The following is a 557,106-nucleotide window of genomic DNA, read 5'->3' on the forward strand; positions in this document are numbered from 1 at the left end:
AGTCTCAAAAGAAAAGATTTCTGACAACACCCTTTGAGCCCCTGGACTGAACCACACCTGAAGGCCCTTTTCGCCTTCACTTAGGTCTCTCGGTGCCGGATTTCTTGGAACCCCATGAGCCTTGACAGATGCGCTGTCTGTTCAGTGCAGTCAGGCACCCTCTGGTCTGGCCTGGATGGCCGAACTGGCCTCCTCACTGCACTTCCGGTCTCTAGGATTTCCCCTCTGGTACACCAGAATCAAGTTCAAACTCCTTGGTTTGGCATTCAACGCCTTTCACCATCTTGTTCCAACCCACTTCTCTCTGTGCCAACCTCGCTGAGCTTTCCATTTCCTTCAGCAGCAAGACTATGTTCAGACTTGCTCAGATGCTCCTTGACTTACAATGCGGTTAAGTCCTGACAAACCCATTGAAGTTGAAAATATAATTGGAAATTAAGTCAAAATTACACTTTTTTTTTTTTTTTTTTTTTTGAGACAGGGTCTCACTCTGTCACCCAGGCTGGACTGCAGTGGTGAGATCACTCGCTCCACCTCCTGGGCTCAAGCAATCCTCCTGCCTCAGCCTCCCAAGTAGCTGAGCCCACAGGCATCTGCCATCATGCCTGGCTAATTTTTGTATTTTTTTTTTTTGTAGAGTTGGGGTTTTGCCATGTTGCCCAGGCTGGTCTCAAATTCCTGGGCTCAAGCGATCCACCCACCTTGGCCTGCCAATGTGCTAGGATTAGAGGTGTAGGCCACTGTACCCAGCGTATTCCAGCAGTGGGCTTACCTGGGCATAACCCCTTGGTAGTCAAGGAGTATACTGAATGCATGTCACATTGGCACCATTGCAAAGTTAAAAAATTGTGAGTTGAACCCGCAGTAAGTTGGAGATCATCTGTATATGCTGTTCCCCTCTGTCACTGGGACTGACCTTCCCCACCAGTTCTCTTCCTGAAAAACTCCTACTCATCATTCAAGGCCTCATCTGATTGTCGCTCCATCTGCCATGCTTCCCTTGATCCCTAGGCGGGGTAAGACGTCTGTTCTCTCCTGGCATCTCAAGCTCCCCGGCTGGTCTCTTTCAGGCAGTGACCACCTGATGTGGTTATTCTCTTCCCTGACAAGGAGCTGCTCAAAGACAGGGTCATACCTTGTTCATTTTTCATTTCCCAAAGGGCCTATTAATAAACAGTTGTCACTGGGTATGGTGGCTCACGCCTATAATCCCAGTACTTTGGGAGGCCAAGGCAGGTGGATTGCCTGAGGTCAGGAATTTGAGACCAGCCTGGCTAACATGGTGAAACCCCGTCTCTACTAAAAATAGAAAATTAGCCAGGCATGGTGGCGCATAATTGTAATCCCAGGTACTCGGGAGGCTGAGGCAGCAGAATCACTTGAAGCCGGGAGGTGGAGGTTGCAGTGAGTCGAAATCACACCCTTGCACTCCAGCTTTGGCAACAAGAGTGAAACTCTGTCTCAAACAAAAACAAACAAACAAACAAAAGGCCAGGCGCCGTGCTCAAGCCTACACAGCACTTTGGGAGGCTGATGTGAGCAGATCACTTGAGGGCAGGAGTTTGAGACCAGACTGGCCAGCATGGTGAAAACCCGTCTTCTACTAAAAATACAATAATAAACCAGACATGGTGGTGGGCATCTGTAATCCCAGCCACTTGGGAGGCTGAGGCAGGAGAATCGCTTGAACCCGGGAGGCAGAGGTTGCAGTGAGCCGAGAGTCACTGTACTCCAGCCTGGGCAACAGAGCGAGATTCTCTCAAAAAAGAAAAAAAAAAAAAAAAAAAAAAAAAAGGCACTTAGCACAGTGCCCAGTACATAGTAGGCCCCCAATAAATCGCCACCAGCATCTCTATAACCTTAGATTTCTCAGGAGATACCAGACGCACTGAGCCTTGACATCTTTGGAGAGCTGTGGTTCTCACTGGAGAAAGATGCCAATTAAATACTAGGTCCAGGTTGGGCTGACCTCCCACATGGGGCCTGCTCCTCTGGAGGCCCAGATGTTGGGCCCTCGTCTCCCTGATTTGGAAATAAAGGTGGTTTTTATTTAGAGGAATGTTCCCCCCATTTTCATATTGGCTCTATAAACTGGATTTTGTTGAGTGATTTCTGACAAGCAAGTCTTATGGGCATGTATGTGGAGGAGACGCAAGGCTGCCTTTAGCCATGGGGGTGGGTCTGAGGCCTTGAGCTCTGCCAGCTGCTGGCTGTGAGCTGAGCCCCTGGGCAGCTGTATCCAAGGGAGAGTGTGTGTCCTTGGGGTGATCCAGAAGGGCTTCTCCCCTGGGAAACTCTTCTAGAGGTTTCCCAGAACCATCCCTCAGAGGAAAGGCTCAATGGCAAATGGCCTGCCACCTTCCCCACCCCACCCCAGCAAACTCACACCCTGGGTTCAGATTTGTGCTGTTGTGGTAGACAAAGTGCCCAAGTCTCCTACCCTCAGCTCAGCCCCCTTCAAGATGGATAGTTAGGAGGCCAGGCTTGGTGGCTCACACCTGTAATCCCAGCACTTTGGGAGGCTGAGGTGGGCAGATCACCTGAGGTCGGGAGTTCAAGACCAGCCTGGCCAACAGGGAGAAATCTCCTCCCTACTAAAAATACAAAATTAGCCAGGCCTGGTGGTGCATGCCTGTAATCCCAGCTTTCAGGAGGCTGAGCCATAAGAATCACTTGAACCCAAGAGGCGGAGGTTGTGGTGAGCTGAGACTGTGCCATTGCACTCCAGACTAGGTAACAAGAGTGAAACTATGTTTCAAAAAAAAAAAAAAAATAAAGATGGATAGTCAGGAACCATGAGGTGGAAAACAGAGCTTCTCTGTATCTTCAGCAAGCCAAACAAGAAGCTAACATATGGGCCGGGCGCAGTGGCTCAAGCCTGTAATCCCAGCACTTTGGGAGGCTGAGGCGGGTGGATCACAAGGTCAAGAGATCGAGACCATCCTGGTCAACATGGTGAAACCCCGTCTCTACTAAAAATACAAAAAATTAGCTGGGCATGGTGGCGCATGCCTGTAATCCCAGCTACTCAGGAGGCTGAGGCAGGAGAATTGCCTGAGCCCGGGAGGCGGAGGTTGCGGTGAGCCGAGATCGCGCCATTGCACTCCAGCCTGAGTAACAAGAGCGAAACTCCGTCTCAAAAAAAAAAAAAAAAAAAGAAGCTAACGTATGAAAGCAAGAGAGATTTCAGTTAGACAGCAGGAGGGACTTCTGCCCTGCCAGATGACTAAAACCTGAGCTGTGCTGGGCCTAGGAAAGAGCACTAAGCTAGGAGTCCAGGCAGCTTTGACAGTCCCATGGGACTTTGGGTCACTGCCTCATTTTCTCCCTCCCTCGGCTTGCTTGTCCACAAAATGGGGATTATAATTCCTATTTGCCACAGAGCATTTCAAAGGCAACAGTGGGGTGAGGCCTTGAGGTCAGTGTCCAGGGGCTGTATCGGAGCACTTCTGGAGGTCCCCTTTCCTCTTTTTGGGAGGAATTCCTAAGGCTGAGGCCTTGGTCTCAGGCCCAGGGGCCCCGTGGTGAAGCGTGTGTGCGCAGATGCACGCAGCCCTCCAGTCACGCTGCAGGTGCTAAGTCGGGTCGGTTTTCTCACCCTCTTCTCAGGCCACTCCCCAGATGCAAAAAGTGGGCTGGGCAGAAGTTAGGAAGCCTGGGTCCTAGCCTTGCATCCGCCCCTGACTTTCTCTGACTTTGGCCATGTCCCTGACCCAACTGAGCCTCGGTTTCCCCATCTGTGCCATGAAGAGTTTGGATGGTTTTGAGATTCTTCTCTCTTGGTTCTGTAAAACCCACAACTGGCCCAGTGAGGTCTGACCTCTGCTCACCTCCCTGGCCATCACTGGGCAGTTCAGATATACTGATCTTCATTTGCTTCCTGGAATTTTCCAGCTCCCTCCCACCCCAGGACCTTTGCAGAAGCCCTTCCCCCACCTGCCAAAAATTGACCTAATTTTTTTTTTTTTTTTTTTTTAGGAGTCTCACTCTGATGCCCAGGCTAGAGTGCAGTGGTGTAATCTTGGCTTACAGCAACCTCTGCTCTGTCTCCTGGGTTCAAGCGATTCTCCTGTCTCAGCTTTCTGGATAGCTGGGACTACAGGTGCATACCACCCCGCCTGCCTAATTTTTGTATTTTCAGTAGAGTCGGGGTTTCACATGTTGGCCAGGCTGGTCTTGAACTCCTGACCTCAAGTGATCCGCCCACTTCAGCCTCCCAAAATGCTGGGATTTGGCCACTGCACCTGGCCAAATCCACTTGATCGACTCCAACTCATCCTTATACACTCGGCTCCATCATCACCTCCAGACCGCCCCACCAGACCCCTGCCCCAGGACTCACTCTCACCGAGTCCTAGGCCCCTCCTTTGGAATACTTAACTACCCCTGCAGTTTACATTTATGTCATTTCTCAATTGATAACTGTCTACCACACCCCTAGCTGGGAATTCTAGGAGGTCAGGGACTGGCTCTGTCTTGGTCCCCGCTGTGTCCCTGACACCCAGCACAGGGCCTGGCACACAGGAGACGCTCAGCTGTTGAATGGATGAGCAGATGACCTCCCCATTCCTTTGGGTCAGTAGAGGGCCGCCTCTGCTCACAAAAGCTCCTCCCTCCAGGCACCCATGCAGAACAGACCTGGTGGTGAGGAAGAGGGGAGACCGCTGAGGATCTGAGGGGCTCCACCCTTCCCTGGGAGCTGAGGTGGTGACAGGCCCTGCCTTCAGAAGGAGGGCTGGGAGATGCGGGGAGCCCCGAGGGGTGTGCGCTGTTTGCAGGGCACACCCACGTCTGTGCCCTCTCAGGGGCTCTCCCCGCCAGCTGAGGGCTTGACATGGGCGTGTAGTGTCAGCTCCATTTGCCAGACAAGGAGGGCAGCCCCAGGGGCATGCTGGCTGGAGGAAGGCTCACATGGCAGGCATGGGACAGGGCTGAGGTAGGATCCCAGGGGTGACGTAGCTGGAAGGGCTTTCTGCTCTCCATCTGACAAAGGTAGGAACATGCACAGAGGGCAGGGATTGGCCGAGGGTGTTCTCAGCCGGTCAGCATCAAGGTGGGGACAACAGGAATCAGTAATTCTTTTTTTTTTTTTTTTTCCGAGACAGAGTCTCACTCTGTCACCCAGGCTGAAGGGCAATGATGTAATCTTAGCTCACTGCAACCTTCGCCTCCCAAATTCAAGCAACTCTCCTGCCTCAGCCTCCCAAGTAGCTGGGATTATAGGTTCGTGCCACCAGGCCCAGCTAATTTTTTGTATTTTTAGTAGAGACTGGGTTTCACCATATTGGCCAGGCTGGTCTCGAACTCCTGACCGCATGATCACCTGTCTTGGCATCCCAAAGTGCTGGGATTACAGGCGTGAGCCATCTCGGCCAGCTGTAATTCTTTTTTTCTTTTTTAATTGCTGGTTTCGCACTCTGTCCCCAGGCTGGAATGCAGTGGTGTGATCATAGCTCACTGCTACCTCCAGCTTCCAGGTTCAAGCGATCCTCCTGCCTCAGCCTCCCAGGTAGCTGGGACCATAGGCATGCCCCAACATGCCTGGCTAAGTTTTTGAATTTTTTTGTAGCAACAGGGTCTTGCTATGTTGCCCAGGCTGGTCTTGAACTCCTGAGCTCAAACGATCCTTCCACCTTGGCCTGCCGAGTAGCTGCAATCACAGGCAGGAACCACTGTGCTTAGCTGGGAATCTGTTCTTGAACTCTGATACATTGCTCCTGCTAGGCTGAGGCAGAGGATTCCTGGCCTTGACCCTGGATGTCCCTGAGGCTTCAGATGGCGGATGACACCACAGGGCAACCGTGGGGGTGGACAATGTTGGCGGAAGCGCTCTAAGGGTTTGGGTGGCCGGATAGTGCCAGGCAGCCTGGGTCAGAACCCCAGCTCTGCCACTCACTAGTTATTTGACCTTGCTTGGGTGCTTTTAACCTCTCTGTGCCTCAGTTTCCTCATCTGTGAAATGGGGAAATTCTGGGTTAACTAGTCAATGTAGCAAAGCACCCAGAGCAGGGAAGGTCTGAGACAGTTTCTAATAAACGTGAACTCTAGAGCTGACCTGGCCAGGAACACAGGGAGTGTTGAGTTCTTTCGTCAGAATTATCAGCTTTGTGTCCTCAGGGCCATGGAGAAAATGCCTGAGAAGGGCTTCAAAGATCACAGTGACTGTTCTTTGAGCCCCTGCTACTTCACAACCCACTGAATCCTCAGAAATGACCTATCAAAAGCAGGCTCAAGGCCAGGCACGGTGGCTCAAGCCTGTAATCCCAGCACTTTGAGAGGCCAAGGCAGGCAGATCACTTGAGGTCAGGAGTTCAAGACCAGTTTGGCCAATGTGGAGAAGCCCCGTCTCCACTAAAAATACAAAAATTAGGCCAGGTGCAGTGGCTCACACCTGTAATCCCAGGACTTTGGGAGGCCGAGGCAGGTGGATCACCTGAAGTCAGGAGTTTGAGACCAGCCTGACTGATATGGTGAAACCCCATCTCTAATAAAAGTAAAAAATTAGCCAGGCGTGATGGTGGATGCCTGTAGTCCCAGCTGCTCGGGAGGTTGAGACAGGAGGACTGCTTGAACCCGAGAGGCGGAGGTTGTAGTGAGCCGAGATGGCACGACTGCACTCCAGCCTGGGCAATACAGCGAGTCTCCATCTCATTAAAAAAAAAAAAAAAAAAAAAAAAAGAGCAGGTTCTATTATTCTCCCATTTTACAAGTATGAAAACCAAGGCCTTGGCCAGTGCCTTGTCTAAGTCCCACAGTCTGTGACTTGCAGAAGCAGGACTCATGCCCAGAGCCTGCTCTTGGGGTCACTTGCTCTGAAGGGTCCAGGAACCAAAGAGTGAGGAGAGATTGAGTTGGCCCTGAGGAGTAGAGTCCTGGAGGGAGGTCCCGGGCTGGGGCCGGTGGACTGGGGAGCTTGGGCAGCAGGTGCTGGTGGAAGTGGAGGTACAGCCCTGTCTCCCGGGAAACCAGGCCCGAGGTGTGCCCTGCTGGTCACTCACACCATTTGCCTGGTGCCTGTGGGGCCCAGCTACCTGAGGGCAAGGCTAAATCTTTCATGCCAATTATATGCGACACCCAGCCCCTAGAGCTGCTCAGGGGGTGCTTGCTGAATGACTGAGTGGACCCGGCGTCCTACTCTGTTGTCACTAGACTGCTCAGCAATCATGAGCACCATGCTACAGGTGGGGAAACTGAGGCTCAGGGTGGGGAAGGGAACGGTCCTCCCATTCCCGCCCAGGTCTGTCTGAATCTTCTTTTTTTTTTTTTTTTGAGACAAAGTTTCACTCTCGTTGCCCAGGCTGGAATACAATGGCACAATCTTAGCTCACGGCAACCTCCACCTCCTGGGTTCAAGTGATTCTCCTGTTTCCGACTCTCAATTAGCTGGGACTATAGGCATGCATTACCACATCTGTCTAATTGTTTCGTATTAGGTAGAGGTGGGGTTTCACCATGTTGGCCAGGCTGGTGTTGAACTCCTGACTTCAGGTGATCCCCCTGCCTCGGCCTCCCGAGGAGCTGGGGTTGCAGGTGTGAGCCACTGCGCCCCAGCCTGTCTGAATCTTTACTCCCCTCCAGGAACGTGATCTCAGGAGCACATCTCTCCTCTTCCAGCCAGAAGTACCTGAGAGAGACCCCAGAAGGTGGCTAAGACTGCAGAGAGTAGGGAGCATGAAGCACCTTGCCCGAGGTCTTGCTGGGCAGGAGAAGGGCAGCTTCTCCACAGACTGCAAATCCCCAAAGTGTGCAAACCTAAGGACTCTCTTTAGGGCTCAAGGGATCTAAACTTACCCTTTTACCTATAGAGAAACTGAGGGCCCCCCAAAAGATGAGTCATATCCAGGGCCACTGAGTGTGTGAGAAACAGGCTGGAACCCCACATAGCAGATCCAAAGGTCCTGAGGCCGGCACACAGTATGAGCTGAGGGCTTAAGAGCCAGACGCGGCTGTGGAGGTGGGAGGGGGCCAGGCCAAGCAAGGAGCGTGCACCCTAGACCACAGCCATGGGGAGCCATTGGAACGGAAAGGTCTAGACACCATCTGGCTTGGGTCCTCGAGAGACCCCTCTGGCTACTGGGGACTGACTGGCCTGCAGGAGCGTGGGATGGGAATTGAGAGACTTCTGAGGCCCAGGCCGAAAGCCCTGGAGTCATCCCTGCCCCTGGCCCTTTTCTCTCACCCCTTTTGGCTTCACCTTCGAAATATAACCAGAATCTGACCATGTCTCACCGCCCCATTGCTGAAACCCCCAGCAGCCTCTCCCTGCACCTGACCTCCAGCCTGGCCCTGCCACCCCTCCGTAACGCAGCCAGAGGTAGACGGATGAAACGAGGATCAGACTGTACCCCTCCCCTCCTCCAGAGCCCCTGGGGCTCCCCACCTCACTCGGCAGAAAATTCTGAGCCTGGCCCTTGAGGGCCTCATGCTCTGGCCTCCCTGCCCATCTGGCCGTGTGTCCCTTCAAGGCTCTCGCCCAACCCCTTGGCATTCCTGCCTCCGGGCGTCTGCTCCTGCAGTGACCCTGCCTCAAGTGCCCTTCCCCAGATGCCTGCAGGGCCAGCTCCATCCTCTCCCTCCTGTTGTCAGATGCCACCTTCCCAGGAGGCCTCCCAAACCACCCCGTTTAACATGGCCTCCCCCCTCCTCCCGTCACACACACATCCTGTCTCAGCTCCATTTTCTCCAAAATGTGCGTCACTTTCTAACGTGCTGTTTAATGAACTTATTCATAGTGTTTATTCCCAGCTCTCTTCCCCGCTAGGATTTCAGCCTCCCGAGGACAAGGCTCTTTGAGTGGCCCATGCCCACAACGGGCCTGGAACATGGTAGACGCTGGGAATGGTGTGCTGTTGAACCTGAGTGGTTTTCCTGACAGTTCTAGGTGGGAGGTCGCCTTCGTCTCCTGTCACAGAGAAGGAAACTGAGGCTCACAGAGGAAAACAATTTGCTCGAGGTCACAAGGCCAGGACGCCGTGGGGCTGGGGTTTGGACCCCGGTCCAAGCCTCCTGCTCTGTCCGGCTCAGACGGGGCATAGGCTGGGAACAGGCGTGGGGCAGGGACCCTGCCAGGCCGCCTGCAGTCAGTCCCGTCCCCGAGGGGCCACAGTGGGCCGGGCCAGGAGAAGGCGGTGGCAGCCCCGGCAGTTCCACCCGCTGCAGGGTGGTGTAAGAGCGGGTTGGGAAAGGCCCCGGGGCACCAGATCCATCCTTCGGTTGCCCAGTCCTCGGAGCCTGAGCAGCCACAGCTGAGAAAGGAAGTCAGCAGGGTCCAAAATAGGCCTGTGTTTCGGGAAGTGAAAGTGGGTGTCGCGGACACCAGGCCGGAGGGAGACCTGGGCCTCCTGGTTGAGGCTGTGGAGGGGTGGTCTTTCCTTGCCTCCTCAGCCTGGGACCGCAGGTCTTGGGACTGAGCCCTGCCAGGGCCTTGAGAACGGGCTCAGGCCCCTCTCACAAGCCATGTGACCCTGGACACGTTGCTTCAGCTCGCTGATCCTGTCTTCTCACCCGGAAAGTGGGACAAAGGGTAGGACTTGGCTCACCGGGAAGGCGACACTGACCGTGTCTCACGGCCCCGTTGCTGAAACCCCCGCAGCCTCTCCTGCACCTGACCTCCAACTGGAAGCCCACGATGCTCACAGTCACTCTCGGCATTGCAGAGCCATCGTGGATGCTCCTCCTCCAGGAAGCCCCCCCAGATCCTTAGGGCACTCCCTCCCAGTGTCCCTAGCCCCTCGCAACTTCTTTTTCTTTCTTTTTTCTTTCTTTCTTTCTTCTTTCCAGGGTTTCTGCCCCAAGCCCTTCTCAACTTCTCTTTTCTTTCCTTCCTTTCCTTTCCTTTTTGCTTTCCTTCCTTTTTTTTGAGACGGAGTTTCGCTCTTGTTACCCAGGCTGGGGTGCAATGGCACGATCTCGGCTCACCGCAACCTCCGCCTCCTGGGTTCAAGCAAGTCTCCTGCCTCAGCCTCCTGAGTAGCTGGGATTACAGGCACGCGCCACCATGCCCAGCTACTTTTTTGTATTTTTAGTAGAGACGGGGTTTCACCATGTTGACCAGGATGGTCTCGATCTCTTGACCTCGTGATCCACCCGCCTCGGCCTCCCAAAGTGCTGGGATTACAGGCGTGAGCCACGGCGCCCGGCCCCTTTCCTTCCTTTTTAATCTTCTTCTTCTTCTTCTTCTTTTTCTTCTTTCTTCTTTCTTCTTTCTTCTTTCTTCTTTCTTCTTTCTTCTTCTTCTTCTTCCTCCTCTTCCTCTTCCTCTTCTTCCTCTTCCTCCTCCTCCTCCTCCTCCTCCTCCTCCTCCTCCTCCTCCTCCTCCTCCTCCTCCTCTTCTTCTTCTTCTTCTTCTTCTCCTTCTCCTTCTCCTTCTTCTTCTTCTTCTTCTTTTCTCTCTCTCTCTCTCTCTCTCTCTCTCTCTCTCTCTCTCTCTCTCTTGGGTTTCACCCTGTTGCTGAGACTGGAGTGCAGTGGTATAATCACAGCTCACAGCAGCCCTGGCCTCCCAGGCTCACGAAATCCTCCCACCTCAGCCTCCTGAGTAGCTGGGACTACAGGCATGGCATGTGCCACCACGCCCAGCTAAATTTTTTTGGTGTATTTTGTAGAAATGGGTTTTGCCATGTTTCCCTGGCTGGTCTCAAACTCCTGGGCTCAAGCCATCTGCCTGCCTTGGACTCCCCAAATCCTGGGATTCCAGAGGTGAGCCACGGCATCTAGCCCCCTCTTGATTTGTTTTGGTTTCTGTTCACATGTGTCTTCACTACTAGAGGAGGCCCAGAGTCCGCCCGAGTCTTCTTGGTGTCCCCAGTGCCCAGGATAGAGCCTGGCAGATGGGAGGTGCCCCCCACGGGCTGAATGAATGAGCGAAGGAGCCAGGGTCAGAAGCTGGTGGATGCCCTTGAGGGTCTGATGCCTGCCTCCTGACCGCCAGCTCCTCAGGGGTGGCCTGGAGTTGTGGCGAGAGGAGGGCTCTGAGGGCAGGTGACTCATGTTTCCTCTGAACCTCAGTTTGCTCATCTGTAAAATGGACACGTGGAAATGGACCCACAGCTTCTCTGTCCCAGATCAGTGAGGCATAGATCATCCAAAATGCCACTCGAGAATCTCAGAGTGTGCCTGGGGCAGGGCTGCCCCAAAGTGGACCCTTCAGGCTCAGGCTCTGCATTCTACTTTCCCCAGCCCCTCTCCTGCCCTGGCAAGAAGCAGGCCTTTGTAGCAGAAAAACTCGGTATAGCAGGCAGGAAAGGTGTTAGCCCTAATAAAATCAGGAAGCTCCAAGTAACGATGAAGTGCGTGCTCGGCAGGGGCCTTGCACCAACCAGGCGTTACAGCTCAGTCCCAGAGAGGTGAGGCTACTTGTCCAAGTTCACACAGCAAATTAGGGCAGAGCAGGGAGGGTGCCCAGCCCCCCTGACGTTCAGTCCCAGGGGTCATTCAAGCCGTCTGCCCTGAGTGATTGTTGGGCGTTTCTGAGTGCATTGCACAGTCGCCACATCTCCACAACCTCACGCTTTGTTTTTTGGTTTTTCTTTTAGATGGAGTCTTGCTCTGTCACCCAGGCTGGAGTGCAGTGGCACCATCTCGGCTCACTGCAACCTCTGCCTCCCAGGTTCAAGTGATTCTCCTGCCTCAGCCTCCCAAGTAGCTGGGATTACAGGCACACGCCACTATGCCCGGCTAAGTTTTGTATTTTTAGTAGAGACGGGGGTTTCACCATATTGGCCTGGCTGGTCTCGAACTCCTGACCTCGTGATGCACCCGCCTCAGCCTCCCAAAGTGCTGGGATTACAGGCAAGAGCTACCGCATGGAGCCTGACCTCAGGCTTTGAAAAGGGAAGTCTCTCCCAGGACCTTCCTTATCCACCTGAGGCCCCACCCGTGGACCTTCTTAAGGGCTCCTGAAGGTCCCCTGAAGGCTGGGCCTCCACACCCAGGACTAAACTCAGAGCTGTGTGGCTCCTCCAGGAAGGACCCCCGAAGGGTCCATGTAATCCTGAACTTCCCATCCTGCCCATCTCACCCAGGAGCCAGCTGCTTGTGCACACGGGTGCCGGGAAGTCCCACGGTGTACCCAGCTAGCTAGACTCAGACATGAGAACAAACGTGCCACCCCAGGCATTTGCTGTGTGCTGGGACTGACTGGAGTCTCACAGTGTCTCTGAGGTCAGCTCTGTGATCAGCCTCATCTCACGGACGGGAAATCTCACGCACACCCGTGACTGAGCTGAGCTCTGAAAACCTGTTCCTCTCTCCGTTCCCAGCCCGGAGCACGGCGGAGCACCAGGATTCCCTCCGGATTCCTCCCGCAGCCTCTCCCCGCACAGCCTGTTAAATCCACCTCCTTAACTCAGCCGCTAACCTGCTCTGTGAACTGAGACTGGTAACCAGCAATCTGTCAAACGGGATAACAGCCCAGGCCCGGGCGGAGTTGCAGGCACTCGCCACCACTGCCCGGTTGTAGGACCTTAGGCTGGAGATCCCCCCCTCGCTGGGCTGAGGTTTCCCTGTCTATAAAGTGGGCATGATAACGTTGCTGACCGTCCAGGGTCGTGGGAAGGACACGGTGACCCCCTCCCTCTTGTCATCCCTAAGACTTTGCTCCAGAAACTCTCCCCACACAAGGTGCTAGTTTTTCTCGGATTTTAAAAGAACCCTTTTCTGAGCCTCCCTCCTTTCTCTGCTGTTCTGTTTTTCTCCAGCCCTTTGCTGGACTGTCCTGAAAACGCCCCTATGCTTGCTGTCTCCAGTCGCTCCCCTCTTCTCCCTGCAGTCCACTCCCCACGGGGTCTCTCTCACCTCCTCCTCCCAAGGAAACGAAGGCCCTTCACATGGCTAAACCTGCCTGATGCCGCCGCAGCCCTCCGGGTCTGGACCGTCAGGGCCTCAGACGCAGCCACACCTGCTGCTCCTTCCGACGCTGCCCTCCCCTGGCCGCCAGAACACCCCCACCACGGACCGGTGCCCCTCCTCAGTCCATCTTCTGCCTCTTTGCCCATCTCTCCCCCACCTCTCGGGCAGGGGCCGTGGGCTCAATCCCTGGGCTGCTGTCCCTTTCCAGCTGCCCTCCTCCCTGGTGGGCTTTAAAGACCCTTTCTCTGCTGCGCCCCACACTGATATCAACAACCTGGACATTGCTCCTGAGCCCCAAAGCCGCACATCCGCTCCCTCCCGCACAGCTCCTTGGGCTTCTCCAGGACCTCCTGACATCTGCACGTGGACTGGTTTCACCCTCAACCCTCCTCATCCAGAGAATGGCGCTGCCTTCTTCCCCTGGCCCAGGCCGGACACAGGCTGCCATCTTCAACCCTCTTGCCCTGTCCATCTCTAGCCCTCTCTCATCTGTCTCTGATTCTCTCTCTGAGTTTCTGTCTCTCTGTGCCTCTCTGTCTGTCTCTGTCTCTCTCCCTCTGATTCCATCACTCTCTCTGACTCTACCTCTCTCTTATCTCTGTCTCTGACTCTGACTCTCTGTCTCTGACTCGTCTCTCTCTCTCTCTCTGTCTCTGACTCTTGGTGTCTCTGTCTTCCCCCCAACATCACTGTATCCACGAATCCCATGGACTGTGACCCCAAACACACCTCAGACCCAGAGCTGCTCGCCTCCCCTCGGGCTCCCCTGGGCCAGCCTCCACCGTCTCACCTTCATCCCACCCTGCTGCCTGCCTGTTCCGGGGGCTTCTGCCCCTGCCACCTGCAGTCTACTCTCCACCCCGTCCCTCTCCGCTCAGGCCCCACAGTGGCTCCTGCGTCGCTAGGCGCAGCCCAGTCCTCATAGAGATCTTCTCTGAGCCCCAACACCCCTGGCCACGGACTCTCCCGTCCAGTCTCCCTCTCCTGACAGGCTGACCCCACTCCAGCTCCTGTCAAGGGTCTTCCCCTTCTGGAAAGTTCTGCCCCCAGCAGCAGCAGCAGCCATGGAATCTTCCTCCCTTCTTTCAGGGCTTGGCGTAGGCGTCTCCTGGGGAGGCCCAGCCCACGCCCTGCCCGCTGTCCTGACCTGACGTCCGCCTGGCCTTTCCCATCCAGCCCCCTCCTCTCTTCTGTGCCCTCCTCACACACCACCCATTTCATCTGTTTACCATGTTTCTGGTGGGTTCTCCCAGGAGGCCAGGGCTTTGGGCCTGTGTTTGTGCCACCTCTCCCGGGGCCTAGAACAGGGCCTGGACTGCAGCCGGGAGCCGGGCTGCCCTTGGCAAAGGAGTGCCCAGGAGGGGCATGGTGCGGGCGTGCAAGGTGAGAGCTCGAGTGACCTAGGTGTGGCTGTGGCAGTGCAGCCTATGCCTGCCAGTCCCTTGGCGTGGCCTGTGGCCTCCTGCCGTCACTGCCGTCTGCAGCTGTCACTGGCCCTGCCTCCCTCCGGCCTGTGGCTCCGCTCAGACCCACCCCGTTCCCCGCAACAGATGCCAGAAGGGCCTTTAAAAACCTGGACCTGGCCAGGTGCCGTGGCTCACGCCTGTAATCCCAGCGCTTTGGGAGGCCGAGGCAGGCGGATCATGAGGTCAGGAGTTTGAGACCAGCCTGGCCACCATGGTGAAACCCTGACTCTACTAAAAATACAAAAATTCGCCACGCATGGTGGCGGGCACCTGTAATCCCAGCTACTCAGGAGGCTGAGGCGGGAGAATCACTTGAACCCAGGAGGAAGAGTTTGCAGTGACCGACAGAGCCAGACACTGTCTAAAAAAAAGAAAGAAAAAAACAGCCGGGCGCGGTGGCTCAAGCCTGTAATCCCAGCACTTTGGGAGGCCGAGGCGGGTGGATCACGAGGTCGAGAGATTGAGACCATCCTGGTCAACATCATGAAACCCCGTCTCTACTAAAAATACAAAAAATTAGCTGGGCATGGTGGCGCGTGCCTGTAGTCCCAGCTACTCAGGAGGCTGAGGCAGGAGAATTGCCTGAACCCAGGAGGCGGAGGTTGCGGTGAGCCGAGATTGTGCCATTGCACTCCAGCCTGGGTAACAAGAGCGACACTCTGTCTCCAAAAAAAAAAAAGAGAAAAAACAAACAAACCTGGACCTGATTTTGTGATCCCCTCCCCTGAGCCCTGCAGTGGCTCTGGTCGTCCTCAGGATAATGTCCAGAGTCCCTGCAAGGCATAGAGGCCCCTGGAGGCCTGGCCCAGCCCCCTCCCCCGCCTCCTCCTCCCCTGCGGAGCTGCTCTGTCTCCCCGGAGGCGGCCTGTTCTCCCAGATGCCCTCACACCCAGCCTGGCAGGCTCTCCTCCTGGTGCTGGGCTTCCCAGGGTCGCCTTATGCAGGCTTCGTGTGAGGAGGGCTCCAGGCCATGCGTAGTCCTCCAAGGGTCCACAGGGACAGCAGTGACATCTGTGTTATGAAGCACCAACTGTGTGCTAGGCACCAAGAACAGAACAAGAAGGCACGCCTTGCCCTCATCCCTGGAGGCAGCTTCCAGCCAGCGAGGCAAATACCTCCTCTGGGCTTCCACAGAGCCCCACACTCCGCCTCTCCTTCAGCTCCCTGCTCACATGTCACCGGTTCTGCGCAGCCTGCCCACCACCAGGTCTAAAATGCCCACAGCCCCTAGTTCCCCACCCCTCTCGCTGCTTTGTCTATCTCATCCATGAGGACATGCCCTCTGGGAAGGGCAGGCAGAGGCTGGCGATTCTGCTCCTTGCTCTGTCCCCAGGACTGAGGACAGTGCCAGGCATGGAGGAAATCATCATTGAATGAAGAAATAAAATCTGTAAATTCTACCAGTACATGAAGCATGGCTCAGACACATGGAGTGAGGGTGGCTCCATCTGACTGCGGTGGTCCCGGGGGTCTCTCTGAGGAGCTGGTATTGAGCTGAGGCTCAGTGATGTGAAGGGCTGAGCTCGTGGAATAATGTTCCAGGTGGAGGAAGCAGTAAATGTCAAAGGTCCCAGGACGGGGCTGAGCTCGAGGTGTTCTGAAAACAGCAAGTGAGGTCCGAGGTGAGTGAATCGGGGGAGAGAGGGGTGGGTGGGGCTGGGCTGGGGAGAAGCTTCACTAAGCCCTTTTCCAGGAGAGTAAACTGAGGCTCGGGGAAGCTAAGTGCTAAGTCCAAGGCCACAAAACAAGGAGTGGCAGAGGCAGGCTAGACCTGTGCCTGCTGGTCTGTGGGGCCCGAGACCAGGGGTGGGGGCCCTGTCTGTGTGCCCTGGGTCTCACCCACACTGTGCTCATTAATAGCTAACCCAGGTGGGGCCCTGCCGGGTCAGGAACCCCCAATATAGGCTCAGCCCAGTGGCTTCCGGGGCAAAGCCCAGTGAGTGAGTCAGTGAATGGGGCCAGCTGGGGTGCAGCTGGAGCCCTGGTCCCCCTAGAGCTGGGCCATCAGCATCAGGGCAAGGCCTCATTTGCTGGAGTCCGGGCTGACTGGCTGGGTCATTACCTGCCAGGGGCCTAGAGCCCACGGGGAAGTTGGCCAGGTTGCCCCTGTGAGAACCTTCTCAGAGTCTGGAGCAGGCGGCCGTGATGCCCTGCCCTCTGCGGCTGGGACTCCAGCTTCTCCTGTCCCCTCCCCCACTCACTGCCTATGGGTCACTCCCGCTGCTCCCAGATGGCCACGCTCATTCCCTCCCTCCACAGGCCTTTTGCCCTGGCTGGTCCCTCTGCCAGAGACTCTTCCCCTAACCCTTGTGCGCTGGCTTCCACTCCGCCTCACACCCTGACTCAAGAGTGACCTCCTGAGAGGCCCCCACCTGTCTCGAGCAGCCCTGCCCCCACCCCCTCTCCCTCGCCATCTGAGGGCCCTTTTTTTTTTTTTTTTTTTTTTTTTTATGAGACGGAGTTTCGCTCTTGTTACCCAGGCTGGAGTGCAATGGCGCGATCTCGGCTCACCGCAACCTCCGCCTCCTGGGTTCAGGCAATTCTCCTGCCTCAGCCTCCTGAGTAGCTGGGATTACAGGCACGTGCCACCATGCCCAGCTAATTTTTTGTATTTTTAGTAGAGACGGGGTTTCACTATGTTGACCGGGATGGTCTCGATCTCTCGACCTCGTGATCCACCCGCCTCGGCCTCCCAAAGTGCTGGGATTACAGGCTTGAGCCACCGCGCCCGGCCCATCTGAGGGCCCTTTAAGGTCTTTCATGGCATTTAACAAACATGCCAGGCATCCCATGTGCTGTGGACCTGCCTATTGTCAATGCTCGGTCTCTTCACTGGGCTGAAGTGCCCCATGGATTTTCTTCCCTGAAGTCTTCACAGGGCCTAGCATGGGGCCTGATACTCAGTGGCTGATTAACAGATATTTGTGGAATAAGAACACGAGCGTCTACGCTCCTCATTGCACAAAATCAGTAGTCGAGGTTCAGAGAGGGTGAGTCACCTGCCCAAGGTCACACAGCAAACCAGAGGCAGAACCACAGCAGGAGCCTGGCTCAGCTCACTTGACTCAGTGTCCAGTGCTCTTCAGCTTATATCATAACTAGCATTCAGGGCTCAACCAGCCTCTCCCCAGCCTTTCAGATACAACCACTACCCCTTATTCCCATCCTTTGGTCCTGGGGAGAAAGAAAATGTAGGTGGAAGAGGTGGAAGCAGGGATAGTGAGTATCAGAGGTGAATGGGTGCTCAGGGTTCCTGTAGTCCCATGTAACAGAGTCCAGCAAGGTTGGATGTCTTGCCTGGGGCCGCGTGGCCTCTGGGCCCACGTTCCAGTCTTGTCCTTGCCTGCTTGAGCTGGAAAGGGTTAAATTTTGTGCTTGGCTCCTGCCTTGCTGTGGACCGTGGCTGGGACAGAACATCTGTCTGTTGCTATGGTTGCCATACACTTGAAGGGGATGGCTGGAGAATTACAGCAAATGCCGCCGAGCCAGTGAGCGGGTGCCCGGAAGGGGCTCGGGACCCTTGCCCGCCCAGGGCAGTGGCAGGCTGCGGGCCCCTTACCCACCAGCTCGCTGAGAGGCCCTGGCCCTGGCCTCGAGCTCCTGAACCGGCAGAGGAGTCAGCTGGGGCCGCTTTGGGCTTTGCGTCATGAATGAGCCTGGCCACGGAGCCCCCGGGAATCCTGGGGCAGGGCAGACACCAGCAGCATTGGGCAGCAGAGCCTGCGGGCTGTCGGCCTGCTGGCACGCGTGGTGGGCTCAGACAATGCCCGGTGCCACTGTGTCCTCCCCGGGGGAAGAAGCCCTGTCATCTCTCCCTGGCCCATGAATGCCCTGGAGCCCAGGAGGCAGCAGGCGGAGACTGACTGCCCACGTCCCGCCCTCTCGGCTCTGCCTGCTCGCGGGGATGCTTCAGCTTCCTCGTCTGCTCACAGAGGATGAGAGGGCCTCCCTGGCAGAGCTGAAGGTCTGTGTGGATAGGGCCCAGGGAAGAGGTGGCTCTGGACAGGAAGTGGTTGCCCCAACCTTGCTCAACAGGGGTGGGAAACCTTAAGCTGCCTGGATTTAGAGTGTGGTCCTGCAGAAGGGCTGGCAATTGCTTGGCACAGCCATCAGCTGTGTAGTTTGTGCTGGGATCCAACACCTGCCCAGCCAAGCTGTGGACAGGCAGAGGGGCTTGCACCAGGGAGGGTCATCTCTCTCTACCTCCACCTCCTCCACTCCTGCCATGGTAGGGAGCCGAGCTTCCTGCAGACCCACAGGCTGGCAGACCCCAGAAGCCCAAGAGATGCTGGCTTCCAACTCCTTCTGTAACCACCAGTGAGACAGAGGCCGGGCACCCTCCCCAAGTCCACCCTTACAGGTTCCTGGCTCTTCTTCATGCTGCTGCCCACCCCACCCCTGGCAACTTCCCTCCTTCCATCTGCCTCCCTCACATAACAATTGCAGTAACGATAACTGACCCCATGCCGGCCACTGAGCTGTGTGCTCACTCCTTTCACTACCTATAGGGAGGGTGCCATTTGTAATACTGTTTTCACAGGGAGATGATTGAGGCACGCAGCAGTAAAGAGAGCTTCCCACGTTCTCCTGGCTGGGCAGTAGCACAGCCCAGGAGCTCCAAACAGGGCCACTTTGGACGCTGACTCCTTTTCTGTCCCCCTCCCACTAAAGGTGACCCCTTTGAGAGCCAAGATGGTCTGTTCTTCTGTCTCTCCAGCTCTGTGCCCAGAGGAGGCACGGATGCACGTTTCACTTTCCCAGCATGTGTTCACTCAGCATGCACTGAGCACCTCTAATGTGCCAGGGCCTGTGCTGGGTGAATCAATGAACCCTCTTCCCCACGTAGGGCTATCCAGAGGCTCAAAAGACATCTGTCCCCTGGCATGGAGATTCAAACGAGGGATGGTTACTCTGGCAGCCATTCCCTCCCAGCACTCTCCCACTGGCCTGAGAGGCAGGGCAGTGGCCATGCCTTCATGTTACAGAGACACTAGGAGCCCTGCCCAAGGTCACACAGATATGTCTCAAGTGGGACGGCCCCTGGAATCCAGGAATTCTGCACCCCATAGAGCTCAGTCAGCAGAGAAGGCTGCCTGCCCAGGCATGGGGGTGGCTTTGGTCTTGATGGAATCCCAGTTTGCCTGGGACCATCACATTTTATAGCCCTCAGTCTCAGACAAGCTGGACAGCTGGTCATCCCAACTCAGAACCTCCCAAGCGCCACAAGCCCAGGCTTCGGAGTTCCACTGCCTGGTCTGGGATCCAGTTTCTCTCGCTTTCAAGGACCTTAGATAAGGGAGGGCTCCTCCGAGCCCCAGGCTGCCTTAACAAGTTGAAGTCAATAGGTCTAGGCCAGGGGAGCCACCGGGCCTGCCCAGTTCCTCAGAGAATGGTGGCTGATCAAGGAGGCCCAAGGCCTCCTTAAAGAGACAGGTTATAGCCAAGCTCTGCATATTTAACAGGCAGCTCCTGTGAGCCATGAATCAGCAACCCAGGGCTCATTCGGGCAGCACAGAAACATTTTCCCAGCCAGGTCTCTGTTGCAGCTGTTGGGGTGAGGGTATGGGTGGAACAAGGAGGTCTGCAAGAAGGGGCCCGGGTGCAGGAAGGCTGCTCCCCGCCCAGCTGCAGGGCTTCCCTGGAGATCTACAGGAACCAAGACACATGGAGAAAGGGCTGCGGTGGGAGGTAGTAGGCCCCTCTGTTCCAGGCCTGATCCTAGATGAGCCCCTGAGCTTCCCCAGGCCTCAGTGTTCCTGGAACCATGGCATCTGGCCCCTGCCACCTCTGAGGCCCCCTCCAGCCTTGTTAAGATCCGCTGACTGAAACTGGACTTCCAGATTCCCAGTGACAGCTGGCTGAATCCTAGGCCTTTTAGGCCCCTGGGTCTCAACACTCAGCGCGTTAGAGTAGATGCTGAGGAATGCACAGTAGAAAGGTGGATGGGTGGATGAACGGGAGGGTGGTTGGGAGGATGGAGGGATAGACGAATGAATGGGTAGCTGGATGAGAGGCTAGATGGATAGATGAATGGATGGGTGGGTGGATAATTCAATGAATAGATGACTCAGTGGATGGATGGATGGAGAGGAGGATGGATGGATGAATGGATGGATGGACAGGAGGCTGGCTGATGGATGGATGGACGGACAGGAGGCTGGCTGATGGATGGAGGATGGATGGGAGGATAGATGGATGGATGGGTGAATGGATGAATGGATGGATGGGAGGATGGATGTATAGATGGACGGATGGATGGATGGGAGGCTGGCTGGATGGACAAATAAACTGATAGATGGAGGATGGATGGATGGATGGATGGATGAATGGATGGATGAATGGATGGATGGATGAATGGATGGATGAATGGATGAATGAATGGATGAATGGATGGATGGACAGGAGGCTGGCTGATGGAGGATGGATGGGAGGATAGATGGATGGATGGGTGGATGGATGAATGGGTGGATGGATAAACGGACAAATGAATGGATGGGAGGCTAGATGGATGAATGGATGAATGGGTGAATGGCTGGATGAATGGAGAAATGGATGGATGAGAGGCTGACAGGCTGGTCAGCTGGCTGGCTGAAAGGACAGGAGGCTGGTTGGGAGGGTGGATGGGTGAATGGAGGGATGGGAGGCTGGATGGGAGGGTGGTTGGGTGAATGGCTGGATAGGAGGCTGGCTGGGAGGGTGGATGGGAGGGTAGATGGGTGAATGGATGGATAGGAGGCTGGTTGGGAGGATGGCTGGGTGAATGGAGGGATGGGAGGCTGGTTGGGAGGGTGGCTGGGTGAATGGAGGGATGGGAGGCTGGTTGGGAGGGTGGCTGGGTGAATGGAGGGATGGGAGGCTGGTTGGGAGGCTGGCTGGGAGGGTGGCTGGGTGAATGGATGGATAGGAGGCTGGTTGGTTGGGAGGTTGGTTGGGTGAATGGTGGGATGCAGAGAAGGGCCCCTGAACTGGTAGACTCCTCAGTGCCCAGCATGGGCTCTGCCTGGTTCCACTTGGGTAAAGGGCAATTTAATGGGAAATGAGCTCTTCACTCCTCCTTTGCCCTCAGTTCTCATGTCCACTCTATTCCCAGGGCCCATCTCTTTTACCTCTAACTCTCCAACTCCCCGACCACCTCCCGACTAAGGCCACTACCCCCACTAGCCTGGACACCATGACACCCATCTCACTAGGCTCGCTGCTGCCTTTCAGACCCTACTTCAGATCATTCTCTGAGGGAAGTAGGAGGAGTTATGATGTAAATTAGCCCCCGCTTCCCACTGCCTCAAATCTCCCACTGGCTTTCCTGGAGCTCCTTACTGGGACTGAGCTACCTCCAGACCTCCTCTTCCGCTGCCCTCACCCAATCCCTGATCCCTCCACGCTCTGCCACTGACTGGTCTTGCTGCCCCCAAAAGGCACCCACTCCAAGGCTTAGAACACTCCTCCACCACCCGTCCTCAGCCTCAGAGCGAACACACCCACACTTCACCCACTTACCTCCTACTCCCCCTCAGATCCCAAGTCAGCAGCCACTTCCACAAAGAGGCCCTGCTTGACCCCCAGCCTGGACTTTCATTTTATAGCTCTTCTTACAGCTGCAGGCATGTGCTTGCATGATTAGTAACACCTGTCCCCCAGTACACGAACCGGCATGGGCCCAGGGCTCATTCCCCCTAGGCCCCTGTACCTAGCACAGCATCTGGCACTAAGTCAAGCTCATTTAGTATTGGTTTGTTTGTTTGTTTGTTTGTTTGTTTATTTATTTATTTATTTATTTATTTATTTATTTATTTTGAGACGGAGTTTCGCTCTTGTTACCCAGGCCGGAGTGCAATGGCGCGATCTCGGCTCACTGCAACCTCCGCCTCCTGGGTTCAAGCAATTCTCCTGCCTCAGCCTCCTGACTAGCTGGGATTACAGGCAAGCGCCACCATGCCCAGCTACTTTTTGTGTTTTTTTTAGTAGAGATGGGGTTTCACCATGTTGACCAGGATGGTCTTGATCTCTCGACCTCGTGATCCACCCGCCTCAGCCTCCCAAAGTGCTGGGATTACAGGCTTGAGCCACTGCGCCCGGCCGGTTTATTTATTTTTAATTATTTTAGAGACAGGGTCTCCTTCTGCCCCTCAGGCTGGAGTGCAATAGTGTGATCACAGCTCACTGTAGCCTCAAACTTCTGGACTCAAGACATTCTCCTGCCTCAGCCCCACTAAAAGGCTGGGACTATTGGCATGTGCCGTCTTGCCTGGCTAATTTTTTACTTTTTTTTTTTTTTTTTTTTTTTTTTTGTAGAGATAGGGTCTTACTATGTTGCTCAGACTGGTCTTGAATTCCTGGGCTCAAGAGATCCTCCCTCAGCTGAGCACAGTAGCTCACACCTGTAATCCCAACACTTTGGGAGGCCAAGGTGGGCCGATAACCTGAGGTCAGGGGTTCCAAACCAGCCTGGCCAACATGATGAAACCCCATCTCTACTAAAAATACAAAAAAAAACTTAGCTGGGTGTGGTGGCACATGCCTGTAGTCCCAACTACTCAGGAGGCTGAGGCAGGAGAACTTCTTGAACCCAGGAGGCAGAGATTGCAGTGAACTGAGATCACGCCACTGCACTACAGCCTGGGCGACAGTGCAAGACTCTGTCGAAAGAAAGAAAAGAAAGAAAAAAGAAAGAGTTTCTTCCAAAGTGCTGGGATTACAGGTGAGAGCAACTGTGCCTGGCCTCATTGACTATTTGTTGAGTGAACAAGTGAATGAATGAACAAATGAATAGATGGAAAGCCGGATGAATGGGAGGGTGAAGGATGGATGGCGAGAACCAGAGTAGGAGCCAGAAGAGAGAGGGTGATGGAAAGGCTGTTTCCACAAGGTGGCTGTGGGTGGAGGAGACATTCCCAAAGGAGGTGACATCCGAGAAGAATCAGGGGCCATGGGCTATGGCTTACACTGTAATCCCAGCACTTTGGGAGGCTGAGGGAGGAGGATTGCCAAAGGACAAGAGTTCAAGACCAGCTGGACAACATAGCGAAACCCTATCTCTACAAAATATGAAAAAACCAGTTGTGGTGATGCATACCTGTAGTCCCAGATACTCAGGAGGCTGAGGCAGGAAGATCACTTGAGCCCAGGAGTTCAAGGCTGCAGTGAACCATGATTATACAGCTGCACCCCAGCCTGGGCCACAGAGCAATATCCTGTCCCAGAGAGAGAGAGACTGAGAGTAAGAGAGAAACAGAGAGTGAGAGTGAGAGAGAGAAGAATCAGGAGGCGAGGAGGGAGGGAACTTGTGAGTGCTGGGGCAGAGGACGCTGCATTGCATGGACCTGCCCCACCCAGGGCCAGCACACACCTGGCACGCCCAGAGGACACAGGAAGGAGTGAGGAGGAGCAGGGACTGGAGAGGCCAGTAAGGGGTCAGCAGAGCCCGTGCCAGAGGCGATGGGAGGAGCCATTTGCAGTCCTGAGACAGAGCAAGGCTTTGTCTTTCTCCCCTGAGTAGAACATAAGGTGTCCTGTTTGTGGCTGTGTATGCAGCACCTAGTGCTGAGTTGAGTGAGTGGCAGAGTGGATTCTACATGGGCATCTGAGGGCACATCTGCCACCCCTGCTCCCCGATACAGCCCCTGCCTGCCCAGCAGTCTCAGGGGTTCTTCTAAAACAGATGGTATCTTTCCTCTGCTTTGAGCCCTCCCATGGCTTCTGGATCACTCAGTGGGAAGGCCCAAGGCCTTGGGATGGCTCACAGGCCCTGCCACAGGCTTGCCCAGCCCCAGCACTAGTGACACTTGGGCTGATGACTCTGTTGTACAGGCTGCCCTGGGCATTGCAGGACGTTTAGCAGCATCCCTGGCCTCTACCTACTAGATGCCAGTAGCACCCACCCCCAGTGGTGACACCAAAATCTTTAGATATTGCCAAAGATCTCCTGGGGGACAACATCTTCCCTCTTGCAGGGAGAGGAGGGACGGAGACCTCCTAGACCCCTACTGAAAATAGCATCCCCAACACTTCCCACCCTGGCTCCCAGCTTTATTTTCTCCATAGCTCCTAACAGCTTCTGCCATTTCTTTGGTTTATTTGTATGTTCAGCTGGTCTGAGCCTCAACCTCGAATGAGCTCCCTGAGGGCAAGACCCGGCTTGGATCTCCCCTGGGACAGCATGAGGTATCTGTCTCTGTTTGCAGAGAGGATGCCTGAATCTCCTGAATTTGGATCCCATCTCTTTGAATTCTGATCGTCACTCCCTGTTTGATAGAAGAAAAAACTGAGTAAGAAAAAAAGCAGAGGCTGGGGCGGTGGCTCACACCTGTAATTACAGCACTGTGGGAGGCCAAAGCGGGCGGATAGCCTGAGGTCAGGAGTTCGAGACCAGCCTGACCAACGTGGAGAAACCCCATCTCTACTAAAATTACAAAATTAGCCCAGCATAGTAGCGAATGCCTGTAATCCCAGCTACTTGGGAGGCTGAGGGAGAATTGCTTGAACAGGGAGGCAGAGGTTGCAGCGAGCCAAGATGATGCCATTGCCTTCCAGCCTGGGTGACACAGCGAGACTCCAACTCAAAACAATGGAATCAGAGAGGTTTGATGACTTAACACAAGGATGATCGGCTTAACCTGTGATACTGACAAGACTGAAACCTAGGGCCTCTGCCTCTAAATCTCAGTTCATTTGACTCTGTGTCCCCGACAGGCCTCAGCCTGGGACAGGGTAGGCAATGCAGAGGCCAGAGCACCTGGGCCCCAGGAAATGAGCATTCCACTGGGGCTAAAATCCAGGACCACCTAGATAGGAAGCAGACATGAGATCTCCCCACCAGCCATGAGAGTGTGGGGTTATTGCTGGGGATGCAGGTGAAACTCTTCCAGTGATTAATTCATCCCAATTGACAAGGTTCTATCGAATTTCTTAAAAGCCCCAGGCTGCGCGTTTTGGAAAACATGGCACTGGGAAATGTCCTCTGATATCAGGCAGGACAGCAGACACTCTTTAAAGGTAAAAGTTGGGCCGGGCACAGTAGCTTAAGCCTGTAATCCCAGCACATTGGGAGGCTGAGGCAGGAGGATCACTTAAGCCCAGGAGTTCAAGACAAGCCTGAGCAACATAGCGAGACTTCATCTCTAAAAAAAAATATAATTAAATAAACCAGCCAGGTGTGGTGGCACATTCTTGTAGTCCCAGCTACCTGGGAAGCTGAGGCAGGAGGATCGCTTGAACCCAGGAGGTTGTACCTGCAGTGAACTGTGATTATGCCACTGCACTCCAGCCTCGGCAATGGAGCGAGACCTTGTCCCTTAAAAAAAAAAAAAAAAAAAAGTAGATAAAAGTTTGTAGAATTTACCCAGTAAACATTCCAGTTGGGGTGGGATGCTCAGGAGAATGGGGTGCGATTTCCTGAAGAGAATGAGCTTTTCATAAATTATCAGGAGGAAAATAGTGCATGTCAGAATAAACTCTGTCAAGAAATATAGCAGGGCTGCCGGATAGTTAATAATTCAGAGCTGTTCCCCAGCATGCCTTAGGAGTTAAAAAATATTTCCTTGGGATTGTTGCTTTAAAATACTGTTAATGGCCGGGAACCTTCTCATTGCGTTCGATGGTCATTAATGGGCCAGCCCAGTGGGGCTGCCGGTGGTCCCCCAGGAAAGCACCAGGGACACCCACCTCATTTTCCTCACAGTCCCCACGATGGGTGGTGAGGACTGGTGGGCTCAGAGTGGGCAAAAGGCCAGCCCCAGACCACACACCTAGGAAATGGAGGCTGGAGCCCCAATGGGAACCCAGGCTGGGCTGGTTGACTTTCAGTGACTCCGCCCTGACTCTGGGCAAGGGAGTCCCTTCTCTGCACTTCCAGTTTTCTCATCTATAAAATGGGGGCCCATGTATTAGCTCAGAGAACAAATATTTACGGAGTACTTAGGGGGTGGTTTGTTTTTTGAGACAAAGTCTCTCTCTGTCGCCCCGGCTGGAGTGCAGTGGTGCAATCTCAGCTCACTGCAACCTCCACCTCCCAGGTTCAAGCAATTCTCCTGCCTCAGCCTCCCAAGTAGCTGCGATTACAGGCATGCGCCACCACGCCCAGCTAATTTTTGTATTTTTTAGTAGAGACGGGTTTCTCCATGTTGTCCAGGCTGGTCTTGAACTCCTGACCTCAGGTGATCCGCCCGCCTCGGCCTCCCAAAGTGCTGGGAATACAGGCGTGAGCCACCGCACCTGGCTGGAGTCCTTGTCAAAATCCAGGTGTTAGGATGGACGGTGATCCAACCAGACCCAGTGCTCACTTCACGGAGCTCAGTCTGGTGGAAGAGTCAGTGACCAAATACACCTCCTCACAATGGTGATCAGTATATCAAGAAAACAAAGGAGCGTTACTGGGGGCGGGGAGCAGATTTCAGTTAGGATAATCAAGGAGAGCCTCCATGGGCGGATGGCAAATGATGACAGACCCGAGAAGGCGGAGAGGGAGCTGAGAGGCTTTCCAAGGAAGAGGGCAGGGGGAGGTGCAAGCGCAGGGCCCTGGGAAGGGCTTCCTCTGCAGTATCAGAGGAACAGAGCGAGGCCGGCATGGCTGGGGCACAGTGAGCTAGCGGGAGAGGTGGGAGCTGGGATCAGCGATGATAGTGGCAACCAGCTCCTGCGAGACCCTGTAGATCAGGCGTCCCCAAACTATGGCCCACGGGCCGCATTCGGCCCCCTGAGGCCATTTATCCAGCCCCCCGGCCGCACTTCAGGAAGGGGCACCTCTTTCACGGGTGGTCAGTGAGAGGAGCACAGTATGTGGCGGCCCTCCAAGGGTCTGAGGGACAGTGAACTGGCCCCCTGTGTAAAAAGTTTGGGGACGTCTGCTGTAGATGTTTGAATTTTATTGAGAATGATGAAGATCCGCCACGGGGCTGGTTTGCAGGGGACAGACTGGTTATCTATTGTATTGGTTTATCTATTTATTGGCTTGATTATTTATTGTATTGGTTTATCTATTTATTAGATTGGTTATCTATTTTAAAAAGATCCCCTGAAGGCCAGCCACAGTGGCTTGTGCCTGTAATCCTAGAACTTTGAGAGGCTGAGATGGGAGGATCACTTGAGGGTAAGAGTTTTAGACCAATGTGGACATCATAGCAAGACCCTCTCTCTATATATATTTTTTAATTAAGGCTGGCTGCAGTGGCTCACCCATGTAATCCCAGCACTGTGGGAGGCCAAGGCGAGTGGATCACCTGAGGTCAGGAGTTCAAAACCAGCCTGGCCAACATGGTGAAACCCCGTCTCTACTAAAAATACAAAAATTAGCCAGGCATGGTGGTGGGCACCTGTAATCCCAGCTACTCGGGAGGCTGAGGCAGGAGAATTGCATGAACCTGGGAGGCAGAGGTTGCAGTGAACCAAGATCACACCTTTGCACTCCAGCCTGGCAACAGAGGGAGACTGACAAAAAAAAAAAAAAAAAAAATTAGCTATGTGTCACAGTGCACACCTGTAGTCCCAGCTATTCAAGAGGCTGAGTGGGAAAGACCACGTGAGCCCAGGAGGTGGAGGCTGCAGTGAACTATGATCACACCACTGCACTCCAGCCTGGACGACAGAGCAAGACCCTGTCTCTACAAAAAAAAATAAAAAAATAAAAGACCCTCTGAAAAGTCTCCAGATTAAATTGTCAAATGAAAAATGAACAGGACAGAACCACATGCACAGTATGCTTCTGTCGGCTTAAAAAAAAAATAGAAAAAGGAGATAGAGGTATGCATTGTATATGCATAAAATTATCTCTGGCATGATAAATGAAAACAGGAGCAGCTCCCTGCCTGTGAGGAGTCGTCCTGGCTGGCTGGACTGGGTGGGAGGGATCGTTTCTGCATTTTTTCTTGCACCTTTTGAATTTTGAGCCATGCAAATGTGTTACCTAGTAAAAAATAAATAAATATATACTTTTTGGAAGTAAAGAAAAAAAGAAGAGAGAAAATGAAAAAGAAAGGCCGCTCTGGCTGCCATGTGGATAATGGGTTATAGATTCACCAGGGAGGCTGGGGTGAGTTGGTGGGGTAGAGGCTAGGGGTGGGATGGTGGGGAGGAGGCTGGGGTGGGGAGAAGGAGGCTGGTACGGGGAGAAGGCTGGGGTGGGATAGTGGGGAGGAGGCTGGGATGGTGGGGAGGCTGGGTGGGATGATGAGGAGGAGGCTGGGATAGGGAAGACGCTGGGGTGGGGGTGGGGAGAAGGCTGGTGTGGGGAGGAGGCTGGGGTGAGGAGGAGGCTGGGGCAGGGAGGAGGCTGTGGTGGGAAGGTGGGGAGAAGGCTGGGGTGGGGAAGAGGCTGAGGAGGGGAGGAGGCTGGGGTGGGGAGGAAGCTGGGGTGGGGGTGGGGGTGGGGAGGAGGCTGAGGTGGGATGATGGGAAGGAGGCTGGGTGGGGAGGAGGCTGTGGGTGAGATGGTGGGAAGGAGGCTGGGTGGGGAGGAGGCTGTGGGTGGGGAAGGGGCTGGAGTGGGGTGGTGGCGAGGTATTTTCAGTTCTACTTTATAGATGAGGACTGTGAGGCTCACACAGGCCAAACGTCAAGCCTCAGACCACTCAGCTGATAAATGGCGGATGGGCTGGGATGAGAACCCAGGCCTGTCAGGCTCCTCACTGCCTTCCTTCTGTCCTCTGCCCTGTGTCCCCTTGAGGTCCCTTCATAAGGAATTTGGTTCCCTGGGCCTATGCCGACAGCAATATCTTGACTACAATAGGTGCTCACAGATGTTTGCTGAGTGATGAATTTGTTCGTTTGTTCACTCATTCAACAAAGGTATCAAGTGACTCCTCTGTGGCAGGCATGGTGCTAGGCCCTGGGATTCAGCCTTGAACAAGAGATAGCTCCCACCTTTTTGGAGCTCACATTCTCAGGGGGCAGGGGTGTGAGAGGCAATCGAGGTAAGTATAATATGCGCACTAAGAAGAAGACAGGAGACTTGAACTCCACGTGAGAGGGGAGGTGCCTTCAGATGGTCAGGGAGGGCTGGGAGGAGGAAGGGAGGTGAGAGCAGAGACCTGAAGAAGTGTGTGTCGGGTGCCTGTAATCCCAGCACTTTGAGAGGTTGAGCGGGGAGGATCTGTTGAGGCCAGGAGTTCAAGACCAACCTGGGCAACATAGAGAGACTCTGTCTCTACCAAAAATCCAGGCATGGTGGTATATGCTGTGACCCCAGCTACTCTGGAGGCTGAGGTGGGAGGATCGCTTGAGTTCAGGAAGGTCGAGGCTGCAGCAAGCCAGGGTTGTGCCACTGCACTTCAGCCTGGGCCACAGCATGAGGTCCTGTCTCAATAAAAAAGAAAACAAAGCAGGGTGAAGTTTGCCCTGGGGACGTTGGGGGAAGGGCATCGTGGGCAGCGGGAACAGCAAGTTACAAAGGCATGAGGTGGGCTTGTGCTTGAAACTTCTGAGCGACAGCAAAGAGGAGCAGCAGAGAGAGCCGGGGGACAGGCAGCCAGGCCGGGCCATGCCTCGTGGGTGCTGGATTCCTACACGGACGGACGCCAGAAGCCTATGGAGGGCTCTGAGCAGAGGCTTAACGTGCTCCGAAGGAGGTTTACAGTGAATGAGTCTGCGCCCTGTACCGCCTGCGGGGTGGGAACGGTGGCGGCCTAAGCTGCACAGGCTACCTTGCAACAGATTCTGGGAGGAGAAAAGCCCAGAGTGCCAAGGCCAGAGGGACTGCCCCACCCTGCCCCACCTCGGGTGTTCTGGAGAGGACCTGACAGTGCAGACAGGCTGGGGTTTGTGCCCTGTCTGCTCCTGGGACCTCCGCTGTCTGCCTTGTCACGGGGGGACAGGGTCAGGGATGGAGGATGGCTCTCCTAAAGGCTGGCAATGCTCAGCGTCCCGCAGTGCAACTGCCAGAGGCAAAGCCCGACCCGGGCAGCTGAGGCCCACCAGGAGGAAGCAACAGCCTGAAGGCCGAGGGCCGTGGCCACCTCCACTGCCCATCGCTGCAGTGCTGGCTCTGGCTCCCGAGGCCTCGCTGTGGCCTCCTGTGCTCTCACCATCTGTGCACTGTGCTGGCCAGGCATGCCCTGCTCTGGGGTGCCCATCTGGACGCCAAGCTGATAGCACATCCAGCTCGAGCAGGGTCTTCCGCACCATCGTCAGACCTGTCAGGCTTCCAGCAATTCTGTTTGGTTTTGGTTTGGCCCCAATCCTCTCCTAGGGAAAGCAGAGGAGAAAGGAGCTTGAGCTTCCTGTTACTCTGGGCTGGCCGACACTCACGGTCTCATTTCATCTTCTACCAGCCCCCATTGACAGGTGGGGAAACTGAGGCTGAAAATTGTGACTGTCCAAGGCCACTTGAGGGTGAAGTAGCAAAGCCAAAAGTTAAATCCAGGACTACTGGATTCCAGACTTCCTCCCCGATCCCAGTTCCCACTGGCACCTGACCTCCGCGAAAGGGCTTGGGTGTGGGTGGGGTTGGAGAAAACAGCATCCTCCTCCCAGATTCTGGGCCAGGAAGGCTCTGGGCTGTGGTTCCCCTGTGGCTGTGGGACGAAGGCTGGCAGGCAGGCTGTGCTGTGAGCCTGGCTCCCTCCTCCCTGTGCAGCGGCCGTGACCCCGGCTCAGGTGACACAGCACCTGCAGCTCAAGCTGCCACCTGTCTGGCCTGCCGGCGACAATATTCCCAGAGCAGCGGCAGGCCAGGAAGCCGCGGTTCACCAGCTCAGCCTCGGGAAGCCCAGAGAGTAAGAGGTCAAGTGTGCTGCTGCCAGGCTTCCAGAAGCTTCTCCAATTTCTGCAGCCCTAGCGACTTCTGGAACGGACTCAGGGCAGCCTGACCCCTGCCGGACCCCTCACAAATGCCAGCTCCCATATGCATACTTGAGGGCTGCTGCCACCACGAGCAAGGCCTCCTGCCCTCGGTCTGTTGGGGACTTTGGAGACTCTGGAGAAAACCCCCAGTGGCACCACTAAGCCCAAGAGCCACCAGCAGCCAGCACCATTGTTGTCACTGTGCGTTAAGAATTGCAGAATTAGAGGCCGGGCGCGGTGGCTCAAGCCTGTAATCCCAGCACTTTGGGAGGCCGAGGCGGGTGGATCACGAGGTCGAGAGATCGAGACCAACCTGGTCAACATGGTGAAACCTCGTCTCTACTAAAAATACAAAAAAAAATTAGCTGGGCATGGTGGCACGTGCCTGTAATCCCAGCTACTTAGGAGGCTGAGGCAGGAGAATTGCCTGAGCCCAGGAGGCGGAGGTTGCGGTGAGCCGAGATCGCGCCATTGCACTCCAGCCTGGGTAACAAGAGCGAAACTCCGTCTCAAAAAAAAAAAAAAAAAAAAAAAAAGAATTGCAGAATTGCCAGGCATGGTGGCTCACGCCTGTAATCCTAGCACTTTGGGAGGCCGAGGTGGGTGGATCACCTGAGGTCAGGAGTTCAAGACCAGCCTGGCCGTCACGGAGAAACCCCATCTTTAAAAAGAAAAAAAAAAAAAAAAAAGAATTGCAGAATTGCATTCTCCCACCTACCTTTTTTGTTTTTTTCTTTTTCTTTTTAAGATGGAGTCTTGCTCTTGCTGCCCAGGCTGGAGTGCAGTGGCACAACCTCGGCTCAACGCAACCTCCGTCTCCCAGGTTCAAGTGATTCTCCTGCCTCGGCCTCCCAAGTAGCTGGGATTACAGGTGTGCACCACCGTGCCAGGCTAATTTTTATATTTTTAGTAGAGACAGGGTTTCACTATGTTGGCCAGGCTGGTCTTGAACTCCTGACATGGTGATCCGCCCGCCCTGGCCCCACTAAAGAGCTGGGATTACAGGTGTGAGCCACTGTACCCGACCCCACCTACCTTTTTAAAAAATGCCCACAGTTTTACTCGGGAGAAAATGTGAAGCCTTTTTTTTTTAAGACCAAGCCTCACTCTTACCCCCAGGCTGGAGGGCAGTTACGTGATCTTGGCTCACTACAATCTCTGCCTCCCGGGTTCAAACGATTCTCCTGCCTCAGCCTCCCAGGTAGCGGGGATTACAGGCACCCCCCACTGTACTTGGCCAGAAAATGTGAAGTCTTTTACGTATCCGGGAAAGAATAACCGGCTGGAAGGCAGAAAAGAGCATCTCCTGTGAGACTCATGGGACCTGAACTCTGCTCTCCGTCTACACTTCGCCCTGGCCTCAGCCCGCCCCCCTGGCCTTACACTTGTCTGTCCCCCCTTCCTCCCTTCCTCCCCTTTCCCAGGCATGTCCCCTGGGGTCAGTCCTCGCCTGGATGATTGCAGTAGCCTCCAGGGTGGTCTCAGCTACCCTGTCCACCCTCCACAGAGGACACAGAGTCTTTATGTCAGACACAGGCCAGACCTCTTGCCCTCACTCCAAACACTACCATGGGCCTCTGGTGGCCCCAGGATTAGGTCTTGACACCTCGTCTGGCCTTCAGGATCCTTCCTAGTCCAACCTGGCCTGTCTCTCCCACCCAGCCCTTACCACTCCCTGGGTTAGTAAGAGCATGGACTTTGTGGTTGCTGTGTGATCTTGGGCAAGATCATCCGTCAAAGTGAAATGGGTCTCTGCCACAAAGGGAGCAGGGTTTCAATTGTGCGATTCCAATAAGCGCATGTGTGAAGCACTAGGCTGCATATACAGTCGGTGCTCAATATATGTAGCTATCTTTATTTGTCACTACGCCATGAAACGACTACAAATCTCCTGCAGCATACTGTGCTGAGCCTATGCAGATGCTGCGTCCTCACCTCGGCAGCCTGGTGAACTCCTATTAATCCTTCAACACCCCTCTCAGGCAATGCCCTGACTGGCCCAGTGTCCGCTGTCCTTCCTCAGAACACTGGCCAGATCGCTGCACGAGAATTCTTCCCTTTACCTGTGCATCCTCCACCATGTAACTGTGGGTCCCTGGGGCAGTGGCTATAAATGATGAAGCTGAGCCAGCCAGGGAGGGCTGGGGTGATGAGGGAGGGGGTGTGAGACAGGAAGGAGGGTAAGGTGGAGGGAGAGAGGCTCTGTGGTTGGCCAAGGCAAAATAAAGCTTTCATTCATTCAATCATTTGTTCATTCACCGATTCATTCAACATACACATACAGACCTCCTCTATTTAAAGGCCGTTGCTAGCTTTCCCCAGCTTCTAGACTCACTCCAAAAACTCTCGGCCAGGTGCAGCCGAGCACTTTGGGAGGCCGCAGGAGGAGGACAGCCTGAGCTCAGGGATTCGAGACCAGCCTGAGCAACACAGTGAAACCCCATCTCTACAAAAAATACAAAAAAAATGAGCCAGGTGTGGTGGCGCACACCTGCTACCTGAGAGGCTGAGGCGGGAGGATCAGTTGAGCCCAGAAAGTTGAGGTGGCAATGAGCCGAGGTTGTGCCACTGCACTGTAGCCTAAGTGACAGAGCAAGACTCCATCTCAAAAAGACAACCCTCTCCTCCCTGGTGACCCGCCAAGGCCCAGGAATCCAGCCCTCCCGAACGGATCTCTCCAACCTCCGTCTCCCTGTCCCTCTCTGTCCCTCTGTGCTCCAGGACTCTGGCCTCCCTTCGGTTCCTCAAGCAAGGCCACCCTCTAGAACGCCCTTCTCCTGACCTTTCTAGGCTGACCCCCAGGAGAGGCCCCCGTCACTCTGTAGAAACAGTGTCTCATCCCCCCACCCCCGGCTCGGGTTCTGCCTCGGCCCTGTGTCTCCTCCTTCACTCTCACCCCGCCCACACCCAGACGCACTTGCGGGATCAGGGGATTAACACCCACCTTCTCAGCAGACTGCCAGCTCCCCACTTCCCAGCACGCCTGTGGTGACTGGCGCCCACCCGGAGCGCCCCAGGAGACCAGAGCCAAAAGGGGCCTTGGTGAGCATTGAGGTTCACCCCCGCATGTTGTAACAACAATAAAAAATAATAATCCCAACAGCAACAGCAGCTAACACTGCCCACGTGCCAGGCGCTTCGCGTTCCATGCAATTTCCTTGAATCCCCGCAACAACCCCGCATACAGAGAGGTCCAATTCCATCCCTATTTTACGGAGGAGAAAACTGAAGCTGGCCGGGGTTGGTCAGGCCCCTAGGTCACAGGCCCTGCACTCCCGGGTCACCACCAGGCTGTGCTGCCGGGCGACTGTGGTGGCAACACTGGATGGAGCTGGGGCTCCACACACTTTAGCTCTGTGATCCCAGACAAGTCATACACCTTTCTGGCCTCAGCCTCCCCATCTGAAAAATGGAGCTAACCATAGTCTCTTCATCAGATGGAATGTTCATGGGAGGGAGGGGCTGTCAGGGCTTCCTAGTACAGAGTGGGGGGGATGGGTGCCATGAAGGCAGGATTATAGGGGTCCCCAGGGCACCCTCACAGGTAAAGCCCCACCCAAAGCCAGTCCTGCCAAAGGCCTGCTCCAAGAGGACCCCTGCAAGGCAGGGTGAGTGGAGTCCTTCCCAGGGAGTGCCCAGTGCCCACACCCTCCCTTCTAGAGAAAGAAGCCAGCACTGTGGGCAATGAGACCCAGGGGTCCTGGGGTGTGTGGCGGGCAGCCAGGTGGGGCACAGCACGCCCTCCACTGAACCCTGAGCCATGGGGACCCTGGGCGCTCCCAGCCTTCCTGACACCTGCTCCCCCTTGCCACATGGGCCCTGGCAGTGGGAATGGGTTGTCTGCCGAAGCCTCCCCTGGGCTGTGCCAACCTCCCTATGCCCAGACAAAGCCCCCATCCCCCGGCCTCTGGGGAGGGGGCAGGCTGGTGAGGGAGCTGACAAAGGGAGCCAGTGGGGCTGTGCCTGGGGCTCGTGCCACCCCACTCCCCAACCTGCCCACAGCGCCCACATCCCCCTCCTGCCACTTGGCCGGCTGGGGCGCCCGGCGCCGTTGCTATGGCGGCAGCTCTGGGGAAGCTGCAGCTGGGTAATTATTGCGAACATCCATCCTGCCTCCAGCCCGCCCCAAGAGCCGGGCAGTGAGCAGCGGGGCCAGGGCAGCCCCTCCTCACCCGCCGGGCAGCCGCACCCTGGCCTGGCATGGCGCCCACCCGAGGTATGGAGGGGAGGACAGCCATGCAGGCTGCTGCAGCAGACAGAAGCCGGCCCAGGGGCTGGCCCCGCTTTTGCCCTGGCCCCCCACCCTTGGGCCACCCTTGGAGCTGACCCACCGGCCCAGAACTTATTTTTTCCAGCAATAACACACACAGCAAACCAGCCAGAGAGACTCCTTTGTTCAAACAGAAACCTTCCTCTGCTGTTTTGCGGGCAGTGGAAGCCAAAGCAACCGGAACGGGCTCTGGCCTCTCACCCAGGGACGGTCCCCTCGATGAGGCAGTTCCCCTGGGGCCCCACCGTGGGCCCCGCCATCTCCTCAGCCTCAGAAGCTCGTCCTGGCCCTGGTGTCTAAATATAGCTCCGCTGGGCTGAGCGGGAGGTCTCACACTCCCAACTGCCCCGGGTGGCCGGCGGAGGGCATTCATTCAGGCTTCCAGAGAGCATTTCAGGAGCCATTTGGGGTCGGGCTCAGAGCCACCCCCCCTACTGTGACGCGGGTGTGCCTCTGCCTGTGGGACTCACGGACCCCCTAAGGAGACACACAGATACGACTCGAGGAGCTGACTCCATCGAGAGAACACAGACCAGGGCTCCCCTCACCCAGCTTGGAGACAGGCTGCGTCAGGGCAGAGGACAAGGAAGGTGTCTGGGCCGGGGAGGGGTGAGGGAGGAGGCGTGGTCCGCCCCGGAACTGATTTGTGTGGTAGGAATGTGGGGTGCGCCCCAGCAGGACACGGGCTCGGGAGCAGGGCCAGGGGTCAGCAGGGTGCAGAGCCCAAGGACACTGTCTCCTCTCCTTTTGGCCCCACTGCCCTCCGGGGCCTGCACGGCTGGCACTGGGCAGGAGAGGCTGCTCAGATCTTATTTTCCAAAGAATCCTGAGGTCGGGCGCGGCAGCTGACACCTGTCATCCCAGCGCTTTGGGAGGCCGAGGTGGGTGGATTGCTTGAGGTCAGGAGTTCGAGATCAGCCTGGCCAACATGGCGAAACCCCGTCTCTACTAAACTACAAAAATTAGTGGCGTGCATCTGTAATCCCAGCTCTTCGGGAGGCTGAGGCAGGAGAATCATTTGAACCCCGGAGGTGGAGGTTACAGTGAGCTGGGACTGCACCACTACACTCCAGCCTGGGCCACAAGAGTGAAACTCCATCTCAAAGAAAAAAAAAAAGAAAAAGAAAAAAGAAACAAAACAAAACAAAAACTGCAAAGAATCCTGGTGGCCAGAGTGGAAGTCGAGGGAGGACGAGGGAGGGGGACAAGGTGTCAGGGGCAGTGAGGGGCCACAGGCGAGGCAAGGGTGACAGAGGAAAATGCAGGAGAATCCACAGGACACGGGAGGGGAGAGGAAGGGGGAGCCTCAGGCTGCCCGTGCCCCTCCCAGGTCTTGGTGCTCGAGCTGCGGCCAGGGCCCTGCTTGGGGAACAGGCCCTCTAAAATAAAAGGGGAAATGCCTGTTGAAAGAGTGCCCGGCCCCTGCTCCCCACCAGACGTGAGGGCCTCGGGGAGAAGGCCTTCTGCTCAACCAGCTCCAGTGGAGGAGAGCAGCCTGGTCCCCGGCACAGCCTTCTGGGTGGGGACCGTCTGGACCGCGATAGCCTTTGGACCTCCCACTTTCCCAGCAATAAATTTCCCCAACAGGCCAGGTTTTCTACCTGCAAAGCTCTTTCCATCGAGCATCTTCTGCTAACTTCAAACAGCCCTGGCACTGGGCCAGGCAGGGAGGCACGGCCATTCCAGAGGCGAGGAAACTGAGGCTCAGAGAAGTGAGGGGATCTGCCCTGGCAGGGAAAGGTGGGGGGACCATGACTAAGCACCCACTAAGTTTTTTTTTTTCTTTCTTTCTTTCCTTTTGTTTTGAGATGGAGTTTCGCTCTTGTTACCCAGGCTGGAGTGCAATGGTGCGATCTTGGCTCACCGCAACCTCCGCCTCCTGGGTTCAGGCAATTCTCCTGCCTCAGCCTCCTGAGTAGCTGGGATTACAGGCACGCGCCACCATGCCCAGCTAATTTTTTGTATTTTTAGTAGAGATGGGGTTTCACCATGTTGACCAGGATGGTCTCGATCTCTTGACCTTGTGATCCACCCACCTCAGCCTCCCAAAGTGCTGGGATTACAAGCGTGAGCCACCGCGCCCGGCGCACCCACGAAGTTACCGGGGCCTTTGCACACGTCATGTGGGGCTGCAGCCAGAAGGCGTCAGGAGTAGAACTTGCACTTCTGATTCCCTGGTCCTGGGGTCCCCTGCCCTCCTGAGACAGTGGCCTGAGCTGAGGCTGGTCCACTCCCTTTCAAAGCATGTTTTCTGAGAATATAAGCTGGAGAGGGTGGGGCAGGGGGCCTGAGACAAACAAAAATGCGCTTTGGAATTATCCAGTCTGACTGCAACCACCTCTATCTTACAAGTGGGGAAACTGAGGCTCCAGCCTGGCCCAGGCCCAAAGAACCCACTGTTTCCTAGATCCTGGAGTGGCTGAGACTGGGTCAGTCAGTCCCACTGAGCCCAGTGCTCTGTTGGATCCAGCTGTCCACACAATGCCTGGTGTTTTCAGGGGGAATATTGGGAAAAGATTCTGGATGGAAATTTGGGAGAGTGAGCTCTGGGCCAGCCCGGCAGCTAACGTCAGCCACGGGTACTCGTAGGCCACTGGGTTAGAGTGCCATGGATCAGGAGCGATACAGAGGGGCGTGTGAGAGCCAGCGCCAGCCACTGGTAGGACTCGAATTAGTGCACGTGACGGCGATGGTGTGTGCCACGCGCCGTAAGGAGAAGATGCTGCGGGGGGGCCTCCAAAGAGTACCTGGCACGTGGCGAGGCTTCCGGACGTCGCACCCCGACTTTTACTGTTCTCTCCCCTCTGCACCAGGTCTCTGTCCTGGCTGTTTTTCATTTGTCTCCAGAATGACACTGTGAGGGAGGCTCTACTATTATCTCCATTTTCAGGTTGGGAGGCATTTAGATGGAAGAGAAATTTGGAGACTAGGAGAGTTCCTCCCCTTCTCCCTGAAATTGCCCCAGGCTGGGGACCCCATCTCCCACTCACCAGCAGCGTAAGCCAAGATGGTTGAAAAGCTATCCTTGGCCCAGCTTTAAAAGCCAACCCAGGCCGGGTGCGGTGGCTCACGCCTGTAATCCCAGCACTGTGGGAGGCCCAGGTGGGTGGATCATGAGGTCAGGAGATCGAGACCATCCTGGCCAACACGGTGAAACCCCCGTCTCTACTAAAAATACAAAAATTAGCCAGGCATGGTGGCATGTGCTTGTAATCCCAGCTACTCAGGAGGCTGAGCAGGAGAATCTTTTGAACCAGGGAGTCGGAGGTTGCAGTCAGCCAAGATTGCGCCACTGCACTCCAGCCTGGCAGCAGAGTGAGACTCCGTCTCAAAAAGAAAGAAAAAAAAGCCAACCCAACAGAGTGATTGGAGCTCCAAGAGTAAGGAGAGCCTAGCTTGGACTTACCAGACAGCAATTTTTCTATTCTAATACCGATCACAAATCTGGTACCTGTCTTCTTTAGTAGTGCCAGGGATTCAGCTAGGTACCTCCCCTGGAGAGACTGCCGGAGTGCACAGCGACAGCCGCTCAGGGCCGCGTGTGGGAATGAGATGATGGACATGTCCATTAATAGGCCAGGGGCAAATAAAGAGCGGACCAGCTCACATACAGAGTACCACACAGAGGAGGAGGCAGGTCTGTGTGCACTGACTCAGAAATGTCTGCGACCTGTTGTTCAGTAAAAAATAAGGTATCGGGCCGGGCGTGGTGGCTCATGCCTGTAATCCCAGCTCTTTGGGAGGCCAAAGTGGGCGGATCACTTGAGCCCAAGAGTTTGAGACCAGCCTGGGCAACATGGTGAGACCCCTGTCCCTACAAAAAAAAAAAAAAAAAATATATATATATATATATATATATACATATATACACATACATACATACACACTAGTCCCAGCTACCTGGAGGCTGAGGTGGGAAGATCGCTTGGGCCAGGGAAGTCAAGGGTGCAGTGAGCCGAGATCGCACCACAGCACTCCAGCCTGGGCAACAGAGTGAGACCCTGTCTGGGGGTAAAAAAAAAAAAAAAAAAAAAAGAAAGAAAGAAAAAGAAAGAAAGAAAGAAAAAGAAAAACAGGCCGGTGCAGTGGCTCACACCTGTAATCCCAGCACTTTGGGAGGCTGAGGCGGGTGGATCACTTGAGGTCAGGATCACTTAAGCAGCCTGGCCAACATGGGGAGGAAGCCTTGCCTCTACTAAAATATCAAAATTAGCAGGGTGTGGCATTATGTACCTGTAATCCAAGCTACTCAGGAGGCTGAGGAATGAGAAACTCTTGAACCTGGGAGGCGGAGGTTGCAGTGAGCCGAGATAAAAAAGCCACTGTACTCCAACCTGGGTGATAGAATGAGTCTCTGTCTCAAAAAAAAAAAAAAAAAAAGCAAAGAAAAATAAAGCATCTTGCAGAATAAAACATACAGAATGTTACGACTCGTGAGAGAAGCACACCTAAACGCAATATGCACAGCTAAACAGATACAGACATGGATGGCCGGCGTCGGTACAGGCACAGGTATCGGCACAGGTATAGGGATATACACTGAGCAACTGACAACAACGGTTTCAACAGAATGCGGCTCAGGAGGTACGGGGGAATTACTCGGCCTCTTATTCACTACATTTTATTAATGTTTGAGATTTTACAGGGAAAATATTTTCCTATTTGTGTGATGCTAAAAGTTAAAGAAAAGCGGCTGGCCATGTGGCTGGGAGCTGGAGGCAGGGCTGAGTCTGGGTGCTCACGAGAGGCAAGGTCTGTGGGGGTCAGGCCTGCTTGGGAGTCTCAGGCTGCGTCTGGAGCCTCTTCCTAAATCAACTGTGGCTCCCTCTCTCCAAGGCCAGAGCCAGAGAGAACTGGTTTCTGCAGCAGCAGCAGCAGCAGCAGCACACAGGTCCCTACAGTCTGGAGGTATGTGGAGCCTGGACATTTACCCTGTGCACTGGGCCCACCTCTGCCACCTCTGCTCCTCGAGACAGGACCTCAGAGCTGGCCAGAGGGTGGCCTGAAAAGGAAGCCAGTGACCTCTGGGACCCCCAGGGAGTAGGCAGGGTGCCATGTGGAGCCCAGAGCAGTTATCCCCGGCCTGGGTTTGCATTTGAGCCTCACTAATACCACACTGGGGGAGGCAACAGCCTGTCTGTGCCCTGCACTCCCAGCAGTCAGCAAGGTCAGGAGTGGGAGAGGGGAGAAGGCCTTTCACAGAGCACTCCTTAGATGCTGGGCCCTGAGCTAGCACAGTTCCCACTCCATAACTTTGGCCTTTTAATCTTGTTCAGTGAGTTCTTTTTGACACATGGAAGCTTGGGAGATTTTTCGGCCACTATCGAAAACAAAGGGTTAAAATAATTCAAACAAAGCACAAGGATGTATAGTGAAAAGCAAGTCTTTCCTCCCCAGCCACCAGTCCCCTCCCTGGGGAACCCGTGTGCCCCGGAGCACGTGCGTGTGTATTCCTGCCCCTCCTTGGTACTAACTGGAGCACTCCCCACAAAGTGCACTGTATCTGACCTTTTTCGCACACACAGAAAAACATGTATCTCAGAGCCTCTTCCACAGCAGTACACGGAACCGCCTCGTTCTTTTTTCATGCCTGGAATTCCATGGCATGCAAAAGTCTTTAGCATTCATGTAACCAGATCTAGAACTCCGGCTCCATGGTTTCCTGCCTTTTTTGTAGGCTTATTTCTACTCTGCACAACAGCCCTGGGAGGCAGGTGGTCCCTGTGTTAGAGATGAGGAAACCAGGTGATGGGATGAGTCCGTTCTCACGCTGCTATGAAGAAACACCCGAGACTGGGTAATTTATAGAGAAGAAGTTTAACTGACTCACAGTTCCGCATGGCTGGGGAAGTCCTCAGGAAACTTACAATCACGGTGGAAAACACTGCTCCACAGGGTGGCAGGAGAGAGTGTGAACGCTGAGCGAAGTCCCTTATAAAACCATCAGATCTCGTGAGAACTCACTCACTGAAACGAGAACAGCATGGGGAAACTGCCCCATCGTTCAATTATCTCCACCTGGTCCCGCTCTTGACACGTGGGGATTATTACAATTCCAGGTGAGGTTTGGTGGGGAAACAGAGCCAAACTATGTCACTGACCCACCGTCCCAGTTTGCCTGGGACTGTGCCAGGAAAACCCTGTCTTGGGCAAACCAAGATGGTTGGTCACCCTGAAGGTAAACTGAGGCTTAGAGGGGAAAGGACATTCTCCAAGATCTTGTGATTGGTCCGTGGAGGCCTGGGTTGGCCACTCAAGTCCACCTGATGTGATGATACTCTAGGAGGACGACGATCGTGTGTGTCTTGTCTGCTCCTTCTTCCGCCCTCATGACAGCCCCAAGAGGCAGACAAAGGGGCACAAATATAACTTGTGACAAGCAAACCCGGGTCAGATCTCAGCTGCTCAGCTTGGCTGTATGACCACAGTGGTCAGCTCCCTCTCAGCCTCCTGTCCTGGGCCCACAGCAGACATACAACAAATGTTTGTCAAGAGGAAAAAAATAAATGGATGAATGAATGAATGGATGCTTACATGAATAAAGTATTATTATCCTCATTTTACAGGAAAAACTAAGGCACAAAGAAGCTGTCCTTGGCACAGAGTCACAATTTGAACCTGCACAGGGACTCCAGAGGCCATGACACACTTCCCTCTTGTAGGATGTCCTTGTCCGTAACCCAGCGGTCCCTCCTGCCTCTGACTCCTTGGGCCAGTCCCCCGCCAGCCCCCTTCCCTCACCACATTGCACTACCTGTCTCCCCTGCCACCGCCTCCAGCCTCTTTGCGTTCCCACTCCTGACTTGAGGGCCCTGCTCTGAACCCCTCCACCCCGTCCATGTGGACTGGATGCTTCTCCGGAGCCCAGTGCCTGAGCATCAGCTTCCCCACTCCAGACTATTTCATTTGTTCATTCATTTGTCCAACTCTTCACTCCTTTGCTCAACAAACATTGACTGAAATTGAAATGAGCCAGTTCTACCCCTGGTACTGGGAATTCCGAGATGAATCCAGCCTGAGCTGTGTCCTTGGGGGACACAGAAAACAACAAAGAAATGGCATTTGTTACCCAGAGACCCAGAGAGACGCAGCTCTGGTGGAGACAGAAAGGCACAGGCTGCAGGGGCTTGAGCTCAGGGGTTGGGGGAAGGCTCCTGGCCTGGGGGCTTGGGAAAAGCTTCCTGGAGAAGGTTATGCTGGAGTCTGGAAACACATGAAAGAATGAGTAAGACAGGCATTGAGAAGGGAGGCAAAGGGAGGCAAAGGGTACTGTGACATCAGGGACAAAGTGGTGGAAGACAGCGTGAGACACTGAGGAAGTGCACGCTGTTCCTTGCAGCTGGGTCCAGGCTGTCCTCAGGTGCGGACACGTGGCTCTGGAAACCCAACACCCTCCCCTGACTACCTAGCCAGCTCTGGGCCCAGCAGGACTTCCAAGAATTTCATGTCTAGAAATTTATCAGAAAAAAAACAAAACAAAACAATCAACAACGTGGACATGGAGTCATACAGGACAGAGGATGTTTACCGCGGTGTTATTTATTACAGAAGACGAATGGAAGCAGCCTCTGTGCCCAGCCATGAGAAATGGCCGCACTTGCCAAGGGACCACCACCAGCTGGAGTCATTTAAAAGGCTGAGAAGTCGGGTTTCAGAGACTACTTAAAGGCACTCAACAATGCATCTGACGTAACTGTAGGTAAAAGACAGCAAAAGGCAAACTAGTTTTATTAGGAGGTCTACATATGCATATAGAAGAAACGTGTCAAATGCCTCACAGTGGTTACCTCTGGTGATGGACTAACCTGGGGCTGTATTTCCTTTTTAAAAATAATTTCGCTGGGCGCGGTGGCTCACGCCTGTAATCCCAGCACTTTGGGAGGCCGAGGCGGGTGGATCATGAGGTCAAGAGATCGAGACCATCCTGGTCAACATAGTGAAACCCCGTCTCTACTAAAAATACAAAAAAATTAGCTGGGCATGGTGGCGCGTTCCTGTAATCCCAGCTACTCGGGAGGCTGAGGCAGGAGAATCGCCTGAATCCAGGAGGCGGAGGTTGCGGTGAGCCGAGATCGCGCCATTGCACTCCAGCCTGGGTAACAAGAGAGAAACTCCGTCTCAAAAAAAAAAAATAAGAAAAAAAAAATAATTTCAGCCGGACCAGGTGGCTCAAGCTTGTAATCCCAACACTTTGGGAGGCCAAGGCAGACGGAACTTGAGGCCTGGAGTTCAAGATGAGTCAGCCCACATGGCAAAACTTTGTCCCCATTAAAAATACAAAAATGGGCCGGGCGCGGTGGCTCCCAGCACTTTGGGAGGCCGGGGCGGGTGGATCACAAGGTCAAGAGATCGAGACCATCCTGGTCAACATGGTGAAACCCCGTCTCTACTAAAGATACAAAAAATTAGCTGGGCATGGTGGCGCGTGCCTGTAATCCCAGCTACTCAGGAGGCTGAGGCAGGAGAATTGCTTGAACCCGGGAGGCGGAGGTTGCGGTGAGCCGAGATTGCGCCATTGCACTCCAGCCTGCGTAACAAGAGTGAAACTCCGTCTCAAAAAAAAAAAAAAATACAAAAAATACAAAAATGAGCTCGGTGTGGTGGTGTGCGCCTGTAAGCCCAACTACTCAGGAGGCTGAGGCAGGAGAATCACCTCGGAGGCAGAGGTTGCGGTAAGACAAGATTGCGCCACGGCACTCCAGTCTAGGCAACAGAGTAAGATCCTGTCTCAAAAAAATTTTAAAGGGCCAGACACTGTGGCTGACACCTGTAATCCAGCACTTAGGAAGGCCAAGGCAGGCGGATCATGAGGTCAGAAATTTGAGACCAACCTGACCAACATGATGAAACCTCATCTCTACTAAAAATACAAAAATTAGCTGGGCATGGTGGCACACACCTGTAATCCCACATACTCGGGAGGCTGAGGCAGAATTACTTGAATCTGGGAGGTGGAGGTTACAGTGAGCCAAGACCGTGCTACTGCACTCCAGCCTGAGTGACAGAGTGAGACTCCATCTCAGAAAGAAAATAATTATTATATATAATAATTTTTATATATAATATATAATAAGAATTATTATTAATTCTTTGGTTGGACACCATGGCTCATGCCTATAATCCCAGCACTTTGGGAGGCTGAGATGTGTGGATTGCTTGAGCCCAGGAGTTCAAGACCAGCCTGGACAACATGGGGATAGCTTGTCTCTACAAAAATACAAAAATTAGTTGGGCACGGTGGCATGTGCCTGTAGATCCAGCGATTCGGGAGGCTGAGATGGGAGGATTGCTTGCCTAGGTGACAGAGCAAGACCCTGTCTACAGGAACCATTCCTGTGTTCTCTGATTTTATAACGGTGGGCCAGTCTCACGTTTTCATTTTCAGAGATGGATTCTAGGAGACAACTCCATGAGGCCACAACTTGTCTTTCCAGCCTCCTCCCAAGCCGCGCCTCCCAGCCCGGCAAAAACCCCCAGGGAGCCACCCAAACCAACCAGTGGCCCTCACATCTCATAAACAGTGATCCCACATGTGTTGACGCCTGCTGTTCCTCTGAATGCCCTCTGCTTTCTCTCTCCATCTGGCACAGTTCCCCGGCCTCCAGGCCTGCCTCAGGTCCTTCCGCTGGGGAGGTCACGCACCCTGAGCACCCTTGCCACCGAACATTGTGGATGCCCAGACACCTGCCTGGATGCTGAGCTGCTGGGGAAGGACCTGCCTTACCTCTTTCTTCCCCAGGGGCTTCGTGGGGCCCAGGATTTAGTTCTATTGGTTTCTGGCCTCCAATGTCTTATTTTGAAAACGTCCAAAGCAGACAATAGTACAATGAACGCCCTTCACTTAGATGTGCCACAATTTGCCTTTTCTCTCTCTGTCTTGCTGAACTAGTGCACACATCTGAACACTTGGCCAGGGCTGGGGATTTGGAAGGTGCTGAATGCCTGCTGGAATGAACAAAAGGAAGAGCAAGGACACGGCGCTGCTCCCCTCTGCCTTCGGACCCAGTGGGTAACCTTGCACAGCAGAGCGCTGGCCTTTCTAAAACGCTAACACAGAGGAGCTGCCCACCTACTTGGAGGCTGGCTGCCAACAGTCAGCACAGCCCCTCTGCAGACACGAGAGGTCCCATCGTCCCTTCCTGCCTCATCACTCTGAGCCCTGGAAGACAGCCTCACAGCCACGTGCGCCCCATCATGTGCTGCTGGACTTGGGCTGTGGAACCTCTGTCTCCCCGCTCACCCAGGGAGGGCACACGTCCCTGCCGTGTCCCTTGCAAATGTCACATCCTCAGAGAAGTGGAGGGCTCCCCTGATGTTTCTTCTGCCCCTTGGCACTAAGGGCAGCCTCTGTGGGGGTACCCACTCATCCTGGTCTGCCAGGGACTGCCCAGTTTGAGCACTGGAAGTCCAGTGTCCTGGAACCCCTCAGGCCTGGGTAAACCAAGAGGACTGGTCACCCTGGCTTCTGCTGACTCTCACCAGGTGGGCAGGCTGTGTTCACATGGCCACTGCCAGGAGACAGCAGCCCGGGAGCCACCCGGGGCAGGGGCTGGGCTGCTATCTCTACCTCCCCAACCCTGCCAAGGCCAGGCCGCAGAACAGGCCCAAGGATAGGCTTGCTGATGCTGGCTGACTGCCTGGAGGAGAGAAGAAATGAACGAGTGGGCAGGGCCAGGCGCGGCAGCTCACGCCTGTAATCCCAGCACTTTGGGAGGAGGCCGAGGCAAGTGGATCATCTGAGGCCAGGAGTTTGAAACCTGACCAACATGGTGAAACCCGTCTCTACTAAAAACACAAAAATTAGCTGGTGTGGTGGAGGGCACATATAGTCCCAGTTACTCAGGAGGCTGAGGCAGGAGAATCGCTTGAACCCGGGAGGAGGAGATAGCCGTCAGCCAAGATCACACCGCTGCTGCACTCCAGCCTGGGCAACAGAGTGAGACTCTGTCTCCAGATACAAAAAAAAAAAGAAAGAAAAAGAGATGAACGAGTAGACAAACAAACAGTAACCTTGCCTCATTCAAATCTGCTCATGTCTCCTCCTCCATGAGGCCTTCCCTGACTGCCACCTCAGCTGAGAGCCTCTCCACTACCTGTCCCCACTTTCCAGGCTTCCCTAGCATATATCACTAGTGACATTCTCCATGTCATTTGCCCACTTTCACTAGGGGCCGTTTCTTCGTCTAGAGCGTCACTTCCACATGGGGAGGGTGTTTTTTTTTTTTTTTTTTTTTTTTTTTTTTTTTTTTCTGAGATGGAGTTTCGCTCTTGTTACCCAGGCTGGAGTGCAATGGCACGATCTCGGCTCACCGCAACCTCCGCCCCCTGGGTTCAGGCAATTCTCCTGCCTCAGCCTCCCGAGTAGCTGGGATTACAGGCACGCGCCACCATGCCCAGCTAACTTTTGTATTTTTAGTAGAGACGGGGTTTCACCATGTTGACCAGGATGGTCTCGATCTCTTGACCTCGTGATCCGCCCGCCTCGGCCTCCCAAAGTGCTAGGATTACAGGCTTGAGCCACCGCGCCCGGCTGGGCAGGGGTTTTTAATCTGTTTTGCTCACTGAGGTATTTCTAGTGCTTGGAATAATAGCTGTTCGGTAAGAATTTGTTGAATGAATGAATGAATCCTTGCTTTCCTGCAAAAGGTGGAGTCTCCTGGCCTGCTTCTCACACATTTGGTCTTTTGTTTAATTTGTTCAACAGACATCAGTGCCAGAGCTCAGCATCACTGTGTGTGCCTGTGTTTGTGTGTGTGTGTGTATGTGTGTGTGTGTGTACAAAGCAGAGTGCAAACTCTGATGGCAGGAGGGGCAGAGTACAGGGTAAGGACTCAAAGAGCCATCATGCCTGGTTGTATGTAAAGCCAAGGACCTGGCATTTGGGGACAGAGTCTCTGGGGCAGGACCCTGACCTCTTTGCAACAGCCCTAAAAGAAAGCCTGGATTGGCTGGGCACGGTGGCTCACGCCTGTAATACAAGCACTTTGGGAGGCCAAGACGGGTGGATCATCTGAGTTTGGGAATTTGAGACCACCCTGACCAACATAGAGAAATCCTGTCTCTACTAAAAATATAAAATTAGCCAGCTGTGGTGGCACATGCCTGTAATCCCAGCTACTCGGGAGGCTGAGGCAGGAGAATTGCTTGAACCTGGGAGGCGGAGGTTGCGGTGAGCCGAGATCACACTATTGCACTCCAGCCTGGGCAACAAGAGCCAAAACTCTGTCTCAAAAAAAGAAAAAAGGAAGGGGCCGGGCGCGGTGGCTCAAGCCTGTAATCCCAGCACTTTGGGAGGCCGAGGCGGGTGGATCACGAGGTCGAGAGATTGAGACCATCCTGGTCAACATGGTGAAACCCCGTCTCTACTAAAAATACAAAAAAATTAGCTGGGCATGGTGGCGCGTGCCTGTAATCCCAGCTACTCGGGAGGCTGAGGCAGGAGAATTGCCTGAACCCAGGAGGCGGAGGTTGCGGTGAGCCAAGATCGCGCCATTGCACTCCAGCCTGGATAACAAGAGCGAAACTCCGTCTCGAAAAAAAAAAAAGAAAAAAGGAAAAGAAAAGAAAGCCTGAATCGTAATAACCGTGGCCAACATACACTGAAAACTTGCTGCGTCCCAGGCACTGCTCTGTGTGCTTTACACATATTTTCTCAGTGAATTCTCATATCTCTGATGTGTAATTGTCTCCATTCTGCGGATGGGGCTGGGGAGTCTGAGTGACTTTCTTAGGGGACCACAGCAAGAAAGTGGGAGTCACAGACTCTGGAGGCTGCTGTTAACCCTGGTGCTGGAGACTCCGTTTGCAAAGGAGGAAGGAGGATCAGAGAGGTGAAGTCACTTGCCCAGGGTCACAGAGGTGGTCAGAGGCAGGGCTGAGATTCACTGCAGTTCCAGAACACCAGAGGAAGCTGAGGTCCCATTCGGTGGCCACCCTGGAAGAGGTGACAATGGTAACTGAAGGGAGGAGGACAGAGACACAGGGCCAGGCAGGAGCTGTGCTTGAATGCAAAACAGCTGCCCAGAACTAGGGACAAAAGGGACCAGGTCTGGCTGGGGAGATAGGAGCCAACTTCTCAGCAAAGCTGCCCTTGCTTCCTCTTCTCTCCTGATAAATGGCCGCAGAAGCCGTGGACCACCCGTCTCCAGGCCTCCACGTGGGCTGGCCACCATGCTCTGGCCCTGCAGAGGAGCCGAAATTGGGGGCGGGCAGCGCGCCCTGTCCTGGGCCCCTCCTCCCATGCTCCCAGCAATGTCGGCCTGACTCACCTGGTGATACCAAGTGCGTATTCTGTGTCAGGAGCTGCGCTGTGCAACTCAAGACGCTCTGACTTCCTTCTTACACCCAACAAGTTCAGACAGGGAAACAGAGATCAGGCAGTGAAGCTGCCACCCAAGCCACCAGCAGAGGGAGGATACCAGCCCCGACAATCTGGCTCCAGAGCCTGTGCCTCTACCCCCCACCCAGGATGCAGGGCCCTGGCTCCCCTGGCTCCCGGCCAAGATCCTGTGCAGTCCCTCACAGCGGACACCACCCATGGCGTTCAGCAGCCCAGCAGAGGGCTCGGTACAGGCAGGCTCAGCTGAAAACAATCCTTGCTCTTGTTAATATGGGAACAGCAATTTCTTCCTTTGGCTGTTTCTCCCTCTACACAAGTCTGGACCCCCTACCCATTAGCAGTCATTCCCCATTTTCCAGAACCCCTATCTACAACCGTAGGCAACCACATTCTGTCTCTATGATAGATTTGCCTGTTCTAGACATTTCACACAAATGGATTCACACAATCTGTGGTCTTTGTGACAGGCTCCTTTCACTTACCATAACGTTCTCAAGGTTCATCCACCTTGTAGCATGGATCACTATTTTATTCCTTTTTATGGCCAATAATATCCATATTATTGCTGTCATCACACTGAAAGACATTCAGGCCAGGTGTGATGGCTTACGCCTGCAATCCCAATCCTTTGGGAGGCCGAGGTGGTTGGATTGCTTGAGACTAGGAGTTTGAGACCAGCCTGGGACACATAGTGGGACCCTGTCTCTACAAAACACAAAATGAAAAATATTAGTTAGGTGTTGTGATACATGTGTGGAGTAGCCTTTAGTCCTAGCTAGTATGGAGGCTGAGCTGGAAGCATCACTTGAGCCTGAGGGTTCAAGGCTGCAGTGAGCCGTGATTGCTACTGCACTCCAGCCTGGGTGACAGAGCAAAAACACTCACACAAAGAAAAGGAAGAAAGAAAAGAAGACATTCAGGACTATCAGGCTGTTTTCGAGCTTTGGCTATTAGGAATATTGCTGCTGTTGACATTTGTATAAGTCTATGCGTAGACATATGTTTTTAATTCTCTCAATTATATATCCAGGAGTGGAATTTCTAGGTCAAATGAGAATACTGTATTTAAACTTTTGAGAAGATGCCAGATTGTTTTCCACCATCTTCCATTCCCACCAGCAGTGCACGGGGGTTGCAGTTTCTCTGTATTCTCACCGACACCTGTTCTTATTTGTCTTTTTAATTTTAGCCATCCTGTGAATGTGAAGTGGTATCTCATGGTGGTTTTGATCTGTTATCTCTCTGATAGCCAATGATATTAAGCACCCTTCATTTGCTGATTGGCTACTTATACATCTTTTTTTGGAGAAACATATGTTTAGATCCTATTGCCATTTTTAAAATTTAGTTACCGGGCGCAGTGGTTCACGCCTGTAATCCCAGCACTTCGAGAGGCTGAGGTGGGCAGATCACAAGGTCAGGAGATTGAGACCATTCTGGCCAACATGGTGAAACTCCATCTCTACTAAAAGTACAAAAATTAGCCGGGCGTGGTGGCATGCACCTGTAATCCCAGCTGCTTGGGAGGCTGAGGCACAAGAATCGCTTGAACCCAGGAGGCAAAGGTTGCAGTGAGCCGAGATAGTGCCACTGCACTCCTGCCTGGCGACCTTGGCAACAGAGCAAGACTCTGTATTAAAAAAAAAAAAAAAAAAAAAAAAAAAGGCCGGGCGCGGTGGCTCAAGCCTGTAATCCCAGCACTTTGGGAGGCCGAGGCGGGTGGATCACGAGGTCGAGAGATCGAGACCATCCTGGTCAACATGGTGAAACCCTGTCTCTACTAAAAATACAAAAAATTAGTTGGGCATGGTGGCACGTGCCTGTAATCCCAGCTACTCAGGAGGCTGAGGCAGGAGAATTGCCTGAACCCAGGAGGCGGAGGTTGCGGTGAGCCGAGATCGTGCCATTGCACTCCAGCCTGGGTAACAAGAGCGAAACTCTGTCTCAAAAAAAAAAAAAAAAAAAAAAAATTAGATTTTTTTTTTTTTTGAGATAGTGTCTCACTGTGTTGTCCAGGCAGGAGTGCAGTGGTAGTATCTCGGCTCAGTGCAACCTCCACTTCCCAGGCTCAAGTGATCCTCCCACCCAAGCCTCCTGAGTAGCTGAAACTATAGGCACCAGGCAAACATCACCACGCCCGGCTAATTTTTGTATTTTTTTGTAGAGACAGGGTCTCTCCATGTTGCTCAGGCTGGTCTCAAACTCCTGGACTCAGGCAATCCTCCTGCCTCAGCCTCCCAAAGTGCTGGGATTACAGGTGTGAGCCACTGTGCCCAACCAAAGCTGGATTGTGTCTTTATTATTAAGCTGTTGGAAGTAGGATTTGGAGCCAGATCTGGCCCCTGCTTTACTGTCAGACGGTGGACCCTGCACATACCCCCATGGCATGCGCCCTGCCTCCAGGGACATCATGAAGCCCCTGCAGACTTGGCCCTGCTCTGGGCAGGTAGAAGAGCAAGTCCTGCTAGGGCCTGGCTGACAAGAAGTGCCCAGTGAACGTCTACGGATGGACAGCAGACAGCTGTATCTCCAGGAACGGGTTAGCTAAAGGGGAAGCGAAAACACACAGACCAAGAAGTCTGTGCCCCAGGAGGAGGAAACTGCTGAGGCCCGGCTCCAGGAGGCAGAGATAAGCTCTTGGCTCGGCGAGAGGCCACCAGGCAACTGCCTCTCGCGTCCTTGGTGGCAGCAATCTATCTGGCCTGTTTTTACGTGACTGACTATTGGCCTGTCTGAGGCTGGGAAGGAGAGGCCAGGGAGATTAGCAGGGAACCCGTGAGCCTATCTAAGGGGTTGGAAGGAAGGCATCTGGTCAGAGGTGGGCAGGGACCTGGTGGGGTATGTCCCTGCCCGCCTCTGGCCCCAGAAACTCACTGCTTCATCACCAAGAGCACCTGCCTCTTGAACACCCAGCGCTGACCACCTGGGTTCGATCCCAGTCCTATCATCTCCTTACTGTGTGACCATGAATAAGTTACTCCTCATCTCTGAGCCTCGGTTCACTCACAGCCTCACCTGTAGAATGGAGACAACCAGAGTGAGGATGAAATGAGACCCTAAGCCTGTGTCTTGGTGAGGCCAGACTGTCGGTGGGAGGCTACAGACAGGTGGGCTCACCCACAGGGCATCCCCAGACCCTATCCCCTGTGACTCTCCTGAGAATGCCTGAGACCAGCCACTGCAGGAAGGAGTACCTCAGCCCGGCGCTGTGAGAGTGTGGCTGCTGGTGGAGGCAGCTCCAAGAGCCTGCGTGGCAAAGACAGGCTAGAGGGTGGCAGGGAGTGCCAGGGCAGCCTCTGATTCAGGCAGCCTGGGATTAGTGCCCCACGCTATCCTTTACTAGCTGTGAAGCTTGGGCAAGCACTTGGCCTCTCTGTGCCTCAGTTGCCCTTTGGAAGATGGAGATGACAGTCGTGATTACTTTATGGGGTGGCTGTGAAGATTAAAGGGGTTAATAGAGGTAAAATGTCAGTTAAAATCTCAGCCTTAAAATAAAGCCCAGAGCACCTTCTGAATCTGTTTAACTTCTCTGGACTCCAGATTTTCCCATGTTCCCCCAGATTCTTCCAGCCGGGCTATGTGGAGGACGGGGAGGTGTTCGACTATCCTGGCATTTTCCACAGTGGATTCCATAGACTTCTAACTCACAGGATGCTCTAGGAAAATAAAAAAGGGCACCACTGTCACACGGGCCTGGGTGCTGAGGTAGACCCAGCCACTTCCTGGAAGTGCACACGCATGCGCACGCGCGCACACACACACCACACACACACCCACACACCACACCCACACACACCACACCCACATACACCACACACACACACCACACACACATACACCACACACACACCACACCCACACACACACCACACTCACACCACACCCACACACACACACCACACACACACCACACACCCACACACCACACACACACACACCACACCCACATACACCACACGCACACCACACCCACACACACACCACACACACACACCACACACACACACCACACTCACACCACACCCACACACACACACACCACACACACACCACACACACACACCACACACACACACCACACTCACACCACACCCACACACACACACCACACACACACCACACACCCACACCCACACACCACACCCACACACACCACACCCACATACACCACACACACACACCACACACACACCACACACACACACCACACTCACACCACACCCACACACACACACCACACACACACCACACACACACACCACACTCACACACACCACACCCACATACACCACACACACACCACACACACACCACACACCACACACACCCACACACCACACACACACACACCACCCACACCACCCACACACCCACACACCACACACACACACCACACACACACACACACACACACACACACACACACACACACCTGCGCGTACATACACATGAAAAGTTCTCAAAACCCTTCAGAGGAGACCCTGTGGATGTTTGCATTGTTATTTCTCAAATTCATTTGACGACAAACACTCTTTTCTGCCCAAGGTCAGTTTAACATCCTCCTGGAAAACACTGATGGTCAAGGTCATTTCTATCTTGCAGCTTCCGTGAATCACAGAAAAGACGGGAAATTTTGCTAAAAATCATCTTCCTCACCTAGGAGAAGCACCCTTCTGTTTTTAAAACCCTCTCACACTCACCACCGTGAAGGCCTCATGGCTCTGGGGGTTGCTGTCAGCCCTGCACAGGGATCAGAGAGGGTCGGGGTGGGAAGGACACTCCACGTCCATGGCTGCCCTGCCAGGACTGGCCCAGGTCTCTTTCTGCCCTGTGCAGCTGCCCCTGGCTCTCCCAGACCAGACAGGACACCCAGAAGGTTGTTGGGACAGAAGGTGGTATCTTCGAGGAGCCTTCTAGAAAAAGGAGTTGCCAAAAAGAATCCCAGCCCCACCTCAGGCAAAGGAAATGTCAGAGGATCCGGAGTCCCCTGGGGGCAACTGCAGTGGCGGCCCTGTGACCCTGAGCCTAATTAATTGAGAAAGTTCCCCATTCAAGTAGCCCCTCACATCTCCCTGTAAACATCTCAGCAAATCTAACATCCAGCAACCAGATTACATCTCCCAGACAGTGGCCTCTTGAACACAGGACAAGGGCCAGAATTCTTCCTTATGCCCTGTGAGGTTTGGAAAATGAGGTGGATCAGCCAGTCGACGGAGGAGAGTGACATTTATGGAGCACCAATGCTACGCCATGCATTGTGTAAGAAGCTCCGTCTGCATGGCGAGATCTCAATTAATTCTGATAAAAATCCCACTTCACAGATGGGAGAAACTGAGGTTCTTGGTGGTAGATTCACATGTCCAGGGAGGCGGCAGGGCTGGAATTCAAGCTCCAAGATTGGGTTTAGCTCCCCAGCCTCAGTGCTCCCGGTTCCACTGGCTGAGGTCTCCACCACACACCCCAAGGCCCGTGCCATACCTCACCCTAATCCAGGCCCCTTCCCATTCCTAAGCCAGGTTCTCAGGGCCTCAGATATGAGGGGAATTGGATGGGGGCACTAATGTGGTCTTGTCACTCGATGTCCTGGAGAATCCAGCTGTTTCAGCCACTAGTATTCTGATCGTCTGTTCAGGGGAGGCAGGAGAGAAATCGTTTTCTGGGTATGCTAAGCCACAGGCCATGCCTAAGTCTTTGTCCGAAGGCTGTGGTCATTTGCGGCTGCCCTCAGGTACAGCCTCCTGCCCAGCTCACTGACCTTCCAGGATCCTAGCACTCAGGCTGGGAACCCACCATACAAACCTCTGCAAAACCCCCACTCCTCTCCTTGATGACCTGCCCCCGGGGATGTTCTCCCAAACTGAGACTTCCCAGAATTTCTGGGTCAGCAAACCGAGTGGTTGAGTGGCTGAGGGTGGGGGCCCAGCCCCCCCGCCCCGTCCTCTCCTGGGAGACCCCTCCCCTGCGCTGCTGCACGTCCTCCTGCCCAGCCTCAGAAGCAGACGCTGAAGAGGAGAGCGAGCCACGTGCCAGCACCAAGCTTTCCCACCACATCGCCCATCCAGCTGTCTGAGAGGCAGGCTTTCTTTCCTCCATCCCTGGCAGCGGATCCAGGTCACAGAGAGGGCCAGCTACTTGCCCAAGGCCACACAGAGAGACAGTGGTGGGCATTGCTCAGGATGAGGGATTGCTCAGGTTCAGGCACAGAGCCTGGGGTGCAGGAAAGTTGGTTCCAGCTCCTCCCCCCCCAGCCCCCCACCCCCAGCCCCACCACACACGGCAGGGGGCATCGCCTTCCCCACCCTTCCGGGTTCAGAGGCACCAGGCCCCTTGTGGTATATCCCCAATCCCTTGATGGCACCTACAGCGCCCTAGGTAAGCTAACCCGCGCCCACTTCTCCCACCCTCTTTGCCCTCTGAGGAGCAGGATTTCTTCCTCCATCCCTGGCAGCAGATCCAGGTCACAGAGAGGGGCAGCTACTTGCACAAGGCCACACAGCGAGGCAGCAGTGGCCATCACACCTGGCTCTGGCTGGCTCCGGAGTTGGGGTTCCTTCTCCCAGTGCAGTGGCCGGGGGTGTGGGATCTGGAGCCTGAGCTCCCCCGGTTCCCCACAGCCCAAGCCCATCCCGCCTCCAGGCTTTTGCACTCGCCAGTCCCTCCTCCTGCCCTGCCCCGCCCTTCCCATCACTCAGGTTCTGCTCAGCTTTGCCTCCTCAGAGGCTCTCCCCAACTACCCCTCCTGAAATGCCCCTGCTCCCTATTCTGTCTCTTGCCCCTGATTCTTTGCTTCAGGGCATTAACCACTGCCTGAAATTGTTGTGTGTTTTAACAATAAACTTTCTTCAGGGAATAATTTTAGAAATTATTTTGCAACAGAAAAATTACAAAGATCATACAGGGAGTTCCTGTCGGCCCTTCACCCAGTTTTTTCTTCTGTCAGCCTATTACCTAACCATGGTAAGTGGTCGAAACCAAGAAAGTGACGTTGGTACATTACCATGATGAGCCGCAGGCTGTACTCCGATGAAACAGCGTTCTTCCTTACTCAATTGTTCTCAGCTGCCTCCCCCACGAGGCGGCAAACTCGGAAAGGCAGGGAGGTTGCCTCTTCCACTGCCATCAAGTTCCTCACACCTGGCAAGGAGTGCTGATTGGATAAAGGAGGCAAAAGAACGGGAAAAACAGCCAATGACTCTCAAGGACTCCTGCCAGACACTGTTCCTAAGTGCTTTAAACATTGTCAAGTCCCAGCCTGGGCAACATAGTGAGACCCCATGTCTAAAAAAAATTTCAAATAAGCCAGGCATGGGGGCACATTCCTGTAGTCCCAGCTACCAGGGAGGCTGAGATGGGAGGACTGCTTGAGCCTGGGAGGTCAAGGCTGCTGTGAGCTGTAATCACACCATTGCACTCCAGCCTGAGCAACAGAGAACTCATCTCAAAAAAAAAAACAAACACACACACACCAAAATCCAAACACATTGTAAGCTTTTTAATCCCCACAACAGCCCATGAAGCAGCTACGAATCATGGGGAAACTCAGGCATGGTATGGTTTGATGCCATCCCAAGGCCACAGGGATGGCAGTACCAGAGTGGGTGGGCTCCAGCGACCACTCCTGCCCAGCACAACACACTGACGGCCCCACACGGTAACACAGCAAATGCCGGTCCCTCCACGTTCTCAGTCCAGGGCACAGTGGAAGGGCCGCACCTCCTACAGCTCAGCAGGAGCACAGGCTTGGAGCCTAATTCTGGCTTCTGCCCACAGTGACTAGTGGCCACCCTGGCCCTACCCAGAAGGACACAGGGGGCTCTGTTCCGAGGGCGCTCAGCCTCACCTTTCTTCAGGGAAACAGAAGGGGACTGGTTCTGCCCCAGACCATGGGCTCCCGCCTGTGCTCCTGATTCCCCAGACCCTGCAGGCACAAAGCAGGCCTGAGACCTCCCCCCACCCTCCCTTGGCCCACAGCTTAGACTGAGCCTCTAGGATCTGGCTGCTGGGGGCCGCGTGCAGAGGATGGGCCCCTCTCCTGAGGTCCAGCATTCTCAGAGGAGCTTTCTGCGCTCTGGAACAGGGAGGAAGAGGAAGCTATGGCGTCCCTTTCCGGCTGTGGAGGAGTGACACAGGAGGACTGCAGCCTTTTCCCAGCACCCAGGGACCAGGCCAGAGAGATGGCTCAGCGCCTCCCCAGGGAAAGCCATTCTCCAGCAGCTGGCCAGGACCAGAGCCGGCCCTGCACGTCCGGCCGGGGCTCTACCCAGAGCCAGCCTGGCGCAGCCTCGGTCCCTAATCACGTTGCTGGATGTCTTGCATATAAGCACCAGTGCCCAGAAGCTCCTTGAGGTTTCAGCTGGGCGTGCCGGGCCCATCCCCCATTCTGGGGAGCAGAGTACGTATGGGGGGTGGTGACAGGGGACACCATGAGGTGGTGGCAGCCTTGGTGAGACAGGCAGGCAGAGCTGGGGGTGGGGGCGCCCTGGGCTCGGCTAATTAAACAGCGACCGGTGATGAATCGGGAGAGGCTGCTGCTCGCTAATTAAAGGTGCAGGCAACTTGCCTGGCAAGGATGGGAGGCAGAAGTCCGGGAACCGTGTCGAGGGCCAAGCCGGCAAGGACAGAGCTTGGTCAAAGCCCCCACCGTGCCCATTCTAGGCATCCCTCCCACGGCCCTCCCCCGGCCGGCAGAGCCGCCCCGCAGCCCCCTCCCCACTTCCCTATCTCTCCGGCCCACCTTGCCGAGCCTGGGGCCTCCGACTTCCCCCCACCCCTCCCCACCAACCCAAATCCTTTCCTGATAAGGGCCCGGGTGCCGCGGAGGAGGAGGAGGAGGCTGACGCTGGCGGCTGGGCTGGGGCCGACTCGCTCGCTGAGCCTCTGAGGTCCCCCCTCCCTCCCGCCCCACCGCCAAGGTCCCAGAGGTGGGCGGTGAGTCCGGCCAAGACTGGCATGGCCTGTTGGGAACATGGCCCCCAAGAATCATAGAATCTTAATACCTGAGACTCACAAGGGGCTTTAGTTCTTCCCTAATTTCTCCACAGTCCCCAGTGTCGTGCCCGGTGTGAAAGAAGAGACAGAACAGCAACAGCGCTTTTTTCCCAGCTCAGCCTTCCAGTCTTTGTTAAGGGAAAACTGGCCAGGCGAGGTGGCTCATGCCTGTAATCCAGCACCTTCGGAGGCTGAGGCAGGAGAATCACTTGAGCCTGGGAGTTCAAGACAAGCCTAGGAAACATAGAAGACCCTGTTTCTACAAAAGAAAACAAAATAAACAAATAAACTTAGCCGCCAGGTGTGCTGGCTTGTGCCTGTGGTCCCAGCTACTCAAGGGGTTGAGGTGGGAGGATGACTTCAGCCCAGAAGGTTGAGGCTGCAGTGAGCCATGACTGCCCCACTACACTCCCAAGTGAGCCACAGAGTGAAACCCCGTTAAAAAAAAAAAGAAAGAAAGAAAGAAAGAAAAGATACCGGGCGCAGTGGCTCACACCTGTAATCCCAGTACTTTGGGAGGTTGAGGTGGGCAGATCACCTGAGGTTGGGAGTTTAAGACCAGCCTGACCAACATGGAGAAACCCCATCTCTACTAAAAATACAAAATTAGCCAGGCATGATGGCGGGCGCCTGTAATCCCAGCTACTCGGGAGGCTGAGGCAGGAGAATCACTTGAAACCAGGAGGCGGAGGCTGCGGTGAGCTGAGATCATGCCACTGCACTCCAGCCTGGGCAACAAGACCAAAACTCAACCTCAAGAAAAGAAAAGAGAAAATTGGAGCAAATGATCTCTGAGCTTTGGAGATTCTTATAGGGTGAACAGGAGCTGTCCATCCCTGCTCATGCCTGCCCCGAGTCGGTTCAAAGCAGGGCTGTAGGTTCAGACACCTTTGCCAACCAGCGTGATCTCAGTCAAGGGAGCTCATTGTGACATGCCTGGGTGTCCCCCCTGGCAAGGCCGGAGATGGCAATGCCACCTACTCAAACTGTCCCTGAGAAGACTGGGGAAGGTAATAAGGCTGAAGTGTCCAGCTCAGCATCTGAGTAGCCAGCCACTGCCATCTGAAAGGTCTGGAGAGCTAGGGGGTGGCCTGGCACCAAGCCTGTCTTGAGTCTTACCTCTGCATGTGGCAGCTGCAGTCTGGCACTCTGAGAAGGAGGATTAGAGAGTTTAAGTGACTTCCCCAAAGCCACATAGCTGTGGAAGAGGCGAGGCAGCCCTGGATCCCTCGAGTGAGGAGAAGATGGGCTCTGGATTCCTATGTTGACATTTATTGGGCATCTACTGGATTCAGGGTCCTGAAAGAGACCCCGGGAAGGGACTAAGATTAATCTGAGATTCACTCTGCCTTCAAGGGGACCCCAGTCTGGAAGGGGAGAGAAAACACACATACAAATAACTAGAACGCAAAGCAAATGTGGCCGGGCGCGGTGGCTCACACCTGTAATCCCAGCACGTTGGGAGGCCAAGGCAGGCAGATCACGAGGTCAAGGGATTGAGACCATCCTGGTCAACATGGTAAAACCCCATCTCTAATAAAAATACAAGAATTAGCCAGGCCTGGTGGCATGTGCCTGTAATCCCAGCCACTTGGGAGGCTGAGGCAGGAGAGTCGCTTGAACCTGAGAGGCGGAGGTTGCAGTGAGCCAAGATCAAGCCACTGCACTCCAGCCTGGCAAGAGTGAGACTCTGTCTCAAAAAAAAAAAAAAAAAAAAAAAAAGCAAAAAAGCAAATATGCCTGGCATTGGAGGGGGCCCAGCAGCCCTCCACGAAAGGGGCTGGGGTGAGGCTCTTGGGATGGTAGGGAGATGCTGCTGTGTCTTGGAGCTCAATTTTCAAAGCAAAGGTTTTGATTTTATTTGAAGGGTAAAATCTGCACGAGTCGGGGTGGGGGTCATGGGGGTGCCAATGGAGCCTCCTCCGGTGTTTTGGGAAGTTCTGGGTGGTCCCTGACGTCCGTGAGGCCTGCTTCTATGGTTCTGGGATCTTTCCAGGAGGTATCTAGGAGTCCCAGATGCTGTGGTTTTGGAGACTACACTGTCCAGGCCCCCAGCATGAATGCATTCACGTCCACAAAGGGCAGTGGGGTTCCCCTTCCAGGTGGCCAGGCACCCACCAGTTTGGGCAGTTTGGTGGAGACAGGATGCAGCACCAGTGAGAAGCCCACTCAGAGATAACGGAAGCCTCCCAAGGCTGAGCGACACAAGGCTGCTGGCGCTACTGCTACGAACCCTGAGACTCAGGCGGCAACCCAAAGCGGGCAGGGTGAGCGCTAGGTCACTGGCCTTGGGGATGGTGCCTCCATCACTCCCTTCGTGGAGATCAGAGCCCAGCCAGAGGAGCGGGCAGCTCTGGCCACAGGAAGTCTATGCAAGTACAGCTAGCAGCTCCTGGAAAAGAGGCCCTGTTCTCAGCCCCCCCAGGGCACCCTGCACCCAAGCTGGGCCAAATGCTGGTCTGGAACGCCCTCTGGTGGCTGCTCTGGGCAGTGGTGGATGCTGAAGCCACTGTGAATTTAAGGGTGGGTGGGGCAGAGATCGTCAGAGATGGAAGGTTTCAAGGTGGACCACTCTTTCCATTACACAGATGGGAAAACCAAGGCCCAGGGGGAAGTGACTTGCCTACAGCCGCACAGCCAGTCAGTGATTGAGACAAGAATAGAACCCAGAAGTTCCTCTGTACCAATGCTTTTTTTAGGGGGATCTCAAGTCATCCCACCCCAGGGAAGAGAAGGCTGAATGTCCAGGGCTCACTCCCAGTGCATGTGGACAGCTGGGCTGTAGGTCGCTGTCTGTGTGACATGGCACACAGCACTTCCCTCCCAGGCTTGGGTTCTTCGCCTCTAAAGCCTGGGGTCATTGTGCTGGCGAGGGACCGGGGACTAGGCCTCTTGCTGGTACACTGCTGGAACTGAGGATGTAAATCAGCCAATCTTTCAGGAGGTTCTAAGAAGAGTGTTCCTACAGCTGGTATCATACTTCATGGTGAGAGACTGGGTGCTTTCCCCAAGACCAGGAACCAGACAAGGATGTCCAATCTCACCACTTACATTCAACATTGTACTGGATACAACAGCAAGAAAATAAAACCATCCAGGTTGCAAAGGAAGAAGTAAATAGTTTTATCCGTATTTGCAGATGACATGATCTTACACGTAGGAGATCCTGGTTGGGCACAGCGGCTCATGCCTATGATCTCAACACTTTGGGAGGCAAAGGCAGGTGAATCACTTAAGGTCAGGAGTTCAAGACCAGCCTGGCCAACATGGCAAAAACTTGTCTCTACTAAAAATACAAAAATTAGCCAGGTGTGATGGTACGTGCCTGTAACCCCAGCTACTTGGGAGGCTGAGGCACAAGCATTGCTTGAACCCAGGAGGCAGAGGTTGCAGTGAGCCAAGATTGGGTCACTGCACTCAGCCTGGGTGATGGAGTGAGACTCTGTCTCAAAAAGTAAATAAATAAATAAATCCTAAAGGATCAACTAAAAAAATGTTGTAACTAATAAATGGGTTTGTCAAAGTTGCAGGATACAAGATCAATGTACAAAAATCAATTGCGTTTCTACACATTTGCAATGAACACTTCAAAAATGTCATTATGTTAAATGAAAGTTGCCAGGAATTTTAAAAAATGTAATTACAAAAATAATTCAACGTATACTAGCATCAAAGAGAATAAAAGGCTTGGGAACAAAAGAAGTACAAAACCTATACTCTGAAAATTACCAAAAATTGTTGAAAGAAATTAAAGATAAATAAATGGAAAAATTCTAATGTTCATAGATCTAAAGACCTAATACTGTTAAGATGGCAAGACTCCCCACATTGATCTTCAAATTCAACACAACCTCCATCAAAATTCCAACTTGGTTCTTTACAGAAATCGACAAGCTGATCCTAAAATTCATATGGAAATTTAAGGGACTCAGAAAAGCCAAAACGGTCTTGAAAAATAATAACAATGGGCCAGGCATGTGGTAGGCTGGGTATGTGGTAGCTCACACCTGTAATCCTAGCACTTTGGGAGGTGGATGTGGGAAGATCACTTGAGTCCAGGAGTTTGACACCAGCCTGGGCGATATGGTGAAACCTCATCTCTACAAAATTACAAAAAATTAGCCAGGCATGATGGCATGCGCCTGTAGTCCCAGCTACTCATGAAGCTGAGGTGGGAAGATCACTTGAACCTGGGAGGTGGGGATTACAGTGAACCAAGAACAAGCCATTTCACTCCAGCCTGTTGACACAGCAAGACCCTTCCTCAAAAAGAAAAAAAAAAATAAAAAGAGCAGTGTTGGAGTGACACTTCCAATTTCAAAAACTACTACAAAGCTACAGTAATCAGGACAGTGTGGCACTGGCATAAGGTCATAGAGATGAATGAAATATAAGTAAGAGTCCTGAGAGTCCAGAAATAAACCCTCACATTTGTGTTCACCTGCAAGATCTGAATATATTTAATGGCGGAGTTGAATGGGGAAAACACAGTCATGCAAAACAAAGAGTTCAGACCCCTGCCTCACACCATACACAAAAATTAACTCAAAATGGATGAAAAATCTAAATGTTGGAGCTAAAACTATAAAATTCTTAAGAACATAGACATAAATCTTCATGACCTTGGATTAGGCAATAGTTTCGTAAATATGATACCAAAAGCACAAGCAACAAAAGAAACAATAGACTGGGCTTCATCAGAATTTAAAATTTTGGGTCAGGCATAGTATAGCTCACACCTGAAATCCCAGCACTTTGGGAGGCTGAGGCAGGAGGATCACTTGAGTCTAGGAGGGCAAGGTGGCAATGAGTCAAGATGGCATCATGGCACCCCAGCCTGGGCAACAGAGTAAGACTGTCTCCAAAAAAAAAAAAGGCATTTCAAAGAACACTATCAAAAAAGTGAAAAGACAATCCAGAGGATGGAATGGGAGAAAATAGCTGACAATCATATGTCTGATAACGAATTCTAACTGGCATAGATAAAGAACCCTTACAACTCAATAATAAAAGACAAATAGCCCAGTTTAAAAATGGGCTGAGGCCAGGCACAGTGGTTCACACCTGTAATCCCAGCATTTTGGGAGGCTGAGGTGGGCAGATCACTTGAGGTCAGGAGTTCAAGACCAGTTCAAGACTATCCTGGCCAACATGGTGAAACCCCATGTCTAATAAAATACAAAAATTAGCTGGGTGTGGTGGCATGCGCCTATAATCCCAGCTACTTGGGAGGCTGAGGCAGGAGAATTGCTTGAACCCAGGAGGCGGAGGTTGTAGTGAGCCAAGATTGCGCCACTGCATTCCAGCCTGGTGACAGAGTGAGACTCCATCTCAAAAAAAAAAAAAAAAAAAGGAAGGCTGAGCCAGGCGTGGTGGCTCACTCCTATAATCCCAGAACTTTGGGAGGCTAAGGAGGGCAGATCACCTGAGGTCAGGAGTTCAAGATCAGCCTGGCCAACATGGCAAAACCTCATCTCTACTAAAAATACAAAAATTAGCGGGGTGTGACGGTGTGCACCTGTAATTCCAGCTACTTGGGAGGCTGAGGCAGGAGAATTGCTTGAACCCAGGAGGGGATATTGCAGTGAGCCAAGATCGTGCCACCTCACTCCAGCCTGGGCAACATAGCAAGACTCCGTCTCAAAATCTAAAAAATAAAAATTTTTAAAAAGGGCTGATAGGGCTGGGATGTTTGTCTCCTCCAAATCTCATGTTGAAATCCAGCGCTGGAGGTTGGGCCTGCTGGATGATGTTGGGTCGTGGGGGTGACTCTCATGAATGGCTTGGTGCCCTCCTTGCAGTAATGAAGAAGTTCTTGCTCTGTTAGTTCACACGAGAGTTGGTTGTCTGAAGGATGCTGCCACCTCCCACTCCCTCTCTTGCTCATGCTGGCCCCCCTTTCCCTTCTGCCATGATCGGAAGCTTCCTGAGGCCTGCTCCAAGAGCAGGTGCTGGCGCCATGCTTCCTGTACAGCCTGCAGAACTATGAGCCAAATAAACCTCTTTTCCTTATAAATTACTCAGTCTCAGCTATTCCTTCATAGCAATACAAACAGAATAATGCATGGGCATAGGATGTAAACAGACATTTCTCCAGAGAAGATATACAAATGGCCAGTAAGTACATGAAAGATACTCAACATCATTAGTCATTAGGAAAATGCAAATCAAAACCACAAATGGATACCACTTTGTACCCACTAGGTTAGTTATAATAAAAAAGATAATAACAACTGTTGACAAGAATGTGGAGAAATCAGAACCCTCATACACTGCTGGTAAGAATGGAAAACGTTCTGGAAAATAGCCTGGCAGATCAAAAGTTTATACATGGAGTTATCATATGATCCAGCAATTCTGCACCTGGACAGTACATACCCAAGAGAAATGAAAACATGTATTCACATAAAAACTTACATGAGGCTGGGCACGGTGGCTCACGCCTGTAATCCTGTACTTTGGGAGGCCAAGGTGGGTGGATTACCTGAGGTCAGTAGTTCAAGACCACCCAGGGCAACATGGTGAAACCCTGTCTTTACTAAAAATAGAAAAAAAGTAGCCAGGTGTGATGGCATGTGCCTGTATTCCCAGCTACTTGGGAGGCTGAGGCAGGAGAATCACTAGAGCCCCAGAGGTGGAGGTTGCAGTGAGCCGAGATTGTGCCACTGCACTCCTGCTTGGGCTACAGAGTGAGACTTCGTCTCAAAAAAAAAAAAAAAAAATGACTAGTCATAGCAGCATTAGTCCCCCAAAATAGAAACAACTCAAATGTCCATCAGCTGATGCATGGATAAATGAAAGGTGGCATACAATGGAATACTATTCAGCAAGAAAAAGGAGGACTCAAGTGCTGTCACGTGTTGTAACATAGATAAACCTTAAAAACATCATGCTGAGGCCAGACACAGTGGCTCACACCTATAATCCCAGCACTTTGGGAGGCTGAGGCAGGTGGAACAGTTGAGGCCAGAAGTTTGGGACCAGCTTGGCCAACATGGTGAAACCCCATCTCTACTAAAAATAACAAAAATTAGCAGGGCATGGTAACAGGCATCTGTAATCCCAGCTACTCGGGAGGCTGAGGCAGGAGAATTGCTTGAACCTGGGATGTGGAGGCTACAGTCAGCTGAGATCACATTACCACACTCCAGCCAGGGCCACAGAGCTAGATTCCATCTCAAAAAAAAAAAAAAAAAAAAAAAGGAGCTTGAGACTAGCAAAACTCTGTATCTATTAAAAATACAAAAATTAGCAGGGTATGGTGGCGGGTACCTGTAGTCCCAGCTACTCAGGAGGCTAAGGCACGAGAATTACTTGAACCCAGGAGGCAGAGGTTGCAGTGAGCCGAGGTCGTGCCACTGAACTCTAGCCTGAGCAACAGAGTGAAACTCTGTCTCAAAATATGATAAATAAATGAGCTGAGCATGGCAGCATGCACCTGTGGTCCTAGCTACTCAGGAGGCTGAAGTGAGAGGATCGCCTGAATCCAAGAGTTGGAGGTTGCACTGAGCTATGATGGTGCCACTGTACTTTAGCCTGAACAAGAGAGCAAGACTGTCTTTGAAAGAAAAAAAAAAAAAAAACCTTTGACTTTTTCATTTATATGAAATGTCTGGGATAGGCAAATCCATAGCGACAGAAAACAGAAAGCAGATTAGCGGCTGCCTAGGGCTGGGGAAGAGGGTTGTGGAGAAACGGGTATCGGGTTATTTGGAGAGTGATGAAAATTTTCTAAAATTGATTGTGGTGATGGTTGCAGTAAAAACCTTGAATTGTAAATTATATGGTATATGAATGATATCTCAATAAAGCTGTTATTTTTTAAATGCCTGCCCTTTGGAGCCATGACTCTATTTCTAGAGATTTCTTCTAGAAATCATTCAAGAGCATAAGGACATATGTATAAAGATTTTCATCCATACATGGTGGCTCGCACCTGTAATCCCAGCACTCTGAAAGGCCAAGGCAGGCAGATCTCTTGAGCCCAGGAGTTCGAGATCAGCCTAGACAACATAGCAAGACCCCATGTCTTAGAAAAAGAATAAAAAATTAGCCAGGCGTGGTAGCACACATCTGTAGTTCCAGCTACTTGGGAGACAGAAGTGGGAGGATTGCTTGAGCCCAGGAGTTCCGAAGCTACAGTGAGTCATGGTCATGCCACTGCACTCCAGCCAGGGCAACACAGTGACACCTTGTCTCAAAAATAAAAATTAAAAGAAAAAATGGTTTCAGCCCGGCGCAGTGGCTCATGGCTGTTATCCCAGCACTTTGGGAGGGCGAACTGGGTGGATCACGAGGTCAGGAGTTTGAGACCAGCCTGGCCAAGATGGTGAAACCCCGCCTCTACTAAAAATATATATTTTTAATTAGCTGGTTGCGATGGCAGGCGCCTGTCATCCCAGCCACTCAAGAGGCTGAGGCAGGAGAATCGCTTGAACCCGGGGGCGCAGAGGTTGCAGTGAGTCAAGATCACAGCACTGCACTCTAGCCTGGGCGACAGAGCGAGACTCCGTCTCAAAAAAAAAAAACCAAAAAAAAAAAAACAACAAAAAAAAAGGTTTTCGTTACAGTATTGGTTGTAACAGCAAAACTGTGAAAGCAACCTACGTGTCCATCAGCAGAGGACAGGTCAGTTATGTCCATCCCTGCGATGGAACAATGGAATCATCATTAAAAATGATAGACAAACTTATAGCCCCAGGTACTTAGGAGGCCAGGGTGGGAGGATTGCTTGAGCCCAGAAGTTTGAGACCAGCCTGGGCAACACAGTGGGACCTCATCTCTAAAACAAAATTTAAAAAATAAATAAATAAAAGTCACATTTACTAACATGGATGAGGTCCGAGATACACTGCTAAGTCAAAAAAAAAAAAAAAAAAAAAAGGGCAGGTTAAAAAATAAGCCTGTAGGCCGGGTGCAGTGGCTCACGCCTGTAATCCCAGCCCTTTGGGAGGCCGAGGCGGGTGGATCACGAGGTCAAGGGATCGAGACCATCCTGGTCAACATGGTGAAACCCCGTCTCTATTAAAAACACAAAAAAATTAGCTGGGCATGGTGGTGCGTACCTGTGATCCCAGCTACTGTGGAGGCTGAGGCAGGAGAACCCAGGAGATGGAGGTTGCAGTGACCTGAGATCATGCCACTGCACTCCAGCCTGGGCGACAAAGTGAGACTCCATCTAAAAAAAATTAATAAACAAATATATATTAAATTTTTGCAATCACCCTGATGGTAAACTGAGGGGCTCTTCTCAGTGTGAATGGCGGACAGGATATCCCAGAACTGCCCCATCTCAGCAGTCAGGAAGGAACAGCTTGTCCAACCATGGTGGCTCATGCCTATAACCCCAACACTTTGGGAAGAGGAGGCATGAGGATCACTTGAGCCCAGGAGTTCAAGGTTGCAGGGAGCTATGATTGCACCACTGCACTTTAGCCTGGGTGACAGGTGAGACTCTGTCTCTTAAAAAAAAAAAAAATCTCTCTCTCTCTCTCTCTCTCTCTCTCTCTCTCTCTCTATATATATATATATATATATATATATATATATATATACACACACACACACATATATATATTCCCCTACCAAGGGAATTTCATAGTTTTTAAAATTCCACATAAAAATATAAATCTAGCTGGCTGCAGTGGCTCACACCTGTAATCCCAGCACTTTCAGAGGCCGAGGCAGGTGGATCACAAGGTCAGGAGTTAGATACCAGTTTGGCCAACATGGTGAAACCCTGTCTCTACTAAAAATACAAAATATTAGCCGGGTGTGGTGTATATATGTATATATATGTACATATATATATGAGATGGAGTCTCTGTCACCCAGGCTGGAGCGCAGTGATGCGATCTCAGCTACTGCAACTTCTACCTCCTGGATTCAAGTGATTCTCGTGCCTCAACCTCCCAAGTAGCTGGGATTGCAGGTGCCTGCCACCACACCTAGCTAATATTTTGTATTTTTATTTTTTATTTTTATTTTTTTTGAGACGGAGTTTCGCTCTTGTTACCCAGGCTGGAGTGCAATGGCACTGCAACCTCCGCCTCCTGGGTTCAGGCAATTCTCCTGCCTCAGCCTCCTGAGTAGCTGGGATTACAGGCACGTGCCACCATGCCCAGCTAATTTTTTGTATTTTTAGTAGAGACGGGGTTTCACCATGTTGACCAGGATGGTCTTGATCTCTTGACCTTGTGATCCGCCCGCCTCGGCCTTCCAAAGTGCTGGGATTACAGGTTGAGCCACCGCACCCGGCTATTTTGTATTTTTTTTTTTTTTTTTTTTTGAGACGGAGGTTCGCTCTTGTTACCCAGGCTGGAGTGCAATGGCGCGATCTCGGCTCACCGCAACCTCCGCCTCCTGGGTTCAGGCAATTCTCCTGCCTCAGCCTCCTGAGTAGCTGGGATTACAGGCACACGCCACCATGCCCAGCTAATTTTTTGTATTTTTAGTAGAGATGGGGTTTCACCATGTTCACCAGGATGGTCTCGATCTCTTGACCTCGTGATCCACCCACCTCAGCCTCCCATAGTGCTGGGATTACAGGCTTGAGCCACCGCGCCCGGCTATTTTGTATTTTTAGTAGAGACAGGGTTTCACCATGTTGGCCAAGCTGGTATCTAACTCCTGACCTTGTGATCCACCTGCCTCGGCCTCTGAAAGTGATGGGATTACAGGTGTGAGCCACTGCGGCCAGCTAGATTTATATTTTTATGTGGAATTTTAAAAACTACGAAATTCCCTTGGTAGAAATAAGAGTCAAAATAAGAGAATGAAAAAAAAACGGCTAAATAAATTATTAATAGAATATTTTATAGTCATTAAATAACTTTAAAGAAAATGTTAATGCTATGAGACAATGTTCACAGGGTGATGTCGGGGGAAAGCCAGCTAGAGAGTATGAGCACAATTACAATGCACACATACATACATGCATGTATGATCTATGCAGAAAAGCAGGCCTGGAGAGAAACCTAACAGAACAGCACCAGAGTTATCTCCAGGCAGTGGGAAGACAAATGATTTTCATTTTCTCCTTTTCACCTTTTTGTAGCTTCCAAATTTTACAATGAGTACAATTGCATTTATAATTAGACATAAACAAAAAAAGCATAAGTTGGGGCTGGGGCTGAATGGCAGGGTAGGGACTGCACCAGCCCAGGTTTCCCCCCTCCACAGCAGGTTCCCCCCCTCCACAGCAGGTTCCCCCCCTCCACAGCAGGTTCCCCGCCTTCCACAGCCCAGGTTCCCCCCTCCGCAGCCCAGGTTCCCCCCTCCGCAGCCCAGGTTCCCCCCCTCCACAGCAGGTTCCCCCCTCTGCAGCCCAGGTTCCCCCCCTCCGCGGCCCAGGTTCCCCCACTCCACGGCCCAGGTTCCCCCCTCCACGGCCCAGGTTCCCCCACTCTGCGGCCCAGGTTCCCCCCCTCCGCGGCCCAGGTTCCCCCCTCCACGGCCCAGGTTCCCCCCTCCGCGGCCCAGGTTCGCCCCCTCCGCGGCCCAGGTTCCCCGCTCCACAGTCAGGATGGAGCTGCTTGGGCTCTGGACTCTGTCCTCACCCACCGGCCCAGCCAGGCCACAGGAGGCCTAGGACAGCCTGCACAGAGGTTGTGCATTGCTGTCCCCGGAGGCACCAGCCATGGGACACTGCCCTGCAGGAATCCAAACCCTTCCCCAGGCCTCTGTCGGGTCACTTGTAGGCCTTAAATGTTCTAGCTGGGGACACTGGGAAATGAACTGCTCAGGGCTGAGAATTACAACATTCATTATCTCCTGTAGGAGAGAAGCCATATTCTTTGTTCTTTGTCTTTCTTCAGGACTGCTGAGTGCAGCAGGTGGGCTGGGGAGAGCTGGCCTTTGTTGCCCTCCCACTGCGGCCCTGCAGGCTCTCAGCGTCCCCATGTGGGAGTGGAGCACCCAGCGGGTTTGGTCTCCCTGGCCTCTCCGACCCCAGTGCTCTGGGTTTCTTCTGACCTGGAAGGTGAGAGCCCTGGGTGCTGACCTGCGTCTTCGGGAAGCCAGCTGCGTTCACTCAAAAGCAGTGTTGGAAAGGCACTGTGAGATCCAGGCTGGCCTCCTGCCAGGGAGTCCTCAAGCCCCCACCTCTTTCTCAGCCCAGGGTGAGAAGCTCGTGGTCTCCAGCCTGAACCCCGGCACAGGTTTCCAGGGAAGGGGCTCCCTGCTCGCCAGAGCCAGCCGTAGAGTTGGGCAAGTTCAAGAATGCTGCCTTCATGTCCTTCCAGCCCCAGCCCTGCCCGCCCCCACCTTGGGGTCCTGGAAGCTCCTGCCCTCCTCCTGGGCTGTTTTAGCAATCAGGTCACCCGCTGGCTTACTGTGAGCTTGAGGTCGATGGAAACCCACAGGCCTTTTTCACTGAACTGGTGGTATCTCCCCCTCCTCCAGATGCAGCCACAGGTGAAGAGAGGGCCTCAGTGTGAGAGGAGAGGGCCAGGCAGTGGCATGGCAGTCCCCCACAGTGTGGGGCCCCTCCTTGCTCAGGACCTGAGGCCACATGCTGCCACTCACCCCGTCCCTGCAGATGTGGCTGATAGCAGGGAGGAGTGCCTGAGCCCCCACGCATCCCCACACCGTGTCCCATGGGCGCTGCACACAGGGCCCTCAATACGGTCTCCACCGGTCCCAGGCAGTGAGTCGATCCTCATTTAGAGCAGAGCTGAGTGTCTAGCCAAGGTCACCGTGCTAGTGTGCAGCTGGGCAGAGATAGACTCTGGAGCGGCTCCAACAAAACCCAAGTCCATTCTGGCTGCGCTGGTGTTTACCCAAGGCCCTGCCCTTGGTGGCCACTGGGTGTCTGGTCCCTGATCCAAGCTGTCAAATAAGTTCTGATGGAGCTTGGGGGAGGCTTTGCACCCTGGTTCTACCCACACAGCAGGGTCCCAGGTTCCTAGGACCCCACACAAGGCTGCAAGCCCCTCTCTGATGGCCCATGGGTTCTGCTCAGAGGATTCTGATTGCCTGCCCCTGCTTGGGCTAAATAAACCCTAAGCAGCTCCAGCTGCAGAGTGCGGGCCAGTTCCCATCCGCCCTCCTCCAGGCACCTGACGGAGCAGGTGGCCTTTTTGGCCAGCCACAGCCAGGTGCCAGACCAAGAGTAGAGAGCCGGGGCTCAGGAGCATCCTCTCCATCCAGGGAAGAAAGACATAAGCATGCACGGGAAAGGGCTCTTGGAGACAGTGCGGGGGAGGCCCAGTGAAGGGGCCAGAAACACTGCAGGAGATGGGAGGGAGACACGGTGCAGGTCCAGGAGCCAGACAGAAGCTAATGTGACTAGAACAGTGCTGCGCAGTAGAAACAGAATGTAAACCACAGTGTGAGCCATATACGGAATTTAAATTTTTACAGGAGCCACGACGAAAAAGGTTTTTTTAAAGATGAAATGAAATTAGACGGACGTGCTGGCGCATGCCTGTAGTCCTACCTACTCAGGAGGCTGAGGCAGGAGGATCACTTAAGCCCAGGAGGCAGAGGTTGTAGTGAGCTGAGATCATACCACTGCACTCCAGCCTGGGCAACAGAGTGAGACTCTGTCTCAATTCAATAAATTAATAAAAATTTAAAAATGAAAGTAGTTGGGTGTGGTGGCTCACGTCTATAATTCCAGCACTTTGGGAGGCCAAAGCAGAAGGATTTCTTGAGCTTAGGAGTTTAAGACCAGCCTGAGCAATGTGGTAAAACCCCATCTCTACAAAAAATACAAAAATTGCCGGGCACGGTGGCTCAAGCTTGTAATCCCAGCACTTTCGGAGGCCGAGGCGGGTGGATCACGAGGTCGAGAGATCGAGACCATCCTGGTCAACATGGTGAAACCCCATCTCTACTAAAAATACAAAAAATTAGCTGGGCATGGTGGCACGTGCCTGTAATCCCAGCTACTCAGGAGGCTGAGGCAGGAGAATTGCCTGAACCCAGGAGGCGGAGGTTGCGGTGAGCCGAGATCGCGCCATTGCACTCCAGCCTGGGTAACAAGAGCGAAACTCCGTCTAAAAAAAAAAAAAAAAAAATACAAAAATTAACTAGGCATGGTGCCACATGCCTATAGTCTCCCCTACTCAGGAGGCTAAGGTGGGAGGATCACATGAGCCCAGGAAACTGAGGCTACAGTGAGCCAAGATCATGCCACTGTATTCCAGCTTGGGTGACAAAGTGAGACCCTGTCTCAAAAAAAAAAAAAAAAAAAAAATATATATATATATATATATATATATATACACACAGAGAGAGAGAGAGAGCGTGCTTTGTTTTGTTTTTTAGAGATAGGGTCTTCCTTTGTTGCCCAAACTCCTGGCCTCAAGAAATCCTCCTCCCACCTCAGCCTCCCAAAGTGCTGGGATTACAGGCATGAACCACCACACCCAATCGATAGATTTTATGTAATCCAATGTAATTAAAATATTATCATTTTAATATAATCAATATAAAAATGAATGAAATGATTTACATCCTTGTTTTGCTTATCTGGCTTTGAGATCTGGTGTGTGTTTTATAGACTTGCCACATTTCAAGTGCTCAGCAGCACAGAAGGTCAGTGGCCTCTGGCTGGGGCTGCGCTGGAGCAGAGCACAGTGAGTGAAGGGAGGGGATACGAGGCCAGGTCAAAGCAGGGCGCAAGGGTCACCTGGGACTTTATTCCTAGAGCTTGGAGAAGCCATGGGAGGGCGTTAAGCAGGGGCATCATGTGATCGGACTGCTCTCTTTGGAAGCTGACCCTGGATGCTGCCTGGAGGGGTTCAGAGCAGGTGAGATTGGCTGCTCAGCGAGATGCCCAGGTGGGGCTGAAGGTGGCCTAGAGCTGCGTCGATGACAGCCACAGAAGAGCTTCAGGGAATACTGACAAGGCCGTGGACAGGCAGTGAGACAGGGAGACAGGCCTGACCGTCTGCTTTTCCTCTCCCTCTCTTTGACCAAAATTCCATGCATGTAACCCTGTCCCTATAGCTGCCTTCCTTCCAGGAAGAGTTCTGCGCAGTTGCTATTTAACAAAGCCTAGAAGAACCCAACCAGAAAAATTTTGCCAAGGGCTAGAATTAAAATATCTGCCACCTTCTGTAACTCATAGAATCACTGTATTTCTGAGCAAGAAATCTTTTTTTTCTTTTTGAGACAGTCTCGCTCGCTCTGTCACCCAGGCTGGAGTACAGTGGCACGATCTCGGCTCACTGCAGCCTCCGCCTCCCAGGTTCAAGCAATTCTCCTGCCTCAGCCTCCCAAGTAGCTAGGACTACAGGTGTGTGCCATCACGCCCGGCTAATTTTTTTTTTTTTTTCGTAGAGACAGGGTTTCACTGTGTTAGCCAGGGTGGTTTCGATCTCCTGACCTCATGATCCACCCGCCTCAGCCTCCCAAAGTGCTGGGATTACAGGTGTGAGACACCATGCCTGGCCTAGAAATCTGCTAGTCACTCAGTATCATATGATGAGATGGTCTCTGGGGCTAGCCTGCCTGGTGTGAATCCCTGCTGCCCCTTTAGCTGTGTGACCTTGGACAAAATACTTCATTCTTCTGGGCTTCCATGTCTTCATCTAGACACCAGAGCATTAATCATCTGTATCTCTTAGGGTGACTGAGAGGGGTAAATGGGTCTGTAAGAGTGGTTACACCAAAGGCACTCCTGTTATCTCTTGTTTCATGTTGCTACTGTTATTAACTGATGAGTTGCTGCTATTGTTAACCAACAAGAACACTGAGGCCTAGGGATAGGAAGGGACCTGTCTAATGTCACACAGCAAACCTGAAGCAGAACAGGAAGCAGAATCTAAATTTGTAACTTCTGAGGCAGGGCACGGTGGCTCACATCTGTAATCCCAGCACTTTGGGAGGCTGAAGTGGGCAGATCATTTGATGTCAGGAGCTTGAGACCAGCCGGGCCAACATGGTGAAACTCTGTTTCTACGAAAAATACAAAAGTTAGCTGGGCGTGGTAGCACACACCTGTAATCCGAGCTACTAGGGAGGCTGAGGTAGGAGAATTGCTTGAACCCAGGAGGTTGCAGTGAGCCAAGACGGGGCCACTGCAGTCAAGCCTGGGTGATTTTCAATTCTGGCTCTTATGCGGGACAGCCTCTCAACTGAATTTGCTTGTTGTCTCTTCATCCAGACATTGACCATGTTCTCGCCATGTGCCAGCAGCACGTCCACAGCTTGGGGAGACACTAAGACAGCACAAGTCTCGTCTCTACAAAATTGAGGTTTTCCAGTTCAGAAGGAAAAGCTCTTTCTCAAGCACTCACGGCCACAGTGGGAGGAAGCCTCAGTGCATGGAGAGAATCACGTGCTGCTAAGTGCACAATTAAAACAGTGCTGGCTGGAAAACCAGGAGACCCTGGGGTGCACCAGCCTCGGCACAACTTGCTCTGTGATGTAGGCAAGGGGCTTGGCCTCGCTGGGGCTCAGTGCCCTCGTGTGCGCTGAACTTGTGTTAACTGGGGCTGACTCTAGGCCCAGCCCCTGACTCCAAAGTGCACACAGCTTTCAGGCAGGCTGGGAGGGGTAGCTAGAACTCTAGGCATATGCCTCCAAGAACACAGACCCTATGGCCCAAATTTTCCTGGAACAGTTCTGGCTCACCTGCTCCCTTCGTAAGAGCCATGTGTGTACTCGATCACATATCCTGGGTTTTTTTGTTTTGTTTTGTTTTGTTTTTTGGGACAGAGTTTCGCTCTTGTTACCCAGGCTGGAGTGCAATGGCGCGATCTTGGCTCACCACAACCTCCACCTCCTGGGTTCAGGCAATTCTCCTGCCTCAGCCTCCTGAGTAGCTGGGATTACAGGCACATGCCACCATGCCCAGCTAATTTTTTGTATTTTTAATAGAGACGGGGTTTCACCATGTTGACCAGGATGGTCTTGATCTCTTGACCTCGTGATCCACCCGCCTCGGCCTCCCAAAGTGCTGGGATTACAGGCATGAGCCACCGCGCCCGGCCTTATCCTGGGTTTTAAAACATAATTTGTCACTATAATAAGGTCATGAGAGTCCAGTTCATCCATTTCACAGACCAGTAACATTTCCAAAGAAACTCTGGAACACCTGGAAAGGACTGAAAAGTTGTTATCCTGCCAAGAAGGCCCTCACAACCAAACAACAAATGGTGCTGGAAAAACTGGATGTCCACATGCGAAAGAATGAAACTGGACCCTTTTCCTACACACAAAAATCAACTCAAAATAGATTGAAGACTTACACTTAAGACCTGAAACTATAAAACTCACAGAAGAAAATATAGGGAAAAAGCTTCATATAGCATTGGTCTTAGTAATAATTTCTTGAATATGGCACCAAAAGCACAGGCAAGAAAACAAAAATAGACAAGAGGTACTAACTACCTCAACCTAAAAAGCTTCTGCCCAGCAAAGCAAACAACCAGAAGAGTGAAGGCAATGTACTGAATGGGAGAAAATATTTGCAAATCATATATGTAATAAGAAGTTAATATCGGGCCGGGCATGGTGGCTCAAGCCTGTAATCCCAGCACTTTGGGAGGCTGAGGCGGGTGGATCACGAGGTCAAGAGATCGAGACCATACTGATCAACATGGTGAAACCCCCATCTCTACTTAAAATACAAAAAATTAGCTGGGCATGGTGGCGCGTGCCTGTAATCCCAGCTACTCAGGAGGCTGAGGCAGGAGAATTGCCTGAACCCAGGAGGCGGAGGTTGCGGTGAGCCAAGATCGCGCCATTGCACTCCAGCCTGGGTAACAAGAGTGAAACTCTATCTCAAAAAAAAAAAAAAAAAAAAAAAAAAAAGAAGTTAATATCTGGGCCGGGTGCGATGGCTCACGCCTGTAATCCCAGCACTTTGGGAAGCTGAGGCAGGCAGATCATGAGGTCAAGAGATCGAGACCATCCTAGTCAACATGGTGAAACCCCATCTCTATTAAAAATACAAAAAATTAGCCGGGCGTGGTGGCACACACCTTTAGTCCCAGATACTCAGGAGGTTGAGGCAGAGGAATTGCTCGAACTCAGGAGACGGAGGTTGCAGTGAGCCAAGATCATGCTACTGCACTTCAGCCTGGCGACAGAGTGAGCCTTGGTCTCAAGAAAAAAAAAATTGAAAAAAAGAAGTTAATATCCAAAATACATAAGGATTTTCTATAACTCAATAGAAAAAAAATCCCAATTAAAAAACTGGCAAAAGGCGCCGGGCGCGGTGGCTCAAGCCTGTAATCCCAGCACTTTGGGAGGCCGAGGCGGGCGGATCACAAGGTCAAGAGATCGAGACCATCCTGGTCAACATGGTGAAACCCCGTCTCTACTAAAAATACAAAAAGTTAGCTGGGCATGGTGGCGCATGCCTGTAATCCCAGCTACTCAGGAGGCTGAGGCAGGAGAATTGCCTGAACCCAGGGGGCGGAGGTTGCGGTGAGCCGAGATCGCGCCATTGCACTCCAGCCTGGGTAACAAGAGCGAAACTCCGTCTCACAAAAAAAAAAAAAAAAAAAAAAAAAAATACTGGCAAAAGGCTGGGTATGGTGGCTCATGTCTGTAATCCCAGCACTTTGGGAGGCTGAGGTGGGCAGATAATCTGAGGTCAGGAGTTCGAAACCAGCCTGGCCAACATGGTGAAACCCACATCTACTAAAAATACAAAAAATAAGCTGGGCGTGGCACCAGGTGCTTATAATCCCAGCTACTTGGGAGGCTGAGGCAGGAGCATTGCTTCAACCTGGGAGGCAGGGGTTATGGTGAGCTGAGATCATGCCATTTCACTCCAGCCTGGACAATAGAGTAAGACTCCATCTCAAAAAAAAAAAAAAAAAAAAAATAGGCAACAGACTTGAATAGCCATGCCTCCGAAGATGACATACAAGTGGCCAAGAAGAACATGAAACAGTGCTCAATATCACTGATCACAGGAGAAACGCAAATCAAAACCACAGTGAGGCATCACCTTACACCTGCTAGGATGGTCATTATGAAAAAAAAAAGACAACCGCATACAGCAAGTGTTGAACCCTTGTGCATGGTTAGTGGGAATGTTAGATGGTGCAGCTGCTATGGAAAACAGTATGGAGGTTTCTTAAAAAACGAAAAATAGAATTACCATATGATCCAGGAATCCCACTTCCAGGTATTTTTCCGAAAGAATTGAAATCAGGATCTCCAAGAGATATGTGAATTCTCATATTGACTGCATCATTATTCACAATAGCCAAGAGGTAGAAACAACCTAATGTCCATCCACAGATGAATGGCTAAACAGCATGTGGTGTGTACACACAATGGAATATTATTCAGCCATCAAAAGAGAGGAATCCTGTCAGGCGAGGTGGCTCACGCTTGTAATCCCAGCACTTTGGGAGGCCAAGGCAGGTGGATCAAGAGGTCAGGAGTTCAAGACCAGGCTGGCCAACATGCTGAAACCCTGTCTCTACTAAGAATACAAAAATTGCCGAGCGCGGTGGCTCAAGCCTGTAATCCCAGCACTTTGGGAGGCCAAGGCGGGTGGATCACGAGGTCGAGAGATTGAGACCATCCTGGTCATCATGGTGAAACCCCGTCTCTACTAAAAATACAAAAAATTAGCTGGGCGGCCGGGCGCGGTGGCTCAAGCCTGTAATCCCAGCACTTTGGGAGGCCGAGGCGGGTGGATCACGAGGTCAAGAGATCAAGACCATCCTGGTCAGCAAGGTGAAACCCCGTCTCTACTAAAAATACAAAAAGTTAGCTGGGCATGGTGGTGCGTGCCTGTAATCCCAGCTACTCAGGAGGCTGAGGCAGGAGAATTGCCTGAACCCAGGAGGCGGAGGTTGCGGTGAGCCGAGATCGCGCCATTGCACTCCAGCCTGGGTAACAAGAGCGAAACTCCGCCTCAAAAAAAAAAAAAAAAAAAAAAAAATTAGCTGGGCATTGTGGCGCGTGCCTGTAATCCCAGCTACTCAGGAGGCTGAGGCAGGAGAATTGCTTGAACCCAGGAGGCGGGGTTGCAGTGAGCCGAGATCGTGCCATTGCACTCCAGCCTGGGTAACAAGAGCGAAACTCCGTCTCAAAAAAAAAAAAAAAAAAAAAAAATTAGCCGGGTACAGTAGCAGGTGCCTCTAATCCCAGCTACTCAGGAGGCTGAGGCAGGAGCATCGCTTGAAACGTGGGGGCGGAGTTTGCAGTGAGCAGAAACCATGCCACTGTACTCCAGCCTGGGCAACAGAGCGAGACTCTGTTTCAAAAAAAAAATTTAAGAGGAAGCTGAGCACAGTGGCTCATGCCTGTAATCCCAGCACCTGGGAGGCCGAGGTGGGCAGATCATGAGATCAGGAGTTTGAGACCAGCCTGGACAACGTAGTGAAAACTGTCTCTACTAAAAATACAAAAAATTAGCCAGGTGTGGTGACGAGTACCCAGCTACTCAGGAAGCTAAGGCAGGAGAATCAATTGAACCCAGGAGGTGGAGGTTGCAGTCAGCCGAGATCGAACCATTACACTCCAGCCTGGGTGATAAAGTGAGACTCCGTCTCAAAAAAAAAAAAAAAAAAAAAAAAAATTCTTCAGGCTGGGCACAGTGGCTCACACCTGTAATCCCAGCATTTTGGGAGGCCCTGGTGGACAGATTGCTTGAGCCAAAGAGTTTGAGTCCAGCCTGGTCAACATAGTGAGGCCCTAACTCTAAAAGGTAAAACTTAAAAATTAGCCTGGTGTGGTGGCAAGCGCCTGTGATCCCAGCTACTTGAAAGGTTGAGGTGGGAGGATCACTTGAGCCCAGGAGGTGGAGGTTGTAGTGAGCTGAGATCTCACCACTGTGCTCCAGCCTGGGCAACAGAGTGAGACCCTGTCTCAAAAAAAAAAAAAAAAAAAAGAAGTCTTCAATTTAAATAGCTTTAGTTTTGTGAGGAAAACCATGAACCGCCGTGTGCCTGTCTCTATTTCTAGCTCTCCTTCCCTTTTATTCCCTCCCAGAATTTCTCACCATACCCGGCCTCTGTGTTCTTGGACTCTTCCTCCCCCGCCCTCCCCACTCCCTCCCCTGCCTCCCTCGAGCCCACAGCACTTGACACAGTTCCAGAAAAGTGCTTATCTCCCTGACTGCCGCCTGGCCCTGCTGTCTTCTCATGGGGCTTTGGGCTCCAGCAGCAGAAACCTTTTCCCACCCCCTGCGCCCCTGCATCTAAACAGACCGCGCACAGGCGCGGGGCTGGTGAAGACGGCTGGTGGGCCGGCACTGGACTTGGACTTGGAGAGCCAGAAGGCCTCGGGGAGTGAAGAATATGGAACCAACCGGATCTAGGGGCTGCAATGAGTGGCCATAAAGGAAGGCCCCTCAAGCCCCAAGACCCCTTGGTAGTAAGGGCTGGGCAACTCTGTGTCCCACCTCACAGCCTGGGGCGGGTGGGGACAGGAAGTGGGGAGGAGGTGGGGGGAGGACAAGCCACAAGCCTGCCCTCCTGAGGAGCCCCAAGCTCAGACAAACGGCAGGAAGAGACTGAGCTGGGCCCTCAGAGCCACAGAGGCAGGAGGGAGTGAAGAGGCCCTGTGGCCGTGGGGACAGTCCAGCAGCCTCCTCAAGACTGGTCCGAGGTGTCTCAGCCCCCGCAGCCAACCGCAGGGAGAACACAGGGCGGAAGTGGCTGGCGCCTCAGCCATTGCTGCCGGAGACGGGCTCAACGGCCACATGGTCCCCACGTCCGGGGAGCCTCACCGCAGCCCCGTGGGCACAGAGACCCAGGTGGAGCTCCAAGGGACTCGTGAGGCACAGGAAGACTAGGACGGAGGCTTCAAAAACCACACTCTGGTCTTTCTGCCGGCTTTCGTTCCGACACCATCCCCCGCTTAAAAGCCCCAGGGTCACCCTTCACCCTCAGCACAGAGACAGACTGCAGCCCGTCCACCTGCAGGCTGCTCTGCCTGGCACTCATTTGTGCCACCTGCCCCTCCCTGGCCATTTGGCTCTGATTGCAATGACATGTTTGTCTGCGAGATTCTTCAAGGGCGCCGAGAACGTATCTGTCTTTGCTCACCGGGGCGGCCCCAGTGCCAAGCCGAGAGCCCGGCCAGGGTAGCCACTCAGAGCTAAGTGGTGGTGGAATGAGTGAAAAGGCCGCAGCTGGAAGGGCTGGGGGGCGGGGGGCAGAGTGGGGGGCGGGGGGCAGAGTGGGGGCAGCCAAGGGTTTTGGGGATCAGACAGGCTTGGGAAGAAAAGCCGGCTCAGACCCACTGCTGGCTATCTGACGGGGTCCTGCAGGCCCAGCTGTAAAGAGGTCTAACCCTGCCCACCTCAAGGGGCTGTGAGAGCAGAACAGGGGAGACGCTGTTCGGAAAAGACTGGGTCCCTCAAACTGTCATTGTTTCATCCAGCCATTTTTTAAAAAATTGTTTAAGAGACAGGGGTCTCCCTATGTTCCCCAGGTCTTGAACTCCTGGGCTCAAGCAATCTTCCCACTTTAGCCTCCCATAGTGCTGGGATTACAGGCGTGAGCCACCATGAACTTGGCCCCAGCTCTTTCATTTACAGACAGGATGCTTCAGGGGAGGGATCCACCCAGTCTCACTGTGGTGTTTAATATTTAAATGCACCACAAAGGGAGTGCAAATTGGTGCAAACTTTTTTGGAAAGAAACTTTGATGTAATCTGCCTAAAAGTAAAATACTGGGTGAAGGATATGATCAGCCCTTCAGTTTCTAGGAATTTTGTTCTGCAGGAAAAAAAAAAAACAAAGGCCATTTGATTTGTATTTTTCAGAATTTTCAGTGTTTTCAGAACTACCCACCAGGAGGCGCTTTTGGGTCAGGGGCCTCGTCAGGTTAGCCCAGAGCACCTGGACTTAAGTGGCAAAGACAAATGACAATCTCCAGCCCAATGTCTGAAAGAACATTCCAGTCTTTTACTTCAGCTCGCCCATGAAACATTTTTTTTAAATTTTTTGAGACAGAGTCCCACTCTGTCACCAAGGCTGGAGTGCAGTGGCGCAATCACAGCTCACTGCAGCCTTGACCTCCCAGGCTCAAGCCATCTTCCCACCTCAGCCTCCTAGGTAGCTGGGACTAGAGGTGCACAGCACCATGCCTGGCTAATTTTTGTTTGTTTTTGTAGAGATAGGGGTCTTGCCATGTTGCCCGGGCTGGTCTTGAACTCCTGGGCTCAGGCATCCTCCCACCTCGACCTCCCAGTGCTGGGACTACAGGAGTGAGCCACTGTGCCTGGCCATGATCAAAACTTTTATTACAGACAATATCTACTTGTTTGGTGTCCTCTCTGCCCTTCCTCCTAAAGAATCCCCCTTAAAGAAAAAAGGTCATTCCCATTTGAGAGAGACTGGGGTCTGGAGTAAGGTAAATGAAATCAAACCTGGACCGTGGGCTTCAGGTCTGTTCTCACCCCGCTCCCTCCCGGCCTGCTGCCTCTGTGGCTCGGCCCTTTCGCTTACCTCCACGTCTCTAAACCTGGCCGTTCTTCCTTCTCCCTTGGGTCTCTGTGTCTTCTGTCTGCCCCAAGTGTCCCTCCACACACCTGCCTGGGGATGGGCAACCACCCAGTTCTCCTCCCTGCACGTTCCGTCTCGTGAGGGCCGGGTTGTGCCCAGGTGAGGACACTCCTCACCTCCACTTTTGCCATCACACTAGCGTGTGGAGCACTCACCCCACCCCACCTGGGACATGGAGGGACGCTCCTTGCCCGGCAGGGCCTCTCCCTGGGCCTCAGTTTTCCAGTCCAGGGGACCCCCACGCTCCTCTCAGCTCAGGGGTGCTGTACTTTACCCCATGTCAGCAGTTGTCATTAAGTTAGTCTTTCAAGGAGGCAAAAACAATAATAAAGAATCTTTCTTTGTTCTGGCCTCCGGTCTGTTTACAATGACGGTTCATGAGGAACTGGGTTCTGAGCGAAAACAAACAACACGCCTCCATTTTGGAGGGGGTGAGGTCTGGGGGGGAAGGAGGGAGATAGGAAAGAGCCTGTGGTGGCCTGTCCTCTCCCTGAGACAGGAAGGCCTTCAAACAACACAACTCTGATTGTGCTGCTGCTACTTCATTTCAAATCCTTCTGCCTTCCCCACCCTCCAGAAGCAGCGCCTGGCATGGCGGGCAAGGCCCCATCAGCTCTGGCCTGCAGGACCTGCACTTCAGCTTTGGCTTCCCGATGCAGTCCTGGGATCCCCGGGATCCCTGAGCCTAGAATATGCCACGCCCATCGCCACCCTCCCCACCTGCCTAATTCCCCTTCCAGCTGGCCAGACAGGTTGGGGGTCACATCTTCCGAGAAAGCCTCCCTGCCAAACCCAACCAACGCAGCTGGCTTCAAGGTCAGGCTCCAGGTTTCCCCCACGCCCACCCCACCACACACACACGCACACACACACACACACACACGCACACACACACAGCCACCTGGGAGTCCCAGGGAGGCACGGATGCAAGGGCAGCAAGGACCACAACAATGCTAATAGTGGCTGTTAGAACAGCCCCTATAGAACAGGAAGGCAGCCGGGCGCGGTGGCTCACACCTGTAATCCCAGCACTTTGGGAGGCCGAGGCGGGTGGATCACGAGGTCGAGAGATCGAGACCATCCTGGTCAACATGGTGAAACCCCGTCTCTACTAAAAATACAAAAAATTAGCTGGGCATGGTGGTGCGTGCCTGTAATCCCAGCTACTCAGGAGGCTGAGGCAGGAGAATTGCCTGAACCCAGGAGGCGGAGGTTGCGGTGAGCCGAGATCGCGCCATTGCACTCCAGCCTGGGTAACAAGAGCGAAACTCCGTCTCAAAAAAAAAAAAAAGAAAATGCAAGAGTGAGGCCGGGCGCCGTGGCTCAAGCCTGTAATCCCAGCACTTTGGGAGGCCGAGGCGGGTGGATCACGAGGTCGAGAGATCGAGACCATCCTGGTCAACATGGTGAAACCCCGTCTCTACTAAAAATACAAAAAATTAGCTGGGCATGGTGGTGCGTGCCTGTAATCCCAGCTACTCAGGAGGCTGAGGCAGGAGAATTGCCTGAACCCAGGAGGCGGAGGTTGCGGTGAGCCGAGATCGCGCCATTGCACTCCAGCCTGGGTAACAAGAGCGAAACTCCGTCTCAAAAAAAAAAAAAAAGAACAAGAAGGCCTGTTCTCTCTGGGTGGGTGGCCCAAGGCAGTGGTGCTCCCAGGCAGCCTCCCAAAGCCCAGAGGAAGCCAGTTTCTGTGTGGGATTCCCTGACTCTGGCTCATGGGCTTAGGAACACATTGTGTCCTCCCCCACCCCAGGGCACTGAGTCCCAGCTGTGGGGTCATCTGAGTCCCACAGCACACCTGCTCGTTTGTTCATTCATTAGTTCATTCATTCATTCAACAAATATTTATTCAGTGCCAGGCTTTGGGCCAAGAAGAGACGGTCACTAAAAAGGGCAACAGATAAATGGCTGTTGTACATGATGTCAAGTGTCATAAGGCGTGGTGGGGTGTGAGAGGCTGCAGAGCCAGGTGGCCCGGGAAGGCCTGGAGCTGATGCTCGAGCTGAGACATGACTAACGAGGAGGAGTTAGTCTGGGAGGCCACTGGAGGCTGCAGCAGCAGAGGGAGTGCAGGCATGGAGATGGTGGCCAGACATGAGGCAAGAGGAGAAACAGAGGCTGCCTCACGCAGGACTGCATGACAGGTGGGAAACTGACGCATGCAACCAGGTGACTCGCACATGGCCCTGAAGCTAGTTAGATGCTCACTTTCAGCCGGGCGCGGTGGCTCAAACCTGTAATCCCAGCACTTTGGGAGGCCAAGGAGGGTGGATCACCTGAGGTCAGGAGTTCAAGACCAGCCTGACCAACATGGAGAAACCCCATCTCTACTAATAATACAAAAAAAAAAAAAAAAATAGCCAGATGTGGTGGTGCACGCCTGAAATCCCAGCTGCTTGGGAGGCTGAGGCAGGAGAATCGTTTGAAGCAGGGAGGCAGAGGTTGTGGTGAGCCGAGATAGCATCATTGCACCAGAGCCTGGGCAACAAGAGTAAAACCCTGTCTCAAAAAAGAAAAGAACGAGAAAGAGAGAGAAGTGGCCAGGCACAGTGGCTCACGCCTGTAGTCCCACCACTTTGGGAGGCTGAGATGGGCAAATCACCTGAGTCAGGAGTTTGAGACCGGCCTGGATAACAAGGTAAAACCCCATTTCTTTTTTTTTTTTTTGAGACGGAGTTTCGCTCTTGTTACCCAGGCTGGAGTGCAATGGCGCAATCTCGGCTCACTGCAACCTCCGCCTCCTGGGTTCACGCAATTCTCCAGCCTCAGCCTCCTGAGTAGCTGGGATTACAGGCACGTGCCACCATGCCCAGCTAATTTTTTGTATTTTTAGTAGAGACGGGGTTTCACCATGTTGACCAGGATGGTCTCGATCTCTCGACCTCATGATCCACCCGCCTCGGCCTCCCAAAGTGCTGGGATTACAGGCTTGAGCCACTGCGCCCGGCGGTAAAACCCCATTTCTACTAAAAATACAAAAATTAGCCAGGCATGGTGGCAGGCACCTGTAATCCCAGCTAAGGCGGGAGAATCGCTTGAACCCAGTTGGCGGAGGTTGCAGTGGGCCAAGATCACACCACTGCACTGCAGCCTGGGGGATAAGGCAAGACCCTGTGTACAAAAAAAAAGAGAGAGAAAGAAAGAAGTGCAGGGCAGGCATCTGGTGCTCAGATGGGAAGGCCCATCAGGGCACTCTGTCGGGGACAGAAATGGTTGCCTCCATCCTGGAACAGTGTCCAACATGGTGCAAGAAATGGCCTGGGTGAGGCATCATGCCAGCGATGATAGCAGCCACTCCCAGTGGTGCTGACAGACTGGTGGCTCACTGTGGGTGCCAAACACACATTTACTCCTTGGCTGCATTTACTCCTCTAGTCCCAGAATTGCCATTGCTCCCATTTCAGAGATGGGGAAATCAAGGCAGAGAGGCAACAACTTGCCCATGGACCCCCAGGCAATAAGAATAGGGCTGGAGGGAGGAACCTGGCAGGCTGGTTCCACAGACCTCCCTCTGAGGTATCACAGAGAGGGGCTTCCGGGCACTCTGCTGAACTCGCTGAGCTGTTCAACCTCATTTCCAGCATCACCAGCCACCTTGCTGCTCCTTCCCCCTCTGGGCTTGTAGGGTAGGGGCTCTTCTCAGAGACAAAGACCAGGATGCCGGAGCAGGCATGGCTTGGCCTGCAGACAAAACTGGTAGGAGGAGAAGACCTGGACCCAGTTGCTCCAAACCTAGCAGAAAGGTTTTCTAGGCCCTCCCGAGGCTGCCTCCTCCCCTCCCCTCTCATTGCCTGCAGCCACCTGCAAATCCCTTGGAAGTGTTGATCATTAACAGCAGGCCCAATCTCATCAACACCTGAGAGAGAAGAAACTGGAGGGTCCTCCTTCCATAAGCTTATCCCAGAGCCCACTAACATCCATCGTCTCCCCGAACCCCTAGGATGGAGGCAGGATGTGGTCATGGTCCCCGTTCTCTGAGCAGGCCAGTGACTTGCCCAAGGTCATGCAGGCAATAATGGGATTGGGGCTCAGCTTTTCCTGCTCAGCTCAGCACCCACCAATTACCAGCAGTGCTTTTCCTTTTCCTAGCTGAGCAAGCCTCAGCGGGCGAGTGAAAGAGGAGCCACTGGAAGGTGCCCTGGCAGGTCAGATTGTTCACGCATGCCGGTGTCCAGCCCCCTGCGGAACTCTGGGCCTTGGTGAGGTCATTTCAGAAGGAAAGAACATTGGCACTGACAGGGATCTTAAAAGTACCCAGTGTAGGCCAGGCATGGTGGCTCATGCCTGTAATCCCAGCACTCTGGGAGGCTCAGGTCGGGAGTTCAAGACCAGCCTGGCCAACATAGTGAAACCCTGTGTCTACTAAAAATAAAAATCAGCCTTAGCCAGGTGTGGTGGTGAGGGCCTGCAATCTCAGCTACTCCAGAGGCTGAGGCAGGAGAATCACTTGAACCTGGGAGGCAAAGGTTGCAAGGAGCCAAGATGGTACCACTGCATTCCAGCCTGGGCAATAGAGTGAGACTCCATCTCAAAAAAAAAAAAAAAAAAAAAAGCACCCAGTATAAGCCTTTGTGTTTAGATGAAGTCATAGAGGAGCAGAAGATGAAGGGAGTCTGCCCAAGTTTGTTAGCAGGTTAGACCCAAGCCCCTGACTCCCCATCCCCTACTTATCTTCTGGTGCCTGACAAGAGAGTAGCTTCCTACACACTCATCTTCTTCACGGGCTTTGCCTCCAAGAGGCAGGGAAGTGTAGAACAGCTTTGGGGCTGGGCAGACTTGATTTGGAGCGACATTCCCCTGCTTGGTTGCTGTGTAACTTTGGGCAAACGAATTTCCTCTCTGGGCCTGTTTCCTAATCTGTAAAATGGGGAAAATAATAACTGCTTCTCAATGTCAGAATTCAATGGACTAAGGCGTCCACAGGATAGAGAGCTCTGCAAAGGCCCCGCTGCCCGGGCAGGCAAGGGATGAAGACAGGCGTTACTGAAGCCTAAGAGGTGGTCAGACATTCCAGAAATTCCCCTCCCTCCTTCCCACTCTGATGCCAAATACACCCAAGCTCAGAGACACATCTTCTTCCTGGGCTTTGAGACAGGCCTGAAAACCCTCCCACGCTGGCCACCAAGCACAGAAGAGCTTCTCTCTGGAATGATTTCTCTGACCTGGACGAGTTGCCAGAGCCAGCACTAAGAATCTCTGGGCAGAGTGCTCCAGGAGCTGGTATATGGGTGGAAAGGTGGAATTCCGCCGCCACCCCAGGAGCCTCCTGGCTTCCAGCACTGGCTGCAGAGACCTGCTGGGTGGAGGGGTTTTCTCAGGGAGGCTTCACCCCCTCCCACAGACACATCTGCTGGAGGCAGTGCAGGCAGGCATGAGGCGTGAGGCGGGCAGTGGAGCTGAAAGCGGCTGACAGCAGGCCTGAGCAGGGAGGGGGAGAAGGGGGGGAAGAGGGAGGGGGAAACTGGGTGGGTCCTACTCCCTCCCCCACGGCCCATCCCGACAAGCTAAGAAAAGCTCTGAGGGGAGAAAAGCTGCCAAGATGCGCAGTTGCCCTCCCCGCTGCGGGAGGCCCTTCCTTCCCCGGAGCCAGCTGCCCCAGGCAGATTAGCACTGGGCTCCGGAAAAGCAGGCCCGCACCAGCCCACAGGAGGCCGCTGGCTGAGTCAGCTCCTCTACCTGGCAGGAAATCATTCATAAAAAATGACACCTGCCCAGAGCCCAGCGCCCGGCCTCACCAGCCAGTCTCCAGCCACATAGCCACGCTGCCTCCTGCCGCCTCCCTCCCACCTCCTCCCAGCTGCAGACCTCTTTCTCTTTCTCCTGGGAAGAAGAATGAGACCGAAGTGAAATAAGGCCAGATCGGCCTCTGTCAATCAGTATTTACTGGTCACCTGTCCCGGGGCCAACAGCAGAGTCAAGAAGAGCAACCACTTCACTCCATGATGGACAAACTGCGACACAGCTTCCAGAGGCTCTCACTGTCCCAGCCACGTGCACCGCGGACACTCTTTACATTCAGTTTAAGTGTGGATAGCCGGAGGCTCCTTAGACGCAGCTAGACACAGATACCTGGGCCAATCCTCCCACAAAGAGGGTCGCAGAGCACAGGTGACTTACACAGGTCACACATGAGGTCAAACTTTAAGTCCATGTACCTAAAATGCAGATGATATTCCATCTTGTTCTCTTTTTTTCTTTTCAAAGACAGGGTTTTGCCCTGTCACCCAGGCTGGAGTGCAGTGGTGCCATCACAGCTCACTGCAGCCTCAACCTCCTGGGCTCAAGCAGTCCTCCCGCCTCAGCCTCCCAAGTAGCTGGGATTACAAGAATAAGCTGCCACAGCTGGCCCATATTGTCGTTCTTACTTCCCTTCTTTCAAAAACCCTGATGCACTCTCTTATCTGGGCGATAAAATGCAGGCTGCTCTCCTGCCAAAGCAGTTAAATCCTAATCACAGCCCTGCAAGTCCAGGCCTGCAAACCTCGACCCTCATATCGCTCCCCCTAGATCTCCTTCACCTGCTGCTCTGTCCTTCTTGTTTCTCAAACTCACAAAACATGCTGTCGCCTCAGGGCCTTTGCACGTGCCTTCCCTTCTGGCTTCCATCATTACATGTCAGGCTTCTTTGCATCCTGCAGGACTAGGTCACCTGCTAGCTCCTCGGAGACTTTACCTGACCACTTTAAGAATCCGCCTACCCCAACACACACACACACACACACACACACACGCACACACACACACACCCTCTCACTCTCTCTCTCTCTCTCTCTCTCTCTCTCCCTCCCTCCCTCTCTATCCCTTCTTTTTTTTTTTTTTTTTTGAGACGGAGTTTCGCTCTTGTTACCCAGGCTGGAGTGCAATGGCGCGATCTTGGCTCACCGCAACCTCCGCCTCCTGGGTTCAGGCAATTCTCCTGCCTCAGCCTCCTGAGTAGCTGGGATTACAGGCACGCGCCACCATGCCCAGCTAGTTTTTTGTATTTTTAGTCGAGACGGGGTTTCACCATGTTGACCAGGATGGTCTCGATCTCTCGACCTCGTGATCCACCCGCCTCGGCCTCCCAAAGTGCTGGGATTACAGGCTTGAGCCACCGCGCCCGGCTCTATCCCTTCTTGAAGACAGTTCCCACCCTAACTCACAGAATAAGTTCGTTATGGACTTCTTTACCCAGCTACTGTCGGTTCCCCCAGGCAGAGTCAACCCACAAGGTTAGTTTTGCTCACCCTGGTGTCCCCAAGGCCTGGTACAAAGTAGACCCTCAGAAAATATTTGTTAAATGAATAATTAAATGTCTTCTCACTGTAAGCAATCGGCACCACTTAGGCTGGCACTCTATCCTTTGACCATACCACAAAGTTAACCAGTTACACGATCAGAACACTTCTTTTTCATTTGTTCCTGATTATGACGTTCAGCAGAGAGAGGCTCAGAAGATCGCTGCAGGTTGAGGGTGGAGCTAGGAGTTTGGAGCACAGGTGCAGGGCTGTCATACCCCACCACCCAGGTAAACTCCCTGAGGGCTGGGCCCTGTTGATAGTGGATGAGAATATTCAGTAAAACATTCTGCCAACTGCCTGCTTTCTTTCTTTTTTTTTTTTTTTTTAGGCAGAGTCTTGCTCTGTCGCCCAGGCTGGAGTGCAGTGGTGCGATCTCGGCTCACTGCAGCCTCTGCCTCCGGGGTTCCACCCATTCTCCTGCCTCAGCCTGCCAAGTAGCTGAGATTATAGGCGTGCACCACCACACCTGGCTAATTTTTGTATTTCCAATAGAGATGGGGTTTTGCCAACTTGGCCAGGCTGGCCTCAAACTCCTGACCCCAAGTGATCCGCCCACCTCAGCCTCCCAAAGTGCTGGGATTACAGGAGTGAGCCACCGTGCCCAACCCTGCCATTCATTTATATTCTCCTCTGTGACCCCAAGAGTGGCACAAGTCCTCAAACACTTGCTGCTTCCTAAGGAGGGTCTCGCCCTTCTTACCAATCTCTAATCAGCATTTACTAAGCACCCACCAGGACCCAGGCCTCCATTAGAAGCCCAGGCAAGGGGCTGGGTGCAGTGGCTCACTCCTGTAATCCCAGCACTTTGGGAGACCAAGGTGGGTGGATCACAAGGTCAGGCATTTGAGACCAGCCTGGCCAACATAGTGAAACCTATCTCTACTAAAAATAAAAAAAATTAGCCAGGTGTGGTGGCAGGTACCTGTAATCCCAGCTACTCAGGAGGCTGAGACAGGAAAACCGCTTGAACCTGGGAAATGGAGGCCGCAGTGAGCCAAGAGCGTGCCATTGCGCTCCAGCCCAGGCAACAGTGCAACACGCTGTCTCCAAAAAAAAAAGAAGCCCAGGCAAATATAACCAAAGTGTATGATCTAGGATTTTTTTTTTTTTTTTTTTTGGAGACGGAGTTTCACTCTTGTTACCCAGGCTGGAGTGCAATGGCGCGATCTCGGCTCACCGCAACCTCTGCCTCCTGGGTTCAGGCAATTCTCCTGCCTCAGCCTCCCGAGTAGCTGGGATTACAGGCACGTGCCACCATGCCCAGCTAATGTTTTGTATTTTTAGTAGAGACGGGGTTTCACCTTGTTGACCAGGATGGTCTCGATCTCTCGACCTCGTGATCCACCCGCCTCAGCCTCCCAAAGTGCTGGGATTACAGGCTTGAGCCACCGCGCCCGGCTGATCTAGGATTCTTAAGATGTACATGCACATCAGAGTCACCTGGGGATCCTGTTAAAAGCACCGATGTCCTAATTACTATTCATCCCATCCTATTTTGATTTCACAGGTCCAAGCTGGGGCAAAGAGAGCTCCCAGGGGATTCTAATAAACCCCGGGCCTAAGTCAGTGATTCCAGCCCCTGGCCATGCGGAACTCCTGCAAACACGGAGGCCAGGCCTCCGTGCTATCAGAGATCCTCATCTTAAAGAGCCTGGGCTGGGGACCTAAAAGTAAAAAGGTTTAAGCATTCCCCCAGGTGCTATTGTGCAGCCAGGGCGAAAACCAACTGGCCCAGATGCTTGCTTTCTCGACTATTCTGGCTGACCCAATCAGCAGATCTGGGTCATCTCATGACAGGTGGATGTTAGAGTCAAGACCACCCAACCACGTCACCAGTGAACCCTCACAACGCACTTACATTCAATCCCTGCTCTGCCCTTCGGGCCTTCACTCCCCACGACCTGGGAGCAGGAGGGCAGAACCAGGACACAGGGACGGCATGGACGCTCCTGCCACTACCCTGCTGCACAGCTGGCCAGGACTCCCTTTAGGACCGAGGCCTAAGGATTGCCTGGTAGGCTCTGGCCCCTGACTGTCTCCCTGGCTTCCTCTTCTCTTGGCCAACACCACCCCCAGCCTCTGGGCCATCCTCCTCCTCACTCCCTGCAGAGGTGAAGGCGTCCTGCTCAGCCACGCCATATGTCCTCCCCCACTGTGCCTGCCTGTCTCACCCCTGCCGGTGCCTCATGATCCATTTGTGCCTCACCCCAATCTGGGTCAGAGGGAGTGGGCACCTGTCACACAGCGCTGCAGTCACTGTCCACCTTCCTGAGAGCAGGCTCTGTACACCCAGCATCTAACACAGAGCTTGGCATGCAGGCTGGGGAGTCGGGGTGAGCAAGGCCAAGTTGTGTTTCCAGAAGATGACTTTGGATTTTGTTGTTTTTTGAGATGGAGTTTCGCTCTGCCACGCAGGCTGGAGTGCATTGGCACAATCTCTGCTCACAGTGGTGCAATCTCTGCTCATTGTGGCCTCTGCCCCCTGGGGTTCAATCGATTCCAGATTACTTTGAGTTAGAAAAATTTTGTAGTAGATTCAGGCAGGGCTGAGAGGAGACTATTTAATACCAGCCTAGACACTAGAAGGAGGAGAAATCTAAGAGTTGACCATTGGAAATCACGAGGAGATCTTTACCACTTGGTTGAAATTTAGACTCTACCATGTACCAGCTGTGGGCCTTTGGGCACACTAGCCTTCCTGAGCCTGTTTCCTCATCTATACAATGAAAATAATTATAGTTCTAATTCAGGGTTGGTAAAAGCAGCAAAAATAAGCTAATGTATATAAAGCATTTAATGCAGTGCCTAAGCCAAGAAATCACTCAGTAAATGTTGGCAATTATTCTTTTTATTAGTACTCATGGAACACCAGTGCTGAAAAGGCTTTTAGAGATTATCTAAATCAATTCCTGAATTTTGGCCAGGCATGGTGGCTCATGCCTGTAATCCCAGAACTTTGGGAGGCTGAGGCGGGCGGATCATCTGAGGTCAGCAGTTCGAGACCAGCCTGGCCGACATGATGAAACCATGTCTCTACTGAAAATACAAAAATTAGCTGGGCATAGTGGCAGGCTCCTGTAATCCCAGCTACTCAGGAGGCTGAGCGAGGAGAATCACTGGAACACAGGAGGCAGAGGCTGCAGTGGGCCGAGATCGCGCCATTGCACTCCAGCCTGGGCAACAGAATGAGACTCTGTCTTAAAAAATAAAACAAAAAAACTAAACAAACAAACAAAAATCCAAATCCTACATTTTATCATCAGGAAATTGATGCAGGCAAAAGAAAGATCTTGCCAGCACCTTCTATTCAGGCCTTGCAAACCCAGAGTGGCCCAGTCAGTGGGGTCTCCTTCAGGCCTCCCGAGGCAAGCTGGCGAGCTGCTGGAAATCAGCTGACGTGCTGGCAGAACTCCAGCACCGAGTTTCTCATGACTTGCAGCCTGACATACATCTCAGCTCATTTCAGGCAAAATCGTGGAGCATATTTTAGGATCAGCAAAAACCCACAATGCCTTTGGCTGAGTACTTTCCCTCTTCTTGTTGAAGCCCAGGGGTATTTTCTAGGAAATTGAGTCCATCTGTTTTTGATTCATTTGTACTTAACTCATCACCAGGCTATTTTGTAAGAGTCCTTTGATGTGAAAGCCGCCTTATTCCATAAGCCTCTCTAAGCCTTTATTTAGTCAACAGTAGGTAAACGGTCTCTCCGAAGAGGCCAGAGGCAGCGTCTTGATCTCCTGCTACACAAAGGCCATATGAAGGGGAAGTGTGGCCCAAACGCCTACCCGGAGGCACTGAGACTCCCCCTCTTTGGACCTAGCAGGGAAAAGCAGACCACTCCCTAGCCCTAACCCAGCCCTGTGGAGGGTCGTCCTCTGGCAACTCATTACCTCTCCCCCCAAGACACTGTAACCCAGCATCCTCCTCCATAACTCACAGCCTTGCTACATAGATTTATGATTTCCTGTATGTTGCCCAGTTTTGTTTTGTTTTTGAGACAGGGTCTTGCTCTGTCACCCAGGCTGGAGTGCAGTGGTGTGATCATGACTCACTGCAGCCCTGACCTCCCAGGCTCAAGCAGTCCTCCCTTCAGCTTCCCACATAGCTGGACTACAGGTGTGTGCCGCCACACCTGGCTAATTTTTGTATTTTTTTGTAGAGACAGGGTCTCGCTATGTTGCTCAGACTGGTCTTGAACTCCTAGGCTCAATCGATCTGCCCACCTCAGTCTCCCAAAGTACTGGAATTACAGGCATGAACCACTGTGCCCAGTCCCAAGTATTTTGTTTTTGTTTTTGTTGAGACGGTGTTAAAGTGATTCTCCGGCCTCAGCCTCCTGAGGAGCTGGGATTAGAGGCATGTGCCAGCATGCCTAGCCAATTTTTGTATTATTAGTAGAGATGACGTTTCACCATGTTGGCCAGGCTGGTCTCGAACTCCTGATCTCAGGTGATCCACCCATTTCGGCCTCCCAAAATGTGGGGATTACAGGTATGAGCCACCGAGGTCAGCCAAAAAAAAAAAAAAAATTTTTTTTTTTTTTTTTGAGATGGAGTCTTGCTCTGTAGCCCAGGCTGGAGTGCAGTGGCGTGATCTCGGCTCACTGCAACCTCCACCTCCCAAGTTCGAGCAATTCTCCTGCCTCAGCCTCCCAGGTAGCTGGGACTACAGGCGCACACCACCACGCCCAGCTAATTTTTTTTACGTTTTTGGTAGAGACGGGGGTTTCACCATGTTGGCCAGGATGGTCTTGATCTCTTGACCTCGTGATCCACCTGCCTCGGCCTCCCAAAGTGCTGGGATTACAGGCTTGGGCCACTGCACCCAGCTAAAAAAATGTTTTTAAAGAGAACCATTGGTCTAGCCATTCATTTAGTCCTTGGGTAGAAACTGCAGGGGGTTGGGGTAGCTATCTACCACCAGTAAATTTGCTTGGTTTATCATTTTCTCCAAAAGTATGCAGTACTGTGGCTTAGTACTAAGCACCCAAAGATAAGTAATGGAGGTGATGATGTACAACTCTGAAGCAGGTACTGCATTCAATCCTCAGAATCACCTTCGGAAGAGTCACTATCTCCATTTTACAGATGAACCTCAAAGTTATGGAGAGGTATTATAGGCCACACTGAGCACAGGAGCTGGTGCAGAGTGGGCAGCTAACATATTCTCACTCAACTGGTGCATCCATGAATATAAACAATAAGAGGTGGATTTAGGTCCAGCATGGGGTGGCTCATGCCTGTCATCCCAACAGTTTGGGAGGCTGAGGCAGGAGGATTGCTTGAGCCCAGAGTTTGAGACCAGCCTGGGCAACATAGTGAGACCTCATCTTTGCAAAAAATTTAAAAATTACCAAGGCATGGTGGTGTGCACCTGTAGTCCTAGCTACTCTGGTGGCTGAGGTGGGAGGAGTCTCTTGAGTCCAGGAGTTCAAGACTGCAGTGAACTATGATTGTGCCACTGCACTCCAGCCTCAGTGACAGAGTAAGACCCTGTCTCTAAAGAAAAGCAATAATAATAATAATAATAATAATAATAATAAAGCTGGGTGCAGTGGCTCATGCCTGTAATCCCAGCACTTTGGGATGCCGAGGTAGGTGGATCATGAGGTCAGAAGTCCAAGATCAGCCTGGCCAAGATGTCGAAACCCCGTCTCTGCTAAAAATACAAAAATTAGCCAGGCACGGTGGCAGGCACCTATAATGCCAGCTACTCAGGAGGCTGAGGCAGGAGAACTGCTTGAACCCAGGCAGCAGAGGTTGCAGTGAGCCGAGATGGCACCACTGCACTCCAGCCTGGCGACAGAGTGAGACTCCATCGAAAATAAAAATAATAATAATGATTCAAAGGAGGTGGGCTGGGCACGGTGGCTCACGCCTGTAATCCCAGAACTTGGGGAGGCTGAGGCAGGCAGATCACCTGAGGTCAGGAATTCAAGACCAGCCTGGCCAACATGGTGAAACTCCATCTCTACTAAAAATACCAAAAATATTAGCCAAACGTGGTGGCACGTGTCTATAGTCCCAGATACTTGGGAGGCTAAGGCATGAGAATTACTTGAACCCAGGCACCGAGATTGCAGTAAGCCAAAATTGCACCACTGCACTCCAGCGTGGGTGACAGAGTAAGATTCTGTTTCAATTAAAAAAAAAAAAAAAGGTGAATTTAAACCCAAGTCTTAGGCCCAGTACGGTGGCTCACGCCTGTAATCCCAGCACTTTGGGAGGCTAAGGCAGATGGATCACCTGAGTTCAGGAGTTCCAGACCAGCCTGGTCAACATGGTGAAACCCTGTCTCTACTAAAAATACAACAATTAACTGGGTGTGGTAGCATGCACCTGTAATCCCAGCTACTTGGGAGGCTGTGGCAGAATTGTTTGAACCTGGGAGGTGGAGGTCACAGTGAGCTGAGATCATGCCACTGCACTCCAGCCTGACAGCAAGAGTGAAATTCCATCTCAAAAAAAATAAATAAAAATAGGCCTGGTGCCGTGGCTCACGCCTGTAATCCCATCACTTTGGGTAGGCTGAGGCGGTAGGATCACGAGGTCAGGAGTTTGAGACCAGCCTGGCCAACATGGTGAAACCCCATCTCTACTAAAATACAAAAAATTAGCCGGGCACGGTGGTGCCCACCTGTAGTCCCAGGTACTTAGGAGGCTGAGGCACAGGAACTGCTTGAACTGGGAGGTAGAGGTTGCAGTGAGCTGAGATTGTGCCACTGCACTCCAGCCTGGTGACAGAGCAAGACTCTGTCTCAAAAAAATAAATGAATAAACCCAAGTCTCACTCCAAAGTCAAATGCACTCTACCACATTAGCAGAAAGTATTAAATGAGGTAGTGCAAACTGTGGGAGAGAAAGAATGCCCTCTCTTCTTCTCACTTTCCCTCTCATTTGAGTTTAAGAAAGCAGTGATGTGGCGCCGGGCGCGGTGGCTCAAGCCAGCACTTTCGGAGGCTGAGACGGGTGGATCACGAGGTCAAGAGATCAAGACCAACCTGGTCAACATGGTGAAACCCCGTCTCAACTAAAAATACAAAAAATTAGCTGGGCATGGTGGCGCGTGCCTGTAATCCCAGCTACTCAGGAGGCTGAGGCAGGAAAATTGCCTGAACCCAGGAGGCGGAGGTTGCGGTGAGCCGAGATCGCGCCATTGCACTCCAGCCTGGGTAACAAGAGCGAAACTCAGTCTCAAAAAAAAAAAAAAAAAAAAGAAAGAAAGCAGTGATGCAACCAAAGCTTTTCTGAATCTAACATACCCTCAAGATGGGCAGGGCCTAACTTAGGGAGCAGTGATGAACAGCGATGGTAAGGAACTGGTTCCACAGAGGTCATGACATGGGGAACCACCTGCTAGAGGAACTGCAGATGACTCAGGCCACGAGCCCAGATCAGGCCAGGGAATCAGCGCAGTCTGGGCAGCGACAAGGCATCTAGAAGTAATTGAGGTGGGCCGGGCACGGTGGCGCAAGCCTGTAATCCCAGCACTTTGGGAGGCCGAGGCGGGCGGATCACAAAGTCAAGAGATTGAGACCATCCTGGCCAACATAGTGAAACCCTGTCTCTACTAAAAATACAAAAATTAGCTGGGTGTGGTGGCGTGCGACTGTAGTCCCAGATACTCGGGAGACTGAGGCAGGAAAACTGCTTGAACCTGGTAGGTGGAGGTTGCAGTGAGCCGAGATTGTGCCACTGCGCTCCAGCCTGGCGCCTGGCAACAGAGTGAGACTGTGTCAAAAAAAAAAAAAAAAAAAAAAAGCTGGGCACGGTGGCTCAAGCCTGTAATCCCAGCACTTTGGGAGGCCGAGGCGGGTGGATCACAAGGTCGAGAGATCGAGACCATCCTGGTCAACATGGTGAAACCCTGTCTCTACTAAAAATACAAAAAAATGCCGGGCGCGGTGGCTCACGCCAGTAATCCCAGCACTTTGGGAGGCCGAGGCGGGTGGATCACACGGTCAAGAGATCAAGACCATCCTGGTCAACATGGTGAAACCCCATCTCTACTAAAAATACAAAAAATTAGTTGGGCATGGTGGCACGTGCCTGTAGTCCCAGCTACTCAGGAGGCTGAGGCAGGAGAATTGCCTGAACCCAGGAGGCAGAGGTTGTGGTGAGCCGAGATCGCACCATTGCACTCCAGCCTGGGTAACAAGAGTGAAACTCCGTCTCAAAAAAATACAAAAAAATTAGCTGGGCATGGTGGCACGTTGCCTGTAATCCCAGCTACTCAGGAGGTTGAGGCAGGAGAATTGCCTGAACCCAGGAGGCGGAGGTTGCGGTGAGCCGAGATTGTGCCACTGCGCTCCAGCCTGGTGCCTGGCAACAGAGTGAGACTCTGTGTCAAAAAAAAAAAAGAAAAGAAAAAGGCCGGGCGCGGTGGCTCAAGCCTGTAATCCCAGCACTTTGGGAGGCCAAGGCGGGTGGATCACGAGGTCAAGAGATCGAGACCATCCTAGTCAACATGGTGAAACCCCGTCTCTACTAAAAATACAAAAAATTAGCTGGGCATGGTGGCGTGTGCCTGTAATCCCAGCTACTTAGGAGGCTGAGGCAGGAGAATTGCCTGAACCCAGGAGGTGGAGGTTGCGGTGAGCCGAGATAACGCCATTGCACTCCAGCCTGGGTAACAAGAGCGAAAACTCCGTCTCAAAAAAAAAAAAAGAAAGAAAGAAAGAAAAAATAATTGAGGTGGTCAGTGGGAAGGAAGGTCAGTTGTTTTAACTGGGAAAAAAAATATTTTTGGCCAGGCGCGGTGGCTCATGTCTGTAATCCCAGCACTTTGGGAGGTTGAGGTGGGCGGATCACGAGGTCAAGAGATCAAGACCATCCTGGTCAACATGGTGAAACCCCGTCTCTACTAAAAATACAAAAATTAGCTGGGCATGGTGGCACGTGCCTGTAATCCCAGCTACTCGGGTGGCTGAGGCAGGAGAATTGCCTGAACCCAGGAGGCGGAGGTTGCAGTGAGCCGAGATCGCGCCATTGCACTCCAGCCTGGGTAACAAGAGCAAAACTCCGTCTCAAAAAAAAAAAAAAAATATATATATATATATATATATATATTTTTGTTGTTGTTGTTGTTGTTGTTGTTTTTGAGACGGAGGCTCTCTGTCATCTAGGCTGGAGACAGGGGACTGATCTCGGCTCACTGCAACCTTCACCTCCTGGGTTCAAGCAATTCTCCCACCTCAGCCTCTCAAATAGCTGGGAGTACAAGCACACACTACTACACATGGATAATTTTTGTATTTTTAGTAGAGACAGGGTTTCACCATGTTGCCCAGGCTGGTCTTGAACTCCTGAGCTCTGGCAATCTGCCCACCTTGGCCTTCCAAAGTGCTGGGATTATAGGAATGAGCCACAGCACCAGGCCTATTTTTATTTATTTTTTTTTTGAGATGGAGTTTCACTCGTTGCCAGGCTGGAATGCAGTGGCACGATCTCAGCTCCCCACTTGAAAAAAAAGATTTTAAAATAACGTTCTCAGTATCCATGTTCTTAGCAACTAAGATGATGGATCTTAGTTATAAAACTCATAACTAATAAAATCAGGAGGTAGGGACTACAGATCATACACCAAAAAATAGAAGCTATAATGATTTTGTATACGGTAAGAATCTAAAATAGAAACTATGGACAGTGGCTACCTCTGGGGAATAGGTTGTTTTTATATTTCATCTTTTCAGTTCTATAACATTTCAATTTTTAATTATGTATATTTCATGTATTGTCTCTATAAATATAGCACATAATTTATATTTAACTTGAAAATTTTGGAAACTATAGATGAGCAAAAGAAAAAGCCTATAATTCCACTGCCCAAAAATAACCACTGATAACATTTTTGTTTATATCCATTTTATCCACTTAGTTTGACTCTTTTTTTCCTTTTTTTTTTTTTGAGATGGAGTTTTACTCTTCTTGCCCAGGCTGGAGTGCAATGGCACCATCTCAGCTCACTGCAACCTCCACCTCCCAGGTTAAAGCAATTCTCCTGCCTCAGCCTCCCAAGTAGTTAGGATTACAGGCATGCACCATCACACCAGGCTAATTTTTTGTATTTTTAGTAGAGATGGGGTTTCTCCATGTTGGTCAGGCTGGTCTTGAACTCCCGACCTCAGGCGATCTGCCCGCCTCAGCCTCCCAAAGTGCTGGGATTACAGAAGTAAGCCACCACACCCAGCCCACTTAGTTTGTTTCTATGTAACTTTTTTTTTTTTGAGACAGAGTTTTGCTCTTGTCGCCCACTGGACAAGAGTGCAATGGTGCAATCTCCGCTAACCGCAACCTCTGCCTCCTGGTTTCAAGCGATTCTCCTGCCTCAGCCTTCTGAGTAGCTGGGATTACAAGCATGTGCCACCATGCCTGGCTAATTTTGTATTTTTAGTAGAGATGGAGTTTCCCCATGTTGGTCAGGCTGGTCTCAAACTCCTGACCTCAGGCGATCTGCCCACCTTGGCCTCCCAAAGTGCTGGGATTACAGGTGTGAGCCACCACCCCTGGCCTTTTAATTTAAATGTTTATATTCCTGTATTTTAAAAAAAAAAGTATATAAACTTTTTTTTTTTTTTTTTTTTTTGAGACGGAATTTCACTCTTGTTACCCAGGCTGGAGTGCAATGGCATGATCTCGGCTCACTGCAACCTCCACCTCCTGGGTTCAGGCAATTCTCCTGCCTCAGCCTCCTGAGTAGTTGGGATTACAGACACCCAGCACCATGCCCAGCTAATTTTTGTATTTTTAGTAGAGATGAGGTTTCACTGTGTTGATCAGGCTGGTCTCCAGCTCCTGATCTTAGGTGATCCACCCGCCTCAGCCTCCCAAAGTGCTGGGATTACAGGCATGAGCCACCAATGCCTGGCCTATGTTTTTATTTTATTTTATTTTTTTTTTTTTTTTGAGACAGAGTGTCGCTCTTGTTACCCAGGCTGGAGTGCAATGGCATGATCTCGGCTCACCGCGACCTCCGCCTCCTGGGTTCAAGCAATTCTCCTGCCTCAGCCTCCTGAGTAGCTGGGACTACAGGCATGCGCCACCATGCCCAGCTAATTTTTTGTATTTTTAGTAGAGACCGGGTTTCACCACGTTGACCAGGATGGTCTCGATCTCTCGACCTCGTGATCCACCCGCCTCAGCCTCCCAAAGTGCTGGGATTACAGGCTTGAGCCACCGCGCCCGGCCTATTTTATTTTTTGAGATGGAGTCTGGTTCTGCAGGCCATAGTGCAGTGGCGCAATCTTGGCTCACTGCAACCTCTACCTCCTGGGTTCAAGCAATTCTCCTGCCTCGGCCTCCTGGGAGTCTAGGTGCCCACCACCACGCCCAGCTATTTTTTTTTTTTTTTGTATAGTAGAGTCAGGGTTTCACCATCTTGCCCAGGATAGTCTTGAACTCCTGACCTGGTGATCCACCTGCCTTGGTCTCTCAAAGTGCTGGGATTACAGGCATGAGCCACTGCACCTGGCCTATTTTAAATTTTGTTATATATATGACAGGGTCTCACTGTGTTGCCTGGGCTGGTCTCCAACTCCTGGGCTCAAGCAATCCTCCCACCTGGGCCTCCCAAAGTGCTAGGATTACAAGTATGAGCTACTGTGCCTGGCCTTCACCTAAACTGTCTTATAACCTCAACCTGATTTTTGTGTCTACACATGATGACCTTCTCTTCGTAATACTCTCTTCAATGTTAGTTGTTCTCATACTAAAACAGGCCATTTACACTGGTAAACATTTTAATAACTGGGATGTATCCATGTTATGGAATGCAACGCTAGCACAGTGACTCATGCCTGTAAACCAGTACTGGGAGGCTGAGGTGGGAGGATTGCTTGAATCCTGGAGTTCGAGACCAGCCTGAGCAACATAGTGAGAACCTGTCTCTACAAAAAATACGAAAAAATTTAGGTGAGCATGGCAACCAGTAAAAGGCAAAACAGTAAGGAGCTGCCAGGACTGTGCTGACAGGAGGGCTAAGCATGGTGGGACATGCCTGTAATCCCAGCTGCTGGGAAGGCTGAGGCAGGAGAATCACCCAAGACCAGGAGCTCCCAACCAGCCTGGGCAACATGGCAAAATGCCACCTCTACTAAAAAATATAGAAATTAGCCACACATGGGCCACAGGCCTTTTAGGCTTGGCCGGGCTCAGGTGGCTCCGTGGTGCTTCCAACGAAAATTTAAAAAAGAAAAAAAATTTAGCCAGGCATGGTGGCACGTGTCTGTATTCCCAGCTACTCAGGAGGCTGAGGCAGGAGAATCTCTTGAGCCCGGGAGGGGGAGGTTGCAGTGAGCCGTGATAGTGCAATCCAGCCTCAGTGACAGAGTGAGACCCTGTCTCAAAAACAAAACAAAAACAAACCAAAAAAAACAAGCCAGCCATAAAAATGCAAGAACCACGGATGTACTAGTAACACAGAGGAATCTCCAAAACATTATGCTAAGTGGGAGAAGTGGGGCACAAAAGGCTACATAGTGGGCCAGGCGCCGTGGCTCATGCCTGTAGTCCCAGCACTTTGGAGACCGAGGCAGGTGGATTACTTGAGGTCAGGAGTTCAAGACTGGCCTGGCCAATATGGAGAAACCCCATCTCTACTAAAAATACAAAAATTAGCCAGGCATGGTGTTCTGACCACCATACACTTGTGGTCCCAGCTACTCAGGAGGCTGAGGCAGAATTGCTTGAACCCAGGAGGCGGAGGTTGCAGTGAGCAAAGATCACACCATTGTACTCTAGCCTGGGCAACAAGAGCGAGACTCTCTCTCTAAAAAAAAAAAAAAAAAAAAAGGCTACATAATGAATGATGCAATTTATATGACATTCCAGAAAAGGCAAAACAGTAGGGACAGAAACCAGGTCAGTGGCTGTCAGGACTGTGACACATGAAGGAAGCTGACTCTACCACACATGAAGGGCACTTTGTGGGGTAATGAAAACAGTCCATTCTTGACTGCAGTAGTGATTACACTACCATTATTTATTTATCAAAACTCACTGAACTGCATACTCAAGAAGGGTAAATTTCACTATATTTAAGTTACTTGACCCCACACAAAAATGCAAACTAAAATGCTGTCTAAATATAAAGTATCATTAGACATTATCTACAGCACTTTTCAGAGATTCTGAAACACCTTTGTGAAATGTGACAGATGCTAAAAAACAAAAACAAACAAACAAAAACCAGCCAGGTGTGGTAGCTCATGCCTGTTAATCCCAACATTTGAGGGGACCAAGGCAGGAAGATCCCTTGAGCCCAGGAGTGTGAGACCAGCCCTGGCAACAGAGTGAGAACCTATCTCTACAAAAAATACAAAAAAAGGAAAAAAAAATTAGCTGGGCATAGCGGCACGTGCCTGTAAATCCAGCTATCTGGGAGGCTGAGGGGGAGGATCACCTGAGCCCAGGAGGTCAAGGCTGCAGTGAGCTGTGGTCACACCACTGCACTCCAGCCCAGGCAATAGAGTGAGACCCTGGCCGGGCGTGGTGGCTCACACCTGTAATCTAAACACTTTGGAGGCCAAGGCGGGTGGATCACCTGAGATCGGGAGTTCAAGACCAGCGCGACCAACATGGTGAAACCCTGTCTTAAAAAAAAAAAGGAAAAGGAAAAAAGAAAAAAAGAGTGATACCCTGTCTCAAAAAGTTAAAAAAATAATAAAAACTTGAAAACACCAGTATCCTTCAGAAAAATATTTGTTGTTGAGTGTTCTGTCTTTCAGAAAGGCCATGTGTGAGGTTGCTAGTCCCACAAGGGAGCAGTTGACCACTTGGGCTATTTGAGAACTATCCACAACATCATTGGCTTTTTTGTTTTTATTTTGTAAAACAGGGTCTTTCAAAAGAAAACTCCAAGCAGTCTGACTTCAGAGCTTATACTCCTAAGCCCCGAAGCAGAGGAATGAAGGGCCCAAGGGGTTGCTCAGACTGGAGTACACTGGCAGGGATCACGCCTCACTGCAGCCTCTAACTCCCGAGATCAAGCAATCCTCCCACCTCAGCCTCCAGAGCGGCTGGGACTACAGTCACGTGCCACCACACTTGGCTAATTTTTTACTTTTTTGTAGAGACAGGGTTTTGCTATGTTGCCCAGGCAGGTCTGGAACTCCTGGCCTCACATAGTCCTCCTGCCTTGGCTTCCTAAAGGGCTGAAATTACAGACATGATCCATTGTGCCAGGCCCAGCTACAGTGGTGTGATCTCGGCTCACTGCAACCACCAACTCCTGGGTTCAAGTGATTCTTCTGCCTCAGCCTCCCAAGTAGCTGGGACTACAGGCAAGAGCCACCAGACCCAGATGATTTTTGTTTTTTTTTAGTAGAAACAGGGTTTCCCCATAGTGGACAGGCTGGTCTTGAACTCCTGACCTCATGATCTGCCCGCCTGGGCCTCCCAAAGTGCTGGGATTACAAGCATGAACCACCTCACCTGGCCCCAACTTCTTTTTTTTAATGCCACTATAGTAAAATTAACAATAGTGTCAGAACCGAACATGATAGGAAACAGGCATAATAGGCCAAAAAGTGAAAAATGAAAAAAAAAGGAACTGAATAGTCAACGTACCCTCCCCCACGTGATTCTCCCATCCCAGCCAAGCCAGTCCTCCTTCCTCCAGGGAAAGAATACAGGTATTTCTGGCTCATCTCCTCTTGGGCCAGACCATTACCATCCTAATGAACACTACACTCCACAAGCAAATAAAATAAACTGCAGCCAAAAGTGAGATTACCAGACAGCAGATTTCGAAACAGAATCCGAACAAGAGTGAATTGATGCAAAGATGCAGTGCTAACAGTAAGAAAAATCCTACCAAAATCCCCAGCACTGCGGCAAAATCCCCCGACAGTCTGCAGAGCCTGATCAATGCCCCTTATTCAACAGAGTATATTCCTGACAAAATCCCAATCCAACAAAGGGACTGGGGTAGCTCTGGAGTTCATAATGGGCTCTGAACAACTGTAAATGGGATCGAGGATATAATCTACTCTTTTTTTTTTTTTTTTTTTTTTTTTTTGAGACGGAGTTTCGCTCTTGTTACCCAGGCTGGAGTGCAATGGCACGATCTCGGCTCACCGCAACCTCCGCCTCCTGGGTTCAGGCAATTCTTCTGCCTCAGCCTCCTGAGTAGCTGGGATTACAGGCACGCACCACCATGCCCAGCTAATTTTTTGTATTTTTAGTAAGAGACGGGGTTTCATCATGTTGACCAGGATGGTCTTGATCTCTTGACCTCGTGATCCACCCGCCTCGGCCTCCCAAAGTGCTGGGATTACAGGCTTGAGCCACCACGCCCGGCCACTAATCTACTCTTATATAGAAAAAACAACTTGTCAGTTACCTGCGTTCAGGGCTTACCACTCCCTCTCACGCTGGCTTCACAGTCGCATTGGCGAGGAAGAGCCCTTACCCACAGGAGGCACTCTAAGAATGTTGGTGGAGTAAGGGAGCCAAATAGTCAACTGCTCTGGGAAGACGGCCCCCTTTCACTGCAGAGCTATCGATGATCTATGGTAAAACTGACCCATAATCAAAAATCAAAACAACTTCCCTGGACTTCTTTTTTTTTTTTTTTTTTTTTGAGACAGAGTCTCACTCTGTCACCCAGGCTGGAGTGCAGTGGCGTGATCTTGGTTCAGTGCAACCTCCGCCTCCCGGGTTCAAGCGATTCTCGTGTCTCAGCCTCCCGAGTAGCTGGGACTACAGGCATGCAACTCCATGCCTGGCTAATTTTTTTTGTATTTTTAGTCCGGGGGTGTTTCATCATGTTGGCCAGGCTGGTCTCAAACTCCTGACCTCAGGTGGTCCGCCCCCCTCGGCTTCCCAAAGTGTTGGGATTACAGGCATGAGCCACGATGCCCAGCCTGGATTTCCTCTTCTAAAACCAGGGAGGTTTGTCAACACTGCTGCCACGGAGGCTCTACACTCAGCCACATTTCATTTCAACAAAGGGCAGGACCTGTTACAAGGCTGGACTGGGGAGGGGAGGAGTTGGGTGGAATGATGCTGAGTGTAGGGGTGATTCAGTTGAAAAGTAAGTCTCCGGGCCAGGCGCGGTGGCTCAAGCCTGTAATCCCAGCACTTTGGGAGGCCGAGGCGGGTGGATCACAAGGTCGAGAGATCAAGACCATCCTGGTCAACACGGTGAAACCCCGTCTCTACTAAAAATACAAAAAATCAGCTGGGCATGGTGGCGCGTGCCTGTAATCCCAGCTACTCAGGAGGCTGAGGCAGGAGAATTGCCTGAACCCAGGAGGCGGAGGTTGCGGTGAGCCGAGATCGCGCCATTGCACTCCAGCCTGGGTAACAAGAGCGAAACTCCGTCTCAAAAAAAAAAAAAAACGAAAAGAAAAGTAAGTCTCCTATCAAGAAGCTCATGGAATTACACCTGTAATTCCAGCACTTTGGGAGGCCAAGGCAGGGAGATTGCTTGAGCACAGGAGTTTGAGACCAGCCTGGCCAACATGGCAAAACCCTTCTCTACTAAAAATACAAAACTTAGCTGGGTGTGCTGGGGCAGGGGTACCTGTAATCCCAGCTACTTAGGTGGCTGAGGCACGAGAATCGCTTGAACCTCAGGGATGGGCCTTGCAGTGAGCCAATATCGTCCGACTGCACTCTAGCCTGGGGAACAGAGCAAGACTGTCTCAAAAACAAAACAAAATAAAACAAAACACATACACATACACACAAAACAAAAAACCAAAAGGCAGCTCAGGGGCTAGTGGAAAAGAGAATCCTGGGAGCAAATAACCGCAATGATTTGATAGTAAGTAGTTCACTGGTTAGTTAAGCAGGCTTTGTGAGAAGTGATCTACCCCAATTACTTTGTGAGGTGAGAATTACAACCCTTTTAAAAACTGGGAAACTAAGGTTATCAGATGTTAAGGAGTTTGCCCAAGGTCGCACAGTTAATAAGCAGAAAGGCCAGAATTGAAACCCAAGCAGGGCTAGGAGTGGTGGCTCACATCTATAATCCTGGCATTTTGGGAGGCCCCAGGCGGGAGAATCACTGAGTCCAGGAGTTCAAGACCACCCTGGGCAACAGTGAGAGTCCCCTCTCTACAAAGGAAAAAAAAAAGAAACCCCACGTAGTTTGACTTCAGAGCTTGCACTCCTAATCCCTGAGCAGAGGAATGAAAGCCCAAGGGGTGTTTATTATGGCCAAGAACTATCCGGAGAGGACTTTAGAAATGAGCAGCATTGCAAGCCCAAGGGGAGAAGAGGCAGGTGGCATCGTGGCTCAGTGGCTGCAAGCAGCCTGGTAGTCTAGACGCTCCAGTAGGATGCCTGCCAGGAGGCAGCAGAGATGGCGCATTGGAGGAGGCCAGCAGGGCCAGGTGTGCTAAGGAGTTCAGACTTTGATCTGGACACTCTGCAGAACCCTGAGCAGTGGATCTGTTGGCTGACACGAGACTTGTGCTTAAGAATGGTCACACAGGCCGGGCGCGGTGGCTCACGCCTGTAATCCCAGCACTTTGGGAGGCCGAGGCGGGTGGATCACGAGGTCAAGAGATCAAGACCATCCTGGTCAACATGGTGAAACCCCGTCTCTACCAAAATTACAAAAAATTAGCTGGGCATGGTGGTGCGTGCCTGTAATCCCAGCTACTCAGGAGGCTGAGGCAGGAGAATTGCCTGAACCCAGGAGGCGGAGGTTGCGGTGAGCCGAGATCGCGCCATTGCACTCCAGCCTGGGTAACAAGAGCGAAACTCCGTCTCAAAAAAAACAAAACAAAACAAAACAAAAAGAATGGTCACACAGTAAACGGGCTAGACTGTGGAAGCTGTGTGACTAGACTCCAGTGGGGCCATCAGGAAACCAATCTTGTGATCCAGGTGGGGCAGCAGAGGCTGAATTGGGCAGGGCAAGAAGCTCCCTGATCAGAATCTGTCCAGTGGCCAGCTGGGTACAACTCTTACACAGCACCCAGACTTGCACCTGCACCAGCTTAGCATGCTCAGAAGCCCATTTCTGAATCAAGCAGAACCCCATGGATCACAGGACAGCACTGCCTGACCCCTGGCCAGTCACCACAGTTTCAGTCCCCAGGCCTCAGTTTCCCCATCTGTAATAGTGAATTTAAATAGATTGTATTGGCTGGGCACGGTGGCTCATGTGTGTAATCCCAGCACTTTGGGAGGCCAAGGCGGGTGGATTACCAGAGGTCAGAAGTTCAAGACCAGCCTGGCCAACATAGGGAAACCCCATCTCTACTAAAAATACAAATCTAGTCAGGAGTGGTGGTGGGCACCTGTAGTCCCAGTTACTTGGGAGGCTGAGGAAGGAGAATCGCTTGAACCTGGGAGGCAGAGGTTGCAGTAAGCCAAGATCATACCACTGCACTCCAGCCTGGGTGACAGAGCGAGACTCCATCTCGACAAATAATTATAATAAATAGATTGTATTTTAGGTACCTTCCTGTTCTGTGAATGTTTTTTTTTTTTTCTAATTTTTTATTTTTACTTTTTTGAATTCTTTTTATTAATACATTAGGTTCTCATGGTCTCAAGCACATGAGGGTCTCTGAAACCTCATGAATACATCTGGACACTGTTCAAAGGCCCTCATCTGTTCTTCTTTGGAACTGCTGGACAATAAACTTGTTGGTGGAAGCAGAAATTGAAAGAATGTAGGCTGGGCGCGGTGGCTCAGCCTGTAATCCCAGCACTTTGGGAGGCCGAGGCGGGTGGATCACCAGGTCGAGAGATCGAGACCATCCTGGTCAACATAGTGAAACCCCGTCTCTACTAAAAATACAAAAAACTAGCTGGGCGTGGTGGCGCGTGCCTGTAATCCCAGCTACTCAGGAGGCTGAGGCAGGAGAATTGCCTGAACCCAGGAGGCGGAGGTTGCGGTGAGCCGAGATCGCGCCATTGCACTCCAGCCTGGGTAACAAGAGCGAAACTCCGTCTCAAAAAAAAAAAAAAAAAGAAAAAAGAAAGAATGTAGAAGTCAGTTTGGCACTGTAAGGATTAATTTTGTCTCAACTTGGCTGGACCACAGTACTTAGAGAGCTGGTCCAACACTATTCTAGACATTTCTGGGAAGGTGTTTATGGATGACAGTAACATTTACATCAGTGGACCTTTAAGTACAGCAGCCCCTCCTTATCCATAAGACAAATGTTCCAAGTCCCCTAGCAGATTCCTAAAACCATGGATAGTCCCGAGCCCTATACGTATGTTTCTCTCTATTTGACAGTGCCTGCTACTAAGTGATTAACAGCATATGTAGCATGGGTACTTGGACAAAGGAGTGATTCCTGTCCCAGAACATGCATTCTTGTCCAGGATGAAGTGGGCCAGCATGAGATTTCATCAAGCTACTCAGGATGGTATGCAATTTAAAGCTTATAAATTATTTCTGGAATTTTCCACTTAATATTTTCAGACTGTGAGTAAATGAAACCAGGGAAAATGAAAACATGGATATGGGGGGATCTATATAGTATAGCAAATTCCTCTCCATAATGTGGGTGGGCCTCATCCAATCAGTTAAAGCCTTAATGAAATAAGCCTGGTATCCTATCCCACTCCCCCCAGCAATGAATTCTGACAGCAGCCAGCCTTTGTTTTCTTTCTTTCTCTCTCTTACTTTCTCTTTCTTTTCTTTCTTTCTAAGACAAGGTCTCATGCCATTGCTCAGACTGGTCTTGGTCTTGAACTCCTGGGCTCAACTGATCCTCATGCCTTTGACTCCCAACAAGTTGGGACTACAGGTGTGCGCCACAGTGCCCAGGTGGCAGAGACTCTTTGAACTGCAACTCTTCCTGCATCTTCAGCCTGCTGGTCTATTTTGAAGACTGACCACGCCACTGTAATCATGTGAGCCAATCTTTTTTTTTCTTTTTTTTTGAGGAAAAAAGAGGGAGTCTCGATCTGTCACCCAGGCTAGTAGAGTGCAACGGCATGATCTCAGCTCACTGCAACCTCCACCTTCTAGGTTCAGGCGATTCTCCTGCCTCAGCCTCCCTAGAAGCTGGGACTACAAGCACCACTGTGCTCAGCTAATTTTTGTATTCTTAGTAGAGATGTGGTTTCACCATATTGGCCAGGCTGGACTTGAACTCTTGACCTCATGATCCACCTGCCTCGGCCTCCCAAAGTGCTGGGATTGGCATGAGCCACTGTGCCTGGCCGACAGTCTTTTAAAATAAAAAATAAATCTCTCTCTCCACATAAATACATATATACATATAGATAGGTACACACGTATCCTGTTGATTCTGTTCTCCAAGAACTGTAATTAACACTGGCACAATTTATTAAAACTGCTCATGCTGGACCGGGTGCAGTGGCTCATCCCTGTAATCCCAGAACTTTGGGAGGCCAACGCAGGTGGATCACCTGAAGTCGGGAGTTCAAGACCAACATGGTGAAACATTGGTCAGTTTCTGACCAACATGGCAAAACCCCATCTGTACTAAAAATCAAAAATTAGCCAGGCATCATGGCACATGCCTGTAATCCCAGCTACTGGGAAGGCTGAGCCAGAAGAACTGCCTGAAACCAGTAGGCAGAGGTTGCAGTGAACCAAGATGGCACCACTGTACTCCAGCCTCGGCAACAGAGCGAGACTCTATCTCAAAAAAAACGACAGCAACAACAACAACAAAAAAAAAAACCAAAAAGAAAACTGCTCATGCTGGTTATAATCCATCCACACAACAGAATATGTTACAGCCACAGGGAGAGATGCAGACTCTTTATGTAATGATATGGAAAAGTCTCTAAGATGTATTTAACAAAAGTATGTAGAATGTGAAATTATCTGTGTAAACAAAAAAGAGTGTAAAAATAAACATTCCCATTGTTTATTTTTTAATTTTTTGAGACAGGGTCTCACTCTGTTGCCCAGGCTAGAGTGCAGTGGTGTGACTGATCACAGCTGACTGCAGCCTCTAACTTCTAGGTTCAAGTAATCCTCCCGCCCCAGCCTCTCAAGTGGCTGGGACAATAAACATATGCCACCACATTCAGTGAATTTTTTTTTTCAAGACAGGGTCTGGCTTTATCACCCAGGCTGGAGTGCAGTGGCAAAATCTCAGCTCACTGCAACCTCTACCTCCCAGGTTCAAGCAATTCTCCCGACTCAGTCTCCTGAGTAGCTGGGATTACAGGCGCCTGCCACCACGCCTGGCTAATTTTTGTATTTTTAGTAGAGACGTGTTTTCATCATGTTGGCCAGGCTGGTCTTGAACTACTGCCTCAACCTCCCAAAGTGCTGGGATTACAGCCATGAGCCACCATACCCGGCCATGTTCAGCAAATTTTTAAATTTTTTGTAGAGACAGAGTCTCCCCATATTGCCCAGGCTGGTCTCAAACTCCTGGCCTCTAGCAATCCTCCTGTCTCAGCCTCCCAAAATGTTGGGATTACAGACTTAGAAATGTGAGCCACTGTGAATGGCCCTATTGTTTCTATGTTTGGGGGAACCTCTGGAAGGGTACCTAAGAAACTAACAAAAGAGGTAACCTATTGGAACAGGCCAGGGGTGGAATTAAGTAAATGGGAGACAAGGGAGAAGAGACTTTTTGTTTTACTCTTTTTTGTATTCTTTGATAAATGCACCTATTCTGTGACCCAGCAGTTCCATACATATGTAATTACCTTATAAATATGTATTTACCATATGTGCAAAATGACATATATACAAGGATATTCTGTTGTAGCATTATTTGTAAAAGAATGGAAACAACCTATACACCCATCAGCAGGAAACTGGTTAAATAAATCATCCATTTGAAGAAACAGGGTGCGTTTGTTACAAAGAACGACGCAGTTCTCTATGTTCTGATACGGAATGATTTCCAAGTCGAATAGAAAAAAGCAAGGTGCAGGATGATGTGTATAAAATGCTACCATTTGTGTGGGAAGAAAAGTGAAACTATATGCATATCCGTTTGCAAATGCAGGAAATGTCTCCAGAACACAGAATTATAACAGCGGCTGCCCCTGGGGAGAATTGGGTAACTGGGAAATACGGTGGTAGGGAGGGATTATTACCTCACCCTGGGCATTTTTTTTTTTTTTTTTTTTGAGATGGAGTCTCACTCTGTTGCCCAGGCTAGAGTGCAGTGGCACAATCTTGGCTCACTGCAACCTCTGCCCCCCCAGGTTCAAGTGATTCTCCTGCCTCAGCCTCCTAAGTAGCTAGGACTACAGGCACATGCCACCATGACCAGATAATTTTTGTATTTTTAGGAGAGACAGGGTTTCACTATGTTAGCCAGGATGGTCTCCATCTCTCGACCTTGTGAATCACCCACCTTGGCTTCTCAAAGTGCTGGGATTACAGGCGTGAGCCATCGGGCCCAGTCATGGGCATGTTTTATCTATTCAAAAGTGTGTAAAATTTCTGAGGAGGGGTGTTTGAGGAGGAAGAGCAGAAAAAGTCACATGCTAGGGTGAGGGCTAAAGCCATCTGTACACAAAGCACTTCACATATTACACTTTTTCCTGAGGCTTTTTTTTTTTTTTTTTGAGACGGAGTTTCGCTCTCGTTACCCGGGCTGAAGTGCAATGGCGCGATCTCGGCTCACCGCAACCTCCGCCTCCCAGGCTCAGGCAATTCTCCTGCCTCAGCCTCCTGAGTAGCTGGAATTACAGGCACGCACCACCACGCCCAGCTAGTTTTTTGTATTTTCAGTAGAGACGGGGTTTCACCATGTTGACCAGGATGGTCTCGATCTCTCGACCTCGTGATCCACCCGCCTCGGCCTCCCAAAGTGCTGGGATTACAGGCTTGAGCCACCGCGCCCGGCTTTCCTGAGGCTTTTAACCTGGATTTCCCTTGAATTGCTCTCATACATTCCAACTTTGGAACATACCCAATTTCACTGGAGACCCAGGATCTTCACAAAACCAGGAAGATAATTTTTGAAGACAAGAGCAAGCACTGGCTCTCTGCAAGGAACACGACTCTTTAATCCATGCAGAAATACAACTGGATCCAGACCTTTACTTCAAAACCGTTTTTATTCATCATCTAATCAACAGACGTAGCTGGCTTGAACCCAAACTAAAATGACTCAAAAGGCCTGCCTTGTTATAACACAACAGGGCGAAACCAGAAGTGAGGAGAGTTTAGCCTTGGTTCTTTATTTTTATTTTTATTTTTTTTATTAAGACGGAGTTTCGCTCTTGTTACCCAGGCTGGAGTGCAATGGCGCGATCTCGGCTCACCGCAATCTCTGCCTCCTGGGTTCAGGCAATTCTCCTGCCTCAGCCTCCTGAGTAGCTGGGATTATAGGCACGCGCCACCATGCCCAGCTAATTTTTTGTATTTTTAGTAGAGACAGGGTTTCACCATGTTGACCAGGTTGGTCTCGATCTCTCGACCTCGTGATCCACCCGCCTCGGCCTCCCAAAGTGCTGGGATTACAGGCTTGAGCCACCGCGCCCGGCTAGCCTTGGTTCTTTGCAGAGAAGACCAAGCATGTATTTATACACAGGTGCCTCATTAAAAACTGATTGGCAGTGTTCCACCAGCACAGACCCAGAGTGTACAGAAATCCGTGAGGGCTCTGCACATGTGCTGTTCAGACAATCAGCTTCTTCCTCAGCCATAAACAAGCTCTTGCTTTTTGGGAGGAGGGTGATCAGCATGTTAGCTTGAATGATGGCACTGTTTACTCTGGAACTTTGAAGGGGAGGTGACAACTTATTTTCTCCCATGAATCTGAGATGCAGTGGCCTTTGAGAGTATCTAAAATGTGTTCTGGAAGACAGACAGGTGGTTGTGGTTGCCATAACAGAGAGTTTACCCCAGAGTTTATAGGGTAATTGTGTTGGGCTCTTTAAGTAATTAATCCTATTGTTTTTCAGAAACCCTTTTCACTGGGCTCCCAAGAAACCGGCAGGGCCCCATGGAGTGCCCCACAGACCTGTAAGTGAGGTGCCTCTCAGAGCAGTCACCCAGGGAAGGGACGAGGGCAGGGAATGGGGTCAGTGGAGATGCAGGGACAGAAATCAGCAGAAACACTCCATGCTGGTTCTGACTCGCTCCATCTCATGCAGGAAGCTGTAGAACTGAGGCAAGGTTAATTCTGGGGAGAGAAAATTCAGCTTCAGATAAATGTTTCCAACTCCCCAGAATCATCCAAGAAAATTAATTTCCACCCAGAGTTTTTTTTTTTTTTTTTAATCTTTTGGCTTGGTACATCTAAGCAGCTCTTGATGGGTAATTGATCGTAATAAAGAACTGAGAGACTTGAATGCAGAAGGTTCTCAGCTCCATAGGAAAAAAGGGGAGTGAGTGTTCAAATGGCACAGCTCCACGGCACAAAGAGATGAAAGGGCATCGTTCGGGATGTTCAATGTGACTTCTACAGCAAGAGCTTCTTGCTCGTCAACCTTCTTCTTCAATCCCAGCCATTCCTTTCCCTCCCTTTCCCTTTGTCAAAAAGGCTCTTCAACTGCGGGGGCTCCAGTCTGCCAATGGCTCACTAACACTCCTTGTGCCATCATGAGAGGAAACACAGTGGAATGGCTACTCTACAGCTGGCAATGACTGTTTTTATAAAAGACATGATTTGCAGTAAACGTCACCAGCCTCTGACGGCAGAGAACACGTAAAAGGTGAAAAGGCTCAAATGGGAATTCAGACTCACCTATATACACATTTTCGGTTTGATTTCCTTTTTTAACCACCAACTTTAGCTGATTAAAGAAAAAGAAATAATTTAAATTAAAATGATGACGACTGGGCAAAGAAATTCTTAAAACCTTTGCACTTAAGTAAGCTTCCAACCTGAGAGTCATACGGGAGCAGTCTGGAGAATCCACCACTGAAAATTCTAACAATTCCCACGATTACAGAACAATTACACTTTAATGAACAATACTAGGATTTGGCCATTTGAATATAGGCATGTTAGTGACCACATCTTTAGCTGGCTACACTGCTCTGAGATATATAAGGTACTTCAGTAAAACACCCATTTAAATGGATATTTTAAGAAACCCAGTGTAGATTTGATAATTTTTAACTGAGTCAAAAATCTACCCATTTTCAAGGATCAGGGGAAGACTTACTTGTAAAAATATACTTCCCACTTTCTCCAGTTCGCTGCTCCCAGATGTCACTGTGACATTAAAAAAAAAAAAAAAAAAAAAAAGGGAGAGAGAGAGAGAGAGAAAAGTAACAAGTGACTGATTGAGGACTTATCCTGAAGACCCCAATTTTGTAGCAGTCTAGCAGAAGCCATGTGGGGCCCAGTATGAGGGCAGCAAGTTGTGCTCTTTGGAAAGTCAACTTATCCAGAGCCATGAATGAAAATAGCTACTGACTGTGGACAGAATACAAAGCAGCTGCTGCTGCCCCAACAGTGCTGGGGACTAGACATGACTTCTTCCCCATAGTGGCTGTGTCACAGCCTCTGCAAGCCACCCCATACCACCCAAATAACCCAGGACTGCATGTAACTAGTTACCTCCAAATTTCCACTCCATATCAATGAGCTGGTTAATCATGAGAGTCTGACCTATGGCCCACTGAGCAAGGGTGGGGGCATTCTGCTTCCACTGGAACAAAAGCAAAAGCCAAAGTCAGTAACAATAGGAAGAATCTCCTCCTCTCCATCCTGCCCCAAACACTGCAATATTTAATAGCATTTACACAGATGGTGGGGAGGGTGCAGAACCAAGGGCTCAGCCTGTATGCACATACCTAGTGAAGGACGGGTACAAAGTGGCAGACCACAACATAAATGTTTTATTTTTCATTCCAAGATTTGTACCATCTTGGAATAAAAATGGTGCTGCCCTCATACTGGCGCCTGCATGGCTTCTACTGGCCAATGGCAAAACTGGGGTCTTCATGGTAAGTTCTCAATCAGTCATTTTTTTTTTGTCACAGTGACATCTGAGAGCAGCAAATTGGAGAAAGTAGGAGTATTTTTACAAGTAAGTCTTCTCCTGATCCGTGAAAATGGGTAGATTTGTGACTGGGTCAAACCAGGAGAAATGATTAGAGATGCACTGAACACTGCTGGTTAAAGCTGTGTGTATGACACTCACTTGAAGCCAAATGAAAACCTTAGGCTGGGGAGGTCAGGCATGGTGGCTTACGAGGTCAAGAGATTGAGACCATCCTGGCCAACATAGTGAAACCCTGTCTCTACTAAAATACAAAAATTAACTGGGCAAGGCCGGGCGCAGTGGCTCAAGCCTGTAATCCCAGCACTTTGGGAGGCCGAGGCGGGTGGATCACGAGGTCGAGAGATCGAGACCATCCTGGTCAACATGGTGAAACCCCGTCTCTACTAAAAATACAAAAAACTAGCTGGGCGTGGTGGCGCGTGCCTGTAATCCCAGCTACTCAGGAGGCTGAGGCAGGAGAACTGCCTGAACCCAGGAGGCGGAGGTTGCGGTGAGCCGAGATCGCGCCATTGCACTCCAGCCTGGGTAACAAGAGCGAAACTCCATCTCAAAAAAAAAAAAAAAAAAAAAAATTAACTGGGCATGGTAGCACAAGCCTGTAGTCCCAGCCACTCCGGAGGATGAGGCAAGAGAATTGCTTGAACCCGGGAGGGGAGGTTGCAGTGAGCTGTGATCGCGATCGTGCCACTGCACTCCAGCCTGGTGCCTGGTGACAGAATGAGACTCTGTTTCAAAAAAAAAAAAAAAAAAAAAGAAAAGAAAACCTTAGGCTGGGGAAATGATGATACTGATGGATGGTATGGCCATACTCGGCATTTCCCATTGTTTTCCCATTGTTTTCTCTCTTCATGAAATAAAAGCAAGGGGCCGGGAGCGGTGGCTCACGCTTGTAATCCCAGCACTTTGGGAGGCCGAGGTGGGTGGATCACCTGAGGTCAGGAGTTCGAGACCAACCTGACCAACATGGTGAAACCTCTCTATTAAAAATATGTAGGTGAATTCAGACTAACCTATATACACATTTTCTATTTCTTTTTTTTTGAGGCAGAGTTTCACTGTTGTTACCCAGGTTGGAGTGCAATGGCACGATCTTGGCTCACCACAACCTCCGCCTCCTGGGTTCAAGCAATTCTCCTGCCTCAGCCTCCCGAGTAGCTGGGATTACAGGCGTACACCACCATGCCCGGCTAATTTTTGTATTTTTAGTAGAGACGGGGTTTCACCTTGCTGACCAAGATGGTCTCAATCTCTCGACCTCGTGATCCACCCGCCTCGGCCTCCCAAAGTGCTGGGATTACAGGCGTGAGCCACCGCGCCCGGCTGATTTCCTTTTTATAAAAATAGCCAGGCATGGAGGCACATGCCTGTAATACCAGCTACTTAAGAGGCTAGGGCAGGAGAACTGCTTGAACCTGGGAGGTGGAGGCTGCAGTGAGCCGAGGTCATGCCATTGCACTCCAGCCTGGGCAACAAGAGTGAAACTTGGTCTCAAAAATAAATAAATAAACAAATAAATAGCAAAGGATCTTAATTAACCTTAATTAAGAGGAATTATACCTTTTCAGCAAAGTAAGTGGCTTTTTCCTCACTAAGACCTATAAGAGAACAGAAGGAGACATTACAATAATCAAAAGCCTCAGAAGCCTGTCACCCTGAGCAACCTTGGCCAATGACCTACCCAGAGTTATGAAGTCCGCCTGGACCTGCTTGGCTGTGAGACTCTTCTTCAAAGCACCTGGGAGTCAAGGGAGAAGTCAGTCAGAAAGGCAGACCAGTGAATTAGTTGGCAATAAATATTTAATGGCCACAATCTACATGACCTAAGAGACAAAAGGAACACCCAAAGACTGGCCAGCTCCATGAAGATCTCAATCTAGCCATGGGGAAAGAGCATCCGAAATGACCGGAAAACAAGAAAGACAGTTCATTTTAAAATTTATTTATTTTGGCCGGGCGCTGAGGCTCATTCCTATAATCCCAGCACTTTGGGAGGCCAAGGCAGGCGGATCACTTGAGGTCAAGAGTTCAAGACCAGCCTGGCCAACATAGTGAAACCGCACCTCTACTAAAAATACAAAAAAAAAAAATTAGCCAGGCATGGTTGTAGGCACCTGTAGTCCCAGCTACTTGAGAGGCTGAGGCAGGAGAACTGCTTAAACCCAGGAGGTGTAGGTTGCAATGAGCCAAGATCACATCACTACACTCCTGGTGACACGGCGAGACTTGATCTCAAAAAAAAAAAAAATTATTTATTTATTTATTTATTTATTTATTTTAAAGATGGGGTTTCACCATGTTGGTCAGGCTGGTCTTGAACTCCCAACCTCAGGTGATCCGCCCACCTTGGCCTCCAAAGTGCTTGGATTACAGGCATGAGCCACCACGCCTGGCCCTTATTTATTTCTTTTCTACAGCTCTGAAAATTTATTTTTTATTTTTTTATTTTTTTGAGATGGAGTCTTGCTCTGTCACTCAGGGTGGAGGGCAATGGTGTGATCTTGGCTCATTGCAACCTACACCTCCCAAGTTCAAGTGATTTTCAGCCTCCTGAACAGCTGGGACTACAGGCATGTGCCACCACACCCAACTAATTTTTGTGTTTTTAGTAGAGATGGGGTTTTACCATGTTGGCCAGGCTGGTCTCGAACTACTGACCTCAAGTGATCCACTCACCCTGGCCTTCCAAAGTGCTAGGATACAGGGAGGAGAGCCACCATGCCCATCTCATGTTTTTTCAGTTATACAACACAATTATTGATCCCTCCAGCAAGTGTGAGAGAAGTCAGAGACAGCAGAAGAGATTTTACAGACTTGGGGATGGGGCAACTGGTCTGAGGAATGAGTAAGGCTATGGATTCCTGGAGCAAGAGGCAGGGGAGCGCAATGTCAGGCTGAGCACAGGGGCAACCACCAAGAGCCCCACAGTGCATTATATAGCCACTACTGCATGTGGTTATGCAAAAAAATTTTTTTTTCTTGAAACGGAGTCTCCTGCTGCTGCCAGGCTAGAGTGCAGTGGTGCGATCTCAGCTCACTGAAACCTCCAACTCCCTGGTTCAAGTGATTCTCCTGCCTCAGCCTCCCGAGTAGCTGGGATTACAGATATGCGATACCACACCCGGCTAATTTTTGTATTTTTAGTAGGGACGGGGTTTCACCGTGTTGGCCAGGATGGTCTCGATCTCCTGACCTCGTGATACACCTGCCTCACCCTCCAAAGTGCTGGAATTACAGGCACGAAGCACTGCACCCGGCCTAGTTTTTTTTTATTTTTTTGTTTTGTTTTAAGATGGAGTTTCACTCTAGCTGCCCAGGCTGGAGTGCAATGGTACAATTTTGGCTCACTGCAATCGACACCTCCTGGGTTCAAGGGATTCTCCTGCCTCAGCCTCCTGAGTGGCTGGGATTATAGGCATGCACCACCACACCCAGCTAATTTTTTTGTATTTAGTAGAGATGGGGTTTCACTATGTCGGTCAGGCTGGTCTCAAACTCCTGATCTCAGGTGATCCACCTGCCTTGGCCTCCCAAGTTGCTGGGATTACCGGTGTGAGCCACGGTGCCCTGGCCGGTTATGTAAATTTTAATTAAACAAAATTTGAAATTCCATTCCTCAGTCTCACCACCTATTTCCTGTGTCAAACAGTCACACAAGGCCAGGGACGATTGTAACGAACACTGAAAATTACAGACCGTTTACATTTGCAGAGAAAGTTCTATTGGGTGGTGCTGTCCTAGGAAGTAAGCTTCCACGAGGTACACCAAGCTGGATTAAACAGACTAACCTCTACAACTTACAAGTCACTTCCAGAGGGGCCGTGAAAACTTCTCAGAAGCCCTAGGAACACTCCCGTGTGGTGGCCACCTTGTTTTGCTAGGCTCCAATTCCTGAAAACAAAGCCAGCAATCGGGGCTTCTCAACGTTTAACCTGCAGGCTACATCCCCATAGTCACAATTTGGCAACCACTCTCAAATTTTCCACTTCTTAGTTTGCCAGAAAATGACTAATTAAAGGATAGGAAGATGCCCACCACCATCAAGGGAAAGCCCTGACTGAACCTATACTCTACACCCAAGTCCCCACCCCTACCCCCACCTAACTCCAGAAAAACAATCCTAAAGTCTGTTGTAGCAGTAAAATCAACCACGTAAACAAAGGGAGGAAATCTTTTATCTCCAAAATCAGACTGAGCAAGGAAGCCACATGGAATAGAAACGGCAAGACCCCAGGAAACCTTCGCCATAAAGGCCCTCCGAGAAGGTGGCTACTTCCCAGGCAATCCAATTAACTCATAACTACCACCAATACAGCTCCTTAGTTTATATTCAGTTCAAATCAAGTATTTCACAATGCCAAAATGCTGTGAAGTGGGCTTCATTATTGTAACTTTTTTTTTTTTTTTTTTGAGACGGTGAGACAGGGCTTCACTCTGTCGCCCAGGCTGGAGTGCAGTTGGGCAATCTCAGCTCACCTTCCCCCACCTGGGGGACTCAAGCAATTCTCCCACCTCAGCCTCCAGCATGGCTGGGACTACAGGCGTGTGCCACCACACCCAGTCAATTTTTTGAATTTTTATAGGAACAGAGTCTTGCCACATTGCCTAGGCTGGTCTCAAACTCCTGGACTCAAGCAATCCACCTGGCTTGGCCTCCCAAAGTGCTGGGATTACAGCTGTGAACCACCATGCCCAGCTATTACTGTAACTTAATTTACCAGTAAAAATTGAGCATTTTGAGGAGAAATCTGGCAAATCCATGTAGTCAAGAATTGCACTGCCAAGAATTTACCCAACCAAGATACACCCAAAAAGCACACTGAAATATACAGGGGAAGCTCTTTAGCAATGTGGATAGTAGGGATGAAAGGTCATGGAGAGACCAGGCACGATGGGTCACACCTATAATCTCAGCATTTTGGGAGGCCTAGGTGGGCGAATCACTTGAGCCCTGTTCTAAACCAGCCTGAGCAACATGGCAAGACCCCGTCTCTACAAAAAATACAAAACTTAGCCAGGCGTGGTGGCATGCCTGTGGTCCCAGCTACTTGAAAGCTGAGGTGGGAGGATCCCTTGAGCCACGGAGGTGAAGGCTGCAGTGAGCCAAGATGGTTGACACTGTACTCCAGCCTGGTCAACAGTTGAGATCCTGTCTCAAAAAACAAACAATCAAACAAATAAACAAACGTCATGGAGAGCATGCTGGTTACATTCACACAGTAGCCTGGGTGCCAAGATGACTTTAAAACTTACATCAGGATGGGTGCGGTGGCTCATTCCTATAGTACCAGCACTTTGGGAGGCAGAGGTGGAAGGACTGATTGAGCCCAGGAGTTTGAGACCAGCCTAGTCAACATGGTGAAACCCCATCTCCACTAAAAATACAAAAATTAGCCGGGTGTGCTGGCACATGCCTATGGTCCCACCTACTTGGGAGGCTGAGGCAGAATCACTTGAACCCGGGAGGCGGAGGTTTCAGTGAGCTGAGATTGCACCACTGCACTCCAGCCTGGGTGACAGAGTGAGACTCTGTCTTAAAAAAAAAAAAAAAAAAAAAAAAAGGCCGGGCTCGGTGGCTCAAGCCTGTAATCCCAGCACTTTGGGAGGCCGAGGCGGGTGGATCACCAGGTCAAGAGATCGAGACCATCCTGGTCAACATGGTGAAACCTCGTCTCTACTAAAAATACAAAAAATTAGCTGGGCATGGTGGCGCGTGCCTGTAATCCCAGCTACTCAGGAGGCTGAGGCAGGAGAACTGCCTGAACCCAGGAGGCGGAGGTTGCGGTGAGCCGAGATCGCGCCATTGCACTCCAGCCTGGGTAACAAGAGCGAAACTCTGTCTCAAAAAAAAAGAGATCGAGACCATCCTGGTCAACACGGTGAAACCCCGTCTCTACTAAAAATACAAAAAATCAGCTGGGCATGGTGGCGCGTGCCTGTAATCCCAGCTACTCAAGAGGCTGAGGCAGGAGAACTGCCTGAACCCAGGAGGCGGAGGTTGCGGTGAGCTGAGATCGGGCCATTACACTCCAGCCTGGGTAACAAGAGCGAAACTCCGTCTCAAAAAAAGAGGGAAACAGTTTAAGGAACAAGGCCACAACAGTCAGCAAACAACGAAGCCAAGTGGTTTATAGGCCAGAGGGTCCCCAACACCAAGTTCTTTCTACCCCAGGTAGTTCTCAGAGGCCACCTTGGTGCTGCAGTACCAGGCAATGCCTCAACAGGTGCTGACCATGAAGGCAACGAAGCTGCAGGGACTGAAGAGCAAGCTCTCCATCCTGAAGTTAGCTTGGGAGGGCAAAGGCCGACCTGAAACATGGAATGGCACCATGCTAGGCCTCAAGCTCTTAACTTCTTTTTCAGCTTTTCCCTGTGGTGATTCCTTTGTCCTAGGCAAATGCCAGCACAAGAGAGACTTGCAACCTTTGACTCTATGTCAGATAGAATGAAAACTGTGTTGGGGCCTCTTGGAGGATGGGATTGAGGAGGGACAGTATTAGGAAAAATAATAAATGCATGCTGAGCTTAATACTTAGGTGATGGTTTGACAGGTACAGCAAACCATCATGGCACACTGTGTTAACAAACCTGCACACCCTGCACATGTACCCCAGAACTTATAAAAAAGAAGGAAAATTATGTAAACTCCAACAGCTGCAGTCAGCAGAACATGTTACATGGAGAGATTTAAGAACTTCCTTCTTTGGCCGGGCGCGGTGGCTCAAGCCTGTAATCCCAGCACTTTGGGAGGTCGAGGCGGGTGGATCACGAGGTCGAGAGATCGAGACCATCCTGGTCAACATGGTGAAACCTCGTCTCTACTAAAAATACAAAAAAATTGGCCGGGCACGGTGGCTCAAGCCTATAATCCCAGCACTTTGGGAGGCCGAGGCGGGTGGATCACAAGGTCGAGAGATCAAGACCATCCTGGTCAACATGGTGAAACCCCGTCTCTACTAAAGATACAAAAAATTAGCTGGGCATGGTGGCGCGTGCCTGTAATCCCAGCTACTCAGGAGGCTGAGGCAGGAGAATTGCCTGAACCCAGGAGGCGGAGGTTGCGGTGAGCCGAGATCGCGCCAGTGCACTCCAGCCTGGGTAACAAGAGCGAAACTCCGTCTCAAAAAAAAAAAAAAAAAAAGTCCACAGGCACCAATTTTCTTTTCTTTCTTTTTTGAGAAAGAGTTTCATTCTTGTTGCTGGAGTGCCATGGCACGATCTTGGCTCACTGCAACCTCCGCCTCCCAGGTACAAGTGATTCTCCTGTCTCAGCCTCCCAAGTACCTCGGATTACAGGCATGCACCACCATGCTTGGCTATTTTTTTTTTTATTCAGTAGAGACAGGGTTTCATCATGTTAGTCAGGCTGGTCTCAAACTCCTGACGGCAGGTTATCCAGCCGTCTCGGCCTTCCAAAGTGCTGGGATTACAGGCGTGCAGCACCAACGCGCCCAGCAACAGGCACCAATTTTCACCAGAACAGTTGCCTTAGACAAACCCTCAAAGCTGTCAAACAATATGAAGGGCAAAACAAAGGGAAGTGAGGCTGAGGATTTCAGTTTTGCCAAGAGGGTTGGAAAAACAGCAAATATTCTTCTTATTCAGTGTAAAAAGGGGAGCCCCAGAAATGGACACAGGCTTGGTGAAAACTCCTGGAGGAGGAAGCAGATGGGAAAAGATGGTCAGCTGCTTTCATCCAGTCATTACTGACCCCGAAGGCTAACCAGCTGAAGCCACCCTATGAGGCTCACAGAGAACAGAGGTCGCAGTCATACACGCACATTTACTAGGCACTGCCATGTCCCTGCACTGTGCTAGATGTTGGGAAACATCAAGGAACTGAACAGACAACAATCTCTGTCCTTATGAGGCTTCCATTCTACTGGCAGGAGAAAGATCACAGCAATAATGTAACACACAAGCCATAATAAAGGGTATAAGAAGGGACAAAGTGCCATGGAGAAAAACAGTGTGGTGGCATGAGGCAGGCAGTCTCGGGAAACTAGTTCAATGTTTGATTAAATACCACTTGTGACTATACTTCATTGCTGATTATTCTTTTGTGTGTTGTGTGTTGCTGGAAAGAACTCATTGGGGAGTGGGAAAGGGAGGTATCTCTTGTTCATCAAGTAAAATAAAATAAAATAAAATAAAATCAGCTACTGATCACCCACAGGGTCCAGATAGCTTGTTAAGGATTAAAATAAAAATAGGGCTGGGCATGGTGGCTGTAATTCCAGCACTTTGAGAAGCCAAGGCAGGCGGATCACCTGAAGGTCAGGAGTTTAAGACCAGCCTGGCCAACATGGTGAAACTCTGCCTCTACTAATAAGGCAAAAAACTGAGGCTGGGCGTGGCGACTCACACCTATAATCCCAGCACTTTGGGAGACCAAGGCAGTTCAATCATGAGGTCAGGAGATTGAAATCATCCTGGCCAACATGGTGAAATCGAGTCTCTACTAAAAATAGAAAAATTAGCCGGGCATGGTGGCATGCACCTGTAGTACCAGCTACTCAGGTGGCTGAGGCAGGAAAATCACTTGAATCCAGAAGGCAGAGTTTACAGTGAGGCAAGATCTAGACGCTGTACTCCAGCCTAGGTGACAGAGCAAGACTCCATCTCAAAAAAGTAAAAAATAGCCGGGCACATAAAATAGTGGTTTATGCCTGTAATCCCAGCACTTTGGGAGGCCGAGGCAGGCAGATCACATCAGGAGTTCAAGACCACCCTGAGCAACATGGTGAAACCCCAGCTCTACTAAAATTAGAAAAATTAGCCAGGTGTGATGGCGCACACCTGTAATCCTAGCTGCTCAGGAGGCTGAGGCAGGAGAATTGCTTGAACCCAGGAGGCAGAGGTTGCAGTGAGCCAAGATTGTGCCACTGCACTCCAGCCTGGGTGACAGAGCAAGACTCCATCTCAAAATAAATAAATAAATAAATTTTTAAATAGGCCAATTGTGGTGGCTCACTCCTGTAATCCCAGCACTTTGGGAGGCCGAGGTAGGCAGATCACAAGGTCAGAAATTTGAGACCAGCCTGGCCAACATGGTGAAACCCTGTCTTTACTAAAACTACAAAAATTACCTGGGTGTGGTGGCTATGCCTGTAATCCCAGCTACTCAGGAGGCTGAGGCAGGTCACTTGAACCCAGGAGGCAGAGGTTGCCTTTAGCCGAGATCATGCCACTGCACTGCAGCCTGGGCTCAGAGCGAAACTCCGTCTCAAAAAATAAAAATAAGTGGGCCGGGCGCGGTGGCTCAAGCCTGTAATCCCAGCACTTTGGGAGGCCGAGGCGGGTGGATCACGAGGTCAAGAGATCGAGACCATCCCGGTCAACATGGTGAAACCCCGTCTCTACTAAAAATACAAAAAAATTAGCTGGGCATGGTGGCGCGTGCCTGTAATCCCAGCTACTCAGGAGGCTGAGGCAGGAGAATTGCCTGAACCCAGGAGGCGGAGGTTGCGGTGAGCCGAGATCGCGCCATTGCACTCCAGCCTGGGTAACAAGAGCGAAACTCCGTCTCAAAAAAATAAATAAATAAATAAATATAAATAAATAAACAAATCGGCCTGGCGCAGTGGCTTACGCCTGTAACCCCGGCACTTTGAGAGGCCAAGGCGGGCAAATGATGAGGTCAGGAAATCAAGACCATCCTGGCCAACATGGTGAAACCCCGTCTCTACTAAAATACAAAAAATTAGCCAGGCGTTGTGGCGCTCGCGCCTGTAGTCCCTGCTATTCAGGAGGCTGAGGCAGGGGAATCTCTTGAACCCAGGAGGCGGAGGTTGCAGTGAACCGAGGTTATGCCACTGCACTCCAGCCCCGCAACAGAGCAAGACTCCTCTCAAAAAATTATAACAGAGCTGTGCCACGTGTGCTGCTCCGTGAGCGGCGGCGGAGGCGTCCCAGTTGGTGTACGCCCTCTTGGCGCTCCCCATGGCCGGCGGGGAGCCTGTAAGTCTAAGCTCCCTGCGGGGCAAGGCGCTGCTTATCAAGAATGTGGCGTCCTTCTGAGGCACCACGGTCCGGGACTACACCCAGATGAACGAGCTGCAGCGGCGCCTTGGGCCCAGTGACCTGGTGGTGCTCGGCTTCCCGTGCAACCAGTTTGGGCATCAGGAGAACGCCAAGAATGAAGAGATTCTGAATTCCCTGAAGTATGTCTGACCTGGTGGTGGGTTCGAGCTCAACTTCTCGCTCTTCGGGAAGCGCGAGGTCAACGGTGCAAGGTTGCACCCTCTTTTCGCCTTCCTGCGGAGGCCCTGCCAACGCCCAGCAACGACTCCACGGCACTCATGACCGACCTGGTCTCCAGTGTCTCTGGTGTGTCACAACAATGTTGCCTGGAACGTCAAGAAGTTCCTGGATGGCCCTACCGGTGCCCCCGTGCACAGGTACAGCTGGGCTTCCAGACCATTGACATCGAGGCTGACATTCAAGCCCTGTTGTCCCAACAGTCCAGCCATGCTTAGGGTGCCCCTCCTACCCCAACTGCCTGGCAGTTGTAGCGCTGCTCTCCGGGGGGTTTTCATCTATGAGGGTGTTTCCTCTAAACCTACAAGGAGGAACACCTGATCCTCCAGAACATAACCCCTCGAGATGAGCGCTAGTCCTGTCCATCCCAGTCTCTCTGCTAGAACAAGGCAAGTTTCCCCACTAATAAAAGTACTGGGTGTCAGCCAAAAAAATGATAAAAATAATTTTTAAATTAATTAATCAAAAATAAATAAGTTAATTAAAAACAGGCTTAAATAGGGGCCCCACTGCTAAGTTATCTATAATCTCGGCTAGGGAATAACACATAACAATAATGACAATCATAATAGCGGCAGCGGTGCACCATGACTTAGTGAAGTGAGCATCTTATTACACTTATTATCTTTATCCTTATAACAAAAGTATGAGTCTACTATTAGTTCTCAGGTACCATTAGGTCTCAGAGCTGAACAGGCACAGGAGAGCCACACAGAAGCCACGTGCTGGACTGGAGTCCTATCTAAATCCTGATGGAACCCACCCAAACAAAATGCAGGAGACAATGGAAAATAACTACTGACTTTGTCTTTTCCTTTTAGATACGATAATAGCATCATAGTTTGATAACGGGGAAATTCCTTTTATCTTTTGGAGATAGATAACTAGATATTCAGGAATAAAATAATACATCTTATACTGCCTTTAACATAATCCAGTTTGCACTGGACATGTTGCCCATACCTGTAATTCCAGCTACTCAGGAGCCTGAGGCAGGAGGACTGCTTGAGGCCAGGAGTCAGAGACCAGCCCAAGCAACACAGCAAGATCCCCACATCTCTAAAACTAAACTATACTACAGTCATCCAGTTCAGAGAGCAGTGAGGAGCCATGAGTGGGGTACACATGAATCAATCTGGCCATGGGTTAGTAACTTTTGAAGGGTTTTCTTTGGTTTGTTTTCAGAGACAAGGTCTTGCTCTGTTGTGCAAACTGGAGTCCAGTGGTGCAATCATGGCTCACTGCAGCCTGGACTCCTGGGCTCAAGGGAACTTCTTGCCTCAGCCTCTGAAGTAGTTGAGACGACAGGTAAGTAGTTGGGACTACAGGTGTGCACCACCATGCTGTTAAATTTATTTATTTATTTAGAGACAGACAGAGTCTCACTCTGTTGCCCTGGCTGGAGTGCAGTGATGTAATCTTGGCTCACTGCAACCTCTGCCTCCCATGTTCAAGCGATTTTCATGCCTCATCCTCCCAAGCAACTGGGATTACAGGCGTGTGCCACCATACCTGGCTAATTTTTGTAATTTTTTTTTTTTTTTGAGATAGAGTTTCTCTCTTGTTCCCCAGGCAGGAGTGCAATGGCACGATCTCGGCTCACCGCAACCTCTGCCTCCTGGGTTCAGGCAATTCTCCTGCCTCAGCCTCCTGAGTAGCTGGGATTACAGGCACGCGCCACCATGCCCAGCTAATTTTTTGTATTTTTAGTAGAGACGGGGTTTCACCATGTTGGCCAGGATGGTCTCGATCTCTTGACCTCATAATCCACCCATCTCGGCCTCCCAAAGTGCTGGGATTACAAGTTTGAGCCACCGCACCCGGCTAATTTTTGTATTTTTAGTAGAGACAGGGTTTTGTCATGTTGGCCAGGCTGGTCTCAAACTCCTGGCCTCAAGTGATCCACCTGCCTTGGCCTTCCAAGGTGCTGAGATTACAGGCGTGAGCCACCATACTAGCCAATTTTTTTTATTTTTTATAGAGGTAGAGGTTATGTTGCCCAGGCTGTTCTTAAACTCCTGGCCTTAAGAGATTCTCCCTCTTTCACCTCCCTAAGTGCTGGGATTACAGGCATGAGTCATCGTGTCTGGCTGAAGTCAGGTGTTTTAAAGAATTATATACTAAATAGTACAAGAAAAAAAAATATTTAGGCTGGTTCAAAGGTAGTGAGTTATCTCAATTGATTGTTCATAGTCAGTTACAGATCGAACTCCTTCTTCTACTCTTTCCCCCTTCTCACTTCTGCACTTGACTAGTCTTACAAAAAAAAAATTTTTTTTTGGCCAGGTGCGGTGGCTCAAGCCTGTAATCCCAGTACTTTGGGAGGCCGAGGCAGGTGGATCATGAGGTCGAGAGATCGAGACCATCCTGGTCAACACGGTGAAACCCCGTCTCTACTAAAAATACAAAAAATTAGCTGGGCATGATGGCACATGCCTGTAATCCCAGCTACTCAGGAGGCTGAGGCAGGAGAATCGCTTGAACCCAGGAGGCGGAGGTTGCGGTGAGCCAAGATCGCGCCATTGCACTCCAGCCTGGGTAACAAGAGCAAAACTCCGTCTCAAAAAAAAAAAAAGAAAATGTATTCCTCTATTAAAAAGACTTTGGCCAGGCTCGGTGGCTCACACCTGTAATCCCAACACTTTGGGAGGCTGAGGCAGGCAGATCACAAGGTCAGGAGTTTGACACCAGCCTGGCCAACATGATAAAACCTTGTCTCTACTAAAAATACAAAAATTAGCCAAGCATGGTGGTGGGTTCCTATAGTCCCAGCTACTAAGGAGGCTGAGGCAGGAGAATCACTTGACCCCAGGAGGCAGAGGTTGCAGTGAGCCAGGATTGCACCACTGCACCCAGTGGTGCAGGGTGGGTGCAGTGGCCCATGCCTGTAATCCCAGCACTTTGGGAGGCTGAGGTGGTTGGATCACCTAAGGTCGGGAGATTGAGAGCAGCCTGATCAACACAGTGAAACCTCATCCCAGCCAGGCGCAGTGGCTCATGCCTGTAATCCAAGCACTTTGGAGTCCAAGGCGGGCAGATCACCTGAGGTCGGGAGTTCAAGACCAGCCTGACCAACATGGTGAAAACCAGTCATAAAAAAAAAAAGAAAGAAAGAAAAAAAAGAAACCTCATCTCTACTAACAATACAAAAGTTAACTGGGCATGGTGGTGGGCGCCTGTAATCCCAGCTACCTGGGAGGCTGAGGCAGGAGAATCACTTGAATGCAGGAGAGGAAGGTTGCGGAGAGCTAAGATCACACCATTGCACTTCAGCCTGGGCAACAAGAGTGAAACTCCAACTAAAAAAAAAAAAAAGACTTCAAATTCTTATCGAGCCATGAGAGCAAAGGTGGCAAGAATTACAAAAAAAGAGGATCAGAAAATTTCAAAGTTGAAAAATCTCTAGAATGTTCTTGTTTAAGCCCCCAGAACCTCAGGAGCACAATACAGGACAAAAGGAAGAAATTTCACTAAGATACAGGAAAGTACCAAACAGGAGCAAACAAATTAAGGCCTCAACTTCTAATACACTTGAAGTGAAGCTGGGCATTGTGGCTTATACCTGTAATCCCAACACTTTGGGAGGCCAAGTCAGGGGGACAGCTTGAGCTAGAAGTTTTAGACCAGCCTGGGTAACAGAGAGACTCTGTCTCTACACACAAAAAGCATTAGCCAGGCAGGGTGGTGCATACCTGTGGTACCAGCTACTTGGGGAGTTGAGGCAGGAAGATCACCTGAGCCTAGGAGTCTGAGGCTGAAGTGAGCTATGATTGCACCACTGTATTCCAGCTTGGGCAACACAGCAAGATCCTGTCTCAAAAAAAAAAAAAAGGCTGGGCGCGGTGGCTCAGCCTGTAATCCCAGCACTTTGGGAGGCTGAGGCGGGTGGATCACGAGGTCGAGAGATCGAGACCATCCTGGTCAACATAGTGAAACCCCGTCTCTACTAAAAATACAAAAAACTAACTGGGCGTGGTGGCGCGTGCCTGTAATCCCAGCTACTCAGGAGGCTGAGGCAGGAGAATTGCCTGAGCCCAGGAGGCAGAGGTTGCAGTGAGCCGAGATCGCACCCTTGCATTCCAGCCTGGGTAACAAGAGCGAAACTCCGTCTCAAAAAAAAAAAAAAAAAGAAAAGAAATTGAGAATAAGCATTTGGAACCTTTTATAGCAATTTCACAATGTTCTTTGAATCTCATAATTTTTTAAAATGAAGCTTTTTTTTTTTTTTTTTTTTTTTTTTGAGATGGAGTTTCGCTCTCGTTACCCAGGCTGGAATGCAAGGGCGCGATCTCGGCTCACCGCAACCTCCGCCTCCTGGGTTCAGGCAATTCTCCTGCCTCAGCCTCCTGAGTAGCTGGGATTACAGGCACGTGCCACCATGCCCAGCTAATTTTTTGTATTTTTAGTAGAGACGGGGTTTCACCATGTTGACCGGGATGGTCTCGATCTCTCGACCTCATGATCCACCCGCCTCAGCCTCCCAAAGTGCTGGGATTACAGGCTTAAGCCACTGCGCCCGGCTTCTTTTTTTTTTTTTTTTTTTGAGATGGAGTTTCACTCTTGTTACCCAGGCTGGAGTGCAATGGCGCGATCTCGGCTCACCGCAACCTCCGCCTCCTGGGTTCAGGCAATTCTCCTGCCTCAGCCTCCTGAGTAGCTGGGATTACAGGCATGTGCCACCATGCCCAGCTAATTTTTCGTATTTTTAGTAGAGACGGGGTTTCACCATGTTGACCAGGATGGTCTCGATCTCTTGACCTCGTGATCCACCCGCCTCGGCCTCCCAAAGTGCTGGGATTACAGGCTTGAGCCACCGCGCCCGGCCCCTTATTCTCAATTTCTATACTTATTGTAGAAAGGACCAGAGGACACTCTGGGGACAGAACCGAGGAAGCAGACTGAACTTTTGAGGCATGCTGTGCCACAGGGCATTTGCTATTCCACTATACTCTGTTAACCTGTTACCTGGGCTCCTCCTGAGACAGAGTCCCACCCATATCTGGCTCATTACCAAATGCTCTGGCTCCATCCCAGGAGCATGCTTCAAAGACTCCATAGACTAAAGGAATGTTCAAGGTAGTATCTCTGGCCACAGCTGATAAGAGAGGTTACTCACCATTTGGAACCAGGAGGAGGCTTTTCATGATGCTTCTGAGCGAGCCAAGACTGATCTGATTGGTGGTGGCAAATTCAGAGAGCTGAGCCAGAAACCTTTCCACCTGCAGAGGGGGAACAGTGAAAAACCCAGGCCTTCACTTTCTAAACATCTCAGGGAACATGGGCCCACTCTCCCTAACATAAAATGCTTTATTTACCTCTTTTGGCTCAGTTAGGAAGTGGAAAAGCACTTCTGTTAGGGCTGAGAACTGCTGTGAAGAAAATAACACAGAACATCAGTACAATTTCTACTCCTAGGTCAGCATGCCCCACCCCAGGCAACTGTAGAGCCTTGAGAGGGAAGAATAGTAACAGCCAGGTGTTATGCCTGCTCTGATGATTTTACAGCTACAAACGTTCACAAGACCCACCACCAGTGTCAATATACCTGTGTCACTACATCGTCTGAAAAACATGTTTATTGGGATACTTGGGAAACATCTATTGAGAGATTGTGGGCCGGGCGCGGTGGCTCAAGCCTGTAATCCCAGCACTTTGGGAGGCCGAGGCGGGTGGATCACGAGGTCAAGAGATCGAGACCATCCTGGTCAACATGGTGAAACCCCGTCTCTACTAAAAATACAAAAAATTAGCTGGGCATGGTGGCGCGTGCCTGTAATCCCAGCTACTCAGGAGGCTGAGGCAGGAGAATTGCCTGAACCCAGGAGGCAGAGGTTGCGGTGAGCCGAGATCGCGCCATTGCAATCCAGCCTGGGTAACAAGAGCGAAACTCCGCCTCAAAAAAAAAAAAAAAAAAAAAGAGAGAGATTGTGAGCATATGCACCCAGGTACACATATATATCTCTAGGACACAGACACAGACACACACATGCACAAAGGGGAAATCACCAGAAAATTAAAAGCGGTTACCACTTTGGATTATTTTAATTTTCTTCCGTTTTGCCTAGCCGTATTTTCTTTCTTTCTTTCCTTTTTTTTTCTCAGACAGAGTCTTTCTGTTGCCCAGGCTGTAGTGCAGTGATGCAATGTCGGCTCACTGCAATCTCTGCCTCCTGGGTTCAAGCGATTCTCCTGCCTCAGCCTCCCAAGTAGTTGGCATTACAGGTGCCCGCCACCACACCTGGCTAATTTTTGTATTTTTAGTAGAGATAGGGTTTCACCATGTTGGCCAGGCTGCTCTTGAGCTCCTGACCTCAAGTGATCTGCCTGCCTCGGCCTCCCAAAGTGCTGGGATTACAGGCATGAGCTACTGGCCTCTTCCTCTTCTTATAAGGGCCCTAGGCCAGGCGAGGTGGCTCAGGCCTATAATCCAAGCTACTCAAGAAGCTGAGGCAAAAAAATTGTTTGAACCCAGAAGGCACAGGTTGCAGTGAGCCAAGGTTGTGCCACTGTACTCCAGCCTGGGCGACAGAGCGAGACTCCATTTCAAAAATAATAACTGTAAAAAAACCCAGTGTGTATGGCATAGTGGGAAAAACCAGGATGCCAGAGTTTAAAAGACCCAGATGAATCAGTGCTCTACCATTGACTACTCTTGTAAATTTAATCAAGTCATTTAGCCTCTGTCCCAGTCCCTACAAGGAAAACAAAGGTGATAATATAAGACCTACCTTCCAGTACTAACAGTGACACATGCAGAGCCTCTAGTACAGCACCAGGCTGGAAGCTAAACAAATGCTAGCTACAATTAAGAGCCATAATTACAGTCACTATGAAATTTGATCCACCTTCTAGAAGCAATACATAAAAAAAAATATATAGGCAGATACTTCTGCTTGAAACCCACAAACCTGCATGTGTCATATGTTAAATGCACCCATCCCTTCTGCTGTGACACATTAAATTCTACACATCTGTCAGGACTCTGTATTACTTTATTCTAAAATGTATTCTATTTTATTTTATTTATTTATTTTTTTTGAGACGGAGTTTCGCTCTTGTTACCCAGGCTGGAGTGCAATGGCGCGATCTCGGCTCACCGCAACCTCCGCCTCCTGGGTTCAGGCAATTCTCCTGCCTCAGCCTCCTGAGTAGCTGGGATTATAGGCACGTACCACCATGCCCAGCTAATTTTTTTTTTGTATTTTTAGTAGAGACGGGGTTTCACCATATTGACCAGGTTGGTCTCGATCTCTCGACCTTGTGATCCACCCGCCTCGGCCTCCCAAAGTGCTGGGATTACAGGCTTGAGCCACCGCGCCCGGCCAGATGTATTCTATTTTAAAATATAAAACCAAACTGGGTGCGGTGGCTCATGCCTGTAATCCCAGCACTCTGGGAGCCCAAGGTAAGAGGATTGCTTGAGGCCACGAGTTTCAGACCAGCTTGGGCAATATAGTGAGAACCTGTCTGTGCAAAACAATTCAAAAATTAGCCAGGCTGCGCTGGGCGCGGTGGCTCAAGCCTGTAATCCCAGCACTTTGGGAGGCCGAGGCAGGTGGATCACGAGGTCAAGAGATCGAGACCATCCTGGTCAACATGGTGAAACCCCGTCTCTACTAAAAGTGCAAAAAATTAGCTGGGCATGGTGGCACGTGCCTGTAATCCCAGCTACTCAGGAGGCTGAGGCAGGAGAATTGCCTGAGCCCAGGAGGCGGAGGTTGCGGTGAGCTGAGATCGCGCCATTGCACTTCAGCCTGGGTAACAAGGGCAAAACTCCGTCTCAAAAAAAAAAAAAAAAAAAAAAAAATTAGCCAGGCAAAGTGGCATGCTCCTGTAGTCCTAGCTACTCAGGAGGCTGAGGCAGGAGGATTGCTTGAGCCCAGGAGTTCTAAGCTAGTGAGTTATGATCATGCCACTGATCTCCAGCCTGGGTGAGAGAACGAGATCCTACCTCAAAAAAATGAAATTAAAAAATAAAAAAATGAGACAGATGTGGTGGTATGCACCTGTAGTTCTAACTACTGAGGCTAAGGTAGGAGGATTGCTTGAGCCCAGGAGCTCAAGGCTGCAGACAACTTATGACTACACCACTGCAATCCAGCCTGAACAACAATGCAAGAATGTGTTATTGATCTCTCATCCCTATCTCTGCCTTCCCTCATCCCTATCTCAGCCTCCTTATCCTCCAAAGCCCTGCCAAGAAATGCTGATACGCCCAACAAGATCAGGATCAACACCCAGATCCTCAACTTCTGAGGCTCCCCTCTGAAAACTCGCCTGAGGCCACCTAGAATTTTCAACCCTGATAAGGAACACAAGCATCTCTTAGAAGGTTTCTTGTATGGTGTTGCAGCTTCACAGCAACTTAAATATTGTAAGTGCACAGTAAGGATTTGTTGAATAAATCTTTCCTAAATAACCCCTCACCATGCGTTGCCTTTGCAATTTGCATAGGTGCCTCCCCCTGGAATGCTCACCCACCCATGACTATTTATGCATTCATCTCAAAATCTTAATGATTCTCCCCAGTAAACATAGGAAGAGATGCACAGGGTCATTCCAGCCTGGAGTAATGCAAATCAGTAAAACCAGAAGATACTATTTTTCACGTATCAGATCTGCAAACACAAAAGTTTGACTAGGACATCAGTGCTGGTGAAAATACAAGGAAGCAGACAGGCTTCTGTATGACTGATGAGAGGATACACTGGGGTGACCTTTCTAGAGGGCAGTTTCACAATGTGCATCTAATTTTTATTTTTCTGAGGCAGATTCTGGCTCTGTCACCCAGACTGGAGTACAGTGGCGCAATCCTGGCTTACTGGAGCCTCCAACCTCTTGAGCTCAAAGCAATACTCCTGCCTCAGTCCCTTGAGTAGCTGGGATTACAGGCATATGCCACTACATCCACAACTGGGCTAATTTTTAAAAATATTTTGTACAGATAGGGTCTCACCATGTTGCCCCAGCTCGTCTGGAACTCCAGGGCTCAAGCAATCCTCCTGCCTCAGCCTCCCTAAGAGCTGGGATTACAGGCATGAGCCACCACATGCAGCCAGCATCTAATGTTTAAATGATTATATCCCTCAACCTAGTAATTCCATTCCATGAAGTATATCCTTCAGGTATGTTCCAAAAAGTAAACATCTTGGCAAGTTACAGTGGCTCATGCCTGTAATGCCAGCACTCTGGGAGGCTGAGGCAGGCGGATCGCTTGAGCCCAGAAGACCAGCATTATGTTCAGGCTGTTAACATGGTGAGAGCCTATCTCTACAATTCATAATACATTTAAATTTAAAAAGAAAAAAGAAGGTCGGATGCATGGCTCACACCTGTAATCCCAGCACTTTGGGAGGCTGAAGTGGGTGGATCATCTGAGGTCAGGAGTTTGAGACCAGCCTGGCCAACATGGCAAAACCTCGCCTCTACTAAAAATACAAAAATTATCTTTAGGCCGGGCGCGGTGGCTCAAGCCTGTAATCCCAGCACTTTGGGAGGCCGAGGCGGGTGGATCACGAAGTCAAGAGATCGAGACCATCCTGGTCAACATAGTGAAACCCCGTCTCTATTAAAAATACCAAAAATTAGGCCGGGCGCGGTGGCTCAAGCCTGTAATCCCAGCACTTTGGGAGGCCGAGGCGGGTGGATCACGAGGTCGAGAGATCGAGACCATCCTGGTCAACATGGTGAAACCCCGTCTCTACTAAAGGTGCAAAAAATTAGCTGGGCATGGTGGCGTGTGCCTGTAATCCCAGCTACTTAGGAGGCTGAGGCAGGAGAATTGCCTGAGCCCAGGAGGCGGAGGTTGCGGTGAGCCGAGATCGCGCCATTGCACTCCAGCCTGGGTAACAAGAGCGAAACTCCGTCTCAAAAAAAAAAAAAAAAAAAAAAATACCAAAAATTAGCTGGGCGTGGTGGCACGTGCCTGTAAACCCAGCTACTCAGGAGGCTGAGGCAGGAGAATTGCTTGAACCCAGGAGGCCAGAGGCTGCGGTGAGCCGAGATCGCACCATTGCACTCCAGCCTGGGTAACAAGAGCGAAACTCCATCTCAAAAATAAATAAATAAATAAATAAATAAAATTATCTTTGTGTCAGGACGCCCCTGCGAGGGGAGCCGCCGTCATGTCTGCGAATCTGCAATGTATCGTCGTGCCGAACTGCTCCAGTTTCCTGATCAAGAGGGACAAGCAGACAGACCTACAGTGCCGAGCCCAATCACTTGAAGGCCCACTCCTACAAGGGGCTGATTCACCGCAAGACTGTGGGCATGGAGACGGCAACTGACTACAAAGGTGTCGTGGTGGTCAAGAAGCGGAGATCCAGCCAGCAGAAGCCTGCCGCCTCCAACGTGCAGACCACCATCAACAAGAATGCTTGCACCATGCTCAGCAGCATCAGATACATGATCTGCAAGAACAAGTACTGCCCCGACTTGCGCATGGCAGCGGTCCACAGGGTCAGCGCCATCTTGCGCAGCCAGAAGCCTGTGATGGTGAAGACAAAGTGGACTCGCCCCACCAAGAGCTCCTGAGCCCCCTGACCCCAAGCAATGAAGAGTCAGCTGGCTTTCTCACCCAAAAATAAATACATTAACTTAAATAAAATAAAATAAATTAGCTGGACATGGTGGCGGGCACCTGAAATCCCAGGAGAATCGCTTGAACTCGGGAGGCAGAGGTGGCAGTGAGCTGAGACTGTACCACTGCACCCTAGTTTGGGATACTAAGACTCCATCTCAAAAAAAAAAAAAAAAAAAGCTGGGTGTAGTAGTTCACGCCTGTAATCCCAACATTTTAGGAGGCTCGAGACCATCCTGGCCAACATGGTGAAACCCAGTCTCTACCAAATATACAAAAATTAGCTGGGCGTGGCAGCACACAGGTAGTAGTCCCAGCTACTGTGGAGGCTGAGGCAGGAGAATCACTTGAACCTGGGAGGTGGAGGTTGGAGGTTGCAGTGAGCCAAGATGGAACCGTTGCGCTCCAGCCTAGCAACAAAGTGAGACTAGGTCTCAAAAAAAAAAAAAAAAAAGCAATAGATCTGTTTGTATTGAACGGCGAAAATAGCCAGAATACCTTGTTCTTTTTTTGAGACGGAGTTTCGCTCTTGTTGCCCAGGTTGGAGTGCAATGGTGCAATCTCGGCTCACCGCAACCTCCGCCTTCTGGGTTCAAGCAATTCTCCTGCCTCAGCCTCCCGAGTAGCTGGGATTACAGGCGTACGCCACCATGCCCAGCTAATTTTTGTATTTTTAGTAGAGACGGGGTTTCACCATGTTGACCAGGATGGTCTTGATCTCTTGACCTCGTGATTCACCCGCTTCGGCCTCCCAAAGTGCTGGGATTACAGGCGTGAGCCACCACGCCGGCGTTCATTTTTTTTTTAAGCAAAATGAACATAAAGTACATACAGAATGATCTTTTTCTATATATATATATATGTATATATATATGTGTATATATATATATGTATGTGTATATATATATGTGTATATATATGTGTATATATATATACACACACATATATATATATACATACATATATATATATATATATACATACATATATATATATATATATAAAATTCAAAGCCGGAAATGGGAGAATCACTTGAGCCCAGGTATTCAAACTCACCGTGGACAACATAGTGAGACCTCATCTCTAAAATATAAAAACAAGGCTGGGCATGGCAGCTCATGCCTGTGATCCCAGTACTTTTGGAGGCCGAGGAGGGCAGATCACCTGATGTCAAGAGTTCGAGACAAGCCTGGCCAATGTAGTGAAACTCTGTTTCTACTAAAAATAAACAATTAGCTGGGTGTGGTAGCATGTGCCTGTAGTTCCAGCTACTCGAGAGGCTGAGGCAGGAGAATTGCTTGAACCCGGGAGTCAGAGGTTGCAATGAGACAAGATCATATCACTGCAGTTCAGCCTGGGCAACCTAGTGACACTCCATCTCAAAAAAATAATAATAATAAAAATAAGAAAACATGGCCAGGTATAGTGGATTACACCTGTAATCCCAGCACTCTGGGAGGCGAGGAAGGTGGATCACCTGAGGTCAGGAGTTCAAGACCAGCCTGGCCAACATGGCGAAACCTCATTCTACTAAAAATACAAAAAATTAGCCAGGCATGGTGGTGGGTGCCTGTCATCCCAGCCACTTGGGAGGCTGAGGCAGGAGAATTGCTTGCTTAATCCCAAGAGGCAGAGGTTGCAGTGAGCTGAGATTATGTTATTGGACTCCAGCCTAGGCAACACAGCAAGACTCTGTCTCAAAAAAAAAAAGAAAGAAAAAAGAAAAAAAGGAAACATTAAAAAATTTAAAGGATACCCACATATGTGCTGGCAAATAGCCTTTTTCTCTATAAAAATAAGTTAGAACCTATTTTTTGTTTGTTTTTTGGAACAGAGTCTCCCTGTGTCACCCAGGCTGGAATACGGCTCCACGACTCATTGCAATCACGGCTCACTGCAACCTCTGTCTCATGGATTCAAGTGATTTTCATGCCTCAGCCTCCTGAGTAGCTGGGATTACAAGCATGTACTACCATGCCTGGCTAATTTCTGTATTTTTAGTGGAGACAGGGTTTCACTATATTGGCCAGGCTGGTCTTAAGACTCTTGGCTTCAAGTGATCCACCTGCCTCAGCTTCCAAAAAGTAAATGTTTTGGCAAGTCACAGTGGCTCATGCCTGTTGGATTACAGGTGTGAGCCACCAAGCTCACCGTAAAAAAACTATTAAAATGATTTCGAGAGATAAGAAAAATAAACATTTTTTTTTTTTTTTTTTTTTTTGAGATGGAGTTTCGCTCTTGTTACCCAGGCTGGAGTGCAATGGCGCGATCTCGGCTCACCTCAACCTCCGCCTCCTGGGTTCAGGCAATTCTCTTGTCTCAGCCTCCTGAGTAGCTGTGATTACAGGCACGCGCCACCATGCCCAGCTAATTTTTTGTACTTTTAGTAGAGACAGGGTTTCACCATGTTGACCAGGATGGTCTCGATCTCTTGACCTCGTGATCCACCCGCCTCGGCCTCCCAAAGTGCTGGGATTACAGGCGTGAGCCACCGTGCCCGGCCAAACATTTTATTTTTAAGAGATGGGGTCAGGCCGGGCGTGGTGGCTCAAGCCTGTAATCCCAGCACTTTGGGAGGCCGAGGCGGGTGGATCACGAGGTCATGAGATCGAGACCATCCTGGTCAACATGGTGAAACCCTGTCTCTACTAAAAATACAAAAAATTAGCTGGGCATGGTGGCGCGTGCCTGTAATCCCAGCTACTCAGGAGGCTGAGACAGGAGAATTGCCTGAACCCAGGAGGCGGAGGTTGCGGTGAGCCGAGATTGCGCCATTGCACTCCAGCCTGGGTAACAAGAGCGAAACTCTGTCTCAAAAAAAAAAAAAAAAAAGAGACGGGGTCTCACTCTGACTCAGGCTGGAGTACAGTGAGGTGATCTACATAGTTCAATGCATCTTCCAACTCCTGGGTTCCTGCCTCAGCCTCCTGGGTTGCTCTGGAATTAGACATGCTGCACCATACCCAGCTTATTTCACTTCGATATCTTTGTATACTATTTGAATTTCCTGTCTGTTACTTTTATTTCCAGCTAGGTGAGAGGACTGTGGATTACTTGCTTGTCTTCTCCTTTGTATTTTTCTGAGTTTACTCTAATTCTATAATATTCACTTTAAATCCTGCCTATTCTCAGACTTCACATTACCTAGGACTGGCCATGGGCATCAGAGGGCACATCTATGGGCAATTTGGTGCTGTCTGCTTCTTCATTTTATGACCTGCTGTAGAAGATCACAACTTCCCCAGGACAAAAGGCCATGACCATCAAATCTTCCTTAGCCCCACCAAGTTTAGTGGCTATTTGGTTTATGGTAGGCATTCAGGTAAATACCCACTGAATGAGCAATAAATGGTAATGCCAACATTCACACAATGATTCATTTATTCCTTGAGGCCTACACTTCAGACTACAAAATAAATTTAGCTAATCGAGTGGGTACTTGGAGAAGTCTGCTTATCCAACAAAAGACAGGAAAATGGCCCAAATGACGCATAAGTTGCTTATCAAGAGAAAGGTTTCTGTATTAACAATAAAGGTTAAAAAAAAAAAAAACAATAAAGGTAATGGTTTAGAATATGTTCCAAGGTTAGAAAATGAGTCAATTCTGGGGCCCATCGCTCATATCTATAATCCCAGCACTTTGGGAAGCCACGGTGGGTGGATCACTTGAGCCCGTAAGTTCTAGACCAGCCTGAACAACATGGCAAAACCCTATCTCTTCAAAAAACACAAAAATTAGCCAGAGGTGGGTGCCATGGCTCATGCCTGTAATCCTAACAGTTTAGGAGGCCGAGGCTGGTGGATCATCTAAGGTCAGGAGTTCAAGACCAGCCTAACCAATATGGTGAAACCCCGTCTCTACTAAAAATACAAAAAAATTAGCCGGGCCTGGGGGCGGCACCTATAATACCAGCTACTCAAGAGGCTGAGACAGGAGAATCGCTTGAACCTGGGAGATGGAGGCTGCAGTGAGCCGAGACGGTGCCATTGCACTTGGGCCTGGGCAACACAGCAAGACTGTCTCAAAAAAAAAAAAAATTAAGCTAGGCATAGTGGCACATGCCTATAGTCCCAGCTTCTAAAAAGGCTGAGGTAGGAGGATCAGTTGAGCCTGGGAGGTCGAGGCTGTGCTCCAGCCTCAGTGACAGAGCAAGACCCTGTCTCAAATTAAAAAATAAAAATAAAAGAAATAAAAGAAGTAAATTCTGGGTGCAATGGCTCACACTTGTAGTCCCAGCACTTTGGGAGGCTGAGGTGGAGGGATCCCTTGAGGCCAAGAGCACCAGACCAACCTAGGCAACATACAGAGACACCCGTTACTATAAAAAAATTTTTCAAAATAGGCCAGGCTGGGTGGATCACACCTACAATCCCAGCACTTTGGAAGGCTGAGGTTGGGGGATCACTTGAGGTGAGGAATTCAAGACCATCCTGGCCAACATGGTGAAACCCTGTCTTTAAAATTAATTAATTAATTAAAAATAAAATATTAGCCTGGTGTGGTAGCATGTGTTTGTGGTTCTAGCTACTCAGAAGGCTGAGGCAGGAGAACTGCTTGAGCCCTGGAGTTCAAGACTGCAGAGCCATTATTGTGCCACTGCTCTCCAGCCTTGGTGACAGAGTGAGATCTTGTCTCATAAAAAAAAAGAAAAAGAGCCGGGCGCGGTGGCTCAAGCCTGTAATCCCAGCACTTTGGGAGGCCGAGGCGGGTGGATCACGAGGTCGAGAGATCGAGACCATCCTGGTCAACATGGTGAAACCCCGTCTCTACTAAAAATACAAAAATTAGCTGGGCATGGTGGCGTGTGCCTGTAATCCCAGCTACTCAGGAGGCTGAGGCAGGAGAATTGCCTGAACCCAGGAGGCGGAGGTTGCGGTGAGCCGAGATCGTGCCATTGCACTCCAGCTTGGGTAACAAGAGTGAAACTCCATCTCAAAAAAAAAAAAAGAAAAAGAGCCGGGCGCAGTGGCTCAAGCCTGTAATCCCAGCACTTTGGGAGGCCGAGGCGGGTGGATCACAAGGTCAAGAGATCGAGACCATCCTGGTCAACATGGTGAAACCCCATCTCTACTAAAAATACAAAAAAGTAGCTGGGCATGGTGGCATATGCTTGTAATCCAAGCTACTCAGGAGGCTGAGGCAGGAGAATTGCCTGAACCCAGGAGGCGGAGGTTGCGGTGAGCCGAGATCGCGCCATTGCACTCCAGCCTGGGTAACAAGAGTGAAACTCTGTCTCAAAAAAAAAAAAAAAAAAGAAGAAGAAGAAGAAAGAAAGAAAAGAAAATGAGTCAAGTGCTGCCCTCAAAGGAAGTGGTTTGTATTTTCTACGAATACCAAGCTGTAGGTAATTTTATAGATCATACAATCCGGTATCTTAAAAAACAAACAAAAAAAACCCAACTTTGTTAGTAGCAGAATCTGTTTTTATTCTCCAAATGGATATCTTCCAGAGGACACTGATACATTAACAAGTAAAAGATAAGCTACCTCCACAGGCTTTGAGGCCAAATACTCAATCCTAAATTCCTGGTTCTTCCACTTCCTGGCTGCCTGACCTTATTTATTTATTTTATTGAGATAGGGTCTCATTTTCTCACCCAGGCTAGAGTGCAAAGCCAAGGTCATAGCTCACTGCAGCCTCAAACTTCTAGGCTTAAGGGATTTTCCTGCCTCAGCCACTTAAGTAGCTAGAACTACAGGCACACACAACCGCTCTCAGCTAATTTTTTTTTTTTTTTTTTTTGAGACAGTTTCACTCTTGTTACCCAGGCTGGAGTGCAATGGCGCGATCTCGGCTCACCGCAACCTCCGCCTCCTGGGTTCAGGCAATTCTCCTGCCTCAGCCTCCTGAGTAGCTGGGATTACAGGCACGTGCTACCATGCCCAGCTAATTTTTTTTGTATTTTTAGTAGAGACGGGGCTTCACCATGTTGACCAGGACGGTCTCAATCTCCTGACCTCGTGATCCACCTGCCTCAGCCTCCCAAAGTGCTGGGATTACAGGCTTGAGCCACCGTGCCCGGCCTTTTTTTTTTTGAGACAGAGTCTCACTCTGTCATCACACTGGAGTGCAGTGGCGCAATCTCGGCTCACTGCAACCTCTGCCTCCTGGGTTCAGGCAATTCTCCTGCCTGGGCCTCCCAAGTAGCTGAGATTACAGGCAACTAATTTTTGTATTTTTAGTAGAGACAGGGTTTCACCATCTTGGCCAGACTGGTCTTAAACTCCTGACCTCGTGATCCACCCACCTCAGCCTCCCAAAGCTGTGGGATTACAGGGGTTTGCCACTGTGCCCAGCCTCAGCTAATTTTAAAAAATGTTTTTTTAGAGATGGAGTCTTGCTATGTTGCCCAGGCTAGTCTTGAACTCCTGGCCTCAAGTGATCCCTACCACCTCTGCCTCCCAAAGTGCAGTGATTATAGGCATGGGCCACCTTGCCTGGTCTTCTACCTAATTTTATTGATTTGACTGATTTGAGACAGAGTCTTGGTCTGTTCCCTGGGCTGGAATGCAGTGGTGTAATCAAACCTCACTGCAGCCTCCAATTTCTAACTCAAGTGATCCTCCAACCTAAGCCGCTCGAGTAGCTGAGACTAAGGGTATGTGCCACAATGCCTCGATAATTTTTTGTCTTATTGTAGACATGGAGTCTTGCTTTGTTGCCTAGGCTGGTCTTGAACTCCTGTCTGCATGACTTTATACAGGTCAATGTATTACCGTGACCCATCTTTCTTACCCGTAAAATGGGAATAATAATGGCGCCTCCCTTTCAGGGTTGTATGCATAAAACATTTAAAATGGGCCGGGCGCAGTGGCTCAAGCCTGTAATCCCAGCACTTTGGGAGGCCGAGGTGGGTAGATCACGAGGTCAAGAGATCGAGACCATCCTGGTCAACATGGTGAAACCCTGTCTCTATTAAAAATACAAAAAAGTAGCTGGGTGTGGTGGCACATGCCTGTAATCCGAGCTACTCAGGAGGCTGAGGCAGGAGAATTGCCTGAACCCAGGAGGCGGAGGTTGCTGTGAGCTGAGATCGCGCCATTGCACTCCAGCCTGGGTAACAAGAGTGAAACTCCATCTCAAAAAAAAAAAAACCAAAAAACAAAACAAAACAAAAAAAAAAACATTTAAAATGGTGCCTGGCCACATGGTGCATGCTCAGTATATTAATATCATATAACAGCTATGTTTATTTAACTGCTCTGTGATTCAGTTTCTTCATCTGTAAAATGTGAATAATAATAATAAGTGACCGGGCGTGGTGGCTCACACCTGTAATCCCAGCACTTTGGGAGGCCGAGGCGGGTGGATCACGAGGTCAAGAGATCGAGACCATCCTGGTCAACAAGGTGAAACCCTGTCTCTACTAAAAATACAAAAAATTAGCTGGGCATGGTTGTGCGTGCCTGTAATCCCAGCTACTCAGGAGGCTGAGGCAGGAGAATTGCCTGAACCCAGGAGGCGGAGGTTGCGGTGAGCCGAGATCGCGCCATTGCACTCCAGCCTGGGTAACAAGAGTGAAACTCCATCTCAAAAAAATAAATAAATAAATAAATAAATAAATAAATAAAATAATAATAATAATAATAATAATAGCCGGGTGCGGTGGCTCAAGCCTGAAATCCCAGCACTTTGGGAGGCCGAGGCGGGTGGATCACGAGGTCGAGAGATCGAGACCATCCTGGTCAACATGGTGAAACCCCGTCTCTACTAAAAATACAAAAAATAAGCTGGACATGGTGGCGCATGCCTGTAATCCCAGCTACTCAGGAGGCTGAGGCAGAAGAATTGCTTGAACCCAGGAGGCGGAGGTTGCGGTGAGCCAAGATCGCGCCATTGCACTCCAGTCTGGGTAACAAGAGTGAAACTCCGTCTCAAAAAATAATAATAATAATAATAATAATAATAAGTGGCAGCCAGGCACAATGGCTCACACCTGTAATCCCAGCACTTTAGAAGGCCAAGGTGGGTAGATCACGAGGTCGGGAGCTCGAGACCAGCCTGGCCAGCATGGTAAAACCCCGTCTCTATTAATACAAAAATAGCCGGGCGCGGTGGCTCAAGCCTGTAATCCCAGCACTTTGGGAGGCCGAGGCGGGTGGATCACGAGGTCAAGAGATCGAGACCATCCTGGTCAACATGGTGAAACCCCGTCTCTACTAAAAGTGCAAAAAATTAGCTGGGCATGGTGGCACGTGCCTGTAATCCCAGCTACTCAGGAGGCTGAGGCAGGAGACTCGCCTGAACCTTGGAGGCGGAGGTTGCAATGAGCGAGCTGAGGTCTCACCATTGCACTCCGGCCTGGGCAACAGAGGGAGACTCCATCTCAAAAAAATAATAATAATAATTAAAAATAATAATAAGGGCCGGGCATGGTGGCTCAAGCCTGTAATTCCAGCACTTTGGGAGGCCGAGACGGGTGGATCACGAGGTCAAGAGATCGAGACCATCCTGGTCAACATGGTGAAACCCCGTCTCTACTAAAAATACAAAAAAATTAGCTGGACATGGTGGCGTGTGCCTGTAATCCCAGCTACTCAGGAGGCTGAGGCAGGAGAATTGCCTGAACCCAGGAGGCGGAGGTTGCGGTGAGCCGAGATCCCGCCATTGCACTCCAGCCTGGGTAACAAGAGCGAAACTCCGTCTCAAAAAAAAAAAAAAATAAATAATAATAATAATAATAATAAGTGGCTGGACGCGGTGGCTCATGCCTGTAATTCCATCACTTTGGGAGGCCAAGGTAGATTACCAGAGACCATGAATTCAAGACAAGCCTGGACAACAGAGGGAGACCCCGTCACTACTAAAAATACAAAAAAATTAGCCGGGCCTGGTGGTGGCCGCCTGTAATTCCAGTTACTCGGGAAGCTAAGGCAGGAGAGTCACTTGAAACTGGGAGGCAGAGGTTACAGTGAGCTGAGATCGTGCCACTGTACACCAGCCCGGGCAACAGTACGAGACTCCATCTCAAAAAATAAAAATAAAAAGGTTTAGCACATAGAGTGATGTCTAGTACATAATATTTGATAATGATAATAAATGACTATGTTACTAATTTATATATTTACTATACTTATCATTAGTTTAGAATACATCCCTACTTTATTTTTAAAAAAAAACAAACTGTAAAATAGCCTCAGGCATGTCCTTTGGGAGGTATTCCAGAAGAAGGCATTGCTATCATAGGTGATGACAGCTCCAAGTGTGTTACTGCCCCTGAAGACTTTCCAGTGGGACAAGACATAGAGGTAGAAGACAGTGACACTGATGATCCTGACCCTGTATAGGCCTAGACTACCATGTATGTCAGCTAGGCATGATGGCGCGTGCCTGTAGTCCCAGCTCGGGAGGCTGAGGCAGGAGAATTGCCTGAACCCAGGAGGCGGAGGTTGCGGTGAGCCGAGATCACGCCATTGCACTCCAGCCTGGGTAACAAGAGCGAAACTCCGTCTCAAAAAAAAAAAGTACTCTAGGTGTATTATTTTTCATCTTTTATAGTGTATTTGTACTGTACCTTTTCTGTTTAGATTTGTCTAAACACACAAATATTGGTGGGGCCCAGTGGCTCATGCCTGTAATCCCTGTACTTTGGGAGGCTGATGGATAACCTGAGGTCTGGAGTTCGAGACCAGCCTGACCAATATGGTGAAACCCCATCTCTAATAAAAATACAAAAATTAGCCGGGTATGGTGGCATGTGCCTGTAATCCCAGTTACTAGGGAGGGTGAGACAGAGAATTGCTTGAACCCAGGAGGTAGAGGTTGCAGTGAGCTGAGATTGAGCCACTACACTCCAGCCTGGGTGACAGAAAGAGACTCCGTCTCAAAAAAAAAAAAAAAAAAAAAAAAAAAAAAAATTAATTTCCATTTCTGTTTAATTTTGTTTTGTTTTGTTTTGTTTTTGTTTTTTGAGATGGAGTTTCGCTCTTGTTACCCAGGCTGGAGTGCAATGGCGCGATCTCGGCTCACCGCAACCTCCGCCTCCTGGGTTCAGGCAATTCTCCTGCCTCAGCCTCCTGAGTAGCTGGGATTACAGGCACGCACCACCATGCCCAGCTAATTTTTTGTATTTTTAGTAGAGACGGGGTTTCACCATGTTGACCAGGATGGTCTCGATCTCATGACCTCGTTATCCACCCGTCTCGGCCTCCGAAAGTGCTGGGATTACAGGCTTGAGCCACCGTGCCCGGCCTTCTGTTTGATTTTTAAATGTGGCTACTACAAAATGGAAAGTTAGAAATGTGGCTTGCAATTTTTTTCTATTGCATAGCTCAAGCTTAGAGCCTTCCTGTCATTATAAGTGATAAGTTTGGTTTTCATCCTGCAGACAGCACTACTGTGTGGGAAGTTGTGGGGGGTTCGGAGATGAAAGAGACGGCCCCTACCTCCTGAGAAGTGACAACCTAGTGGGGGAAATAGATCTATCTTCCCAGTAGGGGTGAGAAGTGTCATTTTCACCTATTTATTTCAGCTGCCTTGGCGGTATGAAAGGGGCATCCCAACCAGCACAGAAGCAGGACGCCTCCAAGGCTGCCTTGGCAGGCACCTGCAGCCTGAATCGGAAGAAAAAGGCTTTGCCAGCTCCCCCACCATCAAGGATGGGGACCCCCACTGTGCATAGTGTATCCGGTTTCTTTCCATGTGAATCCCAGGGACTCCCCTTAACTGAGGGGGTGGAGGGTGTCATCAGCCTTGCCCCAGACCCAGTCCCTCAGGCCCACAGGGCCCGATCGGGAACTGGCTATTACTGACACTCAACGTCACACTGAGCTGTAAGACAGCAGCCCAGGCCGGGCTTCCCTGGGCCCCCTCGAATTCTCGAGCCTTCCCGCTACCCTCAGGCTTCCTCGGCTTCCCTGCCAAACATGTATCTCCCTTTGGAACCCACCGCGCCCCCAAACTCCCCAAGCCCTTAGTCTGTTCCTTCAGTTCCTCAAACTCCTTCAACGTCATCTCGACTCCCCTCCGTCCCTCTTCTACCACCCCAAAAGCTCTCCTCGGCCCCAGATCCCCGCAGAAGTCCCGTAGTTCCATCTCTGGGACCCCACAAACCCCTTCGGAACCATCAGCTGGCACTTAGGCCTCCGGAGATCCCTTGGCTCTCGAGTTATCACCATCACTCACCTCAGACCCCAGCTCCCCTTAGCCTCGCCCCGAACCCACCTCACACACCCAAAACGACTAGACGCCGCTCGGTCTAGTCTCCCCCAACTCCCACCACCCCAAGACGCCCTGGGCCCCCCAGGCCCCGCTCCCGGAATCCCCTGGGCCCAGCGCCCCACACCCGGCCGCCGGGCCCACCTGCGCGTCCAGCTGGTTCAGCTGCTGCATGTCGCCGCCCACGGCCTCGGGCACTGGGTCCTGCGTGCAGTGCAGGCGACCCATGGCCTGCTCCCGGCCCCGCCAGCCCCGCCGCTGCCGCCGCCGCCGCCGCCGCCCTGCTCAGCTTCCTCCGCAGCCGCCGGAGGAGGAAGTGCATCCGCAACCGCACTTTCGCCACGGCCGCCGCCGCCGCCGCCGCCGCGCTCCTCCCCCTGCCGCCCTGGGCCGCGCGGGGCGGGGTCACAGGCACACTCGCGCGGCGGCGGACACGCGAGACCGCCGGGCTCCGAGGAGAACCGAGGGGTTTCCTGCCAGTTCTCCCGCTGAGGGACCCCTGGGCACGGCGCTTGGCCCCTCTGACCAAGTATTATTATTCTGACCAAGTATTAATATTTCACAGATTCGCCATCTCTGAAAATGATGGCTGGGGTGGCTCCTTAAATGAATTAAGCCTCCAGGAAAGTTTAACGCAGAGCCAGGCACACAGGAGGTCCTCAATCAACGGCTAGCTGCTGTCATCACCGTTATTATGCACTCGGCAGATATTTATGGCACGCCTACTCGATGCCAGGCATTGGGGACAGGGATGGGAACCTAGCAGGCCAGAGTGTCGCTCGGAGAGCTGGCATGGGAGCAGAGCAGTAGTTCTCAACCTCGGATGGGCATCAGCAGCACCTCGTGTTGCCGGGCCCCGCCCCCGGAGGATCTGACACCAACGGGCAGGGTGGAGCCTGAGAATTTGCACTTCCAAAATGCACCCAGGGACCACACTTTGAGACCCTCTGCAGTGGAAGAAACGGACTCACCAAAATTTACTCAAAATAGTGCGAGGGCTTTGACTGTGCGGGGCAGGGAAGGTGGTGGTCAGGTGGGTGAGGGAAGGTTATTGAGACCGTGATGTCACTGCAGCCCCTCAAACACTTTAATCCCCCATGCCCTCTCTTTCCAGGGACTCCTCAGTTCTCAGGTGAGTATTACCCTGATCCCATTGGAAACATGAGAAAATAGAGACATGCTATCCAGAATTTAGGAACTGAACGCCAAGCCTAAGGGCTTCACCTAGCCCCTAAGTCCAGCCTTGAGGGTAAGCGGGGAATGCCGAGAAACCTGGGGCAGGGAAATATGGGAGGTTTGGCGCACCTTCCTCACCAGCCCTCCTCCTCTCCCCTACCCTTTCCTGAAAATCCCTTCTGGAAAGGTATAAACAAAATGTCTGCTATCCAAAGGCCAAGCCCATCCCCTTCAGTCATTATTTCATTCATGCATTCATTCAACAAATATTGAGTGGCACACGCCTGTAATCCCAGCTACTCGGAGGCGAGGCTGAGGCAAGAGGATTGCTTGAGAGTTCAGGAGGTCGAGGCTGCAGTGAGCCCAGATGGTGCCACTGCTCTCCAGCCTGGGCGAAAGAGCAAGACCACATCTCCAAAAAAAGGAGGTCAGTTGTGAGGTAGATATGATAGGCAGTGGGGATCCCACAGTGACACAACCAGATGAACCAGATGCAGTGCCTGGCCTCTGAGAAGTCAGAACTTACCCAGGGGAGCAGACGCTTGTGTGTGTAAAAGTATTAAGGAATTCCAAGAAGTAGGAGGTGCCTGGAGAATAAACCTTTGGGTTACAAACAGACAGGGACTGAACCCAGAGGCCCTACTCACCGTGCAAGAATTTTGTTGTTGTTTTTTGTGACAGATTCTGGCTCTGTCACCCAGTCTAGAGTGCGGTGTCACAATCTCTGCTCACTGTAACCTCTGCTTCCTGGGTTCTAGTGATTCTCCTGCCTTAGCCTCCTGAATAGCTGGGAATACAGGTGGCCACCACCATGCCCAACTAATTTTTGTATTTTTACTAGAGATGAGTGTTCACCACGCTGGCCAAGCTGGTCTCAAAACTCCTGACCTCAAATGATCCACTTGCCTCAGCCTCTCAAAGTGCTGAATTTACAGATATGAGCCACTGTGCCTGGCCCAGAATATTTTTAATTTTTATTTATTTATTTATTTATTTATTTAGAGATGAAGTCTTGCTCTGTCACCCAGGCTGGAGTGCAATGGTGCGATCTCAGCTCACGGCAAACACCACCCTCTGCTATTTTTAAATATGTTTAACTTTGTTAAAAAAGAAGATCCGGGCTGGGTGCTGTGGCTCACAGCTGTAATCCTAGCACTTTGGGAGGCAAAGGCGGGTAGATTACCTGAGGTCAGGAATTCAAGACCAGCCTGGCCAACATGGTGAAACCCTGTCTCTACTACAAACACAAAAATTAGCAGGGCATGGTGTTGCATGCCTGTAATCCCAGCTACTTGGGAGGCTGAGGCAGGAAAATTGCTTGAACTCAGTACGCAAAGGTTTCAGTAAGCCAAAATCGAGCCACTGCTCTCCAGCCTGAGTGATAGAGCAAGACTCAGTCTCAGAAGTAAATAAATAAATAGTTTGAAAAAAAAAAAAAAGAGCTGGGCGTGGTGGCTCAAGCCTGTAATCCCAGCACTTTGGGAGGCTGAGGCGGGTGGATCACGAGGTCAAGAGATCGAGACCATCCTGGTCAACATGGTGAAACCCCGTCTCTACTAAAAATACAAAAAATTAGCTGGGCATGGTGGCGTGTGCCTGGAATCCCAGCTACTCAGGAGGCTGAGGCAGGAGAATTGCCTGAACCCAGGAGGCGGAGGTTGCGGTGAGCCGAGGTCGCGCCATTGCACTCCAGCCTGGGTAACAAGAGAGAAACTCCGTCTCAAAAAAAAAAAAAAAAAAAAGAAAAGAAAAGAAAAAAAAGAGAAAAAAAAAAGATCCTTGTCAGAGCATTACATTTCTTCGTATCTTAAGTGTTAACTCTGTTTAGGTATAACTTAGGTACAGTAAAATAAAATGAACTTGTTTTAAGTTTTGTTTTGTTTTTAACATTCTGGAGAAAACCACTGGATTTCTTTCCCTTCTGCTCCCACGGCGACTGATGTTGAGTCACTCCGTAAATACTGTATTTGTGGAATGGAATTAGCCCATGTGACAGAAAATACAGAAAAGGCAAGAAATTAACTTGAAACTGCCAGCCAGGCCGGACACGGTGGCTCACACCTGTAATCCAAGCAATTTGGAGGCCAAGGCGGGTGGATCACCTGAGGTCGGGAGTTCAAGACCAGCCTGACCAACATGGTGAGACCCTATCTTTAAAAAAAAAAAGAAGAAGAAGAAGAAAAGAAAAGAAAAGAAAAAAGAAACTGCCAGCCAATACTATAGGAACAGGGTGACGATATTCTTTTCCAGTCTTTCTCCACATCCACAGGTCACTGGGATTCTGTGATTTGTTTTCCGTTTCACGTACACAGGACTCTCCCATTTCACCAAGTTATTTAATAATCCCTTATACTCCAAGTGTGGTCCTTGGATCAGCAGTGCTAGTGTCACTTGGAAGCTTGTTAGAAATGCCAGTCTCATTCCAGCACTTTGGGAGGCTGAGGCAGGCAGATCACCTGAGGTCGGGAGATCAAGACCAGCCTGGCCAACATGGAGAAATCCTATCTCTATTAAAAATACAAAAATTGCCAGGTGAGGTGGCTCACGCCTGTAATCCTTGCACTTTGGGAGGCCGAGGTGGGTGGATCACCTGAGGTCAGGAGTTCAAGACCAGCCTGGCCATCATGGTGAAACCCCATCTTAAAAAAATAGAAAGAGTTTAGCCGGGCGCGGTGGCTCAAGCCTGTAATCCCAGCACTTTGGGAGGCTGAGGCAGGTGGATCACGAGGTCAAGAGATCGAGACCATCCTGGTCAACATGGTGAAACCCCGTCTCTACTAAAAATACAAAAAATTGGCCGGGCGCGGTGGCTCAAGCCTGTAATCCCAGCACTTTGGGAGGCCGAGGCGGGCGGATCACGAGGTCAAGAGATCGAGACCATCCTGGTCAACATGGCGAAACCCCGTCTCTACTAAAAATACAAAAAATTAGCTGGGCATGGTGGCGCGTGCCTGTAATCCCAGCTACTCAGGAGGCTGAGGCAGGAGAATTGCCTGAACCCAGGAGGCGGAGGTTGCGGTGAGCCGAGATCGCGCCATTGCACTCCAGCCTGGGTAACAAGAGCAAAACTCCGTCTCAGAAAAAAAAAAAAAAAAAAAAAAAATACAAAAAATTAGCTGGGCATCGTGGCGCATGCCTGTAATCCCAGCTACTCAGGAGGCTGAGGCAGGAGAATTGCCTGAACCCAGTAGGCGGAGGTTGCGGTGAGCCGAGATCGCGCCATTGCACTCCAGCCTGGGTAACAAGAGCGAAACTCCGTCTCACCAAAAAAACAAAACAAAACAAAACAAAAACAAAAACAAAAAAACAGAAAGAAAGAAAGAAGGCCGGGCATGGTAGCTCACGCCTGTAATCCCAGGACTTTGGGAGGCCGAGGCGGGTGGATCACAAGGTCAAGAGATCGAGACCATCCTGGTCAATATAGTGAAACCCTGTCTCTACTAAAAATACAAAAAATTAGCCAGGCGTGGTGGCGCGTGCCTGTAATCCCAGCTACTCAGGAGGCTGAGGCAGGAGAATTGCCTGAACCCAGGAGGCAGAGGTTGCAGTGAGCCGAGATTGCACCATTGCCCTCCAGCCTGGGTAACAAGAGCGAAACTCTGTCTCAAAAAATAAATAAATAAATAAAGTAAATAAATAGAAAGAAAAGTAAAAATAAAAAAATTAGCTGGACATAATGGTACATGCCTGTAATCCCAGTTACTTGGGAGGGTGAGGCAGGAGAATCGCTTTAGGTGGCAGTCAGCTGACATTGCTCCACTGCCCTTAAAGCTGGGTGACAGAGTGAGACTCCATCTCAAAAAAAAAGAAAAGAAAAGAAAAGAAATGCTGAATCTCAGGTCTTTTTTTTTTTTTTTTTTTTTTTGAGGAGGAGGAGTTTCGCTCTTGTTACCCAGGCTGGAGTGCAATGGTGCGATCTCGGCTCACCGCAACCTCCACCTCCTGGGTTCAGGCAATTCTCCTGCCTCAGCCTCCTGAGTAGCTGGGATTACAGGCACCCACCACGCCCAGCTAATTTTTTGTATTTTTAGTAGAGACGGGGTTTCACCATGTTGACCAGGATGGTCTCGATCTCTCGACCTTGTGATCCACCCGCCTCGGCCTCCCAAAGTGCTGGGATTACAGGCTTGAGCCACCGCGCCCAGCTGAATCTCAGGTCTACTAGACCTGCTGATTAAGGATCAGAATTTTAACAAGATCCCCAGGTGATTCCTGGGCACATTAAAGTTTGAGGTGCAAATACTAACAACCATTTTACATGCTCGCTTTGTACAGTGCTTTATTTTAAGTGCCTGAACACACACCGTGCATAATGATAATAATACTTTGTAGCCTACTGATTGTCGCTCGTATTATTTTTTCTTTTTTGTGTGTGCCAAAAACCAGGAATGAACCATTATTTCTATTTTAATGTTTACCACAATGTGTCATTGCTGTCATTTACACATCTGTCTCCCCCACTTACTAATTATTTTGTCTCAGGCAAATTGCTTACTTTTCAGTGCTTCTATTTCTTTTTTTATTTATAAAATGGAGACAATAATATAACCTTCTTGAAAAGATGAAACAAGACTGCTTATGAAGCATTTAGCACAGCAACTGGCCCATGGTAAGAGCTCAATAGTTAGTTGGTATTATTATTATTTCAATTTTTCAATCTTATAAAAAGAACATGGAAGCCGGGCGCGGTGGCTCAAGCCTGTAATCCCAGCACTTTGGGAGGCCGAGGCGGGTGGATCACGAGGTCGAGAGATCGAGACCAACCTGGTCAACATGGTGAAACCCCGTCTCTACTAAAAATACAAAAAAGTAGCTGGGCGTGGTGGCGCGTGCCTGTAATCCCAGCTACTCAGGAGGCTGAGGCAGGAGAATTGCCTGAACCCAGGAGGCGGAGGTTGCGGTGAGCCGAGATCGTGCCATTGCACTCCAGCCTGGTAACAAGGGCGAAACTCTGTCTCAAAAAAAAGAACATGGAAATAAACATTCCTGTACACCATCCTTTTCCGCATCTGATTATTTCTTTAGGAAAAATTTCTAGGAAGGCAAGTGATATTATGTTCAGTATTTCCAGATTCTAAATATCATGGGGGTGGGGCAGAGGTAGGGATGTCTAACAGGTACCACAAAAAATAGTTATGAATAAGGCTGGGCATGGTGGCTCATACCTGTAATCCCAGCACTTTGGGAAGCCAAGGCAGGCAGATCACCTGAGGTCGAGAGTTCGAGACCAGACTGACCAACATGGAGAAACCCTGTCTCTACTAAAAATAAAAAAAAAAAATTAGCCAGGCATGGCGGTGCATGCCTATAATCCCAGCTACTCAGGAAGCTGAAATAGGAGAATCACTAGAATCCAGGAGGCGAAGGCGGAGGTTACGGTGAGCCGAGATCATGCCATTGCAAGTGTAATCCAGCACTACTGTGGGAGGCTGAGGTGGGAGGATCATCTGAGGTCAGGAGTTCAAAATCAGCCTCACCAACATGGAGAAACCCCATCTCTACTATAAACTACAAAATTAGCTGGGTGTGGTGGTGCATGCCTGTAATCCCAGCTACTTGGGAGGCTGAGACAGGAAAATAGCTTGAACCTGGGAGGCTAGTGGTTGCAGTGAGCCAAGATTCTGCCATTTCGCTTCAGCCTGGGCAACAAGAGCAAATCTCCATCTCAAAAAAAAAAAAAAAAAAAAAAAAAAAAAAAAAACTCATGTACCCTATATATATATTCACCTACTATGTAGTCACTAAAATTAAAACAATTAAAAAATATTTTTTTATGACAGAGTCTCACACGGTTGCCCAGGTTGAAGTGCAATGGCATAATCTCGGCTCACTGCAACCTCCGCTTCCGGCGTTCAAGCAATTCTCCTGCCTCAGCTTTCTGAGTAACTGGGACTACAGGCATGCATAATCACACCTGGTTAATTTTTTGTATTTTTAGTAGAGATGGGTTTTCGCCATGTTGGCAAGGCTGGTCTCAAACTCCTGACCTCAAGTGTTCTGCCTGCCTCAGCCTCGCAAAGTGCTGAGATTACAGGCATAAGCCACCGCATCTGACCACACGCAAAAAATTAATAAATAGAAAAATATAAAAACAAGCTTTGCAGGGGCAGGTGTGGGTGGATCACTGCCTGCTCCTCCGCCTTCCTTTCTCCCTCCCCCTTCAAAAAGAAAAAAAAAAATAAGCTTTTGCGAAGTGGCAGTATCGTAGCCAATGAGGTTTATCTGAGGCGCGATTATTGCTCATTGAAAACTTTTCCCAATACCCCGCCATGACGACTTGAAATATAGTCGGCATTGGCAATTTTTGACTGTCTCTATGGAGACTGAATTATAAAAAAAAAAATAAGTATCCTGGGGAGAAGGGATGAAGAAAGACTAGTTAATGGATATAAACATAAAGTTAGATAGAATAAGTTATTATTATTATTATTATTATTTTTTTTGAGACGGAGTTTCACTCTTGTTACCCAGGCTGGAGTGCAATGGCGCGATCTCGGCTCACCACAACCTCCGCCTCCTGGGTTCAGGCAATTCTCTTGCCTTAGCCTCCTGAGTAGCTGGGATTACAGGCATGCGCCATCATGCCCAGCTAATTTTTTGTATTTTTAGTAGAGACGGGGTTTCACCATGTTGACCAGGATGGTCTCGATCTCTTGACCTCGTGATCCACCCGCCTCGGCCTCCCAAAGTGCTGAGATCACAGGCTTGAGCCACCGTGCCCGGCCAGTATAAGTTATTATTATTATTTTATTTTATTTTATTTTATTTTATTTTTTTTTTTTTTGAGACGGAGTTTCGCTCTTGTTACCCAGGCTGGAGTGCAATGGCGCGATCTCGGCTCACCGCAACCTCCACCTCCTGGGTTCAGGCAATTCTCCTGCCTCAGCCTCCCGAGTAGCTGGGATTACAGGTACGTGCCACCATGCCCAGCTAATTTTTTGTATTTTTAGTAGAGACGGGGTTTCACCATGTTGACCAGGACGGTCTTGATCTCTCGACCTCGTGATCCACCCGCCTCGGCCTCCCAAAGTGCTGGGATTACAGGCTTGAGCCACCGCGCCCGGCTATTTTTTTTTATTTTATAAAGACGGGGTTTCACTATGTTGATCAGGCTGGTCTTGAACTCCTGACCTCAGGTGATCTGCCCACCTTGGCCTCCAAGGTGCTTGGATTACAGGCGTGAGCCACCAGGACTGGCCTGATAGAATAAGTTATAATGTTCCATAGCAGAGTAGGGTGGCTACAGTTAACAAGAATCCAGTGTATATTTCAAAATTACTAGAAGTAGCTGGGTGCAGTGGCTCACATCTGTAATCCTGGTACTTTAGGTGGCCGAGCCAGGTGGATTGCTTGAACCCAGGAGTCAAAACCAGCCCAGGCAACATGGTGAAAACCTGTTTCTACAAAAAACACAAAAATTAGCCACTCATTGTGGTGGGCGCCTGTGATCCTAGCTGCTTGAGAAGCTGAGGCTGGAGGATCACTTGAGCCCAGGAAGTAGAGGTACACTGGGCTGAGATCGCGCCACCCCACTTTGGCCAGGGTGGACAGAGTGAGACCCCTGTCTCCAATAAATTAATTAAATTAAAGAAAACAAAACAAAATACTTGAAGAGAGAATGTTCCCAACACATAGAAATGTTAATTACCACAGGGCTCAGTGACTCACACCTGTAATCCCACACTTTGGGAGACTGAGGCGGGGGGATCAGGTCAGGAGATCAAGACCAGCCTAACAGGTTGAAACCCCATCTTTTTTTTTTTTTTTTTTTTTTTTGAGACAGAGTTTCACTCTTGTTACCCAGGCTGGAGTGCAATGGCGCGATCTCGGCTCACTGCAACCTCCGCCTCCTGGGTTCAGGCAATTCTCCTGCCTCAGCCTCCTGAGTAGCTGGGATTACAGGCACAGGCCACCATGCCCAGCTAATTTTTTGTATTTTTAGTAGAGACAGGGAAACCCCATCTTGACAAATATATTAGCCAGGTGTGGTGGCGAATGCCTATAATCCCAGCTACTCAGGAGGATGAGGCAGGAGAATTGATCGTACCCGGGAGGCGGAGGTTGCAGTGAGCTGAGATTGTGCCACTGCACTCCAGCCTGACTGACAGAGCGAGACTCCTTCTCAAAAAAAAGAAATGATAACTACTTCAAGTGATGGATACTCTAAATACCCTGACTTGATTATTACACATTCTATGAAAGTAGCAAAATACCACATGTACCCCATAACTATATACAAATATTATGAATCAATTTTTTCTAATATCACAAGGACAGATGAATTTTCAAGGTGAGCAGAAACTAAACCATTACCTATGAACCATCTCTCTGAAAACACCCAAAAATGAGCATTTCAGCCAGAACAGGCACCTGGTGTAGTTCTCTGATGAGGTTCCAGGTCTGGGCCCTGCCCACCTTCTAAGCCACATCCTCTACCTCCTAAGTAGGAGACATCCAAGTCCTCTAAAAGCAGCCTCCAAATCTCAAATCTCATTTTTGGCTTCAATAAAATTCTTCCTAAACACCGTTCTAAAATGCTGCATGACATTCCACAGAGCAGCCGGGTGCAGTTTCTCGCGCCTGTAATCCCAGCACTGAGAGGCCAAGGCGGAGGCAGGTGGATCACGAGGTCAGGAGTTGGAGAACAGCCAGACCAACATGGTGAAACCCCGTCTCTACTAAAAATACCAAAAAAAATTAGCCGGTGTGGTGGCATGCACTGTAATCCCAGCTACTCAGGAGGCTGAGGCAGAAGAATTGCTTAAACCTGGGAGGCGGAGGTTACAATAAAATGAGATTGTGCCACTGCACTCCAGCCTGGGTGAAACAGCAAGACTCCTGAAAAAACAAAAACAACAACAAAAAACATTCTAAGGAGCTACAATAAAATGCCCATAACTAACGCCTGTGATTGCCTATTTAGATCTTTCTGATTTTTCTTTCTCATTAAGAACCTTGTAACTAAAAAAAAGAAAAAAGAACTTTGTAACTAACAAAGGCAGTAGATTTTTTAAAAAAAGTCTCTCCAATGTTCTCCTTCACAATCCACTCTCAGAGGAAGGAAGGAGCGGTGATTACTGTTAATGCGATAACTTTGTAGCAGGAAATGCAGGCCGGAGCCAGGCTTCTCTTCTAGAAAACCTCCCGCCCCCATTTCAGCCTTAATGAGGGACCCTGCTCCCTTCATTCACTTTAAAATGTCCCTGTGGAGGGCAACGAAGTCCTCACTCCCTCACCCCTCCCCCTGCCACTGCAAGTGAAAGGAGTTCATTAAGAAGTAGTTTCCCAGGCAGGGAGGATTCCTGCTGGGAATTTCCCCAGGGGGCCAGGTTTTCCCTAGGAGAAAGGTCTGACCCTTCACACTCTGAAATGCCAAAGGACATTTTTTTTAAAATTAAACTTTTAATTTTGAGATCATTGTAGATTCACATACAGTTTTAAGAAATAATACAGAGACATTCCTTGTGCCCGTTACCCAGTTTCCCTTGATGCACAGATCCAACAGTGTCACAACCAAGATATTGACATTGATACAGTCAAGATGCCGAACATTTCCATGGCAGCAAGGATCTCCCATGTTGCCCAGGGGCATTTGACAGAAGAGACAAGCTCCAGATCCTCTTTCTACCAAAACCCAGAAGAAAATTCTAGGTACATTCTCAGGTAAAAAACAAAAAAACAGCCGGGCACGGTGGCTCAAGCCTGTAATCCCAGCACTTTGGGAGGCCGAGGCGGGTGGTTCACGAGGTTGAGAGATCGAGACCATCCTGGTCAACATGGTGAAACCCCGTCTCTACTAAAAATACAAAAAACTAGCTGGGCATGGTGGCGGGTGCCTGTAATCCCAGCTACTCAGGAGGCTGAGGCGGGAGAATTGCCTGAACCCAGGAGGCGGAGGTTGCAGTGAGCTGAGATCGTGCCATTGCACTCCAGCCTGGGTAACAAGAGCGACACTCTGTCTCAAAACAAAACAAAACAAAACAAAACAAAACAGTATCCTTATCAAGATCTTCAACATTAGTTCCTTTATTATAAAAGCACATAACAAAAATGTAAAAATACGGTTGACCTAGCCTCTTGACATCTATGTCATGAAAGTCACTGACAAAGGAGGGCTGGAGAGTTGCTCTAGACAGAAAAAAATTAGCTGGGCACGGTGGTGCACACATGTAGTCCCAGCTACTTGGGAGGCTGAGGCAGGAGAATCTCTTGAACTTAGGAGGAGGAGGTTGTGGTGAGCCAAGATCACGCCTGGTAACAAAGTGAAAAAAAAAAAAAAAAGAAAAAGAAAAAGAAAAAAAAAAAGCAATCCAATGAGTGATTCTAGATGGAGGTAAACAATTGCTGTAAAAGATATCATTGGCACAATATAAATGTACTTAACACTACTGAACGCTGCACTTAGAAATAGTTAAGATGGGCTGAGCGCGGTGGCTCACACCTGTAATTCCAGCACTTCAGGAGGCCGAGGAGGGCGAATCACGAGGTCAAGAGATCGAGACCATCCTGGCCAAGATGGCGAAACCCTGTCTCTACTAAAAATACAAAAATTAGCTGGGCATGGTGGTTTATGCTTGTAGTCCAGCTACTGGGGAGGCTGAGGCAGGAGAATCGCTTGAACCCGGGAGGGGGAGGTTGCAGTGAGCCAAGATCGCACCACTGCATTCCAGCCTGGTGACAGAGCAACATACATTCTCAAAAAAAAAAAAAAAAAAATGGGAGGTAGTGTAGTCCTAGCTATTGGATAGGCTGAGGCAGGAGGATCCCTTGAGCCTAGGAGCTCCAGGCCTTGGCAACATAGTGAGATCTTGTCTTCAAAGAAATAAGAAGAAATAGTTAAAATCATAAATTTTATGTGCTTTTTAAAAAAGCCACAATACAAAAAAATAAATATTGTGACAATTGAAATCGGAACACCCACTGTAGATTAGACAATAATATTATATCAATGTTCAATTTTCTGAACTTGATAAATGTAATTTGGTTATGGGAGAATGTCTTTGTTCTTAAGAAATATATGCTCAAAGTACTTAAGGTAAAAGTAGATAAAATGGTTCAGGAAAAAAAATGAGCCAACACATGTGGTAATGTAGAGATTATTGATTAATTTAGAAATTAATGGCTCTGAGCATGCTGGAAGCCAGAGGGAGATGAGTCGATTTCACCTCTAGTTTTTCGTCCTTACACAGGTAAATTAATGTAGATAAATTTCTCTTGTTGGACCTACAGTACAGTTCCAGCTCTCCAATTTCTATCTAGGACATGGTGATGAATCTGTTTACCTGTTCAAAAATCTTCCTTCAAATGGCAGGATTTTTTTGTTAGGTTAAATTTTAGAAGCAGAATTCCTGGGGTAAGGTTTAAGCCTTTTTAAGATCTTCTGGCCTAAGCTCCAATAGACATTTAAGCTGTCCCCTCTAGAAATTTGCTTTTTAAAGGACCCTTTGGCAGTTCCTACTTTGAGGGTGTGGGTGATAATGTCTCTACCTTTTGGGACTCTCACCCCTCATTTCAAATTCATGCTAGGAATCACTTTGCCTGAGAAAATGAGGCCTGGATCTCCATTGTCTGCTTTGTTTTTCTTTGCAGAATCATTATAAAGTGAATGCCTGGCCTGCCATGCTTTAGGCCAGTAATGCATATCACTGCTGGGTGCTGTGAACACAACTCGGGGTGTAACGGGTGTAACCAGGGGGAACTACCTCTGGAACTTTCTTTTCTGGACTGTTTTCATCATCTGAAAGATGGAGGAGTCCATTCATTTATTTCAGTAGTAGGCATTTATTGAGAACCTACTGTGTGCCAGGCCCTGTGTTCAGTGTCAGGGACAAAGCAGTGAATAATACAGATGACTGGTCTGCCTTTATGCTGCTCAAAATCTTTTTTTTTTTTTTTTTTTTTTTTTTTGAGACGGAGTTTCGCTCTTGTTACCCAGGCTGGAGTGCAATGGCGCGATCTCGGCTCACCGCAACCTCCGCCTCCTGGGCTCAGGCAATTCTCCTGCCTCAGCCTCCTGAGTAGCTGGGATTACAGGCACGCACCACCATGCCCAGCTGATTTTTTGCACTTTTAGTAGAGACGGGGTTTCACCATGTTGACCAGGATGGTCTCGATCTCTCGACCTCGTGATCCACCCGCCTCGGCCTCCCAAACTGCTGGGATTACAGGCTTGAGCCACCGCGCCCGGCTATGCTGCTCAAAATCTAATGAGGAAGACACACCTTATATGAAGAGTCACTGAAAGACATTGCAAAGGAGATAAATGCTAGGAAGGAGAGTAGGAGGCAGGCTGTCAGCAGGTCTAATGGGGGGCAACCCGTCTGGTGGAGGGAAGGTTAAGCACACTGAGTAGTTAGCCTGTGTTGGGCCCTGGGAGAAGAATGATTTCAGGGGAAGCCCTGGGGTCTTGGGCATGTCACCCCTACCTTCTCCCCTACTCTGCAGGTCAGCATAACGAAGCCAGGGTTATCAGCAGGCTGTGTAGATGGACTTCATGAAGCTTGGAGGGTCAGAGTCCTGAAAAGAGGAGATAAGAACAGGTTTGGACAAGAAGAATCCATCCCCTCTATGTTTATCTCGGAATGGTAGAGTAGCATGAGTCTGGGCCCAGAGCAAATCCAGGAAGAACCCAGGAAGCAGAGAGATGAGTCAAGAATGACACTAAGGCCGGGTGCGGTGGCTCAAGCCTGTAATCCCAGCACTTTGGGAGGCCGAGGCAGGTGGATCACAAGGTCGAGAGATCGAGACCATCCTGGTCAACATGGTGAAACCCCGTCTCTACTAAAAATACAAAACATTAGCTGGGCATGGTGGCGCGTGCCTGTAATCCCAGCTACTCAGAAGGCTGAGGCAGGAGAATTGCCTGAACCCAGGAGGCGGAGGTCGCGGTGAGCCGAGATCGCGCCATTGCACTCCAGCCTGGGTAACAAGAGCGAAACTCCGTCTCAAAAAAAAAAAAAAAAAAAAAAAAAGAATGACACTAAGGTTTTGGGCTTCATTCCATGTTGTATTATCTGCCCTATTTGACAGTGAAGGAAGCAGATGCCCAGAGAAGGGAAGACACCTGTCCGAGGTCACACAGCAGGTTACTAGGAAAATGAGAATAGAACCCAGACTGCTGACCTTTTCCTCTTAACCATCTCATCTTCCTCAGAAGTCAAGCCTGAGCTTCCAAAAATAAAGGAACCCAGGACCAGGAAAACTAGCTGTTTTGTCTGAGGGTGAGGGATAAGATCATGATGAGTTAGGGTTTCAGGGAAACAAACATTTACTGATTACTTAATGTGGGAGTAGATGTGGTCCCTACTGTCAGGAAGCTCAAAGTGTGAATGAATTAAAGTCAATGTGACTAGGCACTGTGGCTCATGCCTGTAATCCCAGCACTTTGGGAGGCCAAGGCAGGTGGATCACCTGAGGTCAGGAAGTCAAGACCAGCCTGGCCAACAGGGTGAAACCCCTTCTCTACTAAAAATACAAAAATTAGCCAGGCGTGGTAGTGCGTGTCTGTAATCCCAGCAACTCTGGAGGCTGAGGCAGGAGAATCGCTTGACCCTGGAAGGTGAGATCCTGCCACTACACTCCAGCCCGGGTGACAGCGTGAGACTCCAACTCAAAAATAAATAAATAAATAAATAAAGCAGAACAACAGCAACAAAATAAAGTCAACATTATTTACGTCATTCTATGAACAACATCAAATGTCAAATTTGGAGGGAGCCATGGGATATTCTCCAGGGAGCAAAAACAGGGGATGTCTAACAGAGTGAGGCATGGCATCTCTTTCAAGGGCCAGGATGGAGAAATAAATCAGTGGGGTCAGGTCTGGACCCCAATTCAAAAGCCATAAAGACAAATCACAGACTTCGATTTGCAAAGGAGCCTCTTCTCATGAGGGCCACTATACGGCATCCAATAGTAATAACCCTACTATTATGATAAAAACAAGCATTCATTCATTTGATGTCTTGTCTGGAGAAATGGGGATACAACATTATCCACAGACATAGAGACCATTGCAGCATGAAGGGAGGGCTTTCCTGTTTGTTTGTTTGTTTTCTGATGGGTGTCACTATGTTGCTCAGGCTGGTCTTGAACTTCTGGGCTCAAATGATATTCCTGCCTCGGCTTCTAAAATTTCTAGGATTACACAGGCATGAACCACCATGCCTGGCATCCTGTCTTCTATTAACTACCATTGTGCGAGGCATAGTATAGTGTACTTACTCCGACTTGATCATGTCACTGAAAACCCTGCAAAGGCTCCAATTGCTGAAGGTATGTATGTTCTTTTTTTTTTTTTTTTTTTTTTTTTTTTTTTTTGAGACGGAGTTTTGCTCTTGTTACCCAGGCTGGAGTGCAATGGCGCGCGATCTCGGCTCACCACAACCTCTGCCTCCTGGGTTCAGGCAATTCTCCTGCCTCAGCCTCCTGAGTAGCTGGGATTACAGGCACGTGCCACCATGCCCAGCTAATTTTTTGTATTTTTAGTAGAGACGGGGTTTCACCATGTTGACCAGGATGGTCTCGATCTCTCGACCTCGTGATCCACCCGCCTCGGCCTCCCAAAGTGCTGGGATTACAGGCTTGAGCCACCGTGCCCGGTCGTTTTTTTTTTTTTTTTTTTTTTTTGAGACAGAGTCTTGCTTTGTCACCCAGGCTGGAGTGCAGTGGCAGGATCTCAAATCACTGCAACCTCCACCTCCTGGATTCAAGTGATTCTCCTGCCTCAGCCTCCCGAGTAGCTGGGATTACAAGAGCACGAGCATGCCACCACGTCCAGGTAATTTTTTTTTTTTTTTTGAGGCGGAGTCTCCTCGCTCTTGTTGCCCAGGCTGGAGTGCAGTGGCGTGATCTCGGCTCACTGCAGCCTCCACCTCCCAGGTTCAAGTGATTGTCCTGACTTAGACTCCTGAATAGCTGGGATTACAGGTGTGAGCCACCACGTGTAGCTAATTTTTGTATTTTTAGTAGACACTGGGTTTCTCCATGTTGGTGAGGCTGGTCTCAAATTCCTCACATCAGATGATCTGCCCACCTTAGCCTCCCAAAGTGCTGGAATTACAGGCATGAGCCATAGCACCTGGCCTTTTTTTCCTTTTTTTGATACGGAGTCTTGCTCTGTCTCCCAGGCTGTAATGCAGTGGTTCGATCTTGGCTCACTGCAAGCTCTGCCTCCCAGATTTAAACAATTCTCTCGCCTCAGCCTCCAGAGTAGTTGGGATTACAGGCATCGGCTATCATCCCTGGCTAATTTTTGTATTTTTATGAAGATAGAGTTTTACCATGTTTGCCAGGCTGGTCTTGAACTCCGACCTGAAGTGATCTGTCTGCGTAGGCCTCCCAAAACGTGATCATTACTTCTTCAGGAAACATTTATCAGGTTCCATGACCTAATTAATCTTCCTTTTATAATACTCTGTCCTGGTCATAGCATTTAATACAATTGTAGGCCTGGCACTGTGGCTCATGCCTGTAATCCCGGCACTTTGGGAGGCTGAGACAGGTGGATCACGAGGTCAGGCATTCTAGACCAGCCTGACCAACACTAAAAATACAAAATTAGCTGTTTGTGGTGGTTTGCACTTGTAATCCCAGCTACTCGGGAGGCTAAGGCAGGAGAATGGCTTGAATTTGGGAGGCAGAGGTTGCAGTGAGCAGAGATCATGCGATAGCACTCCAGCCTGGGCAGCAATAGCAAAACTCAGTCTCAAAAAAAAAAAAAATTGTGGCCGGGCGCGGTGGCTCAAGCCTGTAATCCCAGCACTTTGGGAGGCCGAGGCGGGTGGATCACAAGGTCAAGAGATCGAGACCATCCTGGTCAACATGGTGAAACCCCGTCTCTACTAAAAAAATACAAAAAATTAGCTGGGCATGGTGGCGCGTGCCTGTAATCCCAGCTACTCAGGAGGCTGAGGCAGGAGAATTGCTTGAACCCACGAGGCGGAGGTTGCGGTGAGCCGAGATCGCGCCATTGCACTCCAGCCCGGGTAACAAGAGCGAAATTCCGTCTCAAAAAAAAAATAAAAAATAATAATAATAAAAAAAATTGTGGGCCGGGCGCGGTGGCTCAAGCCTGTAATCCCAGCACTTTGGGAGGCCGAGGCGGGTGGATCACGAGGTCGAGAGATCGAGACCATCCTGGCCAACATGGTGAAACCCCGTCTCTACTAAAAAAGTGCAAAAAATTAGCTGGGCATGGTGGCACGTGCCTGTAATCCCAGCTACTCAGGAGGCTGAGGCAGGAGAATTGCCTGAACCCAGGAGGCGGAGGTTGCGGTGAGCCGAGATCGCGCCATTGCACTCCAGCCTGGGTAACAAGAGCGAAACTCCGTCTCAAAAAAAAAAAAAAAAAATTGTGATTTCACAACTATTTGTGAGATAAATTTGATGAATGTCTACTCAGTTGTAAGCTCTGAGGGCAGGACAAGGACTCCGTGTTTTTGTTCTCAGCTTTATTCCTTACCACAGTGCCAACAATTCAATAAATACGCACACCCCTCCTTTACCAAAGACTGAAACGGGAAGGACCCTCCATGCTAGTTCTGCAAGGGATAGAGAGAGACAGGATGACCTCCCTCCATCTGAATCCCTCTCTATGCCCCAGGGCACCTCTTTCTTTAAAAGGAGGAAAAAGGCCTGGCAAGGCGGCTCACACCTGTAATCCCAGCACTTTGGGAGGCTGAGGTGGGCGGATCACGAGGTCAAGAGATGGAGACCATCCTGGTCAACATGGTGAAACCCCATCTCTACTAAAAATACAAAAATTAGCTAGGCGTGGTGGTGCATGACTGCAGTCTCAGCTACTTGGGAGGCTGAGGCAGGAGAATTGCTTGAAGCTAGGAGGCAGATGTTGCAGTGAGCCAAGATCACACCACTGCACTCCAGCCTGGTGTCTGGTGACAGAGTTAGACTGTCTCAAAAAAAAAAAAAAAAAAAGCCGGGCGCGGTGGCTCAAGCCTGTAATCCCAGCACTTTGGGAGGCCGAGGCGGGTGGATCACGAGGTCGAGAGATCAAGACCATCCTGGTCAACATGGTGAAACCCCGTCTCTACTAAAAGTGCAAAAAATTAGCTGGGCATGGTGGCACGTGCCTGTAATCCCAGCTACTCAGGAGGCTGAGGCAGGAGAATTGCTTGAACCCAGGAGGCGGAGGTTGCGGTGAGCCGAGATCGCGCCATTGCACTCCAGCCTGGGTAACAAGGGCGAAACTCCGTCTCCAAAAAAAAAAAAAAAAAAAAAAAAAAAAGGAAGGAAAGAAGAGAGGGAGACGGCAGAGGCAGAGCCTCAGGATAGAGTTTCCTTGGCTTAGAAAATGGGGGCCAGGACTGGGTGTGGTGGCTCAGGCCTGTAATCCCAGCACTTTGGGAGGCTGAGGTAGGCAGATTACATGATGTCAGGAGTTTGAGACCAGCCTGACCAACATGGTGAAACCACACAAAAATTAGCCGGGTGCGGTGGCTCACGCCTGTAATCCGAGCATTTTGGGAGGCTGAGGCGGGTGGATCACGAGGTCAAAAGATCGAGACCATCCTGGTGAACATGGTGAAACCCTGTCTCTACTAAAAATACAAAAAATTAGCCGGGCGCGGTGGCTCAAGCCTGTAATCCCAGCACTTTGGGAGGCCGAGGCGGGTGGATCACGAGGTCGAGAGATCTAGACCATCCTGGTCAACATGGTGAAACCCCGTCTGTACTAAAAATACAAAAAAGTAGCTGGGCATGGTGGCGCGTGCCTGTAGTCCCAGCTATTCAAGAGGGTGAGGCAGGAGAATTGCTTGAACCCAGGAGGCGGAGGTTGCGGTGAGCCGAGATCACGCCATTGCACTCCAGCCAGGGTAACAAGAGCGAAACTCGGTCTCAAAAAAAAAAAAATAATAAATTTAAAAAATAAATAAAAATACAAAAATTACCTGGGCATGATGGCGCATGCCTGTAATCCCAGCTACCTGGTAGGCTGAGGCAGGAGAGTTGCTTGAACCCAGGAGGCGGAGGTTGCAGTGAGCAGAGGTCATGCCATTGTACTCCAGCCTGGTTAACAAGAGCAAAACTCTCAAAAAAAGAAAGAAAAAAAAAGATAAGATCAAGAGTTCGAGACCAGCCTGACCAACATGGTGGAACCCCATCTCCACTAAAAATACAATTAGCCAGGCGTGGTGGCACATGCCTGTAATTCCAGATACTCAGGAGGCTGAGGCAGGAGAATCTCTTATACCTAGGAGGTGGAGGTTGCGGTGAGCTGAGATTATGCCACTGCATTCCAGCCTGGGTGACAGTGAGACACCATGCCAAAAAAATAAAAAGAAAAAGAGAAATTAGGCAGAACTTAGGATCCATCCTCCGGCCCATGGGTGACTTTCTGTGTGAATTCAGGCAAGTTGCTGTTCCTTTCTGTTTTTTTGGATTTTTGTTTCAGGCTAGTTAAGTGAAGCAGCAGGAGCGGAGAAGGAAGAAAGGAATCTGTCACTGGTTTTGATCAATGAGTTGTAAACAGCACTGCACTCAGACCTGCCCTGCACCTTTCTGGGCCTCAGTTTTCTCATCTGCAAAATGAGGCGAATTGTACCTACCTTGTGTGAAATACTGCACATACAGTGCCTCATAGTGAAAATTATAATACTAACAGTAGCTAACATTGAATGAACACCTGTCAGGCACCATGCTAAGTCTTTTACAGCGGCAGAATAGTTAAGACCACAGGTTGGGATTGAATCTGGACTCCCAGGCTCCTTCCTCTCAGTATGACTTTTGGACAATTACTCTGCTTCTTTGAGTTTTGTTTTTCCTGTGTGTGAAATGCAGATTGGACTCCTTCCTACTTCATAAGGGTGCTGTGAGAGTCAAAGTGTAATACACATAAAATGGCCGGGCGCGGTGGCTCAAGTCTGTAATCCCAGCACTTTGGGAGGCCGAGGCGGGTGGATCACAAGGTCGAGAGATCGAGACCATCCTGGTCAACATAGTGAAACCCCGTCTCTACTAAAAATACAAAAAATTAGCTGGGCATGGTGGCACGTGCCTGTAATCCCAGCTACTCAGGAGGCTGAGGCAGGAGAATTGCCTGAACCCAGGAGGCGGAGGTTGCAGTGAGCCGAGATCGCGCCATTGCACTCCAGCCTGGGTAACAAGAGCGAAACTCCATCTCAAAAAAAAAAAAAAAAAAAAAAAAAATACACATAAAATGTTCAGCTCAAGTGCCTGGGCACATGGTAGGCTCTCAGTAGCTATTATGAAATTGCTTTTTTAATAATAACTAATGAATGGCTGGGTGTGGTGGCTCATGCCTGTGATCCCAGCACTTTGGGAGGCCGAGGCACGTGGATCTAGCTGAACCAACATGGTGAAATCTCGTGTCTACTAAATATACAGAACTTATCCAGGCATGGTGGTGGGCATCTGTAGTCCCACCTACTCCGGAGGCTGAGGCAGGAGAATCACTTGAACCTGGGAGGTCGAGGTTGCAGTGAGCTGAGATCACGCCACTGCACTCCAGCCTGGGAGACAGAAGCAAGACTACGTGAAAATAATAATACCAATTAATATGACCTGCCCAGGCTCTGTGTACTTGTCTATCCAGGTACATTTAAGAAAAATATTTCAATGACCTGTTTTGGGGTTGAAAAAAGGAGAAAAGGAGTCTGGGTGTTCTTGCTGCAAATGAAAGGTGAGGAACCCACTTTGCAAATGAACGTGGCCTCTAATGGCACTACCATGAGGACTGAATACCTTACAATGGGGTTCTTTCCACATACATGGGCTCTGCAAATTCCCACAGTCATTTTGGGAAGTAGGCATGGCCATTATTGTTATTATTCCAATTAGGCAAGGGAGTTGCTGGAGCCCCAAACTCCTTAGCATAGCACACACAGTGGGAGTGACCGGGAGATGGGGTCGAGTGGGCATCTAGTCCCAGCTCTGCCAGCTGTGGCTCTCAGGCAAACCGCTTCATTTTTGCGAACCTCATTTTCTTTGCCTGTAAGGAGGAGCACTAGATACTAGATGCTAGAGGTGGACTGGGTTTGCCTAAGTGGCTGGGATTTGGCAGACACTGAGGATGGAAGGAGAACATTCATTTCTGCACCTGCCAAGAGCTGAGGCAGCCAGGAAAGCAGTGCAGCATATACTTGTTAACAGTAATAATATATATTTCTTTTTTTTTTTTTTTTTTTTTTTTGAGACGGAGTTTCCCTCTTGTTACCCAGGCTGGAGTGCAATGGCGAGATCTCGGCTCACCGCAACCTCTGCCTCCTGGGTTCAGGCAATTCTCCTGCCTCAGCCTCCTGAGTAGCTGGGATTACAGGCACCTGCCACCATGCCCAGCTAATTTTTTTGTATCTTTAGTAGAGACGGGGTTTCACCATGTTGACCAGGATGGTCTCGATCTCTTGACCTCGTGATCCACCCGCCTCAGCCTCTCAAAGTGCTGGGATTACAGGCTTGAGCCACCTCGCCCAGCTCTTTTTTTTTTAGAGATGGGGTTTCTCCATGTTGGCCAGGCTGATCTCAAACTCCTGACCTGAGGTGATCCGCCCACCTAGGCCTCCCAAAGTGCTGGGATTAGAGGCATGAGCCACTGCACCCGGCCAATAATGTATATTTCATTTAACAAGCATTTTTGTTTGTTTGTTTGTTTTTGAGACGGAGTCTCACTCTGTCACCCAGATTGGAGTGCAGTGGCACGATCTTGATTCACTGCAACCTCCACCTCCCAGGTTGAAGCCATTCTTCTGCCTCAGCTCCCTGAATAGCTGAGATTACAGGTACCTGCCACCACACCTGGCTAATTTTTGTATTTTTAATAGAGACAGGATTTCACCATGTTGTCCAGGCTGGTCTCAAACTCCTGATGTCAGGTGATTCACCCACTTCAACCTCCCAAAGTGCTGGGATGAGAGGCATCAGCCACTATACCCGGCCTTAACAAGCATTTTTATGATATTTTCCGTGTTAGATACTGTTCAAAATGCCTTACACATATTAACTCATAATTCTCAGGACAACCCTAGGAAGTAGATAAAATTATCTCCATTTCAAAGATGCACTTTTGTAGTCTGAGGCAGGTGGATCACTTCAAGTCGGCAATTTGAGACCAACCTGGCCAACATGGCAAAACCCCATCTTCACTAAAAAGATGAAAAATAAGCTGGGCGTGGTGGCCCGTGCCTGTAATTCCAGCTACATGGGAAGCTGAGGCAGAAGAATCACTTGAACCTGGGAGGCAGAGGTTGCAGTGAGCCAAGATCGCACCACTGCACTCCAGTCTGAGCAACAGAGAGAGACTCTGTCTTAAAAAAAAAATAGGCCGGGCGCGGTGGCTCAAGCCTGTAATCTCAGCACTTTGGGAGGCCGAGGCGGGTGGATCACGAGGTCAAGAGATCGAGACCATCCTGGTCAACATGGTGAAACCCCATCTCTACTAAAAATACTAAAAATTAGCTGGGCATGGTGGCGTGTGCCTGTAATCCCAGCCACTCAGGAGGCTGAGGCAGGAGAATTGCCTGAACCCAGGAGGCGGAGGTTGCGGTGAGCCGAGATCGCGCCATTGCACTCCAGCCTGGGTAACAAGAGCGAAACTCCGTCTCAAAAAAAAAAAAAAAAAAAAAAACAAGGCCAGGCATGGTGGCTCACACCTGTAATCCCAGTACTTTGGGAGGCTGAGGTGGGTAGATTGCCTGAGGTCAGGAGTTTGAGACTAGCCTGACCAACACAGTGAAACCCATCTCTACTAAAAATATAAAAATTAGCTGGATGTGGTGGCGGGCACCTGTAATCCCAGCTACTCGGGAGGCTGAGGCAAGAGAATCACTTGAACCTGGAAGGGTTTGCAGTAAGCTGAGATCGCACCATTGCACTCCAGCCTGGGCAACAAGACCAAGACTCCATCTCCAACAACAACAACAAAAAAACCCAAAAAACCATAAACCACACATTAAGTGTATATTATGCAGCAGGAACTGTGCTAAGCCCTTTACATTTGTTATTACAAATCTGTAGCTGCTCTACGAGCTGAAAGGTGGTCATGTAATTTAACAGAAATGTAAGTTAACTACAACATGGGTGTCAGCCCATCAGTGTGTTGATTTATTAGCGTGAGCGGCTAGGATGTATATATGTGTATGTACACATGTACATATACATATATGTTATTTTATTTTATTTTAGAGATGCAGTCACACTGTGTTGCCCAGGCTGGTCTCAAACTCTTGGGCTAAAGTGATACTTCCATCTTGGCCTTTCAAAGTGCTGTGATTCCAGGCAGGAGTCACCGTGACTTGCCCTTAATTTTCTGAAGAATAAATTTTTATTTAATAGAATCTCTAATTTATAGAAGAGTTGTAAGACTAGTTAAAGGAACTCCTGATGTCTTTGTTTGTTTGTTTTTTTAGGTGGAGTGTTGCTCTGTTGCGCAGGCCAGAGTGCAGTGGGGCGATCTCGGCTCACCACAACCTTCACCTCCTGGGTTCAAGGGATTTCTCCTCCCTCAGCCTCCCGAGTAGCTAGAACAGGCATCCCCAAACTACGGTCCGCGGGCCGCATGCGGCCCCCTGAGGCTATTTATCAGGCCCCCCACCGCACTTCAGATAGGGGCACCTCTTTCGTGGGTGGTCAGTGAGAGGAGCACAGTATGTGGCGGCCCTCCAACGGTCTGAGGGACAGTGAACTGGCCCCCTGTGTAAAAAATTTGGGGACGCTTGAGCTAGAACTACAGTTTCATGCCACCATACTGGGCTAATTTTTGTATTTTTAGTAGAGATGGGGTTTCACCATGTTGGCCAGGATGGTCTTGAACTCCTGATGTCAGGTGATTCACCTACTTCAGCCTCCCAAAGTGCTGGGATCACAGGCATGTGCCACTGTGTCCCCTTTCCCTTTTTCTTTTTTTTTTTTTTTTTTTTTTTTTTTGAGACGGAGTTTCGCTCTTGTTACCCAGGCTGGAGTGCAATGGCGCGATCTCGGCTCACCGCAATCTCCGCCTCCTGGGCTCAGGCAATTCTCCTGCCTCAGCCTCCTGAGTAGCTGGGATTACAGGCACGCGCCACCACGCCCAGCTAGTTTTTTGTATTTTTAGTAGAGACGGAGTTTCACCATGTTGACCAGGATGGTCTTGATCTCTCGACCTCGTGATCCACCCGCCTCGGCCTCCCAAAGTGCTGGGATTACAGGCTTGAGCCACCGCGCCCGGCTCCCTTTCCCTTTTTCTTCCTGGGTTTAGGTGGTCCCAGAAAACCCAGCTCTTTGGCATCTGAACTAGGCCTCCCAGGAGTTCCTAGTGGTGGCACCTCTGGCATCCTCTGCCAGATTTCAGGACACAGAGTTTAGCTGTGTGTTCCTAGCTTAGGGTTCAGACACAGAGGCCCAGAAGCCCTCCCCATAGACCTGTTTATAGATGTTGTTTTCTTTTCCATAAAGATATGCCCCAGATGGTGGAGGCAAGCTACAGGCCCTCTCCAGAGAACCCCTTCTTTCTGCACCAATGGACTGGAGCCCAATTTGTATGTTTGTGCCAGAAACCCAAGGAGTTCCTGCTGTTCATTCACAAGTCACCATGCTGGGTGCCAGGCAGGACGCTGAGCTGAGCTATTTCTCACTGGTATCTCTTTAGTCTCTCCCCAAGCTCTTAGGCAGAATTAGATCCAGTAAGTTTACACGCTTTTGCAGCATCCAAAGAATTAGCCATTTACTCATTTACTCACCTGGTAAGAGATACAGGGAGAGGCTGGGCGCAGTGGCTCAAGCCTGTAATCCCAGCACTTTGCGAGGCCGAGGCGGGTGGATCACAAGGTCAAGAGATCGAGACCATCCTGGTCAACATGGTGAAACCCCGTCTCTACTAAAAATACAAAAAAAAAGTAGCTGGGCATGGTGGCACATGCCTGTAATCCCAGCTACTCAGGAGGCTGAGGCAGGAGAATTGCCTGAACTCGGGAGGTGGAGGTTGCGGTGAGCTGAGATCGCGCCATTGCACTCCAACCTGGGTAACAAGAGCAAAAATCCGTCTCAAAAAAAAAAAAAAAAAAAAAGAGATACAGGGAGAAAGCTGTGGAGTAACTCAGGGAGCCGGAGCCCAGAAGGCAGGAAACCCATGCCCATTCATTCAACAAACTTGTATTGAGCTTCTTTTTATTTTTTAATTTTTTTTTTTTTTTTTTTTTTTTTTTTGAGACGGAGTTTCGCTCTTGTTACCCAGGCTGGAGTACAATGGCGCGATCTCGGCTCACCACTACCTCCGCCTCCTGGGTTCAGGCAATTCTCCTGCCTCAGCCTCCTGAGTAGCTGGGATTACAGGCACGCGCCACCACGCCCAGTTAGTTTTTTGTATTTTTAGTAGAGACGGGGTTTCACTATGTTGACCAGGATGGTCTCGATCTCTCGACCTCGTGATCCACCTGCGTCGGCCTCCCAAAGTGCTGGGATTACAGGCTTGAGCCACCGCGCCCGGCCATTTTTTTTTTTTTTTTTTTTTTAAAGACGGGGTTTTACCATGTTGGTCAGGCTGGTTTTGAACTCCCGACCTCAGGTGATCTGCCTGCCTTGGCCTCCAAAGGGCTTGGATTACAGGCGTGAACCACCAAACCTGGCCTTGTATTGAGCTTCTTTTTGATGCATCCCCCACCTATTGTAAGCACTTGGAGACACACACAGATGTGGTTTCTGCTCCCCTAGTGTATGTGGGGTGTGTGTGTGTGTGTGTGTGTGTGTGTGTGTGTATGTATGTGTGTAGGGGGATGTAAACAGAAAAACAAGAGATACACAAAACAATTTTAGATTGCTATAAATGCTAGGAACAGCATGAAATAGGAGTGATGGACAGGGGAGACTTCAAGTGGGGTAATCAGGAAAAGCCTCTCTAGAAAGCAACCGTTTGGGAGAAAACTGAGGGGTAAGAAGCTGGTCCTGTGAAGATCTGGGCAAAGAATCTCCAGATACAGGCAGGAAACAGTGAGGTCAAAGTCACCATCATAAGGAAATGCTTGGTCTATTGAGGAGCAGCAGAGAAGCTGGAGCGAAGTCAGAGAGGGGCTAAGATAGGAGATACCTGGAAAGGTAGGCAGGGCAGGCTCCTATAGGGGCTTGTAGGCGACAAATCATTCATTTGTTCATTCATTCATTCAACTCATATTTATTGAACATCTACTGAGATGATGTCCTTAGTTTACTGCATGGAGATAGACCATAAGCAGGTTTACAAGCATATATGTAAGTCCCAGGTCAGATACATTTTAGGCAGTATTGTTTTCCAGTGGTTCAATGGTCATCTCAGGATAGAGGTGGGGAGACCTGCTGAGTGCAGCTTCTCCTTCAGCCTGTCCATGCCTGCAGAGCCTGGAACCCAGGTAGCCAGAGAGACCCGCTGGTCTTCTTTCCCCTCCCCTGGCCTCCCCTCCCTTCAAGATGGCTGACAAAGGCCGGGCTGGGTGGAAGGAAGGGAGGGAGGGCGAGGCAGAGGGTCCAAAGCAGGATGACAGACAGGGGCTCCACGGCGCCCCGGTGGCACCGCGGCTGGAGGTTGGGGTTAAAGAGGAGATTCCGGTGCTGTGTGACTCCAGTGGGGGCCCTGCCCTCTCTGAGCACCCACCTCCAGGCCTGTGTGTTTCCGGGAAGGTTGAAGGGGCCCTGAGAAAAGAAGCCCCAGAAACAGTCTGGTTTAGGATGCCTTACTCCCCTGCCGCTTAGGGCTTCCGATCCCCCAGATTGATATAACTGGCCCAAGGTTCGGGGGGCAGGAGGCCAGGGGGCGGAGCCCGCGGAGAGGGGCGGAGGGGAGGCTCCGAGCGATTTCAAATTTCCCTCGTCCCGGGCCCCCCCAACCCCCGCGCCCGTGCTGGGATCTGAGTGGCTGCGGCGGGGGCGCCCCCGGGCGGGGGCGGGGCGAGGGCCGGGCCGGGGCTACAAGGGGAGTCGGCACCGCCCCCGCCCCACCCACTCCCGCTGCCCAGTCTGGCCCGCACCGCTCGCTCCCAGCAGCCGCTCCCGGCTCCGCGGCCGCAGCCCGCGTGGACGCTCCGAGCGCCCCCCGACGGACGGGACCGGCTCCCTGGCGGGCCGGCGAGCGGGCGGCCGCGCCCGGACGGCAGCGCTGGGGTTAAGCGGCCCAAGTAAACCTAGTTCGGCGATCGGCGCCGGAGATTCGCGAGCCCAGCGCCCCGCGCGGCCGCCCGCCGGCCTCCCGCCAGCCCGCCCCAACCCGCGGCTCCGCCGCCCCGCCGCGCCCGAGCCAGCCCCGCGGCAGGTGAGCGCCCCGCGGCCCCGGGGAGGCTCGGCAGCCGGCGGCTCCGAGGGCTGCTGGGGGAGGGGACGGCGGGGGGCTCCCCCACTGCCGGGGACTGACCCGCTCTAGGGACCTCTCGAGGAGGGGCTCCCGCCAGGCTGGAGACCGGGCTGGGTTGGGGGGGAGGTGAGGAAACGTCCCGGACCCTGCTTGGGATGGACGGGGGCCGCGGGTGGGAAGCGGGGACATACCTCTGAGCGGGACCGGGGATACGAGAGGCAGGGACGCTTCTGCCTCCAGGAGCCCAAAGAGGAGAGAAGCTCGCCCTCAGGCAGGGGGACGCGCTGGCCTCTCGGGGCCCAGACTCGAGGGGGAGAAGGCGTCCCACGGGAGCAGGAGCCGGGGCTTTGGTCATGGGCAGGGAGTATGCTCACCTGGCCTCCGCCTTGGGAAAGGTTAAGGGGCGGAAGAGGTGAGGAGGGGTTTCTGCCATGCAGGCGGGCGTCCGCCCCTTGCGACTAGGATGCGGGGGCTTCAGGCGAGGCGCTGTCCGTTTCCCCAACCTTAGCTTTAGGAAAGAGCCCGTGGGTGTGGGCTTACAGTGGCGCGGATTGGGGTGTGCGCGCGTGTCTGGGTGGAGCCAGAGGGCGACCTCCCGGGGTGGTCCTGAGCTGAACCACCAAGCGCGGGGCGCAGCGGGGCTGCCCCCTCCCTGTGCACACCTGGCCCAGGAGGAGGCGGCCGGAGGGGCGGCGCCTCCCTACCCCGGCCACGCCGCCTACCCTGGGAACTTACTTTTCATTCTTAGCCTAACTCCTTGGTGCGGCTGGTCCCACTTCCCAGACTTGCACGCTGAGGCCGCAAAACCTCGACCGCCAGCTCCTGGAAGATAAGCTTCCCGGCTCGTGGTTGTATGGGGAGGGGTTATTGAGCCCCACGTTATCCGGGAGAAAGTGGAAGCGGAGAAGGACCGAACAAATTGTAAGACGAGGTTGCCCTTGGGCCCAAGCTCCCCGCTGGAAGGTCTCACCTGTGGCTGGAGTTCTGAGCCTAGACCCTGCTCTAGGAGAGAGGCTCTCTTGGGCCCCCGTGTTTCCACCCGCCCCCGAAGCTGGGAAGTGTTTGACTTAAAGGGAATTAAGGACAGTATGAACTTGGAGCTGCCTCCTGAGTTCTGGATGCGGTGGGTTTTGGCGGACGGGTGGCAGTTTTTGGGAGACAGCTCTTATCTCCTCTACCAGCCCTGCTGGGGCTTCTTGTTCACCCATTTTGGGAACGCCAGTGCGTTTTTTCCAGAGTTGAGATGATGGTACTTACGTTTATAGTGTTGGTATACAGTAAGTAATCAATACATGTTTACCGTTGTTGGACTCACTAGCTAGCACGTGGGCTACGCAAGCTTCCTTCCTTAGGGTAGCATAATTCGTAATTCTTCAGCATGTATTTAAACCCTGTTTCGCCAAGTTCATTGCCCTCCGTGCCTTAATTATTACGTCTGTGAATTAGCAACAGTCCTACTAATAGGACTGTGTAGGGATGAAACCAGTTTTATGCGCGAATTAACCTCAGCCCTTGATCTTTCTCAGATGTTGAGGTGTGATAGGCTCTACCACACTGGGCCTGGGTAAAGGCGCACCGGGATAGTGCCTGTGTAGGATCAGCATAGGATGAGTGTTGATGTCTGTGCTTAATAACTAATAGCCCCTCATTTTAGGGTGGCCATTCCTGAGATTTGAGGATGGAGGGAATCACCCCTGCCATCTTCTCCTTTTCCTGCCTTCACGAAGGTAGTCAATTCTTTTCTCAGCTCTGAAGGCTTTTCCCAATCATTGTCCATGATTAGGGTGTTGCCAGGAAGAATCGCCTTTGTTCCGTTTCCAACGGAGTCTTGGTTCTGTTTTATGGGTTGGGGCCATTTTTAAAGCCCTCCCAGCCAAGCTTGGAGCCTACTGCAAAGGTGTAATTGAGCTAAGTGAGATCCTTTACCTTTTTCCTTTGGGGTGGGCAGTGCTGAGACAAAGGGGCCAGGGCTGGGGCCAGTGGCATCCAGCTCTTATAGACAGAACACCCACCCCTTGCAAAGGATGGGGGAGGGGAAGGCGGTATCTGGGAGCTGCAGGGGGCTAAGGGAGGAGCAAGGGAGGTGGGGTTGGGGAGGCTGCTTCCTTCCCTTCCTCCAGCCACGTGGTGCCTGTGATCCAGAGGCGCCTGTCGCCCCTCATTATTGCAGCCCCATGGGCCTGCTTCCAGTGGGGACTTGGGCAAGTTCTCCTTCAGGGAAAACTTACCTTGGGATTCCTTTTCCTAGACCAGCTCTCATGCCGGCTGCCTCACCTCCAGGCTCAGACGCCTTTTCCAGTTTCATCTGAAATAGTCCTTGCTAAATGTGAAGCTTTTCAGAGGTAGGAGGTAGCGTTCTCTAACCGCCCCCCCCGCACCACCCCCCCCACGCACCACCCCCCCCCGCACCCCCCCCCACCCCCGCCACACACACGCTCAGCCCAGGCACATACTGCTAATTGAGTGGAGTTTTTTCTTTTAAATCATGAATTTTCAGGATGATTTCCAGTTTCATGGTGGACTAGGACTGGAAAAGTGTGGAATTCGTTCCATGTACAGGCTACTGTCTTTGTAAAAAAGACTGAGCAGAAATGTTTCCCCTTTTGTTGGGGGACTTATGTTCTCACTGGGACCCTTTTACGGGTGATAGAACTGAGGCTCTGGAAGATACAGGTACTATTAAACCTTGGTGGTGAGCATTTTCTTTCTTTCTTTTTATTAATTTATTTTTTGAGACAGTCTCATTTTGTCACCCAGCCTGGATTGCAGTGGTGCGACCTCAGCTTACTGCAACTTCAGCCTCCTGGGTTCAAGCAATTCTCTTGTCTCAACCTCCTGAGTAGCTGGGATTACAGGCACCTGCCACTACGCCTGGCTACTTTTTGTATTTTTAGTTGAGACGGAGTTTCATCATGTTGACCAGGCCGGTCTCAAACTCCTGACCTCAAGTGATCCACCTGCCTTGGCCTCCCAAAATGTTGGGATTACAGGCATGAGCCATTGCACCGGCCACTTTTTTTTTTTTTTTTTTTTTTGAGACGGAGTTTCGCTCTTGTTACCCAGGCTGGAGTGCAATGGCGCGATCTCGGCTCACCACAACCTCCGCCTCCTGGGCTGAGGCAATTCTCCTACCTCAGCCTCCTAAGTAGCTGGGATTACAGGCATGCACCACCACGCCCAGCTAGTTTTTTTTTTTGTATTTTTAGTAGAGACGGGGTTTCACCATGTTGACCAGGATGGTCTCGATCTTTCGACCTCGTGATCCACCCGCCTCGGCCTCCCAAAGTGCTGGGATTACAGGCTTGAGCCACCGCGCCCGGCTGCACCGGCCACTTTTTAAATGTATATATATATTTAGGCTGGGTGTGGTGGCTCACATCCATAATCCCAGCACACTGGGAGACTGAGGCTGGTGGATCACTTGAGGCCAGGTGTTCAAGACCAGCCTGGCCAACATGGTGAAACCCTGACACTACAAAAATACAAAAATTAGCCAGGCATGATTGTGAATGCCTGTCATCCGTGCTACTCAGAGGCTGAGGCAAAAGATTTGCTTGAACCCTGGAGGCCGAGGTTGCAGTGAATCTGCCACTGTTCTCCAGCCTTGGTGACAGAGAGAGACCCTGTTTAAAAAAGAAAAAAACCAAAAAACAAAACTATGTTTATATCTATATATCTATATATAGAAATAGATATGTTTAATTTTTTTTTTTTGAGACAGTTTTTGCTCTTGTCACCCAGGCTGGAGTGTAGTGGCATGATCTCGGCTCACGGCAACCTCCGCCTCCCAGGTTCGAGCGATTCTCCTGCTTCAGCTCCTATGTAGCTGGGATTACAGGTGCATACCACCTCACCTGACTAATTTTTGGATTTTTAGTAGAGATGGGGTTTCACCATTTGGTCAGGCTGGTCTCGAACTCCTGAATTTGTGATATGCCTGCCTTGACCTTCCAAAGTGCTGGGATTATGGGTGTGAGCCACTGCACCTGGCTAAATTTTTTTTATAAGGGCGAGGTCTCAAAATGTTGCAATTGCTATTCTTGAAATCCTGGGCTCAATGATCCTTTTGCCTCAGCCTTCCAAAAAGATTGGGATTACAGGCATGAGCTACCATCACACATGGCTTCTAAGACACTTTCACTCAGATTTTTTTCATTGATTCAAATAAAATAGTATAAGCATGACGTCTGCTCTTAAGTCTCTGCTTTCTCTCTCCCTGCTTTTTAATTTTGCCAATCAAAGACCAACCTTTGCATAAAATGATCTTTTCTTTTCTGAGATGGAATTTTGCTCTTGTTACCCAGGCTGGAGTGCAATGGCGTGATCTCGGCTCACCGCAACCTCCGCCTCCTGGGTTCAGGCAATTCTCCTGCCTCAGCCTCCTGAGTAGCTGGGATTACAGGCACGTGCCACCATGCCCAGCTAATTTTTTGTATTTTTAGTAGAGATGGAATTTTACCTTGTTGACCAGGATGGTCTTGATCTCTTGACCTCGTGATCCACCTGCCTCAACCTCCTAAAATGCTGGGATTACAGGCGTGAGCCACCATGCCCCGCCCATGAAATGATCTTTTAAAACCTTTGAAACTTGGAGGAAAGTGGTAGCCATTGAAAGATTGTAAGCAGGAAATTAGAAAGACATTTTCCAGAAAGTAGAGAGAGATATAGAGATAGAGAGAGAGAGAGAGAGAGATAGAGATAGAGATAAAGAGAGAGAGAGAGAGAGAGAGAGAGAGAGAGAGAGAGAGAGAAACAGGTCAGTGGGAAAAGGTTCTTAGCCAATAAATTTCCTTTCTGGGAGAGGTGAGAGGTTGATATTGACCAGGTGTGCGTGGGGCGCAGTGCAGAGAAAAGAGTGAGAAGTGGTTGGGAGCTCCCATCCTAAGTTTGAGGGAATAAATTCCTTAGATAATCACATTGTGATTTTCCTGTTTTCAATCTGTAACTCTTATTAGATGTTGAGTGTTCTGGCCTGATGGAATTTTCTTTGAACTTTTGTCCTTATATTTTTCATTCTAAGCAATAGTTCTCAGCTTCTAAATCCTCTAAATGAATCTTTTTTTTTTTTTTTGGAGACAGAGTCTTACTCTGTCACCCAGGCTGGAGTGCAGTGGCACCATCCCAATTCACTGCAAGTTTTCCACCTCCTGGGTTCAAGCGATTCTCCTGCCTCAGCCTCCCCAGTAGCTGGGATTACAGGCGCCTGCCACCATGCACAGCTTATTCTGTATATTTAGTGGAGACAGGGTTTCACCATGTTGGCCAGGCTGATCTCAAACTCTGGCTTCAGGTGATCCACCCGCCTTGGTCTCCCAAAGTTCTGGGATTATAGGCATGAGCCACAGTACCTGGCTGGCCCTTTTTTTTTTTTTTTTTTGAGAAGAGTCTCTGTTGCTCAGGCTGGAGTACAGTGGCACAATCTTGACTGACTGAAACCTCCACCTCTCGGGTTCCGGTGATTCTAGTACCTCAGCATCATGAGTAGCTGGAATTACAGGCAGAAACTATAACACCCAGCTAATTTTTATATTTTTTCTGGAAATGAGGTTTCACCATGTGGCCCAGGCTTGTCTCAAACTCCTAACTAACTTCAAGTGATCTGCTTGCCTTGGCCTCCCAAAGTGCTAGGATTACAGGCATGAGCCCCTCTCCACAGTCTATATGAACTTTTAACTTTTCTCTTGAAGAGTTCTTGTCCTATATGTTTAACTTTTCTCTTTCTTTCTTTCTTTCTTTCTTTTTTTTTTTTTTTTTTTTGAGACTGGGTCTCTGCTGTCACCCAGGCTGAAGGGCAGGAGTGTAATGTTGTGCAGCCTGACTGCCACCTCTGACTTCTGGGCTCAGGCAATCCTCCCACTTCAGCCTCCCCAGTAGCTGGGACTTCAGGCAGGCATCACCATGCTCGGCTAATTTTTGTATGTTTTGTAAAGATAGGGTTTCCCCTCATTCCTTAAGCTGGTCTCAAACTCTTGGACTCAAGCAATTTATCCTCCTCAACCTCCCAAAGTGCTGGGATTATAGGCATGAGCCAACACACCCAAATTCAATTTTTAATGGGGTCCTTGTCTTGTTTTATGAATATAACATCATTATCTGCCTGAGAATATTCTAGGGTTTATTGTTCCCTCCAATATTAAGGGATACTCAATTTTCCAGTGCCTTGCCCTGGGAAGTACAGATCTGGTTACAGGGTCAGGGGACTGGCGAGGTCTCAGTTTGGCATCCGTTCCTCCCCTTGTCCCAGTATGTAACCTCTTGTGTTCTTTTTTTAAAAATTATTTCTTTTGAGACAAGTCTCTCATTGTCACCCAGGCTGGAGTGCAGGGGTGCGATCATAGCTGACTGCAGCCTTGAACTCCTGGGCTCATTCCAGGATCCTCCCACCTTAGACTCCGGAGTAGCTAGGACCCTAGCAGGTGTCACCATGCCCATCTAATTTTATTTTATTTCGTTTTTTTCTTCTTTTTAGCTCAAATCCTGAAGTCTGCTGATTGCCCATCTAATTTTACAAATGTTTTGTGGCGACAAAGTCTCACAATGTTGTCCCAGCTGGTCTCAAACTCCTAGGCTGAAGCAGTCCTCCTGCCTCAGTCTCCCAAAATGCTGGGACTATAGGTGTGAGCTGCTATGCTCAGCTGTCTCATGTTCTTGTCCAGAGCCTCAGCCTGGGTGGCTGAAGAAGAGTGGTTGTCTCCAGAGCAGGAGGCTGAGAGAGGGGATTGAGAGTCGAGGGTCTAACTCTTCCTTTGGAAAAAGGCCTCTTTAGGCTTTTCTGGAGTCCAGCAGCATTTGGGTGTTGTTGTATGTGTGTGTGCTGGGGCCAGAGCTGGGGCTGCAACCCAGGCTGCCACTGGGACCCTAACTCCTGCAGAAGTGCTGATGCCTTTGTAGTGGGTGTTCCCTGCAGCCAGTACAGCACTGGGCCCTGGTAGCATGGCAACATAGCTCACTCTGTTGCCCAGGCTGGGGTGCAGTGGTACAATCATGGTTCACTGCAGCCTTGAACTCCTGTGATCAAGTGATTCCTCCAACCTCAGCTGCCTCCTGAGTAGCTAGGACTGTAGATGAAAGCCACCAGGCTTGGGAAATTTTAAAATTTTTTATAGAGATTGGCTCTTGCTATATTGCCCAGGCTGGTCTCAAACTCCTGGGCTCAAGTATAATCCCAAAGTGCTGGGATTACAGGTATAAGCCACCGTACCTGGTCCTTTGCCTGCCTTTGATTCCTAATTCCTATCATGGTTTCTGAAGCCTGGGATAACTCATACCTGAATGGATTTTAAGTGATCCCAGCCAACATGTTGAAACCCCATCTCTACTAAAAACACAAAAAAATTAGCTGAGTGTGGTGGTAGGCACCTGTAATTCCAGCTACTTGGGAGGCTGAGGCAGGAGAATTGCTTGAACCTGGGAGGCAGAGGTTGCAGTGAGTTGCGCCATTGCACTCCAGCCTGGGCGATGGGCGAAACGTCATCTCAACCAAAAAAAAAAATGTACTGTGTCTTTATCTTGAGGTAGAACTAAGCTCCCTTAAAGAAATCTAGAGACCAGAAAAGAACAGGAAATGAGAGACCACAAACTAAAGGGAGAAAATGAACTTTTCAATAAGGCTAGCAGGCTTGCTCTAGCAGTTTGTAATGATTAAAAGTAGTGACAATGGGCCGGGTGTGGTGGCTCATGCCTGTAATCCCAGCACATTGAGAGGCTGAGGCAGGCAGATCAGGAGATCAAGAGATTGAGACCATCCTGGCCAACATGGTGAAACCCTGTCTCTACTAAAACAACACAAAAATGAGGGCCAGGCATGGTGGCTCAGGCCTATAATCCCAGCCCTTTGGGAGGCCAAGGCGGGTGGATCACGAGGTCGAGAGATCGAGACCATCCTGGTCAACATGGTGAAACCCCGTCTCTACTAAAAATACAAAAAATTAGCTGGGCATGGTGGCGCGTGCCTGTAGTCCCAGCTACTCAGGAGGCTGAGGCAGGAGAATTGCTTGAACCCAGGAGGCGGAGGTTGCGGTGAGCCGAGATGGCGCCATTGCACTCCAGCCTGGGTCACAAGAGCGACACTCTGTCTCAAAAAAAAACAAAACAAAACAAAACAAATTTGCTGAGGTGGTGGCACTGGCCTGTAGTCCCAGCTACTGGGGAGGCTGAGGCAGGAGAATTGCCTGAACCCAGGAGGCGGAGGTTGCGGTGAGCCGAGATCGCGCCATTGCACTCCAGCCTGGGTCACAAGAGCGAAACTCCATCTCAAAAAAAAAAAAAAAAGTGGTCACAATGAGGCTGGTCATGGTGGCTCACACCTGTAATCCCAGCACTTTGGGAGGCTGATGTGGATGGATTGCCTGAGGTCAGGAGTTTGAGATCAACCTGACCAACATGGAAAAACTCCATCTCTACTAAAAATAGAAAATTAGCAGGGCATCGTGGCTGCATGCCTGTAATCCCAGCTACTCGAGAGGCTGAGACAGGAGAATCACTTGAACCTGGGAGGCAGAGGTTGCTGTGAGCCGAGTTGACACCATTGTACTCCAGCCTGGTCAGCATGGTGAAACCCTGCCTCAACTAAAAATACAAAAATTAGCCAGGCGTGATGGTGGTGCCAGCTACTTGAGAAGCTGAGGCGGAGTGAGCTGACATTGCACCATTGTACTCCAGCCTGGATGACAGAATGCGACTGCGTCAAAGAAAAAAAGCCAAAAAATGGTAAGGTGAGACTCTGTCTCAAAAAAATAAAATAAAATAAAAAATAAAAGTAGTGGCAAAGGATAAATACCAAACAGAAAAGTGAGCCTCAAAACATCCTACATATATATGGGAAGTTCATATAAGAGGTAGGGTTGAGATGTATTCATAGGTGTCTGGCTTTCCTTGTTGGGGAAAATATTAAGTCCCTAACTCATACCATATACAAGTGATTAATTATGTTGATTAAACCTGAATGGCCTAATTCAAATGTTTCTCGGACAGGCAAGTTATGTCCATTTTCTGATTGTAAAAGTGACATGTGGCCGGGCGCGGTGGCTCAAGCCTGTAATCCCAGCACTTTGGGAGGCTGAGGCGGGTGGATCACGAGGTCAAGAGATCGAGACCATCCTGGTCAACATGGTGAAACCCCATCTCTACTAAAAATGCTAAAAATTAGCTGGGCATGGTGGCGTGTGCCTGTAATCCCAGCTACTCAGGAGGCTGAGGCAGGAGAATTGCCTGAACCCAGGAGGCGGAGGTTGCAGTGAGCCGAGATCGCGCCATTGCACTCCAGCCTGGGCAACAAGAGCGAAACTCCACCTCAAAAAAAAAAAAAAAAAAAAAAAGTGACATGTATTTTTTTTTTTTTTTGAGATGGAGTTTCACTCTTGTTACCCAGGCTGGAGTGCAATGGCACGATCTCCGTTCACCGCAACATCCGCCTCCTGGGTTCAGGCAATTCTCCTGCCTCAGCCTCCTGAGTAGCTGGGATTACAGGCACGCACCACCATGCCCAGCTAATTTTTTGTATTTTTAGTAGAGACGGGGTTTCACCATATTGAACAGGATGGTCTCGATCTCTTGACCTCGTGATCCACCTGCCTCGGCCTCCCAAAGTGCTGGGATTACAGGCTTGAGCCACCGTGCCCGGCGTGACATGATCTTTAAGTTAGTTAGCTCCGAAACCTCCCTTCTGACCACAAATTTTTATAGCTAGGGAAGAAATGCTGAAGAGAAATGGCTTGAACCTTAATAATTGACATTGTATTATGTAGGTTTCTTGTTTTCACTTTACGTAACTTTGTCTAACAATAGGTACTGTACTCTTTGCCCCCTATTGTGGAGCCCGGGTTGTTTAGTTAACCTGTCCTTTTGACCGTGATTTGATTGCAGTGTTTGCTATGACAAACGGGACTGCAGTGACCTTCTTGCACAGAAGACTTGGCGAGAGCTTTGAGCTGAGTGGTTTCTGAGCAGTCGAATCCTGTGTAACAGGATACAGACATTAGGCATTTTAGATGACACTGTCAAGATTACCATCTCAAAGGCTGAACCAGTGTCGATGCTGTGTAGGTATTTAGACTTAAGATTGTTGGGCCGGATGCGGTGGCTCAAGCCTGTAATCCCAGCACTTTGGGAGGCCGAGGCGGGTGGATCACAAGGTCAAGAGATCGAGACCATCCTGGTCAACATGGTGAAACCCCGTCTCTACTAAAAATACAAAACATTAGCTGGGCATGGTGGCGCGTGCCTGTAATCCCAGCTACTCAGGAGGCTGAGGCAGGAGAATTGGCTGAACCCAGGAGGCGGAGGTCGCGGTGAGCCGAGATCGCGCCATTGCACTCCAGCCTGGGTAACAAGAGCGAAACTCCGCCTCAAAAAAAAAAAAAAAAAAAAAAAGATTGCTAAATACAGTGTAGATATTTAGACTTGAGATTTAAGGCATTCTTATCGAAGCCACAGGTGTAGCCCACTGTGAGGGAGGGGCCAAGGTGAGGGGATCTGTTTCCAGAACATTAACCTCCTTTTCCCCCTTGGGAGGTGACGGAGGGCTTTGGACTCTGGTTTTGTCAAGGGGTAGGTGGCCACAGGAAGTGGGTATGGCAGTGTCTAGTATTCTGCTTTTTTTTTTTTTCCAGATGGAGTCTTGCTCTGTTGCCCAGGCTGGAGTGCAGTAGCGTGATGTCTGCTCACTGCAACCTCCGCCTCCCAGGTTCAAGCAATTCTGCTGCCTCAGCCTTCTGAGTAGCTGGGACTACAGGTGCAAGTCAATACACCCGGTTAATTTCTGTATTTTTAGTAGACTGGGTTTCACCATGTTGGCCAGGCTAGTCTTGAACTCCTGACCTTGTGATCTGCCCTCCTTGGCCTCCCAAAGTGCTGGGATTACAGGCAGGAGCCACCAAGCCCTGTCTAGGATTCTGCTTCTATGCTGCCCCTCATTCTCTGAGTTATCACTGACCACTCACTGGGGCTGCCACACCCTTCAGGTGATTCTCAAAGTGGATGCAGGGGAAGGGGCTGGGTGCTTGTATTATCTGGATAAAGGGCAAAAAGTTCAGACTCTACAGTTATTGTCATAGCTTTTCAGATCTTTATGCTCCTAGGTTTTTTTTTTTTCCTGTTGCTTATCTAAAAGGTAATGATATAGGCTTTTATTCCAATGCACTGACAAACATCTGACTGTATTTCGATGTCATGAACAGCCCTCCAAGGGGGATGCTCATAGCCATTTGTCTGCTTTCTCCCTGCTTGGACACATTTCTTTCTTTCTTTTTTTCTTGCACTGAGCAATTTGCTAAACACATTCTGAATTGTGGAGGGTGACAGGGTGGATGCTTCTTGATTGGCCTTGTGGGTTGGTGTTGGCAGGTAGCAAGATGGCGCATGAGAATAAGTGACTTCAGGTGTCATGGCTGTGTCATCTGTATAGGGGTTCTTGGCACCAACTTCCCAGTGAATCAGGTGGGTTGCTTTATTTCACAGATAACAAAATTGGGGTTTGAGAAAAATAATGGGAGGTTTTTTTTTTTGAGACAGGGTCTTGGGCTGTCGCTGGGCCTAGAGTGCGGTGGGGTGACCATAGCTTACTTCAGCCTCAAACTCCCAGGCTCAGGTGGTCGTTCCCCATCAGCCTCTGAGGAGCTGGGACTACAGGCACATGCCAATACAGTCAGCTAATTTTAACAAATATTATAATAGAGAAGAGGTCTTGCTGTGTTGCCAGACTGGCTTTGAACTCCTGAGCCCAAGCTCAAGCCTCGGCCTTCCAACGTGGTGGGATTACAGGTGTGACTGCTGTGCCTGGCAACCTTTTTTTTTTTTTTTGAGATGGAGTTTCACTCTTGTTACCCAGGCTGGAGTGCAATGGCGCGATCTCAGCTTACCGCAACCTCCACCTCCTGGGTTCAGGCAATTCTCCTACCTCAGCCTCCTGAGTAGCTGGGATTAAAGGCATGCGCCACCGTGCCCAGCTAATTTTTTGTATTTTTTTAGTAGAGACGGGGTTTCACCATGTTGACCAGGATGGTCTGAATCTCTTGACCTTGTGATCCACCCACCTCGGCCTCCCAAAGTGCTGGGATTACAGGCTTGAGCCACCGTGCCCGGCTAGCCTTTTTTTTTTTTTTTTTTTTTTAAACTGCTTTCCTGTAAATCTGACGTTTTCTGGAATTGAGGGTAAGTTCCTTATCAGACAGAAGCATAGAACTGAGGCCTTGTGTTCCGTCACGAGTTCTGCCACCGGCGGTATAGACAGCCTGCCTCTGGCCCCCTTTCCTTTGGATGTGCTGCCCTGCTGCCTGGATCCTTCCTTCTCCCAACTTCACCTAGGTTTGGTCTCCCTCCTGGGCTTAAATTTTACAGCTACTTACTCCATTGTTTTGTGGTGCCTTTTTCAAGGAGTACATGTGCTTGTGTGTTGCATGGGTATATTACTGGTGGGGACTGGGCTTCTGATGTACTCATTACAAACAGTGACCCTTGTACCTGATAGGTAATTTGTCAATCCTTGCTCCTTCTCATCGTCCCCTCTTTTTGGAGTCTCCAGTGTCGATTATTACTTTTCTCTCTTTTTTGGTTTTCGTTTTTGTTTTCAAGATGGAGTTTTGCTCTTGTCTCCTAGTCTGGAGTGCCTTGGCACCATCTCGGCCTCACTGCAACCTCTGCCTCCTGGGTTCAAGCAATTCTCCTGCCTCACCCTCCCGAGTAGCTGGGACTACAGGCATGCACCACCACACCCAGCTAATTTTTGTATTTTTAGTAGGGATGGGGTTTCACCATGTTGGCCAGGATGGTCTCGATCTCTTGACCTTGTGATCTACCCACCTCAGCCTCCCAAAGTGCTAGGATCTCTTGACCTTGTGATCAGCCCATCTCAGCCTCCCAAAGTGCTGGGATTTACAGGCATGAGCCACTGTGTCCGGCCACTAATTTTATTTTTATTTTTATTTTTATTTTTAGTAGAGATCGGGTTTTGCCATGTTGGCCAGGCTGGTCTCCAACTCTTGGCCTCAAGTGATCTGCCCACCTGTGCCTCCCAAAGTGCTGGGATTACACTTGTGAGCCCGGCCTAATTTTTGTATTTTTAGTAGAGACAAGGTTTTGCCATGTTGGCCAGGCCAGTTTTGAACTCCTGACCTCAGGTGATCCACCTGCCTCTACCTCCGAAAGTGCTGGGCTTACAGGCTAGAGCCACTGTACCTGGCTCTAGATTTCTCTAACTTAGCTGTGGAGATGGAATTTTTATTTGTTTTTTCTTTAAATTAATACTCTCCACTGAATGTAGAATTTTAATTTTTAATTTTTACTGTACCCGGGGGTCGGGCAGATACCAAAGTGACCCCCCTTCCTGCATTGTGAGGTTTAATTAATGCAATTAAGATTTATGAAGTGCTGTGAAACAGCTCTGCTGCTAGTGTCAGCCTGGAGGAAATGAGTGACATCAGTTCTCAGCGTTATTGCTGGGTTGGGGTGAGTCCCTGAGCCTCCTCTGAGGCTAATTGGGGGTGCCACCTACCCCTCTGTCTGCCACATTGCATTTGAGCACATCTGACCTGGTTCAGTCAGGGCACAGGCACCCTGTACTAATGAGGAAGGCCCCTGGGGGAGAACCTTGCGGGTGGGCCCACCCAGGGCTGCTGCTCACCCCTGAATCACACGCTGTACCCTAGCCTCTGGGAAAGGGTCAGAGTTCACCTCTCATCACAAGGTTAGGCAGCTACCTTCTGTGAAGGGAAATGCTTAGCTGATGTATCATGCCTCAGCCACGAAGCCCCCTTCATCCTTGGGATGGGTGATGCATTGTTTGTAACTCAGGTAATTCTTGTCTGTGTCTCCGTTACGGCAGTTCCAGGCACGTGCCCTGGACTGTCTAGGCATGAGATTTGGCACTGCCACTTTGCTGGGTGACTTAACTCATCTGAGCCTGTTGAAGGCAGGGAGATAAGACCTGCCCCAAGATGGGTGGGGGTTAAAAGAGGTGGTAGACAGGCCAGGTGAGGTGGCTCACATGTATAATCCCAGCATTTTGAGAGGCCGAGGCGGACCGATCACCTGAGGTTAGATGAATCATGAAGTCAGTAAGGTACATAGAAGGAAGTGGGGGAGGCTGGGCGTGGTGGCTCATCCCTGTAATCCCAGCAGTTTGGGAGGCTGAGGTGGGTGGATCATGAGGTCAGAAGATTGAGACCATCCTGGCTAATACCGTGAAACCCCATCTCTACTAAAAATACAAAAAAAAATTAACCGGGCGGGGTGGCTCGTGCCTGTAGTTTCAGCTCCTTGGGAGGCTGAGGCAGGAGAATCGCTTGAACCTCGGAGGCAGAGGTTATCGTGAGCTGAGATTGCACCACTGCACTCCTGCCTGGGCAACAGAGCCAGACTCTGTCTCAAGAAGAAAAAAAAAGCTGGGGAGATTTGTATCTGCCATTACACATCTGATGTTCATTCCTCTTGTTCTGATTCTAAGAACCTGCAGTTACCTTTGTGTGTTATGTAGCTTCCATATATATATATATATATAAAAATTTTTTTTTTTTTTGAGACGGAGTTTCGCTCTTGTTACCCAGGCTGGAGTGCAATGGCGCGATCTCGGCTCACCGCAACCTCCGCCTCCTGGGTTCAGGCAATTCTCCTGCCTCAGCCTCCTGCGTAGCTGGGATTACAGGCACGCGCCACCATGCCCAGCTAATTTTTTTGTATTTTTTTTTAGTAGAGACGGAGTTTCACCATGTTGACCAGGATGGTCTCAATCTCTTGACCTCGTGATCCACCCACCTCGGCCTCCCAAAGTGCTGGGATTACAGGCTTGAGCCACCGCGCCCAGCAAAATAGTTTCTTCTTTTTTTTTTCTTAATTTAAGACGGGGTTTCACCACGTTGGTCAGGCTGGTCTTGAACTCCCGACCTCAGGTGATCAGCCCGCCTTGGCCTCCAAAGTGCTTGGATTACAGATGTGAGCCACCACGCCCAGCCTCGCTTCCCTATATATTAATCAAGGAGGTATGTCAATCTCTGTCTCGGCTTCTCCATCTGCAAAATAGGAATAATAGTACCTACAATATTGAAAGATTAAATGAGCTCAGACAGGTAAAGCAGAAAACAGTGCCTGGCACATACTAAGCACTGAAAAACATACGACCTTATTATTAGGGGGGCATTCATATATTTACATATATAGGAGGAAGGGCCTAGGAGAAAAGCTTTTATTCCTGGATTTGGAGCTGTGGGTTTTGAAGTCTGAGATAGGAAGCAGGACGTATGGGGAGTTGGGAAGGGCTTCCAGGCTGAGAGAACACAGCAGCACATGCCTCAAGGCTAGATTGGCTTGGCCTTCGTGTAGACTGCAGGCGGGTAGTGGAGGAATTGATCTGGGCATCATTCAGTCACGGGTCTATACAGCTGTCTATACAGCTGTGGCTGTAAGGCATTGAGGGTAGTTAATTTCACTACAAATACAGGGTCATGATAAAAACAATGAATTTTATTTTTATTTTTATTTTTATTTTTATTTTATTTTTTTTATTTTTTATTTTTTTTTTTTTGAGACGGAGTTTCGCTCTTGTTACCCAGGCTGGAGTGCAATGGCGCGATCTCGGCTCACCGCAACCTCCGCCTCCTGGGCTCAGGCAATTCTCCTGCCTCAGCCTCCTGAGTAGCTGGGATTACAGGCACGTGCCACCATGCCCAGCTAATTTTTTGTATTTTTAGTAGAGACGGGGTTTCACCATGTTGACCAGGATGGTCTCGATCTCTCGACCTTGTGATCCACCCGCCTCGGCCTCCCAAAGTGCTGGGATTACAGGCTTGAGCCACCGCGCCCGGCCTTTATTTTTATTTTTATTTATTTATTTTTTTTTTTGAGGCAGAGTTTCACTCTTGTTATCCAGGCTGGAGTGCAATGGCACAATCTCGGCTCACCGCAACCTCCGCCTCCTGGGTTCAGGCAATTCTCCTGCCTCAGCCTCCTGAGTAGCTGGGATTACAGGCATGCGCCACCATGCCCAGCTAATTTTTTTTTTTGTATTTTTAGTAGAGACGGGGTTTCACCATGTTGACCAGGATGGTCTCGATCTCTCGACCTTGTGATCCACCCGCCTCGGCCTCCCAAAGTGCTGGGATTACAGGCTTGAGCCACCACGCCTGGCCCCAAAACAATGAATTTTAAATAAAATCACATTAAATTATGCAATGGGAAGGAAGTGTATTTAAGTGCTCAGCTCGCTCCTCGGGGGCACCCAGGTAGCTGATGCCATTTATAGTGGTTTTTTTCCTGGACTCTTTATTCAGTACCCACAGGTCTTGTTCTAGGTGCTTAAGCCTTTTCCCGAATGTTGAGATGGGTTTTGGAGGGTGCACTGCCCACAAGTCGGGTAGGCTGGTGGCCAGTTGGCGCTGCTGAGGCCCTGGGGGTAGGCCCAAGGTGGTTAATAATTGTCAGCCTGGGTCTGTCTAGGAGGCGAGACTCCTGTCTGGCTTCTTGTTGACCCAGTTAGGGGCTGTCTGGGGACTGGGGTTCAGTGCTGCCTGAGAAACCCAGCATACATTAGAGCCCTGGACTCCGGATGAAGGCTGAGAAGGTCACATCCTTCAGTCCAGTCCTCTGGTCTGCCACCATCTCCTGACGGCAAACAAACCCTGTGACCCCTCCCTCGTCCCCCCAGAGCACTTTGGGGTGGTAGACCCTCCTGGAGATGCACACCAAGTAGCCCTGCCTCCCAGTCTATGCTGGGCCCCCTAGGTTACTTAGATCACTGATTTGGCCTGAGGTAAAACGCTTGAAATTAATGATTATTCTGAACCGACACTCCAGCAGCTTTCCTGGGATTCTGGCCGCTAGGTCTCATAGGAACTGGCCATAGGTCAGACAGCCTCTTCTTCCGGGTCAGGGCTTGGGAGAAAAGGGTCTGAGAAGCAGCTGATTGGTCTGACTCAGGCATGTCCCTTGTCCTTGTGGGGTGGGGGAAATTCCTTAACATGTGCTGACACACACCCCGGATCATGTGAGGCGCAGAAAGCTTATGCTGTGTATCAGCGCGTATGTTTATAATCTGAACAATGCCGCTTTAATGTGTACATTAATTACCCAGGCATGACTTGTGTTAAAATGTCTTGTGAAAATCCTGCTTCAGGCCGGGCGCGATGGCTTAACGTCTGTAATCCCAGCACCTTGGGAGGCCGAGGCGGGTGGATCACGAAGTCAAGAGATCGAGACTGCCCTGGCAAACATGGTGAAACCCTATCTCTACTAAACATGCAAAAAATTAGCCAGGCATTGTGGCACGTGCCTGTAGTTCCAGCTACTAAGGAGGCTGAGGCAGGAGAATTGCCTGAATTTGGGATGGGGAGGTCTTAGAGAGCTGGGATTGCCTCAGTGCACTCCAGCCTGCCAACAGAGTTACTCCATCTCAAAAAAAAAAAAATCCTTTTTCAAGACCTCTAGCCTGGTGCCTGAGATTTCTCCAACCAGCTCCCAGTTCTAGCAGTTCTTCCAACCAGCTCCCAAGTGATGATATTGTAGCTGGCGCTGTAGACAGGGTGCTGACCCCTGGGCCACTCGGGGAGTAGCGGCAGAGGTCTAGTTGCCTCATGGAATGGGCAGGTGCAGGGCATGGAATTGGGGGCTGCCATCACCTCTGCCTGGTGGCTCCACTGGGCTCATCACACTGAGTTCCACAGCGCCCCCTGGTGGGTGGTGCAGGTGGCGCCAGTGCAGCTCCCAGCTAGCGATAGGAGGAGGTGTGGCTTCTAGAAGGTATGCTGGTTTTTGGGGCTGAGTTGGGAGAATCCCTTGAGGCCAGGAGTTTAAGGCCAGCCTGGACAACGTAGCCAGGCTCTGTCTCTACAAAAAATTAGCCGGGCATGGTGGCGCACACTTGTGGCACTAGCGGGAGTATCACTCAAGCCCCGGGAGGTCAAGCCTGCAAGGAGCCATGACCACACCACAGCACTCCAGCCTGGGTGACAGAGTGAGACCCTGTCTCTAAGATGGATGGATGGAATGAATGAATGGATAGGTGGATGGATGAGTGGAACATAAACTATGAGGCTAGCATGGGTTGTTTAGCAGATGCTAGTGGGTCTCCAACATGGGGCCCAGAGGCAGGGAGGCCTGGTGGATATGGGCAGCGGCTTATTGAGGAAGCTTTTCTCAGGCAGGGTTCCAGGCAAGAGGATATGGTGTGAGTGGCCTGGAGGTGTTTGGGGCTCAGGGATGGGGGCCTGTGGGTTTCACATTGTGCCAAGGCTTTTTTTTTCTTTTTCCCCCCCGAGACGGAGTTTCGCTCTTGTTACCCAGGCTGGAGTGCAATGGCGCGATCTCGGCTCACCGCAACCTCCGCCTCCTGGGTTCAGGCAATTCTCCAGCCTCAGCCTCCTGAGTAGCTGGGATTACAGGCACGTGCCACCATGCCCAGCTAATTTTTTGTATTTTTAGTAGAGACGGGGTTTCACCATGTTGACCAGGATGGTCTCGATCTCTTGACCTCGTGATCCACCCGCCTCGGCCTCCCAAAGTGCTGGGATTACAGGCTTGAGCCACCGCGCCCGGCCTATGCCAAGGCTTTTATAATATTTTTGCCAACCAAAGATGGAACAAAAAGCAAAGGCAAGTGACTATTGGAAAACTCAGTTTGAGCTGGCATTTGTGCCCTGGAATTTTTTTTTTTTTTGAGACGGAGTTTCGCTCTTGTTACCCAGGCTGGAGTGCAATGGCGCGATCTCGGCTCACTGCAACCTCCGCCTCCTGGGTTCAGGCAATTGTCCTCCCTCAGCCTCCTGAGTAGCTGGGATTACAGGCACCCGCCACCATGCCCAGCTACTTTTTTGTATTTTTAGTAGAGACAGGGTTTCACCATGTTGACCAGGATGGTGTCGACTCTCGACCTCTTGATCCACCCGCCTCGGCCTCCCAAAGTGCTGGGATTACAGGCTTGAGGCTCTGCACCCGGCCGGAGTTTTTTACTCATTCTCTGTAATCCTGGCCCCATGTCTCAAATGGGATATTTGGCCATGGAGAATAACCTGGTCTGCATGTCAGTTTTCTTTTTCTATAAGGTCAGCTCCCCAGTCTCCATAGCGGGAGGCGCAGGTTCTTGCATCCACCAAAATCTGTGTGCCTACAGTGCTGCAGGCAGTGGGACGGCGCAGACGTCACACAGCCTGCCAAGCCATCAGTGTGGCCCTGGCCCTGTGTCTTAGCTGATTTACCTGACCAGGAGGGGCAGCAGTGGGGAGGCCAAGTTCCAGACTGGAGGGTGAGGCTGCAGTGATCTGGGGAGTGTCCCTCTGGTCAACTGCCCCTACCCTTTCTGCCAGTGCCTCCTTCATCCTTCCCTTCTTGGGAACTTGGGACTGTGAGCCCCAGCTGGTGAGGGAGGAGGGGAGTGATCGACAGGCCAGCAGACCAATGGGCCCTGGAGGATGGGGTGAGGCGGGGTTTGTGCTGCCATGGAGAGGAGAGAAGCGGTTCTGTGGGGGAGGAGGGGATGGGTGGGAAGAGGACCTGGAGATTGAGGGGAAGGGAGAGAGCAAACAAAGGGGTCAGGAGGGAAAATAATGCACTGGCTTCCTGAGCCCCTGCAGAGGCTGAGCAGGGAGAAGGGGCCAGGGCCAGAGGGGACAGAGGCTGGCGGCAGACAGGCCGGGGCAGGCAGATCCTAAATGGCATTGTTTGAAGGGGCCGGCTAGTTGCACAGAGCAGTCTGAGCCTGAGACCCTAGCCCTAGCCCCTCCTCTGTCCTGGGTGCTGGTGTCTGAGCCTTCGGGATAGACTGTCCACATGGAACCAAGTCCTGAGCCTCCGAGCTTGGTGAGAGGAAGGCTATGGGGGGGGCAGCCTGGGTGGGGTACTTGGGCAAGAGCATCACCCTGCGAATGCGTCCTGGGGCCTGAGGGCATAGAGCCCATGGTGGGGCATCTTGGGGCACACTGCCCATCTCGTGCCCCTGCTTCCCTTCCACCTCACCCATTCTGGCTTATCCCACAGGAAAGCATGAAGGGAGACACCAGGCATCTCAATGGAGAGGAGGACGCCGGCGGGAGGGAAGACTCGATCCTCGTCAATGGGGCCTGCAGTGACCAGTCCTCCGACTCGCCCCCAATCCTGGAGGCCATCCGCACCCCCGAGATCAGAGGTGGCTGGGCTGTGGGGACTGGGGTGGGGTCAGGCGCTGACACAGTGAGCAGTCACTGCAGACCACTGGAGGCTTTGGGGAGAGTCTCTGACAACCTCCACAGTCCTCCAGGAGAGAAGAGAGCAAGGCGGGAAGCAGGGCCGAGCCCATCACGCCTGCCTGCAGCCCATGGCCTCTCCTGTGGGACTTTCATCTCAGCTGGGACTCTGCGAGGAACCCAAGGGTGATAGTTCCCTGTCCTCTGCCAGTCATGACAGGGGTGGTCTTCTGCAGACCGTCTCCCCCGATAGAGCAGGGCTAGGGTTCGGAGCGGGAGGTCCTTTTCCACCCTGTCCTGAGCAGCTCCCAGCTAGCTCACTTGGGATCCCGCCCCAGCTGGGTTGGAAAGCCCTGCATTGTCCTCTCAGCGGTGCCATCCCATGGAACTTCCTGCGAGCGTGAAAGGGTTCTGTTTCTGCATTGTTCCCCACAATAGCCACACTCTACGAGTGAGCACTTGACATGCGGCTGACATGGCAGGCAGTGAATTGTTCCTGGAAACGTAGTTAGTGGTCCCTGGATGGGCAGCACCTTGCTGGCGGAACTGGAGGGCTCCCCTTCCTGGTAACTTCAGTGTTGTTTTGGGCCGAGGGCTCTGTGGCCTTATGAATAAAATCAGTGCAGAGGATGAGCGATACCGGAGGGCTGAGAGCAAACCCTTGTGGCTGACAATAGTGTTGGGGAGATCGCAGGCCACAGAGAACAGCCGCCGTCAGCTTCCCCTGGCTGGTGCCTGTCCCCTCAAAACAGACTCTGGCTGTTTCCTTCACAGGCCGAAGATCAAGCTTGAGACTCTCCAAGAGGGAGGTGTCCAGTCTGCTAAGCTATACGCAGGTACGGTCTGTGCTCTCCCTTTTTCAGGCTCAGGGATGTTGTCTTTTGCTTTCAGCACATGGGCAACCTGAGGCCCATTGGAAGTAGCATCTGAAATGTATGGAGGGTTGCCAAGGTAGACACTTTCTGCATGTATTTGGAATTATTTTTTTAATCTGGACAATCAGTTACATTGATAAATCTTTAATATAGCAGTCCCCTCTTATCTGTCATTTTGCTTTCCATGATTTCAGTTGCTGGCGGTCAACTGCAATCTGTATGAAATGGGAAATATTAAATGGTAAATCTCAGAAATAAACAATGTACATGCATTTTAAATTGAGTGCCATTCAGGTAGCATGATGGAACCTCACCCTTCCTGCTCCATCCTGCCCAGGATCAGAGTCCTGCCCTCTTCCAGCATCTCTGCGCTTAGGTGCTATCGGCCATCTCCGTGATCTGATCAGTTGCAGTATCACAGTGCCTCTATTCAAGTAATGCTCCTTGTAGTTAATAACGGCCCCAAAGTACAGGAGTGATGATGCTGGCAATTCAGTTATGCCAAAGATAAGCCATGAAGTGTTTCCTTTAAGTGAAAAAGTTGAAGTTCTTAATAAGGAAAGAAAAAATCTTTTTTTTTTGAGACGGAGTTTCGCTCTTGTTACCCAGACTGGAGTGCAATGGCGCGATCTCGGCTCACCGCAACCTCCGCCTCCTGGGTTCAGGCAATTCTCCTGCCTCAGCCTCCCGAGTAGCTGGGATTACAGGCACGCGCCACCATGCCCAGCTAGTTTTTAGTATTTTTAGTAGAGACGGGGTTTCACCATCCCAAAGTGCTGGGATTACAGGCTTGAGCCACCGCGCCCGGCTGAAAAAATCTTTTTAAAGACGGGGTTTCACCATGTTGGTCAGGCTAGTCTTGAACTCCCAACCTCAGGTGATCCGCCCGCCTTGGCCTCCAAAGTGTTTGGATTACAGGCGTGAGCCACCACGCCCGGCCGGGAAAGAAAAAATCTTATGCTGAAGTTGCTAGATCCATGGTAAGAAGAAATCTTCCAGCCATGTAATGGTGAAGAAGGAAAAAAATTCATGCTAGTTTTGCTGTTGTGCCTCAGACTGCAAAAGTTATAGCAATATTGCGTGATAAGTTTGTAGTTAAGGTGGGAAAGGCATGAAATGCATAGGTGCAAGACATGAACAGAAATGTGTTCTGATTGACAGCAGTGTGTTGCACCAGAAAGCATTGAGCCTAAAGCAAGGGATCCCCTGACACCAAACCATTTGCTTCAAGTAAGGGATGGTTACACAGATTCAAGAATAGGTTTCGACTGTAAAAATTACTAGAGAGGCTGCATTTGCCAATGAAAAAGCTGTTTTGCTTATAGCCATTACTGGAGATAGTGAAAAAAAAAATAAAAAGATAAAAAGAAAAAGCTGTTGCTACGTTTTCAGAAGAGTTGAAGTTGATTAAGGAGAAAGGAAATCATCCAAAACAAGACGGCAGTGAAACCAGACTCCTCCAGAAAAGGATGCCTGATAGAACCTACATTCATAAAAGTGCAAAGGAGGAAGGCACCAGGTCATATGCCACAGAAGGACAGATGAACACTGAATAGAGTACAATAAGATATTTTGAGAGAGAAGCTGAATTCACATGGCTTTTATTAACAGTATATTGGGCTGGGTGTGGTGGCTCATGCCTGTAATCCAAGCACTTTGGAGGCCAAGGCGGGTGGATCACCTGAGGTTGGGAGTTCATTAACAGCCTGACCAACATGGTGAAACCCCATCTTCAAAACAAAACAAAGCAAAACAAACAGTATATTGTAGTTGTCCTATTTTAATATTAGCTGTTAATCTGTGCCTAGTTTATAAATTAAACTTTATAGGTATGTAGATATAGTTATAAATGCAGCACATATAGGGCTCCATGCTCTGAGGTATCAGGCAGTCATAGGGAGGCTTGGAATGTATCTCCACTGGCTAAGGGAGGGACTACCGGATAGCAAGCTATCTTTTTATTCCTGCAATGAGTCCTACTTGGTCATGGTGCATTATGAAGTTGATTTTATTCATGTATTCATGAATGAAATGGGAGTATGATTTTATTTGTTTATTTGTTTATTTATTTTTGAAACAGTCTGTTGCCCAGGCTGGAGTGCAGTGGCACGATCTTGGCTCACTGCAACCTCTTGCCTCCTGGGCTCAAGCGATTCCCCTGCCTCAGCCTCCTGAGAAGCTGGGATTACAGGTGATGTGTCACCACACCTGGGCAATTTTTTTCATATTTTTAGTAGAGATGGGGTTTTACCATGTGTTGGCCAGACTGGTCTCGAACTCTTGGCCTCAAGTAATCCGCCTGTCCCAGCCTCCCAACGTGCTGGGATTACAAGTGTGCGCCACTGTGCCTGGCCGATTTTATTTCTTTAAATATATCTGCGATTTTGATGTCAGGATTATATGGGCTCAAGGAATTTTTTTACAAGCTGGAATAAACTTGTCTAAGCTTATTTTAAGGAATTTCAAACAATTATTATATCATTGAAGACTTGCTACATTATCAAGGTTTCTACTTCATCATTTACTTTTCCAAAGCTGGATTTTTTCCCATCATGTTTTGTGTTCCTTCCTTTAATGCTCCCTTCTGTTTCGTAATTACTCTTCCTAGAGTTGGTCAGTTGGGTTGCTTTTGCTGAGAGCCAGCGTCAGTCAAAACAGTCCTGAGTAGTGAAAACTCACCCTCAGCTTCCATTCTCTTCGTGGTGGGCAACCTACTGGGGGCACTCAGACAGTGAGGCACACGAGCCCTGGGAGGAATTAGGGAGCTGCAGGATCAGAGGCTCAGCACTGCTATTTTGTTTCTTTTTTTTTTTTCTTTTTTTTTCTTTTTTTTTTGAGATGGAGTTTCGCCCTTGTTACCCAGGCTGGAGTGCAATGGCGCGATCTCGGCTCACCGCAACCTCCACCTCCTGGGTTCAGGCAATTCTCCTGCCTCAGCCTCCTGAGTAGCTGGGATTACAGGCACGTGCCACCATGCCCAGCTAATTTTTTGCACTTTTAGTAGAGACGGGGTTTCACCATGTTGACCAGGATGGTCTCGATCTCTCGACCTCGTGATCCACCTGCCTCGCCCTCCCAAAGTGCTGGGATTATAGGCTTGAGCCACCGCGCCCAGCCTATTTTGTTTCTGATCGCTAGTTACCCGCAACAGTAGTGAAATATCTTGCCCAAATATTTGTTTTCTTTTGGTTTGTTCATTTTGTTTTTAGACAGAGACTTGTCTGTTACCCAGGCTGGAGTGCAGTGGCGTGATCTCACTGCAACCTCTACCTCCCAGGTTCAAGTGATTCTCCTGCCTCAGCCTTCCTGAGCAGCTGGGATTACAGGTGCCTGCCACCATGCCCAGCTACATTTTGTATTTTTAGTAGAGATGAGGTTTCGCCATATTGGTGAGGCTGGTCATGAACTCCTGACTGCCTGCCTTGGCCTCCCAAAGTGTTGGGATTGCACTCCCAGCCTAATTTTTATATTTTTAGTAGAGACAGGGTGTCACCGTGTTGGCCAGGCTGGTCTCAAACTTGTGACCTCAGGTAACCTCAGTCTGCCTCGGCCTCTCAAAGTGCTGAGATTACAGGTGTCAGCCACCACACCCAGCACATTATTGGATTCTTGATGTAACCCTGTTGTGTTACGAGAGAAGTACTGTTCCTGCAGTTTTGTTTTTTTTTTTTTTTTGAGACGGAGTTTCGCTCTTGTTACCCGGGCTGGAGTGCAATGGCGCGATCTCGGCTCACCGCAACCTCCGCCTCCTGGGTTCAGGCAATTCCCCTGCCTCAGCCTCCTGAGTAGCTGGGATTACAGTCACGTGCCACCATGCCCAGCTAATTTTTTGTATTTTTAGTAGAGACGGGGTTTCACCATGTTGACCAGGATGGTCTCGATCTCTTGACCTCGTGATCCACCTGCCTCGGCCTCCCAAAGTGCTGGGATTACAGGCTTGAGCCACCGGCGCCCGGCCTTGTTCCTGCAGTTTTAAAGTGAGGGAAGTGGATTGAAGGCCACACGGTTGCTGAGTGAAGGCAAGTGCCCAACACTCTAGCCAGACCCAGCTGCTCACTGCCTCAGTCTTTGCGTTTGGCTTACGTTGGGGTTTAGTGAGAGGTATGAAGCCTGCACGCGGAGGCCTTTATGACATGGGGCAGGTTTCATGGCATTGCTTCCTGGGCAGCTCTTGTGGTTGGCCTTTGTCTGTGCTCATGTGCGGTGTGTTGCGGTAAGTGACCCGGTATCCCTGCCAGGCACAGGCGAGCAGTCTTCCATATTGCAGTTGCCTCGTTTCTTTTATCTTTCAGTCCTGTGTTGAATTTGTAGAAACTTTGTCCCCAGAATCTGGGGACAAAATAAGGCAGTTGAAAATGTTTTTTGGTCTCTTGAGTTAGTAATATGATTGTAGTTTCAATACGATGACTGATTTTTTTACTTTTACATTGTTTTGCTTGTGTGACTTCTTACCGATATTGAAAAGTTCATCGTGTTTCCTTATAAAGGACTTGACAGGCAATGGTGATGGGGAAGATGGGGATGGCTCTGACACCCCAGTGATGCCGAAGCTCTTCCGGGAAACCAGGACTCGGTCAGAAAGCCCAGCTGTAAGTAGCCGCACCCTGAGCCAAAGCACTTTTAGCCACCATGCTACATAGCATAGTAAACATGTCTTAGATCTCCCTAGGGGAGCTTTTAAGAGAGAGAAAGAGACAAACAAATTTTTTTTTTTTTTTTTTTTGAGACGGAGTTTCGTTCTTGTTACCCAGGCTGGAGTGCAATGGCGCGATCTCAGCTCACCGCAACCTCCGTCTCCTGGGTTCAGGCAATTCTCCTGCCTCAGCCTCCTGAGTAGCTGGGATTACAGGCACGCGCCACCATGCCCAGCTAATTTTTTGTATTTTTAATAGAGACGGGGTTTCACCATGTTGACCAGGATGGTCTAGATCTCTTGACCTCGTGATCCACCCGCCTCGGCCTCCCAAAGTGCTGGGATTACAGGCTTGAGCCACCGCGCCCGGCACAAATGTTTTGACTCTAGAAAATATAAGCGGCCGGGCGCGGTGGCTCAAGCCTGTAATCCCAGCACTTTGGGAGGCCGAGGCGGGTGGATCACAAGGTCGAGAGATCGAGACCAACCTGGTCAACATGGTGAAACCCCGTCTCTACTCAAAATACAAAAAAAAAATTAGCTGGGCATGGTGGCGCGTGCCTATAATCCCAGCTACTCAGGAGGCTGAGGCAGGAGAATTGCCTGAACCCAGGAGGCGGAGGTTGCGGTGAGCCGAGATCGCGCCATTATACTCCAGCCTGGGTAACAAGAGCGAAACTCCGTCTCAAAAAAAAAAAAAAAAAGAAAATATAAGCAAGTCTACTGGAAGGTTTTCGTTTTTTTGAGATGGAGTTTCACTCTTGTTGTCCAGACTTGAGTGCAATAGTGCGATCTCAGCTCCCTGCAATTTCTGCCTCCCAGGTTCCAGCAATTCTCCTACCTCAGCCTCCCCAGTAGCTGGAATTATAGGCATGTGCCACCATGCCCAGATCATTTTTTATATTTTTAGTAGAGACTGGGTTTCACCATGTTGGTCAGACTGGTCTCGAATTCCTGACCTCAAGTGATCCACGTGCCCTGGCCTCCCAAAGTACTGGGATTACAGGCATGAGCCACTGCACTCGGCCTCCTGGAAGGTGTTCTTTCTTTTATTTTTTTTTAGATGGAGTCTTGTTCTGTTGCCCAGGCTGGAGTGCAATGGTATGATCTTGGCTCACTGCAACCTCTGCCTCCTGGTTTCAAGCAGTTCTCCTGCCTAAGCCTCTCCCAAGTAGCTGGAATTATAGGCACCCACCACCATGCCTGGCTAATTTTTGGATTTTTAGTAGAGGCGGGGTTTCACCATGTTGTCCAGGCTGGTGTCGAACTCCTGACCTTGTGATCTGCCTGCTTTGGCCTCCTGAAGTGCTGGGATTATAGGCGTGAGCCACTGTGCCCAGCTGGTATATGCCATTTCTTTCTGGTGGTTTTTCAGTTCTTGTATAGTCTTGGAGGTGCCCAAGGGTGATACAAATTGCAGGATGGATGGCTCAGCTGCTAATTACCTAGCAAGTCCACCACTTCTGTGGGTGGATTTTATGGATCAGAGTTTTTAGGTCTGGCAATGGGAAGGCAGTTATGCTTATGGTCACCCAGCCCTTTAGAAACCAGACTGACACTCAGTTCCTATCCCAGGTGTGGGTGACAGGATGTGGTCTGATCATCCCCCTTGTGGAGATGAGAGATTCCAGCAGCTTACCCAGGTTAAACGGGAACTCTTCTATGTGGAATTTGTTTTTTTTTTTTTTTTTGAGACGGAGTTTCGCCCTTGTTACCCAGGCTGGAGTGCAATGGCGCGATCTCGGCTCACCGCAACCTCCGCCTCCTGGGCTCAGGCAATTCTCCTGCCTCAGCCTCCTGAGTAGCTGGGATTACAGGCACGTGCCACCATGCCCACCTAATTTTTTGCACTTTTAGAAGAGACGGGGTTTCACCATGTTGACCAGGATGGTCTCGATCTCTCGACCTCGTGATCCACCCGCCTCGGCCTCCCAAAGTGCTGGGATTACAGGCTTGAGCCACCGCGCCCAGCTCTATGTGGAATTTGAACTCAGGTTCTGCAGCAACAAGTTCATGCCGTTTTTGACAATGAACATAGAGCCTCAGGGATTCTCCTCCAGCTTGATGATCGGGTGCCTTTCTGAACCCAGTCATTGGCCTCCTTAATTCTTTGGCATAAAAGTTTGGTTTAGAGTGAACATGAATTTTTCTTTCTGTTTTTTTTTTTTTTTTTTTTTTTTTTTCATGACACTCTCACTCTGTTGCCCAGGCTGGAGGGCAGTGGCCTGACCTCAGCTCCCTGCAACCTCTGCCTCCCTGGTCCAAGGGATTCTCCTACTTCAGCCTCCTGAGTAGCTGTGACTATAGGCACCCACCACCACACCCAAGTAATTTTTGTATTTTTAGTAGAGATGGGGTTTCACTATGTTATCCAGGATGGTCCTGAATTTCTGACCTCAAATGATCTGCCTGCCGTGGCCTCCCAAAGTGCTGGGATTACAGGCATGAGCCACTGCTCTTGGCCAGATTTTTCTTTTTCTTTTCTTTTTTTTTTTTTTTTTTTTTTTTTTTGAGGCGGAGTTTCACTCTTGTTACCCAGGCTGGAGTGCAGTGGCGCGATCTCGGCTCACCGCAACCTCCGCCTCCTGGGCTCAGGCAATTCTCCTGCCTCAGCCTCCTAAGTAGCTGGGATTACAGGCACACGCCACCACGCCCAGCTAGTTTTTTGTATTTTTAGTAGAGACGGGGTTTCACTATGTTGACCAGGATAGTCTCGATCTCTCGACCTCGTGATCCACCCGCCTCGGCCTCCCAAAGTGCTGGGATTACAGGCTTGAGCCACCGCGCCCGGCGATTTTTATTTTTCAATCCCAGTTGGCACGTGCCATTTCAGCTGGTCATGTCTGTCTGCTGTGACAGGCATGTCTGTTTGCTGGGAATTGTGGGGCCGCCTAGCTGGCCACCCTGCCACCTCTATTCTAAGAGCTAGGGAATTCTTGCTGCTCTCAGTCCAGAGCCCCCATCTGCCTCATCACCTGTTCCCTTCCAGTTGTCCTGAAGCTGGCCACCTCCTGGCCCCGCCAGACCCTAGGCCTCCAGTCACCTCAGGCCCAGTGCGTGTCCTCTCTTGCTTCCAGGTCCGAACCCGAAATAACAACAGTGCCTCCAGCAGGGAGAGGCACAGGCCTTCCCCACGTTCCACCCGAGGCCGGCAGGGCCGCAGCCATGTGGAGGAGTCCCCCGTGGAATTCCCGGCTACCAGGGTTGGTTCCCCAGTTGCCCAGACCCCTGCCCCAAGTCTCTAACTGGGAGACGTGCCTCCCTCACTGCACTCCTGGCTGTGGCTGGTGGATAATCTGTGTCCTTTTTTCACACTGCTTTTCAGGTGCTTGCTTTTTCTTTTCCCTCGTGGGTAAGCTTCCCTTAAGCCTGTTGGCTTCTCTCCCGGTCTGATCTCAGATGGCACTCTGTTGGGAATGGAAGCTTTCCTTGTTGACTTGGTTTTTGCTCGACCTTGGAGACAAGGTAGAAACCACTAACTTTCAGACTGTCTTCTCACTAATGTCTTTTCACCTGTCTCGAGGCAACACTTCACTGTCGCTGCAAGAATGGTTGCATGCACAGTAAGCGCTTAAAGAAGCCAGTGACCTGCTCCAGGCTTGGAGTCCCTTGTCATTACCCATCATTTGTGCTTTCGTCCTCTTTCTGTCTCTGTTGCTGGGACAGTTACAATGACTTTCTCCCACCGCTAGGGAGACATGCTCCTGGAGAACCTTCTCTAGCGGTTTCTCTTCTCTTTAACTTTGGTCTTTCCTCTTTCTTTTTGCCTAGGAGGCATTTGGGGGTGCCGTTGGTCTCTGGTCACCGACATTCTTTGCTGTGGCCCAAACTATGTCCTTCTGTCCACAGTCCCTGAGACGGCGGGCGACAGCATCGACAGGCACGCCATGGTCGTCCCCTCCCAGCCCTTACCTCACCATCGACCTCACAGACGATACAGAGGACACAGATGTGCTGCCCCAGAGCAGCAGTACCCCCTATGCCCGCCTAGCCCAGGACAGCCAGCAGGAGAGCATGGAGTCCCCGCAGGTGGAGGCAGACAGTAGAGATGGAGACAGTTCAGAGTATCAGGTACCGTCGAGAGGGACTCTTGCCCGGGGTGACTGAGGACCCTGAATAAGGGGCCCAGCCAGTTACCTGCTGCTGCCAGTAAACATGGAGTGACCAACAGCTGTTAGAATTTTTGTAATTGTAACAATTGAAATATTTGAATTTTAAAGATCTTCTATATGCACCACGGTCCTTTCTTTACCTTAATCCTCTCCCAGACATAAGTCAAATGCCACTATTAATCACCTGAATACTGTGATTTTTCTGAACGTGGCATTTCTATAAGGACTCCAGCTGCAAATGTAATACATACTGTGATTCTGTTCATCAGAGTGCACATACTGTATGTATTGTACGCAGGATACCTTTGTAGCCTGGCTTTTTTTTTCTTTTGCCCGTTAAGAACTAGAGTTGCCTGAAGTTCATGTCTGCATAATGAATCCAGTGGTCTGGATCATAGCTTAATTAACCAGTTGAGGTTGTTTATGTTTTGACTCAAGCATTGCTGCATGAAGACTCCTTACACATGTATGTATTTATGTGTCGTTAGGATCCCTTTTTTCTATGTCCATTACTACATTTTACTTCGTATGCAAGGGGTCTTGCTATACGAAGAGGTGAAGAGTTGGAGACAAGCCTGGCCAAACAGGCTTATCGTTTTAGGCCAGTCTCAGACTCCCGGCCTAAAACGATCCTCCTATCTCAGCCTCCGTAGTAGCTGAGACTACAGGCATGCACCACCATACCCAGCTAATTTTTAAATTCTGTTGTGGAAATGGAGTCTTGCTATATGGCCTGGACTGGTCTTCAGCTCCTGGCCTCAAGTGATCCTCGTACCTTGGTCTCTCAAAGTACTGAGAATTACAGGCATGAGCCATAGCATCTGGCTACATGTGACATTTTGAGCAAGCTTTTTGTTGCCCTCAGGGTCAGTGATGTGGATGGGACTTGGCCCCGGGTGCCTCTCCTCACTGGGATTTCTTTATGTGGTTTCTCTTCCAGGATGGGAAGGAGTTTGGAATAGGGGACCTCGTGTGGGGGAAGATCAAGGGCTTCTCCTGGTGGCCCGCCATGGTGGTATCTTGGAAGGCCACCTCCAAGCGACAGGCCATGTCGGGCATGCGGTGGGTCCAGTGGTTTGGAGATGGCAAGTTCTCCGAGGTGAGTCTCGGGGAAGGGAAAGGGGTGTGCAGGCTTGAGGCTGTGTCTTCTTCCTTCTGCACTTGCCTTTGGAGATGGAGCCCTGCGATTGCGTTCTGCAGATGGGCGAGCCTATGCCTTCACACTGCCCGGGAGGAAGGACAAAACTTACCTTGTTAACCAGCGACAGCAGATTCTTAGAGTCTTAAGGGTCTACTCGTAGAGGGGACAAAAGTGCTAGAAAGTTCTGGATCCATGGCCACTTGGATTTTATGTTATTCTTAGATTTATTTTCTGGGGGCCAAATCACCAGTGTGGACTGGCCAGAAGTGGCCACGTGAGCAGGCACCCAAAGGTGTTCAGTGGAGAAGCCTGGAAGAGACCAGAAGCATGGCCGCGGCCTCTTGTCATTTAGCCCTGGGGGGAAAGGAGACAGGCACAAGTGCATGCTTAGGTGGCCTGCAGTTGGATTTAGGGTTACCTGATATCAGTTATGAAAAGGGTTTTAGTAGAATTGGTTATTTCAGAGTCTCTTGATGATTGACATTAGCCATTTAAAATCTTTCTTGACAATGAAATTTACCTGGGAAGGAGCTGTGTTGGGCATAACTAGGCTGTTTTGATTTTTTTTTCTTTTTGAGATGGAGTCTTGCTCTGTTGCTCAGGCTGGAGTACAGTGGTGCAATCTTGGCTCACTGCAACCTCCACCTCTTGGGTTCAAGTGATTCTCCTGCCTCAGCCTCCTGAGTAGCTGTGATTACAGGCACCCACCACTACTCCCGACTAATTTTTGTATTTTTAGTAGAGACAGGGTTTCAGCCTGTTTGGCCAGGCTTGTCTCCAACTCTTCACCTCAGATGATCCACCAGCCTCAGCCTCCCAAAGTGCTCAGATAACAGGCATGAACCACCGCACCTAGCCTCAAGAAAGATTTTGATCAGACAGACCTTTCCTGTGATAGTCTCTTAGAAGTAGATATTATTCCCACCCTCAGCGTCCTAAGAGAAAGGCTAAGTTAGCCTCAGAGAGAGGCTAAATGAGGTTGGAGTTGCAGCAGCAGCAAGCCAGGGCTGTACATTCCTGAGATTCAGCCTCAAGCAGAGATTCTGTTTTTCCCATGAATTGAGCTACTAAGCGGCTGTTTGCCATGAACCCACTGAAGTTCCCCAAGGGCTAAAATAATAGGGTGTGGAGTCACCCTGGTAGGAGAGACCGTGTGCAGATGGCTGCTGTGACCAGCAGAGGGAGCAGAAGGACAAGTCCTGGGCCCATGCTGGCCGTGAGGCCGCTATGCCGGGGCTGAGAGAGTGGTAACTTCTGTGAAGGAAGATGGATTGTTTGCAATTGCTTTGCCCCATCGAGACATAAAATGCACTTTGCAAGACAGAATCTGAGGCTAACACAATGCAGTGTGTTGCTGTCAGCATCAGGGGATGATATGACCGTATGGGACCGGGCTCTGGCCTGGGAAAGTGCCTGCCTGGCATCTGTGTGCTGTTCGGATTGTGTTGGATACACTGAGCACTGGAACCAGCACTTGTGTTTGCGCGTTTTTTCCCCTACCGGTGCCCCAGTATTTTCTCACCAGTGGTGGTCACCCCCAACACAGGCAGTCAGGCTGTCCAGTATAAAACGGAGGTTAGTGTATGCGTGTGAGCACACTATGGAGAGTAGAACATTCCCTGCGTCTTGCAGTTTGTTTTTTAGAGCTGAAGTCCTCCAGGCTGGAGTGGTGCAGTGGTGCTGTCGTGGCTCACTGCAGCCTCAATAACCTGGGCTCAAGCAATCCTTCTGCTTGAACAGAGTACCTAAGACTTCAGGTGCACACCACTGTGCTTGGCTCAATCTTAAAATCTTCTGTAAAGATGTTTTTTTTTTTTTTTTGAGACGGAGTTTCGCTCTTGTTACCCAGGCTGGAGTGCAATGGCGCGATCTCGGCTCACCGCAACCTCCGCCTCCTGGGCTCAGGCAATTCTCTTGCCTCAGCCTCCTGAGTAGCTGGGATTACAGGCACGAGCCACCATGCCCAGCTAATTTTTTGTATTTTTTTTAGTAGAGACGGGGTTTCATCATGTCGACCAGGATGGTCTCGATCTCTCGACCTCGTGATCCACCCGCCTCGGCCTCCCAAAGTGCTGGGATTACAGGCTTGAGCCACCACGCCCAGCCCCTAAGATGGGTTTTTCTTTTAATTGTGCTTTAGGTTCTGGGGAAGATGGGGTCTTGCTATGTTGTCCAGGCTAGTCGAACTCTTGGGCTCAAGCAGTCCTCCCAAATCCCACTCCCAAAGTGCTGAGAATCTAGTCCTGAGCCACTGTGTCTGGCCTTGTCTTTCGATTCTGATTAGCATTCCTGAACGTCCATTTTCTCTCTCACTGGCCACTAGTCAGTTCATGCTTGCTCTGGGGACTTGGGACATCAGGAGACTTGTAGAATATGGATTAAATCACAAGAACTAAAGGTAAATAATCACAGTAAGTGGACGGTGCTTACTGTGTCAAGCATTGTTTCCTAAACACATTCATTAGGGGGACTTGTTTTATTTTTTCATTTTATTTGTGAGACAGAATTTTGCTCTTGTTGCCCAGACTGGAGTGCAAGGGCATGATCTTGGCTCACTGCCCCCTCCACCTCTCACTTCAAGTGTTTCTCCTGCCTTAGCTTCCCGAGTAGCTGGGATTATAGACACCTGACACCACGCCCGGCTAATTTTTTGTATTTTTGGCTGGGAGCGGTGGCTCATGCCTTTGGGAGGCCTATGCGGGTGGATCATGAGGTCGGGAGTTTGAGACTAGCCTGACTAACACGGTGAAAGCCCATCTCTAATACAAATATAAAATTTAGGTGGGCATGGTGGTACATGCCTGTAAGCTCAGATACTCAGGAGACTGAGGCAGGAGAATCGCTTGAACCTGGGAGGCAGAAGTTGCAGTGAGCCAAGATTGTGCCACTGAACTCCAGCCTGGACAACAGGGCAAGACTCCGTCTCAGAAATAAAAAAGAAAGAAAGAAAGAAAGAAACGGGGATTTCATCATGTTGGCTAGGCTGGTTTTGAAATCCTAACCTCAAGTGATCCACCTGCCTTAGCCTTCCAATGTGTTGGTATTAGGCGTAAGCCGCCATGTAAGCCTGAAATAGTTTTATTTTTTTTTTTGAGACGGAGTTTCGCTCTTGTTACCCAGGCTGGAGTGCAATGGCATGATCTCGGCTCACCGCAACCTCCGCCTCCTGGGTTCAAGCAATTCTCCTGCCTCAGCCTCCTGAGTAGCTGGGATTACAGGCACGTGCCACCATGCCTAGCTAATTTTTTGTATTTTTTAGTAGAGACGGGGTTTCACCATGTTGACCAGGATGGTCTCGATCTCTCGACCTTGTGATCCACCCGCCTCGGCCTCCCAAAGTGCTGGGATTACAGGCTTGAGCCACCGCGCCCGGCCTGAAATAGTTTTAATAAAAGGGTAAAAGGTGAAGAGTTATCGTGCTTAGGAAAGAAGAAGGAATATGTGCAAACCCCCAATGCTGGAGCATCCACAGAGAATTTTAGGACTGAGACTCAGAGGTCACAAACACAGGGTTCTACTAATTGCATTCATTCCAAGTATCATTCTTTATCACCATTACAATGTCATGTCTAACAAGGTTCTGGATATCTGTGTTGAGACTTTGTGTCATTTCTATTTTCCGCTTTTTTCTTTCCTTCCTTTTGCGTAGATATCTGTGGACTTGATCCCCAGGAATAGGCTCTTGGTTAAAGTGTATGAAAATCTTCTGCATCTGATGAACAACCTTGTGAGAGACATGGCACCCGGGACACACCTGTAGGTGGATGTTGATGATGTCTTTCTCTTCTAGGTCTCTGCAGACAAACTGGTGGCACTGGGGCTGTTCAGCCAGCACTTTAATTTGGCCACCTTCAATAAGCTCGTCTCCTATCGAAAAGCCATGTACCATGCTCTGGAGGTAACATGGGATGAGGGAACAAGGGCCAGGCCCTGAGAGCAGGGATGACACAGGAGACCCACAGAAACCTAGCTCAGTGTTGCCAGGGGTGGTTTGGAGGGAACAGGGTGACCAGGGAGGAGGTAAATGCCAACAATATGATGGCCACCAGATCAGCCTTCCTGCAAAGGGGTTTGAGCCATCCCAGCTGCCTCTTGTTGGGACCACTAACTGAATCAGAAGGAAAGGGCACAGGCAGTTAGAGGTACAATATTCATGTCAGGGAATATGCTTTTCCAGAGACCTCAGAGCCTCCTTTTGAGGGGTGGAGTTCATGGCTAAGACAGCAGTGGAGGCCAGCTGCCTTCTATCTGTGGGCCATGTTAACCCCGATGAACCATGACACCTTGTCCCTCCCTTGACCTTGATTTTTTTTTTTCCCCACCTTTGTTCAGCATTTAAGAGCCAGCCTCTTCTAGTTGCCATAGGCTTCATTAGACACTGAAATCCTCATGGTGCTTTATGTAGGACACATGTTAATGTCCCCATCTTAGGGAGATAAAACAAGAAATCGAGGGCCTTCTTATATAAGATACAGAGGAGATGAACTAGTTTTGGCTGGGGCTTCTGTATCTTAAAGTGGTATAGCTAATTCTGATGTATCTGCCTTTTGAGAGGGAAGTGACTATTCACATTCCTAGGGGGAAGAGATCCTATTGGGTGCTTGCATGGAAAGATTCAACCACAATCCCCCTTCCGAGGCCTCTTCCTGCACAGGCTCCTCCTTCCCTGACACATACCACAGCCCAGGACAGCTGTCTGGCTATGAAAGGGCCCAGTGTGAAGGGGAATGTAGGCCCTGGCTGGGGGAATCCCTGGGTGTGGCCTGTCGAGCACCTCCTCCCCACCCCCCATTCATCACAGACTCTGCCTTTGCAGAAAGCTAGGGTGCGAGCTGGCAAGACCTTCCCCAGCAGCCCTGGAGACTCATTGGAGGACCAGCTGAAGCCCATGCTGGAGTGGGCCCACGGGGGCTTCAAGCCCACTGGGATCGAGGGCCTCAAACCCAGCAACACGCAACCAGGTGGGAATGAGCCCCCATAGCAGCACCCGCTGTCTCTGCTGGTGGGACAACTTCTTGGGAGAGTCAGCCACCCCTGCTGCCTGTCACCCCACCCAGCTTTCTAGCAGCTGGTCTCAACTTTGAATGTCAGAAAAAATACGACCAGGCATATGAAGGCTGTGCCAGCCCTATCTGGCTTCCCTGGCCACTTTCTTGCTAATGGTCATGTATGTAGAATTTGTTTGAATCTGATAATCTGTCTTGATGTCAAGATGCAATGTTTTTATTAAAGGGAAAAAATAGTTAAACTATGTTCATTCAAGAAAATTGGGGGCCGGGCGCGGTGGCTCAAGCCTGTAATCCCAGCACTTTGGGAGGCCGAGGCGGGTGGATCACAAGGTCGAGAGATCGAGACCATCCTGGTCAATATGGTGAAACCCCGTCTCTACTAAAAGTGCAAAAAATTAGCTGGGCATGGTGGCACGTGCCTGTAATCCCAGCTACTCAGGAGGCTGAGGCAGGGGAATTGCCTGAACCCAGGAGGCGGAGGTTGCGGTGAGCCGACATCGAGCCATTGCACTCCAGCCTGGGTAACAAGAGCGAAACTCCGTCTCAAAAAAAAAAAAAAAAAAAAGCCAGGCGCGGTGGCTCAAGCCTGTAATCCCAGCACTTTGGGAGGCTGAGGCGGGTGGATCATGAGGTCGAGAGATCGAGACCATCCTGGTCAACATGGTGAAACCCCGTCTCTACTAAAAATATAAAAAACTAGCTGGGTGTGGTGGCGCATGCCTGTAATCCCAGCTACTCAGGAGGCTGAGGGAGGAGAATTGCCTGAACCCAGGAGGCGGAGGTTGCGGTGAGCCGAGTTCGCGCCATTGCACTCCAGCCTGGGTAACAAGAGCGAAACTCCGTCTCAAAAAAAAAAAAAAAAGAAAAAAAGAAAATTGGGAAGTATTGAAGAACAGTATGCCACCTGCTAACGTTTTGACCAGTACCATATATTTCCCGTTAGAAGATAACTGGTTCCTTGAAATCCAGGAGGACTTGGCTTACAATCCATACGTTTAAAGGCCAGGCACAGTGGCTCGCACTTGTAATCTCAGCAGTTTGGGAGGCTAAGGCGGGCGGATCGCTTGAGGCAAGTAGATCAAGACCAGCCTGGACAACATGGTGAAAAATACAAAAACTAGTCTGTTGTAGTTGGCATGTGCCTGTGGTCCCAGCTACTTGGGAGGCTGAGGTGGGAGAATTGGCTTGAGCCCAGGAGGCAGAGGTTGCAGTGCACCAAGATCACACCACTGCATTCAAGCCTGGGCCACAGAACAAGACCTTACCTCAGAAAAGAAAGGAGTCCATACGTTTAATGTAATTTTTTTCTGTTTTGTTTTGTTTCCCCCTCAAAAGTGGTTAATAAGTCGAAGGTGCGTCGTGCAGGCAGTAGGAAATTAGAATCAAAGAAATACGGTATTTCCTTCCCGTCTTTTGACTGTACACTGTTTCCTCTGCACTTTTTCTGATTTCTTTGCATATAAAATGGTCACTGGAAAAGAATCAAATTTCTTGAAAAGTCAATCTGAACTCCCTCCCCATTCTCCCTTCACATCCCACCCTCACAAATACCTTCCAGGTTAACATTGGGGTGCACATACTTCCAGATTTTTCTGTACACTAGTTGGATGCCTGCTTTCTCCTTTATTTCTCGATATTAATACTGTAAGCACTGTCCACTGTCATTTTGTCACTAAAGGGTCCTTATGATTTTTAATGGCTGTATAATTTTTTTTCCCAGGGTCAGAGTCAAATTTTACTGTGTCCATTAAGATTTTCTGCATAGATGGACTAGAAATACAAATGAATTTTACAAAATCTCACTTATAGAATGGGAGCCATGTTATGTAATTAAAATTTTTTCCAGCGGTCTCACTGAAAATGAGTTTGGTGGCTCACGCCTGTAATTCCAGCACTTTGGGATGCAAATAACCATATCTTGGATTTCCCAGCCTTGTGGGACGCTGAGGTGGGCAGATTGCTTGAGACCAGCCTGAGCAACATGGTGAAACCCTGTTTCTACAAAAAATACAAAGTTAGCTGGGCAAGATGGTGTGTGCCTGTGGAGGCTACGGTGGGAGGATCGCTTGAGCCCAGGCGGTTGAGGCTGCAGTTTGCTGAAATCATGCCACTGCACTCCAGCCTGGGTGACACAATGAGAACCTATCTCAAAACAAAACAAAACAAAACAAAACAAAACAAAACAAAAACAGAACATTTAAAAAGTAAAAAGGAGACCAGATGCGGTGGCTTATGCCTGTAATCCCAATACTTTGAGAGACTGAGGCAGGCAGATCCCTTAGCCTGGCCAACGTGGTGAAACCCAGTCTCTTGGCCGGGCGCGGTGGCTCAAGCCTGTAATTCCAGCACTTTGGGAGGCCGAGGCGGGTGGATCACGAGGTCGAGAGATCGAGACCATCCTGGTTAACATGGTGAAACCCCGTCTCTACTAAAAATACAAAAAATTAGCTGGGCATGGTGGCGCGTGCCTGTAATCCCAGCTACTCAGGAGGCTGAGGCAGGAGAATTGCCTGAGCCCAGGAGGCGGAGGTTGCGGTGAGCCGAGATCACGCCATTGCACTCCAGCCTGGGTAACAAGAGCGAAACTCTGTCTCAAAAAAAAAAAAAAAAAAAAAAAAAAAGAAACCCAGTCTCTACTAAAATACAAAAATTAGCCAGGTGTGCTGGTGCATGCCTATAATCCCAGCTACTCGGGAGGCTGAGGCAGGAGAATCACTTGAACCCAGGAGGTGGAGGTTGCAGTGAGCCAAGATTGTGCCATTGCACTCCAGACTGGGCAACAAGAAAGAGTGGAACTCCATCTCAAAACAGAAGTAAAAAGAAACAGGTGAAATTAATACAAATCGTGATTTTTTAGTCAGGTTTCCAAAATGTTAGCATTTCAATATCCAGCTAATATAAAAATTGAGATAGTGTGGCTGGGTGTGGTGCCTCACCCCTGTAATCCAAGCACTTTGGAGGCCAAGGCGGGCGGATCACCTGAGGTTGGGAGTTCAAGACCAGCCTGACCAACATGGTGAAACCCCGTCTTTAAAAAAAAAAAAAAAATTTGAGTTAGTTTACATTTATGGTGCTGTTTTCAAATTTTCACTTATGTATTTTATAGATTAAATTTTGATGCTAAATTTGCGATGAAAATAATTGATCTGTATTAAGTAAATACAGATTATTAACTAACTACAGATGTAGTTGATTAAACAGAAAAAACTAAATTCATAAAATATGCATTTGAAAAAGTAGACTCATATGTCTAGGTTAGTTGTAATAAGCCAGTTACTCGACCCATTTGTCAGTGTTTTAATTAACATTGAATCTAGAATTCATTTCCTCCCTCACCAGTTTCAGGTTCTCAGTAGCCACCCCCAACGGCTATTGCCCAGCATGTCAGATATCAGATATCACAGACATAGGTATGTCAGGCTTTTAGCTTTGAATCGAGCTTTCTCTCTGAGCTGAGTCACCTTTACATCCTAGCCATTTAAAACCTTGTAAACATGGTTACGGATCCTGGGTGCAAGGGGTTTTGAAAGAGCTCCTGTTGTGAACTACCCATCAATGGGCCATATACATTCAGTGTGGCCCCCTGTCATGCCCCAATTGCAGCTGGTACCCAGGTATAGCATGGTCTTGTCCTGGGCCCGCATTCTCTCTGGACCCTCCTACCAAGCCACGGCTGCAGTCTAATTACCTTTCACAGAGAACAAGACTCGAAGACGCACAGCTGACGACTCCGCCGCCTCCGACTCCTGCCCCCCACCCAAGCGCCTCAAGACAAATTGCTATAACAACGGCAAAGATCGAGGGGATGAAGATCAGACCCGAGGTGATTGCTGGGGACCCGAGATGGGAGGAAGACTCCGCAGATCGGGAACTGGCCCATACCTGGCTCCCTAACCTCGGTCTCATGCCTTCTCCCTCTTTTTTCAATAGAACAAATGGCTTCCGATGTTGCCAACAACAAGAGCAGCCTGGAAGGTAACGTTCTCTCCCTCCCAGTCCTTCTCTTTCACACCCTGGCTGGGGCTCTAGGCCTTCCTTATCCCAGCTCATCCACCCTGCCGGGGTTGAACCCACAGCTCTGTGGTCCTATTCCTGGTCCCTGCATCTTAGTTGCTACAGTTTGTGGAATGAATCACCCAATTGTGCCCCTTAAGAGAAAGGGACAGGAAGGGTGTGGTGCGGAAGAAGGGAAGATTGGCCTCTTTGGCTGGGAGAACCATAACCTAAAACCAAGATTACTGGTATCATAAGCCTTCCTAAAGATCTGCACCTAACTAGCTTTTAGACACGTGGCCACTGTCAGGCTAAATAGTCTGCTTGCACTAGCTGGGGATTTCCACTGATTGGATACTCTGGCCAGAATATACCTCGTGGAATACAGAATGTGTGAGGATGAAGTCTCCCTTGCTTCCCTAACCCCCAGTTACTCAATGCTGAATAGGAAAATGCCACATCTCTGACCCAGAGAACCCCGGGAAGAGCTTCAGTTTAGAAATCCTATTACCCAAGACTCACTCACGCTTCTGGTTAGGTAGGGATGCTTGGTCATGGACTTCATAAAGGTCCTATCTACCTAGCCAGGGATGTAACTCCATGCTAACCTGGTGATACGAAAGGAAGGCAGGGTTGCCTACTGGTTAAAGGACCTGGATTCTGAAATGACAGCCGTTTGCTGTTTATAGGACATGGGCATGGGCAAGTCATCATGAGACAACAAGCCAATTGGAGTCACTGCAAAATCCTTAGTGTCGCAGTACCTAAGGCTTCTCAAGGATTGTCACCCTAGGCCCTCAAAGCCTGTTTCTGTTGGAGGGCCCCGTGCTCAGCGTTCTGCCTGACATCATCCAACTAGGGCAGCCCCCAGCCTGTCTTGACGTTCCCCATCTGTGAAGCAGCGATGGCACCTTGAAAGCACTGTGGAAAGGCAGAGGCCATGAGGCCTGACCTGAGGCGCGAAGAGTCCTAGGCAAGGTGCTGGCCTGGAGGAAAATCTCAAGAACTGAGAGACCCCCGGCATCAGCAGCTGGTGTCAGGGCCTCCATTGCCACAAGCCGCAACCCTGTTTTCCTTACAGATGGCTGTTTGTCTTGTGGCAGGAAAAATCCCGTGTCCTTCCACCCTCTCTTTGAGGGGGGCCTCTGTCAGACATGCCGGGTAAGTCCTCCCGCCCTTGCCCTGGACCTTCCTCCCCCTGCCTCCCCACTCTTCCCTGTCCTTCCCAACAGCACCTGCGTGGAGCGTCAGTGAAGCTCACTCATCCCAGGTACGTTGCACGCTGCTGCCGGGGCAGGGTTGGGGAGAGCTGTCATAGAGGCCGGAGGCACACACATCACAGCCAGTTGTCCTTTTAAAGGATACCAAGCCACCAGCAGTGTGTTTTGTGGCTGTGTCCTAGGACCTCCACCTGCAAGCTGGCAGGGCCCGGCTTCTCTGCTCTCCGATTTCACTGGTGTTTCTCTCTCGCTGGCAGGATCGGTTCCTCGAGCTGTTTTACATGTATGATGACGATGGCTATCAGTCTTACTGCACCGTGTGCTGCGAGGGCCGAGAGCTGCTGCTTTGCAGCAACACGAGCTGCTGCCGGTGAGCGCTGGGCCCTGTGGGGTGGATGTGGGTGGGCCCCCATGGCTCCTCGGTTCCTGCAGTCTGCAGACAGCTGTCTGTTTAATGGAATCCCAGGCATGGGAACAGGGAGCTAAACTGTCCTGGAAGCAGCACACGAGGATGATACTTACGGTGGCTGTGGTTGTAGCATACTTGGAGTAGAACTCACATATAGGGAAGGGCTGTCTTTTCTGAGAGAGGGTCTCGCTCTGTTGCCCAGGGTGGAGTACAGTGACATGATGATAGTTTACTGCAGCCTCCCATTCCTATGCTCAAGCAATCCTCCCACCTCAGCCTCCTGAGTAGCTTGATTACAGGCACACACCACCACATCCAGCTATTTTTGTTTATTTATTTGAGGTGGAGTCTTGCTCTTTTTTTTCTTTTAAAGCAGAGTCCTGCTGTGACACCCAGCCTGGAGTGCAGTGGCACGATCTCGGATCACTGCAACCTCCACCCCCAGGATACAAGCAGTTCCCATACCTCAGCCTCCCGAGTAGCTGGAATTATAAGTGTGCACCACCACGCCCATCTAATTTTTGTGTTTTTAGTAGAGGCAGGGTTTCACCATGTTGGCCAGGCTGCTCTCAAACTCCTGCCCTCAGGTGATCTGCCTGCCTCAGCCTCCCAAATCCCTGCACTCCCAAAGTGCTGGCATTACAGGCATGATCCACCGCACCTAGCCTATTTTTTGGTTATAAATTAAAAGTATAAATGTTCCCTAGGCTCTTCTCAAATCCCTGGGCTCAAGCGGTTCTCCTACCTCAGCCTGCCAAAGCCCTGGGGTGACAGGTATGAGCCACTGCACCCAGCTAGATGTGCTCTTAATAGTCTAAGAGCATGAGGGAAGGGGATGACTCGGCTGTCAGGAAGGTTAACTCCCTGAATTGCCAGTTGGCCTGTAATCCAAAGTGTCCATGGAGTGAAGTAGGTTGTTGGGAGAGCATTTTTGATCAGAGAGCCTGTGGAATAAGTGGGATGGGGTAATCCAGAAAGACCTCAGTGAACCCAATACCAGCGGATCGATCCTTGGTAAGCTTTTAGGAGGGGGTTGCTATTTCCCTGTGGAAAGTGGCAAGGGGGTGTCACAGGAGACCAGCTGGATGACAAAGGCATCACTTCTCCCTGCCGCTGGGTACAGGTGCTTCTGTGTGGAGTGCTTGGAGGTGCTGGTAGGCACAGGCACAGCGGCCGAGGCCAAGCTGCAGGAGCCCTGGAGCTGCTACATGTGTCTCCCGCAGCGCTGTCACGGCATCCTGCGGCGCCGGAAGGACTGGAACGTGCGCCTACAGGCCTTCTTCACCAGTGACACGGGACTGGAATACGTAAGCCACAGGCTCCTGCCTCCACCACCGCAGACCCCAGGGGCACAGGGTGTTGGAAGGCTCTGGAATTCTCAGAGAAAGAGTAGTAGAAGTAAAGATGCGTTGTACAAGTGGAAACTCTTGGAGCCTCAACAGCTGAGAGACCTGTCGAATTGACAGCTCCTGGGCACCGTCTTCAGCCTTGCCAGGGTTCACTCCCTCCTTGCCGGTTTCTCAGCATATAAAGAAATGGTTGTAGTCTTCTGAGTTAGCACAGCTGAGAGGGAAGGAAATCGTAGAAATGAATTTGCTAGTTCTTGGAGGGAGGCCCGCCCTAAGTCGTTCCCACCTGGGGTGATAACCTTTTCATGTGTGCATCTATGCATGCATATCTGGCTCGTGTCCGAGGACAAATTGGCCATTCCTGGCCAAATGCAGGCTTGCGTGGTACACAGTCCCCATCGAGGCTTCAGTGGGCTTTTTGCAGTGGCTGCAGCAGGGTTTGAAGCCTTCAGAGCAGGGTCAGCCTGCCCTTCCCTCAGAGCTGGAGTCTTTCCCCTGCACTTTCACCACCACGACCTCCTTCCTTACCTGGCAGGAAGCCCCCAAGCTGTACCCTGCCATTCCCGCAGCCCGAAGGCGGCCCATTCGAGTCCTGTCTCTGTTTGATGGAATCGCAACAGGTGAGTTTGGCATACACTGGGGAATGCTCTGCTGCTGCATCGCACGAGGGTAGCCAAGGCGTCAGAAGGCATGGTTAGGGTGTCTCATCTGGGCCAGAAACCCTGGGGGATTACCTTCTCTGAAGAAAACTCTCCACCTTCTCAACCACCTGGCAGTCTTGGTCATTGTATTTTATTTGTTAGTGCAATGGCGCGATCTCTGCTCACTGTGGTGTCTGCCTCCCGGGTTCAAGCGATTCTCCTGTCTCAGCCTCTCGAGTAGCTAGGATTACAGGTGCTCGCCACCATCCCTGGCTAATTTTTGTATTTTTAGTAGAGATACAGTTTCTCCTTGTTGGTTATGCTGGTCTCGACCTCCTGACCTCAGGTGATCTGCCCACCTTGGCCTCCCAAAGTGCTAGGATAAGAGGCATGAGTCACCGTGCCCGGGCAGTCTTGGTCATTTTAAGGGAGGTTACATCTTAGCTGTTACACTTTTTTTTTTTTTTTGAGACAGAGTTTCGCTCTTGTTACCCAGGTTGGAGTGCAATGGCGCGATCTCGGCTCACCGCAACCTCCGCCGCCTGGGTTCAGGCAATTCTCCTGCCTCAGCCTCCTGAGTAGCTGGGATTACAGGCATGCGCCACCATGCCCAGCTAATTTTTGTATTTTTAATAGAGACGGGGTTTCACCATGTTGACCAGGATGGTCTCGATCTCTTGACCTTGTGATCCACCCGCTTCGGCCTCCCAAAGTGCTGGGATTACAGGCTTGAGCCACCGCACCCGGCTGTTTTTTGTTAAGTGCAGATATCTTGCAACCAATTTTCATTCCACATGCATAAGTATAATTGGAGATAAATTAGCAACAACTACTGCTCTCTGTGGTTATCGTATCCTCCTTTTCCCCCATACGGAGTTCACACAGCTAGTATGTGAGGTGCCTGTACAGCCTTTCCTGGATTTAACGCATGTGATGCAGTCATGAGGAATTCTGCATTTTACTATAGCAGGGAGTGGAGGAGATGAGCTGCTGTGTGCTCAGCATCATTCATGCTTCTGTGTCTCCCTGGCACCCCCCAGGCTACCTAGTCCTCAAAGAGTTGGGCATAAAGGTGGGAAAGTACGTTGCCTCCGAAGTGTGTGAGGAGTCCATCGCTGTTGGAACCGTGAAGCACGAGGGGAATATCAAATATGTGAACGACGTGAGGAACATCACAAAGAAAAATGTGAGGGCAGTCTGTACCCTGTGGGCCTCGTCTCTCCCTGTGCTCACCAGTCTTCCACACCCTGAAACCTGCATGTAGGCCCCATCCCTGAGACCCCGGGGCACTGTGGTAGAAGAGAATCTGTGGTTATCCTGGTGTGATGGCTCACACCTGTAATCTCAGCACTTTGGAAGGAGAATCATGTGAGCTCAGGAGTTTTAGTCTCAGTAATATAGTGAGACCTTGTGTCTATTTAAAAAAAAGAAAAAAATGATTGAAAGCTTGAGGAATCTTAAACATGAGGTTTTCTAGGGTCAGAAGTGGAGTTGGTGACCATGCAAGGTTCTACTTTTTTTTTCTTTTGAGACAGAGCCTTACTCTGGAGTGTAATGGTGCAATTTCAGCTCACTACAACCTCCACCTCCTGGGTTTAAGCAATTCTTCTTATGCTGAAGGGATTACATGCATGTGCCACCACACCGGGCTAATTTTTATATTTCTAGTAGATATGGGATTTCTCCATGTTGGCCAGGCTGGTCTCAAACTCCTGACCTCAGATGAACTGCCCCCGTCAGCCTCCTAAAGTGCTGTGATTACGGGCATGAGCCATCTCACCTGGCCCCAAGGAGGATTCTAGAAGTGGGTCCAACTCTCTTTCCCCCGGTTCACACCCTCATCCTGACTCTCTCTCTCAGATTGAAGAATGGGGCCCATTTGACTTGGTGATTGGTGGAAGCCCATGCAACGATCTCTCAAATGTGAATCCAGCCAGGAAAGGCCTATATGGTGAGCATCCTTCTCTCTGGGAGTCCCTGGAGTGCCTGTGTCACCCGATCACTGATCCAGGTTGAGCAGCCTGAGAAGGAGCCACTTGCTTCCCACCAAGTTACTGGTAGCCTCAGGGGTCTGTTGGTGCTGCCTACTCTCCATAGTAAATCCTCAGCCCACCAGGGAAATACCCTACCTAGTAAATAGTGCCCTGCTGCCTCTGTCCCTGCTGCCATTCAGGTGGATGTGGACGGTAGGCATCGGCCTTAGTGTCAGGAGGCCACTGGGAACCTGTTGGTCTCAGGGAATACAGTGGGTTGGGCTGGAGGTTTCAAATGAGCCCTGCTCTGTCATCTTCTTTTCTGAGCACAGAGGGCACAGGCCGGCTCTTCTTCGAATTTTACCACCTGCTGAATTACTCACGCCCCAAGGAGGGTGATGACCGGCCGTTCTTCTGGATGTTTGAGAATGTTGTAGCCATGAAGGTTGGCGACAAGAGGGACATCTCGCGGTTCCTGGAGGTGAGAGAATCTGGGGACCTGATTGTCACAGTCAGCCTGGGCAGGGAAAGCCCTGCTGGCAGTGATGCTTGGTGGGTGTTGCCAATGTTGAGAATTATTTTCCCATTCTTGGTCTGGCAAGATCCAAGAGACAGTCTTGTTCTGTCTCCCAGGCTGAAGGACAGTGGCATGATCTGCAGCCTTGAACAGCTGGGCTCAGGCAATCCTCCTGCCTCAGCGTCCTGAGTAGCTGGGACTACAGGGGCATGCCACCATGTATTTTTGGTAGAGATGGGGTCTTGGTATGTTGCCCAGCCTAGTCGTGAACTCCTGGGCTCAAGTGATCCGCCCACCTCCCAGTATGTTAGGATGAGAGAGGTGAGCCACTGTGCCCTGCCAGTACAAGGAAAATAAGTAATCTCATCCCAAGTCTTTGAAGTCAGAAATGATGAAACCATCATCTGTTGTTAAGGGCTCATGAGATTTGACTCAATTTTTTACTCTAGAGAGTTTTCTCATTTTTGATATGAAAACTGCTTTAGACCAGGCACAGTGGCTCATGTCTGCAGTGCCAGCATTTTGCGAGGCTGAGGTTGGAGAATCTCTTGAGCCCACTGTGTATCATATATTGTAATATCTGGCATGTTCCAGGGGATACTTTCTCAGAATCTGCAGGTTTCACCTTATCTCTACCCACTGTTAGCATAGTATGAGGGCATTTATCATGTCCTCTAGGCAGCCTCCTGATGGCAGTTGGTCTTTTCTCTGTCTTGGAGGATTCATGCTGCTTTCATAGTCAGGGTATAGCCCTATCACCTGCAAAGCTCAAAGGTCAGACTTCGTTCCGGTTGACACCAGAACTCTAATAATGGGCTCCTAACAGCAATCTTCTTTCTCCCTGCAGTGTAATCCAGTGATGATTGATGCCATCAAAGTTTCTGCTGCTCACAGGGCCCGATATTTCTGGGGCAACCTTCCTGGGATGAACAGGTAACAAGGGGCTCTGAGTGGGTCAGGTAACAGCCAAGTTAAATATGTGATATGTGATACCAGCTCTGACATTCATGCCTTTTGAGACAGAGCTGGTTCTGCAGAGAAATGGCTATACCCTGGGTTTCAGACCACCTGTGGTCTTGTGGGTTAATCCCTGTTAAGATGTTCAGCAAGTCCCTGAGAATCTCTGTAGGAGTTGTACTGTTACCTGCTGCAAGCTGCTGACGGACCTGATCTTAAAAGTCCCAGGTGGCTGGGCGCGGTGGCTCACGCCTGTAATCCCAGCACTTTGGGAGGCCGAGACTGGAGGATCGCTTGAGCCCAGGAGTTCTAGACCAGCCTGGGCAACAACGTGAGACCCCCGTCTCTATAAAAAATTAAGAAAAATACAAGTCTCATGTGCTGTAGCCAGACTCTGTACCTCTTTCCTGCCAGGGATCTCTCAATACTTGAGCTTGTTGATGCTCCTGTCCTTCACCTCTCCTCCCCGTTGCCATAGGGACAGCGTCTGGAAATGGAAGTAGATTGTTGTTAGTGGTGCCTTTCCTCCTGCCCCAGAGATGAAGTGATCTTGGCCAGGCTCGTGTTGACCAACCAGGTGGCAGAGCTGCTATGGCAAGCAATAGCCCGAAGACAATCTCCCTCAGATTCTCATCACCAGGAGCATTTATCATATACTGAAGACAGTTCAGTCTTTAGACCCGGTGAAAGCCAGAAAGCAGGCAGCTTTACTGAGGATTATCTCCTCTATATGTGGTTTCAAGGAGAAGAACTTGCTAATTAAGATGTAAAATGTGATGGTAATGTGACATCCCAGACTTGCAAATGAGTTAAGCTTAAAACATTCTCCTGTAGAGTGAGGTGTGGAAACACAATAACCTTCCGCCACTTAGTGAGGTGTGGACAGAGGTGAGGGTCCTGAGGTAGCCTGGAGGATTTTTGTTGGCTGCCTTGCCCGAGTACTTGGCTAAGCAGCCAGTCTTAGGGTACGATGCCAGTGTCTGGAATTAAATGGGTTAATTCCTTCAACATTTGAGCTCCCAGTCTGTCAGGCAGTGTCACGCTGTTGCCATTTTTGAGGTTAAACACATCATGTCTATCTTGGCTTTCATGATAGTGAGATGCTTGTTGGAGAGGGGAGAGAAGATAGTGATTTGGGGTTTATTGCTGGCGGATGGGCATTGCATGGTTGATGGGAGGGCTTCTCATTCTAGCCAGAGTCATCGGTGAAGGAATGGAGCCATGCAGTTATTAGAGTACTCCAGATGGAAGGAAGAGGGTCTGGGATGATGGGAAACATCCCCATACCAGCTCAGAGCACCCTAGGTAGGGTGGCTGGGAAAGAAGGGCCAAGTAACATGGGCCTTAATGTGGTACCACTGAGATCGCTTTGGCGTGGGAAGTTACAGATAAGATGAATTGTGTCCTACATTCATGGCAGCTTCTGGGTGGATCACAGACAACAGCAGGATGTAGGCAGGACTGGGGATACGTGAGGTGACTAGATGGCTCAAAGAAGGAGAGATGACTGATGATGATGTGGTGCCCCAGGAGGTGCCATCCCCAGAGAACACAGTGTGAGTGGTGGCCCCTGGGGTTTGCAGCACAGCAATCCTGTGACTTAGCAAGGAGGGGTCAGATTCAGGATATTTGGAGAGTCGGACATTTGCTGAGGCGTTGAATGTGTAGGCTAGGAGGTGGAAGGATCAGTGAGACCTGATGCAGATCTGATGCTGTGACTAAGCTATGCAGGCTTATAGGATGGGTGTGTCAAGCATGATACAGGGGACAGGCCCAAGTCATCTGGCTTGTTTAGATCTTAATCCTACAATCAGCACAAGGTGGGGCTATGCAATGTCCTTTTCTTCTGGTCTCTCAGCTCCCTTGGGTCCATGGCGGTGGTAGGAATGGTGGTAGAGGTGGCATTTGAAGCCTGGCAGGTAAGGTCAAGGAAATGTATCAGTCTAGGGACCTATGTTTTGTGATTTCCCTAGCCTCTCTGTGGGCACGGTTCTCGTTCTCATGTCTGAGTTTTTTGGCCTTGACGTCCCTAACATGGGTTACTGTGGTTGTCCTGAATTCTGTACTCTTGCTCTGGTTTCTGTTCTGGAGCTGCTCAGCTACTTGCAGTTCTATCCCTTGCCCTTCTTAGTCATCTGTTTGCCTCTCTGCATTTGCAAAATAGTTTTCAAGGGTGAAAGTTAAAAGGGTGCTTGGTCCTTTTGTGAACCACCTACTGTCCACTGTAATGAAAATGCCATCCACTGCTTTTTTCTGTTTTTGTTTTTGCCTTAAGATACTGGGTCTGTCTCCCAGGCTGGAGAGCAGAGTTATAATCATAACTCACTGCAGCCTCTAACTCCTAGGCTTAAGCGATCCTCCTGCCTTGAACTCCCAAAGTGCTGGGATTATTGGTAGGAACCGCTGCAGCCAGTTGCCATTAACTTTTAAAGCCTCCGGAGGCAGCATCCCCAGCAGCGAGCCACCAAACCGTGGGTGTGAGGTAGTGATTCTATCAGGTAGACCCATAAAAATCTAAACAAAATCACTTTAAAATAGACGGAAGCTCAAAGGGGTAGTGTGATTTGCCCAAGCTCACTCAGACAGTGAGCAGTAGAGCGAGGACCTGAGGTTTCTCCTGTCCCGCCCCTGTATAGTGTTCTTGCTCAGTGGGAACCTGACTTCGAAGTCCTGGCAGGGGAGCATTACCTCCTGGATGCTGGGTGTCCCGTCTTGGGGCTAGCCCATCCCTGGCTTTGGCACACATGCTTGTGCTCCTGCCAGAATCAGTTTCATCATTGAATGCAGCAAGTTCACTGCCAGGGTACATCTCTGCAACACAGGCCCTCACTCCTACCTTGTGCCTAGCAGAGGACCCTCTACAGCTAGTAAAAAGTAATGGGTTTTGGCTGTTCCCAGGCCCGTGATAGCATCAAAGAATGATAAACTCGAGCTGCAGGACTGCTTGGAATACAATAGGATAGCCAAGGTAAGATGAGCTGTGGCCCTCTGGAAAAATGCACTTGGTGTCCTCCAAGTGGGGACTTGGGAGATGACCTTGGTGTCTGATTGGTCCCTACTCCTCTCCTCGACGTGACTTCCTGGTGTTGGGCTGCTTTCTCCCACACATGGTTCTGTCCCATCCTCAAATACAGAGACCAGGAGACATTCCTGATAAGTAATCACTATGAGAAAAGGCAACGAGTCTTTCTAATTTTAATACTGGATACATAAAGACACAGAATTTCAGCTGGCCCTCCCAGGGAGAAAGGAATAATTAATCCTTTTGCCAAAAAATTAATTTTATGAAGACCTCCATAAACCTCAATCTCCATGTTTGCATAAAGCAAAGATCCATTTATCTAAACTCCGGTTGAGCATTCTCTGTATCTGGGTGGTTTTTACTTAATCTTGCTTGATCAGGAACTCTGGTGTCCTCTTGGTCCCCCCATGTGATCTCATTCATGGTCACTTTTTTAATCTCATTTTTTCTGAGGCTGGTCCTTCCTGTTAACTTCTTGGCATTTGTGGGAAGCACAAAACGTTCTCGTTCCTTCAACTCCCAGCCCTGCCACTCCTCTGCCGCGCCTGCGCTCTCCCCTCCATCTTTCCCAGGCACTTTTCTCTCCCAGCCCTGCCACTCCTCTGCCGCGCCTGCGCCCTCCCCTCCATACCAGGTGCTTTTGAGCCTTGCCTCTACCCAGATCCCTTCATTCTGCGCTCACTCCATGTCGTTTTGTTCTCCAGTTAAAGAAAGTACAGACAATAACCACCAAGTCGAACTCAATCAAACAGGGGAAAAACCAACTTTTCCCTGTTGTCATGAATGGCAAAGAAGATGTTTTGTGGTGCACTGAGCTCGAAAGGTGAGCAAGGCTGCACTTGGCGAGGGAAACCGTGCAGGTAGAAACAGAAACGGGCAGACATGGGCAGGTGTTTATCTTAACTCTTGATGGTCTCACTGCCCTTCAATGTTAGCGGGGCTAGGAGTAATAATACCTTGTCATAGTTCGCCCTTATTTCCTGACAAAAATGGAGGAGGGGGTGTGGTGGTGGTGAGGAATCTGTGATCGGAGGTCATTAGGCTGCAGCATCTGTCTGTTGGCTGCACTGCCCTGATAATCTGCCTGTCCCAGCACGCTGGGACACTAGGATGCATGAGAAGTCGGTGAAAGAAAACCCCACAGACACACCATTCTTGAAGACTTTGCTCATTCTATGAATGATTCCTTCTGAGCCCAGTGTGTCCTCTCCTTCCCTTTCTTTGGCTATTTTGATGCAAATAACCCTCTCTTGGATTTGAGGTCTGTTCTGTCCCTTTTCTGTCCCTACTCTGTTTGTTCCTTTTGCTTATACTATTTTTAAAAAATCATTACTTGGTATGGTAATGTAATTAAGGCTCTGAACATTCTTCCTTACATTTATTCTGTGTTGGGAAGGCTTTGATACAGATTATTTTCATTCCAGATATTTCACTTCTACAACGGGTTTAATTTCTTCTTTGACTTTTCTGGATATAAAAGTAACTTCTGAAGAGTATTTATGCTGTAGATTATTGTGTATGGAAACCTAAAATGGTTGGTGCAGATGGCTGTCACTGTGTAGACGCTAAGGCAAAGCAAGATGCAGGCCTGAGGTATTACATACACCTTTGACATGCTTCTGAGTCCCCACGCAGTCAGTGGCCTGCTGGGATGACTCGTTGGTATTGGACTGTATACCTGAGCAACCCTGAGGTTCAGCCTCTGAAGCCTCTTTATAGGTAGAACCCAAAGAGGAAGCTTTTAATATATTCGATGGCATCTGCCTGAAGTTGTCCAGCTTGGTCCTTCATTCAGCATTTGGGCTTGAAGAAGGAAGGAAAATTCTGATGGCCTGAGACTGTGAGGATTGAAAATCTAGGCTGTTAGCCGGGCGCGGTGGCTCAAGCCTGTAATCCCAGCACTTTGGGAGGCTGAGGCGGGTGGATCACGAGGTCAAGAGATCAAGACCATCATGGTCAACATGGTGAAACCCCGTCTCTACTAAAAATACAAAAAAGTAGCTGGGCATGGTGGTGCGTGCCTATAATCCCAGCTACTCAGGAGGCTGAGGCAGGAGAATTGCCTGAACCCAGGAGGCGGAGGTTGCGGTGAGCCGAGATCGTGCCATTGCACTCCAGCCTGGGTAACAAGAGCGAAACTCCGTCTCAAAAAAAAAAAAAAAAAGAAAAAAAGAAAATCTAGGCTGTTTTTGAGTGACCTTGTTCCTTACTAAGGAAATTGCTGAACTTCTCCTATCGTAGGAGTTTGAAGACATATTGCTGGCTGGCTGATTTGGTATGCACACATTTATTCAAGGAAGGTCTTCTGAGCACCAACTCTGTGCCAACAGTATGGTGCTAGGCCTACACAAAATGGGGGATTTTTATTTATGAGCCATTCGTGAGCAAGTGTTCTGAGTTAAGGGCTCTGAATTTAGGTCCCAGGGACCTAACCGATGGGACTGAGGGATGGCGAGGGCAGAAAGAGTGGGACCTGGCTGGTTGAGGCGAGGGTTCCCCAGAGGCTGTCAGCATGCGAGGGGCACTTCTGACTCGCTGTCTTTTCACCCTGGTACCCTCAGGATCTTTGGCTTTCCTGTGCACTACACAGACGTTTCCAACATGGGCCGTGGCGCCCGCCAGAAGCTGCTGGGAAGGTCCTGGAGCGTGCCTGTCATCCGACACCTCTTCGCCCCTCTGAAGGACTACTTTGCATGTGAATAGTTCCAGCCAGGCCCCAAAGCCACTGGGTATGTGGCAGAGCCAGGACCCAGGAGGTGTGATTCCTGAAGGCATTCCCAGGCCCTGCTCTTCCTCAGCTCTGTGGGCCTTACCATGGACCTCAGTTCCCTCCTCCTCAGCGGGGGCAGAGCCACCTGACTCCCTTGCAGGGGGAGCCCGAGGTGCCGCCTCCTGGTGCACAATTCAGACTTGGCTGCTTGGAGCAGCCAGACACGGTGCTCATTTTTTCCTTCTCTTAAAACTTTAAAACTTGAAGTAGGTAGCAGCGTGGCTTTTTCTTTCCTTCCTGGGTCTACCACTCAGAGAAACGATGGCTAAGATACCAAAACCACAGTGCCGACAGCTCTCCAATACTCAGGTTAATGCTGAAAAATCACCCAAGACAGTTATTGCAAGACTTTAATTTCCGAAAACTGGCTGCTACTCTGTTGCCAGATGTGTGCAGTTGTAGGCATGTAACTACAGGACATTTTTAAGGGTCCAGGATGTTTTTTTTTCAGGGCAAGCAGAAGAGGAAATGTTGTATATGTCTTTTACCCGGCACATTCCCCTTGCCTAAATACAAGGTGTGGAGTCTGCACGGGACCCATTAGAGTATTTTCCATAATGATGATGATTTCAGCAGGGATGACATCATCATCATCACATTCAGGGCTATTTTTTCCCCCCACGAACCCAAGGGCAGGGGCCACTCTTAGCTAAATCCCTCCCAGTGACTGCAATAGAACCGTCTGGGGAGCTCAGGAAGGGGTGTGCTGAGTTCTATAATATAAGCTGCCACATATTACGTAGACAACTATGGCTCCTCCATACCTCTCTCTTCCCTAGGAGAGGAGTGTGAAGGAAGGAGGTAGATAAGATAAGACACTCCCTCAAACCCATCCCCTCTCCAAGAGACCTACCCTCCACTGGCATAAGTCCCCAGATGAGAAGTCTGCTACCTTCATTCCTCATCTTTTTACTAAACTCAGATGCAGTGACAGCAGTCAGGGACAGAAGCACACTCTCACACCTTTCCCTCATCTAAGAGATGACAGGGAAAATGGCAATAAGAGCTCGGTTCTCCCTCCGGAGATTTAAAAATTGTTTTTTATTCCACGATAAGTCGTTTTTAGGGGGAATGGGAGTTCAGACAAGCTGCATTTCAGAAATGCTGTCGTAATGGTTTTTAACACCTTTTACTCTTCTTACTGGTGCTATTTTGTAGGTTAAGGAACAACGTTGACAACTTTTGTGGGGCTTTTTATACACTTTTTTTAAAATCTCAAACTTCTATTTTTATGTTTAACATTTGCATTAAAATTTTTTTTTTTTGTAACTGGAGCCACAACGTAACAAATATGGGGAAAAAACTGTGCCTTGTTTCAACAGTTTTTGCTAATTTTTAGGCTGAAAGATGACGGATACCTAGAGTTTACCTTATGTTTAATTAAAATCAGTATTTCTCTATAACTGTCTGATGTCCCTTTTCTTCCTGCAGGTCAGATGGATGGGGGATCCGCGGGAGGGCCTAGCTAACACGTAAGGATGGGGCCCAGCGCGTCTGCATCTCCTGGAGGGCTTGTCAGGGCCGTGATTGCTGGCCCAACCTCCAGAGTTGCTGACTCAGAGTTTAGGGTGGATCCCAGGAAAGGAATTTTCAGTTGCACAGTGGCACAATTACTGCTCACTGCAGCCTGGACCTCCTGGGCTCAAGTGATCCTCCTCTGTCAGCCTCCAAGTAGCTGCGACCACAGGTGTGTGCCACCACGCCCAGCCTGACCCTAGGAATTTGATGCTGTCTATCAAGGGATCCCACCAGACTAGTGAATGGGCATCCAAGTCAGGGTTCCCAACTGTGGCTTGAGTGGCTGAATTCATTTAGAAGCACCACGTGTGGGACATCTGTTTCCAGATATACAGATCTCGGGGAACCGATCGAGGTGATAATCACACCTCAAGCAAAAGAGCCTAATGATGATTCTTACAGTTCGTCATGCTTCTGTGGAATTCTATACCTTACCTTATTCCACAGCTCCCAAGTTGTCATGTTGCATTGCAGGTCAACTACCTTCTGCAAGGGGACTAATTGGAAGTGGCCCTGGGGTCCCAGTCTACCCTGTGTCTAATGTGATTCTTAGTGTGCTCCCAACTGAAATCCTGGCCTTCAGTGAGCACTCATGATACCGGTTGCCCTTCTCAGCCTAATACTGCGCCTCCAGTAATCCCATTTTTCTTTACCTGGGGTTGCCCAGGCAGGAGTCCCAAGCCCAGAGCCCATCAGGCTACTCATCTCCAGCCTTTGGTCAGGGAGAAGGGGGTTAATGCTGGTTAGTTAGCGTTTGTAGAGGGGATAGGGTGATGCATTTGGGGTTCATCCACTGTGCCCCAGTCGGACCTAGCCCCTCTGGGCCTCCCAGGTCATGTGTGAGTTGGGCTATAATCATGGCCATCTCTTCAATAAGGTCAGGTTTCTAAGGGGCCTAGTCCATGGTTTGGGGAGGGAAGAAGCTTCCAGAATGGAAGGATGAACTTGTTAAAACATCTTGTAGATCTTTCCATATTACATCCCTCCCAGTGGCTGTAGCATATATATATATATATATATATATATATATGGTTTTTTTTTTTTTTTTTTTGAGACAGAGTTTCACTCTTGTTACCCAGGCTGGAGTGCAATGGCGCGCTCTTGGCTCACCGCAACCTCCGCCTCCTGGGTTCAGGCAATTCTCCTGCCTCAGCCTCCTGAGTAGCTGGGATTACAGGCACACGCCACCATACCCAGCTAATTTTTTTTTTTTTTTTTGTATTTTTAGTAGAGACGGGGTTTCACCATGTTGACCAGGATGGTCTCGATCTCTTGACCGTGTGATCCACCCATCTCGGCCTCCCAAAGTGCTGGGATTACAGGCTTGAGCCACCGCGCCCGGCGCATATATATATATTTTAACTGAGATGAAGTCTTGCTCCGTCACCAGGCTGGAGTGCAGTGGCACAGTCTCAGCTCACTGCAACCTCCACCTCCCAGGTTTAGGCAATTCTGCCTCAGCCTTCTGAGTACCTGGGCTCACCACCACACCCAGCTAATTTTTTTTTTTTTTTGAAATGGAGTTTCACTTGCTCAGGCTGGAGTGCAGTGGCACAATCTTGGCTCACTGCAACCTCTGCCCCCCAGGTTCAAGCGATTCTCCTCTCTCAGCCTCCCAAGTAGCTGAGATTACAGGCATCTGCCACCACGCCCAGCTAATTTTGTATTTTTAGTAGAGACGGGGTTTCACCATCTTGGCCAGGCTGGTCTTGAACTCCTGACCTCATGATCTACCTGTCTTGGACTTCGAAAGTGCTGGGATTACAGGCATGAGCCACTGCACCTGGCCAGGATGAATGTGTTATTAGGTGCTTCAGGACTAGAACAGCCCACGTGCCAGTTGCCATGGTGAGATAGCTGGCAATTAGCAAGCTAGGCTCACACAACCTCTTCACACTTCCCCAGGTGTTGAGACCCCAGGGACCTGGGCCACCCAATTAAGCCATCTTGTATACAGTGCTGTACCAAATGCCAGGACAGAATGAAGCCAAATAAACAGCCCCAGCCTCAAAACCCCAAGAGAAATGGATGAGCCCTCCAGGTGAGGGGGCCTCGGTGTCCTGGCCTACTTGTGGGGTGGGGGTCCTCAGAGGGGGTTATGGGATAATTTTTGTGTTTTCTCAGGTTAGGCTGAGATCTGAGTGATCTATGTTCTGAGGCCAGGGGAGAATGCAGTGAATGCTCTGATCTGGGGAAAGAGGCTGGAGCAGAGGCCTTTGCTGAAGCAGTCTGTGTTTGCTTGGATTTGTGTCTGGGGTCTGGTGTGTTACCGTGTCACTTGGAGCAAGCAAACGACTTAACCTCTTGGGGATCTTCATCTCTCATCTAAAAGATACCAGCCTGGTCAACATGGGGAAACCCCATGTCTACTAAAAAAGACAAAAATTAGCCAGGCGTGGTGGCACATACCTGTAGTCCCAGCTACTCGGTGAGGCTGAGGTGGGATAATCACTTGAACTTGGGAAATGGAGGTTGCTGTGAGCTGAGATTGCACCATTGCACTCCAGCTTGGATGACAAAGGAGACCCTTCCTAAAAAAATAAAAAAAAAAAAAAGGAAATAATAAATCCTACCTACTTCATAAGGTTCCTGAAGTTCAAAGGCAATAGGGAAAGTCCTTTGCCTTACACCTGTCAGGCAATAAACTCTACAAAGTCTACAAAGAGACATTTTTGTAAAAAATCAGAACCATTAATGTGTTGATGACAAGGAGGACTGGATGCAGGTATCGACAGTAACATCCAATGCTTATCAGTAATAATAGCCTTGGGCCAGGCACAGTGGCTCACCCCTGTAATCCCAGGACTTTGGGAGGCTGAGGTAGACAGATCACTTGAGTTCAGGATTTGAGACCAGCCTGGGCAGCATGGGGTATGAAACCACCTCTCTACAAAAAAATTTAAAAATGAGTGAGGTATGGTGGTGCACCCCTGTGGTCCCAGCTACTCGGGAGGCTGAGGTGGGAGGATGATATGACCTCAGGAGGTAGAGGTTGCAGTGAACCGAGGTTGCTCCACTGCACTCCAGCCTGGGCAACAGTGAGACCCTGCCTCAAATAATAATAACAAACCTTTTTAAAAAGGTAGGGTAATATTTCCCCAGATGTTGTCAGCAGCCAGACTGACTGGTGTCAACGGTAGCAACAGTGGCATCGGGTGTGGAACTTGTGCCTTTCCCCGCCCCCCACATCCTGTGGGGATCACAATGCTACTTGCTAGGGTTCCCATCTTGTCTTTACTTCCCTGCCAATTTGTGATCTTGGGGGTGCTCCACAGACTCCTTGTGCCTCAGTTTACCCAAGTATAAAATAGGGATAATATCAACCTCACAGAGCTGATGTGTGGATCAAATAATTCAGTGTATATGAGGCCCATGGGAGAAGTTGGTGGGGACTGAATGCTGAGTAAATGACAGTGACAAATGACCCCCAAAATGCTTTCTTATTACTGTTAGAGAATTCTGGCAACCCTATGAGGCCTGATTACCATGATTATGAGTAAAAGAACTGATTCCAAAGAGGTCTCATCACATACCCAAGGTCACCCAGCATCTGTAGCAAAAGGAGTTGCGCATTGGAATCTGCTCTAGGAAGCCAGTCTCCTTTTTCTCCTCGGTCTCACTGCATCTTTGTTGTCCTTGTTTGTTGTTTTTTGTTTTCCTGGAGCTGGAAAGTACCTGCCGACCTTTGTAGTGTTCAATTTGCCTTCCTTCCTACCTTCCTTCCCTTCCTACTTTTTTTTTTTTTTTGAGACGGGGTTTCGCTCTTGCTGCCCAGGCTGGAGTGCAGAGGTGCAATTCAGCTCACTGCAACCTCCACCTCCTGGGTTCAAGCAATTCTCCTGCATCAGCCTCCCAAGTAGCTGGGATTACAGGCACGTGCTACCACACCCGGCTAACACACACACACACACACACACACACACACACAGACATATAGATATATATATATAATTTTTTTTTTTTTTTTTTGAGACGGAGTTTCGCTCTTGTTACCCAGGCTGGAGTGCAATGGCGCGATCTCGGCTCACCGCAACCTCCGCCTCCTGGGTTCAGGCAATTCTCCTGCCTCAGCCTCCTGAGTAACTGGGATTACAGGCACGCGCCACCATGCCCAGCTAATTTTTTGTATTTTTAGTAGAGACGGGGTTTCACCATGTTGACCAGGATGGTCTCGATCTCTTGACCTTGTGATCCACCCGCCTTGGCCTCCCAAAGTGCTGGGATTACAGGCTTGAGTCACTGTGCCCGGCCCAATTTTTATATTTTTTTAGTAGAGATGGTTATCTCCATGTTGGTCCTCTCCATGTTGGTCAGGCTGGCCTCAAACTCCTGACCTCAGCCTCCCAAAGTGCTGGGATTACAGGTGTGAACCACCGCGCCCGGCCCAGAACGTTGACTTCTTAGCCTTTCCCTAAAGTGTCTATCAAGTATCTTTATTATTCAATAACCTATTCTTACAGAAATTCATTGTAAGACTGGGTGCGGTGGCTCACGCCTGTAATCTCAGCGTTTTGGGAGGCTAAGGCGGGAGGATCTCTTGAGGTCAAGAGTTCGAGACCACTCTGGGCAACACAGCGAGACTTCCATCTGTCTCTAAAGAAAAAATTCATTGTGAAAGCAATTGTTTTTTCGCTACCGCGGTGGGGATTTTGTAACTGGAGAAGTCACACCGGACCGGGGCGGGACCTCATTGGCTGCGGCCGACCACGTGCCGCAGTCGCTCCGGCGGTCGGGGCCCCGCCCCCCAGCTCCCCTTCGGTCGATCAGGGGCTGAGCTCCGCCCTCCGCGCGCGGCTGGGTCCCTCTCTATAAAAGGAGCCGGCGGGCGATGACGAGCCTTTACGTCGGCGCGTAACGGGGGGGGTGCGTGTGAGGTCATCGCGCGGGCGAGCGGGCGGGGTCTGGCGGTTTGAACGAGAAGAAGACGGAACCGGAGCCGGGTGCGAGCAGTGGACGCGGTTCCGCAGAGAGCCGGTGAGCCGGCCGGGGCCCGGGGAGGGGCGGCTGTGGGGGCGGTCGCGTGGGCCAAGGCCGGGCGTGCGCAGGCAGGCTCTGCGGGCGACGCCAGGGCCGCTCCACACGGCGGTGCGGTTCGAGCCGGGTGGGGGAAGGGCGGGGCCGTGACCCGGCGCGCGCGGGCTGGGCCGGGGGGCGCGCGCTCCGCTCTGCTCCGGGGGGCGGGGTCTCGGGCCGGAAGTGGGGGCTGCTGCTCCGAGGTGTGGGGGCTTCTGGGCCGCCGCTGAGGTGTGGACCCTGCGCTAACGCGGCGGGAGGTCCCAGGGTTCTTAGGCCCCGGGAGGGTGTGGGCAAGGTGGGCCGTGCTGGGAGCTCTGGGGACCCATTTTGTAGGAGGCCATGTCGCCTGAGGGCCGAGAGATCCGGTTGTGGATTCAGACCTGGGTTGGGTTCCGTGCTGTGTGACCTTGGACAGGTGCTTTCACCGCTCTGGACCTCGGCTTCCTCATCTGTAAAACGGGGACAATAATAGTAGCTACATTAAAGTCTTAGCGTGGTGCATGGCAGAAAGTAAGCCAATTCTTGGGACTGCCTCCTTTCATCAGTGTGTCTATCGAGTGCCCACTAGGTGTTGGGCACCGTGCTGAGCGCGGGCTGTTCGCCCGGGAGCAAAGATTTTCTCTCTAGGAATCCAGGTTGTGATGAGCAGGACGGCAGTATAACAGGATGGTATCAACAGTGCTACTCCAACCCCTGCTTCACAGCTGCCTTCGGATGCTGCAGCGCAGAGATTGACCTCAGCCCCATTTTGGGGATGAGGATCCTGAGACCCATTGAGGGGAGGTTATGGTAGGCGGGGCATCCACTTCTTTGATGGCACGTCTCTAACAGTAGTAATAATAATAGCAGCTCTTTGTTAGTTGGATACTTGTGTGTCAGGCACTGTGTTAAGTGCTCCATGTGGCATTGTATACTTTTAACACATACACTGTCTTTAAGAGAGATTATCTTCTTTTTTTTTTTTTTTTTTTTTTTTGAGACAGAGTTTCATTCTGTTGCCCAGGTGTTCAGTGGTGTGCGTGATCTCGGCTCACTGCAACCTGTGCCTCCCGGGTTCAAGCGATTCTCGTGCCTCAGCCTCCCTAGTAGTTGGGACTACGGGCGCACACCACCACGACCTGCTAGTTTTTGTATTTTTAGTAGAGACGAAGTTTCGCCACGTTGGCCAGGCTGTTCTCGACCTCCTGACCTCTAGTGATCCACCTGTCTCAGCCTCCAAAGTGCTGGCATTACAGGCGTGAGCCACCAGGCCCGGCCTCTTAACCTCTTTATTACACTTATCCCTGAGGTCCAGAGCTACAGGTTCAGATGTGCCCTTTACGGTGGTGTGTCAAAGTGCCTAGCACAGTTTTTGGCACATAGGGAAGCCTGGCATATGATGTGCCTTTTGTTAAGTGTTTCATGTAGATTCTCGTTTAACCCTCACCACCACTTTGTGCAGAAGGTACTGTTTTACCCATTTTACAGGATGAGCCATTTGCGATTCAGGAAGATAAGGTGACTTACCCAGGATCACGGAGCACCTTTCTGATGGCACCTTCCTCCCCTTCTTTGCATAGCGCTCAATAGGGTGCCTTGAAAGGAATGAGTGCTTTTCAGCCAGCAATGAATTAGTATAGATTTGGGAGCTTGCTAGGAGAGCTGCTGAAGGAAGAGAGATTCTCGTGCAGGTTTGAGGGAGCTTTTTCATGGTGGTGGAAACCTGGATCAAGAAGTCTTGTAGGGTGAGATTTGTGTGGTAATCATGGGTCTTCTATTGCTGCCAGTGATGGAGTTGTGAAGGAAGGTGAGCTGAAGCTGGAGGTCTGAGAACCAGGCTCTGTTTTTACTGTTAGGAGGAGCCAATTAATTGGTTGAGTGGGTGGATGTTTATTGCACATCCACAGGGTGCCTAATCCATGTATTTAGTGGCCGCAGCATTTGTGGAGCATGTGGGACCAGGTATTAATGTACTGCTAATGAAAGTTTTAAATTATGATGATGAAAGGCCATTAACATTTTCTGAGCTGGGGTGTGGTCAGGAGACACACATGGCTTTACCAGCTGCTTAGATTTTATGGCAGCATGGTGCACACAATACATTATATATAGGAATGTTGCCATAATAGATTACAAGTGTTCAGCTGGGACCGTGTGTTTTTTGTTTGAATGTCTCTGCTTGGTACCTGATTTTGCACACAGTATTTTGTTCATTCAGGGATTTTAAACAGGGGAGACGCTTGCTCTGATTTGTGATTCAGAAAATTCTCTCTGGTTTGCTGTGTAAGAACAGATTGACACAGACAAATATGGGGACTGTTGCAGTGCATGTCCATGCAAGATGGTGCCGGCAGGTCTCGGGCACACTGTTTTTGGCACTGGATACAGGAGGATGAGTGAGACACGGTCCCTGCCCTATTATACCTTGTTTGTTTAATACTTCTTTTTTTCTTTTTTTTTTTTTTTTTGAGATGCAGTCTCGTTCTGTAGCCCAGGCTGGAGTGCAGTGGTGTGATCTCAGCTCACCGCAACCTCCACCTCCCAGGTCCTGGTTCAAGCAGTTCTCCCACCTCAGCCTCCCAAGTAGCTGGGATTACAGACACGAGCCACCATGACCAGCTAATTTTTGTATTTTTTAGTAGAGACAGGGTTTCACTATGTTGGCCAATCTGGTCTTGAACTCCTGACCTCGTGATCCGCCTGCCTCTGCCTCCCAAAGTGCTGGGATTACAGGCATGAGCCATCGTGCCCAGCCTGTTTAATACCTATTAAATTTGATGCCATGCCAGATATTTTATGTACCTTATCTAATATAAACCCTACTAAGACCCTTTTCAGATAGGTGGCTTTAACTTGTAAGGTAACTGAGGTACACTGAGTTGTAAGTAGCCTGCCTAAGATTGCACAATTAATGAATGACTGCCTCACATTCAAACCCATGTTCTCTTGGCTTGAAATCCTCAGCTATTTGTATTGAGTGGATTGCCTCCTGGCCCAAATCTGATTCCAGAATGGTTCAGAAATAACGAGATAATGACAATTCAGTGTGGTAATTCCTATCATAAAGGTTTCAATGAATTGCTCTGGAAACACAGGGATTAATTTCCCAGTGGAATCAGTAACTAAATTGTGTTGGTGTCTTGCATAACATGGTTTTTATCAGCTGATTTGGGGAGTGTAAGAGTGTTGATGATTTGCTTTCTAATAAGTTTATATAGATATATTTTTCTCTCCTTGACACTTGTTTTGCCAACCTGAATACAGCCTGCATCCTCTTGCATCCCCCAGGCCCCTCCCAACGTCTGTGTGCAAGAGACGCTGTGAGGGGCCTGGGGGAAGTGAGGAGATGCAGAACTGGCTAGTCATTGACCTCTACAGACCCCAGTCACCCCATAAAAAGGGGATCTGCCTCCTCTGGCTGTCATGTTCTGCAGCTTGGTGACTCAGGAGGTTTGCAGCAGCTTAATGCAGGAGATGGGTGTGGAAAGACCAACTCTGTACTAGTCACCAGGTGGAGGGAACGAAGTGCCAGAAGATAGCAAAGGGCTGGGATCTCAGGATTGTTCCAGATTGCTCTGCATCCTTCCCCTGCCTCTCCCCACTGGTACAGTTGCTGTCTCATGAAATGAAGAAAATTGTAAGTGTCAAGGTCACAATGAAATCTCTCTGGTATTTTATATTGTGTCCTCATGGTGACTGCTCAGGGATTTGATTTAGATCTGGATTAGCCTGCCTTTATCTTCAGTCTTCCCTCCCTGCTGTCTGTTCTCTACCAGCAGTCAATGTGATTTTTTTTTTTTTTTTTTTTTGAGACAGAGTTTCGCTCTTGTTACCCAGGCTGGAGTGCAATGGCACGATCTCGGCTCACCGCAACCTCCGCCTCCTGGGTTCAGGCAATTCTCCTGCCTCAGCCTCCCGAGTAGCTGGGATTCCAGGCACGTGCCACCATGCCCAGCTAATTTTTTGTATTTTTAGTAGAGACGGGGTTTCACCATGTTGACCAGGATGGTCTCGATCTCTTGACCTTGTGATCCACCCGCCTCAGCCTCCCAAAGTGCTGGGATTACAGGCTTGAGCCACCGCGCCCGGCAATGTGATCTTTTTCAAACTGTAATTAGAGCAAGATTCTATCCCACTTAACACCTGAAAGTGTCTGGGCGTAGTGGTTCATGCCTGCAATCCTGGCACCTGGGGAGGCTGAGGTGGAGGATTGTTTGAGCCTGGGCCACAAAGCGAGACCTGGTCTCTACAAAAAAACTAAAAAATTACTTGGGCTTGGTGGTGAGCACCTGTAGTCCAGCTATTTGGGAAGCTGAGTCAAGAGGATGGATTGAGCCTGGGAAGTAAGGGCTGCGGTGAGCTGTGATTGTTCCACTGCACTCCAGTCTGGGTGACAGAGGGAGACCCTGCGTCAGAACACAAAACAACTCGACGGTGGATTTCTTTTTTTTTTTTTTTTTTTTTTTTTTTTTTTGAGACAGAGTTTCGCTCTTGTTACCCAGGCTGGAGTGCAATGGCGCGATCTCGGCTCACCGCAACCTCTGCCTCCTGGGTTCAGGCAATTCTCCTGCCTCAGCCTCCTGAGTAGCTGGGATTACAGGCACACACCACCATGCCCAGCTAATTTTTTGTATTTTTAGTAGAGTCGGGGTTTCACCATGTTGACCAGGATGGTCTCGATCTCTCGACCTCGTGATCCACCCGCTTCTGCCTCCCAAAGTGCTGGGATTACAGGCGTGAGCCACCGCGCCCAGCCAACGGTGGATTTCTTAACAGAATAAAACCCTACCTCCTCCCCATAGTCTGCAGAGCCTGTTCACAGTCTGGCCTCTTGAATTCTGTTCCCACCTCAGGTTCTGCTCTCCCCTTGGCTTACTGGGCTGGAGCGACCTATCTGTAGAGCTTCCTGTGGCTGCTTTCTTCTGATCCTTAAGCTCAGCTATCACCTCAGAGAGGCTTCCTCTGACCGCATTCCCTAAACCTCATTGCATAAGTGGTTGGTGTGAAGTGATGTTTTTGGTGGATTGGGTCAGTGTCAGACTTCGCACCGCTAGGATGTGAACTCCCAGTGGACGGGCACCTTGTCTCCTGCTTCTCTGTTTCCTGGTCCCTAGAACAGGAACTAGCATGTGGTAGATGTAGTAAATACTTGTAGAATGAGTGAGAGTTGACTAAACTGGTGCTCATAGACAATAACACCCACATTTACTAGCATTTGAAAATTAAACTCATTGCTGCCGTGTTTATTTTGAATTTGAAAGCCTAGCAGAAAGGGGAGGGAAGAGAATGGGGAGGTTGGGTGGGGTGCGGGGGGCAGGCTTATCTGTCTACCCTGAGGGCCTCTCTTCCTCACCTGTAAAACGAGGGACACGAAATGAACCATGCAGAGGGCTGTCAGGGTTTAACTACAAGGGTCTGTGAAGCATCTGGCAATTAGGCCCTCAGATCCCCTGCTATCCCCAGGTAGCTCTGCGGAGAATTTGCTACAGGGATTCTTCACTTGTAAGATCATTTGATAGTGCCTTTTTAGTAACTGTGTATTGAAAAGCTGGTTTACTTTTTCAGTTATGAACGTATTTATCGTTTTTTTGTTTTGTTTTGTTTTGTTTTGGGAGCTGGCGGGGTAGGGGATTGGGGGGTGTCTCACTGTGTTGCCCAGGCTGCAGTGCAGTGGTGTGAACATGGCTCACTTCAGCCTCAGCCTCTTGGACTCAGGTGATCCTCCCACCTCAGCCTCCCAAAGTGCTGGGATTACAGGCATGTGTCAGTATGGCTCGCCTAGATACAGTCTTTAAGGAAAAATTGGGAAATAGTGAAAACTACAAATAGGAATTAATAAAAACCCAACCCAAAATTTGAACATTTTGGTATCTTAATGTATACACTTGGACTGATGTTTTCTAAACAGAAAACATTCTCGTTTGTGCATCTGCCTCCCGTCGTAAAGCACTTACTCATCCCTTTATTTAATGCCTCTGGTAGTTTAGAATTGTATATTAACCACATTAAAATGGGGCCTTAACTTTAGGCTGGCTAGTGTTGGGCAGTTCATTTCTGGTCATGATTGTATGTGGAAATTCAGGTTCTGGGCTGTAATCCTAGTGTCTCATTTGGCCTCTTGGGGAAGAAGGTGAGGCTTAACAATGGAGTGTTCCTAGGCCGGATGCCGTAGCTCACGCCTTTAATCCCAGAACTTTGTGAGGCTGAGGTGAGTGCATCAGCTGAGGCCAGGAGTTCAAGACCAGCCTGGCCAATATGGTGAAACCCTTTCTCTACTAAAAATACAAAAATTAGCCATGTGTGGTGGTGCACACCTGTAGTCCCAGCTACTCAGGAGGCTGAGGCAGGAGAATCGCATGAACCCAGGAGATTGCAGTGAGCCGAGGTCGAACCACGGCACTCCAGCCTGGGCAACAGAGTGAGACTCGGTCTCAAAAAAAAAAGAAAAGAAGTGTTCCTGCAGGTTTTTGCTGCTGTGGGTGACTCTCTAGGAAAAACTTGCCCATACTTGCATGCCTACTATAACATGGGCTCTTCTCTTTACCTCCCATGCTTTAGAAGATGGCAGTGAACGTATACTCAACGTCAGTGACCAGTGATAATCTAAGTCGACATGACATGCTGGCCTGGATCAATGAGTCTCTGCAGTTGAATCTGACAAAGATTGAACAGTTGTGCTCAGGTAAGAGAAATCTGCTACATAATTTTTCTAGGAAAGCCTGTAGGTTTTTCAGGAACGTGAAGACCTGTATCTGACCGCAAAGCCATACGGAGAGGTTCAGGGTGCTTGTTAGGGCCTCCTCCTTTCTTCCTCTCAGCCCTGCCTTGGCTTTTGCTTCAAAAAGGAGCTCTGGTTGGGGTTTGTTGTTTTTTTTTTTTGGGATGAAGTCTCGTACTGTCACCCAGGCTGTAGTGCAGTGGCGCGATCTCTGCTCACTGCAGTCTCCGCTGACTGCAGTCTCCGCCTCCTGGATGCAAGCAGTTCTCCTGCCTGAGCCTCCCAGTAGCTGGGACTATAGACGTGCGCCACCATGCCCAGCTAATTTTTTTGTTTTTAGTAGAGGCAGGGTTTCACCATATTGGCTAGGATAGTCTGGATCTCTTGATCCTCCCGCCTCTGCCTGGGATTACAGGTATGAGCTACTGTGCCCGGCCAGTGTGTGGGGATTTTTTTGAGATGAAGTCTTGGTCTGTCGCCCAGATTGTAGTGCCGTGGTGCAATCTTGACTCGCTGCAGCCTCTACCTCCTGGTTTCAAGCAGTTCTCCTGCCTCAGCCTCCTGAGTACCTGGGACTACAGGCATGCGCCACCATACATGGCTAATTTTTTTTGTATTTTTAGTAGAGATGGGGTTTCACCATGAGGTTGAACTCCTCACCTCAAATGATCTGCCCGTCTCTGCCTTCCAAAGTGCTGGGATTACAGGCGTGAGCCACCAAACCCGGCCAGAACTATACTTAAAAAAAGAGCATACTCTGGCCTGTGCGTCCATCATCTTCTGCTCTAGGGACTGCATTCTGAGGCCTGGAGCTCAGCCCCAACTTCTTGGTCTCTATCATTGTGCATACAGATTTCATGTTTCATTTGAGGACAGTAATTGTACTAGTGTTCTAGTTTTATGTCCATCAGCGGCATTTCTTATTTCCAAGAATCACAAGATCCAAGTCAAGCAAATGTCATTTCAGCCACAATTTTATGGAACTACTGTTTAACCACAATTTGGCGAAGAAGTAATGATTTAAAGGCTGTGTTTGGTGGCTCACGTCTGTAATCCCAGCACTTTGGGAGGCTAAGGTGGGCATATCACCTGAGGTCAGGAGTTCGAGACTAGCCTGGCCAACATGGTGAAACCCCATCTCTTCTAAAACTAAAAAAGTTACCTGGGGGTGGTGGCAGGTGCCTGTATTCCCAGCTACTTGGGAGGTTGAGGCAGGGGAATCGCTTGAACCCAGGAGGCGGAGGTTGCAGTGAGCCGAGATCGTGCCATTGCACTCCAGCCTGGGTGACAAGAGCAAGTCTCCATTTCTTTTTTTTTGTTTTTGGTTTTGGGTTTTTTTTTTTTTTTTTTTTTTTTTGAGACAGTTTCATTCTTGTTACCCAGACTGGAGTGCAATGGCACGATTTCAGCTCACTGCAACCTCTGCTTCCTGGGTTCAGGCAATTCTCCTGCCTCAACTTCCTGAGTAGCTGGGATTACAGGCACATGCCACCATGCCCAGCTAATGTTTTGTATTTTTAGTAGAGATGGGGTTTCACCATGTTGACCAGGATGGTCTCGATCTCTTGACCTTGTGATCCACCCGTCTTGGCCCCCGAAGTGCTGGGATTACAGGCTTGAGCCACCGCTCCCGGCCTGCAAGTCTCCATTTCAAAAAAAAAAAAAAAGATTTAAAATAACAAAACATGGTCTCTTTCTATATATGTTAATGGTATGACATGGGAAACTAGAAAGAAGAAAATAAAAAATGCCTTATAATTGAACTACTCAAGCCAGCTACTGTTCACTCACTATTCATGAGCCACTGTACCTGGCCTGGATTGATCTTAAATTATTGCCATTGCTTATGGGATTCTTTTTTTTTTTAGTTCAGCTTCTGCCCTTCCTTATTTTATAGCTGCGGCCTAGTCTTGGCCTTAGTTTCATTGGCTTGTCTTATTTCCCTGGTGAGGTGTATTTAATCTCGGTTTTACAGATGGTCGGAAGCGGTGGGGAGGGCTACGTGTGAAGCTGTACGGTAACACAGTGGTGCCCAAGCGTTGTGTTTAGTAAGCATTAATTACTTTGTTGATCATAAACAACAGGTTGTTAGCCTTAGATCTGTGCTCTGCTCCGCCATTTTCTGTTAGTTTCCTCATTATTCATTTCCCTATCCCCATTTTGTGTGAGGGTTTTAAATCGCTTGCTTGCCCTGTGGTCTGTGACTAATGTGGGGATGAGGTCATCCTGGTTTTCATTGGAGCCAGCTTTTTCACCAGCGATTCTCCCTAAAATTTACCTCTTTCTGTAAGTATACTCCAAAGTGTGTTGCACTTAGTTAATTGGAAAATGTGATCTTTAACGTTTAGATAAGTGGTATATGTGCTGATCGGGCTCTGGGTTTATCTCATTCAGGCAGGAGCTGTTGCAGACAGGACCGGACATAAAGAGGCTTCAGTCTGCTCTGAGCCATGTGACTTTTGACGAGACCCTTAATATCTCAGTTCTTCATCTGTGAACTGGGGCAGTGACACCTGGCTTACCTGTTGGCCAGTGTGAGAATCACCTATAATAATAGCTCTCAGGTATTGTGTGCCAGACTCCAGAAATGAGTACAGGTCATTTGAGGGGTGCACATCTTCCTTTTGTAGATGGGGAGACTGGTCTGCCCCTGGGGCGCAGGTTATGTATTACAGAGCCTGGTTTTTTTTTTTGTTTGTTTTTGAGATGGAATTTCACTCTTGTTACCCAGGCTGGAGTGCAATGGCGCGATCTCGGCTCACCTCAACCTCCGCCTCCTGGGTTCAGGCAATTCTCCTGCCTCAGCCTCCTGAGTAGCTGGGATTACAGGCACGCGCCACCATGCCCAGCTAATTTTTTTTGTATTTTTAGTAGAGATGGGGTTTCACCATGTTGACCAGGATGGTCTCGATCTCTTGACCTCGTGATCCACCCGCCTCGGCCTCCCAAAGTGCTGGGATTACAGGCTTGAGCCACTGCGCCCAGCCCAGAGCCTGGTTTTGAATCCAGATCTTTCTGAGCACATAGCTCACATGCATCCTGCTGCATACATGTTATATATACCTTTCATAGAAACATTTGGAGGGGATTAAGCAAATATAAATTACATATAGTGAATTACAGTGATGTTGTTTCACTGTAAAATCTGTCAGGTATGTCAGGTTTTTTTTTTTTTTTTTTTTTTTTTTTTGAGACGGAGTTTCCCTCTTGTTGCCCAGGCTGGAGTGCAATGGCGCGATCTCGGCTCACCGCAACCTCCGCCTCCTGGGTTCAGGTAATTCTCCTGCCTCAGCCTCCTGAGTAGCTGGGATTACAGGCACGCACCATCATGCCCAGCTAATTTTTTTTGTATTTTTATTAGAGACGGGGTTTCACCATGTTGACCAGGATGGTCTCGATCTCTTGACCTCGTGATCCACCCGCCTCGGCCTCCCAAAGTGCTGGGATTACAGGCTTGAGCCACTGCGCCCAGCCCAGAGCCTGGTTTTGAATCCAGATCTTTCTGAGCACATAGCTCACATGCATCCTGCTGCATACATGTTATATATACCTTTCATAGAAACATTTGGAGGGGATTAAGCAAATGTAAATTACATATAGTGAATTACAGTGATGTTGTTTCACTGTAAAATCTGTCAGGTATGTCAGGTTTTTTTTTTTTTGAGATGGAGTCTGTTGCTAGGCTGGAGTGCAGTGGCATGATCTCAGCTCACTGCAAACTCCACCTTCTGGGTTCAAGTGATTCTCTTGCCTCAAGCCTCCCAAGTAGCTGGGATTATAGGCATGTGCCACCACACCCAGCTAATTTTTGTATTTTTGATAGAGACAGGGTTTCACTACTGTCTGGCCAGGTGAAATTCACATTGGCCAGGATGATCTCAATCTCCTGACCTCACAATCCACCTGCCTCAGCCTCGTAAAGTGCTGTGATTACAGGCGTGAGCCACCGTGCCCAGCCAGTATGTCAGTTTTGTCTGATGTCTGCTACTGTTCCTGGATAAAGTGCTTTTTCCCAGTAGAAAAGGGTGAGTGTGGGGCACTTAACTGATTCGTAAACAGACTTGTTCATTCATAACTAGTTCTCTTGAAAGCCATATAGGATGTCTCTTGGAGTATGTAGATGGTTGCATTGTATTTTACATTGGTGTTTAGAAAGTGAGGTCTTGCTTCTAGTATGAGAGCAGACAGGATAAGGCACAGACACTGTGTCCCTGAAGAAGGCCCACTGCCAGGGGGTTGGAGTCGGAGAAAATGAGGCTCCTCAACTCCTTGTGCTAAGGCCCAGGGAAAATTCCGGGAGCTTTTGACGCTGGTGCCAGATCCCTCCTAACCTCGCCTTTGTTGAGCAGAGGATCTGGCAGACCAGAATTCTCCACCAAACACAGCTTTACAAAGTAGGAATTCTCCCTTGAGAGGGCAGAGTGCTGAGGGCTGCCTGTGAAGTGGCCAAATTTTGTCAGCCGTGGGCTCCCTTTACCTCCAGCAGTGAGCTGAGCCTTTGCTTGGCTCTGGTAGGGGGAGTTTAGGTCAGGATAACTTTCAGTGAACGAGTTGGCAGGTCGTTTCAAGACTCATTAATATATTCTGTAGTCTTTGTAGTTTGGAGAACTAGGCATCAAGTATTTTGGAAAGATAGCCATCATGAGGAAAAAAATGTGGTCAAAGAGATTGATTTTTATGAGAGATTGCTTTGGTCAGAAAGGGAGTACCGGTTGCTTTTGTGAATCGATCCTGCGTTGCATTCCATATTGAGGCCCCCCTGCATTTTCTCAAGGGCCCAGCTTGGTCCTCTGCACGTGTAGAGAGGTCTCACTGAATGTATTCGGCTCTTCCCTTCTCCTCTGTGCCTTCTCCCTCCAGCCTGGCCTCCTTTCTGGGTTCCTCTGCAGCAAAGGTGTTGATGTTCCCAGGCAAATAGTAGGTTCCTTTCTCCTCAGCTTAATGGGGGGCCCTGACAGCCCTTGAGTTAATGTAAGACAGCTTGTCGATCTTGCTCCTGCTGCACTGCGAATGACCTGGTCCTCATGCTTTGAGTGTGTTATCACACCCCCAACCAGGCCTTCCCCAATGCAGATCTGGTCTGATATTTCTGTTTATGGGATACTTTTGCCCTACCTGTCATTACTTAAAATCCCAGGTTTGTTTTCTCCTCAGGCTAGCTCCCTTTTCCAGGTACTCTACTTGCAGCTATGATTCCACCTTTTTTCCAGGGTCCCAGGCCTGAGAAGCATCTTTTGAGGCGAATTCACAGTTTTATTTGCCTTCTGAAGGATCTTCTAGATCCAGCCCCTTCTCAGATTGCTCCGTGCTGCTGCAGAGGCCTCCGACTACACAGAGTTCCCTCTAAGTTCCCAGCCCCCATCTTCCCTTTTGTTACATTTCGTAAGTCTGCAGCCTTGCTCAGGGGCTAGTTTTATCTAGTCATGCTTCCAATCAAGGAAATATCTCTTCAAATATTTTTGCCTAAGTTTTTAAGCACCACCTTGATTTTTTTCCCTTGCTTTACTTAAAGCACAGCAAAACAGAAGATAGGAAGCTCATTTTCTTCTGATTATGAATAGTTAGGTCTTCATTGAAAAAACATTAAAGGCTGGGTATGGTAGCCCATACCTGTAATCCAGCACTTTGGGAGGCGGAAGGGAGAGGATCATCTGAGCCCGGGAGTTGGAGACCAGCCTGGACAACATGGCAAAATCCTGTCTCTAAAAAAGATAAAAGAAACCTGAAGGAAACCATAATCTGCTGTAATGTCACAAATTAGTGATAATCATTGTTATCTTTTATCTGTATTTTTTTTTTCTAATTATGGCTTTATTGAATGCTTTCCATAGGCTAAGCACTTTGTTTTGTTTGTTGTTTTTTGAGATGTCTTACTCTGTTGTCCAGGCTGGAGTGCAGTGGCTTGATCTTGGCTCATAGCAACTCCTGCCTCTCGGGTTCAAGCAGTTCTTGTACCTCAGTCCCCAAAGTAACTGGGATACAGGCGTGCGCCACCACTCCCGGCTATTTTTTGTGTTTTTAGTAGAGGCAGGGTTTTACCATGTTGGCCAGGCTAGTCTTGAACTCCTGATCTTGGGTGATCTGCCTGCCTTGACCTCTCAAAGTGCTAGGATTACAGGCATGAGCTACCATGCCTGGCCATGCTAAGTACTTTCCAAAATGTGTGTGGTGGTGTTTTTTTTTTTTTTTTTTGAGGCGGAGTCTCGCCGTGTTGCCCAGGCTGGAGTGCAGTGGCGTTACCTCAGCTCACTGCAACCTTTACCTCTCCCGGGTTCAAGCAATTCTCTTGCCTCAGCCTTGTGAGTAACTGGGACTACAGGCACACACCACTGTGCCTTGCTAATTTTTTAGTAGAGACCAGGTTTCACCGTGTTGCTCAGACTGCTCGCGAACTCCTGAGCTCAGGCAATCCGCCCGCCTTGGCTTCCCAAAGTGCTCCCGAAGGCAGGAGCCACCGCACCCGGCCCCAGGGTGTTTTACATGTGTGATTTGGAGGGTAAGGACGCTCATCTGCCTTTTACAGATAGGAAAACTGAGACACAGAGTTAGACAACTTACCTAGGGTTACTCATAATTGACATACTGTATATACAGGGTTTTTTTTTTTTGAAACAGGGTCTTCCTTTGTCACCCAGCCTGGAGTACAGCGGTGTGATCTCGGCTCACTGTAGCCTCAACCTCCTGGGCTCCCCAAGTAGTGGGGACTATAGGTGTGTGCCACCATGCCCAGCTAATTGTTTTGGTTTTCGTTTTTTGAGACAGAGTTTCACTCTTTTTGCCTAAGCTGGAGTGCAATGGCGCTGTCTCGGCTCACTGCACTCTCCGCCTCCCAGGTTCAAGCAGTTCTCCTGCCTCAGCCTCCTGAGAAGCTGGCCCGACAGCATGCTCCACTAATGTTTTGTATTTTTAGAAGAGATGCAGTTTTACCGTGTTGGCCAGGCTGTACTTAAACTCGACCTCAAGTGATCCACCAGTTTCTTCCTCCCAAAGTGTTAGGATTGCAGGAGTGAGCCACCGTGTCTGGCCAAATTAGGATTTTAAAAATCTCTTTTAAAATATAACAGTTTCCTTGGCTGGGCACAGTGACTTCAAGCCTGTAATTCCAGCAGTTTCGGAGGCTGAGGTGGGTGGATCACGAGGTCAGGAGTTCAAGACCAGCCTGGTCAACATGGCGTAACCCCGTCTCTACTAAAAAAATACAATAATTAGCTGGGCATGGTGGTGCGAGCCTGTAATGCCACCTACTCAGGAGGCTGAGGGAGGATACTTGCTTGAATCCAGGAGGCAGAGGTTACAATGAGCTGAGATCCCACCACTGCACTCTAGCCTGGATGACAAAGTATGATTCTGTGTCTAAAAATAAAATAAAATAAAATAAAATATAGCAGTTTCCCCTCTTCATACAATTTGTTGAAGAAACTGGGACATTTGCCTTTAGAATTTACAAAGCTATTAAAGTGTTCTATTTTTTATTTTTTATTTTTTTATTTGAGATGGAGTTTCGCCCTTGTTACCCAGGTTGGAGTGCAATGGCGCGATCTCGGCTCACCGCAACCTCCGCCTCCTGGGCTCAGGCAATTCTCCTGCCTCAGCCTCCTGAGTAGCTGGGATTACAGGCACGCGCCACCATGCCCAGCTAATTTTTTGCACTTTTTTTTTTAGAGATGGGGTTTCACCATGTTGACCAGGATGGTCTCGATCTCTCGACCTCGTGATCCACCCGCCTCGGCCTCCCAAAGTGCTGGGATTACAGGCTTGAGCCACCGCGCCCGGCTGTTTTTAAAATATAAATACTTCTGCTGGGCCTGGCGTAAAATAGAACTATTTCTAATTGAATGCTTGGCACTTAGAATGCCCTCATTGTGCCTGGTGCAGTGGCTCATGCCTGTAATCTCAGCACTTTGGGAAGCTGAGGTGGGTGGATCACCTGAGGTCGAGAGTTCAAGACCAGTGACCAACATGGAAAAACCCCATCCCTACTAAAAATACAAAAATTACTTATCGTCAGACCGGGCGCGGTGGCTCATGCCTGTAATCCCAGCACTTTGGGAGGCCGAGGTGGGTGGATCACGAGGTCAAGAGATCGAGACCATCCTGGTCAACATGGTGAAACCCCGTCTCTACTAAAAATACAAAAATTAGCTGGGCATGGTGGCACGCGCCTGTAATCCCAGCTACTCAGGAGGCTGAGGCAGGAGAATTGCCTGAACCCAGGAGGCGGACGTTGCGGTGAGCTGAGATCGCGCCATTGCACTCCAGTCTGGGTAACAAGAGTGAAACTCCGTCTCAAAAAAAAAAAAAAAAAAAAATTACTTAGTCATGATGGCGCATTGCTGTGTTCCAGCTATTCTGGAGGCTGAGGCAGGAGAATCACTTGAACCTTGGAGGCAGAGGTTGTGGTGAGGCGAGATTGTGCCATTGCACTCCAGCCTGGGCAACAAGAGGGAAACTCCATCTCAAAAAAAGAATGCCCTCAGTGTATTTTTGTTGGATCAGTAAATAAATCAGTCACCTCAAAATCAAGGCTTTAGGCGGGGTGCAGTAACTCACGCCTGTAATTCCAGCACTTTGGGAGGCCGAGGTAGGCGGATCACAAGGTCAGGAGTTCAAGACCAGTCTGGCCAAGATGGTGAAACCCCATCTCTACTAAAACAAAACAATTAGCTGGGCATGGTGGCACATGCCTGTAATCCTAGCTACCCGGGAGACTGAGGCAGGAGAATTGCTTGAACCAGGGAGGTGGAGGTTGTAGTGAGCCAAGATTACACCACTGTATTCCAGTCTGGCAACAGAGTTGAGACTCTGTCTCAGAAAAAATAATAAAAAATAAAGACTTTAACCTTCTGAAGATCTTTCTACTAAGAATGTCACTTTGGTCACTGAAGTGAGCCCTAGGGCAGTAAGTATACAGTGAGGCCTGCTCTGAATTGGGAGAGTTCAGTTTGTTGACTATTAGAGAAATATTTTACCGAGAAAGTTTAAGCATTAATAAAACTGTTTTTGGAAAAAATGGGCAAGTGGGGGAAGGAATGAAATTGGGGTGAAAGGGGTAAAAATATTGCAATAATTTATTATAGTCTCTTTTTTTTTTTTTTTTTTTTTTTGAGATGAGGTCTCTCTCTGTCCCCCAGACTGGAGTGCAGTGATGTGATCATGGCTCACTGAGGTCTCTTATCTCCTGGCTCAAGCGATCCTCCCACCTCAGCCTCCTGAGTAGCTGGGACCACAAGTGCATGCCAACATGCCTCGCTGATTTTGGTATTTTTTTGTAGAGACAGAGTTTCGCCATGTTGCCCAAGCTGGTCTTGAACTCCTGGACTCAAGTGATCTGCCTGCTTCCCATAGTGCTGAGATTATAGACCTGAGCTACTGGGCCTGGACTTACAGTAATTTTTTAAAAAAATTTAATAGAGGAGCACAAAAAAGTCTTCGATTCAACCTTGTTAATTAAATGATAAGTTGGCCAGATGCTCTACAAAAATTAAAAAAAAAACGTAGGCATGGTAGCACGTGCCTATAGTCCCAGCTACTCCAGAGGCTGAGGTGGGAGGATCACTTGAACCTGGGAGGTGGGTTGCAGTGAGTTGAGATTGCGCTACTGCACTCCAGCCTGGGCACCAGTGAGACCCTGTTTCAAAAAAAAAAAGAAAAAGAAAAAGAAAAGAAATGATACATTAAATGTATTTAGAGATTTAAAAAGCCCAGGGAGACAGTCATCTTAGGGAAAAAATGTTTTTTAATCTAGATCAAGGATGGATCTTAGAAATACTCCCATGAAGAGGAGGATATATCTTTGTGAAAAATCAGAAAATGTTACTTCTGTTTTCTTTTCTGTATTTTGGGCATTCATTTTTCTTTTTTTTTCTTTCTTTTTTTTTTGAGAGAGTCCCAAGCTGGAGTGCAGTGGTGTGTTCTCGGCTCACTGCAACCTCCGACTCCTGGGTTTAAGCAATTCTCTTGCCTCAGCCTCCCGAGTAGCTGGGATTACAGGCAACCGCCATAAAGCCTGGCTAATTTTTTTGTATTGTTTTTTCTTTTTTCCTTTTTTTATTCCTATTAGCCAATGGAATTCTCAATTTTTTTTTTGTATTTTAATAGAGATGGGGTTTCTCCATGTTGGCAAGACTGGTCTTGAAGTCTGGACCTCAGGTGATCTGGTCGCCTTGGCCTCATTTTTCTTTCTAGTGGTCATTTTATTGTCATGATGATTACCAATAAAGAACAGGAGATTTGAAATTTAGTAGAAACATTCCTTTTCTCCTTATGATAGGCATCTGGCTTGCAAGTATGTTGTAGAATATGTAGGGTAAAACCACAGTCTTGTTACAGATTTTAAAAATTGACTTCACGTGTAGTCAGTAAAGCTTTTTGGCTTTTGTAGGTCTACTTCACAACATTTAAAATTATATTTGGTTTAAATGGGTCTGGGAAAAAGTTCACCATGCTGCTTTAATTGTATTTTTCTGTTATTCTTCATTCAGGGGCTGCCTATTGTCAGTTTATGGACATGCTGTTTCCTGGCTCCATTGCCTTGAAGAAAGTGAAATTCCAAGCTAAGCTAGAACACGAGTACATCCAGAACTTCAAAATACTACAAGCGGGTTTTAAGAGGATGGGTGTTGACAAAGTAAGTAAATGTTATTGTTTTATTGAGGTTAATATTTCTTGACTAATGATATAAGGATATATATGCTAGTGTGTTTTTTTTTTTTTTTTTTTGAGACGGAATCTCACTTTGTCACCAGGCTGGAGTGCAGTGACTTCACCTTGGCTCACAGCAGCCTATGCCTCCCGGGTTCAAGTGATTCTTCTACCTCAGCCTCTCCAGTAGCTGGGATTACAGGTGTGCACCACCATGCCCAGTTAAGTTTTGAATTTTAAGTAGAGACAGGGTTTCACCATGTTGGCCAGGATGGTCTTGATCTCCTGACCTCGTGATCCGCCTGCCTTGGCCTTCCAAAGTACTGGGATTACAGGTGTGAGCCACTGAGCCTGGCCGATGCTTGCTTATTTTTTTTGCTAGCTTTGGACATTTTCTTTTCCCCCAGTTTATCTAGTTAACACCGACTTGACTGGGAGCAGTTTCCCTCTACCTTCTTACCCCTATTCCTTTTGCTGTCGTTCTTCATCATCGGTGAAGTTAGTAACTGTTTAGAAGAGTCAACCTGTACATTTATACAGTGATTCTTATTTTTATTTTATTTTATTTTATTGTTATGGTTTTCTTTTTGAGATGGAATTTTGCTCTTGTTGCCCAAGGTGGAGAGCAGTGGCACCATCTTGTCTCACTGCAGCCTCCTCTCATGTTCAAGTGATTCTCCTGCCTCAGCCTCCCAAATAGCTGGGGTTACAGGCATGTACCGCCACCCCCGGCTAATTTTATATTTTTGGTAGAGACGGGGTTTCTCCATGTTGGTCAGGCTGGTCTCGAACTCCTAACCTTAGATGATTTGCCTGACTCAGCCTCCCAAAGTTCTGGGATTACAAGCATGGGCCACTGCACCTGGCTACACAGTAATTTTTTAAAAATAAAAATCACTGGCCGCCAAGGTGGGTGGATCATGAGGTCAGGAAATCGAGACCATCCTAGTGAACATGGTGAAACCCCATCTCTACTAAAAATATTTAAAAAATTGACCGGGCGCAGTGGCTCAGGCCTGTAATCCCAGCACTTTGGGAGGCCAAGGCGGGTGGATCACAAGGTCAAGAGATCGAGACCATCCTGGTCAACATGGTGAAACCTCGTCTCTACTAAAAATACAGAAAATTAGCTGGGCATGGTGGCGCGTGCCTGTAATCCCAGCTACTCGGGAGGCTGAGGCAGAATTGCCAGAACCCAGGAGGCAGAGGTTGCGGTGAGCTGAGATCGCGCCACTGCACTCCAGCCTGGGTAATGAGCGAAACTCCATCTCAAAAAAAAAAAAAAAAAAATTTGTATTTGAGTGTGGTGGCACAGGCTTGTAGTCCCAACTACGCGGGAGGCTGAGGCAGGAGAATTGCTTGAACCTGGGATGCAAGTTGCAGTGAGCTGAGATCGCCCACTGCACTCCAGCCTGGGTAACAGATCTAGTAGTCTGGGATCTAAGTCTCTTAATCTGGATTTACTTCTGTAAAAGCATATTTTATGTAGCATAGTTCAATAGAGAAGATTCTAGGCCAGGCATGATGGCTCACACCTGTAATCCCAGCACTTTGGAAGCTGAGGTGGAGAAGATTCTAGAAATACTTGCTTTTTATAGAAAGATACAAGGAGGCTCCCTGGTGGGTGCTAGAAAACTCCTTCCTGCACCCAAAGTTTTTTGAAGGTAACAGAAACATGGTCCACCAGACATGGTTTAGCACAAACACCTCTGTTTTAGCAGATAATAGATTAAGTAGTTTGTCCCTTCCCCCACCCTTAGAAGGGTTTATCCTTTTTTTTTTGAAGATGGACTCTTGCTCTGTTGCCAGGCTGGAGTGCAATGGCATGGTCTCGGCTCATGTAACTTCCACGTCCCAGGTTCAAGTGATTCCCCTTCCTCAGCCTCCCTAATAGCTGGGACTACAGGCATGGGCCACCACGCCCAGCTAATTTTTTGTATTTTAGTAGAGACGGGGTTTCACCATGCTGGCCACGGGTGGTCTGGATCTCCTGACCTCGTGATCTGCCTGCCTCAACCTCCCAAAGTGCTGGGATTACAGGCAGGTGTGAGCCACTGCGCCTGGCTGGATTTATCCTTTTAAGCCATTTTTTGGGGGAAGTTTTTTTTTTTTTTTTTTTTTGGCAAAAGTAACACCCCCAATTATCTTGCTGGTGTGTCTGGTTTTTATTTATTTTGAAATCAGCCTTATTTTTTATTTTAGTTTTGTTTCTATTCAATATATAAAATAGGTGTTTATAGAATAAGAATGTCACTTAGTTTCCAGGCATAGTTTAAATAGGTATAGCTTATATACAGTAATTTTGCATTCATTATCATGGAATTATATTTTATTTTTTGGATATGGAAAATATAAAGTATACAAAAGTAATAATAGTATATAAATAATAAATAGTAAATAAATAGTGTAATGATCCTCCATGTACCTCAATGGTTAGCATGGCCAATTTTGATTTATATCTAATTCTGTCCCATCCTATGTATTCCTGGGTTATTGAAGTGAGTACAGAGATAATATATGTGAATATTTCAGTATTACACAAAGTAATTTTAAAAAATTATGTTTGTCAGAGGGGTGTATATACTTAGATTATTACATGTATTCTTTTTATAATAAATAAATTGCATCTGGAATTGTTGGAGAATAAAAGATAGTTAAAAGACAGAATGGTGGCTCATGCTGTAGCTACTCTGGAGGCTGAAGCAGGAGGATCACTTGAGCTTAGGAGTTTGAGGCAGCAGTGACCTACGATTGGACCACTATAGACTCCAGCCTGGGCAACAGAGCAAGATCCCATCTCTTAAAAATAAAAAATTAAAAAGTTAAGTTCTGGCCAACACTTTAGTGATTTGAATACTTGAAAACACAGTATTCTTGTATAATAAAAATAAAAGGTCCTTATGTATATTTGTTGTTACTGTTGTTTGTGGGTTGTTTTTGGTGTATTTTTTTGTTTTTTGAGTTGAGGTCTTGTTACTGTTGTTTGTGTTTTTTCAGTTTTTTTTTTGTTTGTTTTTTGTTTTTTGTTTTTTGTTTTGAGATGAAGTCTTGCTGTGTTGCCGGTGCTGGTTGAAATTCCTGGGCTCAGGCAGTCTTCATGAATAGCTAGGATTGCAGATGCGCACAGCACTGCACCCAGCAAGTATGTTTTAATAGGATTTGGAATTACTTGAAAAACATGTCATTTTGTAGAAATCTATCCTGAGACTGATTCTGCATCTTGATCTATTTTCAGGTCAGAATTTTTTTTTTTTTTTTTTTGAGACAGAGTCTTGCTCTGTTGCCTAGGCCGGGAGCACAGTGGTGTAATCTCAGCTCACTGCAACCTCTACCTCCTGAATTCAAGCAGTTCTCATGCCTCAGCCTTCTGAGTAGCTGGGATTACAGGCACCTACCACCACACCCGGCTAATTTTTGTATTTTTAGTAGAGATGGGGTTTCACCATGTTGGCCAGGCTGGTCTTGAACTCCTGACCTCAAGTAATCCACCCACCTTGGCCTCCCAAAGTGCTGTGATTACAGGTGTGAGCCACCACACTCAGCCCAGAATTTTTTTGAACACAGTTCATTGTAGATGCCCAGGCTGGTCTCAAGCTCCTGACCTGAGGCAATTTTTCTGCCCGCTTTGGCCTCCCAAAGTGCTGGGATTATAGGTGTAAGCCACCGTGCCTGGCCTGTGCAGTGGATTTCATGCTTTGTGACAGGCACTGTGGCCATGCAAGTTATATGGGAGACTTACTCTTTATTGCATGACACTTGGGTCATGACTTAGGACATGCTTGGATGTGTGTATGTGTCTTATATGATAATTGTTCCTTTTTTGTTTCTGATTCCTTTTCATAAATTTGAAAGAGGGGGGAGGGGTTGGTAAGTGTAGGTACTCTTAAAGGCATACTGAATGAAACTTGCTTTATAAATTTAGGGGCTTAGCCCTAAGGTCTTTAAAATGTTTTTTTTTTCTCTTTTTGGCAGAGCTTTATAATGATTTGATGCATGGACTCGTTTGATGCTTGTCAAAAGCCTCTTGCTTTGGGCTAAACAGTTGTTTTTCTCTGCAGATAATTCCTGTGGACAAATTAGTAAAAGGAAAATTTCAGGACAATTTTGAATTTGTTCAGTGGTTCAAGAAGTTTTTTGATGCAAACTATGATGGAAAAGACTATGACCCTGTGGCTGCCAGACAAGGTCAGGAAACGACAGTGGCTCCCTCCCTCGTTGCTCCAGCTCTGAATAAACCGAAGAAACCTCTCAGCTCTGGTAGTGCAGGTAAAAAAACAACCCCCAAAATGTTTCCAAACAGTAGTGTTCCAGATAATCATTTAGCATTCGACTAGCATTTTTTTCAGTAGCCATAGGCTTAGGGAGCTTAAGAAATACGATCCCAGGCATGTGGCCAGAGCATGGATTCTGGCATCAGGCAGGTAGCTTTTTGTCCTTAGGTATCTGTAGCCCTGTGTAAGCTACTTCATCTCTGCCCCAGTTTCCTGCTCCATAAAATGGGCATTTTAATACTAGACCCAGAGGGTTTTTGAAACTTGAACAAGTTACTGTGCATAGTTTTGCCCAAGCTCTAGAAATCTATAAGGCTAGCTCACATAAGAGAGCTTCAGTTAGTTCCAGAACAAGGGTGTTTTTACAGAGCCCTAGGATGGGAAGTTATACCAGAGCTGAACTCCTTGAAGGAGCTGTGTAGGTCTCTCAGACTGCTTTTGGCTGTCTTTGTCATTCTGTCTGTAGACCAGCTTTCTACATGTGCTCACAGCCCCCCTACCTCCCCTAGAACTTTAGCTGCTAGGTGACTTTGGCTTGCCATGGTGTTAGCAGAGTCGGGGGGGTAGGGAGAGGCTGATTTTACAGACCTTCTCAAAAGGGTATGGGCTTGATAGCTTTCCCAAGATGTGTTTACAGTAATACAGAATGTGTATATTTTGGGGCAGGGTAGATATTCTACAGATGCTAATTGCTTCTTTTCCAGGAGATGGCAAGAATATTAGTTAAGGTTTCATAATACCTTGAGAGAGCCTGGTTCAACTGATAGAGAGGGTAGGTTGAGTGCTTTCCAAATGGCTTTATGGAGAGATAATTTGCATGCCATGTAAGTATGCTTTTCTAATTAAAGTATACAATTAAGTGGTTTTTAATATATCCAAAGAGTTGTGCATCTATCACCACCATCAGTTTTAGAACATTTTCATCACTCCAAAAAGAAACCTTGTGTAATCCCAGCTCTTTGGGAGGCTAAGGCAGGCAGATCACTTGAGGTCAGGAATTCAACCAGCCTGGCCAACATGGTGAAATCGTGTCTCTACTAAAAATACAAAACAGCATGGTGGTGCATGCCTGTAATCCCAGCTACTCGGGAGGCCGAGGCAGGATAATCTCTTGAAACCGGGAGGTGGAGGTTGCAGTGAGCAAAGTAGCGCCACTACACTGTAGCCTGGGCGAGAGAGCACGACTCTGTCTCAAGAGGAAAAAAAAAAAGAAACCCTGTGTATAGTTAATAGTTGTCACTTCCCACTTTCCCCAGCTTTTCCTCCTCCCTCCAGCCCTAAGCAATCACTAGTCTGCTTTCTGTCTCTGGATTTGCCAATTCTGAACTTTTCCTATACATGGAATCATAGATAGGTGGTCTTTTGTGTCTGGCTTCCTTTATTCTGCCTACTGTTTTCAAGGTTCCTTCATGCTCTAGCATGTATCAGTCCTTCATTCTTTTTATTGTAGAATCATATTCAATCACATGGCTATACCTCATTTTATTAATCAGTTCATGGTTATTTGCATTGTTTCCCACTTGTTGGCAGATGTGAATAATGCTGCTATGAATGTTCATATACAGCTTCTGTGTGGACTGTGTTTTGGTTTCTCGCAGTTACAGACCCAAGAGTAAATACTCTGGAAGCAGAATTGCTGGGCCACGTGTTAGCTTTGTGTTTAACCTTTGGCAGAACTACCTGTTTTCCAAAGTGGCTGAGCCATTTACATTCTCATCAGCAGTATGTGAGGGTTCCTGTTTCTCTAGATATTGAGTACTTTTTCTTCTTTGGCTGTTTAGAATGGGAAACTGTGTAGATAACCCTGTGCATTTCATATTTCAGATGCTGATACCAGTTGAGTGGAGACGTGCATTAAGCATTTAGTCTTTGGGATAAATGTGCTAGAGAGAGCCATCCAGAGGAAATACCTCTTACAGTGGGTGAAAGGCTTTGTGATTATAGTTTGGGGTATTAGGAAGATTAGGTATTTCCAAACCTGGCATGTAATATACAAACTTTACAACATAATTGCTAAGTAAGTGAATCGTTAATGATCCATATACCTTGAGGTTTAGCCCATTCTTGATTATTTTTACTTGTAGATAGGTTGCCTCCTTTACTCCTTTGTTTTTATCTTTGCTTTTGGCTGTAAATAGTGAGAGACATCTATAAGTACTAGAATACTAGTCAGTGTGATGCTTTTCTCCTTTTCTCTCACTCTTCTGAACACTTTTTTTTTTTTTTTTTTTTTTGAGACTGAGTTTCACTCATTACCCAGGCTGGAGTGCAATGGCGCGATCTCGGCTCACCGCAACCTCCGCCTCCTGGGTTCAGGCAATTCTCCTGCCTCAGCCTCCTGAGTAGCTGGGATTACAGGCACGTGCCACCATGCCCAGCTGATTTTTTGTATTTTTAGTAGAGACGGGGTTTCACCATGTTGACCGGGATGGTCTCGATCTCTTGCTGGTGATCCACCCGCCACGGCCTCCCAAAGTGCTGGGATTATAGGCGTGAATCACTGCGCCCGGCCCTGAACACTTTCTGAAAGGTACACAAAGATAAAGATTTTAAAGCAATTCATGGAAAGAGCAGGCTCTCCTGTTCTTACGGATTCCTTCCCTCTTCCAGCCCAAGGAGTCTGAGGTAAGGAGTTAGGAGGGACCTAACTTTCCATATGGGGAGCAGTGGGCACCTGGCAACAGCCTGGACCGTGCGCTCATACCTGGCGTGAGGTCTGCCTTTGCTTCGCAAAGCTGGATTTGGTTTGTAGATGTGTTAACTAAATCTTAGCTGTGGTAGTTACCAACATGAAAAAACCTGTTTGTGGATTTGGTCAGAGCTGGGTTAAGGTGGATCATCTCTGTGTACTAGAACGACTCTACCCCTTTCAGACGATAGTCCTGTTCACCGCAGCGGAGAAGAGACCTCACTGAAGGACTTACTCCCAGCATGAAACATCATGGCTGAAATTGGCACATAACTCTGCTGCCAGGATAGAAACCACTAGTAGGCAAATGTGGAGGTGTTGTCTTGCATGCTGGGGCTCTCTAGCATTGGTTTCCTTCACTGAACACCTTTTGGAAGGCAGTTGGTCATAGCTTCTCCGTGTTGTCTTGTGGATTTTTAAAAATTTGATCTGAAATTACTCCTTTCAAAAACCTGTGCTCTGTTTTTCAGCTCCCCAGAGGCCCATCTCAACACAGAGAACTGCTGCGGCTCCTAAGGCTGGCCCTGGTGTGGTGCGAAAGAACCCTGGTGTGGGCAATGGGGATGACGAGGCAGCTGAGTTGATGCAGCAGGTGGGCACCCCTGTGTTTAGGATGTGTGTCACCTTGAGGGACAGGATACTTGGGGTGGCTGGGGTGCCTTGTCTGTGTTCCTAGACGAAGATCTGCCTTGTTTGCTTGCCAGAGCATGTGATGTGTGAGTCTGAGGTGCTGGGCAGGGAGCATGAGTGTAGAGGTGAGTGGGGAGGGATCAGGCGTGTCTGGACTCTATCTTAATGTGACAGATGCCTTGTCTGCTTGGAAGCCAGCCATTAGAATAGAATCCTATTGAATGTTTTTGGAATACTACCAGGGACCTGGGATTCGGAGAATGAAAGATAAAGGAGGTCTCCTTTCCGAATAATGTTTTTTCTTTTTGAGACCGAGTTTCACTCTTGTTGCCCAGGCTGGAGGGCAATGGTGCCATCTCGGCTCACTGCAACCTCAGTCTCCCGAGTAGCTAGGATTACAGGCATGTGCCACCATGCCTGACTAATTTTGTGTTTTTAGTAGAAACGGGGTTTCTCCATGTTGGTCAGGTTGGTCTTGAACTCTTTTTTTTTTTTTTGAGACAGAGTTTCACTCTTGTTACCCAGGCTGGAGTGCAATGGCGCGATCTCGGCTCACCGCAACCTCCGCCTTCCGGGTTCAGGCAATTCTCCTGCCTCAGCCTCCTGAGTAGCTGGGATTACGGGCACGCAGCACCATGCCCAGCTAATTTTTTTGTATTTTTAGTAGAGACGGGGTTTCACCGTGTTGACCAGGATGGTCTCGATCTCTTGACCTCGTGATCCACCCGCCTCGGCCTCCCAAAGTGCTGGGATTACAGGCTTGAGCCACCACGCCTGGCCTGGTCTTGAACTCTTGACCTCACGTGATCCGCCTGTCTTGGCCTTTCAAAATGCTGGGATTACAGGCATGAGCCACCACACCCAACTTTTTTTTAGATGTAATTTTGCTCTTGTCGCCCAGGCTGGTGTGCAGTGGTATGATCCTGGCTTACTAGAACCTCCACCTCCTGGGTTCAAGTGATTTTCCTGCCTCAACCTCCCAAGTAGCTGGGATTTACAGGTGCCTGCCATCACACCCTAATTTTTGAATGTTTAGTGGAGACGGGGTTTCACCATGTTGGTCAGGCTAGTCTTGAACTCCTGACCTCAAGTGATCTGCCTGCCTCAGCCTCCCAAAGTGTTAGGATTACAGGTGTGAGCCACTGGGCCCAGCCCTGAATAATTTTATAAAAAGGATTCTGCAGTCTTTCTGCTGAGTTTTGGACTGAGGTCACTGGAGATTGAAATTAAAGAGTAGAACTGGTATGAAAAGCCTGTTGCTCTTTCGGTTCTGTTCTTAGTAATTTGGTGATTTGAAATGTCTTCTTCAGGAGTAAATGTCCTTAAGATACTTGTCAGAGGTCTGTGTCAGTCAAAACAAGTTTTAGACATTTTCTCACTAATCCTTGTAGTTGGTTTGTTTGCTTTCTTTCAGATGATTTTTTGTTAATTCCATTAACAATTTTTGTTTTATTTTTTTGAGACGGAGTCTTGCTCTATTGCCCAGTCTGGTACAGTGGCGTGATCTTGGCTCACTGCAGCCTTCACCTCCGGGGTTCAAGCTATTCTCCTGCATCAGCCTCCTGAGTAGCTGAGATTACAGGTGCATGCCACCATGCCAGACTAATTTTTGTATTTTTAGTAGAGACGGGTTTCACCGTGTTGGTCAGGCTGGTCTCAAACTCCTGACCTCGTGATTCACATGCCTGGACCTCCCAGAGTGCTGGGATTATAGGTGACAGCCACTGCGTCTGGCCTTACCACTGCATCTGGCCTTAAATTTTATTAAAAAAAATTTTTTTTTTACAAACTAAAAATAGGGTCTCACTATGTTGCTAGGACTGGTCTCCAATTCCTGGGCTCGAGTGATCCTCCTGCCTCAGCCTCTTAATGTGCTAGAATTAACAGGTGTGAGTCACCATGCCTGGCTCCATTGACAAATTCTGGGATGCTCTGTGGTTCTAGTGAGTTTGGGATTGAATACTTTTACTTTTCTAAAAGCCAAGTCCTAAAACTTGAGGGAACTGATCTCTAATGCCGAACCTCTCATGACCCACGCTCATACTCCTAAGAAATCAGGACAGTGAGAACCTGCCCAGAGATAACATTTTACTTATTTATTTATTTATTTATTTTGAGGCGGTGTCTCGTACCATTGCCCAGACTGTAGTGCAGTGGTGCAATCTCAGCTCACTGTAATCTCCGCCTCCTGGTTCGAGCCATTCTCTTGCCTCAGCCTCCTGAGTAGCTGGGACTACAGGCATGTGCCACCACACCACCTGATTTTTGTATTTTTAGTGGAGATGGATTTCACCGTGTTGGCCAGGATAGTCGTGATCTCTTGACCTCATGATCTGCCCACTTCAGCCTCCCAAAGTGATGGGATTGCAGGTGTGAGGCACCGTACCCGGCCAGCATTCCTTTTTATAAGCTCTTTTGACTTCCTTTTCTCCTTGGTCATTAATACCACCAGGCATGTGGTTAGAAGGCTCCTTTCGTGCCTCTTGGATGGTGGAGCTAAAGCTCCGAGGCCATTTCCTGCTGGAGTTGGTCAACTCTGGATCTGTGTAACCCCTGCTCTTTGGGGCTACTGGTTTCAGGAAAGGTCACAAACTACAGCAAAAGCAGAGGTGGGGAGAATGAGGGAAAATGGATGATTTAGCTTTGCCAGACACCAGGCAGTAACCGTACTTTATGAACGAATGAGGGAGACAGGGTCTTGCTGTGTCACACAGACTAGAGTGCAGTGGCCCATTCATAGCTCACTGCAGCCTTGAACTCCTGGGCTCAAACGATTTTCCTGCCTCAACCGCTTAAGTAGCTGGTACTATAGGCATACACCACCCTACCTGACTAATTTTTAGATTTTTTGTAGAGACAGTTTTTGCTGTGTTGCCCAGGCTGGTCTCGAGTTCCTAGCCTCAAGTGATCCACTCACCTTGACCTCCCAAAGCTTTGGGATTACAGGTGTGAGCCACCACACCTGGCCCCTTTAGTACTTTATTGAAACTTTCAATTATTTTTGATTTCTGTGGTTGGCAAAGGAAAAGTGATAGACTGTCTAGAACTGTGATTCTGATTTGGCCTGACAAGACTTTGATGATGCACTTCGAAGTCAGCTTTGATAAAATTGTCCTGGTGGTGTTGCCAGCTCCTCATCTCTGGATGCTTTTTTTTTGAGACAGAGTTTCACTCTTGTTACCCAGGTTGGAGTGCAATGGCGCAATCTCGGCTCACCGCAACCTCCGCCTCCTGGGTTCAGGCAGTTCTCCTGCCTCAGCCTCCTGAGTAGCTGGGATTACAGGCACGCGCCACCATGCCCAGCTGATTTTTTGTATTTTTAGTAGAGATGGGGTTTCACCATGTTGACCAGGATGGTCTCGATCTCTCGACCTCGTGATCCACCTGCCTCGGCCTCCCAAAGTGCTGGAATGACAGGCTTGAGCAACCGCGCCCGGCTCTGGATGCTTTTTGAATGCAGGTTATAAAGAGGGTCCTTTCTTCCTGGGATGAGACTTGATCTCTTCTGTTGTGTTTAGCATCTTCATCAGGCTGTGAGGAAGCTAGATAAGCTGTTTGTTTTTGTTTTTAAATTTTTATTATTTATTTTTTAAAAAGACAGAGTCTTGTGCTGGGTGCGGTGGCTCAAGCCTGTAATCCCAGCACTTCGGGAGGCCGAGGCAGGTGGATCACGAGGTCAAGAGATGGAGACCATCCTGGTCAACACGGTGAAACCCCGTCTCTACTAAAAATACAAAAACTTAGCTGGGCATGGTGGTGTGTGCCTGTAGTCCCAGCTACCCAGGAGGCTGAGGCAGGAGAATTGCCTGAGCCTAGGAGGTGGAGGTTGTGGTGAGCCGAGATCGTGCCATTGCACTCCAGCCTGGGTAACAAGAGTGAAACTCTCCGTCTCAAAAAAAAAAAAAAAAAAGACAGAGTCTTGCTATGTTGTTATGACTGGCTTTTTTTTTTTTTAAATGGAGTCTTGCTCTGTTGCCCAGACTGGAGTGCAGTGGTGCAATCTTGGCTCACTACAACATTTGCCTCCCAGTTCAAGCAGTTCTCTGCTTCAGCCTCCCGAATAGCTGGATTACAGTTGCCTGCCACCACGCCCAGCTAATTTTTTTGTATTTTTAGTAGAGCTGGGGTTTCACCATCTTGGCCAGGCTGGTCTTGAATTCCTGACCTCGTGATCCACCCGCTTTGGCCTCCCAAAGTGCTGGGATTACAGGCGTGAGCCACCATGCCTGGCCGCGACTGGCTTTTAACTCTTGGGCTTAAGTGATTCTCCCAATTCAGCCTCCAGAGTAGCTGAAACTAGGTGTGCACCACTGCACACCTGACATGCTTCTGTTTTTGTGGCTGTAAGTTCAGAAGGCTGGACTAGTTGACTTCTCTGGTCCCTTCTGACTTGTAGCATTCCCTTCTGCCGAGGTTGTTCTCAGTGGCTGTACCTTGAATTTTCTTGCTTGATTTTCCATGCTGCTCTATGGCCCTGGCCTGTAAATACAGGTTTTTATGAGGGTTTTATGCTGTAGGATATGCCAAGAAACATGCATTCAGTGAGAGTTAAATTGAATTCATTTGTCATAGATGTGAATACAGTACACTGGAATGAGGATGCACCATGGCTAGTACACATAGGACTGTGAGTGTTACAACATTAATTGCTCTTGGCTAGATAGAGTCCTGGCCTAAGCACTGAGACTGATTTCTTTATAGCCTCTAAGGGGAATCAGAGCCCCTCAGTGGGGCTCACGGAGGGTCAGCGCACTTTCCATTGGGCTTCCAAAGTGCTCTGTTGAGCCCTTTCCAGGGTCCTGTCTGTTGACCCCGTCACGCAATCAGACCTGGACTCGACTGACCAGTCCCTTGGTGAGGACTCAATTTATGATTGTCAGCTACCTTACTGGGCTGTAATTGTCTCAGGCTTCCCTAGTTTTTTCTCCTTAATCCTTTTTCAGTCTCTGAGAAGCGCCTGCATGTTTCAAGGTGTAGTCTGCCCTTTCTGGGAGCTGTTATTGTCAAGGTTGCCAGGAACAAGTCTATGTTGTTTATCTGAGGCTGAAGAAAATTGACATTAAACTGAAGTGGTTTTTGTCTGTTGGGGTTTGATCAAAGACCACATCTCCTTTTGGGTTAGAAGTCTGTCTGATATTTTATTGCCATACTAATGCCAGGCATCTCGCTCTTTTTAACGTCTTGTGCAGGTCAACGTATTGAAACTTACTGTTGAAGACTTGGAGAAAGAGAGGGACTTCTACTTTGGAAAGCTACGGAACATTGAATTGATTTGCCAGGAGAATGAAGGGGAAAACGACCCTGTATTGCAGAGGATTGTAGACATTCTGTATGCCACAGATGTATGTGTTGATATGAGGATATTTTCTTTCCATTTTACATAGTTGTGTTGCCAAGCTGTGTGCTGTTGCTTGTTGTATTCCAGTGTTGTGTTCATCAAAAGACTTCATCTTTGACCCCTCAAAGTTGGGCAGAGGGCAGCTCTGCCCAGCTTTAGCTTCTGCCTGAGGTCTCTAAGCTTTTGAAGAAGGAATAGGACAAGGTGTCTGGCTTGCCCAGTGTCTGTAGTGTGTGCCACAAACTGCTCTTAGCCAGGAGCAACTCCTACCCCACCCCACCCTACCCCACTTCTTATAGCTTGGATCCTTCAGCTTCAGGTGCTGCCTCTGTTTTATCAGGGCCCGAGGCATGCCCAGAGAAGCAGGCACATGTTCCGTTTTTCACAATGTGCCCCCAAATCACGTCATCTCTGGGCGTGCGTTTTTCCTCCTTCCTAGGAATTTGCTCGCTTCCAACTCCCTCACAGTACTCTGTGATCAGGTTTCTTTGGATTCATCTTTATTGCACAGCCAATCTGCTGATATTAATTATGATATGTTAATTGATCAGGGAAGATTCATTCTTTTCTAGATTTAGGATTTGGTATTTGGCTGTGTCCACTGTTTAATGGTCATGTTTGTAATTCAGCATGCCTAGTAAAGTCTACAAATAGTAGGCTCAAACTACAAGCAATTTATAGTCTGTGTAGCACTATGCAAATATAAGGTGGTAATAGTGCTGTTATTTTCACTGTCCTTGAGACGTGTCTTGTAAATTTCAGGGTATTAAGACAGATGACTGAAAAGTTAATAATCTGTTGAATAAATCTTTATTTAGAGCTTGCTGTTTACTATATAATGAAAAAAAGGCAACGAAGAGATAGGGGTCCTTGGTTTAGTCTTGAGTATTATTTTAGTGGAGCCACATCTCAAGTTCAGCTATAGAGAGTTAATAAAAATAAGATGGTGGTTGAAGTAGAAGCCTAATTTTTACAGCAGAATAGTATAGCAATTTCCTGCTCTGAGTCCATGCCAGAATGCCCTGGGATGAGAATGAGGTAGGAGCCATTGAATCTGCTCTTCCTTGTGTGCTCAATTTTTTTTGCCACTGATGTTGGGTCAGGCTTGCTGTTGTGAATATTTTGGGTCAAGCATGGCTCATAAGTATAACAAAAGGAAGGTGTAAAAGAAAATCTGGCTGCATAGACAGTTTATTGCGAGAAGATGTTAGAGCAATAAACTTCTCAGGGGACTTCAGGGATTTTTGAGAGTAAAATTTTCTTTTTTCTTTTAGAGATGGGGTCTCACGTTGTTGCCTAGGCTGGCATGCCTGATGGTGTGATCATGGCTCACTGCAGCTTCTGCCTTAGCCTCCTGAGAAGCTGGGAGTATAGACATGTGTCATCAGACCTGGCTAGTTTTTTGTTGTTGTTGTTTTAAGATAATGTCTCACTTTGTTGCCCAGGCTGGTCCGGAACTCCTGGGCTTAAGCCTTGCCTTCCAAAGTGCTGGGATTACAGGTGTGAGCCATCACACCTGGCCTTCTTTTTATTTTTTACAAGTATAACTGACATAATACACTGCACATATTTAAATTGTATGTTTGATGGCATGGGTGAAATTACTACCATAATGAAGACAGTGTACAGATCCATCACTTTCACAAGTCTGAGAGTAAATTTGATTGTGCTCAGTTTTTGTCTTTGGTCAGATCCATTTCTACAACCAAAGAAATAAAATAGCAGTCACCTGGCCTGTGTGATTAAATGCCAGGTGTGTGGTGGAGCTGGGACGAACCATTGTCTTTGAGAGGCTTTAAGTATGAGGAACGTGAACTCAAAGTAGAAATGGATCTTCAGTGGCTTTCCCTCTCATTTTCCCATTTCAGGAAGGCTTTGTGATACCTGATGAAGGGGGTCCACAGGAGGAGCAAGAAGAGTATTAACAGCCTGGACCAGCAGAGCAACATCCGAATTCTTCACTCCAAATCATGTGCTTAACTGTAAAATACTCCCTTTTATTATCCTTAGAGGACTCACTGGTTTCTTTTCATAAGCAAAAAGTACCTCTTCTTAAAGTGCACTTTGCAGACGTTTCACTCCTTTTCCAATAAGTTTGAGTTAGGAGCTTTTACCTTGTAGCAGAGCAGTATTAACATCGAGTTGGTTCACCTGGGAAACAGAGAGGCTGACCGTGGGGCTCAGTGTGCAGATGCGGGTCACACTGAGTGCTGGAGGAGGTGGCGACCTCAGTGGAGTAATGTAAAGACTGAATTGAATTTTAAGCTAATGTGAAATCAGAGAATGTTGTAATAAATAAATGCCTTAAGAGTATTTAAAATATGTTTCCATATTTCAAAATATAAAATGTACATGACAGGAGATTTTGCATTTGACATTGTGTCTGGGAAGGAAGGGTCAGACCTTGGACCCTTTGGAACCTGCTGTCACAGGTCTTACAGGGCTGTTTGAATCCTCACAGGCCCAGGCTTTGGTCTAAAAGGAACATTCAAAAAGTTGCTTTGTAAAGCCATTTGGTGTCATTGACCCGTTGCATCCTTGCTAAAAGGCAAGAGGCATCGTTGCCTGAATAATAGAGGATGTGGTTCAGCCCTGAGATGTTCGAGTTGAAGAGCTCGGTTTTCATTGAGCATTTCTCTATTTTTCCAGTTGTCCCCGAAATTTCTATGTATTATGTTTTTGGGGAAGTGAGGTGTGCCCAGTTTTTTAATCTAACAACTACTTTTTGGGACTTGCCCACATCTCTGGGATTTCAGTGGCGATTGTATCCCATTTTGTTGTCTTTTGGGTTTACATTTACCATGTTTCTCTTCTCTGCTCCCCTTGCCCATTGGGGACTCCTCTTTGGCTCCTTGAAGTTTGCTGCTTAGAGTTGGAAATGCAGCAGGCAGGTGATCATGCTGCAAGTTCTTTCTGGACCTCTGGCAAAGGGAGTGGTTAGTGAAGGCCATCGTTACCTTGGGATCTGCAAGGCTGGGGTGTTTTCGGTATCTGCTGTCCACAGCTCTCCACTGTAATCCGAATACTTTGCCAGTGCACTAATCTCTTTGGAGATAAAATTCATTAGTGTGTTACTAAATGTTAATTTTCTTTTGCAGAAAATACAGTACCGTGTCTGAATTAATTATTAATATTTAAAATATTTCATTCCTTAACTCTCCCTCCTTTGCTTTGCCCACAGCCTATTCAGTTCCTTTTTTGGCAGGATTCTGCAAAATGTGTCTCACCCACTACTGAGATTGTTCAGCCCCTGATGTATTTGTATTGATTTGTTTCTGGTGGTAGCTTGTCCTAAAATGTGTGTAGAAAGCAGGTGTTTTATGATAAAATTGTGTAGTGCATGCTTTGTGTGGAATTCAGAGGAAAACCCAGATTCAGTGATTAACAATGCCAAAAAATGCAAGTAACCAGCCATTGTTCAAATGACAGTGGTGCTATTTCTCTTTTGTGGCCTTTTAGACTTTTGTTGCCCTAAAATTCCATTTTATTGGGAACCCATTTTCCACCTGGTCTTTCTTGACAGGGTTTTTTTCTACTTTAAACAGTTTCTAAATAAAATTCTGTATTTCAAGAGTATCATGTCTTCTGAACTTTGTCTTACCCTGGGTGTATGCTGTTAGGTTCAAGTGATGAGAAACCAGTGCTTGTCTTTCTTTAATGAGGACTGATCTTTTCTAATCCTTTACTGTTTTTTCAGATGTGCTTCTTTCTTTTTTTTTCTTTTTGAGACAAAGTTTTGCTGTTTCATCCAGGCTGGAGTACAGTGGTACGATCTCAGCTCACTGCAACCTCCCTGGTTCAAGCAGTTCTCTGCCTCAGCCTCCTGAGTAGCTGGGATTACAGGCATGTGCCACCACACCCAACTAATTTTTTTTTTGTATTTTTAGTCGAGATGGGGTGTCACCATCTTGGCCAGACTAGTCTTGAACTCCTGACCTCCTGATCCGCCTGCCTTGGCTTCCGAAAGTGCTGGGATTACAGGCATGAGCCACTGCGCCCGGCAAGATGTGCTTATTTCTAAGCCGACTTCGTTTTCTCTTCATTCACATTACATTTAACAGCCTCTTGCTTTTTAAAATTCTCATTGCTGTAAGAGATTCTTTCTCTTGGAAGTCTAAGGCCTGGCCTGTCTGCTTGTGAAGCCTTTTCAGGGCATTTCCTCCTGAGAAATACAGCAGGACAGTGCTTGGCAGATGACCATGGGAGGTTGTTTTTTTCTCCTGAAAGTGTGGTTCTTGCTTCCTTTCTTCTTTTTTGAGATAGGGTCTCCCTCTGTTGCCCAGTCTGGAGTGCAGTGGCATGATCTTGGCTCAGTGCAGCCTTGACCTCTTGAGTTGAAGCGATCCTCCCACCTCAGCCTCATGAGTAGCGGGGACTGTAGGCACGCACCACCACGCCCGGCTAATCTTTGTATTTTTTGTACACAGGGTCCCCTTATGTTGCCCAGGCTGGTCTTGAACTCCTGGGCTCAAGTGATCCGCCTTGGCCTTCTAAAGTGTTGGGATTACAGGCGTGAGCCACTGCACCCAGCCCTGAAAGTATGTTTCAAAGGCAGTTAACATCTCAATCTATAAAATAATCTAAAATTGTCGCCGTTTTTTTCTCCCTTAAAAAATTATATGCCATTAAAAATGAGTCAAAAGGAGACTTGCTATTTTCAGTTGGAAACAGTGTTAAACGAGCAGAAGGTAGTTTTTTGTAGGATATGTAGAGTCATGGTGATAGATGCTCTGTAAACCTAACCTGATGATTTGACAAGGGTTGCACCCCTACTTAATGGTGCGATACCTCCCTTGAAATTTAAATTACCTTTAGAAGGAATTCGACACCATATGTATTGATCATCTACAAGAAGATACCTTCCAGGAGTAGAAGGAGTTTGTGAAGATACTCTTGGCTGCTGTCAACTGAGAAGGTACCTTGGTAAGGAGAGAAGCCGATACTCTGGGTATCTTTGACCAAGTGCATTGACCTGCCTCTTGAATTTGAAGCACATACAGTCTTTGCTGCTTGGTTTGCTTGGCAAGTTCTGTATTGCGTGAAGGACAGGTAAACAAGTGGGTTATCTGGCTTGATTTGGATTTAAGATTCATTATTTGTGCTGGTGATCCTCAGACTGATGGGCTTCAGAATCACATGGGGAACTTGCTTGACATACTGTGTTTGTAATAAAGTTCATCACCAGAGTTTTCTGAGTTGGGAGGCTGAAAATCTGCATTTTGACTTGGGTCTTATCTGTATGTCTGCAATTTTAAATCATCATTCTGGCAAGGGGAACATCAGACGTGAATCCTCTTGCAGGTCTGTCCTGCTTTGTGAATTGTGAGCGATTTGACCTCTTCTGTTTTACCTGCAAAACAGATGATGATTTTGGCGAAGTGCCTCTCTCACTGGGTATTTGTTGGGATTAGAAGGGGCAATGGACCAAAAAAAAAAAAAAAAAAAAAAACCACAAAGCTAAAAAGCTCTGTACAGATGAGGCATTATTTATGGCACGAGTTCTTTAGATGCGGTCTGAAATTCTGTTTATAGATTAGAAAAAGCTTAGGACAGACAGGGCTTTTGTGTCCTGAGAATTTGGGAGGGCATTCCTTCAGATAGGGTTTGGGTATTTTGTAACATAAGTGACATGCTCTTTTAATATTTTTCAGCATGGTAGTATGGACGAGTAGAACTCCCTTCTGTCTTCAGGCTATTGCTCTTACCCTGTTTTTGTTTTCTTTTAAATGAAGATTCAGTGTCTCGAATTCATTGATTTAAAAATTGACTTAAAAACCCATTTTTCTTTAAGGTTTACTCTCTAGAATGTAAAGCGTTTTGAAAAGCAAGTAGTTTTCTTTTGCTCTAGCCAAGGTGATGTTCTGTAGTTTTTAAGGATTGCTTTAGAAGATTGAATATAAAGGAGTCCTTTTGTGATGTTGACCAGAGTTTATTGCAAAGTCCTCAAACAAAATGCAAGCTTTAGTCCGATCAACCTAATCAGATTAGCCTGCTAGCATGTGGGTGACCCAAATCTGACTGTTCACAACAGAGAACTTTGCTTTGAAACAAGCTGAACCTCAGTCTGTGATCAGTGTTGTGAGGCACCCACACATTTTTCTGGTCTGGCACTGTTGGAATATGTCTTTTTTTTTTTTTTGAGACAGAGTCTTGCTCTGTCACCCAGGCTGGAGTGCAGTGGTGCCATCTTGGCTCACTGCAAACTCTACCTCCCAAGCTGAAGCAATTCTTTTGCCTTAGCCTCCTGAGTAGCTGGGATTACAGGTGTGTGCCACCATGCTTGGCTAATTTTTGTATTTTTAGTAGAGATGGGGTTTTGCCATGTTGGCCAAGCTAGTCTCGAACTCCTATCCTCAAGTGATCCACCTGCCTTGGCTTCCCAAAATGCTGGGATTACAGGTGTGAGCCACCACACCTGGCTCTATATCATACCTTTCAGTTCACACATTCAGTTTGTAAAATTTTAAAACCAGATGAGTTCATATTCATTTCTGTATCTTCATGACGCTTCTTTTTTTCTTTTCTTTTTTTTTTTTTTTTTTGAGACGGAGTTTCGCTCTTGTTACCCAGGCTGGAGTGCAATGGGGCGCGATCTCGGCTCACCGCAACCTCCGCCTCCTGGGTTCAGGCAATTCTCCTGCCTCAGCCTCCTGAGTAGCTGGGATTACAGGCACGTGCCACCATGCCCAGCTAATTTTTTTTTGTATTTTTAGTAGAGACGGGGTTTCACCATGTTGACCAGGATGGTCTCGATCTCTCGACCTCGTGATCCACCCGCCTCGGCCTCCCAAAGTGCTGGGATTACAGGCTTGAGCCACCGCGCCCGGCCCGACGCTTCTTTTTTTCTCTTTGTTTTCACATGTGACGGTATAACTGAGTGTTCAGAGTTCTTCTCTGAAAGCCTGAAGGGGAGGTCAAGAGATCAAGACCATCCTAGCCAACATGGTGAAACCCCGTTTCTACTAAAAATACGAAAATTAGTTGGGCATGGTGGCATGTGCTTGTAGCCCCAGTTACTAGGTAGGCTGAGGCAGGAGAACTGAACCCAGGAGGCAGAGGTTGCAGTGAGCCAAGATGACTCCACTGCACTCTAGCCTGGTGACAGAGGGAGACTCCATTAAAAAAAAAAAAAAAAAAGCCGGGTGCGGTGGCTCAAGCCTGTAATCCCAGCACTTTGGGAGGCCGAGGCGGGTGGATCACGAGGTCGAGAGATCGAGACCATCCTGGTCAACATGGTGAAACCCCGTCTCCACTAAAAATATAAAAAATTAGCTGGGCATGGTGGCGCGTGCCTGTAATCCCAGCTACTCAGGAGGCTGAGGCAGGAGAATTGCCTGAACCCAGGAGGCGGAGGTTGCGGTGAGCCGAGATCGCACCATTGCACTCCAGCCTGGGTAACAAGAGCGAAACACCGTCTCAAAAAAAAAAAAAGCCTGAAGGGATTCTGTACTCTTACATTAAACTTGACTATAGTTAGAACCATTAACCTAGATGACTTCAGCCAAATTATGTCTCGTTTTTGTTTTTGTTTTGTCAGAGGGTCTCCTGCAACTCAGGCTGGAGTACAGTGGCGCAGTCATGGCTCATGGCAGTCTCAACTTCCTGGGCTCAAGCTGTCCATCCCGGCTTAGCCTCCCTAGTGGCTGGGACTGTAGGTACACACCACCCTGCCTGGCTGGCTGATTTTTTTGTATTTTTTGTAGAGACGGGATTTGCTATATTGCAGGCTGGTCTTAAGCCCCTGAGCTCAAACAGTTCACCCGTCTCTGCTTCCCAAAATGCTAGAATTACAGGTGTGAGCCACTGTGCCTAGCCCAAATTGTTATATAGCTGTAAATTGTGATGGTCTATCTGTTTCCCCTTTGGCTTAATCTGATTTGGAAAGTAATGTTACCTTAGTCCTTGTACTACAGAAGCTTTCTCTGTACTCTATTGAGTGTATCGAGTAGCTTCATTAATTTGGTTATCTAGGTGAGCAAGTCTAGCCTTAGAGTCAAATTTCTAGGCTCCTCAATCTAGAACCTTAAATCTTGAGGGGTGTGTGTGTGTGTGTGTGTGTGTGTGTGTGTGTGTCAAAATTTAACTCTTGTTTCCTCAGTATTGGAGGCTCTCAGGTTCTGGAATGTGAAATGGAAATAGCCTTCATAGACCTGTTTCTGAGTGTGAGGAGAGGAAGTTCTTTGTCCTGTGACCATTTGAGAACAAACCAGATGACCCATCAAATGCCTAGAACGGGCGTCCCCAAACTACGTCCCATGGGCCGCGTTCGGCCCCCGAGGCCATTTATCCGCCCCCCCCACCCCGCCCCCGCCGCACTTCAGGAAGGAAGTACTCAACTAATTTTTTAATTTGTGTAGAGACATAATCTAGCTGTGTTGCCTAGGCTGATCTCAAACTCCCGGGCTTAAGCAGTCCTCTTCACTTGGCCTTCCACAGTGCTAGGATCACAGGCATGAGCTACCATTCCTGGCCAATAAGTGCTTTTGTTTTGTTTGTTTGTTTGTTTTTAAAGTAGCTGCTGAACACATGAGAATCTGCCTTTTTCTTGAATCGTGGTTTTTTGAAATCATTGGCATCTGAACCTGTAGCTCGCTCTGGCAGTGTTGTGTGGTTTTAAATGTCATGTGAGCTGAGTCACTGACTTCAACCTACTGCCAGCTCAAGGGTGTGATCCAGCCATACCAGTCTTGAGGGTCCCTGCTAATTCTAGCAGTCAGTGACTTCTTTCTATTTTTTGAAAAAGAAAAGGCTCACTTTTTGGCTATGGAGTTGCATCTTGAAATTTTTGAGAAATTACATAGAGCTGAAGCAGGATACAAGTTTGACATCTTAAAATCACAGTGTTGCGGCTTGAAAGGACAGTATTGGCACTGCAGCTAAGTGGGAGTGCGAGGAAGTGCCTTCTCTAGGGCGGGAAATTGCTTCTGTTCATGTGAGTTGCTCCCTTCCAGTCAGAATTTCCTCAGCATTAGCAAGTGATGCCTGAATCAGTCTCAGGTAGGACTTCTAACTCTGCAAGAATTATTTTTGTGCAGAAGTTTAGGAGATTTTTTCTTCTGAATGCCCTTCTTCTCACTTGTTTTATTGTTACGTTTTTTTTTTTTTTCTTTTTACTTTTTTTTTTTTTTTTTTTTTTTTTTTTTTAAATAGAGACAGGGTCTCACTGTGTTGCTCAGGCAGGTCTCAAACTTTTGAGCTCAAGGATCCTCCTGCCTCAGCCTCCCAAAGTGCTGGGATTATAGGTGTGAACCATTGTGCCTGGCCCTGTTACTGTTTTTTAACCTGAGTTACTTTTGATCATATTTTCATTCTTTTTTTAAAAGGTGGGAGTTTTCTGAATTTTTCCTTAATTAAAAAGTGGAATACATCTTAATATTTTCCTTTTTTTACTCATGTTTCTTTCCAGGGAGGGAAAAATTATTTATTATGACAGAATTTAACATATTTTAGGCCATGTTAAAATATTGATAAATGTATTAATCAGTGAAGATAGTTTATAGTGAAAAATATATACCATTTGATTAATAAATGTGTGTTATTGGAGAAATGAAGGAATTGCTGTAAGAATTGCTAACGCTGTATTGGAAAATGAACGTACTAAGCTAAGAAACAGTGGAAAACTCATATTTAGGGCTATCAACCTTTTTTTTTTAAATTTCTTCTAATTTATTAATATCTAGTCTAGTAAACTCTGATTTGTAGGACTTCTGTACCTTTTTTGACTTTTTATTCATCCACTCTTAATATTGTACACTGACAAAATCCTTTGTCTCCCTTATTGATGAAATGGAAGCTTTTTTTATTTTTGTATGTTGGTATTCTCAGAGTGGTGAAGGCCCAGGGAGAATGTTTTGTTTGGTGGTCACTTAGCATTTGAAAACATCCACTTCCATGTGAAATGTGATTTAGCTGGGTGTCTTATAAAATCTGGAATCCAGGTGGGGCGTGGTGGCTCACACCTGTAATCCCAGCACTTTGGGAGGCTGAGGCAGGTGGATCACAAGGTCAGGAGATCGAGACTAGCCTGGTCAACACGGTGAAACTCTGTCTCTACTAAAAATACAAAAATTAGCTTGGATGTGATGGTGGGTGCCTGTATGTAATCCCAGCTACTTGGGAGGCTGAGGCAGGAGAATTGCTTGAACCCAGGAGGCGGAGGATTCAATGAGCTGAGATCACACCACTGTACTTCAGCCTGGGCGAGAGAGCAAAACTCCCATCTCATTTAAAAAAAAAAAAAAAATCTGGAATCCACTTTCTTGATTGAAATCTCCATACACTTGCCTTTCACCAACTTGTCTGCCAAATTGCGCCGCGGACCAAGATTGCAGTGGCTGTATCAAGTCTAGGCCTGCCCTGAAGTCTGGATTTATAAGTCTCCCATCTCACATCTCTTGTCTCCTTCCTATTTTCAAAGAATTGGAGCTTATGCAGAGGGCAGAGGGGTCGTGCTTTCGCTGTCCTGGAGCCAGCTGGCCTTTTGGTTTTGGTGAAGCCTGCTTTTTAGAAGAGGACTCCGTGGTGTCTTCCAGCTTCCCTCTTGTTTTATGTATGATTTTGTACCTGTGCTTGTCCTGGCTGTTTGTGCTTGTAGCTCCTTTCCCTGTCTGCTGTGTAAGTTCAACCTCTTCAATAAAAGAAATGTTTCAAATTGGATGAAAAGTGATTGTGTGCTTATGGTTTGGGGGATGGGTTCTGATGCTTCATTTTTGTTCTTCATACGGAATTCTATCTCATTTCCCTGCTTCTAAATGTGACCAGCAGACCCAGAGTTCCATCTTGACTTCATAAAGGAGCTGTCTTGGACTGGGAGCAGCTGCCAATGTCTTTGTAGAGATGGAAGTTGGAAAGTGATAGCACTTTGCCAGCAAGATAACTGGGGAGATCAAATTCAGTCAGGGTAAGTGAGGGTTTTGGGTAAAAGTTGCCCTCCAAAAGATTGTATAACTTTGCTGAACACCTCTGCCTGAGCTCCAAGGCCGCTTGGGAACCTGGAGAACAGCTCTTACCCATGTCCTGGCTGACTTTCAATGCAAGTATCCCTGAATCTTCTGCCTCTACAAATTCCTACAACCCTATCATTCTTCTCTCATCCCTAGCATGTTCCCCTAGTGGCTGCTCTGAGTTCCTATCCCCGTTCAAGATTGTTCTCTCCCCACCTGCCTTGCCTTGCCCTGTCCCTCTTCTGTCAGCTCCAGACAGGTCAACTTTAGGGAACAGATTGAGGCAGATGGGTGTGACTTCTGATCTGATCTTTCTCTAATTCTAAATATAAAGAGTTCTACATCTCAGCCTTCTCTTCCTTCCCTTCACTGTTGGAGGAATGGTCTTTCTTCTGCCCTTTTCTTTGGGGTTGTCTCTTGCCAGCAAGCAGTATTTTTTTCCATGTGGCGCTTTGCCTCTTTTCATGAACATACATGGAACCTCTTTCTCCTGGTGAAAGCCATTTCTTTTACAAAACGTTTAGTTTTAAATAAGAATGTGTAAATAGTTGTAAGACTAGTACAAAGAACGTCCTTTTGTGCAGATAATTGTGAACATTTTGCTACGTTTGTGTTATTAAACATGTATTTGTTAAACCATTGGAGAATTAGATCATGTCCTTTTAAGTTTACATTTCCTAAGAACAAGGACATTCTCTTATAATCACAATACAGTTATCAAAAGCAGAAAACATTAATAAAATGTCTAATAATGTAGAGTCCACGTTCAAATTTTACATAATTTCGCTGAATAGCAGCGCTTGCAGCATATTTGTTTTGTCCCAGTCTGGGATTCAATTCAGAGTCGTGCATGGCCTTTAGTTGTTGGGTCTCTTGAGTCACATCAAGAGTTCCTTAGCTAAGGAACAGTTCTCTAAGAGTCCTTCGCCTTTCTTTGATTTACATGGCATTTTATTTTGGCCAGGTACGGTGACTCATGCCTGTCATCCCGGCACTTTGGGAAGCCAAGGTGAGCAGGAATCGCTTGAGTCCAGGAGTTCGAGACCAGCCTGGCCAACATGGTGAAACCCCAAGTCTACTAAAAACACAAGTTAGCTGGGCATGGTGACATGCACCTATAAATTCCCAGCTACTGAGGAGGCTGAGGCATGAGAATCATCAGAACCTGTCAGGTGGAAGTTGCAGTGAGCTGAGATTGAGCCACTGCACTCCAGCCTGTGTAACAGAGTGAGACTCTATCTCAAAAAAAAAAAAAAACAATTGTTTTGTAGAATATCGTGTAATTTGGGTTTGTCTGTTTTCTTATAATTAGATTCAGATTATGTGTATTTTTGGCAGGAATACTACTGAAGCAATGTGCCCTGAGCGTATTGGATCAGGAGGTGCGTCATGGATGTCATTTTGTTCCTCTGATGGTGGTAACTTTTTATTTTTTGAGATAGAGTCTCACTCTGTTGGCTAGGCTGGAGTGCAGTGGCATGACATTGGTTCACTGCAGCCTCCACTTCCTGGGTTCAAGTGATTCTTGTGCTTTAGCCTCCTGAGTAGCTGGGATTTCGGCTGTGAGCCACTGTGCCCAGCCTATTTTTCATTCTTTTACAAAAATTGGCATCATACTGTGCACCCTTTTCTGTGTCTTGGGGTTTTTGTTTTGTTTTGAGACAAGATCTCATTCTGTCACCCAGGCCCCAGAGTGTGGTGGTGTGGTGTGATTACAGCTCACTGCAGCCTTAAACTCCTGGTTGCTGGTGATTCTCCCACCCCACCTTGAGTAGCTGGGACTGTAGGTGAGTGCCACCACACCTGGCTAATTTTTTGTAATGCTTTGTACAGATGGGTTTTCACCATGTTGCCCAGGCTGGTCTCAAACTTCTGGGCTCAAGTGATCTTCCCTGCTTGGCCTCCCAAAGTGTTGGGATTACAGGTGTGAGCCACCGCGCCAAGCCTGCAATTTGCTTTTCTTATTAGTACTTCATGGAAATCTGTCTTAGCTGCTGAAAGTCAGATTCATCTTTCTGCATGTTTGGGTGATGTCCTAGGTACAGGCGTACTGATTTATTCACCATTTCTTGATCTAGAATGGTTCACTTTTGGTTTTTGCTCCTATGAACGATGCTGCAGCAATCACTTGTCAACAGTGGCCTTTCACAAAGGAGTCATTTAAATTACCACCTTCCTACCCACTCCACTAAAACACATTGTAAAGATTGCCATGAGCCTGGTGTGGTGGCATGAACCTGTTGTCCCAGCTACTTGGGAGGCTGAGGTGTGAGGATCACCTGAGTCCAGGAGTTCAAGACCAGCCTGGACAACACAGCAAGACCTCATGTCAGAAGATTGCCATGAACCCTTTTTGAATTAAAATACAAATCAGAAAATTGGCATGATTTAGACTATAAAAATCTTCTGGGCCAGGTGCAGTGACTCAGGCCTGTAATCCCAGCACTTTGGGAGGCTGAGGCGGGCAGATCACCTGAGGTCAGGAGCTGGAGACCAGCCTGACCAACATGGAGAAGAAACCCTCTTCTCTACTAAAAGTACAAAATTAGCCACGTGTGGTGGCACACGCCTGTAATCTCAGCTACTTGGGAGGCTGAGACATGAGAATGGCTTGAACCCAGGAGGCAGAGGTTGCAGTGAGCTGAGATCATGCCACTGCACTCCAGCTGGGTGACAGAATGAGACTGTCAAAAAAAAAAACCAACCCTGCAGTTCACAAATGAGACTGAGGTAGGAGATCACTTGAACCTGGGAGTGGAGATTGTGGTGAGCCAAGATCACGTCATTGCACTCCAGTCTGGGCAACAAGAGCAAAGTCTGTCTAGAAAAAAAATCTTCCATAATCTCACCTGCTGGAGATAACTGCCATTAATTTTGGAGTATATGTTTCCAGGCTTCTTTGTATGCATGTGACAGCATGTATATGCATATATGCTTAACAGAAATGGACTTAACATTTTATATACAGCTTCTGTAGCTTTTTCCACTGGTAACTTCTTAATTGCCTTTTTCAGTGGCCGTTTCTTTCCCTTATCCCCTTGGCTTACTTTGTAGCATCCCATCTTCCTAGCTGTCTTGTGTGTTTTTCGTTCCTTCTATCCCCTAAATGTAGCTACTCCTCAAGTGTCAGTCCCCAGATTTCCAGGTATTTTTTTTGTGTGTGTGTGTGTGTGTGTGTTTGTTTTTTTGAGACAGGGTTTTGCTCTTGTTGCCCAGGCTGGAGTGCAGTGGTGTGATCTCAGCTCACTGCAACCTCTGCCTCCTGGGTTCAAGCAATTCTGCTGCCTCCGTCTCCTCAGTAGCTGGGATTATAGGTGCCACCACGCCCAGTATTTTTAGTAGAGACTGGATTTCACCATGTTGGCCAGGCTGGTCTTGAACTCCTGACCTCAGGTGATCTACCCACCTCAGCCTCCCAAAGTGCTGTGATTATAGGTGTGAGCCACCGCACCTGGCCCCAGGTATTCGTTTTTTTATTTCTTTCCTTTCCTTTCTTTTTTTTTTTTTTTTTTTTTTTTGAGACACTCTTTCATCTAGGCTAGAGTGCCGTGGTACGACCTCAGCTCTCTGCAGTCTCAATCTCCTGGGCTCAAGCACTTCTCTCACCTCAGCCTCCGGAGTAGCTGGGACTACAGGTGTGTGGCACCACAGCTGGTTAATTTTGGATTTTTTGTAGAGATGTCTCTCAGTGTTGCCCAGGCTGGTCTCCAACTCCTGGATGCAAGTGATCCTCCTGCCTCGGCCTGTGTTTTAATATCTAGTTGGACAGCCCAGTATCACATACATTAAACCACTTTCCCTCTTTGCTCTTTTTTCTGGAAATGGTTCTGGCATTTCTGTTAGCTTGGTTCTTGGCTTCCAAATCTCCTTTCCTTAGGCTGTTCTCTCTTCTTTGGTGCTTAGGTGTGAGCTGTTGCCAAGAGGCTGCTAGGCTAAGGCACTCTTGACTAGCATTCAGTCTTCTCCCTCCAGCTTGTGCTGATGAATTTTATTTTTATTTTTATTTCCATTTTATTTATTTTTTTAAAGACGGGGTTTCATCATGTTGGTCGGGCTGGTCTTGAACTCCCAACCTCAGGTGATCCGCCCACCTTGGCCTCCAAATTGCTTGGATTACAGGCGTGAGCCACTGCGCCCAGCCTATTTTTATTTTTTTGAGATAAAGTCTTGCTCTGTCACCCAGATTGGAGTGTAATGGCGTGATACCTGCTCACTGCAACTTCCGCCTCCCAGGTTCAAGCAATCCTGCCTCAGCCTCCTGAGTAACTGGGATTACAGGAGCCTGCCACCATGCCTGGCTAATTTTTTTGTATTTTTAGTAGAGAGAGAGTTTTACCATGCTGGCCAGGCTGGTCTCAAACTCCTGACCTCAGGTGATCCACCTGCCTTGGTATCCCAAAGTGCTGGGATTACAGGTGTGAGCCACTGTGCCTGACTGCTCATGAATTTTTATAGTTGCCCTTCATTTTGTTGAGACTGTCTGGTCGGGTATTCAAGATTCTACTTTTTGCTGCCAATTTTTTTTCTTCTCTCCCATGATTCCTCCCACCCCTCTGTCCCTAGGACTCTTCAAGTCAAGCCAAGCTGGCTCACTTGATCCATCCCCTGTGCCTGTCTTGGGCTTAACTATTTCTTGGCTGTCCCCCTGCCATCCTAGAGTGCCCTCTGGACTCTTGCCTAGTGGGACTTGCTGATGAGGTGGATTGGCTTTCCAATTACCCTAACAAAACACTCTCATCCTTCTCATATGGTGGCCTTGCTGACCCAATAGAAACGATCCCTTTGTGTTCCCAGAGCAGAGCTCTGTTCTGTCAGCTCTCCCGAAGTCCTGACTTGCAAGGGCACTGGAAAGCGGGTGTGGGGGGGTGGTGTATGCAGCAGAAAGTCAGGGGCCCTCATTTTTCTAATCTGTTTATTGTACTTGGACCACCACATGGCCTCCTAAGACGCTTCTACTTCTGTAGAAAGTGTGATCCCCATTAGAAAGCCTCTGGCATTAAGTCAGGAGTAAAGAGACTTGTGAAACCCCATGGCTTCTGCAGGACAACTCCTCTCTATCAGGGGAAGAAAGGCTCAGGTGCAAGCCTGGCAAAAGCTTTTTGCTGCAGAAATCTCTGGGAAAAGGGATGCTCATCAAATGCTTGCTGGGAGTGTCCATGGCCAAGGGGCAGCCACCCTCTCCCTTGACCTTGACTTCTGTCTTTCTGTGACCTGGTTAGGTCAGCCTTCCACATGGTCCTTAGTATGAAGTAGTTAAGTTGACTATGATTCTTTATTCTAGGTCAAGACTAATGTCTTCTGAAGACTTAGGAGAGATCCCTCAACTCCAAAAGGTGAGACAATTATTTGAGCTAATAAAGGGTGGGGCATTCCAGAGTCACCCAAAACATCACTTACCAGCATGGAACTACAGTGATTTCTGCATCAGGGGTTGCATACTCAGATATTTACTGGGCAAGTAACTTTTTTTTTTTTTTTTTTTTCCCCAAGATGTAGTTTTGCTCTTGTTGTCCAGGCTGGAATGCAATGGCGTGATTTCAGCTCGCTACAACCTCCACCTCCTGGATTCAATTGTTTCTCCTGCCTCAGCCTGCCTAGTAGCTGGGATTGCAGGCATGCATCACCATGCCTGGCTAATTTTGTATTTTTAGTAGAGATGGGGTTTCTCCGTGTCAGGCTGATCTTGAACTCGATTCAGGTGATCCACCTGTCTTGGCCTCCCAAAGTGCTGGGATTACAGGTGTGAGCCTCTGCGCCTGGCTGCAAGTAACTTAAATGTACTTTTTTCCTTTTTTTTGAGACTGTGTTTTGCTCTTGCTCCCCAGGTTGGAGTGCAATGGCATGATTTTGGCTCACCGAAACCTCTGCTTCCTGGGTTCAAACGATTCTTCTGCTTCAGCCTCCTGAGTAGCTTGGATTACAGGCGTGCGCCACCATGCCTGGCTTATTTTGTGTTTTTTAGTAGAGATAGGGTTTCTCCATATTGGTCAGGCTGGTTTTGAACTCATGACCTCAGGTGATCTGCCCACCTCGGCCTTCCAAAGTGCTAGGATTATAGGTGTGAGCCACTGTGCCCGGCCACTTTTTTTTTTTTTTTTTTTTTTTTTGAGACAAAGGAAGTCTCGTTTTGCTGCCCAGGCTGGAATGCAGTGGCTCCATCTCGGCTCACTGCAACCTCCGCCCTCCAAGTTCAAGCAATTCTCCTGAGTAGCTAGAATTACAGGTGTAGCACCACCACGCCAGGCTAATTTTTGTATTTTGTATTTTTAGAAGAGCTGGGGTTTCACCATGTTGGCCAGGCTGATCTTGAACTCCAGACTTTGTGATCTATCTAACGCAGTCTCCCAAAGTGTCGGGGTTACAGATGTGAGCCACCATGCCTGGCCTAAGTGTACTTTTAAAGGGCTGCCTGAGGCTGGGTATGGTGGCTCATCACTGCACTTAGCCTGGGCCACAGAGTGAGACCCTGTCTCTAAAAAAAAACAACAAAAAAGCTACATGAGCCAAATGCAACATACCTGAGCCCCATGATGTGTGGTCTGTACATGGACTCCACTTTTCCACTTAATTTTAATTTTGTCCACCAGGTTGTGATGGTGGGATGGGCTGTAGGAGTTTTTTTTTGAGTTGGAGTCTCACTCTGTCACCCAGGCTGGAGTGCAGTGGCGTGATCTTGGCTCACTGCAACCTCTGCCTCCCAGGTTTAAGTGATTCTCCTGCTCCAGCCTCCCAAATAGCTAGGACTACAGACATGTGCCGCCACGCCTGCCTAATTTTTGTATTTTAGTAGAGACGGGGTTTCACCATATTGGCCAGGCTAGTCTTGGTCTTCTGACCTTGTGATCCGCCCACCTTTGCCTCCCAAAGTGCTGGGATTACAGGTATGAGCCACAGCGCCTGGCCAGGCTACAGGAGTTTTTATCAAGCATATTGTCTGTTATATGCTTGGGGCTGGGGAATCTAGAGATAATTAATACAAATTAGATTGTTAAGATTAATTAAATATGCCCTCGCTTTTGAAGAGCTCACTATGAGACGAGGAGTAGTAACAAGAGCTGTCATTTATTGTATAATTACAGTTTACTGGGGCTTCACATGTATTCAGGTGTCATTAGGTCTCAACCACAACCCTGCAGGTAGGGACTGTAGCTCTCTGTTTTGCAGATGAAGAAACATGTGGTTCAGAGAAGTGATGTGATATGTCTAAGTTAAAATAGCCTGGGCTGGGCGCAGTGGCTCATGCCTGTTATCCCAGCACTTTTGGAGGCTGAGGCGGGTGGATCACGAGGTCAGGAGTTCGAGACCACTCTGGCCAACATGGCGAAATTCTATCTCTACGAAAAATACAAAAATTAGCTGGGGGTGGTAGTGGGCACCTGTAATCCCAGCTACTTGGAAGGCTGAGGCAGGAGCCTGGGAGGCAGAGGTTGCAGCGAGCTGTGATCAAGCCACTGCATGCCAACCTGGGTGGCAGAGCAAGACTCCATCTCAGAAAAATAAATAAATACATTAGAAAATAAAATAAAGGCCGGGTGCGGTGGCTCAAGCCTGTAATCCCAGCACTTTGGGAGGCCGAGGCGGGTGGATCACGAGGTCAAGAGATCGAGACCATCCTGGTCAACATGGTGAAACCCCGTCTCTACTAAAAATACAAAAAATTAGCTGGGCATGGTGGCACGTGCCTGTAATCCCAGCTACTCAGGAGGCTGAGGCAGGAGAATTGCCTGAACCCAGGAGGCGGAGGTTGCGGCGAGCCGAGATCGCGCCATTGCCTGGGTAGCGAGCAAAACTCTGCCAAAAAAAAAAAAAAAAAAAAAATAAAATAAAATAGCCTGTAAGTGGGGGAGCCAGGCAGAATTCCATCCCAGAGCTCTGGGGCTCTGTAGCCATGTGCTTCCCCTCACGCCTTGCTGTCTACATGTATGGACAGACATACACACTTACTGTGCCATGAGGGGCAGATATGAACAAAGACCCGGGAATATGGAGGTGGCAGTGATGACTGTCATGTGAAAGTTATGGAAGAGCTTCTTGGGGAAGGTTCCATCTGATCAAGAGTCTGAAGAGTGGGTAGGCTTACCTCCGGGGAGATGGGCTGCAATGTGTATGGAAGACAATGTGAGCAAGCACAGAACCCTTGCTGGGCCTGGGGATGGTGGGGCAGGAGGTGTGTCTGGAACGTGGTGCATGCTTGAAACTAGACAGGTCAGAACTGGTTAGGACGTGCTTCGAATGCCGCACACTCAGGAGCTGGGGGTGAAGAGTGTGAGAGTCAGGGTAAAGTCATCCATCAGATTTGTGGCCTAGAAGCCAGGCGTGGTGGCTCACACCTGTAATCCCAGCACTTTGGGAGGCCAAGGTGGGAGGATCACCTGAGGTCAGGAGTTCAAACCAGCCTGACCAACATGGTGAAACCCTGTCTCTACTGAAAATACAAACAATTAGCCGGGTGTGGTGGCTCATGCCTGTAGTCTTAGCTACTTGAGAGGCTGAGACATGAGAATCACTTGAACCCAGAAGGCGGAGGTTACAGTGAGCGAAGATCCCACCACTGCATTCCAGCTGGGTGACAGAATGAGACTCTGTCTCAAAAAAAAAAAAAAAAAAAAAAAAAAAGATTTGCTACCTAGAAAGATGATTGGTGCCAGAGTTGGGAGGTGGATGGGAAGAGAAGGCCAAACTTTGGTCTCAGTTAGGGGTGGTCATTGTGCTTGTCCCAGCTAAAGACTAGAGTTCTGGCTGAGCAGGGCATAGGAGAGGGGAGCGTGTATGTAGATGAATTCAGGAAGAATTAACAAGAGGGATGGTAGAATGCATAGGAGGAAGAGGGAAGAGCTGAAGATGGTGCCGAGATTCCTAATTTGAGGCCTGGGTGGGCGGGGAGAGCCTCCACGTGCTCCTCTATTGGGCTTCATGGAGGCAGGGACCCTCACTATGTTCACAGTGCTGTATCCACAGTGCGGCATCTACAGTGCCTGGCACTCAGTCAGTGTGTGTAGACCCTGGGCGAATGAATGAAAGGCCACAGGAAGACGAGCACGTTTGCTTTTTAGTTGGGGCTAAGGTGGGGAGAGTGAGCAATTCAATCCCTTGTCCTTAGACTTTGTGAACTAAATTCTCTCCATCTTCCCAAGGCCCAAAGCAGTGTGTCTCAGTGAGCAGCACTGCCTGCCTGCCACTCAGGTCATCTAGTTGTCCAGGTTTGGAATCTTTTAGGGAAGGCAGCCTTTGATGGCGTGAGCTTTGGTGACCTGAAACGTTATGCTTAGTGTCCGTATGAGTCCCCATGGAGGGGTGAGGAGAGGAAGCATCGTGAGGCCTGGAGGGGTGGGGAAGGCTGGGAAGGATGAGTAGAAGGAGGAGGTGAGGGAGAACCCCTAGTGGCAGGTCTGTGTGAGCATTGGTGTGTTGGCAGAGGCCAGGCCTGGGGCAGGTGAGCTGATCTGACTCAGATGGGACATCTGGGCTGGTCAGGACAAGATCGAATTAGGGAAGATGGAGCTGGATTCCCTGGGGTCTGTGTTTTTGAGAAGGAGTCTTGCTCTGTCACCCAGGCTGGACTGCAGTGGCATGATCTCGGTTCACCGCAACCTCCACCTCCTGGGTTCAAGCCATTCTCCTGCCTCAGCCTCCTGAGTAGCTGAGATTATAGGCACCTGCCATCATGACCAGCTAATGTTTTTGTATTTTTAGTAGAGATGGGTTTCCACCATGTTGGTCAGGCTGGTCTAGAACTCCTGACCTGAAATGATCTGCCTTCCTCGGTCTCCCAAAGTGCTGGGATTACAGGCGTGAGCCACCTTGCCTAGCCCCCTAGGGTCTTAAAATCTGACCACTGAAGATTTGAAATGATATAGTTACTGAACTGACGTCCCTTATAAATGAACACCCCATTATGAGTAAGGTAGAGCTTGGCTGTGTCCTCCCTGAGCAACCCTGGGCCTCACCTGCGGCATCTATAAAAGGGAACAATGGTTTACTCTCCAAAGTCAGGGGAGTTTAGACTTTTCTTCATCTTCTTAGGTCTAAAAATGGTAAGAATTGTATGTTTCTCTCCGTTGGTAACATTATAACACTACTTACCTCATTCTTTCTCAAAGAGTCTCTTTAAATCATGTGCTGAGAATGTTTGGCTCAGGAAATCAAAACGCTCAGGCCTGGTTCTTGGTATATTCTTTCCAGCTGTCCATCCCACATGGCTTCCAGAACAAGGAGGCTGTTAGCTCCCCGACACCATCCGTCACCCGTAGCCAGCTGCTGGACCTTCAGCATGGGTCCCAACTGTTTACTGAGGCACACCTGGCCGAGATAGAGAAGATGTTTGAGGAAGACATCGGCGCGACTGGAGGTGAGGCTGCTCTGTAGACTTGTGTTTTGTGAGTTCTGCAACAGGGCAGGATCCAGCACCTGGGGTGTGTGGAGGGTTCAGACGTGATAAGCAATTTTTTTTTTTTTTTTTTTTTGAGACAGGATATTGCTCTGTTGCCCAGGCTGGAATACAGTGTGTGATCACCACTGCAGCCTCAACCTCCCATGCTCAAGTGATCCTCCTGCCTCAGCCCCCAGAGTAGCTGGGACTACAGGTGCATGCCACCACTCCTGGCTAATTAAAAAAAAATTTTTTTTATAGGCTGGGTGTGGTGGTTCACACCTGTAATCCCAGCACTTTGGGGGGCTGAGGTGGGTGGATCATGAGGTCAGGAGATGGAGACTATCCTGGCCAACATGGTGAAACTCCGTCTCTACTAAAAATAAAAAAATTAGCTGGGCATGGTGGCGCGTGCCTGTAGTCCCAGCTACTCAGGAGGCTGAGGCAGGAGAATCACTTGAATGCAGGAGGCAGAAGCTGCAGTGAGCTGAGATCGTGCGACTGCACTCCATCCTGGGCAACAGAGTGGGACTCTGTTACCCCAAAAAAAGAGAAAAATTTGTAGAAACACAAGCAGTTTTTGCTATTAAAAGTAATGGCAGAAATCACAATTGCTTTTGTATCAACTTAATATGTTGCCCAGGCTCATCTGGGATTACTGGACTCAAGCGATCCTCCTGCCTCGGCCCCTGGAGTAGCTGAAACTATAGGCACACGCCACCATGCCTGGTGAATGGGGCAAAAAATTGTAGAGTCAAGGTCTTGCTGTGTTGCTTAGGCTGGTCTCAAACTCCTGGGTTCAAGCAATGGCTCCTGCCTCGGCATCCCAAAGCGCTGGGATTACAGGTGTGAGCCACTGTGCCATGCCTGACCTCTCCTTTAAAACTTTCAAACATTACATAGGTATTGTAAACATTTTGGGGGCTATTTGGGATCTAGAAAATTTTTAAAAATACCCCTAGTCCAAATACCCAAATGTAACCATTGTTAGCATTTGGGTGTGTTTTCTTTCAGTTTCATATGTATGGTTTATTATCTATTGCTGTGTGATAGAACCACAGTCTTAGTGGCTTAAACCAATGCACCTCACAGTTTTGGTGGGCAGGAGTCTGGGCATGGCTTAGCTGCTTCTCTGTTCAGGCTCTCACGAGGCTGCAATCAAGTTGTTGGCTGGGGCCGGGGGCATGGCTCACGCCTCTAATCCCAGCACTTTGACAGGCCAAGGTGGGCAGATTACCTAAGGTCAGGAGTTTGGGACCATCCTGGCCAACATGGTGAAACCCCATCTTTACTAAAAATACAAAAATTAGCCAGGCGTGGTGGCATGGGCCTCTAATTCCAGCTACTTGGGAGGCTGAGGCAGAAGAATTGCATGAACCTGGGAGGCAGAGGCTGCAGTGAGCCAATATTGCAGCACTGTACTCCAGCCTAGACCACAGAGTGAGTCTCATCTCTAAAAAAATAAATAAATAAATAAAAAGTTGTTGGCTGGGGTTGTGGAATGATCTTGGACTTGACTGGGGAAGGACCCACTTCCAAGCTCACTCAGGTTGTTCCCAGAATTCAGTTCGCTGCCGCTGTATGACTGAGGGCCTCTGTTTCTTCCTGACTGTTGATGGAGGCTACCTTCAGCTTCTAGAGGCTGCTCATCGTCCATGCGGGATTCACCAGCATAGCTGCCTGCAAGGCTCAAGCCAATAAGGGGGAGAAAAACTCCAGCAAGATGGGTGTCATAATCTTTTTTATTGTTTTTATTTTTATTCATTTATTCTGTCAACCAGGCTGGGGTGCAATGGTGTGATCTTGGCTCACTGCAACCTCCTCCTGCGATTCTCCTGCCTTAGCCTCCTGAGCAGCTGGGACTACAGGTGCATGCCACCATGACTGGCTAATTTTTTGCATTTTTCGTAGAGATGGGGTTTCACTGTGTTAGCCAGGATGGTCTTGAACTCTTTTTTTTTTTTTTTTGAGACGGAGTTTCGCTCTTGTTACCCAGGCTGGAGTGCAATGGCGCGATTTCGGCTCACCACAACCTCCACCTCCTGGGTTCAGGCAATTCTCCTGCCTCAGCCTCCTGAGCAGCTGGGATTATAGGCACACGCCACCATGCCCAGCTAATTTTTTTTGTATTTTTAGTAGAGACGGGGTTTCACCATGTTGACCAGGTTGGTCTCGATCTCTCGACCTTGTGATCCACTCGCCTCGGCCTCCCAAAGTGCTGAGATTACAGGCTTGAGCCACCGCGCCCGGCCGGTCTTGAACTCCTGACCTTATGATCCATCTGTGTTGGCCTCCCAAAGTGCTGGTATTACAGCCATGAGCTACTGTGCCTGGCCTCAAGTGTTGTAATGTTATATAACAAATCATGTAATCACATGTACATCCTGTCACTTGTGCCATATTCTGTTGGTTAGTCCAGCTAATTTTTGTATTTTTAGTAGAGACAGGGTTTCACCATATTGGCCAGGCTGGTCTCGAACTCCTCACCTTGTGATTTGCCTGCCTTGGACTCCCAAAGTGCTGGGATTACAGGCATGAGCAATAAAACAAGACTCCAAGAAAAAAGTGCTTCTGGTCAGGTGCAGTGGCTCATGCCTATAATCCCAGCACTTTGGGAGGCCAAGGTTAGAGAGTTGCTTGAGCCCAGGACATCAAGAGCCTGGGCAGTTCATCCCAAAGTACTGGGATTATAGGTGTGAACCATTGCGTCCAGGCTTTATTTCATTTATTTTTTAGAGACAGGTTCTGTCTCCATCACTGAGGCTGGAGTGCAGTGGCGAGATCATGGCCAACTACAGCCTCCACTTCCCGGGTTCAGGTGATCCTCCCACCTCAGTCTCCCGACCAGTAGGCACTATTGGCTCACACCACCACACTTGGCTAATTTTACAATTTTATGTAGACTGGGTCTCCCTATGTTTCCCAACCTGCTCTCAAACTCTTAATCTCAAGTGATCCACCGCATGAGCCACGGCGCCCAGCCGTACATGTGATCTTCTGTGTGTCCCCCTCGGCACCCACACTGGAGAACACGTGGCAGTGATGGGCCACGGGACTTGTGAGGAAGGGGATCATGTTCTGTCTTCTCTCTTTGAAGCCCTGGGCATGGACGCCTTCATCAAGGCCATGAAGAAGGTTCTGAGCAGTGCGTCGGATGACGAGCTAAAGGAGCTGTTTTTGAAGGTGGACTCGGACTGTGAAGGCTTCGTCACCTGGGTGAGGAGGGTGCCCCTGCTCCCTCAGGTGCTGGAGGGAGGCTGGAGGGCCCAGTCCTTGACCAGTTGGTGGGGCTGAAGATGGGAGGCCATCACGATGTGGGAAAGCCTCCCTGTGGATTCCAGCCCCAGGCGAGGGGCTTGTGGGGTGGAAAGGTCCCTCCCGAGACCTTTGTGAGCTGAGTTCCTGGTAGCTCATTCCCCAGGGACAAGTGTCATTGGCTCCTGTGTGAGACCTACTGAGTGTGCAGTGGTGAGCACAAAGGACTTCCCACCTGCCATGTGCCTGCCCTGCCCACCAGCCCCCCATTTGGCTTGGGGGATTTAAGCTGATACCATGACCATCTCATGGCCCTTCACCATCACTCAGGAATAGGCCAATTTGGCCAACTTGGCCTATTCCTGAGTGGTGGTGAAGGGCCATGCGAAGGCACGGTGGCTCACGCCTGTAATCCCAGCACTTTGGGAGGCCAAGGCGGGCAGATCACAAGGTCAGGAGTTCCAGACCAGCCTGGGCAACATGGTAAAATCCTGTCTCTACAAAAGAAATGCCAAATATTAGCCGGGTGTGGTGGTGCATGCCTGTAGTCCCAGCTACTTGGAAAGCTGAGCTGGGAGGATTGTTTGAACCCAGGAGGTTAAGGCTGCAGTGAGCTAAGATTGTACCACTTTACTCCAGCCTGGATGACAAAGTGAGACCATGTCTCAGAAACGAAACAAAACAAAACAAAAAACTTACCTCCATTTGACAGATTGGGAAACTGAGGCATGGGGAAGTTAGGAAAATTTGCCCAGGGCTTCAGCCTCATTAGCACTGGAGCCAGGATTCAAACCTAGGGAGCGTGCCTTGAGAGTCCCTGTGGTAACTGCAATCTCGTAGCTCTCCTCAGCAAAGGCACACACTCCTCAGCAAAGGCACACACTTCATTCTTCTTAGTTTTCTTGTTTTTATTTCTCTTAATGTTCTGTAATAAGCATTTCCTTTAGAACAATGAGGCCAACTAAAAGAAAAAGAATAAAAAATAATTTAAACCGGCTGGGCGTAGTGGCTCACGCCTGAAATCCCAGCACTTTGGGAGCCCCAGGCGGGTGATTACCTAAGGTCAGGAGTTTGAGACCAGCCTGGCCAGTATAGTGAAACCCCATCTCTATTAAAAATACAAAAATTAGCTGGGCGTGGTGGTGCATGCCTGTAGTCCCAGCTACTCGGGAGGCTGAGGCAGAAGAATCACTTGAACCCGGGAGGTGGAGGTGCAGTGAGCTGAGATTGCACGGCTGTACTCCAGCCTGGGTGACAGAGCGAGACTCCGTCTTAAAAAAAGTAACCCCCCTGCATTCCCAGCGTTCTCAGTGCTTTACAAAGTGGTCCTTCTCCACAACCCCCGATTTCGCATTATAGCTTTGTATGGTGGCTGCTTTGGGCCTCTGCTGTGTTTTCCAGCAGCTGGGCAGCAGGATGGAGTCTGGAGTTGCCCCAGTGGCCCTGGTTGTGGGTGCTCCCTGCTGTTAACCTGAAGTTTGAACATGGGCGTATCACACATCCTTATAGGGTCCTCAGTCTTATTATCCTTAGAGTGAATAAAGAGCTCCCAGGGCAGTGCCTGTTGTGGGGGTGATCTGAGGATGCACTTAGCACTTCAGGACGGCTAGGGAGGCGCTGCTGTGCTCTTCAGTGAGTGCTGCGAGTAGCCCCTTCCCATACTCAGGATTCGAGAACAGGTCTGCTGTCCAGGTGTGGTGGCTCACACCTTTAATCCCAGAACTCTGGCAGACCACTTGAGTCCAGGAGTTCAAGACCAGCCTGGGCAATATGGAGAAACCCTGTCTCTACAAAAAATGCAAAAACCAGCTGGGTATTGTGGCATGCCATCTGTGGTCCCAGCTACTCAGGAGGCCGAGGTGGGATGATCACTGGAACCTGGAACACTGAGGCTGCAGTAAGCCGTGATCACACCATTGTGCTCCAGCTTGGGAGACAGAGCGAGACCCTGTCCCAAAGGAAAAAAAAGAAAAGGCTAGGTGTGGTGGCTCATGCTTATAATCCCAGCACCTTGGGAGGCTGAGCAGTCAACTGTGATCACACCACTGCACTCCAGCATGAGTGAGAAACAAAGAGAAGGTCTGTTGCTTGAAGACTTGCCTTGGCCAGTACTTGGGAAGCAGCCACCAGAGCCCCTTGGAAGAGCCTAGGAGAGATGGAGGGGTGGGGGGCTGGGAATCAGGTTTGCATTCTTGACACCAAAGTCCGAGACCGTTTTGCCTCCCTTGTGTTTTCTTTCCGAGGCAGCAAAAGTATGTGGATTACATGATGCGAGAGTTCCAGGGAAAGGAGGACATGCAAAAGAGCCAGTACCGCCTGCACTTCCACCTCCCCATGAGGGTCGTTCCCCTGTAAGGAGCCTCTGCCTGGGCCTTGGCGGGTGGGGGTGACTGGACAAGTGCTGGGGCCAGCCTGCAGCGGGCCCCTCCCTCAATCCATGACCTCACTGGTGCTGATTGGGGGCTGGCGTCAGCCTGCTGCCTGATATCCTTTGGCTCATTTCAACCTCACAGCCCCGTAAGTGTTAGGATTAAGGTAGGTGATTTGTCCCCATTTTATAGATGAGGCCACTGAGGCCTGGAGAGGTCGAATGGCTGGCCCCAGGCCAAGAGGTAGAAAATGGCGGGGCTGCTCTTTTTGGCCCTCTCAGCCCCCATTCCCCAGTCAATATACAGCATTGCTTCTCCTGCTTCCTGCGCTGGTTGGTGCGGAGTAGTCCGGCAGTTTCATCACAGGGGTCCAGGTGGCCCAGGTGGCAGGCACAGGCAGGGATATGGGTTTCCTCCCAGGCAACAGGGAAGCAGCCCCCAGAGGGGACTACTGAAGCCCGTCTGGGGCATGGGGCCCTGGTTCCCCACTGCCCCTTGTCCTCTTTGATCTCATCCTTGGGTTCTGTTCCCCCCTCTACCCCAGAGCCCTAGAGCAGTTGCTAGAAAGTGCTGTTTCTCAGTTTCCAGCCTTAGGCTCCACTCTGCTCACCCTCCGTGGGTGGTTTTTCCTATGAAAGAAGCTTTGTGAGCGCCTCTGTTCTGTCTCCTCTGTCCCACCATGTCACGAGGAGGCTGGCTGGCTCCTTCGCAGGATAAGCTTGCTGCCTCTCGCTTCTGGAGCCCCGCCTCATACCAGCTTCTGGGGCCCTTTCTTTTTTGGCCACTGTTGATGATCCAGCAGAAACCCGCTTGGAGGAGGGGGCAGAGCCCCGCAGCTCACGTAGCCGGCTATGGTTTCCTGGCGTGCGCCCACGAATGCCTGTGCGTGACGCTCTGCTGGCTTTTGTCCTTCCTTCTCGGTGGTTCTCTGTTCTGCCGCAGGTGCCCCCTCCCTGAGCTGTTTTTGCCTGAGCTCTTCTCTCTCATCATATTCCACAGGAACCATGGCTGTGAGGTGGTGAAGGTGGCGTTTTTAATCCAGCGGTTCAAGAAGATCGGGTGTTTCCTGACTGTCACCAAAGATGGGATCCTGCAGGTCTGGTCTGAGTCCTTCTCGCTGATCAGCTCCTTTAGGGTGAGTGGGGCCCGTGCGCATGGTGCACATATGGGTCATCAGAGGGCCTCTGCCTTAGCACCCTGATGGTGAAGGTGACCGGGACCCAGGCAGATGCATGGTCTGAGCAGCCTGGACTCGCAGTCACAGCACCTGAGTCCTGACTTGGCTTCCCTGTGGGAGCCGTGCATTTCCCTTCCGCTAAGCAGGATTCCACCTGGATGCCTGTCCCCTGCAGGCGTCTCACAGAACCCCTCAAACCCAAACAGCATGTCCCTTCAGCTGTCCCTGCCCACTGGGTTTCCTTCTCTTGCGTCCCCATCTCAGTAAATGGTATCGTCTTCCCCAAGACTCCTGTGCTAGGGTCAGCCACTCCCATGCTGTCCCCAAGTCCTGCTGATTCGGGCTTTTTGCTCGATCCAGGCAGGAAGTCATAGTGGTTGTGAGCATGAGCTCTAGAACCCAACAGCCAGGGTTAGAATCCTGACTGTACCACCTGCCAGCTCTGTGACCTGGACAAGGTACTTACTATATACTCTCTGTGCCTCAGTTTCTTCATCTGTTAAATGGGGCTAGCTGTAGTGTTTCTTCACAGTGTGGTTGGGAACACTTGATGGTGCAATACATGTGTGGTGCTTGGGGCAGGGCAGGGCACGCAGCAAGTCCCCACTGGATTTAAGCTGACATCACTGTTGTCTTTGTGCTGCCAGCTCTTGGCTGAGAGTAATAAGTGAAAAGACGCTCAGGAGAACTGCTTTGTACCTGGTCTCTAGGCCAGTCCAGAATCTTCCAGCAGATGAGAAAAGCACTGATCTCCAGGGCTCTACAGAAAGGCTTATTGAGAATGCAGCCCCCAGAGGAAGGGCTTTCTAAGCCTGTGTAACTGCAGAGTGATTCACAGTTACATCAGAGCTCAGCCTTTGGGGAAGAAGAGGCCTGGGTGGAACTAGGGTGCATGGAGGTCCCATGGCCCTCCTGGGTGCACCAAGAAGGAGCTACAATTGCTGTCCTGAGGCTGTTGCTTCCATAGCCCTCTGTTGGTGTCATCCCATGTTGGGCGGCGCTGTCAGGGTCACCACCTGCAGGGGTCTGTCCTGCAGACCCCAACTCAGCCGTGGATGAATAAAGTATGCTGACACACAGATATTATGCTTTGCCAGTTCAGCTGAGGGTTCATGGTCACTTACAGACTCCCTGGAGAGTACGGTAAACAGTTGTGACCACCAGCCCCCACCAGCCAGTGAGACTTGCATTTATTCATAAAATTTAATTGACAAAGGCTTGAGTCAACACCACTAGAGGCTGGAGTTTAAAGCACAGGTTCTGATGCCCAAAACAAACACCATTAGAGGGTAATATCCCTGGTTGACCTCCCCCTGAGAGGACCATCTGGCTCAAAGGTTATTTTTAAGACCACATGAGTAAACAAGCTAGCTAGATAAACTACGTACATTCCTTTGTATTTGCACCCTAATGTCTCTGGCTCCTGCAAAGAGACTCTGGCTGCTTTCAGCCAAGAACTATAGAAAAAACCGTTAGGCCTTCCAAAAGGGTTTGAGACTATATTCTATAACTTTCTCTAATATTTTTCCCTTAATATTTTTGCTACTATGCTGGGTGAATTCCCATAGCCGTCCATCTTGCTTTTCTGTGTTTGGACTGGGGCAGGGTGTGTTGCAGCCAGAGCCCCTGCTTGTGGCTGCTACATGGTCACTGAAGCACCTCCAAAGGCTGAAGGGAACAGAGGAAGGCTCACTGGGAAGGCCCACCTGGAGGGGTTGCTTTAGCAGGAGTTGGCGTCCTAGGACCACACACCCACTGTCATGCAGATGGAAAGACCTCAGGTTTGAGTTGGGGGAGGGGGCGCTGAGCTCCACTCAAGAACTAGGTGATCTTGGGTACAAGTCACTGAAACTCTCTAGGGCTCTTTGAACATCATCTGAACAGTGTGGGTGGTGGGAGTTACCAAAGCTACCAGTGTATATGGGTTAGACTCTAGCCCTCGGCAGAAGAGAGGGACTCGGGGTTTCTGGCCCAGTCTTCATCACCAGAACATCTGTGGAGTCCAAGAGCACAGTCCTCTCTTCTCTTGGTGCCCTGAGTTCTGATGGAACAGGCTCCTCTCTGCCCCTGCCTTCCTTACTCCTTCTGAATACCCATCTCGAGGAATTGGTTTATGTTCTTCTCTGCTCCTTCCTCCCAGCTTTTCAGATCATACTTCTTTCTGCTTTCTTCAGTTGAGAGCCTGTGGTGTCATTCAGAGAGTGAAATACAGGGCCAGGCACGGGGGCTCATGCCTGTAGTCCCAGCAGTTTGGGAGATCATGGCAGGTGGATCACTTGAGGTCAGGAGTTTGAGACCAGCCTGGCCAACATGGTGAAACCCTGTCTCTACTAAAAATACAAAAATTAGCCAGATGTGATGGTGCATATCTGTAATCCCAGCTACTTGGGAAGCTGAGGCACGAGAATCACTTGAACCCAGGAGGCAGAAGTTCCAGTGAGCTAAGATCACACCACTGCACTCTAGCCTGGGCAACAGAGTAAGACTCAGTCTCAAAAAAAAGAGAGTAAAATACAGATTCCTTAGGTGGCCACACCCATCGCATCTCTGATTCCTCTTCAACTCTAAGCCAAGTGGGCTGGCCTCCCCTCTTCCCTAGGACACAGCAGCTCACTTCTGCTGACCTGGCTTTGCTCGTGGCTTCCCTTGTGTGGAGTGCCAGCCCGAATTCTGTCCGTGTGCATGTTACGTGAGTGCAGGAGGCACCGGTGCTGGGCTCCTACTGAGTGCTGGGCACTACCCTCAATGCTTTAACTTTCTTGTTTTTATTTTTGAGACAGAGTCTTGCTCTGTTGCCCAGGCTGGAGTGCAGTGGCATGATCTCGGCTCACTGCAACCTCTGCCTGCCAGGTTCAAACAATTCTCTTGCCTCGGCTTCTCAAGTAGCCGGGACTACAAGCGTGCGCCACCGCATCCAGCTAATTTTTTTGTATTTTTAATAAGACAGGGTTTCACCATGTTGGCCAGGATGGTTTTGATCTCTTAACCTAATGATCCCCCCACCTTGGCCTCCCAAAGTGCTGGGATTACAGGCGTGAGCCACTGTGCATGGCCACTTTAACTTTCCTTATTCCATTAATTCCTCGCGACTTTGCAGAACAAATTGTTAGTAAGCCACTTTGACCAGGTGATACCTGCAGATGGAAAACAGGAGGGGCAGATAGTGGAAGTCAGTCTTCCTTCCCCCAGTTCCTACTTTCTCTCCCTGAAGGCAACTGCTGTGGCCAGTTTCGGGGTGGTCTTCCATGGCTATCCTCTCTACATACCCCTCTCCTTTTCTTTTCTTTCTTTCTCTCTCTTTCCTTCCTTTCCTTTCACTTCTTTCTTTCTTTCTTTTTTCTTTTCTTTCTCTTTCCCTCCCCACCCCCTGCTTTCTTTTCTTTTCTCTTTCTTTTGGTCTTGCTCTGTCACCCAGGCTGGAGTGCAGTGGTGCAATGACAGCTCACGGCAGCCTCAACGTCCTGGACTCAAGGGGTCCTCCCACCTCAGCCTCCCAAGTAGCTGGGACTGTAGGCCTGTGCCACCATGCCCAGCTAATTAAAAAATAATTCTGTAGAGATGGGGTCTCCCTATGCTGCCCAGGCTGGTTTCAAACTCCTGGGCTCAAGTGATCCTCCTGTCTTGGCCTCCGAAAGTGATGAGATTACAGGTATGAGCCACTGTGCCCTTTTCTTTTTAAATGTGCGACTGGAAGCATATTGTAATGCTGCTTTTTACCTTGGTTTGTCACTCATATCTCTTGGCAACTCTTCTTTATTGGCACGTGCACAGCTCCCTTGTTCTTAGCGTCTGGGTGGTGTTGGTGTCGGTGGTGTGGGTTGAGATCAGCTGTGCTTTCCAGGTGGCTTCTGGCCTGTTGCTCTAACAGCAGCTGCCCCGTCCCCTTTGAGTACATGCAGACACCCCCATAGAAATGTCTTGGAAACAGATCCCTGGATCATGAGCTATGCATATTCAAGACTTTGGTTTTTTTTTTTTTTTTTTTTTCTTGAGACAGGGTCTCACTCTTGCCCAGGCTTGAGTGCAGTGGTGTGTTCACAGCTCATTGCAGCCAAGACTTTGATAGAGCTGTGAGACTGCTCCAGAAGGGGATTGTAAAGAAGGTGTTCTTTTTTTTTTGAGACAGAGTTTCACTCTTGTTGCCCAGGCTGGAGTGCAGTGGATGTCAGCTTACCACAACCTTCACCTCCCGGGTTCAAGTAATTCTCCCGCCTCAGCCTCCAGAGTAGCTGGGATTACAGGCATGCACCACCATGCCTGGCTAATTTTTTTGTATATATATATTTTTAGTGGAGATGGGGTTTCTCCATGTTGGTCAGTCAGGCTGTCTTGAACTCTCAACCTCAGGTGATCTGTCCACCTCGGCGTCCCAAAGTGTTGGTATTACAGGTGTGAGCCACTGTGCCCGGCCCCAAGAAGGTGTTTTTTAAGCCCATTTTACAGATGGGGAAACAGACTCAGGGAGGCTGGGGAGTTTATCCAGGGCCCCCACTGCTAGTCTTAGTGGTAGTGCTGGGCTCCATGCTAGGTCTATGGTGGCTCCAGGGCCTCACGTGGCAGGAGGGGTTCACAGGGAGCTGTGCTGGCCTGGGCATGCTTCCCAGCCCATCTCCTCTGCTCTTCCTCTGGCAGCTTAACCAGACCCAGCAGCTCCACAACCAGCCGATGTGGGTCATCGACATGGTATGTCTGCACAATATGAACCTCGTTGCCATTGCATCTACGAAGCAAAAGATAGGTGAGTCCCTGGGGCTCCCCAGCCTTGCTCTCAGCCGCTGGGGGCCCTGTATTGGTGCCTGGGAGAGGTCTGTTGGCTGAGCAACTGTGAACATGGATCAGAGCCCCTGGGAGGATGGCCAGGTGGCGAGGCCTTAGTGCTGAGTAGGCAGGGAATGGTCAGTGAATGCTCGTGTGACACAGTGATGTTGAACAGACCCACATTTACAAGCCAGAGCCCATAACCAGTCTATCTCCGGTCCCAATTCTACTTCCTGCCTCTTGCCACTCCTAGTCCGGGCCACTTTCACTCTCACTGAAATAGCTTCTCCTGCATGCCAGGCTTCCCCTCACGCCCCCAAAGGCAGGATGTGCATTTACAGTGCCCTTCTGCAGAAAGCCTTCACCCTACCCTAGTGCTCTTAGGATGAAAGTGGGATCCTCAGTGTGGTCTATGAGGCCTTCAGAGGTCTGACCCCTGCTGCCTCCAGTAGTCCCCACCTGTCCCCTCCCTGTAGTGCTGAGGCCACTGTGGCCTCCTCTCGCCTCCTCTGACAGGTGCTGTGGCCTCGGTCTCTGCTCTGCCGTCCCTCCTGCCCCTCTCTGCCCCCACAGTCCCTGCTTTTCCTTTGGCTCTCATCTCAGAAATCACTTCCTCCAGGAAACCCTCCCTGACCCTCTAGTCCAAGATCCTCTGTTAGTAAGACCCCGTGAGATTGTCCGTCTTCCCTTCAAGGTCCCCCTTTCAGTGTCATCTCACGTGCATTAGTGTGCTTCTGTTCAGCACGTCTCTCCTCCTCCAGACTGGAAGCTCCATGAGGTCAGGGACTGCATCTGTTCTGCTCAGCTCAGTGTCTTGGTGCCTGGCACCTCCTGGATGCTTGATGACTGTTGAATGGATGGGTGATGAATGAGCCTCTGACTGAGCACACCTGTAAGGATGTCAGGAAGAGGAAATTCATACCTGAAACTACAGCTGGCAATTCGAGGCTGAATGCGGGGAGAGAGAGCAGCTGTTCTGGAACAAGCAGGGACTTTGGAATCAAAAGGACCTGGGTTCAGACGCTGGGCCCACTGCTCTGTAGGTGTCTGCCTTTGAGCAATGACTTAACCTCCCAGTACCTCGCTTTACCCAGAGGTAAAATGGGGCCAATGATAGATGGCTCCAGGGTGAGTGTGGCTTAGTGGTTAGGTGTGTGAAGCTCCTGGTGTGGTGCCTGGCACAGAGTGGGCTCTTAATCAACACTGACATCATTATGAGGCTAAATTGTGTGATACACAGAAAGCGGTCAGCCATCAAGCAAGGGCTAGAGCAATCTCTCTGTGATTCACACCTGGCTTTCCATTGCAACACCTGTTTCCTGGGGATCGGGTGCTGTCCCCGGCATTCTGGCCCTTCATCCTCAGACAGACCTAAGAATTTGGCATTAGAACCCCATTTTTTTTTTTTTTTGAGACAGAGTCTCACTCTGTCGCCTAGGCTGCAGTGCAGTGGTGCAATCTCGGCTCACTGCAGCCTCTGCCTCCTGGGTTCAAGTGATTCTCCTGTTTCAACCTACTGAGTAGCTGGACTAGGGATTCATTTATTTTTGTTGAAAAAAAAAGTATTGAATTCTGGTTCAGTGATGGGCTGGACCTGGTCTTTTGGGCCCGTGTTTGTCAGCTCATCAGGCATCTGGGTGTACAGGCACGCGCCACCAGGCCTGGCTAATTTTTGTATTTTTAGGAGAGATGGGATTTCACCATGTTGGCCAGGCTGGTCTCCATCTCCTGACCTCAGGTGATTCACTTGCCTCAGCCTCCCACAGTACTGGCATTACAGGTGTGAGCCACTATACCCAGCCCACAACCCCATTTTAGAGATCATTATGTCATCACTGCTGTCCTGATGTAGCAGCTGTCACCTGCTCGGAGGCACTCAGTCCAGGCCAGAAGCAGGCGTAGAAGTGGCACCAGAGTGACCCCTGGCCTTTGTGGCCCCAGCCCAGCCAGGTCTCCTCTTGTGACCCACAGCGCTTTGGGGTGGCTGGCCATGCAGACAGGCAGAGGAAGGCAAGAGACTGCCGTTCAGATGTGGAGACAGCCTGGCGACAAGGCTGTTGCTCATCAGAGTCTGGAAGTGGGGGCTGGATCTGTTGGAAGGAGTCAGATTTTTTTTTAATTGAGGGTCTTGCTCTGTCACCTGGGCTGTAGGGCAGTGCTACAGTCACTGCTCACCGCAGCCTCAAACTCCTGGGCTCAAGCAATCCTTTTCCCTTGGCCTCCCTAAGTGCTGGGATCACAGGCGTGAGCCACCACATCCAGCCTGGGGTTTTATTCCAGCTGGAGTGGGAAGCCGTTGGGGGTTTTCAGTGGGGTTCCCTGTTGGGGGGGTTTACTCTGTGAACAGCTGCTTATAATTGCTCTGAGGGTGAAGGGCTGAAGGGCTGAAGGGGCAGAGTCCTTGGGAGAGCCATGAGGCTGCTCACTGTGCCTGAAGATCTCCCAGGCATGGCTTGGGCTCCATGTGGCTTCTGTCTCTCCCCCAGAGTTCTTTGATATTAGTGATCACATGTGTGTCCGGGCCTTCACCTTCATTGATCTGGACAGCTGTGCCCTGGTCATGGACTACTGGTGAGTCTCCCCCAGGTGCTTGGGGTCTCGGCAGCAGCCGCATCACTGGCTAGGGTTGGGGCCCCCAGAAAGCCTCCCTGGAAACAGCCCTGGAAAGATCTCCCCACTGGCTCCGAGGCCCCTGTGCCCTCCTCTCCCAGGGTCACTCAGAGCTTGGAGTCATTGTCACTCCCTTACCCAAGACGGCTGTCAAATCCCAGCAGAGGCTTGTCTGGCTGTGGCTAAGGATTTTGGGGACGTCGCAGTCTATTGGGAGGGGTGACTTGACAAAGGGCAGCTGGAGGACTAGGGATTCATTTATTTGGTTGAAAAAAAAATTGAATCCTGGTTCAGTGATTGGCAGGACCTGGTCTGCTGGGCCCGTGTTTGTTGGCTCATCAGGTTTCTGGGCAAGGTTGGAAAGTCTTGTTGGAACTGCCCTTGCTTCCAAGAAGGATGGAGGCCACTAGGGGTCCAGAGAGGAAGTAAAGGCTCCACAACCTCTTTAATTTCTTCTTCTTTTATTGAGATGGAGTCCCACTCTTGTCTCCCAGGCTGGAGTGCAGTGCCACCGTCTCGGCTCACTGCAGCCTCCTCCTCACAGGTTCAAGTGTTATTCTCCTGCCTCAGCCTCCTGAGTAGCTGGGATTACAGGTGCCCATCACCACACCCAGCTAATTTTTGTATTTTTAGTAGAGGTGGGGTTTCACCATGTTGGCCAGGCTGGTCTCGAACTCCTGACCTCAGGTGATTCACCTGCCTTGACCTTTCAAAGTGCTGGGATTACAGGGGTGAGCCACCATGCTCGGCCTACACAGCCTCTTCTGTCCCCATCTTTCCCCAGGTCTGACTATCATCGAGGTGTGTTCTGCTACGGGGACGCCAAGGGCAACGTCATCGTCTTCACCTCCGAAAATGTGGCCAGTGGGCTGTTCAACCCCCGTATCCTCCCCAGGGCCTCCAAGTGGGGTAGCTAAGATGCTGGGGAAGGGGGCGGAGGCCTGGGCATGGCCTAGATGTGGGTGCTGAGCCCATCCTGATCCCCATGACCCCTACTCCCTGCCTCTGCTTGGGAGCCTCTGGGAAGATGTCTGTTTCTGAGTGCAGGGTGTGTGCCGCTCAGCTCAGAGTGCAGAGGGAGAGGTGATGGGCAGCAGAAGACCAGGAGGGCTGGGGAGAGGGCAGCCTCTCTGAGGATGGGTGCAGCCGAGGGGTGCTGGATGCTCCTCACCCCAGGATGATGCCAGTGGGGGGACCCTGGGGAAGTCCCTCATCCACTCTGATACTGGGTGAGAGCACTGATGCTAACTTCCTCGAATGGTGGTGAGGAGGCTTCTGCTCTCCTTGGCTCTGGTGTTGCCTTTGGGTGGGCAGGGGCTGTCCCAGAGGCGGGCTCTGTGGGGCCTGGGCATGGCCTGGCCGGCATGGGTGAGTGGGCGCACTGACGTCTGAGCACCCCCTGCTGGGCCTAGTGTCAGGAGGGAGGAGCTGTGGCTGCAGCCCAGAATAAGAGGCAGAGAGTGGTGAGGTCAGCTACACACGCCCCTGCTGGGTGAGCAGGGCCTAGGATCTGAACTCAGGCTTCCTGCCCTGGAGTCTGTGCTGTTAGCTTTTTGTGGGCTGCATCCCACATTGACTAACCACAGGAGGAAGTCACCAGAGCTGTTCTGCCCAGGTCGCTAGATCCCCAGAGGATATGGCTCGGGGCCACCTAGGGAACCCATCTGAACTGGAACCTCTCCAGAATCCAGCCTTGCGCACACATCCACCAGGAGGCCCAGGCCACCAGGGGGCCTACATAGGGACATCGACCCCTCTTCCAGCCAGAGATACTAAGCAGTACACTCCAGGGCTTCCCAGGCCTTGGTGGCAGCCCCCTGGCAGGCTTGTTGGGGCAGCATTCTGTGCTGGCAGGGCAGGGACAGATCCTGTCCTGGACATAGCAGTGGGCTGGCACCTGCTTGCCTCATTGGCCTTGGGTGCTTGCCCTGCCCTGAGCTGCCCACTCAGCTGCTTGGGCCTCGTTGCTCTGTGCCACCCTGGGAACTGGCATGGGAGGTTGCGGTGGTGAATGGGTTATTGAGGGAGGCAGATGACACTGGAATGTTGGGCAGGAGTCCTTCCATGTCACCTGCTGATTGAAGGCTAGGGACAAACATGAAGATGAGGCGGGCCCAGTGTGTGGATTTGGGAGGAGATGGACAGACCCACGTACGCACCCCAGCTCTGTGTGACCTGGAGCCAGTTGCTTAACCTCTTTGTGCCTCAGTTCCCTTATTCAAATGGGTATGGGCCTACTTCATTGATGACTTTGGTATAAGACATGTGGGACCAGGCAAGGTGGCTCATGCCTGTAATCCCAGCACTTTGGGAGGCCGAGGTGGGCGGATCAGGAGCCTTAAACTCTCAGGAGTTTGAGACCAGTATGGCCAACATAGCGAAACCCCATCTCTACTAATAATACAAAAAAATTAGCCAAGTATGGTGGTGTGCACCTGTAGTCCCAGCTACTCAGGAGGCTGAGGCAGGAGAATCACGTGAACCTGGGAGGCGGAGGTTGCGGTGGTGAGATTGCGCCACTGCACTCCAGCCTGGGTGACAGTGCGAGACTCCATCTAAAAAAAAAGATCTGTGGAACGTTAGGCACCTAGTAAGTGCACAGTGACTATGACTTCCTCCCTGCCCTCCCTGGGACCTGACAGCCTAGTGGGAGAGACAGGCAGGTAAACTGACAGCTAAACCACAATGCATTATAAAGCTGACTCCTGCCTGTGCCCGGGTGCGACCAGCCCCACTTTGGCAGTCTTGGGCAACTTTCCACCCCTCCCTGGGACTTCCTTTGCAAGCTTCCTCCTTCCCTTGCAGGATAGGGCTGGTGACTTTGCAGCAGTGAAATGCTTGGCCTGAGCCCCCAGATCGGTGCTTGTGGCCTCTTCCCACCTCGAGCCCTGGGAGGAAACCTGAGCCTAGAGTGCCCCGGCACTTCTGACCTGCCTCCTTAAACTGCCCTGACACAGGACCCACATTCATCCCTGACAGTGCTCACTCCACTCATCTGTGTCTGATTGGCTTTGCTTTCCCTGAAGATTCATCAGCTGCTGGCCTTGAATGGTTTTGGCGGCCGGGAGACTCCAAGCCCCATGAGGGCAGCACCTGGCATGTCTGAATTCCTCCAGATGTGCTTGTTTTATTTATTTTAAAGTATTTTTAAAATGGATTTTTATTTACTTATTTATTTATTTTAAAAAATTTGAGACAAGGTCATGCTCTGTTGCCCAGGCTGGAGTGTAGTAGTGCGATCATGCCTCACTACAACTTTGATCTCCTGGACTCAGGTGATCCTCCCACCTCAGCTTCCTGAGTAGCTGGGACCACAGGCACACCACCACTATTTCTGGCTAATGTTTTATTTTTTTGATTTTTTGTAGAAATGGCTTCTCACTGTGTTGTCCAGGCTGGTATCTTTTTTTTTTTTTTTTTTTTCCAGATGGAGTTTCGCTCTGTCACCCAGGCTGGAGTGCAGTGGCGCAGTCTTGGCTCACTGTAACCTCCGCCTCCCGGGTTCAAGCGATACTTCTGCCTCAGCCTCCTGGGTGGCTGAGATTATGGGCACACACCACCATGCCTGACTAGTATTTGTATTTTTCTGGAGACGGGGTTTTGCTAGCTGGCTAGGTTGTTTTTGAACTCCTGACCTCAGGTGATCCACCCTCCTTGGCCTCGCAAAGTGCTGGGATTACAGGCGTGAGCCACCACGCCCGGCCCAGACTGGTCTCTTAACTTCTGGCCTCAAGTGATCTTCCTACCTTGGCCTCCTAAAGTGCTGGGATTACAGGCGTGAGCCACTGTGCCTGGCCCAGACATGCTTGTTTTATGATGCATGCCAGGAACTTCTGCTTCTTGGAACCTGTGCTTTCTGGACAAGGAGCGCATGTAGTTTGAGGCATGATGGCAAACTCCCAAGTGATTACTTGTCAGAATAAAAAGAGCCTGGAGTCTCAATTCCTTCTCCACTCCAGCAAAGCTGGAGCTCCCTAATGAAGAATCAGCTTGTTTAGATTGCAGCACCAAGCAAGAGTGAGGAGCCCTGAAATCTGGTTCCGGTTCTGCCGAGCACTGGTTGGGGCCCTCTGGGAGGCAGCTTTGATCTGCCTGAGTCTTTTTCCTGGGGTAGAGCACTCCACTGAGCTCACCAGGACACGGTGAGCTGCCAGTCAGGTTTGGGTGGAAAAGCCTTTTGAGAAGCACAGGAGTTTCAAATCAACATCTTCTGAGGCTTTGCTTGCCAGTAAAGGGAGAAAGCGGCTGATGTGGACTTTGTTTTTTTCCCCTATCAGATCACTGGATCAAAGTTTCCATACAGACACTCTTAAATGAGAAGTCTGCTTTGTACAGAAGTTACCGGCTGAAGGTGAGTTGTTTCTTTCCTTGGTCTGTTATGATGGTAATTATCTGTACATGTGTTCCACTCAAAGTAAATGCAAAAGGTGAATTTACTCCCTGGGTTCAGTCTTAGCCCTTGGGGTTTGGTCTCTGGAAACAGGTCGAGGCAGCTGTTGGATCCGGTCAGCTCCCTCTGCAGACCACATCTCAGTGTGGTCCTGCTCCTCTCACTACCGCCATTGCTAAGCCCTGGTCCTGGCCAACAGCGCCTCGCTCCTGGATGGCTGCAGTGGCTTCTGGCTGGGTTCCCCACTTCCTTTCTTCATGCAACACTGTCTCCATTCAGGGCCAGAGAAGTGATGAGTTAGAAATACAGTTGAGTTGGCCGGGCGTGCTGGCTCACGCCTCTAATCCCAGCACTTTGGGAGGCTGAGGTAGGCGGATCACAAGGTCAGGAGATCGAGACCATCCTGGCTAACGTGGTAAAATCCTGTCTCTACTAAAAATATAAAAAATAGTGGGGCGTGTTGGTGCGCGCCTGTAGTCCCAGCTACTTGGGAGGCTGAGGCAGGAGAATTGCTTGAACCTGAGAGGTGAAGGTTTCAGTAAGCTGAGACCGCACCATTGCACTCCAGCCTGGGTGACAGAGCGAGTCTCTGTCTCAAAAAAATGAAAAAAAAGAAATACGGTTGAGTCACCCCAGTAGCTTCTCATCACATTTGGCAAAAAAATCTCAAGTCCTTACCACGGCCATGAGGACCTGAGGTGACCTGTCCCCTGCTTGCAAGCTCTGGGCTTGTTTCCAACCTTCCTCCTCCCCATGAGCTCTCCTGCAGAGCACAGCCTCCTTTGCTGTTCCCCGAATGCGAGAATGCACTCAGCCCCTTCCTGCCTCTGGGCCTCCGCATGTGCTATGCCTTCAGGCTGCGGGGCTCTCCCGGAAGGGCCCCGGATTCCCCCTGTGTACTTCCTTTGGTCCCAACCAGCCATCCTAGGACAGCGCTGCGCCCACCCACCTCTGCCTTCCTCCCTTCGCCCTTGGCGTGTACCAGCCTCCAGCTTTGTATGGTTCGTCCACTGATTCCTCAGGCTGTCATGTTCACGAGATCCACAGCTACTCGAGGGCAGGGACTTCATGCCCTCGGTTCTGTCTCCAGTGCCTAAAACACTACCCCCCGCTTGGTGGGCTCCCAGTACATTTGCTGCACAAATGAGTGAATGAACGACACACTCAGGGCGGGTCTGGGTGGTCCAACAGGCCTGCACTAACTCTCCCTTTTTTGGTGGGTGGGGGCGGTTAGGGTCTTACTCTATTGCCCCAGCTGGCATGCAGTGGTGTGATCATGGCTCACTGCAGCCTTGACCTCCTGGGCTTAGGTGATTCTCCCACCTCAGCCCCTGGAGTAGCTGGGAATACAAGCACCGCACCCAGCTATTTTTTTGATTTGAGACGGGGCCTCACTATGTTGCCCAGGCTGGTCTACTTACCTTGGCCTCCCAAGGTGCTGGGTTTATAGGTGTGAGCCGCCATGCCTGCTCTTCTGTCTTCTGGGGGCAGCTCCTCTTGGGCTCGGGTTTCCCTCCACACTGCTCAGCATCTCAGGTCTTACTCAGCGTCTTGGATTCGGTGCCTGCATTGTGACAGGTGCCTGGTGAACATGTGTAAAACCTGGCTCAGGGCCTTGCATGTGGAAAGTACTGAACAAGTATTTGATGAGCCAGTCTCTCCAACCCACCATTTCCATTCTTGTCTTGGAGAGGAAAATCTCCAGATTGGGAGACCAAGCACTGGTCCGGGTCACAGAGGAGGAGCCAGAGAATTCAGAGCCCAGCCAGCCCTCTCGGCTGCGTGCCGTCCTTTTGTGGCTCAAGTTGCAGCAAAGTGTGCATGCTCATGGCCTCCGTGTCTCCCTGAGCACTCCATGTTCTGACAGACACGGAGGGTGGCAGTGGGCCAGGAGCAAAGCCCATCACAGTGGGGGCTCCCTGTGGATACCCAGACTCTGGACTGGGCAGACTCCAATTCATCCTTTCTCCTCTCTCAGGAGATTATTAGTATGGGCCTGACCTTCCCCATCCTCTAACTTACAGGATTTCAAATGAAAGTAGGCTTGTGTTTTGTTTTTTTTTTTTTTTTTGAGACGGAGTTTCGCTCTTGTTACCCAGGCTGGAGTGCAATGGCGCGATCTCGGCTCACCGCAACCTCCGCCTCCTGGGTTCCAGCAATTCTCCTGCCTCAGCCTCCTGAGTAGCTGGGATTACAGGCACGCGCCACCATGCCCAGCTAATTTTTTGTATTTTTAGTAGAGACGGGGTTTCACCATGTTGACCAGGATGGTCTCGATCTCTTGACCTCGTGATCTATCCGCCTCGGCCTCCCAAAGTGCTGGGATTACAGGCTTGAGCCACCGTGCCCGGCGGCTTGTGTGCTTTTAAGCATTTTCAGTGACAAGTGGTGGTCAGTGCTGTCACAGGAACTGGGTGAGGACTGTGGGGCCACATCACTTTGTGATCACCAGGAGAAAGGCATTAGACTCCATGACCTCTGGGTGCCTCCAGCCCCAACACCTGGTCATGTTCTGGGGGCTGGGCCTGGAAAGTGGTCCTTGGGTGGAGTCTCCTGCCATTGCCACTGTCTTCCCAGGCTATCCATTCCAACTGGTGTCAGCAGGTCAAGTTCATCCCCCAGATGAACCTGGTGGTCTCCTGTTCGGCCGTCGAGAAGTCCTCTGTGGTGCTGACAATATTGCCAGCTAAAGCCTCTGAGAAACCCAAGTAAGAAGCACTTCTCTCCTGGCTAAGACGGTGCGGTTGAAAGGGAGGGGGGTGGTGAGTGGACCATGGTGAGGGTCTGGTTTCCCTTCAGCCACATGTGGACATCCCTGCCAAGAGGGGACCCACCTCTGCATTAGTGGTATCTCCACTGGGCAGACCAGTGGCCTGCAGATTGCACTAGGTTCCAGGAAGCAGGACCTGTCCTCTGGGCTGACAGTGGGGACTGGTGGTTGGAGTGTGGACTCTGGAGTCTAGTTTCTCTGGCATTGCCACCAGCAGCACGGTGAGAACACAGTAGCCTCTTCTATCTCCCAGTTTATATGCAAAACTCAGCATGGAGGCCAGCACAGAGTGGCAGTCAGGGAAACGTTCTCTTAATGAAGGGCTGACTATGAGTTACCTTCTCATCTGTGACCCTCAGTTTCCTCCTCTGTGAAAGGATGTGAAAGCACGTACTTCTAGCTGGGCACGGTGGCTCATGCCTGTAATCCCAGCACTTTGGGAGGCCGAGGCGGGTGGATCATCAGAGGTCAGGAGTTCGACACCAGCCTGGCCAACATGGTAAAACCCCATCTCTACTAAAAATACAAAAACTTAGCCGGGTGTGATGGCTCGTGCTTGTCATCCCAGCTACTTGGGAGACTGAGGCAAAATTGCTTGAACCTGGGAGGTGGAGGTTGCAGTGAGCCGAGTTTGTGCCACTATACTCCAGTCTGGGTGATAGAGTGAGACTCTGTCAAAAAAAAAAAAAAAGAAAAAAGAAAAGAAAAGAAAGCAAGCACACCCGTCACTTCCTCCAGTGTTACGTGAGTGAATCCTCCATGGTATGTTCAGTGACTGGTAGCATTGGTTCTTTGCAGATGGCTCCAATCTGTTTCCTTGGCTCTAGATTCCTCTACCCCCGAGTGAATTTTTTCTTTTCTTTTGAAAAAAGAGTTAATCACACAAGAATGTATTAAATGCATTGTCCGTTTGAAAGATGAAAGCATTATAAAGAAGGCTGGACTCCTGACAGACCCCCTCCTCATTCAGTTCCCATTCCCTGACCCAGTTATGAAAAGCCACCACTGCTATTCTTCTGCTGTGTAGCTTCTACCGTGCAGTTTCTGGTGGGTACACCGGAGGTCTGTTCTCTCGCAGAGTCTTCCGCTGGGTTTCTCTTGCCCCTGCAGTTTTCCTCCTGCCCCGAGTCGTTCCCTTGAGCCTCTGGGGCTGTAACATTTTGCTCCTGCACAGGCTGAAGAATGAGCCCCAGGAGAGGCTTTTTGGGGGAACAGCATGGGCAGAGAGAGAGAGACTAGGTGAGGCCAGGGTGGGGTTGGGGCAGAGACCGAGGGCCATTTGGACCCGTGTCTGTCCCTATCTGTCCCAGTTGTTTTTCTTTTTTTTTTTTTTTTTTTTTTTGAGACGGAGTTTCGCTCTTGTTACCCAGGCTGGAGTGCAATGGCGCGATCTCGGCTCACCGCAACCTCCGCCTCCTGGGTTCAGGCAATTCTCCTGCCTCAGCCTCCTGAGTAGCTGGGATTACAGGCACGCGCCACCATGCCCAGCTAATTTTTTTTGTATTTTTAGTAGAGACGGGGTTTCACCATGTTGACCAGGATGGTCTCGATCTCTTGACCTCGTGATCCACCCGCCTCGGCCTCCCAAAGTGCTGGGATTACAGGCTTGAGCCACCGCGCCCGGCCTTGTCCCAGTTGTTTTTCAGAGGAAAATTTAATCCTGAGATGAGAAGGCTAACTCAGTTGAAATCCTCATTTTACAGATGGGAAACCTGAAGCTCAGGGAGGGGAAGTGACTGTCTTAGAACAGACACTTGAGCTGGAGTTTTATCTTGGGCCTCATTATATGTCCAGTGCCTTTTCTTTCTTTCTTTCTTTCTTTCTTTTTTTTTTTTTTTGAGACTGAGTCTCGCTTTGTTGCCAGGCTGGAGTGCAGTGGCGCAATCTTGGCTCACTGCAACCTCCACCTCCCGGGTTCAAGCGATTCTCCTGCCTCAGCCTCCTGAGTAGCTGAGACTACAGGCATGCACCACCATGCCCGGCTAATTTCTTGTATGTTTAGTAGAGACGGGGTTTCACCGTGTTGGCCAGGATGGTCTCAATCTCTTGACTTCGTGATCTGCCCACCTTGGCTTCCCAAAGTGCAGGGGTTATAGGTGTGATCCACTGCGCCTGGCTGTCCAGCGCATTTTAAATCAAACAGTGCACTGTGTGCATTCCTAGACAAGTCCTGGAGCTCCCTGCAGGCCAGGAAGGGGCCTCTGGGAATGTCTGATGTGTAGGGGAGATTTCAGTCTCGGATTCAGTGCTTTGAATGGGGCTGTGTGGCGGGAGTTTGCGTGGAGCTGTTTCTGAGGCTGTCTGCATGGGTGCTGGTGTCATGGTATCGCTTTGTGTCTGTCAGGGGTGTTCAATCTTTTGGTTTCCCTGGGTCACATTGGAAGAAGAATTGTCTTGGGTCACACGTAAAATACACTAACATTAACAATAGCTGATGAGCTGAATAAAAATTACATTAAAATCTCATAATGAGCCGGGCGCGGTGGCTCAAGCCTGTAATCCCAGCACTTTGGGAGGCCGAGGTGGGTGGATCACGAGGTCAAGAGATCGAGACCATCTTGGTCAACCTGGTGAAACCCCGTCTCTACTAAAAATACCAAAAATTAACTGGGCATGGTGGCGCTTGCCTGTAATCCCAGCTACTCAGGAGGCTGAGGCAGGAGAATTGCCTGAACCCAGGAGGTGGAGGTTGCAGTGAGCCGAGATCGCGCCATTGCACTCCAGCCTGGGTAATGAGCGAAATTCCGTCTCAAAAAAAAAAAAAAAAAAAAAAATCTCATAATGTTATGAGAAAGTTTATGAATGTCTGTTGGGCCACATTCAGAGCTGTCCTGGGCTGCATGAGGCCCATGGGCCGTGAGGTGGACAAGCTTGATGTATACGGTAAGTGTTTCATTCAGATCTTGTTTTATTGAGCCCCGATGGCAGGAGGATATCAGGGGTCACCTCACCAGGGCCAGGAGGGCCTCTGTGGGCCGGCCCTGCTGCCTTCCTGACCTCACCACTTCCACCTTCCCACTCAGCCCTGCTGGCCTCCTTCAGGCTCAGGTGTGCTCCTGCCCCAGGGCCTTTGCACAGCTCTGCTGCCCTTGGTATGCTCTTATTTTTTAAATTAATTAACTTTAAGTTAATGTTTTTATTATAAAAAGTTTTAAATGCACAAAAAATAGATAAAATCATAGAATTCTTTCCTATCCCCTAGTAGCTAGTCCATGTTACCGTTTCCCCAAGTGCCTCAGAGTATCTTCTTACAATATTTGGAAGTAGATAGAAGCACGGTTCTGGGATGACTTTGAGCAGAGAACTGGTGTGGTCTGACTTATGTGTTGCAGGTGGAGTGTCTGTGGGGAGGGGTGGCGATGGGAACGCCAGTGAGGAAGTCATTGCAATAGTTGAGGCTGCATATGATGGTGGCCTAGAGCTGGCTTGTGTTGTGGGATGGAGGGATTGGAAGTGTATTTTTGGTATAGGGTAGAGAATATATTTATACACACAAACACAGAGACACATACTCCCTTCCTTCAGTCTGGGTGACAGAGCAAGACCCTGTCTTCAAAAAAAAGAAAGACTCCATTTAGGCCAGACACGGTGGCCCACACCTGTAATCCCAGCACTTTGACAGGCCAAGGCAAGAGGATCCCTTGACGCCAGGAGTACAAGACCAGCCTGGGCAACACAGCAAGATCCCAACTATACAAATAATTTAAAAATTAGCTGGGTGTGGTGGGTGCACCCCATGCTTTCTTGTTTGCATGCAGTACAAAGTAGTAGCCAGCAGGTGGCATCATTGACCACTTGCTGGTCTCCCATTTTGGCAATGCCATTAGGGCAAAGCCTCTGTGGGTGGAGCTGGCATTGCCACCCCAACCTCTGCCTCTGGAGTCAGCCTCAGCCTCCAAGGCAGCGTGGGCCTGAGGGTCTGGCTTCCCGGCAGCCAGCCTCCCCTGAGTTCTCAGATGGTTCAAGCCAGGAGTAAATCTGATGGAGCCAGTGTGGTGACAGGAGCCTGTGCTGTGTGGACTGACCCCCAGCATCTCCCCCAATGCTCCCTCTTTCTTCACCCCTGCCACCACCACCTAGTCAAAGCCCCTATCATCTCCCATCTGAACTGCTTGCCCTGGCCCTTTTTTTTTTTTTTTTTTTTTTTGAGACAGAGTCTTACTCTGTCATCCAGGCTGGAGTGCAGTGGCTCAATCTCAGCTCACTGCAATCTCCGCTTCCCGGGTTCAAGCAATTCTTCTGCCTTAACCTCCCAAGTAGCTGGGATTACAGGCACATGCCACCATGCTTGGCTAATTTTTGTATTTTTAGTAGAGATGGGGTTTCACCATGTTGGCCAGGCTGGTCTCAAACTCCTGACCTCAGGTGATCCACCCGCCTTGGCTTCCCAAAGTGCTAGAATTATAGGCATGAGCTACTGTGCCCAGCCAGAATGGAGTTTTGGAGAGAGGGTATAGTAGAAGGAGCTGGCAGGGCAGGATGTTGAGGATGAGAGGCACCGGCATAGGCACAGAGCATCTGGGACTCAGGCCTGTGAGGCTGCGGGGCCCTGGCCTTCCTGGAACTCCTGTCTCGGCCTCTCTGGCCCTCCAAGCCTCTCCTCTCCTGGATTGCTGCCACCTCCTGCCATGTCTACCCTTGGTCTGATTTCTGACCCCTGTGTGGGAGGAGTCATTTTTTCTTCATCCATTGCAAGGTTTATGGCTGAGACACTGATAACAAAAGGCAGACTAACAGGAGAAAAGCATGCACATTTGAGTTTCATGTGACAGTGGAGCCTTCAGAAAAAAAAGCAAAGAAACAGAGACGCCTGTGTTTTTGTTTTTTGTTTTTTTTTCTTTTGAGATAGAGTCTCACTCTTGTTTCCCAGGCTGGAGTGCAGTTGCACAATCTCAGCTCACTGCAACCTCCACCTTCTGGGTTCAAGTGATTCTCCTGCCTCAGCCTCCCGAGTAGCTGGGATTACAGGCATGCGCTACCACGTCCAGCTAATTTTGTATTTTTAGTAGAGACGGGGTTTCTCCATGTTGGTCAGGCTGGTCTCTAACTTCCGACCTCAGGTGATCCACCCTCCTCAGCTTCCCAAAGTGCTGGGATTACAGGCCTGAGCCACTGCGCCTGGCCTCCTGTGTATTTTTACACGAAGTTTGATGAGGAATGGATAGTCATGCTGGACGATGGGACTAGTTCCATCTGATGGTAATGAACTGAGATGGGAGCCCGACACAGAGCTCCTCTGTGTCCCTGTGTCTTCAGAAATACGGACATTCTGGCCGGGTGCCGTTCGGGAGGTCAGGAGTTTGCGATCAGCCTGACCAACATGGAGAAACCCCGTCTCTTCTAAAAATACAAAAATTAGTTGGGCCTGGTGGCACACACCTGTAATCCCAGCTATACTGCACTCCAGCCTGGGCAACAGAGTGAGCCTCTGTCTAACAAAAAAAGGAAAAGAAAAGAAAAGAAAAGAAATAAGAGCATTCCTTTCCCCAGGTATAGGGTGGGCCCCTATGGAATGAGTGTTCTGTGATCTGCTTCAGGGAGAAGGCTAGAGAAAGGCGAGTGTGGCCCTCCTGCTGCTTCTGCTGTTGTCTGAAATGCCAAGGTGCCAGGTTTTGGTGTAGCATGTCCTACACCCCGTAGTTCCCATCGTTTGTGACCTGTGTGACCTCGGGCAAGCTCTTTGACTTTTCCTTTTGGTGCCTCTGTCCCTAGCACAGGGCAGTTCCATCTTGGGCATTGTGTGCGGTGTCCAGGTGACGCAGGAGACAGCACCCTGCATGGGGCCCACACATAGCCAGGGCAGGGCACCTGGGAGCTTCCTTCCGTCCCTCCCTTGGAGCCCATCGCCCCCATCCCCTTTTTTCTTGATTTGTATCATGGATGGGAAGATGCCTGTCCCAGTACAGTTGTGAAAATCAAGTTTGTCCTTGGAGTGAGGCCAAATGCTTTGCAAATGTCAGGAGCTGTCTCTACCTGGAAGGTGCCATCTACCCCATGGGTTGCTGGTTTGGGGCCGAGACTGGGCTACTTCTTTGGCTGTGGTGCTGAGCCCGGACTTGGCTACAGGGTGAGCCCTGGGTGGTCTCCGGGACTGCTCCTTTCCTAGGGTAGAGAGATAGTGACTCCTCCCCAGGCCTCCTGGGAGGCCCTGCCTCCAGCTCCCCCCACCCCAGGCTTAGTCTCAGAGGCTCCTTTGAGGCCACTGCTCCCAGCCCTGTAACCCTCTCTCCTTTGATATTGTAGGTTGTCAGCACTGCATTTAAGGAAAGGGATTCTTTGCTTCGATTACTGCCCAGATAGAAACTTCCTGGGTAAGTCGTCTTCAGGTCACCCAGAAGCTGCTGGGGGGAGGGCTGCTGGGGACAGGCACTACCTGAGCTGAGGAGATGGCTGCAAAGCTCTGGCCTCTGTCTTGCTTCCTCTCCTGCTGCTCCCTTCCCCACTTCTGGGCATCAGGGCTGTGTGATGACAGGCCACCTGGGAGGGGGCTGGAGGGGCTGGAGCAGGACGGGTAGAGTCATGAGGGACCTGGCAAGCCTGCTGGGGGCCAAGGACCTGGCCCTGGATGAAGGTCCCCAGTGGAGGCCCCTGGGACTGACACCCATATATTGACCCCCATGTCTTGACCCCAGTGGTTGGTGGCTACGATGCCTTCATCCGCCTGTGGAACCCCTTTGTCTCAAAGAGGACTGTGTGGCTGCTGAAGGGACACCAGACCTCGGTGACGCACGTCCTCGTGGACAGCAGGAATAGCAGCATTCTCATCAGTGTCTCCAAGGACAAGGTCTGCCCCCACCATCCGCCTGACTCCTTCTGTTCCTCAGGGAAACACACTGGCCAGAGGCATGGCGTGACTTCCCTGCCCACGGCCCCACATCTGGCCGGAGGCCTAGTGGAAGGGGACCCGGGTGGAAGGAAGGTGAGGGTGGCCATGGGCCTCTGGGCGTGTCCCCAGAGCTGGATTCCCAGGTAACCCAGCCTGGCTTCTGACTTTGTGACCCTGGTAAGTCCTTCCCTTTTCTGAGCCTCAGTTTTCCCATCCATGGAACGGGCTGTCGAGTGGTTTAGAGAACCAGCAGCAAAACAGCAGTGCAGCGTCTGGCGCAGGGTAGTGGTGTGCTGCGTGACAGCCGTTCCCCCGTGCTGCTCCTGCCCTGGTCTTTACCTCTAAGTGGCTCTCGTGACCCCTCCTTGGCTGCCTGGCCATCAGGGCTGGGCCTGGCCTTTCCCACATTCTAGCGCTCCCACTCAGGACCCGCCACTGTGCTCCTCTGCAGCTGCTGGCTCAGGATACTGCCCCGTCTGCTGGGCTGTGGGCCAGCGGTGCTGCGGGCCCTCCTTCAGGGGACAGGTTACATTTTCTGGAACTCTGGAGATGGAGAATTGTCAGGGCCCTCAGGGTCACCTGGGTCACCATCTCCAACACATCCATACACCCTCCTGTCAGGCATCTTCCCAGAAGCCCTGGGAGCTGGAATCATCGCCTCCGATGAAGGGTCTGAGTCTGGGGGTATGGGGACATGGACGGGCTCACCGAGGCCCCCAGTCAGCCACGGGCAGAGGATGCCTCCAAGAAGTGAGGGTCTTGGAAGGACTTCTGTGGGCCCTCTATTGAAAGTTCCTTTGCCTGGGATGAGTGGGAGGGGCTCCTCTGGGGATGGGCAGGCCATTGTGGCAACTGTGTTGGTAACCACTTTCGGACTGTGTCCCAGACTGGAGTGGCAGCAAGGGAGGGCCCGGGGCCAGCACGTGCTGCCTGGCTTGGGTTTTGTGCCCAGCCAACTAATTCAGATGCTCTGGCAGGGCAGAGGCCTAGGGGCAGGCTGGTGGCGGGGGGGTGTATGTGGGGGCGGAGCTATGCCTGGCCCTCGCTCACTGTGTACCTGCGTCATCAGAGCACAAGAGTGGCCTCTCTGCTGCTGGGTGTCATGGTGCCAGCACCATGCGTGTGTGTTGGAAGTGCTTGCACGACGTGCCTGGCCTTGGTCGCTGGACGCACCCCCAAGGCTTCAGAAGCGGCTGTATCCCTAGCACCCACCCTCAGCCTCTTGCCTGTTTCCCACCCCACAGAACATTCGCGTGTGGGACATGCTAGACTACATATGCCTCCAGTCCTTCTGCGGGAAGTTTTTTGCCCTGGGAAACTGCCCCATCACCAGTGCCTACTTCTTCGAGAAGGACAATACCCTCGTCTGCAGCACCTACTCGGTGAGTGCTGCCCCAGGAGGAAGTAGGGTCGAGGCCGCAGGGAGAGGGCCAGGGTCGGGGTCTCCCGTCCCATGGGACACCCGTCTCTCCTGCTGAGGCTGTGAGACTCTGTGGCCTGGCCTGCGAGGGGCCGTGTCTTGGGATTTCCTGAAACCTAGGCCCCGGCCTGTCACCCTCTCTGTAGCCACTGCTGCTGTCTGCACTGTCCCCACTCAGGCGTCCTCGGCCTCTCCCTCTGGAAGCCACCCTGAACCTCAGGCTGGTGAGGAGCCCTTTCTCCATGCTTCCTCGGCCCCGTTCCTTCCCTCAGCTGAGACCCTCGTAACTGCCCTGTTGCTACCACGTGACTGTTTTTCCTGCTAAGTCATGAACTACAGGAAACAGGCCATCTGTGACTCAGGACCCAGTGGGGACCCCTGTGAGGTCTGTCCTGACCCTGGAGGACAGGAAAGATGGGGACAGGCAGGAGGGGCTTCCTGTGGAGGTTGGGGGCAAGGGGATCTGCAGTCAGATGGAGGCTGGGGGAGCTGCAAGTCTGAACGGCAGCCCGTAGATGGGAGCAGAAGCCCGGAAAGGAGGCGCGGGGGCCACTCACAGCTGAGCTCCACCGAGGCCTCCCACGCTCCGTGGGCTGGGCCATCCTGGTCAGCGACATGTGTGTCATCCTTATGCACTTGGCTGGCTCTCCCCTAGAAGGCAGATTTCTTTCTTTCTTTCCTTTTTTTTTTTTTTGAAATGGAGTTTTGCTCTTGTCACCCAGGCTGGAGTGCGATGGCGTGGTCTTGGCTCACTGCAACCTTTGCATCCTGGGTTCAAGTGATTCTCCTGCCTCAGCCTCCTGAGTAGCTGAGATTACAGGTGCCTGCCACCATGCCCAGCTAATTTTTGTATTTTGAGTAGAGATGGGGTTTTGCCATCTTGGCCAGGATGGTCTTGAACTTCTGACCTCATGATCCACCCACCTCAGCCTCCCAAAATGCTGAGATTACAGGCATGAGCCACTGTGCCCAGCCTTTAGCTTCTCAGAGGTTATAAGGTGACTTTAGCGTCTCAGAAGTTATAAGGTGGGTTTCTTGAGAAGCAAAGTCATGGGTTCCTTTGTCTCCTTGCTGAGTGCCAGACATTTGTTGAGGTCAGCATTTGTTGAATTAAATAGGCCTTTGAAGTCCATTTGAGATCACCAAACCTTACCAACCCCCTGTCTTTTGTCAGGAACTGAGAATATATGACAAAGACACTGTCCCATTTCTCTAGGAACCTACAGGGTAGAAGAAAAACAGATAATTTCAGCAGAAAGTGTTATGTGTTATGGTAGAGTTTGTGCTTGGTGCTTTTCAGAGCATAGAGAAATCCTTAGCCTCTCCTGGGACAAGAGGGAGGCAGCGGGGGCTTCCCAGAGGGAACACCTGATTGAGCCTTTAGCTTCTCAGAAGTTATAAGGTGAAAGAGACGCTGGACTTGGAATTTGGGGTTCTAGGAACACTAGGGTTTGGGAGGCTGAGTCCTGGGGGGCAGGGCCATGGAGTAGGGTCGAGCTATCTGCAGGCCTGCTGGGGGCCTGGAGTCTTGTTGGAATCAGGCCTGCATGTGCTCAGATGTCTTAATGTCGTGGTTTATTAGAAGTTTCTCCTGGTGACCTGCCACGGTGGGCAGAGCCCTTCTCACAGACCAGCTCTCTGTCCCTTTCCTCACCTCCAGATCGGGATCCTGAAAGGGTACTTAAAGGCCCAGGGGCCTTCCAAAGCAGGGAGGATGACAACTCACTCCTCACCCCTGTGCGCCGTCCTCTACAGCAAGATCTTCAAGCAGGTGAGTGGCCAGCCCTGGCCTCGGAGCGGGCAGGAGCGCCAGGTGCCACGGGGCAGGACCAGACGTCCCTGCGTGCCTGGGTCCGTAGTCGCCTCCCATGGCACACTGGGAACGCTTATGGCTTTGATGGCGGTGCTGGGGCAGTGGGAGAGGAACAGAAAGAGGCTCTGCGGATGGGCTGGCGGGATCAGCTCTGAGCTCCATCCGTCGGCCACAGGATCGCCTCACTGCTCTGAGCCTCATGCCCTCGGCTGAGCGCCTCGGGTCAGCTGTGGAGTGGGCCTTCTTCACGTGGAGTGTGGGACGGAGAACTAGTTACGGGGCGCTCTCCTGGGTTCGCAGAGCGGGTGCTGTTCTTGGGCATCGCTTTCCAGGGAAGCTGTACCTTCGCTTTGTTCATTGCAGGAAGGGAGGGAGGCTCAGGCAGCAGGCCGCGCCTTGGTCCTGCGTGGAGTTTCTGGGCTGGGCAGGGCAGCTGGGCATGCAGAGTTGCTTCTGAGGAGTGAGGACAGGAGGGGCTGCTGCCCAAGGCCCTCTGCCCTCTCCCCTGCACTGAGACCTCTTGTCTGGCGCGGGCTCTAAACAGGGCACTGCGTCGGCTGCAGAGGTGGCCTCAGGCTGTGCAAGGCTGGAGCTCACCACTCTGGGCTTCTCTCCCATCCCGGCTCCCGCCACCAGCATCTCTCAACTGCCTTAGTGCTCTTCAGTGCCTTAAAAAGTTTTTTTAAAATAAAAAAAAATTCTCAGCTTTTCTACATGTTCTCATTAGTGGGGGTTAGTCTGAAACAACCTCTTGGCTACTTTTTGTTTGTTTGTTTTTGTTTTTTAAACAGGGTCTTGCTCTGTTGCCCAGGCTGGAGTACAGTGGTGCAGTCTCGGCTCACTACAAACTCTGCCTCCTGGGTTCAGGTGATTCTCCTGCCTCAGCCTCCCGAGTAGCTTGGATTATAGGCATGCAACACCATGCCCAGCTAAATTTTGTATTTTTTTGTATTTTTTTTTTTTTTGGAGATGGAGCTTCGCTCTTGTTGCCCAGGCTGGAGTGCAAGGGCACGATCTTGGCTCACCCCAACCTCTGCCTCCTGGGTTCAGGCAATTCTCTTGCCTCAGCCTCCTGAGTAGCTGGGACTACAGGCACACACCACCATGCCCAGCTGATTTTTGTATTTTTAGTAGTGACGGGGTTTCACCTTGTTGACCAGGATGGTCTCGATCTCTTGACCTCGTGATCCACCCGCCTCAGCCTCCCAAAGTGCTGGGATTACAGGCGTGAGCCACCGCGTCCGGCCTAATTTTTGTATTTTTAGTAGAGACAGGGTTTCAGTGTGTTGGCCAGGGTGGTCTCGAACTCCTGACCTCAAATGATCTGCCTGCCTCAGCCTCCCAAAGTGTTGGGATGGATTACAGGCGTGAGCCACCATGCCCGGCCTCACCTGCTACTCTTTCATTATAACAGTGGTCATGCCGGCAAAATATTTCATCGAGTGACATAGCCATCCTTACTCGCAACATTTCCCTACTTAGGGGGCAGTTAGTTTATTTTTTATTTTTTAATTTTTATTTATTTATTTTTTTGAGATGGAGTTTCACTCTTGTTACCCAGGCTGGAGTGCAATGGCACAATCTTGGCTCACCACAACCTCCGCCTCCTGGGTTCAGGCAATTCTCCTGCCTCAGCCTCTCAAGTAGCTGAGATTACAGGCACGTGCCACCATGCCCAGCTAATTTTTTGTATTTTTAGTAGAGACGGGGTTTCACCATGTTGACCAGGATGGTCTCCATCTCTTGACCTTGTGATCCACCCACCTCAGCCTCCCAAAGTGCTGGGATTACAGGCTTGAGCCACTGCGCCCGGCCTATTTCTTATTTTTTTTGAGCGGGTGGTCATGATTAATGTTGCTTCAGTAATGTTTTTCCAGATAGGGATTATTTTCTTTGGCTAGATCTTGATAAGTGCCATTTCTGAGTTAACAGTTCTTCACCAAATGTTCCAGTTTGAACTGCCCTGTGATGCTGGGCAGAGGAGGTCCTGTTTTCAAGAGTGGCTTACGCTGTAGCAGGGGGCCCTGAACTTCTGTTTCTCAGTGCGTGGAGGGAAGGGACCATGGCAGACTGGAGGCCACCTTTGAGAGTGGAGGCCCCGGCCTCTCCAGCAGCCCTCAGCCGTGTGCTCCCCACAGGTGGTGAGCGGCTGCCTGCACGGCATAGTGAGTGTGTGGGAGGTCGTGACCGGCAGGAAGACGATGGAGTTCTCTGTGTCTGAGGGCCAGCACATGGAGCTCACCGCCATGGCCCTGGACGAGTCCGAGCGCTGCCTGATCACAGGCTTGCGGGACGGCACGATCAAAATGTGGAACTACAACGTCGGCAAATGCCTGCTGACCTTCCCCAGTTCGGACCAGCTGGAGGTCAGTCTGGCTTGTCAGCTAGAGCCAGGGAGGGCCTCTTGGGAGGCAAAGCCCAGCTCCTGTGACCCTGGGATGCATTATGCTTTGTACCGCCCTGAAAGGGTGTTGATAATAGTCAGGTGGCCTGGCTTCAAACCTCCCAGAGCCTCTGTGTTCTCACGCGTGCAATGAAGACAGGTGACGGTGCCTGGCCCCGCACGTTTCCACCAAGGTTAGCTGCTGCTGCGTTTTGAATTTGCCAGCACGTCTCAGTCCACATACTGGAGCTTTGGATTGCGTTTCTAGCAGTGGGGTCAGTTCATTCACAGCCGCCCATGGTCACCCCTACTTGGGAAATGTCTGATGGAATCATAGGGCCAGTCCATGGGAGTAGCGTAGTGCAAAGCCAGCACCTCCACCCTAACTTCTGTGACACTGTCCTTTAACCAACTCAGAAAGTGTTCTTAGCCAGCTGGGTGGTAATCCCAGCACTTTGGGAGGCTGAGGCGGGTGGATCACCTGAGGCCAGGAGTTCGAGACCAGCTTGGCCAATGTGGTGAAACCCCTATCTCTATTAAAACTGCAAAAAAAATTTAGTCAGATGTGGTGGAGGGCACCTGTAATCCCAGCTACTCAGGAAGCTGAAGCAGGAGAATCTGAGAGGCAGAGGCTGCAGTGAGCCGAGATCATGCTGTTGCACTCCAGCTTGGGCAGCAAGAGCGAAACTCTGTCTCAAAAAGAAAAAGAAAAAAAAAGAAAACAACAACAAAAAAGAAAGCGTACCTAGCCAGGAAGCCAGGGGCTTGAGTACTGCTCCAGATCCTGTCCCTCGTAGTGATTTGACCTTAGCCACGTCACTTGCCCGTTTCCCAGCTACCCCTGTGTAAAATGGATATGGATACCCCCCTATCTGCCTGCCCCAAGTCCATCCAGTGAGAGAACAGGATGTGAGAGCATGATGAAAAAGACGCTGGTATCAACTGCAGGCAACTCTCATCATCATTGAGAGGTCTGACTTCTTGCTTGGCACCTTTAGGAAGACATTTAGGGCCCAGAGACATTTTCGCTGAGAAGTTTTCTAGTTCTATTTTCTTTCCTCTTCAACAGATTAGCGGGATTATCCATATGAACAAAGTGTTCTATGTGACAGGATGGAATAAGAGAATCACTCATTTCCTGTGAGTAGAAAGTGTGCACGGTGAGTAGGTCACAGTAGCTGTGTGTTCTCTCTCCAGATGGGTTCCTCCATTCCTAGCTTTCCTGGTGGTTGGAACACCAAGCAGGAAGTTAGCAGTGGTCAATGACTATTGCTTCATCTACATATTCATCCATCCGTCCATCCTTTCATCGTTCATGAGGCTAATATACTGTTGGCCTTTTGCTAGGTGCCTGGGATGGGTATAAACAAGAGCATTGGAGTCTTTATCCTCCTTGAGCGTCTAGTTCAGTGGGGGAATATCTTAGTCCATTTGGGCTGCTGTAACAGAATATCATAGACTGAGTTGCTCATAAACGACAGAAATTTATTTATCAGAGTTCTAGAGATGGGGAAGTTCAAGATCAAGGTGCCGGCAGATTTGGTGCCTGGTGAGGGCTCACTTCCTGATTCATGGACAGCTTCCCTGCATGAGCCCCCTGGCCCTGTGGGGCTGGAATTCCAAGGCTGTGGCTCTGCTGGGAGGCCTTGTCCTTTGAAATCTAGGTGGTGGGAGCAGCCATGTCCCCTCAGCTCTGCTGAGTGCAGTCCGTGCCGTACCAGCGTCCACAGAAGCCACATGTGACTGGTCAAGGAGCATGGAGGATGGAGCCTGTGAAGTTAGGTGTTGATCTTACATGGTAGAGAGGAGAAGGGATCTCTCTGGGCCTCTAATTTTTGTATTTTTTAAGGGACAGGATCTTGCTCTATTGCCCAGGCTGGAGTGCAGTGGCATAATTACAGCTCACTGCAGCCTTGAACTCCTGGGCTCAAGTGATCCTCCTGCCTCAACCTCCTGAATAGCTAGGACTATAAGTGTGTGTCACTATGCCTGGCTCATTAAAAAAAAATTTTTTTTTTTGTAGAGATGTGGTCGTGCTCTGTTGCCCAGGCTGGTCTTGAACTCCTGGCCTCAAACGATTCTCCTTCCTTGGCCCCTCAAAGTGTTGGCATTATAGGCATGAGCCTCCATGCCTAGCCTAGGACCTCTTTTATAAAGACACTGATTCCCTTTATGAGAGTTCTACCCTTCTGTCCTAATAACTTCCCAAAGGCCACATCTCAGAATACCCTCACATTGAGGATTAGGTTTTAACATAAATTTTTGGAGAATATGAATGTTCCGTCTACATCAAGAAGGCAGATACTAATCAAATGCTAATACTTTCAGTTATAATTATAAAGTATATTAAGTGCCATGAAAAAAAAGTAGAAGTTTTTATGCGGGTTGAGTGGGTGGAAACCTGATTTCTTTTTGGGGGCGGTGGTCAGGAAAGGCTCAGTGAGGGTGTTGTGTGGGTGGAGTGCAATCTGAAGCATGTGAAGGGTCTCAGTGAACTCGATTTAGAGTAGAATGGGCTTTCCAGGCACAAGAACGCTATGTTCAAGGTCTCTGTTTTTAGGGGACCGCAGTAAGGCCACAATTTCCCCTCCTTTAAACCTTACCTGGGTGTCTGACTGGGGGAGTATTACAGATTTGTTGTCCATAAGATTAGTTTGTGTGAAGCCCCTCTGACAAGGCCTCTGTAGAAGGCACGCAGTAAGCACTTAGTAAACGAGGTTAACGGGGCATGGCTTCAACCCAGCTCCGACGCCGGAGAGTATCCTCCTCTGAGTTGGCTCCCAGAACGCTCCCAGCTCCAGCGCTTCCCCAATGGATGGAGCAATAAAGGCTGAGCTCTCAGCCCTCCTGTCTCTGGCATGTGCACAGGTTCCACAAGACCAAGCCGGTGCTCATGTGCTACCACTGGCAGACCTACCACGTGCAGGACATCCTGAGCATGGCCAAGTACCAGAACCAGTTCCTTGGGACCTCCTCCTACAGTGGGGACATCCTCTTCTGGAACACCAGCACACTCAAGCCCATCTTCGGCTTCAATGCCTCTATAAGCCCCTTGCCCTTGCAGCCCAAGAGGGTATGTTAACAGGAGCACACTCTCTTCCCACCCTTCTCTCAGCTGAGAGCCAGAATCCTGTGGGGCAGGGAGGCTGGGGAGCACCCTGGGCAGCAGGAGGGATGATGGTGACTTGTTCTGGAGAGGGTGGGGAGCTTGGTTAGGTAGGTGGTAGTTTCTGTAATTTTCCTCATTGGACAAATGAGATGAGAAAGTGGAGGCACAGAGAGGTTAAGCACCTTGCCTAAGGTCACACAGCCAAGAAGTCGATCCAAACCCAGGCATTCTGACTCCAAAGGCTGGCAGTGCTGGTCCTGCCATCTGTAGGTTACTCACTCCTTCCCATTGCCACTACACATTACCCCTCTGGGCTCACCAGTAGGGACTAAGGCAACCCATTCAGTCTCCAAATTTCCATATCTCAGCAGATCAAAGCAGGAAGGGACCTTAGGGGCCACCTCATCCAGTGGTTTTTTTCAAATGTGTTGGGGAGAGATGCTTGGAAGCTTCTGCAGGGGGGCTCTGGTAGCTGGGGCTTCCCCCAGAATGGCTCAGCTTTTTATCGATTTTATGCTTCGGAGCCTCCCTTGAGATTAAAGGTAACCCCAAAAATATTTGGAAACCACTGTCCATTTGACAGATGAGGAGACTGAGTTCCTCATGGGAGCAGTGTCCTGCCTGTTGGGACTCCAGGCACTGCAGCTGGCCAGGAATGGGTTAGAAGCTCTGGGCTGATGTCTTCAAGGGGGCTAGGTTTCTGGGAAGCAAGCCCTGGGTGGCTGGAGGGCCCCGTGGTTTTGGCATTGATCTGGGGCAGCCCAGAATTTACCTCTAGGACATTGCAATGCCTTAGGGGCTGCTTTCTCCTTGGCACAGGCACGAGATGTGAACTACTGCCTGGCTGAAAGCCAGGGGCCCAGCGGACCCTGTGTGGAACGGAAGAAGTGGGCATACAAGACCCGCAAGAAGCTCTCCAGTCTCCGCCCCAAGTCTGGGGCCAGTACCAACCTGAGGCAGAGCCTGGTGTCGGCTCCCCCAGTGATGAGGTGCCCGAGAGACAGCGAGTCAGACAGACCTGTGCCCCAGCAGGTGGGAGCGAGAGCCCAGCCAGAAGCGACCCTCATTCTCCAGCCACCAGCATTCACACACCTGCTGTGTGTGTGTTTTCTTACTAGGATGCACTTTTTTTCCCGAGTGCCTTTAGGTCCTTTAACTCACTTGTTTTCCCCATTGTGGGCCTGGGTAGGGCACCCTCCAGTTTTAGTCCCACTGGACTAAAATCCAACTGAAATCTAACCTGGAGCTGGGGCTTGGTCCCTTTCCAGGGCATGGCTAATACCAGGCCTCAAAGTCTGAAAGCTGAAAGGCAGGACCCAAAGAGAACACAGCCCCGAAAACCTAAAATTGGATGTTAGATCCTGGGCTGCATTCTCAGTCCTCAAGCGCAGGTCACCTGACCTTGGCCCCGGTGCAGAGGTGAGCCATGGGGACCTCAGCCGCTTGGAGGCCAGGCCGCAAGAGTCTGAGACCCAGACCCAGACAAACCACTCTCTTCCTCCTCTGAGCCTCGTTTCTGCTCCAGGACTAGCCTTTCCAAGAATGGCTGGCAGTGTTATTTTACAGGGAGTCTGGAGAAAGAGCAGGAGGAGTTACTTTTCCTACTTGCAGGAAATGGCTTGCCCTTGAACTTTCAGCGGTGAGGACGGTATTCCACCATCAGGGCAATAATCTCTTGTATCGAGGAGGAGGAACCAGCCAGATTGTTCTCACAGTCAAAGTCTGATTTCCATTCCTGGGAGCTGAGGCTTGAGTGAGAGCCACCACGTTCCCCAGACACACAATAATTGGTAGGCATAGGGCAGTCTAGACCTCGATTCAACATGATCTGCTAGGATATTGTTTTGCTGTAAGATGTGTACACTTTACCACAAGACACTCATACCATCTTTGAGTTACCAGAGGTTACGCCACTGCTTTCAAATTTTCTAGGGCAATGAGTGGATGGGTATATTTGCCCCTCTATCCTTATTTTTATTTTATTTTTTTGAGATGGACCCTTCCAGGCTGGAATGCAGTGGCGTGATCTCTGCTCAGTGCAACCTCCGTCTCCCAGGTTTAAGAGATTCTCCTGCCTCAGCCTCCCTAGTAGCTGGGATTACAGGTGTGCATCATCATGCCCAGCTAAATTTTTTCTATTTTTATTTATTTATTTATTATTATTTAAGTTCGGGGGTACATGTACAGAATGTGCAGTTTTGTTACATAGGTATACATATGCCATGGTGGTTTGCTGCATCTATCACTCCATCATCTACATTAAGTATTTCTCCTAATGCTAATTTTTTGTATCTTTATTGGAGACAGGGTTTCTCCATGTTGGCCAGGCTGGTCTCGAACTCCTGGCTTGAAATTATTTGCCTTGGCCTCCCAAAGTGCTGGGATTCCAGGTGTGAACCACCATGCCCGGTCTTTATCCTCATTTAACCAGGATGGTCTCTTCCAGGACAAAGAGTCTTCCCCAGAGGCAAACTCAAGTCTCTGCCCCAATTTTGCTCTAACAAAATTTCTGGGAACTTAAAGTGGATGTTTCCAGGATCCACCGAGCTGCTTTTCCCAGGGCAGTGTACCTGCTGCGGGGGCTCAGGAGTGCCACCCTCTTTTATAATCTTCCTACGGTCTCTGATCCCCCATGGGGAAGGGAAACACCCTCATGGGGACTTGGGTGCCCATCTTTCTTTCCTTCCAGAAACCTTCCAGTGCTGTTGGCTCATCCAGGCAGCCAAGCAAGATCCGTAGCCAACAGTCCCTTTACAAAGAGGCTGAAACGAGAAAAGAAGAATTGCAGAAGAATATGTTGCTTCAATCCAGTGCCTCGGTGGAGAAGGTTGGCCATGATCAGCCAGGGAGTGGGATGTGAGCCGGGGAGTGGGCAGTCAGGATGGGGCTTGGGAGGCATCTTGGAGAGGATGGAGCCACTTGGGATTCTGAAGTAAGAGCTGTGGCGTCTGGGGAGAGCTCCTATATTAATCTGTTTTCACGCAGCTGATAAAGACATACCCAGGACTAGGAAGAAAGAGGTTTAACTGGATTTACAGTTCCACATGGCTGGGGAGACCTCACAATCATGGCGGAAGGGGAAAGGCACTTCCTACGTGGCAGCAGCAAGAGAAAATTAGAAGCAAAATCGGAAACCCCTGATAAACCCATCAGATCTCATGAGACTTATTCACTATCACGAGAATTGCTGGGAAAAGACAGGCCCCCATGATAAAGTTACTTCCCCCTGGGTCCCTTCCACAGCACAGGGGAATTCTGGGAGGTACAGTTAAAGTTGAGATTTCAATGGGGACGCAGCTAAACTATTATCAGTTACCCAGGAGGTGGAGTCGGGGTGCCTATGGAGGTGAGCAGTGTCCCCCCTGGACTGGGAGTAGCAGTATTTCCTCTGGACTAGGAGGCAGGAGAGGCAGCATCTCCAAACTCCAGTTAGAACGCCCTCCTGTTCGCTGGGACGGTGTTTTATACCGAACATGAGTTGGGCGTGGGTTCATCTCTGTTCTCCTTCCTGAACCTTCTCCTTTCTGAACCTGGACACCCCTCACCGTGACACTGACTCCCCCTCCTGAAAATACAAATCAGAGTTGAGTGAGGGTGTGGCCGGCCTGCTCCACCACCCAGCTCCGCGGACCAGCAACTTGCAAACAAGGGGGCTGTAAGGTTTATTCTCTGTGAGGTCTATTGCCGAGTTTAAAATGAGGAAACTGAGGCCTGCATGAGAACAATTAGATGCCAATTTATTTGGCTCCTGGGTGAGGTTCTGTGGTCCTAGGGAAAGAGACCAGGGAAGTCTCGCCTGACTCCTCTCAGGCATGGGGTTATAGAGGGAGGGAAGGTGCTCTGATTGGCTGTGGAGAACAGGACGTGGACATGGCAAGCTGCTGTAGGTAGGCAGGATTTCTGGTGAGTGGGCTGGACAGGGCAAAATGCTATTGGGCAGGTTTTGGCGGGGCTTCTTTTAAAATTTGGCGGGGTTTTTCCAACGGCTGGCTAGGTTCTGGGTGCAGAGTTTAGTGTTGAGTGCAGATCCTGGTGCTGAGTGCAGAGGGGATTTCCAACGGCAGGCTAGGTGCTGAGTGCAGAGTTTAGTGTCGAGTGCAGATCCTGGTGCTGAGTGCAGAGGGGATTTCCGAGGCAGGCTAGGTGCCGAGTGCAGAGTTTAGTGTCGAGTGCAGATCCTGGTGCTGAGTGCAGAGGGGCTTTCCGAGGCAGGCTAGGTGCCGAGTGCAGAGTTTAGTGTCGAGTGCAGATCCTGGTGCTGAGTGCAGAGGGGATTTCCGAGGCAGGCTAGGTGCCCAGTGCAGAGTTTAGTGTCGAGTGCAGATCCTGGTGCTGAGTGCAGAGGGGATTTCCAACGGTGGGCTAGGTGCCGAGTGCAGAGTTTAGTGTTGAGTGCAGAGGTGGGCAGGGCGAAACTAGATACTGAGTGCAGATTCTGGTGACGGTAATGTCAGGCATAGAGAGGGATGGGCGTGTCTGAGCTCCCAGCGACGGGGGCTGTGTCCTGAGAGCTGGGTTTTGCAGTGTTGGGAGGGAGAGCCAGGAGTTGCTGCATGTTCTCTCCTCCAGGTTCTGAATATTTCTCTCTCCTCACTTTTTTTTTTTCTTTCTTGAGACAGGGTTTCACTGTCACCCAGGCTAGATTGCAGTGGTGTAATCACAGCTCACTACAGCCTCAACCTCCTGGGCACTAGTGATCCTTCCTCTTCAGCCTGTGAGTAGCTGGGACTACAGGCATGCACTATCATGCCCAGCTAATAATTATTATTTTTTTTTGTAGAGATGCAGTCTCACTATGCTGCCCGGGCTGGTCTTGAACTCCTGGGCTCAAGCGATCCTCCTGCCTCAGCCTCCCAAAGTGTTAGGATTATGGAAGTGAACCACCATTCCTGACCTCTTCCTTCTTTTTCTCTTTTTTTTAAAAAACAAAGAGGCCCCACAAAAAACCTTAAATAATTTTTAAAAGTAAAGATAGTAGTTTATAATAAAAAGAAGTACGTGTAAAGAAAGAAAAGTCCTCCATGTCTCACCCTACTCCATCCCACTCTTAACAGCAGCAGTCACTGCTAGCAGGTTGGTTTTAGCCTTGTATTTTTTTTTTGACTAGTAATATAAAATAATAGCTATGTCCTGCCATGTGCTTTTTTCTGTAAGTCTATAGCATGGATATACTTTCATGAGAGGAATTTAGATTGATCTTATTCTTTTGTTACCTTATTCTTTTTGTTTTTTGAGAGGGAGTCTCGCCTTGTCGCCCAGGCTGGAGTGCAATGGCACAATCCTGGCTCACTGCAACCTCTGTCTCCCGGGTTAAACCGATTCTCCTGCCTCAGCCTCCTGAATACCTGGGATTACAGGTGCCCACCACCATGCCTGGCTAATCTTTTGTATCTTTAGTAGAGATGGGGTTTCACCACGATGGCCAGGCTGGTCTCAAACTCCTGACCTTGTGATCCACCCACCTCGGCCTCCCAAAGTTCTGGGATTACAGGTGTGAGCCACTGCACACGCTCATTATTTTTTGTTTTTTGAGACAGGGTCTCAGCTGTCTTTCTTGCCCAGGCTGGAGTGCAGTGGCACAATCATGGCTCACTGCAGCCTCCACTTCCCAGGCTGAAGTAATCCTCCCATCTCAGCCTTCTGAGTATTAATACCTAGGACCATAGGGGTGTGCTACTGTGCCTGGCTGATTAAAAAAAAATATTTATAGAAATAGTGTCTCCCTATGTTGCCCAGGCTGGTCTTGACCTGGGCTCAAGCAGTCCTCCCACCTTGGCCTCCCAAAGTGCTGGGATTACAGGCATGAGCCACCATGCCCAGCTACATGTGTTGTTTTCATTTTGTCCATCAAGCAGCCCTGGGCAATATGTACTATTATTCCCATTTTATGGCTGAAGAAACAGGCTCAATGAGGTCAAGTGACTTGCCTAAGATTCTGGCAGCGCCAGGGCCTGAGTCTAGGTCTGTTTGTTCTTGAAGTTCAAGTTCTTTTCACTCTTTGTGCCGCCACTGTTGGGAATTCCTTGGACTTTTTATGTGGCCCGGTGATCTGCATGTCATAAGGATTGTATCATGAATCTTGATTGAACAGAGAATTGCATGTTTCTAGGATCAGAAACACACTCCTAGAAAGCTTTTGCTATGTTGTGTTATGTTTCAGTGGTTAACTAGTATTTATTGAGCTCTCAATATCTGCCAGACAATGAACTTAATGATTTATGTGTATTATTTTTTGTTTTTGAAGTATCGATTGAAGGATTGAATGTCATTGGTGAGATTTGAGGCACTGGCTGGTAGGGCTCTGTGAGTGTGAGTGTGTGTGTGTATGTGTGTGTGTCTGTGTCTGTGTATGTGTGTGTCTGTGTGTGTGTCTGTGTGTGTATATGTGTGTGTCTGTGTATGTCTCTGTGTGTGTGTATGTCTGTGTGTGTGCATATGTATGTATGTGTGTTTGTGTATCTGTGTATGCGTGTGTGTCTGTGTATCTGTGTATGTGTGTGTGTCTGTGTGTGTATATCTGTATGTCTGTGTATGTCTCTGTGTGTGTGTGCACGTGTGTCTGTGTATATGTCTGTGTGTGCATATGTATGTGTGTATATGTGTGTGTGTATCTGTGTGTGTGTCTGTGTGTGTCTGTGTATCTGTGTATGTGTGTGTGTCTGTGTCTGTGTGTCTGTGTTTATAAGGGCCTGCTGGTCACTGTCTAAGGCTGGCCCCCTCTGGACGCTGACCCTCACCTCTGGCTTCAAGGTGCACTGTCTCCACCTGCACCACTCCTTGAGTAGCAGGGTCCCTTCTCTTGGGCACTGGTGGGCAGAGTGAAGCATTCTAGGGTGGTGCCCTGGAGAGAGTCCAGAGTGCTTGGGTCACCTCTGATCTCAGCCTATCCTTAGTGGAAGAGGGGCTTAGGTGGGCTGGTGAAAGGATGCCTGTTGGGGAGTGGGTGGGGATCTTACCTGTCGGGTCTTCCTTCCCATTCTTTCTGGCCATCCCAGAAGACTGTGGGGCATGGCAGAAAGAGCACTAGGAAGGAGCCCAGGATGCAGATCCAGGACCAGCTGTGTCCCTGACAGTCTTTATTTTTAATTTTACTTATTTATTTATTTTTGAGATGGAGTCTCACTCTGTTGCCCAGGCTGGAGTGCAGTTGCGCAATCTTAGCTCACTACCACCTCTGCCTCCTGGGTTCAAGTGATTCTCATGCCTCGACCTCCTGAGTAGCTGGGATTACAGGCATGTGGCACCATACATGGCTAATTTTGTGTTTTTAATGGAGACAGGGTTTCACCATGTTGTCCAGGCTGGTCTCAAACCCCTGACCTTAAGCGATCTTCCTGCTTTGGACTTCTAAAATCCTGGGATTATAGGCATGAGCCACCACACCTGGCTAATTTTGTGTTTTTAGTGGATATGGGGTTTCACCATGTTGTCCATGCTGGTCTTGAATTCCTGGCCTCAAGTGATCCTGCCTTGGCCTCCCAAAGTATTGAGATTATAGGCCTGAGCCACTGTGCCCAGCCCCTGACAGTCTTTAGATGAAGTACTTGCCCCTGGCCATCTCTGTAGTAGGGAAAGACCAGATGGCGGGCAGTGGAAAATTGCTCCAAATTATATGGAGTTTAGCTAGTTACTAGCTGCAGTGGCTTCTTCTGAAGGGACCCACAGGGAGGCTGTTAGGTCCTATGGTTGAGAAACTATCTGGGGTTCCTGGGCTGAGTGAGACTGAAATGCATAACTTTAGTCCAGCAGCTCTTTCCAAAATGAGCAGGCCAATGTGTTGGAGGGGGCTGGATGCTGAGTGCAAAAGGAATAGTGTTGGTTACCTGTCCCTTGTGGCCACATGGCTCTGTTCTGCCTCGGGCCACCATTCCCACTGTGCTTTTCTCTACTATAAGCAACAGATGCTGGCCATGCAGTTGACGCCGTGCTCTAGGCGGGCCATCCCTCTCTAGTGCTGCCCAGGCCCTGAGTGCTCACTCAGCTTCACCCTGCCTGCTCTTACCGTCCCAGGGCTGGCAGAGGAATGGCTGGAATGGCTGCCTCAGCTTTTCCCTAGTTCAGGCATGGGAGACCTTTGTGGCACATCACTTTGGTGAATCCTGTGCAACTATGAGGAACCACATTTTAGAAAAATATTTAATCATCTGGAATGCGCTTATGACAATTTAAAACACATCCTTTAAAATGACGGTTAATGACTACTGTAAAAGTTGTGTGCATCTTAATTTTTTTATGGTTTTGATTTTTCAAGCAAAACTGGGAACATTTGAAACTATTGTTTAGCTCTTGGCTTTTTTTCCAAAGAGGTATGATGTTTCTTGTCACCAGCTGGGTAGGAAGGGTGGGAGCACCATCACCACTCCCATCGGACATCTGGGAAATTGGGGGACCAGGTGGGGGTGGTGACTTGCTGGGGTCCCTCAGCACCATGCGACAGTGGCTCATAGCGCTGCTGAGTTACACCCTCCTCTCTCCCTCAGATAATCTTCCTGCAGACCAGGCCTCGCCTGCCACACACAGCTGCCCTGCTGAGCAGCTGCATGGACGGCTACATCTACGCCTGGTCCATCCACGGGAATGGGGGCCTGCTGGGGAAGTTTCCTGTGGACCTAGACCCTGGGGATGTTGTCGTGGGTGCCATGGCCACTGATAAAAATGACTGGATCCTCATCACAGGGGACTGTAGAGGATATATCAAGGTGAGGAAGAACCGGCACTGAGATCGAGGGGCTGGTGCCAACCAAGCGTGCAGCCACCTCTTTGCTGCACATGGTCCTTGCCTGGCTCCTACTCCCTCTGGGTACTGGTTCCATTTGTCAAACAATGCAGGGAGGAGGGTGGGCTACCTTAGGAGTCGTCCCCTACTCTGCTATGCCCAGTGACATGAGTGGGGGCTTGGTTCAAAAGGCCCCTCCAGGAAGCCTTCCCTGGTGAATTCCAGGCTCCATCATTGTCTTCTCCAACTCCCACATCCCCCAGTCATGTGGCTAATCTAGGATCAGCTGGCTCAGGAGCTGATTTTGTGCCTTGTGGCAAGATGTGAGGCAGGGGTGAGCCAGTCACACCCTGCCTGCCTGCTAATCCTGGAGTCTGGCCTAGAAGATCCCTAAGGCGCTTTCTGGCCCTGAGTAGTGAGGTATCTCAGAGATGTAAGTTAGAACTTACATCGTCCACATATGAAGAGGAAGGGTCTGGGAGGAGCCCACATAGTGAGTTGGGGTCTGGGTCAAGGCATGTGAGGCCACTAACCCACACTTTGTGTCTAGATCTGGGACATCAAGGATTACTGTACATGCGCTGATAAACAGCCATTCCAATCCAGTGGGGCCAAGGCTGACTCCGAAGCACCCAACAAGTTCCGGTTCTTAATTCCTCAGCAGGTTGGGACCAGCTTCCCATACTACATCTCCTGGGAGGATAAAGAGGTAGGAGGATTGCTGGAGGGTTGCTCAGCAAAGTGCCTTTGAGCCCCACAGTTGAGTTAGGATCATCGACTATCTCATACCCAAGAGAAATACATTTACTGAAAGATAAGAGCAAAAATGTTGGTAGAATTAGTATTCATAATAATGCCACATGAGAAAAAACCCAAACACTCATCACCGTAGACTTGAAAATAATTAGAAAAAAACTACAGAATATATCTGGCACCAGAAATGAATTTACCTACTACAAAATGTAGAACTCTTCAAACAATTTAGGCAAAAGAAGTTAGACACAGAAGAGTATATAGTAGAAATGATCATTTTTGTTGGGAGACTGGAGAGGCTAGAAGGAATCACGAAGGAGACTTCTGGGGTGGTTGGCAATGTTCTGACTCATCAGTGGGCCTGATCATGCAGTTGTGTTCAGTTTCTAAAGATTTATTCAGTGGTGGGCCGGGTGCAGTGGCTTTTGCCTGTAATCCCAGCACTTTGGGAGGCCAAGGCTGGTGGATCACCTGAGGTCAGGGGATTGAGACCAGCCTGACCAGCATGGTCAGGCTGACCAACAATTCCATCTCTACTAAAAATACAAAAATCAGCCGGGTGTGGTGGTGGCACACGTCTGTAATCCCAGCTACTTGGGAGGCTGAGGCACAAGAATTGCTTGAACCTGGGAGGTGGAGATTGTAGTGAGCTGAGATTGCACCAGTGCACTCCAGCCTGGGTGACAGAGCAAGACTCTGTCTCAAAAAAAAATAAATTCAGTGGTACACTTATATACAATTTTCTGTGTGTATATTTATACATCAATAAAAGTTTTAAAAAGTCAGATAACATAAAAAGGCTTACAGCGAAGAGTCTGGGTCCCATTCCTGTTCCCCCAAAACAGTTCATGTGTCCCTGAAATAAGCAGTTGTGTTGATTTTTGGGTATTCCTCCAGTGTTTACTTATGCAAACAGAAATGTGTAAAGTTATTTTCCCCTGAAGGTAGCATTTCACGTACACTGGAACTCATCTTGCTTTTCTTGCTGTATGATACCTCTTAGAGACCTTTGCATAGCAGCACATTATCCCTTTTCAAGGTAAATTTGCCTTTAAAAAAATCTTACACAAAAGTGAATAGTGAATGTCATTTTACATATGTGAAGGCATTTCTGTAAGAGACGTTCTTGGAAGTGGGTTGCTAGGTGAAAGGGTTGCATGCATTTGCAATTTTGAGAGCCCTCTTGTAGTCTTACATGCCTTCTGAATCTCTGCATGAGTGTGTTATGGCCAGTCAGTTTTGGTATGAAGAGAATGTCATTGTATTCAAATCTCTTGGGAACTGGTTACCCACAGCATCAGCATGTGAAGAATTTATCATGTTGATACAATCATTATAACAATAATATGTACTGCTTGCAGTGTTCCAGAGATGGTGATTAGTATGTTATATATGCATTAATAAATCTCCATAATTACTTGTGAGGGAAATGTTATTTTTCAGATGAGGAAGTAATGAAACTGAAGAGCTGAGAGACTTGTCTAAGCTCCAGTAGCAACCAGTATAGACCTGGGACTAAACCCAAGTCTGTCTGACTCCAGCGTCTGTGTTCCTGACCATATGCTCTTAGTTTTATAACAATATATTTTAAACAATTGGGATGATATTGTATGTAACTAGAATTTCATGTATCGTCAAATATTTTTTCTTTAAAAATTTTATTAGTATTGTTTTAAATGGGCAAATCATAATTATTTACATTTCTGAGGTTCAATGTGATGTTTTGATCTATGTACACGTGTGGAATGATTACATCAAGCCAATTAACATACCTACCACCTTGGCTGGGCGCGGTGGCTCACGCCTATAATCCCAGCATTTTAGGAGGCCAAAGTGGGGGAATCACAAGGTCAGGAGATTGAGACTATCCTGGCTAACATGATGAAACCCCCATCTCTACTAAAAATCCAAAAAAAATTAGCCGGGCATGGTGGCGCATGACTAGTCCCAGCGAGGCAAGAGAATCGCTTGAACCCAGGAGGCGGAGGTTGCAGTGAGCTGAGATTGCACTATTGCACTCCAGCCGGGGCAACAGAGCCAGACTCCATCTCAAAAAAACAAAAACAAAACCCAAAAAACATTATCTACCACCTCACTTACTTACAGTTTTTATGGTGATTCATTTAAAATTTACTCTTTTAGTTGTGTTGAAGGATGCAATATATTATTGACTGTAGTCACTCTGCTGTGCAACAGATCTCAAATCTTATTCCTCCTGTCTTACTGAAACTTGGTATCCCTTTGACCAGTAACTTCCCATTCTCTCCCCCTCATTCTCCACGCTACCCTTTAAGCCTCTGGTAACCATTATTCTCCTTTCTACTTCTTTTTAAAAACCTTTTTTTGGCCAAGTGCGGTGGCTCATGCCTGTAATTCCAGTACTTTGGGAGGCTGAGGTAGGTGGATCACCTGAGGTCAGGAGTTCAAAACCAGCCTGGCCAGCATGGTGAAACCCTGTGTCTACTAAAAATACAAAATTAGCCGGGTGTGGTGATGCGTGCCTGTAATCCCAGCTACTCTGAAGACTGAGGCAGGAAATCACTTGAATCTCGGAGGCAGAGGTTGCAGTGAGCTCAGGTTGTGTTACTGCACTCCAGCCTGGGCAACAAAGTGAGACTCCGTCTCAAAAAATAAATAAATCAAATCAAATAAAAAAACATTTTTTTTTTTTTTCTTGTAGAGATGAGGGTCTCACTGTTTTTCCTGGACTGGTCTTAAACTCCTGTGCTCAAGGAATCCTCCTACCGTGGTCTCCCAAAGTGCTGGGATTATGGGTGTGAGCCACTCTGCCCCGCCCCTTCTGCTTCTATGAGTTCGACTTTTTATGATTCCATGTATAAATAAGATCATGTGGTATTTTTCTTTCCTGCCTGACTTATTTCACTTAGCATAATGTCCTCCAGATTTATCTATGTTGTCCCAAATGACAGGACTTTTTTCTCTTTTAAGGCTGAATATTATTCCATTGTGTATATACACCACATTTTCATTGTCTGTTCATCCTCTGATGGCCCTTTATGTTGATTTCATATCTTGGCTATTGTGAAAAGTGCTGCAATAAACATGGGAGTATGGATATTTCTTTGACATATTGATATGACATATTGATCTCTTTTGGGTATATACCCAGAAGTGCGATTGCTAGATCATATAGTAGTTCTAATTTTAGTTTTTTGAGGAAACCCTGTACTATTTCGCATAGTGGTTGATACGGTTTGGTTGTGTCCTCACCCAAATCTCATCTTGAGTTGTAGCTCCCATAATCCCATGTGTGGTGTGAGAAACCTGGTGGGAGGTCACTGAATCATGGGGGTGGTTTCTCCTGTGCTGTTCTCATGATAGTGAATAAGTCTCATGAGATGTGATGGTTTTATGAAGGGCAGTTCCCCTGCACATGCTCTCTTGGCTGCCGTCTTGTAAGATGTGCCTTCGCCTCCTTTCACCTTCTGCCCGACTGTGAGGCCTCTCCAGCCATGTGGAACTGTGAGTCCATTAAACGTCTTTTTCTTTATAAATGGCCCAGTTTCGGGTATGCCTTTCTTAGCAGCATGACAGCAGACCAACACAGTGGTTGTACTAGTTTACATTCCCTGCAACATCGTACAAGGATTTTCTTCTTTCTGCATCCTCACCAGCACTTAAACTGCTTGTCTTTTTGATAACATCTAATCTGACAATGTAAGATGGCATCTCATTGTGGTTTAATTTGTTTTTCCTAATGATTAGTGATACTGAACATTTTTTTCTTGAATCTGTTGGCCATTTTAATGTCTTCATTTGAGAAATGCCTCTTCAGGTGATTTGTCCATTTTCTAATTGGGTTGTTTTCTGACTATTGAGTTTTTTGAGTTTCTTATTTATTGTGGCTATTACTCCCTTATCAGATGTATGATTTGCATATATTTTCTGTCTCTCTGTGGGTGAGCTGTTCACTTTGTTCATTGTTTCCTTTGCTGTCCAAAAGCCTTGTATTTTGTCTAAAATCTCATTTGTCTGTTTTTGGTTTTATTTATTTATTTATATTTATTTATTTATTTATTTATTTATTTTTGAGACGGAGTTTCGCTCTTGTTACCCAGGCTGGAGTGCAATGGCGCGATCTCGGCTCACCGCAACCTCCGCCTCCTGGGTTCAGGCAATTCTCCTGCCTCAGCCTCCTGAGTAGCTGGGATTACAGGCATGTGCCACTATGCCCAGCTAATTTTTTGTATTTTTAGTAGAGACGGGGTTTCACAATGTTGACCAGGATGGTCTCGATCTCTTGACCTTGTGATCCACCCGCATCGGCCTCCCAAAGTGCTGGGATTACAGGCTTGAGCCACCGTGCCCGGCTATATTTATTTTAAATTATTTTTAAGATGGAATCTTGCTCTGTCACCTAGGCTAGAGTGCAATGGTACGATCTCAGCTCACTGCAACCTCTATCTCCCAGGTTCAAGTGAGTCTCCTGCCTCAACCTCCTAAGTAGCTGGAATTACAGGCATGTGCCACGACACCCAGCTAATTTTTGTATGTTTTGGTAGAGACAGGATTTCACCATGTTGGCCAGGCTGGTGTTGAACTCCTGTTATTTTTATTTTTATTTTTATTTTTTTGTGTGGAGGGGGTGGAGTCTCACTCTGTTGCCCAGGCTGGAATGCAGTAGTGCATTCTCAGCTAACTGCAACCTCTGCCTCCTGGGTTCAAGTGATTATTCTACCTCAGCCTCTTGAGTAGCTCTGGTTACAGGTGTTCACCACCATGTCCGGCTAATTTTTGTATTTTTTGTAGAGACAGTGTTTTGCCATATTGGCCAGGCTTATCTTGAACTCCTGGCCTCAGGTGATTCACCTGCCTCGGCATCCCAAAGTGCTGGAGTTGTATTCTTAATTTCCTGTTCTGATCATTCATTGTTAGTATATAAAAACACTACTGATTTTTGTGTGTTAATATATCCTGCAAATTTACTGAATTTGTCAATTTTTTTTTTTTTTTGAGACAAAGTCTCACTGTCACCAGGCTGGAGTGCAGTGGCACAAACTTGGCTCACTGCAACCTCTGTCTCCTGGGTTCAAGCTATTCTCCCGTCTCAGTCTCCCAAATAGTTGGGATTACAGATGTCTGCCACCATGCCCAGCTAATTTTTGCATTTTTAGTAGAGGTGGGGTTTCACCATGTTGGCCAGGATGGTTTCGATCTCCTGACTTTGTGATATGCCTGCCTCGGCTTCCCAAAGTGCTGGGATTACAGGCATGAGCCACCTCGCCTGGCCAGATTTTTAATGTACAAAGTCATGTTGTTATTAAGCAGAAACAATTTCGCTTCATTCTTTCCTATCAGGATGCTTTTATTTCTTTCTCTTGCCTAGTTGCTCTGTCTAGGACTTCTAGTACTATGTTGAAAAAAAGTGGTCAGAGTGTGCATCCTTGTCTTGCCCCTAATCTTAGAGGAAAAATCTATGCAACATTGAATATGATATTAGCTATGGGTTAATCATAAATGGCCTTTATAGTGTTGAGGGTACATTCCTTCTATACCTAATCTGTTAAGAGTTTTTATCATGTTGAATTTTGTTAGATTTTTTTTCTGCATCATAGATGCATGACATGATCATATGATTTTTATCTTTTATTTTGTTAATATGGTCTATCACAGTTATAGATTTCTGTATGTTTAACCATCCTTGCATCCCTGGGATAGAAAATATTCTTGAACACCACAATCCCCATTGATTAAATGATATTTTACTTTATGGAGTTACAAATTTTCATTTTATGGGATTATAATTACTTAGCTTGTTACCTACTATTGGACATTAGTATGGTTTCTGACTTTTCATTATCAAAAAATAAAGAAAAATGAACAAAACCATAGAAAGACACAAACTACTAAAGCTGACTTAAGAAAAAATAGAAAATCTGAAGATATAGAAAACCTGAATGTAACAAGTAAGGAGATTGGATTAGTAATAAAATTTCCCATAAAGAAAACTCCGCATTCAGGTTGTTTCACTGGTAAATTCTGTCCAATATTTAAAGAATTAATGTCAATTACTTACAAACTCTTCCAAAAGAGTTCTCTATGAGGCCAGTATTACCTTGATATCACAAGCAGATAAAGATGTCACAGGAAGATAAAACTACATACCCAATATTTTTATGAATATAGATATAAAAATCTTCAAAATACTAGCAAATTGAAATAGCAACATATGAAAATGATTATATACCATGACCAACTAAGATTTATTCCAGAAATGCAAAGTTTGCTTAATATTCAAAATCAATTCATGTAATACATCATATCAACTGAATAAAAAACAAAAGCCATATGATTATATCAATAGATACAAAAAGAGCATTTAACAAAATTAAACACCATTTTTTCATTAAAACACTAAATAAACTAGAAAAGACAGGAACTCCTTCAACCTGATAAAAGCTATTTATGAAAACTCACAGGTAGCATAAAACTTCATGTTGAAATATTATATACTTTTTTGTAAAATCAGAAATAAGACAAGAATGTTTACTCTTAACACCCAGTTTAATATTTTACTGGGAGGTCAATTAGGCAAGAAAATGAAATAGAAGATATCTGTATTGGGGAGGAAGAAGTTAACCATCGCTGTCTGCAGATGACATGATCTTATACATAAAACTAAAGAATCCATTGAAAATTATTAAAACTAATAAATTCAACAAGTTGCTTGATATAAGGTAAATATACAAAGTCAGTATATTTATAGACACTAGCAATAATCTGAAAATTAAATTTTTAAAATTTCACTTATAATAGCATCAAAAAGAATAAAATATTTTAGAATAAATTTGGAAAAGTAGTACAAAACTTGATCTCCGAAAATTGCATAACATTATTGAAAGAAATGAAAGAATGCCCAAATAAATGGAAATACATCTCATGTTCATTGATTGCAGGACTGGATATTGTTAATATAGCATATTCCCCAAATTGCTTCAATGCAATTTTTATCAAAATCCCAGCTGTTTTCTTTTATTTTGTATTTTATTTTCTCTTCTCTTCTCTTCTCTCCTCTCCTGTCCTCTCCTGTCCTCTCCTCTCCTCTTCTTTTCTCTCTCCTCCCTCCCTCCCTCCCTCCCTCCCTCCCTCCTTCTCTTTTCTTCCTTTTTTTTCTTTGCTGGAGTCTTGCTCTGTCACTCGGGCTGGAGTGCAGTGGCGCCATCTTGGTTCAGTGCAACCTCTGCCTCTCAGGTTCAAGTGATTCTCCTGCCTCAGCCTCCTGAGTAGCTGGAAGGCAACTTCCACTACACCTGGCTAATTTTTGTGTTCTCAGTAGAGACAGGATTTTGCCATGCTGGCCTGGCTGGTCTTGGAACTCCTGACCTCAGGTGATCCACCTGCCTCAGCCTCCCAAAGTGCTGGGAGTACAGGCGTGAGCCACTGTGCCCAGCTTGCTTCCTCTCTTCTTCCCTCTCTTCCTCCCTCTCTGCCTCCCTCCCTCTCTTCTTTCCTTTTTGGAGATGCAAGGGATCTAGATACTAAGAAAAAACTTGAGAAAGAACACAGTTGAAGGACTCAGACTTCCCAAATTCAAAACTGAATAGGAAGTTACAGTAATCAAGACAACGTGATACTGGCGTAAGGAAAGACATGTAAGTCAATGGAATAGAATTAAGAGTTGAAAAATAAATTCTCACATTTCTGGTCAATTGATTTTTGACAAGAATGCCAAGATAATCAAATGGAGGGAAATAATATTCTTTTTCAAACATGCCCTGCTGGGACCATAGGGATAACTTTATTAGAAGAATGAAGTTAGACTCCTACCTCATAACACACACAAATTAACTCCAAATGGATCATAGACCTAAATGTAAGAGCTAAAAGTATAAGACTTAGAAGAAAATAGATGAAAAATATTTGTGACCTTAAATTAGACAGTGTATCTTAGATATCACACCAAAAGTAAGCTACGAAAGAAAAAAACAAATGAATTAGACTGTCAAAATAAAAAACCCTAGGGCTGCAAAGGATATCATCAAGAAAGTGAAAAGATAACCTTAGAGAAAATACTTGCAAACCATGTATCTGATAGGCGACTAGTATCAAGAATATATGAAGAACTCTTACAACTTTATAAAAAAGATAAATTAATTAAAATATGGTAAAGGACTAATAAGTATATTAAATGATGCTGAACATCATTAGCTCTCAGAGAAATGCATATCAAAACTCTAATGAGATCCCACTTTACACTCTCCAGGATAACTATAGATAATAGCAATAGTTGTCTGGGATGTGGGTAAACTGGGACTCTTACGCATTGCTTGATAGAATGTAGAAAGCTGGCTGGGTGTGGTGGCTCACGTCTGTAATCCCAGCACTATGGGAGGCCAAGGCGGGAGGATCACCTGAGCGGTCAGGAGTTCAAGACCAGCCTGGCTATCATGGTGAAACCCTGTCTCTACTAAAATTACAAAAATCATCTGGGCATGGTGGCGGATGCCTGTAATCCCAGCTACTCAGGAGGCTGAGGCAGGAGAGTCGCTTGAACTTGGGGGGCAGAGATTGCAGTGAGCCGAGATTGAAACATCGCACTCCAGCCTGGGCAACAACAGCGAAACTGTCTCAAGAAAAAAAAAATGTAGAAAGCTGTAGTCGCTTTGGAAAACAGTCTGGCAGTTCCTCAAAAAGTTAATATAATATATAATAGGTAAGACTTTTAGAATAAATGGAAAAATGTTTGTGACCTTCAATTAGACAGTGTGTCTTAGATATGACACCAAAAACAAGCTGCAAAAGAAAAAAACAGATGATGTAAGTGTGGAGTTACCGTATGACCTGACAGGTCCGCTTCCAGGTGCATACCCAAGGGAAATGAAAACGTACGTCCACATAAAATCTTGTACATGAATATTTACGGTAGCATCATTTATAACACAAAAGTGCGAACAACCCAAATGTCTGTCAACTTCCAAATGGTTAAAGTATGGTATGGAATGTTATTTAATAATGAAAAGGAATAAAGTACTGATGCATGCAACACGGGTGAACCTTGAAAATACTATGCTAAGTGAAAGAAGCCAACCACAAAATACCACACATTGTGTGATGACACTTAAATGACATGTCCAGAGTGTCCATAATATACTTTCTACAGAGATGGAAAGTAGATTAGTGGTTTCCTGAGGCTGGGGGAGGGAGTTGGGGGAATTGGGTAGTGACTACTGGGTAAAGAGTTTCTTTCCGGGGTGATCGTTTCACAACTCTGAATATACTAAAAACCATTGAGCACTTTAAATTGGTAAATGATATGTGAATTATGTTCTGATAAAGTTGTGTTTAGGTGTCTCTAAAAATGATGGTGCAAATACTGTCTTTTACAAATCTTTTTAGTTGTTGTTCATAGTTGTTTATTTGCACATCTAGTGATTTGTCCCAAGGAAAGAGCATGTAAAAGAACATAAGCCATTTTAAAGCCTTTAATGTATACTACAAAATTACACTCCAAAAATTTTATACAGTTGTGCATTTCATTGGCCTGTTTTTTTTTTTTTTTTTTTTTTTTTTTTTGAGACGGAGTTTCACTCTTGTTACCCAGGCTGGAGTGCAATGGCACGGTCTCGGCTCACCGCAACCTCCGCCTCCTGGGTTCAGGCAATTCTCCTGCCTCAGCCTCCTGAGTAGCTGAGATTACAGGCACGCGCCACCAAGCCCAGCTAGTTTTTTTGTATTTTTAGTAGAAACGGGGTTTCACCATGTTGACCAGGATGGTCTCGATCTCTCTACCTCGTGATCCACCCGCCTCAGCCTCCCAAAGTGCTGGGATTACAGGCTTGAGTCACCGCGCCCGGCTGGCCTGTTTTGTTTTATCCTTGACAACCTAAATGAATTATTAGTGGTATTCGTCTGAGGATCCTCTGAGCCTATTAGAGTGCCTTTCTTATCGAAGGTATTCAATCAATACATGCTCTAAGTGAGGAAAACATTTTTGGTTGATTTTTGGGTGCAAATGGTTTCTTTTGATTTTAATTCATATGCCTTTGTTTATTAGTGATACTGACATCTTCTCTTATTTTATTGCCTTTGTATAACTTTGTGAATTGTCTCTTCATGTCCTTTGCCTGCTTTTCTATTGTGGTAACTATCTTCTAAAAACGTTATATAATTATTAAAAAATATGTGAGGCTGGGTATGGTGGATCATGCTTGTAATCCCAGCCCTTTGGGAGGCCAAGGTGGGCAGATCACTTGAGCTCGAGAGTTTGAGACCAGCCTGGGCAACATAGTGAGACCCCATCTCTAAAAAAGATAAATAACATAAAAATATATTAAAAGATTAACTCATTGTCTATCATATGTATTACCGATTCCCCCCCACCTTTTGCCATTTGTTAATTTTATTTATGATGATTTAAAATTACATTTTTTGGTGATCAAGTCAGTTTTTGTTCCCATTGTGATATTTTCCTTTCCTTGTCTATCACTTTCTTAGTGATAAAATAAACACAGATTCATTCTTTTATAGGTATTCTATGATTTCACTGAAAATATAATCTTTAATGTACCTAGTATTCATTTTGTTGTAAGATAAAAGATAACTTAGGTTTCTCTTATAGTTTATCAGGTATCCCACTACCGTTTATTGAGTCATGTTTTCTATTACCACTCTTAGTAAATACTGAAGTTTCACATACATTTGGGTTGGTTTCTGAGTTTTCCGTTGTCTTCCGTTGCTTTGTTTAAAGTGTATATTATTCTGACTTTCCATAGTTGAATATGGCCGAATAAGTCCCCCTTTGTTAATCTTGTTTTATTTAAAAATGGTCATTTTCACTCATTTTCCAGTTAAGTAGTTTCACTCTCTCATAGTGAATGTGATTTAACACCCCATTGCTCACCCTATTCATCTCCCGATGCCCAAATGAAAAGCTGTAGAAGACTCAGGCTCTTGTCCTGGCCCCATCATTTTCTGGCTATGTGGGCTTAGGCTAGTTATTGAACATGTCTGACTCTCGCTTTCCTCCTCTGTAAGTCAGTGAGAATCATATACTTCCTATAAGGTTGAGAGGTTCAAATGGAATAATCTGTATGGAGGCACTTGGTAAACAATGTAGTCATATGCGAGTGCTTTTTATGGTTTTACCTAAGGGGCCAGTGAGGCCCAGAGAAGTGCTGGGACCTAGGTAAGGTCACAAGCAAGTTCACGTGGAATGTATCCAGATTTAGAACCCTAGCCCGTGTCTCAGGACCCTTCCAACTGGGCTCTGCTGCCTGCAGTCCTGGGTGTGTTCTGATTAGCCTGTGCAGTGTTCTTGGTATAAGTATTTCTCCTGTACTGTCTCCTATAGGTTGTGGATGGTCATACCATTTCCCTGGTTCCTCCAGTGCTCCTGATTACCTGGAAGGGCCATTTGGATAGTGTGGCAGACATCCTGTATGTGGACGACTTCCAGCTGGTTATCAGCGCTGGCCAGGACCGGGATGTCAAGGCTTGGAAACTCTCCGGTGATGCCATTGGTATGGATCCTGCTGAAGCTCAGTGATGCCCAAGGTCCTTCCTGTCTCTGTCCCTGTCTGAACATAAGCTGGCATGAACTTCGTGCTCTGTGGGGAGGGAGTTTGAGGCCACAGCAACTGCTTTTGCTTAAATATTACAGTCTGCCCAATTGTCCATTCAGCAAACTGTCCTTCCATCCATTCACCCATCCACCCAATATTATTCACCTATTTGTATTTTTGCAAATCATATATATGATAAGGCATATTCCTTTCTTTTTTAAAGAAAAAAAAACTTGTTGCATTGTATGTAAAGAGAACCATATGAACCAGAAGGTTCAGCTTCTTGAGTTTTGAGAAAGTAAACACATACCCATATTAGCCACCATTCATATCAAGAAACAATTAGGGCCACGCGTGGTGTCTCATTCCTGTAATCCCAGCACTTTGGGAGGCTGAGGCAGGAGGATCACCTGAGGTCAGGAGTTCGAGACCAGTCTGGCCAACATGGTTAAACCCTGTCTTTACTAAAAATATAAAAATTAGCTGGGTGTGGCGGTGCACTCCTGTAATCCCAGCTGCTTGGGAGGCTGAGGTGGGAGACTCACTTTGACCTGGGAGGTGGAGGTTGCAGTGAGTTGAGAACACACCACTGGACTGCAGCCTGGGAAACAGAGCAAGACTCCTTCTCAAAAAAAAAAAAAAAGAAAGAAAGAAAGAAAGAAACAATTAGTAGAGCCATTATGGAAAACAGCATGGAGGTTTCTCAAAAAATTAAAAATAGAACTACCATATAGTCCAGCAATCCCACTACTGGATATATATCCAAAGGATGTTAAAACAGCATGTCAAAGAGATAGCTGCACTCCCGTGTTGACTGCAACAGTATTTGTAATAGCCAAGATATGGAATCAACCCAAATGTGCGACAATGGATGAACAGATAAAGAAAATGTAGTATATTCATGCAATGGAATACTGTTTAGCCATAAAAAGAATTAAATCTTAGCCCGGCCCAGCCCCTACTTGCCTGGGCGCGGGGACCCTGGCTGGTGCCGGAAAAAAAAAAAAAAAAAAAGAAATCCTATCATTTGCAGTGACATGGATGGACCCAGAGGACATAATGTTAAGTGAAATAAGCCAGGCACAGAAAGGCAAATATTGCATGATCTCACTCACATGTGGGAGCTAGAAAAAAATAATAAAGTTGGTATTTTGGAAGAAGAAAGTAGAACAGTGGTTATCAGAGACTAAGAAAGGGAGGGAGATAGAGAAGATGGGAAGGGGTTGGTGAATTAGTGGGCCCAAAGTTATAATTTCAGGAAGAGTAAGCTCTGGTGTTCTATTGCACAACACACTGGGGTGAAGATGGTTAATAGTAAGGTGTGATCTGTTACAAAATAGCTAGATGAGAGGCTTTTGAATGTTCTCACCAAAAAGAAATGATAAATGCATGAGGTGATGGATACATTAAATACTCTGATTTGATCATTATATATACAACATATATATGTACTGGAACAGCAAATTATACCCCATAAATATATACAATCACAATATATCAATTAAAAAAGAAACTGAAACTAGGAGTGCCCTTTATATCCCCACCACCTTGACCATCACATTTTGTTATACAGCAGATCTCTAGAACTTTCTCATCTTGCAGTATAGTAACTATGACTATACCCATTGAGCAGCAACTCTAGATTCCCCCCTCCCAGCCCCCGGCAACCACCATTCAACTTGCCGTTTCTATGAATTTGACTACTTTAGCTCCAATGTCTCAATCATCTGGAGGGTCCACTTCTAATGCCTATTTCTTCTCTTGATTATTGGTTATATTTGCCTGCCTTTTCACATGTCATATATACAAAAGAACCCCAAAAAACCAAACATTTCCTGGGCTTTGTATAAATGGACTGTAAAGACGTTAGTTGATATTGTTTCCCCCTAGAGCATTTTACTCTTTCCTCTGTATAGGGCTGAGCATCTCCAACCAGTTGGGGATTGAACTGAGTTGGGGTTGGATAGCAGCTTTAGGAGGACTCAGGTTGCCTCTGTCTTCCGCTTTCTCAAGGAGGAAATCTGTGTCTGTTTCAGGCTCCTCTTTCAGTGGGACTCTCTCCCAATGATCTCATTCTGATTTTCTGTACCAGTACCTACAACCCCAGCCTCCCCAGTGCTCAGCAAGTGTCCTAACAGGAAAAACAGCTGTGCATTCAGGACTCCACTAGACTTCATTCATCATGCCAGCCACAGTGGATACCAGAAGCTCTGCTGTTTTCTCTCTGTCTAAGCCAATTCGGATTCTTAGCCTGTGTGCAGACTTGGAAATGCACGCAGATGAGAAAGCAGCTCCCACTGCCGGCTTTTCTTGGAAAGACTTGTCCCTTTGCTTCTACTGTTTTCCAGTGATTTTTTTAAAAATGATTTTGTTACCTATCTGTTTTAATTTTTTTAACTTTAAAAATCCTGCAGCAGGAGACTGGCCTGCTACTCACTATTCTCTGCCCAGGAGCAGGACTTAAGTTCTTCTCTTTTCACTACCTATTTTTCACTCCAGCCACATTCCTTCCCCCACCACCCTAAATCTCACATCTGATGGGTGTCTGAGTGTTTGATGCCGTTGCCGTTTTACACACGAGCTACCTGAAGCCCAGCTGAGGATCATTTAGTCATTGCCATAGTACTGTCTCCTTCTCAGCCCACATGTGGGGCAGGATGCTTTAGGTTTAAGCTCTGAGTGTATCCTAGGGCTTCTGTCTGGCTCATCCAGATGTTTGTTGAGTACTCAGTGTTGTGCCTGGCATATGATGGGCACTCAACATTTGGGTGAGTGTGGGGCCTGAGGGTAGGGGTTGCTAGCTGACCCTTGAGGGGAGAGGGTAAGGGGCAGAGGGCTTGGAGGAGGTGGGTATGTCAGTTGTCGTTCTGAGCAGCATCTGGTCAAATCACAGGAACATTTGGCCTAAGCATGTGGAAAAGACTACAGGATGCCCATGACGGTCTTCATGAACCCAGAGCAGGCTTAGAGGAAGAGGGCAGCTCTGCTGGCACCTCCTGGAAGGCCTCCCATCTGGAGCTGCGGTGAGTGAGCACAGCTCGCCTGGTCTTCCCTGGCTTGAGGAGGGAGAGGTGGTGAGTCTTCCCAGGTCCCGAGAAGCCTTTACCTGGGTCGGGTAGAGCTGGGCATGGGTAGGGAGGGCCCTCGGAAGGCCAGAGGCTTGAGGGTTGCAGGCAACTCTACTCCACAAGTGGCAGCTGTGGGGGGAGAGCCCAGGCCCCGTTTTAGCCCAGCTCAGCTGAAAGGTTGAGCAGTGATAGGGCAAAATACAAAAACCCAAGAGCTTGTATGGGGCCCTGTGCCCAAGCCAGGCCCAGGTTTGCTAGAGCTGGCTTCCCTGCAGAGGTCATTGCTACGTAGCCAGAGGTCCCTGGCAGAGGAGTGCTCAGGCCCAAGCCCAAGGCCCTGATCCTGAGCAGACATTTGTGTTACTTCCCTGATTTGCAGGGCACGGTAGACTGCTGGCTGCTTGTTTCTCCCCCTGCAAGTGCATCCCCTACCCACTCTGTCCACTCCATCCTTATTCCTGACCAAGTCTCCAGTTATTCAGGTTCATTCAAGAACCTATGTGTTGAGATCCTACTGACTGCCAGACCTTGTGCTAGGTTCTAGAGATACAGGACATCCAGACCCAGGTCCTGCCTCAGAGAACTCACAGTTTACTCGGGGAGGTAGACAGGCAGACTCATGGCTGTAGCTTTATGTGATAAGTAATGAGAGGATTAGGAACAGGGATAGCTCAGAGGACCATCCCCATGGTTGAGTGGATCAAGTAAGGAAGGCTTCACAGGAGAGGTGATGTTGGAGTTGGGTTTTGACATTTAAGTAGGAGTTTGTCAGGCACCCATAAAATCTTTGTGGCTCCTGTGCTTCCATCAAGGCATACATGTTGACAGTCCTGTGGAGGGAGATCAAACAAGGCAAAGGCAGGGTTTGCCTGGGGCAGGGGCAGGCACGTTTAAATAGTCCACAAGGGGAGGGCCAGATAAAGCCAGATGGGATGTCGGGTCTGCATGGTGGAGAGGATAGAGTGGTGGGAGAGAGTGGCAGGGCCTGCTGGGCCAGCTAGATCCAGGCTTTGCAAATTCTCAGTCCACACAGGTTCAGTGATGAGCTCTGGGGAGTTTGGCCCTGAGGGGAGGGATGGAAGATTGGAGCGGATCAGGCCCAGGAAGGGGAGGGTCTTTCAGGGTTTCTGGGAGGGTTGCCCTGCCTCGCAGTGGGGGGATATCTTGTGAAGGAAAGGCCCCCACACTAGGGAGCAGCGGGATCTGGCCGAGGCCCTGATATACCAGCGGCGAGAGCAGGCGGCGCTGATGGACCTTCTGCATGGGAAGGCAGATAAGGAGGCAGACGCTTGGGCCAAGCTGCAGAAGATGGCCCTGGTGTCCCCATGGGCTGGAGAGCGCCCCCTGGAAGACATTGAGGACAGCTGGAGCAAGTGGGAGTCCAGGGACAAGCAGGTGAGGCTGGGAGGGGAGGGGTGCACGGAGAGGGGTGCAGGGACCCCCAACTCTCAGGCTTCACTTGGCATGGCTTCTGCAGGTGAGCAAAGTCCTGGGAGCGGCGTATAAACCCAAGGAACGCGTGAGGAACAGCAGGTTCCTGTCCAGCAGTGTGCCGTACGGCTGGATGAAGCAGCAGGTGAGGCGGGATGGGGCAGCTCCCCAGCAGGTTGGGCCGGGTGCCAGCGGGTCCTGCTTTCACCAGCAGCCACCCTTGTGCCCACACGCCCTACAGTGGGGGTGCATAGGAACCTTTGCCCTTTAACAGGATTCTGGGCCATGGGCAGCTTTTGTCCTTGAGAACAAACCTCAAGGGCCTGTGGGACAAGGTCCCCCCTGGAGTGGCTCCTGTCTATAGGATCCCAAGCATTTTCCATGGTTTGCTGGTTAGCATGTTTTCCACCCATGTCCCTGCTACCATGGTGCTCAGCAGCAGACCAGGGCATTGTGCCAGGCACGTAGTAAGAGACAGGGTAAGTGGAAGGAGTGGCTCTCCAGTGGGAACAGAAAGGAGCAGGGGACATTGGAAAGAGCAGATCCGAGCTCCATATGACGCTGAAGGCCACGTCCCTGCAGGGCCTCCCTGTCCGGGCTGGGGAGAGGCTGGCGTGACATGGATTGCTCCCAGGAGCTCTTTGCTCCGGGGCCTCACCCAGGGTCCCAGCTGAAGGCCTCATGCTCAGAAGCGGGCAGTCTGCACGCCCAGCTCACAGGATGGCCATACGCACCATAACTGGGTGGAAAGCAGGGCTGGGCACCCGGCCTGGTGCTGGGTGGGTGCATGAGCCCACAGGCTATGGTTAGTGGCAGCTACAGGCCTCTGGACATGTCTTCTTGGCCTGGGAAGACCTCAGGGCGCCTCCTTCCTAAGAGCCTGCTCTTGGTCCTGGGTGTCCCCGCTCCCCACTCTGTCCCCTACAGATCTCGCCCCAGGTCTACCGAAGCCTGCACTTCAATGAGCTGACGCCCACTCAGCAGCCCGACTTCCTGACCGGCAGGGGTCCCGACCTGCAGGACCGGCACGTCCGCCTGGTGGCCCGCGACATCCAGAAGGACCTGGTGCCCAGCAGGGAGCAGGCTGCCCTGGATACCACGGCCAGCACGCCCGCGGCCACCTCCTCCCCGTCTTCCTTGTTATCGGTGTCTGCCTCAGCCTCCAGGCTGCTGGACCCCAGCTTGCCCGCCTTCCCGAGGCCCCAGTTCTCCTTCTTGCTGCGGCCCCAGTCGGCCTCCACGACCCATTCCAGCCCCTTGGTCCCCTCCCCAGTGTCTGAGTCCACCCTGCAGAGGTCAGCGACCCCCAAGATCACTGTCTCCTCCTTCAAGCAGCCCCCAAGGCCTCTGAAGGCAACCTCCATGCCCTCTGTGAAGGGGGGCCCCCACGTCAGGTTCTGAGGTGCCGGCGCTCTTCTCCAGCCCCGCAGCAGGGCAGCCACGCCCGTGGCGAGCCTGGGTGTCCCTGGCTTTTTCCCTCCCAGACCCAGATGATGTGGCCCTTCCCCCGGCCACCCCACTCGGCCTCCCTGGGGAAGTCCACCTGTCTCCTGACCTTGTCTTCTCTTTGGCCCCCACAGAGAACCTGGAACAGAAAATAAATGTTCTCAGCTGTGGGCGTCCACAGCGACGAGGCTGGGCTGTGTGTGTGTCCCTGGCCCCTTAGGTCCCTCCTTATCTGAGACCAGTCATGTCCCCTGGCCAGGCCCTGGACAGAGGCAGAGAGGAGAGTCCCTTTCCAAGGCCACCTGGGTGTGGCTGTTTGGCTTGGAAACTTGGTTCAGCCTCATGGCAAGAGTGAGGCCCGGCAGCCATCTGGTGGGGGTTGTGGCTGTTCATCTGCCCCTGCTGTCTGTCAGCCTCCCTCATCAGCAAACACTCCCCGCCCAGCACCCCGTTCTGTCCCGTGTGCAGAGAGGCCTGGAAGCGTGGTGGGCGGCCCCCCTCCTGGCTCTGCCGCTGTCTGGCTATGGAGTTGCACATGTCCTTCCCCTCTGGCCTGGAGGCACCTGTCCAGACCGCTGCTGGGCCCTTAGCCCTCTCAGCTGCTCGAGATCCCATTCTCGGGCATGTGGGGCCTTCTAGACACTTCCCCTGCAGCCTGAAGGGAGCAGGGGCAGCCCACTAGTGCTGAGCAAGGGGGAGGTGGGCTATAGGCTGGGGGTTCTTGGGGGGTCTCTCTGACGGTCTCAGTGTCTCTCCACTGACCCTCCTGCCCAATCCGAGGCTCAGCCCGGAGGGGCGTGTGGGTAGCTCCTCCTCTCTCTCTCTCCTCTTCCATCTCCCTTTACACTTCGCAGGGGTGGAAGTGTGGGCTCCCCACTACCACTCTGCTGGCAGTTGTTTTTTTTTTTGACACAGAGTCTCACTGTGTCACCCAGGCTGGAGTGCAGTGGTACGATCTCAGCTCATTGCAATCTCCGCCTCCCTGGTTCAAGCGATTCTCCTGTCTCAGCCTTCTGAATAGCTGGGACTACAGGCATGCACTGCCATGCCCGGCTAATTTTTGTATTTTTAGTAGAGACGGGGTTTCGTCATGTTGGCCAGGCTGGTCTCGAACTCCTGAGCACTTGGTGAAGTGGCATAGGCCAGGGAAGGGCCTAGGTTCTGTCACATCACTGGGCCCTGACCACCGTCTGTCCAGGGGTCTCTGAGTCCCATCTCCGTCTGGGGGTCTCTGGGTCTCATCACTGGGCCTTTCCCACTGTCTGTCCAGGGGTCTCGTCCAGGGGTCTCTGAGTCTCCTCATGGGCCTTGTTGCCATCTGTCCAGGGGTCTCCGAGTCTCAGAGAAGCAGCCTGCCCCAGCCAGGCCTGTTCTGGCCTCTGGGGATTAGTGGATTAGCTAAAGCCTGGGGCTTGAACTGGGCTCGGCGGAGGCGCCACTCTGGGGGCCCTGCGGGCGGCTGGCGCTCTGCACCTCCGGTCCTCGTCTTGGTTGCCTTGGAGAGCTGGCTCCCACCCTGGCTGGCGCCGGCTCCTCTGCGGCAGTCCGGTGGGCGGGCTGAGTGGCGGGCAGGCGGCCAGCCTTGTGCATTGTGGACCTGGACTCGGGGTGGGTGGGAGGGAGACCTTCGTTCTCCTGCTGTTCCACAAAGGTTCCTCCCCTGCCCCTGCTGGGCTGAATCAGGGTCCTGTTGTAGGACTTGGGTGAGGTCTGGTCCCTTGCAGGGCCTCAGCCTTCTCGTCTGCGCAGAGGGGCTATTCGAGTGCACTGTGAACCATGATGCTCCACGCAGGGAACGCTGACCTTGGAGGATGGGAGGGAGTGTGGGGTGAGGGGTGGGAAAGGAGTGGGTGGATAACGGGGACCTGATCATCTGGGCAGGGGCTGAGCCACATGCAGCAGGGCCCCTTGGATGTATGACAGAACTCCCATTCACTAAGTGTCTTTCTCAGCCATCTGGGTAGGGGTGGGGTGGGCCACCATCTACTCCCTGGGACATTGCTATAAGAACCAGCATTCAACCCTCTACTCATAGCTCCGCAGAGTTGGTTCAGCCAAGCCTACCGAGACCTTAATGGCTGTGGGAAGAGTTGGGGGATGGGGCGGACCAAGCATTTTGGGGCCTGGCAGGTCTGGATTCGGGGTCAGAGCATCACTGTGACTCACTGTGTGACCTTGGGGAGCTGTCACATCTTTCTGTGTCTTGGTTTCCTCGTGTCTGGGGGAATGTTAGTTCCCACAGTCGAGGAGAGATGCAGTGACAGGTGCCAGCTGGTGTCACAGAGCATGGTGCTGATGCATGACAACACAGGGCTAGATGAAACAATGAAAGAGGCCAGACACTGCATGGAGAGCATTTCCAAGCTCGGAAAAGACAACCATTCAGTGATAATCCTGTATTGTGGTCTTTGGGTAGTAATATACAAAAATTAAATTAGGTCCCTACCTCACACCATACACAAATAGATTCCAGATGCATTAAGAAGCTTTTATACATTTATATTTTGTATGGGTTTATGCACTAAGGAGTGTATGTATATTCATATATATGTATGTATAAAATGTGTGTGTAAAAAATTAATAAAAGACCAGCCTGGCCAACATTGGGAAACCCTGTCTCTACCAAAAAATACAAAAACTAGCTGGGTGTGGTGGCAGGTGCCTATAGTCCCAGTTACTCAAGAGGCTGAGGCAGAAGAATTGCTTGAACCTGGGAGGCAGAGGTTGCAGTGAGCCAAGATCACACCATTGCACTCTAACCTGGATGCCAGAGTGAGATGCTGTCTCAAGAAAAAAATGAGTCGAAGAAAATACAGAAGTATATGTCTATAAACTTGGAGCTGGGGATGTCCTTCCCAACAATGCACATGTCTTAGGTGCCATAAAGAAAAGCATTGGGTTGATAATATTCTCGAGAAAATATGTTGAACAAAAGACCCTTAAAGTTAAAGACAAATGATTGGGAAAAAACACAGACCAGCTGGAGGAATGAGCCTGGGAGGGGCACATGGGGGTGGGGGAAGTGGGGTTTTAATGGATTCACTTTTTACCAAACCTCAGTTTGATTTTGCTTTTTAATAACAAGAATGGCTCACATGAAAACTACCCTAGTGATGCCAGGCTGGACGTGTGGCTTCCAGGTCCTCTGATTGCTGGGAGGAGCAGAGAGCAACAAGGAGTTGAGGTGACCCCTTAAAGCCTATTCCACTGTGAAGCCCGTCAGAGATGGGCCTGGGCCAGGTGCTGGAGGAACCCCGGGTGCTGGCGTGGAGGCCCGGCAGACGGCCAGAGCGGCAGATTCAACAGCAGGGCAGGCTGGTGCAAGGTGCCCTCCCTGGAGACAGGCATATTTCTGACCTCTCTGCCCTTCTAATGCCCAGCTGGTCCTGTGCCAGCATCTCCACCTCCCTGTCCCTGTCTGCTAGGAATTCCCTCCCACGCAGGCTCTGGTTCCTGCTGCCATTCTGGCTGGGCCAGCCTGCCCTATTCTGGAGCTCACCCCTCCCAGAGGACTAGGCCTCCTATCACTTGCCTGGGGACAGAGCTTGACAATAACATCGAGGATCATTTACCCGGCACCTATCGTGTGTCATGCTCTGTGCTGAGAGCCTGTGTGCACAGCTGCTGTAGGTACTAGGATTAGGCACGTTTTCAGCACCTCTATAAGCTTTCAAGACAATGCTAGAGCAGGAGGGACTCCGCTATGGCAAAGATTACCCAGACAAAATATGAGTGACTGAAGTGGGGAAACAATACTTACATATCTGGAAAAACTGAAGTCCAGAGAGGGTGTCTGACTTGCCCAATGTCACACAGTAAATTGTCAGTATGATGTTGAAACACTCCACAGTAGGGAGGGTTGGGACTTCTCGTCGATCACTTTGTCTGACACAATAGTCATAATCCTGTCCCTATTTTATGGCAGGGGAGACCAAGGCTCTTAGAGGGTAGGGTCTTGACTGATGTCACACACAGTTTGGGGACAGAGCTTAACTTGAAGCAGGAAAGGCTTCTCACGTACAGGAGTCAGACTGCTTGTGTCTGAGTCCTGGAGCTGCCATTTGTTGGCTGTCACCTGCAGCAAGTCAGTTTGCTGCCTGGAGCCCTCACTGTCCCCATCTGTGAATGGGGTCTCCTGGGGCTGTTGAGAAGATGCCGGGACACCTGGCACGGGAGCAGGCATTGCTAAGCATCAAATGCTCCGATGTCAAAGGCTAGCCCACCCTCTCTCTTTGGGGCCAAAAGATACTCAGACTTGGTCTGGAGGTAAAGAATACATTTTAATCTCTCTCAGGGTAGGGGTTCTGGTGAGGCTGCTCCCTGGGCGAGGCCACAGAGCCGTGCACTCGCACGCGGTACAGGCAAGTGAAGCTTGGGTTCCCCCAGTTGCTCGAGATCTTCACCTTGACCTCACCGAAAGCCCGGGCCGGCTGGTTCTGGAAGAGAATGTCACAGAGGCCACTCACCTATAGACTCCCACCCTGTCTGCTTATACCCATCACTGGAGATGGTAAATTTTTCTCTAAGTTTGATGGAAGGAGTATTAAAGGTAGCAACTGGATTTGAAGGAACAGGAATGAAGACAGGCAAGTCTGGGCCAACACCCCCACTAATACCAAGAGTTCCTTGTTGCTCTAAAAGAGTACCGAAGACCTGTCCTCAGACTGAAAGAGCACCAGGAATCTCGGGTGGATTGTCTGTTCAAAGGTGGGGGGTGGAAGGCAACTTTCCCACTTCATAGGTGGGGAAACTAAGGCCCAGAGAGGACGGTGGACTGTCCCAAGGCCACACAACAAGTCGCTATTCAGGAGCTCTTACTGAAGATGCTGAGGCCAGAAGGACAGACGTACTGTGGATGAGGAAATGTCCCAGCTTTGGTGCTGTGGGATCTTGGGCAAACCTCCACCCATTCTGGGCTTCAGTCTCCCACTCCTGCCCCGCCCCCCTGTAAGATGAGAGTGGTACTATCTGCTTCCCAGGATTGCCGTGGACATGAAATGAGATTTTGGGGCCAGCGGCTTCCAGCATCTGGCACACAGTAACTGCTCTGTAAGTGCAGCCCCTCCCCTTTGTTGCCAAGCAAGAGGGGGTGGAGCCTGTGTTTATTACGCTCCCTACCTAGTGAAAAAAGTACGACGGGCTTAGTCTTCACTGGACGGCTTCCACCTCTCAGGGAATGACAGAAGGGGAAACTGAGGCCCCAGAGAAGCGGGGCTTGGCCCAAGCTCATGTATAATTTATGGTTGGGGTGAGATTCGGGCCAGCAAGGGTTTGATTCAAGCCTCAGGGCCATTCCAGTAGTCACTCCAGATCTGCTTCTGTCTCCAACTCCCCTCCCCTCAGGCCTCAGTTTCCCCACCTGTGGTTGGATCAGGTGCTGATTCTGGGGCCACCCAGTATGGAGACCCTCCCTTTAGAGCCAGCAGCCCCTGCCCATGGGACCCTCTTGCTCAACGTCTGCTGTCCTGGGAAGAAACGCAGCAAGAGGGCTCCCGGGCACATCGGGGAAAGGGGGAGAGGTGGAAACAGGTGGTTGGGTCTCCTAGGAGTCTCACTTGGCCTTGGGCAGCGACTGCCACTCTCTGAGCCTCAGTTTCCTTGCCTGTCAAGCAGGTTAGTCATGACTGGACACCTCCTGGGGATACTGGGGATGAAGAGGGGGGGTCCCTGGGGACAGGCTGCACACTGCATTCAGCAGGGGCTCAGCACAGGGAGCTGTTTGTGGGTACCTGGAGCGGGAACATCTGGATGATGTTTTCTGGCTGAAACTGAAATGCCCCAAGGAACACCTCCTCCCTGGGGGAGCTCTCCATGCCCTGTGGAAGCAGAACCATGGAGAAGTTGTCAATTACCAGCAGGGCCCTCAGAGGGTGTCTCCCCTCTTCAGTGGAGACTTCACACTTCCCAGGATGGGAGCTCGCTACCTGTCTGGGCACTGCTCCACTACAGCACAGTGCAATGAATAGGAGAGAGCACTGGACTGGGAGCCAGAGGCTCGGGGTCTATTTCTAGCTTTGCTACTGACTTGTAGAACTGAGGTGTTTCCCTGATCCTGCTATGGACCGATTTTACTGAGACAGTCCAGATAATTCTTCGGACCTTCTTAGCAAAAATGGGAGCTCCATGGTCTCTGCAGACTATCTTGGCTCTGAAAGCTTGGTTTGAAATAGAGTAGCTGTTTATCCCCTACCCTTGAAGGCTGAAATCAGACCCCAGCCCTGGCCACTTCCAGCCTCAACCAAGTTGCACCCAGCCCCTCCCCTGCGTGCATTGTGCGGACCCTGTTTACACCAGCCTGGAATACCACCGTTGGAAGCTTGTTGCTTCAGCTAAGCGTGGCTGCCTGCCAGGGAGTGCTCACATAGACAACAAAGTCCTTGGGGGCAGTGTCCAGGCTGCCTGACAGTGAGATGGTCTTGGGGATGTGCTGCAGCGTGAGGTTGGACAGGTAGATCTTCTGAGCCAGACGGATGGTCACCTGGCCGCGGTCACCCTCAAAGGCCCAGCAGTTGCCAGGTGTCACGTTGGGCTAGAAAAGGCAAGTACAATAAGGGACATGCTGGCGGGGGGGCGGTAGGAGGCATCATCCCACCTCTGATCCCCTGCACTTCCTCAGCTCTCCTGGGTGAACCAGTCCTTTCTTGTCTCCAAAGCTTGGCTCAAGTGCCACCCCCTCCAGGAAGCTCTCCTGACTGTCCATGCAGGGGTAAGCCTTCCCTCAGTTCAGTGCAGTCAAGAAGGGACCTGCTTGGGGCCTCTCAGCCTCCACCGTCTCCCGATTGGCACCCATTCATTCATTCATTCACTCATTCATCCCTCCCATTATTCTTTACACAGTCTCACAATCATCCCATGACTTAGGCACCATCACTATCCCCGCTTTGAAGGTGAGGAAGCTGAGGGGAGGAGCAGGACAATGACTGGCCCAGGCCATGCAGGCTGGAAGCGCAGCGCTGGGCGTCTGACCTTGGAACTTGGCATTCGTCACCACAATCTCCTGCCCCACAGATGGGGAAACAGGCCCAGGGAGAGAAAGAGGTTTGACAGAAATCACCAAGGAAAGGTATTTACACGCTAGGCTCTGAGCTGCTTGGAGCCACGGCATGGACAGTCCTTATCTGAACAGTAGATACTAACCCAGGGGGTGCGGGGGGGCTGTGGGTGTCAGAGGAGCTAGGCCCGGGCAGATGGGGAGTCAGCTTGGAAAGGGAGCTGAGGGAACAGCACGGGACAGGCCTAGGGTGAGCCAGACTTGGTGAGGTGCGGACCTGAAAGAGCTCAGTCAGGCTGGAGCCAGGAGAGGGCCCCGGAGGGCCAGAGTCTTGGCTGGGCCGCTTTTCACTACTGCTCCAAACCTGACTGCTGCCAGCACTTTGCCAGCCAGCCACTGTCCCCACTGCCCACCGCCCCAGCCTGGATCTGTGCACCACGCTGCACTCCGGGCCCTGTGCTTGGCCTGTGGCCCTGGATTCTCTCTGCCTGCGGATATGCTCGTCCTTGGCTGCCTCCTCCAGAAAACCCCTCGCCCCGTCCACGCTGAGCAAGGCCAATGCCCCAGCTTGACCCTGAGTGCCAAGATCTTGGAGCTCTTAAGGTAGAGTCCACGGATAAATGGCCTGCGACCTTTTGGCATTTCCAGGGTTGGCCACTGGGATGAGAGTCTCAGCCGGTGTTCACTGAATGTAGACACCTGCTGTGTGACCAGGACAAGCCCTTTCCCATCTCTGGGCCTCATTTTCCTCTTCTGTGAGGCAGGATTCTGGAGGGGCGAAGAGCTCAGGTTTGAACTCTGGCTCTGCTATGTACTAGTGACCAGCTGTGAGGCCGCAGTCAAGTGACTTGGCTCTTGGAGTCTCAGTTTCCTTTTCTGCAAAATGGGTCTATCATAGGCCGTCCCCAGTGTAGTCCTGAGGTTTCTCTGACCCTCAAGCCTTGAGAGCTGAGTGGTGGGGTCCCTTCCAATGCCAAAGCAAGCTGTCCCTCCACTTTGTCCTACTCTAGCCTTGGTGGCCCCTGCAATCAGTTCTCACCTCCTGCCCCTGCCCCCTCTCAGCACCTCCCTCGTCAATAGCCCCTCCTCCTGCCCCCTGCCTTTGCCCTGTGTCTGTCTCCTGCTCCTGCCTCTAACTCTGCCCCCACCCCACTTCCTCTGCTCCCACCCCTCCCTCTTCTGCCAGCTCCTGTCCCCAAACCCTGCCCAGACCCCTCCCCTGCTGCTGTCCCGTCTCCCGCCATCGCCCCTGCCTCAAGGATCACGTCGGGGGGCTGTGCGTAGTTCCACAGCCTGATCCAGTTCCAGTAGGAGTGGGCCTTGTCGTGGTTGTAGGTGGCTGACGTGTGCTCAAAGTCAACGCTGGCCCCTGTGTAAGAGAAGGCGGTCTCAGCCAAGCAGCTGGGCTTCTGCCTGGCGGAGGGGACCCCACTGATGGGGCCCTCACCATGAGCCGGGCAAGCACTATGGATGAGTCACTGGCCCTGTTCTCCTCTAGGAAATGGGATTGCAGCCATGTTAATAATGGTCATCATGGTGGCTATTATTTTTTATTTTATTAATTTTTTAGTTTTTGAGATGAAGTCTTGCTCTGTCCCCAGGCTGGTGTGCAGTGGCTCGATCTCGGCTCACTGCAACCTCCGGCTCCCGGGTTCAAGCGATTCCCATGGTGGCTATGATTAGCACAGCCGTGGGAGTGCCAATGGCCTCCCCATCGTAGGGCTGCCGTGGCACTGAGATGAGACAGCAGAGCACGTTTCCCAAAGTGCCTGGCACAGGGTAAGCACTCCCCATCTAACATCTGGTGATGGCCCATACCCACTGTGCAGAGGAGGGAACTCCAGCCCTGAGAGGCTAAGTGAGGCCCAGCACTCAGGGGCTGGGCTGACACCATCTGACCCCATGTCTGCCTGAGCCTGGGGGTGCCCGAGCCAGTGGTGCTGCCTGGTAGGGGTCTGTGACCCCCGCCTGTGGCCCAGACCTCGCCTTCCCCTGGCTGTCCCTGACTCGTTCTCACCGGCCTCCTCACAGGGTCCCTTGGCCTGGAATGCTTTCTCTCCTCACCAAGTCTCAGCCCAAATGTTCCCCGCAGCAGAAGGCCTTTCTGTCCAGGCCCCCACCCTCCCTGCCACCTGCCTTATTGTTCTGGAAGCACTAATTTTTTTTTTTTTTTTTTTTTTTTTTGAGACAAGAGTCTCGCTCTATTGCCCAGGCTGGAGTGCAGTGGTGCGATCTTGGCTCTCTGCAACCTCCGCCATCTGGGTTTAAGTGATTCTCGTGCCTCAGCCTCCTGAGTAGCTGGGATTACAGGCATGCGCCACCATGCCCAGCTAATTTTTGTATTTTTGGTAGAGATGGGGTTTCTCCATGTTGGCCAGGCTGGTTTTGAACTACTAACTTCAGGTGATCTCCTGCCTCGGCCTCCCAAAGTGCTGGGATTATAGGCATGAGCCACTGTGACTGGCCCTGAAGCACTGATTCTTGAGCGCGGGTATGGGGACGGCTCTATCCTGCTGACCTGTGTGCCCAGCTCCAGGTTTGGAGAATAGTGGTGGGTGGGGGCGGTGGCGAGGTGAAGCCGAGAACAGCCCGAGCACATAGCACATTATAGATCTTCTATAATGTTGAGGGTCTGTGGATTACTGTGCTCCCTCCCACCCCACTCCATCCCTATCCCCCATACCTCACCTTGTCCCAGATCCCCTTGAGAGAAAACAAAATTGTAGCAAGAAAACCAGCTTGGAGCAGAGGTCAGCTCTGAGGATGAACTTCCCAGCAGCAGAGGGTGTACCACACCAGGAGCGAAACTCACCCTCTGTAGAGCTTCTCAGGACACTTGAGGCAGTCAGATGGTGGGGAAGGGGGTCACTTACCTGTAGACTTCAGGGCAAAGTCTGGCTTTTCGATGTAATCTCCTTGTATCATCTTCATTATCTTATGGGCCATTTTTTGCTGAGAAGGGAGAAAACACCTGCTGTCCACTGGTGTGTTGTCAGGAACTGTGATCCCCACGTGTCCCTGGGAGGTAACGGGACATGCCCTCCTCTCCCTGACAGCCCGGCCCTGCCTGCGGAAGCCTGTGGCTCTTCTGTGAAAGCCCAGGTGACACAGAGCCACCCCAACCCCACCCAGTGGGTTCACGGGGCGCTTTCAAGTCCACTGTGACCGATGCCATTCAGGGATCCCAGAGTCTCAGTGAGGTTAAGGCAGGGGCTCTGACATCAGGATGACCTCTACTGTTGTGGGGACTTGGGCAAGTTACTGTCCCTCTGAGTCTCGATTTTCTCGCCTGTAGGATGGGGACAATAATCGTGTCTACCTCCCATTGTAGATCTATGAATCCCCTACTATGTACTGGGGCTGTTCTCGATGTCACATATGCTCATCCTATCCCCTCCCAGCACTCCTAAGAAGTATGTATGCGCTATTATCATCCTTGTATTAAGGATGCAAATGCTGAGGCACAAGGTGTAAGTTGTTCAAGGTCACGCAGCTGGTATGAGGCAGAGCATCCTTGTGGTTCCAGAGTTCAGGCCCTTAACCACTCCACTCTGCTGCCAGATGCAGATGGCAAAGCACTCAGCACAGTAGGTACCCAATAAATACCAGCTGTTCTTTTTATTAGACTCTTCACAGTGGTGGAAGATCCTGTTTTCCAAAAACTGCTGCAACAGGGTCTCCCATTCCAGGCTCTTCTTTCAGTGTGACCTCCCACTGAGAGGTGGGGTCTAAGTTCCCTTCCCACCGCTCTGGGCTTATGACGATGACGGAAGCGATGCTGTGTGACTTCTGGCACTAAGTCCTAAAAAACGGTATAGCACTGTCTGGTTCTCTGGGGACGCTCACTCCTGGAGGCCAGCTGCCATGTTGAGAGGAAGCCCAGGCCACACGAAGAGGCCACAGGTGGGTGCTTTGATTCGCAGCCCTGAGTTCCCAGCTGACAGCCAGCGTCCATCTCCAGTCACGTGAGTGAATCCAGATGAATCCAGCCCAGCTGTAGAGTCATCTCTGGACGTCAAGTCTTCCCAGCGGAGGCCCCAGATACCATGGAACAGAGACAAGCCATCTCCACCGTGTTCTGTCTGAATTCCTAACCCACAGAATCTCTGAGTAACAAGTGGGTGTTTCACACCGCTAAGTGTTAGGATGGTTTGCTATGTGGCAATGGTAACTAGAATAGTAGCCAGGCTGTTACAAGGCAGTCATTACGATTCTATCGTGTTCATGTGCAAACTGAGGCTCAGAGAGGTTGATGAGCTGCCTGAGGTTACACAGCTCCAAAAGGCAAAAAGTCCCCAACTCCTCCCCTTGTTGGCTGGGCAAATTCTCACCTATTACTTTTCCAAACTGGGTCACCAACCCCAAGGAATTTCCCTGATGGCCCCACCCTCTTTCTGCCCTAAGGCTGGGTGCAGGCTTCTTCTCTGGAATCCACAGGTTCTGGGACTGCCTTGAGGACAAGAATGAGCTGTAGTGGATCCCCGATCCTGGATTCCTAGCACACAGTAGGCACACTTAGGGACTGCTTACCATATGACAGATATTAGTCTAAGTTTACATGAATTACCACGTTTAATCTTTACAACTCATTTACTAGATGAGGAAACAGACGCACAAAGACAGTAGGTAATTGACCAGAGTCACACAGCTTATAGTTGGTGGAGATGAAATTCAAAGCCCAGCAGCCTGACTCTAGAGCCCGTCCTTATCATCACTATCCCTGACTGCCTTTGTAAGTCATAGCAGGGCTTCCCTCCCCACTGCAGAGGACACACCTGCCAAGAGCCTCACTGTAATGAGTGACTGACGCGGCCTTTCCTCCTGGGTCTGTCTGAACAGCGCTCAGAGGGGACATTCAGGAGCACTGCAGATCTATGACTTTGGGACAATAAAAGGTAAAGACAAGTTTTAGCAAAGTTTTGCTGAATCTTGCACAATGCAATTTCCCTGTCAATTCTTTTAAAAATTCAGCTTCTGGCCGGGCATGGTGGCTCGCACCTGTAATCTCAGCACTTTGGGAGGCTGAGGCTGGTGGATCACCTGAGGTCAGGGGTTCGAGACCAACCTGGCCAACATGGTGAAACTCCATCTCTACTAAAAATACAAAAATTAGCCAGGTGTGGTGGTGCGTGCCTGTAATTCCAGCTACTTAGGAGGCAGAGGCAGGAGAATTGCTTGACTCCAGGAGGTGGAGGTTGCAGCCAAGATTGCACCATTGCACTCCAGCACTCCAGCCTGGGCAACAGAGACTCTGGTTCAAAAAAAAAAAAAAAAAAAAAAAAAAATTCAGCTTCTAGGTCAAGATGACAGATGAAACACATCATCTAATTTTACTTTCTCCCAGCACTCCGTTACAGCTTCAGTAAAGGGATTTAAAAAGACCCATATGCATAGGCAGCACAGGAGAGGAGAAAACCAGGCTGCGGGGATGGTTGTGCACGCTGTGCACTGCAGAAGGGTTTCCAGTTAAGGGCCCTGTGCGGGGCTGACACCCAGCTCTTCCCCTGTTCTTTGATTTGGAGGTAGGTGCGTTTTGCAAATTTGGCTGCCCAGCACAGGTAGCTTTTTCCACTCTGCAAAAAGGCAGCCTGTGTCCCAGTAGTGGCCCTGGAGACAGCAGTAATATTCTGTGCTGGGAAAAGATCTTGACGTGTGTGTGACGGACTATATGTTGTTTACTGAGAAATGATGGCAAGGAACACCGGGCCGTCCCCAGGCAGAAAACTGCTCAGGGCGTTATAGAATAGTGAGCAATGTGTACCGGTCACGCACTAGTTAAACCAGTTCCTAAAACACAGGCTGCCGGGCCTTGTGCCCATTGCTGACTTGCAGAGTGCTTTCTAGCTGCTTTCTATTTCAGTAGTGAACCGGCACTGTCTGCCTGTTTAGTCTGTCTTTACTCTATGAAGAAACACTGAACACCTGCTTATTACAAACAATCGCTTATTCACAAAGAATAAATATGTGGGTCAGAGTCTGCTCTGGGCTCTCAGCTCTGAAATGCTCTGAGTCCCCTGATGCCCCACTCTGATTCCCACTCTTGCACTCTCTCCTTGTTTCTGTTTCTTAATTCCTTCAGCACCACCTGGGCTGGGGTCTCCATGCCGAGCTGGTCTCGGCAATTCTGGAAGTTGTCTTCTACATTGTCGGATGTTCAGCAGCGTCCCTGGCTACCCACTGGACGGCGGTAGCATGTCCTCCTCACACTGTGACAACCAAAAGTGTACCCAGACATGGCTGTATGTTCCCCAGGGGACGAAATCATCCCCAATTGAGAACTACTGCTTTAGCAGAAATGAGAAATCTGCATCTGAAACTGGCCATCCTCAAAAAGCTCGGGATTGGTGCCCTGAGGTGCCTCCGAAATTAGGGTGGAGAATTGGGTGTTAAGCCAAGTGAGAGGCAGACTCCCTGGGGACTCCCTCTCAGTCTGAGAAGCTGAGTGACTTCTCTGTTCCCCAGTAGAAGACTAGAAGTTATTCCCTGGAGAGGGCAAAGCAGAGGGGCTCTGTTGGGACAGGTGAAAGTTTCTTAAACAGGACACCCAAAGCACCGCACATGAAATAAAAGACAGCTACACTGGACTACATTAAAATTAGGCGTTTTTATTCATCACCATTGAGAATGAAAAGCCACACTATAGACTGGGAGAAGATATTTGCAACATGTACCTCCCATAAAAGATGTTTGCCCAGAGCGCATAAGAACTCCACACATCAATAAGAAACAGCACTGTCCCCCTAAAGGCAGCAGACAAAATCCAGACAGCCGCTGGATACACGAAACGACACTCCACATTATTAACAACCAGCAACGCAAATTAAAACCGTAGTGAGACACCACTTCTCACCCTGCAGAATAAAATAAAAAAGACTTAGGACACCGATTGTCGGTAAGGATGTGTACAGCTGAAATATACTTTCCACGCGAGCGTAGATTGAAGAGCGATCCGGCGGCATCTAATAACGTGAACACACTCATACCTTATGATCTGGCAGTTCTACTCCTAGTCACATCTACTCCCAAGATCGGCAAGTATATACGTTCGCCCAGTGGTATGAAGAGAATTAGAATTGTTTAGGAGCTGGGATCCGAGTAACGGGAGGTTCAAAAATGAAAACGGAGCAAACGGAGCAAACGGTGCTGGGGGAAATCACCAATTTAGTCACATGAATAGAGAACATTTCTTAGGACTGAAGGCCAGGAGTTTCCAGATGGACGGGTTCCAAAGCGGGGCCAGCCCACAGGCACATCCGTGGAATGAACAGAGACCAGATAAACTAAAATTCTACAGAGTGGACCACCATTCTGAGCTGCATTGGCGTGTTTTTGGTCTGTGCGTTTTAAATCTCTGGCGGCATTTGACGATTCTAGGCACGGGCTAAGGATCTGGGCTTAGGCCAGACAATGGGCTGCTGCTACTACTGGTGAAAGAGAAAGAAGCAAACTTTCTAATGGTGACAAAGAGCTAAACTAATGAAACTGGGGACTCGAGGAGCCTCAAATATGGCCAGTTTCTTCACAAAGTATTAAGGGAATTTCAAGATTGTAATGGGCCACTTCAAAGGTTTCTGAAAGGCAGAACAAAACTTCACACCTTCACAGTGCTTAGGAAACAAAGTCCCCTTGAGGGCGGGCACCCCAAAACACAACAAGCAAGAGATCAAAGCCTTAGAACGGGGAGTCTGTCTTGTGTCGGAACCACCTGGAAGACTTGCTGGAATACGGGTGATTGGTTCCCATCTTCAGAGCCTCTGATTCAGTAGGTCTGAGTGAGGCCTATTAATTTCAGTTGCTGACATTTTCCCAGGTGATACTGATGCTACAGGCACATGGGCCGTCCTTTGAGATCCGTTGCCCTAGAAGGGATGGTGAGTCAAGACTGTGCTTCAGCTGCACTGCAGCTGGGGGCACTAAACCAATTCTGGGCACAGTTAGAAGCCAAGAATCCAAGTTTGCCACTGGGCCCAGAGGTTGTCGCATTCACGCAGGCTGAGAGACAAATCTGGAGACCCGTGGGGCCTCAAACATATGGTAAGTCTTTGCCGCTGAGACATTTGCCAATTTTTTGAAACTGCATGGGAAGGAGTCTAAAGAGTTAAGCTTAAAACCTCTAAATAAATTTTTTAAAAATTCTGAGCCAGCTCTTATCTGAACTAGCTTAACGCATGTCTAGATAGAAGTGATAATCTACTTCATCTTCCTTATAAAGAAAAGGAGAACGTTCTCTAGTGGAATCACAACTATTGGGAACAGCTGCAGTTGTTTTTTATACAATGTTCAGAAAACACTAAAAGTTACTAGACTTGAAGAGGCGAGTCCGTATGATTGATACCCAAAATAAAAAGCAGAAAACAGAGGGAGGCCACAGATGATCCACATACTGGATTTAGCAGACGAGAATTTTTTTTAAATGACTGTTGCTAATGTGTTAATTAAAATAAAGGAAAAGATGGACAACATAGGTAAAATGTTGGAGAATTTCATCACGGAACTAAAGTCTGTGAAAAAAATCAAAGGTATATCCTAGAACTAAACAATACAGTATGTAAAATTAAGAACTAAGGCTGGATGTGGTGGCTCATGACTAATCCCAGTTAGGAGGCTGAGGCAGGTGGATCACCTGAGGTCAGGAGTTTAAGACCAGCCTGGTCAACATGGTGAAACCCTGTCTCCACTAAAAATACAAAAATTAGCTAAGTGTGGTGGCACGCACCTGTAACCCCAGCTACTCAGAAGGCTGAAGCATAAGAATCGCTTGAATCTGGGAGGCAGAGGTTGCAGTGAGCCAAGACTGTACCACTGCACTCCAGCCTGGGTGAGAGAGGGAGACTCTGTAAACAAACAAACAAATGAAGAAAAAAACTATATGCGTGGATTTAATAGTAAATTGGAGAGGCAGAATGATGCAAGATTATTAGTAAACCTGAAGAAAGGTTAATAGGAAAATATCAAAATATAAGCACATACAGAAAAATAATAAAAAAACAAACCAGGTAATAGCATATGAATCGCATGAAGCACTCTAAAGGCCTTCAAAGCATAGGCCTAGGATAGGTGTAATTAGAATCCAAGGAAAGGAGATAGATAAAGGAAAACAAGAAATATTTTAAGAGATGAAAGGTAAAAGTTTTCCAAAACTGTTTAAAAAATGTCAACCCACAGATTCAGTAAGCTCAGCAAAACCCAAACCATGTTACATGTAGAACATTGGAGACAAAAAGAATATTCTACAAGCTCCTAAGGATAAAAAATAGATCATACTCAAAGGATCAATAATAAGTGTGACAGACTTTATTTATATCAATAGCAATAGTATAAACTGTAATACAATGGTGAGTTTCTTTCAAAATTCTCAGGAAGAACTATTTCATATCTAGAATTATATACCCAGCCAAACTATCAACCAAGTACAAGGACAGAAAAAGATGTTATTTAAACATACAAGCACTAAAAAAGAGACTTCTTTCACTCTTTTCCTGGAAGTCACTGGGGGATGTTCTCCATGAAAACGAGAGATAAAACCAAGAAAGAAGACTTGAGGTACAGGAAACAGGACATCAAACAAACAGAAGTTAGATATTTGGGGCACAATAGCCAGCACCTCACCTCATCGGACATGGCTTCCATCTCCTGGAGCTTGGCAATGAGCAGGTTCATGCTACCTCGGAGGTCCTGGATTTCCCCACTGTGATGTCGCACCTTCTCCTGGTACAACCTTATCAGGAAGGAGTGATCACAAGAATGGGTTGATTTGTGATGCTGTTGTTACCGTCAGATTTTCTCTTTGCTAGTTGGCTCTCAAAGAATGAGTTTCAGATTTTCCCACTCTCTTGGTTACATCCTTGGACCCATTCATCAGGTTCTTATCTCTAAAACATTACTCATTCTCTTCCTTCTGCTTGGCATATCCTTACACCTAGCTCATTCCTTCCAAATATGCCTGAGTATTTTGTCTGCAATTAAGGATGCTGCCATCAGGTGGTGTCTTGGTTAAGATTTTTTCCAGCTGCCATTTGCTGAGTACTGACTATGGGTCAGGAACTATTCAAGACACGTCACATTCTCTTTAATGCCCATAATTGCCAAGAGCAAGATGGGTGTTATGCTCCATCTAATAAATGAGGAGTCAAAGGCCCAGAGAGAAGAGGTGACTTGCATAAGGTCAGCCATGTAGAAGGTAAGGCAGTTAGGATTTAAACGCAGGTTGGTCTAACTGCAGAGCATACATTTATAGCCAATACACCCCGGATTCTGGCTGTAGCTCTGCTTTTTAGGTAATAATATGGTTACTCCGAAGATTCCTCTTACCTCAAGCTCTGCAGTGGACTAGTTATGCTGTCGTCCTGGTGGAGTTTGAGAAAAGTAAGAGGTCTCCTTCAGATGGCTTAATCTGGCCCCAGGAGAACTTCACTCATCTATTCCCTCACAATCATAAACCCCTACATTCATCCACCTTCCCGTTGACTCTTCCATTCAACCACTATCATTTCTCCAAACTCTAATTTACTGTCCTTTTTATTTATCCATCCACACCTCCATCCATCCTCCCTTCTACCCATCCACCCACCCTCCCTTTATCAATCTATTCTTCCATCTCCCCAACCTCCCCCATCTAGCTACACTCTAATACACACACCCTAACCCATCTACCCACTCAGTCATCCATCCGTCTATCCACCAACCCACCCACACACTCATCTATCCCATCTGATCTTCCCTCCACCCATCATCTCATCCATCTATTCTCTTATTCGTGTATTCATCATCTAGCCTCCCATTTCTTTCCCTACAGTCCTAATCCATCAAATCCAACCTTCCATCTGTCCAACCTCCCATCCATTCTCTCTCCATGCACACTCCCATCTGGCCATCCGGTCATCCCACATTGATAGTGTCAACCCTGTTGCTGGTACCAAGCTAAACATTGCTGGGGTGGATAGGACCTGGCTCTGGCTCCTTCCTTCAAGAAGCTGCCAGTACAGCTGGAGAGACAGTGATGACCACAGAAAATTATAGGAAGAAAGAGGAATGGGACCACTTCTTCCTGGGTGTTCCTAGAGGAGGTGACATGTTAGCTGGACCTTGATGGATATGAAGAGGTTCATAAGGAGGAAAAGAGGAGAGGGAGGCACAGGCCCTTCAGATCCCCTTTCTGAGGTCCTCTGAGACTTTTTGCTGACATCAAATAGGGAGTCTCACCGCTTATTCCCTCCTCCTTCCTCCTCAGTTTCATTGCCATTAAGCAGAAGGACAGGCTGCCTTCAGTACAGACATGTGTTCCCTGCTACCACCACCCTACTTTAAGTGGGGCCTTGAGAAAGGAGAGATGGATCATCTCTGAGAGTAAGTGACAGGAGAGCCATCTTGGAGGAGGGACTCTCGCATCCAATCTTTGAAAGTCACCTCTGGCAGAAAGATGGGTTCTAGGTGGGTGGCATGAGGAAGGGAGAGCTTTGGATCTGGGTTAAGTCAGGATCTGATTAGGGGCCTGGCTTGGTGAGCATGAGTGGAGCTATGGAGGTGGTATTGACTGGTTAGGGTGAGACCAGTCGGCTGTAGGGCCTGAGGGTGCACACTCACCTGCCAGACTGTCATTTTCGATGGTAAGTGAATAGAAAACATCCAGAATCCTGTGAGGCCATGAGAATAAGAATGAGCCATTTAACATGCAAGATTAAGCGCCTAGGTGCTGGAGTTAAGACATCCGGGTTCAAATCCCAGCTATGTCACTTGCTAGCATTGTGCAACATTGGGGGAATTACTTAATGCTCCCTACCTCAGTTCCCTCCTCTGTAAAACAGAAATTGCAGTCATATCCACGTCATGATCAGATGATATCCACTATGTAATATGTAGCCCATAAACCAAGTAATCTGTGGCTCCCCCTTTCCTGTCCCAACTCTATTGGGGATAATTGGCAAAGAGAAGAAGGCACTCTGCATTTTATGATCTCCATGCTGGCTGAAATGCCACCATTCAAGCCATTATTTAAAAGTCTCGGCCAGGGGCACTGGCTCACACTTGTAATCCCAGCACTTTGGAAGGCTGAGGCGGGTGGATCACTTGAACCCAGGAGTTCAAGACTAACCTGGCCAACGTGGTAAAACCCCATCTCTACAAAAAAAAAAAATACAAAAATTAGCCAGGTGTGGGGGTGGGGTGAGCTATGATTGTACCACTGCACTCTAGTCTAAGTGACAGAGCAAGACTCTGTCTTAAAAAACAAAAAAGAAGTAAGGGTCCTCCAGATGATTATAAAGAAAAGAGTTCCAGCTACCTGGGAGGCTGAAGCAGGAGGATCACTTGAGCCAGGAAGTTGAGGCTGCAGTGAGCTGCGATCCACTACGCTCCAGGCTGGGCAACAGAGTGAGACCCTGCCTCAAAAGAAAAAGCCTCTACTGAGGTAGGAGAATTGCTTGAACCCAGGAGACAGAGGTTGCAGTGAGCCAACATCATGCCACCGCACTCCAGCCTGGGTGACAGAGACTGCAGCTCAAAAACAAAAAAACAAAAAACAAAGAACACTGTCTTTAAAACTTATTTGTTGTTTTTGATAAAACCCTCAACTAACTAGGAATAGAAGGGAACCGCCCGGCCCTGATAAAGACCATCTATGAAGTGCTCCAAACGAACATTCTATTTAACGGTGAAAGACTGGATGCTTTTCCCCTAAGATCAGGGACAAGACCGGGATGTCTGCTCTTGCCAATTCTATTTAACATGGTACTGGAGGTTCTGGCCAGGCCAATTAGTCAGGAAAGAGCAGTGGGCCAGCTGTGGTGTCTCACATCTCTAATCCTAGCACTTTGGGAGGCTGAGGTAGGATGGTTTGAGGCTGGGAGTTCTAGACCAAACTGGCCAACACAGCAAGATTCCATCTCTACAAAATAAATAAATAAATAAATAAATAAATAAATAAACAAAAATTAAGAAAATTAGCTTAGGGAGGTGGTGCATGCTTATAGTCCTAGCTACTCAGGAGACTGAGGTGGGAGGATTGCTTGAGCCCAGGAGTTCGAGGCTGCAGTGCACCACTGCACTCTAGCTTAAGTGACAGAGCAAGACTGTCTTAAAAAACAAAAAAGAAGCAAAGGTCCTCCAGACCATCATGCAGAAAGAGTTAAACTACTTCTATTTGCAAATGACATGGTCTTGCATTAAAATTCGAAGGGATCTGAGGTTAGGCGCCTTGCCTCATGGTACAACTAAAAATTGAGTTCAGCAAGGTTGCAGGATACAAGATCAAGGTACAAAAAGTCAGTTGTGTTTCTATACACTAGCAATAAATAACCTGAAAACAAAATTAAGAAACTCATTTCTTTTTTATTTTTTTGAGATGGAGTTTCACTCTTGTCGTCCAGCCTGGAGTGCAATGGCGCGATCGCAGCTCACCACAACCTCCACCTACCAGGTTCAAGTGATTCTCCCACCTCACTTCCAGGCATGCACCATCATGCCCAGCTAATTTTGTATTTTTAGTGGAGACAGAGTTTCTCCATGTTGGTCAGGCTGATTTTGAACACCCGACCTCAGGTGATCTACCCATCTCAGCCTCCCAAAGTGCGGGGATAACGGGCATGAGCCACTGTACCTGGCAAGAAACTCATTTCTAATAGTGTCACAATAAAGGTGTTATGCAGGCCGGGCACGGTGGCTCATGCCTGTAACCCCAGCACTTTGGGAGGCTGAGGCAGGTGGATCACGAGATCAGGAGTTCAAGACCAGCCAGGCCAAGATGGTGAAATGCTGTCTCCTCTAAAAATACAAACATTAGCTGGGTATGGTGACACACATCTGTAATCCCAGCTACTCGGGAGGCTGAGGCAGAGAATTGCTTGAACCCAAGAGGCAGAGGATGAAGTGAGCTGAGATTGCACCACTGCTCTCCAGCCTGGTGACAGAGTGAGACTCCATCTCAAAAACAAACAAACAAACAAAAACCCCAAAAATCCCCAAAAAGGCGTTATTTATAAAAGATGTTATTATAAAAGTCCTATTCGTTGGATTTTAAAGCAGAACAGCCAGGCATGGTGGCTCACGCCTCTAATTCCAGCACTGCTGGAGGCTGAGGTGGGTGGATCACAAGGTCAGGAGTTCAAGACCAGCCTGGCCAATATGGTAAATCCCTGTCTTTACTAAAAATACCAAAATTAGTCGGGTGTGGTGGTGGGTGCCTGTAATCCAAGCTACTCAAGAGGCTGAGGCACAAGAATCACTTGAACCTCAGAGGTGGAGGTTGCAGTGAGCCGAGATCATGCCACTGCATTCCAGCCTGGGCAACAGAGTAAAACTCCATCTCAAAAAAAAAAAAAAAAAAAAAAAAAAAAGAAAAAAGAAAAAATCAGGACAGTTCTCTAGGACTCACTGTTTATTTTCCTACGAGGAACTGATTCTCCCTCCCTCCCCCACCCCCAGCCTCCACTCCAAAGCCAGCATATTTCAGGGAGGGAGGAGATTCCTTTGCTTGGGAAAGCTAAACTGTGCGTGGGAGGTGCGGATGGCGGCTGAAAGACCACTGAAACCCAGAAAGCGGGAGTCATAATGTTCATAACATGGTTTGGGGAGAGTGCTACAATTTCCAAAGCATTTCTTGGCTTTCAAAATATTTTCATGGTCATCATTTCATTTCATACTTCTCACAGCAATACCCATCAGGCAGATGGGGAAACTGAGTCACACGGCAGGGCGGTGTCTTGCCCAGTGTCCCATAGTCAGTGCCAGGGTGCAGGGATACCTCCACCTGGGACTGGGCAGGGCCCGGGGACGCACCGAAGGCACAGAGGAGCAGAATGCCTGTCTTCTCCATGAGCTTCTGGCACAGCAGCTTGCACCTGGAAGGCAGGGAGCGGTGGTCAAGGCCGGGTGGGCACGGCTCTGCCAGGTGTTCCCCCTCCTCCTCCTCCTCCTCGTTCTCTTTCTCCGTATGCCTGCTGTTTTCCCCATCCCTTCTTCTCTCCCTGGTGAGCTCGTCCTTCGGAATTCAGCGCAAATGTCCCCTCCTCCGAAGGCCTCCACAGGCAACACGCCCAACCCTCCGAGCTTGGCAGCGTTTCGGTACCTGCCTTTCCCACCCGACGGCGAGCTCCTGAGTGGTGAGTCTGAGCTAGTTTTAAATTTAAAATTTGAACTTCCAATCAATGAATGAGGTGGGTATCTCTGCTGGAGTTTGGAAGAATTTCCAAGGACAGGAAGGGAAAAGGGAAAGAACGGGGCAGGCCCTCCGGGCAGGAGGAACAGAGTGCTGGGCTGGGTGCGGTGGCTGATGCCTGTAACCCCAGCACTTTGGGAGGCTGAGGTGGGAGGATCGCTGGCATTGAAGACCAGCCTGGGCACTTTGGCGAAACTCCATCTCTACAAAAAAGACAACATTTAGTCAGCCGGGGTGGCGTGTGCCTGTAGTCCTAGCTACTTGGGAGGCTGAGGTGGGTTGAGTTCCAAAAGCAGAGGCTGCAGTGAGCCGTGATGGCACCCTTGCACTCCAGCCCTGGTGGCAGAGCGAAACCTTGTCTTAAAAAAAAAAAGTTAACAGCACGTGCAAATGTGTGGAGGCGAGAATAAATAGGACTAGGAATGGGGTGTCCAGGGAGCGAGACCCCTGGACTTGCTGGCCCAGTGGGTCTCCAGCAGGAGGTCAAGTGAGAGCAGCTTGGAAAGGAAGGGTGGGGTAGGATTCCAGCGTGCTGCAGGCCGAGGGGCTGGAGCAATGGGGAGCCGCAGTGGGTTCTGGGGTGCGGGTGTCTGACAAAAGCCAGGTTCGGGACAGCTTTTCTGGTCCGGCTACCAAGGAGAGATCCAAACGGATGGAGGGGCTGTCATGGTCCCCAGCTGCCACTTCCCACTCCCATCACCCTCCCCTGCCCTCCCCGCTCACCTGCATGTGCCGAACAGAACGTGCTGGGCCTGAGTTCTCAGGAAGAAGGCCAGACAGGAGACCCAGGCTGCACAGGAGACAGGAAAGCAGTGGGTCCCTGTGCCCTCGTCTTTGTCCCATTGCAAGGACCTCCTGAACTTTCTGGGGCTGGAGGAGGTCCTGGAGCTGGGAGACCCTCTTGACTTGCTGGCCGAGCCCAGGACAGCACCGGGCTCTGCTTGTGGATACCTACTGGCCTGGGGGGAGTACAGGTCCCACAGGTGGGCCCCGCTTGCCACTGGCAGTTAATAGGCACTAGTGACTCCGGAGCACAAAAAGCCTGGAATGGAGCCATGCCCGTTTCCAGACCCTGGGAGCATGGCGAGAGCGGGGGCCTCGTGCGCTTCATCCCCGAATGCCCGCTGTGGAACTAGGCAGAGAGGAGGGAGTCAGGATGGATGGGAAGGCGGAGGACAGGGGTCGATGGAGGAAGGAACAAGAGAATGGCCGTCTGGCTTGGAAGACGGATGAATTGGGAGGAGATGAGAGGGTGGGAGATGGTGAGGACGGGTGGACGAATAGAGAGGGATGGCTGGATGGATGTGCCTGCGGAGTAAGGTCTGGGGGAATCAATGCACTCGACAGGTGGATGGATGGGTGAAACCAGCAGCCGGGCTGGTGGCAGAGGGCTGGCAGTTAACGCCTCCTCCAGACAGCAAGCCTCCCTCCCAGTTGCCCTCTCCAGCCACCAAAGACATTGGCAGGAATGACACCTCCAATGGGTAGATCTTCAGAGTGCAACCTGCAGCTCCCCACCACCCCTGCAGCCCAGGGCAGGCCTTGCGACCCGCAGGTCAGCCTGGGCTGAGGCTGGACCCTCTCCCCAGGCCCATGTTGATGGCCAAGGAGATTCTTCAGTAGATACGTACACATGCATCCCAGCATGCACTGAGTCAGGCCTAGGGCTTGGGCATTGATGCGGACAGGCAGCAGGAAGGCGTCATCTGCAGAGAGCACAGGACAATCACGTCACATCCCTGCCCCTCTGCCCCTGCCCCAGGTTGTCCATTTGACATCTCTGAGCCTCAGCCCCTCAGCTGCCCTTGAAGATACCGAGGCACCCATCCCTGCTCACTCATGTTTGAGGAGGGGTCCTCTGCCATCCTGCTGGCGTTCTGGCCTCGCTGGACAATCCTGGAGATGACAAGATTCATGGTCGCATTTTACAATTATGAGGAACATAGTGTCCTTGCAACGTGCATACCCCAGTCCAGATTGGGAAACAGGTGTAGAGAAGTTTGCCTGTGATTCAGGGACAGATCCAGGTCTGGCTGACCCCAAATCCAGGTCTTCACCAAGAAGACTCAGGTTGCTGTGGCAGTCACAGGTGGTTGTCACCATGACCCAGAGGTTGGCAGAAGCCTGGTTTTGCCCCTTTGTCTGCTCCTGCTCCATGTGATTTTAGACCATCCTGATTGGTTGAAGCCTGCTGTCGTGCCCCCATTCCCTGTGCTGTGATTGGTTCAAGGGCGAGGAAGTCTACGGGGTGAGGTGGGGTGGGGTATGGGGGTGGTTAGGAGGTAAGAAACTTGGGGGAAAGGTTAGGTTTAGGATTAGCTAAACGAGACCCACAGAAAACGATGTTTACTCTCCTTCCCCTAGACAGCCATATTTCTGCCTGACACCCGGAACCGTGGTGGCCATCTTGTGACCGGGAGAGGAGACTAAAAGAGCAAAATGATGACAGGAGCCTGGATCGTGGGTGGCACGGCAGGACCGAGGAATTCGCGCACTTGGGAGGCTCCTGCTCCTTGGGACCTCTCGAAATGTGAGATTTTAAAATTTCCTTTTTTTCTTAAGTCAAAGGTCGCTAAACGTTTTTATCACACCCTCAGTGTATTTATGTGTATTAATAAATGATACATACACCCAATTGTGCTAATACATTATCCTTTCCATATGTACAGATTTCTTGATGAAATTCCTGAGGAATACAGATGAAAAGTGGATGAAAGGCGTGCAGTCAAGTCTGGTCACTTCTCATCTTCCCCTTCGAATTGTCAGGTATATTCTCTTGGGAAACACACCTGGATCTGGGTGCCCAGAGGTAGGCATCATTTTGAGCTGGGATTTCTGTCACCTGCAGCCAGAGCCCCTCTGACAGATAAAGATGGCGAAATACTTGTTTCCTATCAGGCTCCCTCACTAGACCGGCAGCTCCATGAGGGAAGGGAACACATCAGGCTGGTACCGCACTGTGTTCCCTGCCCTGTGTGCATTGCCTGGCACATAGTAGGTGCTCAATAAATACATGCTGGAAAGATGGCTGCTTCGCCACTTCCTGGCTGGGAGACTTTGGGAATGCCACTGCCAGACCTCTCTGGTCTCGGTGGCTGCCTGTGTACAGTACAGTGACAAATGCCGCTCACCTCCAAGGACAGGGTGGAGGGGCAGCATTTTGTAAACTGTAAAGGGCTGGGCAAGGGTGGGTGCTGCCATCCTCACCTCCGGGGCCTGCGGTTGCTGGCCACATCTTCAAGCAGGGCACCTGGGTCCGCAGGGCCCCTGGAGGACCGTGGCATGGATTTCCTTCTCTAGGACTAGGGATGGAGGCGGGGATCTCTGGGAGCCGGTGAAGAGGAAGTGGCTGATGCCTCTGAGTGTCTCCTGAAAGATGCCAAGTGGAATCTGTCAGGATCACTGGAGTAGTCGGCACTGTGACCTCACAGAGCAGGTGGGCGGAGGGGCAGGGGGCGGGGGGGGGGGCTAGTCTCCAGCTTGGCCCTGGAACCTCACCCCGAGGAAGCCATTGTGACCAATTTGCCTTTTTTTTTTTTTAGGAAATGGGTTTCACCATGTTGGCCAGGCTGTTCTTGAACTCCTGACTTCAGGTGATCCACCCGCCTCAGCCTCCCAAAGTGCTGGGATTACAGGCGTGAGCCACTGCACCTGGTTCAACTTTCCATTTTTAAGATGGGGAAATTGAGGCCTCAAGACAGAAAGGGTCATGCTGGGGTCTCAGGAGCTGAAGCTCCGTTAACCCAACCACGATTTTCCTTGTTCCCGAGACCCCTTCCTGCCCAAGCTTCCCCGGTTTTTCACCGTCTTAGGTGGCACCTGAATGCGTGTTGTAATGCTGATCTTCTCGCTGGTGGACACGGCATGACACAAAATAACACTGCATGTGTTGTTGCTTTAATAAAGTTCCACTTTTTGGCTGGGGGCACCAGCTCATGCCTGTAATCCTAGCACTTTGGGAGGCCAAGGTGGGTGGATTGCCTGAGCTCAGGAGTTTGAGACCAGGCTGGGCAAAACCCCTTCTCGATTAAAAATACAAACATTAGCTGGGTGTGGTGGTGCATGCCTGTAGTCCCAGCTACTCAGGAGGCTGAGGCATGGGAATAGCTTGCACCCCGGAGGTGGCAGAGGTTGTAATGAGCCGAGATCACACCACTGCGCTCCAGCCTGGGCAGCAGAGTGAGACTCTGTCTCCAAAAAAAAGTTCTACTTTTTTACTGGGGAAAAATAAAAAACATAACTGAGTGGAAAGTTCGGGCTAAGTTTTTTCAGTGAGCCCTGCATGCAGGGAGCTTGACTATTTGGATAGCAAAGCCAAAATGGATTCACTTTCGCCACCTGGTGGTAGTTGCTCAAAATTGCAGGCTGACTACCTATGGGAAGAGGCCCCCATACTAAAACCTGAACATGTAAATATGTTAAATCACAAGGCAAAGGGGAGTTAAAGCTAGAAGAGGAATTTAAGTTGCTAATCAGTTGACCTTGAGGTGGGGAGAATACCCTAGATTACCCATGTGGGCCCAATGTAATGACAAGGGTCCTTATAAGTGGAAGAGGGAGGCAGGGGGATGGCAGCACAGGAAGCACTCAGCCCAGCACGCTGGCTTTGAAGATGGAGGAGCGGACCAGGATCCGGGGAATAAGGGCAGCCGCTGGAAGCTGGAGAAGGCAGGTAAACAGTTCCTCTCCTACAGCCTTCAGCAAGGAACACAGCCCGGCCCGTACTTCCTTGATTTTAGCCCAGGGAGACCCATCTGGGTCTTCTGACCTCCAGAATGGTAAGAGGATAAATTGTGTCTTAAGTCACTGAGTTTGTGATAATTCATTATTGCAGCAACAAGACACAGACGCAAGACCCCTGAGAATATTCAGGGAAGGAGAAACTCTGGAATGCCGCCATCACAATTGCTACAAGGGTCTTCCAAATGTATACGCCTTCATTCATTCATTCAACAAGTATTTATGCATCTAGTGTGGTCCAGGCGCTGGATACAGGGCCGAGCAGGACCAGCTCCCATCCCTGCGGAGGCAGGCAAAGCACCTGGCAGATCATCCGCATATAGCAGGTGCTCACCAAATGGTGCTTGCCCTCGCCGTCAGGAGGTGGCTGGGATCTGGGACGGGCTGGTGAGAATCTCCCTCCTTCGTGTCTACTGGCTGTCACTCAGATGGCTCCTGCGCTGGAAATATTGAGGAAAAGGAAGTGTCTGTGCCGAGAGCAAACACTGAGAGCGGCTTTGGTCAATATTTGCACCTCCGTCCACCGAGTCTGCTGTTTGCGTCAGCTATGGTGAGAGTGCGCGAGGGCCCAGTCTTGTGCACTGGTGGACAAACCAAGGCCAGGAGCAGGATGTCAGGGAGCTCACAGAAGGCTCTTCTCATGCCTTTTTGCTTCTAGAATAGGGGCAGGGGAGCACTGGTTGGAAGGCAGGGCTGGTTCCAGTGAGCTGTGGCGCTCAGGGGAGGGCTTGATGGTGTCGGTGGTCAGATTTGTAGGCAGTGGAGGGGGCCTGGGAGCTGGACCTGAAACTTGGGCTGGTGTGGAGTGAGTGGGAGTCAGAGTGCACTGGAGTCGGGGAAAGGCCCTAGAGTATCCTGTGCCAATGAAGAAAAATGGAAAGGCCATCACCTACCGCGCACGCGTGTATGCACAGACACACGAGCACACACATATGTACCTCCAGATCCCAGGAAACAGTCCACTCCACACACATACACACATGCACCTAACACCACGCACTCACACACCCCCAAACACTCAGTAGGCCAAACCCCACGTATCCAGACATGCGCACAAAACTCCCCACTCTGCACTCCTGTCGGTTTGTGTGAACACGCATGTAACACCATCAACCAAGATGCCAGTGCGCCCGTTTCATGTCCACAGCCACGCATAACAGCACACATTTTCCCCTGGGGCTACTGTGACCCAAGGCATATGTGTACCTGTGACAATGCACACACAGCCACACACACAAATCAACACACACATTCCTTCACACGCACACACAGTTCCTCGGGTCCCATCTAGCCAAGGCGGAGGCTGGCGTTTGTAATGTGGAAAGAGATGGTGGACTGAAGCGTTGCGAGTGGAACGCGCATTTGGAGAGAGGCTGGGGTGTTAAGCTGCGGGGACGGGTCACGCACACTTTCTCTTCTGTTCCTTTTGGAGTTAGGGCTCAGTTTGTGCCTGGGACCAGGGCTCAGCATGTGATCAGGGTCAGGGCTCAGTCGCTGGGGTCAGTGCTCAGTGTGTGAATATGTGACAGAGTCAGGGCTCAGTCAATGACGGAGGATGGTGCTCAGGTAGCCTTCTGCCCCTCCTAAAAGGGAGGGGCTTTCTTGGAGAATTTAGAGGTATGAGGCTTGAGGGGTCATTGCAGCCATCCCCCTGCCTACAGGTGGCTCTGTCCTCCGGGCCTTGGCTGAGCCTGGCTGGGGTGATCAGGGTACTCTCCTAGAAGCAGCTTTCCTTCCAGAGATCTCCTGGCCCCTAAGGCCACAGCTGCCCAACCCCAGGGGCTTGTAGTGGTTGGCAGCTGGGCTTCACTACTGGCTACGTGGCAGCCCCAGCGCACATGTGGGATGAGACACTTTGGCCAAGGCTGTGTTTGCAGGGAAAACACTTGCAACCACAAGCAAACTCGCCGCTCCCTGGGTCCCTTCCCCGAGGACCCTGCACATTGGGAGCCGTATAAAGTAGCTTCTGCACCTGCCTGCCTGGGACAGAGGAGGGCTAGTCTGGGCCGAGAGTTCACCTGTCTCAGGAACCACCTGCGGTAGGCATGGGGCTGGGCTGGCACTCTGCTCTGAGGAGTCTTGGCTTCTCTGTCTGTTCAGTGGGGATGCTACCTCCAGCTGCCCTCTGCGGAAGGGTCCTTCCACCCTGGCCTTGCTGTGGGACCTGGGCCAATGCCGCCGTCCCGGGTCTCAGCTGACCCGCCTGAGCAGCAGACCCTCATTCCTGCCTGGCTCCCTCTCCCTGAGCCAGACACAGATCTGCCCACTCGGCCAGACTGGGCCAGGAGTGGATAGAGGCCATTTCTCAGCTGGCTGGGAGGGGATGAGGACAGGAGCCACCTGGGTCCTCCCCTGCCTGGGTCTGGACAGCTGGAGACCAGGCTGGGCTGCCACACAGGGCTGGACTCCGGCATCAGGTGACACAGTCCTGGGCCTTTTCCTGGGACAGGAAGCTCCCCCTCCGCCTCCCTATTTGGGAAGCTCCCCATCCTTCTCTGCCATGGCTTGGGTCCTGCACCTGGTCCCAGTCTGCTGTGTGGCTCTAGGCAAGATCATTTCTTCTTTGGGCGTTGGGGGTCATTTCCAGAAGGGACTCCCCCCATGGCTCCTGATGAAGCAGGCAGGGCAAGGTGATGGTTCCCAATGCAGGGATGCCAAAATGGATGTCTGTGGACCTGGGGCAGGGCTGGAGTCACAGTCGGGGCTTGCTCCCTCCAGGCTGGAGTGGGGTTCAGGGGTGAGCTGTTCTGCTCGAGCTCCCTGACGCTCATTTCTACCCCAGCCCATAGATCCCGGAGGCGGTGGCCAGGGCAGCCATGGCTCGAGCACGTGGGCTGGGCCTTCTGCTGGTACTGCTGCTGCCCGTGGCCAGTACCTCCGTGCCAGGCACCGTGGTCCGACTCAACAAGGCGGCACTGAGCTACGGTAAGGAGTGTGCTACCCAGCGTGCGCCTGCGATCCTGTACGTGCGTGTGCGATCTTCAGTGTGTGTGTGTATCCGTGAACTCAAAAGCCCCACGAGGACCCGGATTTTAATCAGAAGTTGTGTCCCTGACACCCAGACGATGCCCGACACGTGGCGCTGCTCAACAAATACTTATTACGTAAATGCATGGCGGGGAGTAGGTCATGTGACCACGTGCAAGTGTGCAGACATGACTTGCTCTCGTGCTTTAGTGACTGTGCCTGGGTCGGTTTCAGGGGCTATTTTTACCTGTGGGCGTCTACTTATGAGTTTGAAATTTCACAGAGATGTGTCCAGGTGTGTTCTTAAGTGTCGGGGAAGGTGCAAGCCCATGATGCGTGCCTGGATGTGTGTGCACAGGCATGGCTGTGCACCCTGGTTGTACGCGCACGTCTGTGTGGTGTGTGCTTGGGAGAGGTCTGTCTAGCATTGTGCTGCAGGGAGCCTTCTAAAGTTACATCCCCGCTGAGCTCAGCGCAAGAGACCCAGCCGCTCTCTGGGTCCCACTTGTGCGAGGCCTCTGTCTTACGACTTTGCTGCCAGATCCTTCCAAGCCTTGCCCCAGTCCCCTATGGAGGGCACAATGAGGAAACTTAGAGCCAGGGAAGGACAAAAATTACCAAGGTCCATGATGCCAGCCCACAAATGTTCATCCACCTCGAGCTGCCTCTTGGGGAGAATGTGGGTTCCCACCAAAGCTGGGAGATCAGAGGCTGCTTCCCCCAAGGCCAAACCAAACTCAGATTACAGGGTAAGAAAGTCAGGTCAGACAGCAGATGGGATTTTCAATGGCCCAGGACACGACAGTGGCTCAGGAAGTAGCAGGTTCCCCCACCCCTGGGTACAAGCAGCCTTCCAGGACCTTGTATCCGGGCAGATGAGCAGGCAATGAAAGGGGTCAGTGATCCGTGCCAGAGCGTGACAGAGAGCCACGCATGGGTGCCCGAAGGTAGGGCCGTGAGGGCCGCGCCCTCCACTGCCTTCCTGCCCTCTGCCTGTCCTGTGCAAGCCCCCTTTGTCCCCAGGGAGCCCTCCCCAGCTCGCCTGCCTGTGTTTGTTCTTGGCAGAAATCCGCTGGAGGCCCACGCTGGGCACATTGCTCCCTAGCTGGGCTGAGCGGCTAATTCCGGCGTCCTTCCACCCCTCACCGTCCTGCAAGCCCCAGAGTCAGGGGAGCACTGTAGATGGAGTCTGAGGTCTGGGTGTGAGTCCCAGCTCAGCTGCAGATGGTTAGGTGGGAGAGGGGCGCTGGGAAACAAGGAAACCACAGCCTTTACGCTTCTTGTCAGGGAGACTAAGACCCGGAGGGGTGCAGGGACTCCCCAAGTGCTCACAGCGAGTCTGAGCAGAGGGCAGGCCTCTTGACTCCTCATCTGAAGCTCCCTTCCAGCCCCATTACCTCTTATTTTAAGTCAACTCTCGTTTAATGAGCACCGATCTGGGGCCCAGCAGCACAGGTGGGTGAGGAAGGCCAGAAGCTCGGGAGCCAGGTACCGCATTCCACAGCCAGCTCCCCCCCCCCCCCGGCCAGGTGCCCTCACGTCTCTGTAAACTGAGCACGATAGTCGGAAAAGCAAAGCAGTCAGAACAGGGCCTGGCGCTGCAGGAGCAGGACGTAAGTGAGCGCCGCTATCATTACAAACATAAACGGCAACGGTAGTAGCTAGCATTTGCTGTGCCTTGAGTGTTTACGGTGATCCTGTGTGACAGATACCGTTACAATCATTGCACATGTATAGATGGGGAAACTGAGGCACAGAGTAGCCACACAGGCAGTGAGTAGCAGTGAGCGCTGGAGTTTGAACCCAGACTCTGAGGGACTCTTGAGTCCTCAGCCTCCAGGTGAGGCTGTCCCCTCCCTTCCCAAGGGTCGTCCCCTCTGCTCCCATGGGACACCTCCTCAGCAGGCCAGGCATGATTGGGAGATGTTCCTACGGCTTGGGAACTTGGGGAAGGCTCCCAGAGGAGGTGGGATCTGGTTGGAACCTTGCAGGAGGGCAAAGGATTTTGTTGCTTTTGAGGAATGGGGTAAACCAGCAGGATGTTGAGAGGCAGCTGGGGAAGGAGGCCCTGCCCAGGTGGAGAGGGCTTGGTGTGAGTGGGCTCGTGGGGAGTCAGCTGCCCTCCCTACGTGCTTGGAGCAAGCCCGCCCCTCCCAGTCTGAGTTCTCTCTGCACAAGGCTCAGGGCAGATGGCAGGCAGTGTGTGTTTGTGCTACTTGGTGGCTCCCGAGGGCACCCTGAGCTCACTCTACCCTGGCCCCACAGTGTCTGAAATCGGGAAAGCCCCTCTCCAGCGGGCCCTGAAGGTCACTGTCCCTCATTTCCTGGACCGGAGCGGAGAGGTGCTTCAGCCCACCAGGTGAGTGTTCCCCTCCTGCAGAGAAGGTGCTCCTGCCACCAAGTGGAGTGTTCCTGTTGCCAAGTGGGAGCTTCAATCCACTGTGTGGACGTGTGCTCCTGCCTGCTGGGCAGACGGTCCTGTCCACGGGACAAAGTGTCCAGTCCACCAGAGGGGTGCTCGTCACTAAACGCAGGTGAGTGCCCACAAGATGACTTCAAAGAGGGAATCAAGGTAGAGATGCAGGGGCCCGGTGCCTCTGAATGAGTGAATTTCTTACACCCTCCAGGGTATAAGACTGGCTCCTGAGTCCCCAGGGCTGTCAGGACCCTTTGTTTCTTCTTCCAGAAAGTGGACACTGAACTTAGACATGAATCTGAGCCTCCTTTACTTCCACCCCACCCCACTTAATGCAGAGACTAACCGCACAGGGAGGTGGCGCCTCCAAAACGCAGAGAGCCCCCAATCCCCGGGCCGGTCGACAGTCACGTAGGAACTCAGGCTCACTACTGTCAGATCTTTGGGTTTCCAAGAGAAGATATACATCTAGAATCCATCAAATTTGGAATGGTAGTAGCTAATTAAAAAACATTTAAAGGCTGGGTGCGGTGGCTCACGCCTGTAATCCCAGCGCTTTGGGAGGCCGAGGGAGTGGATCACCTGACGTCAGGAGATCGAGACCAGCTTGGCCAACATGGTGAAACTCCATCTCTACTAAAAATACAAAAATTATCTGGGCGTGGTGGCAGGTGCCTATAATCCCAGCTACTCAGGAGACTGAGGTGGGAGTACCTCTTGAACCCTGGAGACAGAGGTTGCAGTGAGCCGAGATCATGCCATCGTACTCCAGCCTGGGTGACAAGAGTGAAACTCTGTCTCAAAACAAAAACAAACAAAAAACATTTAAAACTGTAAGACCCTGGAACAACCGGTGGGTGGTTAAACAACAACAACAACAACAAAAACTATCTGGCCAGGGGACCTGAACTGTACGGTGGAGAAACGACTTTGATTTAGGAAATAAAAGAAATCACAGGTTAGCTGGAGAGTACCTGCAGCTTTGAAGTGGGGAGTGTCTGTTGCTGCAGGCTACGAGCTGCAGTCATTGACTAGGATACCAGACAGGGGTTTTCTGCCTTCTGTGGTTCCTGAAGGTTTTCTGTTCCAACCTTCACAACTTTCCAGGCAGGTGTCAGAAGCTGTCAAAAACCCGAGCGATCATCTCACCCAAGACCTGCCCCGTGCGGGCCCCCTCTGCATATTCTCCCGACCAGCTGTATCCAACCTTGGTTTGCATGCTCCCTGGTGATGGAGAACTCACCACCTCCCCCTCACCTCGTGGTTCTCATTGTCAGAAAGTCCTTCTTTATAACACCGTGTGGGTATGGCTCAGAGGACCCACCCCAGAGTCGACCCCATGGTTTAATGGGGGCCACCCTGTCACCTTGACTACCACCCTGCAGGATCCGGATTCTGAACGTCCACGTGCCCCGCCTCCAGCTGAAATTCATTGCTGGTTTTGGAGTACGCCTGCAGGCAGCGGCTAATTTTACTTTCAAGGTCTTTCGGTGAGTGGATCTCCTTGTTAGGGAGTGAGAAGGGTTTCAGGGATGCTCCAAGGGACACATTGAGGGGCCAGGGATAGCAACTCCCCCAGGACCCTCATCCAAGCCTCTTGACCCCCTGTCCAGTGCTCTCTCTCCCTCACCCGTGGATGGGAGCAAGATGGTGAGAAAATGTCTGAGAATCCTGCTCAGCAGCTCTGCAGCTGGGCAGAGTCACTTCACTTGTTTGCCCCTCAGTTTCCTCATCTGTACAATGGGATGAATTCTGTAGGGTAGTGATGAGGGGTTCGGTGAATGGGTTCATTGCTGTGAGGATAATTACTGTCCTCCCTTTCCCAGGGCAAGGCATGGGGGAGATGCTCAACAAACATCACGATCAGAGTGACTTTTGTGCACCTGGGACCTTGTCTGCCACTGCATGTAATTTCACACCATGAGCTGTGCAGTCAGAGCTCTTACCTAGCTCCTCTACCCTGCCTGATTTTATGAGTGCTTCCTGTGGGCCGGGCTCTGCGCTGGATGTTTTCACATGATTATCTCACAGAAAACTCAGCACAGCCCTGTGGAATAGGTACCACCAACCTCATGTCCATTTTACAGAAGAGGAAACTGAGGCTCAGCACGGCAAGGGGCTGGCCCAGGGTCTCACAGTGAGAGGCTCCAGACAGCCAGCGCTCACACCCATTGTCGCAATGGGTCTTGGGGCCAGGAGCTGTGGGCCTGCCCCAGGTAGGGCCATCTCACTCTGAGAGGGAGGACTGCCTGAGCCAAGTGGCGGGCAGGCAGGGGCTGGGGGATTTGCAAGATCTCTTGTCAGTCATGGTGGGCTCTGCTGGGCGGGGCTGTGGAGCTCAGGCCTGGCCTCCCTGCAGCGCCCCAGAGCCCCTGGAGCTGACGCTGCCTGCGGAACTGCTGGCTGACACCCGGGTGACCCAGAGCTCCATCAAGACCCCCGTGGTCAGCATCTCTACCTGCTCCTCATTCTTAGGCCATGCCAGCGAGTCTGATGGCAGTAACAGGTTGGTGCCCGGCAGGGTCACAGGCATCCCGATGCCAAAGCTGTGCTGTTGTTTCCTGAGCTGCGCACTCGGGGTATAATGGCCACAAGGGCCTCAGAGGGCCCCATTGCTGTGCCTGTTTTATGATGGAGGACGCTGAGGCTTAGAGATGGGGAGAGGCATGCCTGAGGTCACACGGTGAGTGAGCAGCCAGAGCCTGGGAGCTTCCCACTCTTTGGGGAGGGATCCCAGCTTTACCCCCAACCCCACCCTCACTGGGGTTAGAGTGGCCACAGAGCCAGCTGGCCAAGATCATGGCCAAGTCTGACTTTTGCAACATCCTCTCCGTCTCACTCATCACGCTCTTGGCTGCTTCCAAACCTGAGATAAATGATCCTCTCCTTTGAGACTCAGTTTCCTCGTTTGTGGGGTCAATTATGCCACTACTGTGCCTGGCAGGTGACAGGATATCGAATGGGGTTGATTAGCTTCCTGGCTGAGGATAGAGACTCCTCTCCCGGACGCATGACTGTGCTGAGCGAGGGGACCTAACGTGTTTGGGAGCCCAGGAACTCTTTCTCTGTCTCTCTCTCAGCACTTCCCATGCGCTGCTGGTCCTGGTGCAGAAGCACATCAAAGCTGTCTTGAGTAACAAGGTAAAGGGCTTGCAGATTTCTCAGAAAGGAGGGCATGGCTTCATCAAGAAGGGATGCTGAAGGAAGGCTGAGATTTCAGGCAGAGGGGACTTTGCTTGAAAATTTTTTTTAAAAATTCAAATAGAAGCTTCTTCCTGGTCCCCACGAAAGCAGGGAAGAGGCTGGCTCCAGGGTCCGGGGGAGAGATGGGGAGACCTAAATGAGGGCAGAGTTTGTGGGGTTGGAGGGGGGGGAGGTTCATTCTCTTGGGGCAGCCCAATTTCATGCTAGAGGGTGGCGTGGGGTTCATGGGCCTGTGGTTTGTGAAAAGAAGACAAAATGGGAGTCGACGAGGGTGTGGACATGGGGCCAGAGGCGGCCCGGGTGGGTGCTGGTCCTTTCCAGCTGTGCCTTGTCTATGCTCCTGGTTCCACATCAAAGCTCCTCATCCATGGGGCAGTTGCAGGCATGAAACACATTAACATTTTGGAAGAGTTTGTAACAGTGGTTGGCAGAGTACGTGCTACTATTATTATTGCTTTTTTTTTTTTTTTTTTGGATAAAGAGCCTCGCTCTGTCCCCCAGGCTGGAGTGCAGTGGTGTGATCTCGGCTCACTGCAACCTCCACTTCCCAGGTTCAAGAGATTCTCCTGCCTCAGCCTCCCTCGTAGCTGGAATTACAGGTGTGTGCCACCACGCCCAGCTAATTTTTGCATTTTTAGTAGAGACGGGGTTTCACCATTTTGGCCAGGCTGGTCTTGAACTCCTGACCTTGTGATCCACCTGCGTCGGCCTCCCAAAGGGCTGGGATTACAGGCGTGAGCCACTGCACCTGGCTTATTATTGCTATTTTAGCTCTTGTCCTTGTCTGCATGGAGCTGACTTGGTGAGAGACGGTAGCTGGGGACCAGGGTCCCACTGCCCAGGGGGAACTCATTCTCTCCCTGCCCTATCCCATCCCAACCCCAGTACTGCATTGGGGGCAGCAGTAGAGACCAAATCCACCTGCTGCATGCCACTCACACCCCCCAGAGGGGGACTGCAGCTTTCCATCTTACAGATGAGAAAACTGAGGCTTGAGGGGTGAAGGCGGTACAGCTCCTCTTGAGATTCCTGTGGGATACCCAAGTGGATGGCGTGACCTTGCCCGTTGGTCCAGCCTCTTCCTCTCCCCATCATCCCCCTGCTGCCCTCATAGCCAGCCTCTTCTGGGCAAGGGGCTGCAGGCAGCCCTGCAGGAAAGAATACCCGCCCTCTCCTCTTCCTCGTGACCTTGCCCAGCCTGGTCTTGCCTGCTCTTGCCTGGTTAAGGCAGTGAGTGCCCCTGGACTTGCGGGTCCTCCTCTGCCCCCATCTTCTCTCACACTGATCCCAGCATAATACCCTTCTCTGGCTGCCCATGGTGCCCAGGTGAACCTCTGCAGCTCCCCAGCCTGGCATCTGAAGCTCAGCCTGGTCTGGCTTGCTGATCACTGCCTGTCCCCGCATGGGCACCACCCTCTCACCAGCTGGCCCTCTGAGCCCCGCTGCAGCAGACCCCCTGCCTCAGCTGCTCAGGCCCAGCTGTGCCCACTCTGCTGGGCTCCACAGCCCCCTTTCTTTCATCAGTGGCTGGGGACCCATGCTCACACTGCCACCCGCCTTTGAGCTGCTTCTCCTCTGTTTCTTCAGTGCCTGGAAGGGTCCCAGGAGATGCCCACTGGCTGGTGGAAGAAGGGCTTCCAGGCGTGGTGTATGAGTTGGGAGGCTTTTAGACGGGGCCCCTCGACCACCCCAGCCCTGCCCCCTCAGCCCGAGGGCTGTCCTAACCGCAGCTGCCTCCTTTCTGTCTTGCCACAGCTGTGCCTGAGCGTCTCCAACCTGGTGCAGGACCTCAATGTCCACCTGGGCACTTTAATTGGTAAGATCTGGGAGCCAAGGGACAGGGCCGGGGCTCTGGCATCCTCTGGAGCCCCTAAGACCCTCCAAAGGCTTCACTCTGGATCAGTCAACCTCTAGGAGGGTCAGTTGTAGGGTGACTGAATTGTGGGCTCCCAAAACAGTGTCATTACTTCCAAACTGCAGAATTTGGAACTGGGAATCTCCAAATTCTAGAACGAAGTCTTTGATTCTAGAATCTGCATATCTTAGATCAAAAGATCTGAAAAACAAAATAAAAATTTCAGATCATGAGTCTTAACATGGGAGAATCCAAGGACCATTGACACTTTGAATCTAAAACCATTCACATTTTCAGAATCATGGCATTCTAGAAACCCAATTCTCACAGTTGGAAGGGACCTTGCTGTTGTGTTAATGGAACCCCTGGAAGTCTCTCTGTGGCATCCCAGAGAGGCAGGGGCAGAGACGGGCATAGACATCATTAGAGGTGGTCTGTCACTTGCTCAGGGACCAGGGCTTCACGTGGGATGTTTGGTGGCTACAAGTATACACCTTCTTTAATTGAATGGTTGTGCATTTATTTTGAGGCTGCATTAGAAAGGATACATGACCGCCTCCTTGGACTGGGATTTTTTTTTTTTTTTTGAGACAGAGTCTTGCTCTGTTGCCCAGGCGGGAGTGTCATGGCACAGTCTCAGCTTACTGCAGCCTCTGCCTCCTGGGTTCAAGTGATTCTCCCGCCTCAGCCTTCTGAGTAGCTGAGACTGTTACAGGTGCCTGCCCTGCTAATATTTTATATTTTTAGTAGAGACGGGTTTTCGCCATGTTGGCCAAGCTGGTCTTGAACTCCTGGCCTCAGGCGATCCACCTGCCTTGGCCTCCCAAAGTGCTGGGATTACAGGTGTGAGCCACCATACCTGGCCTGGACTGGGAATTTCATAAATATTAGCGGTGGGTTCTGATTCTTGATAGTGATAGAAGGTTCTGGTTTGCAATTAAGTTTTTGAAAAGAAAGTTGATTGAAAGAACACGAAATCAGTACAGGAGGATAGGCCGTGCCGTCTAAGAGCCGTGCTGTGGAGCCTGCCGGCCTGGGGTCCCAGCTGTGCAGCCCAGGTTGTGTCACTCAACCTTGCTGGGCCTCAGTTTCCTCCTCTGTAAAATGACGACAATCATAGACCCTCCCTCTTAGGGTGGCTGGGAGAATTAAATGTGACAATTCACATAAATTGCTGAGCACAGCCCTGTACCCAGGGAGCAAGCTGCGTTTATTGAATAAAGCGCTGGACTTTGTTTCTTGGGTTGGATGGAAAAAAGAAGCCAGATGGGGTTCTCGGAGCAGCTTCAGGAGGGTGGATGGTGACCCAAGGGGATGTCATCTTGTCCCTTCTTGCAGCCTCAGACTCCGGGCATCAGGTCCAGGGCTGTGTGCTGTCTGTAGGATTGAGGGAGGTGAGCAAGAAGGTGGGGTGAGGAGCCCGAGGGTATCGACTGCAGGCCAGCCACGCACACTGGGGGCTGCTGACGGCTCTTCCCGCAGGATGTGTCTGGGGGAAAGACTCCATCCCTGAGGGCTGGGCGCTTCTGGGTTCTTGCCATGAATGGTGTGTATGTGTGTGTGTGAGTCTGTGTCTGTGTGTGTGTCTGTGTATATCTGTGTGTGTGTATGTCCGTGTGTCTTGTGTGTGTGTGTGTGTGCATCTATGTGCATGTGTCTGTGTGTGTATGTGTGTGTGTGTCTGTGTATGTGTATCTGTGTGTGTCACTGTGTGTTTGAGTCTGTGTGTATATCTGTGTGTCTGTGTATGTGTGTCTGTGTCTGTGTATGTGTATCTGTGTGTGTCACTGTGTTTGAGTCTGTGTGTATATCTGTGTGTCTGTGTTTGTGTGTCTGTGTCTGTGTATGTGTATCTGTGTGTGTCACTGTGTGTTTGAGTCTGTGTGTATATCTGTGTGTCTGTGTCTGTGTATGTGTATCTGTGTGTGTCACTGTGTGTTTGAGTCTGTGTGTATATCTGTGTGTCTGTGTTTGTGTGTCTGTGTCTGTGTATGTGTATCTGTGTGTGTCACTGTGTGTTTGAGTCTGTGTGTATATCTGTGTGTCTGTGTCTGTGTATGTGTATCTGTGTGTGTCACTGTGTGTTTGAGTCTGTGTGTATATCTGTGTGTCTGTGTTTGTGTGTCTGTGTCTGTGTATGTGTATCTGTGTGTGTCACTGTGTGTTTGAGTCTGTGTGTATATCTGTGTGTCTGTGTTTGTGTGTCTGTGTCTGTGTATGTGTATCTGTGTGTGTCACTGTGTGTTTGAGTCTGTGTGTATATCTGTGTGTCTGTGTTTGTGTGTCTGTGTGTATGTCTGTGTGTGTGTATGTCTGTGAGTCTGTGTGTGTGTGTGTGTGTGTGTGTGTGAGTCTGTGTGTGTGTGTCAAGAGATAATCTCAGTTTGTGGTTCCTTCCTCTCCTGCCTGGAGGTTTCAGGGCCCCCACGTTCCCCTAGGTTTCCTCCCACACCTCAGCTCTTCACCTTGGGTCTTCTGGGTTGGACTGGCTTCCTTCCCCTGCCCCCACCATGTTCAGAGTTAGGGGGTCTAACTCGGAGGCTCTGGCCCGTATATTCCACTTCCTCTGGGACAGCTCCCTCTGCGAGTCCCACAGGCCCCTCTGGCTCAGCGTGTCCTCAACAACCCAGGCTTTTCTGCTCCACAGTGTCCCTGTGCCTGTTCCCTTCTCAGGGGCCAGCCACCATCCCGGCAGGGCCCAGGGCCAAGGCTTCCTCTCCTGTCTTCTGCAGGGCTCGCTCCGCCTCTGGCTTTTCCCAAGGCCCTCTTTACCCAGGAGTGACTGACAGGAGCAGGCCACTGCCATAGGCGAATCCCGGGCAGGCAGACCCTGAGACCAGGATTTTAGTGTCAGTGGTCAAGTGGGAGGCGCTCCTAGGAAGCACGGGTCGGGGAGGAGCGCAAGGAGACAGAGAAGGAAGGTGTTCCTGAGCAGGTCACTCTGTGGGCAGCTGAGGCCTCAGTCTCCTTGGGGAGCTTTTGGGACAGGGCTGAGCATGCCTCAGCGTGGTCCTACCTGAGGGCAAGGAGCTGGGTGTGTTTGCACCAGCTCTCATCAGTCACGGTTCGCGTCCCCGCACACCCCGCTGTCCACACTCCTGCCTCTTCTGCAAGTCCCAGGTGCTTGCAGCCACGATGGTTAGTCCACTTATGACTCTGGCCAGAGCGGCTTTCCAAACAAGACCCCATCAGAACTGTATCTTACAACATGAATATGAAAGTGGGTCAACCCATCTTCTGAGCGATGTTATCAGTATTTAAGAACTGCAGTGGAAACTCCCTGCCTGTTCTTAGACTCGTCGCAGAAGCATCACCTGTTGATTTTGAGCAGGGGTAACATTTTCCCACTGAGTTCAGCCTGGCCTCCACTTGGCATTTAGTCTTCACAGCCTGAGCAGAACCCGGGGCTTCATCGCTTCTTTCCCTGGCTTGAAGCTGCTCCCGTCTGAAGCGCACCTTCTGTCTGGCGGCTTCGCCTGGGTTTCTAGTGTCTCTTCCACGCCTCTGTCATTGACATGAAGTCTGGAGCACTGCACTTTGTAACGGGTTGACTTTGCTTTTGAGCAGGTGACTGCATCTAACTCTCACATGGGCAGGGACAGGGGTGCTGGTGGGCCGTGGGTGGGGTCGTGGCATGCTGGGGTATAAGCCAGGAGGGACATTGGGAAGGATCCCAACGTGTATTGGTGGTGGATTCTTTAGTGAATATTTTTGTATTAAGGTAGCTTTGGATTTCTTGTACAATTTTTTTTTCTTTTGAGATGGAGTCTTACTCTTTTGTCCAGGCTAGAGTACAGTGGTGCGATTTCGGCTTACTGCAACCCCCACCTTCTGGATTCAAGCGATTCTCCTGCCTCACCCTCCCGAGTAGCTGAGACTACAGGCATGCGCCACCATGCCTGGCTAGTTTTTTTTTTTTTTTTTTTTTTGTACTGTTAGTAGAGACGGGATTTCACCATGTTGATCATGCTGGTCTCAAACTCCTAACCTCAGGTGATCCACCCCGCTGGGCCTCCCAAAGTTCTGGGATTACAGGTGTGAGCCACCACGCCCGGTCCTCTTGTGTAAACTTTTAACAACAGTCCTGCAAGGCGGCGTCATTATCCCCAATGTACAGATGGGAAAGCAGAGGCTTCAAGCACAGTATCTCAGCATAGTGCTAAGAGACCCCCACGAACAGCTCGCCCCGATTGTCTTCTCACATGTCCCTCCTCTGCTCTGGCCACACTTCACAACCCAGCTCAAAGTTGCCTTGTCTGGGGACTTTCCTGGATTTCTCTGCTTTCCCTACTGCCCAACCCCCCATATTACTTTAATAGGGGGCACCTGGAGGCCAAGGAAACCGGATTTGGTATCCAAGCATGTGAGTCTGAAGTCTGGTTCTGGTGCCCACTTGCGGTGTGACTTTAGGAAATTTACTTGATCTCTCTGAGCCTAACTAGTCTATCCAAAAAATAGAGATCAAAATTCCTGCAAGTGTTGCTATAAGACAGAGCAGGTTAAATGATTGCCCTTCCTCCTCAGTAGGGATGTCTCCATCAAGATGCCGTGTAATTGGGATCATTCCAAAAACCAGCTCTTGCCCTTATCTTTGCAGAATTAAAAAAAAAAAATCTCATAAAAGAAATCTAAGTGTCCAGCCTAGGGGACTGGTCATATACCTGCAGTGTGGTGTGATAGAAGCCAGAAATTAACTAATGAATAATTTTTATTTAAAAAATTTCATATTGTAAATTGACTGTCTATCTATCTATCGATTGATTGATTGATTGAAACAGCATCTTGCTTTCTTGCCCAGGCTGGAGTGCAGTGGTGTGATCTCGGCTCACTGCAACCTCCACTTCCCACGTTCAAGAGATTCTCCTGCCTCAGCCTCATGAGTAGCTGGGACTATAGGCATGTGCCACCCTGCCTGGCTAATTTTTTTTTTTTTGCATTTTTAGTAGAGACAGGGTTTCACCATGTTGGCCAGGCTTGTCTTGAACTCCTGACCTCAAGTGATCCGCCTGCCTCAGCCTCCCAAAGTGCTGGGATTACAGGCGTGAGCCACCGCGCCTGGCTGACAATTTATAATTATACATATTTATGAGGTACAAAGTGACTTTATCATGTATGAATACAATGTGGAATAAATAAATCAAACTAATTAACATATCCATCACCTCAGATTCTTAGAAGCCACTACAAATCATGGCTTAAAGGGCATTTAACCCCCTAGCAGCATGCCTGGGAATGTGCTCACATACAAGAGAAGCAAACCTTTACCGTAGCACTGTCAGCGCCATTTTACAGATGAAGAAGCTGAGGCAAGCGCTCAAGCTCTGTCTTGAGAGCCTGTCATCTTCACCAAGCTATAATGCCACAATGTTGAGAAAAAGAGAGGACAGGCCAGACATGGTGGCTCATACTTACAATCCCAGCACTTTAGGAGGCTGAGGCAGGAGAATTGCTTGAGCCCAGGAGTTTAAGACCAGCCTGGGCAACATAGCAAGACCTCTATCTCTGCAAAACAAAACCTTAAAAATTAGCCAGGCATGGTGGCATGTGCCTGTAACTGTAGCTACTCAGGAAGCTGAGGTGAGAGAATCACTTGAGTCCGGGAGTTCAAGGCTTGCAGTGAGCCATAATTGTGCACCACTGCACTCCAACCCGGGTGACAGTGCATGACTCTGTCTTTAAACAATAACAAAATAAAAAGAGAAAGGACACAGTGCTGTGTGGCTCCACTCCAGACTTGGAGAGAGAAAGAAAAAATGTTTATCTCCGTGCAAGAAAATATTGAAAAAGAAAATTGAGATTCTGGGCTATATTTTTTCCACCTTTTTCATGTTTTCTTTTCTTTTTTCTTTTTTCTTTTTTTCTTTTGAGGTGGAGTCTCGCTCTGTTGCCCAGGCTGGAGTGCAGTGGTATGATCTCGGCTCACCGCAACCTCTGCCTCCTGGGTTCAAGAGGTTCTTCTGTCTCAGCCTCCCAAGTAGCTGGGATTGGTGCGTGCCACCACACCTGGCTAATTTTTATATTTTTAGTAGAAAAGGGGTTTCATCATGTTGGCCAGGCTGGTCTCAAACTCCTGACCTCAGGTGATCCGCCCACCTTGGCCTCCCAAAGTGCTAGGATTACAGACATGAGCCGCCGCGCCTGGCTATCTTTTTCATATTTCTTTTCTCTTTTTTTTTGAGGTGGCGTCTCACTCTGTTGCCCAGGTTGGAGTGCAGTGGCATGATCTCGGCTCATTGCAACCTCTGCTCCTGGGTTCAAGTGATCCTTCTACCTCAGCCTACCAAGTAAATGAGACTACAGGTGTGCGCCACCACGCCCAGCTAATATTTTTTGTATTTTTAGTAGAGACAGGGTTTCACCATATTGGCCAGGCTGGTCTTGAACTCCTGACCTTGTGATCCACCTGCCTCGGCCTCCCAAGGTAAGATTCCTCCAACTGTAATCCCTTCTGCAGTTTGGAAGGGATTACAGACGTGAGCCTCCGGCTCCTGGACTTGTCCTTTGAAACTTCGCAGTAATAGTATTCTGAGGCTCAGAGGAGTTGGGCTCTGAGCTGTGCCTCCCTGAAGGCTGCTTGGACGATCTGTAGGTAAGCTGGACTTCTCTGATCTTGTACTAACTGGCCCCAGTGGGGTGTGCCGTTGGAGTTCCTATAGGAGGCAGTGTGATGAGGTGTGGGGAGCATAGCTTTGGGGTCTGACTGACCGGGTACTGCATTCCCTAACAAGACTGAACCTCACCAGTCTGTGTGTGCGTGTGTGCAAAATAACCCTACAGGATCCCAACGAGGATTGAATGAGATGCTGTAATTCAAATGTCTGGGTCTTGATAAGTGAGAACTCTCTTCTTTTTCTGGGGTTCCTTCTCACCTTTGTCTGGGAATAGTTGTGCCTGGACTGGGCCCTTCTCTTTCCTTCTAACTTGGGGTCACTAGTCTCCCAGCAAAGGGGAACGCAGAAACCATACCTGTTTGAATTGTGTCTAAACTAGAGTCAGCAGGCTGTGAGTATCTCAATCCTGGCCGTGCGTACTTTGTCGCTTCCGTTTGCTTGCTCGGAGGCTTGCCCTGCCTCTTTTGTTTTGGGGCCTGCTCAGGTTAATCAGGGTAATCAGACAATCCACTTTTCTGGATAGATGAAACGTTGGCGAGCTGTGCTAAATATGCCACATTTTCTTCTCCATCCTGGTTTCATGAAGGCCTCAACCCCGTGGGTCCTGAGTCGCAGATCCGCTACTCCATGGTCAGTGTGCCCACTGTCACCAGTGACTTCATTTCCCTGGATGTCAATGTAAGTGCCTCTGGCCCTCCCAGAGCTGGTGGGGGGAGCTGCTGCCTCTGGAGTCCTTGGTGCCCCAGAAGATTCCTAAAGGAGCGGGGGAGTGGGAAAGGAGAGGAGGAGCTGGAACAGCACCCCAGCTGGGAGCGTGGCACACGGATGAAGCTGTGAGCCAGACATGAGGCATCCCGCGGGGCTGGGGGCGGGGAGTGGCATCTAGGAGCCCAGGTTCTGCCACGGAGCCACCTCCCTGCTGAGGCCCTGCCACTTTCCTCCCTCTCCCCCCTCCCACCCCCACAGGCTGTTCTCTTCCTGCTGGGCAAGCCCATCATCCTGCCCACGGATGCCACCCCTTTCGTGTTGCCAAGGCACGTGGGCACCGAGGGCGCCATGGCCACCGTGGGCCTCTCCCAGCACCTGTTTGACTCTGCGCTCCTGCTGCTGCAGAAGTCCGGGGCTCTCAACCTGGACATCACAGGGCAGCTGGTGAGGGCCCGAGGGGCAAGAGCTCCCCGCGGCCCAGCCTAGGGAGACCCCCCACAAGAGGCCAAATAGTGGGCGGTGGTGCCGCTGCAGCTGGAGCCACAGGGTGGCTGTTGGAAGGGTTAAATGGGGTCTTTTGGGAGTGATTCCTCAGGGGGAGAAGCGGTCATCTATCTTGGGGAGCAGCTGCCCTTTCTAAAAGCTGTTGTGGGCTGGGGGGCTGATTTCAGAAGTCGGATGACAACCCGCTGAACACCTCTGTGCTGGGCCAGCTCATCCCGGAGGTCGGTGATGTTTCTGATCGTTCCAGGGGCTGAGACAGGGGGCTGGGGTGGGGGTGCTCTGGGCCGTGGGCTCTCTGTTGGCTCTTATCTGAACTTCAGCATCTGTCCTTAAACTTACTCCTCTTCCATCTTGGGGAGGCGCCAGCTTTGGCCTAGATGTCACACTCTCTGTCTCTCCGTGCCTTCGCCTGAGCAGTGTCTGCTGCTTGGAATGTCTTTCTCTTTCCTTTCCCTTATCCTTCTTCAAGACCAAGCTCAGGGTCGCTGCGTCAGGGAGAACCAGCCCCCTCATCTGGTCCAGCGGCCTGGGGCAGCACTGGAGGTCCCCAGTCACATATAGCACCATGGTGGCCTGATCAGCATTTGAGGAGTGACTGGCCAAAAGCCTACCAGCTGCTGCCCCAGCAGGGCCTCCTCCGCCTCTGCCTCCCCAGGTGGCCCACCAGTTCCCTGAGCCCATGCCCGTGGTGCTCAAGGTGCGGCTGGGTGCCACACCCGTGGCCACGCTCCACACCAACAATGCCACCCTGCGGCTGCAGCCCTTCGTGGAGGTCCTGGCCGCAGCCTCCAACTCGGCCTTCCAGTCCCTCTTCTCCCTGGATGTGGTGAGTGCAGTGGGCCCGGTGGGGCTGGCCGGAAGGTGGACAGCTGTCACGGAGGCCTCCCTCCCGCTGCACTGTCCCTGCGTCTTTGCTCTGCTCACATTAGTTTCTTCGCTGTTCCTTGAATGTGTCAGGACACTCCTGCCCCAGGACCTTTGCACGTGCCGAGCCCTCTGCCTAGGACTTGCCCATCCTGGCTCCTGGCATGGCCAGCTCCCCCTCCTCTTCTAGGTCTCAGCCTAACTGTTGCAGCCTCCCTGGCCTGCCCTGAGTGACAGGGTCCCCATCAGCCTTCTCCGCGCCTCCTCTCTGCCTTTGTGGCCCCTGCTGCTCTCTGAAAGGATGACGTCTGTTACTGTGGTCATGGTTCCCCTTTCCCTCTGCTGGTGGCTCATTCCCAGGGCAGGGGCCTGGGGGGCCTTGTTCACACTGTGTTGTTCCCAGTGCTCAGCGTGGGGCCTGGGGCATAGCAGGGGCTCCACAGACACCTGCTGCTAGAATGAGTGGGGGGATGTGTGGGAGGCTGGGTAGCTGGTGGCCCCCTTGTGGCTCTGTGCCCTCTGACCCTGCTGTCCCCATGTGCCCAGGTAGTGAACTTGAGCCTCCAGCTCTCTGTATCCAAGGTGAAGCTTCAGGGGACCACGTCTGTGCTGGGGTAAGCGAGGCCACCTGGACCCAGCAGCCTTAGTGTGTTCTTCTGTACAGTGGGCCTACCACCACTGCTGGTCCCTGTGTCAGCCAGGGAGCCTGGGGATGGGGAGCTGTCAGACCTGTCCTGAATTCTCCTGCTTCTCTTTCAGGGATGTCCAACTCACGGTGGCCTCCTCCAACATGGGCTTCATTGATGTGAGTGTGGGGTTGGGGCCTCTAGAGACCCCCTCCTGGGTGAGGCATGCCTTGAGGCTGGGGAAGGTGTGTCTGTGTATGTGTGTGGAGCCGTGTGCCTGTGTGTCCCTCTATAGCTGCTAAAGTCAGGCTTCCCCGGGCTGCTTGGGGACAGTGGCCAGTCACCCTGTCTGCCTGATACTCTGCCTGGCAGTCGATGACTTGTTACCCAGCCCTCAGCCCAGGAGTCCATTGATTAGTTAGCCAAAGAATGTGAGCTGTCCCTTGAGCCAGGTGACATGATTGGGTCACAGGTCACCATACATCTACTTGTCAGCTGGCATGCTGTCAACATGCCCCCCTTCTACCCGGCTGCCAGTCATCTGTGTCAGGCAGTCTACTGGCCAGTCCACCTGTTGGTCACACAGTGTGTGAGTGTCCACAGGTCAATGCCTGTCCCTCAGCCTCCCCTCTGGTGGGCGCTGCTGCTGGCTGTGATTCTGCAAAGGCTGAGCCAGCCCTGGGGGTGTTGCTGGGCCCCACTTGAACCCAGGACATGGGTGACCTGGTCTGCTCCCTCTACCTCAGCCTCTGCCATCCATCCGTTGTCTGTCTGTCTCTGTGTGTGTTTACGTATGTGTCTTACCGTCCATCCCTCCTGGCCCCTCGGCTGGGATGGGCCCATCTCCCCGGCTCCGTGGCTGCAGACAGAACAGGTGCGCGCACTGGTGGGCACTGTGTTTGAGAAGCCCCTGCTGGACCATCTCAATGGTAAGCCCTGCCCGCCACCCCAGCAGGGCCCCTCTGGCCCCCTCCGCACCCCACATCTGCTCAGTGCTCAATCCAAGCCCCCTTTCTACCTCCCAGGCTCAGAGGGTGAGAGGGAGCCCCTGGAGCCAGCAGCCCATGGGTGTGTGCCACTTAGCATACATCTGTGTAGCAGCCGTACATCTTCACCAAGTGCCTTTTTCTCTCTGAGCCCCAGCTCCCCTTCTATAAAACGGGTATAATAATAATGACATCCTTCGGCCAGATGCAGTGGCTCATGCCTATAGTCCCAGCACTTTGGGAGGCCGAGGTGGGTGGATCACTAGGTCAGGAGTTCAAGACCAGCCTGACAATATGGTGAAACCCTATCTCTACTAAAAATACAAAAATTTGCCAGGCGTGGTGGCACATGCTTGTAATCTCAGCTACTTTGGAGGCTGAGGCAGGAGAATCACTTGAATCTGGCAGGCGGAGGTTGCAGTGAGCCAAGATTGCGCCACTGCACTCCAGCCTGGGCGACAGCGACTCTGCTCAAAATAACAACAACAACAACAACAACAACAACAACAATGGCATCTGTCTTCCAGGTGCCCGCGAGGACTCAGTGCCATGATGCGCGTGAGGGCTGCGGCACAGGCTGCTTCGGGTGACGATCGTTTCTTCTTTCCCACCTGTAGCTCTCTTGGACATGGGGATTGCCCTCCCCGGCGTGGTCAACCTCCACTACGTCGCCCCTGAGATCTTTGTCTATGAGGTGAGAGCCTTTGGGTGTGACCAGAGGGGTCTCCTTCACTCAGAGCGACTGAGGGAGGTGGGGGTCACCGCTCTCCCTCCCGTGGCTGCTGCCGCAAGACCGTGCCGTGAATCCTTAACTGCAATGAAATGAAAAGTCCAGGATGCCAAGAGATGCTGGGTCGAAGGTTTTACCCTGCCTTTAGTCCTCATCAAATGTCACGCCAGGCCACACTCGGAATTGGGGCCTTCACTTGCCCCTTGATTCGGTGCCCTGGGATGGGCACGACCCCTTTGGTATCTGGGGCAGATGACAGTGGGGCTTCTTCCGCTTTGTAGACAAACTGTGCAGGCTGGGCGGGAGTAGGGAACTTCCTGAACTTTCTAAAATTGCTTTCCCTGGATCTGAAATTGTGGGACCAGGGCGAGATTCAATCACCTCACTGCCCAGGGCGAGATCTTACAGCTGCTGTCTTCTTCACCTGGGATATAAAAGGAAATTCACTTAGCAAGACATACATAAGACAGAAAGCTGAACCCAGCTCTCTCAAGCCCAACATCTCACGTGCTGTTCATACCTCATGAGTGTGACCTGCTGATGTAATTCCAGGAAGGATGCCCATGTCCCTTTAAGAACTACTGTCTCAAGGCACTTGGGTGATCCACCCCCATGAGAAGAAACAATTGGTACACAGAGGAGCAGGGCTATGTGGGAATTTCCCCAAGACTCCCCAGAGCACTGAGCTGTCCTTTTAGCCAGGATTGAGCACTGAGCAGTTGGTGGCTGACACACCTTGGCACTTGACGCAGCCACTGGGTCAGAGGTGAAAAGTCCCTAGTCAGCACTGTCTGATGGAACTTTCTGGAAGGATGAAAATTTGGACCGTCCAAAGCAGCAGCCATGACCAGCCACAGGTACATGTGGCTACTTAGTCCTGAAGCGTGGCCAGTGCGACTGTAGCCCTGAATTTTTTATTTGATTTCATTTTAATGAATTTCAATTTAATTAGCCACAGGACTAATTAGCCATAGCCACTAATTGTGGCTGCCTTAGACCACATAGCCCTAGACTACGCACTACATCGGGGCAGGAACTGGGTCTGGCTTGTTCTCTGCTGGCTCCCCAGCACCTGCCACAGGGCTTGGCTTGTAGTAGAGGCTTGATGAAGATTTATGGAGTGAATGCATGCATGCATGAATGAATGAATCAGCAGCCCTCCAGAATGCTCCTGCAGTGTCGTGTAGCGTGGGGAGCCAAGGTGCGGGAGGAGGTGCCTGGCTCTGCAGGAGAGACCTGGACTTGGAAAACATGCTCCGTGGTTCTGGGCTCCCATCCCTAAAGCATCAGTGGTATCCGCCGTCGGAGCAGCAACCAGTGCCTTTCCGGGGGGGTCTCACTGCATCCTCACAGTGGCCTTGTGAGGTGGGTGCCGTTACTAACCCCAGGTGACAGATGGGGAAATCGATGCCCTGAGAGGCAAAGAACTCTCCTCACAACCTGTAGCAAGAATGGCAGAGCAGAACTCGGAGCCAGGCTGAAGGGGCGGCTGGGGTTCTGCCAATGCCTGTGCCTCTTCTGACCTGGTCCATGGTTTCCTTTGCCCTTCAGGGCTACGTGGTGATATCCAGCGAACTCTTCTACCAGAGCTGAGGCAGGACCACTGGGAGGCCTGAGAGTGGGCCAGCTCGATGCTCGGGGGACCTTCTTATCTCAAGCCACTGGGGAAACTGAGGCAAAACCATGCTTAGTCATCACCAACAAGCGGAACTGCCCAGCTGGGCTGTTTCATCTTCCCTGAGTGCCTGGGTCTCCCTCCCTCACTTCTGCCCTATCCCTTCCTCCTCTTCTCCTCCCTCTTCCCTGACCTCCTTACTCCTTCTTCTGCCCCACCCCCAGGGGGAGCAAACTGCTCCTCCAGGATGTACAGACCTCCCCTCTTGCATTAAACAACTTCTCTTGAGCTGCAACTTCCAACCAAGCCCAGCAGACTCTTTGCGTACCTAAGGCCAGTTCCCTACATGCAGTCTCTGGGTTCTGTCTGTCCCTGGAGCCACCAACACTGCCTGGGAGAAGACGACGATGTAACCACATCTCTGTTGATGACATCTGTTGACTCTATCACCTCTTTGCCTGGGGGAGCTCCTATTTTGAAAGAGGACCCTGGAGAGCCGCGTGGATGAGCCTGAAGTTAGAGAACCATGGTGGCATTTTGGGCACCGTGCCCCCTGCCTGGCAGCTTGCCCCATCTTGTAGCTAGGACCTCATAGGAGCCCCGTGAATCAGGCAGGCAGAGACTGGAGTTCCATTTTATGGATGTGGGGACTAAGGCCCACTGAGGAGGGGAATGCACAGAGTCTCGGAGCTGGATGGTTAACACGACCTTCCTACAATCCAGACATAAGATGTCTCATTCCCTCTCCTGTTCTCCAGCTCCCAGAACTGGACCTTGTCCCTGAGTCACAAACTTCAGGTGATGGGGAGTTCATTGCCCTTCTAGGCAGCTTCTCTATCTTTTTTTTTTTTTTTTTGAGATGGAGTCTTGCTCTGTCGCCCAGGCTGGAGTGCAATGGTGTGATCTCAGCTCACTGCAATCTCCGCCTCCTGCAATTCAAGCGATTCTCTGCCTCAGCCTCCCGAATAGCTGGGATTATAGGTGCATGCCACCATGCCCAGCTCATTTTTGTATTTTTAGTAGAGATGGGGTTTCACCATATTGGCCAGACTGGTTTTGAACTGCTAACTTTGTGATCTACCTGCCTCAGCCTCCCAAAGTGCTGGGATTACAGGTGTGAGCCACTGCGCCCAGCCGCAAGATTTTTGTTCTAAGGAGGTATCACCTGCTTCCCAGGCCTCTGCCCTTCTGGTCACACTGAACACGTCTAACCCCATTTCCCTCTGAATGTTCTTCACACCCAGTGAATCACACAGGAGAGGATGACCTAGTGATGTAAATGCTGGCAAGTCAAAGCCACGTGATTTTCTCCCCATTAAGCTAATCTCTTAGTCAGAGATAGGATTCCTTCCTGCCTAGATATATGGGATTTATGTTCTGTTTTTATTTCCTTTGGGGAGTAAAAGGTGCCTGAATTTTTACCACCAGTAAGCAAAGCCTTTGGTACAGTGTGATCCTAGCCACTCTTCCTGTGAGGATTCAGGTTCATTCCTAAAGTTTCCAGTGTGAGAGGCTGAAGGAACTGGACCAAGCCCAGAGCCTTGGTGCTGGAGAACAGGTTGCAGGTGGCACTGAGAGAGTGGCAAGGGGCAGGTTGGAAAATCCGCCCCTGTAATTTTGCTCAGGGCAATGTGGCTTGTGTTTCATTTGGTTATTTGGTTAATTAATTCATTAATTCTACTTTTATTTAGAGTTAAAAACAGGCTCAGCTCTGGAAGTGGGGGAGGGAGACCCAGGCACTCAGGGTGGTCTGGAGTATGAGAGACAAAAAGCTTACGACATAGCCATGGTCCATAAAGGAGGTTAACAACCCAGGAAGAGATTATGAGCTCAGTATGTCAGTCCAGTGATCCATCCACCCACCCACCCACCTACCCACCCACCTACCCATCCACCCACTCATCAGTCCATGTAACCATCCATCCATTTGTCCATCCATCCATCCATCCACCCACAAATCAATACATGTAACCATCCATCCATTTGTCCGTCCATCCATCCATCCATCCATCCACCCACCCATCCATCAGTCCATATAGCCATCCATCCATTTGTCCGTCCATCCATCCATCCACCCACAAATCAATACATGTAACCATCCATCCATTTGTCATCCATCATCAATCCATCGATCTATCTACCTACTCACTATACATCAATGTGTATAACCATCAATTTGTTCACCCTCCATCCATGCATCCATTCATTCATCTATCCACCCATTACCCACTTATTCAACCAGCCAGGCTTTGTTTGCACCCATGATGTGCTGATTTTAATAACATATATTATTTTAGGAGAAAGGGGGATGAAAATGCCTGAATCAAACTCCCTGCCCAGAAGAAAGCTGGTGGTCTGTCCAAAGAGAGTTGCCCTATTCCTAAGGGACACCGTTTGGTCATTCAGTCAGGTGTCTGCTGGGCTCTGGCCGCTGAGAGGGACAGATGGGTGCAGCAGTCTGAGTCCAGTTAGAAGACAGAAACCACATAGGAGTGCAAACAGGAGAAGTTTAATATGAAAAGTTATTAACTATGATGAAAGAGTCACTGCAAGACATAAGGAAACTCTATAGGGTCCTCTAGGGCTGAGGGAGAGTACCCAAGGAAAGGCAAACTCGGAAGGGCTCTGGGCCTCATGGGAGAAGGCATTGCTCAGCCTACTGGATAGCACAGACATTGGCTGGTGTGGCCAGGTCAGAGATGGCGTGAGCTGGCCTAAGCGTTGCTGGGCAAACGATAGGCAACTAAGACCTTGGGAGTTGCGTGCAAGCGGCGTGGGCGGGGGTGAGAGCAGGGAGCGCTGGGCTGCGGCTTGCACATGGAGCAGCTCCGGGTGTGGCTCTCTGGGCCGCAGGTGACTGGGGAGAGGTGACGTGGGGCTACTTACGGAGGAGTCTGGGCACCGGCATGGGCAAGAGGCCTTCAGGGGTGTTGGGCCAGATGGGTAGGGACGTGCGGAGTAGCTCTGATTTCCGTTTGGAGGGGCTGGCCCCAGGCGGAGGCTGCAAGTTTGCAGAGGGACTGAGTTCAGGACCCACGGCTGCGACGGCTCCACCTGCGCACACTCACACAGCCAACCCCAACCCACGCCGGAAATTGCAGGAAGCCTCTTCCTTTTCACCGCCCTCTCCGAAGGAAGGCTGGCAGGCATCATGCTCACTTGAAGGGAGAAATGCTTAAGCGAGTCCGTTGCTTATCATGGAACATACACTGCAGGGTGCTTTCGGAGCTGAGAGGCGGTCATAAATTGCTGACTGACACAGTAGGGCAGAGGAGAAAAGGCCCATGCTTCCCAGGTCAGGCGCCTTTGCCAATCTCTCACTTGCCCACTCGCATGGCCCACTCTTCGCCCTGAATGTCCACCCTGCATATTTCCTCTTTGCCCAACACGGGATGCCTTTACCGCAGCAGCTCAGATGCAGTCTCTCCTGGCCACAGCATGGGGTGACCTGCCTGCCCTGTTTCAGTCTCCAAACCCCTCCTCCCCGATCACGTTGATGCCCTTTGATTGCGCACCATGGCTACTGGTGTCTGTGGCTTCCTGCCCCACTGCACCTCCCCGACCCCTCCCAGAGCCCAGCACACAACAAGTGCATAATAAATGTGTGGTGAGTGAGCTGTTTGTACACATATATGCTGGAGCTCTGACCCAGGCTTGCCTCAGCCCTAAGCCCTGGGCAGCCCAAGGTGGAGAGCCGTGTCCTCGCAGGCAGGTAGGCGCTGCTAGACTTGGAGTCTCCCGTGTTGGGTCTCTGGAGGTTCAGTGGAGAAGGGAAAAGATGCCACTGAGCTTTCGGACTGGCCCAGTCTGCAGTGTCTGAGAGGTCGGGGGAGGAAAGGAGGCTAGAGAAGGCTCCCTGGAGGAAGGAGCCTCAGCTGTCCCTGGAAGCATGGCCAAGTTTAGAGCAGGGGTCAAGGAGGGTGTTGTAAGAAACAAGGAAGGGCGATTCTGGGGCCTGAGAGGAGAGGGGCCCTGTTGGGCACACCTTGGCAGGCGCTGGCCTGTGCTCTGGAGCCCTTGGACAAATGACTTGGCCTCTCTGAGCCTTAGTTTCTCTAGCTATAAAATGGAGAAAATTGCTGAAGTGCCTGCCTCACTGGGTACTTCTGAGGGTTAAATGGGTGAGTGTAAATAAATACTTAGCGTGATGCCTGGTACCGAGGAAGGCACAGTAAATGGGCCCTACTGTTATGGTCAGCAGCATAGATTCTGCCCCCTCATCCATCATACAGAGGATTAAAGAAAAGTGGCCCAGAAAGGTTGAGGAAGCCACCCAAGGTCACACAGCTCGTGAGGGCAGCATTCAAGGGGTTTCTCCTGTTTCCCCCACCCCATGTCCTCTCTGCTCTCCACCCCAAATCCACTCCCTCATACCCAGATGGCCCTGGCAGGAGGCAGGGAGGGTCAGGTGACTGCGGTCAGAGGCACGTGGGGCCGATTTGTGGGCGGTAGGGGGTCGTGGGGGCTGCCTGTCTGTGTCTGTCGGGGCGGGTCAGCAGAGATAAGACGGTGCTATCTGTGGACCTGGCTCCTGCAGCTCAGGGCCTGGATCAGGGTAGAGACCGTCTGGCTGCCCTGGGTCCTGCTCCCGCCCTGTCACAACCTGGCTTCAGCCACAGCATGTGACCTCAGGCAGGCCTTGCTCCCCTCTGGCCTCAGTTGCCCCACGTGCACCTGAGCACGGCGGCTTCTCTGTCTTCTTAGACCTGTAGAATCCATGTGGGGTGGGTGAGGAAACCCCAGGCTCCCAGCAGCCTCCCGGGACTGCTCCTCAAGTACAAAAGCCCTCAAGGGGCCCCCAAGCCAAGGCTCCCCGAGGAGCTCATGGTGGGCAGAACAGAGGCTGGCAACCCCAAGGCTGGTCCCAGGTCAGTGGCCGGTTCATCCTGTGCCTCTGAGGTCACCCCGTCTTCATTGCTCCCAGGTTTGGGCCTTAAGGGAAGGCGCCCCCCCCCCACTGACCTGGTGCTGCATCCTAGTATCTCCAGGAGGGCCCTTTGAAGACACCCCACTTGGCCATTAGCTCCTTGTGCCCCCTGTGAGTGACCCTTGGGGGACAAAAGCCCCAGTGGGCTCAGCCAGCATCTCCTAAGCCTTGCGCGCCTGCCGGCCCCTGCCTGAAACATGTCGCCTCTGTCCTGCAGAGCCGGCTCTGCTCGCGCCCTGGGATCCGCTCCAGCGTCCCTTGCTCACGGGTCTCCGGGTTCCGATGCTCACACTGTTCTTCCCTCTCTGTCCCGTCTCCCTAGTTTGGTGGCCTCCATCACCCTGGCCTCCCTCAGGCACGACAGGCTTTGCGGTTGTGGACCTGCACAGTGCCTGCCTCCCGCTTTGGTCTCCAGGAACGCTCTTAGGGCAAGAACCCCAACTGCCTGTTCGCTGAGATACCCCAGAGCCCTGCATAGACCTGGCACACAGTAGGTGCTCAATATGTGTTTCTTGAAGAAACAAATGCATGTTCTCTGTGTGTCCAGACTTATGGGAGGTGCTGGGTCTAGGAGAGGGACAGTGTGAGAACTGATGGTCACTTGGGCAGGCACATCCTGTCCCTGGTGCCCGCCCCCATGAGGCCACCAGGATTCCCAGCCACTCTCGTCTTCCGTGCTATTTACGTTGGAACAGACTGAAATGTCACGTGAGCAATGGGGCTCCTGTTCTTCAAGCCTCTAGATAATTATCTGGGCCTTATTAAGCCCTTAAGTATTCCGAGCCACTAATCAGGCTCCCGAATATAAGGGCTTCCTCAGCTCAGGGTCAGGAGGCAGGGGTCAGTCATCTGCAGAACTTCCCTGAGCTCAGCAAGGTAAGGACAGTCCCCCACCTGTGGAACTCTCCCCAGAGAGTGTCTTATCCAGCTTTGTCATTTTACAGATGAGAAAACTAAGGCCCAGAGAGGGGAGGAGAATTGCCTGAGGTCACACAGCAAATAGGTGGCAGGGCCAGGGCTTGCATCTTGTCCTGACCCCCACCTCATAGGTGACCTCTGGGCCTTGCAGTTTTCCAACACTGTAGGACGTAGGAAGGATCAAGGAGGCAGCGGGTCCAGTGGACCTCCTTGGGTTCCATCTGAGGTTGAGGGGAGACCAAGGAGGGAAACCCCAGGCTCTGCTTTGTAGGAGCTCAGAGCTGAGCTGGGCACCCAGGAGTGGGAGGGCATCGAGGAGTATGTGCCAGGCAGAGAGAGGGAGGAAGGGACTTCTGGCGGGGAAAACCATGAGCACAGGATGGTGAGGGTTGGGAGTAGCAGGAAACACTCATCACAGTAGGGTGGATTATTTTCACGGTCAGGTCCCATCTGTGAACTTCTAGGGGCAGCTGGGGGTTGAGGGAGGCTTCCGGTAGAGGAGGCAAGGGTTGAGATTAGCACTTGAGGGTTGAGCTGGTGATAGATGAATAGCGGGAAGGCATTCTTTTCTTTTTCTTTCTTTTTTTTTTTATTATACTTTAAGTTCTGGAGTACATGTGCAGAAAGCGTAGGTTCGTTACATAGGTGTACACGTGCCACGGTGGTTTGCTGCATCCATCACCCTGTCATCTACATTAGGTATTTCTCCTAATGTTAGCCCTCCCCAATCCCCACACCCCCTGCTCTCCCCCCGCTAGTCCCCACACCCCCCAACAGGCCCCAGTGTGTGATGCTCCCCTCCCTGTGTGTGACGTTCCCCTCCCTCTGTCCGTGTGTTCTCATTGTTCAACACCCACTTATGAGTGAAAACATGCGGTGTCTGGTTTTCTGTTCTTGTGTCAGTTTGCTGAGGATGGATAGCGGGAAGGCATTCTAAAACGGCGGGACACCTTAGGAAAGGCACATTCAGAAACAAAACCCTAGCATTAACCGTTTGTCCCAGAGACACTCGCATGACCATGTTACCCAAAGCCACTTGTTACTCTGAGAGGGCAAAAAACCTCTGTCCCGAATAACCCTAACATCTGGCATCGGTTCTGGCCTGGGGATGGGAGACTGGGGTGAGGCTCAGTCACCCCATCTGTGAGATGACGCTGGGGCTGGAGGAGACCCTCAACAAGCCCCTCCTAGCTCTGTCGCCTGGCTCAGAATTTCATAGTCCCTTTGAGGGTGGCTTTCAAAGAGATTGGACACTGGGTGTGCACGGACGTGAGCACATGCCGTGGCAGGCACCTGTGTACTCACAGGGGTGGAGAAGCGCTGTGATGGATTATTTTAAGCCCAGATGATCGTGCTTTCATTTAGCGAATCTTGACTGTTGGCTTGAACGCTTCTAGATACTTAAGCTCCTTTTCATCCCTCAGGTTGCTGCCTAAAGTCTCCATAGAGAGTATTTCCCTGACCCCTTAATCCCATATCCCCCCACTATTGCTTCTTGTTCCCCACCAGACTTTAAGATTTAGGAGGAGCAGAGCTGTGTCTGCCATGGGCACCTTGTAGCCTGGTCTTCTTGGCACATAGAAGACACTCAGTAGATGTGGGCTGAATGAATGAATGAATGAGTGAATGAATGCAGGCGTTGGCTCCGACTGGGAAGACAGGCCCGTGGTGAGGGCCCATCTTAGTTTGTGCATCAGGGGAGTGCTCAGTGCCTGAGCCCGCTGAGGCAGAGAGAGGGAGGAAGGGACTTCTGGCGGGGAAAACCGTGCGCAAAGGATGCGGGGGTTGGGGGTAGCGGGAAACACTCATCACAGTGGGGTGGATTATTTTCATGGTCAGGTTCCACCTGTGATCTTCAAGACTAGGGGCAGTTGGGGGTTGAGGGAGGCTTCCTGGTAGAGGAAGGTATTGGAGCTGGAGAGGGATGTGGGGTCTCTTCCCTGGCAGGAGCGTCACAGACCCAGCCCTCATGGGCCCTGCCTTCATTCTTTTCAGCCAAAGCTCAAAACTGAAATATACACTTGGTCCCTGGTTGGGACAGTTTCAGGCCTTGAAAAGTAGGAGGGAGGGATTTCTACAGGCCAAGGGGTGGGGTAGGGCTTTCCTGGGAACCTGGAAGGGTCTGGGGTGGAAGGTCTTTGCTTAGTTCACTGTTCACTAGCTATGAGATCTAATATCTGTGCCTCAGTTTCTCTGTTGGTCAGGTGATGTCTCAAGGGGCCGTTCAGGGCTCAGAGTTGAGCTTTCTGAGTTCCACGTGGAAGTAGCATGAGCTGGAGGAGTTGGGGAGGGTCAGTGGCTATAGGGTCATGGTGGGGACACGGGGCTCCCCACCCCCACAATACAGTGGGAGCACCCTGAGTCAGGGAAGGGCTGGAATTCCCTCTGTGGCTTCAGCATTGAGCCACACTTGAACCCATGAAAGAGTGCAATTGAACCTTCCTCCAGCCCCATCTCGCAGGCTGGTTAGAATGCCCACGAGGAATCGGGCTTACAGAGGGAAATGAGCTACCTGGGGTGTGGCTCCAGAGGCCCTGTGTTTAATCTGGGGGTTCCTCCATCCCTTGGGAGAGGGCAGTGCTCATGTTTGCTGAACTGGCTGGAGTTCAAAGGCTTCTGGACTCCCAGCAACATCCAGGGGGCTCAATCTGCTCTGAGACAGGAGATACCCAGGGGAACTGGGGTTTGGTGGGCTGCACCCAATTCAGGTCCCTCGGCACAGGTGGCGCCATGCTGCGGATCCTGGGCCTGGCACTCTGCAGCCTGCTGACCTGCACACAAGCTGAGCCTGGGGCTCTGCTGCGGCTGGGCATGGACATCATGAACCACGGTGAGCTTGCGGGCCCAGGCCGGGGGCCGGGAGGTGGTGCTTGGGGTAGGTGGTAGGTAGTCACTGCTCATGGTTGCACATCCTGGAGCATCCTGCGAGCCTCGGAGTAAACTTATGAGCAATGTATTATTATTCTCCAACTTTAGAGGGGAGAGGCCAAGGACCAGGGATGATTTTCCCATGCTCCCTCTGCGAGTTAGAGGCAGAGCTGGAAATCCTGCTCCCTTGGAGCCTCTTCTTGACTCTGATGGCAGGGCTGTTTAGCCACAAGTAGGCTGTGGGAGGGACAGACAAGGGTCAAATCCCAGCAACAACTTGCTGTGTGACCTCAGGCAAGTTACTTGCCTTCTCTGTGTTGCTGTTTGCTCATCTGTAAAGGTGAAATGTAAAGAAATGTAAAATAGGGTGACCAGTATGTCCCTAGCAGGATCAAATAACATGTGAGATTAAAATCTCTCGGAGGAGACCTTAGTAAAACATATTTTCCACCTCCACCCCATGCTCCACTAGCACAGGAGAAACGGAGTCACATCCAGGTGCAAAAGCCTAATGACTATTCTACCAACTCAGGGGTTGTCCCCTCGCTGGGAATTAGCTTGTGACCATTATGGAGGTGTTTCTGGCAAGGTGCTATTGGCGGTTGGGGCCTCTAGGTTTAGGGAATCAGAAATTCTCTGCTTTGGGCTCAGAATCTGCATTCAGGTCCCCAGAGGAGACCCTAATCACCCAGGCTTGGGAGTGGCTGGTCCACAAGATGAAGTCAGTACCCAGGGTTCAAGAGCTTCGCTATATGCCTCCTGCAAACGACTCCAGTTTCTCTGTCGTGTCTGTCCTCACCCTCCAGCCATGCTGACTCTCTCTTCTTCTCCCACCGTGCCCCTTTCTCTCCCACCCACCTTTGCACTTGCTGTGGCCTCTGCCCAGACGGATACCTCTGATCTCTTTGCTTCCTGCTGAAAATTATTATTCCCCCTTCAAGGACCAGCTGAGCTGTCATCTCATCCTGGAAGCCTTCCCCAGCTCTTCCCTTCCTGCCTAAACCCTGGTGTGGCTCCTACAGCTCGTTACTGTCACTGCTGGTGACTCTGTCTTCCCCCATTAGGCTTGGGTACTATGGGACTCATCTCTGGGTCTCTGCCATCATCCAGCCCAGGGTGGGGCACAGTGAGTGGGAGTGGCCTGGGATGCCTGAGAGATTGGCCCAGGGTGAATCTCTCCAACTAAATGTGTCCATTCCAGAGGTCCAGAGTGCCATGGATGAGAGTCATATCTTAGAGAAGATGGCAGCTGAGGCAGGCAAGAAACAGCCGGGAATGAAACCTATCAAGGGCATCACCAAGTGAGTTGGGAAGGGGAGCTGGAGGGTGGTGGTTAGGGCAGAGGGTGGTGGGGAGTGCTGTGCCCCAGACCTGAGGAAGCCAGGTAATGGTCTTGAGTAGGTCACTGCTCCTGCCTGGGCCTGGACTTCCTCAGCCATTCACTGGGGACAATTTTGGGTCATTCTGAGGAGGAGACGAGGTTGGAAAGTCAAATTTCAATTCCCTGCATGCAACATGAGCTCACTGAATGTACGTGAAATTCAATGAAAACATCCTCAAATAGAAGAGCTGGAAAGGCATCGAAATCATCTAATGACAAGAGGAAATTGGTGCCTCTGCAGGGGCTGCCTGAAACGATGCACGTGGGAGGGTTCTGAGGCACCATCTACACTTAGCAGGCTCTAGGACTGTGACCGACTAGCATGTCTGCCAAGAGCCCAGAATGGGCTAGTAGGGGGATGTGTGCCACGTCGTTTGGTATCCTGGATCTCAACGAGTGGTTCTCGACCAGGGGTGATTTTGCCTCCAAGAGGACATTTGGCAATGTCCAGAGACATTTTTGGTTGTCACAGGTTGTGGGGGCTCAGGGAGTGCTACTGATGGGCTTTGGTCAGAGATGCTACAGGATATCCAATAATGGACCAATCAGCTTCATGACAAAGAATTATCCTGCCCAAAATGTAGATGGTACCACTTTTGAGAAATGCTGATCTAAGCAAACCTCCCATTTTATTGATGGGGAAATTGAGGCTCACATAAGGAAATGGAACAGCCCAAGGTCTCACAGTCAGCCATGTGTCCCACCTCCCATGTAATGAGTGCTTTCTATGTACAAATTGACTCATGTCCAGCCTTTTGTTTGCATTTTATAATGGCCCCATGAGGCAGGCTTACCCCTGTGATATGGGATGGGGGCTGGGGTTAGCCAAAGGCTTCCCAGTAAGATGGTAGAGAAGTAGGTGGAGGTCCCAGGTCTTTGCCTGCTCAGATCTCATTGCTGTGGCTGCCTGCCCCTCCCAGTTTGAAGGTGAAGGATGTCCAGCTGCCCGTCATCACCCTGAACTTTGTACCTGGAGTGGGCATCTTCCAATGTGTGTCCACAGGCATGACCATCACTGGCAAGAGGTGAGTGTGGCAGGGGAGGGGCCGGGGGAGGAGAATGGCCTTCCTGTCTCATCCTTACGTGCACATTTATTGAGTGCCTACTGTGTACCGTCTGAGCGTTGTGATCTAGGATGCTGTAGACTTACCCACTGCCTTTGTCAGGAACCGGACCTGAGCACAGCCACAGACCGAGTGGCTGGCCTAGGACGGAGGAAACACCAGGCAGTGGTAGGGGTGATCAGAAAGGTTTTGGGGAGGCAATGACAGCGAAGCAGGATTTGAAGGATGTGTAGGAGTTCACCAAAATAAGGAAGGAGGGAGAAAAGCTGGTTGTGTGACCTGGGGCAGGTCCTGTCCCTTTTCTGTCTTGTGGGGGTGGCCTCCCATCCTTTCCCCCTCGCAGCTGCTGAGATCGTGAGCAAAGAGAAGGCAGGGAGATTGGACACCGTGGCAGAGATGCCCATGGTACCCCCCGATCTGTCCTCCAGCTTCATGGGAGGGAACATGGAGATCATCGTGACCCTGAACATCACAGCCACCAACCGACTTCTGCGGGATGATGAGACAGGCCTCCCCGTGTTCGAGAGTGAGGGCTGTGAGGTCATCCTGGTCAATGTGAAGACCAACCTGCCTAGCAAGTGAGGGGCTCTGTGGCTGGGGAGGAAGGCCGGTCCATGTTCCTACACCCCACCCCCAGCATATCACTTCCAAGCCCACGGAACCTTCTTAACCACTGTCCCTTTATGTCCTGTGCCTAAATCCCTGCACTGGTGTACCTATGCACCTATCCTCGGTGCCTGTGTCCATCTAGCATGCTGCCCAAGGTGGTCAACAAGTTCCTGGACAGCACCTTGCACAAGGTCCTCCCCGGGCTGGTGAGTGGCCCAGAGAAAGCCTCCACCCCTCGTTGCTGGGACTAGGGCTGGCAAATGCATTTCTATTGGGCGCTGACCCTGACTGTCGGTTAGTGGCTGGGAAGGGTTCTGAGACTGGCTGGCTCGGTGGAAGAAAGTGCCACAGTCATCTAGGGATGCCTGCCACGAGCAGGGGAGGAGGCGGTGACAGCCTGCACACACAGCTTGCCAATCCTGCTTTGATGTCCAGTCCCAGGGAAAGAGTCCCTGCTAATGTTTGCAGACTTTGATCTGGGCAACAGATCTGGACTCTACTCCAAGCTCTGCCGTTGACTTTCTGTGTGACTTGGGACCTCAGTTTTCCCACCAGTGCCTGTCTCACCGGGGCTCTTGGGATTCCCTACGGGGTAGCATTCAGCTGTGTGGAGGCTTTTGACGCAGGGACCCTCTCAGCTCAGTGCCTTCTCTTCTTCCAGATGTGTCCCGCCATCGATGCAGTCCTAGGGTATGTGAACAGGAAATGGACCAACCTCAGTGGTGAGTGTAGCTCTAGCCGCACCCTGCCCCTACCTAGGGACATTAGGATAGATGGACTTCGATGTCCCGTCGCCCATCCTAGTGCCTACTTCCGGCCCAGCCTTGGGACTGAAGGAGGTTTGAGGTCATGATGTTCATCTCCCCACTGTCCAGATGGGAAACCTGAAGTCCCCGGGGAATCTGGGTTCCTTTTCTCTCATGTCCCAATCCAACGTTGCATCCCAAACCCCACAAGACTCCAAGGACGGCAGCCCTTTTTCACTCGACCACAAGCCTTGTGCCTGATTAGTAACCCCGATGGTGGTAATGCCTGAATCTCCTTTGCTGAGGGGATAGATGCTTCCATCATTTTGGGGTCCCAGTGTGGGAGAGAGGAAACCTCAGTGACTGGGACTGAAGAAAACTCATTCGTGCCCCCAGCAGCGTGGCCTGGGAAAAGTCACTTCACGCTTCTCAGCCTCGGTTTGTTCATCTGTGAAATAGAGCTGGTAATCCTGAACATGCCAGGCTGTTGTAAGGTCCTAGCAGCAACAGCCCTTGGTGGACGCGCAAGCTCTGTGCTGTGTGCCACGTCATGTGGCTTTCCAGGCTGGGCACCATGGCCTCCATTTTACAGATGAAGTTACAGAGGCCTGGAGGTGCTTGGGTCACATGGAGGGCCAGGTACAGGTGCCAGTTGGCTAGTGCCAGCTTCTCTGGGCTGCTCCCAGGGTTGGTGCCTCTTTGAGTGGAACCTCCTCTTCACACAGACCCCATGCCTGTGGGCCAGATGGGCACTGTCAAATATGTCTTGACATCCACACCAGCCACCACAGCCAGCTACATCCAAGTGGACTTCAGTGTAAGTGGCGGGGGCCACCCAGGAGCTGAGGTCTCAGGATCACTGATCAGGGTGGTGGGTGCTGCTTCTGCCCAGACAGGTGGCTGAACTAGGGCTCTGGAGGGAGGAAGGCCCCTCAAGTCCTGGAGGCCAGGCCCGCCATGAGGGTGTTTGTGGACCCTGGACCTCTCCCTCTTTCTGCTCTCAACACGAACCTTCAGTGCCCCAGCTTCTGGGGCTGCTGACTTCACACTCATGTTCCCCGCTAGGCTGTTTGCTTCTCCCAATGAGTGGCTCACCCAGTTGTACCCTGCCATTGTATAGATAGCAACACTGAGGCCTAGGGGGAGGGGAGGGCTGGGCTAGCGTCCTGCAGTGAGTTGGTGTCAGAGTTGGGCCCTCACCCAGATCTCCAGAGCTCCAGGCAAAGAGGTGAGATGCATCTTCCAGGAATGCGAAGTAAAATGTGAAAGACGTCACCTCCCTGTGAGGTCCTCCTCCAGCGGGGTTCTTAGAGGCCCCATGTCAATTTCTGCCTGCTTCTTTCTCTTGAGAGCAAAGCAGGAATCACGTTCTGAATACATGAGGGCTCCAACCACTCAGAGCAGCTGAGGCTACCAAAGCAGTGCCGGAAGAAAGTGCCAGTGGTTGACTGACTGACTCCCTTATCCTCCCAGGCCTCAGTCTACCCACCTGTACACTGGAAGCGTTGGCCCGCTGTCACTCATTGTAGTTCTATGGATAGCATTTAATGATTTGCTGACTTTGGGTTTGGCGGGAGCCCCATTTGCTTGGAGGACTGAGATACCCCTTGACACTATCCCTCAAGCCCAGGCTGAGTGTCTCGCTCTCACTGTCCCACAGCCTGCGGTGCAGCAGCAAAAGGGCAAAACCATCAAGCTTGCTGGTGCCGGGGAGACCTTCGCGTTCCCTGAGGGTTATGCCGAGGGCTCGTCGCAGCTGCTGCTCTCAGCCACCCTCCTCTCCTCAGAGCTCACCCTTCTGCAGAAGTCCTTCCACGTGAATATCCAGAATACCATGGTGAGCTGTCCAGCTCCCATCCCATCGGCCTCTGTCCATGACAGTGCAGTCCCTGCCTAGTTTTTCTGCTATGAAAATTATCCTGGAGTTGTGGGCAACACTAGGACTGAAAGATGCAGGACTCATGTGAGTTTCTCTCATCAGTTCATCTCACTACCCACCATCCCTCTGTCCATGTAACTCATCCATACATCCATCTGTCCATACAGCCAACCATTTATCAACCAACATCACTAATGTCTGGGCCACCCATACGCCCTCCTTTTATCCAAGCATCACCCACCTACCCATCTTTCCAGCTGTCATGTATTCATGTCCTAGGTTCTATCCTTCCAACAGCATCCATCTGTCCCTTCATATCATCCACGTAACACCTACTACAAAGTGTGATACCGTTAAATGAATGAATGTATGCACCTGCCATTCACCACTCAAACACCACTACATCCACCCAACTTTCCTTTATCCATCCTCATACTCATCCACTCATTCAGCTAGCCATCCATCCATCCATCCATCCATCCATCCAATGTCCATTCATTCCTCACTGATCTATCCATTCATCTTCCCAACCATCTGTTCACCATTCATCCATGTACCTTCCCATCCATACTCCCACCCATCAGTCCATCCATCTATTTTCCCATCCATTTATCATTCTACTCCACCATCTCCCCATCCACCCATATTCCTATCCACCATTCCTTTCATTCAAACACCCACCCATCTTTCCATCCACACATCACTCATCTGTGTATCCTTCCCTAGATTTCTGCCTACCCATCCATTCATTCATCGTCCTCCCACCCATTTTCCCATCTGTTCATCCATTTCCCCATCCATCTATCTATCCATCTCCAAAATGTCTGTCTACCCATCCCCTTCACCCACCACATCTACCCATTCTCCCATGTATCTTTCTGCTTTTTCAACAACAACATTTTCTCAGCATTTGGCCCTGTGTTAAGAGCTATGAGTATTGAAATGTGTAAGTCATCACCTGGGCTACCCAGAAAGCAGGTTATCTAGTTAAGCCCAGAGTGGTAAGTGTTGTGATGAAGGGAGCCTCAAAGGGTACACCTTATTAAGTCAGTGGAGATGTTTGTTAGGATGGGCCAGGCAGGACTCCAGCAACCCTAACCTTGACTTTTGTTTTGTAGATTGGTGAGCTGCCCCCACAAACCACCGAGACACTGGCTGGCTTCATTCCTGAAGTGAGTGCCACACCTCCCCATCACCACTGTACCCTGTCCTGCCCTATTGTCCTCCAGTCAAAGCAGTGGGACTTGGGAGGCAGCTTTTCATGACACATGTTCCTTGTCCAACGTTGAAACACCTTGCCTTCTTCATAAAGCGCTTCCTGGATCCAGCATAGGAAACAGCTCTACTTTTGTGCATTGCATTCTACCTTCTATGTCCAGGAGAGAACAGCCAAGTTTTATTTCCTGATAGACGCAGGAAATAAAAGAAACAAAATACACAATTGTGTCCAATGTAGAAATCGCCTATGTCTTGAGCGACCACTTATTTCAGCTGAAGCCACTAGCCTAAGGACCGGCCCTGAGTGAAGTGCTTTGGTTTCTGTAGATGGCTGTGGCTTATCCCAAGTCAAAGCCCTTGATGACCCAGATCAGGATAAATAAGCCTCCCAAGATCACCATGAAGACAGGCAAGAGCCTGCTACACCTCCACGGGACCCTGGAGATGTTCGTGGCTCGGAGACGGGGCAAAACTACAACGTCCCTCTTTCGCCTGGAAGTGGTGAGGGAAATCGTTCCCTTCCCCATTTATTCCCAACCTTGTGGATATTCAAGCCTGGAGGAGGGGATTTTTTAGTTGACAGCCAAGTCATGGGTCAGAGCGTTCTCAGTTAATCTCGACTATGTCTGATCCTTGGCTCTGCCATTGAACCTTTGAACGGCCAGAAAATCCAGCAAATGGAGGGTCAGTGGCTTAGTACTTTCTTTCTCTTTCCTCCCGTCTCTCTCCTTCCAACATTCTTCAGCAACTACAAAGGCAGGGAAGAGTTCACAGGGGGGACTATGAGTTCCTAGGGAGATCCCAAATCCAGTTTGGGGAAATCACAAAGGGCTTCCAAGAGGAGGCGATAGCTGAGCTATGTCTTGAAGGTTGAGCAGGAGCTTGCCAGAGAAGGTTTGGGGACAGAGAATACCCCAGGCAGAGGTTCCAGCATGTGCAAAGGCCTGGATCAATAATATGATGTGTGCAGGGACCAACTGGTGGTGCCAGGTATTTTGAGGGGTGCTGCCCTGGCTCAGGACAAGGAGGGATGAGAAGCCTCGGCTGGGGCAGTGGGGAGATGGCTGGGTTCAGTTCCTGAGGATGAGCAGAAAGAGGATCCCCTGCTTTGTCTTGGCAGTGGTGGTGGTGCTGGGAGGGTGGTAGTCTCTGGCTTTGCCAGTCCTGATGGTGGGGAACCCCCTGCCTTCTCCCTGCTTCTCCCCACCATGCCAGCACTTCAATCTGAAAGTCCAGTACTCAGTGCATGAGAACCGGCTGCAGATGACCGCCTCTTTGGACAGGTAGGAGCCTGCTGTCCCAGGCTGGCATCCCTGTATCCCTTCACACTCGGCCCCCTGCTCCAGCGCACCCCACACGACCAGGCTGATCCACCCAGCACATTCCACACTGCCAGGCTGCTCTAGTTACTCTTCCTGCTCAGGAACACTCAATGGCTCCCCATTGTCTGCATAATCTTTTCTCAAATCTTAGTCTGGCATTCAAGGCCCTTCTTAAGTTCTTCCACCTCTACCCTCACTTTTCCCCTAGGCTCTTTCACAGTGAATCTGGTCATGGGCGCATGCCCCCTTTTTCATGAATAAGCCTTTATCCATGCCATTCAAATGCCACCTGAGAGTCGGGGTCCAGCTCAAATGCCACCTCCTCCACAAAGCCTTTCTTTACACTAATAGCAGCTAACATTCATTTATGGAGCTCTCTCTATATGTGAGGCACCAGCTGCATACATTATATTCATGATCCTATTTCATTCTTACACCTCGGGAGGAGAGTACCACAAACATGTTAGCTTAACATTCGGTCACTATTAATTCTTGTACTTGCCTTAATAATTAATCACGTCAGGATTAATTATGTCAGTATTCTTTCAGTTGCAAGAGAGAGAATTTCAACTTTAACTGGCTTGAGCCCCAACGGGAATCCTTGGGTCACATAACTGAAAACTTCAGGGGTTGTTCTGCCTTCAGGTGTGGTTGGATCCAGGCACACAACGAAATCCTCGAGAGTCTGTCTCCCTCTTCCTCTCGACTTTGCCGTTCACTTTGTTAGCTAAATTCTCAGGCAGCTTCTCCCCTCAGGGTGGCAGAGTGACCTCGACAAGAGAAGCCTCTTGTCCAGTGGTTCTGACAAAATTACCGAGGCATGGATGTAGTTTGGGTCACAGGACCAACTCTAAGCCAGTCACTTGACTGAGAGATGAAATGCTCTGATTTGGCTGGGCCTGGGTCACAGACCCACCTGAAGGACTTTGGTTTCAGCCTGTCCGAATGGCTTGGCGTGAGAGTGGAAAGTGGAGGGTTTGTTACTGGAATAGAGATTAGACGGGTAGAGCCACCAAGATGGTCGTCACATGGTCTGCTCTGGTGCCAACGTATGTTAGTGCCTCCTGGGGCCTGTGCAGGGGAGGGGGCTGAGGGAAGGGCTCCTGATCTGTGTCCTGCAAGGATCTGAGACTGCCCAGTTGGGCTGTAAACCTCCCCATAGCTGGCCTTGGGCAGCAGCAATAGACACGAACGGGGGTCCCAGAGGGTAGAGTCAGGACCAGGGAGAGGAGACACGGGACAGTCTAGTGGTTTGAGCTTGGAGAAATCACGGGCTGTAATGAAAGGTGGTCAAGTGTCTTATCATAGGTAGCAGACTCAGGAGCACCTGGTCTGAAGGCTGTAGACGGGACTCCTGCGTCAGGGAGGTGTTGGGGTGCTTGGGAGCCCCTTCTCCAGGGCCAGGGCCACTGGCTCTGATCACTGTTTCCCTCCCCGCCTGGCCCGCTTCCCCTTTCCCACAGATTACTGAGCTTGTCCCGGAAGTCCTCATCGATTGGCAGCTTCAATGTAAGTGTCCCAGGTACCCCCGCGTGAGGACAAGACTGGGCTGATTCTCCCTTGGGACTGCAGGCCAAGGCCCTGAAATGGAGGCAGATGAACAGAGCCAGGCCCCTGTGAGGCCTGGTGCTCTTGACATGCCTTGTGAGCTGGCGAAAGTCCCTTAGCCTCTCTGACTCCCTGTTTCCGTTTCTGGATAGAAGCTGGACACCTCCCTGGATTGGTTTTAAAAACATTGCCGTGAACAGTGGCAGCCTGGGCTGGCCTTGGTCGGCCAAGCTTTAGCGTCATTAGTCTCTGTAGCCTCAGGGCCCAACACAGAACCTGACCCTAGGAGGTGCCAACACCACCAGCACTTACTCTGCGATCATGTGCTTTATCTAAACTCTCTTCATCCTCATGGAAACCCTGGGAGCAGGTACAATTCTATTTCACTTTCAAAGACGGGAAAGCTCAGCTATAGAGAGGTGGTAAGTGAGGGACTCATCAAAGCTTCTGAGTTTCTGTAGGGTCAGGAGCGGGGTCCGCAGAGCCACCTCTTGTCTCCTGAGTTTTCCCATTCCTGCACCGTGACCCAAAGCCCCGCATGTCATCGGGATTAAGCGGAGGTGAAGGGTGTAGGTTTACAGTCCAGAGCCAAGGCCAGGCCCAGTTTTGACGCCAGCTGGAGAAACTAACTGACGTCTAATACTCACTTCTGTGATCCCCAGGCCCAGCCAGAGGGCCAAAAAGATCTGTTGAATGGTGTGGGACTGAATGAATGCAGGTGTCTTCTCTTTCTCTCTCTCTCCAGGAGAAGGAATTAACTGGCTTCATCACCGACTATCTCGAAGAAGCCTACATCCCAGTTGTCAATGGTGAGGGCTCCAACAGGCTTTGGTTTTACTGGTGCCAGGAAGCACTTTAAACAAGGAGGGGTGGCCCCTGGGTGGTCTCAAAGCCCTGGCACTCGCCCCGGATGGGGGAGGCTAAAAGGGAGTGGCAGATAACTGCTCAGCCTTTGAAGTGAATGTAGTTCACCTGTCTGGAGACAAACGCCTCTCCCACAATTTGAGCTCCGACACTTGACCCCGCATCATAACCCCACATCTCGACCTGGGATGTAAATCCGTGGCAGAGCAGGATTATTAGCTCTTTGCCTGTACAGCCGGCAGGCATCACGAATCAATCACTACACTATCTCCCACTATCCCTACCCAGGCAGCCAGTCCTTAATCAACTGCGCAGCAGTCAGGCTGAGATGACTCTTAACTGTATTTCTCAGATGTGCTCCAAGTTGGGCTCCCACTCCCGGACTTTCTGGCCATGAATTACAACCTGGCTGAGCTGGACATAGTGGAGGTGAGAGAAGGGGCTGGGCGAGGTGATGTCAATCAACACTGTCAGACAAATGAGTGACCAGCAAGAGCCTACCTCTCTCAAACCGGAGCGGGTAGAGCCTGGGAGGGCAGGTGGCTGTCAGGATAATCCCGCCCCTCACCATCTAGAGCCCTCTTTGGCCAGGATTCCACAGAAGGATGCTTGAACTCTGCTACTTTCTTGTTCTGCCACCTCGGGCCAATTACTTCACCTCTCTCTGTGTCTCCATTTTTCTGCGCTTAAAATGGAGGTGATAATACAGACATTGTCCTCATAGAGCTGTTGTTATGCTTCATTGAGATCATTTACCTAAACGCATGCAGTGAGTGCTCAATAAATATTATCTTGTATTGCATGCCAGCCTTTGAGCTTGGAGTGGTAAATGTACATTTTTCTTATCTGCTCTCTCTGTGCTGGGAGGTGGGGGTGCTTGTTCTCACTTGACAGTTGAGAAAATTGAGGCTCAGAGAGGTGGAGGGACCGCCCCAGGGTCATAAGGCAAGTCTACTTCAACCTTTGCTTAAACACCACACTGGTTTCCATTTCCTGGCAAGGCCCCCAGTTCCATTCCATCCCCGTGCCTGGGTGGTCCCTGGTCATTGCTCCCCTATCCCTTTGCCTCCTGCCAGAATGCCCTGATGCTGGACTTGAAGCTGGAGTGACCATGGCAGGACTTACCCGGCAGTTGTCTCATACCGACAACCACCTGCAACCCATGAAGGAGCCCCCATGATTGGAGCCAGGTGGGCCTGGCCCCTACCAGTGGTCGCTGCTTCCTTTGACAAGGAGTAAATGGGTCAGGCCTGGGCTGGAGGCTTGCCAATAAACAGGAAAAAAGGCTCTTAAAAACATCTGGAGCTGTGGTCTCTTTGTTTTTTTAAGTAACAAATCTGTGTGTGGCTGTTCTTCCCCTTTGGTGGGTTTTGGGGTCTAAGACTAGCTTGTGAGCTGGAGGACAGCTGGTCACAGCTTGGGGGAGTTCTTAGTACCTATCGAGTACCTGCTCCATGCCATGCCCGTGGCTTTACTTGTACCATCTCACTTAATCTACACAAGAACTCTATGGGTAGAGGGCAAGTGTCATTCCCACCTTACAGATGAGGAAACTGATGCACAGGGAGACCAACTCCCTTGTCCAAGGTCACATAGTTTAGCAAGTGGCAAAGCTCTTCCCACCTTAGCTATATGCCAAATCTTGGCAGCTTGAGGATGGCTCTGTTCACCTGGAGCCTGTTACCCCAGCAGCCTTCCCTGTGTCACCTTCTTTAATCCTCACAGCAGTTGAGGGAGGTGGGGACTGTCCCCATTTCATGGATGAGGAGATTGAGGCTCAGAGAGGTGGAATGACTGTCTTGAGGCCAGCTGGCAAGTCAGGAGGTAGAGCTGGGATGGGAATTTGGCCTGTGAGGCCAGCTTGCCAGGGTTCGAATCCTGTCTCTGCCTTCATGTTGCTGTGTGTCCTGGGCATGTCAGATCACCAATCTGAGCCTTGGTTTCCTCACCTGTAAAATAAGAACAATGGCAGTACCAACCTCAGCAGAGTCATTGTGAGGATCACATGAGTGAAATCATAAAAGGTGCTTAGTATGGTGCCTGGCACACGGTAAGTGCCCAATACATGTTAGCCACAGGTGGGTTTTTGAGTCAGAGAGATGTGCACAAGTGTTTCTGTGTTGGCGTGTGGATAGGTATTGTGTGGCCCTGAACCAGTTGCATGGATCAGTGTATAAAGGGCCTGCGGGTCAGGGGACCTGTCGGGAGGGTCTGTGCAGATGTAGGGCCAAGTGTGGGGGTTTGTGTGTGACAGGCCCCTAGCATCCGTCCGCGTCTGCGTGTGTCTCTGTTCCCATGCTCACTTGCAGATAGTCTGTGCCCAGGGTGTTTCCATGTCTTTCATTCATGTGAGGATCAGCTTCCTGACATTTGCCATATCTGTCCCCTGTGCCTCCTGGGATTCACACTGATGCTACTCTAAGATGGACTCCTTTTTTGACGTAAATTATGTTTACATGTAGTCAAGTTAAAATACATCTTAAATGTATTCTTCTTTAAAAAAACGTGTCGAAAGATTAAATCAATTTGTGAAGGACACTGTAAGACGCTAAAACTGGTTTAAAGGAGAATTCAAAGTGTAGACACAGACACAGGCCATCAGGGATGCAGAAACGAATTTGCCAGAGGCTTGTTCTGCCCGTCACACACACTCCTATGGGTCATCTACAGCTTCCAGAATTGAAGAATAGCTCAAGTAGCTCAAAAATACACTATGGATGATACAGCTCAGAGTCAGGCAATGAGCAAAAATCCAGAGACATTTTGAGGTCACAAAAAGAATTTTAATGCTAGCTAGTAAGGAAATTACTTCTTAGTGCTCATAAAAAACATGACTTTCCCACTCAGGTTTATTTGTAAATCGGATAGAGCTACCATCTCACTTTTCATTGCTATCAAATGTTAACAATAACAACAAGGAGAGTGAAGCAGTATACAATAGGAATATATTTCTATGATGAATATCTACATGTATATTCCTATACACATATATACACACGCTACACACACACACACACACACACACACAAGTGTGCACATATATGGATAGTTTACATTTCCTGGCCAGTGTTCAGAACAACTAAAATAAAAAAGAAAAAAACACAAATATAATTTTATTTTGTCTTAGGAAAAGTGTATGTTTACATATATATACACATGCACACATATATAATGCCTACATGCATATTAATATATATGTATGTATGTACATTCACTTTATCAGATGCTACATCTGATTGATTTTTCAGATGATAATTCAGGTTTGATCTTTGTTCTGGGCTGTCTCTACTGTGTTTTCTCTCAACTGTCAAGTTCCATTTTATCAACACTTTAGAGAGTGGGTCAAGGCATGAAAAGGCAAACTTCAGGAGGCGAAAATCACTAGTGATGCAGGTGGCAATTTGGGAGTCGTCGACTTTGTTTCCCCCCGGCACTGTGGACCATGAGAGTGGTCTGGGAGCAGCACCATGGGACTCCCTCTCACTCATAGGGGTGCAAACCAAACAGCTGGGGCTGGAAGTCCTGCAGGGAACTCAGCACCAGGGTGGCCTTTATGGTCAGGTCTCGGCTCAAGTTTCCATCTGGAACCATGACCACCTGCATCCCAGCGGCCAGGGCTACCTCCACCCCGTTGGGCGCATCTTCCAAGACAAGGCACTCCTCCACGGGAAGAGGTGGAGAGAACCTCTTGGCACAAGCCAGGAATACTGCAGGATCGGGCTTGCAGCTCTGCACTTCGGGGTCGTCTCCCAGCGCGATGCGATGGAACAGGAGTTCCTTGTGCCTGCTCGTCTCCGCCTCGAAGGATGCGGACTCTGAGGTGGTGGCCACGGCAAAGGGGATGCTCTATTTCAGCAGGTGGAGGATGAGCTTCTCAGCCCCTGGGCCTGAGCGCCGCGGTGGGGAACACGTCCCTCAGCCTGGCTTGGCTTTCTTCCATCAGCTCCTCCTTGGACATTAGGAGCTGCAAGACGCCCGCGACCTCCCGCGCCGCCGCCAATGCCCTCTTACCCATGACCTCGGGCTTCACACCCCAGGTGTATTCCTTTTCATAGCTATCACATGTGTCTTGAAACATCACTGAACGGACCCGTTCAGTATCCAGAAGCAGGCCGTCCACGTCGAAACGGAGGATCGTGGAGGACCGCAGGGGCGCCGCCACGATGCCTCTGCCTTGGCCGGCGTCGTGGCAACCGGAGGGAGCGCGCGACCCGCCCACCACGCACACGCGCGCTATGCGTCCCCGCAAAGGGCCTCTAAGTGGACTCCCGCAAATCAATGTCACTCGCTAGACTGTCTTTTTAAAAAATCTGTAACTCTGGGGGGAAAAAGATGTATAAGGGGCCTCCTGTGATCAGCCCTGGAAATTATGGGGGTGATGTCTATGTGTGTCTGTCTGTTGGGGTGTGTGTATGCGTGTGTATGCGTGTGTGTGTGTGTGTGTGTGTATATATATGTCTGTCTTCCTGGGGTGAGACTCTGGATGTGGGGATTTGGGAGCATCTGTGTGAGTGGGTCTGTGTCTGGGCACACACATGGGTCTGTGAGTGGTGTGGCCAGAGGCCTGATCAGGCCAGTGCTCCCCAAGCCATGGGGCCCTGGCAGGTATGCCCTGTCCCAGCCTGGCCCAGGCCCATGCCACAGAGGAGGAGGGCCCCTATTGCTTTGTCCCGGATGCCAGGGCCTTCCCCCTGTCCCTATGAGTTCTAATCCCGTCACTCATTATCTCCCCAGCTCTGGGACAATGGCAGCTTTGAGGGAGGCCTGGCAGGTTCAGACGCCAGGCTAATCTATGGGCTCCTGATGCCTGGCCCTGGGCATGCCAGAGACACCTCTGTCCCCAACCCCACCCTTGGATGTTCCCACAGCACACTTATGGCTACCTAAAGCCTTGCTGCCACCCTCTCCAGGCCCAGTGTGCTGATGGGGAGGCCAAGGCACCAGCTGTTAGGGCTTGAAGGCCTGGCTTCTTGCCAGGCTTTGAACAAGCCACAGCTCCTCTCTGAACCTCAGTTTACTCATCTTTACAATGAGGAAGGGGTTGGATGCTCTGATCTCTAATCTGACTTCAATAGTCTTTGAGTGGTCAGCTCCCCCAGATTTACCCTGAGCAGAAAATGCCGGCTGGACTGGTAAGGGAGCCCTATTCCATGACCCCACTTTCTGGGGAGGCACTGATAGGAGGTCTGCTGGGCACTACTCACCTCCCAGACTCCTCCAACCCAGATAAGGAAGTGGAGGCCCAGAGAGATGAAGCGACCTGCCCAAGGGCACGTGGCACACATGCAGCTGGGCTTGAACCCTGTCTTCTGAGTCCAAGTCTCCTCCTCAGTCCTTCACACCACACCACACTCCACAGGGGAATGCAGTGTCCTTCTTTCAAGAAACTGAGGCTCAATACTACAGAGTGAGAAGGGAGCAGGTCCTGGGCTCACAGCTATTGACCCCCAGGGACCTGCCAGACAGCCTCACCCTGGGAAAATGAAGACGACACAATGTTCCCCGCACCTGCGTTCATACGGGGCAGGCCAGAAACTAGGTCGCATTTTTCTACCTAGTTTTCTACCTCGTCTTCTCCCTTCCCAGTCCACTCCCAGCTCAAGTAGCTTGGAGGGGCCTCCCAGGTCTCTCATCACCATCTGCACGCTTGGCTCCCCTCCCTCGATGCCCTAAAGTTCATTTCCGGGATACCTGTCCTCATGGCCGTACCAATTAGGTGAGGGTGGCCACCTTTAATATGAACCCATTTTGTAGAACTGTGGCTCTGTGAATTAAGTCACTCACTTGTGAGTGACAGAGCCAGAATTTGAACGCAGGAATTTTGGCTCCAGAGCCTTCACTCTAGGAACTAATGCCCAGAGGTGGTCCTTCTCATCAAATCCCTCCCCTGCTCTAATCCCTTCCTTGGCTCCCCATAACCCTCACCAGGGCTCTCAAAAGGGCTGCACATCACATGGCCTTGAGAGCTTGGTAAGCATCCCCCGGGCCCTCATCTGTGGAGTCAGTGTTGCCAAAGCTGAGGCCCAGAGATATGTATTTTAATGAATCCCTTCCTGTGGGCAGGCTTGATCTCTGACCTGGCTTTGGTGAATGAAAGGACATGGGACTGCCTGGGGAGCTTCTTAGGGCATCGGAGTCCCTTGTGGGGTGGGGAATCAGGAAGGAGGAGGAGAGACAAGGCGGGCCAGAAACTAGGTAGCATTTTTCTCTCTTCCAAGAGGCTAGGCTAGGCAGTGGTTAAGATGATGGGTCTTAGACGGTCTGGCTGGATTCCTGTGTGACATCTGGCAAGCTGCTTACCATGGCTGAGCCCTGGCTCCTTGAGTGTAAGAAGAGGAAATAATAACGGCACTGACCTCACTGGATCTTTGTGGTGACCAGAGGTGCTCCCATACAGCAGGTGCCTGGTATACCGTATGTGCTCAATAAATGCTAGTGTTGGCTTTCTTTCCTCTTTCTTCAAACAAATGCCTTAAAAACACTGGGGATACCCAGTCTGGGCGAGGCCGTGGGGTAGCAGCACTGACCATGTGCAATGGCATGATGCTTGGGGGAACTGTGGCCATAGTGAGAACAGCTAAACATGCCCATGCATGCTGTGCTCCAGCAATTCCGCTCCCTGCTATTTACCCAAAAGAAATAAAGAATAAAAACACATGTCTGGGCAGGGTGGCTCACACCTGTAATCCCAGCACTTTGAGAGGCTGAGGTGTGAGGATCACTTGAGATCAGGAGTTTGAGACCAGTCTAGCCTACATAGCAAAACTCTATATCTCTACTAAACAAAAATTAGCCCAGTGTAGTGGCATGTGCCTGTAATTCCAGCTACTTGGGAGGCCGAGGCAGGAGAATCGCTTGAGCCAGGAGGCGGAGATTGCAGTGAGCTATCGCACCATTGCAATCTGGTCTGGGTGACAGAGCAAGACTCTATCTCAAAAAAGAAAAACGAGAGTGTCCGCAGCAGCTTCATTCATAACAGCCAACACCTGGAAAACGCAGGCGCCTCTGGGCTGGAGAACGAATGAACAAACTGTGGGGATTGGCACAGGGGAGCAGCGCACAGCAGGAAGCAGCAGTCACTGTCTCACGCCATGGGGTCGAGGAAGCCGCACACATAGAGCACACTGCAATTGCGCTTAGTGACCCCCAGGAACACGCTGGACAGCACTGGGTTAGCGGTCAGGACAGTGGTCACCCCCGGGCAGGCAGTGACTTGGAGGGGACGGACACTATAGGGCTGTGAGAGGGCTCCATTTGTAAAACTCATCACACTGTATGCTTGTGATCTGTGCCCTCTTCTTGGACATATTTTAGATTTCGATAAAAAGTTTATTTTTAAACAAGGTGTGGTGTGATTGAGTAAGCTGGCCCAGGGCCGAAAGTCATCAGAATGAACATTGTAGGGTGGGGGCTTTAGAGATGATTGAGGTAAACCTTCTTTTTTTTTTTTTTTTTTTGAGACGGAGTTTTGCTCTTGTTACCCAGGCTGGAGTGCAATGGCGCGATCTCGGCTCACCGCAACCTCCGCCTCCTGGGTTCAGGCAATTCTCCTGCCTCAGCCTCCCGAGTAGCTGGGATTACAGGCACGTGCCACCATGCCCAGCTAATTTTTTGTATTTTTAGTAGAGACAGGGTTTCACTATGTTGACCGGGATGGTCTCGATCTCTCGACCTCGTGATCCACCCGCCTCGGCCTCCCAAAGTGCTGGGATTACAGGCTTGAGCCACCGCGCCCGGCCGTGCCATCCTTCTTCCCCAGCTCAGCAGGCAGAGGTTCAGGGCTCCGTACAGGAGACAGACCCACAGACTCACAGAGCCGCAGACAGCGACAGCTTGGCATGTCACAGAGTCTGAGAGGGGAAATCCCAGGGGACTGTGGGAGCGCAGAGGTGATACCTCACGCAGCTTGGGGCTCATGAAGGCTTCCTAGAGGAAGGGATGCCTGAGCTGGTGCCGTCAGAAGAGTTGCAAATGAAGGCCAAAGTCTGTAAGTCCAAACCGTGGCTTCCAGGGCCTCATCACACAGCGTTGGCCCCAAGTCGCTCACTCCCAAGCACACTGCCCCCTGCTGTTCCTGGAACACCCCCTAGGCCTTTGTGTGGGGATCCCTCTGGTCAGCAGGCCCTTCCCAGACAGCCGTCTGACTCCTTCCCTCTTCTCCTTCAGGTCTAAAGTCACCCTGACTACTCTCTTGAAAACTTTACCCACTCCCCACACTCCTGAGCCCCTTCCCTGCTTTATTTTTGTCATTAGCTTCCAACTTAGTATTTTTCTTTTTTTTTGAGACAGAGTCTTGCTCTGTTGCCTAGGCTGGAGTATAGCGGCACGATCTCGGCTCCTCTGCCTCCCAGGTGCAAACGATTCTTCTGCCTCAGCCTCCTGAGTAGCTGAGCTTACAAGCTTGTGCCACCACACCTGGCTAATTTTTGTATTTTTAGTAAGGGTTTCACCATGTTGGCCAGGCTGGTCTCGAACTCCTGACCTAAGGTGATCCGCCTGCCTCGGCCTCCCAAAGTGCTGGGATTCCAGGCGTGAGCCACCGTGCCCTGCCCTGACATACTGTATTATGTGCTTATTTGTCTCTTGAAGAGCTGTGCTGTCCAATACGTCAGCCAATAGCCACACAAGGCGACGCTTAAAATGCGACAAGTCCAAATCCTGGCGTGCTGTAAGCAGGTTTTGAAAACTTAGTATAAGAAAAAGAAAGTGAACTACCCTGTTCATCATTTTCTGTTGGTTATATGTTAAATGAGAATCTTTTGGATTTGGTAGGGGTAAATAAACTAGAATATTCTCATTAATTTCACCTGTTTCTTGTTACCTTTCAAAAAGTGTGGCTACTAGAAAGTTTTCAATTGCATTGTATTTCCACCGTCAGCTCCTTCGGGGCGGGGACTTTGTGTCTTTTATTTACTTCGACCTCCCCAGCATCGAGCAGATGGTGGGTGCCTCACAAATGCCTGCGGTGGAGTGAATGAATGGATGCATTTCTTGTCGCTGTCATCTGGACCAGCCTCAGAAAGGGGACAAAGCTCTGGAATTCTGTGGATACTGAGCCTTGGGAGGTGGGAGTGGAGTTGATGCCCCTCCCCCAAGTATGCCCAGAGTCCCTGTCTCCAGGTCCAGAGCCCTCTCCAAGTGAGGCCTGGGGTGGGGGGTGGGAGCGTAGAAGACCCAGCAGCTTTAAATCCTCACTTCCTTTCCTCCCTAGGTCTTCACTGGGCAAGGGGCAGGGGAGCCAGGGGCGATTCTGTGCCATAAGCGTGGCTCTTGGGGAGCCTTGGAGGGAGCCCAGTAGGTGGCTGAATGGGTGGGTGGCAGGGCCCCACCTGTCACCGCTGGCTCTGAGGGAGGCGGCCGTCTGTGCAGCCCCCAGGCCTTCACTCCCACTCCTGGGCACTGACCCCTGTCCCCTTACTCTCCTCCAAGAAGGAAGGCTTAGCCCAGGCCCGCGGGGAACACCGCAATTTGCTTCTGACATGACATATTGACGGGTTTCTGGCGGCGGTGGCCCCTTTGTGTTGGCAGAGCTGTGTGGCATATAAGGGCCACCCCTCGGCTTGGGTGGGTGGAGGAACCGACAGGAGCCCGGGAGCCCCCACCTGTCCCTTGTGGAGCTGCAGGAGCAAGGGTAAGGCAGCCTGAGGCACCCCGGGTTCGTCCTGATGCCCGGCATTGACCCCACCACCTTCCATCCTCCCGTATGGATGACGGGCACAGAAAGAACTCGCCCTAGGAGGACACCGTGGGTACCAAGAGGGTGGACAAAGAGAAAACCGTATGACAGATGTGGGACCCAGAGACTTGTATACATTTATAGCAGGAGGGTGGGCTGGGGCTCCCTGTCCATAGGATGACCCTAGGGAGGGGGTTCCTGGGGGGCCCATTTTTCTCTTGGTGAGTCACATGGTGCTGAATTTATCCCCCGCTCCCACAGCAGACACCTCTTCTGTCACACAACCATGCACAGAGACCCTAGACACGATCCCTGCCTTCCTGGAGCTTACAGGGAAGAGAAATGAGAAGGATAAACAGATGCATAATTGCAAATGGAGATCAGCACCTTAGAGTAAATATCCTGGGTGATGTTTAGTGACAGACGGATTTCTTTAGACAAAGTGAAGGAGGGAGGACTCTCCAGGGAAGCAACGCTAATCCGGAACCTGAATGATAAGGAGTCACCCATGCAAAGAACGGGGGAGGAGCCTTCCTAACAAGGAACCGCCTGTGCAAAGGCCCTGGGGTGGGAAGGGGCCCGGCCTGCTTAAGGTCAAGGAGGTCAAAGAGGCAGGCAGGGATTTTGTGGGTAATGGCAAGAAGCTTGGGTTCCGCCCCAGGGCAGTGGGGAGCCAGTGAAGGGTTTAAGCAGGAGTGACGGGTGGGCATAGATGGATATGTGATTGGGTGGGCAAATAGGAAACTCCTTAAAGAAAAATCCCACTCTCTGAACTTAGCAGATTAGCCATGCCTCCACTTCCCATCCGTTTCCCTTTTCAACAAGATTTGGGGGGCGGTTGAGGAAGGAGAAAGACAGGACGCGTTGTCTAAGTGTTGGGTGTCCCCAGTCAGCTAGACCCTTCTGAAACAGCTTCATGAGCCAGTAGGAGGCAGGTCCCGGAAACAGAGCTCCCATCCTGCTGTCCTGGATGGCAAGCCCCTCTGTCTACAGCTGTCACTTCGGGCACCCAGCCAGGCTCACTGGGCCACTGAGAACTCCGACTTTTAAGTCAGACGCACTCAGGCTTGAATTCTGACTGTCGCTGACTAGTTCTGTGGCATCAGTCTAGTCCCCTGCCCCTTTCAATCTCAGTTTTCCCATCTGAGGAACGGAACCCAGGGAGGGAGAGGCTTGGAAAGAGCCTTGGAGACGAGCTCATTGGCAGCCGCACCGCGCCACCTGCGTGTTAGCCCTGCTTGCATTTGGGAGGAGGCTTTCCTGGGAGTGAAGCTGGATTTGGGCTGTGCCAGGTGGGCAGGGAGGGGGAAGGGTGTTGATGGGAACAGAGAGGGGGAATGCTTGGGCAGGAGGAGTGTCTCAGAGTTCTCCTTCTGCCTCTTATATGTTTGCAGCCAGCCATGCTGGGCCTGTGGTCCCTGCTTCTGTTCTGGGGCCTGGTGACTCCATGCCAGGGGCTGCTGGAGACGGTGGGCACGCTCGCTCGAATTGACAAGGATGAGCTCGGCAAAGGTGAGCCCCAGGTGGGCAGTCTGTGAGGGGACCGCTGCAATGTTAACGACTCAGTCTACAGGCTTAGCGCGTCTGCTTTAAGAGCAGATAAGAGCAGCCTGTGAATCCCAGCTGCTTAGAGAGCACGTTCACCTGGGAGCAGCTGTGCAAGAGTGGAAGGTTCCCTCGCAGGCCTGAACGGGTGATGAATTCCCTCTCCTGGGAGGTGGACTGGCTTGATAAGGGCTGAGGCTGTGTGGGGACTTTGTGTGGCTCAGGGACAGGGACAGGAGGAGGTTGAGGAGGTCAAGAAGAGGGTGCTAGCTGGGCCAGTGTCACCGCCTCACACCACTAGGGTAGGAGAACTCTACTTGGCATTTGGTACTACAGAGCCCAGTGGCTCGTGGTGACAGTCTCGGGAATGGAGTAGATGGGTCATGCACAGGAAATCTTCAGGGAGGCCCCTGGCCTGCCCCGACTTCCACAGGGCTGTTCCTCCATCCTGCCCTTCGCACAGTCTGCAGAGTCAGGCCTGGAATGCCCAAGAGAGAAGCAGGAGCCATCTCCTCCAGCTTGATCGAGCCTGGTGGCTACAAGCTCCCCCTTCTTTGCCTTCCCTTTCAGTGCTACGGGATCAGGAGCCAAGTTACACTATTGGCCCCAACCCAATTTGCTGTGTGACTTTGGGCAAGTCTCTGCCCCTCTCTGAGCCTTCGTTCCCCCCCCCACCATCCCGGCAAAATGAAGGGATCGTCATGAGATTTGTTCATTCATTCTACAAACGCTTACCACATACCTCCCATGTGTGCCAGGCAGGGAGGGTGGCACAGGCCCTGCGGGAGGAGTAAGAGGCTGTTATGGCTTAGTGGGTTCCACCGTTTGAGTGTAACCTCTGGGTTAATTCCATTTTAAAAAAGAAACCTACTCAATCTCAGAGGAAGGAGGCAGCTGCCAAGGTCCTGGGGATAAGGTTGGAGTTTCTAGAACCTCCCTGCTTCCACTCTCTCTGCAGCCATCCAGAACTCACTGGTCGGGGGGCCTATTCTGCAGAATGTGCTGGGATCTGTCACAGCCGTGAACCAGGGCCTCCTGGGCTCAGGAGGGCTGCTTGGAGGAGGTGGCTTGCTGGGCCAGGGAGGGATTTTTGGCGTTGTCGAGAAGCTCTCTGGGTGAGTCCCCTCATGGGGGGTCCTTTTGACTGCCCACCAGCTGCATGTGCACAGGAAGACTTGGCTCTGGGTCTGGGAGTGGAGGAGAGATTGGCTCTTTTTGTCTGACAGGCAGAGAGGGTGGTGTGGGAGGCTGGCGATCGTGGTCTAAAAATGATGACTCTACTGCATGCCTGGCAGGACAAGAATGGCAGAATGCCATGGTGGCTGAGCGCTCTCAACACTGGTTACTCACTGTGTGACCTTGGGCAAGTTGCTTAGTCTCTCTGGGCTAATCTAGCTATCTGCATGGCTCCCTCTCTCACCTTTCCCGGGTGTCCGTTCAAAAGAGGTCTGCCCCGATTAGCCCTTTCTTATCCCTGCCATACCTTTTACGGGTTTGTTTTTTGTCTCCTTTGCTAGATTATACACCCCAGGAGGGTAAGATTGTTGTTTGGCTTGTTCACTGCTGTGTCCCCAGGATCATAAATAGGGACACAGTGGATGCTCAAAAAGTATTGTTTGTTTGCTTGTTGTTTTGAGACAGTGTCTCACTCTGTCCCCCGGGCTGGAGTGCAGTGGTGCGATCTCGGCTCACTGCAACCTCTGCCTCCTGGGTTTAATCGATTCTCCTGCCTCAGCCTCCCGAGTAGCTGGGATTACAGGCACCCACCACCATGCTGGGCTAATTTTTATAGTTTCAGTAGAGATGGGGGTTACATCATGTTGGCCAGGGTGGTCTTGAACTCCTGACCTTAGGTGATCTGCCTGCCTCAGCCTCCGAAAGCGCTGGGATTACAGGCATAAGCCACTGCACCTGGCCTCAAACAATAGTTTTGAATAGATGAATGAAGAGCATCACATTAAGCTAATACATATTGACTCAATGACCACCTGTTCAGGGTTTTCTGTGTGTCTGGCCCGTGCATTGGAAATGAATGATCTCACTGAGCCCAGAGGTAGGACTATTATAAGCTACATTCACATGTCGGGAGACAGAGGCTCCCGGCCGTGAAGTGACCCGCCCAAGCACACCCAGCTAGAGGAGGAGAGGGGAATGTGTCTGTGTGTTTCATCACAGCCCATGCTGCCTGGCCCAGTCTAGCGGAAACCAGTCTATGGCTGGCAGGCAAATTAGGGGGAGGTCAAACGACAGGGCCCAGGGAAGGCTGGAGCCCAGCATAGGGAGCACAGTCACTGGACAGGAGGCAGTGGAGTGCCGGGAGAAGAAGGGCAGACGGGTGTTCACTTCCCCAATCAGAACATGGTGTCTGGAAGGCGGGCTGGTAAATCCTGCTGCTGCTGGAGGTTCACTATGTGTCATTCTGCGGTCAGTGTTGTCAACGTCCCTATTTTACAGATGGGGAAACTGAGGCACAGAGCAGCAATCCAGTCAGTTAGTGGCAGAGCTGGGGTTTGAACCATCTGCCTTTTACTGGCTGCAGTATTAGCAGCTACTCATGGGGCGGTTGCCAGGACAGTGAGTTAATCCGTGGCAAGCGGCTGAAATAGAGCCAGGCACACGGTAAGTGTTGGATAGATACTATTATCAGTAATACAATCTTCTCTCTCCCTCCACTGTGAAGTTCCCCCTTCTCAGTGACGGTGGAGTCTCAGACATGAATCTGGCATTGTCCATGCCTTGAAGAACCCCTCACAGGTGGTAGAACCCGACAGCGAAGGTCCCATGAACTCAGGGCAGTGATGGAGGTGGCCCAGGCAGGGTGGGACAGCCGCTTAGAGGACATCTGCCCAAGGCAGAAATCCGGGATGGAAAGCTTGTTGGAGGAGTGGATGTGGACTGGGACTGGACTCAACAAGCTAAAGAGGGGTGCAGCGTGGAAGGGGGTTCCAGACAGAGGGAATGGCCTGGGCAAAGACCCAGAGGACAGACAGAGTAATGACTTGTGAGGAGCTGTGCTTGAGAACCCCCCTGCGCTTCATTTGTGTGAGTGTGTGGGGTGTAGCAGGGGGCTACGTCACGGCCAGAAACCAAACCAGGGCTGAGACTGTGGGGACAGGGTGGGGAGAAACTTTAATTCCTTGAGCCTCCAGAGGGGAGGATGATAGGACATTTGGTGAGCACACACTGTTCCAGGCTCTGCACTGGAATTATCTCACTTGTCTTTGCAGCACCCCTGTGAGGTAGGAACTAGTATGGCCCCACTTTACAGATAAGAAAACTGAGGCCCAGAGAGGTGAAGTATTAGCAGCGAGGCCAAGGGCTCGCAGTTGGCTCTGTGGGTTTGAGATGAGATGGGGACACTACCAAGAGCCACTTTGGACACCTCCTGGTCTGGGATGGTGCAGGCACTGGGGATGCCTGGGAGTGAGCAACCCTCTCCCTGACTCCCATCCCAGTCTGAAGATTGAGGAGCTCACGCTGCCGAAGGTGTCGCTGAAGCTGCTGCCGGGGTTTGGGGTGCAGCTGAACCTGCACACCAAAGTGGGCATGCATTGCTTTGGGTGAGTGTGTCCTGGGACCTCTACCCTCCTACTTCGAATCCCACCCCTGCCCTCCTGGAGACTCCTACCCTGCTGTGCCCCCACTCCCACCCCTTTGAACCCCCCATTTCCTTTCACCCTACTTCCTTCCTAAGGGACTCCCAATCCTACTGTTTCCCCCTGGATTCCATGCCATTACCCTTCCCCGGGGACTTCCGTTTGGCTCTTCCGCCAGTCCCAGACCCCACTGCCCAGGCTCACCGGAGAGGGCGGGGGAAGAGGATTCAGGGAAATGCAAACTGAGGCAGGGGGGCAAATGCAAAATGAGGCTGAGAAGAGGCCACTTGCAGGGTCACCCCACCCGCCTCTGCTCAGGACCCATCCAACCCTGGTGGGTGGGGCCTGGCCGCCTGGCCATGCCCCCAGGGTCCTTTCTTGCAGCCCCCTTGGGGGCCTCCTGCAGCTGGCGGCGGAGGTGAACGTGTCGTCACGGGTGGCGCTGGGCATGAGCTCGCGGGGCACGCCCATCCTTACCCTCAAGCGCTGCAGCGCGCTCCTGGGCCATATCAGCCTGTTCTCAGGGTGAGTCCACAGGCTCCAGCCTGCAACCCTGACCTGCTCGGGATCGTTTCGCACGCATCTGAGTGTCTCCCGGGTCTCCCTGGAGTTGCCAGCTGCGTGGGCCTGAATTCATCCCACCCCCGCCTGCCCCTCCGGGTTCAACCTGCTGTGCAGAACGACAGACTGAGCCCCACCCCGACAGGGACTCCGGCTCAATCCACAGCTTGCAGCCACCCACTCCTGGGCATTCCCCTAGTCTGATTGCCCGGATCCTGCCATCCCCTCTCTCGCAGATAGAGTGAGCTCAGGGTCAGCTGGGGTCCCTCCATCTGCGGGATTTCAGCCCCTGCTCTCAGCACATGAGAGACTCAACTCTGCCTCAGATTTGCTGTGTGACCTCATGGAGACCCACTGCCCATTCTGGGCCCTAGTGCCCCCACCTGTATATGTGCAGCTGGACGTGATGATTTGGAAGGCGCTATGACCTCAGTCTCTCCCCAGGGGCTGTCCAGGTGGCACTCCCTACACCTCGTTGAATCATCACTTTTTTTTTTTTTTTTTGAGATGGAGCCTTGCTCTATTGCCCAGGCTAGAGTGCAGTGGTATGATCTCGGCTCACTGCAAACTTCACCTCCCAGATTCAAGCAATTCTTCTGCCTCAGCCTCCCCAGTAGCTGGTATTACAGGTGCCCACCACCACGCTAATTTTTGTATTTTTAGTAGAGATGGGGTTTCACTGTGTTGGCCAAGCTGGTCTTGAACTCCTGACCTCAAGTGATCCTCCCTCCTCGGCCTCCCAAAGTGCTGGGATTACAGGCATGAGTACCATGCCTGGCCTCTGAATCATCTCTTTCATGGGACCATGGAGGCCCAGAGGTCTCCTCACCCAAGATCACACGCACCGATCCGGCAGGGATGGAGAAGGGCTGCTCTCTGCCCGCACTCCGAGCCTGCCCCTGGCTGCCGCCCACCTGCCAGGCCCAGTCCCAGCCCCTGCCCCATCTTTGGTGGGTAACTCTGAGCAGTGGAGGCGTCATCAGGCAGCTCCGTGTTAGCTCCCAGGAACAGGGTGACCGGCTTGCCCCTAACTCCAGGAGGGCCCTAAGAACGGGATTCCATGCAAGGGCTTTGGGCTCCTTCAATTCCAGCGGTTTCATCCTGTTCCTCGTGGATGGAGGGGCCCTGGAGAGGAGTGGAGCCCAGGATGGTATTGGTGTCCTGTGGTTGGGGCTCTGTGGTTGCCACTCTGCACCCCCATGGTCTCCAAGGAGACCTGAGCCCATCTACATGCATTCATCCTCAGCCTATCATTCATTCATTCATTCTTCATTCACCTAAGAAATACTTGTTGAACCCCCACTCTGGGGGCCCAATAACAACCATTGTTCTGGGCCTAAATGTCTCTTACCTACAAATGTTGGGGGGACAAAGGAGGCAGACCCTTAGCGAGCATGGATCGTACACCGGCCACACACACTCCCGTATCACCTGGACAGCAGTAACTCTCTAAGGTGGGCATTGTACAGTCGGAGAAAATGAAGCCGTCCCCTTGGGTGCCCTGGGGAGGTAGAGCCAGGATTTAACTCAGATCTCCAAAGCCCCAGCCAATTCCACCCCTAAGAGAAGCGACAGGAGGAATCCAGAGCCCCCAGAGCCCCCTACCGGCCCTGTCATCCGGGTGGAGCCGTCCCGCCTAGCTGCTGCACCCACTCGTGTCTCTCTCTGCTCAGGCTGCTGCCCGCACCGCTCTTTGGGGTCGTGGAACAGACACTCTTCAAGGTGCTTCCGGGACTGGTGAGTGCGGGGGCCATGGGCCAGCACGCCCTCCCCTGGTCTCGGCCTCTTTCCCTGTGGGGTTTTGGGTAAAGTTGGGTGCCAGGCGGGATTAGGCTGTACTTCCCTTCCACGCCCACCAGGTAATCCCATCCGGGCCTACTGGACGTGCCTGCAGGTCTGGGGGCGGCTGACATAATCCTTTCAGACCCTCAAGCCCGAGTGAGCGGTTCCAGGAGGTCTGGGTCCCCTGCTCCCAAATCGGAGGCTCTTTCTTACCCCCTGCTCTGTTTCTGCCATTCGTCTTAGTACTGACTTCATGTTTTCCTTTAAACCACCACTTAATGGTTTTAAACTGAGCCCTGCACTCGGCAATCATGTCTAGGAAAACATGTACATCTATTCATACATCATAATTCAACACATTAAGATTAAAGGATGCCTCTCCATGGCCTGCCCCAGACCATCCTGGCTTCCACACTCGAGAGCTGCTCTGGCCCAAGCCCCATGTCACCGAGGGAGAGGGGAGGGCCACACAGACAGCGAAGGGCAGTCAGGCCTCCTGACCCCCCCGGCCTGGCTGGCTCTCCCTTGTACGTTCTTGTGAACGTGCGTGGGGGTGGCAAAGGAATGGGAAGCTGGGCTTGGCAAAACTGCCCTGGGCTTGAGGAAGCCAATTTGAAAGAGAGGCTTAGCAGGAGGAGGGGCCCCTAGGCAGGACCGTGCCAGGCAGCTTTCCACCAGGGGATGAGGGTGCATTTCAATTGCAGCCCCTAACTTAGCCTCTAGGGCAATTGGCCAACAGCTAGTTTTGTGTGACACAAAGAGGTTTTTAAAATGAGCCTTCATTGCCAGCATTCAGAGATTGAATTCTCGGAACAGTCCAGATTTCTGGCTTCTGTTGTGCAATTAACCCCCCTGGCTGCCTGATACCTCCCTCCTGCAAGAGGAAAGTACCGCTGGTCCCTCCCAGCTGGTGCCCCGGGGCTTTGCTTTCTCCAGCCCCAGCACAGCCCCTCTGGTCTCCTCCTCTCATTTCTGTGACTTGCCTGACCCCAGAAGCCCTGGAGTTTGGGGCCCCTCACTTGACATGCAACAGCCCTCTTTTGTCTCTCTGCAAACAGCTGTGACTTGGGACAGGTCACCTTCTCTGGTCTCAGCTGGAGAATGAAGGGGCTGGAGTGGACCCTCTCTGAGGTTTCCGCTCCGGTGAGTTATGGGACTCAGGTTCTGTGGGTCCCAGACTCGGATTCCCAAAGTCGAACCACTTGCTCCCTGTTCTCATAGCACAGGGGTTAGGAGTGAACAGGTGGTGATAGGCCAGCCGGACGCCCCACATCCAGGCCTCACTCTCTAGGTGGAGGAGAGGAGGTGCCCCTCTGTGGGGTCTTGATCCTAGGCTTCCAGTGCCCACCAGGGGTGGCAGGGGATGGCCTGTGACTTCGTAGGGAACCAACGCCGCTTCTGCCTCCGCGGGGGAAGGCCCTGTCCACATGCCCAAACCAGCCTCTGGAATGTGTCTCCCCCGGTCCCCAAGCCACCTTCGGGGGTTTTCTAATGGGGCTCTTGTAACCAAGGGAGGCCAGCTTGCAGGCCCACTCAAACCTGTGGCACCTCAAGCTCCAGCCCCTCCCCTGCCTCCCACCTGTGCCCCTGTTTCCGCCTTCTGCCTTGCCTTGCTCCCCAGCACCACATAGCTCCATAAAGCATTTAAAGAATATGCAGCTGTCCCCGAAGCCAGCTCTTCTTTGTCCTATAACATTCGTCTCCCCGACACAGCTGTGCCCTGTGGTAGACAGTGTGCTGAGCGTGGTGAATGAGCTCCTGGGGGCTGTGCTGGGTAAGTCAGGGTTCCATGCCCTTCTCTTTGCCCCTTCTACCCCTCCTTGTATGACCCCAGTGGGGCAGGGTACTAAGGTGAGCTGGAAGGGGCAGGATCCTGGGGTCTTCCAGTTCCTCCTCACACTGACCGGCTTTGAGGAGCCTCACGGAGGAGGCCTGGGCCGAGGCCACCTAGCGGGGCATGCTGGCCCAGGGTGATCAGTTCTCTCCATGTTGGGAGCTGCAGATCAGCATTTATTGAGCACCCAGGGTGCACTTGGCACCGTCAGAAACGGGGAATGTTGGAAACAGTTGCTCAGTGCTGCAAAGAAAAATCAGTCCCGAGACAAAGCATCTTTCAGCAAGGTAATTTTACTTTCTGCAGAAAGGTGCTCCTGTTAGCTGTCTTGCTACAAGAGTACAACGAACAAAGGAACAGCAGACGTATTTATCTTTTTACGCATCTGGGGTCGGCTTCACTGCTGTGTCTGACCTCCATTGGTTGGAGCTAGACCTCACATTCTAAACTAAAACTAACAACTTAAAACTTTTTTGGCTAACAACGTAAAACTTTTTTTGCGTAGGTAAAAGTAATGCAGAACAAAAAGGAGATCCAAATAAGGAAGGGGCTATAGGAAGTTGCTTTTGAAAGGACTTAGAAAAGTAATAACATAAATATCTTTGTTAAAGCCCAGGGACCTAGAACGTACTTATTCCTTTATATCTAACTGCTGCGTAGGATAGGGCTTAACAAAGAGTCGCTAGTAAAAAAGCAAGAAGGCTTTGAAGAAAGTTAATCTTTAAAAGAGACGATTATTTTTTTTAACATTTATTATGATTATTCTTTAACAAGAAAGGAAACTTTGAAGAGGAACTTTTCTACTTTCTACAGGGAAGATGTGGTTATTACCTGATCAGACTAGCTGACCAAGGCCCAGGGAGCTCAAGTAAGGAAACCAAGGCCCCCCGGCCACCGCAGACCCCCGTCTCTGCGCCTTATGGAGACACGGGTGCCTTTCGTGTTCATACAATGGGTTTGGGAAAATACAAAAAGGCCCAACCAGGAAAATAACAGAAACTTGGCCTGGTGTGTCTCTGGATGTGGCGTTATGTAAGAGAGGCAGGGCAGCAGGGTGTTGGCGGCACCGGCCCTGGAGAACAGGAATCCTGGTTTTGAACGCTGTGACTGTGTGGCCTTGTTCTGGTGACTTCCCCTGTCTGAGCCTCAATTTCCACATCCATAAAATGGGGATGACAGTAGCAGCCAAGCGAATGCCTAGTAGAGTGCCAGGCATTCAGCAGGTGCTCAATCCATGGAAATAGGGGTGACTATGCCTGGGAACTGGGCTGATGGGGTTGCTCTCGACCCTCCTTTTCCCATGCAGGCCTGGTGCCCCTTGGGGCTCTCGGGTCCCTGGAATTCTCTCTGGCCACACTGCCTATCATCTCCAACCAGTACATAGAACTGGACATCAATGTGAGTGACCAGCGGGGCCTCTCCTGTGGCTGGAGGTGGCTAGAGAGGGGCTGCTGGGTCACGGCGGGGGGGGGTGAACACCTCAAGACCCTCCTCAGCCCTGTTTCCTGCCCCTGTAGCCTATCGTGAAGAGTGTAGCTGGTGACATCATTGACTTCCCCAAGCCCCCGGCCCCAGCCAAGGTGCCCCCCAAGGAGGACCACACATCCCAGGTGGTAGTGCCCCTGTACCTCTTCAACACCGTGTTTGAACTCCTGCAGACCAGCGGCGCCCTCGACATGGACATCACCCCTGAGCTGGTGAGTGTGGCGCCTGGGGGAGCTGGGAGGAAGACTCCCTGCCCTGCTGTGCCTTGGCATTGCTAGTGCTGACCTGGGCACTGATCAGCCTTGCTGAGCCCTCTTCGCTATAATAAAAGGGAGTTGAACAAGTTAGAGCGTGCACTCCGCTGCTGTCCACTCCCGTGCTTGGGGGAGACATTGCTGATCAATCGTGGCCCTCTACCTGATTCAACCAGGCTGGGACCTCTGAATCCTTCTCAGCTTGGCACTCCAGGAGGTCACTTTCAATGTGTTAGGACTGGCACATGGAGTGAAGCCCACTTTCCATCCCTGCATCAGATGAGCCTTTCTAGAGTCTAAGCCCAATTTCCCACTGAAGTATGAACTGCTAACGTTTCCACTGTTTTCTCAAGAGCAGATTTGAATGAGAGAAAAGAGAACTAGGAAGGGTAGCTCATGCCTGTAATACCAGCACTTTGGGAGGCTGATGTGGGAGGATCACTTGAGCCCAGGAGACACCCCATCTCTACAAAAAAATACAAAATTAGCCAGCCATGATGGTGCATGCCTGTGGTCCCAGTTACTTGGGAGGCTGAGGTGGGAGGATCATGTGAGACCAGGTCAAAGCTGAAGTGAGCTGTGATTGTGCCACTGCACTCCAGCCTGGGCCACAGAGTGAGACCTTGTCTCAAAAAGAAAGAAAGAGACAGAGAAAGAAAGAGAGAGAAAGGCAGGAAGGAAGGAAGGAAGGATGGAAGGAAAACTATGGGGGGATTGTACTAAGTCCCCTGATTCTGAAGCTTCTAGTACCTCCCAACTTTTATTCTGTCCATTCTGGCCCCTCTCACATCCTGGAAAATCCCGACCCCAGAAGCCCCATCCAGAGGCATTTATCTTGGTCTCAGCTTGGGCTCCCCACCTATAGCTCAGGCCCAAGGAAGCAGGGGTTGGTCACGAACTTCTTGCAAGTGGGGTCCAGACAGCACTCTGAAGGCCTCTGGGAGGCTGGAACAGGACCCTGAACTGGGGGGAGGATGTCTTCCAGCTGGGGGATGGGAGCAGTCATAGCCAGGCAGAGACTCTGAGTATAAGAACGTGCATGTCTGAGCGGCCTGTGGACGTGGGTGTGTGTATGGGGCATTGGGTGTGTGCATATGAGCATCATGGCAAGAGAGGCACGTCAGAGGCCTCATCCTGGTGCTATATGCATGCTTATCCCGTGTGACCAGGGCAGTTCTGAGAAGTGGCCATGTGTAGCTTGGGGGATCTCAAACATCAGGGCCCCCAGAGGCTGGGCCATCATCGATTAGCAGCCTGATGAGACTATCATGAACTGGGGACCCTGTGCCCTACTTCTCAGGCAGTTGCTACTCAGTCACCGCAAGGGGAGAGGGTACAGACGCAGGGTGACTAGATTTTCAAACTTTTTGGTCAGAAGCTGAAAAATTGACATAAAACTTCCTGTTTCATAAATACTAGAAACAAATTCATAGTTTTTGAAAATACTGTTCGGGTCAAAGGCAAAAAGTCTGGGGTCAGATCTCTGGGCCTTCAGATCATGAGCCCTGGCAGAGTGAGTAAAAGGTTCTGAAGTTAGCCTGCCGGGGTTCAAATCCTGGTGTCACTCCTTACCAATTGTGTGACCCTTGGCGAGAGCCTCAGTGCCTGCATCTGTCAAATGGGGCGATGGCGGCACCTATCTCTTTGAGCTGTTTTAAAAGGGGAAATGAGCAAAGGCGTGCAAAGCCCCTAGCATCTGCCGGGCATGCGGTAAGTGCTCAGTCGTTGCTAGCTGAGAACAAACTTGGGTGTTCGTAGTGTTATGTGTATGAAATTGGCAGGGTTGTGGGGAAGAATGGTGAACAAAACTGCTGTGTGTGTGCTGAGGAATTCCCGTTCTGTCTCTGTGTTCACCGACCCTCTCTCCCACTGGGGGGTCCAGGTTCCCAGCGATGTCTCACTGACAACTACAGACCTGGCGGCTCTGCTCCCTGAGGTGAGTGACCCTCTCATGGGTTTTGATCACTGTAGCTCTTTCCTGATGATCATGAATGGACTTCAGAACCTTTCTCAATACAGCTCTCCAGGCAACTGCAATTGAACAGTTGAGTCGAAATTTACACTAGAGTGTGAATGACCAACATGGTATCCTTTCCTGAGAGCAGATTTTTCTTAGAGAGTGAAGGATTAGGGTTTGACTGCCCCAGAAGTCAACTGGGCATTTATCCTACGGAAACGGTTTCGCTAGCACACAAGGACAAATTTCTTTTTGGGTTACAGAGCTCTCTTCCTCCAACTGCCTTACTTCATCTTGACCTTAGCCTTCAATGTCCCCAGAGAAAATACTCAGGGCACTGGTCTTGGAGAGGAAAGAAAAGGGAGAGGGTCAGGGAGGTCTGACTAGCGGACATGAGTACGTACGTGACCTCAAGGCCTGGCCGCAGCTGTTCCATCCTTCAGCTGGGGCTGGACCAGCCACTTTCCAGCTGTGAGAATCTGAATTTGTCCTGAAGTAAAACGTCTACTGCAAGATCCTTACCTAACAGCAGATTCGGATAAAGGTTGGAAGGAGGGCTGGCGACCTGGGCTCTCACCAGAGAGGACAGAAGTGGCAGCTGAGTTTGGGGACACAGAGGACAAACTCTGTGAGTCCTTGAAGGTGGCGAGTCAGAGCGGCCTTGATGAATGAAACGAGGGCCTCGGCTTTCCAGAGCCCCTTGGCTAAAGGGCATAGGAGTCTCACGGAAGGGATTCCAGTGGAGTCAGACGTTCAGAAGAACCTCCGGAGAGAGGAAGTGGAGAGGGACACGGGGCAAGCAGAGATGACTGAGGCAGGGGTGTCCAGACCTAGCCAGCTGGGCCGGCCCCTCCAGCACGGGGAGGCTGGGCTTGTCTCTGGAGGCTGAATCCTTTGGTCTCCATTTGTGGCCTCGCAGCTTCAGAGCCCCATGTGGCTTCAGATTCTGTGGCATGTGAGGGTGGAATCAGGTGATTCCTGGTCCTGATGATCCTGCCACTTGGAGATTCTGGGCTTGAGGAAGCCTAGACTCAAATTCCAGCGGGCGAGTGTCCCAAGGAACATAATGATGTGTTCCAGGCTTCTGTCATTTCCTTAGTTCCATGACGTCGAAATGATGAGACGCAGAATTTCCTGACTGTGGACTCATTTAGGCAGTCGGCTAATACCCGCTGAGCACCTACTGTGTAACAGGCCCCGCAGTGGAACAAAGACACCCCTGCGGCTGGGGCTGCACGAAGGGCAAACACTGAAGGGAGACAGAAGCTTCTGCACTCGAGGGGTGGCCATTCCGGTGGGGTGACACACACTGCAGAAATAAACAAGAATGGAAACACTGTCAGGAGGTGGAAGAGAATGAAGGTGCGAAGGCTTAGGAGCGCTGGCTAGGGCTTTTAGACAGGCTGCTCTGCAAGGCCTCACTGAGGAGGTCACATCTGAGTGAAGGAGGTGAGTGAGGGAACTTTGCGGTTCTCTGGGAAGATATTTCCAGGCAGAGGGAGCAGCAGGTGCAAAGGCCCTGGGCCCTGCCAGGAGCATCCCTGGCAGCTGGAGGAGCAGCCACGTGGCTGGTGAGTCTGGAGGGAGCATGCAGAGCAGCAGTGGGAGGGGAGGAGGTGCCGTGGAGGGCGGGCAGGGGATGGTGGACACAGAGCCTGTGGCCCTGGGGAGGATTCTGAATGCATGACACAGGAAGTGTGGTTTGGCGATCCCGCGGGTGGGTGTCTCACACCTGAGTGTCAGCCTTGTGGGGGCTGAGACCAGGCCTGCATGGTTCAGGCTGTAACTTCATTACCAACACATGGACCGGTGCCTGGTAGGTGCTCAGTGAGTGTTTGCTGACTGACTGACTGACTGATTGTAGCCGGGGGCATCTAAGCTCCGCCCCTGCATCGCTCTAGGCCCTGGGGAAGCTGCCCCCGCACCAGCACCTCCTGCTCTCCCTGCGCGTGAAGGAAGCTCCCGTGGTCACGCTCCATGACAAGAAGGCCTTGGTCTTCATCCCAGCCAGCATCCACGTGCTGTTCAGTGTCCCTCAGGGGACCCCTGAATCCCTCTTTGAGCTGGACGGGGTGAGTGGTCAAGGGGTGGGTGAGGGCCCGGGATTGGAGTTCCAGATGGGCTGACCAGCTCCGGGACCGTGGAGGTACCTTCCCCCGACTGCAGGGTCGGAGCCCCACATAGCCCAGCACGGGAAGCATCCTCAACCATTGTCGTCATTTGGGCTGAGCCCTGAGCCCTGCCTTGGCTCCTGCCTGGCCCCTCCCTCCTGTCCGGCCTGCCCATGTTGCTTCCTGGGGACCTCAGGCATCGCTCCTCGACTGGGCAGCCTCTGTCTGCCTAGCTGTCTCCCTGACGACCCTCCAGCTTCCTCTGACCCTCCCCCTCCAGCCGGCTTCCTCCATCCTACCTCTTATGCATCTGGACCGCGGCAGGCCCCTCCCCTGGCCCTCTGCCCTGGCTCCCCATGGTCAAATACCTGACCTGACACTCGCTGCCCTCCCGTCCCTTCCTCGTCTCGCCTGTCCTGGCCCCCTGAGCCTCAGCTACTGAAGCCTACCGGATCCTACCTCCCTGGTTAAGTCCGTGCTGGGTCCATCACCCGGAGTGCCATTTCCTCCTTCCCTCCACTCACTCCTCACCTTTCAAGATTCAGCTGTCACTCACTGGGGACGCCTTCCTTCACCGCGCTGCAGGCTGGCTCGAGGGCCCTTCAGGCTCCTGCAGCCCCAGACCTTCCTCTCCTTCAATACCAATTGCTCTCAATTTTAATACTGTGGTTCTCTGCTGTTCAAGAGAACAGCAGAACCTTCAAATCACCTCCCTAGACCCCAGCACGGACCCTGGCACACAGTAGGGCCTCAGTAAGGGTCAGTGGAGGGAACAGATGGAAGAGAGTCACCTGCCAGTGGAGGCAAACCCGTCCTCAAGCTCCTTCTGCTGACTGGGAGTGACCTCTGCCTGCTTTGCCCATGCAGGTTATGACTCTGCGTGCCCAGCTGGCTCCCTCGGCTACCAAGCTGCGTACCTCCCTGTCCCTGGAACGGTAACTTGGGAACTTGGGGACAAGATCTTGTTCGTGGCTTTAGGAACAAGAATTAGGGGCTGACAGGATCTGCCTCCTGTTTCTTCAGCATCAACCAAGTTCCAGGTGTCTCCCCAGCAACCTCTTGCCTTCAGGACCTGCCAGGGAGGAGACAGTGTTAGCCCACGTTATAGACAAGGAGCCGGGGGCTCAGAGCAGCAGGCTCCAGAGTGGGGTTCTGCCGCAGCACCCCCTTTGCTGCTGAAAACCTGTCTCTGGGAGATAAATCTGCCGCCAGGACGTGGAGTCCAAACTCCTGAGCTAGCAGCCCCAGAGGCTAACCAAGAAACAACCGGCCTTGAGTGGGAGCCCCACTCAAGTGTGTTATTATTCATGCAAACGCGTTACTTCTCCACTCTCCCCAGCCCCATGGTGGCTAGGCATCCGTCGTGATAATCATAATGACTAAGGTGATGGTGTTGATGACAGTCCTTCCGTCTACATGCACAGCACTTTCCAGTTTGCAGAGCACTGTGCTGGCCCAGGCTCACATGGTGGGCTGTCCCTGGAGCAGGCGTGTAGTCTGGGGCTCGGCTCTCCAGGCACAGTGCTGTCACCTGGTGGGGCCCGGGCCTGTCTGTCCCTCCCCTGGCAGCAGGGGCTTTTCTGGAGGTCGCTGGGACCTGCCGTCCTGCACCACAGGCACCCAGTGCTCCTGTGACCCCATCTCAGCACCCCCACAAGCTCCTCAGGCTACTCCTGCCCCCTGCCTTCCACTGTTGCCCCATTGCTGACCTTAAGAGAGGGCCTTGCCTGCTGCCTGGGTGCGCCTCCACTTCCTGATGGCAGGTCACACCTCAGCCTTTTAGGAGGTAGAGATGCGTGCCCAGGCTTTGGCCCCGAATCTGCCCTTGGGCCAGATTTGATCCACCAGTGGGTTGCTGCCTTGAGTGAGCACCTGCTGTATGCAAGGCATGCTGTGTCCAGTGCTCAGTCTGGGGGAGGGTCACTCCTCCGAATGTTTCAGCCACCTGCCCAGGGTCAAATAGCTGGGAGTCAGCGAAGGTGCCAAGGCCATGGAGTCAGAGGTGGTGGTGGTCACGATGCCTCAGAAGGGAAGTTAGGTCCCTTTGGGTCCATTTTACAGGTAAGAAAACCGTCTCTGAGTCAAGGCTGGAGGCAGAGTTGGGCCTGTAACCTGTTTCCTGATCCTGAGGGCTATCGTGGGGCAGGCTGGGGGCTGGGACAGGTGGTTGGGGGTAGCTGGGGCCCCCAGCATCTCTCTTCTCTCCACCAGGCTCAGTGTCAAGGTGGCCTCCTCTTTTACTCACGCCTTTGATGTAAGTTCCTGGGAGGGTGAGGAGCTTAGCGGTGATGAGAGTCTTCAGGTGTGGGGTGAATAGGGGGTGGCCATGAGTCATGGGCCGTATGGCTGGGCTGACCTCGGGATTAGACTCTGCCCCAATAAGCCAGAGTGGGCAAATATCAGGGCACGTGTGTGTGTGTGTGTGTGTGTGACTGAGAGAGAGAGAGAAACAGTGATCATCTTAGGAAAGTGAATGGCATGATCTTCCACGGTCTCAGAACCTCACAAAGCTGTGGACGTCTAGACCCTCACAAGGGTTCATCATTCTGGAACTTCACCCAAGTGACAAGTTTCCCAAACTCAGAAAGTTCCGTTTCAGAGCTCACAGAGCCCCGAGATTCCTGGTTCTCAGAGAGTTCTGAGGTTCTGGAATCCCACCATGGGCTCAGGTTCTAGAACATTCTCGGGGTCCCTAAAGTGACAGGAATCTAAGGTCAGAGCCCACAGACCAGAGCTGGGTGCATTTCCTTTCCTCTTTCTTAGGCACTGCCCTGCTCCACAGACTCTCACAGGAAGGCATTTCTTCCAAACTTGTGGGGCCTGGGGTAAAGCCAGCCTAAATCACAGAATCTCTTTTGGGGTCACTGGTGGACAGCCAAGTGACCTATGCCTGCCGGGACCTGTGTCCTAAGGCTTGGTGGGAGGCTGAGGCAGCTGGGCCCCTGGGTTTCTCTCACTGGGAAGGGGGTGCCGCTGCCTACAAAGCCACACCCCTGAGCACCGCCCCCGCACCCCGTGTGTGCGCTCTGTTGCAGGAATCGCCTTTAGAAGAATGGCTCAGCCAGGTGGTCCGGGCAGTGTATGCACCAAAGCTTAATGGTATGGCAGCCTTTGCTCTTTTGGACACATGGAGTGTCTGAGATTGTCTAGTCTGTTGCCTCTCTCCACGGTTCTGGGGTGGGGAACACTGAGGCCAGAGAGAGGTCGATCCTCATTTGCAAGATGCAGAAATCGAGGCACCAATTTTTCCATTTAAATCACATCGATTAGCACCTACATCATGCCAGCCTGTGGGCTTCAGGAGCTGATCTGACCTCAGTCCTGCATTAAGCTCCCACAGTCCAGTAGGAAATAATCGTATAAACAAATGATTGGAATATAGATGACCCAGAGTGTGTAGGCGATTGATGGAGCCTTTAGGAGGCCTGACACAGGAGTACCACTGACACGATACAGAATAGACATTTTTGTTTGGGTGTAGAAGGGTGAATGGGAGTTTGCCAATAAGAAGCTGACTCCCTGTGAAGAGAACAGGCTGGCTAGTGACAGTGGTGGCATAGGGTCAGCAGCGTCCAGTGGTCCTTAGGGTCCAAGACTTCCCCACCAACATACCTTTGTTCCCAATGATTCTCTTTTCACAGTGGCCCTGGATGTTGGAATTCCCCTGCCTAAGATTCTTAATGTCAATTTTGCCAATTCAGTTCTGGGGATCATAGAGGTGAGTCTTCCATGCAGATGTGGCCCAGATGGGCCTTAAGCTTGTCTCTGGAAAGTCCTGCTTGACACTCAAAGGCATGAGGGGAAAGCTTTGCTTCATCCTCTGCTCTGTCCCCGACCCATTTTCTAAATTTCTCAGTGAATTGCAAATTATGTAACTTAGGAATGGCAAATATATGACGTGTGTGCTATGACTCCTAGGTTCCATTCTAGAGGCCAGACATGTGTCCGAATCCAACAGGAAAGAACTCTGTGATTGATTGACAATGTCTGCCATGGGCCAGCAATGGAGGAGCAACAAATACATATGCTGCTTCTCCCTTATCCTGTGCCTGCAGAAGATATGACCAACAGATCATGACAGTTTTTCTTGCGGAATAATGATATGGTCTCACAAACCTTTTCAAACCAGCACAACTTTGGGTGGTGGAACAGCTCTGGGAGGTGGGCGGAGCAGAGGGTTCTGTGCCCATTTCTCAGATGAGGACCAAGGCTGAAGTAGGTCAGGTTTCTGGCACAAGGTCACACAGTAAATTAATAGCAGAAATAGCACTTGAACTTGAGTCTCTTAAGTCCTCAAGTCAGAACCTGTCCCATACTGGATGTCATTTGTTCATCATTCACTCATTCTTTTAATGAGCGCCTTCTGTATTCCAGGTACAGGACAGGGGGGTAAGGATGACTGCAGGGATCAGGCATTGCGAGGCTCAGAGGCCTAACCAAGAGTGGTTGTTCCTTACAGAATGCTGTTGTGCTGACCGTGGCATCCTGAGGCTGACATGTCCACCAGCTCTCCCTGTTGACTTCTAGAGACCACCTGTCCACTCTGCCTCAATTTCCCTCCCAGTCTCTAGCCGGTGTTGGTGACAGTATAAATGCCCTCTGGCCCTGCAGCACTACTCCCAGTTTGGGATGGGAACTTCCTGGCTAATCATAGAACTGCCTGAGAGAGAGCTCTGGGTCCTCAGTGGCAAGCCCTCAGCTTTCCATAAATGACTCCTCTGTCTCCGTACCACCTGACTGGTTTATTCCACAATCACATAGGACCTGCCTTGGCCTTTGCCTCCAATGCCCTCCTTAGCTCCAGGCAGGAGCTTCTAGGAGATGAGGGGACTTAGGGTTTCACCATTGTAGCTTTGAGTCCCAAACTGACCATGTTGGCCTGAACAGCCTCTGTGTCCTGTTCTGCCTTTCTCTGGCCCTGCCCCATTGCCTCCAGCACGCTCTCTCTCCCTTTCTCTAAATACTTCTATTTTTCCACTCTGTCTCTCTGATTCTGCGTTTTTCTCTGTCTCTGACTTTGGGATACTTATCAGAAGTGACATCTGAGCTGAATTTTGAAGGGAGAATAGGAGCTTTCCAGGGAGAAAAGGCATTAGCACCCCAGGAAGCAAGGATGAGTGAGATTTGTTCTTGCCCTGTGGTGTGGGGGGTCCCTGTTGACTGACCATCAGATGTGGACACAGCTCAGAACAGAGCTGTGCCAAATGCTCTCGGTGCAGATGCGGAGACTCAGGAGCAGGGCTTGGCTGGCCCAGGCCATGCAGTGGCAGAGTAGGGATGAGACGGGGGGTCCTGCCTCTAGGTTCTGGGCTCCTCCCCACTGTTCAAGATGGGCCTCTTTGGTGAAAAATGGCCCCAAGTTGGCACTTATGGATGGCCCGGGTGAAGAAGTGCCAACCGTTTTGAAAACTGTCTCAGAGGATTGATTTGAGGCTAGGCAATGGGCAGGGAAGACTGGGGGCTCATCTGAAGGTTTGTCCCCCACTCATCCATTCAGCTGACCAGCCAGCCAGCCAGCCTCTCATCAATCCACCCACCCATCCATCCACCCATACATTTATCCATCCATCCATCCCCCTTTCATTCCGCATCCCATCCATCCATTTGTCCATTTACCTTTCAATCCAACCGCTCCACTATCCATCCATCCCCTCGCCCATCCATTTAGACTCCTATTCATCCATCCATCCACCCTTTCATCCAACTTTCCACCCATCCATTATTCTATCCACCCACCCACCCATCCATTCTCTCATCCATCCATCCATCCGTCAATCCATTCATCCATCTGTCCATCCATCCATCCATCCATCCACCCGCTCATACATCCGTCTTCCCTCCTTCTTCCTTCCTTCCCTTCCTCCTTCCCACGCTCTGTCATTTTTCTCCTCCTTTCTTTTCATTCATCCACCCTACATTTATTGGTGCCTGCCTGCCACATGCCAGGTCCAGTGCCTGGTGACATGTTCAGGTTTATCTTCCTGTGTCTGACTTCCAGACACTTCCAGTGCTACTGATTCCCATCGTGGTTAAATGAGTGGCTTGAGTTAGCTGCCTGTGTTCAAATCCCACCCTGGCTTCTGGTTAGCCATGTGGCCTCACACACGTCATTTAATCTCTCTGAGCCTTGGTTTCTTCATCAGTAACTTGATGTGCCACTGTGGCTTCGAGTGTTAAACCAGCACTCAGGCTGGTGACCCATCCGTAAGAAGCCCCCAGTTCAAGTTAGCTCTTGTTACATTATTATACCATAGCTACATTATTCTAGCTCCTCTCCACCCACAGCCCCAGCTGTCCCTCCTCAGCTCTCACAAGGAGCACCCTTCCCTGACTTCCACCCTTCTCTCTTCCATCCCATCCCCCTCTTGCCCATCCTTGACCTCCTCTGACTGTCTCTCACTGTCACGGACAGCCCCACAGTGGCTGGATTCTCGGTGCCAGCAGGAAAGCATCCAAGCTCCAAGGTTTGGCATTCAATGCTGCCTGGGACCTGGCCTCAGCTGATTCCTCCTGGAACATACAGAGGGGGCAGAGCTGTCTCTGTGCCTCGGGCTCCTCATCTGCGAAGTGGGAACATTATTCACTCATGGGTCATCTGAGGATTAAACCAGAAAATCCTTGTAACGTTCTGACAAGAGTGCCTGGCACCTGGAAAATGAGTAATAACGTGCAGCCAGAGGTCTTTGCATGGCTAATTGCTCTTCCCGGAACATTCCCCCTCCTCCAAGTGTGTCTGCCATCCTATGCTGTCCTTCATACACAGGGCAGTGCCCGCCTCGTGGGGGCAGGCCCTGTATTGGACGGGCCACACTGGTCACGCCTCAGCCTCACTCTCCCACTTGCCCAGGAGCTCCTCAAGGTCAAGGCCAGTGTCTGCTTCATCGTGGTAAGTTCTGCAGCTGCAGAGAGTAGAGGTGAGAGAGTTAACCTCTGTTCAGCCCTTGCTTTGTGCTGGACACTATATCAGATGCTTAACATTGCTTAATGCACTTAATATCACAGCCCCCTAATGGGTGGGTATGATCATCCTGTTCTACATATAAAAAAGCTGAAGCTCAGAGAAATGGAATCAGCCAGCTTCTAAGGGGCAGAAGCAGGATTTGAACCAGATCCCTCTGACTCGAATTCCAAAGTCTGGGCTTTCACTGCTACGCCAGAAAGTGCTTGCTGCATTGATTGTATGCTTACTAAGTGCCAGGCCCCGTGCTGAGTGCTTTAACTAGGTCACGTCATCAGTTCCTGAATCAGCCCTACTTTCTAGGAACTGTCTTCACCTTCATTATTCAGTTGAGGAAACTGAGGCATAGAGAAGTTAAGTGGTATGTGCAAGGCCACACAGCTAGGTAGTGACAAGGTCGGGATTTGAGCCTAGTGCCCACCCCCACCTCTGGAGCCCAGGCTCTGAACTCCACCCTTAGAGGGAGGAATCAAGCAAGACTGAAGGGAGCCCCTTGCAGCCCTGGAGGGCTGACGGTTTATGGCAGGGGAGCAAGGGCTGAGTGGAGGGTTGGTGGTAGGTCTGGATCTGTTTTCTAATCTCAGCAGCCCCAGTGTGACCCCCTCCCTGCCACATGGCCTCCTGTGTGGCTGAGTCACCTTTGGGGTGAGTCACCTCCCAGGGAATCTGGATGTCCTTCCAGCCATCCCCTGCCAGGTGCCTCCAGCTCCAGACAAAGGTGCCTTTTGGACACTAAGCCCAGGCGATCTCCCCGGCGCCAGGGCTGCCCTAATCCTCCCAGGGTGGCCAGGAGGGACCCAGGGGACAGGCTGGCCTTAGGACAGAGAAAAGACTCAGAGGCTTGGGTGACCGGCACCACTGTCATGTGCGCACTGCCCTCTACAGTTTATAGTGTGCATTGGCTCCTCTCTCTCAGGGGTGGGGAGAGGCACTCTTGGCATTGTGTTTCATTTAAAAAGATAATTTACTTGCATCACAAACATTTTTATCACACTAAGTATCAGGCAACGGGGAACCACACAGATTTTAAACAGGGAAGACCCAGGAGCTGAGTTACTCAGATGAGTGGCATCATTTTGAAATGTCTTCTCTAGTTTCCCATCGTACAGGGGTACACACTGGGGCACAGAGAAAGAAAGTCACTGCCACAGGTTTATGCTCCTAGCAGGCCGGGCAGAACTTACCCCTATTCAGTGTCTGCTTTCATCAGGGGAAACTAACTGTTTAGAGAGCTCTGAGGCTCCAGAGACAGTCAACACATTTCCTATGTAATTCTCACAACCCTCCTGGGAAAGTGTGAGCATGCTCATTTTGCAGGTGGCCAGATGGAGGCCAGGGAGAAGTGATTGTGGACGCTGAAAGGGCAGATGGATGTGGGAACGCAGGAGAGTGAAACTCTTGGAGTCCCTATTCCCTATTCCAGGAACCCTTCCAGCCCCCACAGGAGGCAATGAGGTGGTCTGGGCTGAAGCTACTTCCTCATGCCCCTCGAGACCCTCCCAGGCTTGCTGTCACGTGGGACCCAGGATGATAAGGATACAGACACCACCCACTGACCCCGACTGTGTGCAAGGCTTGTGCTCAGAGCTTTGCAGTTCAGGACGGTTCCAATCACCATCGTACAACCAAGGAAACAGCGAGAGATGGCAGCAGAAGTCAAGCCCAGCAGCCAGCTCCAGAGCCTGTGCTCTTAACGATTCCATCCATGTACCCACTGCAGATGGGGAAACTGAGTCCCTAGGTGGGGCTGGCCCAGTGGCACAGAAGAAGTGAGGGGTGACATCGGCCAAGCTTGGCAGGACTTATATCAATGACGCCTACCTTCAGAGCCCCCACTGCCTCCACAGAGGAAGGACAGGACATCTCCTTGGGGAGTTGGGGACAAAACACACGTATTCCCAGTTTGACTTGAGAGCAGGCATTGGAGGAGAGAGAAATGCTCCCCTGTCTCTCGGAATTCGCAGACGGGGAGGGTTGGAGCAGGGAGGAGGTGGCATTGATTAAACATACAGGTAGACCTGGACTGGGACTGTGGATGGGAAGCAAGGAGGCCTCAGGGAGCACTCGGTCCAGTGAAGAGCAAAAGATAAATTCATTCATTCATTCATTCACTTGTTCATTGTTACACTGGCATCTGTGCCTGTGCTGGCCTAGGAGTGGGGGCACATAGCTGGTTTGCCTGGAGAAATGACACCTCACTATGGGCCTCAGGGATAGCTTTCCACAGCTGCTGACACTTTTTTTTTTTTTGGACGCAGTCTTGCTCTGTTGCCCAGGCTGGAGTGCAATGGTACGATCTCAGTTCGCTGCAACCTCTGCCTCTCAGGTTCAAGCAATTCTCCCGCCTCAGCCTCCCTTGTAGCTGGGATTACAGGCACCTGCCACCAAGCCTGGATTTTTTTTTTTTTTTTTTTGTATTTTTAGTAGAGATGGGATTTCACGGTGTTAGCCAGGATGGTCTCAATCTCTTGACCTCATGATCCCCCTGCCTTGGCTGCCCAAAGTGCTGGGATTACAGGCATGAGCCACTGTGCTCAGCTGCTTCTGACCTTTTGACCATTAGAATTTGGAGAGGGCTTTGTAGATGGCAGGGATTGCACATGCACATGCCCAGAGGCCGGGGGGTGATGAGAGGGGATGGGAGGGATGAGAAGCTGTGTGCGAAGAGAGGGCTGGGGTGTTTGTACAGAGGCCGCAGATGCCAAGGGAAGTGTTCGGGGCTGTGTCCCAGCAGGTTTTGGAGGGTGCAACTGGGAGAAGGCAGACGGAACATTCTAGGGTGGTGGAAATGTTCTATATTGTGATAGGAGTGTGGGCTGCATGACCATACAAAATGGTCAAAACTCAGCAAATGAACATTTAAGGTTTGTGCATTTCACTGTATCTAAAGATATAAAAAGAATCAGAACGGCATGCAGGGTGAAGTGTTTAGTGGTGGTATGGTGGGGTCTGCACCTTTCAAATGCATACAAAATACAAGATGGATTAACGGATGGAGGCAAATATGACAAGAATGTGAATGGTGGGTATAGTTGGTGGGAACAATGTGACAACCGTGTGTGTCCACCGTACGATTCCTTCAGCTTTGCTGCAGGTATGACACTTTCATGAGGAAATAGTTGGGAAAAACCTTCTTGTATCGGTACGTAATAGACTCTCAATAAACAACAACTGTTGTTATTACTTTGGGACTATTATTTCAGACCCCTAAGAAGTGAGTGAGGAATGTTTTCAAGATTTAAAAAAATGCCGCCCATTTACCAGTCCCAAGTTTGAGGAGTTGGATCCATCTTCGTCTCCCTTAGTCCTAAAATCGGCCCTGGGAGGTAGGTACTAAGTCGTTTACCAGACGGAAGGAACGTGAGGCTCAGAGCAGGGAAGAGGCTGGCCCAAGGTCATATGCTGAGTTGGGGGTTGAGCGGGGTTTGAACCTGGGTCATCCTGATGCCGACTCCAGCCTGGGTACCTTCTGTCTACCCAGATGATCTGGAATGGCTAGTGCCTGCCTTCGAGCTAGAAACTAGATGCGTCTGGGGGTGCTTCCAGTTCCCCAAGCTTGGGGCCTAGCTGGGGTCTCCAGGAATGTGCCCAGCCCGAGGGCTGATAAAACCAGCTCATGTGACACCATCTGGGACTGAGAGCAGGTCTTGGAATTAGCCACAAACCGCAAACCCTGTGGTTTTGGGGCTCAATGGCCGATTTGCAGAGCAAATCTGAATTCCGGTCTCTTGTAATTACACGGTATTTCCCTTTCTGGGGTCCGGGCTCAGTCTCAGGCTGCTATATAAGACTGATCTGTGACCAGACTCCGCTAAAGGCAGAGGGTTCAGGGAACAGGACCTCTCAGGACTCAGCGGCAGGGACCTCCTGCGGGTAAGGAAGAGAACCATGTCTACTCAGTGTCCAGTGGGGGAGGCGGACGCCTGGGAAGGTAACGAGGAGAGAGTCCCAGCCCCTCTCCAAGTTCAGGTGTCTTATCTTTGCGTAGGCCTAGTCAGGAGAGCCTCTTGGAAATCAACAAAAAGGCCTGGGTGATACCGATTACATGCGTGTACAGAGCCACACTCATCTTTCCCAGGGATGTTGGGTACCCAGGACCTTTTCTCGGAGACTCCTCCGCTGTTTGCTGATGCCAGAAATCCTTCCATCCATGCCCATCTTTTTAATTAAAAGGGGTGATTTCTTTTTGAACACAGCTCTCTGGAAAGGGAGGTTGGGACGAGATGAGGAAGCCGGAAAAAAAAAAATCCTGCATATAGTAGTCCTTTATATTCTAGTATAAATTAATGCCTCCAATATTCTTCTGGGAGCAGACAGGAGTGGGGAAAGAATTCTGGGACTTTGTGAAGTCCAAGAGAGGTGGGGACAGAAAAAAGAAGAGAGGGTGTCTAAACAGAGATGGCTGGAACCAGCAACTTTTTGGCTCAGGTGAGAGGCCACACCCCGTGCTGATCCTCTGAGGCTGGTGAAGGTGTAGCTAGGGCTGATGGAGTGAGAGGAGTGGGTGGGGGCACAAAGGCAGCAAAAGAAATGTTCCCATGTGGCTCATTCCAAAATGCATGCCTCAGCTCTCCAGTCTCGTGACACTCCGCGCCCACTTCTTAGGGGTCTGAAATAATAGTCCCAAAGTAATAACAATAGCTACTCTTTACTGAGTGTCTACTATGTATGAGATACAGCTTGTTTGTGATTTGGGAGCAGAGGTTCAAAAAGGTCAAGTCTCTTTCCTAAGGATTAGGAACCAGATAGCTCTGACCCAGAGCCATTAATCTTAACATAGTATAGAACTGTCTCCTCCAAAGAGGTGGAAAGAGTGTTTGCTGGCGAGCTGGATGTGTGGAAGGGTGGCTAGAGGGATGTGTGGATGAGCAGACGAAGTGATGGAAAGATGAATGGATGGAAGGAAGGAAGGAAGGGTGGATAGAAGGATATAGGGCTCGCCAGCTGTTTGGATGACAGGAGGATGATAGCTATATGGGAGGATGGACGGATGATTGGATGGGTGGATGGATGAATAAATCAAAGGAGGAGAATGTGTAGATGGGTGAATGCGTGAGTGGGTGGATGGACGGATGGATGTAGGGCTTGCCCGCTGTTTGGATGACAGAGGGGTAATAGACGGGAGGATGGCAGGTTGAATGGATGGATGGAAGAATAAATAAGAAGGGGAGAATAAGTGGATGAGCAAATGGGCGAGTGAGTAGACGGGACGATGCTGGAGAGATTTCCTCAGAGCCTGCCAGCTCCCAGTTCGGTGTTTTGGTTGGAATCCCCATTACCCGTCTCCCTGATGCTCAATTTGTCAATCTCACCGTGGGAGATCATTAGACATCCATTCTCTGAAACTGCGTGTTTAACAGGCTTGCTTTGTGTCGCCAGATTCATTTCAATTTGAAAAACTCAAAAGGTGGTATCTGGAATTCTGGACCCTGCCTTACTGCGTGACCTTGGCTGGTTTCACCCCCCTCCCCCCATCTCTGGGTCTCAGGGTCCTGAGGTGACTCTTGGCTGGGGCTGCCTAGTGCCACCTGCCGGCCAGGGTGGTGGTGCCCAGCCACATCATCATCTGCACTTTCTCCTCCGCAGAGAAGCAAAGCCAGCATGTGGACGGCGTGGTGTGTGGCCACGCTGTCCATGGTGGCTGTGTGTGGCACCTGCCAACAGACAAACACGGTCCTCAGGGTGACCAAGGATGTGCTGAGCAATGGTGAGTCCAGCACCGAAGGGGTGAGGGTTGGCACGGGGTGAGCAGGGCAGCTCTGCCAGCTCTGAAGTACCCAGGGACCTCCTCCTGCTGGCAGAGTCCACACCAGGTGGCTGGGTGACTTCTGCTCCCTGGGCCTTAGTTTCCTCTTTTTCTTTTGGTTGCCATTTCCTGAGCACCTACTATGTGCCAAGCACCATACTGTGACTTTATACCTCCCCCCCCTTTTTTTTTGAGACAGAGTCTCGCTTTGTCACCAGGCTGGAGCGCAGTGGTGCCATCTTGGCTCACTGCAACCTTCGCCTCCTGGGTTCAAGTGATTCTCCTGCCTCAGCCTCCTGAATAGCTGAGACTGCAGGTGCACACCACCACACCCAGCTAATATTTGTATTTTTAATAGAGACGGGGTTTCACCATGTTGGTCAGGATGGTCTCAGTCTCTTGACCCTGTGATCTGCCAGCCTCAGCCTCTGAAAGTGCTGGGATTACAGGTGTGAGCCACCACGCCTGGCCATGCTCATTCTTTAGAGGCAGTAGAGAACAGTGATTAAGGGCCCCGAATCAGCCTTCGTGGGGTTCAGATCTTGATTGTGTGACCTTAAGTCCATCACTTGAGTTCCCTGAGCCTCAGTTTCTTTATCTGTAAAATGGGTGTAATTACAGTCCCTATCTCAAAGAACTGGTATGAGAATAAAAGGAAATGACCTTTTGAAAACTTAGCACAGCTCCTGGGACATAGAAGGCCCTCAAGAGTGGGAGCTATAATTATTCCTGCCTCCGATTCTTAGGACTTCGCTTCTGTCACCTGGCACGTGAGGACACACTGTCTCCCTCAACACCCTCCCAGCCTATCACAAGCATTAAAAAAATAGATTATTTCCTATTTAAGTGATCTCTGAGTACCTCACAGGCCTCGATCTTTCTATCCATCAAATGGGGACAACACTTCTGGCTTTGACCATTTCGCAGGAATCAGTTGCAATAATACATAAGGAAGTCGATTTTTTAAAGCTGTAAAGTGCAGAGCATTTAGAAGGAAGGGTGATGAAGAAGGTTCAGGAAGGGCTGGCTGGTTGATACCAAATCTAGTTAAAGCAAGGCCAGACAAAACCCAGCAGAAAATGAGCTGGCCAGGATGCGAGGGCTAGATCAGCCGGGAGGAGGCTTCCGTTCAACCCCTGCACTCTGCTGGTGGGAAGAGTGAGGCCCAGGGAGCTGAGCAACACGGCAAGGTGCTGGCTGTGGGGGACTGGAGGTGGAAGGAAGGGAGGGGCCCTGGACTGATGCCCTTGCCTTTCTGCAGCCATTTCGGGCACCCTGCAGCACAGCGATGCTCTCCACTCGGCCCTGAGAGAGGTGCCCGTGGGTAAAGCCGGTGGTGATGGTGGTGGGCCTCTCCTGGGGGGTCTGCTTGGTAGTGGAAGTGGAAGCGGAGGTGGTGGGGGAGGTGGTCTCCTGGGGGGCCTGCTTGGTGGTGGGGGTGGAGGGGGTGGCAGTGATCTATTGGGCGGAGGCTTACTGGGTGGCAGTGGCAGCAGCGGTGGGGGGCTTCTGGGTGGCAGTGGTGGGGGTTTGCTGGGTGGCAGTGGTGGGGGTTTGCTGGGTGGCAGTGGTGGGGGTTTGCTGGGTGGCAGTGGTGGGGGGCTGCTGGGTGGCAGTGGTGGGGGGCTGCTGGGTGGCAGTGGTGGGGGGCTGCTGGGTGGCAGTGGTGGGGGGCTGCTGGGTGGTGGCCGACACCATTACAATGACTACAGACGCACTGAATTCCCCCGAGGTGTTGGTGGTATTCCCTACAATGACTTCCATGTCCGAGGCCCCCCGCCAGTGTATACCAACGGCAAACAGCTTGGTGCTAATTACAAGTACGGTCACGTTGAGAGCAACGACAACGCTGCTCAGCTGGGGGGCAAATACCGATACGGTGAGATCCTCGAGTCTGATGGAAGCATCAGGGACCTCCGGAACAGCGGCTATCGCAGTGCCGAGAACGCATATGGCAGCCACAGGGGCGTCGGGCAATACAGGTCAGCTGAAGGGTCGGCACCTGTGGGCAGGCGTCACCGGCGAGAGCTGCGGCCTGGAGAAATCCCACCTGGTGTCGCCACTGGGGCGCTGGGCCCAGGTGGTTTGCTGGGCTCTGGAGGCATGCTGGCAGCTGATGGCATCCTGGCAGGCCAAGGCGGCCTGCTCGGCGGAGGTGGTCTCCTTGGTGACGGAGGACTTCTCGGAGGAGGGGGTGTCCTGGGTGTGCTCGGCGAGGGTGGCATCCTCAGCACCGTGCAAGGCATCACAGGGTAAGGAGGTGACAGGTTGTCTCCAGCAAGCCCCCATGGACCTCCAAATGGGGACCATCACTCCCGGAAGCCGGGGTTGTGGGAAGGAAGGTCTTTGAGGCTTGGCCCCAGGATGGGACGTCTTAGGAGCCCCAAGTGATAGGGTTTGGGTCTTGGCATGAAACAGTCCTAAGTTTGAGACCCAGTTCAACCTTGCATGTTTGTGTGTGACTTTGGGCCATTGATGTCATTTCTCTGAATCTCAGTTTTCTCATCTGTAGAATGGTCATAGTAAAACAGTGTAAGTGGAAAGGAGCCCGAGGGTTTTAGAACCATACATATATGTCAAGTTCTACAACCTCAGCCTGCTCCTCACAGCCAATGTTTAATTTAGCAAATATCTAGAGCTCCTACTATGTGCAGGGTACTGTGTTGGCACTGGGGACACGATGCAACGGTAAGCCAAGAAAAGACACATTCCCTGTCCTCAACGGAGCTTGCAGGCTGATGGGGTACATGGGCATTGATAAGAAGCCTAAAAATAATCATACAGTTTCAACAGTGGTGAGAAGTTCATGGGGAAATAAGAATGTCTGTCACGCGGAAGCTCACCTACCTAGGGACATCAAGGGAGGCTTCCTGGAGGAAGAGGGCCTTAAGTTGAAATCTGAAGGATGTATAGGAGGGAACCAGGCAAGAGGGGCAGGGATGAGCAGAGGGAATGGCATCTTGACACGCAGAGGAAAAGAAAAGGTTCAAAGGAAATATACGGAACCCGTACAGCAGGCCCCTGGGCACCGGGATTATGGGGCATGGCGTTTTGCCTTAGTTTCTCTGTTATCCACGTTCTGTCCTTGAACTGCAGGTGTCTGGTATCTTTAGAGCCAGCAGGAACAGACGGGGAGCAGAGAAAGGGAATGGGGGGGAGGGTGCCTGGTGAGTGGGTGGCAGTGTGGGAGGCCAGCCTTCTCACCATTCTGTGTCCCGAGCAGGCTGCGTATTGTGGAGCTGACCCTCCCTCGGGTATCTGTGCGGCTCCTGCCCGGCGTGGGTGTCTACCTGAGCTTGTACACCCGTGTGGCCATCAACGGGAAGAGGTGTGTGCCCTTGGCCCCGGAAGGGTCCCCACCACCCCATGGCCCAGCCTCTGTATCCAGAACACAGAGACTAGGAAGACTAAAGCTTCTGCCAGCACATGCCCACAGACTTGGACCCAGGGCCATCTGTCTGCAGTGAAAACAGCCTAGCTCAGTGGTTAAGCATTAAGATCTGGGAGGCTGGATCTGGCGCGGTGGTTCACTTCTATCAACCCAGCCCTTTGGGAGGCTGAGGCCGGTGGATCACCTGAGGTCAGGAGTTCGAGACCAGCCTGGCCAGCATGGTGAAACACTGTCTCTACTAAAAATGCAAAAATTAGCTGGGCGTGGTGATGCGCGCCTGTAATCCCAGCTAGTTGGGAGGCTGAGGCAGGAGAATTGCTTGAACCTGGGAGGCGGAGGTTACAGTGAGCCGAGACCTCGCCATTGCACTCCAGCCTGGGTGACAAGAGCGAAACGCCATCGCTAAATAAATAAATAAAAAGTTCCAGGAGGCTGGAGTCAGGTGATAGCTTGGGTTTGAATCCTGACTCTCTCGTAAGCTGTGTAACCTTGGGTCAGTCCCCCAATGTCACTGAACCTTAGTGCCTTCACTGGCAATGGGATAATGAGACCACTCCCTTTCCAGACTGTGGCTGTAAGTGAGGAAAGGCAAGGAAAATGCATCCCGGAATAGGGCCTGCCACGCACCAGGCGCTGGAGGACCTCAGAGGGAGGGTGGGCTTCTGTGTCCACCAACCTAGACGACCGGGCAGTCACCTTGGAAACCAGAATGCGTGCGGGGCCCTATTCCCAGCCTTTCAGCTCATGCGCCGACGGGGAGCCCATGTGACCTGAGGGACCGGGGAAGACTTCCGGTTCCGGTTCCTTAGAAATGAGCAAGGAGCAGAACGGACGGCAGGACCGGCAAGGGCAGGCCTGGGTGAGGGCGAGCTCCTGGCAGCCGGGGCGTTGACTCATGGTGTCCCTGGCCCCTTGGCCTCCTCCAGTCTTATCGGCTTCCTGGACATCGCAGTGGAAGTGAACATCACAGCCAAGGTCCGGCTGACCATGGACCGCACGGGTTATCCTCGGCTGGTCATTGAGCGCTGTGACACCCTCCTGGGGGGCATCAAAGTCAAGCTGCTGCGAGGGTGAGTGCCAGCGGCAGTGGAGTGCCTTGGGGGACGCTGGAGCGGTCTGTCTTTGGCAAACAACATGGAGGCGCCACCCCCAGGGTGAAGCATTCTAATTAGGGCTTTATCTCAAGAAATTCTTCGTTTTGCTGAATTGGCGCAGCACTGAACAGTCAGCTATGGCCTAGAACGGGCAACCCAGGCAGTGCTCAGTGGCCAGGGAGGGAGAGCAGGGGTCAAGAGGTCTGGCGGTCAGGGACACTTCGGTGTGGGGTGGTCATGCCGCCTTCATCTCCTTATCACTGCAGGCCCCTGGAAGCAAATTCTTAGACTGAATGTCTGCCCATCTATATATCTTGTCTATCATCGATTTTCCTCCTTAACTACCAGCTTGGGAGGGTTAGTTAAGAGCTGGCTGCAGTGGCGTGCACCTGTAGCCCCAGCTACTTGGGAGGCTGAAGCAGGAGGATTCTTGAGCCCGAGAATTCCAGGCTGCAATGAGTGGAGATTTTGCCACCGCATTTCAGCCTGGCCAACAGCTGTATCAAAAGAAAAAAAAAAAGCTTCGTGGGTTAATTCTGTGGCCCTCAGCCTCCTTGTTTTAAAATAAATCACCTCTTCCAAACATTTTAGCACCAACTATCCATCCTCTCTCGTGAACCCACATGAGCACATTTTATCAGCTAGTATTTCTCCTTCCCTTCTTTCCACAAACATTTACTGAGCACCTACTCTGTACTAGATAGTGAGTTAGATGCTTAGATGAATAAACACGTTCATTTTCCTTTTGGGAAGGCAACACAAGGTTGCAGCAAATGGCCCATTTGAGGGTCAGCTCAGCAGGTGGCAATGACTTTTGCAGTTAAAACTCAGCAACATCCAAGCCTGGGCCTGGCCCATTGTAAAGCTCAAGAAGCCTGGTTTGTCGAATGAATGAATGAATGCATGCATGAAAAGTCAAGCAATTTGCCTGGGTGGCCTGTCTTGTCAGGCCAAAGTGAATGTACTCTGTCCTTCCAGCTTTTGGAACAATTATCCAGCACTCAGAGGCTCTCACTGCTCAGAGGCTGGGCTCAGGCCCCCAGGGTGGACAGCCTTGGTGATCCCCCCATGGCTGAGAGCTGTGGCCTCAGCCTGCTCTTGTCTCCTTAGGCTTCTCCCCAGCCTCGTGGACAATTTAGTGAACCGAGTCCTGGCCAACGTCCTGCCTGACTTGGTAAGAAGCTGTCCCAGGATGGGAGCAACGGGCACAGGCTCCCCCAGACCAAGGGGCCAGAGTCCAGCCTCCATCCCTGGGGGCATGCGGGTGACCCAGAGGGACAGAGAGAGCCAAGGGCTGGGGCATGTTCTTGAGGAGGTCTGTGGAGGACGCTGAGGAAGACGAAGGGGCAGATTACTGAAGGGCTACGAGAGGGAGCTTGAGATTTGCACAGTTCCGGGTTTGAATCCTGGCTTGGGCACTTCCTAGCTGGGTAACAAGTCACATCACCTTTCTGAACCTCAATTTTCCCGTGTGTAAGTGGAGGTTAGAGACAGTCTTCCCAACAGGGCTTTGGCGAGGACAGTGCCTGGCACGGAGCAAGTGGTCGGCACGTTGTAGCTGTCGTTACGCGTCCCCGACTCCCCGCAGCACACTGAGACCGTGTGCCGTTTCTCCCCTGCAGCTCTGCCCCATCGTGGACGTGGTGCTGGGTCTTGTCAATGACCAGCTGGGCCTCGTGGATTGTAAGTCCCTCCTGCTTTGCTTCACTGGCTGGCACCTAAACCAGTGCCTGCTCTGGGCCCAGCCCTGGGGAAGGCACCGAGGACCGGGCCGTGTCTGGGAGGAGGGCTCAGCATGGTGGGGACCACAGACCTCGCCTTGGGCCCTCGAAGTGAGGTGTGGCTAACACCACAAGAGAGCTGCCGCTGGCTTCCCCTCTTGCCCCCAAATATCCCCCCAAGTACCAGAGGGAGGAGCTTCCACCGGGGTCTGGGAGGCGATGGCCCTGTCCTGGGAGTCAGGAAGCTGAGTCTGAGCCCCAGCTCTGCCTGGAAGCTGTGTGGACTTGGAGAGGCTCTTTCCAGTTTCCTCGTCTCAAATCTCCCAACGCACAGAGGGGTTGGAGAGACGCTGTGGGGGCTGACCAGGGCCTCAGAACCAGGCTCCACCAGCATCTCGGGTCCTGGATTTCTGAGTGAGCATTCCTGAAAGCAAGCCTGCCTCGTGTGGTCGTGCCATTTGTGCACTGCGTGATTCCAGGGACTTTCTTCACATAGATTGCAGTGCAATGGTGGCACCTCGAATTGTGCAGTGCGCAACTTCCACAGCCACACAGGGCAGCCCTCTCTGATAGTGCACCCATTTCTCTGGGACTCGAGACATTTGAGAATGGCTTTCCAAGACAGGAAAATCTCCTTCCCTTTGTGACCAGAGATGAGGAAGGAAGGGCCCAGAAGGTGGGGCTGCTCATTACACAGTCAAGGAAATGACACATTCAACTAAGCACCACATGGTGGAACGCTGAATTCTTTCCTTGGTGCACAGCACTTCAGAGTTTACAAAACTCATCAACATTCAGGATATCATTGTGCCCCCTCTTCCCTCGACAACGTAGTCCCAGAGGTTACAGTAAACCCATTTTCACGGAGGAGGCAACTGAGGTTCAAAGAATGCAGTGACTTGCTTGGGTTCACACTGCAGGAAGAGACAGAGCTGGGATTCAAACCCAGAACTTTTGCTCTTTTCATGGTGTCTGGAGCTGGAGCCTGGACCCACCTCGTCCATCCCTCAGCCACGGTGCGCAAGGAGGGAAGGCATCTGGGTGGTGAGGGGACCTCCCTGTGACCCTCTCTCTTGCCTGCAGCTCTGATTCCTCTGGGGATATTGGGAAGCGTCCAGTACACCTTCTCCAGCCTCCCACTTGTGACTGGGGAATTTCTGGAGCTGGACCTCAACGTGAGTGCCAAGGATTCAGGGCAAAGGGTGGTGGCCCTCATCCCAATGGCAGGAGTGTCAGTGAGGCCTTTCTGATTAGAAGAAGACCTTCTGGGAGCTATATTAGAAAACACGATGGTAGCCAACTTTCCCAGCTCTGGCTGTGTGCCAGGCACCTTCCACATGCTTTGTGGCGATTAATCAGCCTATCCTCACAGCAACCATAGGAGGCAGGCACTCTTATTGAGGAAACTGAGGCACAGAGAGGTTAAACCACTTGCCTGAGGTCACACAGCTAATAAGTGTGGATCTGGGGTCTGAACCCAGGCAATCAGGCTACTAGGTGCTAAAGAGCTGCTGCAATGGAATTGGGTGAGCTGGAGGAACAAATGTGGCCAGAGGTGTGCTGTAAGCATTTAACCACCAGCTGTCCACGATTAAAAAAAAAAAAAGAGTCCTAATGTGTAGCATTTGCTGATTTCCATGCTATCAAAACTCCCACTATGGACAGCTTCAAGTTACCAACGTGACGTCAGTGAACGCAGATTTGGGAAGAGATGTGTGAAATACGATCTGGCCCCTAATTTTGTATGGGGCACACACACACAGGTATTTTCCCTAGGCCACATGAACGCGGACACCTCCCCACTTGCTCCATCAGATACAGAGACGCATGTGCGCGTCTGTGCTCCCGTGTACAGGCGCACCTGTGCATGCACACTTAATAGATTCATAAACATACATCCATTCAAGAGACATTCATTGGTCACCCACTGTATGCCAGGCTCTGGGCTGAGTACTGGAGGTATGGTGATGAACAAGACCAAGTCTCTGCTCTGATGGAGATTAGAATGTTTTGGAGGGGACAGGCCATGAAGCGTCACTCAAACAAATACGCAATTCTAAATCATGAGCACAGTGATAAAGGATCCGAGGCTATCAGAGCCTAAAGCAGGGGTATGTGATCTACCCAGGGAGGTCAAGGAGGGCTTCCTGGAGGAAGTGACACTTGAGCTGAGAGCTGCCAGATGAGTAGAACTTAACGAGGGAAGAATGTGGGGAGGGAATATCCTGTGGGAAGGCCCCATGGTGGGGGTGATGGTGTTGGGGGTGGGGGACGACTGACAAAGCCCTGGTGACTGTGTGGAGGGAAGGTGACAGGCAGAGTGGCTTGAGGCTGGAGAGGTCTCCGGGAGCAGATCCCACAGCACCGTGTAGGCTGTGGAGGAGTCTGGTCTTTGGAGGGAAGATATGGCGGCGTGTCTTGTGCGGACACATGCATGTGCTAGTTCATCACTGCAGGGCTGAGTTTGGAGAGGATCTGCCACACCACGGCCATCATCGTAAGTGACCATGAAGCAGGAACGGCAAAAGCTTCCATTACATCCTAAACTGAAGGAGAGTTGGGGCCATGCATTGAAGAGTCACTCAGACTCAGTGGCTTTAACCAAAAATGGCTGCCTGCGGGCAGATTCAGGGCCCCCCTCCAGTCTCCAACCTCCTTCTTTCCATCTTCTCCCTCCCCATGACCCCTTTCTTCTCTTCCCCCCCAGACGTTGGTTGGGGAGGCCGGAGGAGGGCTCATCGACTACCCGCTGGGGCAGCCAGCTGTGTCTCCCGAGCCGATGCCAGAGCTGCCTCCCATGGGTGACAACACCAAGTCCCAGCTGGCCATGTCTGCCAACTTCCTGGGCTCCGTGCTGACTCTGCTGCAGAAGCAGCACGCTCTGGACCTGGACATCACCAATGGCATGGTGAGTCACTGCCCCACTGCGGGGAGGCGGCTGGGCGGCAAACAGCTGGCGGTGACCCTTCTCAGTCCCCACGGGAATTTTCTGTGAAGTGAGAACTGCAGATGGTTCATCCCTTGACTCACCTCCAACTCATGGGTGCGTCAATTACATAAGTGCTTGCTACAGTGCGGTGCTTGGGAGGATTTCAGGTGGTCCGCAGATGTGGCACACAGCAGCATCAATTCCCACAATGAGAAAGTTGCTCCCTATTCAATGCTATTTAATTTTATTTCAATTGTTTTTAAAAAGCATAACATATATTCATATATATGTACCTCATTATAAATGTTTCGAATGCTTTCGTTTGGTGAACACTAATACATAAGTAACAAATGATACATAACAAAATAGCACCCTTAGCCATGCTCCAGTCATTTTCTTTCCAAATCTTTTCTTTCAAAAAATTTTAAGCCTACAGAAAAGTTACAAAATGCTACAATTGATGGACGTATATGCTCCACATAGATTCATTAGTTAAAAATTTGCCACAGTTTCATATCTATCTATGCATCTATTCACCCTCCTACCCACCCACCCCTCCACCCATCAACCCACCTATCCACCCACCCACCCATTCATCCACCTATACATTCATCTATTTATCCAACCTATCATTCATTCATATATCCATGTATTCATCCACCAATCCCTCCATCTGTCTAGCCATTCATCCACCCACTCATCCACCAGTCAAACACCCACCCATTCATCCACCAATTCATCCATCTATCCATCAGTTTATCTAGCTATCCACCTATCCACCCATCCACCCACCCATCCACCATTAACCCATCCACCATTAACCCATCCGTCTATCCACTCATCCACCCTTCCATCCATCCATCAACCAACCATCCACCTATCCATTCATCCACCTACCCACTCACCCACCCACCCACCGATGTACCCATCAACCCACTCATCCACCCATCCACTAATCCATCCATCTATCCATTTATCTATCCATCCAACCATTTATTCATCCATCCATCCATCCACGAATCCATCCATCCATTTGTATATCCATTCACCCACTCGCCCATTATCAATCTGTCTGTCTGTCTGTCTGTCTGTCTACCTATCCATCTATCCTATCTGCTGCATTTGTCAAGGTCCCCTTTTTAACTAAGAGAGAACAGAGCGCATGCCCAGAGCTCTCCACAGACAGTGATATCCATGCGGAAGGTCATGGCATTGTTTTGTTTTTACTGTATTTGGTTCGCAGTTGCCATCTCTGTCAAGTGGTACTGGCTTTCCATTTTTAGTATCTGAGGTCTTAAGAAGTAAGTCAATGTAAAGAAGATGCTAAGTAAATAATAGCATATGGTTCAAGGATGCGGCAGAGGTCATGAATTTAGTGGACACTGAATTACGCAAATGGACTTGATGCTGCTCTCCTTGTTTTAAAGAAGAATTTATTTATTTATTTAGAAATGGAGTCTTGCTGTGTCAGCCAGGCTAGAGTGCAGTGTTGCAATCTCGGCTCACTGCAACCTCCGCCTCTCAGGTTCAAGAAACTCTCCCCTCTCAGGCTCCGGAGTAGCTGGGATTAGAGAGGTGCACCATCATGCCCGGCTAATTTTTGTATTTTTAGTAGAGGCGGGTTTTCACCATGTTGGCAAGGCTGATCTGGAACTCCTGACCTCAAGTGATCCACCCGCCTCGGCCTCCCAAAGTGCTGGGATTACAGGCGTGAGCCACCGCACCTGGCCAAGAATAACATTTTTAGAGGAGAAATATTCAGGTTTTGCCTGCTGTTCTTTGAGACAGTCCTTGGTCAGCTTAAGTCAGCCCAGGCTGTTTAACCGCAAACCACCGCCCGTGGTCTACATGGCGATGATGGCTGGATAGGCAGGGCCTCCCCGCTGCAGGGGTCTTTAAGGGGGAGAAGATGCCCTGCTGGGTGTCGTAAAGCATGTGGGAGTTTAATCACTGTATCAGCAACTCCTGTCTGTACCCATAGCCCCCAGGACTCACATGGTCCTTCTTCTTGTCCTATAGTTTGAAGAGCTTCCTCCACTTACCACAGCCACACTGGGAGCCCTGATCCCCAAGGTATGTAATGTGGGTGGGTCCCACTGCCTTCAGCCTCATTCCCTATCTTGTTTGAGAAACTGGATTGGAAGGAAAGATGCTCAGCGCTGGGGTGGGGTGCTCTACCCCCAACACTTGCTTGGGAGTGCAGTGACAGTGACAAGGGCTTGCAGGCTAGACCCCCATGGGTGGGGATCGGGGGACACAGCAGGTTGAGGTGGAAAGACCCTGAATTCTATGGGTGGTCGGTATAGGTCTTATCCTGGCCTGGCCACTTCCCTTGCTGTGTGACTTTGGGCAAGAGTCTTAACATCTCTGAGCCTTAGCTTCCTCATCTGTCAAAAAGGCTGCTGCCACTGATTCCACAGGTTATCATGGGAAGGTAAATGAGATGATGTGTGTAGACTCACAGTTCCTCTCTCTGAGCCTCAGTTTTCTCATCTGGAAAACGGAGTAACTGTGCTCACTTCACAGGGTGGCTGTGGACCTGGGGTCTGCACCCAGGCAAGGAGCGGGCATTTGATCGATGTTGACTCTTATTGCTGTTGTTAATAATTACACATTGTTTCATTTACAGAAAGAGCAAGTGTGGGTTTGTCCAATTAGTGGCCACATAGAGTTGGAGCAAGGGCCTTTCCCATCCCAGTTCTGGCCGCAGCTCTGGTTCTGGGCCTATTGCTTGCACGTGGAAGCAAAGGGCGCTGTTCCTAGTAAGCGTCATGCAGGTGCGAAGGATGGCTGTGATCTCTGGCCGTTGTAGAATTTACCTCTCTTCTGCCCGCCCTGTTTAGTCCTGGGGGGAATTCAAAGGCTCTAGTGGGAGACCAAATGCAACACGTGGTCACTATCCCACCCCCATGTGGCTGCAAGTTGAACATCAGAAGCCTCATTCTCGAATGTGGTAACAGTGGCTGCTCCAGCGAGCAGGTGGACCCCTCAATTGACTGTACCTTTTATTTACTGGGTCACTTCCTATGTGCACTACACTTTACAGCTTATGAAATTGTTTTTTAGAATATATTTTTTTCTTTCTTTTCTTTTTTTTTTTGAGACAGTCTTACTATGTGAGAGTCTTGCTGTGTCGCCCAGGCTGGAGTGCAGTGGTGTGATCTCAGCAACCTTCACCTCCGGGGTTCAAGCAATTCCCCTGCCTCAGCCTCCTGAGTTGCTGGGATTACAGGTGCCTGCCACCATGCCCGGCTAATTTTTTATTTTGAGTAAAGATGGGGTTTCACCATGTTGGCCAGGCTGGTCTCGAACTCCTGACCTCGAGAGATCCGCCCACCTCAGCTTCCCAAAGTGCTGGGAGTATAGGCATGAGCCGCAGTGCCAGGTCAGAATATACTTTTTCATTTGGTTCTAACAGTTCCCTCCATCCACTGGACCAGAGAGGAGGAGCACAGCATTTACAGATGGGGAAACAGAGGCTCAGAGAGGCCACATGATGAGGTGGGAGCAGAGCTGGGGTAGAACAGGGATGACAGGTATGCACCATCATGCCTGGCTAACTTTCGTCTTTTTAGTAAAGGCGGGTTTTCACCATGTTGGCCAGGCTGGTCTAGAACTCCTGACCTCAAGTGATCAGTGGCGCTGGGCCTGCAGCAGGCGGATTCAGGCTGGACACAGCAATGTGTCCTGGAGACCTGGACTGTACGGAGCTACCAGGAGAGGGGACCTTCTTCCATTTCTTTTAGAAGTACTATTGTGGTTTTGCCCGTCTCTCTGTGGTCAGTTAACGTATTTAAAGTATGCATTTTTGGTAAGTCGGTTATTCCGTAAATACGGCAAACTGTCATTTTACGAACTGTCCCTTTAGTAAATTAGCTTTCATGGAATCAAACTGCAGCAAGCAAGCTCAAGTCTCTCCAGCAATCCGGGCCAGGGGGCAGCCTGTGCCTTGCCTGGAACCTCCCTGTGGGATTCTCCAGGTGTGGACGTCTCATTTCAGGAACAGTGTTCAGAGTGGGGGCCTGGGCTCCGAGCACCAGACCTGTGCCAGAATCTTAACTTTCCTCTGGGCCTTGGACAATTTCCTTGGCATTCCGCTCTGAGGCCCCGTTTTCTCATCCACAATGTGAAAAAAAAAAAAAATACTCCATGGTTGTTGTCGCGATTGAATGAAATTAAGAATGTCCATTCAGCACCTGGCCAGCATTCCCGGGAGGCCCCATTCCACTCAGTACCAGGTTTTGAGCATTTCCAGGTGTCAGGCATTGAGCCTGAATCTTGCTGGCATGATCACAATGAATTCTCCCAGTAATCCATGCGCAAGGCTTGAAGAGGGCAGCTCCTTGCCCAGTTCTCACAGTGGGTCAGTGGCTTTGCCTGTGGTTTGTTGGACTCAAGCAACAGGCGATCTTGGTGCTCTATGTTTAGAGGTTGACTGACAATCTCCTGGGTACCTCCTATGCTAAGGGCCCCGCCCACCTGGCCTGGTGCCTGCCCACAGGTGTTCCAGCAGTACCCCGAGTCCTGGCCACTCCTCATCAGGATCCAGGTGCCGAAACCCCCGTCAGTGACGCTGCAGAAGGACAAGGCGCTGGTGAAGGTGTTGGCCACTGCCGAGATCATGGTCTCCCAGCCCAATGATGTGGAGACCACCATCTGCCTCATTGACGTGGTGAGTGTCCGGAGGTACCAGGGCCCCCAGCTGGGCCTCAAGACAGAGCCAACATGGTCTCCTGGAGCCCAAAGACCTCTTCAAGTCCTCACAGTCCCCACCAGCATGGCTACAAGCCCAGCTTTGGGGCCAGAGGCTCTAGCCCAAAACCAGCCTCTACCCCTTCTAGCTGCGTGACTTTGGGCAAGTCCTCCCTGTCTCTGGACTGGAATCTTGACTGTCCTGCTGGCCTTGGACAATTTCTTTGGCATTTCCCTCTGAGCCCCAGTTTTCTCATTCGTAACACGGAGAGAAAATACCACATGGGGTTGTCGTGATGATTGAATGAAATTGAGACTGATTTTCTCCTCTACCATGGGGAGGTGGCAGTAAGGCATTAGTAAGATGCTCAGAGCAGTGCCTGACATGCCCTAAAGTCTGCCGAAGTGCTAGCTGCTGTTACTCTCACAGGTTGTATCTACCCCAGTGTGTGGCCAAGTCAGCCTCGGTCATTCATTTGGCAATATTTATTGAGCACCTACTATGTGCTATGCTTTCTACATGGTGCTGGGGAAAGGGGAAACAAGAGAGATGGTTCCAGCTCTCTTGTCCCAGTACCTAGCAGGGGACAGACACAAATACAACATTTTTCACAATTATTTCATAGAAGGGGATCCTCTTAAAATGTGAACCATGGCTCACACCTGTAAACCCAGCTCTTTGAGAGGTTGAGGTGGGTGGATCACTTGAGGCCAGGAGTTTGAGACCAGCCTGGTCAACATGGTGAAACTCTAAAAATACAAAAATTAGTCAGGTGTGGTGGTGCACACCTGTAGTCCTAAGTACTTGGGAGGCTGAGGCATGAGAATCGCTTAAACCCAGGAGGCAGAGGCTGCAGTGAGCCGAGATCGTGCCACTGCACTCCAGCCTGGGGGACAGAGCAAGATTCTTTCTCAAAAAAAAAAAAAAAAAAAAGTGAACCATATTTCTCCTCTGCATTTCTTCAATCCTGAAATAAAAGTCAGTCTCCTGACAGTGGCCCACAAAGTCCTCATGAGCATCCCCTCATCACCTCCGGGCTCCTCAGTGTTCCTCCAACATGTCAGGCACCATCTGACCTTAGGGCCTTTGTACATGCTGTTCCCTCTGCCTGGGATGCTCTTCCCCTAGGTATCTGCATGGCTCACTTCCTTACTTTTTTTTTTTCCCTTTGAGACAGAGTCTCACTCTGTGGTGACACCCTAGGCTAAAGTCTAGCTTAGGGCCCAGCACATAGTAGATGACACTGGTCAGAGGAATGTGCTAAGTTGTGTTAAATGCCATTTCCCCTGCCATGGTTAAGGCTTCAGGCTTCAGACTCAGATACTTGAGACTCTGGTCCCACCTGCTGTCTTCCTGCTAGCCCCTCCTACTCCGCAGAGCTCGAGACCAAATAAGTCACCTCTAGTTGGGAATCAGGTACTCTAGGCTGGAGCATGCCAAGCCACGAAGTGTGGGGGGATCTTGTGGGGCCTTATAAGATGGGAGGTTTCAAAGGTCAATTCTAACCCAGAAGTGGGAATGGCTGTCCCAAGGTGTCCCCCATTGATTAGCCTCTACCACGTGGAGATTTTGAATCAGCAGCCCAGAGGCTTGTATGAGCCAGCCCGGCACCCGGCAGTGACCCCTGCTGCCCCAGGGATCCTGCCCCGACTCCTCCTCTGCCCACAGCTCTGCCTGGTTTGGCCCCATTCCAGTCCAGCCTCACGAAGCCTCTCACCTCCTTGCTCTTTGGGCTCCTGTTTACCTCTCTAATGCCAACTGAACTCCTTCCCTCTGGAGGGTGTGCAAATCCATTGCATGGTGCGTGTTAAGCAGGAGTCTCATGCTTATAAAAGGTCGGAGCCAAGTCCTGGGAAACAACCTGCTCTCATGCTCAGGGTTAAAGAAGCACTAGCTAGCACCCAGCACACAATGAGCCCTCGGCAAGCACTGGCCAAGACATGGTGGCAGTGACGTCTTTCTCCTTTCCTTTCCCTCCAGGACACCGATCTCTTGGCCTCATTTTCCGTAGAAGGAGATAAGCTCATGATTGATGCCAAGCTGGACAAGTAAGGGGCTGTGCTGCCTTGGGGTCCAGCCTGGGCTGGTGCTGCTCACAAATGAGCCACCAGGGAGCGGGTACAGGTCTCCTGTGTGGCTGCCAGGGCTGGGTAAACCCAAGGAGCTGCAAAGGTGACAACGGCTCGTGCCTGCCAAGACCACTGTCACAAGCCAGGCAGGGTGGGTGAGGCCCTGAACTTAGAAAGAAACTACTGCCCAAAACCACAGCATCAGTGATAATAATGCTGCTGGGGGCTGGCACGGTAGCTCATGCCTGTAATCTCAGCGCTTTGGGAGGCTGAAGCTGGAGGATTGATTGAGGCCAGGAGTTTGAGACCAAACTGAAAAATGTAGCAAGGCTCCATCTCTACAAAAATAGAAACATTACCTGGGCATAGGTGCACACCTGTAGTCCTAGAAAACATTAGCCGGGCGTGGTATCACGTGCCTGTAATCCCAGCTACTCAGGAGGCTGAGGCAGGAGCCCAGGAGCTCAAGGTTGTGGTGAGCTATGATTGTGCCACTGCATGCCAGCCTGGGCAACAGAGCGAGACCCTGTTTCTAAGTCATAATAAAGAGGAGGAGGACAATGAGGAGAAGGGGGAGAAGGATGCCGTGACGATGGCGCACCAGGCTCTGCTCTAGGTACTCGATGGCACGTATTATCTCCCCTCTGACGGTCCCAGTGGAAGTCAGGGCTATTATTCTCCCTTTGAAGGGAGAAAACTAGGGCTGGAAACAGTGGATTCAGTTACCCAGGGCCACGCAGCAAGTATGCAGAGGGGCTGTGACGCAGCCCAGCTTCGTGTGACCTGCTGCACGGGATGGGTACAATCACGGGCTTTGGAGCTAAGCAATGTAGGTTCAAATCCTGAGGTGACTACTGACTCGCTGTGTGACACTGGCCGACCAACTTCACCTCTGAGCCTCAGTTTTCCCATCTGAAAATGGGGATCATAGTCACTACTTCATAGGATTCATAAAAAGAATAATTATTATCCATTGGATGCTTTCTGTGTGCCAGGTATTTGGCTAAGTCCTAGATGTGTCTTCATTTCATTCTTTTTTTTTTTTTTCCTTTGAGACGGGGGCTCGCTTTGTGGCCCAGGCTGGAGTGCAGTCATGGCTCACTGCAGCCTTGACCTCCCCAGCTCAAGAAATCCCCCTACTTCAGCCTCCCAAGTAGCTGCCATTACAGGTGTGTGCCACCACACCCTGCTAATTTTTGTATTTTTAGTAGAGATGGGGTTTCGCCACATTGGCCAACCTGATCTTGAACTCCTGGGCTCAAGAGATCTGCCTGCCTCGGCCTCCCAAAGTTCTGAGATTACGGGCATGAACCACTGTGCCCGGCCTTCCTTTAATTCTTGATATCAGCCTCTGGAAATAAGTACTATCATTATTTCCATTTCAAGATTAATTAAGGTCATATGTAAAATTTGTGGCACGTGACTAGATCATTGTAAGCTTTTCTTTACAACCAATATTTCTTAAGCCCAGTAATGGCAGTCACTTATGATTAATATGGGGCATGTCAGAGACATCCAGGAGTTCCCAAGGAGGCCAGACTCAGCCTGTGGCCTGGGTGAGGACTAGGGGCCAGCTCTGCACGGAGATGGGGGTGTCCTGCAGAGAGCAGCGCAGGCCAGCTTCACAGAGGGGAAAAGGGCGCAGACCCTGTGGGGCACGGTGGCAGCGGGGAGAGGGCTGGGAGAGTAAGTCAGGAAGGAAGAAAACATGTCCAAAGCGGAGAGTCTGCCTTCCGTAGAAGGTGCCTTTATTGGCGGGGCACCGTGGGTCACACCTGTAGTTCCAAAACTTTAGGAGGCCGAAGCAGATGGATCACCCGAGGTCAGGAATTTGAGACCAGCTTGACCAACATGATGAAACCCCGTCTCTACTAAAAATACAAAAATTAGCCGGGTGTGGTGGCCAGCGCCTGCAGTCCTAGCTACTCGGGAGGCTGAGACAGGAGAATCGCTTGAACCTGGGAGGCAGAGGTTGCAATGAGCTGAGATTGTGGTACTGCACTCCAGCCTGAGCCACGGAGCAAGACTCTGTCTCAAAAAAAAAAAAAAAGAAGAAGAAGAAGAAGGTGCCTTTATTTCCCTCCTGCTGGACACTGAGCTGATGCTGCCGAACAGCCCCAAACAGTTTCTGCACCACGGGCAAGCCCGGTCTGGTCTCTCTCGGGTAGGACTGTCAGTTGCAGGTGAGATTCGGGTGCAGCAAGACTGAGGCCCTTACGGTGCAGGGTGCAGAGCTAGACCTCAAACCCAGGCCTCAGCCTCCCGTCTCAGACCAGCACTACAGCGAGAGTGCAGGTTGAAGGTGCGAGGCTGGGCTCTCCCTCCCCGGCTCCGCCACTGCAGCAAGTTACCCTGGAGCCTCAGGCTCCTGCTCCGCTGGATCACTGGAAGGATTGATTACAGAAGGTGGCAATCACGCATGTGCCTATGACAGGGCTCTGTAGCAGCACTTTTCGAGAATCCCAGCAGCCGTCCACTTTGCAGATGAGGAAACTGAGGCATAGAAAGGGGAAAGTACTTTGACTAAGGTCACACAGCTAGCAGGTGGCAAAGCTATGATTTGAGCCTTCCCTGTATGGTGCATGAAGCCCTTAGTGTCGTGTCTGCTGTGTAGTTAGCTGGCCATGTGAGAGCCAGCATTGTTTGTATTAAATCCCTGCAGAGAGTGTTGGTGAGGACAGGGGAGGGGCTGCTCACGATTTGTCACAATGGAAGAGCCTTATGATTTGCAGGCAGTCCCTGCTTCTCACAGGCTGTTTTCTTCATCTGCAGGACCAGCCTCAACCTCAGAACCTCAAACGTGGGCAACTTTGATGTAAGTACCATGCTCAGGTCCCAGGGCGAGATCTTCTGGGAAGGAGCCGAGGACGGGTCTTCCGGGAATGGTGTTCCCGTGAGGCTGGCTGGGCGTGGGGAGTTTGCAAATTCCAAAGGCTTCGCGTCAACACAGTCAGCCCTCATTTTGCAGATGGCCAGATGGAGAAACTGAGGCTCACGAGGCAAGTGAGGGACAGAAAACAGACTTGCAGCTCCTTCTGCTCTGCCTCGGGCGCTGTCCCATGTTAACTGGCTGCCCCATGGGGGGCCACTTCAGGGTGGGGAGGCATGGTGGCAGCTTGTCCTACGGGACCCCTTTCCTCCTGGAGTTAGGAGCCCACTGACCCCTGTGTGTCCTTGGGCAATATCAACCCACTCTGAGCCTCAGTTTCCCCATCTGTAAAATGAATAAAATTTGACTTCATTTCTATTCGCCCTTATAGCCCCTAAGTTGTGGAATTCTGCCTTTCCAAGGGTCCATGAATCTGAGATGGTCACATTCTGGGGTTGGGTCCTGTTTTATCGCTTTGTTCGCTCCTGGATCCCCCACCCCCACCTAAGGCTTCAGAAGCACTTCTTTTTGTTTTTGTTTTTGTTTTTTTCCTTTTTATAAATTGACAACTAAGCAACTGCTGGCTTTCTGGGACAAGCTTGGATGAGATTTCCACATGTGCAGAAAAAGTCAAACCCATTCATTGTGTTGCATATTTCATAGCTTTTCTAAACCAAAAGGCTGCAGCCCGTGAAGCCGGTCTCACCAGCTTCATTTGATAGGGGAGAAACTGCCCAAGGCTTCCCAGCTGGTTGGGGCAGAGTTGGGACTAGAACGGAAATATCTGGACTCCAAGCAGAGAAAGGGGCTGACAGAGTGAAATCAGTGAATATTTCTGAAGCTAGAGAGATGTGCCCTAGGCACTGGATTCTGCTCTTTTGCTCTTGTAATGAGGTTTTCCCATTTAATCCTTACCACCTTGTTATGATTTGGGTATTATTATTCAGCTCGTTTTTCCAAATAAAGAAGGTAAGCTCGAGAGACTCGCCCAAGGTGACAGAGCTGCGAAGAGGCCCTGCTGGAGAGGGGGTCCACGTGCTCACGCTGTGCAGATCGGAACGTCGGGCATTTCACATGCAGGGGCTTGTGTCTGATTGTTATAACCGCCCTATGAGGCCAGGGTTACTCACTGTCATTTTCAGAGGTGGCAACCAAGGCTTAGAGACGTTAAGGGAGATAACGTAGGAAAAGGTTCAAGGCCAGGAGTTGGACGTGGTCTACCCCCCGTCCTTACTGTATCCTTGCAAACTCAGCTCACTGACCCATTTTACAGCTGAGGAAGCTGAGGGTGAGCGAAGCGAAGGAGCCTGCCCAGAGGCCCACAGAGGCTGAGCTGGGAGGCGAAACTGGGGTGTTGTCTCCAAGGCCATTAGGTCTTCTGTGATGCCATGACAGTGCCATCGGGGCCAGGCCACCCTGAACCCGGTGCTCTGGGGCTCCCAGGGAAGGAACTAGGGCCTCCCTCAATCCCTGCTTCACAGGGCCCTTGGACCAGCACCCACGATGGGCCTCAGCTTGCCCACCTCCACAATGTGCAAGTGGATGGGGAGGCACCTTAAGGCTGCCAGTGAGGAATTCTGGGGTCTCAGGGGTTCTGACTGCCGGGACCCAGACTCGCCCAGAGCCGCTCTGTGTCTCCATCTTGAGCCAGGGGAGCAGACCCAAGGGGCTCTCTGGAGCTGAGCAAACGCTCTGCCTAGGCTCAGCCCTCCTTCTTCCTCTGCAGATCAGCCTCATGGAGGTGCTGGTGGAGAAGATTTTCAACTTGGCATTCATGCCCGCGATGAACGGTGAGAACGGGTACCTGTCCCTGTCTGGGGGCTTGTGGCTTGGGGCCTGGGGGGTACCGGCTTGTTGGGCATGCTGGATACGCGTCTATCCCATCGCAGTAGTATTTCTGAGCGCTTCCTTTGAAGTGTGTTGATGAAAGCCTCCAAATGTAAACGTTGGCCCCAGAGTTCTATCACCTTCCTTATTTGCTTCTTTCTTGCTTGGCTGATCATTTTTTTTTCTGATTATCTGTGAAAATTCTGATTATATATGAACATTATATGTGTGCAAATTTTAGGAAGCGTAGAACAATTAAAAAAGCCTCCCAGAGAAAATGGATTTCAACATTTGAATACATTTCCTTCTAAACTCTGTATTCTCCATTCTTTCCCATATGATTGAGATATTTCCTGACTCGCATTTAAACATGTATTTCTATTTAATTATAATTGTATGGGAACTACAGGAATACATCCTTACTGTGAAAAGTTCCATTGGCACAGGTAAAGCTAAAGTCGCTCTCACCGCACTCCAGAGTCTGCCCCCTGGGCAGCCATATCGAGTTAGGAGGTTTTCTCGTCCTGCCTTATAAACAGAGCAGACCGAGCTTACGTTGCTCTCTGTGGCGTCTCGGGAGTGCTGCTGGCTGAACTGTGGCGGTCACCAGTACTCACACACTGGGACTGGGAACCCCTGCCCAAGCCCTTCCCCAGGCCACTGGACCCCAGACTCTCTCCCACTCCTGCTTCCTGGATGAGAAGTCAAGGGAGGCTGGCACATCCCAGCTGATGTCATCAGCTACACTAGAGGGGGTTCTTTTGGAGTGATCTTGATGTCAAACAATCCCTTGTTCTGGACCCTGTGGCCAGAGGAGGCCGAGTCTCACTGGTGGGAAAAGTGGTGGTTCCTCCGCGAGACAAGACGGGGTCAGAAGCTGGGCTGGGCCAACCTGGCTTAATCACTAAGAGTGGTGTGAACTTGGAGGCGAGTCCTTTAATCACACTGAAATGCAATTCACCATTTTCAAAAATGAGAGCTTGCGCTAGGTCTGTATCCCCAAAGTGAGCTCCATAAAGCAGTCCCACAAAACACCCCTCAAAAAGGGTTCCACGGCTGAGCAAGTTTGGGAAGTACTGAAGATATTCCCGTGGGGTCGATTCACAGTGCCCTTAGCTTTCTGAAAATCCTGCTGGAAAAGGAAAGTCTGTTAAATTTCACTTAATTTACTTCCCCCATCCACCCTTTCCTACCCACTTCTTTCTTTTCTCTCTTGTGTCTTGCTCTCTTTCTAGAACGGTGATTCGCAGGTTTACTTAGGCTCTGACAGTCTGAAGACAAACAGCACATTTCATGGCAGCCGGTCGCTGGGGCTCCACGTGCACCTTTCCATTACTTCACTCCACAAACATCTGCTGTCTCCTCTGTGACCGGGCGAAGGGCTGGCGGATGCCGGGGACATAGTTCTTTTTTTTTTTGAGACAGAGTCTCACTCTGTGGCCCAGGTTGGAGTGTGGTGTGCAGTGGCATGATCTCAGCTCCCTGCAACCTCCACCTCCCGGGTTCAATAGATTCTCCTGCCTCAGCCTCCTAAGTAGCTGAGATCACAAGCATGCACCACCATGCCCAGCTAATTTTTGTATTTTAAATAGAGACAGGTTTTCGCCATGTTGGCCAGGCTGGTCTCAAACTCCTGAACTCAGGTGATCCACCCACCTCGGCCTCCCAAACGGGCACAGTTCTTGCCTTCAAAGAACTCAGAATGTGGTGGAAGTGACAGATACAGAAACGCAGAGTTAATATTTGATGGTTTCTCTAACTGAGCAGTTCAGAAGTGGGATGGGGGTGCTGCAGGAGCCAAGAGTCATTTGAGGGCCAGAAAGCCTCACAGAGGAGGTGACATCTGAACAGTCTCAGAGAGAACTCAGAACTCACCAGGGATGTGATGGTGAGAGAGCATGCGCCAGGCAGGACGGACTGCATGACAAAAGCCTGGAGGCATAAAAGAAATTCCCAGGGCTGGGTGCGCTGCTTTACACCTGTCATCCCAGTACTTTGGGAGGCTGAGGCGGGTGGATCCTCTGAGGTCAGGAGTTCAAGACCAGCCTGATCAATATGGTGAAACCCCGTCTCTACTAAAAATACAAAAATTAGCCAGGCATGGTGGCAGGAACCTATAATCCCAGCTACTCAGGAGGCTGAGGCAGGAAAATTGCTTGAACCCAGGAGACAGAGGTTGCAGTGAGCCAAGATTGAGCGACTGCACTCCAGCCTGGGCGACAGAGTGAAACTCCATCAAAAAAAAAAAAAAAGAAAGAAAGAAAGAAAAAAATTGCTGGGCGTGAGCACCGTGACACATGCCTCTCAGCACGTTGAGAGGCCAAGGTAGGAGCAGATCGCCTGAGGTCAGGAGTTCAAGGTCAGCCTGGCCAACATAGTGAAACCCTGTCTCTACTAAAAAAAAAACAAAAACCAAAAATTAGTCAGGCGTAGTAGCGCATACCTATAATCCCAGCTACTGGGGAGGCTGAGGCAGGAGAATCACTTGAACCTGGGAGGTGGAGGTTGCAGTGAGCCGAGATTGTGCCACTACACTCTATCCTGGGCAACAGAGTCTCAAACAAAGAAAAAAGAACTTGCCAATCTTCTTGCAAATACTGCTGGCTTCTGGTGAGACCAACACCTCGTGGCCCACCGATCATGTCTGACTGCTTTTTGTTTTACAGCTGTGCTGGGTTCTGGCGTCCCTCTCCCCAAAATCCTCAACATCGACTTCAGCAATGCAGACATCAACGTGTTGGAGGTAAGAGCAGAGCAAGCTCCATTCTGCTTTCCTTCCCCGCCCTTTGCTCGTCACCTTTGACCACTGCATTCAGGCCAGAAACCGGGAAGAGGAAGACAAGAGGAGGGAAGGGGAGGAAACAGGGTTCTCTTCCTTCCAAGTATGGGGCCGAGGGAACAAGGAACAGGGCTGTCAAGGATCCTTGAAGGACACTCACACATTCACAGTCTCATTTATCCCTCACCACAGGTATCGTTGCTCCCATCTTACCGATGGGAGAATGGGGGCTCACAGCAGTGAGGGGCTTACCCAAAATGGAATGCGATGGAGTTCATAGGAGCAGCATTTATTGAGCACCTACTATGTGCCAGGCACTGTGCAGGGGCCTGGGGATCCAGCAGTGAGCAATGATCCCCAGCCCTTGCAAAGCTCTCCCAGCCCAATGGGGAGATGGCCTTTAGGCGAATATTCCTGAAGTGATTGGCTAATTATAATCATGGCAGGTGCTTTGACGTTCAAATGCAGGGGCTCTTGTTTCCACTATAAAAAGCACCCGTGCTCATTATCTGAAATTTGGAAAATATGGAAAAGATTAAAGAAACATGTATGCATCAGTACACACACACTCCAGCAATTACCCCTGAAAACATTTCGCTGCTTTTCATTCCAGTCTTTCTGGAGTTTTATTTTTAAACATGGCTTTGCTCAGGAAATCAGCAGAGCATTGGGGTTAAAGAACAAGGCTTGGAGCCCAGTGACCCAGGTTCAAATCCTAACTCTGCCGGTTTCCAGCTGAGTGACCCTGGGCAAGCTACTTAACCCTCCGAGCCTCCATTTTTGTCCTCTATAAAAAAAGACTAATCACAGTACCTACCCGTAGGGCTGCTTTTAGGAAAAAATGGGATTCTGTGTGTAATGTGCCTTGCACAGGCCTGGCATGTAATAAGCATTTCTGGAAGTGTCCACCATTACAAATACCATCATTATCATAAAGGGTGCTGCAGTGAACATCTCAACGCACGAACTGTTTCTTGATTCTAGATTTAGTTCCTTGGAACAAACTCCCAGAAATGGAATGAATGGGGCCTTTGTGCCAGATTGACAATTTCCTTGCCAAAGGAAATTGCCGCTCACGTTTGCCCCTCACATTCATGCCAGGCTTGGACCTTGCCCAGGGAGTAGCACCCTTCCCACATTGGGGGCACAGTCAAGGGAGGTGGACAATGACCTCGGATGGGCAGTGTGGGCAGGGCTCAGATGCAGGCTCTAGGACAGTCCCCACTCCTGGTCCTGTCTCTTGATATCCTGCAGGGCCTTAGCACGGCTTCGAGCCTCAGTTTCCTCATCTGAACGCAGGGAACAATAATGCCCACCTCATACAGTTTGTGGTGAGAAATTAAACGAGATACGGCATTTTATTATAAAATGTTATGATTCACCTAAACAAAGGGTTAGGAAACAATTTTCAGGATTGCCACAGGTTCATCTTCATCAACGTCATCATCATCATCATCTCTACTGTTTACTGAGACTCGGTGCCCCATGCACAGTTTTTCATGGATTTGGCCTTACCACAGCCCTGGTTGATGTTCGCCCTCACATAATAGATGAAAGGACTTGAGTATCAGACAGGGTAGGCCACTTGCTCAGGGTCACCCAGCTGGTGAGAAGTTAGAGTTTCCACCGAAAGGCTGTGAAGCAGCTCAAGTCAGAGGCTCTGAGTGGGGTCATACGACACCCTCCCTGCCCCCCCGGGCCTTTTTGAAATGAGAGGCGATGAATTTTTCTTTCCTGAACGCTTGCGTATTTTCATATCAAAATACATATCATTTTATTATAAATGGTGGGTCTTATTTTCCTCCTTTCTATTCTGGTAAAGGAATTATACTGGTTTTTAAGATATATGTATACACAGGTTATGGAATCTGTGAGCCTTATTCCAGCATAGTAAGGGAGATGACACAAATACCTGTGATAAAATGTGTGATGGGTATTGGGTTTGAAAGGTTGAAAGAAAACCTCAGTCCCAGGCTCGGCCCTGTAGGCCCCCTGTAAACGGCAGTTGCTCTTATTATTATTATAGAGGTCTAGCCATTTATTCTGACTTTTTATTTTGAAATAATTTTAGATGCACAGAAAGGTTGCAAACATAGTACAGAAGATACTTAGTTCCAGAATCTCCTTCTCCCAGCTTCCCCCAATGTTAGCATCTTACATAACCGAGAACCATGATCAAAACCCAGAAATGAACATTGGCACAAAGCCATGAGCCAAGACCCTGCAGAGGTCTTCTCGTTTCTCCTCTGTGGCCTCTGGTCTGGTTCAGGCTCCAGTCGAGGAGCCCCCCCTTGCATTCTGCTGTCACGTCTCTTTACGGTCCTGTACCGTGGGACAGTTCCTCACCTTCTCCTCGTGTTTCAAGACCGTGACATTTCCCATAAGTCTGGCCTGTTTTGTGTGACGCACCCTGGATTTGACGGACACTTTTTTTTCATGATTGGATTGAAGTTTTGTGTTTTTGGCAAGAACGCCACAGAAGTGATGCTGTCCTCAATGCATCTTTTCAGGGGGTGCCGATGACCATGTGACTTATTCCTGGAGGTGTCCACTTTGCTGGCTGAAGGTGTTTCTTCACTGTAAAGTTACTATTTTCCCCTTTGTAACTGATCAGTGTCTTGTGAGGAGGTACCTGGAGACCATGCAAATATCCTGTTTCTCGTTAGACTTTCTCCCACTAATTTTTGCCATTCAGTGTTCACGGTTTTGCCTGCAGCTGTTAGGACCACGCCGCGTGCCTAATGGTGATATTCCGGTTCTCTCACCCCTTTTACATGTGTCAGCTGGAATTCCACCGAGGAAGAGCTGTCCCTTCTCCTCCATATATTTATTCATTCATTGAATTATTGATTTCTGTCTATAGAGACTCATGAATATTTCTTTTGGTCTATGGGTTATCATCTCTTACTTTTATTATTTATTTTGTTGAAGAATTTTTTTTTTTTTTTTGAGGTGGAGTTTGTCTCTTTTCGCCCAGGCTGCAGTGCAATGGCCCAATCTCAGCTCACTGCAACCTCTGCCTCCCGGGTTCAAGCAATTCTCATGTCTCAGGCTCCCAAGTAGCTGGGACTACAGGCACGCACCACCACGCCGGGCTGATTTTGTATTTTTAGTAGAGACAGGGTTTCACCATGTTGGCCAGGCTGGTCTCAAACTCCTGACCTCAGGTGATCCACCCACCTCTGCCTCCCAAAGCACTGGGATTACAGGTGTGTGCCTGGCCAAATAATTGTGTGTGTGTGTGTGTGTGTGTGTGTGTGTGTGTGAGAGAGAGAGAGAGAGAGAGAGAGAGAGAGAGAGAGAAAAAACAAACTCAATTTTGGAAGACTGTGAAGGGGGACTCAGGCCTACTTCTCTTATTTTGGGGAATAAGGGGACTAGAAACGTCTTGCCCAACGTCCTCTGCCCAGGGCAAGATAATGACACGACCAGGTGCTCCTTGGGGCCGTGTGACCCCTTCACTGCCACTATTGAGTTACTGCTTCTGAGAAACATGACCAGCCAGATCTGTAGGCGGGTGAGTAACGAGGCTCTAGCCAGAGCCTCCCCACCCATCACCAGCTTCTGTGTTCTGCCTTCCAAGGACCTTCTGGTGCTGAGCGTGTGACTGACAGAGGCGGAGACGCTGCTGCAGCTGGAAGAAGCTGGAACCAGTCCCAGAGAGGCTCATCCCGGACACAGTCCCCTGCCCAGAGTCCCCGCAGCCTCCATGACAGGTCCCTTCCTGGCCCCCCAACCCTCTCCCTCCCTTGCCTCAACTCTGAGAAAGGACCCAGCCTCTGCCTGGTTGGCAAACAGTACCTTCCATGGTCAGCCCAACATCACCTTGGATGTCACCTCTCAGACCCCATGCTGACAGCACATTGAGTATCCCACTTTCAATAAAAGGCTCCACTTTCCCTGCACTTGTGATGAGTTTCCATGAAGGACCCTCCCTCAGGGTCTGGGTGGTTTGGTTGTTTTTTTCCTTCGTTGGCTGCACCCGGGCACTTGGCAGTTGTAGCTACAGCTGGGAGGAGGATGGTCCCTCTGGGAACAGCGGGGGAAGCGGCCTGTCTCTTCATATTAAACACACACACAGCATTCTACAGAGAGGTTCCCCTGCCCCCAGGACAGCTTCGTCCCTCACTACTCTCAACTCTGGCACCAGAGGTCATTAAAGTACAGGAATTTTGGAGTAGGGAGGATGAAGTTCAAGTCCCAACTCTATTGCTTGGTTGTGTGACTTGATGAGGTCCCTAGTCTTTCATTTTTTTGTGTGAGACAGAGTCTCGCACTGTTGCCCAGGCTGTAGTGCAGTGGTGCGATCTCGGCTCACTACAATCTCCACCTCCTGGGTTCAAGCAGTTCTCCTGCCTCAGCCTCCCTAGTAGCTGGGACTACAGGCGTGAGCTGCCACACTCAGCTTTTTTTTTTTTTTTTTTGGTATTTTTAGTAGAGACAGGGTTTCACCATGTTGGCCCCGATGGTCTTAATCTCCTGACCTCGTGATCTGCCTACCTCGGCCTCCCAAAGTGCTGGTATTACAGTGGTGAGCCACTGTGCCTGGCCAGTCCTTAGCCTTTCTGAACCTCAATCTTCCCATCTGTAAAATGGATAATAATTATTATTATTATACTCCAAAATGAGTGTGAGGATATTAAATAAGATCCTGTATTTCTGAGGTGCTTAGCACTGAGGCTGACATGCAGTAGGTGCTGAATGTGTGCTCACTGTGGTTAGTAACAGAATCCACTAATTCCTAAAGTGTGAGCTTGTGGAACCCCTTATCTCTAGTCAAACTGAGGACAAAGAGGGGTCCTTGGCATGCCTCTTGGCCAAGACAGTGCCCAGGGCACCCCTCCGAGGGACAGTGCCATGTCTCCCTATAGAGTCGTGGGGCACATTCAGGGCAGTTTAGGAGAGTTATTTGATCCCAGTCTTTGGGGCATGCAGGAATACTGAAGTCCCTTTTACATAATTCAGATATTTCTTTCCTCCTGGTGATTTTTAAAAAGACTTTTTTTCATGTCTTGTTTGTTTTCTTTTATTTAAATGTCAGGAATCTAAGCTCTTGGGTTGTCTGGTTCAATATTAGATTCCTGGCTTCATCATCCACTCATTCTTGCATTCGTTGACTGTCTAGCAGTGATTTAGGGACTGGGGTTTCTGCACTTGGCAAGGGAGACCAGGCTTCTGTTTTCATGAAGGTTTGGTTCTAGTCCCTGAGACAGACTTGAAGTCATTAAGGTCTACGTAAACAATAAAAAGTAAATAAATAAACAGAGGCCATTTGAGACTGTCTTGGGGGCTATAAAGGGAATAAACAGGGAATCATATTGGGGAGGGAAAGGGAAAGGAGGTGGCACCATTGAGTGGTCAGGGAAGGCGTCTCTGAGGAGGAAACAGGAGGAGACACATCTCACAGCCCAGCCCCTTCCCTCCCCAGCTTCCTGAGTGTAGGCCCCTCCTGGTCTCACAGGCATATGAAAAGGTGCTCAATATCATTGATCATTGGAGAAATGCAGATCAAAAACTGCAATGAGATATCATCTTTCCCCAGTTAGAATGGTTTTTACCCAAAAGACAGGAAATAACAAATACTAGTGAGGATGTGGAGAAGGGGAACCCTCGTATGCTGTTGGTGGGAATATGAATTAGTGCAGCCACTATGGAGAACAGTTTGGAGAGTCCTCAAAAAACTAAAAATAGAGCCACCTTATGATCCAGCAATCCCACTCCTGAGTATATACAGTCCCAAAAAGGAAATCAGCCTATGAAAGGGATACCTGCACTCCCATGCCTGTTGCAGCTCTGTTCACAATAGCCAAGATTTGGAAGCCACCTAAGTGTCCATCAACAGATGAGTGGATAAAGAAAATGTGGTACGTCTACACCGTGGAGTACTATTCAGCCATGAAAAAACAATGAGATCCTGTCATTTGCAACAACCTGGGTGGAACTGGAGATCATTATGGTAAGTGTAATAAGCCAGGCACAGAAAGACATGCTTTGCGTGTTCTCCCTTATTCGTGCAGCTAAAAAGTAAACCAGTTGAACTCATGGTAATAGAAGGATGGTTACCAGAGGCTGGGAAGGGTAGTGAGGTGATGGGGGTGTGGAGGGGATGGTTAACGGGGACAAAAATCATTAGAAAGAATGAATATGACCTAGTATTTGATAACACAATGGAGTGATTGTAGTCAATAATAATTTAATTGTACTTAAAAAATAACTAAAAGAATATAATTGGATTGTTCATAACATCGAGGATAAATGGGCGAGGGGATAGATACCTCATTTGCCATGATGTGATTATTACACATTGCATACCCATGTCAAAGTATCTCATGTAACCCATAAATATATGTGCCTGCTATGTTTCCACATAAATTAAACATTTTTAAAAACTGCCTACTATCTCCAAGAATTCTTTTCCACCTGGGTTCTCTGGCCATGAATAAGTTACTCACTCTGGGAGTTTGATGGTCAACCTGGTCTGAAATTCTAATTGGAGGCTGGGTAAAGGATAGACCTTCTTCCATGCCAGCTGGTAATATCAAAGTTGATGATTTTGAGCCTGAAGGATGGGAAGAGCAAGGTGAAGTGGAAGAACAGGACTTCCAGCCTTCTTGACTTACTGCTCAGACTTCAACGTGGCTTTTTCTCTATCCTGGGCCTTCCTATTCTTGACATAGATTTCCATTCTAAATCCCATTTCCAAATCCTAGACAAGAAAAGTGTTAGCTGATAACTAAGACTTTTGTAGTTAATTAAGACGTTAAAGGAAAATGAAGATGTTAAATTCAACGCATCAGTTGGAAACTATGGTGTTAGCATATAACAAAGATGCTGTTTTAACCACTCGGGTTTTAAATAATGACTAAGGTGCTAACTGGGAAGAGCTTCTGCTGTACTCCTTTCCAGTGCGATTTGTAATTTAGTGGAGGCTTAAACAAACCTTCATAAATCCAGGAGTGAAGCCATAACACGGGGATGCTGGGCAGTGGGTTGGGAGTTTGCAGGAGGAGGCAGGGTCTGAGGCTGCCCTCTCACTGCCTGCCTTCTAATCAGGTGAGTCAGACTCCAACACTTACACATAGTGAGCACCTAGAACCCTTGCTGACCAGTGCATTGGGAAACTATTTAATTGAAGAAGTTCTCAAACTCACCAACAGTTGACTTTCCCAAAAGGAGTGCTCTTCAGAACATCATTGATGCCAACAAGACTCCCGTGGCCACAGAGGCTCCCCAGAGAAACCTTGCAGAGAAGTCCTTCCAGAGCCAGAGACCCTGCTGCCTCCAGGAGATGATCTTTTCCAGTAGATAAGGTCCTGCTTCCCAGGAGGATCTTAAATAGCATCTCTCTCTCCCTAACCAGATTCTGGTTGTTGAGAATGATGGCTCCCTTCCTGAGCCAGGAGGTCTTTGGGAGGGCAGGTGTTGGCAATTGCTGACTGAGTGGGTTTCCAGCTCCTGCTCCTAAACCTCCTCCCTGACCATCATGAACCGGGGGAGGGAGTGCATTGCCATTGACTGGAATACTGTGTTGGGGAGCCTTGCCATCCACTGGGGCTCCCAAGTGGCCAGGATCTCCAGATGGTGTTTCCCCAGTTAGACCAGAAGGGGTAGGGAGGACGTGCCCAGGCTGGCCATGACCTAAGTAGAACCCAACCCCAGACTTGTCATAATCATTAGGCGGCCTAGCTCCTGAGTGGCCATCGCTAAAAGATATTCCAGCCCCAAATTGATCATAACCTCCAGATGACCCGGCTTCAGACTGCCCATGACTGTCATGTGACTTAGCGCCAGACTGACCATGGCCAACAGATATCCCAGCCCCAAACTGACCAGAATTTATAGATGATGCAGCCCTAGAATGCATATCATGATCAGATGTTACTTCTCCAAGCTGAACGTTTCCTCCTGATGACCGTGCCCCAGATTGAACAGAATCCATCACCACGATGATCTCTAAGGTCATTATTTCATGGTTGAGAAGGATGCTATAAGCCTCGGGGAGTTGCTATAAATCAGGAGTGCTACAGTTCAATTTCCTCATGGGTTTAACAAGGTAGGCAGGCTAGCCTGAGAGTTCGGCTGCAAGGAGGCGTCTCCTAATGTCTTCTGTGCTGTCGTTTGCAGTGACCCAGCCATCTTCCTATTTCTAGGGATGAACACGGGACCCCGCCAGGACTACAGTAAGGACGCTCAAACACTGGAGCATCTCTCTGACCCCATCTAAGTGGCTGTGACCTTGATCTACCCACCAATGATTTCCCGCAGCCAAACCACAAATAGTTCCTTCATTAGAGCTTACATTTGGATATGCCCGAAGTTGATAAGCTGGGAAACTTCCCAAGGGAAGGTATTTCAGAATGGAACTGATGGAGGTCGAAGAGCTTCTAAGAACCGGACTGAAGGAACGGTGCCCTAACAGGGGAAGGACAGACAGTGAATGCCCCTCCCACTTCAGACAGATGGTCTGATATATAGCTTAGGGTTTGAGTATTCTTGGGGACCACCTGAAGCTGATGAGATGTTCCATCCAGCAGGACAGTGGCATTGCAGTACAATGTATGAAGCCAGGTTGCAAGCCTGACTCTAAGTCTTTTAGAACTAAAGGAAGTAGAGGTTGGGCAGAGTGGCTCCTGCCTGTAATCACAGCACGTCAGGAGGCTGAGGCAGGAGGATCGCTTGAGCCCAGAAGTTTGAAACCAGCCTGGGCAACATGGTGACACCCCATCTCTACAGAAAATACAAAAACTAGCTGGGTGTGATGGTGTGTGCCTGAAGTCCCAGCTACTCAGGAGGCTGATGTGAGAGGATCGCCTGAGCCCCGGGAGGTCAAGGCTGCAGTAAGCCATGATTGCAGCCCACTGCACTGCAGCCTGGGTGACAGAGCAAGACCCTGTTTCAAAAAAAAAAAAAAAAAAAAAGACCTGAAGGAAATTGGTGCTAAACGTAAAGTTGCCTGGAACCCCTGGACTCTGCATTTCCAGTTAACCCTATCTCTGCATTCCGCCTTTCCTCCAGAGAACCAGGGGGTGGTAAAGAGGCTCCACTTCAAACACCCCAATCCCTGCAGTACCAGTGGGAAAACCAGTGGGAAAACCACTGATACTGCAGGATTGGGGCATTTGAAGTGGAGCCTCTTCAGGGTTCCACTGCCCCAGGCCCAGAGGGCATGTAAAACTCAGCCAAGACACCGCAGGGTCCCCCCCGCCTGAGGCCCCAGACACCTACCCCCTCCTGCGGCTCCTGCACGCTGTTGGAGGGCCTGGGTGTGAAGCTCAGCTCTGCCTTCTTCCAGCTGTGCAGAAGTGGGCCAGGCAGCTAACCTCACTGGGCCTCAGTTTCCTCATCTGTCAAACAGATATGAGCACTAGGGGATTGTCTAAACACCACCAGGCAGAGGGAACAGGCAGCTAGAGCAAAGGTGTGGCATGGGGAACCTCAAGGGGCTGTGAGAATCCACACTCACACTCTCTGCCTCTCCCTGTTGCCTGTAGACAAGCACAGTCACAGAGGCTGGAAACTGCACGTCCTTCCGCTTCTCTCCCCGCCACTGGCCACACCGAGGGAGCAGCAGGAGTGGCCTGGGCACAGGCAGGTTCCCAGGTGGATGGATTGGGCTGAGGGCAGGCACAGTTCTTAGATTTTGCCACAAGGTGGAGTCGTGACCCTGCTAATCCATCTTTCTCACGGCTGTTAGAATTTAATGTTATTTGTATAAAGCAGCTCTTTTTTTTAATGCCAGGCACTGTGCTGGGCATTTGGCTTTCCGGATAGCATGAAACTTTCACAGTCACCTCTCAAGGTCAGCAGTATCACTATCTATTTTAGAGATGAGGAGACAGGTTCAAAGTGGTGATGGGACTGCATGGGTGGCATGGGGTGTCAGAATTGGGCTCAAATCCCAGTTCTTCGGCCCAGTAGGACACATAACCTCTATGTGCCTCAGGTCCAAAGGGAAACATGGAACTAGCCATAACAATCATGTTTCGAATAGACCTTAGCTCTTTGTGGATTTTTTATCCTATGCCCAGCCATGGATCATTTCATTCAACCTTCCACCCACCCTAAGGGGCAGCTGTTCACATCTGTTTTGCAGACGAGGAAACTGAGGCCCAGTGAGGTTAGCTGCTGCCTGGTCCACTTCCGCACAGCTGGAAGGAGGCAGAGCTGAGCTTCACACCCAGGTCCTCTGGCAGCGAGCAGGCGCTGCAGGAGGTGGTGGGTGTATGGGGCCTGGGGCAAGGGGAACCCTGCTGTGACTTGGCTGGGTCACAATGCCCTCTGGCCTTGGTTTCCCTACTGGTACCACAGGGATTGGGCTGTTTGAAGTGGAGCCCCTTCACAACCCTCTGGTTCTCTGGAGAAAAATGCAGTGTGATAACCAAGAAGCCACATCCAGGAGGCTCCCGGGGCGGGGGGGGGCGGGGTGGGCCCTGTAGCAAGAGGAGGACCCTAAGCTCCTGGGGGTCTCACCATGCCCCAGACAAAGCCACCCAGAGCTCAGTCCACGCTGGGCCTCCCTAGTGTCACTTGAGTGCATGGCTGATGACACACATGACAATGTTTGTTTTCTCAACCTTTTTGTCAGGACTGTCTTTATGAACAACCCGAGGCCCCTGCAGGCTGCAGGGTGAGTCACGTGGAGCCCGAGGGTGGCACAGGAAGGGCGAGAAGGAGCACGTGGAGCTGCCCTTCAGGGTTCCTGAGTCTCCAGGGGCCCAAGGCACCTGTGTTCTTGGTCCAGCAATAAATGCTCAGATGGATGGCGAGGACCTGTGTCACCACAGGATCTACTGTGGGAGGCTCTTGAGAGATATCACCATCACGACATTCATTCTTTCAGGAAGTAAACATAGCCAGGTCCAATTTGAGATGAATCTGATGTGCAAATCTGCGACAGTATCCTGCAAAACATCGAGTTTTGCACGGTGAACAGAAAGTTAAATAAAACATATTTTCCCCCGCCCCCCACATTTCCCATTGTTAAGAACACACAGCTAACTTGCTCAAGTCCTTCCCTTCTCAGGAATAAAGGTCCCTTCCATAATGCCACACTCCCTCCACCAGCCTCCTTCCCTCTCTTGTTCCCTCCGCAGCCAGAGATCCTTAGAGCTGTAGGTTCTAGGGCAGTTGGTCTGAACTAGGGAGAGGCCAGTGGTCCACGGGCCACCCTTTGAGCAGCATGGATCCATCCACCCTACCACCCATCTTGTTTCCACCAAACTCGCCCTTACTAGGTCCTCCGTGATCGCCAGGCAGAGGAAGCCAATGGACCATAGATGAGGTCGTCCCATCTTGACCATAGCACAGATACCACTTCCTCCTCCACAAAACCAGTTCTTCCCTTAGCCTTTGTTGGAAACAGGTGCTCGGTGCAGCAGAGAAAAATCAGCACTGAGACAATGGATTTTTTAGCGAAGCAATTTTTATTTCCTGGACTGCAGGAAGGGTACCTACACTAGCCATTTTGCCACAAGAGTACGACGAACAAAGGAAAAGCAGACATATTCATCCCTTACACATTGGGGGTTGTCCTTACTGCTGCGTCTGATTTCTGTCGGGTGGAGCCAGACCTCACACTCGAAACTAAAACCCGATTGGCTAACAATTTAAAACATCTTTTAAAACAGGTAAGGGGCATAGGTTGTGAGCTGGGACGTGTCTGTGAGCACGTCCAGCACAAATATCTTGGTTAAAGTACAAGGACGTAGAATGTACTACGTGACTGTAAGCATGGCGTGTCTAACAGCTACATAGGACAGGACTTGACAAAGAGTTATTAATACACTTATGATTTATTCTTTAACAAGAAAGGAAACTTTGAAGAGGACCTTTCACCTCCCACAGCCATACTCCCCTGGCCCACCTCCTCCTCATCTGACCATTCTGCCTCTGCCTTCTTTGCAGACGTAATATTTTCAAATTGGCCAACCAGTGGATTCCTTCACCCTGGCCATACTCTTTGGTTCAGTGCTCAGCATGTAACCCCAGCAGGACCAATGGGAATCAGTTCTAAAACTTTTGAAGAGATATTAGGGAAGACATACTCTCTTTCTGCTGGGCTATTAAGAGAGAATGTGGGCCCGAAGCTCTTGGTGGCCATCTCTGCCACCTCTTGGGGGAAATCAGTCTGAGAAGAAAGCCAAGCCAAGTCATGTAAAGAAGTGGAGGACTGGAGATTTCTTTTAAGCACCTGGATTTGGCCATGCCTGAAACCTGTGGGCCTGCTAGTTACATGAGCCAATGACCCTCTTTCACATCGAAGTCAGTTTGGGTTGTGTTTTCCATTACAAATGTAAGCCAAAGAATCCTGATAAGCATTTCAGTTTATCGGCAAGCCATAGTGGGAAACCAGAGATGGATCCCAGACAGAACTTGGCCTCCTGGAGTTGACAGTGGAGGAGAGACAGCTGTGGGTGTTTAGGCAAGGAAGAGCCCTGTTTTAAAAATGGCAAGGCAGAACGTCTCTGCCTTCAAACACCCCAGACCTCTGCCATCTGCCTTATTACAGCCAGAGCATCTGCAAGGAGTCACCTTTAGAAGCAAGGTGTGCAGGTGGGGCACAGAGCTGGGCACTGCCAAGGGGCAGCTGCTATGATGGGGAGGACTCACACATGCCCTCCTCCAGCCTCCTGCACTCGGGCTGCTTATGGCCCATCTCATCATGAGTTCCAGGACAGACCCTGGGGGTCCCATTCACCCTGTCTCACCTAGTCCATGCACCCAGACCTGGGCCCAGTGCAGTTAAAGGTTAGCTGCGTGCCCAGTGAAGGCTTTATAGAAGAGGTGCTTGCAGGGTAGGGAGAATTTGCAGGGGCGTGACATCCTCAGACCTGGCCCTTGGCACTGGGGAGAGTTGATGCAAAGAAATCCTGGGAGGCCAGACGGGAGGCTTTGGGAATGCTCCAGCAGAAATGGAGAAGTCTGGCAGAGGTAATAAGCCGAGAACCCACAGACATGAGTCTTGTGAGGGTCCCAGAAGAAAAGACAGGGAGCTACGGCACTTCTCCCGTGGTCTTTATTCCTCCTTTTGGTTGAGTGGCCACCACATACTACTCCAGGACTCTGCATTCCCCCTTTTAACTAATGCCTCCCCAGTCCTTACTGGCCAGGATTAGCACTGATTTTAGAGAGCAGAAGACACTGCCTCAGAGAGTGGCCATGCCTTGCCTAACATTACACAGCTGGTCAGTGGCGGGTCTGCAGTAAGGCTCTGCCCTCTTCCTCACCCTTAATCCTGCACTGGACATGGCATTTCTGAATCATTTTTACTGAGTGCTTATGATGTGCCAGACACTGGGCTAACTCCTTTCCAGGCTTAAGTCACAGATCAGCCACGCCAGGCGGACGATCATGGTGACCATTTTGCAAATGAGGAAATGGGAGCCCAAAGAGGCAATGCTTTTTTTCCAGAGTCACACCGCTAGAAAGCAGCAGGGTTAGGACTCACACTGAAGCCCGGCTGGTTACCCAAAGCCCCTGCTAGACAAATTCACCCAGACTCGCCCATGTTTTGGAATCCTCCCATCATCTGTCTTCTATGTGAGCCGTCTCCACCTACCCCACAGTGCTACACCATTTCCTCTTTCGGCTCCCAAAGTGCTCAGTTTGACCCCATTCAGTATTTAAAGGAAGGACTTTCGCCAGGGCTGGGCACTCTGTGCTGGGGACAGCAGTTGCCCATTTGCTTGGAGCTGTCAATGCACAGAACATTTGCAAGAACCGTGCCTGCTTGGTGAAAAGTAAATGTCACTGTGCATGTTGGCCTCTGCCCCTGCTGGTGGGGTCTGAGGGTGGACGCATGTGGGGTGCTCTGTGGGGCCCAGAGCCCTGCGTAGGATAGGACCCAGATGAGGTGTTCCATAGGTGTGTGATGAATGAATGAATGGCAGGATGGGTGGGGGGAGGGAAGGAAGGGCTCTTCTTGCTGATTCTGGGTCTCATCCCCTACATTCATCTACTCAGTCTATGGATTAACTTGCTTTTTTCACATTAATTCATTGTGGTGTTTATTGAGATCCACTGCAAACCAGACCCCAGGCTGGCTGCAGGGGACACACAGATGGCAGAATCATGGTCCCCAACCTTAAGGAGCCCCAGTCCAGCGGAAGAGAGAGGGCTAACCCATATCCCTTCAACCAATAAGCTTTTATGAAGGGATTCCCCTGACACAGGCTTGGGGCTGGGGGTGCTAGGGCAGTGGAGATGAATCAGGAGGACTCACACAGCCCGGGGAGATTCCGACCACTGGAATATAAATGGCAGTGCTTGGGCAGGTGCAGGGGCTCCTGCCTGTAATGCACTTGTGAAGTGAATGAGCAATGAATAAATGGACAGATGACCAGGGGCAGGGCCAGGCCCACTTCAGCAGGGAGGATCTGGAAGATGAGGCAGGGCACAGGCAGACTGAGGGGTCAAATTCCAGGGAGTGAGGTAAGAACAGGGAGGGACCCGGGAGCTTGCTCACGTCACAAGGCCCACCCGCCTGGGGAAGACAGACAGAAAGGCAACGCGCATGAGCCGAACCAGACCCTGTGTTGGGTACTGGGACCTTGGAGATGGTGTGGTCTTGCCCTCGTAGAGTGGGACTGGTAGGGCATGGCTGGCCTCCCTCCCTCCCTTCTCCTCTCCCTCTCCTCCTCTTCTCTCTCCGCATCCCGTCTTTTTTCCTTCCTCTCTTTCTTCTTTCTTTCTCCCTTCTTTCCTGCCACAAATATCATTTGACTCCTGCTGTAGACCAGACCCTGTACCAGCTCTGGGGGATCCATTGTGAAAAAAGACAGGTGCCCAGACTTCAAAGGACCCAGGGGCGGACCCTGACCCGGTGAAAACTCCCTTACATTTTCTCTGGGAGTTTTGGGTGAAGCATTCAGGGAACATGCCATGCGGCAGAAGGAAGAAGACTCCAGCCTCACGGGCAAGGTCCCCTGTCCATCGGTCAGGCCATGGGAAGTGGCTCCCCACATTCTCAGGGCAGGACCCAAGGGGGGTCTCTTAGTGTCCAGATGTGGAATCCAGGACTTCAGGAAATACTTGAGAGCTGAAAGAATAAAATGTGTCACCTCCACGATCAGGAGGAAAAAACCCAGCAAACTCAAAATTAAAGGTCTTCGGACCATAACATTGTGACAACTTTATTAATTGCTCTATTTAGCGGTCACAGGAAGGACAGTAACATGTGAACACATTTTGTTGCTTTGATCTTTCTTATTTGCCCAGAATTCCTGAGTAGGCATTTCAGGTGCGAGAAACTAGGATCTCCTAGAAACTGGAGGGGTGATTCGTACCTGACTGATTTCACAAGCAAAATGGTGACAAGCCTCTCAGCAATTTTATCAGCAAAATAAGGCAATTCCATTTGACGGTGGGATGGGGGTGCACGTATATGTGTTTGGTATCTGGAGAAGGGGTGGGGGCTGCATCATCTGTCCGCCGGGGGGAGGAAGGTCAAAGGGGCAGAGCCCAGTCGGCTGAGCAGCCCCCAGCCCGGCTGGCCGCCTGTGCAATCCCAGCCTCGTCACTCACCTTCTCTGGTCTCAGTAGGTTGCATGACATGCTAGGCCCTTTCCAGCCAGGGCGCTGAGCCATGTATGGAAAAAGATATCAGCTTGGAGGTGAAGGCTGGGTCAGTGGGACCAGGAAGCAGCCTCAGCTGGGGATTAGCAGTCGTGCCGGGGGTAGGATGTCTCAATCCTGGCACAGCTAATCTTTAATGCCTCGCTGGAAATTTTCAATGAGAAATTCATCTCACGACCCTCATGGCTGGGCCTTTGTCCCTGAGAGGCAAACATCTTCCATGTAAGGAGGCTTTGTGTATCCTGGAGAGGGAAGAGGAGGAGGAGGGGGACACAGGAGGAGGAGCCGTCACTGCTGCTTCTTCCTGAATGACCCGGACCAGCTGGCCCGAACCTTGGGTGATCTCTGAGGGTGCCAACCTCCCCATCCACCAAGGACCCTGCATGATATATTATATAATATTAATCTTACGACAGAGGCTTCTCATTTAATTTTATTTTTGTTTGAGATGGAGTTTCACTCTTTTGCCCAGGCTTGAGTACAGTGGCACAATCTCAGCTCACTGCAACATCCACCCCCCAGATTCATGTGATTCTCCTACCTCGGCCTCCCAAGTGGCTGGGATTACAGGCACCCACCACCACGCCCAGCTAATTTTTGTATTTTTAGTAGAGACGGGGTTTCGCTATGTGGGCCAGGCTGGTCTCAAACTCCTGACCGCAGGGGATCCGCCCGCCTCAGTCTCCCAAAGTGTCAGAACTACAGGCATGAGCCACTGTGCCTGACCAGATGCTCCTCATTTTGTAATGGGGTTATGTCCCAATAAACCCATGGCAAAGTTGAAAGATTGAAGTCAAACCATCGTAAGCCGGGACCACACGTGGACATAGTCACCAGCACCATCTTTGCCATCTTTGCTTTTGCCGCGCATGGAGGGCCTCCCCCGAGCGAAGCCTTCATGGGCGTGACTCCACTTGGACCTCACAGCATACTCGTGAGGTGAGTGCTGTTCTTAGTCCCACTTCACAAAGAGCCTGAGGCTCAGCAAGGTGCAGTCTCTGGCTCAGGCCACACAGCCAGCAACCAGCAGAGAGCAAGTATTCAAGCTCAGGACAGCCCAAGACCAATGCCAGGCTTGGAGCACCGCCCTCAAAGCCCCTTGCCATCGTTTTGATTTCCTAGGCTCTTGCCTGTCCACCATGCCTCTGAGATCCAGGGACAGGGAGTTTATCCATTTTACAGATGAGGCAACTGAGGCCTGGGCCAACACTGGGTTCGAGGTCGCTGCATGATGCTCAGCCCCTGGGCTGTGTTCCTGGGCTGGGACAAGCTGCCGTCACAGGATTTCAGCAGAGCCCTTGGCTCTGTACTTCACAAATGGGGGAAGAGCGGGGCTCATATGTGTGCAGAACCCGGTATCAGGCATCCAGGGAAGGGAGTCTGTTCAAGACCTCAGGCAAGGCTGCCGCAGGGCTCTAAAGGGCTGGGCTCTTGGGGCCTGGCCATCACCACCCTCTCCCTGCAGCTGCTAGCTCCGTGCTGAACAGCGGAGCCACGGCCGGAGTAGGAACAGCCAGCTCCTGAGCCACTGCTCTTGTCCCACCCTTTGCCTGGTTGCATCATTTTGAAGACAGGCCTCCCAGGTCCTTGCCAAGTGGCGGGTGGGTGAGCAGAAGAACAGAGATCCATGATGACCCTGAGCTCTGTGCCAGTCCTTCCCAGCCTGAGGCCAGGTGGCCACCCACCTGAGGTTCCTGTGCTGTTCCGGCTTGACACAGGCCCAATGCAGCAGGCGTTACAACCAACGCAAACATCAGTGGCCGAAGCAAAAACAGGATGTTCAGGCCCAGGGACTCTCCCGCTCTGCCAAATGACCTCAGCTTGCTATGCATGGAAGGACCTTCCCTGGAGCCCCAGATGCCTGGTTCCTGTCCTCGCAAGTGTGGACAAGCCACCTCCTTCTCTGAACTTCAGCTTCCTCAACTGGAAAATGGAGTTCGCAAAACCTGCCTTGCAGAGTCTTCCTAAGGACTAACAAGAAAGGACATCTAAAGTGCACTTTAGGGACACCAAGCCCAGTGTCAGGCACGAACAGCTGCCAGGCGTCTGCTGCACCTGCTGGGTGCAGACCCCGGGGCCAGGACCCCATGTACTCAGAGATCCGTCTGACTCCTCACAGGCCACAATTCTAGACCCATCTCTCTCCTTGTCTTGCTGAATGACCCCAGGCTGGTAGCTTCCCTTCTTCGAGCCTCAGTTTCCAAATGATGACAGAGTTAGACTGGATGGTCATTATGGGCCCTCCCGCCAGGACATTCTCCAATTCATTCATTCTCAGTCTTCTCCCCAGTCCCCACCCACAAGGACCACTGGCCTGGCAGCTGCAGGCTCATGAGGACCTGCTCTTAGACTTGGCAGAAAGCCCTCTCCGTAACCATCCATTTAAATTCAAGCATCCTGGGTGACCTTTGGGTTGGAAATCTCTCTCTCTGCTCATCCTGGAGAGGGGTTAGTTTCCTTGGAGTATCCTTGGATGGTCCCGGAACCAAGGCTTGTTTCTGTGGGCAGCCTTCCATCCCATCACCACCATATAAGGGCCACCAACGTTCAGCAGAGTCCCGGCAGACTGAGCAGCGGGGCAGGGATCTCGTGAGCATCCTCCTCTAAACCTGTGAGTGGCATGCTTCCCCCAGTGGCATCCCACGTGGTGATTTTCAGAAGGCTTTGGGGGCAAGAGGCAGAGGGGAAGGTTGCTTGGGTTAGCTAATATTTTGAGTATGGCAGAGATCATCAATATATCTCTACATTTGCTCTAAACAACAAATTCGTGATGAGTACTCACTGAAGATTCCATTTCCCTCTGGGCAATTCTCACTGCTATTCCTCCCATGACTGTCCAGATGTCAAGATAAGTAGCAAATTAGAGCAAATTTAGAGATCTATAGATTATATTAAAATAAGTGTCCAACTGATGAGCAGTGCAGAGTCATGAGGTGGTTGCCATTGATTTGTCCATACTTTTATTCCACAAATATTTATACTGTACTGTACTAGGTGCAGGCTTTTTACTGGGGCCTGAGGATTTGGCAGTGAAATAACTTGCAGTCCTTCCCCTAATGAGTTCACAGCCTGGTAGGAAAGGCAAACAAATCATCAGGGAAGGGTTACGCAGGACCTTGATCAGGATCATATGAAGGCAGCAAGGTGAGGCTCCCCCAACCTAGAATCTGGGTAGGGGCCTAGAGTAGGCTTCACAGAGGGCATGATGTAGGAATTGACCAAGGTGGAAAAATGAAGAAGAAAAATATTTTAGGCAGAGAAGACAGCATGTGAAAAGGAACTTTGTATCAAGAGTACGGGCTTGGAGTCAAGTCTGACTTTTCAGATCCCAGCTCCTCTGCTCACTGGCTATGTGTCTCCGGGCAAGTTGCTGTAACATTCTGACCTTGGCTGCCCATTTGTAAAATAGGAAATAACCACATCTGTCTTAAAGGAATGTTAACTGTTAAGAGTGATTGGAACTCACTGAAGATTCCATTTCTCCCTGGGCAATTCTCACTCCTGTTCTTCTCATGACTGTCCAGGTGTCAAGACAAAAGATGCTTCAGCTTTGGAAACTTGTTCTCCTGTGCAGCCTGCTCACTGGGACCTCAGCGTCTCTTCTTGGCAGTCTCGGTGATGACCTGAGCAATGTCGTGGATGAGGTGAAACCTGTTCTTGACAAAGGACTTGAGACAATTGACAATACTCTTAAAGGTAAATCAACAAGTGTGATGATCAATGTCACCTAAATTGGCCTCCTAAACACTATGCCTGCATTACTAGAGGCTGCCACCAGGGGCTACTCTTTATGGGTGGTTTACTGAGAAAAGTGGCTATTCAATTCCTGGCTCATTCGTTTATCTTTCTAGAAACAAGCAATGCCACATGAATATCCTTCTACATATTATATCCTGATAAACGCTTGCCAATATACACATAAGGTAAATTCCTATAAGTGGGATTTCACAAGTTCAAAAACTACACTGTTGACAAATAATCTCCTATGTTAACACTCTCTCCAACAGTCTACGAGAGTGCTTTTTCCCACTCCCTTTCCAGCACTGGGTATGGACAATTTCGTATGTCCTGCCAGTCTCACAGATGAAAAGTTTCAACTTATTTCACTTTGCATTCCTCTAATTATAAAAGAGCACTCTCCTTTTTTATATATTTACTGTGTACTTACATATTTTAACTTGAGTATTTTGTGTATATTCTTGGCATATTTTTCTTTGGGGGTTGTTTAATATTCTTTTATTCACTTGTGGTAATTCAGTGAAAATTAAGGAAATTATCCCTACCTAGCCTCAATATCTGTAAGGCTACCTACCTTTATATTTAATTGTATCTCCTTTTTATGCTAACGTATTAAAATAACTTGGCTTTCTTTTTGTTTTGGGGAAACATTAGCAGCATATCAAAAGCCGTTTTTGTAGGAGGAGGTAACTTCTGCACATGGCTGCATTTCAAACCTTGTCAAGGGCTTAGGTAACTTTCAAAGATGCAGAAGGACTCACTCTAATTTTATAGCTGGGAAACCTGAGACCCAGAGACAGAAATGTCTAAACCAAGCTCACCTAGTGAGCTGTACAATCAGATGTAGTTATATCACCAATTTTATATAAAGCGCCATTCTCTGAATCATTACAACTAGATAGATATTGTCCATTACAGAGCCAAGTTACAAAATTATGATTACATCTCTTTCCTTACATAGTTTTTTGTTTTTCCTTAAGTTAGTAATTGCCCTGTTGTTTCTCAGTTGAATTATTTTCTCCCCACATATACTTAATTCTTTTCATGGGCATCATCCTACATCTACCATGACATTTATTCTTTTTTGAAACAAGGTCTCACTCTGTCACCCAAGCTAAAGTGCTCTGACAGCCTCAACCTCCTGGGCTCGACTGATCCCCCCACCTAAGCCTCCCCAGTAGCTGGGGCTATAGGTACGTACCACCACACCTGATTAAGTTTTATATTTTTTGTAGAGATGGGGTCTCATCATTTTGCCCAGGCTGGTCTTGAACTCCTGGCCTCAAGTCATCCTCCTGCCTTGGTCTCCTGAAGTGCTGGGATTATAGGCATGAGCCACCACACCAGGTCACAACATTTATTCTCATTCCCCTGTTCTCCAGAGACCTATCATAAGACACGTTGTCCTCCTCATTCTATAAGAATTATTGCTTCCTTTTGTTGCAATTGCTTTTGGTGTCATGAAGTCTTTGCCCATGCCTGTGTCCTGAATGGTATTGCCTAGGTTTTCTTCTAGGATTTTTATGGTTTTGGGTTTTACGTTTAAGTTTTTAAACCATCTTTGGTTAATTTTTGCATAAGGTGTAAGGAAAGGGTCCAGTTTCAGTTTTCCGCGTATGGCTAGCCAGTTTTCCCAGAACCATTTATTAAATAGGGAATCCTTTCCCCATTGCTGTTTCTGTCAGGTTTGTTGAAGATCAGATGGTTGTAGACGTGTGGTGTTATTTCTGAAGTCTCTGTTTTGTTCCATTGGTTTATATGTCTGTTTTGGTACCAGTATCATGCTGTTTTGGTTACTATAGCCTTGTAGTATAGTTTGATGTCAGGTAGCATGATACCTCCAGCTTTGTTGTTTTTGCTTAAGATTGTCTTGCTATACATTCTCTTTTCTGGTTCCATATGAAATTTGAAGTAGTTTTTTCTAATTCTGTGAAGAAAGTCAATGGTAGTTTGATGGGAATAGCATTGAATGTATAAATTACTTTAGGTAGTATTGCAATTTTCACGATATTGGTTCTTCCTATCCGTGAGCTTAGAAAATTGACAAATGGGATCTAATTAAACTAAAAAGCTTCTGCACAACAAAAGAAACTAGCATTAGAGTGAACAGGCAACTTACAGGATGGGAGAAAATTTTTGCAATCTACCCATCTGACAAAGGTCTAATATTCAGAATCTACAAGGAACTTAAATTTATAAGAAGAAAACAAACAACCCCAACGAAAAGTGGGCAAAGGATATGAACAGACACTTTAAAAAAAAAAAAAAAAAGACATTTATTCAGCCAACAAACATATGAAAAAAACTCATCATCACTGATCATTAGAGAAATGCAAATCAAAACCACAACGAGATACCATCTCATGCCAGTAAGAATGGCGATTATTAAAAAGTCAGGAAACAATAGATGCTGGCGAGGCTGTGGGGAAATAGGAATGCTTTTACACTGTTGGTGGGATTGTAAATTAGTTCAACCATTGTGGAACACAGTGTGGCGATTCCTCGGGGATCTAGAACCAGAAATGCCATTTGACCCAGCAATCTCATTACTGAGTATATAGCCAAAGGAATATAAATCATTCTGCTATGAAGACATATGTACACATATGTTTATTGCAGCACTATTTACAATAGCAAAGACACGGAGCCAACCCAAATGCCCATCAATGATACACTGGATAAAGAAAATGTGACACATATATACCACGAAATACTATACAGCCATAAAATAGAATGAGAGCATGTCCTTTGCAGGGACATGGATGAATCTGGAAACCATCATCCTCAGCAAACCAACACAGGAACAGAAAAACCAAACACCAAATGTTCTCACTCGTAGGTAGGAGTTGAACAATGAGAATACACGGAACAGGGAAGGAAACATCACACATTGGGGCCTTTTGTGGGCTCAGGAGCAAGGGGAGGGTGAGCAGTAGGACAAATACCTAACACACGTGGGCCTTAAAACCTAGATGATGGGTTGATAGGTGCAGCAAGTGTCGTGGCACATGCATACCTATGTAACAAACCTGCACAATTCTGCACATGTATCCTAGAACTTAAAGTAAAAGAAAAAGAAAGAATGATTGCTTTCTGGGCCTGCTGCCGAGCTGTCATTCTGGAACTCTCATTTGCCAGTTTCATGGTTGGAGTCATTTTTTTCTCCTTGATTCTAGATTTTTCATTTCTTGAGTGGATTCTCTTATTCTTTCTAGTTTTTCAAACTCATGTGAGCATCTCACTTAGCACAACAGACCCCTAAGTCACTTCTACACACTGGTGTACAATAAATATCCATTGCTTGGCCAACTGATTGATTGCTCTGTTGATAAATAATCAGTATATTTATTAATAGTTTGGAGGCAGCATGGAAGAAACAAGAGTCCCCTGGCTGTGTGACTAGATACATTTCTTAACCATCGTGCGCCTTTATTTCCTTAGCTGTAAAAAAGCAGGCAATGACAATGTCTACCTCACTGAGTTGTTATAAAGATTAAATAAAATAACATAAGCAAACAGTCTTACCCCGTAGATACCTGGGGCATCGTAGCTACTTCACAAGTGGTGCGTGACACAAAACAACGATTGGTTTTGGCAGATGTCGTTGAGAAACTGAAGGTGGACCTAGGAGTGCTTCAACAATCCGGCGCTTGGCAACTGGCCAAGCAGAAGGTCCAGGAAGCTGAGAAATTGCTGAACGGTGTTGTTTCTAAACTGCTTCCAACAAATACGAACATTCTGGGGTGAGTTGGTGCTTCAAGTGGAGATCTTTGCTCTAAGAAAAGTGAATACACATCTTTGAGGAGGTAAGTTTAAGGTGAAAGACAGATGGACAAGCCTCGTTCTTCTCCCACAGACCCAAGGTGGTCTGAGTGAGGCCAGACCCACCAGAGTTTGAGTAAATTAGAGGCAGGGCTCCAGGGTCAATCTGGGCATCCTATGGGTTCGAGCTTCCGCATTCTTCAATTTCAGGATCCGGGTGAAGGTTATATTCATTCTTACCTCTACCTGTTTGCCGGTGCATGGAGTCCCTTCTTCTGAAACTTCTTCTCCACATATAACTGAGGGTAAAAACCCAGATCCCCTTGGGAAGGGAAACTGGAGTCTATACCACATAACCCCAGGCAGTGGATCCACTCATAAACTTTTTTTTTTTTTTTTTTTTGAGATGGAGTTTTGCTCTTGTTGCCCAGGCTGGAGTGGAATGGTGTGATGTCGGCTCACCACAACCTCCACCTCCCGGGTTCAAGCAATTCTCCTGCCTCAGCCTCCCAAGTAGCTGGGATTAAAGGTGTGCACCACCACATCCAGCTAATTTTTTTTTTTTTGTATTTTTATTAGAGAGGAGGTTTCTCCACATTGGTCAAGCTGGTCTCGAACTCCCGACCTCAGGTGATCCGCCCACCTCGGCCTCCCAAAGTACTGGGATTACAGGCGTGGGTCACTGCGCCCAGCCCCATTCATCAACTTTTCAAGTCAGACAGTTCTGGCCTCTAATTCTAGCTCTGACGCTTACTGCCCTGGGAATCTGGGGGAAAATCACACCAGCCTGAACCTCAGGGTGCTGTGCCGTAAAATGGAGAGAATCAAACCTCTGAGCAGGGCTATAGTGAAGGCAAGGCTTATGAGGTCCAAACGCTCAGCTCTAGGCTGGCACAGGGAAGTGCTTGGTAAGTGGCTGTCACGGGGAGTGACAAGGGTGAATTGTGGGTTTCACGCAGGTTGAAAATCAGCAACTCCCTCATCCTGGATGTCAAAGCTGAACCGACTGATGATGGCAAAGGCCTTAACCTGAGATTCCCCGTCACTGCGGACGTCTCTGCGACCCTGTGAGTATGTGCTAGAATCTGAGATTTGGGAAAGGCAGTTCAGCCTGGCTGATGGATGCCCAACCTGGGAATGAGGCGCCTCCTCCCACTGCTGGGAGACCCTGGGCCTCAGTTTCCCAATCTGTGAGTGAGAGGAGCCTTCTGGGTCTAAGATCTCAAACTTTAAAATGTTCTAGGGAACTTTGACCATAACCAAGTGTCTTAAAAACAATGTTCCTTTGAATATAGTTTTGAAATCATGACATTTATCTGGCTGTAAAATTTGGAAAGTTGAGAAAACAGAAACATTTATTATTCTTTGGCAAAATTTCCTCCAGTGTTATTTTCTCTCTCAAGATTCTAAATAGCAGTGACCATTACAGAAAAATGCCTAATACACAGTGCAAAACCTAGTAGTACACAGTGACAGTGTATAATAAAGTGCGTGTGTGCAAAATGTAAGTTTAAACTCTCAATTTTAGCTGGGAGTGGTGGCTTATACCTGTAATCCCAGCAATTTGGGAAGCTGAGGTGGGAGGATCACATGAACAGGAGTTCATGACCACCCTGGGCAACATGATGAAATCCTGTCTCTACAAAAAGTACAAAAATTAACCAGGTGATGCACGCCTGTATTCCAAGCTACTCGGGAGACTGAGGCAAGAGGATTGCTTGAGCCTGAGAGGTCGAGGCTGCAGTGAGCCCCGATTGCACCATTGCGCTCCAGCCTGGGTAACAGAGTGAGACTCTGTCTCACAAAAAATTTTAAAAATTAATTTTAAAGCAGATAGAGAGACAAGAAATGAGCATGTATCAAAGAACTTCTGTAAACTACATGCACTAATGATGCCATCCCTCATTAGCTATGAGATCTTGGGTACTTAACCTCTCGGTACCAAGGTTTCCTCATTCAGAAAATAGGGATAGTAATCGTACACTTCCCTCAGCATTCTGTGATGAATAAATGAATCGTAAATGAATCCAGATAAAATACTTTTTTAAGTACTTACACATAAATTGTTGTCAATAAATATTAACTATTATTGTTTTACTTATTAGTGTAATGTTGTATAAAAAATTCATGTGAGCTAAACCCAAGTGGCCAGGAGAAGCCCCTGATATAAACATGTAAATTTCATAGAGGATATGGACCATGTTGATATCACCTGGGCCACGTTGACATCACGCATAGACATTCTGCCTCATGTCCTCACAGGTGGAGGAACTCAACTAGGCAACCTGAAGGACCCCTGACTCTGTTGACTGTACATCTTACTTCCTGCAGGCCCATCATTGGCCAGGTTGTCAAGCTGAACGCAGCCTTGGACCTCCTGACTGCAGTCAGAATTGAAATTGACCCCCAGACCCACAAGCCTGTTGCCGTCCTGGGAGAATGTGCCAGTGACCCAACCAGCATCTCACTTTCCTTGCTGGACGCGTAAGACCCCATTCATCTTGGCAGATTCATCTTAGCTCTCAGGGAAGCTGGGGACCCCTCATTTCAGCTCTGGTCCTATACCTAAGAGGAGGCCTAGTGGTGAAAGTGTTCCTGTCTGGAGTCAGGTTGGCCTTGGTTCAAACGTCAGCTCTGCCACTAACTTGTAATTTTATCAGCAACTTGATTTCTCTAAGCCTGTTTTCACATCTGTAAACTGGGGGTGTTAATAATAACTACTCCTAGGCTTCTGAGATGACCAGATGAGAAAATTCAAATATTTGGCTTACAGCCTGGAACATGCGGCCTCTCTGCCTCCTGGTTCTCTCCGTTACTGAGACTGGAGTGTTGAGCTCGCCCACCATAATCATGAATTTGCTTATTTCGCCTTTCAATTCTGTCAGTTTCTGCTTCATACCTTTTGAAGATCTGTTGTTAGGTGCATGCACGTTAGGATTGTTATGACTTCTTGGAGAACTGCCCCCTTTATTGTTACTTAACGTCCCTCAATAATAATAATAACGATATAATTATATTTACTTTCATGCCTCCAGCTGGGAAGGAGAGGGGAGAGTAAGTGCCTGCCATGGGCTCTAATTTCAGATCATCCCCAGGTCATCCTCCACCCAGTGGAAATTTCCAGAAAGGAGATCTTGAAAATTTAATCCTCTCCATTTAAATCATTCATCTCTTTTAATCCACAAAATCTACATCTTAAGCTCTGTGCTTGAAAGAGCAGGTTTGACTCAGGCCAGAGGGTGGAGGGAGAAAGTGACGCTGGCCGCTGGCTGGGGGAAGATGAGTGATCCAGATGCCGAGGGCTGGGGCTGCTCGGCCTTCGTCCAGGAACAAGGATGGGTCCTCAGCTCTCAGCCCCGATGGCCACGAGCAGAGGACGCTCCCCTCGCCATGCACTGAGGGAACTGAACACAGGTTGCCCAAAGACCCCTGAAAACCAAAGAAAAGCTCCATGGTCGGATGTGAGTTGCGAAGACCAGCATGTAAATTCAGAGCCCGGAGCCTTGCTGGGTGCTGTCTTCCCAAGCAGCCTCAGGGACTTCATCCCGCTGCTCTGGGTCCGTGCCCACACCTGCGAGATGGCACCACTCTGTGGCTTCAGATGCTCCCAGGGCCTTTCTTTACGCTTGTGGTCCAGTCCCAAGTGCTCCCCGTGGCCATGTAGGCTCTGTTTGATCTGGCCCCACCCTTGTATCCCCGCACCCTCCCCTCACTCACTGTGCCCAGATACAGTGGCCTTTGTGCTATGCCTCAAATAAGCTCTTTCCCAGCTCAAGACCTTTGTGTGGGCAACTCTGGCTACCTAGAGCTCCTTCTTCTCACTGCACCACGGTGGATTTCTGCATCTTTCAGGGTCTTCACAGGGCTCCTCCTATTCTCTCTCCTAAGAGTCTACTCTCGCCTTTTGAACACTTGTCACAAGTTCTCAATATATATTTAACTGTATGTTCATTTCATCCATTCTCTCAGCCAAAAATGTGTTGAGGCTAGGCATGGTGGCTCACACCTGTAATCCCAGCACTTTGGGAAGCTGAGGTGGGCAGATCACTTGAGGTCAGGAGTTCAAGACCAGCTTGGCCAACATGGCAAAAACCTGTCTCTACTAAAAATACAAAAATTAGCCAGGGGTGATGGTGGATGCCTGTGATCCCAGCTACTTGGAAGGCTGAGGCAGGAGAATCGCTTGAACTGAGGAGGCAGAAATTACAGTGAGCCAAGATCTTGCCATTGCTCTCCAGCCTGGGCGACAGAGCAAGATCTTGTCTAAAAAAATTAAAAAAAAAACGAAAACAAAAACGGTGTATTGAGCATCTGCCATGTGCCAGGCAGGCACCGTTCTGGGTTTTGGAGAACTGATTGGTGATGGCAGACAAGGTCCCTGTTCTCATGGAGCTTACCTAAGGGAAAGCTAAGCTGCCCTGGATCTGTGTTCACATCTGTGAGCATTACCTTTAATGGGGCACTGTGATAGCAAAGCTCTCTCTTAGCTAAGTAGTCAGGGAGGGCTGCCCTGAGAGTTGAAGGTGGGAGGAGCCAACCTTGGCAAGATTTGTTTAGGTACCACATTAGGGTATGTTTCGACCCTTAATGTTTAGGTACCAGGTTAGGGGATGTTTGTATTTTGCTCCTCAGGGCCCAGCTAGGTTCTTTGTGCATAGCTAGTGCTCTGTAAATGTGGGTTGAATGAATGAATGAATGAATAAAAAGGTCTCTGTGCTGAGACTCTCATGGGTCACTGGCTGAGCCACTGTCAGAAGTAGGATTCTAAGTGATGATCCTTGTGGATGGGAGACACTGTCTGTAGTTAGAAAGGCGTCTCCATGTCCCTGGGGTTTACCTGACTCCCTAACTTCTTGCCATGCCAGTCCCCCTGCCTCTTGTCCACTTGGCCAGGCTTTAACAGTTCCCTGTGTTTTTCAGGCAAAGTCAAGTCATCAACAAGTTAGTGAACAGTGTGATCAACACGGTGAAAAGCACCGTGTCCTTCCTGGTGCAGAAGGAGGTGAGTCTCCCCCTCCTTGGGGCCCAGACCCAGGCCTGGCAGGGGCAGGTAGGGGAATTTGTAGGCCTGGCTGTATCCTCTGGGCACTTTTCTTTTGAAGGTGAAAACCTCTCCTTGGGAGGTCAGCTGGATCCTCCTCCTCTACTAATCAGCCTGGTGGGTAGCAGGGGAGGACAGAGGCCTGACAATAGCTGAAATTGCCGGGTCCCAAACTTGGACCATTCACCATATCCATGCACTACCAACATGCTTTTGTAGCTGACATCTTCAACACAATTGTACTTAAATACATTTCCTTAGAAGCATTTATTTTTTAAAATAAAACTTTATGGCCGGGCGCGGTGGCTCAAGCCTGTAATCCCAGCACTTTGGGAGGCCGAGGCGGGTGGATCACGAGGTCGAGAGATCGAGACCATCCTGGTCAGCATGGTGAAACCCCGTCTCTACTAAAAAAGAAATACAGAAAATTAGCTGGGCGTGGTGGCGCGTGCCTGTAATCCCAGCTACTGAGGAGGCTGAGGCAGGAGAATTGCCTGAACCCAGGAGGCGGAGGTTGCGGTGAGCCGAGATCGCGCCATTGCACTCCAGCCTGGGTAACAAGAGCGAAACTCCATCTCAAAAAAAATAAATAAATAAATAAAAATAAAATAAAATAAAATAAAACCTTATATCTCTATCATAAATAGAACACTAATAACACATATCATACAATCAATGAAAAAAATTAACCCAGACTTATAAAATAGTTTTAATTTTTTTTCCATCTGTGCATCATACAAAACCATAGGTACCATGTGCAGGATTCCTAGGCCCGAAGTTCCAGAGATTCTAAATCAGTCATTTTGGAAGGGGACCCAGGAATGTGGGTTGATAAAAGAATAAATCCTCTGGGTGGCTCTGTGACCCGCTGAACCGGAGGTTAGTTGTATTCCAAGTGCGGTCCTCCACCAGCCTCAGCCTCTCCTGGGCACTTGATAGGAATCTCAGACTCCACCCTAGACCTGCTGAAATGCAATCTGCAGGGAACCGTGTACACACAAGAGCATGAGATAACTCTACTCCACAACTGCAGGGCATTTGACCCTTTAAAATTCCAGGGTTCCAAAGTTCAAGGTTTCTAAGCATATGGGGATGTTAACACTCTAGACTATAGATTTTTGAGGTCCTAGAGTTCTAGTGTCCTAAGATTTTAGGATTCTAACACACTAGCATTTCCAAATTTAAGACTGCTGGGACCCCGTTGTTCTAAAACCCTAAGGGTCAGGTCAGGCATGGTGGCTCACACCTGTAATCTCAGCTCTTTGAGAGGTTGAGGTGGGTAGATCACTGGAGGTCAGGAGTTCAAGATCACCCTGGACAGCATGGTGAAACCCTGACTCTACTAAAAATACAAAAATTAGCCAGGCATGATGGCATGTGCCTGTAAACCCAGTTTCTTGAGAGGCCGAGGCAGGAGAATCACTTGAACCTGGGAGGCAGAAGTTGCAGTGAGCAGAGATTGCACCACTGCACTCCAGCCTCAGCAATAGAATGAGATTCTTTCTCAAAAAAAAAAAAAAAATACAGGCCAGGGGTGGTGGTTCACGCCTGTAATCCCAGCACTTTGGGAAGCTGAGGCAGGTAAATTATGAGATCAGGAGATCGAGACCATCCTGGCCAACATGGTGAAACCCCATCTAAAAATGCAAAAATTAGCTGGGTATGGTGGCGTGTGCATGTAATCTCGGCTACTCAGGAAGCTGAGGCAGGAGAATCACTTGAGTCTGGGAGGCAGAGGTTGCAGTGAGCTGACATTGCACCACTGCACTCCAGCCTGGAGACAGAGCAAGACTCCGTCTCCAAAAAAAAGAAAAAATACAATACAATACAACACAATCTTAAGGTTCAAAGGTTCTAAGATCCCTAAAAATGAGCCTCTCTGTGGGTGGCAAGCAATCTGTTCCCAGCTGAGGAGAATGATCTGTTTGTCCTTCTTCTCCTGACCCTCCTCTTCCTCCTCTCTCAGATATGCCCACTGATCCGCATCTTCCTCCACAGCCTGGATGTAAATTTCATTCAGCAAGTCATTGGTAAGTCACAACCCGGGGGAGTGGGGGTCTTCTGAGGCAGGCATGGAGTTCTGTGCCCACCCCAAAAGCAGTTCTCATCAGGGGACCCTGGAGAAGTAGAAGGACCCACCGTCCTAAGCAAATTCAGAGCTGTGGCTTCCCCTCCACAGACATCTGGGGGCTCTCTTTGGTTTTGGGGTCTCCAGGCATGGCTAGGGTTGCTGGGGCAAAATGGTGCAAGTAAAGGCGTTGAGACCCTGGAGGTGACCCTTCTATGAAAATAGCCACAAGTCAGCCAGGCACGGTGGCTCACACCTGTAATCCCAGCACTTCGGGAGGCTGAGGTGGGCAGATCACTTGAGTTCAGGAGTTTGAGACCAGCCTAGGTGACACGGTGAAACCCCATCTCTATAAAAAATACAAAAATTAGCCAGGTGTGATAGTACCCACCTGTAGACCCAGCTACTTGGGAGGCTGAGGCGAGAGGATTGCTTGAGCCTGGGAGGCGAACATTGCAGTGAGTGGAGATCATGCCACTGCCCTCCAGCCTGGGTGACAGAGTGAGATCCCCATCTCAAAACAAAACAAAACAAAACAAAACAAAAAGTAACAGAGTGAGAGCCACTACTCTAGTCCCTAGTGCTTTAGGCAGTCACTCTGTGCTATGTGCACGCTGTCTCACTGGATCCTTCCAACAACCCTGTGGGGTGGGTACTGTCATCGTACCCACTTTCCAGATGAACAAACTGAAGCTCAGAGAGGTGGAATGACATCCCTGGAGGCCCACAACTCTCAGGTGACCTGCTGGAGAGTGGCAGCTATTGGAGTCTGGTTTCTATTCAATTTTTCAGCGGCAGAGACTAAGGACTCCTATTGATTTTGTTTCTTCAGGTAAACTTCAGCAGGAAACCCAGCTGCAAACCCACCTCTGAAGAGGATGAATGAGGAGGACCACCGTGATGCTTGCTGGTGAGGAGCCAGGCTCTGTGCCCCAATGCGCAGGGGCCTATGGTGAAGCAAAAGCTAGGCACGGCTTCCCTTCCTTCTGTGTTAGCAGACTGCGCCTTCATCTCAGTCATAGACTGAGCCCTGGCCCCAGTCCCAGGCTAGGCCCTGACTCTGGTCAAGCTCTGAACACTGAGCCTTAATCACTGAACTCTGATTCTGGCCCCAGACTGAGCCTGGATCCTAGTCACAGACTGAGCTTTGATGCCAGTTATTGACTGAGCCTTAGTCTTGGTCACAGACTGAGCCCAACCTTGGTCTCAAATGGGTCCATGATTCTGATCGCATATTGAGCCCTGAACCTGGCTCCAGTGGTGGTCTCCAATCAATCCTTTTATATCTGCCACTGTTCTGAAGGAGGGTGAGGGGAATGGAGATGGGTCAGTGCCAGGTGCCAATGAAAGACCCCAAACCACAGGTGCCAGTTCCTTCTTCTGAGACTTAAATGATATGGGGTATTGTGGGAAGGAGCTGGGACACTGGAGCCAGGTCAACTTGGGTCCCATCAAGCGCCCCGTGGATGCTGTGTGTAAGGGTAGCCTGGCTGCAGACGTCCTAACCTCCTGTGGTCTCATTCTAGATTGGTTCCCAGTGGTTTGCCCCACCCCTTATAGCATCTACCTCTGGGAAGCTGCTGCCACCATCCAACCAGCATCAAAGGCTGAGTCCCGCAAGAAGGGCTTTCCCAGACGCCCCTTCTCCTCTCAGTCTCTACACGTGTTCTCCTGCCCCTGGCAATAAAGGCCCATTTCTGCACCCTTCTGTGTGGCTCCTTGCCTTCCCTCTGTTTGGGATTTGTTGGTGGGAATTGGGGAGGGAGGTTGGGGGCTGCAACTGGGGTAGGAAAGACCTGGATCCAGAGCTAGAAGCCTCAGTGGGACTATCCAGCCCCATCTCCTGGTTCTATTAATGGGACTACTGAGACACAGCCCAAGTCACACAGCCAGTCTGTGGCAATAGAGACCCCTGATCTATCCATTCACACATTCAACAGGTATGTAGTGAGCACTTACTCTGTGCCAGACAGGCAGGGGGAACCGGAAAGTCACGTTCTGAGGACAGCCCTGCCAGCACTGTCCTCCATTCCGCTCCAGGTGCCCTGAGGATTCTTGGAGAATCAGGAAGACACCAAACGTAACTGGAGTCAGGAGTACAAGGCAGAGTGACACAGGGTTGGAGGCCTGTCAGTCCCCCTGCCCTCTAGGGGTCCCACTGAGCTGAGATGTCTTTTTCCAGGTGGTGCTGAGAGCCCTCAGTTTGTAGCACCCAGGGTTCCCCCACCTCTCCCATCGCCTGAGAGCCTGTGCACCCACCTGCCAGCCTCCCTAGTGAGGCTGAAGACCCTGGAATGCTCACCTATCCTATGGAGATCAGCTTCTCCCTCCACCCAAAGCCCCTCCATCCATACTCCAGAATGCAACTCGGCCCATGCTGTACCAGGCTATGGCAGAGACAGCATCACACCGCTCATGGCAACACGTCGTGGGGGCTGCCTTGTGTGACACGTGAGCTCCACTGATTCCTTACCACATCCATGCACCAGACGAGCCATTATCATACTCATTTGACAGAGGAGGACTCTGAGGCTGATGGAAGCAAAGCGACTCCGCCAGGTCACACAGTGGGCAAGGGGTAGAGCCGGGCTTGGAATCCACAGCTGTAGGGCCTTTGAATTTACTACAAATGGGGACACGGTGGCCCAAAGAGGGCCCAGGGTCAGAGAGGTGACATCCTGGCTTCCAGGCACTTTTGGCCACTACTCTCCCCAGCCTCCAGCAGGCTGTCCCAGCACAGATGAGGTGCTCTGGATGCTGTTCTTCTCCCCGATGTGTGGACCCTCGGCTCTCCCCTTGCTGTAGAAGGGGCCAGACACTGCCCATTCCCTACAATCGCGTTGGCCTCGGCAGAGATGCAACACCGGCCACACACTAACGCATGCTGTCACCTCATGATCCCAGCAGCCTCTCTTTTCCAGAAGAGAAACTGGCAAAGGGAACCTTTGCCAATGTTGCCAAGCAGCCATCTTATTATTCTGCACAACTCTGGGAGGGAGGGACTGCTCTTGTCCCCAAGAAAACTCATACTCAGAGAGACCAAGGCCACACAGAAGACTGAACCCAGCTGCTAATTCACTTGAGGGCCTCCTCTCTGATGAAGGCAGCCTCACAGAGTCAGGTGACCGACACGGGCCCTTTGATTCCTTGGAGTGACCTAGAAGCCTTGGACCAGCACGCCGAATCCTCTCCTGAGCCCCTCTGCTGAAGACCTCAGCTCTGGTGGTGACTGTGAGTTGCTCGGCACAGGGTGAAACTGAGGACTTGGGCAGATCTGAGCTCGACTAGTCCCTGCCACTTTCTAGCAGTGTGATCTCGGGCAGTTACTTAACCTCAGCTTTCTCACCTGTCAAATGGAATTAGTAGTAAAGTCTCCCTCCCTGGGCTTGTGAGGATTAAATGAGGAGTCAGTGAGTGAAAAGGGTTTAACCAGGGTCTCACGAAAGGTAAGCACAGGATGAACGTTGGCCTCTACACACTGAAACTACTGTTATGACTGCCATGCTCAGGTTTGTTGATTGACTGATAAAAACACTAATATGGTAGAAGAATCATGGTCCAAGGAGATCTTGAGTTTCTATCTCGTCTCTATGAGGGAGGACTACTAACTAACTCCCAGTATGCATTCTTCTCTCCTCAAGTTTTGGCAGGACACATGGCCCCCAGCCAGAGACCACATCTCCTGGCCTCCCTTGCAGTTAACTGTGGCCATGTGACTAAGGTCTGGCCAACGGCATATAAGCCAAACTGACCATGCAAATTCCACTTTGTGCTTTAAAAGGACAGGGATTCCCTCCACTTCCTTCTAGCATTCCCCCTTCTCTGCCGTTAGAAACGGAAACCACTGGAGCAACTGCCTGGACCCAGAGGTGAAAGCCTTGTGTTGAGAACAGCACAGCTGCTCTGGGAGCCCCAGACCACTCACCCCTGGGCTCTGAAGGGAGAAAGGAATGAACTTGCTTATTTAAACCACGATGTTGGGGTCTTTTTGCTAAGTCGGCTTTGCATGTCTGGCGAGGCCTGCAGGAGCTGCGACAGGACGGTAGGGGGAAATATGCTCATGGAGCCAAAGACACATGAAAAGACGCACCGGAAGAAATGCTCTTGACTAGAGATAGCTCTTATTCAGACGACCTACTAACAATATCTGTTAAAACACCAGCTGGACTAGCTAATTGTCCAATCAAATACCAAGATGGGAAATTCAGATTGCATTCTCTCTTGTGTCAAGTGTGGCTTCATCGGATTGACTGCTATGTTCAGATGTGCAAGGACAAGCAGCCAGATGGGACGGCCCAGAACGGCACTGCTCACCTTTCCCTGACCAAAGCACTCTGCCCATCAGCACTGATGAGGCCGGAAAATAGGAGGTGGAGGCCGGGAACAGAAGTTTCGCCATGTTGGCCAGGCTGGTCTTGAACTCCTGACCTGAAGTGATCCGCCTGCCTTGGCCTCCCAAAGTGCTGCGATTATAGGCATGAGCCACTGCGTCTGGCCATGTTTCTCTTTTTCTAAATATGCCTCACATAGTATCTCCAAATGCAGCTATGTAAAAGAGAACCAAAACTTGAGTGACTTCTCCGAATAACTATGTGGAATTTTTTGTAAGAAAAGCTGAAGTCAATCTGATTTAAATGTGCGAAAAGGCAGCTAAGTGTTTAGAGTTTCCCCAGATATTTTCACCTAAATGATGCTTCCCTTTCTAAGGCTGATGAAGGCCGGTTGATTCTTTTAAATTAAAAATAAAGGCCAGGTGCGGTGGCTCACGCTTGTAATCCCAGCACTTTGGGAGGCCGAGGTGAGCAGATCACGAGGTCGGGAGGTCGAGACCATCCTGGCTAACACAGTGAAACCCCATTCTACTAAAAATACAAAAAATTAGCCAGGCATGGTGGCACTGCATGTAGCCCCAGCTACTCGGGAGACTGAGGCAGGAGAATTGCTCGAACCCAGGAGGCGGAGGTTGCAGTGAGCCCAGATCGCACTGTTGCACTCCAGCCCAGGCGACAGGGCGAGACTCTATCTCAAAAATAATAGTAACAATAACAATAATAATAATAAATAAAATGTCCCATGTAAAGGATGGGGAGTGTTTTATCAGCTGCCTTGCCTTGCTGAGGTTCCTTGCTATGAGGCTGAAGATCTAGGCTCCAGGGGGAGAGAAAGATGGCCTCACAGGCAAGCTGAAGAGACGGCAGGAACCAAGCCAAACCCAGGCCTCACTGCAATTTTATGTGCCCGTTGATCGGTCTCCTTTAGGGCATTCTATGTTTTGCTTTCTGATGTCCCTAGGAGTTAAAACAGTTGTTAAACAGATCATGCTTGTGAGCATTTATCTCTCATTTTGTACAATTAACCAAATAAACAAAGAAATAAAAGCACCATGACGTCCTGTATTTGTCTTTTTACTAGACAGATGAACTCTGTCAAATGAATAAGTACTGAACGAATCCATTTAAAGGGAGTCTTATTTTGGAAATATTTCAAATTGGTGCAGATGGAAAAGACTTTTTTAAGGCCAAAGACAAGAATGTCATGCTATCCAGGTACAATTTGCTCTCTGTTCATAAAAACCAACGTAGATATAGACATTTTACCCTTCAAAGTAGCTGTGTCTCAACCTGTTGCCATTGATTTCTTTGGAAATGGCTTTCGAAATTTCTAAGTTGCGCTGGGCGCGGTGGCTCACACCTGTAACCCCAGCACTTTGGGAGGCTGAGGCGGGCAGATCACTTGAGGCCGGGAGTTTGAGACAAGCCTAGCCAACATGGTGAAACTCTGACTCTACTAAAAACACAAAAACTAGCCAGGTGTGGTGGTGTGTGCCTGTGATCCCAGCGACTTGGGAGGCTGAGGCAGGAGAATCGCTTGCAACCTGGAGGTGGAGGTTGCAGTGAGCTGAGATTGTGCCACTGCACTCCAACCTGGATGACAGACTGAGACTATGTCTCAAAAAAAAAAAAAAAAAAAAGAAAAGAAAGAAATTTCCAAGATGTCCTTGAATTGTCTAACAGTGGACATCAGCAGTTGTCTCCCTTCTATCATGTAGAATACTTGAACTTAATATTCTTCCAGATATACGGGGATACTTGCTTGTTTTTCAAAGTGTTTATTTACTGCTGCTACTGTTTGATTAGAATGTATTAAATTTTAAAATCTACTGGAGTGGTGGGGGAGCGGGGAGAAATCCTGTAATGGACTTCGTACACATTTATCTCGCTGAATTCAAATTTTTACTGAGTGATCCAGTGCATGAGTCTTCGGATAGGTGTGGCAACTGAGGGTCAGAGGGGTGACATGACCTGCCTGAGACCACATTCTGGTCAGAGGCAAAATTGGATTTAATCCGAAGTTCATTTCCTCTATAGCTTTCCCTGGTAGCCAAAGATGAATGAGAATTTTCCTTGCTGACTGTATTTTGCGGCAATCCCACCTCCCACCGAAAATACTCAAGGAGGTACTCAAAATTCAGGGTTTCTTTTGGGCAGTAACTAACTTGGGTCAGTGCCAAGCCTTAGTCCACGCTGTTCCAACCACCCAGGACACCTTTCCTTCTCCCTTACCTGTTGGTTAAATCCTCCTCAGCCTTCCAGACTCTCTGCTCAGGAGTCACCTCCCATCTGAGTGGGGACTGCTCCTTAATGTTTCCAAAAAAGAATCACCATATTTCTCAAGTTGAAGGTCTAATCGAGCTGGCTGTCACCAGTGTCCAATGCAGAGAGAACACTCCAAAAGCAGCAGCTCTCAATGGCATGGCTTCCAGTCTTCTCATTCACCTCTCTGCCCCTTTGCCTCAAGGCAGGTGCTTCACGTTCAACAGCCCCAGTGCCCAGCAAAGGCTCAAGCAAATCACCCATGATGAATTCATGAATCAGTGAACAAAGGAATGAAACTCTTTTTGACTGTACACAGACCCCATCTCTGGGGTAGCTGAATGGGTGAATAAGCAGCAAAATTCTAGCAAATCAGGATGAGAGGGTATAGGAGACTTGCATTATTAGATAATGGAGGACAAAATTGGTGGACTATGACCAAATGCATGGCTCCTAGGTGCATGATGCCAGGCTGTGGAGGGGGCAGGGCCAAGGCCACCAAGCCCCACTGGTGACTGATGTGGCCAATGAGGGGGGTTTCCCCTCTGTACGCCTCTCTGGGACCAGCTCTGGCTTCTTTCTCACCAAGCCCAGACCTTAAAGTAGGGGTATAGTGAGGGCTACCTGGAGGTAGTGCTGCCCCGTGAAGGAGGCTTTGGGGAGGAGGAGGATGCTTTGAGATGGTGAGGGGCATCTGCCATCAGGGGATATGTGAGAAGAATAAAGGCAAAATCTAACTGGACACGAAGTTATCCAGAGAGTAAAGCACTCAACTCTCATGCAGCCTCTAGTGAAGCCTTTATTTCGTTAAATCAATGCTGCCCATTCATATGGACCTTTCCAATGTTTGCATGATTTATACAGGATAACATCTCTGGATCCAAATTGCTAACTCTATGCCTTGGAACATTGTATGACCCCGGGAACATATCATGAAATATTTACCAAACTGGATCTTTCTGTTTACACTACGATAATAGAGTGTACATATTTCATTCTATCTTTGTGAGCAGATGGAAATTTTTATTTCAAATATTTGCTCTGTGAATGGGAGTAGAATAAATTTCATCACACTGGAAAAGCCAGTCCTCGAATTAGGGGGGCCCATTGTGACGCCAACTCGACAGACTGTTTTCTGAGCATTTTTTTAAAACTGAAAAATAACTGTGGTTTCCAGCTGGGTGGAAATACAGATCTAAGAATTTGCTTAGCTAGAATCACAATGACGCAAAAAAGTGGAACTGAGAAAACAACTGAAAAGGGATGCCAAAATTTGATAGATGTTTATTTGTTAGACGTGATGCTTATTTCTGTGTTACTGCATGCAAGAAATAAAATGCATTTTAAAACAAATAGGAAGGTTGTTGAGTATCTAGCTGAGCCCAGCCTGTGCGGGGCAATTCAGAGGTGACCTAAGCAGTACCTCTCCCACCTCAGCATGCAAGGAATGTGCTTCTCCTACACCTGTTGTAGGGGCTGGAGGGACTGAGAGGGGAAGAGGGCATGACCTGTCCCTGCCATCAAGAGGGTACACAGCCTCCTGTGGAGTATGAGTTTATGAAGAGCCAATCCGGTGCTGAGAAAAAGCACTTAGAGGAGGGGCTTCTGTCCCAGTCTGGAGGTGTTGTCCTTGCTGTTTGAGACTGGACAGCTCCCAAGCCCTTTCCTGGGTCTCTCTCTCCATATGTGGTACATAGTAGCTCACTCTCACCAACAGTGTAAAAGCGTTCCTGTTTCTCTACATCAAAATGTGACACATATACACCATGGAATACTATGCAGCCATAAAAAGAGATGAGTTCATGTCCTTTGCAGGGACATGGATGAAGCTGGAAACCATCATTCTCAGCAAACTGGCACCTTTTTATGGCTGCATGGTATTCAGAGCGGGCCTGAATGTCAATGTGACAGCTGCACACTGTCTTCCCACTTGCAGCCCCTCTCTGTCCTCCTCACACTCTCTGCACCTCTCCATTTGATGCCATTCGTGATGTACAGATTCAAATATGTTGTTGACATTCCCCCAGAGCCCTCCAGGCAGGAATGTTTGCTTTGGAGGTATTGGATAGACGTGGTAAGATCAAGGGCTTTCCATCAGCTTCCTAGCTGTCTATCACCCAGTGCCACGTCTCCCCCAGCAGTGGGATCACTTGCCATTTATAGAGTCTGCCCTTCTACAGAGTCATCGGGAATGAACCAAGAGAGGCCAGAGTGTCTCAACAGCACACCAGAGAAATCCAGGTAAGCACAAGGCAATGACACCCTCCCTCCTGCCTTTTCATCAGATGCTGAACCAGACTAAAGCTTTTGATACAGGTTACCAGTTACAAATTGTGTTTGGTTCTAGCACAGAACCTGAAAAATAGTGGCTTCAATCATGATGAGAAGCCCAGAGTTAGGCTGGTGGAGCCTGCCACCTCCTTCCTCAGTTACCCCTAGGCTGTGACTTTCGTCTTCCTGCTAGTAATATAACTACCGGGCTCCAGTCATCATGTCTTCTATCCGATCAGGAAAAAACAAGATCACGATCATGCACTTTGCAGCTGGGTCAGCCACGCTAGAGAACTTTTTAAGAAGCCCCGACCTACAATTTCCATTTATATCTTATTGACCATGCCTGGTTGCAAAGAAGGTTGGGAAAGAAAATTTCTTTGTTAAGCACGTTTCCTCCCTCAAAAATAAAAGGATTCTGTAAACAAAGAGGGAAGAATGGGCGTGTGCCCTCAGCTCTCCAAGCTTCCATTTCTTGCTCTGTAAAGGAAGCACGTCAATATCTGTCTCATGGGATTGGGATGTTGTAAGGAATCGGGGCACTCCCCCAGCACCCAGCAGGAAAGATGCTCCCCAGCCACCCTCCTCTCCTTCAGACTGTCCGTCTGTGAGTCTTCCAAGGGTACTCACTCTCAGAACCAGGGAATGATAAAGAGAAACTTTAATTTGCAAATCCAAAATTAACTTTCATTTAGTGGCACCAAGCTAAACAATGTTCAAAATGCTTGCTGAATTCTCCTAGTAACCTTTTTGCGTGAGATGCAGAGTAAAGTATATAAAACTAAAAGGTGGGAAAGCCAGGTGCTAGTCACTAACTACAGCTGGCCTTAGGAAAACCTTAACCCTGATCCGAGACTCAGTGTCCCATCTGTAAAATGAGTGTTGGGCCGGGTGCAGTGCTTCACACCTGTAATCCCAGTACTCTGGGAGTCAGAGGTGGGTGGATCACAAGGTCAAGAGTTAGAGGCCAGCCTGGCCAACATGGTAAAACCCCATCTCTACTAAAATACAGAAATTAGCTTGGTGTGGTGTTGCACGTTTGTAATTCCAGCTCCTTGGGAGGCTGAGGCAGGAGAATCACTTGAACCCAGGAGGCAGAGGTTGCAGTGAGCCGAGATGATGCCACTGGACTCCGGCTTGGGCAACAGAAGGAGATTCTGTCTCAAAAAAAAAAAAAAAAAAAAGTGTGTTGGGTGGGTAGGAATGAGTCCCAATGACTCCTTTGCTTCCCCCCCACCAATCTCCCTTAGCTCCATAAAAACCCTCTCAGAGTGACCCTGAAGCTGACACTATTTACCCGGTAGCCGAAGGGTACTGCCGGAAGATGCTGATGGTCTAGGCCTCCTCATCCTCTGTTGGCTTCTTGCCCTGTTGCCTACTCAATATTTGAATATTTGACCTGCCTGTGTGTTTATTATATTGCACATTTTCATTTCTTGGCCTTTAGTCCCTTGGTCATTTTTAAAGCAGGAATCATAGGGTTTCAAACTGTACCTGTTTATTTGCTCATGGATGTCCTTCTTTATTTTTATAGATTTCTATCTTTTAGAGTTGACTTTAGTTGGGAGGGTTAGTCTGATGCAGGATACTCTGTCGTGATCAAAACCAGAACTCTGCAGGTGGAACTTGAGCTTAGATTTCACAAGCACTGTGCAACCACTCATTTGGGGTTCAGGGATAGGGTGAGAAGGATGAACACAGAGAATGCTTTCATACTTAAAAAACATCGCAGGCATGGTGGCTCATGCCTGTAATCCCAGCACTTTGGGAGGCTGAAGTGGGTAGATTGCCTGAGCTCAGGAGTTCGCCACCAACCTAGGCAACACAGCGAAACCCCATCTCTCCTAAAATAAAAATTTTTTAAAAATTAACCAGGTGTGGTGGTGGGTGCCTGTAATCCCAGCTAGTCGGGAGGCTGAGGCAGAATTGCTTGAACCAGGGAGGTGAAGGTTGCGGTGAGCCAAGATTGCGCCACTGCACTTCACACTTCAGCCTGGATGACAGAGCACAACTCCATCTAAAAACAAACCAACAGACCTTCAGGACTGGTTATTCCCAGAAATGCTTCATGGGTCATAATGTGGCAGGTAAATGCAGAAAAACACCTGAGGATATTCCTGCTTCCGGAATAAATGTCAGGTGAAAATCTTGATCATAATGATCATGATTCTCATGATCATAAAGATGCATCAACACAGTAGTGACCATTTGTGGCGCACTTACAATGTGCAAGGTGCTGTGCTAAGTGCTTACCACAAAGGCAAGAGGAAGATGTGAGTCTGTATCCTATGCATTTTCCAGATGAGGAAAGCAAGGCACCAGGAGTCTGGGTTGCCTAAGGTATCCAGCAAGTAGATGGCAGAGCTGAGATTCCATCCCAGGTCTGCCTGCTCTGAAGCCAGGACATATCACTACCACCATTTCACTGTAAAATGAGGGTAGTGTATCCTGCATGACGTTGTGTCGTGAAGCAACTTGCCCTAAATCCCAGAATCCCACAGTTGGCAGCAGGTGGGGGACTTCAGAGACCATCGTCATAACGCTAATGTTATGCAGCCTCTTGCAGCAGCCGTGGGCAGCCCTGCTGGGGAAGGCCATGTCCCTGCGAAAAAAACTGTGTCCAGCTTTTGGGCCTAAATACAGGTTGTGTGGCCTTGGGCAAGTGGCTTCATCTCTTGGACCCTCCGTTTCTTGCTCTAAACTATGAGGAAAAGGATGTCCTTCTCTGAGCCTCAGTAAACCCATCTGTAAAATGGACATAGGTGAATGGATTCACATGAGTTCTGTGGCCACCTCAGACATAAGCTCTCAGAAGACCCTCTCAGAAAGTGTCCTCGCAACTGACCTCTTTGCCCTGATCCCCCACAGGGATCTGACCCAAGATGCTGAATATCTCCGGCCTCTTCATTCTCTGTGGGTTGCTTGCCTCATCCTCTGTCCAGGAGGTCCTGCCTGGAGTTTCTTCCCAGCTCCTTAATGGTGAGACTGTCCTATCTTGGGTCATGCAGTACCCTGAGCCAATGCCAGTTAAGTTCTCATTAGTACAGTGCCTGGGACACAATTAACACCATTAACTGTTGTCCTGACTGTAATATCATTTAATCCTCATTTCCTGAGAGCCCCCTCTCTCCCATCTCCTTGCTGTGCTTTATCTATCAAGACCCACCATCAAAGCACCCAGCTCTGCAAGGACTGGTCCCTGTCCCAGCCTTTGCACCTGCTGTTTCCTCTCCCTACTGTCAGCATGGCTGCCTCCCTTCCTTCAGATCTCTGCTCAAACGCCACCTTTATAGAAAGCCCTTCCTTGACCTCCCTGCATAAATTAATTCCTCACCCTGCCTTTTATTTTATCCTCATAGGCTGAACTGATATTCAGTGGCACGGTCATAGTGGTTAAAACTTTGAAATTTGGGGGTATGCTATTTGGGAAACGTTTCCTGCTCAGAGAATCTCCAGGTGCCCCCCATTACCCCAAACCACCCCAACTTCACCCCCAGAATTCTAACTTCCCCATGAACCAAACAACGACGGAGTTAACACCTGGCACAGCCTGGGGAGCCCAGCACTGGCTCCAGAGCTGTGGCTGCTGTCCTTCCTGATTGGCCAGTGCCCCTGCTGAGCTCGTTGCTAAATACGTTGAAACTAACCCCTTCACAGCACTTGTTTACACCTGAATTCTGCCTGTCCCTTTATTCTCCGCTTTTTCATCTGTCTCTCCTCAGCCCCGTGAAAATGCCAGCTCCATCAGGGTGGTGCCCAGGGTGGTGAACAGACTGGGTGCATGGCCTGGGTGCATGGTAGGCCCCTGTGAATATTCACTGGATGATTATGTCTGGAATGAACTTGGCCCAGAGCCCAGCAAGCCAGAAATAGCTGAACAACAAGTCAGAGCCACATATAGGACATGCTTAGAGGTCAAGGTTGCGTCTGAGGATCATTAGCATCTGAATGTCTGCATGGGTTTGGGGGTGGGGCATTCTTTACAGATTTAACTCAAGGACTCCTCAGGGCAGACTTTCTTCCCAGCCTGCAGACAATTGGCCTCCAGAAGTCATTGAGTAGTACCTTCGACGGCATATCAGGCCTCCTGGGCATCTTGGGGACTCCACTCACCAATGAGATCGGCACTGTTAGGTGAGTGGCCTCTGATCACCAACCGCCCCTAGTCCAGGCTGTCCTGGTTTGTTGGATTGTTAGAGCTCTCCCCACATTTCCTGACCTCACAGAGGCCCTTCCCTTGCAAAGAGCCCATCCAGCTCTGATGGCCTGAGATCCCCTGGTTGAGAGAAACTCCCACTGAGGGGGGAGGCAGGAGGCTCAGGCAGGGGACAAAGACACAGGGTTTCAGTCCCCTTGTCTGGGAAGAGGATGGCTGCTCACCAACTGTAAGCATCTCCAATCTCCCCCCTTTCTCTGAGCCTCAATATCTGCCATGTTCAATGGGGATTAATTGCATCTATCCTCATGGGGCTGTTGTGAGCATTAAATGAAATAATAAGTGTTAAATGTTTGCACAGCTCCCTGTCCTCAGTAAGCGTCCAATCACAGGTAATAAACAACAACAAGAATATGGTCATCATAATACTAGATGATGCTGGTTTTAGGGTTAGACCGGCCACTGCAATGTAGAAGACCTGGGTCCCTTGTCTCATAAGCATCTTAAACTCAACAAGTCCAAAAACTCATCTGATGACTCCCACCCTTATCCCCTGCCCCAACCTGTGCCTCCCTGCCCAGCCCATCTCACCTAATGATGACTCCAACCATCCAGTTGCTCTGGCCAAAAATTGTGATGTCCTCCCTTACTCCTCTGTCTCCCGTGTACCTGCTTTCAGCCTGTCGCCAAACCATCCTGCCTTCAAATCATACCCTGGCAGCATCTCACTTCTTTTTTATTTTTATTTTATTCTTTTTTTTTTGAGACAGAGTCTTGCTCTGTCACCAGGCTGGAGTGCAATGGCATGATCTTGGCTCACTGCAACCTCCGCCTCCTGGGTTCAAGTGATTCCCCTGCCTCAGCCTGTACTCCTTCCCTTAGCTGGGACTACAGGCATGCACCACCGTGCCCAGCTAATTTTTTGTAATTTAGTAGAGACAGGGTTTCACCATGTTGGCCAGGATGGTCGCGATCTCCTGACCTCGTGATCCGCCTGCCTCTGCCTCCCAAAGTGCTGGGATTACAGGCATGAGCCACCGCTCCAGGCCCTTACCACTTTTTTTCCACCTCCAACTGTCTGAGCCATCATCTCCTCCCTTGACCTATAGCCCCAGTTTCCCCCATTTCCACCCAGCAGCCCTCATCTCGTCCATTCTGTTCTGCCAGTATCCAGAAAAAATCTAAGAACTGGAGCCAACCCTGTAACTCCCTTGTCCAAACCCTCCAATGTCTTCTCTTAGCCCTCAGAACCAAACCCAAAGTTCTTACCACTGGCCCTCAAGGCTCCATGCAATCTGGCCCTGACTACCTCTCCCACCTCTTTTGCTCTTCTCACCTCACTCACTGCCTGCCTGCCAGCCACTCGCAGCCTGTTGCTGTTCCTCAAACACCCCAGCCACATTTCAGCCTCAGGGCCTTTGCACTTGCTCTGTCTTCTTTATTACTTTTAATATTATTATTAGTTTGAAATAGGGTCTCAGTCTGCCTCCCAGGCTGGAGTTCAGTGAGTGCTGCGACCACAGCTCACTGCAGCCTCAACCTCCTGGGCTCAAGCCATCCTCTTACCTCAACCTCCTGAGTAGCCAGGACCACAGACACGTGCCACCGTGCCCAGCTAATGTTTTGTTTGTTTGGTTGATTTTTTGTTTCGCTTTGTTTTGTTTTTGAGACAGGGTCTTGCTCTGTCACCCAGGCTGGAGTGCAGTGGCACAATCATGGCTCACTGCAGCCTTGACTTCTCAGGCTCAATTGATCCTCCTGCCTTGGCCTCCGAAAGTGCTGGGATAACAAGCGTGAGCCACAGCACCCAGCCTTGGTCTATCTTAAGCCCGTCCCTTTCTTCTCCTATCTGCATTCTCACTTAATTCATGACTCTGCCCAAACATCACCTCCTTTGATAAACCTTCCCTGACTACCCTGTCTAAAATTCCACTCTTCTCAATATTGCCTTCCATCTCCCTGATCCCGTAAGGCCTTCTCTTCACTGTGCCTATCACTTTCTGTATGTATTCATTTACTGGATTTATGCTCTTACACATACACATCTTCCCCAAGCATCTACTATATATATGGCTTTCAGCCTTACTGATTCCAGCCTGCTTGGTGCTGGCCAAAGTGCTGAACGTGATTATTCTGAGATACATTAAGGTAAGAGCTTCTTTTTGCTCAGAGATGTATTCCCAGTGCTTGTAACAGATAGTAGCTGTGCAATAAACGACCTGGTTGATGAATGAGTAGCCATCTTTGCATGTATTCAGCTTCTTCTCTGCAAGGGACCTGCCACTGCACAAAGTGAGGTCCACTTGCAGCAGAAGCCACCGCCTCCCTGTGTTGTGCTGTTTCTTCACCCAGGATACAGGTGAAAAATCCTCAACTCCTCCAAGTCTCCATCGAGAGCACACCTCAAAGAAATGAGGCCACTGTACGAATACCATTCACATCTGAGTTGATTGTGCAGTAAGTAACATCTCTTTGTCCCGAAGGCCCCACTGGCTTTTGCACAGTAATGGGGAGATGTGGGAAGGACCCCTAAGCAAAAGTCTCAGCAACAGATTCGCTGTGTGGTTAGAGCAAAACACCCACCCTCTCTGGGCCTGAGTCACCCCATGTGTAGAATGAGAAGCCTGTAGAACACTTGAATGCTCCCAGCTTGGGGCCCCTCTGGGGAAAGCAGGAATGTTGAACTGATTTCCTCTACCTACCTCCTCCAGACAGCCCCCACCTTCATGTATTTGGACTTCATGAGTCCACTTAGTTCTGATTGAATGTAACTGAAGACACAAACACAGAATCACCTCTGGACCCCAATTCCTTGGTACCATTGCCTAGAGATCACCCCAGGGGCTGCGTCTGGCCCACTGATATATTTTGTCTGGTTTGCATGGTGCATTGGCAGAGGCCAGGCATTCTCCAGTTCACCACAGCCTTCACCGCTCCCTGTGAAACTAACTGCCCATCTACTTCATTCATTTCCATTGCAAGCCTGGCCATCAAGGCAATGGAGTCTGAGACCTCTAGAAGAGGACTTTCCGAGGTCAGGTGCAGTTTCTCAATTTTGATAAGTTGCCAAACTTAGAATCAACGTTTTCCTTCCTAACTGTCCCCAGAGCCAGAGGTAGCAGGTATTAGACTCCTGGAGTGCAGAACCCTCTGACTTAGCCACTGGCTGGATGTGTGATTTGAAGAAAGCCATTCTCATTCTCCAGCGCTGAATGGCCTCTTTTGAAAACTGAGAAAATGACCTTAACAGGCTGGTTTTGAAGATTCTGTGGCAATATGGGGAACCCTAGTTCTAGAAGCAAATGAGAATGTAGTAAGCTCTGAGCTTCTCTCCCACCTGCCTTCCCCCTTCCCTCCCACAGGCTCCTGACCATGAAGCCCTTCACAGCTAATATGCAGTCAGATATAAAAGTCCAGATTCGTTTGGAGAAGAATTTAGGTGGCAGATATGAACTCGCCTTTGGGAACTGCAGGCTCTTGCCTGAGGCTATGTGGGTCCAAACTGGAGTCCCGTGAGTTTTTGATCTCTTTTCCTCTGTGTCCAGCTGGTTATGATGATGCCTCTAGTGAAGTTTCACCTGAAAGATATTACCAGAAAAACAATACCCTACAAAATTAGGTTTTGGTGTGTATGGGGATGTGTGTATAATAAATAGGACTTTACGTGCCTTTAAAATTTTGTTTTTTACAAAAGTAATAATTCTATTGACATGAAAAAGAGACTTACCAAATAATACTGAGGAAAAAGAAGGATTGCTTGGCCATTTGTTGATAGTTAGGTTATTTCTAAACTTTTTGGGCCTAGCAAGATGGCTTATGCCTGTAATCTCGGCGCTTTAGGAGGCTGAGGCAGGCAGATCACTTGAGCCCAGGAGTTCACGACAAGCCTGGGCAACATGGCAAAACCCTGTCTATACAAAAATTAGCCAAGTGTGGTGGTGGGTGCCTGTAGTCCCAGCTACGAGGGAGGCTGAGGTGGGAGGCTCACTGGAGCCCAGGAGGTTGAGGCTGCAGTGAGCCATAAGCATGCCACTGTACTCTAGCTAGGGCAACAATCAAGGCCCTGTCTCAAAAAACTAAATTAATTTTAAAAATAAACATTTTGGGCCAGGTGCAGTGGCTCATGCCTATAATACCAGCACTTTCGGAGGCTGAGGTGGGTGGACCACGAGGTCAGGAGTTCGAGACCAGCCTGGCCAATATGGTGAAACCCCATCTCTACTAAAACTACAAAAAATTACTGGGTGTGGTCGCATGCACATGTAGTGCCAGCTGCTCAGATGACTGAGGTAGGAGAATTACTTGAACCAGGAGGCAGAGGTTGCAGTGAGCCGAGATCGTGCCACTGTCCTCCAGCCTGGGTGAGAGAGGAAGACTCTATCTCAAAAACAAACAAACAAATAAACAAACATTTTGCTATCATAAATAACCCTGAACATTTTGATACAGGAAACTTTTCCAAAAACTGAATTATTTTCTTTCTTATTGTAGATTTTTTAAGATTATTCCAAAAGTATACACATTTCTACAACTTTTAAGTTTTAAGGCACTGCCAAACTGCTCACCAAATACCTTACCAATGGAACTGAACCGGGTGGCATGTCTCTAGCTGACATTGCTCAGTTTTGTCCTATACACAATCAATCCCAATTATTCTCTTTTTCACAGCTTTTTTATACATACATACCTTCCCCACACATCGGCTATAGATGGCTTTCGGTCTCATCCACTCATTTATTTCAGCCTGCTTCGTGCTGGGAAAAGTGCTGAATGTGATTGTTCTGAGGCACATTAGAACAAGATCTTCTTTTCTCTTGGAGGAAAAACGCTATTATTTTCATTACCTTGACTGCCAGTAGGAAAGCATTTCACCATTTCTTAGTCTCTGACATTTCCTCTTCAGAGAAACTATCTTCAGAGGCTGTGCCCTTTTATTCACTAGAGTTCAGTGTTTACTTCTAAATTTATAATCCCTTTTTTAAATACTTCTTTTTAAGTTTTGTTTTGTTTTGTTTTGAAACACGGTCTCACTCAGTTGCCCAGGCTGAAGTGCAGTGGTGGTGCAATCTCAGCTCACTGCAAGTCATCCTCCCATCTAGGCCTCCTGAGTAGCTGATACTACAGGTGCAGGCCATCATCCCCGGCTACTTTTTGTGTTTTTTGTAGAAATAGAGTTTCACTATGTCTCCCAAGCTGGTCTCAAACTCCTGGACCAAAGGGATCCACCTGCCTCAGCCTCTCAGAGTGCTGGGATTACAGGCATGAGCCACCATACACAGCCCTTTTAAAATATTTTTTTTTTAATTAAGGCTGATATCCACATTTAGCTGAATCCAGCGGTCATCACCAGTCCATTTTCTTTTTCTTTTTTTTTTTTTTTGAGTCTTTTTCTTTTTTATTTATTGATGCTGTGAGATTTATACTTTTAAAAAATCAGATTGAATACAGATACATTTATGGACTAAAATGCAAAATACGCATGAATTTTCAGGCATTTTCTGTTTGCAATAAACTGCTTAGGTTACGTCCTGCTACCAAAAAGTATCTTGCATTTTGAAAGAAGCATGAATTCTCTATTTTGATTCATCTCCATTGCTCACTGTTTCAGAAAATATCTGGGTGTGGAATGCTTTCTGCACCTTTGCACACCTGGTCCTGTCCCCCTGACATGCTCAGACATAAGCGAGAACCAGGCCAGATTCACAGCCCATCTCCCTTCTGAAACCTCTGCAAATGCTGCTCTCTCTTTCTCGTGATGTACCAAAGAAAACAAGTCCCTCCTTTGTGGGGAATCTGAGACCTCAGGCTGGAAGCAGTAGATCATAGCTGATTTCTATGCAAACTCTTCAAGAAATAAAGACATAAACTCTTTGCCTGAGAATAAGACAGATTTACCTTCACATGTTAAGGAATAGGGACTGAGTCAGGAACACAGAATACAAGGATGCTTTTATGCTATTTCCTGCTTCTTTCTCCTTTCTAAAGAATGATATTACACTGTTCCTTCCATGAAGGCAGTGGCCCTCTGGCAGAGGAGATAAGTCCTACTGTAGCATCAGATAAGCAGAGAAATGAGAAAGTGAGCAGGAAGGAGAGAACTCAGAATTGGCCAGGATGGTCAGGAAGAGCTTTCTGCAGGAAACCAGTTGGCTGGGCCTACAAGGGGCTAGAATTTGAAGAAGGCATTTCCAGAGAGAGATGCAAAATAGTCACAGAGAAGACACTGGTGGGTAACAATGATAAGGGCAAGGTGACTTAAATTGGAAGATTAATTTTAAGGAGCTCTGGAGTGTGGATTGGAGCGGTAGGACCCAGCTGGGTGATGGAATGTCATGGAAACAAGGAGCAGGCTTGAAGAAGTTCACGGTCATTGAGCAAAGAAGGGATGTGGGAAAGGAGGGTCCGAGGGAAGTTAATCTGTTGGCATATTTTCTGCATCTTCATTTAGACTCGCCCCAGCAGCAAAACTTTTTGTGGAAAACATAGAGAGAAACCTGAAAAACACAGTAGCCCATGACCTGGGACGAAAAGTAAGTATGCAAACCCAGATTACTTCAGTTTTTGAGCTGAGACTCAGAGCATGAGGGGTTGGATCTTCTTGATGAAGTGGGAGGAAATCTTCCAGGAAGGAGAGTTAGGGAGAGGTGGAGTGGCATCTGTTAAGCTCCCATTCTGCAGTCGGGCGCTGGTGAATTGTTTTACAGACATTGTTCAATTCTTCAGGTCAAAACCAGCATCTGTGAGACCAGAGGTGAGTTGATAAATCTCTCCAAAACTCAGTTCCCTTATCTGTAAAATGGGGATAAGTCATCACAAAATTAACATTCACTAAGCACGCAAACACGGTGCTGAATATCTGAAATGAATTTTCTTAACTCATCCGCCAGACAATCTCATGCTCCAGGTAAAAGTATCATCTTCATTTTCCAGATTTAAGAAAAAGTTTCAGAGACAGCCAATGACTTACTCAAGTCGTACAGCTGCCAAGTGGCTGAGCTGACTTGTGACCCTAGGGCAGTCTGTCCCCAAACCCATCCACCTGGTTGTCCCCAGAACAGGTTGACTGAGGAGAACTTGGTGTGGTCACTCCCATTGAGGCTTCATTGGTGGAGCCCTCCTCCTGACTCTTGCCTATTTCCTTGTCTTTCAGGTGTGTCCTGTGATTAACAAATGGCTCTACAACCTGGATCAGCATGTGGTTAAGGAGCTGATTAGTAAGTGCTGGAGGTGGGAAGGGACAGGAACATTCCAGAAGAAAGCTCAGACCCCCTCCCTCACCCTTTGTATCTCATTTCCCCTTACCTCACCCTGGCACTTCTCCTAGACCAAAAATCTCTTTCCTGCTGAAGTAGAATGGTCCCTAATAATAATAACCTCGATAAACTCAGCTGACATTTACTGAGGGAGCCCGGTGTGCCAAGGCCAACATGAAGCACTGTGCCTGCAGTAGTGATTGAATGCTCACCTTTAGCTAAGGACATCCTGATTTTAATTCTATTCTTCTCCCCAAAGCCTAGAGCAGCTAAGATATGAATGGAAGCCCTTTATCCTCCTCTAAAATTGTATGATGTTGAATGATGGGCAGAAAATTGATCTGGTTTCAGCCCAAAGACTGCTTCCTTTCAGTAGTCTCTACCTCAAGCATCCAAAGTTTTCATATCTGCCAGAACTCAAAGCAAAAAAAATGCAAGATTGAGTCTCAGCAGCTCAGGCCCCCAGAAGGACTGCAAACCTCCCCCACCAAAAAAAAAAAGCAAAAAACCCTGCAGAATTGAAAGGTGTATGTCTTCGTTCACTAAATATTCACTAGTCCTGCCAAGTCTAGATGCCGGAGTTTCTGAAGTTCCCTTGAGTGGCTCTTCTGACCTCAGCTTATAAACCTCCATTGACTGGGAACTCATTACGTTTTTTTTTTTTTTTTTTTTTTTTTTTTTTTTTTTTTTTTTTTTTGAGATGGAGTGTTGCTCTGTCACCCAGGCTGGAGTGCAGTGGTGCAATCTTGGCTCACTGCAACCTCTGCCACCTGAGTTCAAGCAATTCTTCTACCTCAGCCTCCCAAGTAGCTGGGATTACAGGCATGCATCACTACACCCAGCTAATTTTGTATTTTTAGTAGAGATGGGATTTCACTGGGTTGGCCAGGCTAGCCTTGCACTCCTGACCTCAAGTGATCTGCCCACCTCAGCCTCTCAAATGACTGGGATTACAGGCATGAGCCACCCATGGCACCCCACCAGAACCCACTACCTATGAGGTGGAAAGCTTGAGGCAACTAATCTGGATGAGCCTAAAAGCTCCCAAAGCTTGTGTTTCCAGGTCCGCTCAAATGAATGGGATAGCTCAACCAACACCTTCACTCTGCTATTGGACCATCACTTCAGAGAGATGGGCAGATGAATGGAGACTCCTGTTGCAATGATGGCAGCTTCCTCCACTGTCTCATTCCAATGTAGGAACTCTTGAGTGATTAACTTAGGAGGAAGTGGTTGTTCCCAATCTATAGATAAGAAAACCAAGATCCAAGAACTTTAAGCAATTTATCCAAGATTACTTGGTAAAAAATAACAACAATAAAAGCTAAGTGTATATTAAGTGCTTTACTATGTGCCAGGCTCTTTGTGGACTTTACATGTAACTTGATTAGTCCACACAACTCTATGAGCTAGGTATTATCACTATCTGCATTTTAAAGATGAGGAAACAGAAACAAAGGAAGATAAAAATGTTTGCCCATATTTCCATGGAAGAAAGTGTTGGAACCAGAGTGAACTCACATTCTCCAGCTACAGAGTCCATACTGGTAGTCACTGTACTGCATGAATAAGAACTCTCAGTGAAGTCATCCAAGACAGCCAGTGGCAAATCAGAACTTCACTTCAGACAGAGCCTTCAGACAGAAGGCTCCACTCCTTGGGCTCATTCCCCATCCCCATTCTGCTCCCAGTGCTGCTCCAAGGGGGAAACCTCCCTGGCCTTTCTGATCTTCCTCCACCCCCACTGTCTGAGGTATCTGTTTTACATTCCAGATCTGGTCCTGCTGCAGGAAAAGTACCAAGTCACCATCTAAATGTCCCCAAAGTGAAGGAGCTATGTGTGTACCAATCCGGTGAGCAACCAGAGCATATTTCCATTCCTTAGTGATGACCTTTGGGCTTTAGGGTCATTATAAGTGTGGTACTCATTCATTTGTTAAATTTCAGTTAAGCCTCTACTATATGCTAGACTCCACTCTACATGTTAGGAATGCAGCAGTGAATGAGATAGACAAGGAATCTGATTTCCCAGAGCTTGCATTCTAGTTCGAAATACTAACAGTGAGCAACAAAATAAACATATAATCAACTAAATTCCAGAGGGTGATGAGTATTCAGAAGAAAACAGAGCAAGAGGACATGAGCAAACATAACTGGGGTGGAACAGAGAGAGAGGCATCAAATTAATATAGTCAGACTCTAATATAGAGGCTCTTTAGGAAACAGACATTTCGGCTGAGCCCTGAACGATAAGGCAGAAGGAGCTGCACCAAGACCCGGGAGAAAAGTATCACAAGCAAGAGCATGAACCTGTGCAAAGTCCCTGAAGCAGGAATGAATGAACTTGCCTTTTTGAAGTAAAGAAAGGAGGCTGATGTGGGCTGGAGTGTGTAGGGAGCTCAGTTTTAGGAGACATCTTTACAAGAGTGATATTTGGCAGAGAAAAGGAAAGAAGTTTCTATAAAAGGAGATGTCATTGTTCATTCATTTATCATGTATATATTTGCAGCTCTTTGGTGCTGAATACACTCTGCTCAGGTGCCACCATCTCAAGTCTCTCAAAATGGCACACCCACCACTCTCGTCCCTGCTTTATTTTCCTTCATAATGCTAATTATTATCTAACTTCCTACTATATTATCTGTATCTTTTCTCTCCCTCTCCAAAAGAGTGTAGATCTCATGAAGTCAGGGACTTCATCTTATTCCCTGTTTTATTCCAAGTTCCAGGATTACAAAAATGAATCACACATGGCCCCTGACCTCAAAAGCCCCAGCCTAGCAAGACATAAAACAAATAATTAGGCAATTTCATGTGGGTTGAGGTGCTTAGCTGAGGTTCTATGGAAGTAGAGAGGCAAGACCCAGTAGCCTTGCCAGGGGACTTCCAGGAGTCTTTGCAGAAGAGGCAAGATTTAAACTGGGCATTGAAAAATGATAGACTCTCTTTGTGGGAAAAGACACTATAAGCAGAGGATACAACATGTGCAAGTACACAGAAGTAGGAAAGGGTCTGATGCTCTGGGCAATGGTGGGGAGCTCTGGGTGGCTGCTCATAGGAGTCATGGGGGATAGAGGTATTCTCCTCTGAGGAGTAAGGATAAGCTTGTAATAAGCTATGCGGTACATGTGCTTTGTGAGAACAAGGTAACGTGATGAATTGAGCTGTAAGAAAGTATAGTCCATGACAGGGGGCATAAAAAATTAAGTGGCCAATACCATAATGTAATCTACATCCTTGAGTTGATTAGCTTAGTTATGTAATACTGTAAACCAATGCTGTCTAGTAGAAATATAGCAGGAGACACACATGTAAGTTTGAATTTTCTAGCAAAGCCATCTTTAAAGGGAAAAAGAAATAGGTGTTATTCACCTTACTAGTTTTTATTTACCTACCGTATCCAAATATTGTTATTTTAACATGGAATTATTGTAAAAGTAAATAATACTTTACATTCAATGTTTGTACTAAGTCTTTGGTCTGATGTGTATTTTATACTTAACAGCATATTTCAGTGTGGACTAACTGCATTTCAAATGCTGATATCCATGCGTGACCAGCAGCTACCATGTTGGACGGTGCAGCTCTCTCTAAGCTAATTAGCTGGCAGTTGCAAAACGTTGAAAGGTCTAGGACATCTCATGTGTTCCTGCTAATATATCTAGGCTGCCACTTAGCACAGAAGTCCCAAATCTGTGACCCCCATATTATATTCAGCTCACAGGCGTATTTGGTTTTGCCTAGAAAGTGTTTTATAAATGTGACTGAGTTGCCAATATTAAAAGTAATAAATATGTCTTTTGATTACCTAGGGCACCTGGCGATATTTTGCATTATTGTTCTGTGAAGTAGGCCCAGGCGATGAGGTAGAGCCACCTTTATTGATGAGAGGAAGTCCAGGGAAACAGTGAAAAAACGTTATCCAAATAGAGGCAGTGGTTATGTGTCCCCACAGGAATATACTTCAGCACCGTGGACAGCAGTCACACCAGCGCGGAGGGAGAGTGCAGGAGTGGGAGAGGCTGTCAGTTCTGACCCACAGAAACGTTGTGAAATTTACTAATACCTGAATTATCTCACACAGTATCAGCTCCTGCATCCTAGTCTCCTCCATGGAATGTCCTCCACACTCCCAGCCCCCACCTGAATAGATCGTGTTGATTATTCAGCTGATGCCTGGAATTGCATGACCCTCCCTGGACCCAAAGATCCCCTACTTCTCCTGGCGTGAGGTTATTTCCCTGTACATCCTCACCAGAACCCATGTGCTGATTCCCTGTGATCTTCCCACAATAAATTTTAGCAGCTCTAATCTGCAAACTGTCCAGCTTCCACAGGGCCATGTGGATGGGGGCAACAGTAGCCAGAGGTGGTGGCGGGTCTGGTCATGATAACAAAAGTTTGGAAAGTGGGGGCGGGGGGAACATTTGGGTTAATTTATTCATTATCTCATCAACTAATGAACACTCTGGAATAATTTTTCCCAAAGTAAAGCTAATTAAAAATTTTAAAAGGCTTCCCGTCTTGTCAGGGATGTTTTCTGAACTGATTTTGTGACCTTAGGTGGCTCCATCCTTGGCCACAATCTCCTCACTGTGCAGTGAGAATTTTGGTCTCATCTTACAAGTCCCATCAGGCAAGAACAGCCTACAAAGTTGTGGTTCACGAGAGAAATCTTATCCTGGCCCTGGTAACCCCATTTTTCTTCACTGTATCACCAAACTTCTTAAAAGATACGCTACTATTCACTGCCTCTCCTTCCTCACCTTCATCCACTGCTCACTTTTTTTTAAGATGGAGTTTTGCTCTGTCACCCAGGCTGTAGTGCAGTAGTGTGATCTCAGTTCACTGCAACCTCTGCCTCCTGGGTTCAAGAGATTCTCCTGCCTCAGCCTCCCGAGTAGCTCAGACTACAGGTGTGTGCCACCATGCCATCAGATTCAGGAATCTGCAGCAAATTTTTGTATTTTTAGTAGAGATGGAGTTTCACCATGTTGGCCAGCCTGGTCTTGAACTCTTGGACTCAAGTGATCCATCCATCTCAGCCTCCTAAATTGCTGGGATTACAGGCATGAGCCACTGCATCCTGCCATCATTTTTTTTTTTTTTTAACAATCTGGCTTCCTCCTCCAAAGTATTATTCTAATTTAATTATCATGATAAACCTAGGAGGTAACTGTTGTTTTCTCTTGAATAGGTGAGAAAACTGATGCTCAGAGAGGTGCAGTGACGTGTAAGCTGCACCTCTAAGAATAAGAGAGTCAGGACTCAAACCTATGTCTGCCTTAGAATGAAAGTCTGGGTCTTCACTGGGCCTGTGGGCACACTGGATGTGTCCCCATGCATGTTCCTGACCCCACCCCCACCACTCTCCCCTTGTCTCACTTGCTCTGGTCACATTGGCTTTCTTGTACTGCCCACTCAGCTTGTTCCAACCTCAGGGCTGAAAAGCGAACTGGACTTTTATCTGTCCTGTTCACTGCTTGGGACATTGAGAGGCTCAATGAAATCTGCCAACTCCCTGATAAATAAATGTTCCCTGCTGGGAGCTGCCATACACTGCACAATAGCATGGAGAATGTCATCCTCAGAGGCACGCAATCCCTCTCCCAAAGACCGTTCCCCAATTCCCAGAGGATCCAGATGAAGAAATTTAATGTTGCATCTATCTCCAGCAACCGTGAGAATTTAGGATCAGCTAAAGCAAAATCAGCAAATATTCAGTGACACATGTTGGAGAAAATTCATAAAAGGGGGACTGGGATCCAAAAGTTGAAAATGGAAGAAGAGAGAAAGCAAGTTTGCCCCCTTTGAGAAAAGCAGCAGGAAGCAGAAGAGAAACCAAGTTGCTTGCAGAAAAAATTTAATTATCAGACAGGTTGAATGTGCATTTTTAAAAGAAGGGCCCATGCCCTTTTCATCTTCCCTACTAGCTGACATTTAAGGTCAAGTGAGGCTCTGCCTGGCTAGTTATCCTTAATGACCTACTTTCCTCCTTTCCTCCTGAGAACATCTCTGCTAGATAAGCCCTGGGGCTTGGCAGATCGGTTCCTGCCCCCTTGCGGTCCAGAGTGTTCATGGTTATGGTGAGACCCACAGTCTGCAGCCCATCTAGTGGATCAACTCACTGAAAATTTTGCTGTTTGCCATGTGTGTCCCATGGAGTCTTAGTGGCCTCTGTAGAATATAAGAGGAAATGCATCTGGACAGAATGGGGTTGCAGACCCCGGGAGGAAGGGCAAGGCCTGTAAGCGAATTTATCCAGAAACAAGGTAGAGCCTACCACAGCCAAGTGGCCCAAGTTCAAATCCTAACTCAACATTTATCAGCTGTGTGTCCATGGACAAGTGACTCCAGAGTCAGGGCTCAACATGGGTTTGCCCTTATTATTCTTCCTGCCTTTCCTTGCAATGCCTGTGGCTGGGGAAGGGGGGCTGAGGATCATGTTGGGCAGCAGAATGGGGTGTGGAATGGAGCAGCTGGTGGGGAATGAGCAACAGCTCCTCTGAGCTTCCTCCTGCAGGCTTAGCTACCTGGTTCCCATGCCATCCACACTGCTCCCCAGCTGAGTTAATCTGGGGATTTTACTTAGCATCCCTGTGCCTCTGCAAAAGGAGGCCAATAATAGCAGTACCTAGTACAAAGGGTTGTGTTGAGAATTCAGTAAGTCATTACAGGTGAAACACTTAGCTTGCTCCTGGAGCTCAGTCAGCACTCAATAACTGTTAGCCGGTATCACTGTTATCATTACGGCTAAGTGGTCTTCACACATCGTGTGTATCAGAATCGTCCAGACACTTGTTCCCAGGATGCCCCTCCAGAGACTGACTCAATTCAGAGGTGACCTAAGAATCTGCATTTTTACAAGCCCATCTCTCCCTCCAAAATTCGGTGATGCTCCCCTAGAAATTCCAGCTTTTCCATTTTCCCTTTGCCCTCTCCAGGCTACCCTCAGAACACAGGAGAGGTCAGCTTTTCCTTTGTCAAACTCAAAGTGCCATTCAGAAATGGTCCCCACTCTCTCCTCCCCTGCCATTTTAAGGAAATTCACCTTTGGGTTAAAGTTCCAGCCCCTAGTCCTCTATATCTATTAAGCATATGTATGTTGTATGTTAAACATATATATGTATATGTGTGTACATATATTATATAAACATATATCTATATTTGTATATAGATATAAATATATCTATATTTTTATATCTATATATAAATATGTGTACACACATATACATATATAAATATATCTATAAAGAATGGAATGAATGAATGACTAGATGAATAATGAATTCCATTTCTTAGAAGAGTAATTCTCAAAGTATGGACTGAACCCCCTACTTCATCTCCCTAGGATGTTCACCCTGAAGGCAGCTCCCAGCACCTCCCCCCACCCCCTACTGAATCAGATTCAGGAATCTGCATTTAATGCCTCTGCTTCCTCTGCTGTCCCCTGGAGTTTGGGCACCTCTGCTTTTGCTAGGGGCCTGGAGTTTTCTTAGAGCTCCAAAGAAGGGAAGTGGCCACCCCAATTGGCCATTGGAGAACGCAGGTGTGCCTAAGCCTGCTTGGCCCAGAGTTCTGTCAGGGGAGGTTCCTGCAACCTTGTCCAATTGGACAGTCCCTTCCTGCAGCCTGGGACATGAGCCAGGGCCTCTCCCGGGGAACATGGGTACAGACTTCTCACCCCATAGATCCAGCCACTACTGTCTTCCTTTCTTCCTCCAACCTGCCAAGCCCTTTCCCACCTGAGGGCTTTGCCCTCATGCTTCCCTCTGCCTGGCTCCCCTTCCACAAGTTTATACTCAAGCCTGGCTCCATCTCCTCCTCTCCTCCTCTGCTCAAATGTCACTTGAGACCCTCCTTGACCCTGGTCTTATGTGGCCTCCTTGCTATTTCCAATCTCACACTACGCTTTTTTCTTCTTAATATAATTTGTAGTTATTTGGTTTCTTGTTTATTTCACCTTGTTCTGATTCCCTCGTCAGATGGTAAGCTGCTGGGGAGTAGGGTGACTGTTACTCCCTACAGTCAAGCACAGTGCCTAGCACGCAGTCGGTCCACAAGAAATAATGGTTGGGTGGATGGACAAATGAATTTTTTCAAAGTCAAACTCCTTGAAGCCAATTTCCCAGGAAAGCGAGGATTTTAGCACTGAACGCATGGGCATGCCTTAAGAGGTCCTTGGCAATCCTGGTACCGTGTGCAACATTTTTTAGCCAAGTGCATTTTTTTTTTCTAAAAGACAAACCAAAACTTCCAATGCATTTTCAAAATGTCCCCCAAGAAGGTAAAAACTTGTTTTAAGGAAATCTATTTGGACTAGTGAAGGAGGCTGCTAACGTGTGAGGCTCTGTGGTGTCCCACAGCGCCAGTGTCTAAGGAAAAGTATCTGAGGCAGTTCTGGGGAAGGCAAGAGAGCCTGCTGGGATGCCAGCTCAGCCTCTTCCTGGCTGGGAGCTTGGGCAGCCACTGGGTTTCTCTGGGTCCCCGTCTCCTCACCTGGGTGGCGTGAGAATGGAATGAGACCACAGAACAGGCTTAGCACAGGGAACGGGTCCCAACGAGAAACACCAGCCCCGCCAACCTCCAGGTAGTTGCTTATGAAGGAGTGGTTCTCACTGCACCATCGTCCTCCCTGAGAGCACCAGGGTGGGGTGCCCAGCCAACTTGGGCCTTTTCCCTTGAATGTCAGCTCAAACTCCACCTCCTCAGGAAGCTCTTTTCTCTGACATCCCTTTTCCTCCATTGGCCAGGGGGCCTCACTGCGCCCTCCCACAGTACCTCCCACCTCCTTCACCACTGGGCCTTACTTCATAATCCTATGCTCAATTGCAGGAATGGTTGAAGACTGTCTCCCCACCAGTATGTGAGCTCCAGGAGGACAAGGACCCTGCCTGACCGCTCTCTGTGGGATCCCCAGAGCCCACAGCCCCTGGCACTCAGCCACGCTCAAGCTCACTCCAGGACCATCACAGCCCCACTGCCGTCTCAGCCTCCCTGTCATTCCTGCCTGTCTTCTGATGCATTTCATTTATGAAAATACTCGATAGAGGTGGCTCCTGCATTCACTGCACAGGTGTCCCAGGAACGGTCTCGGGGGCTCTCATGCTCCATGTCACTGACACCATCAGCTTCCCTGGTTCACAGGTGAGGAAGGCTCATAGGGGTAAGGACAAGGAGGAGGATCATGATAATAAGATGGTTTTGAGCTCTGACCTAAGCACAATTTGCTTTAATCCTCACTACAGCTCTGAGGTCTACACCGTGATTCTTTTACAGACCTGGGAGCTGAGTTTGCCAAGAGGCAGAGTCAGGAATCGAACCCTTGTCTTCATGACCCTGACGCACATGCTCTGGGCCAGCACGTGACCCTGCGCCAAGTTGGCTCCAAATCCAGTCCCCAGCCCCTGAGCAGGGCCCACTCATCCCTCCAAATCTATTCTCTCTTGTCATGCATCAAGCTCTGAAAATCCACACCTTCCATGTTGTCCTTTCTTTAGGCTCCGCTGCCCTGAGACTCACAGCATGTGATGAGGCAGGGCCGACAGCCCCCACCCCCTGTTAAGATGTCCAAAGAGCCAAGGACAACAGATTTGTTCCCCCCGACAATGCCTACCCTTCTCTGTTTTCTTGACAAAAAAATACCAAAATTCCAATCGCTTACATAAGACCAGGAAGGATAGAAAGATACATTTCTAAGTAAGTGATATTCTACAAACATCTCCAAAGGGAGCATGAACTGGGAGAAAGGACCTCAAATGGGGAAGGCCAACACCCTGAACCAAGGCTTTCTCAGTACGATCTCTTACAAAACCAGACCGAATTGCCCAAGATTGACCCCAAGGCTTCTGTGAAATTTGAAAAGGACGTGCCCATCCCTCATTCGCGTGGGACCCTCCACGTCCCCTGCAGCATGGGGAAACGGCACAGGGACAGTGACAAATGCCTTTGTCTCAGAGCTCACTGCAATGGAATGATGGGACCCAGACCCCCAAGACCTGTGCCGCTGCAGTGGAGTGGGCAAGAGAGTGGGGCAGGGAGTGCGGTCTAAGAGGCTGCAGGAACCCCCTGGGCCTGGGAGGCATTGCATGGAATGTGGCTTTTGCTCTGTGTGCGGTAGGAAAGTCTGAAGGGTTTTAAGCAGAGGAGTGGCATGGTCTACCTTACATCTTAAAATGACTGTTCAGGCTGCTATGTGGAAGAGACTGCAGGTGGGCATGGTTAAAAGCTGGGAAACCAGGCTGGGCTCGCACCTGTAATCCCAGCACTTTGGGAGGCCGAGGTGGGCAGATCACAAGGTCAGGAGTTCGAGACCAGCCTGGTCAATATGGTGAAACCCCGTCTCTGCTGAAAACACAAAAATTAGCTGGGTGTGGTGGTACACGCCTGTAGTCCCAGCTACTTGGGGGGCCGAGGCAGAAGATTTGCCTAAACCCGGGAGGCAGATATTTCAGTAAGCCGAGATTGTGCTATTGCACTCCAGTGTGGGTGACAGAGCGAGACTCTGTCTCAAAAAAAAAAAAAAAAAAAAGCAGGGAAAGCAGTCGGGACACACTAGCAGTAATTTGACCAAGCTGATGGTGGCTGGGGAGTGGTTGTTCGACATGATCGTGTTCTGTCAATGTCAGCAGGACCTCCTGACAGGTGGGTTATGGGAGATGGGAAACGTGGAAGCAAGGGCAACTCCGTGGGCTGGGACTGGAACAACTGGATGGACTTGGCACCATTTCCTGAGATGGTGAGGACAGGAGACTTAAACTGAATTCTCTCTAAATCCCAGCCCCAGCTCCAAGGTCAACCTGATGCCTTGACTTCAAGACCGTTTCTCCCTTGTAAATCTTATCCAGAAAGGTAAGATCCATCCACCCAGTCATTCATTTATTTGTACCATTAACAAATGTTCACTAGCACTTACCATGTGGCAAACATGGGAGGCACCACAGACATGAGGGAGACGATTCAGAGATCAGCCATCTCCACTCACCAATCCAGTCATTTAGTCATTCAACAACATTCATTAGCGCTCAATTTCTGGCAAGCAAGTATCGTGATTAAAGTGGTTGGTCTTGCCCTTAAGAAACTCCTAGTCCAATTGGAGAGCGTGGGGTTAGCCATCCTCATTCATGTGTCATTGGTTCACTAAAAAGTCACCAACATCCAGCCTGTGCCAGGGTCTGGGAGAGCACTCCTTTTGGATGACCTAACAGTAGACTCTGGTGAGCGTCTCCAAGCAACAAGGCCTCTCCCTCTGGAGCCCTGGTCTCCCCACAGAGTTCCACCTGCTGCTCTCCCAATATGAGCAGGCCCTGGTGCCAGCTGCCAGGGTCCAGGGCACCACCTCCCTGCAGCATGCTGGGGGCTGACTCTGATATCGTCTTCCAACAGAAAACCATGAGCCCATCCTTCCAGACTGCCACCCTCAAAGCCATCTACACAGGCCCCATCTGACACTCTTGACATCTGCAGGTCCCAGACCCTACGATGCGTCCCCTCTGGAGGCTCCTCATCCTTCTCGGGTTGCTGGCCTTGCCCTTGGCCCTGAACAAGCAGCCTTGGTCTGGCCTGGCCCAGGCCCACACAGACAGCAAATCCACCCTGGCAAGAAGTAAGCTAAGCCCCGGGCTCTGCCTGCTGCCCACGGGGTTGGGGAGGTGGGAAGGTGTCATCTGGGGTCACCACTAACCTGCTGGGTGACTTCAGGTTAGTCAGTTACCCTCTCCTTTTTTTCTCAGACTTGAAGTACAGAAAATTGAGGTTGTGTTGATTATATACCAAGTTAGAGCACACCATCATTGGCACAAATAACTGCAAAGTCCCAATTTGTTTTATTTTCTTATTTTCCCCCCTTTATCCCTTTTTCTCACTACCGAATCCTTACTGCCTTGGCAGGCACTGCAGTGTGTTTAACGGGTGTATTTAAATATGCCTGTGTCCTTGTGTGTACAGCATTTTAATTTACATAAATTATATTGCCATATATATCCCATTCTGTTTTGTTTTAATGGTTTCACTCAACACTATGCTGTTGACATCTCTGTTGCTTCAGCTGGTGCAGAAAGAGACATAAGATTCATCCACCTCAGTAAATTTGGCTGTTCTCCTCTGGATGGACATACAGTTTGCCTCTAACTCTCCGTGATTATAAACTACTATAATTTTGTTAACCATTTTGGCTTCTTCTTTTTTTTTTTTTTTTTTTGAGACAGAATCTTGCTCGGTCGCCCAGACTGCAGTACAGTGGCACCATCTTGGCTCACTGCAACGTCTGCCTCCCAGGTTCGAGATTCTCCTGACTCAGCCTCCTGAGTAGTTGAGATTACAGGTGCATGTCACCATGCCCGGCTAATTTTTGCATTTTTAGTGGAGATGGGGTTTCATCTCGTTGGCCAGGTGGTCTCAAACCCCTGACCTCAAGTGATCTACCCACCTTGGCCTCCCAAAGTGCTGGGATTAAAGGTGTAAGCCACTGTGCCTGGCCCCGTTTTGACTTATTTGAATTCCCTATCCTTACCTTTTGTCCATTTTTTAAATTAGCTTTTCTGTTTTTTAATTCTCTTTGATTTGAAGAGACATTACTTAATTCTTGACATTAGCCCTTTGTCAGATTTATGCGTTGTGGAATAGAAACCTTGTGAGATGTGGAGCAACAGGCAAAGTATGCCCATAGCCACGGCTACTCTGTGCTCACATGCCTGGACACCCAGAGAAGACCGAAAGGCGACATGCTTTGTCCCAAACACAGCTAGTGAATCCTAAGACTAGAATTCATCCATACATTGGGCCACAAATATTTACTAAACACGCACTCCGTGCCAGCTGCGTGCTGGGGCTGGGATTCATGGGTCGCCATACTGCGTGGCACTTACCCCCTCGTGGAACTGCTGGTTGGGCTGAATTGAAGGTGAGCTCAGATGTGTTTGGTGCCCACGTTTTTGCTTTTCCACTCCCTCACCCTTTCTCTATACCTCCTCGGAGCCCAGCAATATTCTTGACACATGTTAGGTGCTCAGTAAATGTGGAATGGATAAATGAGAGAATGAGAAATCTCAACAGGCCCCTCCCTCCATCGAGAGCAAAGCCGTAGATGGGCTTCTGGCTGCAAAATAGAGGCCAAGAGTGTTTTGTTCTTTTTCCCTGATATTTCTGGGCTGACGAGCAACTGTAGGGATATTTGGTCTCAGGAGAATACTTCATCAGGTCTGACTTCTAGACCTAGGACTCAAGGCCCAGGCAGGAGGGACCTCTGCACCCTTCAGAGCTAGAGTTTATTGTGGGAAAGAATGGGATGTTCACAGGGCCTGGGATAAAGGCTTTAGGGTAGCAGAAGCCCCACTCTAAAGGAGACTTGAGGTCCCAAGATGTGGACTCTCCTGACCAGCAGTATTCAGCTGGGGGACTCTCCAGCCTGGCATGCGGAGGGTTGGCTGGATTCATGGTGGGCTGGTTCATGAGCAGCCTCCTGTTCTGTAAAGAGAAGAGGTAGCATCTGTCACCAGCGTGCCCACCTCCCAACTCCTGCACTGAAGGCAAGCCCTTATCCATCCATCCATGGTGACCAAGGGCAGGTGCCAGAGCATTCATGTGAAAGCCCTCCCCAAATGATGCTGAATTTATTTGCTTCTCGGTGTCTTCACTTCACTAGTCTATGAACTCTATATGGGCAGGGACTGTAACTGTTTATCTGTAACTGGAGTAGAGGTGGTCTCGGGTTTGTGGTGGGGCCAGTGCTCCCTACTGGATTGGGTGGAGATCTTGGGAGAAGCTAGAATCTCTGATAACCTGAAGACTTCGGTGACTCCACAGGGCACAGCCTGCTTGGTAAGGGTGGCTTCTGCTGTCTTAGCTCTCTTGGGGAACAGTGTGGCCATCATATGGTCACCTCTAAGGTGTTCTCACAGCATATGCAGACACGCCCCTTAGTAGGCCTCCCTGGGGGCTCCAGGGCCGGGGGTACCTCTTTCAGCCGCTTGCCAGTCCTAAGGAGTTCTCACTGGATGCACCAGACACCCATCCATGAGGCTTTTCAACAGTTTCACATCCAGCTGCTCGAGGATTTCCCAGATCCCAGGCGGGAGGGTCTAGAGATGAAACAGGCAGGACTTAAGCATCTCCATAGTTTTAAAAACTCCCTTCCTTTGGTAGATTTATTCTTTTCTGATGGAAGCTCCACTGGTCCTGCAGTTTATTCTAGACATGTTGTGGAGCAATTTACATCTATTCTCTCCATAGTTACCCACCTATGTTTCTCTTCAACCAACATTGACTGCGGTCTACATCCCATATGTTAGCTCTGTGCTCCGGACTGAGATACAGTGTTGGGTGGACTTTCAGCCAGAATACCCCCCTTTGAGCGGCTGTTGCCTGCCAGACCCTCTGCAGGTGTTTTTCTTTATTTCTCACATCAATCTTGCAAAGCATAATTTCAAAGTGATGAAGGTGGATCTCCATGGGGAGGTGACGACATGCACTACTCACTAAGCAATCAGAGCTTGCACCAGCCCGCAACCCAGGTCTCCGAATCCCAAGCCCCCGACCTTTTCCATGACATTGTGCAAAGTCAGTGGTCCCCGTGCATTTCCAGTTATTGCCCAGGGCCTCTTGAAGCACAACGCAGAGAGCCGAATCCAGAACATCCACCTTGGGGGCAGCCTGAATGCCTCGGCACAAGTAGCCCCAGGGATGGTGGGCTGGCTAATCAGCGGCACGAAACTTCAGCAGCAGCAGGAGAGCAGGTGAGACCCCGAGTTCCATTCCTGGCCCTGGGACTCATTATAGAGATCTAGGTTGAAGGGCAGAGCTGACGCGGGGTGGGGAGGTGCAAGGTCTGTGAAAAGGGAAGGTAGGAAGATTAAAAGAGAAGGAAGAAGGCCCATATGAGAGAGAGTGGGGACCCAGTTGTACAAATCAAAACTGTGTGGCACTGTCAGAGCCACCGTGGGGCAGCTCGCAGGGTTTCTGCCCCTGGCTCTTGCCTTCAGAGCATCTGTAAAAGAATCACATTCCAAATCCCATTGCCAGGCCCTCTTTACAGACAGGCCAGCCTGGTTTCCCAGCAGGAAGCCTGACCTGTTCTGAGGTCCCTCACCCTTGCGGGGCCTCTGCACTTTCTTTGTGCAGCATCAACATCACCAACGTTCGGCTGGACTATGATGGGATCCAGATGGCTTTCCATAAGGAGTGGTTCTCGGCAAACATCTCACTTGAACTTGACCTTGAATTGAGACTGTGAGTCATACAGAAGCAGCATCTGAGAGGTGCTGGCCCTCCTGGCAGGAAACCTGGGAGCCGGGGGGAAATTTGGCAGCTTGGGAAATCTAGATCTTTCTGATCCCAACCTAAATTCAAATCCTGGCTTCCAAAGCCACCTGCTGTGTGACCTTGGGTAAGTCACTTCGCCTCTCTGAGCCTTGGTTTCTTCACCTGAAATATGGATGACAATCATTTGTCAATGGAGTGAAGTCATTTGCTCATTCAAATCTCTGATAGTTCACTACACTGGGCTCTATTAAGGAAAGAAAGGGAGAGCTGCTATCACCATCTCATCGCCCCTGCTCACTATCCTCCTCTTCAAACTGTCCTTTGACACCCACTGCCCCCAAGAAAGGGCGGATGCAGCTAAGCGGGAAAGATTTTTAAAGCGGAGATTCGTGTTTAAATTTCCAGAGGCCTATTTAAGGGATTTTCAAAGTCACTCTGGCTACAGCCGTTTTCTCTTTCATCACTGACCAGGATTTAACTGTGCCTAGTTTGTTGAAAGGACTCAGGGTGCCAGGGAAAGCCCTGACAGTGGACAATGCCCGTCTTTGCCAACATGGAGATTTCGACTTTTTCTCTACCTTCTCCCCTTGCCCTTCCTCCTCCCTCTTTTTCATCTTCAGGCCCTTTGATAACAACATCATAAAGGTGTGTGCACACATGAGCATCATTGTGGAGTCCTGGCTGGAGAAAGACGAGTTTGGCCGGAGGGATCTCGTGATAGGCAAATGCCATGCAGAGCCCAGCAGTGTCCGAGTGACCGTCCTCACCGAGTAAGGCCCTGGCTGCCCTCCCCAGAGCCAGGCCTCCTTCCTGAGCAGCCCTGGCTGGTGTGTCACTTCCCCACCATCTCCTAGATGAGCCCAAAACAGACTCATCCTTTCCCCAGGACCTGCTCTTCCTACTCTGTCCCCATTTGTGACAGCCCTGCCACCCTCCCAGAAGTCAGATTCTTCTTCCTCCTCACTCCTCAGGCCCACCATCACCAGTTCCCATCAATGACTGCCCAGCAGCCCTCAGCTTCTCTCTTTCATCTCCATCCCTACAGCCACCACTCCTGCTCCTACTCCACTACCCGGAGCACTGCAGGAGCCTCCTCTGGGCTTTTTCTGGCTCAGATCTCCCTTCCTGCACTCCGATCTCCACCCTGCAGCAGAAATAACCCTGCAGCAGAAATAAACAAATTTCTAACACAGAAATCTGGCCATGCCCAAGCCCCTGCTCCAAAGCCTCCCAGTGCCCTCTGGATAAAGAGCAACTCCCAAATTTCACTCAAGGCCCTGCTTGTCCTCTCCCCTGCCCACTCTGCAGCCCTTTGCCCTCCACCACACACCATACATGTTCACACCACCATGCCTTTGCACACGCTGATCCTCTTGCCTGGAATGCCCTTCCCATCTTCTCTGAAGCCCCTCCTTATCCCTCATTCATTCATATATTTCCCAAAAACCTGCTGTAGCCCGGCACCATGCCTGATGCTAGCGATACAATGGTGAACAAGACACAATATGCAGCTTTAATAAAGCTCCATAGACTAGCTGACCGAGTCCTTCAATTTCAACTGACTGTAATTTCCTTGAAGCCAAGATTTGTGCCTGATTCATCTCTGTAATTCCAGAATGCCGGGAGCAATGAAGACCTCAGTGGATGTCTATTCATTTGTTCACCAGATATTCATTGAGTACCTAGATCGTACCAGATGCCCATGGGGGAAAAGTGTAGGGGAAAGACTGGAACCTGGTGCTCTATTGCCATGGTTCTAGTATAACCAGCACTTCTTAGCTGTGTGACCTTGGGCAAGGTCCAAGCTGCCCCTTTGCGTATCACTGACAATGATACTTCTGGCGTAGGGCTGAGTGATGATTAAAAGACTGTGGAAGGCGTGCTGAACATATCCTCCCTGGCCTTCGCATTGCCTGCCTTGCTCTGTTCTGTTCTGTACGTCTACCTTTCTTTCTAGGGCTATCCCACCAAAGATGAAACATTTTCTCCACAACTTCACAGAGAACCTGGAAAAAGTTCTCCCATGCCTGGTAGAGAGTCAGGTAAGTTAAGGAAAAACGTGGCATCTTGAGCATCCTTGAGTCTGAGAGTCAGGGCCTATCCACTGGCAATTTAGAGAAGGATTTTCAATGTTGGGTTTAAGAGTTCGAAAAACCTCAATCTGAAGTTTCAGTTTGGCTGGCTGGCCATGTGCAGAAAGCAGAAACTGGACCCCTTCCTGACACCTTACCTTAAAATTAACTCCAAATGGATTAAAGACTTAAGCATAAGACCTAACACCATAAAAACCCTAGAAGACAACATTCAGGACACAGGCATAGGCAAGGACTTCATGACTGAAACACCAAAAGCATTGGCAACAAAAGCCAAAATAGACAAATGGGATCTAATTAACTCCAGAGCTTCTGCACAAGAAACAATCATTCGAGTGAAAAAATAAATAAATAAATGAAGTTTCAGTTTGGCCATGAGTTTTACCAGCCTATCCTTGAGCATGAGACTTCACCTCCCTGAGAAAATGTTTCTACCTTTAGCATGGGAACCACCACAGTCCTTATCTTACACGGTGAGGATTTGGGGGGCAGAACATGGAAGTGTTGTGCATGACGTTGAGCAGGTAGTCGGCACTCACTACAAGGGGGTCGCTCTGGCCACGTTCCCTATTGGAAAAATCCCGTGGAGTTGAAGCTTCCAGCCACAGGCACTTCAGTGTTCCTTTTCAAGCTCCAGGTCTGATCCTTCTCTCTGTGCTGATGGTCCAGGTATGTCCTCTGATCCGGGAAATCCTCGAGCAGCTGGATGTGAAACTGTTGAAAAGCCTCATGGATGGGTGTCTGGTGCAGCCAGTGAGAACTCCTTAGGACTGGCAAGCGGCTGAAAGAGGTACCCCCGGCCCTGGAGCCCCCAGGGAGGCCTACTAAGGGGCGTGTCTGCATATGCTGTGAGAACACCTTAGAGGTGACCATATGATGGCCACACTGTCCCCCAAGAGAGCTAAGACAGCAGAAGGCACCCCTACCAAGCAGGCTGTGCCCTGTGGAGTCACCGAAGTCTTCAGGTTATCAGAGATTCTAGCTTCTCCCAAGATCTCCACCCAATCCAGTAGGGAGCACTGGCCCCACCACAAACCCGAGACCACCTCTACTCCAGTTACAGATAAACAGTTACAGTCCCTGCCCATATAGAGTTCATAGACTAGTGAAGTGAAGACACCGAGAAGCAAATAAATTCAGCATCATTTGGGGAGGGCTTTCACATGAATGCTCTGGCACCTGCCCTTGGTCACCATGGATGGATGGATAAGGGCTTGCCTTCAGTGCAGGAGTTGGGAGGTGGGCACGCTGGTGACAGATGCTACCTCTTCTCTTTACAGAACAGGAGGCTGCTCATGAACCAGCCCACCATGAATCCAGCCAACCCTCCGCATGCCAGGCTGGAGAGTCCCCCAGCTGAATACTGCTGGTCAGGAGAGTCCACATCTTGGGACCTCAAGTCTCCTTTAGAGTGGGGCTTCTGCTACCCTAAAGCCTTTATCCCAGGCCCTGTGAACATCCCATTCTTTCCCACAATAAACTCTAGCTCTGAAGGGTGCAGAGGTCCCTCCTGCCTGGGCCCTGAGTCCTAGGTCTAGAAGTCAGACCTGATGAAGTATTCTCCTGAGACCAAATATCCCTACAGTTGCTCGTCAGCCCAGAAATATCAGGGAAAAAGAACAAAACACTCTTGGCCTCTATTTTGCAGCCAGAAGCCCGTCTACGGCTTTGCTCTCGATGGAGGGAGGGGCCTGTTGAGATTTCTCATTCTCTCATTTATCCATTCCACATTTACTGAGCACCTAACATGTGTCAAGAATATTGCTGGGCTCCGAGGGGGTGTAGAGAAAGGGTGAGGGAGTGGAAAAGCAAAAACGTGGGCACCAAACACATCTGAGCTCACCTTCAATTCAGCCCAACCAGCAGTTCCACGAGGGGGTAAGTGCCACGCAGTATGGCGACCCATGAATCCCAGCCCCAGCACGCAGCTGGCACGGAGTGTGTGTTTAGTAAATATTTGTGGCCCAATGTATGGATGAATTCTAGTCTTAGGATTCACTAGCTGTGTTTGGGACAAAGCATGTCGCCTTTCGGTCTTCATCATTTGCAAAATGGGAATAGAAACCTTGTGAGATGTGGAGCAACAGGGGCCCTTCCACGCAGCTGCTGGGAGATTAATTCTACCACCACTTTAAAAAGCATCTCCTAAAGTTAAACATAGCCTTGCTTCACAGCTCAGCAATTCCACTACCTACCATATTCTCAGCAGGTTAGGGTTTTAGATCACTGTGTGTTCTACATTATATGTATGCCCTTATAAAGCTGTGCAACATGTTTCCTTGTGTAAGAAATCTTTAAACCACATGTGCTGGCAGGAACTGCTGATATTTACTTCCAAATCTTGATCTGGTTGCATTAGGTATTTCAACAGTGACCTTCAAAAGAATCAATTTTTAAGACTGTCTTTGAGATGCTTATTTGTATTATAAGTCATCACTGGCTTATACCTTATTATGACAAGTTTGAAACAGTTACCTTATTTCGTCCAATAAGAAAGCATGTCTTTTGATACCTAAGATTTTTGGACTTAATTTTAGAACATAAATCTCCGTAAAGTACAACATATTGTATTTTTTTAAAATTCCCCATTATTTGGAACTGACATACCAAAGTTGCATCAAGATATAAAGTTGAATGATGTAGGTAATTACGGCATAAAAGTCATTTTCATCTGAAGTATCCACATAATTGAAGCAAATGTGATTTCTCCTTGCGGGAATTATCTCAATTTTCCACTTCAGTTGGCTAGTGTAAAGGTAAAGAATATTAACATTTTATGTCCTCAAGCAACTAATACTTAAGAACAAACAATCTAGTAATGTTGATTTTCCATGGCCTTCTGTTGCATTGAAATTAATGCTACTTAAATGGTTAAATAAAAGTGTTGAACCCTTTTACTTGTTGACATTCAGAAAGCATCTTAAACTACTTCATTATGAAAGTTGAGAACTTAACATTTCACCATTTGTTCTCTTACACATTTTGTGTAATAAAAATCAGGTAAAAATATATTTTAAAAAAATACATGCATGTGTGTAGCAAAAGGCAAGGAAGCTCATAGCCGCATCGTTCATCAGAACCCCAAACTCAACATCCCCCCAGTGCCCATCAAAGAATGATAAATAGAATGGGAAGATACCTTGTGGGATGGACACCCACCGGAATCTCCATAGTGATGGAAATTACCTAAATTATACACAGCCAAATGGATGAATCTCATAAACAGAATGTTCCATGAAAGAAAAAGGGCACGTGTTGCATCTCCCATTTATGTGAGTTCAAAAAGAGCAAAACTAATTCGTGCTGCTAGAGATAAGATAGTGGTTACCTTGGGGCAAGGGTTAGATGCTAAGAGGGCATTGAAGGAGGCTTCTGGAGAGTTCATCGCATTCTGTGTCCTGATCTGGGTGCTGGTTATGGGATGAGATGTTTGGTTTCTAAAAGCTCATTGAGATATTTACACATGTGCATTTTTCTTATGTGTAATATATTTTAACAATTTTGACAATAAAAATATTGGCCGGTTGTGATAGCTCATGCCTGTAATCCCAACACTTTGAGAGGCTGAGGCTGGAGGATTGCTTGAGGCCAGGAGTTCGAGATCAGCTGAGACAACACATCAAGACCCTATGTCTATAAAAAGCTTGAAAAATTAGCTAGAGGTAGTGGCACACATCTGCAGTCCCAGCTACTTGGGAGGCTGAGGCAGGAAGATTGCTTGAGCCTAGGAGTTCAAGGTTACATTGAGCCGTGATTGTAGCACGGCACTCCAGCCTGAGCGACAGAGCAAGACCCTGTCTCTCCAGAAAGTACATGCATGTATTTACAATGCAGGATGCTTAAAGGAGTAAAGCCATGAAAAACCATTTGCAATATATTTCACATATGATGGGTTTATGAGAAATGCTGATTAAATGTAATTTAATCCAGCCAGGCACAGTGGTTCACACCTGTAATCTCAGCACTTTGGGAGGCCAAGGCAGGTGGATCATTTGAGCTCAGGAGTTTGAGACCAGACCGGCCAACATGGTGAAACCCTGTCTCTATTAACAACACAAAAATCAGCCAGGCATGGTGGCAGGTGCCTGTAATTCCAGCTACTCGGGAAGCTGAGGCAGGAGAAGCGCTTGAACCTGGGAGGCGGAGGTTCAGCGAGCCAAGGCCGTGCCACCACACTCCACTCTTTGCAACGGAGTGAAACTCTGTCTCAAAAAAATAAAAATAAAGATAAAATGTCATTTAATCCATTGTTAACCATTTGACTGTTGACTATTCAATGACTAAATATGGATTTCCACTCTCCTCCAACCAAGAATTGAGAAAGCATCCTGAGAAATCAAGGGGAAATAACACACACATATTAATCACAGTCACACACACGTTAAGCACTTGGTTTACACAGAGCTTCCTGGTGCTTGGAGCTTGGAGATGGCCACACTGACTGCACTCAGGCAGCCAGCTCTAGAGCTCACACACTCAGCCACCGTGAATCCTCCCTCCCGGTCTTCTCTTCCTTCCTTCCAACACCCCCCACCCCAACACACACACACACACACACACACACACACACACACGTGCGCACACACGGGGGAACTGATGAAATACGAGACAAGCTCAAATAAGGAAATGTCAACAGCTCAGAGATGAGAATAGGGCAGGAGAATCCCATGTCTCCATCTTTCAATTCAAGCTCCCTAATCCGAAATGCTTCACCGGGGATTTGCAACCCTAAACGCTAGCATTCCTCTTGCCAGCCTTGAGCTTGTGGGGTTCTTCCTGCTCATGATTCAAAGAGCAAACACAGGAGGGCCAGGCCTGGTCCCCAACAAGGCTGCCTGGTTCATGGGTGAAGGCGGCCTTTGTCTGCCTTCCTCCTGACCCCCCTGCGCTGGCGTGGGGCTTCCCGTAGGGACCTCCTTGTGTTTCTGGCATTCTGTTTTCATTTTAAGGTTCACGGAACATGGACTTCTTACATTTCCTTCCGGAAGGGCCTGTTGGACAATGGACTTCTATTAGGATACTGGGGTCCACACTAGGGGATGGTTTAAGGCCCAAATTCAGCCCCAAATGTTCAGAACCTCAGTCCAGGCTCTGCTTTTCTGTGCCTTATAACTTCCGTGCCCTCCCACTACTAGGCACTGACTCTGAGCCACATTGGGCTGGGAGCCACATGTGTTTCCCCAAATTGCAGCCCTCCCGCATCCCTAGGAGGTGGATGTCGTTAGCTCTGTGACATAAACAAGGAAACTGAGGCTCAGAGAGGGGGTGCAGCAAATCAGTCCTGGAGATCTGTCATACACATCATGCTTAGAGTTAACAGTGCTGTATTGTACACTTAAAACTTTGTTAAGGTCAGGCGCGGTGGCTCATGCCTGTAATCCCAGCACTCTGAGGAGTGGGGAGACTGAGGTGGGCAGATTGCCTAAGGTCAGGAGTTTGAGACCAGTCTGATCAACATGGTGAAACCCTGTCTCCACTAAAAATACTAATACAAAAATTAGTTGGGCGTGGTGACACACACCTATAATTCCAGTTACCCGGGAGGCTGAGGCATGAGAATCACCTGAGCCTGGGAGGCAGAAGTTGCATTGAGCTGAGATCATGCCACTGCACTCCAGCCTGGGAGACAGAGCAAGACTCTTTGTTGGAAGGAAGGAAGGAAGGAAGGAAGGAAGGAAGGAAGGAAGGAAGGAAAGAAGGGGGAGAGAGAAAGAAAGAAGGAGAGAAAGGGAAAGAAAGACTCTGTTAAAAAAAAAAAAAAAAACTCTGTGGATCTCATGTGAAGTGTTCTTACTACAATAAAAACTTTTTAAGGCTGTGCACAGTGGCTCACACCTATAATTCCAGCGCTTTGGGAGGCCAACACAGGTAGATCACTTGAGCCCAGGAGTTCAGGCCAGCCTAAGCAACACGGCAAACTCTCTACAGAAAACATGAAAATTAGTTGGGTGTGGTTGTGCACACCTATAGTCCCATCTACCCAGAAGGCTGAAGCGAAAGGATCACCTGAGCTCAGGAGATTGGGGCTGTAGTGAACTCTGATGGCGCCACCACACTCCAGCCTGGGCGACAGAGTGAGACTGTGTCAAAAGTGCTTCCCCCCCAAAAAAAAAGAGTTGGGAGGAAGCACTCTGCCAACAGGAGGCTCCAGGGAAGATGAGCAGGTGCTTGCAGAACTGAAAGCTGTGATGCCAACTTGCAATGAAGTGATACTGAAGCCCAGATGACAGTCTGACGTCACCTCTTCCCAGCTAAGGGGACCCTGGGCAGGCCACTGCCCTCCCTGAGCCTCAGTTTCCCCACAGGCTTGTTACAAGTGGGCATAAAGCTTTACTGTCTCACAAAAGGTTGTTTATCATTAGTAGTTGTTTTTGTTTTTGTTTTTGTTTTGCACCTCATACACAAATGCAAAGATTAATTGCAAAGGCAAGGGAAGCTTGCCTGAAGCAAACCGTACTTGAGAATATATATTTTTTTCATCTAACTTGGGGTTCCTAGCTCTCTAGGATCTCTCTGGAGCTTCCAAGGCCATCTGAAGACCCTCTCAAACTCAATCCCCACCCTGACCTTTCTCCTGGGAAGCAGATCCTGCATCTGATTCTCACATTCTGGAGAATACACCTTGCATAGGTCAGAGCCCTTTGAAAAATCACAATTCTGCCTTTTAGAAATGGATCTCTCTCTCTCTCTCTCTCTCTCTCTCTCTCTCTCTCTCTTTCTCTCTCTCTCTTTCTTTCTTTTTTCTTTTTTCTTTTTTCTTTTTTTTTGAGAGAAGGTCTTACTCTGTCACCCAGACTGGAGTGCAGTGGCACAATCTCGGCTCACTACAACCTCCACTTCCCAGGCTTAAGCAATTCTCCTGCCTCAGCCTCTCAAGTAGCTGAGATTACAGGTGCAAGCCACTACCACTGAGCTAATTATTGTATTTTTAGTAAAGACAGGTTTTCACCATGTTGGCCAGGCTGTTCTTGAACTCCTGACCTCAAATGATCCACCCGCCTTGGCCTCCTAAAGTGCTGGGATTCCAGACGTGAGCCGCTGCGCCTGGCCAGAAATGATCTCTTGATTGACAAAACAACCTGAGCACAGGCTCCCAAACACAGTTGCAACCTGAGAAGCCGGAAGGAAAGGAACCACCTAGAGTTTCTGAGAAACACGTGGAGAGGGCATTGACTTCACGAGTGTGGGAAAACATCTTAAATTGTTTGTGATGTGTCCTTCCACCTGTTACCAGGTGCCCTGAGACCCTTCCCCTCTTCAGGGCATGGAGCCTGCCGTCCCTGTGGCCTCAAGGAAAGGTGGTTTCCACAGAAGGAGAAAGGAGGCTCTTGAGTTTCAAGAGCTTGGGTTTTTGATAAAGTGGAAGTGACAGAGAACAAAACCAGGTGGTTGCCAGTGGGTGGGGGCAGGGTGTGACCGTAAGGGGACCCATGAGAGTGCTTTTTGGGAGGATGGAACTGTTCTGTACCCTGATTATGATGGTGGCTGACCATACCTGTGGTAAGACTCAAAGGACCATACCACTAAAAGAAGACATCAATTTTACTGTATGCAATTTTTTTTGTTGTTTTTATAATCTTGGCTTTTGACTTGTTAAACTCAGGGCATAGGAGAGTCTGAGAATAGCACACACATAATGTGTTGAAGCAAGGCTTCCTGCCCCCAAGACCAGAAAATGCACTATGTTGGGTTGGTGAAGTGTGAGGGTCCAGGAGAACCGGACGGAGCATAGTTCTGGTGGGTTCTGATGGTGTCTCAGGCCCTTGCTGCTCCCAGGAAGACCTGGCCATGGAAGGAGGGAAACAGAAGCCCAGGCACGTGTATGGGATCCAGGGACAGAGGATGTCCATGTTCACGCTCCCTCCCAGAGCCGGGAGAGAGGGATGAGACCCCAGGGAGAGAGGGGTCACAGGGGGGTGTAGGTGGATCCCAGCAGGTGGGCTTGGGCAGTCCCCCACAGTCCTGGGTCAGGCCCGAGGAACTGGTGAACAGCCGAATGATTCTGTGTCTTTTTTTTTTTTTTTTTTTTTTTTTTTTTTTTTTTTTTTTTTTGAGACGGAGTTTCGCTCTTGTTACCCAGGCTGGAGTGCAATGGCGCGATCTCGGCTCACCGCAACCTCCGCCTCCTGGGTTCAGGCAATTCTCCTGCCTCAGCCTCCTAAGTAGCTGGGATTACAGGCACGCACCACCATGCCCAGCTATTTTTTTGTATTTTTAGTAGAGACGGGGTTTCACCATGTTGACCAAGATGGTCTTGATCTCTTGACCTTGTGATCCACCCACCTCGGCCTCCCAAAGTGCTGGGATTACAGGCTTGAGCCACCGCGCCCGGCGATTCTGTGTCTTACAAAGGAGTTGAAAGTAAATGCTAAATCCAAAGGGAACTTTCACCAGGAGGGAAGTATGGTGTCTCTGCCATCTAGGGGCAGATGGCACGTGGCTGTCAGTCAAAAACAGGAACAGGCAGCCTCCTTGGCACAAACGAAGCCCGTGGTGCAGACATGAAACCCCAGGGGCAAATGTGGACATTTCCATTACTGAGCAAAATGGCATTTGAAATGGTAAAGTACAGATAAATCAGAAAGCTGTGTGGATGCCCGAGTTTGTGAACTGTGAGGCAGATTTTATTCTCCCCGTTTTACAGGTGAGGAAACTGAAGTCCAGGGGACTGAAGTGACTTGCCCAGGGTTGGAGGATTTGAACCAGGGCTGTTTGAGCCCAAATTCACCTGCTTCCTGCTGCAATTCAGACACAGCCTCCCGATCTCAAACCAGAGGGTGTAAGCTTTCACTAACTGGCTGCACAAACTCAACTACTTCCTTGCCTTGTCTGCCTCAGTTTCCCCATAAGGATAGTAGCAACCTGACCCAACCCACAAGAGTTATACGATAGGACCACTGTGAGGATGACTGCCATGTGCAAGACATGGGCAGAGTCCCGCAAGGACCTTGAATGGATAACTAAGTTCAAAGCCACGGCCTCAAACCCTTGGAGGCACCACCCAGACTCTGGAGAGCAGTGGAGCAGGCTGGCAAAGGCCTAGTGTGAGGGAGGCAGTGTGGCCCGCTGATTACCAGGGACTCAGACAGACATGGAGGGCGGCGGGGTCAACTGACTCCAACACTCACTCATTGTGTGTCCCCAGGAAGCAGTCGCCCTTTCTGATCCTGAGTCTCCTCATCCAACATATGAGAGGCAACAATACCAATACTCCTGAAGAAGATGAGGTTTAAATATAGAGAGCACCTGGCATGCAGTCAGTGCTTAATAAATGCACATTTCTTCCTTCTCTCTCCACTTTTGCTTATAAGGTGTTAGGGCTTGCAGGGTAAGAGCTGCATTCACTGGTCCAGGACCTTGGCCCTCCTGGGTCTTCATTTTTTCATCTGCTAAACAGACTCCAAAGGCCCCAGTGGTGGGGATAAGTGCTGATGACTCCATTTAGGGAAGGGTAGAAGAAAGGGTAGGATAGAGATCAAGATGCCACAGGATCCCTCAGGCCTGGGAACCTGGAAAGACTTTTCCAGGATATAAAAAGCGAAGTGGCCAGGCGCAGTGGCTCATGCCTGCAATCCCAGCACTTTGGGAGGCCAAGGCAGGCAGATCACCTGAGGTCAGAAGTTCGAGACCAGCCTGGCCAACATGTTGAAACCCTGTCTCTACTAAAAATACAAAAACTTTGCCGGGCGTGGTCTCACTCACCTGTAGTTCCAGCTACTCAGGAGGTTGAGGCAAAAGAATCACTTGAACCCAGGAGGCGGAGGTTGTAGTGAGCAGAGATCACACCACTGCACTCCAGCCTGGGTGGCAGAGCAAGACTCCATCTCAAAAAAAAAAAATAAAAATAAAAATTAAATGTAAATTTAAAAAACAAAAAGGGAAGCATGAAAGCATGAAGTTCACAGGTGGGGAAATCAAAACTACTGGCAAGTGTGAAGGGGCACCTCCGCCTCTCAGCACAGTGACTCCGGGAAAGGACCTGAGTGTGGATGTCTCACCCCAGGCCGGCAGTGCATCTCTGGACAGCTCGCCTCGCACTCAGCCTCAGTGTCCCCCCTGTAGAACAGGAGTACTCATTCCCGCCTCACGCGGGGCGGGGAGGATTTTGTGAGATGCTGCATGTGAAAGCCATGGCAGGCCAGGTGTCCAGCAGGAGCTCGACAGGTGTGTGCTGTCAGCCTTGTTTCTGTTGTTTCTGTTCTCCAGTGAGCCAGTGCATTCTAACTCTGCTGCATCCTCTCTGGGTCTTTGGGCACTTGTCTCCCCTGGGTCTCAGTGTCCTCCTCTGTAAAAGAGGAGCAGTAACCTCTCCCTCCCGGGGTTCTCGTGAGGACGGAGAGCTCCTGACCTGCAGTAGGGGCTCTGGAACAGGAGACCCATGCCCTGGAATTGAGACACAGCCCAGATGTAGAATGCAGTGTGACTCTTTTGACACTTTAGGAGAAAGAATCCTCCCATTGGAACAAACAAACAAAAAAAGACCAGGAGAGGAAAGGGAACAAGAGATGAGACCGAGGTCCCTTCCTGGGCTTTGATTGGCTGCTCCTTTCAATGGTCCAAGCTACCTTGGGAGCGTGGGTCCCCAAGCTTGGCTCCACTCAGGAAACCATAAAGTCTTGAGTAACATCCCATCTCAGGTTTTTCTCTGTTTGTCTTGTCGACCAAATAGCTTAACTGTCCCGCCTGCTAATGTGATTGGCA

General features: G+C 50.0%; 13 protein-coding genes, 1 long non-coding RNA gene, 1 other non-coding gene and 3 pseudogenes across 25 annotated transcripts; 13 read left to right on the top strand and 5 right to left on the bottom strand.

Moving 5' to 3' along the window:
* Positions 1-42,101: 42,101 nt before the first annotated feature.
* LOC141585689 (uncharacterized) lies at positions 42,102-56,500 on the bottom strand. The gene is made up of 4 exons (XR_012519337.1): positions 55,692-56,500; positions 52,202-52,350; positions 49,177-49,399; positions 42,102-48,289 (listed from the first exon to the last, which is right to left on the bottom strand). It is a non-coding gene; the product is annotated as an uncharacterized LOC141585689 (long non-coding RNA).
* A 99-nt stretch (positions 56,501-56,599) lies between these two features.
* On the bottom strand, positions 56,600-67,130 carry LOC101032212 (uncharacterized protein C20orf203). The gene is given in 6 exon segments (XM_074406396.1): positions 56,600-57,329; positions 57,332-57,578; positions 57,580-57,648; positions 57,781-57,941; positions 58,802-58,981; positions 66,748-67,130. Coding segments are annotated over 4 exon segments (609 nt in total). The 5' UTR covers positions 57,928-57,941; positions 58,802-58,981; positions 66,748-67,130; the 3' UTR covers positions 56,600-57,183.
* A 44,230-nt stretch (positions 67,131-111,360) lies between these two features.
* Positions 111,361-146,631, bottom strand: COMMD7 (COMM domain containing 7). Of its 3 annotated transcripts, none has more exons than XM_039479716.2 (9): positions 146,423-146,631; positions 129,856-129,906; positions 129,657-129,759; positions 115,962-116,018; positions 115,841-115,878; positions 113,836-113,926; positions 113,438-113,487; positions 113,014-113,062; positions 111,361-112,449 (listed from the first exon to the last, which is right to left on the bottom strand). In XM_039479716.2, the coding sequence occupies exons 1-9, from the start codon at positions 146,504-146,506 to the stop codon at positions 112,373-112,375; spliced, it is 600 nt and encodes a 199-aa protein (XP_039335650.1). In that variant the 5' UTR covers positions 146,507-146,631; the 3' UTR covers positions 111,361-112,372. The 3 variants fall into 3 exon arrangements, with proteins under 3 accessions (XP_039335650.1, XP_039335649.1, XP_039335651.1); XM_039479715.2 differs by having other exon boundaries at positions 129,856-129,909; positions 146,423-146,630; XM_039479717.2 differs by lacking the exon at positions 111,361-112,449 and adding an exon at positions 112,456-112,913 and having other exon boundaries at positions 129,856-129,909.
* Positions 124,311-124,758, top strand: LOC101031588 (glutathione peroxidase 1-like; annotated as a pseudogene).
* LOC101032539 (large ribosomal subunit protein eL28 pseudogene) lies at positions 134,665-135,127 on the top strand (annotated as a pseudogene).
* Positions 146,632-153,636: 7,005 nt separating the features above from the next.
* LOC120368034 (U4 spliceosomal RNA) lies at positions 153,637-153,777 on the top strand. The gene has a single exon (XR_005582256.1). It is a non-coding gene; the product is annotated as a U4 spliceosomal RNA (small nuclear RNA).
* A 19,592-nt stretch (positions 153,778-173,369) lies between these two features.
* On the top strand, positions 173,370-227,882 carry DNMT3B (DNA methyltransferase 3 beta). Of its 5 annotated transcripts, XM_039479246.2 has the most exons (22): positions 173,370-173,681; positions 193,677-193,824; positions 194,636-194,697; positions 199,224-199,325; positions 202,447-202,572; positions 203,219-203,440; positions 204,422-204,580; positions 208,413-208,520; positions 209,439-209,583; positions 213,329-213,454; positions 213,562-213,606; positions 214,706-214,785; positions 215,102-215,214; positions 216,377-216,560; positions 217,138-217,222; positions 218,284-218,429; positions 219,104-219,194; positions 219,549-219,697; positions 220,581-220,666; positions 223,589-223,658; positions 224,417-224,535; positions 226,274-227,882. In XM_039479246.2, the coding sequence occupies exons 2-22, from the start codon at positions 193,683-193,685 to the stop codon at positions 226,413-226,415; spliced, it is 2,502 nt and encodes an 833-aa protein (XP_039335180.2). In that variant the 5' UTR covers positions 173,370-173,681; positions 193,677-193,682; the 3' UTR covers positions 226,416-227,882. The 5 variants fall into 5 exon arrangements, with proteins under 5 accessions (XP_039335180.2, XP_039335181.2, XP_074262499.1 ...); XM_074406398.1 differs by lacking the exon at positions 173,370-173,681 and having other exon boundaries at positions 193,594-193,824; XM_039479247.2 differs by lacking the exons at positions 223,589-223,658; positions 224,417-224,535.
* Positions 227,883-232,855: 4,973 nt separating this feature from the next.
* On the top strand, positions 232,856-266,858 carry MAPRE1 (microtubule associated protein RP/EB family member 1). The gene is made up of 7 exons (XM_039479248.2): positions 232,856-232,974; positions 239,554-239,677; positions 250,195-250,340; positions 254,413-254,620; positions 257,785-257,906; positions 263,134-263,286; positions 265,151-266,858. Exons 2-7 carry the CDS (start codon positions 239,557-239,559, stop codon positions 265,205-265,207), a joined length of 807 nt encoding a protein of 268 aa, XP_039335182.1. The 5' UTR covers positions 232,856-232,974; positions 239,554-239,556; the 3' UTR covers positions 265,208-266,858.
* Positions 266,859-274,081: 7,223 nt separating this feature from the next.
* EFCAB8 (EF-hand calcium binding domain 8) lies at positions 274,082-348,600 on the top strand. Of its 5 annotated transcripts, none has more exons than XM_074406403.1 (27): positions 274,082-275,607; positions 279,507-279,558; positions 284,408-284,573; positions 287,692-287,810; positions 290,097-290,200; positions 291,218-291,353; positions 296,028-296,133; positions 298,640-298,724; positions 299,548-299,672; positions 303,041-303,114; positions 305,731-305,861; positions 312,167-312,234; positions 312,556-312,707; positions 313,994-314,131; positions 315,830-315,940; positions 318,121-318,348; positions 319,435-319,505; positions 321,234-321,438; positions 322,294-322,506; positions 324,164-324,301; positions 329,955-330,173; positions 330,741-330,899; positions 342,255-342,423; positions 345,359-345,488; positions 346,724-346,928; positions 347,011-347,109; positions 347,892-348,600. In XM_074406403.1, exons 2-27 carry the CDS (start codon positions 279,517-279,519, stop codon positions 348,363-348,365), a joined length of 3,867 nt encoding a protein of 1,288 aa, XP_074262504.1. In that variant the 5' UTR covers positions 274,082-275,607; positions 279,507-279,516; the 3' UTR covers positions 348,366-348,600. The 5 variants fall into 5 exon arrangements, with proteins under 5 accessions (XP_074262504.1, XP_074262503.1, XP_010341000.1 ...); XM_074406402.1 differs by having other exon boundaries at positions 274,082-274,182; positions 275,190-279,558; XM_010342698.3 differs by having other exon boundaries at positions 274,082-274,182.
* Positions 348,601-352,671: 4,071 nt separating this feature from the next.
* SUN5 (Sad1 and UNC84 domain containing 5) lies at positions 352,672-373,927 on the bottom strand. Its single transcript, XM_003932066.3, has 13 exons — positions 373,760-373,927; positions 372,390-372,448; positions 372,184-372,258; positions 371,276-371,342; positions 370,174-370,235; positions 366,985-367,034; positions 365,713-365,747; positions 365,011-365,119; positions 358,275-358,353; positions 356,655-356,770; positions 354,772-354,939; positions 354,140-354,226; positions 352,672-352,846 (listed from the first exon to the last, which is right to left on the bottom strand). Exons 1-13 carry the CDS (start codon positions 373,834-373,836, stop codon positions 352,691-352,693), a joined length of 1,140 nt encoding a protein of 379 aa, XP_003932115.1. The 5' UTR covers positions 373,837-373,927; the 3' UTR covers positions 352,672-352,690.
* A 3,348-nt stretch (positions 373,928-377,275) lies between these two features.
* On the top strand, positions 377,276-398,673 carry BPIFB2 (BPI fold containing family B member 2). Its single transcript, XM_039479616.2, has 16 exons — positions 377,276-377,331; positions 378,075-378,217; positions 380,525-380,618; positions 382,061-382,165; positions 383,035-383,181; positions 383,756-383,816; positions 385,635-385,695; positions 392,932-393,023; positions 393,312-393,497; positions 393,725-393,778; positions 394,213-394,383; positions 394,968-395,035; positions 395,181-395,226; positions 395,913-395,976; positions 396,651-396,727; positions 398,315-398,673. The coding sequence occupies exons 2-16, from the start codon at positions 378,109-378,111 to the stop codon at positions 398,354-398,356; spliced, it is 1,377 nt and encodes a 458-aa protein (XP_039335550.2). The 5' UTR covers positions 377,276-377,331; positions 378,075-378,108; the 3' UTR covers positions 398,357-398,673.
* Positions 398,674-406,953: 8,280 nt separating this feature from the next.
* Positions 406,954-418,937, top strand: BPIFB6 (BPI fold containing family B member 6). The gene is made up of 15 exons (XM_003932126.3): positions 406,954-407,053; positions 408,293-408,392; positions 409,393-409,497; positions 409,965-410,114; positions 410,288-410,351; positions 410,807-410,867; positions 411,617-411,708; positions 412,552-412,728; positions 413,889-413,942; positions 414,316-414,489; positions 415,204-415,271; positions 416,774-416,819; positions 417,604-417,667; positions 418,075-418,151; positions 418,799-418,937. The coding sequence occupies exons 1-15, from the start codon at positions 406,954-406,956 to the stop codon at positions 418,829-418,831; spliced, it is 1,365 nt and encodes a 454-aa protein (XP_003932175.1). The 3' UTR covers positions 418,832-418,937.
* A 2,265-nt stretch (positions 418,938-421,202) lies between these two features.
* LOC101030325 (pseudouridine-5'-phosphatase pseudogene) lies at positions 421,203-423,423 on the bottom strand (annotated as a pseudogene).
* Positions 423,424-428,792: 5,369 nt separating this feature from the next.
* On the top strand, positions 428,793-447,220 carry BPIFB3 (BPI fold containing family B member 3). Its single transcript, XM_074405382.1, has 15 exons — positions 428,793-428,910; positions 429,902-430,058; positions 432,399-432,503; positions 432,924-433,064; positions 434,774-434,837; positions 436,596-436,656; positions 438,023-438,114; positions 438,234-438,413; positions 440,338-440,391; positions 442,314-442,484; positions 443,391-443,458; positions 444,735-444,777; positions 445,559-445,622; positions 446,165-446,241; positions 446,983-447,220. The coding sequence occupies exons 1-15, from the start codon at positions 428,799-428,801 to the stop codon at positions 447,010-447,012; spliced, it is 1,419 nt and encodes a 472-aa protein (XP_074261483.1). The 5' UTR covers positions 428,793-428,798; the 3' UTR covers positions 447,013-447,220.
* Positions 447,221-453,294: 6,074 nt separating this feature from the next.
* BPIFB4 (BPI fold containing family B member 4) lies at positions 453,295-482,498 on the top strand. Its single transcript, XM_039479655.2, has 18 exons — positions 453,295-453,354; positions 454,087-454,194; positions 455,068-455,188; positions 456,489-456,551; positions 456,960-457,479; positions 458,451-458,555; positions 459,545-459,688; positions 460,823-460,886; positions 461,335-461,395; positions 462,517-462,608; positions 464,141-464,341; positions 466,382-466,435; positions 468,864-469,034; positions 471,036-471,103; positions 473,897-473,939; positions 475,720-475,783; positions 478,487-478,563; positions 482,183-482,498. The coding sequence occupies exons 2-18, from the start codon at positions 454,150-454,152 to the stop codon at positions 482,204-482,206; spliced, it is 1,917 nt and encodes a 638-aa protein (XP_039335589.1). The 5' UTR covers positions 453,295-453,354; positions 454,087-454,149; the 3' UTR covers positions 482,207-482,498.
* A 15,213-nt stretch (positions 482,499-497,711) lies between these two features.
* Positions 497,712-512,668, top strand: BPIFA2 (BPI fold containing family A member 2). The gene is made up of 9 exons (XM_039479323.2): positions 497,712-497,868; positions 501,509-501,653; positions 502,632-502,739; positions 504,004-504,156; positions 506,593-506,674; positions 508,680-508,743; positions 510,964-511,055; positions 511,141-511,232; positions 512,614-512,668. The coding sequence occupies exons 1-9, from the start codon at positions 497,712-497,714 to the stop codon at positions 512,666-512,668; spliced, it is 948 nt and encodes a 315-aa protein (XP_039335257.2).
* A 4,910-nt stretch (positions 512,669-517,578) lies between these two features.
* Positions 517,579-533,569, top strand: LOC101030129 (putative BPIFA4P protein). Its single transcript, XM_003932062.1, has 9 exons — positions 517,579-517,615; positions 520,514-520,624; positions 521,632-521,779; positions 524,154-524,258; positions 525,164-525,313; positions 528,250-528,331; positions 528,952-529,015; positions 530,828-530,907; positions 533,139-533,569. Exons 2-8 carry the CDS (start codon positions 520,528-520,530, stop codon positions 530,866-530,868), a joined length of 687 nt encoding a protein of 228 aa, XP_003932111.1. The 5' UTR covers positions 517,579-517,615; positions 520,514-520,527; the 3' UTR covers positions 530,869-530,907; positions 533,139-533,569.
* A 6,966-nt stretch (positions 533,570-540,535) lies between these two features.
* BPIFA3 (BPI fold containing family A member 3) lies at positions 540,536-547,765 on the top strand. The gene is given in 7 exon segments (XM_003932061.3): positions 540,536-540,659; positions 543,636-543,786; positions 544,172-544,279; positions 544,933-545,082; positions 546,270-546,354; positions 547,075-547,144; positions 547,686-547,765. Coding segments are annotated over 7 exon segments (768 nt in total).
* The last annotated feature ends 9,341 nt before the right edge of the window (positions 547,766-557,106 follow it).

Source organism: Saimiri boliviensis, chromosome 9 (assembly GCF_048565385.1).
Source record: "Saimiri boliviensis isolate mSaiBol1 chromosome 9, mSaiBol1.pri, whole genome shotgun sequence".
NCBI classification, from domain to species: Eukaryota; Metazoa; Chordata; class Mammalia; order Primates; family Cebidae; genus Saimiri; species Saimiri boliviensis.

What these genes read in the sequence shown, in the direction of transcription:
- BPIFB3 (XM_074405382.1), top strand. Translation starts at nt 428,799, where the DNA reads ATGCTGGGCCTGTGGTCCCTGCTTCTGTTCTGGGGCCTGGTGACTCCA. An exon ending in GTGGGCATGCATTGCTTTGG is followed by an intron (nt 432,504 to 432,923) that starts GTGAGTGTGTCC and finishes CCTTTCTTGCAG; the next exon opens with CCCCCTTGGGGGCCTCCTGC. An exon ending in CAGTTCTGGGGATCATAGAG is followed by an intron (nt 446,242 to 446,982) that starts GTGAGTCTTCCA and finishes TGTTCCTTACAG; the next exon opens with AATGCTGTTGTGCTGACCGT.
- BPIFB2 (XM_039479616.2), top strand. Translation starts at nt 378,109, where the DNA reads ATGGCTCGAGCACGTGGGCTGGGCCTTCTGCTGGTACTGCTGCTGCCC. An exon ending in GAGTCTGATGGCAGTAACAG is followed by an intron (nt 383,182 to 383,755) that starts GTTGGTGCCCGG and finishes TCTCTCTCTCAG; the next exon opens with CACTTCCCATGCGCTGCTGG. An exon ending in TGGACATCACAGGGCAGCTG is followed by an intron (nt 393,498 to 393,724) that starts GTGAGGGCCCGA and finishes GGCTGATTTCAG; the next exon opens with AAGTCGGATGACAACCCGCT.
- MAPRE1 (XM_039479248.2), top strand. Translation starts at nt 239,557, where the DNA reads ATGGCAGTGAACGTATACTCAACGTCAGTGACCAGTGATAATCTAAGT. An exon ending in AGAGGATGGGTGTTGACAAA is followed by an intron (nt 250,341 to 254,412) that starts GTAAGTAAATGT and finishes TTTTCTCTGCAG; the next exon opens with ATAATTCCTGTGGACAAATT. An exon ending in ACATTCTGTATGCCACAGAT is followed by an intron (nt 263,287 to 265,150) that starts GTATGTGTTGAT and finishes TTCCCATTTCAG; the next exon opens with GAAGGCTTTGTGATACCTGA.
- BPIFB4 (XM_039479655.2), top strand. Translation starts at nt 454,150, where the DNA reads ATGAGATACAGCTTGTTTGTGATTTGGGAGCAGAGGTTCAAAAAG. An exon ending in AAAGTCAAGCTGCTGCGAGG is followed by an intron (nt 459,689 to 460,822) that starts GTGAGTGCCAGC and finishes TTGTCTCCTTAG; the next exon opens with GCTTCTCCCCAGCCTCGTGG. An exon ending in ATTCATGCCCGCGATGAACG is followed by an intron (nt 475,784 to 478,486) that starts GTGAGAACGGGT and finishes TTTGTTTTACAG; the next exon opens with CTGTGCTGGGTTCTGGCGTC.
- COMMD7 (XM_039479715.2), bottom strand. Translation starts at nt 146,506, where the DNA reads ATGGGTCGCCTGCACTGCACGCAGGACCCAGTGCCCGAGGCCGTGGGC. An exon ending in GGCGGACTTCATAACTCTGG is followed by an intron (nt 115,879 to 115,961) that starts GTAGGTCATTGG and finishes GTTCTCTTATAG; the next exon opens with GTCTTAGTGAGGAAAAAGCC. An exon ending in TATGGAGTGGAAATTTGGAG is followed by an intron (nt 113,488 to 113,835) that starts GTAACTAGTTAC and finishes TTAATGTCACAG; the next exon opens with TGACATCTGGGAGCAGCGAA.
- LOC101030129 (XM_003932062.1), top strand. Translation starts at nt 520,528, where the DNA reads ATGCTGAATATCTCCGGCCTCTTCATTCTCTGTGGGTTGCTTGCCTCA. An exon ending in TTCTTCCCAGCTCCTTAATG is followed by an intron (nt 520,625 to 521,631) that starts GTGAGACTGTCC and finishes CATTCTTTACAG; the next exon opens with ATTTAACTCAAGGACTCCTC. An exon ending in TGTGGTTAAGGAGCTGATTA is followed by an intron (nt 529,016 to 530,827) that starts GTAAGTGCTGGA and finishes TTTACATTCCAG; the next exon opens with ATCTGGTCCTGCTGCAGGAA.
- EFCAB8 (XM_074406402.1), top strand. Translation starts at nt 279,490, where the DNA reads ATGATTCTTTATTCTAGGTCAAGACTAATGTCTTCTGAAGACTTAGGA. An exon ending in CCCATGAGGGTCGTTCCCCT is followed by an intron (nt 290,201 to 291,217) that starts GTAAGGAGCCTC and finishes CATATTCCACAG; the next exon opens with GAACCATGGCTGTGAGGTGG. An exon ending in ACTGTAGAGGATATATCAAG is followed by an intron (nt 330,174 to 330,740) that starts GTGAGGAAGAAC and finishes CTTTGTGTCTAG; the next exon opens with ATCTGGGACATCAAGGATTA.
- BPIFA2 (XM_039479323.2), top strand. Translation starts at nt 497,712, where the DNA reads ATGCTTCAGCTTTGGAAACTTGTTCTCCTGTGCAGCCTGCTCACTGGG. An exon ending in TCACTTTCCTTGCTGGACGC is followed by an intron (nt 504,157 to 506,592) that starts GTAAGACCCCAT and finishes TGTGTTTTTCAG; the next exon opens with GCAAAGTCAAGTCATCAACA. An exon ending in GGGGCTGCCTTGTGTGACAC is followed by an intron (nt 511,233 to 512,613) that starts GTGAGCTCCACT and finishes CTCTGCCGTTAG; the next exon opens with AAACGGAAACCACTGGAGCA.
- SUN5 (XM_003932066.3), bottom strand. Translation starts at nt 373,836, where the DNA reads ATGCCACGGTCCTCCAGGGGCCCTGCGGACCCAGGTGCCCTGCTTGAA. An exon ending in AGTCCACTGCAGAGCTTGAG is followed by an intron (nt 365,120 to 365,712) that starts GTAAGAGGAATC and finishes CTTCCTGATAAG; the next exon opens with GTTGTACCAGGAGAAGGTGC. An exon ending in CCAAGGACTTTGTTGTCTAT is followed by an intron (nt 354,227 to 354,771) that starts GTGAGCACTCCC and finishes CTGCTTCCACAG; the next exon opens with GGCATGGAGAGCTCCCCCAG.
- BPIFB6 (XM_003932126.3), top strand. Translation starts at nt 406,954, where the DNA reads ATGCTGCGGATCCTGGGCCTGGCACTCTGCAGCCTGCTGACCTGCACA. An exon ending in ATGACCATCACTGGCAAGAG is followed by an intron (nt 409,498 to 409,964) that starts GTGAGTGTGGCA and finishes TCTGTCCTCCAG; the next exon opens with CTTCATGGGAGGGAACATGG. An exon ending in AAGACCAACCTGCCTAGCAA is followed by an intron (nt 410,115 to 410,287) that starts GTGAGGGGCTCT and finishes GTGTCCATCTAG; the next exon opens with CATGCTGCCCAAGGTGGTCA.
- DNMT3B (XM_074406398.1), top strand. Translation starts at nt 193,596, where the DNA reads ATGGTGGGGCATCTTGGGGCACACTGCCCATCTCGTGCCCCTGCTTCC. An exon ending in GAGACAGTTCAGAGTATCAG is followed by an intron (nt 203,441 to 204,421) that starts GTACCGTCGAGA and finishes TTTCTCTTCCAG; the next exon opens with GATGGGAAGGAGTTTGGAAT. An exon ending in GAGATGGCAAGTTCTCCGAG is followed by an intron (nt 204,581 to 208,412) that starts GTGAGTCTCGGG and finishes TTTCTCTTCTAG; the next exon opens with GTCTCTGCAGACAAACTGGT.